The 509889-nt window shown below is 42.8% G+C and overlaps 1 protein-coding gene, 1 non-coding gene and 1 pseudogene across 6 annotated transcripts; all 3 read left to right on the forward strand.

The window, feature by feature from the left end:
• The first annotated feature begins 34122 nt into the window (after window positions 1-34122).
• LOC141414738 (forkhead box protein K2 pseudogene) lies at window positions 34123-37500 on the forward strand (annotated as a pseudogene).
• Window positions 37501-57765: 20265 nt separating this feature from the next.
• Window positions 57766-442945, forward strand: Sh3rf3 (SH3 domain containing ring finger 3). Of its 5 annotated transcripts, XM_074050563.1 has the most exons (15): window positions 103280-114091; window positions 116177-116217; window positions 116471-116579; window positions 118236-118305; window positions 144756-144921; window positions 146018-146095; window positions 306451-306726; window positions 327633-327728; window positions 347269-347628; window positions 367747-367847; window positions 377860-378030; window positions 382053-382306; window positions 409566-409885; window positions 430826-431160; window positions 440047-442945. In XM_074050563.1, exons 6-15 carry the CDS (start codon window positions 146027-146029, stop codon window positions 440213-440215), a joined length of 2151 nt encoding a protein of 716 aa, XP_073906664.1. In that variant the 5' UTR covers window positions 103280-114091; window positions 116177-116217; window positions 116471-116579; window positions 118236-118305; window positions 144756-144921; window positions 146018-146026; the 3' UTR covers window positions 440216-442945. The 5 variants fall into 5 exon arrangements, with proteins under 5 accessions (XP_073906660.1, XP_073906663.1, XP_073906662.1 ...); XM_074050559.1 differs by lacking the exons at window positions 103280-114091; window positions 116177-116217; window positions 116471-116579; window positions 118236-118305; window positions 144756-144921 and adding an exon at window positions 57766-58333; XM_074050562.1 differs by lacking the exons at window positions 103280-114091; window positions 116177-116217; window positions 116471-116579; ... (1 more) ...; window positions 144756-144921; window positions 440047-442945 and adding exons at window positions 57766-58333; window positions 429863-429891 and having other exon boundaries at window positions 430826-430991.
• On the forward strand, window positions 183712-183844 carry LOC141415259 (small nucleolar RNA SNORA65). Its single transcript, XR_012440253.1, has one exon. It is a non-coding gene; the product is annotated as a small nucleolar RNA SNORA65 (small nucleolar RNA).
• Window positions 442946-509889: the final 66944 nt, after the last annotated feature.

A 509889-nucleotide genomic window follows, 5' to 3' on the forward strand; every position in this document is an offset into this window, starting at 1 on the left:
TGGTATTTATACACAATGGAATTTTACTCAGCCATGAAGAAGGATGAAATCTTATCATTTGCAGGTAAATGGTGGAACTAAAGAAAATCATTCTGAGTGAGGTCAGCCAAGCTCAGAAGACCAAAAATTGTATGTTCTCCCTCATATGCAGATTTTAGATCTAGGGAAAATGCAGCAATGTGGTTGGACTTGGATCACATGATAAGGGGAGAGCATATTTGGGTGATATAGAAATAGGTAGAAAACCCAAAACATGAAAGTATTTGATGTCCCCACTCCAGAGGAACTAATACAGAAACCTTAAAGAGGTTATCATGAAAGGGGATCAGTAACCAGCGTGAAGATCAGTTACAGATGAATCAACATGGGTCATAACACGTGTACACGAGAGCAATGCTGGGAATATTTCTGTATAGCTATCCTCAACTCAACTAGCAAAAACACTTTGTCTTTCTTATTATGCTTGTCTCTTTTCTTCAACAAAACTAGTGATAAAGGCAGAACAGGACCTGCCTGAAACTGAGGGAGGAAGAGGGGAGAGGATGGGGGAGGGGGGCACGGGGGAGAAATGACCCAAACAATGTATGCACATGTGAATAAAAGAATATAAAAAAATTTTTTAAAAAAAAGTTACTCTAATGGAAAGTCAGAGAAAGTTCTATAGAAGTTCTTTAAACAGTGAAAAGTTCCTTCTTTGTAAAAGGAGGTTGTTAAACAAACAATTCAAGCTGACTGTCTTGTCTGAATACCTCCTTCTGGGTTGCTAGACATCCACATGGGTTGTTGATAGATACCTGTTCCCACAGAACTGAGGTTATTAGAATGGAGGCTGTAGTGATGGGCTGTGGGGAGTGGATTGATCCAGTACTGTTTGATGCTGTGTAATTAATGCTTTTATGGAAGATACAGATAAGATTCTTTAGAAAGTACAGAAAGCACAGATGTGGGAGGGATTGCCTATGAGCTGGATAATTCAATAAAAATTTTACAAGATTTTGGCAGACAGGAGCCTTGGGGCTTAAATAATAAAATGGAATACAAAAAGGATTCATTTAATACCTAATATTTGGATTCTGATAATGAACTTGAGATATATAGATTCAGGAAGCTCTGGCTTATCATTAAGTGACATGGTCGGCTTGTGGTTTGACAGAGATTTCCATACACACTGCATTTAAGTCACCTTCTTCTTGATTCAGCATTTGCTTGTTTGCTGTAAGCCTTTGATGACTTTCCAGGGTTTGGGAAGTTAATGCAGGTTTTCTGGTGGGTTTCTATGGAGGAGGGTTCCCTGGGCTGCTGGCTACAGTTTCTGATGACATCACTGCTGTACCTTCAGCATTTCTCCTAGCACAGATGAGTCAGGCTCCTTTATCCCAATTGGGCCATTTCTGCTGTATTACATGCAGTCCCAAGTGCTGGGGACTTACTGAATGTGAACAGACTGGTGAAAGGTCAGAAACTGGTGTTACTTGACCTGGAACAGAGGAGACCCAGTGAAGAGGACTGGGTGCTTAAACAATCATGGTAGTCTGACAACAGATAACTCAGAGGGAAAAACAAGGACCAGTGTGGAAGTTCCAGAAACATTGATTTACGCTCAATCAGAAGGCCTTGTGCAGAAAGAGAAGAGCCTGTGCAGCAGACCTCTGTGCCCTGATGATGTAGTTGCAACAGTCTGGCATCTGCCTCAAATGTTGCCCAGGGACTTCTCCAGGCAGAGGCAGCACAGTGAAGTGATGTAAGGTTGGCTCCATCCTAAAACGCCATCATCTCTGTCCAGTCTCATCTTCAGTTTCTGTCACCAGCTCTTGCTGGATCTTCTTTGTAAAGAAGAACCTGTATGGTTTCAGTCCTTCTCTCCACCCACACCTCAGCAACTCCCTTACGGACTAGAGCAGAGCCTCAGCTGGCCCCACTGCCACCTGTGTGCCCTCATGGCCCTCCGCAGCTGTATTCTCTCAACTCACATCTGACCCTGTCTCTTTCCTGGTTCCTGATGCCCATGGAATCAGTTCTGATTCCACTTAACTGCCCCCAGCTGCCTTTCCAGATGCAGGTCACTTGGTCTCTCCCTCCTGTATGGTCACTCAGTCCTGTGGGAAGAGGTAATCATGGCACATTTGGGAGTGGAAGAGGAGGGGATGTGGGAGGCTGTACCCAAGACTGCCTGAGCTGCACACAAGGAGGTGATACCAGAGCCCAAACTGACATCCAGAGGAGGGTCAGCAGGTGTCAAGGCCCATGGGGTTGAGATTTCCTCAGCAGATCAGACTTCTCTGAGGCCAAGAGATGACCACAGTGACATCATATATGACAATAATATTGTTTCCTTTCAACATTTTCTCCAAAGTGCCTGAAATGTAGAATACAAAACCTTCTGGCTTGCCCTGGAACATAGCCTTTGAACTTCTCCACAGGAGAACACAACATGTAGCAGAGATGTGAAATAAAAAGGAACACAGAAAGACAAAAATTAACTAAAATCTGATGTTGCAAAGAAAGAACATAAAGGTCTGGAGACGTGAACCTAGGGGCTGACACAGGAAGGGGCACCGCAAGGAGGATGCAGGCTCTTGTAACTTCATTCGGTCCCTGTTGTGTTTTCCTGGGGGGAAGGCCACAGCAGCTTGGGTTAGGAAGAGTTGGTCAATTTTGTCATGCTGTATATAATTGCTGTTATGTGTATTTAGCTGCGAAGAATTAAAGCAATTATTCCATCTCAAAACTCCATGGCAGCAGGACCTCCAAAGATCAGCCACTGTATGACCTTTCAGTGGCTCACTCCGTCTCACTCTCATGTGAATGACTTTCACGGGGAGGTATGGGTGCACAGTGTTCATTCAATTGACACACAGCCAAATAAATCCCTCCACTGTTCTGTAAGTATGGATGTGACCAGTGGGCTGCTAGGAAGGTCATATAATCTATATCTCTATGCAAAATACTAGGAATATCTAGCAGCCACCACCAGCTCACCATGAAATCAAACTAAATGCTTCTCCTTCCCAAAGCTACTCCTTTCCTAGCCTCTGTATCCTTCAGTTACTTAGACCACATCCTAGAGCCATCTTTGATTCCATATCAAATATGTCAGCAAATTCTGTTGGTTCCAGCTGCAAAATCCTCCCAGAAGCTCCCCTTTTCCAGTGTGCTTCCCTTTTCCACTGCCACCACCATGTTCCCCTTCCAGCTTCCCTCCATCTACATGGCTCCTGGCTGCCCTGCAAAGAGGCTGGCTTGCTATGATCTTGGGGACTTTGCATGTGCTCTTCCTTCTCCTGGGAATGCTGTATGCCAGACATCTGTCTGTTCACACTCTGCTCCTCCAGGCCTGGCCCCAACATTACCTCCTCAGTCAGGCATCCCTGACCATGCTACTGTTTTTGTTTTTATCTGGCAAGTTGATAGGATGAACAAATTTGATAGGTCAATATGCTTATAAACACTAAATGCCTTAAAATTTATTGTGATTTTGTGGTGCCTCCTGCAAAATGGAAAAACCAATTGATTTTTACCATGATTGACACTCTTGCATTGGTTATGAGGGCCCTATTCACAATTTCATTTCTGCCCAGATGGCCATCCTTCCTTAGCAAGTATCTGGAGAGAAGAAAAAGAGAAGGCAGTTTTTTAAAATCCATTGCACATGTCACATATGTTTTATTGAACAGCTTTTTCATTTAAAATTCAGACAGTATGCTCAAAATAGTACTAACAAATTTTCTATCTTGAATAATGCTTCTCAGACCTACACCAAGAGAAAATAATTAAAGAAAACTCCATGAAATAAAATCATGAAAAAGAGGGGAGGGATTATAAATCAAGGGTCTGGATTATAGCCATTATAAGGCTGCCTTTGAGAACAAGGACTCCAGATGTTAGATTTGGACATTTGAATTCCTCCAAAATGGTTGTGTTCTTCTTATGAGTGAAACATCAAAAGGCCCTCCTGCCTTGGAAAGCAGAAACAACCAGTGGATGGATGGCCTCCTCCATCATTCACAAATCCCAGTGAGCACAATGAGGAGCCTCTCCTGACAGATTGTGAACAGCCTTTGACTGATGCTCTGTAACATCAGCGTAAGTGGTGTGGCCAGGCCAGGCACTTGAGACAGTGCATTTTTTTCCTGAGCATGGTTCATAGCTTCATCTTTCTGCCTCAGCAGGGATTAAACCTGAAAGAGCCTTTGGAGATACTGATATCAAATGAATATAAATATTATTTACCTAGTAACATAGCAACATAGTTCATATATTCTTGGTTTTTTTGTTTGTTTCTTTTTTTTGGTTTCTTCAGAGTCATCCTTCTATCCTGAATCATCAGTTCTTTCATTTATTCATTCAACAATTATTTGTTGAATTCTTACTTGTGCTGGGCAGTGTTATAAACTCTAAGAACCAAGTAGACAAGTACCCCACCCACATAAAACTTACAGTCTAGAGACACCAAACTGAAAAACAAGTGAATCAGCAGTATAATTTCAAAATTAAATACGAGTTCTTATGATGGGATACAGATGCTTCTCATCTCAAAGGAGGACCACTAGGAAAGGCCAGTCAGGAAAGGTGATGCTTATGAGAAAAGAAGCCAGCCTGCAATGTGCTGAGGAGGTTGGGCTGGGGAGAGAGGAAGGGCCTGAAGAAAGAGTGAATGAGCAGAAGGTGGACCAAGTTCCAGGGGCTGAGTGAGTGAGGGTTAAAGAGTTACAGGGGCAAATTATGTAGAGCTTGGAAGGCCATGCTCAGGGTAAACTTGTATGTTATTTAAGAGGAATGGGCAGTTACTGAAATGTTTTAAGTAGAGGAATGAGGTGTTCTGAATTACCTTACAAAACAGGCTTTCTGGGTGCTTTAAGAGAATGAATTACTGGCGGGAGAAGTAGGTAGACCATGAGGGGCTGTCACACTCGTGCCACAGACAAGTAGACCAGAGTGGTGGCTAGGGAGACAGGATCATGAATTTGAAACATACTTTGAGGCAGAAAAACACGCATTTCCATGAAGGTCACAAACTATAACAGAAAGGGAAAACTGAGGATGTCTCCAGGGTTTTTGGCTTAAGCCAGAAAGGCTAGGAAAGAAATGAATTTGGAGCATTCATATATGCAGTGAGAAATTGTTTGCATGTGTTAAGTTCAGATGCCTGGTAGACATCTGAGTAGAGATCTCAGGTTGGCATGAGTTTGGGGATTAAAAATGAAGATTTGGTGTTTATTAATGTGTAGATGGTTCTTGAAGCCACAAGAGTAGATAGACAATGGAGGAAGAGAGTTAAATAAAGAGGGGCCAGGAGCAAGCTCAAGAACACTCCAACATTTAAGTGATGATGAAGAGGAGGGGGAAGAGGCATCAGAAGATGAAAAAGAGGAAGTGTTACCACAGACAAGACAGAATATGCATCTAAGAGAAATGTGCTTAAATGTGTCTGATGTTGCTAAAACATCCTACAGGAAAAGTATACTCAAAGTGCAATGGAAATACTTAGGGTGAGCTGTCTCTAGGTTGTATGGGATCCTAAGGAAAGCATTTGAGGTGGGGCCTCTATTTATTATAAACAGTGTGATTTAAAAATACTTACAAATTCTTGGGATATAGTGATTTATTAATAAAGACTTAAAATAATTATAAAAAGAGACCAATATAAAAATTATTGGTCAATCAATGCATTTGACATTCTCCATCCTGTGTCCAATGTGAATGTATCAGCCCAAATTAGTACATTAATACCATTCTGGAGGCCTAAATCACACATGGTCCCATGAAAGAAATGCTGTACTGGCTATAGGGTTCACTCCCTACCCTGGCTCTCCTGAAGAGGCCTTAGCCATGGAAATCTGGACAATCAGAGAATCTGATCAATATGCCTAGTGTAGAGCAAAACACTCCAAAGGTTTCTTGTCTCCAGCTTCTCCTTACAAGGAGTTGGACTACTCACCTAGTCCTCAACTTTTCTGGCTGTTACCTAAGGGTTTGGCCTCCATGACATCTGCATAGAAGGCTGAGAGGACTGACATTTACTAAGAACCTGGGAGTGACAGAGAGCAAAGCAAAGATGCAGTCTGCATGATGTGCATACATTCCCCACGCTACTTCCTTGCTCAGTACAAAGCAAGTGAATGGTAACCTCCAGCTTCCAGCTCCTCCTTGAGGAAGGAAGAAATTGGACCATACATCTATCATCCCAACTTCTCTGGGACTGCCTCTGATATGATTTGACATACAATAGTCTCCTGGGTGACACTAAGAACAAGGGTGACACTTTAGACAAGCACAAAGGATCAAGGCATGCAGAATCTCTAGATGAGCTATAAAGATACTCACCTTTGAGAAAGGTGGCTGTTTTTCCTAATGCATGGAAACCAACTCAGGAAGTCAAGGAAAATGTACTCTAAATAAAAGAATAAGGGCCAGATATAGTGGCTGTGCCTGTAATCCCAGTTACTTGGGAGGTAAAGATGGGAGGATCACAGTCTGAGGCCAGTCTGGACAAAAAGTTAGCAAGATCCTATCTCAACAAATAAGCTGCATATGGTGGGTGGTATGTTCCTGTAATCCCAGCTATGCAGGAGGTGGAGATAGGAGAATTGTAGTTCAAGGCCAGCTCAGGGAAAAAAGCATGAGAACTTATTTGAAAAATAACTAAGCAAAAGGACTGGAGGAGTGGCTTAAGTGATACAGTACTTGCCTCGCAAGTGTGAGGCCCAAAGTTCAAACCCCAGTACTGCCAAATAAACAATATAAATCTCCTATTCAAATGAAATGGAGAATGTGATTTACCCCACAAATTCAAAATATCAGTCGCAAAGATGTTCATAGAGGTCAGGAGAGCAATGCATGAACAAAGTGAGAATTTCAACAGAGATAGAAAATATAAAAAAAGTATCAGAACCATAGAGCTTAAGAGCACAATAACTGAAAAATTTGATCAAGGGGTTCAACAGCAGATTAGATCAACTGAAAAAAAGGACCATTGAACTTAAAGACAGGTCATTGGAAATTATCAATCAGGAGCAAAAAGAGAAAAGGACAAATAAGAGTGAAGATGGTTTAAAGATTAGTGAGACACCAACAAGTGGAGCAATGTGTGGATACACTCAGAAGGGGAAGACATAGAAAGAGAACAGAAAGCTTATTCAAAAAAATAATGACTGAGAACTTCCCCAAACCTGGGGAAGGAAATAGACATCTAGATTCAGGAAGCCCAAATAACACTAAATAAGATGAATCTAGAGACCCACTCGAGGACACTTTATAATCAAATTGTCAGAAGTTAAGATAGAATTTTGAAAGCAACAAGAGAAAAGTGACTTGTTACCTATATAAGGGAACCCTTGTAAGATGATCAGCGGAATTTTCATAAGAAATCTGGTAGGATAAGTGGGAGATATATTCAAAATGAGGGGAAAAAATCCTGTAACAGAATACTGTACCTGGAAAACCTAAGCTTCAAAAAATCAGGAGGCATAAAGATTTTTCTCAGATAAAAGTCAAGGATTACTTTATAAGAAATGTTAAAGGGAATTCTTCAAGCTGAAATAAAAGGAATTAAACAGCATCATAGAGCATAAGAAAGAATGAAACTCATTAGTAAAGGTAAAAATATACACACAAGCAGAATATGGTGCTACTTACTATAATGGTGGGGAGTAAATCAGTTTTAATTCAACTATAAATGTTAAATGAGAAAAGTATCAAAACAACTATAAATTGTGTGAATGGATAAATAATGTAAACAGATGTAAATTATGACACCAATAGCATATAATTTTGGGGAAGAAGATTAAAAGTATAGAGTCTGTGTATGCAAGTGAAGTTATTATCAGTCTAAAATAGACTGCTATAACTATAAAAATGTTTTATATAAGTCCTGTAAGAACCACAAAATATATCTGTGGAAGTCATAGAAAAAAAGCAAAGTGTAGAGGTCAAAGAAGACAAAACAAACGAAACCCCAATTAAACAAAAAAAAGACAGCAGAGAGAAAGAAAGGGATAGTGAGCTACAAGACAAACAGAAAACAGATAACAAAATGGTAGTAGTATATCCTTCCCTATCAGTAGGTATTCAAATGTAAGTGGACTAAATTACACAATAGAAGTATATCAGGTGGCTGAATGGATTGAAAACTTAAGATTTAACTATATGTTGTCTGTAAAAAACTCACTTTAGAGTCAAGAATACAGGGTTAAGTAATGAAAACAGATATTATTTGAAAATGGTAACCAAAAGAATGCAGGAGTGGCTATGCTTACATCAGACAAAATTGACTTTAAGTAAAACAAACCCCAAAACTATCTCTAGAGACTAATAAGGCCATTATACAATGAAAAAAAGGTTAATTCAATGTGAAGAAATAACAATTGTAAATAATTGTAAAAAATGTGTACTTATGAACATTTAGGTATGTAAAGCAAATATTGGCCTATCTGAATGGAGAAATTGATAGCAATATAATAATAGTAAGAGACTTCAATACTTTATTTGCAACAATAGATAGGACACCCAGATAACATCAATGAAGAAACAGTAGACTTGAACAATACTATAGATTGAATGAGCACACACAAAACTTTACACCTGATGGCATAAGAAAAACATTTTTTTCAGGTTCACACAGAATATTCTCCAGGATAGATTACATCTTAGGATAAAAAATAAGTTTTAACAAGCTTAAGAAGATCAAAGTTGTACAACTATCATTTCTAACCACAATGGAATGAATCTAGAAATCAATAACAGAAATAAAAGAGCAAATTTACAAATATGTTGAAGCTAAATGATATACTTTTGAATAATCATTGGATCAAAGAGGAAATAAGAAAGAATTAAAACATCTCAAAAAATTGCAAATGAAAACATACATATATATACATACATATGTGTATAATGCAATAAACATATTACTAAGAGGGAAGTTTATAGTCACAAGTGCCTACATTAAAAGAGAACAAAGATCTCAAATAATCTAATATTACACCTTAAGGAAATGGAGAAAGAACAAATTAATCCCAAAGTTAGTAGGTGGAAGGAAATAATAAAAATAAGAGCAGAAAAAAATCAAATAGAGAGTATAAAAACATTAAGAACCTGGGCATGGTGGCCTATAGGCCCAAGTATTCAAGAGGCGAGGCAGGAGGATCACTTGAGTCTAGGAACTTGAGGACAGCCTGGGCAATACAGCAAGACCCTACCTCTTAAAAACAACAAGACTAAGAAATATGGAAAAATGAAGAAAACTAAGAGTTGATTTTTTAAAAGATAAATAAAATTAACAAACCCTTAGATGGAGTAGAAAAAATGAGATACTTTAAATAAATAAAATCAGAAATGAGTTCAAAGATATTACAATGGATGCTTCAGAAATAAAAAGATCATAAGGCATACTTGGAAACAATTATATGACAACAAGTTGAATAACATACAAGAAATGGATAAATTCCTAGAAATATACATCCTATTCAGACCAAATCAAGAAAAATTAGAAAGCCTGAACATATTAAAATAAATAAGGGGATTAAAGCAGTAATAAAAGCCCCTCCCAAAAGAGAAAAGTACAGCACCAGATGACTTTGTGGATGAATTCTACCAAACACCCAATCCTCCTCCAACTTGTCCAAAAAATAGAAGAAAAGGGAACAGTTCCAAACTCATTTTATGAAGCCAATATCATCCTTACACCAAAGCCAAAGACACCACAAGAAAACCACAGATCATTACTTGTGATGAATATGCAAAAACTGCAATAAAACACTAGAAAATTGAATAAAAAAGTTTATACACCATGTCCAAATAGGACTTAGTCCCTGGGTTGAAAATTTGGGTCAATAAATGCAAGTAAATCATTGTGGTACACCACATTAACAGAATGAAAGCTACCACATGATCTCAATAGATACAGAAAAAGACATTTAATGAAGTTCAACATACATCCATGATAAAAATCTCTCTGAACAAATTTGATACAAATTTTACCTCAATTCAATAAGGAAAATCCCATTGCTAGTGCTATAATTAACAGGGAAAAACTGAAGGCTGTTCTTCTAAGATCTGTTATAATGCAAGGATACTCTGTCTTACTACATCTAATCAACACAGTATTAGAAATCCAAGGTAGAGGATTTAGACAAGCAAAACAGATAAAGGGTATCCAAATAGGAAAAGAAGAAGTACATTTGTCTCTGTTTGCAGGTGACATGCTCCTATTTGTAGAAAGCCCTAAAGATTTGTAAAAAATATTCCATAAAGAACTGTTGGAAGTAAATTATAAATTCGCAGGATACAATATCAATATAAAAAACCAGTACCCTACCAGTGGAACAGAATAGAGGATCCAGATATGAAGCCACACAACTATGAGCAACTTATCTTTGACAAAGGAGCTAAAAATATACGATGGAGAAATAGCAGCCTCTTCAACAAAAACTGCTGGGAAAACTGGTTAGCAGTCTGCAAAAAACTGAAACTAGATCCATGTATATCACCCTATACCAAGATTAACTCAAAATGGATCAAGGATCTTAATATCAGACCCCAAACTCTTAAGTTGATACAAGAAAGAGTAGGAAATACTCTGGAGTTAGTAGGTATAGGTAAGAACTTTCTCAATGAAACCCCAGCAGCACAGCAACTAAGAGATAGCATAGATAAATGGGACCTCATAAAACTAAAAAGCTTCTGTTCATCAAAAGAAATGGTCTCTAAACTGAAGAGAACACCCACAGAGTGGGAGAAAATATTTGCCAATTATACATCAGACAAAGGACTGATAACCAGAATATACAGGGAACTTAAAGAACTAAATTCTCCCAAAACTAATGAACCAATAAAGAAATGGGCACGTGAACTAAACAGAACTTTCTCAAAAGAAGAAATTCAAATGGCCAGAAAACACATGAAAAAATGCTCACCATCTCTAGCAATAAAGGAAATGCAAATTAAAACCATACTAAGATTCCACCTCACCCCTGTTAGAATAGCCATCATCAGCAACACCACCAACAACAGGTGTTGGCGAGGATGCGGGGAAAAAGGAACCCTCTTACACTGTTGGTGGGAATGTAGACTAGTACAACCACTCTGGAAAAAAATTTGGAGGCTACTTAAAAAGCTGGACATCGATCTACCATTTGATCCAGCAATACCACTCTTGGGGATATACCCAAAAGACTGTTACTCCAGAGGCACCTGCACATCCATGTTTATTGCAGCACTATTCACAATAGCCAAGTTATGGAAACAGCCAAGATGCCCCAGCACTGACGAATGGATTAAGAAAATGTGGTATCTATACACAATGGAATTTTATGCAGCCATGAAGAAGAACGAAATGTTATCATTCGCTGGTAAATGGATGGAATTGGAGAACATCATTCTGAGTGAGGTTAGCCTGGCCCAAAAGACCAAAAATCGTATGTTCTCCCTCATATGTGGACATTAGATCAAGGGCAAACACAACAAGGGGATTGGACTATGAGCACATGATAAAAGCTTTAGCACACAAGGGAGGGGTGAGGATAGGTAAGACACCTAAAAAACTAGCTAGCATTTGTTGCCCTTAATGCAGAGAAACTAAAGCAGATACCTTAAAGCAACTGAGGCCAATAGGAAAAGGGGACCAGGAACTAGAGAAAAGGTTAGATCAAAAAGAATTAACCTAGAAGGTAACACCCACGCACAGGAAATCAATGTGAGTCAATGCCCTGTATAGCTATCCTTATCTCAACCAGCAAAACCCCTTGTTCCTTCCTATTATTGCTTATACTCTACAACAAAATTAGAGATAAGGGCAAAATAGTTTCTGCTGGGTATTGAGGGGGGGAGCGGGAGGGGGTGGAGTGGGTGGTAAGGGAGGGGGTGGGGGCAGGGGGGAGAAATGAACCAAGCCTTGTACGCACATATGAATAATAAAAGAAAAATGAAAAAAAAAAAAAAACCAGTACCTTTTCTTTAACTCAACAATGAAATTCTGAAAAGGAGAATGAAAAACAATCTCATTATAATACCTAAAGATAATAAAATACTTACAAATAAAGTTAACCAAGAAGCTGAAAAATATGATGCTGAAAAACCATAAAACATTGGTGAGTGAAATTTTAAAAGAAACAAGTAAATGGAAAAATATACAATCTTCATAGGTTGGAAGACAATGTTTTCAAAATATTCATACTACCCTAAGCAATTTTACAAATCAGTATAATCCCTATCAAAATTGCAATGATATTTTTCATGGAAGTAGAAAACATACCCTGAAATTTCACATGAACTGCAAGAGACTCAGAATAACTAAGGAAATCTTGAGAAAGAACAAAATTGGAAGCATTACACTTCCTGATTTCTAATTATACTTCAAAGGTATAAAAATGGAAATGGCAAGGATCTGGCATAAAAACAGACAGATAGACCAATGTAACACAATAGAGCATCCAGAAACAGACCCATAAATACATGTATGAACTACTTTTTGACAAGGGCACCAAGAACACATAATGGGGAAAGGATAATCTTTTCAATAAATGGTGTTAGGAAAACTGGATATCCACATCCAAAAGAATGAATTTGGGTCTTTATCTTATACCATACACAAAAGTCAACTCAAAATGGATGAAAGCCTTAAAAATAAGCCACAAAGCTCCCGGAATAAAACACAGGGAACAGTATCCTTGATAGGGGTCCTGGCAATGATTTTTTGGATAACACCAAAAACATAGGCAAAAATAAACACACGGGACTGCGATAAGCCAAAATTTTGTGCAGTGTAGAAAAAAAATCAATAAAATGAAAAGGCAACCTATATAATGAGAAAATATATGCAAATCACATACCTGACAAGAGATTCATATCTAAAACATGTAAGGAACTTATGCAACTCAGTAGCAGCAAACAAACTCCCAAATACCCTGACTTTAAAAAAATGGACAAAGGCCTTGAACAGATATTTTCCTAAAGAAAACATACATACCCATGGCCAATAGATACATGAAAAAAGTGCTCAATGTCACACTCAACAGGGAAATGTGAATCAAAAGTAGAATAAGATATCTCATGTCTGTTAGGTTGTCTATTATAAAAAAGACAAGAGATAACAAGTGCTGGTGAGAATGTGGAGTGAAGGGGACCCTTAGACATTGTCTATGGGAATATAAATTTGGTGCTGTCATTAAAGAAAAATTAACAAAAAATTGCAATCCCACTTCTTGATACATACCCAAAAGAATTGAAAGCAGGAGCACAAAGAGATATCTATATGCCCATGTTTGTAGCAGCACTATTCACAATAGTACATTGTAGCATATGTCAGAATCTACTTCCTTTTAAAGCCTGAATTAGATGCCATTGTATATATATATATATATACACCAATTTTGTTTATAAATTTATGCACTAAGGGTGCTTGAACTTCATCCATGTTTGGCTGTTATGACTAGTGCTGCTATGAACACGGGTGCACAAATATCTTTTTTTTAATTTTTATTTTTTTATTCATATGTGCATACAAAGCTTGGGTCATTTCTCCCCCCTGCCCCCACCCCCTCTATTACCACCCACCCCATCCCCTCCCGCTCCCTCTCATCCTCTCGATACATGGCAGAAACTATTTTGCCCTTATATCTAATTTTGTTGAAGAGAGAGTATAAGCAATAATACAAAGGAACAAGGGTTTTTGCTGGTTGAGATAAGGATAGCTATACAGGGGGTTGACTCACATTAATTTCCTGGGCGTGTGTGTTACCTTCTAGGTTAATTCTTTTTGATTTAACCTTTTCTCTAGTTCCTGGTCCCCTTCTCCTATTGGCCACAGTTGCTTTTAAGGTATCTGCTTTAGTTTCTCTGTGTTGAGGGCAACAAAAGCTATCTAGTTTTTTGGGTGTCTTAGCTATCCTCACACCTCCCTTGTGTGCTCTCGCTTTTATCATGTGGTCAAAGTCCAATCCCCTTGTGTTTGCCCTTGATCTAATGTCTGCATATGAGGGAGAACATACGATTTTTGGTCTTTTGGGCTGGGCTAACCTCACTCAGAATGATGTTCTCCAATTCCATCCATTTACCAGCGAATGATAACATTTTATTCTTCTTCATGGCTGCATAAAATTCCATTGTGTATAGATACTGTTAGGTCAACGTGGATGGGAAGGCCAAATTGGAGCCAAATAATAATGTAAACAGGCTTAAAGCAAGCTTTATTGAGAGCATGCTCAATAAAGTCAACCTCGGGCGAGGTTCACTGTCCCAAAGAGCAGGGCCAGAGAAGTCACGCCCTAGAAATGGCAGCCCAGTTTTTATAGCTTGGGTGAAGTCAAGAGCTTAAGGTATTATGGGGCGTCAGGATAGGTTGAGGTTTGGTGGGGAGGAGCTCAGGGTAATATGGATCTGTAGGATAGGTCAGGTTGCCCACCAGTGGGAGTTGCCATGGTAATTAGAGGGGAAGAGGAAGGAGGAGGGTGAAATGGGAAGTCTCCAATTGCCATGTGAGGGAATTGCCATGGTAACCATGAAGCCTCTAATCGCCATGCGCTGGAATTGCTGTGCGCCCCGGAGTTGCCATGGTAATCATGAAAGGAAGGAGGGGGTGGAGTGGAAAATTGAGCGGAGAGTCCCTGATCGCCATGGGTGGCTGCCCACTGGCCAAACATCCCAGATTCTTTGGTATAGGGGTGCAGAATCAGTTCTGGCTACTTCCTGCTGAAAGGGGGTGAAGTTAGGGGCTAGGGATGTCTTGGGCCATTTGACCAGTGCCGCCGGACCCCATGAGGAGGAGCTGGTAGTCATGAACCTGGAGCATCATCTGGTTGAAGGTTACCTGAGTTAATTGGCATAGGTGGTTCTGGAAAAATCGAAAGAGAAAGGGTGCCAAAAGCAGAAAGAGCCAAATAATTATTAGGGGTCCAATCAGTGGGGTGAGAATGTCAAACAGGGGTGAATTCCAACAGCCAGGGGGGTCAGTCAAGGCAATATTGTAGCGGCATATCTCGTCGCTGAGCTCGTGAAGAGACTGGACACAAGTTTCCACCAGACCTGACTCATTAATGTAGTAACAGCACTCTTCCCGAAGAAAGAAGCAAGTTCCCCCTTTATCTGCTGTGAGAAGGTCCAAAGCGCGGTGGTTCTGTAGGATTACCTGAGCTAGGGAGGTTATCTGTCTTTGAAGAGAGGCAAGGGATGTTGCTGAGTCCTCAAAGCCTGTCGGAACCTGTTGAGAGGGCCTTTGGGTCTGGATCATTGAGTGAGCCAGGGCACCGGAGCTGAAACCGGTAGCCACCACTGAGGCTGCCAAAGATATGCCCACAAGGACAGGCAGGAAGACAGCCCTCCTGGTCCTAAGTGGAGGTGAGGGCTGGGTCCCTGATGTAAGGCCTATGAGTTGGAAGAATTCTCCTTTTCCATACATAGTAAGCTGGGGAACCATAGAGACAGGTAAGCAAACCTGGGAAGTTAGGGCCTGTTGGGTAAGATTTTTTGAAAGTGTGCTGTTACACCAAAAGAAGCCTCCTGGAGGGGCCTAGAGGGAATCTGATATGGTAGAGTTAGTGGTGTTACATAGTTGGCCAGGATCAGAGTAGCAGAAGGGCAATTGTAGGGATAGATGATCTCTATATAAGAGGGTTCCCACGATGGGGGCAGGTGGAGGTGTGGAGGCTGTGGAGGCTGACCTGTTTGATGGGAATGGCCCAGGTAAAGGAACAGCTATGAGTGGGGGCCTGGACAATGCGGCACAAAGGAAACATTTAGTTACATTGGCCAGGCATGACCTATTTAACAAGTGGGCACCTTCCTGTGCCAGGGACAGCCAGGAGATAGGGTCTCTCCGGGTTTTGTTTTGAAGGCTGTTTTCTGCTTCCCTAGTGGCTTTCGCCTGGTCCTTTAGTACACTGAGAATCTGGGGGACTACTCATTCATATAGCCTACAGATTTTGAAGGTTGTTGAGGGATGTGTGTCATACCCAGGTTGATATCCCTTGGCCGTCACCCCAGTTGCCCATCTATTATTCCAGGGGTCAGGAATGTAAAGGTGTACCTGGGAGCCATCATAGGAAGCTTCCAACGAGTTACCTGAGTGAGATCCAGTGTTGAACTTAATGTAATGAATTTTGCAGGACCAATATGGACATCCTCCATATTCTTCAACCCATTTGGCCCCCTCCTGACAGTATGGTTTGGTTTGATCGAATGTAAAACAGAAATAACCAAGATTTATACTTCCTGTTCCATATGTGTTGGTAAAGGAGTGCTGAAACTGGAGGGTGAGCGGTCTGCTACACCCCCTGGAGGGGCAATCCCCAGCGTCGGTGAGGCAGGTGACCACCCTATTGTCTTTTGTATATGTTTCTTGGATCCTGAATCTCCAAAGATAAGAGGAAGATGTTTCAGATAGGGTTGGGGGAAGGGTTAGGATCAGCATTAAGAGTGTCCCCCACCTGGGAGATCTGGAGGGAGGTGGGCCCCATTGGTGTAACTTGCCAAATTTTGGTAGGTGTGTTGGGTGGAAGCTTAAGGCGGGTGAGGTGGTACCAGGTAGGGTGTCCCAGAAGTTTCGCCGCTGAGGGATTGGTGAGGATGACAGTGTATGGTCCCATCCATCTGGGTTGGAGGGACTTTGGATGTAGCTGCTTGAGAAGAACACTGTTGCCTGGAGACAGGGGCCATAGTCTGGTGGAACAGTATCTGATTGGGGTAGGTAGCGATCTGCGTGGGCTCGGAGCAAGGAGTGGAGGAGAGTGAGGTAAGGTAAGTATCCTATTAAGGGAGGTGTGCTTGATGGGAAAGTGTGGGAAAGGAGAAAGGGGCGGCCATACAACAGCTCAAAGGGGCTTAGGCCAGTTGGCTGCTTAGGGGCCGCTCGGAGGCAAGTGAGGGCAGGGGCAGCAGTTCAACCCAGGAGAGCCAGAGCTCCAGGGACAACTTGGTGAGCTGTTGTTTGATCAGGCCGTTGGCCCACTCAACCTTACCTGAGGATTGGGGGTGGTATGGGGTGTGGAGTCTCCATGTGATGGCCAGGTGTTTACAGACTAGTTGAGTGACCTTGGAGATGAAGGCGGGGCTGTTGTCTGACTGGAGACTTTGTGGAAGGCCAAAACGGGGAATGATGTGATGGATGAGAGTGTCTGCTATGACTGTAGCCCCTTCTGTGGCTGTAGGAATGGCTTTGATCCACCCTGTAAAAGTATCAATAAAAGTAAGAAGGTATCGGAGTTTTTTGTGTTTATGCATATGAGTGAAATCGATCTGCCAATCTTCACTGGGCTGGCTACCATGGAGTTGGTGGAGGGATTGGCAGAGATGGAGTCCGCCGTGGGGGTTTGCTTGAGAGCAAACAAAGCAGACCTCCTGGACCCGACAGATGGTGGATTGGAGGCCCCTGGGATGAAACAAGGGTTCCAGGAGGGAGAGAAGGGCCTTGGGGCCTGTGTGTAGTGAGTTGTGGATAGCAGTGATGACCTCTGTTGTCTGGCCCAAGGGGAGGATCAGACAGTTGTCTTTGAAGATCCACCCATTGGAGGACATAATTCCCCCTTCTTTGAGGAGAGTAGTTTGTTCTTTTGGCTCATACTTTGGAGTAAAGCTAGAAGAGAGGGAAAAGATAGGTGGGGGAATTGACTGTTCAGCTGTCTTTCGGGCCGTTAGATCCGCAAAGGCATTTCCTTGTGCCACTGGGTCGTTGGAGGTCTGGTGTCCTCTGCAATGGATGATGGCAACCCCCTTTGGGAGCTGTAGAGCTTGTAATAGTTTGGCAATGAGGGGTCCATTGACCACTGGGGTGCCCTGTGTGGTCAAGAAGCCCCTCTCCTTCCAGATGGCTGCATGAGAGTGTGCTATAAGGAAAGCATATTTAGAGTCAGTATAAATATTAGCAGTTTTATCTTTGGCAATGGTGAGCACCTGGGTTAAAGCCGTGAGTTCAGCCTTTTGAGGTGTTGTTCCCAGGGGGAGGCAAGTTGCTGTCAGTACCTGAGGAGGGTCAATGGTGACTATGGTATAGGCAGCTTGGCGGCCTCCCTGGTCATCTAGGATGGAGCTCCCATCCACAAACATAGTGAGGTCAGGAGAAGGTAAGGGAGAGTCGGTAAGATCCTGCCTGGGGGTCATGAGACTCTCCACTGTTTCAGGACAGGAATGGGTTGGGTTAGAGGCTATTGGTAGGGGGGTGGGAAGCAGTGTAGCAGGGTTGAGTGGGGAGCAAGTAGTGAGAGTTATATCAGGATTGTCGATGAATAGGAGGTGAAATGTCTGTAGGTGGGAAGCTCCAATGAGAGAGAGAGAGGAATGGGTGAGGAGGTCAGCGAGTCTGTGTGGGAAAATACAGTTATTGGTTGTAGTTGGGATAGCTTAAGAGCCTCCCTGGTGAGGGTGGCTGCTGCTGCAAGAGCTCAGAGTCACGCCTGCCAGCCCCTGACAGTGGGGTCCAGCTGCCTGGAGAGGTAAGCGACTAGTCGGTGAATAGGGCCTGATATTTGGGTAAGGACCCCTTTGGCTATTCCAGAAGTTTCATCTGTAAATAAATGATATGGTTTGGAAGGGTTTAGGAGGGCCAAGGAGACTGAAGGAGGGTGTCCCTGAGAGAAGAAAAATGGCGATGGACCATGGACGGAGAGATGAGTGGACCAGTGGGAGTCTCCTTGGCAGCCTGGTACAGTGGGTGGGCCAATGAGGCAAAATTAGGAATCCAGTGTCTGAAAAACCCAATGAAGCCCAAGAAGGATAAAATTTCTTGGGCATCATTAGGAAGAGGGAGGTCCTTTAAGGTTTGGACCCTGTCCATGGTAAGTGCCTTTGAGGTGGGGGTGAGAAAGAAGCCCAGGAAAGTAACAGCTTGTAAGCAGAGTTGGGCCTTGGCTGGGGAGACCCGGTATCCCTTAGAGGCTAGAAAGTTAAGGAGGTTGGCTGTTCCCTTTTCAGAGTCCTGCTGGGAAGGGGAGCACAGAAGGAGGTCATCGACATATTGTAGAAGTGTACTGGGTTTTGTATTACACATGACTAGGTCTTGAGCCAGAGCTTGACCAAAGAAGTGGGGGCTATCATGAAAGCCTTGGGGAAGAACTGTCCAAGTTAGCTGTTGGGTAAGGTGAGTGTCCGGGTCTTCCCAGGTAAAGGCAAAGAGGAAGTAGGAGTCTGGATGGAGGGGGATAGTGAAAAAGGCATCCTTGAGCTCAAGGACAGAAAAGCAAGTAGTATCAGGGGGGACATTGGAGAGGATTGTATATGGATTTGGGACCAACAGTTGAATGGGGATAACAGCCTCATTTATGATGCATAGGTCTTGGACTAATCTGTAGGACCCAGAAGGCTTTTTTATTGGAAGGATAGGCGCGTTACATGGGGAATTTATAGGTATAAGGAGACCTTGATTTTAAGAGTTTGGTAATTATTGTTTTTATGCCTTTTTGATGAGTTTCTGAAATAGGGAATTGGGGTCTACAGGGATATTGGTTAGGGGCCTTAAGAGAAATGTGGATGGGCGGGTGGTGTGTAGCCACAACTGGGACTGAGATGTCCCAGACAATGGGGTTGACTGGAAGAGGAAAGGTGGGTGGAGCAGGTTTAGGAGGCGAAGGGGCTAGGTGGCTGGCTGAGGCCAGAAGGAGTGAGTGGGAAGTTAGAGGTTCTGGTAGGTGGGGAGGGATGGTTAATGGAGGCCCCAAGCTTTGTTAGAATATCTCGACCTAAAAGTGGGGCAAGACAGGATGGGATGATAAGAAAAGAGTGTACAAATAGTATACCTCCAGCAAAGCAAGGGAGGGGTAGAGTTTTGTATGGGCAGAAGGGAGAGCCATCAATTTCCATGACACAGACCGATGAAGGAACTGTTAAACCCGAGTGGGCAGGCAGTATAGAATAAGTAATCTCTGTGTCCAAGAGGAAGGAGATGGACTTACCCACTACCTGGAGCATAACCCAGGGCTCGGTGAGGGTAATTGGGGTCCCCGAATCAAGGCATTGTCAATCTTTTGCCATCCGAGAAAGTCGGGGATCTGGATGTCTGGTGGGGCTGACCCTCCACGAGGAGCCGCAGTGGGTAAGCCCTGTCCAGGACAATCCGATCCCCAGTGACCCACCTGTTTGCATTTTGGGCAGGGTTTAGTTGGAGGTCTTGGGTTGGGGCACTGGCGAGCCCAGTGGCCTTCCTTGCCACATTTGAAGCAGGCCCCCGGAGGGGCTGATGGGAGGTTTGGGGTTCTTCCTTCGACATGGGGCTGTGGTCTAGCCGGCCGCAGAGCTGCAACCAAGGCTTGGGTTTGGAGGGCCACCTTCTGTTGGAGGTATTTTTGGCGGGTTGACTCAGTTACACCAATGGGGCCTACCTCCCTCTGGATCTCCCGGGTTTCAGCACCAAGTGTTAGGTCAACACAGATGGGAAGGCCAAATTGGAGCAAAATAATAATGCAACAGGCTTAAAGCAAGATTTATTGGGAGCGCGCTCTCGCGCAAGGTTCACCGTCCCAAAGAGCAGGGCCGGAGAAGTCACGCCCTAGAAATGGCAGCCCAGTTTTTATAGCTTGGGTGAAGTCAAGAGCTTAAGGTATTATGGGGTGTCGGGATAGGTCAAGATTTGGTGGGGAGGAGCTCAGGGTAATATGGATCTGTAGGATAGGTCAGGACCCATTGCCCACCAGTGGGAGTTGCCATAGTAATTAGAGGGGAAGAGGAAGGAGGAGGGTGAAATGGGAAGTCTCCAATTGCCAGGCGTGGAACTTGCCATGGTAACCATGAAGCCTCTAATTGCCAGGCGCCATAATCATTGTGCCCCGGAGTTGCCATGGAAACCATGAAAGGAAGGAGGGGGTGGTGTGAAAAATTGAGCGGAGAGTCCCTGATTGCCATGGGGTGGCTGCCCACTGGCCAAACAGATACCACATTTTCTTGATCCATTTGTCAGTAGTGGGGCATCGTGGCTGTTTCCATAACTTGGCTATTGTGAATAGTGCTGCAATAAACATGGGTGTGCAGGTGCCTCTGGAGTAACCTGTGTCACAGTCTTTTGGGTATATCCCCAAGAGTAGTATTGCTGGATCAAATGGTAGATCGATGTCCAGCTTTTTAAGTAGCCTCCAAATTTTTTTCCAGAGTGGTTGTACTAGTTTACATTCCCGCCAACAGTGTAACAGGGTTCCTTTTTCCCCACATCCTCACCAACACCTGTTGGTGGTGGTGTTGCTAATAATGGCTATTTTAACAGGGGTGAGGTAGAATCTTAGTGTGGTTTTAATTTGCATTTCCTTTATTGCTAGAGATGGTGAGCATTTTTTCATGTGGTTTTTGGCCATTTGAATTTCTTCTTTTGAGAAAGTTCTGTTTAGTTCACTTGCCCATTTCTTTATTGGTTCATTAGTTTTGGGAGAATTTAGTTCTTTAAGTTCCCTATATATTCTGGTTATCAGTCCTTTGTCTGATGTACAACTGGCAAATATTTTCTCCCACTCTGTGGGTGGTCTCTTCAGTTTAGAGACCATTTTTTTTGTTGAGCAGAAGCTTTTTAGTTTTATGAAGTTCCATTTATCTATGCTATTTCTTAGTTGCTGTGCTGCTGGGATTCCATTGAGAAAGTTCTTACCTATACCTACTAACTCCAGAGTATTTCCTACTCTTTCCTGTATCAACTTTAGAGTTTGTGGTTTGATATTAAGATACTTGATCCATTTTGAGTTAATCTTGGTATAGGGTGATATACATGGATCTAGTTTCAGTTTTTTGCAGACTGCTAACCAGTTTTCCCAGCAGTTTTTGTTGAAGAGTCTGTCTTTTCACCATAGTATTTTTTTTAGCACCTTTGTCAAAGACAAGTTGGTTATAGTTGTGTGGCTTCATATCTGGGTCCTCTATTCTGTTCCACTGGTCTTCATGTCTGTTTTTGTGCTAGTACCATGCTGTTTTTATTGTTATTGCTTTGTAATATAGTTTGAAGTCAGGTATTGTGATACCTCCTGCATTGTTCTTTTGACTGAGTATTGCCTTGGCTATTCGTGGCCTCTTGTGTTTCCATATAAATTTAATAGTAGATTCTTCAATGTCTTTAATGAATGTCATTGGAATTTTGATGGGAATTGCTTTAAACATGTAGATTACTTTTGGGAGTATAGACATTTTTACTATGTTGATTCTACCAATCCATGAGCATGGGAGATCTCTCCACTTTCTATAGTCTTCCTCAATCTCTTTCTTCAGAAGTGTATAGTTTTCCTTGTAGAGGTCTTTCACATCTTTTGTTAGGTTTACACCTAGGTATTTGATTTTTTTTGAGGCTATTGTAAATGGAATTGTTTTCATATATTCTTTTTCAGTTTATCATTATTAGTGTATAGAAATGCTTAATGATTTTTCTATGTTGATTTTATATCCTGCTAATTTGCTGTATCTATTGATGGTGTCTAGGGGCTTCTGAGTAGAGTTTTTGCGTCTTTAAGGTATAGGATCATGTCATCTGCAAATAGGGATATTTTGACAGTTTCTTTACCTGTTTGTATTCCTTTTATTCCTTCTTCTTGCCTAATTGCTCTGGCTAGGAATCCAGTACTATGTTAAATAGGAGTGGAGATAGTGGGCATCCTTGTCTCATTCCTGATTTTAGAGGGAATGGTTTCAGTTTTTCTCTGTTAAGTATAATGCTCGCTGTAGGTTTGTCATATATAGCTGTTATAGTGCTGAGGTACTTTCCTTCTATTCCTAGTTTTCTTAGAGCTTTTATCATGAAATGGTGTTGGGTCTTATCCAGGCTTTTTCTGCATCTATTGAGATGATCAAGTGGTTTTTGTCTTTGCTTTTGTTAATGTGGTTTATTACATTTATTGATTTTCGTATGTTGAACCACCCCTGCATTCCTGGGATGAAGCCTGCTTGGTCGTGGTGAATAATCTTTTTGATGTGTTGCTGAATTCGGTTTGCCATTGTTTTGTTGAGGACTTTTGCATCAATGTTCATTAAGAAGATTGGCCTATAGTTCTCCTTTTTGGAGGTGTTTTTGCCTGGTTTAGGGATAAGTGTAATACTGGTTCATAAAATGAATTAGGCAGTTTTCCTTCCTTTTCTATTTCATGGAACAGTTTATGGAGGGTTGATATCAGTTCTTCTTTAAAGGTCTGATAAAATTCAGCAGAGAATCCATCAGGTCCTGGACTTTTCTTTTTGGGGAGACTCTTGATTGCTGCTTCAATTTCATTTTGTGTTATAGATCTATTCAAGTGATTAATATCCTCTTGGTTCAGTTTTGGATGATCATATGTATCTAGAAATCTGTCCATTTCTTTAAGATTTTCAAATTTATTTGCATATAGGTTCTCAAAATAGTCTCTGATGATTTCCTGGACTTCCATGGTGTTTGTTGTTATCTCCCCTTTTGCATTCCTGATTCTACTAATTTTGGTTTTTTCTCTCCTCATTTTAGTCAGGTTGCCAGGGGTCTGTCGATGTTGTTTATTTTTTCAAAGAACCAACTTTTTGTTTCATTAATTCTTTGTATGGTTTTTTTGGTTTCTATTTCGTTGATTTCAGATCTTATTTTTATTATTTTTCTCTTTCTATTTGTTTTGGGATTTGCTTGTTCTTGTTTTTCTAGGAGTATGAGATGTATCATTAGGTCATTGATTTGGGATCTTTCAGTCTTTTTAATATATGCACTCATGGCTATAAACTTTCCTCTCAGGACTGCCTTTGCTGTGTCCCATAGATTCTGGTAGGTTGTGTTTTCATTTTCATTGACTTCCAGGAACTTTTTAATTTCCTCTTTTATTTCATCAATGACCATTGTTCAAAAGTAATGAGTTATTTAGTTTCCAGCTGTTTGCATGTTTTTTGTCTTTACTTTTGTTGTTGAGTTCTAGTTTTATTGCATTGTGATCAGATAGTATGCATGGTATAATTTCTGTTATCTTATATTTGCTGAGGCTTGCTTTCTGCCCTAGAATATGATCTATTTTGGAGTAGGTTCCATGGGCTGCTAAGAAGAATGTATATTGTGTAGAAGTTGGATGAAATGTTCAGTAGACATCAAGTAGGTCCATTTGATCTATTGTATATTTTAGAACTTGGATTTCTTTATTGATTTTTTTATTTGGATGACCTATCTATTGATGATAATGGGGTGTTAAAGTTTCCCACAACCACAGTGTCAGAGTTAATATATGCTTTTAGGTCTTTCAGGATATGTTTGATGAAATTGGGTGCATTGACATTGGATGCATATAGGTTGATAATTATTATTTCCTTTTTGTCTATTTCCCCTTTCATTAGTATGAAATGTCCTTCTTTTTCTCATTTGATCAATGTAGATTTGAAGTCTACTTTGTGAGAGATAAGTATTGCTACTCCTGCCTGTTTTTGGGGGCCATTGTCTTGGTAAATCTTCTTCCAGCCTTTCATCCTAAGCCTATGCTTATTTCTGTCAGTGAGTTGGGTCTCCTGTAAGCAACAAATTGTTGGACCTTCCTTTTAAATCCATTTTGTCAAACAGTGACTTTTGATGGGTGAACTAAGTCCGTTAACATTAAATGTTAGTACTGATAGGTATGTAGTGATTCCTGTCATTTAGTTGTCTTAGTTGCTTGAAGGTTTGACTGTGTGTACCTAAGTTGAGGTTACTCTCTACTGTCTTGCTTTTTCTTATCCTGTGGTTTGGTGCTGCCTGCCTTTTCATGGTTAAGTTGGGTGTCACTTTCTGTGTGCAGGATCCCTTGCAGAATCTTTTGTAGTGGTGGCTTTGTGGTCACATATTGTTTTAGTTTCTGCTTCTCATGGAAGACTTTTATTGCTCCATCTATTTTGAATGATAGCTTTTCTGAGTAGAGTATCCTGGGGTTGAAGTTATTTTCATTCAGTGCCCGGAAGATCTCACCCCACGCTCTTCTTGCTTTTAATGTTTCTGTTGAGAAGTCTCCTGTGATTTTGATGGGTTTACCTTTGTATGTTACTTGTTTTTTCTCTCTTACAGCCTTCAATATTCTTTCCTTAGGTTCTGAACTTGTTGTTTTAATGATGTTATGTCGTGGAATGGTTCTATTTTGATCTGGTCTGTTTGGTGTCCTGGAGGCCTCTTGCATTTGTATGGGAATATCTTTCTCTAGATTTGGGAAATTTTCCATTATTATTTTGTTGAATATATTACGCATTCCCTTCGCTTGCACCTCTTCTCCTTCTTCGATGCCCATGATTCTCAAGTTTGGTCTTTTGATGGAGTCAGTGAGTTCTTGCATTTTTTTTCACAGGTCTTGAGTTGTTTAATTAATAGTTCTTCGGTTTTTCCTTTAATTACCATTTCATCTTCAAGTTCTGAGATTCTGTCTTCTGTTTGTTCTATTCTGCTGGATTGGCTTTCCGTTTTGTTTTCCAGTTCTGTTTCATTCTTTTTTCTGAGGTTTTCCATATCCTGGCAGTTTTCTTCTTTTTTGTTGTCTATTTTTGTCCTGAGTTCATTTATCCATTTATTCATTGTGTTCTCTGTTTCACTTTGGTGTTTATACAGTGCTTCTATGGTTTCCTTTATTTCTTCTTTTGCTTTTTCAAATTCTGTATTTTTATTGTCTTGGAATTTCTTGAGTGTCTCCTGTACATTTTGGTTGACCCTATCCAGTATCATCTCTATAAAATTCTCATTGAGTACTTGTAGTATGTCTTCTTTTAAATTATTCTTGTGGGCTTCATTGGGTCCTTTGGCATAGTTTATCTTCATTTTGTTGGAGTCTGGATCTGAGTTTCTGTTCTCTTCATTCCCCTCTGGTTCCTGTACTAATTTTTTGCTTTGGGGAAACTGGTTTCCCTGTTTTTTCTGTCTTCCCGTCATTGTTGTTGGTGTTGTTACTGTCCCTGTACTGTGTGCAATTAAGTATTTTCTAGCTTGTAATAATAACAGTGGTAATATTTAGAATGGAAGAGTGAGCTGAGATGGAAAGCAAGAAGTTAAAGAAAAGGGGAAAACAAATATACAGACAAGAGGGAGAAAGCAGAACAAGGTATCAGACAAGAGAGTTTCAAAGGTATAAACAGGGAGTGTTAGTGTACTAATTGACAGTAAGCTGAACAGACATTAGAGAGACAGAGAGAGGATTGAAAATCAAAGATGAAAAAAATAAAAAATAAGTAAATGAAAGAAATATCTATATATAAAATTGAATTAAAATAAAATGGAAAATAGAAAATTAAAAAAAAAAAACCAAAAAATTTCCAAGTTTATATGCCATGCAGTTTCAGTCTTAATAATTTGGGTGTCCGTCTCAATCTCCAGTCCTGGAATTGGTGCCTCAGATGTTGTTCTGTAGTTGTCTCATCAAAGGGGATGCATAAAGTAGAACAAAACTACACACACACACACACACACACACACACACGCACACACACACACACACACACAAAAGCCCCACCAAGTGTCCCAAGTTCAAATGCAATACAGTTTCAGTAAGTTTTCCGGCTTGCAGGTGTAATTCGGTTGTTCTCTCATCAAAGGTAGGGAGAAAAAGAAAAAAAAGCATCTGGGGACAGTTCTGAGAGTAGTATCTGCAACTGTGGCTTGCCTGCCTGCTGCTCTCAGCCTGTAGCTGGAGGCATTATTTATGCAGATCTCTGGGGTGAGCTAGCACTCACCGCGTCCCACAGGCTTTGTCTGCTCAGTGTTCTCCTGTGCAGGAGCCTCTGCTACAGGCTTTCCCCTTTCCAAGCACTGGGAAAGGTTACACTGCCACCGCGTTGTCAGGCCTGCGTGTTTATTTACAGTTCTTGTGGGAGGTGGGTCTTCCCCCCTCTCCTCTGAAGTTTTCCTCCCACTGCCACTTTCAGAAGCTTTTCTGCTCCTGCTTACTGGGCAGTGCTACTGCTCCTGCCAGCCACCATGTTTATTTACAGCTCACATGGGAAGTGGGTCTTCCCTCCTCTCAAAAGCTTCCCCACTCCTGGTTGCTGGGCGCACGCCCTGCTCCCGCCAGAGGCTCTCCGGCCCGCCCGGCTTCTTTATTTACAGTCCTGGGAAGGATTCTCTTCCCCCAATCTTCAGCGCTCAGGGTGCCCCACCCTCTTTCCAGCGTGTCTTAACTATTCATATTGCTTATTACTCAGTTTCTCTTTTTTTCCCGGGTGGAGGTCAGTCTGTCCAGGGGCCTATGCTGCTCTGGCCCAGGCTTGTCTGTGGGGGTACCGCTGTACCGCGAAGCTCACCTGGTCTGTGTCTTCCCAAGCCGTATGGGCGCCGGCCACTGGCGGCCCCGGGGGCCCTCCTCGTTTCTCCATTTAACATGAAGTGGAGATTCTCTGCACCGGCTGGAGATGTGGAGGGGTCAAAGTTATGCCTTTTCTCAGTGATTATGCCTGCAAAGTGTGTCTCCAAGATTTCACTATAGGAGGGTCGCTTTCTGCTTCCTACCTCTAGCCGCCATCTTGGAATCTCTCTACTCCATCTATTTTGAATGATAGTTTTGCTGGATAGAGTATCCTGGGGTTGAAGTTATTTTCATTCACTGCCCGGAAGATCTCACCCCACTCTCTTCTTGCTTTTAATGCTTCTGTTGAGAAGTCTGCTGTGATTTTGATGGGTTTGTCTTTGTATGTTATTTGTTTTTTCTCTCTTACAGCCTTCAATATTCTTTCCTTAGTTTCTGAACTTGTTGTTTTAATGATGATATGTCATGGGGTAGTTCTATTTTGATCTGGTCTGTTTGGTGTTCTGGAGGCCTCTTGCATCTGTATGGGAATATCTTTCTCTAGATTTGGGAAATTTTCCGTTATTATTTTGTTGAATATATTACACATTCCCTTTGCTTGCACATCTTCTCCTTCTTCGATGCCCATGATTCTCAAGTTTGGTCTTTTGATGGAATCAGTGAGTTCTTGCATTTTCTTTTCACAGGTCTTGAGTTATTTAGTTAATATTTCTTTGGTTTTTCCTTTAATTACCATTTCATCTTTGAGTTCTGAGATTCTGTTTTCTGTTTGTTCTATTCTGCTGGATTGGCCTTCCGTTTTGTTTTGCAATTCTGTTTCGTTCTTTTTTCTGAGGTTTTCCATATCCTGGCACTTTTCTTCTTTAATGTTGTCTATTTTTGTCCTGAGTTCATTTATCTCTTTATTAATTGTGTTCTCTGTTTCACTTTGGTGTTTATACAGTGCTTCTATGGTTTCCTTTATTTCTTCTTTTGCTTTTCAAATTCTGTATTTTTATTGTCTTGGAATTTCTTGAGTGTCTCCTGTACATTTTGGTTGACCATATCCAGTATCATGTCTATAAAATTCTCATTGAGTACCTGTAGTATGTCTTCTTTTAAATTATTCTTGTGGGCTTCATTGGGTTCCTTGACATAGTTTATCTTCATTTTGTTGGAGTCTGGATCTGAGTATCTGTTTTCTTCTTTTCCCTCTGGTTCCTATACTCATTTTTTGCTGTGGGGAAGCTTGTTTCCCTGTTTTTTCTGTCTTCCTGTCATTGCCTTTGGTGTTGTTATTGTCCTTGTACTATGTGCAATTAAGTATTTTCTGACTTGTTGCAATAGCACTAGTTATATTAGACTAGAAGAGGATGGAAAGCAAAGAAGTTAAAGGAAAAGGGAAAAACAAATAATCAAGTAGAAAAACAAAACAAAACAAAGAAACAAAAAAGTTTCAAAGATATAAACAGGGAGAGACAGTGTACTAATCAACCATAAGCTGAAAAGGCATTGGAGAGACAGAGAGAAGATTGAAGATAAGAAATAAAAAGAATAAGGATAAGTATAAAAATAAAAAAATAAGTAAATGAAAGAAAAAAATATATAAAAACATAAAATTAAATTAAAAAATAAAAAATAAATAATAAAAACAAAACAAAACAAAACCCTCCAAGTTCAAATGCAATGAAGTTTCAGACTTAATAATTTTGGTGTTTATCCCTCAGCCTCCAATCCTGGAGATGGTTCCTCAGATGTTGTTCTGTAGTTGTCTCATCAAAGGGGAAACATAAAATAGAACAAAACCACACAAAACAAAACAAAACAAAAAAAAAGAAAACCCCACAAAGTGTCCCAAGTTCAAATCCAATACAGTTTCAGTATTTTTTCAGCATGCAGGTGTAGTTCGGTTGTTTTTTCATCAAAGGTAGGGAGAGAGGAAAAAAAGAGTCTGCAGTCAGGTCTGTGAATGGCTATCTGCGGCTGTGGCTTGCCTTCCCACTGCTGTCAGCCTACTGTTGCTGGTGGAATTATTTATGCAGATCTCTGAGGTGAGCTTAGCACTCACCTGGCCCCGCAGGCTTTGTTTACTCAGTTCTCCTCTGCGTGATGCCACTGCTACAAGCTTTCCCCTTTCCAAGCACACTGGGGGAGGTGACACTGCGCCTGCTTTCTCAGGCCTGCATGTTTGTTTATAGCTCCCATGGGAAGTGGGTCTTCCTCCCTCTCCTGTGGAGTTTTCCTCCTTCTGCCACTTTTACAAGCTTTCCCACTCCTGCTTGCTGGGCGCTTGCCACCGTTCCTGCCCTCTCCAGCCAGGCCCAGCTTGTTTATTTACTGTTCCAGGAGGATTCCCTTCCCCCCATCTTCAGCGCTCAGGGCGCCCCACCCTCTTTGCTACATGTCTTTATTGTTCTTATTGCTTATTACTCAGTTTCTCTTTTTTCCCTGGGTGGGGGTCCGTCTGTCCAGGGGGCTATGCTGATCTGGCCTGGGGTTGTCTGTGGAAGTACCGCATACCACTTAGCTCACCTTGTGGTCTGTGTCTTCCCAAGCCGTCTGGGCGCCGGCGTCTGGCGGCCCAGGGGCCCTCCTGATTTCTCCATTCAACATGAAATGAAGATGCTCTGTGCAGGCTGGAGGTGTGGAGGAGTCCAAGTTTTGCCTCTTCTTGGTGGCCTTGCCTGCAAGGTGTGTCTCCAGCGTCTCTCCAAGATTTCACTTTAGGAGGCATGCTTTCTGCTTCCTCCCTCTAGCCGCCATCTTGGAATCCAGAAAAGAACTTAAAATCTTCTCAGCAAAACATCCACAGCCTTCCTCTCTCCTCTTTCCTCTTCTGAGCCATCTCATTCAGCTTTTCCACAAATATCTTTTTAAGACTCTGCTTTCAGTTCTTCTGGTAGACACCCAGAGGTGGGATCGCTGGACCATATGGTAATTTTATATTTGATTATTGGAAGACCCTCCATCCTGTTGTCCACATTAGTTGCCATTGTCCCACCATAAATACTTTCCATGCTAATTTCTTTCTACCCTCTCAGTCCTTGCCTCTCTCATTTTCCTCAGCAGTTTTGCCAAAACATTTTCAACTTCCTCAAATTTCTACATTCCCTGCACCGTGCTTCCCTAACCCCAAATTTAACCCCTGTGTAGTAGACAGCCTAGCTTCATAGTGAACAGTCTGCCCATGCCAGAGCTTCATTTTCTTGACCATGACCTGAATGCTGTGTGCCTCCCTTTCCCTGCAGGTGTTCTAGACCTTTCCATTGCAAAACTCATCTCTATGGAGCTTTAATAGTTTGGTTCTTGGCACAGCTCTGGTCCCCAAGTCAGCTCACCTATGGCTTCTTCTGTTGCCACTCAAGACCCTCTTTTGGAGGAAAACCTACAATTCAAGGATCTTAAGTAGAAAATGGAATTGCTAGGTGCCAGTATGTCTTCATTTCTCCAAAGTACTACCTTCAGGTTATCCACTGAACCTTTCTGGGCTACTGATACTAGAAAACATATAGGAAAATCTTGACGTGCTGAGGGGCTGGTGAAAATGTGGAGACTAAGAACTAGGGAGATTTATTTTCAAATGAAAAAGACACCTACAGAGCCAATGGCACTGACTTTGTACAGATGGCAGCTACAACTCTTCAGGAAAGCCAGAGCCTTCTGCTTTAGGACAGGGATGGTACTGACACAGATTTTCTAGTCATTATGGTTTGGATCTTAAATGTCCCCTAAAGGCCCCTGTACAAAATGCTTGGTCCCCAGCTGTGGTACTATCAGGAGGTGGTAGAACTTTTAGGAGGTAGAGCCCAGGAAAGGAAGTTAGGTCAGTGGGTGTGTAGCCAGACACACAGACACACACAGACACAGACACACACACAGACACACACACACACACACACACACACACACACACACACACACCTGTCTGCTACCTGGCTGCTATGCAGTGAGCGACTTTGCTCTACCACATGTTCCTGGGCCCAGTGTTCTATCTTAATGGTTTAACTTGACAATGAGTCAAGTGACCATGTACTGAAATGTTGAAACCATGAGCCAAAGTAACTCTTCTTTGAGTTTTCTGATTATCTGAGGTGTTTTGTCACAGCAGCAGAAAAGCTAACACACTAGTCTTTTAGAGTCCTAGAAATTTCTACATGAACTGGCCTGAGACCAAGCTGATTTGTTGCAGCAGTGATGTCCCCACAGGATTCTTAAAAAAAGAGTGTAGTCTTTCATCTCCACCCCCTCAGTGGGAGAAAAGGGGTTCGGCTTCGTCATTTGGTGCCAATGAGGGTCAAGGAGAAGGAGCTGAGGCTTGAGAGACTGTCTAGAACAACACAGGAAGGCACTCCTAATTCTGAGGATAGGGAGGGGTAAGTGCCTGACCTGCTTGACCTCAATAACCCAGACTAACTGTCTTCATGTTTTGTTTTCTCTCTCAAGGAGTCTGATTCTCCAATGGTGGAGGATACAGGAATTCTGGCAAAAGGACAATGAAACCTTCAGGTGGAAGAGAAGACAGATGGGAGAATTTGCCCTTGCAGACCTTAGGAGCTACAGTCGAGCCCTCAGAGCCTGTGTGGCAGGATGCCTATGCCTGAACTTGTGTACCTTGGGCATAAAAGAATCAGCTTGTTAAATGTCGAACATCCACCTTCTGCTTATTAGGTAAGGCATCCAAAGAAGTAAGAGAGTTCACAAAGCTGAGGCAAGGAAATGCCCTGAATTTTAACAAGAGGAAAGAGGGGACTTGGGGAGAATTTCTAGATATTTCCCATGAAACAGAAGCTCTGTCTCTGTTCTCAGAGTGGTGGTAACAGCTTCCAGGGTCAAGATGGTCCTTGGGGAGCATGTGAGATGCAGCAAATACAGGTAAGTGTGGGAGAACTGGAGAGAGGGCCAGGCTGACTCCAGCCATCTGGGTTCAGAGGCTAAGGAGCTGAGCCTGTTCTGGTTTCAGAGGCTACAATGCTCTCCTTAGGCTTGTAAAGCATGTCAGTAAATCATCTTTTTAAATCCTAGTAAAATACCTAACATAAAATTTGCCATCCCAACCATTTTTACATATGCATCTCAGGAGTATTAAATACATTTACACTGTTGTACAACCATCAGCAACACCCATCTCCAGAGTATTTTCACCCTCCCACACTGAAATTATGTCCCCATTAAGATCTAACTCCCCATTTCCCCTACCCTAACCCCTGGTAACCACCATTCTACTTCCTGTCTCTGAATTTGACTATTCTAGGGACCACATAAGTAGTATCATACAGTGGTTATATTTTTTTTTGTGACTGCCTTGTTGTTTCACTTGCATAATGTGCCTTCATGTTTCATCCATGTTGTAGCATGCGTGTCAGAATTTCCTTCCTTTTCAAAGCTGAATAAATATTCCATCACATGGATATACTGCCTTTTGTCCATTCATTTATTCATCCATCAATAGACACTTGGGTCATTTTAACCTTTTTGTGCTGCTGTGAACATTGATGTGCAGATATCTGTTCATGTCTGCAGGGTATCATTTTAGAGGCTCTTGTTCATTCCTGCCACTTAGAGTCTCTGGAACTCTTGGAGGCAGGGACCTCCTATTTCCTAATCACCATGTGCCAAATCCTGTTTGAAGTCCTTTTATATATGTGATCTCACTTGATTCTCCAAACACCCCTATGAGATAGGAAGTCTTATTCCACTTTACAGACAAGGCTCAGGTTGGAAACTTGCCAGAGGTCCAGCAGAGGAATGTGGCAGATCTCTGGTGCCAGCCTAGTTGGGCTGAGCTAAGGCCAGTCCTGGATTTCTCAGACTTCCATGCCAATCAAGTGAGCTTCCTACAACCTTATGGAAGTGCAGATTCTGCCTCAGCAGGCACCAGGCTTGAGTTGATGTATTTCCCAAGGCTCCTGAATGATTCTAATGTTGCCCACTGCTGGTCAGGTAAGCATTGTGAGCTGCAAGTTCCTGTGGCTGCTGCCCTCAGGGCTGTCTTCTTCTGACATTCAGACTGCACACTTGCAAACTTGCTGGGATGTAGTGACATCTTTGCTAAGGGTCCTGGGAAAGGAGTCATTTGTGTGATTGGGAATGGTGCATCCCAGCCTATGTGGCCTCACATCTTTACCTGTAACCAACAAGGCCACTGGGGGAGACTTGTCCTTGTCACCTACAAATTGGCTCTTCATAAGTGGCAATGCTGGGCTCCTCCTGCCCAGAGTATGGTGATTTCCATCCAATAAAGCATGAATTAGTATTTGCTTGGCTGAAAGGTTTTATGAAATCTTTTTGAAAGCACCTGCAGTTTTAAGGACACAAGTTGGGGCATTGAACTCCCCCAAAACAAGGCAGAGAACTGAAAAACATGAATAGTCTTGGGGCCAAACAGAGACCTCTTTTCTCTTGTTTGAAGCAGCTTGTAAGGTTCTGTTCAGAGCCATGGGAGCTGGACCTGTCCACCTAGGACACTCAGGCGTTGTCCTCAGGAGCTGGCCCTCCAGGGTCTGACTGCTTATGGATGTAGCCTCCCTCTGCAAATCTTTCCCATATTTTTCTTCGATTTGTTTTACAGAGTTTTAGTACAAAGAAGGGTTTTTAAGGATTGCCTGGCTTATCTACTCCCTCTCACAGATGAAGAAACTGAGGCATAAAGAGGTGAGATTGCTTATCCAAGAACAAAGAAAGTTATTAGCAAAACAACAGACCTGGACTTGTGTTTCCTAACTCTGAGCCTTGTGCTCCTTCCTCTGCATAATAAGGTGCTTTTGAGGGTTACATACACTGTTATTATCAGTAGTACAGCATAATGGTTAGGGCCATGCCACTTGCAGCAAGGCAATTATGGATACAAGTCCTACTGCTAACACTGTTATCTAAGGCAAGGTACTGAGCCTATCTGGGCCTTAGCTTCTTTATCTTTAAAATGGGGATAATAACACTTAATATGAGGGAAAGTGTGTAGGAGCTCTGAGCTCTTGACAGGATATGGTCAGGGAGTGGGAAGGAACTAGCAGACATGCTGGTGAGGATACTGGAGGAGTGGAGTAGCAGAAAGAGGGTGGCTGCTATGAGGAAGGTGTGGAGTCATTTTACGACTCAGCTTCTTTAAGAATCAGAGCACGAGGGGCCAAGCATGGGCTTGGTGCCAGGCAGACTAGAGTATGAATTTGCTTCCTGCGCTGTGAGGTGACGGATGCCACTTAAATCCAGTTTTTCTGGGGTGAGGTAAAAGAGACTTACAAAAGATTGATCTTGTTTGGAGAGTTGTTGAGGATCATGCACTAATGCACGAGATTACACAGCACAGTTGGTATTCAATAAACATTAGCCATCATCATCATTATTATTGTATGATTATTTACAATTATATTATCACCTATGCACAATTGATATTTGAAGCAATTACAATGGCTCCTGACAAACAACTCACCCCAAATGGAATTTACACATGCATTGCTAAAAATTATCCATCCTATAGGACTGTGGACAAGGGTTGGCAGAATTCCATCTGCTACAATCTGTTTCTAAACCACTATCTCTCTCTCTCTCTTCATCCTAGTGTGGCATTTCCAGGAAACACCAGGCAAAGTATCCTCCTGGAGAACAGTTACTGCCTCTGAGAGCAAACTGACAGTTGGCCCTTAGGAAAAGACAGCCTGGGGATTGCATTACTTTAGAAATCCCTCTGGGACTGCCCTTTCCTAGGAGTGCCTGGCCTCTCCCAACCACGGGGAGTGCTTTCTGCTCATTCCAGCAGTGCCTGCATCCCTGAGAGCCTGTTGGGGAAAGGCACTGTTCCCCTGGAGTCTAAGCCAGGGCCTCACAACTCAAACTCTGTCATCTAGGTTTACCCAGAGCACACTACCGTTGCTTCGCTCTAGTCAGCACTCTTTATCACCACCCAGCAGCAGCAGCCACCCTCAATAAATAATTAAGCCCATTACCTACACTGTTGTGACCCCAGTGACCATGTCCAGCCACCTGTCCTATTGACAATCCATGTCATCTACCAGATGCCAGTGGTGTAAGTCACCAGTGTGACTGGACTGGCCCCAGAAAACACATATACAGTTGCTGGACAAGCTGTGGTCAGTTCTAAAGTAGAACCAAAAGAGAATGGAGACCTCAGAGAAGTCATAGTGAAAGTAGAACTGTTTTTGTGATTAGTTATGCTACACTAGGCACTGCTAGCTGGATCATCAAGTCCTCACAGGGCACCCCTGTCCAGATAGTCACCCTAGTACAACAGGCATCGCTAGGTCAACACCAGCTTCCAGTAAGAACTATGATGCAAAATGGGACTCACGAGGTACCAATCCCTACTGTGATGCACAGCCAGATGAAAGATGTAACAGCAAGTCCTCTACATGTGTTGGTCACCCATGCCTTGACATCTCTGTCCAAAAAGCATCAGAGCAGTGACCAGGCTGAGGGGCTGAGCTCAAGAGGATCAAAACAGCAGGTGGTGAGAGCATCATCACTGCCCTTAGTGTGGCACACCACCAGCAGCCATGAGGAAAAATGGGATCAAAACTAGTGCTAAGAGAGCTTTTCTTATTTAAAACATCAACTCTGTGCTGCCAAAAGGAGATGCTGCCTCTCACCCATTCTGAAAAAGGATCTTCTCAGTGGGTGAAGGGCCGTGCAGTTGTACTTCACTTCTGAGCACTGAAAACACAAACCCAGGGCTTAAAACTCCTTAATATAAAGACAGAAGTCATACTTAAACAAAGTCACAGCAGTAATCCTGGTTCCTGAAGTGGTGTCTCCTGCAGAGCACTGCTGGGCTGCTACTTATGGGCTCAGCTTTAAACTATGGCCAAGATCTCATCATCCTTCCTGGGTTCTGAGCCTTATGTGAGGACTGTGCTGTCAGCACCAGTGCAGGTGGATCTTGCTGGACTGGGCTACCTTCCAGGGGAAAGAGCTGGAGCCACCTACCACTCTCACAGGAGATAAGATGGTATTTTGTTGTTCACATGTGGAATTAGAATATTTTGAGGTGTACTTTTTTTTACAAAATATTGGGGTCTTCGATATTACATATCACTCCATTTCTACTCTGGAAATTTTGGAATCACAGGACCTTTCATATGGATTCATCTGGAGAAAAGAACCAATGTCATTCTGTTTGATTCAGTATGTTTTCAGACCATGGAATGGTTTGTTCCTGTCTGTCCTATGACATCCAGGTGGTGCTCTTTTAGGATGCTTGCACATTTCTAGAACAGTTGCCTGATGAATTATCATCCCCTCCTCAGTGTGTATGGCAGACCATATGGCACACCTGTGAGGCCAGGGAGCAGCAGAGCAGAAACAAAGGCCGCAACACATCTGAGCTGCATGAATGTGCTCTCTTTCTTGGTTTTTGTTGTCTCTTTTTATTGACTTTGTCCCTGGCATAATTTCCCACTCTTAAGTAAAAAAGAAGTGCATTGATTCTAAAGTTATGTCAGGTGGGCAAGGATCAAGAATGAGAGAATTTAACAGACTGTGGGTGTTTAGAATCCAAGTTCAGAACCAGTTGAGTTGTCATACAGGTAGCCCAGTGGAGATCAAATACCTCATTTTATATGCTATATTGGTAGCATGGCTAGCTGACTCCCTTCATTCCTTGCTGCCTCCTAGTGGTGCAAGGGAGAGGGGCAGAAACCTGGTCAGAGAAAGAATCTGGCCAAGTCTGTATCCCAGACACTCACTTCTCTGTGGGGAGTAATGTGAGAGAGGTTCAGAAACCAAGAGCGTGGAGGGGAAACTCCTCCCCAGGGAAACCAAAGGAATAGGAATAAACATTCCCACTCCTAAAACAGATCAAGGACCAACTTAAAAATCCTTTCTTTTAAGGACATAATATTGCAATCAGGAAACAAACTACTGCAAAGAATTAAATGGAAGTAATAGATAGGAGTATGGGTGCAGACTAAATGATTAAAAAGATGAACTAGAACTGCATCGTGGAAAAGAGAATCATCATACTCTAACTTAAAGTCCAAACATGGGCAGCCTAAGCTACCAAAACAATGTATGAGAGTAGTTAAGTAAATCATCTAAGAATAAATGTTTTAGTATGAGAAGCCAGATACACCCTGCTTTCAGCAGAATAAAAAATAAAAGTACTTTTTGTGGTTAAAAAAATATAAAGGGTATATCTATGCCAAATTGCAATAGAATGTTATGATAAAAGGGAGATAGAGTTGAGTTCAAAATAAGAGATGGAAAGTAATAGCTGAATTAGTGACATCCCCTGAAGTGAATGAAGAAGGTCTGCCTATGTAGATGGACTTTGGGTAAGGGGTGGGGAAGGGACATGGGTTATGTCAGGATGTGCAGGAACAGTGAAGGTGGATAGATAAAGCGACTGAGAGAGAGTAAGTTTAGGAAGAAACCAAGGAAAGCAGTGTTCTTATTTCTGGAGAGTTGGGTGGGGTCAGGGTGGGGACGGAAACAAGCAATTCTAGTTAGGAGATACAACACTAAGAAAAATGTTCCAGCTAAAAGCAGCTGGGTCGTTCAAGAAGAACATCTCTGTATTACACCCCCAAGAATGCATCCCCTGTGTTCAGTATGCTTGGTTTTCACAGTTTATCCCACCCGGAAACAAACTTGAAACATACAAGAGCAGTGTTTTCTAATTTATTTAGGCTAGCAAATGACCTATGGGTGCTTCTAAAGAAGGATCCATTCTGAACACTGATTTACTAAATCATTTTCAAATTAAGTTAATAATTTCAATACACTCAAATAGCCCAATAAAATTCTTACAGATCATATGTTAAACACTTGTCTTAACATTGTGCCTAAGCAGGGTATGTGTTTCTGAGCCTTTTACACATTTGATTGTTTATGGTTTGAGATTTTTCTGATATGTAGAAATGGCTGAATTCAGAGGAAACATGAAGACAGGCAGAGAGCAATCAAATTACGTCTGTGACCAAATGAACCTGCAGAGAAATGAAGACAGGAAACTCTCAAGTGTGATCAGTGTGGATGAACGTTACACACCAGGCACAGCAAGTATATGAGCTCATCCCAGCACATTCATCAGGAATTCCATACTCAACGCTACATTGTTCCCTATGCCTTCTGCCTGTAGGTTTTCAACAACCAGTTATAGGACAGATGTCTAAGAGAAGCTGTTTGTACCTTCTCCACACCATGCCTCCCTGAAAACACAAGGGAGAAAAGAGCAGCCTAAGAGCACTGGCATCAACTGAGGGGAGTCCCAGGAAGGGATAACAGAGAAGAGGAACTGAGCAGAGAAGGAGAGATGAGAGTTTTTGCTCCATCCTGAAAGAGTCCAATCAGTAGTACTGTTACCTAATGATGGGGACAAGTTCTGAGAACTGTATCATTAGGCAAGTTCATTGTTGAGCAACCATCCTAGGGTGCACTTACACAAGCCTGGAGGGTCTGGATCAATCACTCCATGTGGCCTCCTCCTGCAGTCAAGAGATGCAGTGAACACAAGATGTATGAGGCTAAGGGGCATAATAGGGCATCCTGTTTTATACCACACCTTTTCTTTTATAAGTAGAAGTATATTCTAAAATATTGACTAAAAGAATAGTATGGTAAATCCCTGAACCAGTCACAAGGTCACTTGATATTATCAAGTATGATATACTGTAAGTAATTGTGTGTGCTACACTTTCATATAATTGGCAGTGCAGTAGGTTTGCTTCTACCAGCATCACTACCAACACAAGAATAATGTGTGTGCTGCAGTGTTACCATGGCTCTAACAAAGTCACTAGGGAACAGGAATTTTTTAGCTCCATTGTAATCTTATGGGATCACTGGGGTATATGTAAAATGTCATATGGCCCAAGACTGTACTTATCCTGGTGCATGGGGTGGGTCTGGGATGAGGGTGTTCTAGGGTTGATGTCCAAAAATGGAATTGTGGAGTTGTAGCAAACACACACACACACACACACACAGAATGATTGTAGAGTTTTCAGAATATTAGAGTCTATGTAAAACCTCCATCAAGGAAAAAGCAAAAATAAAAATCAAATCAAATCAAATTACAACAGCAAGAACAAGTTCTCTATAAAGGAATGAGACTTTAGGCATCATGATTATGTTTCAACACTAGGAGGCAATGAAACACGCTTTGGAACTTCTGTAGGAAAATCATCATTTATTCCTTATAGGATCCCATTGGCACAACATTCTTCAGTAGCCACATTCTGATCCTGACTCTGTCAAATCCTGCTTTTCTCTGCTATATTATTTTCTTTATTACTTCATTTCATTTTGTTTTCTGGGCTTTATTTCTGTTTCTTTGACAAAATCTGTTTTGTTCAGCAAATTGCCTCATGGATCAAACACTTTGTTAAACAAGAACAGAGTGAATCTGAGCAGCTAAGTGGGCCCGGGGCTGTGGCTGCTGCAATCACTCCTCAGCCATCAGCGATGGAGGAAGGAAACAGTGTCCTGCTCCAGGAAAACAAGGAAAAGTCCATGGAATCAGGGGAAGTAAGTCAGTGGTAGAGCACTTGCCTAGCATGAACAAGGTCCTGGGTTCAAACTCCAGCACTATAAAAAAAATTCCTGGAATGTTGACAGTGGGACCAGTCTGTAGATCAAGCCAGAGTAAACTGTGGCAGAAGATGGGAGGTCTCACCCAGGGAGGTCTCCAGGCAGAAAGAAAGGACTCAAGCAAAAACTCATGGCTCAAAGAAAAGGTAAAATAAAGGAAAGGCTTCTAACATGCTCAGCACTGGACATCTAAGAGTCCATCAGTGTATGAATGCATAATGAAAATGTGATACAATACACAAAAATGAGATATTTTCATTTGTGATGCCATGGATAACACTGGAGGGCCATATGTTTAGTGAAATAGTCCAGGCACAGAAAGACAGGTGTTGCAAGATTTCACTCATCTACAGAATCTTAAAAAGTTGATGGCATAGAAGGTGAAGGTAGAATAGTGGTTATTAGAGGTTAGGAAGAGTAGGGTGGGGAAGAGATGGGAAAGGGTTGTCACTACAAAGTTACAGTCAGACAGGAGGAATGAGCTCTAGTGTTCTACTGAACAGAAGGATAACAACAAATAATATTCTGCATTATATTCAGAAGAGCTGGAAGACAGGATTTTGAATGTTCTTATCACAAAAAAATGAGAATTGGTTAAAGTGATATTTATGCTAATTGCCATAATTTGCTAATTACATGATATAAACAGAATAATAATAAACACTGTATCTCATAAACTTGCACAATTATTATGAGTTAATAAAAAAATACAAAAAAGAACAAAAAAATGAATGAAGAAATGTTGCAGTGGAGAAGAGGAGTGAAAGGGGAACTAAATCCAGGTTGTTTTTCAGATGTGTGTGTAGGGTCAGTCAAGAAGCAAGGTGTGCCACAAGACTTACTGAGAAGTGAGAAGAAGCACAAAACAGACTGGATAGATAGGGCCTGGGTGTGAGGGAGGGAATGTTGGCTGCTACTCTCCATGAGCTCTGCTCTGGTTATTCATTCATTACCTTTGTCAAAGAAAGTGAAAGACAAAATAGAGTTTCATTGGTTCAGGACACTTCAAGTGGGTGGGGGGCCTTGTTCATCAGGTGTTAGAGCATCAGTTGGATCTTAAAACTGACTGCAGATGTGCCCTACCTTCCCCTATGCTGGATCTGAGCTGACCTTTGGCCTGGGCCAATCCACAGAGCCCTGAGACATTGTTTATTAACCTCTGTGATCTTCTGTGCCACTGATCCCTTCCCCAAACTACCCAGAGACCGAGACCACATCCACTCTGCTTCACGGTTTAACTTCTGCCAGCACTAGTCATGATTCCCAGCTAAAGGGGTTGTAACTGCCAACGCCTTGCAGTTTAAGGATAAAAATAACAGTTGCCCTTTTGTAAAACCTCTTAGCATGCTTTCAAGATTACTTGAATTTTCTGGAATTGAAATTCCAATTAGCCCCAAATAAATGCAATTTTTCTTTGTTCTCTACTGAGTTGATTTTATTTTCAGCTGACACCTTGTACCTATATTATTTCAATAAAAATTTAGCTGGGCATGGTGGTTCATGCCTGTAATCCCAACTACTTATGAGATGGAGGCAGAAGGATTGCGAGGACAGCCTGGCAAGCAAAGGCAGTAGGAGACTTTGTCTTAAACAAAACAAAAAACAAAAACCCCAGAGGGCATGGGGCATAACTGAAACAGTGGAACATTTTCCTAGCATGATCAAGTATCCTGGGTTCAATCTGCAGCACCATAAAAAAACTGAGAAGAATCCTATACTATATACCAGCAGTATTTATATACTTACTGTGTGTGACACATTAAAAAATAAAAATAAAGATACAGAAGCAGAAATAGTGAGAATAAGAGGAGGAAGGAGAGAGTTGTGGATATGGTGTCAAGGTGGTAAGAAAGGCTGGAGCAGCAGGAGAGACTGGCCTCAGATTTCTGGGAGAAGGCAGGAGCAGGCTGGTGGCACTGTGCCGTGGAATTGTTCCAAATTAGGGACGCGATTTCTTGTCTAGATTGTTTTAGACTCTAGGGAGCCACTTTCATACCTAAAAGGTGATTAAATAAACCCAAACAACCTGGTTGCCTGTCCAGCCTCCAGCAGAAAGCCTGGCAACCCTCAGGCAGACCTGGCTTAGATCTTCACACTCAGTTTCTAAAGACGGCAGTGAAAACCCAAGTATGTGTAAAGTAGTCAAAAATTGTTAGGAATGGCACAATGTATTTTTTTTTTTCATTTTTCTTTTATTATTCATATGTGCATACAAGGCTTGGTTCATTTCTCCCCCCTGCCCCCACCCCCTCCCTTACCACCCACTCTGCCCCCTCCCTCTCCCCCCTCCTCAATACCCAGCAGAAACTATTTTGCCCTTATTTCTAATTTTGTTGTAGAGAGAGTATAAGCAATAATAGGAAGGAACAAGGGGTTTTGCTGGTTGAGATAAGGATAGCTATACAGGGCATTGACTCACATTGATTTCCTGTGCGTGGGTGTTACCTTCTAGGTTAATTCTTTTTGATCTCACCTTTTCTCCAGTACCTGTTCCCCTTTTCCTATTGGCCTCAGTTGCTTTAAGGTATCTGCTTTAGTTTCTCTGCGTTAAGGGCAACAAATGCTAGCTAGTTTTTTAGGTGTCTTACCTATCCTCACCCCTCCCTTGTGTGCTCTCGCTTTTATCATGTGCTCAAAGTCCAATCCCCTTGTTGTGTTTGCCCTTGATCTAATGTCCACATATGAGGGAGAACATACGATTTTTGGTCTTTTGGGCCAGGCTAACCTCACTCAGAATGATGTTCTCCAATTCCATCCATTTACCAGCGAATGATAACATTTCGTTCTTCTTCATGGCTGCATAAAATTCCAGGCACAATGTATTTTTGTAAAAGAATTCCTCTTCAAGAAAAGGCAAGAAACAAAGGGAAAAAATCAAAGTGAAATAAAAGCATTTCAGAGTATACATTGAATGGACACATCTTTAACCTCAAAATACTTACATTAATTTAATGAGGAGAGAACAGCACTTAAACTTTTTTTCTCCCTTGACACAATTCTTTGGTGGTCAGGAATAATAATCTTATTTCCTCAAAAGACCGTCACCTCTCCACATGCATTTGGCAGAGCCACATGGGAGAGCAAGGTTGAGGAGCAGAGCCCTTAGCCTGTCAGCTGATTGAAGCAAGGTGTTCCTCCTCTCTTATTGTTTAAGAACATTCCATTTCAGAAGATGTGGTAAGAAGCAGAGAATAATGCCAGCTACTAAGTACTCACTGAGGGTTTATTCCTGTAAATTATTTAATGCACTCCTTTGCTCTAAGAAAAAGAGTCTGGGAAGGCAGTTAATGGGGGAGGGAGAACAGATGGAAAAGCAGCAAAGAATCTCATAAAACACTCAAGTTCTTCTTAATGGCAAAGAGCACACGGGTGGGGGGGCAGGGAGCAATTTGAAAAAGAACATTGCAGTGTAACTAAAGAAAGGAGGAAGGTAACATTTATAGAGCACTGTGTGCTGCACTGTGCTAGGCTTAGGCCCACAGCCCCCTGCTGTCTGCTCCTGTGGCTGAGGGACAGGCAGCCTTAGAGAAGGGAGTAGACTTGGTGGAGGGGCAGTCTGCAAGTTGGCTCCATTCTAAGTCCAGCACTGCCTCTCATGTGATACATGAAGGTAAAAGCAAACACATCTACCTTGCTGTTTGCTAGATTCTAGCACTTTACACTCATCGACTCATCGTGGCTTCGCAGCAACTGCGTGACAAGGAACCGTGAGTATCTTCTTCACACACAAGGACCTGGAAACCATTAACTGTGAATGCCAGCAAGGTGCTAACCATACTTCAAGGAATGCACTTTGCCTTTGTACAAGATCACCATCATGGGTCATAGTGCATCTGACCTAATCTAACATAAGCACCTGCCTGGAAATTCGTAACTACCTATTTGGGGAGCATGTTCTCTTATTTGTCAACACAGCATCCAAAATTAGCTACTTCTTCAGAAAAAATAATCCTTATCCTTTGGGTTTTATTTTCCCCCACTGATCCTGCTTATAGTTGATGTTCTGTGGTCTTTCTACATTTTCTGGTAGCTACTAGAGACTATTATATTTTGAAAGGGCCCCACAGTTCATCAAGAGAAGAGAATAATGAAAGAATGGCAGCAGTTGTAGACAGCATGGACAGGAAGGAAGCAAAGTAGAGAAAACTAGATGTTCTTACTTGTTCACTCTCGGGAGCTCCTGAATAGGACCAGAAATGGTGGCACCGTCTCCAGTCTTGTAGCTTCTGGCATCACTGGAAATGATTATCTTCTGGTTGGGCAGACCCATTCCATTTTTCTTGTTGCCGTCATTTGAATATTATTTTTCATAGTTTCCTCCTCTGCATAGATTGTGCTTGTAAAGTCATGGTCCTAATGGTCCAGCTTTAGGAAGTCTGGATCAAAGAAATAGCCGCAGTGACTAAAAAAAAAAAAAAAAAAAATTCAACATAAATTTGTGTGTGTTTTATTGTATAGACAGAATATTTAACCCAAAGTAACCCAAAGTAACCATTTTCACAATCTGTCTGCCTCTTCTGATCAACTTAAACTTAGGTGAACATGAAGTTTATCACTTAAACCTGCAGAAAGCACTTTTAGTTACTGTGCCAAGACAGTCCTGTTGGTTAGGATTCAATAAAGGCGGAACCACTTTGAGTGGTATGGAGTAATTGTAGGAGCAGCTGAGTTCACACCAAGCTGTTGCTGTGATGCTGGCCTGAGTGAGGTAGGTGGGGTGGCAGCTAGGATGGGCAGCTGAAGTTCACGGGAGGGGGACCAAGGACAAATGGGAACCTCATCTGTCTCGATCTCTGACTCCCACCACAGAGCTGATCCATATGGAAAGCTGTGGCCTTCTTTCCTCCCAGAGCTTCACACACATGGGCCAGGACCTGATGAGGCCAGGTGGCAATCTCAACTTTGAAGGTGATGGATGAGCAGGAACCTGGCCCCTACTGACCCTCAGCATGTCAGAACGCAAGGTTTCTGCTTCAACTCTGCCTTATAATGCTTGCCCGCATTTCTCTTGTACCAACCCTAGACTGGGGACATACAGGAAAGGGAATTCTGAGATACCTGGCAAAGGTACCAGGATGAAATACAGAAATAAAGAGTGTTTCAGGCACCCTCCTGACCCCCACAGCTCTTTTGGTCCCTTCTCTCCTTTTGTCCTCAGGCCTCCACTGTGAGTCTGTTCCCTTCTGCCTCTGTCTCTTCCCTTTACTATCTCTTCCTCTCTTCTCTGCATTAGGAAGCCTAAAGACTGGCCCAGGGAATCCACCTGGGAGGGCACTGAAGGGACAGAAGTGGAGCTCTCCTAGTAGTCAGGGAGAGAAGAAAACTGGGAAAGTCCAGACATTGGCAATTCTAGTCTCTTTGTATTGGGTTGCACATGAGTAATTCAGGCTGTTGTAAGGCATAAATGCTGCCTCATTCTTACCATATGCTATCACTTTTTCAAATATGACTTTATTATTGATTCATTTATAAAATATGTACACATCACTACCTGCTCTATATTTCCTGCCTCTGGTACTAGAGTGCAGGAGTTCTATTTTATTGGTAGTTGCATCCTTAGCAAAGTTCCTGATTATGAATGAATGAGTTAATGAGTGAGTGAATTAAAAGAATGGAAGTCTCTTGAAAAACAAAGTTACTTTCTGAGGATGTTTGTTGTTTTATCACTGAAAAGTGGGGAGAACTGCTTGAAACTTACTTCAGGGTATAGTATTTAAGCCTAAGGCCCTCACGACGCAGGGCACAGGGAAATCTAAGCGAGATGGGGACAGAGTAGGAGCTCTAGTTCTGAATCTCACTGTGGATGTGAATTTAATTCAGGACCTTAATGGCATTTTAAAATGGCTCTTGTATTTAATTATAGATAACCTAGGTAAGTATAGGCAAACGATTACTTAAAGGCATGCAGACACAGGAAATCCAAGAACACTAATAGGTTTTTAATGACCAGCTATTTATTATATTGCAAGCTAAATGAAATTGCTTTATTCAAATGCAACTCATTGCTGATTAATAAAAATATGCTTTCTATTTACATGATGTGATACTTATTATCCTGGTGTACTTTACAGGCAAAATAAGACTTCATAAATGTGGGTGCAAATTATATTTAACTTGTACCAATAGATTAAGACTCAATTGCACTAATCCTGATGCAATTAGGTGAAGTTAAGAGGACGTTGAATCAATTTTCTTTTCACGAGACAGCATCTTGGAATGATTCTTACATTTTTTCCTTATGTTCTTGTTATTAAAAAAAAAACCCTTTGATCTTAAGTTCTGGTACTCCAAATACGGGAAATTGAGCACACACATCCTAAAGCCCTCCTTTCCGTGGGCTCTGTGCCAAGTGTTGTTTAGAATAGACCTTGAAAAGAGAAACCAACCATTCTTGATGGGCCTTACAGTACCTCCCCTCTCAGCTCCTGGAGGTTTGAGAAGGTGCCTTTCCCCACCTCATCTCTAAATCCAGGTCTTTCTTTAGACAGACTACTGGAAGGTACAGTAGGGATGCTGGAATCTAATATGCATGGGCATTTTTATGCAGTAGAAGTGAGTGAATTGTAAATGAAATCCTAGTTGCCCAATGATGCCTGGGTATCCACCCTTCTGGGTTAAATGAGAAGTATGACTTCCTGTTTACCACCATGGCATATAGTGATAGCACCATAAGTGTGTGAGACTGCTCCACTGGCCATGGAGTAAGAATGTTGGAAACTACAATGAGGTCTGATGGTTCCTGAGCCATCAACACTGGCAGATCGTATTTAATGTCATTGGAATTTAGCAGATTTCCAACATAACCATGTTCTTAATATCTCAGTCAATTACTCATTGTATTTAGGGAGGCTCAGATTAGGTGGGAGCTCCCTTTCAAGCCAAAAGGCAGATCAGTATCATCATCCATCAAAAAAACACCTGGAGGGCTATCAGAATATCTCAAGTGGTAGAGGGCCTGCCCTGAATTCAAATCCCAGTACCACCAAAACCAAAACACTGGAATGGAGGAAGACATCCTTCCAATTCCCATCTTGGCAACGTCTAAAATTTAGACATGGTATTGCTAGAAGCATAGAGTCTTAGTGATGAAGGTGCCTCGAGGATTATCGACCCAAATTCTTGGCCAATGCAAGAGTTCAGTATGCAATCTGATTGTGTCAGAGTGAGCTGGCCACTTACTAAATGTTATTGCTTTCATGGTGTGGAATCTTTCTCTGGAGGCAGCTGTCCATGCCCTGCTGCATCCAGGTGAGATCAGGTGGCTAGTTCACAACAGCAGATAAGAGTGAAAGTGATGTGTGTCATGTAGGCCTGTGCATGTACATAGTTCTCTAGCTAGAAGTAGAGGCCACCAGGGCTGTGCAATGTGGCTTGCACATCATCACCTGCAGGGTAGTCACCTACTAACCAGGATGCAATGTTAACCAGGAGTCAGAAATCAACCTGCATTGTATTAAAGCACAGAAAGCTTGTGGTTGGTTTACTATAGCAACTAGCAACATAAATGATGATCAGTTACTGCTCGAATACTTTACATTAAAGAACCCACTGCTTTACAAAGTAGCTCTTCATCTGAGTCAATGGGTCACCATCCCTTATCGTGAATTGAATTCCCCTACCTTTTAAACACTGACTTTAGCTCTGCAACACAATGATTCAAATCCCACTGTTTACAGAAGACTTCTATTTCCAAAGATTTGTATTTATTGAAAGCTGAATTACAGTGCAGCTTTGTTGAGGATGGTGTACACACACACTGCACCACTGAGCAGTTTTATTTGTTTTTTGAGGTGGGGTCTCATTGTGTAGCCCAGCTGGCCTTGAACTCAAGATCTTGATTGACCTCTTAAGTGCTGAAATGGCAGTGCCACCATGGCAGGTATCTCTGAGTGTTTGAATACAGGATGTGAAAGCTTACGATTGATCATTGCCTGTGACAGTGAAATGCATAGAATCAAATCTGAGTTCTGTCCCCTGCTGTATTCATATTGGGTTCCTCTTATCTCCTTCAGCATTTCAGGATGAGACCATCACTAGAACAAGGTTGCAAATTTACTGTATTTGGTAAGTGATATTTTCCCCCAAAGGGGCTATAGCAATATTTTTCATCCCATGTACTCTTTTAAAACCTTGATAAACAGAATGAATATAGAGGCAGAGATGCTGCATGACCTTTGAGGCAAGACTGTAAAAGATGATGAAGATTCCACTTGGCTCTTCTCTGGAGAAACTCGCCCCTGTCACCAGGTCATCTAGAGAGGCCACTTGTAGGCATTCCAGTTGACAGCCCCAGCAAAGATCAACCAGTGTCCACTGCCAGACATGTGCCTTTGAATGGAGTGGAGGACAGACAACTATGTTCATTGAGCCCTGCTCAAGGGAAAGATACATGAACAAAATAAACGTGCCATTGCTTTAAACTACTAAGTTTTGGGGTAATTTTTTACATGGCAATAGTTAACTGCAATATTTCATTCTGACATCCTATGTCAAAGCATTATGAATACTATTCCTGTTCTGAGTGTGTAGGAGTAGGTAGGGCAACAGAGTTCATACCAGGCCCAGCAGATGATTTTCTAGCAATAAACAGATATATAGAAAGTCATGATTTCAAATATTTGGAGAGCCATGTGGTTAAGGGATCAGATTCATTCCTAGTTGCTTAGAAATGGGAAAACAGGAAAATTTTCCAGAAGATGGATACAAGGCCCAGCATGTGAAGGGGCTTACTGGGTTGTGACATTCCATAGCGAAGCATGCTGTCATTTGAAGGCTCAGCAGCTATCAGTCACTGGCAATCTCCAAGCAGAGATATGTGGCTGCCTTGCTGCTGCAGGGGTTGTGTGAAGATTGAATGAGGGACAATCTAAGTTTGACTGTGGATTCTCTCACAGATCACCTTTGCTACCTTTAAGAAGCTTTTCTTGGGAAGTACTGTCCCACTCAGGCTCTGAGTTGACTTTTGATGGCAGCTCTGGGGACATGCCGAGATGGCTTTTTCAGCCCTAGAGTTGCTGGCTAGGCTGTCCATAGAGGCACATGCAAATGTTGGAAATACATTTCATTCTAGGAAGGTCTATGTATTTAACCACAGCTCAGAATGAAAGTGCTCTTGGTAGATTCAAAATTCTAATCTTCCCTCAGAGGGAGGCAAATTGCATCTTCTCCATGAAAAGATTCTATTATGCCTTCTCATGAGATTGATTATTGTGCTTTAGTGCTGTATATTTCATAAAGTATTTCACATTTTTCTAGAAAACACATCAGTATTATTTATAATTGACAGTCTTCCCTTGGATGATTTAGTATGTGCCATTGCCAAGGCATGGATTCAGATATTAAATATTATTCAGTGTCAATTATGCTGTGATTATTCTGGAAGCTTCTTTATATTCAATTTTCATTCATTCTGCTTATGACTGCAATTTAAATAAGGGATTTTCTTTATTGTGCTACATGTATTATTAATGCAGTGCTTTAGCTTAATAATTGTACCATGCACTCAAGTTTAAGTATTTTCCAAGCTCTTGAGCCAAACTAAAATAAAGGGTGCTATGTCTCCAAATTGCAGGAGAAAATTTATTATAATTCTTTTGACGACTTTGAAAGAAAACATACAAATGCAGGATTATTTTTAATACTGAAAAGAATTTGAAGTATTTTTGTCACAGTGCTATGGAAACTGCAGTTGGTAATGAGGGAGTACCTCATCGGAATAAAATGTGCATTGCTTTAGAGTTGAATAAATTACAATTGTTTATTAAGATCTTCATGGCTTAAAGAAATATAATGTAATAAATAACCCATCCCATCAGATGACCAAATTCATGTTCAAAACCTTCTTAATGTTCCAAGTATTCAATCAAGGCCCCACCTGACCAGATTAAGACAGGTCCAGATAAGCATCCTGAGCGCTTCCTCAAAACTGTCCCAGAATTACCCACTCAGTCTGAAGTGGCTGGTCCCAAAGCCATGCAGAGGGAGAATTGGAGGGTGTGCCCACCTACACTGGGTCCTTGTTGTATCCTTGCAGGGTGGCAAGCACCTTGCTTGTTGCTTTTCTGTATTGTTTTGGTGTTTTTGTGGGACTGCAGTTTGAACTCAGGTCAGGGCTTCACATTTGCAAAGCAAGTACTCTACTGCAAAGCCATGCCTCCAGTTCATTGCTCATCTGTAGAAGATGGGAGAGAATCCCCAGTGCATGCTTAACTAGCCTGGCCATCCTAGCAGATGACAAGGGATTTTTCTACAGATCAGTCCCTCTCCTCAGGCCATCTTTAACCCAGGGGCTTTCCCAGGTGGTATCTTTTGAAGATATTCTTGCATATTCAGCTGTTTTCCTGAGGTGGCTGGGTAGAGAATGCCTTCCATCCTCAGCCACATGCTCTGCTAGCCACAGGGAAATAGATCAACCTGCACTTCTTTTTGGATGAGTGATGAGTGACCACTTTGTGTTCTGAATGACCTTTCCTTCCAGCGCACATCAGTTAAAAAGCATGTTGGTGAAGGGTCATGGAGGCTGTAGAAATGGACTCATGCCTCTTAGTTTTGCCATTGTCCAGGGGAGGTTAGGTAGGGAGGGTCTTACAAACTCAGCCACATGGGAGGAGTGGTTTCTTTGAAGTCACAAAGAATGATCCTATGGGCTTTCTCCCTTGAAGCAGATACCTGCCTCTTTTATGTGCCAACAGCCACCTATAATTCTTGCTGGCACAGAGAAGCCCTGCTCCATATAGACTTGTAGCTTGGCCTATGCAGTAAAAAGGTTGACACCTCACATGGGGCTGTGTTTGCAGGTTAAGAAGTAGTTAAGTCAGGTGTAGTGGCTTAAGCCTATAATCCTAGCTCCTCAGGGGGTGGAGATCTGGCAGCTTGTGCTATGCTGCGAAGCATAAACAAGAGGATCACAGTCTAGGCCAGCCTGGGCAAAAAGTGAGGCCTTAGCTCAAAAATAACCAACTCAAAAAAGTGCTGGTGGAGTAGCTTAAGTGGTAAACTTGCCTGCCTAGCAAGTTTATGGTTCCCCATGACAGCAAAAAAAGAAAGAAAAGAAAAAAGTACCTAAAGCTGTCCCAAGCAAGGATCTAGACATCTCAATGAGAAGTAATGAAGCCAAGCTCCCATTGCTCAATGAAATGTCCTTCACTTGTACCATGATAAATACCACTGTAATTACCATGAGCAACTGCTTGAAAAAGTGCATTGCAAGCTTGAGAACTTTCCTGTGTCACCCTCTTTGTCATGACAATGTTTGTAGAGCATTAAATCACATCTGTAAGGCATCTTGCAACCTGCAGATAGAGTGTTCTGAGCAAGAGTGACAGATGAATCTTTTAAAGTGTAAAGACTCCTTTCTGCAGTTTCCCAAGCAAAAACCAAGCTTCCTCTTCTCCCTTAAGGAGCCATCCATCACCTCCAGGAAAAAGACTCCCAGATTCACACCAACCCTAGTCTCCCTCTGGAGCTCTGTTTGAATCACATGCCTAATTGCTAGATGTCTGCACTCCCTGGCCTGCCAGCACCTCAGGCTCTTGTCTAAAATAAAACTTATTATCTGGCTCCTTAAATTGGCTCCACTGGGCTCCCTTTTGGGTCAAGGGTCTCCATGATTTCTCATGCTCTCTTCCTTCTTTTATCTAATCAGTGACGGAGGAGGGATAAACTATGTATTCAGCAATTGTCTACTGAGTACCTGCTGTGTGTACAGAATTGTCCTTGCTAGTAGGGAGAACCCAAACTTGAATCAAATACCTAAGGATCTCAGAACTATGCTTCATGGGAACGAGGGATAAGCCACGATGAACAGAACAGGAACAGTTTGGGAGCTGGAAGAGAATGCACTTTCAGTGAAGACGGTTACAATAATTGAGGGTCTACTTTTGGTCATGTATTTTACACTCTGCTGTGTTTCCCAGAAACACATCCTAAGAGAAGGATTTGAGGGCAAGCAGTTAATTTGGGAGAGGTTCTGAGGAACATCAGCAGGGATATGGACAGTAACACAGAGGGGAAGGGAGCTAATCAAGAGCTCCACTGTGGATGAGAGCTTGTTTGGAGGTTCTAGCAGGGGAGCGCAGCTACTCGTATACCCTTGACCGAAGAACGGTCCTCCTCTATTGGGGATGGTCATCCTCTTCGACCGAACGTGCAGCTTCGGGAGGGACGCACATGGAGCGGTGAGGGAGGAAGGGGACACCTGCCTAGCCAGCCAGATCAGCCGAATCAACCCTGGCGATCAATGGGGTGACAGATGTCGCAGCCAGATCGCCCTCACATCCTCCACTGTGAATGAGTGAGGCTTTACCCTGCTGGCACTGGAGGACCAAACTTCTATAGCTGGCCTGACCTCACAAATAGACTGCAAACTCCCTGAAGGTGGGGTTTGAACTTTCTCACTGTTGAGTCTCTCCAGGGTTGAGGACAGTGGTGCCTTGCCACTGAAATGGTACCCACTCTTCCTCCCCATTTCCCCCTTCCTCATCTATTCATCTTTGTAGGGCAGGAAAGGATGCTACTGAAATCCCAGAATTCAAAAGGAAGAGAACCCTCAACATCTGCATCTATTACCACATCTTACTGGCTGTGTACCTGTCCCTGTGCTAATCTTCTAAGGCTGAACTATTCTGACTGTCTTGCTTAGGCCACACAGTATTTCTATTGGGGACAAAGGTGCAGGTATATGATTGGCAGTCTGTAAAGGCCATATGAACCAAGGATGAGGAGGGTCCCCAAAGGTAGGGATGCTGGGCCAGCTAGTGCCATGTGTCCACAATAAAAGTAAAGGGTGGAAGAAATCAAAAGTGATCTCTCAGGAGATCTCTTCCAGACTGGACTTGTGCTTGAGTTCCCTCAGTGATGTGGAGCTTCTCTTCACAAGGCTGCCAGAACCCACAGTCAACAACTGTCTGTTAAAAATCCCTTCTCTATGCTTAGCTAAAGCTGTCTCTGGTAATTTTAATTCATTTTTATCAGAGTTCTCCAAAAAGTCAGATCTAAGATAGATGGATCGATAGATAGATGATAGACAGACAGATAGATAGGTAAGAGGGGATTAGTTCCTGCAATTAAGGAGGCTGAGAAGTCCCGCTTCAGGCCATCTGCAAACTGGAGATTCAGGGATGCTTGTTTTCTGGCCCAGTTCAGCTCCAAAAGCCTCAGAACTCAGAAGCTGATGGTGTGTCTTGCAATTCGAAGCTGAAGACCTGTGAACCCTGGGGGCTGCTGATGTAAGTCCCAGAATCCAAACACCAAAAAACCTGGAGTTTTGATGTCTAAGGGAAGGAGGGGGAGAGGGTCCCAGCTCCAGAAAAGAGAGAGGTAGAGGAAATCTTTTTCTCTCCTTTTTTTGGTTTTATCTGGGACACCAGCTGATTGGATGTGCACACAATGAGGGGCACATCTCCACTCAGTCCACTGACTCACTGGTCAATCTCCTCTAGAAATATCCTCACAGTCACACCTGGAACTAATGCCTTACCACTTCTCAATTTAGTCAGATTGACACCTAAATTAACCATCATTCTCACCAGTAACAAGACAAAACAAATATTTATCTTCCAATGTTATCAGTTTCAGAGACTTCAAAGGCTTCACAACTCTATGAAGGTGAAATGAGATCATTTTTCCATCTGCAGAAGATATATCTGACTCAGGGAAATGACATCATTTGACTGCATCAGCCCCACTGGAAGTTCTGTGCCCCTGAGATAAGCTCCACTCACTACACCACACTGCTTTCCTTGTCTCCCTGCTCTGCTTTTACCCATTGCCTGCCAGAGTGTAAAGTACACCCAGGAAGAGCTTGTTGAGTGAATGAATAGTGCTCCAAGTGGCTCACTTGGATGTCTTTCCAGCATAAAGGCCAGGGGACCATCGTTGCTGTTCAGCATGGTAACAATTGTCTCACATTGAGTGCATTCATTGGTCTCTAACTGATAATAAATACTGCAATAATAAATAAAGTTCCCAGTTTCAAACAAAAATAACTGACTGAATGATTTAACCAAACAAACTAATTAAATGAAATAGGGAAACCCATAGGGTCAATAAGACCAGCTGCAATGGAGGCCACAGTCCAGGTTCACCACTGCAGTCGTGCTGGAGCTAACCTGAAGTCCATGCTTTGCCCTGTCTTCAGATGTCAGGGCTGCTTTGCCTCCAGGTGGTCCCAGGCTGTGATGCCTCTGCTGCTGCCTGCCTGGTGGCTGGAGCTCCATGGGCTACCTCTACCCTCTTCTCCTGCTTCTCAGATCATGGCTGATGGTACATAGCATTTGACTGACAGCCTCAATCACATCTTCACACATCCACTGCAAAATAAATACCTGATTATTACCAAGTGCATAATCTTCCAAACTGAAGAAGGAGTTCAAGTTTTGGGCAGCCAAAACCCTAACAGATAGCCAAACTATCTTGTTTTCTCTGATCTTTCTCTTCTCTGGATAGATTCTCTCTGTTCCTACATCCTAATTTCATGGATGAGGCCTCCAGATCCCTTATCATTCTGTCATTAATTTTTGGTATCCAGGCTTGGAATAATCTGACAAGCCCAACATACAATGGGAATATTCCTTTCCATATCTTGACCCCTTAGCTTCCATTAAGGCATCTGAGGATTTCATGAGGTTTCTAGGCAGCTATGCTACATTGATGACTCATGTTGGCTCATACTGTGCTTGTGGTTGACTGAATTCCCCAGATCTCTTCATATGAATGGCTGTTAAGCCAGGTCTTCCAATATTTTATGTAATTCACTTATTGAACATGTGCGAATTTGACAGAGTAACATAAAACTGTATTTGTAATACTTCAACTATTCAGTTCAGACCCTTAAGTTCCCTTACACAGTATACTTGGCTGCTTTATCCAGAAATTGCAAACTGGTGATCTTTAGGCCAATTTGATCACATATTTATTTTGCTTAGCTAATGTGGCAACTTTTTTGGGGGGGAGTGAATTGCTTGCCAACTGTTGAATATCAGAAGATCTCAAAAAGTGGGCCTTCTTCTCTTGAAAGATAGGAAGAGATGGCAACACTTAGCCATCATTTCCTCGGGACAGAGAGTGACTGGTTGGAAATGAGTATGATACTCCCTTGAGAAGATGCAGACAGCTCCCCACAGGCCCCACCATGTCCTATTGCCTTAGTCTAGTTCTTTCATTAATTCGTATCTCTTGCCCAAGCCTCTATGTACGTTTGGCTTTGCAGTCTGTGTGTAGTGTGGGAGTTGGCTACGGAAAGGGCTGAAGGGGAAAAGAGGAAGTATAGGAAGTCCAGGCAAAGTGGGGCTCAGCAGCTCTGCATTTGCTCTTGTCAAGGCTTTGGCTGTGCATAATAATGAGGAACACCGAGGTCAGATGTGGTTGTGGGCTCCTAGCATGGTCACCTGTTCTGTCTGCCCAGCATCCCACTTCTTCTGGAAACTCTCACTTCTTTTTCTGTGTGACTCCTGAGGGTGATCTTGCTTCTGTGGCCAATGTGCATGGATCCAGAGAGTGACAACTGGTCTTAGCTAGGCTATAGGATTCTAGAACTTCCAGTCTGCGACGGCATCAGGTGAGCCTCGTCAGTGGCTAATGCAATGCTCATGGAGCTTTGACCACGTTTTCATGTGGGTTGGAAGCAGAGGCACCTGATGGTGGTGCGGGAAGGAGGGAGTCATCATATAAAGTGGGGACTCTGCACTAATCTGGTCCAGCTCTTACTCTGTGGTCCTGTGAGATGCCTCTTATTCTGTTCCCTTTAAGATCTTTCTAAAGTTGGTTTCTGTTGCTTGCAACCCAAAGTACCAGGGTATGTCATCACAGACAGCGTCTACTCTCTGCAACCCCCCCATTCCATCTAGGGGGGGTCCTCGCTTATGCTCTTCCTGGTCCTGGGTTTCATCACACACTGTTGGGCCAAGCATCTAAGTGCCTTTGACACATTCCCTTTGTGTGCTCCTGAGCATAGGTCCAAGGGCAAAAGGTGTGCTTCCGTGCACTGGGGGGGGGGGTGTCGATGACATTCCCTTCCTCCAGTCCTGTGCAAAGCCAGAAAGCTCTGGGATGCCTTCTATCTCACACCTTTGCCAGCACTGATGGCATATGATACATAAAGAAATCCACACTACTGAGAGACATCTAGTTGGGAAAGCCATCTGCTGCCACCAGGAACACAATTTCTAGGGACTGGCAACCCTATAGGAGCTCAGGATACCTGGAATCGAGGTACTAAGACTTGTATTCAAATCACCACTAAGTGATGAGACAAAGACATTCTTTCAGCCAGTCAACAAATATTTATTGTGCACCTACTATGTGCCAGGTACTGCCCCAGGCACTGAAGATACTACAGCGTAAAAGACACATACATTACACAGTTTCTACTCTAATGGGAAGTAGTCGTCATGCATTAGGTTCCAGAGATACAAAAATTAAAATCCAGCCGTAATGGTTCATAACAGTGAGTCTCACATTCCTTATTTGTAAAATGAAGTTAAAATAATTACCTCGCAGGTTATTTAGGGGATTAAGTGAAATAATGCACAGGAATGTTCTTGGCACATATTAGCATTAGCAAATATTACTTTCTCTTTAAAACTCAGAAAAGTAACATTTAGTTTCACAAACGACAGCACAGCCCGACTGGTAGGTGGGCTGTCAACGCCACTATTGATATTAGCCTTGGTTAGAACTGGTTAGCTGTGTAACATCCTTATAGTCCTTGGTTTGTGACAGGTTGGATTTGGGATCGGGAGCACTAGGAACACGAAGCGGCCACAAGGGGGCAGTGCACGGTAGGGAATCTTCGCCGCGGACCCCAGCCCACCGCCAAACTTGCCTGCTGCTCTAGTCCTCCCGTACGTACTTCCGTTGCTCTGACGCTCCCAGAAGCCGGGGTGTCGGGAAGCAGAGCGCGAATTCCCCCTCCTCTGCGCCTCGCGAGGAAAAACTGGAGCGCGCGGCACAACACCGCGCCGCAGCGGGCGCTAGTGCCCCTCTCGCTGCGCCGCCCAGAGCCGGGAGGGCGGCAAGAGGGTGCTGGTGCGCGCGGCTGCGGCTTCAGCTTCAGACCCGCGACTCGGGAGAAGACAGGCTGCCGCCCAGAGGAGTCGGCGCGGCTTTGGGGTGTCCCCAGCGCCTTCCTCTCCCGCCTTCCGGGGTATCTTCACACCCACACCCGCAGCTGTCACTTCTGCGCACTGTCTGGAGAGGGGACCGAACCAGGAGCGCTGTCTGGTGTCTTCGGGGAGGATGCCTGAGCGTATGCGGTGTTCACAAACTGCTGCCAGAGCTGGCGAAGAAAGCAGTCGGGATAACGCCGCCCAAACTTTCCTTCGCAGCAGCGTCGGAAGGAAACGTCCGTGACGAAGGAAACGTCCCTGACGTTCGCGTTGAACCCCCAGAAGAGTAGACGCCCCAAGGGGACAAGGCCTAGTTTGCGCCGCCGGAGTTTCCTGGAGCCCTGGAGGTGCCCTCAGGGGCAGGGCCAGTCGCCAGCGTGTGCTCGGGCGAAGGGAAGGCCCGCAGGCACAGCGTCTCGCTCCCCGAGTCCCGCAGCGACTGTGACCTCCCGCGCGCTCCCCGCTCACGTGCTCGCGGCCCAGGAAGAGGAACAGTCCAGCTGAACCCGCTAGAGGCTGTGAATCGCAGGCAGGCTAGGGGCGCATGGAGGTGTCGCGGAGGCGGCGCAGCTTGCCAGCAGCGCGGGGCCGTGTGCACCCAGCGCCCCGGCCTCCCCGGGGACCCGGCCGGCCACTTTCCTCACTTCCTGCCGCTGGGCTCCCGGCCGCAAGCAGCCGCTTGGAGCTCAGACCCCGCTGAGCGTCGTGCGCGGCCGCAGCTCCGGCCCTCGGCGCGGGGCAGACGCGCAGCGGGACAGGTGTACCTTGAGGGGCTGCGCTCGCAGGGATTGGGCAGGCTCCGCGGGCCTGAGTTGACTCGCTGCTCACAGAACCCCGGTCCCCGCTACGCAGGCCGGTCGCCTCGCCACTTTGCATCGCAGCGGCGGGAGTCTCGGGCTGTCAGCCCCGTGAAGGAAGACGCGGCGGGGAAGCTCCTAATGCTAGCTACTTGTGGTAATTCCTGCTCTGGCCCTGGGACCTAGGTAACTGCGCGTGGCCGGCCTCGGCGCCTCCCCCATGCTGCTCGGAGCGTCCTGGCTGTGCGCGTCCAAGGCGGCCGCCGCTGCTGCGCAGAGCGAGGGCGACGAGGACAGGCAGGGTGAGCGGCGGCGGCGGCGGGTGGCAGCCTTGGGGACTAGCGAGGATATGGACGAGTCGTCGCTGCTGGACCTGCTGGAGTGCTCCGTGTGCCTGGAGCGCCTGGATACCACGGCCAAGGTGCTGCCATGCCAGCACACCTTCTGCCGCCGCTGTCTGGAGAGCATCGTGTGCTCGCGCCACGAGCTGCGCTGCCCCGAGTGCCGCATCCTGGTGGGCTGCGGCGTGGACGACCTGCCCGCCAACATATTGCTGGTGCGCCTGCTGGACGGCATCCGCCAGAGACCCCGCACCGGCGCCAGCCCTGGCGGTAGTCCGCCAGCGCGCCCCGGTCCCAGTACGTCCCCAGCGCTAGCGGGCGGCGGGGGCGGCGCAGCGGGCAGCGCCCTCGGCTCCCCGGTCTTCCTCCCCGTGGCGGCGGGCAGTGCCACCTCCAGCCTGTGCGAGCTGGAGACCAACCGTAGCGTGCCAGTGGCAAAGGTAAGAATTTGCCCCGCAGAATGACTCCACTATGTGTGGGAATGTGAATGCGTGTGGGCACATGGGCACGTGAGTCTGGGGCCAGTGGTGACGAGTAGAGGAGGCTAGAGGTGGCCCTGGATTGGTCCACTCATTTGTTTTGCTTTTCTTTCTCTACTTTGCCTTCCTCCAGGTACTTGGGGCATGGTGCTCTTAAATTCCCACTGACCAAGTCTTGGACAGATTCTTGACAATTCCTGCACCTCCTCCCCCACCCCTTTCTCCCGCGCCATTCCCTGCCCCAAACTTCTTGTGGGCACTTCCTGTAGGTTCATCCTCTTTCCTGGAGTCCTTCTCTGAGCACCTGAGTTTAGCGTTTGTGTCCAGTCCCAGGACACCTCCATACCTGTTCTTATGTGAGTCAACACCCCATCCTCCGGCTGGGTGGACATGCCTTCTGTCAACTGCTCACTACCACCCCCATTTTGGCCGGGCCTGTTTCTTTGCCTCTTAACTTCGCACCGCCTTTCCAACTCCCCAGAAACAGACTTCTTTCCCTGGACCTCCAGAGTCTTCTTATATGCCTTCTGACCACCTGGAGGCAAGTTACTGCTTAATGCTTTCCTGGTTTTGATCGCTGACAGGAAGCAGTGGCCTCCTGCCTGCATGTCTGGGAGGAAAAGGGCAAAGGGAAGAGTGGGACTGGGTGTGGAAGAATATAGGCTACAAACTGTGCTTAGCAAGAGGGAAGGAGGCCCCAGGAGAGCTTTGGACTAGCTCTAATCTTGGATTTGGCAGTAACTGTCACAAAGCCTTGGTCCTCTTCTGGGCTCTTGGGCAGGGTTGCATTTCCAGGTGGTCATTGTTTTTAAATTTTATTTTTTGTGCAACTACATTGTGCAGTCCTCACTCCTGTTTTAGTTGAAAGAAAGCTTTTCTTTTCCTGGAAGGTTTCAGTGACTTGGTTTCAAAAGTTTCTTTGATGTCATTGCACATGGGAACTATATAATTGGGGGTCAGAGTAGATCATAAGATGCTGGCTTGAGTGAGACACAAGGTTGCCCCTATTTTGTAATATCTCTAAATGGAAAAAAGACATTTAAAGGTTAAAAATGACATCGTTGATTTATTGGAATTATTTGTTTTAGGAAACACAACTGTATTCATCTACTTTTGACCATTTAAGGAGCTAGTGGTGCATAAGTCTTCCAATATGTATACTTCTGAGGTGCTGGGAAAATTCTGACTCAATACTGCAACATTGGCAGGGTCAGAAACTTAAGCCCCTGGATGTTCAGCTTGAATTAAGTGCTTTGCTGAACTGAGTTTTTCCATGGATCAGGAAGAATGGACAGTTAAGGACAGTCAAGGAATTTTCCTCCTTGGGATCACTGCTGAAGGATCATTGTTTCTCTGGTTTTAATTGTGATTGAATAGGGCTACATGCTCCAGTTACAGACTTGTGAGCTTTTTCTTACTGTCCTTCCTGTTTTTAATCTATGTTATTATAATGAAAGCTTTTTATTTGCAGAATAAGCAGGTTACCTTCTCCTGCATCAATAACTATATGATTTTTGGAACTATACTTCTGGTAAGATGCCAGGACGTTTTGGTGACCGTATGTTTACAGATGTCCTCCCAGTTTATCTTGGAGAATTGTGTTTAGCAGGAAGGTTAGGAGGTAACCTCTGGAATGTGGCAGGTACACCCTTGGGGCTGCTTTTGGGAACTCCGTGGCACTTACAGTATTCTTTAAAAGTTGTCAAAGGGCAGAAGCTTGCAACTTTTAATAATGATGAATAATAATAGGGAATTTGGGTGATTAGATTTTAAGATCTTGGATGAACTTTCTCTGTGGACACACAGACTGTTCATGACTTTTGTGCTTCTTGGAATTTCAGAACACATTTGCTTCCTTTTGGTTGTGTTAACGAAGTGCAGGCCTTTCTGCACAGTCTATCTCAAAGGGACTAAATTTGGGTCTGGGCAAGAGTCTGACTTAAATCCAAATATATTTGATCATTTTCAGAGGAAAAAGTAGTAAAGGTGTACCATGTAGCTTTTCAATAGCAGGGAGTCTTCTTGGCCAATCAGAACCTTGTGTGCTATACTCCTTAGCACCCTCGGCAACAGCCTTCTGTCCTGGTACATCTTCTAGGGGGACAGGATAGGTTGGGAAGGGGAAAAGGATTGAAATAGCATTTTCCATTAAGCTACCCTTGTTAGGGATAGACTTCAGCTAAAACTTACATCTTGGTACTTCACTATTGGAATTACGTTGATGTCTCTTAGCAAAGCTGAATAGCTGAATGCTGAATGTTATGCATGTAGCTTAACAGATGGACACTCATGTCATCATTTAGCAAATATCAAATATGACCCAATAGTAAGTTACTACTAATATGATAGTCCCCTATTTTCCAATTAGAAGTTCTCAGATCTTCTTTTGGATTAACTGGAAAGAGTAAACATTTTAGGTATGTAGATAGGCAGATATCTTCTTAGTTGTTTATTAATTCATTACAGTTAGACACAGGGACATATTAGACCATCATGTCTAAAATGTAAGTTCTGTTTTAATGATGGAACTGTTACTTCTGAGAACTATGCAGAGACATTTTAGAGATGTCCACAGCCATGTCCTCTTCAAAGGGCAAAATGAGGCAAAACAACTTTTATCATGTTCTGGATGGAAGTTGTGCTTTATTTTGAAATAAAATCCCCTAAAGAGAAAAAAAATTAAAAAAATAAAATGTAAGTTCTGTTTGATTTTACTTGCAGTTCATGTAGTATTTTTTCCAAACTCTTTATTTGCAGCTTTTCATCAGGGTCTTGCTTATCACTAGCATTCTTGGAGTCCCCTACTCTGGTTGCAGAGCCTCTCAGCTTTGCTTTCATCTCATTGGAGGTGAGATCTTTTTTGGAATCAATTAAAGATGCTGCCTCTGGAAATTTCAAGTACCTATTGCCTAGTGTTGAGATTGTTAGTCTCTTTTGTTTGTGGATAGATGCTATGTATGAATGGCTTAATGGGATCTTTAGAAGTTCTGTTCTAATGATACTGTCCAACTATTGAAATTGCTAATATGTGCTAAATTTCTTGTCTAGTGTGTTTGTTTATTGTTTTGACAAGTTTTTAAGAGAACTTCTTCAACAACCCAAAATAACATTGGTTGGGTTGTTTTAGGATGCTATGCTTTATGAAAGGGGCTGGCGATGTAGCTCAGTGGTACCTCTGGTATTGTTTACCATACCAGAGGTCCCGGGTTTCATCCCCAGCACTGTGGGAAAAAAAAAACTGCCAAAAGGGTTCTGTGGCTCCAAACTGAGTGTTTCAAAGATTGTTTTTAATATGAGAGGCTTAATAAGGGCTCAAGTGTAAGAAAATTCTATTTTTTTCTAAATAGTTTTATTTTGAATACTCTCTGCCTTATATTTGGGCATGTGCTGGACATATTAAGTGCATGTACTGTATCAGACACCAATCTGGGGCTGTCATTATGGAACTGACATAGGAGGGTGTGGAAGGAAGCCATTCTTTTGACTCTTGGAAGCACTGCTGGTGTCAGCCCAGTTTAAGGGAAGAATTTAAGAGGAAGGATATTTTCACAAATTAAAGGAGTATAGAAAGAAGCTTGGCAATGCTTTTGGTGATATAAAAGTAGGTTTTAAAACCTAATTAGGTGGTTCACACCTGTAATCCTAGCTACTCAGGAGGCAGAGATTAGGAGGATCCAAGTTCAAAGGTAGCCTGGGAATAATTCTTAAGACCCTATCTTGAAAAAACCCATCACAAAAAAGGGCCTGTGGTATGGCTTAAGGTGAGCTCTCCCTGAGTTCAAACCCTAGCACCACAAACAAAAACAAAGAAACAAAAAACCTAATTAGGTTGTCTTTTGTGTCTGTGTGTGTTTGTGTGTGTGTTTTCCCCCAATGCCTGTGATTGAACCCAGGGCCTCAGATATGGTAGGCAGGTACTGTACTGCTGAGCTACACCCCATCCCAGGGTTGTGATGTTTAAATTAGACCTATATGAATCTCTTCTGTGGATGGGTGCTGTGGCTTGTGCCTGTAATCTTTGCTACTCAGGAGGCAGAGATTAGGGAGGGTGAAGGTTTGAGGCCAGCCTTGGCAAAAAGTTAGCAAGACCCCATCTAATACACCCAACCAATAGCTGGGTGTATCTGTAATCCCAACCTCTTGGGAGTCATAAGCAGGAAGATCATAGTCCAGTCTGGCCCAGCCATAAATTTGAGACCCTATTTGAAAAATAATAAGCTAATAGAGCTGGGGGGCTTGGCTCAAGTGGTAGAGCACCCCCCTAGCAAGTGAAAGACCCTGAGTTCAAATTCAAGTACTGCCTAAAACAGTCTCTTCTGTATCTGTAAGACAGTGTGACTGGGATATAGTAGTAAAAAAGGTAAAATAAGCCGAGACTCATAATAATATGTTACTATTTTATTGTAGAAACACACATTTTATCATTTTTTTGATGCTGTGCTGAGGCCTTCTCTTTGAGTCCTAAATTGTCTTTCTAGCTTAAGCCACAGACACAGTTTACTATTTTCTATTGGTTTTTTAAAAGTGGAATGAGAACTCAGAGACTGTCACAGAATTCTTAGTGGTTTTTCCTTCTAGGTTTTAATTCCTCCCCTACCATGTTTTCTGTCCTTGTTCACACTCAATGTGGCCATTTTAAAGCACTATGCCTTTGCTGAGTCTTTTCTAAGTAGCCATCTTGGTCTTCCAAAGGGCAACATATTTTTTACATTCAACTTCCTTGGTCATATAATATTTAATTAAAGTGTATTTTTAACATTATGAGTACAACTTACATAAACATAGTTGGGAAGAAGGAGGACAGATTCCTGATAAGAACATGCCTACTTGGGTGCTGTGAGGGGAGTCCCGCCCTGTAGGCTGCAGCCTTCCCTTGAGGTGGGTGTTAGGCCACCTTATAGAAGCCTTGGCACATTGGGTTGGTTAGTCCCACAGACCAGCTAGCTGGAGGCCAGGGCAGACGAGTCTGTGGTGTCTGGCCATCAGCAGTTGAGAAGCTTGTGCTTATTGTTTCTTATTTAACAGTTGCTGAGTGGCTGCTATGGGCTGGGTGGGCATCTGTGGCCACAGTAATCCTGTCAGGTGGCTGGTGTAGTGACTGTTTTGAGGCCCAGAGAGGCTGACAGGCAGGTCAGGGAGGTAGGAAATAAGTGAGGGCATCTCCTCCAGTGCTGTTCTTATTTTCCTCTGTTCTGCTCTGCACCTGGTGGGAGGGGCATGCACAGATCCTGAAAAGAGACAGTCCACTGGGTATCAGACAGCTGGTGCTGTGACAGCTCTTATTCCTTATAGTCCTTTCTGAAGTCTCTGATTGTGGAAACAGCACCTTGGAGACTTAATCTTTGTTTCAGCTGGTAGCCAGTTAGTGAAGAATCTAAATTACCATCTTTTTTTTTAATTTTTATTTTATTCATATGTGCATACAATGTTTGGGTCATTTCTCCCCCCTTCTCTCACCCCCTCCCTTCCCTCCCACCCCCTCCCTCTTCCCCCTTACCCCCTCACTACCAGGCAGAAACTATTTTGCCCTTATCTCTAATTTTGTTGAAGAGAGAGTATAAGCAATAATAGGAAGGAACAAGGGTTTTTGCTAGTTGAGATAAGGATGGCTATACAGGGAGTTGACTCGCATTGATTTCCTGTGCATGTGTGTTACCTTCTAAGTTAATTCTTCTTGAACTAACCTTTTCTCTAGTTCCTGGTCCCCTTCTCCTATTGGCCTCAGTTGCTTTAATGTATCTGCTTTAGTTTCCCTGTGTTGAGGGAAACAAATGCTATCTAGTTTTTTAGGTGTCTTACCTATCCTCACCCCTCCCTTGTGTGCTCTCGCTTTATCAGGTGATCAAAGTCCAATCCCCTTGTTGTGTTTGCCCTTGATCTGATGTCCACATATGAGGGAGAACATATGATTTTTGGTCTTTTGGGCCAGGCTAACCTCACTCAGAATGATGTTCTCCAATTCCATCCATTTACCAGTGAATGATAACATTTTGTTCTTCTTCACGACTGCATAAAATTCCATTGTATATAAATACCACATTTTCTTAATCCATTCATCAGTAGTGGGGCATCTTGGTTGTTTCCATAACTTGGCTATTGTGAATAGTGCTGCAATAAACATGGGTGTGCAGGTGCCTCTGGAGTAACCTGTGTCACATTCTTTTGGGTATATCCCAAGAGTGGTATTGCTGGATCATATGGTAGATCAATGTTTAGCTTTTTAAGAAGCCTCCAGATTTTTTTCCAGAGTGGTTGTACTGGTTTACATTTCCACCAGCAGTGTAACAGGGTTCCTTTTCACCCGCATCCTCACCAACACCTGTTGGTGGTGTTGCTAATGATGGCTATTCTAACAGGTGTGAGGTGGAATCTTAGTGTGGTTTTAATTTGCATTTCCTTAATGGCTAGAGATGGTGAGCATTTTTTCATGTGTTTTTTGGCCATTTGAATTTGTTCTTTTGAGAAAGTTCTGTTTAGTTCACTTGTCCATTTCTTTATTGGCTCATTAATTTTGGGAGAATTTAGTTTTTTAAGTTCCCTATATATTCTGGTTATCAGTCCTTTGTTTGATGTGTATCTGGCAAATATTTTCTCCCACTCTGTTGGGTGGTCTCTTCAGTTTAGAGACCATTTCTTTTGTTGAGCAGAAGCTTTCTAAATTACCATCTATTGAGCACCTACTGTATATACCATGCATTGGAGTGTCTGGTTTAGGCTAAGGGTTGAATCAAGTGATTTAAGCCTGTTTCACATGGCTTTTTTTTTCTGTTTTTAGACAAAAGGATGTCACTAGGTAGTCCAGGTTTACCTAGACTCATGATCTTCCTACTTCAGCCTCCTGAATGCTGGAATTATAGTGTGCACCAGTTCATCTGTTCTGTATTACAACTCAACTTGCTGAGTGCCTAACTGGCTTCATGGTTAGAGGAATCTTTTTACTCTGTGACAGATTCAGCTAATTGGTGGCCAAGGTCCCAAATATAAGTTGCACTAACCTCTATATTTGGTTCACCTCAACCCAAAGTGACTTGTAAACCCAGGAGCTTCGTAGAGTAACATGGTGGCAGGAAATAGTCTCTTATGTTAAGGCTTGGGTACAAGTGATAGGCAGCCCTGTGCAATGATGTGAGCAGCACATGAGGAATCCAAGGGGCCAGGATGACCAACACATCACTCCATCTGTTCTCAGGATCCATGATTGTTCATCTATCTGCTCTGTCATTGGGTTGGTTGATTTCAGCTCTAGTCCTACACACTCTATGTCTGAAGTCTCTGAGTGTGGAAGAGGGGCAGTGGCTTCAGTGTCACCTCCCCATGACAACATCTATAAGCAAAGAGAGGGGGATTCCTTCTTATTCTCCAAAGCATGAGCAAAGTGTGACCTGGCCACCTTGACCCACTTTCTGTTGTACCTCAGGAGCTGGTGCTGCATCCTGACTGGAGTCTGGACCTGGTGCAATTGGCCTGGAGCATTAGCACTCAGGATGGGCTTCTTCAGGGATTGAGGCTTGGGACCTCTTCTGGGGCTGTGGAGACTGTGAAGAAGAGGGTGCCAAGGGTGGCACAGGGAGGTAGGAGACCCAGTGCAAATGCCTTTAGTACTGGCTGTCTCACTTCCTCACTATGTGCTCCTGGGCAAGTGGGCTCACTTTCCTGAGCATTCTTATCTGTGAATTAGGACTTTATCTATTTTGGTAGATAACTGAGGTCGTGTGTGTGCAGTGCCTGTTATCCTTTCAGTGAACACTACTGATATGAAATATCTCCAATTTCTTTTCACTAATGAGGCACCCCTCACAGGGCCCCTACTGGTTGGTTTCATTTCATATAGTATTCTAACTAAATTTAGGGCTATATGCGTGTAGTGTGTGTGTGTGTGTGTGTGTGTGTGTGTGTATAACTTTCTGTGAGTGTTTGTGTATGTGCATAGAGTCTGATAGCACACTTTGTCTTTAGATTCAAAGTTGGCCTATACTATGGAGACTGGATTATGGAGCATTAATGCGTGTCTAAGCTGAATGGTTGTTGGAGTCTGTTTAACCTTTTAAATCATTCCTGGTTTTATCTTTGTTATCAGAGGCAATGTGCCTGATCTTTATAAGCATCATTAAAATGAAAAAAAGAGGTCTAAACTATAATCTGCTTTAAGAAAGCAGGGGAGAATAATTCTGCTCATTTGCTGATTCAGCTGATTGATGGGCTCTCCTGAAAATGAGTTCACCTCCTTAATCTGTAGGACACAGAGCTTGTCTGCAACTGCTTGGAATCAGCTGCTTGGTGTGATGGAGCAGAGCAGAATTCTATCCAATTGTTTCTTCATTCTGGCTTTTAAGAGCCACCTGCCTGGTGGAGCATGATAAAATTGGTTCTCAATTATTCAGTTGTTTCTAGTGTGTATTTCAGTTCAATCCGTATTTAATCTCTATCTTTTATCTTTTTTGAGCTACAGTTTTGAAATAAAACAGCAAGCACTTGGTTAGGGAAAAATGCTCTTTATAGCACCACCTGAAGAAGCGAAGTTCAGTTTTTTAAAATCAGATTTGCCTTGTTTGGGAGATCTTCAGATTTGATGAATGAGAAATGCATGCTTCATGTATATCCTATCGGAATTTTAATTAACCTTAAAGAATAGGGTGTCAAACTGAAGGTGCTGGCAGTGCTGAGGGATTTACAGGTCCTGTAACGTGGACCCCTCCCTTTGCCCATTGAGTGTCATTTGAATGAGAACATGTATAGAGTATTAGCACGATTCAGATTATACCACAGGTTGTGATCTCCTTTATGCTGCACTTTGGCCCTTGATAGTTTGTGGATGTTGAGAGATGGAGCTGTCTTTTGGGAGACCTGAAAGAGCCTCTGTGACTAGATGTTTTTCTCTTTTGTTCTACACACGTGTTTAAACTATTCACTGATACAATGTTTATCTGCAAACATAAAGATACTAGGATGTTTGCATTTCTGCTTAATGGAATGTGTGGGTAATGCTCACATGAATTCATTAAGTTCAGATGAATTAGGATTCGCCACAGGAACTCAGGTTGATAGAAGTGGCAAGAGAGAATTTAAAACATGCTCTCCACAAGGGCAGATGCAAATGCACTGGAGAAGAGAGCACAGAGATCAGGAGGGGGAATCCTCAGCAGTGTGCAGAGGGAGAAAGTACCTGAAAAATAAGGAGTTCCCAGTATAGCCTTTGGACCCAGCTCAAGAAAGGGATGCTGATGCATTTCTTTCTCCAGCTTCAATGAGGACCTGCTATGTACCAGGCATTCTACTAGTATGGGGTGGTGGTAGTGAGGGTACCTGGGATGAAAATTGTACTGATCTTTATTTATAATGAAGTGTAATTTTTTCCATTTAGTTAAGTGACTAGATACATGGCAGAGAAAAACATATGTCAATATCTTTTAATTCTAGCTTTATTGGCATGTTTTCCCCCCCAGTGATGGAGATTGAGCCTAGGGCCTTGCACATTCTAGGCAAGAATGCTAACCCTGAGTTGCACCCTCAGTGCCCCCGCCCCCAGGTATTTCAGATGAGGAAAGTGGCATTGGTGGGATTTGGGGCTTAGGGAGTTTGTGTCTGGTTCCCACCTCTTATTTCTTCTACTGTCATCTTAATTTAACCATACTTCTGCTTTCTAGGTCTTTGATACTTCATGGTGGGGAATGGAAATGGTGAGGAAGGTTTCTTCCACAACTGGATGCTTTCAAAGAAAACTTGCTATTGATTTCTTGGCTTCTATAGCTTGGTCACACAGGCAGCACCTTTCAGAGAAGGTGCTGTCTCTAGCTGGTTCTTCTGTGGTGGCCCACAAAATGCCATGTGGTCAGGAAGCAGAAGGACTTTGCTGTAGCAGCCAGAACAGTGGAGGTCAGGTGTGTTCAGCTAATTGTTTGTGGATTCTTTTGAGTTTTGGAAGTCGTCTTTCAGCACTAACAGCACCATAGGTAAAAATTATTTGGATTTATCATTTAGGAACTAAACCACATTAATGGACGACCCTATTTTACTTGTTTCACTAGGATGAGCCTGACATACTGGACAAAAGAAAGACAGGTGAGAGTTTAGGCATAGTTCTATAAATGGCTGAAGGTTGATTAATCTCATTAGACATGGTTAGTTATAATCAGCAGTTGCTTTTGCTTTCAGAGATGAATTGATGAATCCTCTGCAGCTTTGACTGTCAATGCTGATTTAAAAGGTTCAAGAGTTCCAGATGATTACTAAGCATTAAGAAGCGTTCTGCAAGGGCCTTGAGTGGTCACTTTGAGGGACATATCTTCTCTAGATCTTGTATACATGAATGCTTTTTGCCAGATGAATGCAATGAACGGACACAAGTATTTATTTCTTATGTAGAAATTTATAAAAAATGTAGGTGCTTCAATTTTGTATGTGAAAAAATGCAGGCTTGAGAGTTTAATTGTCAAAGGATGCCTGATCTCTGTTGTTGACTGGAGTTCAGGCTGCTTTAAAACTTTGTTGCAAAGTGGCACAGTACTCTTTAGGAATTGCTGTATTGCATTAAACTGGTTCTTTTAGAGAGGGATTAGGGCACAGCTCCTGAGCAGCCACTGCTGCTGATTTATCCCAGCTCCCCTTTCCTTATAATTCCCACCTGCTCATCCTTCAGTGGGTGGGCATGCCTTGCCTGAAGACCACTGCCATGAAGAACATTCAGAGTGAGTGATGGTCCTGGGGCTGGGGCTGGGAGATGTCACCAGGGCCTCATCTGAGGTCTGCTGTTGAACTCTGGCCCAGAGTGAGTAAAGCTGATAATCCATTCAGCCTACAGATATTTATTAACAGCTCACCATGAAGTATTGAAGTTGCAAGCACTTTGTTAGTCCCTGGGATATGCATGAGTCAAAAATCTAGAAATGATCCTTGCCTTCCTGGAGCTGGCCATTGAGAGGACACTGAATAAACAAATAACCAATAGTGCATTACTGATGCTAGGTGACACTCAGCCTGTTATGGAGTTGCAGGTTAGTGACTCTGAATTCAATTATGCAGCTTTTTTGTGGTTGTCTAAGTGGATCCATGTATTTACTGTTTATGGATCAGTCATTGGATCCCTTAACTCTTTATAAGCATACTCTAAATTCTACCTAAGTTAAAAATTGCACCCTCTTTTTCCTTTCCAAGTCCAGCTAAAGGTGTCAGGAAAGCCAGATGCCTTTGAGGTGATGGCTGCCAAGCATCAGGAGTGTGCTGGGTGCATAGTTTGTGCTACATTAATAGCCCCTTAATGAAGACAAGCAATGAAATTAGCCCTTTCCTACTCAGTTCATGATGACTGTGTGGTAATTTTATCACAAGCAGTAATTTTTGGGATCAAGTTTGTATTTAAACACGTGTGAGTGGAGAGTGGATGCTGACCAATGATGAACACTCCTAAAAAAAAACAAAGACAACCTCTCTTATATTGGTGAGTAGCATTCTCTTGTGCTCTCTATGGATGATTTTGTGTCTTGGACCACAGCAGGATAAAAACTTCCTATGGTAAAATTTGTTCCCTTTGTTAATTTTTAAAAATAGGTTTTTTTTTTTTTGGTGGAATTGGGAACTTATTTGGTGTCCTGGTTTGACAGACTTATCTTTGACCTGTGCATAATAATAGAAGTTTTTCTGGATTTAGTGGTGTTGCCACCAACATCCCAAATAAGGTGATGGATGTTAGATTCTGGCAGGGATGCATCCCTGGGATTGATTCTCACAGTGGAAGGGCACCTACTATAGATCAGTGCCTATTAACCAGAGGACTGCAGTTCTTTAGCTTTCCAAAAGTCATCCTTGTGTTGAAGACCTGTACTCCAGTGCCTTGGTAGTTTAGTATTTGGAGTTGTGTGGATGGGATCCCAGAACAAGGAGCACCACCATCAGTGCTCAACATATGCAAATTTGCATTCCTAGGCAGGTGGAGGCTATTTGTCTCACATGTTACTGCTTTAAAGAAATGGAGCAGAGTAGGGAGTCATGAAATACTGAATTGTGTCCAGATAATTCAAGTGAAAAGGCTGGGGGAAAACAACAGGTTAGCAGGTGGCCTATTTAAGCACTGGACAGGTTTCCTCCCTGCTGGCTGCTGTCCCCTCCAGCACAATCATCACTGGATTTTTTTCCAAGGCTTTATGTTGATGCACAAGGTTTGTTGCTCATTGTTGGTGCTCATGGTTTATGTATGTGGTTGTTGCACATGGTTGATGCTTATGTATGGTATACATGGTTGGTGCCCTTGGTTGTTGCTCATGGTTGATGTATGTAGTTGATGCACATGATTTGTACTCATGGTTGATGCTCATGTTTGGTGTACATGGTTGGTGCTCATGATTGGTAAATATGGGTGATGCTCATGGTTAATTCACATGGTTGGTGCACATGATTATTACTTGTGGGTGGTGCTCAGGGTTGATGTGCACAGTTGAGGCTCATGGTTGGAGCACGTGATTGGTGTTCGTGGTTAATGTGCATGGTTGTGGCACAGGGTTGGACTTCCCTCTGTTGTGGAAATCAGCCACATTTAGTTACTAATCCTTGATTAATCTGCTCTTTGTAAACCATAGTTCTGCTTGTGGTGCCTTTACATACTGATGTTCCTCTTCTATTTGCCCCAAACTCCAGCAATTTCTTGCTTTTTTAATTTTGGGAGTTATAGAAAATAGAACATTTTTCTTTCTGCTTGGGATTAATAGCCAGTCTGTGAACTGTGATTGGTGTTAGTCAAGTATTTCCTTTGTGTCCCCAAAGTAATCAGTGCACCATCTTTGACCAAAGGCTGGCCGCCAGTGTACCAGTTTCCCACTTGATGGCTTCATTGCTGTAAATGGTCTTGTGGGCTGAGAAGCTTTCTCTAATCCCAGACTGCCAACCTGGGGTTGTGATGAACTGGACCTGAAATACCTAGGAACAGCTAGGCCCTTTTGGGTGGCTTCTTGGCAGTTAGGAGATTGGTGCCATGCCAGAACCCACACACCCTGTAACCAGATGCCAAGTGACTTGGTCCAGAGGAGATGATGTCAGGAACAACCCAACACACCAAAATCCAAGGATCCTTTCTTTTGTCTTTCTGTGTAGTGTCTGGTTCTATTTGTATTGCTGTGTATTTTCCTACAATTGCTGCTTTGTTGGCCCTTTAAAGTTGGCATTTCTGGCTTCCAAAAGGCAACAGTTAGTCATCCTGCCTTGGTTCCTCTTCCTCTGGCTTCTCAGTGATGAGACGTGCAGACATTCTGGCAACCCTCCCTCCCCACCACACTAAGGTTAGGGAAAGGCATGAGTCCTTTGTGACCCTTGTTTCTGGGGCAGGTGTGGGCTAAACTCTGTTGCTGCTAGGACCATCAGCTTCCTGGCTTGCAGGCTCTTTATAGGTGCAAACTGAGGCTCTGTGCTTCTGTGTCATGAAGTATGATGTGGATTTAGGATGCAGGCCCTGGGAAGGGCAGGTGATGGATCACAGTGAGTATTAAGCTTTAAGTTAGCATCTCCTTGGAGAAAGCAAGATACTCATTTCCTAGGCTTAGGGGGATAGTCTCTTGAAGATGTCAACAGCTGGTGGGACCAGGGATCACAGTGAGTACTGAGAAAAGACTTAAGTTTCAAGTCAGCATCTCCCTGGAGAAAGCAAGATACTCATTTCCTAGACTCAGGGGGATAGTCTCTTGAAGATGTCAATAGCAGGTGGGACCAGGATGGAGAAGGATGGTTCAGAGCAGGTATAGGGGCCAGGGGTATGTCCAGCTCAGCCAGGGGGACTTCATCTGTCATGCTTGTACTTGCCTGAAGCCCATGTGGCCATCTTCTGGACTCCTCAGGTGTGTTCAGCAGCTGACCACTACCCCTTACACCCTCCATAGTTGTCAGCAACCCCTTCTGTACTGCCTCTGGCTTTGGCCCCCACTTCCCCACCTCACCAAATCTTGTAGAAGTCCTGAGTCTCAGTGTCCCATGGGCTTCCCAGCAGCTACCTGGACAGCTGAGATGGTCTTGCGCCCATCATCTTCCTTGGCTGGACCTGTGCTGCTTCTGGTCCCTTCTGTGGGATTTGCAGTGCCTTTGGGGCCTGTCATTTCTTTGATGGCTCCCTATTTCTCCAACAACACCCTTTCCACTGAGGTTATTCTCAGGAACAGATGTTTATTTGAAGTATTGTTTTTTTTCTTAACAACCCACATGTGGGCCAGGGATTTAGCTCAGGTTAGATCATTTGCCTTGTGTGAACAAAGCCCTGGGTTTATCCCAGCCCTGCAAAGAAAGAAAAAAATTCATATGCATGTTTTGTTTTATCCAGAAATTGCTTCCTCTGATTTTAATATTATTCTGTAGGGTTATCTGCCCAGACTCACAATCAGGTAAGTGTTCCGTGACTTCTCCTAGGTAGGCCCACCCTGGCAGCCTTCATGTACCCCAGCTCACTGGAGAGCTGCAAATACCTGGCAGTCATTTGGGGCAACAGCAATGATTCTTTGTGGGGAAAACAGCTTCTTTTTTTTTTTCCTTTTTTAATTTTTCTTTTATTATTCATATGTGCATACAAGGCTTGGTTCATTTCTCCCCCCTGCCCCCACCCCCTCCCTTACCACCCACTCCGCCCCCTCCCGCTCCCCCCCCTCAATACCCAGCAGAAACTATTTTGCCCTTATCTCTAATTTTGTTGTAGAGAGAGTATAAGCAATAATAGGAAGGAACAAGGGGTTTTGCTGGTTGAGATAAGGATAGCTATACAGGGCATTGACTCACATTGATTTCCTGTGCGTGGGTGTTACCTTCTAGGTTAATTCTTTTTGATCTAACCTTTTCTCTAGTACCTGTTCCCCTTTTCCTATTGGCCTCAGTTGCTTTTAAGGTATCTGCTTTAGTTTCTCTGCGTTAAGGGCAACAAATGCTAGCTAGTTTTTTAGGTGTCTTACCTATCCTTACCCCTCCCTTGTGTGCTCGCACTTTTATCATGTGCTCATAGTCCAATCTCCTTGTTGTGTTTGCCCTTGATCTAATGTCCACATATGAGGGAGAACATACGATTTTTGGTCTTTTGGGCCAGGCTAACCTCACTCAGAATGATGTTCTCCAATTCCATCCATTTACCAGCGAATGATAACATTTCGTTCTTCTTCATGGCTGCATAAAATTCCATTGTGTATAGATACCACATTTTCTTAATCCATTCATCTGTGCTGGGGCATCTTGGCTGTTTCCCTAACTTGGCTATTGTGAATAGTGCTGCAATAAACATGGATGTGCAGGTGCCTCTGGAGTAACAGTCTTTTGGGTATATCCCCAAGAGTGGTATTGCTGGATCAAATGGTAGATCGATGTCCAGCTTTTTAAGTAGCCTCCAAATTTTTTTCCAGAGTGGTTGTACTAGTCTACATTCCCACCAACAGTGTAAGAGGGTTCCTTTTTCCCCGCATCCTCGCCAACACCTGTTGTTGGTGGTGTTGCTGATGATGGCTATTCTAACAGGGGTGAGGTGGAATCTTAGTGTGGTTTTAATTTGCATTTCCTTTATTGCTAGAGATGGTGAGCATTTTTTCATGTGTTTTCTGGCCATTTGAATTTCTTCTTTTGAGAAAGTTCTGTTTAGTTCACGTGCCCATTTCTTTATTGGTTCATTAGTTTTGGGAGAATTTAGTTTTTTAAGTTCCCTGTATATTCTGGTTATCAGTCCTTTGTCTGATGTATAATTGGCAAATATTTTCTCCCACTCTGTGGGTGTTCTCTTCAGTTTAGAGACCGTTTCTTTTGATGAACAGAAGCTTTTTAGTTTTATGAGGTCCCATTTATCTATGCTATCTCTTAGTTGCTGTGCTGCTGGGGTTTCATTGAGAAAGTTCTTACCTATACCTACTAACTCCAGAGTATTTCCTGCTCTTTCTTGTATCAACTTAAGAGTTTGGGGTCTGATATTAAGATCCTTGATCCATTTTGAGTTAATCTTGGTATAGGGTGATATACATGGATCTAGTTTCAGTTTTTTGCAGACTGCTAACCAGTTTTCCCAGCAGTTTTTGTTGAAGAGGCTGCTATTTCTCCATCGTATATTTTTAGCTCCTTTGTCAAAGATAAGTTGCTCATAGTTGTGTGGCTTCATATCTGGATCCTCTATTCTGTTCCACTGGTCTTCATGTCTGTTTTTGTGCCAGTACCATGCTGTTTTTATTGTTATTGCTTTGTAATATAGTTTGAAGTCAGGTATTGTGATACCTCCAGCATTGTTCTTTTGACTGAGTATTGCCTTGGCTATTCGTGGCCTCTTGTGTTTCCATATAAATTTAACAGTAGATTTTTCAATCTCTTTGATGAATGTCATTGGAATTTTGATGGGAATTGCATTAAACATGTAGATTACTTTTGGGAGTATCGACATTTTTACTATGTTGATTCTACCAATCCATGAGCATGGGAGATCTCTCCACTTTCTATAGTCTTCCTCAATCTCTTTCTTCAGAAGTGTATAGTTTTCCTTATAGAGGTCTTTCACATCTTTTGTTAGGTTTACACCTAGGTATTTGATTTTTTTTGAGGCTATTGTGAATGGAATTGTTTTCATACATTCTTTTTCCGTTTGCTCATCGTTAGTGTATAGAAATGCTAATGATTTTTCTATGTTGATTTTATATCCTGCTACCTTGCTATAGCTATTGATGATGTCTAGAAGCTTCTGAGTAGAGTTTTTTGGGTCTTTAAGGTATAGGATCATGTCGTCTGCAAATAGGGATATTTTGACAGTTTCTTTACCTATTTGTATTCCTTTTATTCCTTCTTCTTGCCTAATTGCTCTGGCTAGGAATTCCAGTACTATGTTGAATAGGAGTGGAGATAGTGGGCATCCTTGTCTGGTTCCTGATTTTAGAGGGAATGGTTTTAATTTTTCTCCGTTAAGTATAATGCTGGCTGTAGGTTTGTCATATATAGCTTTGATAATGTTGAGGAACTTTACTTCTATTCCTAGTTTTCTTAGAGCTTTTATCATGAAATGATGTTGGATCTTATCAAAGGCTTTTTCTGCATCTATTGAGATGATCAAGTGGTTTTTGTCTTTGCTTCTGTTAATGTGGTTTATTACGTTTATTGATTTTCGTATGTTGAACCACCCCTGCATCCCTGGGATGAAGCCTACTTGGTTGTGGTGAATAATCTTTTTGATGTGTTGCTGAATTCGATTTGCCATTATTTTGTTGAGGATTTTTGCATCAATGTTCATTAAGGAGATTGGCCTATAGTTCTCCTTTGTGGAGGTGTCTTTGCCTGGTTTTGGGATAAGTGTAATACTGTCTTCATAAAATGTGTTTGGCAGTTTTCCTTCCCTTTCTATTTCATGGAACAGTTTAAGGAGGGTTGGTATCAGTTCTTCTTTAAAGGTCTGATAGAATTCAGCAGAGAATCCATCAGGTCCTGGAATTTTCTTTTTGGGGAGACTCTTGATTGCTGCTTCAATTTCATTTTGTGTTATAGGTCTATTCAGGTGATTAATTTCCTCTTGGTTCAGTTTTGGATGATCATATGTATCTAGAAATCTGTCCATTTTTTATTGATTTTCAAATTTATTTGAATATAGGTTCTCAAAGTAGTCTCTGATGATTTCCTGGAATTCCATGGTGTTTGTTGTTATCTCCCCTTTTGCATTCCTAATTCTACTAATTTGGGTTTTTTCTCTCCTCATTTTAGTCAGGTTTGCCAGGGGTCTATCGATCTTGTTTATTTTTTCAAAGAACCAACTTTTTGTTTCATTAATTCTTTGTATGGTTTTTTTGGTTTCTATTTCGTTGATTTCAGCTCTTATTTTTATTATTTCTCTCCTTCTATTTGTTTTGGGATTTGCTTGTTCTTGTTTTTCTAGGAGTTTGAGATGTATCATTAGGTCATTGATTTGGGATCTTTCAATCTTTTTAATATATGCACTCATGGCTATAAACTTTCCTCTCAAGACTGCCTTAGCTGTGTCCCATAGGTTCCGGTAGGTTGTGTTTTCATTTTCATTGACTTCCAGGAACTTTTTAATTTCCTCTTTTATTGCATCGATGATCATTCTTCATTAAGTAATGAGTTATTTAGTTTCCAGCTGTTTGCATGTTTTTTGTCTTTACTTTTGTTGTTGAGTTCTACTTTTACTGCATTGTGGTCAGATAGTATGCATGGTATTATTTCTATTTTCTTATATTTGCTGAGGCTTGCTTTGTGCCCTAGGATATGATCTATTTTGGAGAAGGTTCCATGGGCTGCTGAGAAGAATGTATATTGTGTAGAGGTTGGATGAAATGTTCTGTAGACATGTACTAGGTCCACTTGATCTATTGCATATTTTAGATCTTGGATTTCTTTATTGAGTTTTTTATTTGGATGACCTATCTATTGATGATAATGGGGTGTTAAAGTCTCCCACAACCACTGTGTTGGCGTTTATATATGCTTTTAGGTCTTTCAGGGTATGTTTGATGAAATTGGGTGCATTGACATTGGGGGCATACAGATTGATGATTATTATTTCCTTTTGGTCTATTTCCCCTTTTATTAGTATGGAATGTCCTTCTTTATCTCGTTTGATCAATGTAGGTTTGAAGTCTACTTTGTCAGAGATAAGTATTGCTACTCCTGCTTGTTTTCGGGGGCCATTGGCTTGGTAAATCTTCTTCCAGCCTTTCATCCTAAGCATATGCTTATTTCTGTCGGTGAGATGAGTCTCCTGTAAGCAACAAATTGTTGGATCTTCTTTTTTAATCCATTTTGTCAAACGGTGTCTTTTGATGGGTGAATTAAGTCCATTAACATTAAGCGTTAGTACTGATAGGTATGTGGTGATTCCTGCCATTTAGTTGTCTTAGTTGTTTGAAGGTTTGATTGTGTGTACCTAAGTTGAGGTTACTCTCTACTGTCTTGCTTTTTCTTATCCTGTGGTTTGGTGCTGCCTGCTTTTTCATGGTTAAGTTGGGTGTCACTTTCTGTGTGCAGGATCCCTTGCAGAATCTTTTGTAATGGTGGCTTTGTGGTCACATATTGTTTTAGTTTCTGCTTCTCATGGAAGACTTTTATTGCTCCATCTATTTTGAATGATAGCTTTGCTGGGTAGAGTATCCTGGGGTTGAAGTTATTTTCATTCAGTGCCCGGAAGATCTCACCCCACGCTCTTCTTGCTTTTAATGTTTCTGTTGAGAAGTCTGCTGTGATTTTGATGGGTTTACCTTTGTATGTTACTTGTTTTTTCTCTCTTACAGCCTTCAATATTCTTTCTTTAGTTTCTGAACTTGTTGTTTTAATGTTGATATGTCGTGGGGTAGTTCTATTTTGATCTGGTCTGTTTGGTGTCCTGTAGGCCTCTTGCATTTGTATGGGAATATCTTTCTCTAGATTTGGGAAATTTTCCGTTATTATTTTGTTGAATATATTACGCATTCCCTTCGCTTGCACCTCTTCTTCTTCGATGCCCATGATTCTCAAGTTTGGTCTTTTGATGGAGTCAGTGAGTTCTTGCATTTTCTTTTCACAGGTCTTGAGTTGTTTAATTAATAGTTCTTCGGTTTTTCCTTTAATTACCATTTCATCTTCAAGTTCTGAGATTCTGTCTTCTGTTTGTTCTATTCTGCTGGATTGGCCTTCCGTTTTGTTTTGCAGTTCTGTTTCGTTCTTTTTTCTGAGGTTTTCCATATCCTGGCAGTTTTCTTCTTTATTGTTGTCTATTTTTGTCCGGAGTTCATTTATCCATTTATTCATTGTGTTCTCTGTTTCACTTTGGTGTTTATACAGTGCTTCTATGGTTTCCTTTATTTCTTCTTTTGCTTTTTCAAATTCTCTATTTTTATTGTCTTGGAATTTCTTGAGTGTCTCCTGTACATTTTGGTTGACCCTATCCAGTATCATCTCTATAAAATTCTCATTGAGTACTTGTAGTATGTCTTCTTTTAAATTATTCTTGTGGGCTTCATTGGGTCCTTTGGCATAGTTTATCTTCATTTTGTTGGAGTCTGGATCTGAGTTTCTGTTCTCTTCATTCCCCTCTGGTTCCTGTACTAATTTTTTGCTGTGGGGAAACTGGTTTCCCTGTTTTTTCTGTCTTCCCGTCATTGTCCTTGGTGTTGTTACTGTCCCTGTACTGTGTGTAATTAAGTATTTTCTAGCTTGTAATAATAACAATGGTAATATTGAGAATGGAAGAGTGAGCTGAGATGGAAAGCAAGAAGTTAAAGAAAAGGGAAAAACAAATATACAGACAAGAGGGAGAAAGCAGAACAAGGTATCAGACAAGAAAGTTTCAAAGGTATAAACAGGGAGTGTTAGTGTACTAATCGACAGTAAGCTGAACAGACAATAGAGAGACAGAGAGAGGATTGAAAATCCAAGATAAAAAAAATAAAAAATAAGTATATGAAAGTAATATCTATATATAAAAATGAATTAAAGTAAAATGGAAAATAGAAAATTAAAAAAAAAAAAACCCAAAAAACTTCCAAGTTTATATGCAATGCAATTTCAGTCTTAATAATTTGGATGTCCGTCTCAATCTCCAGTCCTGGAGTTGGTGCCTCAGATGTTGTTCTGTAGTTGTCTCATCAAAGGGGATGCATAAAGTAGAACAAAACTACACTCACACACACACACACACACACACACACACACACACACACACACACACAAGAAAAAAAAAAAAAAGCCCCACCAAGTGTCCCCAGTTCAAATGCAATACAGTTTCAGTAAGTTTTTCGGCTTGCAGGTGTAATTCGGTTGTTCTCTCATCAAAGGTAGGGAGAAAAAGAAAAAAAAGCGTCTGGAGGCAGTTCTGAGAGTGGTATCTGCAACTGTGGCTCGCCTGCCTGCTGCTCTCAGCCTATAGCTGGTGGCGTTATTTATGCAGATCTCTGGGGTGAGCTTAGCACTCACCTGGTCCCACAGGCTTTGTTTGCTCAGAGTTCTTCTGTGCGGGAGCCTCTGCGACACGCTTTCCCTTTTCCAAGCACTGGGAAAGGTGACACTGCCCCGCGTTGTCAGGCCTGGGTGTTTATTTACAGTTCACCTGGGAAGTGGGTCTTCCCTCTCACAAGCTTCCCTGCTCCTGGTTGCTGGGCGCACCCCGCTCCCACCAGAGCCTCTCCGTCCCACCGGGCTTGTTTATTTACAGTCCCGGGAAGGCTTCCCTTCCCCCAATCTTCAGCGCTCAGGGCGCCCCACCCTCTTTCCAGCGTGTCTTAACTGTTCTTATTGCTTAGTACTCAGTTTCTCTTTTTTTCCCGGGTGGAAGTCAGTCTGTCCAGGGGGCTATGCTGCTCTGGCTCAGGCTTGTCTGTGGGGGAACCGCGGTACCGCGAAGCTCACCTGGTCCGCGTCCTCCCAAGCCGTATGGCGCCGGCCACTGGCGGCCCGGGGGCCTCCTCGTTTCTCCGTTTAACGTGAGGTGGAGATTCTCTGCGCCGGCTGGAGATGTGGAGGAGTCAAAGTTATGCCTTTTCTCGGTGATTATGCCTGCAAAGTGTGTCTCCAGCGTCTCTCCAAGATTTCACTATAGGAGAGTCGCTTTCTGCTTCCTACCTCTAGCCGCCATCTTGGAAATTTTGGAAAACAGCTTCTAAGGGGTTCTACAACCTCTGCCTGGCTTCACTTTCTGGAGCCAATTGATGAGGTCATTGGAGTACAGAGTGAGGGGAACATGAGTAAGTCTGCTGAGAATTCTTTATTTTATTTTATTCTTTATGGACACATAGTAATTGTACCTATTTATGCAATATATTGGGATATTTGTAGAGAGTGTATACATGTATCAAGTCAGGGTAATTAGCATATCCATAACCTTAAATATTCACCATTTTTTCTTTGTGATGAGAACATTCAAAACTTGTAGTTATTTTGAAATAAACAAATGTATTATTATTAACTATAGTTATTCTACTGTGTAGTAGAACACTAGAAATTATTCCTCCTATGTAACTGTAGCTTTGCACCCATCAGCATCCTCTCTCTATCCCCCATGCCTTACCCTTTCCCAGCCTCTGGTAGTTGCTATTTTACGCTCAACTTCTATGAGATAAGTTTTTTTAGATTCTACATATGAGTGAGATCATGCATTATTTGTCTTTCTATGCTGGGCTTATTTTGTTTAATGTCCTTTGGGTTTGTCCATGTTGCTTCACATGACAGAACTTATCCTCTTTAATGACTGAATTAGTATTCCATTATACGTACATACCATATTTTATTTTTTTATTTTTTTATTTTTTTTCTTTTATTATTCATATGTGCATACAAGGCTTGGTTCATTTCTCCCCCCTGCCCCCACCCCCTCCCTTACCACCCACTCCACCCCCTCCCGCTCCCCCCCCTCAATACCCAGCAGAAACTATTTTGCCCTTATCTCTAATTTTGTTGTAGAGAGAGTATAAGCAATAATAGGAAGGAACAAGGGGTTTTGCTGGTTGAGATAAGGATAGCTATACAGGGCATTGACTCACATTGATTTCCTGTGCGTGGGTGTTACCTTCTAGGTTAATTCTTTTTGATCTAACCTTTTCTCTAGTACCTGTTCCCCTTTTCCTATTGGCCTCAGTTGCTTTTAAGGTATCTGCTTTAGTTTCTCTGCATTAAGGGCAACAAATGCTAGCTAGTTTTTTAGGTGTCTTACCTATCCTCACCCCTCCCTTGTGTGTTCTCGCGTTTATCATGTGCTCATAGTCCAATCCACTGTTGTGTTTGCCCTTGATCTAATGTCCACATATGAGGGAGAACATACGATTTTTGGTCTTTTGGGCCAGGCTAACCTCACTCAGAATGATGTTCTCCAGTTCCATCCATTTACCAGCGAATGATAACATTTCGTTCTTCTTCATGGCTGCATAGAATTCCATTGTGTATAGATACCACATTTTCTTAATCCATTCGTCTGTGCTGGGGCATCTTGGCTGTTTCCATAACTTGGCTATTGTGAATAGTGCTGCAATAAACATGGATGTGCAGGTGCCTCTGGAGTAACAGTCTTTTGGGTATATCCCCAAGAGTGGTATTACTGGATCAAATGCATACCATATTTTCTTTACCCATTCATGTATTGATGGACACCTAGGTTGATTTCCTATCTTGACCATTGTGAATAGTGTTGAAATAAACATGGCAATGCAAATACTTTTTCCTTAGACTGATTTCATTTCCTTTGTATATATACCCAGGAATGGGATTACTGGATCATACACTTGGTAGTCTATATTAAGCTTTTTGAGGAACCTCCATACTGTTTCCCATAGTAACTGTACTGATTTACATATCTACCAACAATGTGTAAGGTTCCCTATTTCTCTATATCCTTACCAGCACTTCTATTGATTTTTTTGATAGTAACCATTCTAACTGGGGGAGGTGACCACCATAAATTGTGGTTTTGATGATTAGTGATGTTGAGCAAACTTTTTTCCTGATAGTTGGGTTTTACTTCCAGTGAATCAGAGTGTTGTAGAGTGAAGGAAGTACTGTCAGATTGTCGGTAGATATGAGGGAAGGTTGCTATCATAGAGGGACACAGTCACTCTTTAAACTTAAGTGGAAAAAACTCTGTCAGCTGAAATAATGTTCAAGGATGTCACGTTTTCAGGGTGACAATTACCATGTTGACAGAGGCAGTGCAGAGGTGTTCTAGTTGAGTGTCAGAGACTTGGAGCTGACATCCCTGCTGCTGGAGTAGGATGTAGCAGAAGGGTAGGTGTTGGTGTTCCTGGTGGGGGCCTGGAACACAGGAACCCAAGGGTGGGGGCATGCCACATGGTTTAGGCAGTACCTAGGGAATATGTTTTTTGTTAGTGTACTGTTCGTGTTTATTTTAATGGATCCTACTATTTATGTCAAATTTAAAAAATTGTAGCAGTTGCATAGTTTCATGTGGAAAAAATTAAATTAAAAGTGAGTCAACTTAAGGATACTCATTGAGTAAATATAAAGATGAGGTATGGATGACTATAATTTGGATAAAAACTGCCTGAAGTTATAATGAAATACTGAAGAAATACTGTACTCCCTGTTTGTCTCAGTGGTTATTCACAATAGCCAAGATATGGAATCCACCCACCTCTCCCTGTGACCACCTCCCTTAGCATGAGGCAGCTGTGAGCCCAACAATGTCAGGCTGGGGCCCCAAGGAAAGCTCTGCCAGGGCCTGCATTGGAGGACACTGCAGGGTCTGCATCTGAGTATCTTTTTACTTTATTGTTTTTTCAGCACTGGGGATTGAACCCAGAGCTTCATGCTTGCTAGGGAGGTACACTACCACTTCAGCCACTCCCTAGCCCTTTTGTTTTTATTTTGTTTTTGAGACAGGGTCTCACCACTATCTTTGCCCAGGCTATCATGGAACTCACTGTCTTCCTGCCTCTACCTTTCAATAGCTGGGGTTACAAGTGTGTGCCACCATGCCTGGCCATTGGTGTCTTTTTTGTGCACCTTCCTTCTCTAAATTACAGATACATTTTTTTCCTACTATCCTTTCCTTTCCTCTCCTCCCCATTTCCTGACCATTTTTCCCTTTTCTCATCAGCTCTTCCCTTTTCTCCCTTCTCTCTCCTTTTTTGCTCCTCTCTGCCACTCCCTGCCATCCCTTTCCTTGACACCCTGTCAGGTCCCTTGTAGGAACTTTTTCTAGCAGGGAGTGCTTTGGTTTCCCTGTCTTCCTGGAACCTTCTGGAGCCTCCTCTCCCAACTCAGTGGCCTCCCAGGCTGCTCCTAGCAAAGGCTCTTGCCCCCAAGAAACCTGTCCCAACAGGTTCTTTCCCTCTCTGTCTCACTAGATTCCTTTCTTCCTTGTTGGGGACCCCTCAGTGAGTCACACAATGCACTTCCTCTTTGTCTCTAAGAGAAGTGTTGGCTGGCACCTTCCTAGAGTTGCCTGAGAAAGCAGCAGAATATCTCTTTCTTGCAATCACAACTGTTACTTGCCGTTGAGAGCCTTGCTTGAAGGAAATCAGAGAGGGGAGTTGGAATGCTTTGTCTATCTGAAACACATTGGGAAATATCCATGCTTTGATGGATGGTATCAGGTCTGTGTACTGAAGGGCAGCTTTTCTGTTACTAGGACTGAATGAAGGGTAACCCTTAAATAGTAACTCCAGCATGCTGTTTGTACACCGAAAGCACTAGATGTGTGTGTATTCTTTCCATCTGCTCCTTGGACAACAGATCTGATAAGAAGCCAACACTTGAGTGAATTATTTTGCAGCACTAAATGGAATGCCAAACATAGTACTGTAAGTGGTCCAAAAAAGATGCCTCATCAAGTATTCAAGAGGGGCATATCAAGGTCTCATCACTCATTATTGATTCCCATTTCTCTCCAAAATGATTTGTCCATAATCCATTGAATGAACTTTGTATTGTATTTTCTTGTTTCTAGGTCTTAGAGTACTTGGTTTAGTAATTTAAATTTCTTTCGTAAATATTTAGAAGCTAATGAGCAGTTGTATAGGTAAAATGTCTAGCATTGGAGCCTGGCCATTTTATCTTTCACTCCACCATGAACACATATCAATAAGCATTGAATATACATTTACATATACACTTACATAAACATTTACATGAATGCTTACAATTTTACGAATTATATGTTTATAATTATTATTTGGTTTGTCATTTCATCCCTTTGAATGAAAGTTTTAGAAACTGCTGATTTCTCTAATCTTTGGGTCTGCTTAAGATAACTCAGCCCCTCAAAATGGACTGTATGTGGTCTGCATGGATTGTGTGTGACTGTGGGATACAAGCTAAGGAAAAGACCCTCTGACTGAGTCTTCTGTTGTATCCTTGTTAGTGCCTTCTGTGTGTGTGTGTCTTCTGGCCTCGTGGGAGTGGTGTGGTGTCCCTGAGGGTAGAATCCTAGCTCTTCTACTCTCTGCTGTGGGATTTGGGTAAATGCTGACTTTCTAGAGCATCTGCTTCCTCCTTTGTGACATGCCTGACCTTGCAACTTGTATAGAGTGTGTAGTGGGATCCACAGATACCTGTGCATAGCAGCAGCGTGAAGTCACAGCTCCATTAGTTGTTGTTAGCGTTGCTATCGAAGAGCTCACTGCAAGCCATGATAATAAGCATTTCTTAAAGACAAGAAAACATTTATTTGTTCTTTTTGGACAAATTGGCAAGATGCTAAAGCTCATACTGTGTACAGATTTCTGCACGAGCAGCTGCTGCTTCTGAAGAATGAAAGAAGGGTTGAGTAATTGACTCTGGGGAATATTATTGCTGACTGGTGCCATTTTGATGAGTAATAGACCCCATTAGATCACAGTAAAATACTCGATTATGTATAATTAAAGATGGCATTAGTCAGGCAGAAGCCCCAGCATTTAAAAATGTGAAAGGGATAATTTCTAATGTTGAAAAGTACATTCACGACTGAAGAAGCAAACTTAACCTGGTATGTTTGGGTCTTAAAGTTATAAGACTTGGCCATAGGTTATTTGTTTGGCAGTACAGTTGCTGTTGCTTTTCATTTTAACCACAACCATGGCAGTTTAGGAAAAAAAACATTTTCAGTGACTTTACAGCTCATTGAACTCTTCCAATTGGTGGTATTACCAAAAAAAGAAGTTCTATATTTTACTCTGTAGAGTAGGCAGAGCCCAGGTGAGCACTGGCGTTTTTGTTTTCTTGTTTGCACTTTCAGTTTCAACTTCACATTCCTCCCTCCCATCTCTCATTTATCCACTGGTTCCTTCCTTATTCAGAAGCTTGAATAGAGCACCTTCTGTGGGCCAGACACTGTGCTGGGCTCTGGGGAAGAGCTCAAACCTTTCCTGCCATAGGACACTCACGTTGACCCAGGTGGGACTCTGCTGTTTGGGCCTGATTTTATTCAGACTTCTCTACTAGACACTTAAAACATTCTCTGCCTCTGCTGGGACCAGATTTCCAGTAGCTCTGTTGGCTCAGAGCTGAGAAATCTTTGGTTCGGTTTGAATTTCAGTCTGTTTAATTAAGAGTCAAGTGTCAGGCACACAACTTCAGTTATTAATAATGCTGCTATTAATATTCATATCAACAGTCATTTGCACTTCTAAACCTCTTTTCATCTTAAAGGTTACCACACATCTCATGAACCACAGATGAATGGCTTCAAATGCAGGCGTGGAGCTCTCTCCTGCAGTGAGGACTGAGGGGTGTTTGCTTGTTCAACTAGCAAGTATATTAGGGCAGCCCATGCCAGGGTCATGCAAGTCCAGTGTGTGTGTGTGTGTGTGTGTGTGTGTGTGTGTGTGTGTGTGTGTGTGTGTGTGTGTAGGGCTGAGGGTCATCCGACAAGTGTCCATTCAACCCCATTGTGAGCTAGGCATGGCTCTCTGTGGTGGCAGTAATGTTGTGGTAAGCAAGATAAAATCTGACCCCTAGAGCTTAGCCTTTGGTTGGAACCATGGGGCTCTGTCAAGACACAGACTAAAATGGCAATCACAAAATTAGATGCGATGGAAATGTTTTGTAATACATATATTTTTGTACTCTAATTGGACTTATTTAGATTTAAAAATAATGGAGTTTTTTTGCAATCATACTTTTTTTTACCCTATTGGAAGGTCAGCCATTAACATATTACAGCTGTGTTGACTTGGACTGTATGTGGAAGTCTCCTGGGAGCTTCCCCAAACACTGGGCCTGTCCCAGCCAGGGTCGTGAGTGCAGCTTGGCCTCAGGTGTCCAGAGGTGCCAGATGGTGCTGACATGGGATCAAGAAACATTGGTCTGAACTGCAGGAGACCTGGAAAGTTGGTGGTGTAGGGGAGCTTTTCTGGAAGCCTCTTTCCTATTTGCAAAGAAGTGTAAAGACTAGTGAGAACAAACAGCTGAATCTCACCAGCTGTGTATCTAGAAGATGAGCTGGACTTATCTAGGTAAAGAGAGAAAAAGAGAGTATTCCAATGGAGGGAATAGCAGGCACAGAGGCCTAAAGTCCCAAGGAGCTTAGAACCATTGAGAAACCAAAGGAGGTGGTGAGGGCCAATGAGGGACCATCAGGTTGGAGAGAACAGCAAGGATGGGTGGTGCAAGACCATGTGTCTTAGTTTGTGTTACTGTAACAAAATATCTGAGCCTAGGGATTTTATAAAGAAAAGAAGCTCATTTAACTCACAGTTCTGGAGGCTGGGAAGTTCAGGATGGGATGGCTATATCCAGCAAAGGCTTCGTGCTGTGCTATAACATGTCAGATGGCATCACATGCCAGGAGCACATGTGATAGTGGGGAGCAGACTGGTGTGAAAGAGGTAGAACATGTGGGGTGACCTTACTTTATAATAACCTGCTTTCATGGTTACTGATCCAGTCCCAGAAGACAAGCATTTGTTCCTTTTAGGGTAGTGCCCTATGACCCAGTTTCCTATCACCAGGTTCCAACTGTTAGAGGTCCCATTACCTCCTAACACTGTTATAGTGGTCACCAGGCCTAGTACATGACCTGTGAAGAACAAACCTCATCTAAATTCTAGCACCATGCCAGGCATTCTAGTCTGTAACCTGAAGGCTGTTGAAGCCATTTTATTTATGATCCTAGCACGATTCTGCTCATAACTTCACTTAAAAAATAATTCCTTGAAAAAATAACTTCTTCCAAAACCAAGAATTGTACTCATCAGTTCACTTAGTCCTTTTATCAGTCAGTGAACTAGGTAGGTATTATGATCATCCCTATTTTGCAGATGGGGAAAGAGAGGCACGGAGAAGTTGTACAGTTGGTCACACAGCCATGGGCAGCAGAACTGGACCTGCACCAGGCCGACTCTGGTTTTGGTGCTGGCTTTATATTCCTGTGGGACTGGTGCCTTGATCCTCATTTCTCAGAGCAGGAAGCCAAGGTGCAAGTTGGGGTTAGCATTCAGTTCTGACCTCCTCAGAGATCATGTATTACCTTCTTACAGGCTGCCCAGTCTGGTGAAGAAACTGAAATTCTCCCTTTTGCCATATTGTAATGCAAAAAAAAGTAGGTGCATGCAAATGAGTGGGAGAGTTTCATGGTAGAACATGGGCATACATGTAAAGAAATTGTGCTGCTGGGGGAAGGGATGGGAGAAGGACAATTGTACCTTTCTATGGCTGAGATACTGCTCACAGGCACAGTTTATAGTTAGTATGGCATCATTGCACAGAATCTAGCAGGTCACTGGTGTTTTCCAGGGACAGGGTGGTCCTTGAGTTCCTGCTTATATTTGATGAGTTCTTGATTTACTCAGGGTAATGATCATTACGGAAAATATGCGTCGTGGCCTAGGACCCAGAAGTGTTTGAAGCTTTCTTGTCTAGAAGGAGACCTTGCCATCTGGGTCTCCTTCCTTCTGGATTGAGTGTTAAAATCAGCCCAGATGTTTGTGGAGCTCAACATTTGTGGCCATGGAGACAGCCTGAATGCAGAATTTTTTCCTCTCTGGAAATTTGTGCCTACATATTTTGAAAACATTTATAAAAAAAACTAATGGCTTAACAGTTGTTCAAATAAACCATCTTTTGATGGCTTGAATTCTTAATTTTATACTCTAAAGAAGCACTGTCCAATAACTAAAATTCAAGCCATATAAGTAATTTAAAAATTTCTAGTATCTGCATTGCAAAAGGTAAAAAGAAACAGGTGAAATTAATTTTAATGATTTATTAAAATTACTATATCCAAAATCCCATCATGTATGCATGTAATCACTACATAAAGCTATTAGTGAAGTACTTTTCTCATCCTTTCTTCCTTGCTAAGTATAAAGTCTGGTGTGGGTTTCACACTTGCACATGTCTTTGTTTGGTCTCCCTTCATTTCCGGTGCTCAGTAGTGTCACTGTGCCATTGGAACAGCCAGGCTCTGATGGATCAGACCATTTTAGATGCCATAATAAAATTCTGATGCCTACATAATTTTGATGACTAATAGATTTGTACCTGCATAATGTACTTTTACAAATACATTAGGTTTATAGGCAGTGACATGAAGTTTTTCTGATTTCTGAATTGTTGCCATGATAGAATCTGCAAATGACTGCTGGAATTTTTGGTTTGAACTTAATGTAATAAGGGCCTGGAGGGTTTATAAAACACATGCTGAGAAATTGGTCTGAAACCCAGAATGAGCATATTTTTCATACCCAGCTGATTATTTAAATTTCCCTACAGGAAGTTATTACTTTTGACAAGTCTCATCAGCTATCTATTCTCAGTGGTCTGGGTGGACAGAGAGTCTAATTTTGTTTTTCTCCTAGCCTCATTTTGGAAGGAATGAAAGTCAGTTTCCAAATTCACATCCTTCCTAGGAAAAGCACCCAGTGTCTTAGAAATAAGGGGTTACAAAACTGTCACCTGTCTAATTGTCTGTTTTCTGAGGTGACAGGTGGTATCTATCATAATGGAAGGTGGATATTTTGCTTTGTCTTTATGGTATGGGGAGTGTGGGTGGGGTAGCCTGTACTTTCCCTGCTGCATTTGCCAAGTCCTTTGCATAGTGCTTTCGTTAGTTGACATGCACAGTGAATTGAGTAACTAATTCTGGGCTAGTATCTCAAGTTAAGAATGGGTGTATAATAGCCTTGTTCCAGGTGCCTGATATTCCTACGCTGGCATTATAGCCATCAGAAAGAAAGCTAATTTACTGGAGGCAATGGAGTGTTTGAAAGTTCGCTTTGTGGAAATTGGATTTTTGCCTTCTATTATTTACATTGTGTATTATCAGATTTGTATTTAAGGCTGTGGGGATTATCATGCTCTTCCAGTAGCATTATTTAATAAAGAGTTAGCATTTCATCATTGTAAATTCAGATCATCATTGTAAATTCAATTACCAGAGCCCAGCTGGAGTGTGTGTGTATGTGGGGAGGGGCTTTCTGGAGTGTCACTTCCTGTCCCCCAAGTCCTGGTGGTAGGGTGCCCAGACTCTTCCTTACGCTACCTCACAGTGAATATTACCTGTCTTTCAAACTTGAGTGTTTCTCTGCACCTTCTTCTCTTAAACAGAGGTGTTGGGCACCCTAGTTAAAGCTTCATCTCAGAGATGAAGCTCTTCTGGGAAAGGCAGTGAGGCCCAAGCCATTGATGATGGGATGTAGCTGGGCTTGAGCTCTTGGGATCACTTTTTTTGTTTGTTTTTTCATTTCCCAGACGCTGGGATTAGAACCTGGCGCCTTGTGCACACTAGGCAAGTACTCTACCACTGAGTTAAACCCTAGCCACGTCCTTTTTTTTACTGTGTTTTCAAGACTTGAACTCAGGGCCTCGCGCTTGCTAGGCAGGTGTTCTTACCACTTGGGCCACTGCACCAACTCTTTTTTGTATTGAGTATTTTTGAGATAGGGTCTCAAGAACTCTTTGCCATCTCTGCCTTCCAAGAAGCTAAAATTATAGGTATGAGCCACTGGCGCCCAGCTCCATCCCAATCCTTTTTTTTGAGACAGAGTCTGGCTATGTTGCCCAGGTGAGTCTCCAATTCCTGGACCTAATGGATCCTCCTGCCTCAGCCTCCCAAGTGTTGGGACTACAGCAGCACAGCAGGCCCCTGTGCTGGCAAGGAAGTACATTTTGATGGACAAAATGAACCCTACCCACAGACAAGTGACAGTCAGTAAAGACAAGACTGCTACTGTGAAGCAGTTGTTGGAAACCTGCTCCCTATAGAGTAGAATGAATCAGAGCTTTTGTGTGAACCTTTGTGTTAGCTCTAAACCTGCGGGGAGTAAGGCCTAAGAAGCACATTCATTTCTGATTAAAGAAATTAAATTCATTCATGGGAATTCTGGTGTTTAAGGAGTAACTCAGAACCTGTTACTGAGAAAAAGCTAAAACTCTTTGTTTTTCTTCTCTACTGTTTTAGTGATTTAAAAAAAAATTGTATTTTTTTGTTTAGGTTTGTAATTATGCTGGTGTTGCCCCAATTTGGATAGACTAGTAGTACTGAAAAGGACATAATGAAAATATGAAAGGGCAGAAACTTACTGTGATTTCCAGCAGAAATATTAAGGTCATTAATAGATGAAGCACTGGACTCATAATTATGAGACTCACCTATTCCTGAGGCTGCACAAACAGGTGGCTCTGTGCATAGGGAAGCTACTACTGTGATGGGCAGGCACATCATAGCAGACAATAAAGTTACCACAGTTACTTTATTTATCCCACATTGGGAATGGACCTTGACTCAGACTTCAGGGGTGTCTTTTTCTGTTGTGCATTTTGTCTTAGCTGGGTTGTCATGCATATTGGCTCCATTCTGCTTCAAATCGGGTCTGCACATGCTGGGTTACCTGCAGAACTGCTTCCTTAGTGCCCATCCTACTGATGTCTTGTTGGGACTTGCTACCTCATCTTCAGGACCTGGTAAAAAAAGTGCAGGTTCAGAATTATGAAAAATTTGACAATGCAACCATCTAGCATTACCATACACATGCAGTATCATAAGCTTAGTCAGTGACTGGTGGGCATAGGCCTGGAGTCCTGAACCTCTGTGCTGATGTATCAAAGTAAGGACTCTGTCCGTATGTTGTGATTGCCACATTTGGAACTCTTAGGTTTAAATCTGTTTTCCCTATGTTTTGTCTTGTCTTGTTTAGGGTTCATAATGTTCTGTGTCCTACTTGCCTGGTGGATTTAGTTGAACCTTGGAGCCACATTGTACCTTTTGTACTTACTCAGGTGACTGGGTAGGACAGAAGTTGGGAAATTGAAGGGCCAGGGGAAGGATCCCCTTTTGCTCCAGCATAGAAAAGTGTGGGGGCTGAAGTAGAGTAAGTGGCTTTGTGGTATTTGCAGGGCAGGTGGTTCAGAGCCTCTTCTGGCACCACCATCCCTGTTCACCAGTATTGAGGAACAGAGGTAGTGCTGAGCAGACTCCTGGGATGGGGATACATACCCTTCTTGAGGGGCAGGGCCTCGAAGATCCCCTCAGCTGGTTTGCATTCTTCATTAGTGGGGAAACCAGAGCTCTCTGAGCTAAAATTGGCCCTGTGTCTTGACCAGAACTGCAGTGGAAGGCATAGTTTCCAGAGCCATGCCCCTGTCCTTGTCCACGCTTCCAGAAGAATCAGTTGTACTGGCTGGAGTTTGGACAGGATCAATATGGTGCCAGGGAGGGCTGAGATTTCCCTTAGCAGTCTTAGCTTGTGTGTGTTTTTGTCTAATTTGAGCAGTCAGCACCCATGTGCTCTGTCCTGGAGATGGTTTGTTATTTTGCATTTTAGCTGTTACCTTTAGTGATTGCAGCCTGCAGTGATGCCAGCTTGCACATTTAGGCATCTGAACCCCCCTCTTCCCACCATGGCCCTGGAGTGCTGTAAGTAAATTCTTTGAGAGAAGGGTTAGCTCCAGCTTCCAAGGGTGGCCTTTGAAGAGGGTTGGCTTTCCAATTGACGCCTTATATGCTGAAGCCTTTTGAAATTTCTTGGCACATACAGGTTGATAGTTAGCTTTAATGGGAGTTATTTTTCTGTTGAATTCATAAACTAGAATGGGATATTTTCTTGAGTGCTCTGAGGGATTGGCCTTCTTCTGCATGGGGGTCAAAATGCGGGGCCAGTGAACCACGTCAAGGTGTTTGCCAAGTGTGAGTTGCTGTGCTAATGTTAGGTGGAGTTCTAGTCCACATGCATCCCACATTTAGTTTATGGTACTTGTGGTATAGTTTTACTATTTGAAGTGATCATCAAATTTTGGAATTGTGTCTTTGCTTTGATGATATTTTTGATCATTTATGATTTCATTTGTGCAGCATCTAGGCTGTGACTCAATGCTGAATTAGGACATTCTTCCCATAGGAACTTTACTGGTTCTTCCAGGGTGCTCTAGAATAAAGTGAGCATCACTAGAATGTATCATGGTATGTTTGTTTGTATGCATAAATGGTATAAAATGGAGCGGCAATGGAGAAGTAGATGCCCACTATACAAAATGCCAGAATTTTAATTGTAACTGTTTTGTTGAATGTCTTTCTAAAATTGTTCTAGGTACTATAAAAATATTCTAGATTGGGTTAAGGTTTGTTGGGTGACTGCTATGGTTTGGATATAGCTTGAGCGTGTCCCCAAGATTTCCTGTGATGAACTATAATCCCTGTTATGAGAAAGTAAGTGTGTGGAAACTTAATCTGATGTGGTGTTTGGAGGTGGGGCCTGTGGGAGGTGATTAGGATTAGGTAAGGTCATCAGGTAGAGTTCCCATGATTGAATCCCGGTGGCTTTATAAGAAGAGGGAAAGAGACCAGAAGACACACGTCCATGTATGTGTGAACACACTTGTACACACACACACACACACACACACACACACAGATGCACACACTTTCTGTCTCTTTTCATGTGATTCCCTGTTCTACTTCTCGACTCTTCCAGCCACAGGGCCATCACCAGATGCTTCCCTCCACTTTGGACCAGAAACATGAGTCAAAATAAACCTTTTTTCTTTGTAACTACCCAGCTTTACTTATTTTCTTATAACAACCAAAAAAATGGACTATTGCAGTGACTCAGGGTCGTTCTGCAGGCCTTTTAAGGAGCCTGCTATGATTTGGCAATGTCCAGGGACCCTCTGTGTGACTGTTTTGCTCTGGCAGGAAATAGCCCGTATTACTAGAGGCCTAGCTCCCCTCTTCACCTTGGCTGTCACTTTTCAAAATGTAACAACTAGCTGTCTTCCCAATTTCTTCCTTCTCTGATTTGCAGTTCACCTGAGCTCATTACCTCAGTAAACCTGGCCCAGGGTGTGAGATGAAATTGTGGAGGGATGGATAGGGGCACTGAAGTTGGCTCATGTGCTCTTCCCACAGGAGGTCAAGTTCTTACCTATAGCTTTGTATTTCCAGGTGGCCCTCATCTTCACCTGCTGTGCTGTCTCAGGTGATGATCTTTCTGGGAAGGAGGTCTCCTCTGGGTGTTTGTTCCTGACCTTTGAGTGCTTTAGGGGAGAGGAAAACACTAAGGGATAGATTTTAAGTTGAAAAAAGAATGATGTGAAGGGCTATTGTCACAGGGTAGAAATGCAGGCCACACTCACCTGACTAGGAACATAAAGCTAGTTCTTCAAAGAATGGAGGCTGAGGAGACAGTATGCAGTTTCGACTCAGTGACTAATGGAGACACTTAATATTTTCTTTCTAATTCAAATACTATCTCTTATTTAAAGACTACCATGTAAAGGTTAATAAAAGTTTTATTTTCCCTGAAATCTTGCACAGGTTAATATGACCTCAGCTTGTTTCCACTTTGAAGGATCTGCATATTTTGACCCTGGGAAGAACTCCTGGGGACTTGGTAAGCGCTGATGGCTTTGTGCTTGTGGCACCACAGAATGTTCTCAAAGAATGAGATCTCTTCAACTTGATTTCCCAGAGTGTTGTAATGTTATCAGATAACATTATTGGCTGAGGATATTTACCTGGGGACTTGGGACCCCTATACTGGGCTGGCTTTCTTTGTAACAATCTTTTCTAGTAATTAAACCTTTGCTAAGTACTCACTTTGTGCAGCTCCTCTCCAAGTACTTTACGCATAAAATCTTGGTTCATCCTTAAAACAAATTGACTGGCTGTGCCTCAGCTTCTTTTGGCAGAGCCAGGCCTGAGCCACATCAGCTTATCCTTGAGCTCCTACCTTCCTGGAAGGGAGCTGTCCAGGCACAGGACTCATCCATCTCTCCTCTTGAAACCACTTCTGTGCCTCAGTTTCTCATCCTGCTGAGGAGGTGTGCTTTTCATGCCTAGCCTCAGTGTTGAGGGTACATGCATGCAGAAGGGCCGTGGGAACTGTGAGGGCTGGAGGCCAGGGCATGGGTTAAATGTACTTCTCCTTTATTACTGTAGACTTTAATTGGTGAAGAATCAAACTTGTTTTGTATTAGGTTTTCTTGCTTAACAGAGGAAGCCTACAGGAAGTCACATACTGAATATCATTGAGAAACCCAGTTGTATTTTATGACATTATCAATTGATTTTTGGATGTGTGCCAGAACCCACCTGGGCCAGGTGACACTTAGAAATCACATCTCTGCCTTCTAAGAGCTGAGGGTCTTTCAGGATGAATGGCCTGCCAAGGAGGGTGATCAGTGTAGTGACAGAAAAGCATAGGGTTGCTGCCCAGAAACAGGCCAGAGAGGGCTTCCTCGGGAGAAGCCTGTACTTTGCTGGGTGCTGCTTTTTGTGTCCCTAAAGTAGGGGCAGTGCTAAACTTAGAAATGAAAACAAAGTTGCTGGTGGATGCAGCCCCGTACCCTCAGAGAAGAGGTGATGTGGTGGGACTCTGTGGTGAGGATGATGGCTGAGGGTTCCTCTTATAAGACCTTGAGTGGAATGCCTCTGTGGGCTGGACTCTGGGTCTGTGCTTCTCAGGTTTTACTGAGTTTGATCTTTGCTGTAATTACATGATGAGCTTATTTGTGAGTCCTGTTTCCCAGTGGGAGCTAGGTTCAAACACAAGTCTCTGGCTGTGGGGGCTGTTTGCTCCCACTGTGGAAAGTAGGTCTGGAGGCTGCCAGTGTGCACTGTGGCCTGGGCTAGGTGAGAGGCTGGGAGATTTTTGTTTGGCAGTCATGTCCATCCTCAGCAGGCAAGGCAGGGTGGAGGCATCAGGACTGCACATGGTCACCTGCAGCACTGCTAGCAGGTGAGAGGTGAAGAAATTCACAGCCCAGAGGTGGGCTTAAGGAATATGGGAGAGGTTGGAGAGGCAGGGGCTAGGAGGACTGAACCTGGGCTCTGACTTGGGTGTGAACTTATAGAGGGATGGAGAGACCTGGTTGTTTGTGATCACAAAGAAATTGACTGTTCACTTAGAGGAGAAGTGACAGGATTACTGGTGTGTCTGTTGGCTTCTGGGCACAAAATCATGGACTGTTCCAGTGAGAAGGTTCTTTTGGCCAAGGAGCAGCTAAATCTCAGGGGCATTTGAGAGGTGACTTTTCAAGTCAGGCATGAGTTTGCAGTGTGGGCTTAGTTCCATTTAGGACACTGACAAGAAGACAAGGTGGAACCAATAAGGCTTGTGAATCTGCTATGTATCTGCTGGGTGAGGTGCAGCCTCCAGAGCCTGGGTTTCCTTTCTGTCCAGTGGTAGCATAATTCTTCCTTGGAGGAGAAGGCTGGGTACCCAGCATTGTTTGTCAGTCACCAGGTGATAGAGTGCTAGGTATTTGTATCACCCATATCAGAAGGTGCTCAGTATATAGAAGATGCCTGTAAGAGCTGTGCCCCCTCCAGCCTGCTGCTTGGGCATGTCCTTAAAGGACAGAAGGACTGATGGTGGGTTCTGACTCAGGAATCCTGCTGGCTGACAAAGATAGGAGCTGATTGCTGAGGTTGGACACCTGCTTATTCTCTTCTACAAATGTTTTGGCTTTAGAGTCAATTATGGAGAGACCCAGGGTTGGTTCCAGGAGCTTGCCTTTTGTGTGGATACTGAGGCATGCCTCCTTAGAAAGTCTTACTAAAAGGCAAACATAAACATCTCAGTGGGGCTGTTAAAAATCCTGCAATGTGTGTATAAATGAAATGGTGCAAGAAGTTGCTCTGGCTCACAAAGCTAGGGCCTCTCTCATTTCTGCCTCTTATGGCTCCCCCAGCCCTTTAACAGGGAGAAGAATGACTCGGTCCTTTTGCAGTGGATACCAAGGGTCCAAGACTACAGATAATGACCAGAAAAAGCTGCCTCTTCATTAACATGCAAAAGAGTTCCTGGGCTGCTACTTTTAGAGTGGTTGAAACTGTCACCCCACACCTCTGGCTGCTTTGATTTGGAGTCCCACTCTCCAGAATATTTATAGTGATCAGCAGGGCTTGATGTACCGGTCCTACCAAATAGCAGGCTGGAGGGCAGACTCACCAGGGAACCCTGTTTACCTTGAGCTGTAGAATCACAGGCACCAGCCAGGAGGCTGAATGGCTCACCTGGAAGCAGGAGAAGGAACTTGTGCACAGCTGCTTCTCAACAGTGTTATTTTTAGAGTGTGGTGTGTTGACTATAGGGCACTATTCTTGGTTTTTTGTTCAGTGAAACATGATTACAGTGTTGGAAGAAAGGAAATTGTAGGTGAACATTTAAGGGCCATCAAAGGGAAGGCTGGGGCTCAGTAGCTTTACCAAGAACTAAAGTTTTAAGCTTAGAATTCCAGACCCCATGATGAGTAACCAATAGCACAGTGCTGGGTACTCTCAGCAGCTCAGTGTAAGAATGAAACATCTTAGTAATCACTCTGCTTTCCCCAGACAATGTGGTTTTTATGATCTCTCTGGTCTATTTGTGGTTGGACCAAATATGAATAAAAAATGCACTTAGCATCTGATAATGGAAATAAGGCTGATTTTAGTGTCACGATCTGGATATATTTTTACTTCTTAATGTTCTTCCCTACCCCCATATCCTCTCTGGGTTCAATAAATTGAGATTCTACATGGTCTTTGTGTTTATGTATTTACCTCTAAGGTAAAACCCTCGTTTCCGGGACAGGAGTCTGCTATTCTCTCCATTATGTTAAATCTTCAAGGCGATTTTCTTGGTCTGGCACTACTCTCATGCCCTTCTTTTTATTTTATATTTTTTCTGTTGACTCTCTGGCCAAACTAGGCTGTTTCCTGATTTATGGCTAATGTTCACTCTTCTACTCATTCAAGTTCTCTTCCAAGAAGGACTCTGCCAGGCAGAGGTGGCTGCCAAAGGTTCAAGTGCTGGACCTCTGAGAGATCCAGCTCTAGTTTGCTGGTGTTGCCACTTTCTAAGGTATAAATATACTCATCTGGTTGATTTTTGGCTACAAAGTTGATGTCTGGCAGCTGGCAAAACATCTGAAAGTTAAGGGTATGCCTGGCTAGCTGGAAACAGCTCACTGCAGCACCCACTGTGTTGGGACACAGTTCACCTTTCCCACTGGATTCTTACCAGATTTGGAACCCTTTAAGGTTTTAAAGGAGTTTACTGATGATGATGGGATGATAATAGTCAGCTCCCATAACTGAAGAGTTAGGATAGGTTATAACAGTTTTTCTTTTTTAAAATAAAACAATTCTGCCTAGCAACCATGAAGCCCTAAGTTCAAACCCTGTACCACCAAAAAATAAAGAAAAAGAAAAACATTTGTCACTCATGTTGACAGTTGGTATAGGGCCACACAAACTTTTCTCACACCTCCTCCTTCCTGCCCCACATCAAAAATGCTGGCAGATGCCATTGCCTGACAGGGGCAGTTGGGAACTTGAGAACAGTGTGCTCGCTCAGAGTTCCAATCACCTGTGCTAGAAGAAAGCAATTTGGTGGCAGGAGCATGAGAGAAAGCCTTTAGATGGGTTGGCCAACTACGGCAGTAGTAGCTGGGACACAGCTACACCCACACATATGCACACCATCTACACGGAGTTTGTAATAGTGACAGACAGGACTCTGAGGCCCACAAAGTCAAGAAGGTGTATTTTTTGGTCCTTGACAGAAGAAATGCTGCCAATTGACCTTATGGCAGCCACTGTGCACAGTGACTGGCAGTGAGGTGGGGCTTTCACTTGGAGCCCACCAGCAGGCCTCCCATGGCCCAGTGACCCTGAAAGCCAGAGTGTCTCCTGCCTGGGCTCTCCCCTCAAAGAGTCTGTTCTTTTAGGAGGACAATAAGCAAGATTATTTAGAATATTTTAGTGTATCTGTGACTCAAACTAGACATTAAATGCTTTCACATGGAACTGAGTGTTTGAGAAATGGACAGTCTCTTGTGCTTTGTTTTAGTATCTATCTTTAGCTTTGCCTCTCTTTCTTATTTTTTCCCCCACTTTTGGGTTATCCATTTCCCCTCCTTCCAGTGTTGTTCTTATTTTGTAGGTGAATACTCTTGTGAGGTGCACTGGCAAGCTTGGGCACCTTTGAGAGCAAGGATAAAGGCAAAGCTTGGGATAGGTCAGATACTAGAAGTGGTGCAGATTCTGACCATGACAGGGAAGGGGCCCCCCAACTTGTCCATGTACATATATGCTTAGACACTGTCACTGGCCAAGCCATAGCAGAGTTATAGCAGAACTGAAAGAAAAGCTCTGTCAAGAAAGTTTTACTCAAGGAAAATACTTTGAGAGAATTACAGTGAGGGAGTGAAGGGAAGTCTTGAGCAGAAGCAATAGAAGAAATAGAAAATTAAAAAAAGACCTTAAGTTCTTCAAAGCTATATGGAATGAGAAGGTAAAATCTCTTTCTTTACTTACTGATAAGTGCTATGGGTCTGGTATCTAGCTTCAGTTTTTAACTATACATGTTGAGCATCCCTTATCTGAAATGCTTGAGACCAGAGGTGTTCAGGTTTTGGATTTTTGGATTTTGCAATATTTGCATACACATAAATGAGGTATCTTGGGGTGGAACTGAAGTCTAAATATGAGATTTATGTTTTATATACATGACACATAGCCTGAAGATAATTTTATACAATATTTTTAGTGCACCTGAGTTTTACTGTAACCCATAGTATAAAGTCAGGTATGAAATTTTCCACTTGTGACATCATATCATGTCTGCCCTCAGTTTTAGACTTTTGAGCATTTCAGATTTTGAGTTTTCACTTAGGGATGTTCAACCTTTATCCACTAAAGGTATATGTATAAAACTACACTTATACCTACCTAGAAAACTATGTCCTTTCATATATGATTAATTTTATTTTTGTTTTACTATTCATTTATTCACATGTGTATACATTGTTTGGGTCATTTCTCTGCCTGCCCCCTTCCCCACTCTTTCCCCCCTTCCCTCCTCAGTTCCAGGCAGGTCCTGTTCTGCCTTTATCACTAGTTTGTTGAAGAAAAGAGACAAGCATAATAAGGAAGACAAAGTGTTTTTGCTAGTTGAGTTGAGGATAGCTATACAGAAATATTCCTAGCATTGCTTTCATGTACATGTGTTATGACCCATGTTGATTCATCTCTAACTGATCTTTACCCTGGTTACTGATCCCCTTCTCATGATAACTGCTGTAGCTTTAAGGTTTCTCTGTTATCTCCTCTGGACTGGGGACATCAAATGCTTTCATGTTTTGGGTTTTCTATCTATTTCTATATCACACATATGTGCTCTCCGCTTATCAGGTGATCCCAGTCCAACCACATTGCTGCATTTGCCCTAGAGCTAAAGTCCGCATATGAGGGAGAGCATACGATTTTTGGTCTTCTGAGCCTGGCTGACCTTGCTCAGAATGATGTTCTCTAGTTCCATCCATTTACCTGCAAATGATAAGATTTCATTCTTCTTCATGGTTGAGTAAAATTCCATTGTGTATAAGTACCACATTTTCTTGACCCATTCATCAATAGTGGGGCATCTTGGTTGTTTTCATAACTTGGCTATTGTGAATAGTGCTGCAATAAACATGCCTTTGGAGTAACCTGTGTTGCATTCCTTTGGGTATATCCCCAGGAGTGGGATTGCTGGACCATATGGCAGGTCTATGTTTAGATTTTTAAGAAGTCTCCAAATTTTTTTCCAGAGTGGTTGTACCAGCTTGCATTCCCACCAGCAGTAGATTAGGGTTCCTTTTTCCCCGCATCCTCGCCAACACATGTTGCTGGTGGTGGCTGTTTTTTTTTTTTTTTTTTTTTTTTTTTACGGCACTGGGGTTTGAACTCAGGGCCTCACACTTGCTAGGCAGGCGCTCTACTACTCGAGCCACTCCACCAGCCTGTTGGTGGTGTTTTTGATGATAGCTATTCTAACGGGTGAGATGGAATCTTCATGTGGTTTTGATTTGCATTTCCTTTATGGCTAGAGATGGTGAGCATTTCTTCATGATGTTTGTGGTTTGTGCTTATCTACCCTTTTGCATTTCTGATTTTACAATTTGGGTTTTTTCTCTCCTCATTTTAGTCAGGCTTGCTAGGGGTCTGTCAATCTTACTATTTTTTTCAAAGAACCAGCTTTTTGTTTCATTAATTCTTTGTATGGTTTTTTTTTTGTTTCTATTTCATTGATTTCAGCCCTTATTTTAATTGTTTCTATTTGTTTTGGGATTTGCTTGTTCTTATTTTTCTAGGAGTTTGAACTATAGTATTAGGTCATTGGTTTGAGCTCTTTCTGTCCTTTTAATATATGCACTCATGGCTATAAACTTTCCTCTTAGGACTGCCTTTGCTGTGTCCCATATGTTCTGGTAGGTTGTGTTTTCATTTTCATTAACTTTCAGGAACCTTTTAATTTCCTCTTTCATTTCATCGATGACCCATTCGTCATTGAGCAGTGTGCTGTTCAGCTTCCAATTGTTTGCATGTTTTTTACTGCTGTTTTTGTTGTTGATTTCTAGTTTTAGTGCATTGTGGTCAGATAGAATGCACGGGATTATTTCTGTTTTCTTATATTTACTGAGGCTTGGTTTGTGCCCTAAGATATGATCAATTTTGGAGAAGGTTCCATGGGCTGCTGAGAAGAATGTGCATTGTGCAAAAGTTGGATGAAATATTCTGTAGACATCAACTAGGTCCATTTGATCTATGGTGTGATTTAGTTCTAGAATTTCTTTATTGATTTTTTTTTGTTTGGATGACCTATCTATTGGTGATTGCAGAGTATTAAAGTCTCCCACTACCGTTGTTTTGGAGTATATATATGTTTTTAGGTCCTTCAGAGTATGTTTGATGAAACTGGGTGCATTGACATTGGGTGCATATAGATTGATGATTATTATTTCCTTTTGGTCTATTTCCCCTTTTATTAGTATGGAGTGTCTTTCTTTATCTTGTTTGATCAATGTAGGTTTGAAGTCTACTTTGTCAAAGATAAGTATTGCTACCCCTGCCTGTTTTTGGGGACCATTGGCTTGGTAAATCTTCTTCCAGCCTTTCACTCTCAGACAGTGCTTATTTCTGTTGATGAGGTGGGTCTCCTGTAGGCAGCAGATTGTTGGATCTTCCTTTTTAATACAGTTTGCCACTCAGTAACTTTTGATGGGGGAATTTAGTCCATTAACATTTAGCATTAGTATTGATAAATATGTGGTGATCCCTGTCATGTAGTTGTCTTTGTTGATTAAGAGTTTGATTATGTATAGCTGAATCAATGTTACTCTTTACTTTCTTGCCTTTTCTTCTCCTGTGGTTTGGTATTACCTGCCCTTTCATGGTTTTTTTTGCTTTCATTATCTGTGTGCAGAATTCCTTGGAGAATTTTTGTGTGGCTTTGTGGTCACATATTGTTTTAATTTCTGCTTATCATGGAAGACTTTTATTGTTCCATCTATTTTGAATGATAGTTTTGCTGGGTAGAGTATCCTAGGATTGAAGTTATTTTCATTCAGTGCTTGGAAGATCTTACCCCATGCTCTTCTTGCTTTTAATGTTTCTGTTGAGAAGTCTGCTGTGATTTTGATGGGTTTACCTTTGTAATTAGTTTTTTCTCTCTCACAGCCTTCAATATTCTTTCTCTAGTCTCTGTACTTGTTGTTTTAATGACAGTATGTTGTGGGGTAGTTCTGTTTTGGTCAGGTCTGTTCCGTGTTCTGGAGGCTTCCTGTACCTGAATGGGCATAATTTTCTCTAGATTTGGGAAATTTTCTGTTATTATTTTGTTGAGTATATTATGCATTCCTTTTGCTTGCACCTCTTCTCCTTCTTCAATGCTAACGATTCTCATGTTTGGTTTTTTGATGGAGTCGGTGAGATCTTGTATTTTCTTTTCACAGGTCTTGAGTTGTTTAACTAATAGTTCTTCAGTTTTTCCTTTAATTACCATTTCATCTTCAAGTTCTGAGATTCTGTCTTCTGTTTGTTATATTCTGCTGGAATGGCCTTCCATTTTTTTTCATATTTCTGTTTCATTCTTTTTTCTGAGGTTTTCCGTATCGTGGGTTACTTCTTTAATATTGTCAATTTTTGCCCTTAATTCATTTGTCTCTCTGTTTATGGTGATCTTTGTTTGAGTTTGGTGTTTGTTTAGGGTTCCTATGATTTCATTTATTTGTTTCTGTGTTTTCTCATATTCCTTAGTTTTGTTGTGTTGGAATTTCTTGAGTGCCTCCTGTATATTTTGGTTGACCATGTCTAGTAGCATCTCTATGAAATTCTCATTAATTACTTGTAGAATTTCTTCTTTTAGGGTATTCTTGTGATCTTCTTTGGGTTTCTTGGTATAGTTTATCTTTGTTTTGTTGGAGTCCGGATCTGGATATCCATTTTCTTCATTTCACTCTAAATCCCATACTACTTTATTTTGGGTGGAGAATGGTTTCCATCCCTTTTTCTTCTTCCCATATTTCCACTAGGTACCTTTTCTGTCCCTGGACTATGTGTAATTTAGTATTAGCTGGGTTACAATATTAATACTAACAAAATCGTGAGAGAAGGATAAAAAAGAGAAAAAGAAGGAGAGATAAAAGGAAGAGAGAAGAGAGGAAAAAAAGAAAAAAAAAAAAAAACGGGAGAGATGGTGGGTGATCAAACAGCAAACCAGGCTGCCAAACCCTTAAAGAAGGGAGAAAAAGAAAAATAAAATCACCAGTTCTGGAACAGTAGGATTGGAGGCTTAGTTGTTTTTACTTCTTTAGTGTCCAGTCCAGTCTGTGTGTCTCTTAGGCACGCTTGGAGCCTTCTAGTGGTGGCCCGAGCAGGAGCCTGGTGGAGCGGTTATCTGGAAAGCCTGTAGAGCTGGGGTCAGCTCCACCCGAGGGGCAGGGTTCCTGGTGGGCTGGTGGATGCGGCTGTCTTTCGCCCAGGCTGGTGGGGCGGGGCTCCAGTCCTTCCACAAGGAGCTGGAGCCCAGCAGGGCCTGATGGGCAGGGGAGTCTGAGGGGCGGGGATCCAGTCGTCCCATGTGTAGCTGGGGCTCAACAGGGCCTGAAGGGCGGTGGGCTGGGGGCGGGTGTCCTGGCGAGCTGTGGGACCAGCTCTGAGCTGGGGTCTAGCGCAGCTGGGTGTGGGAATCCTGGTGGTCTTGGATCTGGCGGCAGATCGGAGGGGCGGGTATCTCGGAGTAGTGTGGGTGTGGTTTGGGGCTGGAGGCAGGCACTGCTGAGGGGCGCATATCCAGGTGGTGTGTGGATCCGCCCTGCCGTGGGTCTGGCGCGGGGCTGTGGCCTGGCTCAGCCAAAGGGGTGGAAAGCCCGGCAGAATGGAGCAGCAGCTCTGCAGGCCTACGGAGTGGGGCGGGGATTTGGCAGGCCAGCTGTTCTTTTATTAGATGGTGGCATGGAGAAGGCTTCCATGATCTAAGGGTTTAGAGTGCCGTGTTTTTGGCTCTCCCTGGTGCTTTACCTCAGCCAGGTGTGTCTCCAGCTTCTTGGCAGGGTCTCTAGTTCAGGAGCTCAGGAGGTCTTTGGCTCTGTCTCCATCACCATCTTGAAAGGTCTATCCATATATGATTTTTAAAGAGTTATTTTTAGTTGTAAGTTATGCTTAAGGCTTACTACATTAAAAGTATAGAACTCTTTATGTATGTGTAGCCTGATGCATCCTTAAATCTACCTTCTTGTCAAATTCCTGTCCCCCTTGCTCTAGACTCCAGCATGTGAACAATGCATCAGCTTCCCATGGGCATCCCATGGAGGCCAGCAGGAACCCAGAAGTTGAATTAATAACAGAATGGGCTCAGGAGTAGTTCTTATGTATTCCTTATGGTATTGCTCCAGATATATAGGATTTTATTCTTCCATTTTTTTCTAGAGCCAGTGTAGCCTTTATTAAAAGAAAAAAAAAGTGGAGGGGGAGAAAAGTGGCAGCTTTAGACCAACACATTTACCTATTTTTCAGCTACTTAGGAGACCTCACAGGGGAGGAGACTTGGTTGAGACTTTACAACAAGATGGCTTCTCAGCATTTATAGCCAGACCATGACTTGAATCATTAGCTCTCTCTGATATTTGGGCCACATTTAAGGATATTGGGGAGACTTGATGGTGGGGTGACTTGAAGGTGTATAGCCTGGTAAAAAAGTTATCAGTGGCAGTGACTCCCAGCCTAGGAGAGCTGACTGCCTAACTTTTTTCTCTCCTATTTTACTGTGAACATCCTCTAAGGGCCGTCACTGTGCATTGGTTTTGTTCACTGTCCAACTCCTCTTCTTGACTATAAGCTTTGTTATTATTGCACCTCTTGCATCTAGCACAGAAGCATTTCTTAGAGCACTGAAGATATAATGAAAGGGGTCCCTCTGCAGTGTGGTTTGGGAGGGAAGCCTGTTCTGTGTGCAGTCTCCGTGGGACTTCCACTCACTAAAATGATGTCATCTCACAAACCCATAACAGGCTTTGGTTATGCTTTGAGTACCTCCTTGTTAGACTTACAATGACTGCTCGCTGGGGTCAATGCAGTGATGAAGACTCTAATTTACAAACGTTACATCCCTGGGTTGGGTTACCAATTCAGAGCTTTTCTCAGGGGGGATCAGAACTACATGTTTTCACCATCTGCTGGAGGGTCTATTTGGAAACAACATTTTTGTTCTTGTTTTAATTCTGGCTCTTTGGTGGGTGAACTCAGCAGTGTTGCCTTTGACTAGAGTTTGCCTTTGAGGAGTGGGATGAATAGGAGAATACAATGATTTCTCATGGCAAGCCTTTGCCATGTTGACTAGATTCCTGGGCTCAGGACAGAAGGGAGAGGCGATCTCTGTCCAGGGGGAACTGCTTATGATGAATCCTTACATTTCCTTTTTGTCTCCTTCTGATGTCTAGTGGCTGCCCACGGTTGATTTTGGACTATGCTGGTGTGTTAGTCAGCTTTCCATTGCTGTAATAAATCCTGAAACAGATCAGCTTCTTCTTTCCTCTTTGGCTTACACCAATAAACTCAACTATGGAAGTTCTAGTCCAAAGTTGGTTGGCCTTATTGCTTTTGGGCTTGTGGTGAGGCAGCATATCATGACAGGAGTGAGTGGTGAAAAGCTGGGAAGCAAAGAGATAGAGGAAGGGGCTGGTGTCCCAAGGGCATACCCACCCCAGGGACCTAACTTCCTACCACTAGGCCCACTTCTTAAAGATCCCACTATCTCCCAATGGAACTAAGTGGGGACCAAGCCTTTAACATATGAATTGGCCTTTATGGGATATTCATTAAACCATAGTAACTGAGAGCTAATGATCCTAGGAGGTGGCAGGTTAGGAGAGCTCCTTTGACAGTGTAGCACAGGATATCCAGATGGCTCACAGCATATCTGGACTGTAATGCTGCCTAGAATGACTCCTTGATCCAGCTGTTAGGTTGATAGTGATCTTACAAATCCATGACTGTCTTGGTCATTAAAATTCTTTGAGCTCCAGCATAAGACCAGATTTTTTAGAGGTGGATTTTTTGTTAAAAAACCCAAAATATTTTAGATTAAGGAAGACACTACATGTTTGAAAACATAAGCAGACCTCCCAGTTGTGTATGTGCAGAGTCAGTTATGTATCTGTGTTCCTAGGGAGGAAGGTGGGTAGAAGGAGGCAGGATGAAGAAGTTGCTCTGTGATCACCTGGGTGATGGCACAAGAACAACTAGTCATTTTTAACTGTCTCCCTAGTTATTTTGTTAGAATAACAAGGCAAAATCACTTCTAGATTAGGTGACATTTATAATGTATTAATAAAGCTGTTAAAGTGGTTAAAGTATGTTTTGACCACCTAGAAGGGCTTTGGAATGATTTTAACATTAAATAGCTGTATGTAAAAGCTGACTCTAGATCCCATGTGCTGATGTGTTTAGTTTTTATCCTGTAGCAGAATGTCCATGGCTGAGTTACACAGCCATGGACATGTGGCTGCTCAAACTGAAAACCTTTTGGTCAAGAGCAACTCCCCTTCTGTTGAATTTGTTGTGATGCCCATAGCTGTTATAGTTTTGATAACTATGACATTTTGGTGAAAATACTTTACCAGAAACTGTAGTTCCCACATCTTTGCAAGTTTTTGTTTTGTTTTTTGTTTGTTTTAATATATAAGTTGTTCTAGAATGTTATGGTTTTACATGTACCTGCTATATCACTGGCTCTCTTTCCTTATCTGTTATTTTCCTGATCTAGATGTGAGGTCATATTTGTTAGACAATATTAAACAAATATTGGCCGGCACCGACACTGCTAGGCCCTGGGTTAAAACTGGCATTCAGTTGCACAAGGCAGAATTTCTAAGTGGGGGCAGATGGTATGTTCTTCCCCAAGGACAGACACTTGGGGTCACCTTCCTCAGTTCAAAGAGGATGGATGAATTCTCTCCTCAAATAGCAGCCCATGCCTGAAGGGAGCCTACACTTGGCCAGTGCTCTGTTGTACAGCCAACTAGCCTGCCTGTGCTTTCCTGGAGCACTGGGCCTGGAGGGCTGGTGCACCCATGAGCAAAGCACCTTGAAGCCAGGAGTCAGGCCCTTGGAGAGGGTATCCATGTCCTGGGTTGGTTTGTGGAACTGCTAGTTTTGTAGCTTACTTGCTGTCTGACTTATCTTTACTTAGTAATCTATGGAGTTTAACAGCTTTACTAGATTTTTTTTGGGTATACATGTATTTGTCTGGCTGAATATCCTCATTTCCTTGCCACATCTGTGTCTTGTCTACAGTCTGTTAAAAACTCAAAGTTTTTGTCATCTTCCTACAAACTGATAGCGATTTGCTGTTAGTTACCATGTGTGCTTAGAGAAAGCTAGATGTATATTGACTTGAAATACTCCTCTTACCAAAAATGATTTCCTCCATACCATGAATTGCCTCTTTATTTCTTCTGAGGACGCTGGCTGCTTGGGTACACAGCACTGTGAGTTAGGACTCATTTCATGGCGTGATAGTAAAGTACACAAGAACACAGAGTATGTGGGGCCATTTCCTTCTCGTGCTCCAGTCTGTGCAGAGCTGCACTGGAGACGTTTCCTGCCGGGGAGTGGAATCCGGCTCTCTTGCTTATTTAGTCTGGGTCTTGAGATGGGAGGGTTGGTCCCCTTAATGCCTTCCAGAGTATAGCCTGCTAGCATGACATGGCCTCACAGTGCCATAGGCTGAGGCTCTGCTGTCCACAGGGGGAGAACAGAGAGCCATGCTTGTTCCACCTGGCATTTCTTTCAGGGAATGAAGACACCCTATTCACTTTATATACATTCACTTTTGAAAGTGTATGCCAGTTAGTACATGAATGTGCACAGAGCTGGGCCCTCACTCCTTCACTGGGCTGTGGTGAAATTTCCAACATAATTTTCGTGGGGGTAGCCCCTGTTTCCTAGAAGGCAGTGTGGAGCACCATGGGCTTCATCAGGGCCCTTTGGTAGCTTGCTTTGGAGTGGGAGGGAAAGCCTGATATGTTCATCATTTCCCATTTGAGAAAGTGGCCTGAGGCAGAATGGTTAGAATGTTCTCTGACAGAACCATCTGGAATGCACTGGTGAGTGATCTGTCAGTTCCAAGATGCAGGGTTCCTAGGCAGTCAAGTCTCTGGAACACAGTCTCTAAGGCATCAAGTTACCAGACATATTTGTGGGGAGGAGCCCATTATACAACAGCCACTCCTTGACCCAGTGCTGGACACATATGTTCCTGAGAAGCACCTCTCAACAACTTTCAGATCTAAAATGAGCAGAGCAGTGGGACATATCTTCTTTATCCTCCACTTTGCTCACTCTCCTGGCTGCCTGGCTATGGCTGGTTTCCTTTCCTGTTACAGTGCTTGTAACATAAAAGTATTAAAAATATTGAGTTATCAAGCTTTCATCCTCTTGGAGTTATGAGTGAAAAATGACCTTTGTGTGATTTCCATTCCTCCCTTCTTCCTTCCCTTTTCAACTATGTTATTTCACATAAGTTGATAATCAGCTACCCCCCTTGCTGGAGCCCATGGCAGGGTGGCAGCTGTTTGGAATCTGATAAAGCCATCCTGTCTACTGGGCTCTTCATTTTCCTCTCTTTTCCTTGAGGTGGTGAGGCACAGCCTTCCATGCTGGGCTTTGGCTGTGAGGCTGGATTGTACCCTGACTAAAACCAAACCCTGTGTGGGTTAAGGAAATGGTCTCCTGGCTTCCAGTCCCAGCACTAGACCTCAGCTAGTGTGTTTTGTAGATGGTTATGGCCTTTGTTGAGTCTTGTATTTCTTTTCCAAAATGAATATGCAGGTTCAAGGTGATTGCTTCTCTATGGGTATCATTGTTGTGTGCCAGGTAACTGTGTGACCACAGCATGTGTTGTATGTGATATTGTGCTTGTCTTTACATAGATGTTAGCAGGACTTCACCAACATGCCAAATAGGTCATTGCTTGATGGTGGGATTTAAGGGAAAATTTTACTGTCCTTTTCAAAAATGTTTAGAAACTAAGTTCACAATGAGCATATACACATATATTTTTATTCAGATTTTAAAAATTTCCAGTTTTCCAGGGCTTTAGAATCATTTTTTTTCTTTCTTCATGGAAATTGAATACAGGCTTAGTCACGGTTCTTAGAATTCTTTTGCAGTTCTTAGAACTGAGAAGTCTTGAAGACCGTAATGTCAAGGGGAGATGACAGCCTGGGCTCTCTCATTGAATCCATGTTCAACCAAACCACACTGACATGGTGTTGGAGATGTGACAGGCTCAGATACAGGTGTGTTGTTCTGGGTTGGGATAATGTGGATGAATACCTCAGTTCTTCATTTCCCCTACAGTTAAGGCCACATCCATAGACAGTATTAAAGATCAGGGCTGGCAAATTCTCCTCTTGGCTGTGGCAGCAGATTGGGCTCACAACAGAGACCACATACCGAGAAGCCTGAGGTGGTTACTTTCTGGTCCTTTGTTGACCACCTTAAGACTCCCTCCTGGAGACCTGTGACAGGACCGTAAATTTCAGAGTGGGAACCCTGCTCTTCAGAAATCCTGAGACAGCTCTTGTGGTCTCAGGTTGGCTCTGACCACAGGTGTGCAATGGGCTGGAAAGCTCCTGTCATCCTTGGAAGCAAATACTCAGACTCAGCTCTTTCCTTGTGCTGCTCCATCTGGAATGTTCTCATGAAGAATGTGGAATCTGGTGTGAGCCAATTCTTATGCCCTATAAAGCAGATGTCTGGTACATGCCATGAGCCCTGGGTACTGAGGCCAGCAACAGCAGCAGCAAGTTCTGAGCTTGATTTAGACCAAGTATCAGAGGATAGCGAGGCAGTGCAGTCTAGTTGGTAGCTCCTGTGTTATCTCCATAATCTTCTCTGCTGTGCAGTGGTCCCAGGTGCCCTGAGCATAGGAAGGCCATACTGTCAAGCAGAATATTCTAACCAGAGGCTCCTGGACATCATGGGGCCTATGAAGGTAGTCCTGGATGCCCTTCTCCTCCCCAGCCATTTCACTATTTCAGAGTAAGGTGGACATTGTACAGTTATCTGTGACTGGGAAACAGGCAAAGAGAAAAACTATGTTGCTTTTGAAAGGAAAAATGAGGGAAAATAATTGAGGCACTTAAGGAAAGGAAAAAGAGAGACACTCTGAGAAAGAATCCTATAACCTTCACAAGTAGCAGGCCTTTTTGGGAAGAAAGACCTGAGAGGGATCCTCAGCCATCAGAAGTAGCACTCTGAGAGGGGCAAGAGTGCATTTTTCTTACAGGATGGGTTTTTTAAGCATCGCATGGTGGGAAAGGGGGATGTTGGGAAGTGTGGGCATCAGGTAGCATGGATGGAAGGGAGGCTAGAGATAGGTGTTGGACATAGGCTGGGAAGGGCATTGGGGATGGGGAATTTTGTGTGTTGTTTTTTTCTCGCTCTTTTATCTGTGGTAGCCATATTTATATTGTTTCAGTGCTCCTTGGCATGCCAACATTCCAATAGGTTTGTTTTGACAAAAAGTGAAAGAACCAACCTTTGAGGGGGACATTACTGGTGTACCAGTCAGGGCGCGAGATATTCTTTACTTCACTTTTTCCTTCACAGTGTTGCATATCGGCTGCTTGTGAATACCTCCAATGTATAGGTGGAGTGTGTATGGCGGGGGACAGAGTAGGGCTGATACTCAGCAATCAGGCACTGGGCCACTTTCACTGGCCCAGTCAGATTGATGAAAGGTCCCTGAATCACAGCCTGCCGTCTTTCTACCACATCTCATGGCATCTGCAGTTCTGTCCATGTGGCAGTGGTACTCTTGTGTAGATGGCAGAAACCTTGCTATGTCTGATGAGGACTGAGAGGATGAATGGTTAGTAGATGTATAATCTTTCCCAGATGGGTTTCATGAATCAAGGTGGGGCATAATAGCATTTTTGAGGGAAAAGTTGAGATTTCATCCTATTGTGAACAATTATTGTCTGGAGACTCACTGTCACACCCAGTGAAGGCAGGGCTTGGTACACATGCCTCAGGAGTGGGAGGGGCTTGGTAGTTTTTCTCTGCCTCTCTCTCTCAGCATATTTTGGGTTGTTCTTTGGTCATGTCCAACATTGTTGTCATCTAATGGGGACATTCCTTACAGTTGTCTTAAATACAGAATATTTAGAGAGTGGTTTCTACCTCTTTCCAAAATAATAAATTGCCCAATTGTCTTTAGGCTTCGCAAATGGCCTTTGAGTAGAGCTACAAAAACCCATATTTAAAGTATAGTCAGCTGTCCATATCCAGGGGGTCCTCATCCATGCATTCAACCTACTGCACAAAGGAAATGTTTTTAAAGACTGATTCAGTACCTAACATGTACAAACTTTTTTTTTCTTGTCATCATTCTGTAAAAATAGAGAACAATCATTTATATAATGTTTATGCATGCCGTATTAAGCATTTAAGCAGTCTAGACATGATTTAAAGTATATGGGAGGATATACATAGGTTCTATGCAAATACTGTGGTATTTTATATACAGAACCTGAGCATCTGAAAATTTTGTTATCTTTGGTGGTGGTGGTGGTCCTAGAATCGGTCCACGGTGGATACTGAGAGCCAGCTCTATCTTGGTTTGTTAGTAAGAGATGCACTCAGTTCTGCCTCATAGGCATGGTTGGAATTAATTCTAATGAAGTCTGGGACTGGTTTACAGTATTTCTTATTCACTGGAAATCAGAGTCAAGTCAATAGTGAGGTCAATTGCAGCCGTGAACCACGACACTTCTCTGCTTCCCGTGTCACTTGCATTTTATCCTTTTCCCTCTAGCTGTCTAATCTTTGTATAACTTTATTTTGATTTCATCCTGTGTTATGGAAACATAGAGGGTTAGTTTACTGAAACACAAACACTGGGGGAGTTCCATGCCTTGAAAGGGAATGCGGATTGCTCCATAGTTGCCTGTTTAACCAGGAAGCATCATGAATTGGCAGGTGGTTTGTACATCTGACCGTTCAATTACTTAAAAGTCATTTATTGAGAGCAAACAAAGGTGAGTGTACAGCTCCCCTTAACAGGCCTAGGGCTGTGATTATTCAGTTGCATGAGCAGCAATCTGAAGTTGAAGCTGTTGCTTTGACATAAAAGTGAGATCTGAGCAGATCCTTGATTTTTATGCATAGTTCTCCATAATCAGTGAATGGGTGTATTTTAGGTTGCCTTGGCTAAGGCACTTTTTTTAGGTAGAATGAACAGAAAGCAGAGGTGAGTAGAGGCCTCATAGAAAGATAAACTGAAGTATGGGGTAATACATTTTTCTTTTACCAGATATAAGCTGTTGTGCCAGTACAGGTTGAGTCCCTTACTCAAAAATATGAAATCAGAAATGCTGAAAAATTTAAAACTTTTGAGAGCTGACGTGATACCACAAGTGGAAAATTCTATACCTATTTTGACAGGTGGCAGTCAAAGCACAGTTACACTAATAATATTATATAAAATAGCCTCCAGGCTTTGTGCATAAGGGGCAGATGAAACATGAATGATTTTGTGTTTAGACTTGTGTCCTGTCTCCAAATCAGTTATTTCATTATATATGGGCAAAATATTCCAAAATTCAGAAACATCTGAAACACTTCTGGTCCCAAACATTTGAAAAAGAATACTAAACCTGTAGCTGTAGTATTTTTAAATATGCCTTTTAGTTCTGCATCTTAATTGTTTATTGGATAAGCACTGACTTTTCCACTTAAGAGTTTTGTGAACATTTTATCAGAATACTTCTGGATCACATACATTGGAGAAAATTAGAGGCAAGCAGGAAAGATCTATGTGGTCCAAATGATATTCTGTATTTATATCCATGTATTTATATCCTATTTGTTTTTGCTTTTGGTTTTGTTGTGAAAACTCATCAGTCCACTGGCATTTCTTGGGTGCCTGCTTTTTTGCATGGCACAGTGCTAAATATTGAGAACTCAAAGGGTAATAGCCAGTATACAAGTAATGGGAGAGCACAGATTTGTACAAAGCTTTGTGATACCTAATTCAAGTATTGCATGAATTAATTAGGTATGCAGTAATTTGGGACAGGATTTTTAAGATTTGGGGCTTTTGATTCACTAGAGGGTTGATGAATGAACTTGGAAACCCTATAATCCGTGGAAACCATATGGGAAGCTGACGTTTAACTTTTCTGGGGAATGTGGCCATCAGCTGCTCCTGGAGGGTGCACAATCCCCACAAGGTTAGAGAGTGATCCAGAAGAAGAACAAGGTGTGTGAGGTGGGAAATACAGGAAAAATGGTAGTTGTCTAGTAGTGACTTGTAGTCATGAAGACGCTGCTGGTATAGTAAAAGTATCTAGAAACTCTGAAAAATGTATACAAGTGTATGCTAGAGGAAAATGATAAGAACTCCCTTCAACTTGATCCTCTATAGATTTCACATGTATGTAAAACTATCAAAGCCTGTTAGACAAGGCAGTTTGTTTGATTTGGTCCGGCTGACTGCCTGATGACTTATAGGTCAAGAGCAAGTAAGTCTGTTTAATCTTTCCTCCTCCCTTGAGGTGGGATTTCACTATGAATTGGAAGTTTTGAGCATCAGGAGTTTCATTTGCTTGGTCTTGATAGCTCCCAAAGCAACTAACATAATCAGGAAACTGGAAGACCTAAAGATCTACATCTTTTCTTCTAAGTGCTAAGTACATTTCTATGTTAAGGTATAACCAAACAGTCATATACTAACCCCCACACCAAACAGCAACAACATTTTTCCCTCCTGTATCTAACCAAATCTGTGCTGCTGCACTTAGAAGTCTAGTTTTCTTTGGGTGAGAAAAACATGAGGCACTGCTCTATCAGGCAAAATACCTTCATATGCATTTCATACATTGTAAAATCATCTTCTGTAATTTCTTAGGGATGTAGTTATCACATGTTTACCTTCTTGTTACTTTAATATTTAGAGCTCTTTTATGAATGTTCTTTATTCTAATATGTAGGGCTCCAATGAACAATACAACCTGTATTATACAGAACATTTTCTGTATAATTTTCTGAGAGAGGAATATTAATTTATTCTTTGTTCTGTTTTATGAGCCTTAAATGGTCTTCTATAGCAGGTTTTCTAGAGCTGTTATATTTGGGTAGTTCATATTTTCTAAGTATATTAGTCAGGAATTATTCCTGACATTGCTATGTATTATTCATGTCATCTTTTTGACCCTACATCTTTGGATTAAAATCTGCTATTTTTCAGACTCAAAAGAGTGCACAGTAGGAGAACAAAGCAGACTGTTGGTTGACTTGTGTGATCTGTTCCTTTTCCTTTCTCCTGCTGGATTCACTTTGTTAAATTTCTTATTCCGTTCCCCTAAATCTAATTAACATTTTTAATTGACGTGTTGTGTAGTTCTGGAAACCCCTTATTAGATTTCATAGGTGTCCCTGGGAGCACAAAATGTTTAATGAGCAAAATAATTGTGTTACAGTGAAATGAATATATACATATTCACTGAATTAATAAATGAATTAAACGAAGACTTCATGGAAACCTCCTAAGAAGCCGCTATGGACAAGAAGATAGTCTTGGTGTAAGATACTAACATTGCATGTGTGTTTGGAAGTTATGAAATTAAGAAATGTGGTTTTTTCCTTTTAGACCATAATAATACTATACATGTGCATGTGCACGCAGACTTGTATAGTTTTTTAACCAGAGTGAGAGTCTGTAAGTACAGTGAAATTTGAGTTCTTTAATTGAACTTCAGAAGGGTCTGGAAAATTCCATGGCAGCTGAAAGGAAGTGAGTAGGAATGTACAGTGCCTCTGGCCAGGGAAATACAAAACTTGCAGCTGTGTGGAAATTGAGACAATGAGAATTATTAGGCTCTACTTCCTATCCAACAGGCAGCCTTTTTTATCCTGATTCTGGAGGTGATAGCTGCAGAGTAAGAGGCTGATGTTAAAAAAATAAAAAAAGCTTTCTGGGGCTGCTCACAGACTGTTCCTGCAGTTGAGGAAGCAGCAGAATCTTGGGGACTTGCCCAGGGCTGTGGGGAACCTCAGGAGCTCTTAATCACGAGCCCAGGTCCTCCTGCATTAATCACAGGGTCTTACTCCTTCAAGTGTTCCTTGTAGGAGAAAAACAGAAAACTCCCTCTCCTCCTCCCTGCAAAAAATCAGTAGGACTATTACATAAGCCAGAGGCTGTATCATTCTGACTCAAAGATATTTTTTAAAGATTATTTTGGTTGCAAGAAGCAGATTCACTCAGATTTGTCAAGTAGTAGGGGCTGACTCTAAGATTTCCCCTGCCTGGGGACCCAGGCACAGCTGACAACTGGATGTCAGGAGGGCAAGAACCACAGGAGAGCCTCCCAGCCCTGACTGGCCTCATCTGTCCTGACGCTGCCCTCTTCCCTCTGTTCCCATGGGCGCACTGCCTCTTCTCCTTGTCCACCATCCAACCTTGCCTGACTCGGTGAGGATTCGCGGTTCATCCTCTTACAGGCTGGCAGCCTATTTTCATTTCCAGGGGGATCGACTGATTGGCCCAGGGACTCATTTCCCAGTGGACTGCTAGGCTATTGGCCAGCCAGTGGACTGGCTTTTCTGGGATCAGGTGACCTTTTCCTTCTCTACCCACCCCCACACCCCTTGCGCTGGCAGCACAGTCATACGGGCCTCAGGGCACAGGCCAGGTGCCCGGGTATGAGAGGACTGAGGTATGCGGCTGTGCAGTGGGACATGTTGGCAGAGTCCTCTGTGCACTGTAATTCCACTTCAAGAAAGCTCCAGTCCTGTTTACTTTTCAGGATTTTTTTCTTCTTGGCAAAGACCCCTGTGACTGGGCAGGGTAGTGGGGAGACAGTAGTGGAGGGACAGCCCCTGCCAGCCCATCTGTTTTCCATGTTGGACTTCAGCTTCACATTTTTTCAAAAGAACTTGTTATTGTGGAATATTTTAGATTTATGAAAAAGTTGAAAACACCATGCAGAATTCCCAAATACCCATCACCCAGTCTCCTCTAATGTTAACACCTCACAGTTACCATGGTACATTTGTGAACACTATGAAATTAACATTAGTACCTCGTGATGAACTAAAATACAGACTTTATTTGGGTTTCACCAGTTTTTCCACTCATGTTGTTTTTCTGTTCCAGGATCCAGTCCAGAGTGCCACATTGCACTTAGCTGTGTAAGATGTAGTATGAAGAAAGGATTCCATTGATAAACACTCACAGACATACATACCACCACTACCATCTCAGAAAAAGCCCTGAAAGCCCTTTTGTCCTTTAATCCATCCCATGCAACTACTTTCACCAGATTCCCACTTGTTAGAAGTTGCTTTTTCACCTTTCTCTCTGGCTTAAGGACCTACAGTAGATGCCTATGGCTGAACACATCAGATCCAGACTCCTTACCCAGCCATGAGAGGCTCCTACCCTCTGGGTCCAAATTCCCCCACCTCCTCCTTTTTCTAGTAGGCTGATGGATGATGGGATTCCCCCTCCTCCCTTGTGTTTGCTGCTGGTTTCTTTGCATCTCTGACCATACTTCCTCCATGCCAAGTTCTAAAGACCATTTCTCTGTGACCTACATCCCTTTTTCAGGTGCTGGCAGGAATTAAGTTTACATTGTTAACCTATCTCTGTTTTTTTTTTTTTTTAGATCTTTCTGCTACTATATTGTCACAGTTGTAAGGAATTTGAGTGAGTACTGCCTGAAACCACAAGCTAGTTCAAATATGCTTACTTACTGCCCAGGGAAAGAGGAGCCTGATTTTAGACTTAAAAAAAAAATTCTCAGACTGGGGGTGTAGCTCAAGTGATAAAGTGCACCTCCCTGTGTCTCCTTCCTACACTAAAAACAAGGAAAAAAAAAAACCCAACTGGGTAAGCATGCAATTGTTGAAAAATGAAGAGATCCCAGCAAAGTGTCTACATAGTCTTCTCTCTCACATAGTTGGATATTTTTCTCCTTGGCTTGGTTGTTCCTGGGTCATGGAAGACATGTGGAAGTTGCATGAGAAATACTCCTTGAATGAGCTGATGAGTAAGGGACGAATGAAAGGGTAAGTGATAGCTCCACTTGCATTATACTACTTTGAGGCTTGTCTGGTGATCACATCCTTGACATCATTTACTGTATCTATCTAAATGTAAAGAGATTCTCAATTCAAGTGATTTCTTGTTTTCTCTTTGTGAAGACTAAAAAGAGTGTCAGGCCAACTTGGATATTTGAATTTCTAGAAATGGGAGTGTATACTCAAATGTCTGCTTCTAATATTTAGCTGATCTCACAGTGCATATTAAAATAACATAAAATCATATTAATTAAAGTTGTTTTTTAGTTCATAAATTTAATTAAAAGATTTCCCATGAAGCTTTGACATTGATGTCTCTGTCATTCCACAACCCCTTTTTGAGTTACAGCATATCATTCCACATTTGATTTTGTTGGGTGAGACACACTTTTTAGTCATTTTTATCCCGAGCCACAGTGACTAATTCAAACCTAATATAAGAACAGTTAACCATTCAAAAAAGTGATTTTTAAAGGGTCATCTGTAACATCAACCAGCACTTGGAGTTGTTGGGTTACTCTTTTGCAGTTAATTGAATCCTGAGACCACTGTGGGTTGAGGTTTCATGCTTGTGTGTTTTCTGCACATATTACTTTGGTATTCTTAAATGGTAGACTGTTTTGCAATAGGAGAGCCTGCTAGGTAACTGAGAGAAGTGACCCCTTTCTTGCTGCTGGTGATTTTGAAAACAAAGCTCTACCCTATATCTAGGTGCACATTGTAGTTCAACTCCCACACTTTAATCTCAGGAAACCAAACCTGGATTTTTTTTTCCTCCCCAGTACCAGGGCTTCAACTCATGGCCTTGTGCTTGGTATGTAGGCACTGTACTATTTGAGCCATGCCTCTGACCCTTTTTACTTTGGTAATTTTTGAGATAAGGTCTAACATTTATACCATGGCCAGCCTGGATTGCCATCCTCCTGTTTATGCCTCCTGCCTAGCTGGGAAGATAGGTGTGTGCCACCATGCATAGCTTTTTATTGGTTGAGATGGGGGGTTTCACTAACTTTTGTCAGGGCTGGCCTTGAACTAGATCTTTGCCTCCCAATAGCTAGTATTCCAGGTATCACCTCGAAGGTTAAACCTGGCCTTTTGGAGGTCATTTTTTTTTTTTTTTTGTGCATAAGCCAGGACCAGATCATCCTTTTCTTATCCTCATGTCCACTCACTCTTTGATTCTGAAAATGTATAGTTCAGCCTTGAAAATAACACCAAACTGATGCCATCTCTCTCAAGACTTTCCTATGCAGAGTATTTGATCCTTATAGCATTGTGGTCAGGGCAGGAATTATTTATACCCTTCACAGATAAGGTGAGACTCAGAGAGGATATATTACCGGACCACTGTGATATCCCATGGACTTCTTCCTCTGGGGCATTGTCATTAGGAGTGTGGGTTCTATAGTCCTATAGACCTGAGTCCCTGAATGTACCACCTTTGAGTGGCTTTTTCAGGCTTTTGATGCCTCACTTTTTGTCTGTTAGAATGGAGACAAACAGTCCCTAGTGGCCTTAAATAATGTGATGTGTGTTGAACCCTAAGCACTGTCCCATGGGTGTGTTTGTGTGTTTGTGATGTGTGTGATTCGGAGTCATGTGGTAGTGTCATGTGTTTCCATGAGACCCTTCTTGCTCTTTCAGGACACTGCTGGATCTGCCTCGGTCGGCACCTACCTGTGATTCTTGGAGTAAAATCCCTGTCTCCTTCCAGGTGCTCTGAATTTCCACTCTCTTGGGAGTTTTAGAAGATTCTCAGATTGGCAAAATCAATATTAAACTCTGTCCTCATATCCTCACTTCAAACAAGCAAATATTGACCCCTATTCATAAAAATAGACATTTGTCAGGTAAAGGCCTGGAGTTTCCTAGTAAACACAGGCAATTTTTCAGGTGATGCATGAGCATATAGCAGGTGTGACCTTTATATTGGGCAGTGGCAGGAGACCAGGGTGTGTGGGTCCTGCCCTGGCAGGCTTTTTTGTTTGGTTTTGCAGAGTTCAAGCCCAGAGAGACAGGTGAAAATTGGTAAAAGCTGATGTTTGTTAATGAGGCTAGTCCCCAGGAGACAGTGACCTCATTGAACAACAGACAATATAAGAAAATATATACATTTACCATTTTTTTTCTATCTGAAAATTGGAAAAGAATTGTAGGAACCTGGGAATATACCTATGTTGTAGCCCAATCTGATTGATGTACATGTCATGGATTTATTACATGAGGTTTTGGCCAAGCGCAGTCAAAATAAATAAATAAATAATACAAATAAAATCTCAAAAACAAAAATTTTAAATTACGTAGCTCAGTGGGTGTGGAGAAACTCTTGGTCAGTCTCACATTATCCTCAGTTGTAGTTAAATTGTGTGTTCTGCTGAGTATTTCCCTGCCCTTAATTTTGTGAAAATACAACATGCCCCCCCAAAGCAAATGGTGCCTCAAAGGTAAGGTAAACATTATGGTAATGCTCCCGTGCCAAAAAAAGGCATGTAAATGTGCTTAATGTAAGGGGAAAGTGAAAATTTGAGGTTTATTGAAGGTGTCGTGTCTTTAGTGGAAGTTGAGCAGCATTATGGGAAGAATGGCTCAGGAACGCACAGTGCACTATATTCTGAGCACTCATGGTTTTTCCTTAACAGTGGTCTACGTGGCGCTGTGTACCTGTGGATACCAAGGGACTTCTGTGTGGTAAAACCATACAGTATCTACCTGTGTACTTGGTTTCCCTTTGCTGGGGTTGAGTCATGCCCTGGAGATGGCACAACGTGATCAGAGTGGGATAGTCCCACTGTGAACCCTTTGGAGTACAACTGGGATATTTTTCCAGGTTGCTCAAATTTCTTTCATGTCAGGATTCGAAAGGTGGTTATTTTTCCATGTATTGACCGGGTGGGAGAACAATTTGACACGGACTTGTTATCAGTCAGGCAGATGGTTCTTTTCCAATCCATATGAGCAAAATCCCACATAAAAGAAGTTAGATGCATGTGTGATTTTTTTTTTTTTATAAAATGACCCAAGATTGGACTTGGAGCATAAGAGAACAGGGAAGATAGTTGTGTTTGTTTTTTTAGGAGCAACCTAAATAAAAGGTTGTTTAAATCCTCAATCTGAAGAGGCAAATTAACATAATCAACTGGGGGCATCACATTTACTTGAGTGACAGAACATGCTGAGAAGTGTAGGTATCCCCAGGCAATGGCATGCTGGGGCAGAGACCCCAGGATTCCTGGGATGGGTAGAGAAGCTGGCTGAGACCCCGGTGTCATAGCTGAGAGCATTTCTTCCAGTTTACCTTAGTTTATAGTGCACACAGTGCTTGGCAGAAGAAGATATCTTTTGGAGAGGAAATAAGGACTTGAAAAAATTTTAATTTTTCTTTTTTATTAGCATATATTTATTGTACAAAAGGGCTTCATTGTGATATTTTCATAGTGAATATACTGTACTTTGATCAGATTCACTCCCTGTATAATAGGATTTTATATTATGATTTTAGAGGACTAAATTAGTAATTAATCTGTACCATTATAGGAGTGGGACCACAGAGTCTTTTAATTTAAGGGTTTTCTTGTGCATTTTCATGGAGCAAAAACTCCCTTAGGTGGGCTCAGTGGACTCAGCTCTCTGCCTTGCTGTTAGTCCTCCTCTTCAGGCTCCTGCTCAGGGCTGGCTCTGTACCTGCTTGACCAGCAGCAGCCTGGCCTTGGCCATTTTCATACCATTCTCTGGGCAGTTTTATTTCCACAGTCACTGGGATGTCTGTTTTATACTTAACCCAGGGTCATCACTAACTAGTTTTTTACCAGGCCCTGCCTCTATGTCCTTGAGATGCCCTTTTCAACAATTGTCCTGTGGTTTCTACAGGGTTCTTAGATGTCTTAAGATAGTGAAGAACAGTGAGTGGATTCAGGACAGCAGAGAGACTGGGAAGCAGCCTGGCTCCTGGGCCTAGAAGGGCTTTGCCAGTCTTCCCTCTCCTCCACCATTGTGCTGGGAGACCTGGGAAGCAAGGAACATGGTTTTCTGTGCTGTGGCTTCCAAAGTTCCATCAGGGCTGCTGCTCACCTTGGAGACACTGTGTGCCTGCTAGTCATACAGCACCTGGATGTAGTGTACAAACTTGCCCTGCAGGACTGGGTGGTCCCTGAGTTTTGTTTGTTATCCAGAAGAAGTCATGTCCTTTCCTCTGTAGTGGGAGGGCACAGTGGCTCTTGCCCTGGGCCACCTCCTGAGTGCTGAAACACAAAGTGCCTGGCTTTTTTGGTGTCTTCTCAGAATCACATCCCACAGTACTTGCCATCAGTTGCCCATTGAAACTCTCTGTGAGTCACCACTACAAAAGCAAGGTATGACAGTTGGGTTATTGACAGTCATGAGCAGGATAAAAATGTTCCCCATTTGTAGGCTGCTACTCTAAGTGTAGTCAATAGAAGAGTATGTTGCAGAGCAGCTGGCATTTTGTCTATCACTTTTTCCTTCCTTTAATAAAGGAAACAAAATATCTTTAAAGTGCTCTTTTTGGCCTGAAATTGGGACCTTCCTCTGAGGGGAGGGGCAGCTATGTCTGCACCAGCACATCCCAAACAGAAGGGAGAATTTCAGTACTGACTCTAAGTGAAGCTTGCTCAATCTACCTGAAGCCTTCCAGAGGAGAGGCTGTTGCCTTGTGGGGCTGCAGAGAGGTGTGTCCATGGCCTAGCTGGCAGTGCCTTGCTGGCAGTGCCTTCTCTTGAACCTATGACCTTGCTGACAGTCTTAGGTTTCTCCTGGGATGGAAAATGCTGTTTGTCATAGATATCCTGGCTATAGAGCAGTCTCAGGTGTCTTGAGAAAGAGATGGTGTGAGTTCTGGCCAAGCATGTTCTGGAGTTACCTGGTTCTAGGACTCTAATGTCTGACTCCTTCTGATACCTCCCTGTTCAACAAGTAGACAGGATGGGAATTTATGTGCTCAGCTAATTGTGGTACACCTCTTGGAGAACAATGATCCATTCCATTGGATGATAATCTCTCCCCAGAGAGTAGTAAAAAACCCTTGTTCTATTTGTATCACTATTTCCCATTTTTAAAATTTACCCTCTCCATCAATTTAATAAAAGCCCAGAAAAAATAGTTTTTACATTTGTATTACAATTTGCTACTGTCTGTAGTTTCAAACAGCTTTGAGTATCTTTGATGGATTCACCAAAAGTGATTCCCACTTGTCAGCACTGGTCTAAGTTCTCAAGCCACTGGTGATAGGAGATGACAGTCTTAGCTCATCCAACAGTGGACAGATGGAGATTACATCCTGCTTGTACTTAGCTGCATAGTAGGCCCACATGGATGGGATGCAGTGTGTGTGGAATGATCCCTGGAGGTTTCTTTGGCAGATTGGTTTATGATGGAGGAAGTCAGCAGAAGTGAAAGGGAGAGGGAACTTCCAAATGCTCTCAGACCCTGTCTTTGCTTTAAATGCTTCCTGTGCTTTGGATAATATTGTATATATGTGAGCTTTAACATATATGTGTGCTGACAATCTTCTTTCCCTCAGGCAATCAAATTGGCATCTTATTTTTATAGGTTGCCGCTGATGGCTTGTAATCTTCCAAAATGTTGGTTCTGTTTCCTGTAGAATCATGGAACACCTGAGTGAACAGATTGTTGATAGAGTCAGGTGGATTGCCAAGCTCCTCTTGTGCCTCATTTATGTTGAGGTAAATTGGTGCACATTTTTCATTTTATTTATGGAGCCTGTGTACATTTAAATTCACCTTAAAATTATTAACAAAATATTCACTAGGTGTTTGGTGGTTCTCATTCTTTTCAAGTCAAAGAATCTGTATTATGGAATGGGGTCACCAATAGATGACACAAAGACCTAGGCTCAAATTAATCATTTTTAAGGTAGTGTTTAATGCAGAAAATATTTGATTAAACACTTACGGTATACAAAGCATTATGTTCTACCTAATGAGAAAATATAAAGGATATTCTTATATTTTTCCCACTAGAAGCAAACATTTTTGTAGGGAGATAACTCCAATTAATTTTTAATAATTGCTTTTAATACTGGAGTGAGAAAGTGGCCACAGCAATAAGTGAGTGAATGGGAATACATCCAGAGGGAGAGAGTGCAGATGAGGGTGGAGGGGCCTGTGTGTCCAACACAGAGCAGAAGGAAGCAAGGACAGTGGCAGTGCCACTCAGGATGAGATGCTGAGTGTGTGCTTACAGAAGTGAGTGGAAAAGGTTCTTTCCTGAAACTAAGAGAAAAGGAGGCCACATGGGATGGAGAAGGTGAGGTGGTGTGTGTAGGGCCAGCTGAGTTCCTGAGGATGCTAGAGGGGCACTGAAGTGCCATTGCATAACTACTGCATACTCTGTTACATAACTGTTATAAATCCCATTTAGAATAAAGCAGGGGCTGGACGCTGTGATTCATGTCTGTAATCCTACTACTGGGGAGGCAGCAGAGATCAGGAGGATCATGATTGGAGGCCAGCCAGAGCAAAATGTTTGGGAGACCCCATCTCAACCAATAGGTGGGCATGGTGGTGCCTGTCATCCCAACTTTGTGGGAAGCGTAAATAGGAGGATTTTAGTACACGCTAGCCTAGGCATAAAGAGAGACCCTACTGGGAAAATGACTAAAGTAAAAAGGGCTAGGGTGTGGCTCATGAGGTAGACTGCCTGCCTAGCAAGTATGAGATCCTGAGTTCAACCCCCAGTGACACACACACACATCTCTTTTATCAGCAGGGAAGTTGAACAGTTCTTCATGTATTTACTGGCCATTTATACCTCTTTCTTTGAGATTCCCTGTTTAATTCATGTGCCCATTTCTTCATTGGGGTGTTGATTCTTCAGGGGTTCAGTTTTTTGAGCTCCCTGCAGATTCTGGATATTAGTCCCTTATCAGATGAACAGCTGAAAAGATTTTCTCCCATTCTGGGGGCAAAAAAAAAGTCTGGTGACTTTTTTTTTATTTTTATTTTATTCATATGTGCATACAATGTTTGGGTCATTTTGCCCCCCTACTCCCACACCTCCCTCTCCCCCCCTACCCCCTCACTACCAGGCAGAAACCATTTTGCTCTTATCTCTAGTTTTGTTGAAGAGAGTATAAGCAATAATAGGAAGGAACAAGGGTTTTTGCTAGTTGAGATAAGGATAGCTATACAGGGAGTTGACTCACATTAATTTCCTGTGCGTGTGTGTTACCTTCTAGGTTAATTCTTCTTGATCTAACCTTTTCTCTAGTTCCTGGTCCCCTTCTCCTATTGGCCTCAGTTGCTTTAAATTATCTGCTTTCATTTCTCTGCGTTGAGGGCAACAAATGCTATCTAGTTTTTTAGGTGTCTTACCTATCCTTATACCTCCCTTGTGTGTGTGCTCTTGCTTTATCATGTGATCAAAGTCCAATCCTCTTGTTGTATTTACCCTTGATCTAATGTCCGCATATGAGGGAGAACATACAATGTTTGGTCTTTTGGGCCAGGCTAACCTCACTCAGAATGATGTTCTCCAATTCCATCCATTTACCAGTGAATGATAACATTTCGTTCTTCTTCATGGCTACATAAAATTCCATTGTGTATAAATGCCACATTTTCTTAATCCATTCATCAGTAGTGGGGCATCTTGGTTGTTTTCATAACTTGGCTATTGTGAATAGTGCTGCAGTAAACATGGGTGTGCAGGTGCCTCTGGAGTAACCTGTGTCACATTCTTTTGGGTATATCTCAAGAGTGGTATTACTGGATCATATGATAGATCAATGTTTAGCTGTTTAAGAAGCCTCCAGATTTTTTCCCAGAATGGTTGTACTAGTTTACATTCCCACCAGCAGTGTAAGAGAGTTCCTTTTTCCCCGTACCCTCGCCAACACCTGTTGTTAGTGGTGTTACTAATGATGGTTATTCTAACAGGGGTGAGGTGGAATCTTAGTGTGGTTTTAATTTGCATTTCCTTTATTGCTAGAGATGGTGAGCATTTTTTCATGTGTTTTTTGACCATTTGAATTTGTTCTTTTGAGAAAGTTCTGTTTAGTTCACTTGTCCATTTCTTTATTGGCTCATTAATTTTGGGAGAATTCAGTTTTTTAAGTTCCCTATATATTCTGGTTATCAGTCCTTTGTTTGATGTGTAGCTGGCAAATATTTTCTCCCACTCTGTTGGGTGGTCTCTTCAGTTTAGAGACCATTTCTTTTGTTGAGCAGAAGCTTTTTAGTTTTATGAAGTCCCATTTATCTATGCTATCTCTTAGTTGCTGTGCTGCTGGGGTTCCATTGAGAAAGTTCCTGCCTATACCTATTAATTCAAAAGTATTTCCTATTCTTTCCTGTACCAGCTTTAGAGTTTGGGGTCTGATATTAAGATCCTTGATCCATTTTGAGTTAATATTGGTATAGGGTGATATACATGGATCTAGTTTCAGTTTTTTGCAGACTGCTAACCAGTTTTTCCAGCAGTATTTGTTGAAGAGGCTGTCTTTTCTCCATCCTATATTTTTAGCACCTTTGTCAAAGATAAATTGGTTATAATTGTGTGGCTTCATATTTGGGTCCTCTATTCTGTTCCACTGGTGTTCATGTCTGTTTTTGTGCCAGTACCATGCTGTTTTTATTGCTATTGCTTTGTAATATAGTTTGCCTTGGCTATTCGGGGCCTCTTGTGTTTCCATATAAATTTAACAGTAGATTTTTCAGTCTCTTTAATGAATGTCATTGGAATTTTGATGGGAATTGCATTAAACATGTAGATGACTTTTGGGAGTATAGACATTTTTACTATGATGATTCTACCAATCCATGAGATTGGGAGATCTCTCCACTTTCTATAGTCTTCCTCAGTCTCTTTCTTCAGAAGTTTATAGTTTTTCTTGTAGAGGTCATTCACATCCTTTGTTAGGTTTACACCTAGGTATTTGATTTTTTTTGAGGCTATTGTAAATGGAATTGTTTTCATATATTCTTTCTCAGTTTGTTCATTATTGGTGTATAGAAATGGGCTAATGATTTTTCTATGTTTATTTTATATCCTGCTACCTTGCTATAGCTATTTATGGTGTCTAGGAGCTTTTGAGTAGTGTTTTTTGGGTCTTTAAGGTATAGGATCATATTGTCTGCAAATAGGGATATTTTGACAGTTTCTTTACCTATTTGTATTCCTTTTATTCCTTCTTCTTGCCTACTTGCTCTGGCTAGGAATTCCAGTTCTCTGTTGAGTAGGAGTGGAGATAGTGGGCATCCTTGTCTAGTTCCTGATTTTAGAGGGAAAGGCTTCAGTTTTTCTCCATTAAGTATAATGCTGGCTGTAGGTTTGTCATATATAGCTTTGATAATGTTGAGGTACTTTCCTTCTATTCCTAGTTTTCTTAGAGCTTTTATCATGAAATGGTGTTGGATCTTATCAAAGAAAGGCCTTTTCTGCATCTATTGAGATGATCAAGTGGTTTTTGTCTTTGCTTCTGTTAATGTGGTTTATTACGTTTATTGATTTTCGTATGTTGAACCACCCCTGCATCCCTGGGATGAAGCTACTTGGTCATGGTGAATGATCTTTTTGATGTGTTGTTGAATTCAGTTTGCCATTATTTTGTTGAGGATTTTTGCATCAATGTTCATTAAGGAGGTTGGCCTATAGTTCTCCTATTTGGAGGTGTACTTGCGTGATTTTGTGATAAGTGTAATACTAGCTTCATAAAATGTGTTAGGCAGTTTTCCTTCCCTTTCTATTTCGTGGAACAGTTTAAGGAGGGTTGGTATCAGTTCTTCTTTAAAGGTTTGATAGAATTCAGCAGAGAATCCATCAGGTCCTGGACTTTTCTTTTGGGGAGATTTGTGATTGCTGCTTCAATTTCATTCTGTGTTATAGATCTATTCAGGTGATTAATATCCTCTTGGTTCATTTTTGGATGATCATATGTATCTGGAAATCTGTCCATTTCTTTAAGATTTTTGAACTTATTTGCATATAGGTTCTCGAAGTAGTCGCTGATGATTTCCTGGACTTCCATGGTGTTTGTTGTTATCTCCCCTTTTGCATTCCTGATTCTACTAATTTGGATTTTTTTCTCTCCTCATTTTAGTCGGGTTTGCCAGAGGTCTGTTGATCTTGTTTATTTTTTCAAAGAACCAACTTTTTGTTTCAATAATTCTTTGTATGGCTTTTTTTGGTTTCTATTTCGTTGATTTCAGCTCTTATTTTTATTATTTCTCTCTTTATATTTGTTTTTGGATTTGCTTGTTCTTGTTTTTCTAGGAGTTTGAGATGTATCATTAGGTCATTGATTTGGGATCTTTCAGTCTTTTTAATATATACACTCATGGCTATAAACTTTCCTCTCAGGACTGCCTTTGCTGTGTCCCATAGGTTCCAGTAGATTGTGTTTTCATTTTTATTGTCTTCCAGGAACTTTTTAATTTCCTCTTTTATTTCTTCAATGACCATTGTTCATTAAGTAATGAGTCATTCAGTTTCCAGCTGCTTGCATGTTTTTTGTCTTTACTTTTGTTGTTGAGTTCTACTTTTACTGCATTGTGATTAGATAGAATGCATGGTATAATTTCTGTTTTCTTATATTTGCTGAGGCTTGCTTTGTGCCCTAGGATATGGTCTGTTTTTGAGAGGGTTCCATGGGCTGCTGAGAAGAATGTATATTTTGTAGAAGTTGGATGAAATGTTCTGTAGACATCAGGTAGGTCCATTTGATCTATTATATATTTTATTTTATTTTATTATTATTATTTTTTGAAAAGTAAGCTTTTTATTTTTTATTTTTTTTTCCATTTTTCTTTTATTATTCATATGTGCATACAAGGCTTGGTTCATTTCTCCCCCCTGCCCCCACCCCCTCCCTTACCACCCACTCCGCCCCCTCCCCTTCCTTGTGTGCTCTCGCTTTTATCATGTGCTCATAGTCCAATCCCCTTGTTGTGTTTGCCCTTGATCTAATGTCCACAAATGAGGGAGAACATACGATTTTTGGTCTTTTGGGCCAGGCTAACCTCACTCAGAATGATGTTCTCCAATTCCATCCATTTACCAGTGAATGATAACATTTTGTTTTTCTTCATGGCTGCATAAAATTCCATTGTGTATAGATACCACATTTTCTTAATCCATTCGTCAGTGGTGGGGCATCTTGGCTGTTTCCATAACTTGGCTATTGTGAATAGTGCCGCAATAAACATGGATGTGCAGGTGCCTCTGGAGTAACAGTCTTTTGGTTATATCCCCAAGAGTGGTATTGCTGGATCAAATGGTAGATCGATGTCCAGCTTTTTAAGTAGCCTCCAAATTTTTTTCCAGAGTGGTTGTACTAGTCTACATTCCCACCAACAGTGTAAGAGGGTTCCTTTTTCCCCTGCATCCTCGCCAACACCTGTTGTTGGTGGTGTTGCTGATGATGGCTATTCTAACAGGGGTGAGGTGGAATCTTAGCATGGTTTTAATTTGCATTTCCTTTATTGCTAGAGATGGTGAGCATTTTTTCATGTGTTTTTTGGCCATTTGAATTTCTTCTTTTGAGAAAGTTCTGTTTAGTTCACGTGCCCATTTCTTTATTGGTTCATTAGTTTTGGGAGAATTTCGTTTTTTAAGTTCCCTATATATTCTGGTTATCAGTCCTTTGTCTGATGTATAGTTGGCAGATATTTTCTCCCACTCTGTGGGTGTTCTCTTCAGTTTAGAGACCGTTTCTTTTGATGAACAGAAGCTTTTTAGTTTTATGAGGTCCCTTTTATCTATGCTATCTCTTAGTTGCTGTGCTGCTGGGGTTTCATTGAGAAAGTTCTTACCTATACCTACTAACTCCAGAGTATTTCCTACTCTTTCCTGTATCAATTTAAGAGTTTGGCGTCTGATATTAAGATCCTTGATCCATTTTTAGTTAATCTTGGTATAGGGTGATATACATGGATCTAGTTTCAGTTTTTTGCAGACTGCTAACTAGTTTTCCCAGCAGTTTTTGTTGAAGAGGCTGCTATTTCTCCATCGTATATTTTTAGCTCCTGTATCAAAGATAAGTTGGTTATAGTTGTGTGGCTTCATATCTGGGTCCTCTATTCTCTTCCACTGGTCTTCATGTCTGTTTTTGTGCCAGTACCTTGCTGTTTTTATTGTTATTGCTTTATAATATAGTTTGAAGTCAGGTATTGTGATACCTCCAGCATTGTTCTTTTGACTGAGTATTGCCTTGGCTATTCGTGGCCTCTTGTGTTTCCATATAAATTTAACAGTAGATTTTTCAATCTCTTTAATGAATGTCATTGGAATTTTGATGGGAATTGCATTAAACATGTAGATTACTTTTGGGAGTATCGACATTTTTAGTATGTTGATTCTACCAATCCATGAGCATGGGAGATCTCTCCACTTTCTATAGTCTTCCTCAATCTCTTTCTTCAGAAGTGTATAGTTTTCCTTGTAGAGGTCTTTCACATCTTTTGTTAGGTTTACACCTAGGTATTTGAATTTTTTTGAGGCTATTGTAAATGGAATTGTTTTCATACATTCTTTTTCCGTTTGCTCATTGTTAGTGGATAGAAATGCTAATGATTTTTCTATGTTGATTTTATATCCTGCTAATTTGCTGTATCTATTGATGATGTCTAGAAGCTTCTGAGTAGAATTTTTTGGGTCTTTAAGTTATAGGATCATGTCGTCTGCAAATAGGGATATTTTGACAGTTTCTTTACCTATTTGTATTCCTTTTATTCCTTCTTCTTGCCTAATTGCTCTGGCTAGGAATTCCAGTACTATGTTGAATAGGAGTGGAGATAGTGGGCATCCTTGTCTCATTCCTGATTTTAGAGGGAAAGGTTTCAGTTTTTCTCCGTTAAGTATAATGCTGGCTGTAGGTTTGTCATATATAGTTTTTATAAAGTTGAGGAACTTTCCTTCTATTCCTAGTTTTCTTAGAGCTTTTATCATGAAATGATGTTGGATCTTATCAAAGGCTTTTTCTGCATCTATTGAGATGATCAAGTGGTTTTTGTCTTTGCTTCTGTTAACGTGGTTTATTACATTTATTGATTTTCGTATGTTGAACCACCCCTGCATCCCTGGGATGAAGCCTACTTGGTCGTGGTGAATAATCTTTTTGATGTGTTGCTGAATTCGGTTTGCCATTATTTTGTTGAGGAGTTTTGCATCAATGTTCATTAAGGAGATTGGCCTATAGTTCTCCTTTTTGGAGGTGTCTTTGCATGGTTTTGGGATAAGTGTAATACTGTCTTCATAAAATGTGTTAGGCAGTTTTCCTTCCCTTTCTATTTCATGGAACAGTTTAAGGAGGGTTGGTATCAGTTCTTCTTTAAAGGTTTGATAGAATTCAGCAGAGAATCCATCAGGTCCTGGACTTTTCATTTTGGGGAGACTCTTGATTGCTGCTTCAATTTCATTTTGTGTTATAGGTCTATTCAGGTGATTAATTTCCTCTTGGTTCAGTTTTGGATGATCATATGTATCTAGAAATCCGTCCATTTCTTTTAGATTTTCAAATTTATTTGAATATAGGTTCTCAAAGTAGTGTCTGATGATTTCCTGGACTTCCATGGTATTTGTTGTTATCTCCCCTTTTGCATTCCTAATTCTACTAATTTGGGTTTTTTCTCTCCTCATTTTAGTCAGGTTTGCCAGGGGTCTATCGATCTTGTTTATTTTTTCAAAGAACTAACTTTGTTTCATTAATTCTTTGTATGGCTTTTTTTGGTTTCTATTTCATTGATTTCAGCTCTTATTTTTATTATTTCTCTCTTTATATTTGTTTTGGGATTTGCTTGTTCTTGTTTTTCTAGGGGTTTGAGATGTATCATTAGGTCATTGATTTGGGATCTTTAAGTCTCTTAATATATACACTCATGGCTATAAACTTTCCTCTCAGGACTGCCTTTGCTGTGTCCCATAGGTTCCAGTAGATTGTGTTTTCATTTTTATTGTCTTCCAGGAACTTTTTAATTTCCTCTTTTATTTCTTCAATGACCATTGTTCATTAAGTAATGAGTCATTCAGTTTCCAGCTGCTTGCATGTTTTTTGTCTTTACTTTTGTTGTTGAGTTCTACTTTTACTGCATTGTGATTAGATAGAATGCATGGTATAATTTCTGTTTTCTTATATTTGCTGAGGCTTGCTTTGTGCCCTAGGATATGGTCTGTTTTTGAGAGGGTTCCATGGGCTGCTGAGAAGAATGTATATTTTGTAGAAGTTGGATGAAATGTTCTGTAGACATCAACTAGGTCCATTTGATCTATTATATATTTTAGATCTAGGATTTCTTTATTGATTTTTTGTTTGGATGACCTATCTATTGATGATAATGAGGTGTTAAAGTCTCCCCTGACCACTGAGTTGGAGTTAATATATGCTTTTAGGTCCTTCAGGGTATGTTTGATGAAATTGGGTGAGTTGACATTGGGTAGATATAGGTTGATAATTGTTATTTCCTTTTCATCTATTTCCCCTTTAATTAGTATGGAATGTCTTTCTTTATCTCGTTTGATCACTGTAGGTTTGAAGTCTATTTTGTTAGAGACAAGTATTTCTACTCCTGCCTGTTTTCGGGAGCCATTGGCTTGAAAAATCTTCTTCCAGCATTTCATCCTAAGCCTATGTTTATTTCTGTGGGTAGGATGGTTCTCTTGTAAGCAACAAATTGTTGGATCTTCCTTTTTAATGCAATTCATCAAACGGTGCCTTTTGATGGGTGAATTAAGTCCATTAATATTAAATGTTAGTACTGATAGGTATGTGTTGATTCCTGTCATTTAGTTGCCTTAGTTGTTTGAAGGTTTGATTGTGTGTACCTAAATTGAGGTTACTCTATACTTTCTTACTTTTTCTTTTCCTGTAGTTTGGTGCTGCCTATCCTTTCATGGTTATGTTGGGTTTCACTTTCTGTGTACATAATCCCTTGAAGAATCTTTTGTAGTGGTGGCTTTGTGGTCAGATATTGTTTTAGTTTCTGCTTATCATGGAAGACTTTTATTGCTCCATCTATTTTGAATGACAGTTTTGCTTGGTAGAGTATCCTGAGGTTGAAGCTATTTTCATTCATTGCCCGGATGATCTCACCCCACCCTCTTCTTGCTTTTAATGTTTCTGTTGAGAAGTCTGCTGTGATTTTGATGTGTTTACCTTTGTGTGTTATTTGTTTTTTCTGTCTTACAGCCTTCAATATTCTTTCCCTAGTTTCTGAACTTGGTTTAATGATAATATACTGTGGGGTAGATCTATTTTGGTCTGGTCTGCTTGGTGTTCTGGAGGCCTCTTTCATCTGTATAGGAATAGATTTCTCTAGATTTGGGAAATTTTCTGTTATTATTTTGTTGAATATATTACACATTTCCTTTGCTTGCACCTCTTCTCCTTCTTCAATGCCCATGATTCTCAGGTTTGGTCTTTTGATGGAGTCAGTGAGTTCTTGCATTTTCTTTTCACAGGTCTTGAGTTGTTTAACTAATAGTTCTTCTGTTTTTCCTTTAATTACCATTTCATCTTTGAGTTCTTAGATTCTGTCTTCTGTTTGTTCTATTCTGCTGGATTGACCTTCCATTTTGTTTTGCAATTCTGTTTTGTTCTTTTTTCTTAGGTTTTCCATATCCTGAGTTGTTTCCTCTTTAATGTTGTCTATTTTCGTCTTGAGTTCATCTCTTTATTAATCGTGTTCTTTGTTTCACTTTGATGTTTATACACTGCTTCTGTGGTTTCTTTTATTTCTTCTTGTGCTTTTTCAAATTCTCTATGTTTGTTGTCTTGGAATTTCTTGAGTGTCTCCTCTACATTTTGGTTGACAATATCCAGTATCATTTCTATAAAATTCTCATTGATTACCTGTAGTATTTCTTCTTTTAGATTATTCTTGTGGGCTTCATTGGTTTCTTTGGCATAGTTTATCTTCATTTTGTTGGAGTCTGGATCTGAGTATCTATTTTCTTCATTTCCCTCTGGTTCCTGTACTAATTTTTTGCTGTGGGGAAACTAGTTTGCCTGTTTTTTCTGTCTTCCCGTCATTGCCCTTGGTGTTGTTATTGTCCCTGTACTGTGTGCAATTAAGTATTTTCTAGCTTAATTCAAATGGCCAGAAAACACATGAAAAAATGCTCACCATCTCTAGCAATAAAGGAAATGCAAATCAAAACCACACTAAGATTCTACCTCACCCCTGTTAGAATAGCCATCATTAGTAACACCACTAACAACAGGTTTTGGCAAGGATGTGGGGAAAATGGATCCCTGTTACACTGCTGGGGGGAATGTAAACTAGTACAACACTCTGGAAAAAAAATGTGGAGGCTACTTAAAAAGCTAAACATTGATCTACCATATGATCCAGCAATACCACTCTTGGGGATATATCCAAAAGACTGTGACACAGGTTACTCCAGAGGCACCTGCACACCCATGTTTACTGCAGCACTATTCACAATAGCCAAGTTTTGGATAGAGCCAAGATGCCCCACTACTGACGAATGGATCAAGAAAATGTGGTATCTATACACAATGGAATTTTACTCAGCCATGAAGAAGAACGAAATGTTATCATTTGCTGGTAAACAGATGGAATTGGAGAACATCATTTTGAGTGAGGTTAGCCTGGCCCAAAAGACCAAACATCATATGTTCTCCCTCATATGCAGACATTAGATCAAGGACAAACACAACAAGGGGATTGAACTTTGATCACAAGATAAAAGCCAGAGCCCACAAGAGAGATATAAGGATGGGAAGACACCTAAAAAACTAGATAGCATTTGTTGCCCTCAATGCAGAGAAACGAAAGCAGATACCTTAAAAGCAACTGAGGCCAATAGGAGAAGGGGACCAAGAACTAGAGAAAAGGTTAGATCAAGAAGAATTAACCTAGAAGGTAACACACACGCAGAGGAAATTAATATGAGTCAACTCCCGTATAGCTATCCGTATCTCAACTAGCAAAAACCCTTGTTCCTTCCTATTATTGCTTATACTCTCTCTTCAACAAAATTAGAGATAAGGGCAAAATAGTTTCTGCTGGGTATCGGGGGGTGGGGGGGAGAGGGAAGGGGTTGGGTGGGTGGTAAGGGAGGGGGTGGGGGCAGGGGGAAGAAAGGACCCAAGTGTTGTATGCACATGTGAATAATAAAAAATAAATAAAAAAAATGTATTTTCTAGCTTGTGATAATAACAATGGTGATATTTAGAATGGAAGGGTGAGAGGAGAGGGAAAGCAAAGAAGTTAAAGGAAGAGGGAAAACAAATAAACAAAAAGCCCAAAACAAACAAACAAAAGTTTCAAAGATATAAACGGGGAGAGATAATATACTAATCAACAGTAAGCTGAATAGGCATTAGAGAGACAGCGCGAGGATAAAAAAAATCCCCAAGTTCAAATGCAATGTTTCAGTCTTAGTAATTTTGGTGTTAGTCCCTCAGCCTCCAGTCCTGGAGATGGTGTCTCAGAAGTAGTTCTGTCTCATGTAAAGGGGAAAAAACCAAACCAAACCAAACCAAACCAAACAAAAAACACCACAAAGTGTCCCAAGTTCAAATGCAATACAGTTTCAGTAAGTTTTTCAGCATGCAGTTGGAATTTGGTTGTTGTCTCATCAAAGGTAGGGAGGAAAAAAATAAAGAGTCTGGAGACAGTTCTGTGAATGGCTATCTGAGGCTGCAGCTCACCTGCCTGCTGTTGCTGGAGGCTTCATTTATGCAGGTCTCAGGAGTGAACTTAACACTCATCTGGCCCCGCAGGCTTTGTTTACTCAGAGTTCTCCTGTGCAGGACGCCACTGCTACAAGCTTTCCCCTTTCTTAGCACACTGGGGGAGGTGACACTGCACCCACTTTCTTAGGCCTGCATGTTTATTTACAGTTGACGTGGGAAGTGATCCTTACCCCCTCTCCTTTGGAGTTTTCCTCCCACTGCCACTTTTACAAACTTTCCCGCTTCTGGTTGCTGGGTGTGTGCTGCTGCTCCTGCCTTCTCAGGCTGGCTTGTTTATTTACAGTTCCGGGAGGATTCCCCTCCCCCACTTTGGCACTCAGGGCACCCCACCCTCTTTGCTATGTGTCTTTTTTGTTGTTATTGCTTATTCAGTTTTCTTCTCTTTTTACCCTGGGTGGGGTCGGTCTGTCCAGATCTGGCCCAGGGTTTTCTGTGGGAGTACTGCATGCCACTTAGCTCACCTTGTGGTCTGCGTCTTCCCAAGCCGTCTGGGTGCTGCTGTCTGGTGGCGGCGTGGGAGCCCTGCTGGCTCTCCATTTAACGTGAAATGGAGATGCTATGCACAAGCTAGGGGTGCAGAGGAGTCAAAGTTTTGTCTCTTCTCGGTGGTTTTTCCTGTAAGGTGTATCTCCAGCCTCTCTCCAGGATTTTACTTTAGGAGGCACGCTTTCTGCTTCCTCCCTCTAGCCACCATCTTGGAATCTCCTCAAGTCTGGTGACTTTAGTTTGATGCTGTCCTATTTGTTCATTCTTTCTCTTAGATGCTGAGCCTTTTGAGTTCTGTTTAGGAAGTTGTTCCCTATACCTGTCTGATCTAGTATTTCCTACTGTTTCCTGGAGTTGTTTCAAAGTTTCAGGCCTTTCAAAGTTTAAAGTCTTTGATCCACTTTGAGTTGATTTTGGTACAGGGTGAAAGACACGAATCTAGTTTCAGTCTTCTATATGTGGATATCCAATTTTCCCAGAAGCATTTGTTGCAGAGGCTGTCTTTTCTTCATCGTGTGTTTTGGGCTCCTTTATCAAAGATCGAAGATCAGTTGGCTGTAGATGCATGGGTTTTATGTCTGGGTCTTCTATTCTGATCCATTGGTCTTCCTGTCTGTTTTTGTGCCAATAGCATGCTGTTTTTATTGTTATGGCTCTATAGTATAGTTGAAGTCAGGTGTTATGATGCCTCTAGTATTGGAGTTTTTATTCAGAATTGCTTTGGCTATTCGAGGACTTTGGTGTTTTCACATGTATTTCAGGCTTGATTTCTGTACAGAATGTCATTGGAATTTTGATAGCAATTGCATTGAACATGTAGATTGCTTTTGGTAGTACGGCCATTTTCACATTGTTGATTCTACCCATTCATGAGCATGGAAGCTCTTTCTATCTTCTGATGTCTTCTTTGATTTTCTCTTCAGTGGTTTAAAGTTCTCATTAAAAAAGTCTTTGGTTTCTTTCCTCAAACTTATTCCAAGGTACTTTATTGTTTTTTGAGGCTATTGTAAGTAGGCTTATTTCCCTGATTTCTTTCTCAATCTGTTCATTGTTGGTATATAGGAAGGCTACTGATTTCCAAATGTTAATCTTGTATCCTGCTACTTTGCTTAAAGAGTTTATGATTTCTACAGGTTTTTTTGGTAGGGTTTTTAGGTTCATGACATCTGCAAACAGGAATAGTTTGACTTCTTCCTTCCTTTTTTGAATCCCTTTCATTTCTTGCTCTTGTCTTAATTCTCTGGCTAGGAATCCCAAAACTATATTGAATAGGAGTGGAGAAAGCAGACAGCCTTGTCTTGTTCCTAACTTTAATGGAAATGGTTTCAGTTGTTCTCCATTTAGTACTAAGGATGTGGCTCTAGGTTTGTCTTATATGGCCTTTATTATGTTGAGGGACATTCCTTCTATTCCTAGTTTCTTCAGAGCTTTTATCATGAAAGGGTGTTGGATTTTGTCAAAGATTTTTTGCAGACACAGTTGAAAAGACATTGTACTTGTTTACCCATGTCTTTGCCTTGTAAATGAGGGAACTGAATGACAGGAGTCAAAATTGGTTCATTTTAGGTGTAGGGTCCTTTAAGTCTCCTGTATAGGTGTCAACAGGCATTGACCTGTCTGTTAAACAGGCTCCCTAGCCTCTTTGACTCTTTCCATTCTAAAATGGAAGCCTGACACTGCCACTCAGTCTTTCCAATTGTTTGTGGGGAAATCATGGCTTCCTGGAAAGTGATTGAGATGCTTGTATGCAAAAGGCAGAAAAATTTTAAAAATCTCTTCCTTTTAGGAGGCATTTTCAAATGCAGAGGATTTATAGCATTAGCATGTGTTACTCATCAGAAATGTTAGTTTCCAAATTAGTAAAAGGAAATACACTTTCATTACTAGGAATTTAATTTTTTTTGTTAGCCTGATGTATATTTGGCTTTGGATTAGAATAAATCATTTGTGTAGAAATTTTTGTACTGTGCCAATGTGGTCTTTAATTTGGATTTTCATCTTGAAACAGTATGGAATAGTGTGTGAAATGAAAAAGAAGTGAAAATAAGTGTACAAAAGGAAATGCAAATATGCATTCCAACTACAGAGCAAGACATTATATGTGAGCTATATTTCTCAAGGACTTACATTTTGAAATCTGGAAACTTATTTCTGTCTCTGGGGCCTCCAGTGCTGCCCATGTGGAGGTCACAGCAGCGATGGGCAAGTTCAGACCTTGACAAACATGAAAGGACATTGGGATGACTTTACCATACAGTTATTGAGCACTGGCTTATGTGCCCTGATTTTATGAATTTTCAATTTATAACATTCTTCTGGTGAGATTCCAAAATTCTACAAAGATAGCTGTAGTTAAATTAAGGGCAATCTATAAAGAGGAGGGCACTGGATGAAAGTTCCTGTGACTTGGAAACCTGGAGCTTGGAAACGTTGTAATGTAGATCAGTTGACACATGTCAGTGTGAAAAAGAAATTATTTAGTATGAATAAATAAAGATAATGGGTTAATTGCAAAGAAAAATTTCTTAGCTCTTATAACAATTGTATTTGGAATCCCAATGGAGATTACAAAGATGTCATATTTTAAGAGACCTAGAATCAGAGGAAGTAATTTGTACTTCCTTGAAGATCAGTCCAGGTAGCAAAAAAAAAATAACCTTTCTGATTACCTATCCAATATTAATTATTTTATTGAGTCAGAAATCATATACCATGTAATTCACTCATTCACAATATACAATTCAATGTGTTTTCAGCAGGCGTGTGCAACTATCTATCATCAGCCAATATTAGAACATTTTCATCACCCACAAAGAAAATCTGTATTCTTTCCTATTATTTCATCCCTGAACAACCTCTGTGGATTTCTCTATTCTGAACTTTCACGTGAATGAAATCATATTGCTTCTCTGCCAGGCTTCGTTTACTCACTGTAATTTTTCCAAGTTCATTCTCAGTGTCATTCATTCTTTTTTAAGACTTAAATATTCCAATGTATGGATACAGTATGTTTTGTTTATAAACTCATCAGAAAATGGACAGTTGGATTGTTTCTACCCCTATATTTACTTGATTTATTTGTATATTTATTGTGCTATATTAAATTGTATATAAGGAATTTTATCATGACATTTCCATACATGCATATAATGTACTTTGATCATACTCACTCCCTCTATTACTCTTTCTTATTCCCCTCCATCCCCCTTTTCCCTTCCCCTTCTACCTCCCTAGTAGCCCTCCTTTCACTTTCATGACATTGGTTGTTTGGTCTTTTTTATTTCCACTTAGCTTCCATAAAACATGGGATATTTGTTCTGTGGGACTGGCTTATTTTACTTAACATTATGGTCTCCAGTTCCATCCATTTTCTAGCAAATGACACAATTTCATTCTTCTCAGTGACTGAATAAAACTCCATTAGGTACATATACCTCATCTTTATCCATTGATTCATTAATGGGTGCCTAGCTGCTTCTATATTTTGGCTATTTGTGAATAGTACCTTGATAAACATGGATATACAGGTATCTCTGTGGTAAGCTGATTTTGATTCAGAAGTAGTGTGGCTGGATCATATGGAAGTTCTATTTTATTTTTTTGAGGAACTCTCACAAGGATTTATACTGGTTATTGGACTAATTTATATTTCCACCAGTAGTGAATAAGAGTTATTCTTCCCTCCCTCTGCCAGCATTTGTTGTTGTTTGTTTTCTTGAAGATTGCTATTCTGACTGGGATGAGGTAGAATCTCAATATAGTTTTGATACTCATTTTCCTAATTGCTGAGGATGTTGAACACTTTTTCATGTATGTACTTCTTCACTTGAAAAGTAATCTGTTAGTTAATGTGCCCATTTAGTGATAGGATTATTTGTCTTTTGGTGTTTAATTTTTTGAGTTCTTGATATATTCTGGATACTAATCACTGACAGGTGAGTAACTGACTTAGATTTTCTACAGTTCTGTAAAGTTGTCTCTTCACTGTACAGAAGCTTTTTCATTTGATAGATACAATACAATCTGTCAATTCCTCTATATTTATTTGAAATGAATGTGTAGAAAGAGAACTATATACCACATCTTTGAGACCCAAATCATTGTTTCTTACAATGAAACAGCAACATAGAGACAATCACCTTTGTGTAATGCTTAGTACCTTAGCAAAATGCTCGCTACATACCACCTAACTCTAGAGCAGGTGTTCTGGTTCACTCTGCTTATAGAGTTCCACAGGTTACCAGCTTGTCCCAGGTCTCCTGCCAGTGGACAGTGTTGCCCGCTGAGTCCCACTGCTCTGCTCCTTCTGGTCCTCCCAAGTGAGTAAGTGATTGCCAAAACAAGTCGTTCACAGTTTTTGAACTGTTTCTTCTGCCTGTGCATTTGCGCAGCATGCTAAATCTGCAGGTCAGGAGATTGTAATAAAAACTCCCTGCTTCTCTTAGTGGTATCTATAATCCCAACACTATGGCAGATGAGGCAGGAGGTTCTAGAATTTGAGGCCAGTATGGACCCTGTCTCAAAATAACAACAACAACAAAAATTCTCCCCAGACACTCAATGGTTGGTGATGGCTATTGAACTGTCCTCTCACCTTTCCACACTCTTCCCCTGCACTCATAGGAATCCCAAAATGGGTGTTGGGGAACTCAGCATCCCTTAGCCTCAGAATTCTGTCTTGCATTTCTCACCTATAGGAGAACATTTTGCAACTTGTGTGTTCATCTGGCCATGCCCTTATTTCCTCATTCCAAGTCTCCTTCACTGCTTCTGGGTAGTGCACACAGGTGTGCCCTCACTGCTTGCTTGCCATGGTCCTGGACTGTGCCTGCTGTTGGCAGTGAGTTGCTGCTGCTTTTCATGGGAGAGCTCACTGATGGGTCTGGTCTGTTGTGTCTAAGCAGATACGAAGGACACCCAGTTCCATGCATTGGAGCTTCCACTGGTGGAATGGATGGGCTGCAAGGAGGCACACACAGAGGCTCATGCTGTATCTCCCACATATATGGGAAGAGATACGGGCTTGTGATTACTAGTCTACGTTTCATTGATCAGGTGATGGCTTTGATCAGGTAATGGACTGCCCTTCAGATAGGAGATCCTTCCCAATCCCTGAAGCATGAACACTGCCCAGAATGTGGCACTGAGAATTCACATGCTCCACAGAAAACTTCTAGTTATTATAAGCTTTTCTGTTTGATTTTTAATGGAAAACAAAAAGAGGAATCCTTCAAGGGAGGGAGATAGCAGATGAATGGAGTGGATTAAGAACCAAGCAGAGCAAACAAGGCTGACTCTAGGATCCTTGCCTATAGATCTTGAAAAATACAGATTTTAGAAACAGAAGGAAAAGAAAATTAGAAGGGGAAGATGATTTAAAAAAGAAATCATCATATTTTATTCCCTGATGGAAAAGGAAAACATTTTACAAGTATATTTGCAGGTGGCAAATGGTTGAAAGATAATGAAGATGAAAAGGGGGGCAAGTTTGGCTCTGTGAATTGAGGGGAGCTCATTGGAGCTGGGGCCAGGTGAATGACAGATGTCATCTTCTGACCACACACTTGTCTGTAGGAACCTGGAGGTTCCTGGGTTTGACATCTTGGAGTCATGTGCCCGGGAGGGCTAGGAGGAAAGGATAGATGCCAACCAGGAAAAGGGAAAACCAGGAGATGCTCAGAGTCCTGACCCTGTGGACACCAGTGTCTGCTCCTTATTCCTTAATATTGGGTCATCAGGCCTCCCCATTTCTTCTTGGCCTGGCTGCTGAAAGAGTTGATGGCTTTATTTTGGAAACTCATGTTCTTTGGAGACCTGCTTAGTTAAGTTCCCATTTACATCTAACTCTGACAAACTTGATGGGTTTCCCTCCATGGAGCTACTTTCAGATTGTTTTCTGGAAAGATACCTCTTTCCCTGCAGGTAGCCTCTGACCATTTGCCAGATAGCTCTGCATTTGTATCTTATTTTTCTGAGCACTTGGCTATTTTGGATGTTTTTTTTTGATATTCATTTGACCTGGACTTCTGATAAAGCATTTTAAAATAGCTTTTGGACTTCTTGTGGGCAATTTGTGTCCTAAAATTACCTTCTCACTTTTAAGTAGCTGCTGTTTGTTATCGCCTGATTCTGGCATGGAGTGATACTCAGTATTTGGAGGATTTCTGTAATTTCCCTTCCCCTTTCTGGTGTTACATGCCTGTATTACTGGGCACTGCCAAAAAGGAAATGGGCAATGTGTCCATCTTGTGGGCCTCTGGAAACTGATCCCAAGAACTCCACAGATATATTTCATTTACAGATTTGTGGATCTACCTGTTTTTCCATCCAGGGAGGCCACAGAGGGGTCCTCATGGTGTTGTTCAAAGCATCCTTTGTGGAACTGGTAGAGGCCAGGTGGGCATGCAAGGTGTGTAAACTCTCACATAGGGTCACACAACTCTGTGGAGTACCTGCACATCCTCCAGGCCATGTCAAGTTGGTTTTGGGATGCAGCTGGTTACTGAGACCATAGTAGGTTACCTGCAAGATGAGTGATAATAGAGACCACTCCACTGTGCCTGTCCAGGAACTCACTGGGGTTCCTGGACTGCTGACTGCCGGTAACCCTAACTCCATTGTGTGTCCCCCTTACCCAGTGGCCTGGCCTTTGACCGTGGTCTGCCTGCCTGCCTGGATCAGGTCCTGCTTCTTGTTCTTACAGTCATTCAGGGCCTTGTTGAGTATCTTTGCCCTGTGTTGTGATGCCTGTGGCTCTGTTGCCCTGGGCAGCCCTGTAGAAGTAGAGGGACATGGGCAATTCCACTTCAGTTTGTTTGAAGCCAGTTTAGTGCCAGCTGCTTTAGCATGTGTACTGAGAGGGCCCTGGGCTTATCTGTCTGTGGGTGGCTGGGTGTGGAATTAGTCTTGAAGCTCCAGGGCGACTCTGGGTGTGATCACAGACTGGATCTTGGTGGGCTGGCTTAGGTTTGGGTGCAGTGAGGGGTGGATATTCTGAGCAGGAGTGTGCTTCTGCTAGAAGGAGGGAACTGCTCCACCCTACTTAATTGATGGTCTTTCGGGCTCACTTGAGGTCAAACTAGATAAGGCCTCAGACAAGACTTGACAGTGGTGCCTCAACTTGGGCACAACTCACAGGGGATTCCTTTGCAGAGGCAGAGCTGGGCACAGATGAATGTCCTCTGGGGACACTGAGCACAGGTCTGTGGGTGCTTCCTGTGCTGGGCACTGGGTGTATGATTTGTACTAGTTCACCTGGCCCTCACTGTAGGTCTCTGTGAGTGGGTACCATGTTCTTCCCTTTTTGGAAATGAGTACGCTAGGTATAGAGAGATGGAGGAACTAAACTGGCCTGGGGCCACACAGCTAGTAATTTTTTTTCTTTTTCAGTGCTGGGGGTGGAACTCTGGGCTTTGTACTTGCTAGTCAAGTGCTCTACCACTGAGCCCACCCCAAGCCCCACACAGCTAGTAATGGGGAATGGAGTTTCAGCCTGTGCAGCAGTGAAGACCAGTGGAAACTGTGCATTCAAAGCATCAGCAGAAGGGGCCTACAGAGGAGGGAGGGATTGGTCCTTTCACTGTACCCGACCTACTGTTGTGGGACAAAGATGGGGTCCAGAGGAGAGGGCCAGCCCAACATGGATTTCAGTCTTGCCTTTGCCATGGGCAGACTCCTTGTCCTTTGCTTGTGAATTCATTTCTCTTGGGTCACAAGTCTTCTTTAGTAAAGAGTCCTCCTGCAAAGGCAGATGATGCCCTGTTTTCTGAAGGCAGTTCAGACATCCTGCAGAGGTATCTGCTCTTTGCAGGTTGCTGGGATGATGCCTTAGCAAGAGGCCAGATGCAGAGGCTGCAGTTCTTCAGGGACCCAATCGCCCAGGGTTTAGTGCTTTGCATTTGCTGTCTTGAAAGTCTTAATAATTTTATCTTTGTTTTTTTCTTTTCCATCTGTTGTCTTTATTGCTTTTTATTCTTTTTAATCATTACTATATTAACAGCCCATTGCTATTGCTTATTGAACAGAAGATGGCATCACCCCTTTAATTTCTTTTTGTTGGTGGTTTTATATGACACTTTTTTTTCCTTTTATATATATATGTTCATTCCAGAAAAAAATTTTTAAGGCACCAAGCAAAATAAAAATGCTAAGCCAAATGCAGCAGAGAAGAACATTTTTGTTTTATTAAGTATAATTGAATAAAATACTAGCATTAGAAGCTTTTTATAAAAAATTATTCTGCTCAAAGTCTTCTATGGAAGAATAGAAGAAAGTTAATATAGGTGAGTGATATATCTGATGTGACTAGAATGAGAATCTGTTTCTTTTATTTTAAGTTCATTTTTTTCAGAAAACTAACAATAGAAATTGAGTATAAAATACATATTTTATGTATTAAATTATTATATAAGCAAAGTAATCTTTGAACAAATTTTATGAATAAATTTTATAGTAAGAGGTTAAACAATGATTTAGTAGTATAAACAGAGGTATGCCTGAGTTTCAAAATGGTTTCAGGCACTATTAACTGGAAATTAATTTCACTTAGCATGGATAAGACAATTGTCACAAGATCCAAGTGTGACTAAATTAATTTTGTCTTTGAATTTGTGTTTCATGGGGTGCGCTGGGACAGGTGTATGTGCTTTGCCTGGTAACCAAGGGTAGCCCGGGTTGGCCCTGAGTCAGGAAACCTGGCATGAAATAGCAAATTAAAATGCCCCATCAGGTTGGCAGAGAGACAATGGAAGAAAGGAAAAAACCCTTTTACTGCTTTTTTCCCACAGACTTGTATTTTTCACAGGTCCCATAGGTTAGGTGGCTGGCCCTAGGTGGCAGCCTAGGTTATTGTGGATCTGGGTGAGATCTGGTAGGTACCAGGGGTGGGATTTTTGTGGAGCTGGAACTGTAATGAGTTAGGGAGAGGGTTCTAGTATGGCTGCTAAGTTCAGTCCTCCTGTCTGCAGATGCAGATCCTGGAGCTTTATTTATGGACATTGGGCCCTGTGGAGTTAGCTCCACTAGTGTGTTCAGTAGTGTGAGCCCTGAGGCTGACATTTGCAGTTTCTGGGTCCTCTGAACAGTGCCTTTAAGAGGTCCTGCCTAATGCCAGGGAAAAGCACAGCAGGGACCTTGTGGGGATGTAAATGACACAGACTATATATGTCCTAAATGGAAGTGAATGAACCTGGGATCCAAAAACCCCATGAGATTACAACTCCACATGGCTGCAAGCTTTATCACTGTAAAGCTTTATGATCCTATTCATGAGGCAATCACTCAAAGGCCCCACCTCCCATTATGCCATTACCTTGGGGAACAGGGCTTCAGCGTTGAAATTTGGGAGGGCACAGACTAGCCTTATATATGTGTCCGCCAGGGGACCTTTAGCAGTGCCTGGAGACAGTTTTGGTGATCATGGCTGAAGGGTGGGGTGTTCCTGGCATCTAATGGAAAGAGACCAAAAATGCTGCTAAGCACCCTACAGCACAGCCCCTCACAGAGACACAGCAACAGTGCTGGAGGTGACTATGGGCTGGCTGCCCTGGTGAGTGCAGGGAATGTTACATTTTGTCCCATGATACTTATGATGACCTTCATGATTAACTGTTGCCAGTTTACGGGAGAAGAGAGCCTGTGTGCATAGCCCTGCTGGGGCCCCTGGACTCCAGTGCTGCTCTTCCAGGTGCCTGGAGCTGTTGACACCTTCCAGTAGGGAGTTTATCACAGGGTTTTCCTAACACAGTGGGAGGCCCTCTCCCCAACCAGCACCCCCATTCAGTTCACCTAGTCTTTCCTGCCCTTTTTCCACCTTAGGAATCAACCCCATAACCAGATGCTTTAGGGCAGGCTGAGCACAAAATGAAAGCAAAGGGTCCTCTCTTCACAGAATAGGATAAAAGTCTTTCTCCATGTGATCTACTGACCAGCTGACCTGCTATGGAATTTTCTGCTTGCTGTTAAATGTCACTCTCCCTTGGATGCAGGACATTACTGACCTTTGCAACAACTTGGGCCTACTTGCAGCTTGGTGTGAAGAACAGTGTGCCTGACCCCAGCCCTCCCACACTGGTGCCCAGGCTGCTGTTGAGGACAGGTGTTTGCTGTAGCTGCAGGAGACTGGGGATGATGGCTGAGGAGCTAGCAGATTAGGTTGGTATGTGGGACCGTATGTGAACCAAGATAGCCCTGAGCAGCTGCCTTCATTTCTCTCCACAGGCCCATCTCCACTTGCCCCTTTTTTTGTATCAGCTTACCTGTCTCCTCTCTAGTCATCCTCTGCATGTCTGCAAGGTGCATGTCCTCCAATGAGGCTTAAATTTGTCCCTTTGCAACATGAAAACTCGCTGGTCTAGCATCTAAATCTTCTGCAGGCAGCTCCCTGCCCACCCTACTGTTGCTGCCTTGAGCCTCTCTAAGTTTTGTTCTCTGTCCCATGGGGTCCGTGAGGGGCTTTGGGCCTCTGCCTCCTGCCTGTGCATGGGGCATTTCCCACCTTTCTCTGTCTCTCACTGAGTCCTGGTATTTCTCCCATGCCCAGGTGGGCTGGGTCCCTCCTCTTCCCTGAGGATACATGTAGTATCTGGGACTCCCAACTCCAGTGTTCTCTCCCCAGTTTTAAAGTTTTTCTCCTTCATTTTTAATGCCTCCAAGGGCACATTGGAGCATCTATGTGGGGTCATTCACAGCATGGCCTCCACAAACCACATATATGATCTGAGTGAGATGTCTGCTCACTTATTTCCCAGCTTTTTGCCTACCAAGCATTGCAGTGGCTGCCTCCTGCATGGAAAGTCATAGTCATTGATGGTAATAAGCCTTGAAACACCAGCACAAATGCTGCCCAGCACATCTTTAAATGGGAACCTAATGCACTCCCAATGAATTCTTGCCCTGTATTGTTAAGCCAGCCAGTGCCCAAAAGTTCTTCTGACACATTGAAATCACCACTAGGGTACATAGTATCAAAGAAAAATTTGGTCAAGAAACAAACATTCTCATGAAAATCACTTGATATTATCTCCAGAGGAGATAGGGACACAAGTAATAGATGCAGGCTACAATTGGACTGGCCTAAGGGCCTGTTTAGGTCTTATTACTATAGAAAGGAGCTTGGACTTCTAGCATGCAGTGGTCCAGCATGATGCCACTTCCTTCCTTACCTCAGCAGATTGGTAAAGGGACACATTTATAGCTTGTAGATGAAACAGAACAAAGGAAAACATCCTTCTCCCTCCCTTGTTTCCAGAGCCCATCTATGGACCACAAAGTGAGGACCAGGTCCCGGCCCAGCTTACCCCAGCAGACTCAAGCTTTCCAGGTAGAGGTAAGGAGGGTTCTGAACCCCTTTAAAAGATGGGGTGGGTGATATAATTCCTTTCATTTGTGTCTCAGTGACTCCAGGGGTTTCTTTGTTCTCTGTGAGGTTTTGTGATATCAAGCCATCACTGACTGACTGTAATTTTATTTTTAGTTGTGTTTTTTTCTATTTCTGGGGCCATGTCTGTTCTTGTTCCTCACGTGTCCAGGTAGCTGGGGAATGGCAGCATGGTCCTTTACTCCCTCTGCCTACTCTCAATCACTGGTGATTATTCTTAGAAAAATGATCATTTCTACTTCAGAGTGTAGCAGATGCAGCTTGGGTTTGGCCCCGTGATCCTGCGTCCTAGGAGAACAAAGAGCATACCATCTTGGTGAGCACTTTCTATCTCTGAGCTTAAGTTTCCTTATCTGGAAAAGCAACAGGATAGTACCTGTTTTGGGCTATAGACAGCCCTTTCCAACCCCTTTGGCGTTCTTGGGCTCCTGCATACATTCTGTTGAAGGGGAAGAGAGCTCTCATTCTTGGGGAAGGGCTAAACCTTGTCTTAAGGGAGGAGACTCCCTTAAAAGTTCCATCCAGCCTGAACCTGTGTCAGCCCTGCCTGTGTCCCCAGAGCGTCATCCACACTTCTGATTGCTCGCTCTTGCTCTCAGCAGCCACTGCTGATCTGGTGAGGATGCTGTGTCTGCAGTAGAGGATGTGCAAGGGCAGCATGTCTCTTCATAGAGCAGAAGGATGGCATCTGGAAGGAGCTGACCACACAGCTATAATTAAGAGGCAATGAATGGCTTCCTTGGTAGATGCCACAGACAGTGGTACAAGTGGAGAACTTTCTGGTTATTAACACTGCCCTGTGGTGACAGCAAAGGCCCTGAGAGGGGTGTTCTGCATCTCAGCCAGTGAGTGAGCCACAATCAGACAGTTACTATATCTAATGTTCCTTAAGTTGCCTCTGCGTTCAAAACTCTCCCAGCTCTAGTTGTCCCTGTATTTGTGGCCCTTCAGGATTATCTCCATGCTGTCCATTTTGCTTATAGGACACCATTTCTTTCAGCTCTTTGGCATAATTAACATAATATTCTGTGTCCTCTGTGTATCCCATACTTTTCACTCCTGCACCTTTTGTCTGCCTCAAAAGACTACTCTTTTCACTGTCACATCCTCCATGAAGCTGTCCCCAGCCCTTTTCTCCTATGCACATCTGGACTCCTGGAGCATTTTCTTTTTCATGTTGTACCTAGCTCCCTCTCCACTATGTCTTTTCCCTTTTGTCACCTGTAAGCCTCATGAGGGGTCATGGACCCTCAGCCTCCCTGAAGAGTGCCCACAAGGTGCTGCAGTATGCAAGCATTTATGTGCATGAGGGAGCTCTAAGTGTAAAACAGAATGTTCTGCATTTGTCTTTTGCAAAGAGCTTGAATTTTTCCTTCCTATCATCTGTTGTCATGAGCAGTCTCAAAGGAGGAGAAAAGAAAACAGCATCCAACAAACACCTGTATCTTCTCAGATTCTGCCATTACTTTTGCCACATTTGTTATTTCCTTCTTTCAGTTTCTCTCTGTTTGTCTGTCTTGGGTAAACCAGGAAGCTAATTTTACAGATGTAATGTTGCTTCATCCCTGGATAATTCAGCATAGGTCTTTGAAGAATAAAGATGCTCTGTTACAGTACTGTAAGAGCACAAGAATATCCTAATCAGATCTATCAAATCAGTATCAAATACCACTCCTCTTCGAGTTTCCCTGATTTTCCCTTAAAAACCTTTTGTGGTCTTGTTTAAAACTAGGTTCACTCCTTGTTGTTAGTTGTTATGCCCTTCATCTCTTTTTATTCTAGACCAGGGTTTCTTAACAGTGGAACAGTTATTCAGAGGTGTGCGTAAGATGGAGGTACACAGGTAAGACGGTCATAGCCTTAGGGTGGTTTAACTTAGATTTTTCCACTTTTGGATGGTGCCAAAGTGATGAATGTTCACTAGAAACTGTACTTAAGTATTTGAATTTTCATCTTTTCCTGGGATAGTGATACATAGTACTGTCCTCTGTTGAGATGCTGGGCAGTGGCAGTGAACTACCTCTCCAAAGCCCAGTGGTCACACAGGAAACAACCCACACTGTGCTGCAGTGTGCTGTGTTGCAGGTGGCTGTGAGCAAGGTTTCAAACAACCTTTTGAACCTTTGTAGGTTCAGTGTATTCAATGCATTTTCCACTTATAGTATGGGTGTATCAGGATTTGACCCTATCTATGGCCAATTTGAGAAGCCTCTGTGTTTAGCTGCACCCCATCACTGGCATCCACACTCTAGGTGCCAATATCTTTGGCTCCCCCTTACCCCTAGGGTTTGACAACCATGGTGGCTCCATAAATTGTCAAGTGCCCCTTCAGGCAAGACCTTTTCTGAGAACCAAAGTTCTTAGGTCACTCTCATAACTTTATTTCTCAAGGTACTGATTCTTTGACAAAACTGAGACAGTTATTTTGTAAAATGTATCATTTTCTGGATTTTTTTTTTTGTCATTTCTTGGTACTGCCATTAGCGTACTTCTCAGTTTTTTGTATTTTCTGTAAAGTAGAAGTAGGGGCTAAAGGCTAATTATTAAGTTAAGCAGTTTGGAAGCCTGCCTATAGCAATGTAGGTGGCTATTGATGCTTGTACAGAAAATAAATTTTGGGCATGAAGAAAGGAAGATTTCTCAGACAGGAGAGGGATACCTCATGTGTGGTGCTTAAGCAGTCAACTGGTTGTCACCTTGTCAGAATCTGTGAAGCTGGGCAGGTGCTCAGGCAGTTTTTCAGCAGGATGCCCTTCTTGCTGGGCAGAAAGGCAGGTGTGTCCTTCCCAAATGTTTACTTGAGGCAACTGGGAGTGTCTGAGGCAGCGAAGGGCTATGTGTGTGCACATGTGTGCTTCATCCCTTGATAACTCAGCATATGTCTTACCAGACAAGGCAGTTAAGCTAGGCTTGACTCTTAGGAGCCTCAGTTGAAATTTTTTCCTCTGTACTTCCTGCTTTTCCATAAAAACCAACTCCATGGTTGTGAATTATTTGTTGACTTAAAAGAAAAATAATGTAAGTATGTGTTTGTCTCAGTTCTGTGCCATACTGAGATTTATAACAATTGCTTTTTCAAAATTGTTTCAAGGTGGAGCAGTAGTTGGAGACTCAGTTGGTGAGCTGTGGCTTGTACTTATACTCTGAGATGGCCTTTCAGGCCTCCATGGTGGCTCTTTGGGTGTTTTATGCACTGTAAGTGCATGGGGAGCCCAAGCCTTCTCGGAAATTCTGCTTGATGTGGAATGTTGTTCTGGGCACTTGGCAGGGTATTTTTAACTATGGTCAAGAACTACAGGACTTGTGGTAATAGGGATGAAGTGTTGTTTAACTCTGCATTTACTGCCCCAGCACCAATTATCAAAGTTAGCATGCTTTCTGCCCAACTGTGTGTCACATTCTTGCATCTAGGTTAGTGACTCTTTGTCTTGTGGCTGACAATATCAACTTTGGCACACCTGTATTGGGTTGAGCTCTGCATCTGCAGGAGGTGAGAGTGGCAGACAAACCCTTGGGCATTCAAGGCAGAACCTGTTCTGGCTCATTTGCAGGAAAGGCCAGTGGCGCTGTGTGGGCAGGGAAGGGGTGGCTGCAGATATAGTTTTAAGAGGTTTCAGAGGCTGAAAAAACTGGAGAGAGGATGCAATGGCATTAGAAGCTTGCCATGTTTATAATTATACTGTCGTCTTGTATAAACAGTAAGGTCTGTTTACAGTGGTTTATTTTTATAAGACACAGTGATTATTTCTGGATAATTTTGGTGTGTGATAATCATTAGAGTAAGCTGTGTCTGATTAAATAAAGAATTTGTCTCTAATTTATGCCAATTTAAAGATGTCTTCTAGGTTCTCTTTGTCTCGGGGAAGGAAGCAGGTTGCCATGGAGATGGCATAAGGAAAAGGGACAGGCAAGGAAGCTTAGCAGTTTTGATTTTGGAAATATTTGTGATGTAGGTAATTATGTATGTAATAATGTTATGCAGCAGAGCCATCTGCCTTTGGAAAGATCCGTGTCATGGAATTTTACTGTAAAACAGTGTTTCTATTAGGAACGTAATTTAGGTTATTTTGCTATTTGTGTGTTATTAAAATGTTGAAATTGTGGATGACAAAGATGCAGTGGAGCCCTAAAATTGTTTCCAGGAGTGCAACTACTGTATGATGTCATGTGCCACCTAGAGAATTTGGAAAGTTATTTCCATTTGGAAGCAAAACATTTATATAGGAAGATTTCCCTGAGACTAAATTAAATATTCAATGTTGTAAACAGCTAAAATCACCTCTACTCTGGCTAATAATTTTTGATCAGTCAGCACAATTTTTTCCTTCTCTCCTTTTTTATTAAGCTATTGCATATCGTTTGGGACCAATTTAACAAACTGCAACCTGGCTGTTTCTATCTCCTCTCACTTTTCCTGGGCCTTGATTTTGTTTTTCTAATTTGGAATTCTTTCTTCTGCTCATATGCAACTGAGACTCCTCCCGTCCTTCATTTTAGAATTCTGATGTGATTTAAAAGAAGAAAGAAACTTTGGCATGGGTTTGCTAAATTCAACAATTCACCACATATTTATTGGATGTCTATACTAGGCACTGTGTAGACAAACAGGTTCCTGTCTTCATGGAGCTCAGAGTCTAGTTCAAGCTCTGTTAAGACATTGTGTGTCTGTGGTACATAAGTTACTCCTCAAGCAAAGCTGAAAATTTACTTTCTCTCTCTCTCTCTCTCTCTCTCTCTCTCTCACTCTCTCAATACTGGAGATGGAACCCAGGCCTCATGCATGCTAGGTAAGCACTCTACCGCTGAGCCACACCCCCACACCCCCACACCCCCAGTCCTTAGTTCATCGCTTACTGTGGTAGATGCAAGATGGTTGCAAATTTGTGGATACTTCTGCTATTTAGAGTCCTCTACCCTTGAACCTGGGCTCTGTGGTTGCTTTGAGCAATAGAGCACAGCAGAAGTGACTGTCACCTCTGAGTGTGGGTCTTCAAAGACTGGCAGCTCACATTCCTGTCTCTTGTGTGTGCTGGCTTCTGGAACCCAGCCATCATGTGAGAGGGTGCACAGACAGCCCTGTGGAAAGGCCAACGTGGAGAAGATTCCAGGATCCTAAGTCCTTGTCTGAGCTAAATTCCATGTGAGTGATTTCTTGAAAGTGGCACCTCCAGCCCTAGTCCAAACTACCCAGCTGTTCTCACATGGAGAAAAGGTAAGCATCCTGCCAAACTCTGTTCAAGTTGCAGATTTCTAGGGTTGGGGATATAGTTCAGTGCTAAGCACTTACCTAACATGCATAGGCCCTGAGTTTGGTTCCTCACACTGGGGGAAAAATGTTTTTAAGCAGTTGGGTAACTGTTGTTTAAATAGCCAGTTTGTTTTGCAGCAGTGGATAAAGTAGCACATTCTGGTTTTGTTGTTGTTTTGTTTTTTCTCTACCTCTATCCTGTTAGGGAATATGTTAGTGTTGATTATCCTTATCAGAGGAAGTGAGGTCAGGGGATACCTGCCCAGGGAAGTCATGTGTTGAGCAGATGTCTCAAAGATCATGTGCCTCTCTGGAAAAACAGCAAACTCAGGGTCCTTTTTCTTACTGACCCTAAGAAGGCCAGTGTGAGTAAATGCAGAATGGGATCTAGGCCACAGACAGTGGTGCCTTTGGCAGTGGGGAGGTGGGGTCAATGGAGGCACAAGGTTGGCAGGACATGTCCAGAGTGACAGTGCTGGGCTGGCTCCTGCCGTCCACACTAGCTTTCTACAGCACTGGAGCTTTCAGTTATCCCTTCAAATGTTGTCCATTTTTTCCTCGATGCTCCAAGTGGAGGAGGTTTTTCTGTGGACACAGCAGCCTTCTCAGTGTGCTTGTCTGGGAATCTGTATTTCCTCAACAGTTTGTATGATGCCCAGCCTGACTTCCATGGGGAGCGCTTCCAAACCCTGTGTGCTGTGGTCCATTGTTATCTTGGTTGCATAGTCGGGGCCTGTGGATTAATGTCCTATAGCTTCATAGCCTGTTTCCTGGGCTACATGAAAACCAAGGCTATCAGTTCAGAAGTTCCCTCATGTCAGGTCCTGTGCCACAGTGATTTTGGTGACCGTGTCCCATGGCCAAGTCTTCTCAGGGTTTATAGGTATACTGTATTGGTCTGTTGACTTTCCAGAAGAAAACTTGACTGACAGCATTTCCTAATTCTAGGATATAAATACTACCCAATGTGGTTCCAAGCTACTGACTGAGGTCACTGGCTGGACTGTATGTAGTGTGATCTAGCCCTGCCCAACCTGTGGGATAATGAGGGAAATGAGGATGGTGTGGTATGTGCTGTGTAGTGTCCATGTTATTAGTTCCTGAGGAGAGTTACCATCTTACATGGGGAGTTGTCTACTTGTTGTCTCTTGGCATGGTTAACATTGCCTCTTTTATGAGCTGGTGGGGAGAGCACATGGTTTGTCCAATATCTGTGCATCCCTAGTTGAATGGCAAGTTGGACATTCCATGTTTCAAGATTTATTATTGTTATTTCTGTTGTGCTAAAATATCCAGAATACAAAATTTTCCATTTTTAACCAGTTTAAAGGTATAATTCAGTGGTATTAAATATATTCACATTACTGTGTAACTTCCAGAATTTTCCATTCTCCCAAACAACTTTCTCCATTAGAGAACAACTAACCATTCTTCTTCCCCAACCCCTAGAAGCCACCATCCTTCTTTCTGTCTATGATTTGACTTCTTTGCATACCTAATACAAGGGGAAAAATATGCTACTTGTCCTTCTTTATGACTGGCTTATTTCATTCAGCATGATGTCGTCAAGGTTCATCCACATTGGAGCCTCCATCAGACTTTCTTTGCTCTAAAAGACTGAATAAGATTCCATTGCATGGATATACCATGTCTTCTTTATCCATTCATCCATTGATGGGCTTTTGGGTTGTTTTTATCTTTCAGCTGTTGTTAACAATGCTGGTGTACACATAGGTACATTGTACACAGATCTTTTTGAGTCCTACCTTCACTTCAGCTAGAAGTGATACTTTAAGATTTTCCATGTAAGTGAGCTATGAAATCCCAAATAGGGAGCTTTCTGAGCAACTCATTTTGTCTCTGGATGTTGAACCAGGGAGGCCCTGTGCTGCTTTGAATGTTGTGCAGCTAATGAGTGACATGGTGGGGACTGGAGCCTGTGTCCTTGGGGACCACATAGTGAGAATCTTTCAGCAGGAGACACACAGAAAGCTGGGTTTTTCTCTCATGGTTCTGTTTTCATTCAGGTGGGGAGAGACTCTAAACCAGCTGACTACTCTACTGGCAAGAAGTACATGTTTTGTTTTTTTTTAATTTTCTTTTTGTTATACTGTTGTACTGGGGGTGCATTGTGACATTTACAAAAGTTCTTATATCATAGGTGAATTCTTCTCCTTCATCATTCACCTTTATCCCCCCACCCCCCTTCCTGGAATAGTTTCAATAGGTCTCATTTTTATATTTACACACATAAGGAGTACATGTTTTCAAAACACGATTCACTATAAATGCTCCTCCCATGTTGGCCTGGACATTGATCCTCCTACTTATGCCTCTCTGAATAGCTGAGATCACAGACATATACCACCATGCCTGGCCTGTTGCTTAAGATAGGGTCTCATTAACTTTTTGTTGAACCAAGCTAAGATCGTCCCTATCTCTACTTCCTGAGTAACTGAGATTGTAGGCATGAGTTACCATGCTCTACTGAAACATGACTTTTTAAACTTAAAATGTATTTATAAAGTCTTAGCCAAGAACCTTTTCTTTTTTAATTGAAGAGAAAAATAACCACTGAACTTCATACTTGGTAGAATGACTGCTGTCCTTTCATCTCAGGGTGCAGCTAGATTGAAGGGCAGCTGGGGCACACTGTTCACCCAGGGTGAGTGCTGCCAGCTCTTGAGTCCATGTAAAGATCGCATCTCCTTTGGCAAATACTCTCTGGGGCCTCTAGGGGATACCTGCTTGTGTAACTAAGTGCAATTAGAAGAAAGGTGAGCCCCTCTGTGGCTTGCAGTTGGTGGGGGCTGCTCTTTGGCAGGGAGAAGAGATGAGGTGGCAGCTGTGGTAAGTGGCAGGAGGCTAAGTCGGGAGGGGTGCCCAACCATTGGCAGTAGGCCATGGTTACATGCTTGGGTTTTGTTTAGTATCTATTAATGATGCTGGAAGAAACAGCAAACAGCCATGTAATGAAATTCACAGATGATACTAAATAGGGAGGTGTTATAAACTGCGTGGTGGCAGAGCCCCCGGAGAGGTTACAAAAGGAAGAGAAACAGCATGGGCTTGTCTAGAAGAAATGCAGGAGGGTACAACCTGTGTGGTGGGGAGAATTCACCCTATGTCATTATTTATTTTGTGTGCTATCAGAAGAGCTTTGGGGCTATTACAGGCAAAGGAGAGATGAATGCCGAGCTCAGGACTGTGGGGCATGCTGGGCACACACTCAAATGGTTCCCTTCATGTTCCCTGCCTTTCTGCTAACTATTCGTAGAACCCCAAGCATGAACTTCAAGGAATTCAAGGAACAATTTACTGAGTGTCTGCTTTGGTGCAGCTGGGTCAGCTTCACAGTATTCCAGGAAGACATTGGAGTTTGGAGGGAACACTAGACCAGGAGGTCTAGCATTCCCCAGTCCCTCCTGGTCTAGTGTACCCTCCAAACTCCAGTGTCTCCCTGGAATATCATGCCCCTGTTGTGGTTTTGTTTGGCTTCTACCTGATTCCTTAGCTATTGGTGCCTGACCTGGAACTTTCTTCCTCTTCTTTATTCTCACCTGCCCCAACAAGACATAAATGGACATTTTACTCTAAGGGAGAGTAGTATTTGCTTACTGGAAGAGGGGCCGTTTTTAATTAAATTCTAGTATGCAAAGTTGCCTTTAGGCTAGTGGGCTGTTTGGGTTGCCATTAGGTGATTGTAAATTCCAAATTTCATTTGGAATATTGACAAGGAAATACGATATAGCTGACCCTTGGAATCAGCAGGTACATGGTTCTAAGGAGATGCCATCGAGGAAAACCGATCTGAGGAAACTTCCTGGAAAGGGGTATTCTCACCAGAACACCCTTGGCTGAGAGGTATTCTGGTGTGGGCAGGAAGGTGAGAATGGTGTTTTAAGAAGGCTGAGGACACACCTGGGGGAGGTTAAGTCATCTGATGTCATGGTCTGCAGATGTTTCAGTTTGGAGTTCTTGTCTGCAACTGATGAAAATACACCTGACAGTGGTGTAAGCCACTGGGAAACTCATAATCTCACTGGCAAGTACTCTGGGAGCAGCTGGTCTATGGCTGACTGCCTCAAAAGCATCATTGGGACCCCCACTCTTTCCTGTCTGCCCTCCTGCAGATATGGCAACATTGTGAGATTGCGGCTCATTCAGCCTTTACATAATGTCCAGTGACTATGCCCGATAATGCTTGATGATAGGGAAGATGATCCAGGGTTCCTTAATTCTCCCTTTCCACTAGGGAAGGAAATCTTCCCTAAAGTGGCCAACACAAGTCCTTGTGGTCACAGGACCTGCCAGGGAGTCTGGAGAAGTGGGTATCTGACATCTGCAGTTACAGACACAGTGGACACTTGGGGTGTCAGGGCTCCACGGACAGGTTGTGGTCAGGTCAATGACCAGGTTACCTAGCCAGAACTGTAGCCTCTCTTTGATTGGGAAATCCTGGGGTAGTTTTAAATAGTCATAAGACATGATCACTGTGGTTACAGTGTGGTAGATGAGCTTGTAGAGACTGGATGAGAGAGCATCTGTCTGATTCTGAGGCTGCTGCAGTACCCCAGGAGGGTGTTGGTGACAGATGGAGGAAGTGAAACAGAACAGGTAGGTGGTCACATTGGCAGAGAGGAAGAGGATGGTATTTTGTGTGAATTGTCTTGGATGTGCTGGTTGTACCTGAGTCCTGTCTAACAGGCTATTAGGCACAAATAACTGAGAGGTAGACTGGAAATTGAGATATCCACACATGGCTTGTAGTTAACCACAGAGAACATAAGATCACAAAGGATGGATGAGAGGAGCCAAGGCAAAGAGAGGCCATTGGAAAGCCAAGAGTGGGGAAGTAAGGAGCCAGGGACATGTGTGCCAAGGAGTAGAGACTTCAGGGAAGGAGTGAGGTGTAGGACAGTAAGGTGCTGTGAGGAGGACTAGAGAGATGAGAACTAAAGAATTCCCTTGACGTGGAATGGCAGGATAAAATTGATAGGTAGACAAGTAGGAATCCTTTTTGAAGAAGGAAATCTGACTTGCTTTGGAGGAATGTGCAGCTTGATGCTCTTTCTGACATCTGCAGGTTGCTCCCTAAAGACTGGATAATTGGAAGATGGTCTTGGGCTATAGCTCCATGTGACCTTTATCCAGTTTCATCTTTCTGGACTTGCTTTATCACTCCTGAATCAGGGGCAAGGCATGTGCACCTCAGAGGCTGCTGGGAGGAAATATGAACATCCATGCTTTGGTGTCTGCTTTCAGTTGGAGCTGTGGGCACTGGTACCAAAGCCTGAGAGCCTGCTCCAACCACAGGGACCTGAGAGAGTTGAGGGGAGAACAGGCAGCTCACTCCACCTCACCCATCTTGCTGGTAGCAGAGTGAAGTCTCAAATAATGGGGAAAGACAGCTTTTATACTTACCAAGCTAGGGATTCTGTCCTTGAAGAAAGGGTGCATGAAAGTTTTAGCAGGGGTCATTAACCTCCATACCATCACAACTTACTGTGCGAAACATCCACGTTTTCTCTCTCTTCTCTCAGCACTTCTCACTTTAGTAATAAGGAATTGTGTGCTTTATTCTCCTGGCCCATGCCAATGCCTGGGGGTAGAGGGAGCTGGGAGAATGAGGGAGAAGACAGCTTTGGGTCATGGACAGAAAAAGAATGAATCTTCATCGTACATTTGTTTTTGTGATGAGAATTAGGACAGTCATTTAATACAAGTGAAGGCAGATTGCTATGAAGAAATGTTTTGGCAAAGGTCAATGAATGCAGGTGATCCTCATAATACGCAATTTAGCCAACCTCTTCTCAAACCACTGAGATCTTCCGAACAAGAGCAGAGGGTAGACAGGCACGGGGTAAAGCCCTGTGTGTACTAGCTGTGTACCTGAGCACTGAGTGGGCTCCTCCTTGGACAGTCTCCTGACTGCTGAAGCCCTTTGCCTCCCAGAAAGGAGAGGCCTACTATGGGAAATACCTCTTGGGTCCCCACTTGTGATGTATTTTATTGGGATGCTACTGCTTAAATCTGACAACCAGATCTTGGCAGTAGCCTGATTGCTGCTTCAGTCTTGCAAGTTGACATTGTACACAATTATTTCTAGGGGTAGAGTGCTGGGCTAGAATTTGCTCCCCATGCAATTTGCACTAGTTTGTCACATTTTTTTCTTCTGATGTAGAAGCATATGTCAAGAACCCCAAACACTGGACCAACAGAATGGTGTTCACTTTGTATGGGGGTGGATGTGTAACTGAGCTTCAATTGCTTCTGGGCCATGTGGACATCAGAACTAGCAGCTGGATACCTCCTTCCCAGGGTGTGCTCATTTATGAATCTTGAATTTCACTATGGCTAAGACCATTGTAATTGTTGGGGAACTGAGGCAGCAAGGGATGAGAGAGGGTACCAACCAATTAATCCAAGGAGCCAAGCATGCCAGCTGTTAGAAGGAAGCTCCAGATGCTGGTGAGCTCAGGTCCACAGCCAGCATCAATGGGGTCCGGGAGACAGTGAGATGAAATTCACTGGGCCCATGCCCATCGCTACCTGCTTCTATATCCTGACCAACTCCCCCCAGACCAGCGCTAATACTGAAACAGGAAACTGGGTTCTAGAGAACAGCATTCCCTCTGCAGCACCACCAACTCAAGCCCAATGTGTCCAGGCCTTGAATTACCTCATTGACTTTAACCCCACAACTATCTGTGTTAATGTGGTGAGGTCCACTTTACAGAGGAGGAACCTGAGTCATAGTGTGTGTGTGGGGGAGGGTTGTTGAACCCTTGAGGGTGGCACAAGACTCATCAAAGTTTCCTGTGACTCACAACTGCGTTAACCTGATACAGAGAGTAGAAAATGGAGCCCTGAAGCCTGAAGGTGGAGCCCAGTGTTCCTATACCTGAGATGTTTAGTGGTCGACTGTAGGCTGCTGGATGTGCCCAAGCTGCCACAAAGCTGCACCATCCCACACCCTCCTGCTGTTGGGACCTCTTTCCTGTACTAATCAGGTGGCCTGACGGTGACCATTGTCACTGTCACATTGTCACATACTTATCTGATTGTCTCTTAGAACATCATTTAAACTAGCACAAAATATGTTTTTTTAAATTATGACAAAATTTACATAAAAGTTAAGTATATTTACATAGTTGTACAGTAGATCTGCAAGTCCTTTTCATTTTCAAAACTGAAACTCCATCCCCATTGAACAATGACTCTCCTACTCCTCTTCCCAGTGTTTGTCAGCCACCATCTACTTTCTGTTGGTATGGGTTTGACTACTCATGACCCTGTATATGTGTAATTATACAGTATTTGTTCTCTTTTATCTGGCTTAATTCACTTAGTGTACATCTGTGGTTTTCATCCATTTGCAGCATATGGCAGGATTTCCTTTTTAAGGGTGAATAATCTTCCGTTGACTGTATATACCACATTCTGTTTATTCATTCAATGGTTACAGTTTGCTTTTGCAAAAATATTTCTGTAGACAGTACCGTGCAAGCAATAATTCTTTAAGTACAATGTATCTTTCACTGAAGCTTTCTAGTATGAGTTATTACTATGTATAGCAGAATATCGTTGGAGAACCTTCATGGCCCCATTTTCAGATAGTTAGGACTGTGCTTGTGTGGCAGTTCAGATGAGAAATGTGGCATTTCTTTCCCAGTCCTTTAGTGTCACAATTCTAGACATGTCCAGAAGACTGCAAGAGGGGCAGTTCTCTTCCCCCTCATTTTCCTCCTCCTTCTCTTCCTCCCCCTCCATTTGTGTTTTTGAGACAGAGTTTTCCTGTGTTGTCCAAGCTAGCCTGGAACTCAAGTTCCTCTTGCCATCTTGTCCCGAGTGCTGGGATTACAGGCACCTGCCACCACACTGTCTAGACCACTTTTTGATGAGGGCATATACATTATTGGATCCTGTGCCCCAGGGTCTTCTATGCAGGGAGCCCATGGTGAGGAGTTCAGGGGTGCTATGTCATAACCTCATGGGAATTCTGATATCTGTACCTTCAGCAAATGAGCCACAAGTGCCCCTTGACTTGGACTGCCCTCTGGTGGAGCTAGATCACCAAAGTATACCCTCATATGCATCCCAGGGCCACTCTGGGGGCCTCTTGCTGTGCCCTAACCCACTACAGAGGCTCTAAAAGGTTATTATATCTGAAGCAAACAGCTTGGACAGAGAGCTCAGCTGGCTCAGCTATAAAGAATAAAATGTAATTATCTTGTGTTGGTAACCAGATGCTAAGAAGCAGTCTTTTTTGCAGTCCTGTGCCCCAGCTCCATTACTTGTCTTCCTTTTCCTGCCTGTCTTAAGTGAGGGAGAGATGTGGCTTTTCCCTGTTTTCCTTTGCACAGTCTTGGCTCCAAGCCAGTGTACCCTTATCTTGGCCTGGCCCTTGTCACCCCATCAAAACATGGCTCCTGATTACCCATAGGAAGCTGTTCTCTGCCTATTACATGAATGACTACTAAGGGCAGAGGGTAAGTGAGGGTGTGGCATGCTGGGCATGACACCCCCAGTGTTGGCCAGTGGACTTGCTTCCTATGTTCTGTTGAGCTTCTCACTGGCTGGCTCAGATGGGCTGAGCTGTCTCTCAGAGGAGACTGAGTTGAGACCTGCCTTCTTTGGCTTGTTCATCTATGGCATATCAAATTTCTAGTTTTAAAGCTTATGAGGAAGGGAAGAGCAAAGGAAACATGGATATTCAGTTTTGATGAAAAGAGGGACCAGGAGGGAAGGACAGGCCCCAGACTTGTTTTCCCCAAATCTAGCATGCAGGGAACACAGAGAAGGCTAGATAACTCTAGAGAGAACCTTGGTGTTACTCCAGAGGAGTTGAGGGGGTTGCTGGGGTGCTGTGTGTGAACTTCCCCCTCAGGCAGGCCCTGGCCCCCTGTACTCAGGAACATCTCTGTGGAGACCTGGCTTGCAGTGAACTGACTACATTAGAGCCCTTCCAGGTCCCTCACCAGGAGCACATGGAGGTCTTTTTCTTCAGAGCTCTGCCCCACTCTATCGCTCTCCTCTCTCAGGTGCCTGGGCTTCCTCAACTTGCTTTGATTGAACAAGATGCCTCAGAGAATGAGGCATCAACAGTGGTCAGAGAGAGGTTTTTGGAAACTGAATTGAGATAGGAAACAGTTTTCTTCTCTTTTTCTGATCTTAAAAAGAAAGAAAGAAAGAAAGAAATCCTGCTTGCCCTCCTCAGCTTTTTTGAGGCATGTTACAAAATCTAGTTTGAATCAGGGGTCTCATTCCGTGGCATGGCACAAAAAGAATGTTATTTGAAACTTCCTTGGCTCTCTTGCCCTCATTATTTTGTGGCTTGATGGAAAGTGTGGCTTTCTCCTACTTCACCAGAAGCTGCCCTTGTTTTGATTTGAAACATGGGCCTCTAAGATGTAGGATGAACTGTTCTAGAATCAGTCTAGGAGTGAAAATTTTATACTTAACAAAAATGAGCTTCAATTTCTCCTTCCTTTCTGCTATATGAACCTGCATGTTGTAGCTTATTAGGTAGAAATACAAGAGCAGATGAAAGGGTAAGAGTATATGTGCTGATGTTTTCTGATCACAAACCTAACAATGGACCTTTTCATCTCTTGGTCAAAACAGCCTCACAGTTGAAAAGCAACACAAAACTGTGCAATGTGGGCATAGGGACAGGTCCTGCTGGCTAGCGGGTGAGGTTGTGTTTGCTCACCCTTTCATCCGGTTATGCTTTGACACCTCATTTTCTAAGCAAAAGTGAAAATAGCTCCTTACTAAGTCTCTGATGATAGTTGATGTTTATTTAATATTATTCTGCCTTGCTAAAAATAAATGGAGATGATCTATTAGAAAAAGAAAGAGCACATAAAAACTTCTGTGATCAGTGCAATTAAAAAATATGGGTGGAACCAGGAACTAGAGAAAAGGTTATTTCGAGAAGAATTAATTTAGAAGGTAACACACATGCACAGGAAAGCAATGCAAGTCAACTCCCTGTATAGCTATCCTTATCTCAACTAGGAAAAACCCTTGGTCCCTGCTATTATTGCTTATACTCTCTCTTCAACAAAATTGAGATAAGGGCAAAATAGTTTCTGCCTGGTAGCGAGAGAGTAGGTGGGGAGAGGGAGGGGGCGGGGTGGGTAAAGGAGGGGGCAGGGGAAAGGGGGAGAAATGACACAAACATTGTATGCACATATAAATAAAAGAAAAAAAGTATGGGTGGAGAAGGAGATTAGATCAAAGGGAAACATAAGGCTGGACAGGCCAAATAGAAGTCAAGAAGATCTGGGTTAGGACAGATTCATTTCCTAATGACTAAGTTTAGAGTCAAAGAAAAGGGAGATGGAAGTGTCACAAGGACTCAGATGTCCATGATCTCCAGAGACAGAAAGCCATGTGTGAACACTTGGGGTAAGAAGACCATTTCTGTCCCTATGAGAGCCCATGAAGTGGGCAGCATGGATTGAGGTCCCCAGTGACGTCTAAGGAGAGGGAGCAGTAGTGAGGAGGACCAAGGTTAGTGCCAGGGCCTCTGCACCTGTGCAGTAGTACTGGGATACATGCAGATAATGTTTTGTCTGCCTTTATACTTGACACAATTAGGGTTCAGAGAGCTGAATCAATCTGCACACAAGTCACACCTTGTAACATAGAGTGAAGATTTGATTCCAAAACCAGTGCCCTAAATTCTCCCAAAAGTAATGAACCAATAAAGAAATGGGCACGTGAACTAAACAGAACTTTCTCAAAAGAAGAAATTCAAATGGCCAGAAAACACATGAAAAAATGCTCACCATCTCTAGCAATAAAGGAAATGCAAATTAAAACCACACTAAGATTCCACCTCACCCCTGTTAGAATAGCCATCATCAGCAACACCACCAACAACAGGTGTTGGCGAGGATGCAGGGGAAAAAGGAACCCTCTTACACTGTTGGTGGGAATGTAGACTAGTACAACCACTCTGGAAAAAAATTTGGAGGCTACTTAAAAAGCTGGACATCGATCTACCATTTGATCCAGCAATACCACTCTTGGGGATATAACCAAAAGACTGTTACTCCAGAGGCACCTGCACACCCATGTTTATTGCGGCACTATTCACAATAGCCAAGTTATGGAAACAGCCAAGATGCCCCGCCACTGACGAATGGATTAAGAAAATGTGGTATCTATACACAATGGAATTTTATGCAGCCATGAAGAAGAACGAAATGTTATCATTTGCTGATAAATGGATGGAATTGGAGAACATCATTCTGAGTGAGGTTAGCCTGGCTCAAAAAACCAAAAATCGTATGTTCTCCCTCATATGTGGACATTAGATCAAGGGCAAACACAACAAGGGGATTGGACTATGAGCACATGATAAAAGCGAGAGCACACAAGGGGGGGGTGAGGATAGGTAAGACACCTAAAAAACTAGCTAGCATTTGTTGCCCTTAATGCAGAGAAACTAAAGCAGATACCTTAAAGCAACTGAGGTCAATAGGAAAAGGGGACCAGGAAGTAGAGAAAAGGTTAGATCAAAAAGAATTAACCTAGAAGGTAACACCCACGCACAGGAAATCAATGTGAGTCAATGCCCTGTATAGCTATCCTTATCTCAACCAGCAAAAACCCTTGTTCCTTCCTATTATTGCTTATACTCTCTCTACAACAAAATTAGAGATAAGGGCAAAATAGTTTCTGCTGGGTATTGAGGGGGGGGAGAGGGAGGGGGCGGAGTGGATGGTAAGGGAGGGGGTGGGGGCAGGGGGGAGAAATGAACCAAGCCTTGTATGCACATATGAATAATAAAAGAAAAATGAAAAAAACAAACAAACAAACAAACAAAAAACAAACAAAACCAGTGCCCTTAACACTGAGGCTGTATCCTTAGAGTTTGAAGCTTGTTCTTATACCTGTAAGCCAGAACCTGCCTATGCATATATGTGCACATGTGCATTTGTGTCTATTCAGGCAGCAGGAGGAAAGTGTCCCTGGAGCCTGTGTGATTTGTGGGGGCCCAGGCTGACATCGGGCAGTTCAGTATGCCCATCCTCCTGAGAAGAGGACCATGTATTGGCCTTCAGGTCAACATAGACCAGAAGCAGGGCAGAGATCTGCCCTCTTTGCAAGTGTCCAGGCTTGTGCACTTTATCTTCTTGGGATTGTGCCCTTTATAAGAACGGACACTTCTTTCTTGGTTAGAGCAGTATTTGGGGCTCAAGTTCTCACTTAACAGCTGATGTTGATTTAGATGGTTCCCAGCTTGCCCTCAAGTGGTGTTGCACTTAATTGGTTTTATGGGGTCCTGATATCACTAACTCCACACCTGTCCTCTAGTGTCCCCTCTAATGGGGACAGAAGGTCTGCTACCTGTAGAATCATGCACATGTACTTGGGAGCTTCCATGAGGACATCTAGTGGAGTCAGATTATGAGAAGCCTATGGGAATTTGACATAAGCACAGCCATGTCTGCAGGCTGGGTTGACGCCCCCAGCCGCAGAAGGGGCAAGGGCAAAATCCCGAGATGTTCACATCCAGAGAGTAGTGATCGCAGTTTCCTCCCGTTTCCCGATAACTGCAGTGTCATGCCCGCCCTCCCCTCCCCCCACCACTGCGAGAATTACTGCTCTACTTCCTTGTTTGCCACTATATGTAATAAACTTACTGGAGGTGGACGAGACTGGTGTGTGTCTCCATCAGAACGCCCAGCCCACCTTACCCCAGCTTTCTGCATGTTTGTCTTTTGTCTTTTCTTAGTTTCCCATAGCTCCTAGTTAGGTTTCTAGGACAAGCTTGCACAGGCAGTGAGAATTATCAGACTTATTTTCACTCATTTTTTTTTGGCTAGTGTTATTTCCAAAATATTTTGTGTAAATACATAAGGTTTTTACTTTCTCATTTTGCCAAGTAAAATATGAAAATTTGTCACCATCATGACATAAAATAATGAACATTTTAATGAACATGAAAGAAGAAAGAACATTCAGTTCAATCCAGCATGGTAGTAGAAGTGCTAGCTGGAGAAATTAGGCAAGAAGAAGAAATAAAGTCTTCAAAATTTAAAAGGAAGAAGTGAAATTATCTTTAGTTTCAAATGACATGATCTTATGCATATAAAATTCTAATGAATCCTCAAAAAGCTTTAGAGCTGATGAGTGAATTAATCAAAGTTGCAGTATATAAATTCATTGAAACTTCAGTTATATTTCTATACACTTGCAGTGAACAATCTGAAAGGGAAAATTTTAAAAATTCCATTTACAGTAACATAAAAAACAATAAAAATATTTAGGAATGTCCTTAACCAAAGAAGTGAAAGATACGTACACAGAAAACTATGAAAAGTTTTGATACAAATAAGGGAATATAACCCGAGATGACAATGCTACTCAAAGTGACTACAGGTTCAGTGAAAATTACCAAAATTCCAATTTTATTAAAGAAATAGAAAAATATACAAAAACCCAGCAGTATATTCATATGGAATTTCAAGGGATCCCAGTCATGAAAATAAGGAGTGAAGTCCAGAGACTCCCACTCCCTGATTTCAAAATGCATTACAAAGCCATAGTAATCAAAGCAGTGTGGTATCAGTATAATGGTAGACATATGAACCAATGGAACAAAATAAACAGCCAAGAAATAAATCCTTACATTAATGATCAATTTATTTTGAACAAGGATTCCATGATCTTCCAATGAGCAAAGTACACCTTTCCATGGAAAGGGCACTACAAAAACTGCATATTCATATGTGGAAAAATGAAGTTAGAGCCTTCCCTAACATTATTAAATCAAAATGGATTAAAGACCTAAACATAATAGCTAAAATTATAAAACTTTTAGAAGAAAACACCTGAAAAATCTTTATGGCTTTGAATTAGGCAATGATTTTTTTTTTTAGTATGACACCAAAAGTAAAAGAAAAAAACAGGATTCTTGGATTTCCCCAAAATTAAAAACTTGTGCATCAGAGGACACTATCAAGAGAATGAAAAGGCAACTCACACAACAGAAAAAAAATTAAATCATTATTTGATAAAAGAATTAATATCCAAAGCATATAAATATCCTATAACTCAATAAAAAAAAACAACCCAATTCAAAAATGGGCAAAGGATTTGAGTAGACATTTCTCCAAAGAAAATATACAACTAGCCAATTGAGAAACTGAAACTGAAGTGAAAGGGATGTTTTCAAAATATGGAGAGTAAGACTTAGTAAGGATATGGAGAAGTTGGAATTCTAGTGCATCGTGGTGGGAATGGTGCAGCTGCTGTGGAAAGCCATTTGGTTGTTCCTCAAACTTTAATCATAGAATTACTGTATGACCCAGTGATTCCACTCCTAGGCATGTTCATATGCCAGAATTGAAAACAAAAAGAGATACTTATGCATCTATGTGCATACCAGCATTATTTATAGTAGCTGAAAGGTTGAAGCAACCCAAGTGTCCATTGGTAGGTGAAAGGATAAACAAAATGTGGTACATATGTGCACAGATATATTATTCAGCCTTAAAAAGAAAGGACAGGCAGGCATGGTGGCATGCACCTGTAATCCCAGCTACTTGGGATGTGGAGATAGGAGGATCACAGTTCAAAGTCAGGCAAAAGAGGTTAGTAAGACCTTATCTCAAAAAAAACAAAAACAAAAACAAGCTGGGCATGGTGGTTCATACCTATAATCCCACCTATTTGGAGAGTGAAGGTAGAAGGATCACTGTCTGAGGGCAGCCTAGGCAAAAGCACATGAAAGACTCTATCTGAAAAATAACTTATATAAAAAGGGCTAGAGGCATGGCTTAAGTGGTCAAGCACTTGCCCTGCAAGCACGAGGTCCTGAGTTCAACTCGAGTACCACCAAAAAAAAGAGGAAAATCTGGCACTTGCTACAACATGAATGACCCTTGGAGATGTGCTGGGTCAAATAAGCCTGTCAACAAAGGCCAATACTATCTTATCCCACTTACATGAGGTTCTTAGAGTAATCATATTCATAGATACAGAAAGAGACATTACTGGAGGTGAGGGGAGAATGAGAATGAGGAGTTACTGCTTAATGGATGCAGAATTGTTCTTCAGAAAGATGAAAACTTCTGAAAGTAGCAGTGGCTATACAGCATTGTGAATGTGTTATTGATCTGTACATTTAAAATGGTGTAAATGGTATATATCGTGTGTATTTTGCCACAATAAAAAAATTTAAAGTAGGAGGGACATAATTTGAATAGGAAAACTGTTCCTAAGAATAGCTATAAGTAACTTTATACAAATAAAGAATGTGCCAATTTGACTACAGAAAAATTAACAAGATAAAATAGTTTGATGTTAGTTTGTATAATTGCTTTCTTGATGATTTTCGTTTAGGGAGTCTTTATTGGGCAGTGTAGTATTATTTGGTGCTTGATAGAACAATCCAGTTTTCCTCAGTATGGTCCACAAGTGAGGTGTACTGTTGCAAGCAGCAGCTGTCATTTGCATCTTGTCTTAGCGGTTGGCCCCTTGAATGTGGACCACCCTTGCTTGAGCCTGGGCCATCCACGATGTGATGTGCACAGATACTGGGAGGGGATATGGGGAAAGCATAGCTCAGCCTCCTAGCATAGATTGGTGGTCTTCTCTCCTTAGGTGATGTTGAGTTGGTGAAGTGCACACAAAACTCACACAGCAGGACCATGGATCTGTTTCCAACCCCACAGAAATATGCTGCCCTGTCAGCAGGGCAAGTTTGTGAAGCCACAGCTTTCATGTGGGGTGGGTCAGGATGGTAGAGAGCTACCTGTGACTGCAGCATGCATGTGTCCTTGTCCAGGGCCCTAGAAGGGAGGGATGCTCTAGGGCCAGTACCAACCTTCAGATGCCTGGGCTGCAGCTGGCAGGACCTCCCTGCACCTTGTCTGGGCCTCCTTCCTGTGCTGCTCTCTAGGACTGCATTGGCACATTTCTTTTGAAGCTATTAACCCAGTATGTCTGTGGAATTGGGTGATTGCCTAAGGACTTTTTAGTCTGTTAAAACACAAACAAAAAGCTGGACTTGGTAGTGAATACCTGTAACCCCTGATCTTTGGGAGGCAGAGGCAAGAGGATCACAAATTTGAGGCCAGCCTAGGTTGATGTTAGCAAGACTTTATCTCAAAAACGAAAGGGCTTCTTGGTACAAGGTCTGGGGTTCAATCCCAGTGCAAAAAAAAAAAAAAAAGAAAAAACACATAGCAAGTAAATAGCATTTCCAAAATCTCAGTCAATAACTGTTTCCCTGTGACCATGCACTACTTCCCAAAGGTGTGTTGGTTTCTGTGTGTCTCATGCTGGGGCTCAGTCAGGTATGAGAGGGGTGAACTGGCACCTGCCTGGGACTAGTGCTCACTGTAACAGGGATGTGAAGGGATCTGATCCCCTTACTGTGAAGGAGGGTGCTGTGAACACAGTCCAATCCTGCAGCCATTGTCAGTGGGGTCTTGATTCTCAACAGAGGCTGGCACCCTTGTTCTGCTGCTTTTCTCCCAGACAGGTTGCAAGTGAGTGGGTGGACAGAGAGGTGGGAGGATGTGGTGGTTACCTGTTACTAAAATCAGATGTGGCTGTTGGTGCTAAGGGTCATGAATGCTTTGTCCTTCTTTCTGCCATCCCACGCATAGTCACACACCCTAGAATGGCTGACTGGCTGTCATCATGATTCCAGAGCCTGTGGGGCCTGATTCACCTTCCACTGAGGCCCTTGCAGGTTTGCTTCTTAGGACCCCTGAAAAATATCCTGAGCAGGGAGCAGGGAGAGAGGCCTCAGAACCCTGCAGAAGCTGCTCTGAGGCTAGCTGGGACTGAGCTGCTGAAGCTCTGTTATTCTCAAATTGCTTAAGGTAACCCCTTGGGAGAGAGCAAGGCCCATCCAGGTCACCAGCTGGATATTAGCTATTGGAGTCTTTGCTCTCAAGTACCTGGAGAGGAAATAAATCTGAAGGAAGGGGATTGAGGGATGTGGGCATATGCTTTAGCTGTGGGCTCAGTTTGTGGGCCTGTGAAGTGTCAAGGACCCACATATAGATCACTTTAGCTCCTCAGTGCCCCACTGTGGCCTCTCTGGGTCTCTTGGTGGCTCTCCTCACCCTTCTGCCCATTCATTCTGACAGTGCCCTGCTGTAGAGGGCATGTTGTATAGGCAGAGTCCTCAAGGATGGGCTCTGAGCTACCCCATGGTCTCTGTTATTGGCATGCAAAAGTTCTCAGTGCATATTTGTATAGGAGATAAAATTAGATCTGTTATCATGGCTCATAGATAGGCTGTCAGAGCTGGAACAAGCCTTGGGGGTTACTCTGGACCACCACCCATCCTCTCCTTTCTGCCTCTTGCTTGGTAATAAGCCTTGTCAAGTGTGTGTGCTGATGTGTGTGTGTAGTGAGCGTTTACACTTGGCTTGTGTAGCTAATCAATGGTAGCATAATTAGATCTTTACTTAGTATTGTGAAATAAGACTTATTTGATATTATTATTAGTTCAAAAGGAATGTCTGCATTTTCTTCTGATGTAAAAAGTAATGATTGGAATTTTGTGTACACCAGCAATGACAGGGTTGGTCTATGACTTTTCTATCCAGTACTGCAGCTATGAGTACATGTTGCTGTTGAGCATATGAATGTGGCTGATGTGACTTACAAACTGGATTTTCAGATTTCATTTAATTTGAGCCAACTAAAATCGATATTTAAATAGCTCTGTGTAGCTAGTGGCTACTCTAATTGGGTAATTGTAGGATAATTTTGCCTTTTTCCCTTTTTTGTTTGATTTTAAAGACATTGTGTGGGGTTGGAGGAAAGACTGGAAGAAGGCAGTTGCTGAGGTAGCACGTTTTGCACCTGGTCTAGAGATTTTTTTTCTCTCACTTTCTAGCAACCAGCTGAGCTGGGCGACATCATAATATAGTGATCTAACTTCTCTGGCCTCAGTTTCCTCATATGTAAAACAAGACTGTATGTTTTCTTCTGGAATTCTATCTTGTCCCATTCTTTACAACTATAGGGGTATAGGAGCTCTCTTTTAATAATTATTTTTTGTTCAGTGGGGGGGGATGGACGTGCACATGTTAGGCAAGTCCCTACCACTGAGATACACTCCCAGCCCCTATTTTAGTGATTTAAAAATAATACTGATGAAATGTTTGGGGGCTAGGCTGGGTATTTCTCAAATCTTTGTGCTTTCAGCTGGCTGAAGAGACCTACAAACGATTTCAAAATTGCAGGCTTTTGGGCTCCACTCATTCCTATCTCAGGGACCAGAAATGATTCTTACACAAATGACTCCATTTAAAGATAGAGGCCAGAATGGCTTCTAACTGTGAAGCATGGTGCTCCCGAAGGCATGGTTTCTCCTGAAAGATGGGCCAAGGAATTGTTCTTCAAGTCTCTCTGTGAGACTAGCCAGCTGTGATGGCTTACATTACCTTTATGTCTGATTCAGAAAGTCAAAGATGACCCTTTCTTTCCTGTAACTATTGCAAACCAGGGATAGGAGTAGGTCTGTGTGTTTGTCCTGAACTTGACTTTATTTCTGTGTACCAGTTTCAGGTTTGCTTTCGAAGAATCCCTGTTCTCATGTCCTCTTTTGAGAGCTAGCTACAACGAATCACCAAAATACAGTTTTAATATTAGTGTAGTATTGTGTCATGAAAAAACAGACCTAAACCTGAACAGTTTTTTTTCATAACTAATCTCATCACCTTTGATTCAGGCTGAGTCACTTTTTAGCCCTAGGAGGAGATTTAAGAGGTGCCTGCCCTAAATAGCAGCTGTGATCTGGGTCCTAGCTTCAGAAACCCAACCCAAGCTCTGCTTGTCACCATCTGCAATTTACTATCATAGTTCATATAAGAGCAGTTGTGTAAACAGATCATTAAGTTCATTTAAAATATGACCATGCCAACTATCTCAAAATTTGGGTCACATTTGCTTATGAAAGTCAGCTGTTCTGCCTGTGGTGGCCCTGGCCTTCAGAGCATCCCAGTTTCTAGGGTCAGGTGTTCAGACAAGTATGGCCCATTTGCAAGCTGTGTGATTATGTGGACCTTACTGATTTACATAAAAAATAAACTGTATGTCCTGAGCCCCTTTCGTGGGGCTCATAGCTCAGATAATGTCATCTGGATTTGGCTTTGTTATAGCTCTGGGCCCTACACAGTCTCCTTGTGGTGACCTGGTGGCTCCATAGCCATCTTCATGGGAGGAAGATGCCTGTAGGGTCTTTATCCTGTTTCTGGGAGCCTTTCTGAGGTCTTTTCTGGAGCATGTGTAGAATTTAGGAGATTTTCCCCTATGAACCAATTACTGTGGCAGCAGTTACCTTAGGTTTAGGTCAAGTGTCTACTCCTGAAGACACAGAGAAGAGTAGGGCACTAAAGAGAAATTTGGGAGCTTTTGCTAGAAGAGGAACAAATACTAGGCTGATGCATGACATATACCCAGTCCACAAAGTCACTGTATTAAGGGATTTTAGAGGAATCATAAGTCAGGTGAAAACTGGATATGATCAAGTTCTGATGGAGACCTTGGGGCACTAAGTAGCATTTCATCTTGGAGCCCCTGGGTCTGCCCAGGGCCCTGGGCCTCATCCCTCTGAGATTCCCAGGGAAATCCCCAACTCTCAGGACCATCTGTGTATGAAGATTCACCGGGGCTAGCCTAGCTGTGCCCACTACCAATGTGAGCCTCCCTCTCTGACTGTCATTGGAGTGAGCTTTCTTGCTCCTGGTTATTACTAAACCTAACTGGGTTAACTGGGGGCAACTGGAGATTCAGAAAAAACACAGGATAGACAGACAGAAGGTGGGGTCAGGTGTGTTGGGCGCTGAGGTGGAGATACACAACCTCATTCCTTCTTTTCTCTATCTTTATTCTTTAAGGCCTACTCCTTTCAGTTCTTTAAAACCTTGCTTCTAAAGTCTTCTTTAAAACCTTGCTTCAAACCTCTTTCCTTAGACTTGCTCGGTCCCATGTTTTTTCTTTTTTCTTAGCTTATCTTTAGTAATCGCTCTTAAAGTCTTTGCCCCCAGGCTTGCCCTGTCCCATCTCTCTTTAGCTTCCTTAAATCCTTGTGCTCAGACTTGCAAACAGCTGTACCTAACAAACTATGTATGCATAACTCTTAAAGTCTCAGTCCTTAGACTTGCACTGTAAAGTTCTTTCTTTGGCTTTTCTTTAGTTTAGCTTTTCTAAGGCCTATGTTAAAGTTCTTTCTTTAGCTTAGTTTTTCTAAGGCCTTCGATAAAGTTCTTGGTGCAGACTTTCTATCAACCCCTTTTTAGCCATTCCCCTCTAGCAATCTTTTTCCTTTCAGCAATCTTTTCCCTTCCAAACACTTCCCACACCAAAAAGCCAAAAGTAAAAGCCAAAGGCAAAAAGCCCCTCTTCCTCCTTCAGGGGTCTATTATAAACAGCCATAAATGGGATGGAGCAGCCGAGCGGCGTGACATTGTAACAGGAGAAACCTGTGTTCCTGCTTCTCTGAATGTAAACAACTTATGAGACACAGCTTTTCTGCCTTTCCCTGTTTGTGGCTGGGACTGTGCCTGTAGTGGCCTATAGGTAAAAGCAATTAAGCTGCATCTTGCCTTGCTTATGTCCAGTTCTTATAGGCTTTTCATAATCCACTCTCCACATGTCATGTGGTCCTCTCTACAGATGCCAGAATTCTGCATTGCTGTCCCTTGCGGTCCAGCACAAATTGCCCCTCTTCTGGGCTGAGTTCCTTTCTGGAGTTCCCATTCACCCTTGGCCCTTAGGTAGCTCTTTCTTTGATTCCTATACATTTGCAGTCCTTTTACCAGCAGGCTTTTGTGGCAATATGATTTCTAACTCATCCCTCAATGGACATGCATTTGTGTTTCCCTTGCTTGGGGAACATAAATTTATGTTTCCTGTTAGTGGGAGAGAAAGTGGGGGCAGGGAGCATTTTTGTTGTTGTTGGAAAGTAGTATCCAGACACTGTACCCAAACATGGAAGTATCTAGTGTGTATCTGGATACATGTCTATCTAGTGTGATACTTTGGCCCTTTCCTGATACATACAGTCTCTAATGGCTAAATTTTAATGCGGCAGATTATGTATTTGCAACATTTGACAAACATTGTACCACTTGCTATAATACTGTCAGAAGTTCAATCAGCAACCTTCATAGTCCTTAGGAATGTGCTTGGTGGCAGGTAACAGATCACTGCTCTAGTTTATCCCCCAAGGGCTTTTATTGTCTCATTAATGAGCAGGTGCAATAAAATGTGCTTTAGACTCATTTTTTTCTTAGTCTGAAGATGTTTGGGGATGTGTGCTCTGTCTCCACCTGTCACCCTGGGCGGGAAGAGCCAATCGTTTCCTCTTTACTCCAGTCCACATGGAACACTTCATGACTGATACCAGATATGTGGGAGTTTTCCCACAATAAGTAAAATTCCAGTTTCCTGTGGATGCCAGCTGAGCATTCTGTAATTCAGTTCATTACTGCCACTACCTGGAGTGCAGACCAAATAAAGTAGTTTCAGATTACTTACAACTTTTCTCCAGTGTGGCTACAAATCAGGGGTTCCCATCATCCTTTCCTCATATTTGATCATTTGCTAGAATGGCTCATAGGATGCAAAGAAGGGCTTATTGACCAGTTAATGTAATGAAGAATAAAAGATATAGTGGGTAGCCAGATGGAAAAGTATACAGGGTGAGATCTGGAAGAGTCCTCCAGCACAGGAGCTTCTGTCCCTGTGCAGTTGGGGTACACCACCCTTCTGGCACACAGATGTGTTCACCAGTCTTGGAGCCCTCCAAACCCATCTTTTAGGGATTTTTATGTTGACTTCGTCACATTGGTACAGTTGCCCTCAATCTTTTGCCCATCTCCCTTTAAAAAGATAGGACTGGAGCTACAAATTCCAGGCTTCTAATCAAAGCTGGTCCACCTCTAGGAACCCACCAGAACAAAAAATACTCTTATTATCCAGGAGACTCCAAGAGATTGGGAATTCTGATGTCAGGAACTGGGGTCAACGACCAAATATTAGAACAGAAGATGGATCTAGTGCCTGTATAGCCCTGTGCCAGGAACCAGAGACCAAGGCCAAGAACACAGTCCTCCCTGCCCCCCTTTTTTTTGGGGGGGGCTGTGCTAGAGTTGGACTTCAGGGTCTCATGCTTGCTAGATTGGTGCTCTACCACTTGAACTATGCCCTTACCCCCTTTTTTACTATAGTTATTTTTCAGATAGGGTCTCCCTTTTTGTTCAGGTTGATAAGGGACTGGAATCCTCTTAACCTCTGCCTCCCACATAGCTGAGATTATAGGCATGGGCCACTGTGCCCGCCTAGACACTCCCCACCCCTTTTTTTGGAGGTACTGTTTGAATTCAGGTCTTTGCTCTTCCTAGACAGATGCTCTATTGCTTGAGCAATGCCTCCAACCCATCTTTCCCCCTTTTAATAAACTTTTTTTTATTATTCATATGTGCATACAATGCTTGGGTCATTTCTCCCCCCTGCCCCCACCCCCTCCCTTACTACCCACCCCGCCCCCTCCCTCTCCCCCCAACCCCCTCGATAACCGGCAGAAACTATTTTGCCCTTATCTCTAATTTTGTTGAAGAGAGAATATAAGCAATAATAGGAAGGAACAAGGGTTTTTGCTAGTTGAGATAAGGATAGCTATACAGGGAGTTGACTCACATTTATTTCCTGTGCATGTGTGTTATCTTCTAGGTTAATTCTTCTTGATCTAACCTTTTCTCTAGTTCCTGGTCCCCTTCTCCTATTGGCCTCAGTTGCTTTTAAGGTATCTGCTTTAGTTTCTCTGCGTTGGGGGCAACAAATGCTAACTAATTCTTTAGGTGTCTTACCCATCCTCACCCCCCCCTTGTGTGCTCTTGCTTTTATCATGTGCTCAAAGTCCAGTCCCCTTGTTGTGTTTGCCCTTGATCTAATGTCCACATATGAGGGAGAACATACGATTTTTGGTCTTTTGGGCCAGGCTGACCTCACTCAGAATGATGTTCTCCAATTCCATCCATTTACCAGCGAATGATAACATTTTGTTTTTCTTCATAGCTGCATAAAATTCCATTGTGTATAGATACCACATTTTCTTGATCCACTCCTCAGTAGTGGGGCATCATGGCTGTTTCCATAACTTGGCTATTGTGAATAGTGCTGCAATAAACATGGGTGTGCAGGTGCCTCTGGAGTAACCTGTGTCACATTCTTTTGGGTATATCCCAAGAGTGGTATTGCTGGATCATATGGTAGATCAATATTTAGCTTTTTAAGTAGCCTCCAAATTTTTTTCCAGAGTGGTTGTACTAGTTTACATTCCCACCAGCAGTGTAAGAGGGTTCCTTTTCCCCCACATCCTTGCCAACACCTGTTGTTAGTGGTGTTGCTAATGATGGCTATTCTAACAGGGGTGAGGTAGAATCTTAATGTGGTTTTAATTTGCGTTTCCTTTATTGCTAGAGATGGTGAGCATTTTTTCATGTGTTTTTTGGCCATTTGAATTTGTTCTTTTGAAAAAGTTCTGTTTAGTTCACTTGCCCATTTCTTTATTGGTTCATTAGTTTTGGGAGAATTTAATTTTTTAAGTTCCCTATATATTCTGGTTATTAGTCCTTTGTCTGATGTATAGCTGGCAAATATTTTCTCCCACTCTGTGGGTGTTCCTTTCAGTTTAGAGACTACTTCTTTTGTTGAGCAGAAGCTTTTTAGTTTTATGAAATCCCATTTATCTATGCTCTCTCTTAGTTGCTGTGCTGCTGGGGTTCCACTGAGAAAGTTCTTACCTATACCTACTAATTCCAGAGTATTTCCTACTCTTTCCTGTATCAACTTTAGAGTTTAGGGTCTAATATTAAGATCCTTGATCCATTTTCAGTTAATATTGGTATAGGGTGATATACATGGATCTAGTTTCAGTTTTTTGCAGACTGCTAACCAGTTTTCCCAGCAGTTTTTGTTGAAGAGGCTGCTTTTTCTCCATGATATATTTTTAGCGCCTTTGTCAAAGACAAGTTGGTTATAGTTGTGTGGCTTCATATTTGGGTCCTCTATTCCGTTCCACTGGTCTTCATGTCTGTTTTTGTGCCAGTACCATGCTGTTTTTATTGTTATTGCTTTGTAATATAGTTTGAAGTCAGGTATTGTGATACCCCCAGCATTGTTCTTTTGACTGAGTATTTCCTTGGCTATTCATGGCCTCTTGTGTTTCCATATAAATTTCACAGTAGATTTTTCAATCTCTTTAATGAATGTCATTGGAATTTTGATGGGAATTGCATTAAACATGTAGATTACTTTTGGGAGTATAGACATTTTTACTATGTTGAGTCTACCAATCCATGAGCATGGGAGGTCTCTCTACTTTCTATAGTCTTCCTCAGTCTCTTTCTTCAGAAGTTTATAGTTTTCCTTATAGAGGTCATTCACATCCTTTGTTAGGTTTACACCTAGGTATTTGATTTTTTTTGAGGCTATTGTAAATGGAATTGTTTTCATACATTATTTTTCAGTTTGTTCATTATTAGTGTATAGAAATGCTAATGTTTTTTCTATGTTGATTTTATATCCTGCTACCTTGCTATAGCTATTGATGGTGTCTAGGAGCTTCTGAGTAGAGGTTTTTGGGTCTTTAAGGTATAGGATCATGTCATCTGAAAACAGGGATAATTTGACAGTTTCTTTACCTATTTGTATTCTTTTTATTTCTTCTTCTTGCCTATTTGCTCTGGCTAGGAATTCCAGTACTGTGTTGAATAGGAGTGGAGATAGTGGGCATCCTTGTCTGGTTCCTGAATTTGGAGGAAATGGTTTCAGTTTTTCTCCATTAAGTATAATGCTGGCTGTACTTTTGTCATATATAGCTTTTATAATGTTGAGGAACTTTCCTTCTATTCCTAGTTTTCTTAGAGCTTTTATCATGAAATGGTGTTGGATTTTATCAAAGGCCTTTTCTGCATCTATTGAGATGATCAAGTGGTTTTTGTCTTTGCTTCTGTTAATGTGGTTTAGTATGTTTATTGATTTTCGTATGTTGAACCACCCCTGCATTCCTGGGATGAAGCCTACTTGGTCATGGTGAATAATCTTTTTGATATGTTGCTGAATTTGGTTTGCCATTATTTTGTTGAGGATTTTTGCATCAGCATTCATTAAGGAGATTGGCCTATAGTTCTCCTATTTGGAGGTGTACTTGCCTGATTTTGGGATTAGTGTAATACTGTCTTCATAAAATGTGTTTGGCAGTTTTCCTTCCCTTTCTATTTTCGTGGAACAGTTTAAGGAGGGTTGGTATCAGTTCTTCTTTAAAGGTCTGATAGAATTCAGCAGAGAATCCCTCAGGTCCTGGACTTTTCTTTTTGGGGAGACTCTTGATTGCTGCTTCAATTTCATTTTGTGTTATAGATCTATTCAGGTGATTAATATGCTCTTAGTTTAGTTTTGGATGTATCTAGAAATCTGTCCATTTCTTTAAGATTTTCAAATTTATTTGAATATAGGTTCTTGAAGTAGTCTCCGATAATTTCCTGGACTTCCATGGTGTCTGTTGTTATACTAATTTGGGTTTTTTTCTCTCCTCATTTTAGTCAGCTTTGCCAGGGGTCTGTCGATCTTGTTTATTTTTTCCAAGAACCAACTTTTTGTTTCATTAATTCTTTGTATGGTTTTGTTGGTTTCTATTTTGTTGATTTCAGCTCTTATTTTTATTATTTTTCTCCTATTTGTTTTGGGATTTGCTTGTTCTTGTTTTTCTAGGAGTTTGAGGTGTATCATTAGGTCATTGATTAGGGATCTTTCAGTCTTTTTAATATATGCACTCATGGCTATATACTTTCCTCTCAGGACTGCCTTTGCTGTGTCCCATAGGTTCTGGTAGGTTGTGTTTTCATTTTCATTGACTTCCAGGAACTTTTTTATTTCCTCAATAATCCATTGTTCATTAAGTAATGAGTTATTTAGTTTCCAGCTGTTTGCATGTTTTTTGTCTTTACTTTTGTTGTTGAGTTCTACTTTTATTGCATTGTGATCAGATAGTATGCAAGGTATAATTTCTATTTTCTTATATTTGCTGAGGCTTGCTTTGTGCCCTAGGATATGATCTATTTTGGAGAAGGTTCCATGGGCTGCTGAGAAGAATGTATGTTGTGTAGAAGTGGATGAAATGTTCTGTAGACATCAAGTAGGTCCATTTGATCTATTGTATATTTTAGATCTTGGATTTCTTTATTGATTTTTTGTTTGGATGACCTATCTATCGATGATAATGGCATGTTAAAGTCTCCCACAACCACTGTGTTGGAGTTAATATATGCTTTTAGGTATTTCAGGGTATGTTTGATGAAATTGGGTGCGTTGACTTTGGGTACATATAGGTTGATAATTATTATTTCCTTTTGGTCTATTTTCCGTTTTATTAGTATGGAATGTCCTTGTTTATCTCGTTTGATCAATGTAGGTTTGAAGTCTGCTTTGTCAGAGATAAGTTAATAAACCTTTTATTTTAGAAAATTTTGGAATACACTATAGAGAATTCATATATGTCCTACACCTTCTTTTCCCTATTAACACCTTGCATTAGGGTGGTGTATTTCATAAATTAACAAATGTCCATACTCTATTTGGATATTTTTAATTTTTCCTTAATGTCCTGATCTTTGTATAAAAAATCCAAAGATCCCATCTAGGATACCCCATTACATCATACATAGTCCTTATGTCTCTGTCTTCATCTTGACTGTGACAATTTGTCAGACTGCCCTGGGGTGACTATGAGAAGCAGCTAGTGGCCCAGAGTGTGAAAGCCAGAAGGAGGTATGGGTTGTGGACTCTGTGTTGGTTGGTTAGCATTTGAAAGCTTCTTTGTGAGCAAGTTGTTTATTATCTATAGGAATTGGCAGCCCCTCCAACAAGGACCCAGAAGTTAAAGGATCAGAATATGGAAAATAAGACGTGGTTAATATGTCTAGGTACATCATATAACTGCATTCATACAATATCGATCTTTTGTGTTGGGCTGATTTCACTTAACACAATGTCTGGAGGGTTTATCCACACTGTAGCATGTATCAGAACCCTGCCCTTCCTTTTTAAATCTAATAGTCTATTGTATGTATATGTTATATTTTGTTACCCACTTAATATATTTATTTTTAGAGAAGACCAAAAAATTCTGCTTCACTTTTAAATCTCCCCCTGCCAATAGGACCCTATTTGGGGGCTTCTCCTGTCTCTGCTAAGGGACAGTCCAGGCAGGAGAGCAGGAAAGGTCATTTGTGTTATGCATTGAGTTGAATCTCCAGACAAAAGGGCACTTCATTATGTGCAATTAACCCTCACCCTCATGGCTCCTGCATGTCAGCATTCAAATAGGGCAGCAGAGTTGAATTGTGAGATGCAATTACTGTCCTTGTCTAGAAAGAGGTCTTGGAAGGCCTGGGATCCCTGACCCCACCCTCCCTCCAAGAACCTGGGCAGGGCAGGGCCTCTTTTGTAGCAGTGGATGATTCACAGAGGGCCATTTCCTGCTCTAATTACTGCTCTGTCTTCTGCAGTGAGAGGAATCAGTGGGCGGATGTGGGAGAGGCAAGCTAATGTGATGACATTTTGACAAGTGTGTTACAATAAAAAATAACTCCCTCAGGAGAAGGTTAATGCAGTTGTCACTGGCAGCCTTAGATTTGTGCCTGGTGGGGGCAGGGTCCTTTTGTTTTGTTGTGCAGACCAAGTCTCACAGATATTCTAACATACAGTGCTTGGATTTTTTTCCCCAGAAACATCTATGAAGAATGAATGTCATTATCTGCTCATAGGGTTTTTTTTTTTTTTTCCACTGAGAGTTTCTGTTGTCTTTTTTTATTTCATGATAGGTTCCTTGCTTCCACCCACTGATTATGTGGGCTGCTTTCCTCTACTCTCAACTGACATGTGGCTAAAGACTACATACTAATTTTAACATTAGTTTAAATAAAATATAATTAGTATTTTTAGCTGCCTTCAAAGAATAATTAGTAATTTTAGTCTGGAAGACTAAAGGCACATTCTAAAGGCAACTACAGAGTGTTCGGCATTTATTTGTTGTGTTGGATCTTCTATTCCTTATTCCCCTCTTACTCATTTTGAGTAATGTAGCTTTTACTCTTAATTGGGTCAGGTGTATGCCATTTTCAAAACATCTTTACTGAGATGTTTATATGTTATAAATTTTTTATAATTAACCCCCTTCAGGTAGTCAACCTAATGGTTCTCAGTATATTCTCAATTGTATGTAATTACAGTAGATTTTAGATCATGCATTCCTTTTCACTGCCGAATCATATTTCATTGTGTGAACAGCCCACTTTTTACTTATCCCTCCATCAGATGTTTGGCACCTTATTTTCACTTTTTGACTGCAAATATTCATGTTTAAGTTTCTGTGTGGATGTATGTCTACATTTCTCTTTGGTGTACATGTAGGAGTGCAATTGCTGGGTCATGTGATAACTGGTCATTTGGCAGACTGCTAAACTACGTCCAAAGTGGCTGCATCATTTTACAATACATGAGAATTCTAGTTTTTACAAATCCTTGCTAATACACATTATTATCTGTCATACTAATTATAACCATCCTGGCATTAACATTTATTATTATTATTATTATTGTTTAGAGTTTGAAAATAATACAGAATAGTTGCTGGAAGTATAGATGTGGTTCAAGTTAGTACTTTTATCATTTAACCACTTGTGCTTCCTGGCTGAGTTACTTAATATCTCTGAGTCCTAGGTTGCCTGACCGGTCCCATAGGGTGCTTGTAAGAATTGACTGAAATACGAGACAGCACAGGCCTCACGCATCATAATGGCCAGTAAATATGAGCCTTTGTAATTGTGCATAAAGCATGACCATCTTTTGCCCCTCCTTTTACCTGTCTCCCTCTTTTTATTGAAATGGAGCGATTAACAGTATGTTTTAAAGAAGGGGCGTCATCCTGCCAGAGCAAAGATGAGTTCACTGGAAGCATCAGGAGAGGGAACCCGAGCTACTGTAAGAGCTGTCCCGGAATTTTCCTGGTGATACCTAAAGGGTCACTTAACTACAGCTGGAGCCTTCACCTTTCTTCCTGGAAACTCAGTTAATAATGCAGATTGCTACTGAGGTGAAATTTACACACAGTGAAATCCATACCTTTTGATATACAATTCTGTGAGTTTTGACAAGCAGTTGAATTTGAATGACACAACCACAATCAAGACACAGCGCCTCACAGTCTGCCAGTTTGGAGGGTCCACCATGCTTTATCATCATGGCTTTCTCCTCTGACTGGTAACAATCTGTTGCTGTAGTTTTGTGTAACACAGAACCATGAGTGAGTGGGATGACACAGCACACAGCTTTTGTATCTGCTTCTCTCACTTCACATAGTGCATTTGCAGTTTATACAAGGAGAGTCAGCATGTAAAATAGAGGAACTCCAAGTAGTTCTGGGAGAAGCAGGTTGGCCAGCCAAGAAGTCTCACTATGAGGTGTTCCTTCTTCCAACCCCCACCCTATGATTTCTAAGGGTTGCCAAAGAGGGCAATGTGAGAGTCCCTTATGTTTTCCAACTCTGTATAGAGTGACCAAGTACCATATAAATCAGGATACATTTAAGAATGAAATGGCCTTGTTACCATTTATCCTAGGAAGACAAAACAGGTGGAGGCAGCACACAGAGCTATCTGGTCACATGGAAATGAGGAAGCAGATGTTGCTAGGATGACTGGTAAGAAGGCCCATAGCTGAATGTGATGAGATGATGTGTGGCCATGAACCTTAGTGCTGTTTGTTTTGCTTTTGCTGTTCTTTGGTATCAGGAGAGGGAGAAATGGAGGGTGCACATATTGACCGCTGTAAGGTTTGAAGATCAAGTGTAGTCCATGCATCCCTGTGGGAGTGTGAGCCCTGGTGACATAAATTTATAAGACTCTTGACCCTTACCTCCTTCTCCATTTTTGCTACATCTTTATTTCATGGTTGCCCTGCAGCTAGTGGTCCTCCTCCCCTCTTTGCCTGACTAATGAAGCCAGTAAGGTTCATAAAACCTCCTCACCCAGAAAAACCAAATTATATGGAAGATGATTTCTCTGTCCATAGCCCACTTTAGGAGACTGTGGGGTCACCTTCATTTTGATCTAATGTAATAGCTTTAATCCTCTCCAAAATAACCTGATTCCTTCTGGGGTGTTAGGAAAAACGCCACTCTCAAAGAAAGCTCATGAGAAAACTCACGTCCATAGAGCAAAGTTTAATGGCAGGCCCAAACTGCCAGGCTGGCCGGGGAAAAGATGGCGTAGCTGCGAGCCTGGGCGAGCAGGGGCTTTTATAGAAGGGGGAGGGTAAGGAAGTTAGTACAGGTGCAGTAGTCTCTGGTGGGGGTGGGGCTGTCTTACAGCGGGAGGGGGAATTTGTTTAAGGGCGGGGCTGCCATTTTGCCTGATTCACAAAATGGCGACATTATTGTTCTGTCATGGGGGACAGACATTTTTATAGCTACTCATCATTTTGCCATAAAGAAAGAAAACTCTGGAAATGAAAACTAGCTCCTTATTATTGTGTTACATTGGGCCCTTTATTACCAAAACAACCAACTTCCCCCTGGGTCCAGGGGACAGGATGATCTACAGGCAAGGGTTGGGGCAGGGGACAAGGGGAGAAGGGAACAGTTCAGGCAGTTCCTGCTTCCCAAAGAGCAGGCAAACCTCCCAGAAGAGGCCTTGAGAACCAAATGAGGTCTCATAGAATTGGTGTAAATTCCCTATGACTTCTTCTTTTTTCCTTCCCAGAGTAAAACCATGGGCACATGACTGAGTTGGGTTTATCAGGAAGTGGGAAAAAGTCTTCCTGGATCAGTGCATTTTAGGAAACAAATAATATATTTTGTTAAGGTGTTTCTTTGCTGCACTTGATAGAAGATGACAAGGAATGGGTGTTCTGTTTTGCTTAGAAATGGAGAGTCCAACTGGGAGATTTCAGGAAGCCTTAAGGTCTTTCCTTTCCTTAGAAAGAGTGTTTTAAGGACTGCTGCCCTGTCTCTGATTTCATTCTTAACTCCTCTCATCCATGAGATTGTTTCTTGCCTATAGACAGGTACTGCAGCTGAAAGGTAACATGGGTCATACCCATACAAGTTTTGTGGCCCACTGTGAAACCTTGTGGTGACCCATGCTTCCAGCTTAAGTGACATGGCCAGAATATAACTGGGGACTTGGAGAAGCTATCTCCAGATAAATTCCAACTGCCCAAGAGTTAAATATGAAAAACCCATAGAAAGATACCTAGGGCAAGTTAATGAGACAAACCTAGAAGGAGGGCAAGAGGATGTAAATGAAGTCTGTGTTGTCATCTTGGCTGCATTCAGTATAAAAAAAATTTAAAATAGACAAAAACATCAAGCAAAAAGATAAAACACACATGAAGCAAAGATGTTAACAATATAGTTCAAATGTTTTTAATATATGAAAAGTTGTTAAAAGTGGTTGTTTAAAACTACTAAAACTGGATCTTATACAACAGCAAAGAACATACAGAAATAATTCATAGTAGAGGAACTGACAGTAATTACTGTTGGAAGATGTTTGATCTTAATGACCTGAAAACATGAAAAACTGTTTGAGCTTAGTAATCAAAGAGGTACACATTTAAAAAATGGCATTTCTCAGATGTGAAGTAAATGAAGAACTTGGGAAGGATGGGCAGGAGGTCAGATGGATGAAGGATTGGAAGCTGTTAAAAGCCTGCTTCTTTGGCATGTTGATTAAATTGGGGATCCATCATGAGAAAATTGTTCTCAAAATAAACACAAAAACTGAACACCATGCAAAGTTTTTATTTTAGAAACATAAAATAGCACAAAAATGGAGAATAACTTGAATATTTTTAATGGTTTGTGATTGCTAAATTAATTATTGGATATGTAATTAGTTGAACATTGTACATCCAATTTGAAATGATTTTCCCCCACTTATTACTAGGGATTGAATCCAGGGCCTCAAGCATGCTAACAAGCATTTTACCACTTGATCCATGTCCACTGCCTCTTTGTTTTTATATTTTGTTGTTGTTTTTGAGATACAGTCTTAATAACTTTACCAGGCTGGTCTTGACCTCTTCATCCTCCTGCCTTCACCTCCTGACTAGCTGGTATTACAGAGGTGTACCACCATGCATGATGTTCAAGTGATTTTTTAGGATGATTAATTCAATAGAAAAGTTTGGCTCTTAAAAAGAAGCAGGATACCAAATGATATGTACATTGATATTATCATATTTTAAGTAATCTTAGCCACCTGTTACTGCACCTAGCCAGTTCTCTGTTGGCTGATGCAATCCAGTGGTAAGCTGATGGTAAACCCCAGTTTTTAGGAAAACAGGGTTATTGTTCATGTGGATGATTCTGTTTCAAAAGCATAGGAATAGCCTAGAAGAAGAAAAAAAAAAAATCTTAACAAACCGATGTGCAGAGAAGGTACTTGGAGACAGCTAAAAAAAATGCCTACAGGTAGACTTATTAGTGCTTTAAAAAATTTCTCTTTCAATATTCTGCCACTTTCTTTATTGTTATGCATTTTTTATAATAATGAAAATAAAACATAATCTTGAAGCTGGGCCCTGGGAGCTCATGCCTGTAATCCTAGCTACTTGGGAGTCAGAGATGGGAAGATTGCAGTTCAAGGCTACCTCTGGGCAAACAGTTCCTGAGACCCCCATCTCAAACAATGGTTGGGTGCTTGCTTGTCATCCCAGCTATGAGAGGAAGCAAAAATAGGATGATTAGAGTCCAGGTTAGCCCCTGGCATAAAGGGAAACCCTTTCTCCAGAATAACCAGAGCAAAAAGCGCTAGAAGTGTGGCTCAAGCTGTAGAGTGCCTGAAGCCCTGAGATCGAACCCCAGTAACTGCAAACCCTGTACCACACTAAACAAAACCCTTAATCTTAAAGCTCTTGAATGCCATCTACATAATACCGTGTCAAAACCTACTTAATCTCAGGCAAAGTGTTGGTCTAATTCCTGAATTAATTAGAATTATTATTGGTACCTCTGCCCACTGTCTGGGAATTAGTTTTGGGTGATGGTCATGAAAAGTACTTTGTACAGTTGTCACTTTTCCCTCTCAAGGCAGCCCTCACCCGTATACTAATGTTTGGAGGAAATGTGAGTGAAGACGTGGTCGTATGGAGGGTGTCTACCTCCATGCCCTGAGTGTCTCAAGAGAGCTTGTGTTCATTCCTGTGGTGGTTGTTTGTAGGTGGGAGAGAAGAGAGGAGGTATAGGAGCTCTCTGATAGCTGGTGGGTATGCTGTGGATAAGCCCCCCACAGGCCTGCGAGTCTGAGGCTGTGGAGCTCAGCGATGGCAGTAAGGAACACACCTGCACTCCATACAGGGCAACCCTGTCATCCAGGAGACGGTAGAATGCTTTGCTTCATGGAAAGCACATCAGCAAACTATTGTGACATTTTAATTTTGAATAATTAGAAAATATGTAACAGCTACTTTGAATTCCTCTACTTCAAAGCTGTTAAGCCCTGAGTATGGGGAATGCCCTTGTCCTTGTAGTTTATCTTCAACTCAAGTGGTCATTTGTTTCCACCATGGCTGTCAGGTACCAAAGGAAGCTCCTGATCAAAGGCTTCAGTCCTGGGAGGGGAGCTTGACAGCTCAGGGCTTCAGTAACTCCTACCCAGTCCGAGGAGAGGAATGGAATGTGGCTCTGTGCACATGGTGGACCACAGAGGAAATGGGTGAAGAGCCAGAGGAGAGAAGGGATCTCTTCACTTGACTTTTCTGATTCCAATTCTTTTTTACTGTGGAGAGTAAATAAAATAGTGCAGATAGAACAGTGATAAATGTTGTCAAGATAAATGGGTTTCCTGAATTTAAACAGGGGCCAAATGTCAACATGGCTGTGCACACAAGAAGATGTGGAAAACATACTTCCCCTAAGCATCCCAGAACTCCAAACTCTGTGAGCAAAATGAGGTTGACTCCTAAACCCCTTTCTTTCTGTGTCACATGGGGCCTAGCATGGTGCTGGGAAGAACTCAGATTGGTAATGTAACTGAGGAGAAGAACAAATGATGCCACATTCCAGTTCCTGAGTGCATTTGCAATCTGAGGGCCTTTGGAAGGGAAGCTTTCTTGCATTTGTGGTGGCCCAAGGGGGTTATTTTTGCTCTACATTTTCAATGGGTTGTTTCCAAAGTGGTCATTTCTTTCTCCTCACTCAAAAATGAGAATACACTTTGCAAATTAAACTCTAAGCCTTTTCTTCTTCCATCAAGTAAACATTTTTCAGCTCAAATGATCTGTGCTTGTTCTGAAGAGGTTCTGAATGTAGACCTTTATTTGGCTTTGAAATCTGATGGGGGAAGTGGAGTTAATGTGCAAACAGCATTGTTTGCCAGTGTGAGATTGGTGAGGGGCCCAGGTTTGATCTTTCAGAAACAGAGAAGAAATAGAGGCAAAGGAAGGGTGATATATTTTAAGAGTGTGCTTAGTTGGGAAACAGACTTGAGGGGAAGGGAATGCTCTGCCAAACACTGTAGATTAAACAGAATCATTGAGGAGAGGATCTCCAGCCTCTCTATGCATCCCACATCTTCAGGAGAGGGATTTGCATGACCAACTGCCTTTTCTTACTGAGCTATACTTATGACTGAAGCCACATATTATAGCATCTTCCAGAATTGTATAAAACTTCCTTTGAGGCTTAACATGGTGTGTGCTGAAGGCGAGTAGTGACTCAGTCTCTGGGAGCAGTGCTGCACTGATGTGCATGTATCCGAAATGCTTTCCAGGTGCAGTGGGGTGTGCAGAGCAGCTGCCAGGCTGTTCTGGAAGGACCCACTAATTAATAAGAATGGAAGTAGTACTTGGACAGCTGTCAGGCCCTGGCCCAGACTCTTTTCTTAGTTGGTTTATGTAAGTTCAAGGTACTGTATTGTGTGGTAGACTGAGCCACACTGGGGTTCTAGTCTTCAGCCAGTCATTTCTTCTTGGGGGAACCATGAGCTACCCATTTAACACTCTGGGCCTCAGTTTCCCCATATACAAAATCATGACTGAAGTAGAGGTCCCTTGCAGTTCTAGCAGTAGGAGGGTCCCCTGATAGGGACCAGCAGTGCTTTTACTTATGGGCAATTAGTTTTAGGCTGCAGTGGTTTCAAGGTTTCATTTCTAATCTTTCCAACTGATCATTTCACGCAAACTCCAGAGGCCATTGGGTGGGAATGCCTTCATCTTTCCTCCCCTCCCTCCCTCCCTGTGACCTCTGGAAGTTTTCGTATTTTCTCTTGAGCTTATTCCTATTTTCTAAATAGTCCTTCTCTCTAAATGCTGGAAGGCTTCCTCTTCTCTTGTAAGGCCACATCCACCTCCTGTAATATTGAGACATTCCCTCCTTTGGAATTTGATTCCATCTCTTTCTCTCTCTCCTATGCTATGTCTTCTTTCTTCTTTACCTTCTTATATCCACATCCAAACAAACCCACACCTCCCTTCTGGCCAAAAAGAATTTCATAAAGCATGAAAAGAGTCACTTAAATATTTAAGATAAATGAGAGAGAGGAACCAAAATGGTGACTAGGGTGCAGAAGCAGATAGCATGAGCTCTGAGAATCAAAACTTCAGCACCCTGAACTCTAGCCCATAGAAAGCTTCTCTATGCCACTTTACACTGAGAAAACAGGAGGGTTGCTGCTGCCACCAGACGCAGGCTCCAAACTTGCTTGGGAGACATTCAGCAGACCAACCAGGTGAGCACCAAGCATCACACAGTATTCCCCAGCCACCCGTGGGATAAACCAGCATGGTCCCCTGGGCAGGCTGATCCCCCCCACCACCACCTGAAAAAAAAATCTGAACAATTAACAATGAACTGAAACTAGCACACAGAAGAGGGGATGGACGTTGAAAGAACACCGGAGATGGGGAGAGGGACAAGGACCTGATCTCTGCGAAAACTTCAGTAAACAAAGGCTAGAAAGACAGGCAGGCTGACAGAGGGTGGGTGATAAGCCACTGCCTGAAATAGGGCAGGTAGTGGTCCACAAAGCTCATCTCCTGATCCAGTGAGCAACATCCAAAGTCAACTGGCTCTGCAAAATTTAAAAACAAACAGCAAGCCATCACAACATGCTGATAGCAAGGGGCCAGCTGACAGATCACTGACCTTGCCCTAGAGAAAGGGGGTGAGGCAAAGAAACAAGCCCCCAGTAAACAAGCCCAGCAATAACCCAACTCCAAAGCAGGACAGCTGGTGGACTTCAGAGCTGATTCCGGAACCTGAGGACAACACTCAAACTTAAACCACCATACCCCACTGAGGGAGGAGCTGACCAAGCAGCTGCCACTGAAAGAAGAGAAAAGAAAAAGAAAAAAAACCAAAAATCGAATTCTGGACTCAACAAAACAAAGATAAATGACACCAGGGAACCCAATGATGTCCACAAGAACTTCCTCAAAGAAGAAATCTTGCAAGTAATCACTGAGAATTTCATGGAGATGATACTAGACATGGTTAACCAAAATGTACAAGATGCATTCAAGAAATTTTGAGACACCAAAAATAAAGAACACGAGAAGATGCAGAAACAAATAAATGACCTTGTTGGAGCCCTAAATAAACACCAAAGTGAAACAGAGAGCACTATAAATATAGAGAGAAGTGAATTAAAGATGAAAATAGACAATATTAAAGAGGTAGTGATCCATGATATGGAAAACCTCAGAAGAAAGAATAAAACAGAAATACAAAATGGCAGGCCACTTCAGCAGACTAGCACAAGCAGAAGACAGAATCTCAGAACTTGAAGATGAAATGGAAATTAAAGAAAAAACTGAAGAACTATTAGTCACACAACTCAAGACCTGCTAAAGGAATATGCAAGAACTCACCGACTCCATCAAAAGACCAAACCTGAGAATCATGGGCATTGAAGAAGGAGAAGAGGTGTAAGCAAAAGGAATTCGTAATATATTCAACAAAATAGTAACAGAAAATTTCCCAAATCCAGAGAAAGCTGTGCCTATTCAGGTACAGGAAGCCTCCAGGACACCAAACAGAATTGATGAAAATAGAACTACCCTACAATATATTATCTTTAAAATGACAAGCACATAGACTGAAGAAAGAATATTGAAGGCTGTAAGAGAGAAAACCCAAATAACATACAAAGGTAAACCCATCAAAATCACAGCCAATTTCTCAACAGAAACCTTAAAAGGAAGAAGGGCATGGAGGGAGGTATTCCGGGCACTGAATGAAAACAACTTCAACCCTAGGATACTCTACCCAGCAAAACTATCATTCAAAATAGATGGAGCAATAAAAGTCTTCCACAATAAGCAGAAACTAAAACAATATATGACCACCAAGCCACCACTACAAAAGATTCTTCAAGGAATTCTGCACACAGGAGATGAAAGCAAACAAAACCTTGAGAGGACAAGCAGTACCAAACCACAGGAGAAGAAAAGACAAGGAATCAGAGAGTAACATTGATTCAGCTGCACACAATCAAACCCTTGAACAACAAAAACAACTATATGCCAGGAATCACCACATACCTATCAATATTAACACTGAATGTTAATGGACTTAACTCCCCAATCAAAAGACACTGTTTGGCAAACTGAATTAAAAAGGAAGATCAAACAATCTCTTGTTTACAGGAGACCCATCTTGTTGACAGAAACAAGCACTGGCTTAGGTTGAAAGGCTGGAAGAAGATTTACCAAGCCAATGGCCCTGAAAACAGGCAGGAGTAGCAATACTTATCCTGCACAAAGTAGACTTCAAACTTATATTGATCAAACGAGATAAAGAAGGACACTACATACTAATAAAAGGAAAATGTACCAAAAGGGGATAACAATTATCAACCTATATGCACCCTACATTGTGTGCCCAATTGCATCAAACATACTCTGAAGGACCTAAAAGCATATGTAGTCTCCAACACAGTGATAGTGGGAGACTTCAATATGCCCCTATCACCAATAGATAGGTCATTCAAACAAAAAATCAATAAAGAAATTCTAGAACTAAATCATACCATAGATCAAATGGACCTAGCTGATGTCTACAGAGTATTTCATCCAACTTCCACACAGTATACATTCTTCTCAGCAGCCCATGAAACTTTCTGCAAAATTGATCATATCTTAGGGCACAAAGCAAGCCTCAGCAAATATAAGAAAATAGAAATAATCCTGTGCATTCTATCTGATCACAATGCATTAAAACTAGAACTCAACAACAAAAACAACAGTAGAAAACATGCAAACAGTTGGAAGCTGAACAACACATTGCTCAGTGATCAATGGGTCATTAATGAAATAAAAGAAGAAAATAAAAGGTTCCTGAAACTTAATGAAAATGAAAACACGAACTGCCATAACCTATGGGACACAGGAAACGCAGTCCTGTGAGGAAAGTTTATAGCCATGAGTGCATATATTTAAAGGACAGAAAGATCTCAAGTCAATGACCTAATGCTACATCTCAAACTCCTAGAAAAAGAAGAACAAGCAAACCCAAAACAAGTAGAAGGAGAGAAATAATAAAAATAAGGGCCAAATTAATGAAATAGGAGCAAAAACCATACAAAGAATCAATGAAATAAAAAGTTGGTTCTTTGAAAAAAATAAACAAGATTGACAGACCCTGGCAAACCTGACTAAAATGAGGAGAGAAAAAACTCAAATCAGTAAAATCAGAAATGCAAAAGGGGAGATAACAACAAACACCACAGAAATCCAGGGAATCATCAGAGACTACTTTGAGAACCTATATTACTATAAATTTGAAAATCTTGAAGAAATGGACAAATTTCTAGATACTTATAACCATCCAAAATTGAACCAAGAGGATATTAATCACCTGAATAGATTTATAACACAAAATGAAATTGAAGCAACAATAAAGAGTCTCCCAAAAAAGAAAAGTCTAGGACCTAATGGGTTCTCTGCTGAATTCCCTCAGACCTTTAAAGAAGAACTAATACCAACTCTCCTTAAATTTTTCCATGAAATAGAAAGGGAAGGAACATTGCCCAACTCATTTTATGAAGCCAGTATTACACTCATCCTAAAACCAGACAAAGACACCTCCAAAAAGGAGAACTATAGGCCAATTTCCTTAATGAACATCAAAGCAAAAATACTCAATAAAATAATGGCAAACCAAATCCAACAACACATCAGAAAGATAATTCACCATGACCAAGTCGGCTTCATCCCAAGAATGCAGGGGTGATTCAACATATGCAAATCTATAATTGTAATATAGCACATTAATAGAAGCAAAGACAAAAACCACTTGATTATCTCAATAGATACAGAATAAGCCTTCAACAGGATACAACACTACTTCATGATAAAAGCTCTAAGAAAACTAGGAATAGAAGTAATGTACCTCAACATTGTAAAGGCTATATATGACATACCTATAGCCAACATCATACTTAACAGAGAAAAACTTAATGGAGAAAATACTTAATGGAGAAAAACAATTTCCCCTAAAATCAGGAATGAGACAAGGGTGTCCACTATCCCCACTCCTAGTCCACATAGTCCTGGAATTCCTAGCCAGAGCAATTAGACAAGAAGAAAGAAAATGAATACAAATAGGTAAAGAAACTGTCAAAATATCCCTGTTTGCAGAAGACTTGATCCTATATCTTAACCAAAAAACTATACCCCAAAACTCCTAGACACCATAAACAGCTACAGCAAGTGGCAGGATACAAAATCAACTTAGAAAAATCATTAGCTTTTCTATACACCAACAACGAACAAATTGAGAAAGAATATATGGAAACAATTCCATTTACAATAGCCTCAAAATAAATCAAATAACTAGGAGTAAACTTAACATGAATGTGAATGACCTCTACAAGAGAACCGCAACCCCCTGATAAAAGAGATCAAGGAAAGCTATAGAAGGTGGAAAAATCTCCCATGCTCATGGATTGATAGAATCAACATAGTAAAAATGGTTATACTATCAAAAGCAATCTACATGTTTAATGCAATTCCTAGCAAAATCCCAATGACATTCATCACAGAATTTGAAAAATCTACCCTAATGTTCATTTGGAAACACAAACGATTGTGAATAGCCAAGGCAGTACTCAGCAAAAAGAGTAATGTTGAAGGTATCACAATACCTGACTTCAAACTATACTACAGAGCAATAGCAATACAAACAGCATGGTACTGGCACAAAAACAGACATGAAGACCAGTGGAACAGAGTAGAGGACACTGATATGAATCCACACAGTTATGCTCACCTTATTTTTGACAAAGGCGCCAAAAACATATGAAGGCGAAAAGACAGCCTCTTCAACAAATGTTGATGGGAAAAGTGATTATCTGCCTGCAAAAAACTGAAACTAGATCTATGTTTATCACCCTGTACTAGTATCAACTCAAAATGGATCAAGGACCTTAATATCAGACCTGAAACTCTGAAGTTAGTACAGGAAAGAGCAGGAAATACTCTGGAAGCAATAGGTACAGGCAAGGACTTTCTCAACAGAACCCCAGCTGCTCAGCAACTTTTTCAGTTTTACATAAAACTGAAAAAAGCTTCTGCACAACAAAAGAAATGGTCTCTAAACTGAAGAGACCATCCACAGAGTGGGAGAAACATTTGCCAGCTATACATCAGACAAAGGACTGATAACCAGTATATATAGGGAGCTCAAAAAACTAAACTCTTCCCAAATCAATGAACCAATAAAGAAATGGGCAACTCAAGTTATAGAAACAGCCAATATGCCCCACTACTGACGAATGGATTAAGAAAATGTGGTATCTATACACAATGGAATTTTATGCAGCCATGAAGAAGAACGAAATGCTATCATTCTCTGGCAAATGGATGGAATTGGAGAACATCATTCTGAGTGAGGTTAGCCCTGGCCCAAAAGACCAAACATCATATGTTCTCCCTCATATGCGGATATTAGATCAAGGGCAAATACAAGGGGATTGGACTTTGATCACATGATAAAGCAAGAGCACACAAGGGAGGTATGAGGATAGGTAAGACACCTAAAAAACTAGCTAGCATTTTTTGCCCTCAATGCAGAGAAACTAAAGCAGATACTTCAAAGCAACTGAGGCCAATAGGAGAAGGGGACCAGGAACTAGAGAAAAGGTTAGTTCAAGAAGAATTAACTTAGAAGGTAACACACATGCACAGGAAATCAATGTGAGTCAAATCCCTGTATAGCTATCCTTATCTCTACTAGCAAAAACCCATGGTCCTTCCTATTATTGCTTATACTCTCTCTTCAACAAAATTAGAGATAAGGGCAAAATAGTTTCTGCTGGGTAGCAAGGGGGTGGGAGGGAGAGGGAGGGGGTGGGGGCAGGGGGGAGAAATGACCCAAACATTGTATGCACATATGAATAAAACAAAAATTAAAAAAAAAGAAATGGGCAACTGAACTAAACAGAACTTTTTCAAAAGAAGAAATTCAAACCGCCAAAACAGCACATGAAAAATGCTCACCATCTTTGGCCATAAAGGAAATGCAAATTAAAACCACAGGAAGATTCTACCTCACCCCTGTTAGACTAGCTATCATCAAAAACACTACCACCAACGGGTGTTGGTGAGGATGTGGGGAAAAAGGAACCCTCATACACTGCTGGTGGGAATGCGAGATAGTGCAACCACTCTGGAAAACAATATGGAGACTTCTTGAAAGACTAAACATAGATCTGCCATATGATCCAGCAATCCCACTCCTGGGGATATACCCAAAGAAATGTGACTCAGGTTACTCCAGAGGCACCTGCACACCCATGTTTATTGCAGCACTATTCACAATAGCTAAGTTATGGAAACAGCCAAGATGCCCCACTACTGACAAATGAGTTAAGAAAATGTGGTATTTATACACAATGAAATTTTACTCAGCCATGAAGAAGAATGAAATCTTATCATTTGCAAGTAAATGGATGGAACTGGAGAACATCATCCTGAGTGAGGTTAGCCAGGATTAGATAACCAAAAATCATACGTTCTCCCTCAGACTTTAGGTCTAGGGCAAAGGCAGTAATGTTTTTGGACTTGGGTCACACACTAAGGAGAGGGCACATATGGGAGGAATGGGGATAGTTAGGAAACCCAAAATTTGAAAGTGTCTGATATCTCTACTGCAGAAGAGCTAATACAGTAACCTTAAAACGACATAGGTCAATATGTGAAGGTGACTGGAAAGTAGTGAAGAGGTCAGGTAGAGATTAATCAGTTTGGGTTGTAATACACTTGTGCATAGAAGCAATGCTATCTCTTTGTATAGCTATCCTTATCTCAACTAGCAAAAATGCTGTGTCTTTCTTATTATTGTTTATGGCTTCTCTTCAACAAAATTTGAGAAAAGGGCAGAACAGGTTCTGCCTGGAAGCAAGGGGGTTGGGGGGACAGATAGGGGGTGGCAGGGGGAAAAATTTACCCAAACAGTGTATGCACATGAATAAATGAATAAAGGAAAAAATTTTAAAAAAATAAACGACCTTAGTAATAAACTCTAAGATTGGGAGTCCTCACTGACAAACTAATCAAAGTTAACATTCAATGATGGAAAGAAGAGAATGAGGCAGCTAGCATTCCTGCAAGCTGAAAAGCAGACCTTGTGAAAGTCTTTTGTCTGTCTTTAACATTAGGGATTTCAGCCTAAGAATATTTATAAAAATGATTTGTTTGCAAAGAAGTTAGTCCGGATGACAAAGACATTTTGAAGGATAGGAAAACTATTGGGGGATTTACAAAAGGACACAAAATTCTTCCTGTGGTATGATCTTTACCCTATTTTCAATACCTTAAGTGTATGTATTGGAGAAAAATAGACTGGAGGACACACTAGGAATGACTTCTTTTCATCTTTTTGGTTTCTCACAATGAGCTGCTATAACATTCTGTTGGCAGAGAACCAGATTTTAAACCATCCTTTCTCCCTCTCTTTGCCGCTGTGACAGACATGCTTAGCCCTCAGGTTTGGCCTTTTCACTTCGTTCTATGTGTCCAGCTGGTGGAGGTCCTATGGACCCCTCATTGCACATCTAGGACTCAGTGGCCAGCCTCTCACTCTGGCTTTTGCCATCACTCTGCCAGTCCCCTGAGGTACATTCTTGTTTGACTTCAGTATTCTCTGGTTTTCTTTTTCTTCTCGGTTTATAATTTGCTTATTCCAGAATCTTTTCACTTTGTGGACCTGAATCTCCCGGTCCACAGGTGCTGTCCTCAACAGCCTGATTTCCTGGCTTGATACCCTGAGCAATCAGACTCAGACTAGAACATTCCATTTCTCAGTGTTTCCTCTGGTGGCATGGGCTTTCACCTGAGAATGTGGCATAGACGGCCTGCCACAGGGGTTGCTTCCTTTCTCCCTTTACTTCCTTTATCTCTGTTTATAACTTGCTTAGGCAGTCAGTTTCCCTTGTACCCATGCTTCTGTCTGTCTCACATGTCCCCTTCTCCTGGAGTTCTCAGCCTTGGTTTCATACTGGAGTCACCCAGGGAGCTCTGACAGCCTTGAGGTATGGGTCCCATTCTAGTGGATCTGATGTCACTGGTCTTGGTGAAAGTTGGGCACAGGGAGTCCTGCAGCTCCTGGTGTGTCTGCTGGTAGCAAATGATGAGGACTGGCCTTCCCTATCAGTTGTCATGTTGTGTTGTAGATGATCACTTGTGTGGTGCATGTCTAGAGCCAGACCCTTTAAGGTCAAGAATGTGACCAGGCCTTCCTGCTGTACAGACCATAGTATTTGCTGTATAGTCCAGAATATTGGGGCACTGAGTGACCACTGGAGAGCCAGGAGTGAATGAGAACAAGGATGGTGGGAAGCCTGGTGTTTCTGCACTGATTACCATGCCTTCTAGCTATAACATTTGGTCAACCCTGAGAGATCTCCTGCCCCCCCCCAGGGGTTGTACCTACCTTATGAGAAGTACAAGTATATGACTGTACCTGTATAAACAGGCCTCAGTGGCTTGCTTAGACAAACAGTTGGGAGACACCTTTCATTTAGAGATATTGGGGTCAGTGGAGGTTAGATCTTCTTCACTATTGATGCCTACAGACAGGGAAGTGGTCAGCAATGAGGGCATTGTGACCCTCTCTCTGGGACCCCTACGGACCCTCTACCTCACAGTGTAAGCCTCCTCTGTGGGCTGAGTTGGACTTTAATGACTCACAGTTCTGTGATTCTCAATGCTTGTGACTATTGAAGAAATCAAGTTCAGAGTACTATGGTTTGTGAAGAGGAAGAAATTACCTGTCCATGCTGCTATAAGAGTGGTGGGTTATTTAATCACCCAGAGAGCAGTAGGATATCACAGATTGTAGATGCCCTGTGATGGCTTGACAAATTCTTCCTAGGGATGTCTGTGTATAGCATTCACTGTCCAGTGACTGACAGGATAACACTCATCAGTTTATGAGCCTAAGAATGCATCACACAGCATGCATCCTGCCTCCCCAGATCTGCCGAGTTTTCATACCTTAGAGCTCCTGCTCTCCCCTTATCTGCTACTTGTAGGATGCCTGCTGAATGCCTGTCACTTGCCTTGCACTGAGTATGTGGTGGAGAATGAGAAAGATAATGCCCATATTTTCAGTTAGAGAAGGTGACTACATGCTCTTGTTTTCCCAGGACAGTCCTAATCTGCACCTGTTGTCCAGACAGTTATTACAGGACCACTTTTCATTTAATGCTGTACTGATTTTTGAACTATGATTTGTATCATCACATTACCCAGAGATGGTATTTAAAGTCATGAGGCTGGAGAGGACACTAGAGAGACCTGAGGACACAGACACAGAGCCTGGGACACTCTGACATACAGGCACAAGAAGGGACCAGGGAAGCAGCCATTGAAGTAAGAGAAAGGCCAAGAGGAATTGGAGTCATGGATGCCAAAAGAGGAATGTGCCTTGACAGGAAGAGTGGTTGACAAGGCTAAGTTGAGATAAGGACACACAGTGGTCACCACTGCTTATGCCACAGAGACTAAGTCAAGAAAGGAGTGTGGAATGAGCTTATTACACTCCCCTTCTCCCTGCTTTTCAGCCAAAACAGTACTTATTCTCATCTCCACAGAAATTTACCTCAGTTTCCCACAGTGCTGGTTAGGGTTCACTGCCCTTTTTTTTTCCCACAGCATATTGTTTATAACTTTTCATATGACAGTTTATTGTTTATTATACTATAGTGAAATGTGTCTATTTGTTTCTCCCCTAGACTCAGACCATTTAAGGGCAGGGGCTATTTCCTTTCCACCTTTTTCATGCTTTGAACCCTAGGCTATCACAATCCCATGAACCAGACGAATGAGAGATGTTGAATGGGTGAGTGGATGAATTAGTGAATGAATGACTAAATGAGTAACAAGTGAATGAATGAATAAACAAGCAAATGAATGAACAGTTGAGTGAATGAATGAATGACTAGCTGAATGAATGAGTGTTGAATGAACAAATGAATATATGATAATGAGTAGATGGATGAATATGTGAGTGAACAAGTGAATGGATGAGTGAGTAGCTGATTGAATGAGTGAATGGATGAGTGAGTAGCTGATTGAATGAGTGAATGGATGAGTGGATGAATAAGTCAATGGATAAGTGAATGGACATATGAATACATGACTGAGTGAACAAATAAGTGAGGAATGAATGAACAAACAAGTGAATGGACAAGAGTGAGTAAAAGAGCACATGGTTGAGCAGGACAGTGAGTGAGGCTCAGGTAGAGTTGGTTCAGTTCTGCATACATCAGAGCAGCCCTGGGCAGTATCTCTGTTTCCTGCTGCCTAACTTGCATTCATAAGCAAAAGCTCCTGCTGCCTCCAGTAATAATTCAGTGAATAATTATAGGGAGGGCATTTTCTTTTCTGTCATCTTAGACTGCCAGGAATTCTGATGGCAACAGTGGCTTTCTTGATCTGAAGGTTTTAGTGAAACTCTGCAGCTATTTTTCTTACCCTGTTGGAAGAATATACTGTTTATGGTCTGCAAGACAATGGGTTCTAATCAGAGCTAGAGATAAAATGTAGGGGAGCATAAAACATTTAAGAAGCATGTGTGAATCACAACAAAGCATTATGCAAAACCTCTCTAGGAAAATGTGCACATTCTGTATTTAGCAGCTCAGCAAAGCAAGGCATGTGGCTGATTTGTGGTACTATATAAACCTCTGGTAGTATTAACAAAATAAATACTCTATTAAGTCTTTAGGCAAAACTATCAGTCAGTACTAGTGAAATGCAGTTCTGTCTTCCTGATGCATTAGAAACACCTAAAACAAATGCCAAACATGAAAATTCAGTTTATAGGGTAGCACTAGGCTGTATAGGTGTGGAGCTAGGCTTTGATGATGAGAGCTGCTTTTCCTAATAGTTATTATAGGAATAAGCTGGGAGAAAGAGGAAAGCCTAAGTGCGCCAGTTAGCAAGAAAGCATCTTATCAGAATTCCTGTTAGACAACACAGACAGGAAATTGGAATGGTATTATCACGGCCTCCAGAGACAGGATCCTTGAAGTCACTTGGGGCCTAGGGCACGTTCCAGTTGAGGGGGGCCCAGGCCAAGTTCCAATGGCCTTGAGGGAAGGCCCCAGAACAGCCCTTATTGAAGCCAGGGGACATTTCTTACACCTTTCTTACTATCACAAGGCGTACTTTTCTGTGTAATGAGGACATGGTTAGAAGCAGGACAAGGCTGATGAGACTTGAGCAGTTCCAGCCCTTGAGCAAGTGCTGGTGTTTTTGTGGGGATGGGCTTGGTCATCTCTGTCCTTTGAGATGGCAGCCCCTTGAAGTGTTTAGTCCTGGTGTTCCTGGCTGCACCTAGCTCACAGTAGAGGTAGGGGTTCTGGGGGTTCTATCTCACTGGAAAGTCCACTGACCTGGGCACAGCTGGGTTCCTAAGGTGTGGCTTCCAGCTCGCAGTCTCTCTTGGGCCAGATCATTGGTTCTCCGAGGTTTTCAGACACAAAGATGGAAGCAGAGATGCCTGCTGCCTTGTCAAGGTGAGACCCAGGGCTGTGGTCATTCTTTCTGCCCAGAATTCCAGGCTGGCATTCATCTCTGCTGGACTTTCCTCTTGGTGTTAGGATGTAAGTTTTGTTGGCTTGTGGTAGTTTTAGTCTGGATGCTTAGACCTTCAAAGTCTGGCCAAGTGATGTCTGTACACATTAGTTCTTCCTATGTGACTTGATAATTTTCCTTTTCAAATGTTTCCTAGTAATCAAAGTAAATTGCTTCTTACTTTTCTTGACTAACTCCCCCAGACTGACTTGTTAGTTTAGGGGCTTGAGCTTTGAGAGACAAATGCAAGATTCTGTAAAGAAGCCTCGTGATTTTTAAATGTGTGCTTCTTATGTCTTAACTGACACCAGATTCATTAAGATTTACTTCCAAAGTTTGATGCAGTAAGTATACTAATCAAATAAGGAAACTTACTGTAAGTCTTTTTTTTTATTATTTTTATATAACCCCTGAACTGTCAGACTTCCTGGTTAAAGTTGCTTCAGGGACTATCAGATATTTTTATGGAGTTTGCAAATCCCCTATGTTTGAGGCCTCTAGAACTTGAGCTCTAGACTCCTTAAAACAACCTTGGGCATTATTTCGTGGACTCAGGAAATCCTTCTGGAAACAAAAAATAGGATGCTTTAATGAAAGTTGCTAAGTGGCTTCATTCACAAACACAATGTGGTGAAGTGGAAAGGAGCATGGATGCTTAAAATCAGAACACCTATGTGCAAATTTCAGTTTCACACCTAGGACTGTGATGTCATCCAGCAAGTTACTCAACTTCTTTTAGCTTTTGTTTACCCTTTTATAAGGTAGAACCATGCTGCTTTAAAGTAGGCTGTTGTAGTCCACTATGTAAGAAAATACCATAAACTGAGTGGTTTATAAGCCATAGAAATTTATTTCTGTCAGTCTTAGAGGCTGGGAAGTCCAAGATCAAGGCACCAGCACATTTGGTATCTTCTGGTTCACAGACAATGGCTTCTTGCTGTGTCCTCACATGGTGGAAGGGGCCAGGCAACTGGCTAGGTTCTCTTTTATAAGGGTACTAATCCAATTCGTGGGACCTCTGACCTCCTAATCTTGTCATCTCCCTAAAAGCCTCAATCCTAACACCATCTGCTATGGTTTGATGTGGTTTTGAATTTAATGTTTACATTTGAGATTACCTCCTGCAGTTCAATTTTCTGAGCACCCACCGTGAGTGCTGTGCCTTTTCATAGGCTTTGGTTTTACCTTCATGAGCTGGCCAGCTGTCCCAGTGCTGCCAGCACTGAGGGTTCTCTGGGACATGGTCTTCCAGTGCAACCTGCAACCTAGACTGTTAACCCTCTTTCAAAGCTTTGGAAGACAAAATTCATTTGTTCTGATGTTTACTCACATGTTTACATTTGATGAAATTACTCTTTTGATTGATTTGTTTCCTGTGGGAAGCAGCAGGAATGTTCACCAGGCAAGAGGCCCCAGGGCTGGCTGTGTCTGGATGGCTTCAGGAGGTCAGCACTACTGGTGATAACCTTTCGCATGGTCCAGTTCCAGTGTTTCCCAGCCATATGACTTGTTTTCTAACCCAGGCCTCAGCATCATTGCCTCTGTCCACAGTTTTCCTGTTGGAGGCAGCCGTGATTCTCCTATGATTAGACATCTGAACTGAAGACAACTGAAGTGTTTTTCTAAAAATTTCAGTGTCCAGCTGCAGAGTGGCTTTAAGTTCAGGCCCATGAGCCGCTGTTACAATTTCCTACTTGCATAATCTAAGGAAAGTTACTTACTTCCTTGTGCCTCAGTTTCCCTGTGTTACTTTCTGTTACTGTAACAAATACCTAGGATAATCAGCTTATAAAGAGGAAGGGTTTATTTTGGCCCACAGTTTTAGAGATTTCAGTCACCTGTCAGTTGGTGCTGTGGCTTGGGCCTGTGGTGAGGCAGCACATTATGGTGGGATCACGTAGTAGAGAAAAACTATTCCTCATGTCCAGGAGCAGATGAGGGAAAGACGAAGAGACCAGACAAGGTCTCACCATTCTCTTTGAGGGGATGACCTCCCATTAGTCCTGCTCTCTTAAAGGTTCCTCCATCTCCTGATAGCACCAAGCTGGGGATCAAGCCTTTAAGGCATGGACACTTACACCCAAACTATTGCATTCCTCATCTATAAAATGGATTGGAATATTGTGTATTGGGATACTGGGAGAGTTAAATGAACTAATGCTGTAAGTACACAGAATGCTGCCTGACACACTGCAGCATTCTGCAGGTTCAAGGGAGGCAGATGGCGGGCACACAGGCTTGGAGGCACTGCTCCTTGGGTATCAGAATTTCCATAGGTATGCTCAGTGAGGCAACACCACCACAAGCCCCTCTGTCTGGCCTCCAAATCTAGAAAAATGCTCTAGGATGTTGAATGTGGAGGAGGGGGGTTCTGTGGCTCTGGTGAGCCCACTCCCTCTAAAGAGTAGGGGAGTCCCTATGAGGCAGAAGGGTGATGTGGGTGGGTGTCCAAGGCAGGGGATTTCAGATTGTGGTACACATGCATGTATAGGTGTGCAGCTTTTGCTTCGTGTATCGTGGCAGTTCTCTTTCCTAACCAAATGTAGGTGACCTGTTGTGGCCACAGAATGGCCTATCCAGTTTGAGGGTTTCTTACATGGGGTCTTTCACACCAGGGCTCCAGCAGACTATGTGGCTTCTGGAGTGACTCTATATGATACTCTTCCTGAAACAGAGAGCACTGGATACTTCCTTTGTCAGCCTTGTGATTAACAGTGACCATTTGAGTTGCTCTCATTTTAATGATCAATGTAGAGGTCTGTGTGGTGATAGACACTTTTAGAGTTGGACAGAGTTTATATTAGTCAAAACACTGGGCATCTTTATTCACAAAAGATATAAAATTCACAAAACCATTCCATCTAAAAAACCTTGACAGTTGCTTTTACTAGAGATTCTGTAAGCTCTGTCACTATGAAAATGCTTTTAGCATTGAGCATGAGATAGGCCTAGAAACTTGAATCATGTAAGAACCATTGGAACAACTTTCAGAGTTGTTTAAGAAGCTATCTAGGCCAGGCACTGGTGGCTCACATGTATAATCCTAGCTACTCAAGAGGCAGAGATTAGGAGTATCACAGTTTGAAGCCATCCTGGGCAAATAGTTTGTGAGACCCTATCTCTAAAATCTCATCACAAACAAAAGGGCTGGTGGCGTGGCTCAAGGTGTAGGCACTGAGTTCAAATCCCAGTACCACAAAAAAAAAAAAAATCCTATCTACCAGGACACAGGTAGAGGACAGCGAGGTGATAGCTCAGGGCAGCTTTTGGTAAGTCCCATGTGCTCTCAGCCTGAGTTGCAGTTGACTCTCACCTTTCTGGTTTGATGAAGACAACAGTGAGCCATCCTACCTGTTGCCATGCTTTTAATATGCAGTTTTCAGAAAACAAAACAGCTGAAGTGGTCTCCCTTGTTGCCCCATCAGTCCTCCTGCTTCCATAGCAACCAGAATGGGCAGAAGATACCTTCCCTTTCTGTCTCCAGCCACCAGAACATGCTCCTCTGAGAAGAATTTCCTTCATGTGTGCTTGGGCTCCACATAACACCCTCTTAGTATCCTTTCTTTCCACACCCCAAATGTAAACTTAGGCAGTTGGTCCTCCATATCTGTGGGTCCCAAATGTAACAGAGGAATGGGAAAGGTTGATCAGTGAGTACCACATTGCAGTTGTTTGGGAGTATGGAGTTCTGGTTCCTGTTGCCTTGTGGGTGACTACAGAGAACAGTAATGTACTGTACAGTTCAAAAAGACAACAGAAAATTTTCACTGAAAAGAAGTGATAAACTAGGAGATAAGTAGGTTTAACCTTAGGAGATAAGTAGGTTTAACCTGATTTAAACATTGCACAATGCAAAATACAATAAAACATTATGTGGTGCTCTATTAATATGTGCAATTTTTATGTTTTTATCAGTTAAAATTAAAAAAAAATTTCTAAATAAATTATATCAGTACCAAACATACAATTTTTTTCTTATCATTATTTCTTAAAGAATACAGCATAATTTCTATTTACATAACATTTACATCATTCATATTGTATTATAAGTCATCTAAAGATGATTTACTTATTTATTTTTATTCTTTTTTTGTGGTACTGGGGTTTGAACTCAGGGTCTATACCTTGTTGGAATTTAAGACCACCTGGTGCAGAAAACAGATACAGGAGAGACAGAGAAAATCTTGACAAGGCAATTTCTTTTGATCAGAAGGATGCAAGCACATATTCACTCTAGCTGAGCAGACACATGAGCATAAAATGGTTGACAGTGGCTTCTCCTTATATCCCTGACACAATTGTACCTGCCCCCACCTGGGATTTGTCCAGGTCAAAGGTTCACAGTCTTTCCCAAGTGGCTAAAAGGCTTAGCAGATGGGTTAGGGCTCATAATTTGCAGACAGTATGAGAATCTGGAAGAAGAAACAGGAATCCTTTAAACAATGCAAGTCACTTAAGATGGTGACTTGAGGAATTTAAAGTAATCTAAGAGGGTGACATATACTTTGATAGAAAGATCATTTTTCTTGCAATTTTCCCCCTCTTTTAATTTAAATTCTTTTCTTCAAACCCATGTCAGAGCCATTGACTCTCATGTTTCTGTGTTTCTTATAGGAACAAATTATTTGGGTAGGGTGGGGATGATTGCTTGGTGAGGGCTATCTCAAATAACCACTGTATTAGTCCTTGGACAAAAGGAGTTATGTAACATCCTACTAAAATTAAAACTCCAGCCACTGCAATCAAGGAGGTTAAGATTGAGATCATCCAACCCTTCCATCTCCCAAACCATTTCTCCATTAAGTTAGTGAAGGGATCATTTTCAGCTAGCTTGTTGGATAAGGCAGTTAATCCCTACAGGGCCTTAGTAATAGTTCCATTAGGGGTGTATTATTTGGTATATATGTGCAACATGAAACTCCAATCATTATGCAAACTCCTCCCTTTTTGGCCAACATCATGTCTAATTCTATCCTGTTCTCCCAAGCCATCTGACTAGTTGGTCCCAATTGCTCTGCTAGTACTTTGATAGCATCCCTGGTATAGTTAACAAACCTTTGTTGGTTATAATAAATATAATTAATCTAATTAGCATTTTTCTTTATGGTGGACCACCAAAAGAGTACTGATTCAAATCCTGTTGCGATTTGATTTTTGGCTTTAAATTTGTTTGGCACCCTCTAGGAACCCCAGTGGCATCAATGTAAACATGGGGATCCAAGGAGCCTCTGTAGCTGACTGCAGTGCCTATATCTCCCTTTTCCTAGATGTTGAGGCATGGGCTGGGGATCTAAATGCTGGGGTGAAAGGGATTGCCAACTGCACCAAAGCACAGGTGCCTGCCTAATTACTTTGGAGAGTCTCAAGTAAAGGTCCTCTGCAATACCACCAGACATTGGCTCTGTCCACTGAGAGTGTGGAACTGGATTGTGAGACTATTAAAGGACCAATTTTCACTGTATCCCGTCAGGTCTTCCACATTTTCATTTGTCCTCCCCTGCCTGGTAAGATGTGAGGTATAAGTGACATCTGGGGCAGGTGGTTTAACAGTCCTTGGGGGCTGACCCCCAGGATCTCTGACCTCTGAGAACAATAGTGATAATGTCTGGCAGGATTCATTTCCCCAAGCCATGGTATCCTGAAACAGAGCCAACATGCAATACATTCCATCTGGATCTGAGGACCATCCTAATGGAAACAGGACCACCTGAGACCATGGCCTCCCAGTAGTAACAACCGCTCTTATTTAATGTGCAGATAGAATATTTTATTCACTCCCTCCATATTCCATGGGGATATTTGTATCCCCATACCTGATTTCAATAGCCACAGTTTGTCTTAGTTCCTTGACTTCTACTATGGTTACCTGAGTTCAACTGTTTAAATGTGGAGGTAATGTTGGAGTAGAGGTAGAATTGGGTGTCCCCTGTGAGGGTTTGGGAGCTAGATGGAGCTCAAAGGCACCTAAAGGGTCTGTTCCTAAGACATCCACCCCCAACCCATATTTAGAAAATATGGATGGTTCTTTTGTCATACTCCAAGTGTTTTCTATGACCAGTCTAAGTGGGTTACACTGTTTATCTTTGCAAGAAGGAGAATGTTGTCCAAGACAGCTGTAATTTCGACTATAGTCTGTTAAAAGACTGTCAGTTGTTCTAAATGGTGGAAACTGGAGTCTTATCAGTGCCTCTGGGTCTGGTCCAGCCCTTAGGATGTCATAAAAAGGAGAAGTGTATCCTTGGAGTTGGAGTTGGGATGTAAGTTCTCCACAAGGAAGGATGTGGTATGCATTGAATTCAGCAGTTAAGGGAAAAGTACTGTGAGTTACATTAATAATAAGCACACCATTTCCCAAATGAAAGAGAAAGAATAATTTTAATATAGTCTTTTTAAGATTAATCTGGTGTCACCTGGATGTGAGAGCATGGTCCATTGTTCCTTCTGGTCAAGTGGGGGTGCTTCTTTACCTATGTGTGATGAGTCCACCCCTTCTCTATGGCCGAGATGGCTGTTTCCATGGTCAACAGGACCAGGAAGGGTCCTTCCCAAGCTGGCTCAAGCTTATTTTCTTTCCAGGTCTTGATCAGCACATAATCGCCAGGCTGGTGCAGGTGAACAGGAAAGTCAGGTGGAGCAGCCTATATTAACAACCCCTTCTTCCTGAGAGAAAGCAAGGTAGAGGACAATCCAAGTATATAATTTTGAGGAAATAGTCTTTGGTTGCAAAGGTAGGTGCATCAGTAAAAGAGCTAAGGTAAGGAAGCCCAAAAAGCATTTCATAGGGGGAGAGGCCAATGTCCTTCCAAGGGCCCTAATTCTGAGTAGGGCTATAGGAAGGCATTTAATCCAAGGTAATCTGGTATCTAAGATTAATTTAGTGAGCTGATTTTTAAGAGACTGATTCATTCTTTTAACCCTCCCAGAGGAAGAGTTAAATTAGATTTGTAGCAGTGGATCCCAGGAGAAGGATGGCCTCGACCCAGTGAGTGAGATGGTCTACAATAATCAGGAGGTGTTTAAGATGACCTGTTTTGGGCATCTCAGTGTAATGTATCTGAATGCTTTGGAAGGTCACAATCCACAGTTTCTACCTCCAGCTGGTTTCTCTCTCAGGGCTTTCTTCTTCATTTTTTGGCAAGTGAGACACCCTTCTCATAATTGTTTGGCTAGTATATAGGTCCCTATACACTCATAGGCTTGCAAAACTGTGTTACACATGGCCTGGGGTCCCCAGTAGCTCCCCTGATGGAGATGGGTAAGGCGTTCTGTCATTAGGGGCTTTGAGATCTCTTCCCTCCCATTGGGGAGAATTCATTTTCCCTGTTTGGTCCTGATTGCCCCAAGTTGTTTTTTAGTTGTTCTTCCTGGGGAGGGATAAAGATAGGGGTAATGGGAGAAGCAGGAAGGTGCAGGATAAGACAGAAGACAGGGACCTCAGGAGTGAGAGCAGCCTGTTTTGCTGTCTCATCTGTGAAAGAATTTCCCCAAACCTCAGAATTTACCCCATTTTGGTGTCCTGGCACACAGACTATGGATATTTCTTCAGGTAGTTTTAGGCTCTCTAGTATTTGTTGAATTAATTCCCCATGCACCAAGTCTTGGCTTTTGCTGCTGATTAAACCCTGTTCCATCCAGATTTTTCTGAAGGTGTGGGCCACACCCAATGCATATTTTGAATCAGTGTATTTTGTCCCATCTTTGTCCTTTAAGTGTTTTAAGGCCTGATTTAGAGTAAACAATTCACAAGTCTGTGCTAACCAACTATTAGGGAGTCAGCCAGATTCTATTATAGTCATGATAGAATAGAATTCCATCTATGGTCATAGTCATAGAATTCCATCTATGATAGAATATCCATTATCTCTCTTTCCCTCAGTTACCTAAGAGGATCTATCCTCAAAGAAATGGAACCAGTCTGGAAAGGAGTTTTCCTGAGATCTGGCCTTACTTTTGTTTGGCATTTTGTAATATCTAAACATTTATGTTTGTAGGCTCCTTCTTCCTTCTTCCCTGCCAAGAAACTGGCTGGATTTAGGGCCTCATTAGTAGTTAAATTCAGGTCATCCTTGTCTAGCAAGATAGCCTCATACTTTAGGATCCTGGAATCTGTCAGCCATCTATCCACCTTTTTGGTTTAAGATTGTTCTATCTTGATGGAGAGTGCTAATAGCTAGATGTCCCCCCAAGGTGATTTTTCTACTTTCTTTGGTTAGAAGGCTATTGCCTGAATACACTCAGGCCAACCTTGGGTGACACAATCTAGGAATTTAGATAGGAAGGCCACAGATTGATGTTGACCCCCATGTGTTTGGGTTAGCACCCCAAGGGCAACTCCCTTGTTTACATTTACAAAGAAGTGAAAAGGCTGTTCAAGAGAGGGCAAGGCTAGCATGGGGCTGTGATAGGGCTTGCTGTAGCTCATCTACTTGTTTTATGTCCTCAGGGGTCCAAAGAAGGGGGTCTGGTCCCTCTTGTGTCAATTTGAGATATAAAGATTTAGTTTTAAGGGTATATGAGTTTATCCACAACGAGCAGTATCCCACTAAGCCAAGGAACTTTCTTAATTCTTGTTTTGTTCCTGGGAGTGGGAGACTGGTGATTCCGTCTATTCTTTCTGGACCAGTCCTTCATTGGTCTTTGCTGGTCAAATGTCCCAGATATTTTGCTTCAGTCTCAGCAAACTGTAACTTATTCTTTGAAATATGAAGTCCTTGGCTTCCCTGGAAATTTATAAAGTTAATGGTTGGGTTAATCACCTCCCCTGTCTTATCCCCTGACAGAAGTAAATCGTCCACATATTGGAGGAAGCCCATATGGGAGTCTAACTTGAACTTTTCTTTTTTTTTTTTTTTCCTTCAAGTGGAAACAAGACTATGGGACTCTGTCTCTAATAGAGGTCATATTCCATCTCCTCTTGAGTGACAGGGCTCTTGTAATTTACATGTTTAATTAATAGTTGGCAGACCCAGTCCTCATCAGATTCAAATTTTGGTAAAAAAAAAAAAAAACCCAAAGGCTTTAAGGTTGGTTCTTGGGTCCAGATAAAACAGCAGTATTTTATCGTTCTATATTTCTTTTTCCCTTTAGTATGGGGGCTATCATCCCAATATCTTAACCTCTTTCCTAGGGGGATCTCAGAGGGTATTTTATCCTGGACCTTTATTTGTTGGTCTTCCTCTTTACTGCCTTTATTTCCCATTTTCCTTTTTGGTTGGCTGTGCTCTATCAGGAGCTCAACCATCCTTGTGCCTTGGAGGTTTCTGGACTCTGATTCTCTTTTGCCTTGTTCATCGCCACATTCCTCGTGGGAGCTAGAGGCACCTCTTGGTAGCCAGCAGGTCAGCATAAGCACCTGACCTGGATTAGATTCAAGAATCTAATTCCACCTTAAACAGTATGAGGTTGCCTTAGAACTGTGGATTAGGACTCCACTTTCCCTTTATGTCACCTGACACATCTCTTTCACACATCACACAGCCTCCAATATCCCGACCATCAAGACATTACTTGGTCACCCCCATGATGTTTCTTGTCTTGATTTGTGCACAAAACTTACATGATCCCTGTCTTCAAAGCTCTTTTACCTGTGTTGTCAAGAAATTCTGGAGTCCGAGTTTGTTCACAGATCCAGAAAGTTGTCACCATTGGCCGAACTTTCGGGCCACTGCAACCCACTGCAGGACCTCCTGGGGAAGGGCTGGCGGGGTGGCCCCTTCCCAGATGGAATGTAAAATCCCAGACTGAGCCCCCAAATTGTTGGAATTAAAGACCTTTCGGTGCCGAAAACAGACATATGAGAGACAGAGAAAATCTTGACAAGGCCATTTCTTTTGATCAGAAGGATGCAAGCCATATTCACTCCAGCTAAGTGGACACATGAGCACAAAATGGTTGACAGTGGCTCTTCATTATATCCCTGATGCAGCTGTACTTGCCCCTTACCTGGGATTTGTCCAGGTCATAGGTTCACAATTTTTCTCAATTGGCTAAAAGGCTTAGGGAATCGGTTAGAGCATGTAATTTGGTGGGCAATTTTCACAGGCAGTGGGGATTGTACAAAAATCTGGAAGAAGAAACAGGAATCCTTTAAACAATGCAAGTCACCTAAGATGGCAACCTTAGAAATTTAAAGTAATCTAAGAGGGTGACATATACTTTGATAGAAAAGATCATTTTTCTTACAACCTTGAACCACTCCACTAGTTCTTTTTTGTTATAGGTTTTTTCGAGATAGGGTCTCATAAACTATTCGCCCAGGCTGGCTTCAAGCCATGATCCTCCTGATTTCTTGTCTCCTGAGTAGCTAGGATTACAGGCATGAGCCACTGGCTCCTGGCATTTTTTATTATTTTCTTTGTTGGCACTGGGATCTGAACTTGTGGTGTTATGCTTGCTAGGCAGGTGCTGTACCACTTGAACCATACCCCAGCCTTTTTTGCTTTAGTTGTTTATTGGATAGGGTCTGACATTTTTTTCCTGGAGTCAGCTTCAGATTACAATCCTCCTACCTATGCCTCTGGGTAGTTGAGAATGGCATGCACAAACACTCCTGGGTTTTTTGTTGAGATGGAGGGGTCTCACTAACTTTTTGCTGGGGTGGTCTTGAACTGTTATCCTGTAAATCTCCACCTCCATAGTAGCTGGGATTAAGGAAAGAGTTCACTACACCTAGGGTTAGAGATGATTTAAAGCATATGATAGGATATGTGTGGCAAACACTACATTATTGTACCATTTTATATAAGGGACTTGAGCATCTAAGGATTTTGTTACCACAGGGGTCCAGGAACCTTTCTTCCCAGGATACCAAGGGAAGTCTGTGTTTGTTGAATGTTTGTCTTTCTCATTAGACTGTGAACTTTTTTTTTTAACAGATTCTTTTTTTTTTCTTATTTATTCATATGTGCATACAAGGCTTGGGTCATTTCTCCCCACTGCCCCCACCCCCTCCCTTACCACCCACTCCGCCCCCTCCCTCTCCCCCCCACCCCCTCAATACCCAGCAGAAACTATTTTGCCCTTATTTCTAATTTTGTTGTAGAGAGAGTATAAGCAATAATAGGAAGGAACAAGGGTTTTTGCTGGTTGAGATAAGGATAGCTATACAGGGCATTGACTCACATTGATTTCCTGTGTGTGTGTGTTACCTTCTAGGTTAATTCTTTTTGATCTAACCTTTTCTCTAGTTCCTGTTCCCCTTTTCCTATTGGCCTCAGTTGCTTTTAAGTTATCTGCTTTAGTTTCTCTGCATTAAGGGGAACAAATGCTAGTTAATTTTTTAGGTGTCTTACCTATCCTCACCCCTCCCTTGTGTGCTCTCGCTTTTATCATGTGCCTCATAGTCCAATCCCATTGTTGTGTTTGCCCTTGATCTAATGTCCACATACGAGGGAGAACATACGATTTTTGGTGTTTTGGGCCAGGCTAACCTCACTCAGAATGATGTTCTCCAATTCCATCCATTTACCAGCGAATGATAACATTTCGTTCTTCTTCATGGCTGCATAAAATTCCATTGTGTATAGATACCACATTTTCTTAATCCATTCGTCAGTGCTGGGGCATCTTGGCTGTTTCCATAACTTGGCTATTGTGAATAGTGCCGCAATAAACATCGGTGTGCAGGTGCCTCTGGAGTAACCTGTGTCACATAGACTGTGAACTTGAGGAAACACCAGTCCATTTTGCTGCTGCTCTGGGCCAGCACCTTGCAGAGGCCTGCTCACTGAGTAGAGCATGAAAGACAGATGAGGAAGATGCCTCAAGTTACAGGAGACTGCAAATTACATGTTGCCTGTTGTTTTAGCTGGTTGTGGCCAGAGTAACTCCTAGGAATGAAGGAGGCTGACACTGTGACACTAGTCCTGGGGAGAGCTTAGTATTCTCCACATGTCAATTTGAAGTGATTTTATTCTTATTGGGGGTATAGACACCATTGCCACTTGGAAGGAATGGAAATGTCTCAGCTATGATTCATCTGGCATATGCTCCCTTCTGGAAACAGGAGATTCAAGGTCAATCACAGATACTCATTAAGTCTGGACTCAGACCTTCCTAGTGGAGGGCAGGTGTGCTGGGCCTGCCAGCCTCAGGTAGATTGGCTAGGGAGCTTCTCCCATGGTTTCCACTGTTACTTTGTTTTCTAGTCTTTGTTGCCTATATTTTGTTTTCTAAATCTTTTCTCCTCTTTGGATGAAAGTCAACTTTTACTCAGTGAAAGGAAAAACACCATGTTATTGATGAAGGAATCACTTGGCAAACAGCATAGGAGGGTTTTGACTCTTGATGTCTTAGGTGCCAGGTGATGTTGGTGGCATTCCTTGTGTTCCAGTGCCCTGAAGACTAGCCGTCAGCCCCTATGCCATGCTTCTAGGTGCTTTGGCACGAAGGAGCTGCATGAAGCCAGCAGCCTCTTCTGCAGGTGTCACGATGCTGCCTCCTTCTCAGACACCTCAACTTGGATAAGAGCAATGAGTGCTAATGCTGCCCAGGCTCACCTTGTATGCTTCTGAAAGTCAGTCTGGGAGCTCCATCTGTGTCAGAGACTATGACTTCTCAGTCTGGGCAGCCTGAAAACTATCAGAATCCCTCTTGTCCCTGCTGCAGTGCCATTTACTCGGCACTCTCAAAAAGTACCTGTCAGGGCACGACCTTTCCTGTGGACATGAAGATCTGTTGGTCTTTGATAGGCAGCCTCATATCACTCAGTTCATTGTATGACAAGGGGATAATGAGTCACCTGCTCTGCTGTTAAACTCTGAGGGCTTAAGGAGAAGGGAGGGGTGGAAGAAGACTGAGAAAGAAGGAAGAAAAATAGGGAGGAGGGAGAAAGGGAAAGGAGAAAGAAAGGAAAGGAAGAAGTTGGCAGATAACCATGTGACTTGTGAACCAGAAAACCATGACTGCTTCCCTGGTCTGGCAGGGGAGGGCTAGGAGTGTCAGGTTGGCATGGTTTTCTCCCCATGACTGCTTGGGCCATAGTGTACTTAGCTGCCACTAGCCCATAGAGAAGGCTTTCTCTCCTCATTGTGTCTGTGTGTACTTTAGGAAAACCACTGGGAGTTTATTGGTTTCCTGAATTACACAGCTCCAACTTTCATGCCTTGGTGTCTAAAAAATGCAAGGGACCTAAAATGCAGAAACAAAGATTATGAGTGTGTCTTTCCTGTTAAGGAGACAAAGCTCCAGTTTAAATGGAGATTGTATTGGGGACCTTTCTTCCTAGATGATCCTCTGTAAACATAGACAGAGAGCGCTGCCTACCCAGCTCCATGACTGTCCTTGGCTCAGTGTCAACTGGACTAGCCCGGAGTTTGTGCTGCTACTCTAATGATCCTCCTCCTCCTCTGGCAGTACTACACATGTGCACACACACATACAAGTTTCCACATGACTGTGCACATGTATCTTGTCCCCAGCTTCTCAGAAATCTGCTACCTACAGGAAGCAGTTTCCTTATTAAGACCAATTTTCTGATCTGAGGCAGAACAAAGAATCTGGCCCAACCACTATGAAGTAACCAAAGCTTACTGACTGATAAGACTACCTATCAACTTATACTTATGTAAGAATAAGTTCACTTTCATCATGCTCAGCAGCAAGAGCCCTTGGAGTCAGGGTCAAGCTGGAGCTCTCATAGGGAACCTGAAGATTTGTTGAGGGGATGCTAATGCACCTGCCAATGTGATAGCTGGCTGGGGTTTTGTACCCATTTTGAAGAATGAGTAATTGCAAGTGGGAGGACCACTAAACCTCACAGCATTAGGGCTTCCATGAAGCTCTCTGGGCCCATGGTTTCCAACCTGTCTGTTTCCTTCTTTGGGCCCACAGGATAGTACATTCCTTCCAGGTCCCTGCCAACTATGTGTACTGGTATAGGCACTGGGTCCCTGAATGATATGGGGATGCTGTTACCAAGTGCCCTTACCAGGAAGCCATCCAGCCAACCAGCAACTCCTTAGACATACCTGTTTCACATACCTTGAGCCACAGCAGCCTCTGATCCTAATGTCTGTCCCTGCACCTTTGGTAACCCGACTATGGCAGCCAGTGGCTGTGTATTGACAGCCAGGATGAACTGCTGTGAAATAGTAGCCTGGTCTGCTCTGGGCTCCTCTGGCCAGGTATCTCCAGGTCAGAGCAGGACATGTCCAGGTGCAGCAGCTTGGGCTAAGCTCCTGGTGAAGCTGTCTACTAGGGAGCTCTTCAGCTATGCTACATTTAACCAGAACATTCTGTGCCCAGGGATTTTGTCTTTCAGCAGGAGGTGCAAAGAGACCTGTCTCACTGCATTGCCCTTGTTCTGTTCATTGGACACCCACTATGCCCTCTACATGGGTGAGCCATGGAGGACCATCTGCCTCCAAGAGGAGAGATGGCCTTGGACTACTAGGAACATCTTTTTGGCTCCATTAAAGGGTTTCTGATGCACATCTAATGCCAGATCATAAATAATGACTATAACACACTCTGTGCTCTTAGGGTTAAGTTACAAAAGCCACATGGGACATCAGTGGAGCTCTGGCTTCCAAGGGTCTGATGAAGAGTGCCACTGGGCAGCCTGGGCAGTTCCTGAGACAAAGCTGCCATCAGCTCATGAACAGCTGGTCTAAGTGTGCAGTAGAGGTCTGGCTGTCACAGAGCCTCACTTACCTGAGATGGGGGCCCTAAAGACCTGTAAGTGAGGAGAGGCTGGGATTCCTGGGGCTTTCCTATCCTGATTTCTTCTAGGCAGTGTGACATAGTAATGGTAGGTTGCCATACGACTGCTGATGGATTGACGTACATGACATGTAGCAACCTGGCCTGGAGTCCACACCCTTGTATTTCCCTCCCGATCCTTCTTACTGCCTCCATCCCCTTGATGAAATTCAGGGCTCTCTGGAGCCCTTCAAGTTTTAACCTGATAAGGAGGGTATCCATGGATGGTTTTCTTTCCACACTGACTGGGTTACTGTGTTTCAGGGGCATGCTATTCATAGAGAAGTTGGTGACAGGGAGGAGAGCCTGATGTAAATAAAATATAGTGATTTCTATACTTTTTCTTAAGGCTGCAGAAGAAGTGGGTTTTTTTTCTTGTTGTTGATTTCATTCCTTTCACTTTGTTGCTGGGTGGGAGCTTCAAGTAGGTGCATGTTGAAGGATCTATGTCAAGGTGGCCCCCTCGACACCACCAGAAAGTCTCCATGTTCATCCAGGAGATTGCAGGATTTGCTTGGCCTCTGGGCTGAGAGACAGAGGGATGGCTCTGAGAACTGTCAGAGTCACATTAGTAGCCTGCCATGCAGAGTGGAGGCTCCTGCAAATAGCACCGTATTCTCATACACTGGGAGCTTCCCCTGTGTGTTCCCTTTTTTCCTGCAGCCAGACATGGTTTTCAAGTGTAATCATGACGTTTTTTGGAAGAGTGGTGTTTGTAATATTTATTTCCATCCTGAGAATGCCTTTTGGAGAACAGGGAGATTCTCTAGGTCCTTTTATTCTATAAATTCTCAGTTCATTTAAAGAACAAATACATCTTTCAGACTGTCAGGGACTACTCAGGGCTGGTGACCCTATAATTTAGCCTTGCTCACACTTGTGAAAAGCCATGCAAATGGCCACCTGCACACAAAGGCTCTGCTTAGCCTCTCTTGACCCCAAACACTGTGTGCCTGGCCTGGGCTGGGAGCCAGGTGGGTGAGTGAGAGGGAACCTGTGACCCTGGATCAGGGACCACATGGGCTTTTCCAGGAACCATAGGATCATCCCATATACAATGGCAGAAGAGCAGGCAGAGTCCTCTAGGAGAGTAGGTACAGCCACACCAAGGTGAAAAGTGTCTGCCTTTGAATTTGCCTCAGTCTTCTCCATGCTTTGCCTGTGTTTTCATCTGTGGGGTGGGGGCAGGGTGTGCAGGGGGACCAACTTGTCAGCAAGAGGGTTACTAATATGATATATGAAGTGCCTGACACAGGGTCTGACCCAGGGAACTGCTCTATGGATCCATGAGAACAGAGGGAAGCACATGAAATTAAGACTAGACCCACAATGGTGTAACCTGAGACTGTCTATTGACAGTCCAAGAAAAGAATGAACTTAAATTTCACATGGCCCTATGTTGTATCTAAACAAGATTTGTAAGTGCAGTCTTCTACAGAGAGCAATAGAAGGTAATGAACTAACCAGATGGGCAAGATGACCTCTGAACCCCTTCCTGTCCAGGCAGACATCTGTTCTGTGCATTGATTGACCTGTGAAGCTGGTGTGTGTGAGGGCTGTTCTCAATCTGAAACCCGTACTGCTCCTTCCTTAGGAGAGGCTGCATCTGCAGAGGGAGCTCAGTGGTGTGAGAATGTGGCCCCAGACGGGCTTACTATGGCAGCCTTTTATGCCCAAGAGGCCCTGCCAGAGCTTGACACCCAGGGCCACAGGCCATTGCTCCACTTTTCAGGCCCTGTTATATAGGTGTAGTTAGTTAAGCCCAGGTAATTGTCCTCTTGTAATCGTACTGATGTAAGAGTCCCCCTTGACTGTTGACTATTCCTGTCATGTAGAACAGAGCAATGATAAGGAGGTGATTACACCCTCTCCAGGGCTTGAGGAAGTCTTGGCCCTCGTGTCATACCAAGCTGCAAGAAGCAGAGGCACAGATTAGTCTGAAGGTGGAGTTTGTTTTCACTGGAATGACAGTGGGGTAGCAAAATGTACCATCTATGGAATTGGACAGGCAGAGTATGGAGACAGCATGTGCATGAGGGAGATCCACACATGTTGACCAAGGGTGGTCATAGCTTTGGAAATGTCAGATGCATGTGAAATATGGTCAGTTGACTGAGACACATGCATGTGCCTCATAGTTCCAGTAGATAAATGGAAAGTACATACATGCAAAGGAAAGAAGTGGTGTGGGGATTATTTTGGACTCTCATTTTGCACCATGGTGTGATGGCTAGACCGCTGGACAAAGGTCATATAAAAATTAGGGCTCTTTCAGTTGAGTGGGTGGACAGTGGCAGGAAGCCCCCACTTACCATGCTTTTGCTTATCACATACTCCAGAACCCTCAGAGCATCCATCCTCTCACAATCTTGTTTAGAGATGGCAGCCACCCAGCCTAGCCATGTGAATGTATGTTCATCCTTCCAGGTAAAGGTGAGGTCCATTCAACCTGGAATTGAGAAAGTCATGCTGGCTTGTTTGGCATCATCCTCCTTGACTACAGTCCAGGAGACTTCAGCTGACACAGAGCCAGCTGCTTCAGAAGCCAACAGAGGTCAGCATGAGGAAGAGGGCAACTCCACCATAAGCTTAGGATAATGGATCACAACACACATTTAGACAGGGTAAAGCCCTCTGCCCAGAATCCAGAGACATTTTGGCAGGAGTTAGGCTGGCCTGTGCCTCTGCCTCAGAGATGCCTGGACAGATATCTTCTGCAATGGCCCATCTGGCATCAAGACACATAGTCTGGGTATAGAAAGAGTGGCTGGAACCTTCTCCTTGACTGTAATAGCCAGACAGCTAACTTGGAGCCTTCTGAGCACTGTCAGGTGCTTCAGTAAGCTCAGAGGTGGTGGAGCTAGGGATGGGCTGGTGGCCCAGGCCCATCTACACACCCTCATATGGGAGCAACTGCCCAGCTTCTTGCTTGGTGTCGGACTTGGGCCTGCTGAGCATCCCAAGAGAGCATAAAGGACAGATGAATCACTAAAAATATGTTCCCCTAGTGCAGCTTTCCGAGTGTGTCATAAATATTGTCCTATCTCATTGTTAGACATTCCATGCAAATAGAGGCAGGTAGTTGATCCCTGTTTGAAGAAGATAAGAAAGATGCCCAGAAAGGCCTGAGACCCCTGATGCAGTGTGTGTGGGGGAGGGGGGAGGGGGGAGTGTTGCAGGGGACTCTGAATGAGGAGGCTTGTGAGTATTATAGGATAACAGATAATGGGGTTGGGGGTGTGACTCAGCAACATAGTACTTGCCTGGCATGCAGCAAGACCCTGTGTTCAATCCCCAGCACTACAGATGCACACAAATCCCACATGTAAAGAAATGAGGGTAAGAACTAAGAAAAAAGGAAAGCAACACAGAATTTCAACTTGTGATAATTCCATCTCTCTTGCATGCTGTCAGTGTTTAGTGAAATAATTTGTAGTGATCACCCACTTTGTTGAGAAATTCTGGTCTAGCTAATTCACTTGCCATACAAGTCATGGCCTTGTAAGGTCTTTACTTTTTACCCCAATACTGTTTACATTTTCAAATGTTTGTGTCTTCTTGCTTCTCTAGATGTCAGGTCCAACAAGGCAGAGCTCCTTGTCTTCTGCATGTTGAAATCTCCCTAAACACTACTATAATGCCTAGCAAAGATGAAAAATCCCCCTTTATAAACAATTCTGTAGTTCTGTGTGTTTATTAATTCACTTATCTTGTTGGCATGTTGGGAATCAGTGTACAGACTTTCCTCATTTGGGAGCTGGGAGCAGGGCATGTACTCCAAACCCTTTACTTACAGAGTGGAAATTGAAGCCTGCCCTTTCTCAGTTATGTGGCCTCATTACTCTCCTTCACCCAAGACACATTCTGATGCATTAAATGTGACATATATTCCCAAATACTACCAAAAAATTGAAAAATTCTTCAGTGGACATGCCAAATTCTGTTTCATTAGATCAGGAGGAAGGGTGACGAGGCTACACATAACTAGGTCCCCTGGCAGAACATAGTGTGGCCAGAGCAGTCAGAGTCCAGCAGCTGATCCTCCCCTCCTTTAATTCTGATAGTCAAGCAAGACTGAGCAAGTCCATGGTTATATCTTGGTTTTAGTTGTGGACAGCTGGCTGGGGGTGGGAAGACCTGTAACTGTTATTACTAGAGTGCTGGATCTTTCCCATTAAGTTCATGGTTGTTCTTTTCTAACAAAGTTTTATCTAAAAAAGAGCATCAATAAGATTCTGCATTTAGGTTTCTGAGGCTTGAAAGCTTGGAGAGAAACTGCTGGCTAACTGGTTTTATAAATAGGAGAGATTAGTGATTTAGGTGCTCCCAACTCAAAGGCACTAGAAAGAGGTGAAATCAAGGAGTGCTTGAAGCCTGTTCTAATGGGGGTCTTAGGGGCCACTACCTTCAGACTCTGCTTCTGTGGTCTCCCATGGAGCCTATGAGGACACAGGGCCCTAGAGGGCAGGGCCCAGACCTCATTCTCCAGCCAGACCCCACTGTGCAATCTGGGAAGCCAACCAGACTTTCCCCTGTGATTATTCATTCTCTTCCCTCAAAGGTGTCTAAAGAGTAAGTGTAAAGTACCCATTTCTCTGCCAAGAAGGAAACTCAGAAAGTCAATCTCCCTATTCATCCATACTCTAACCCATGACAGGGGACATTTTTTGTCAGGAAAAATTGGCTTAAAATAGAGGAAAGTCAGGATTCTTGTAGATGGGAGCCCTATTACCCCAGCTTGTGGGGTATGCAACACTGCACTCCCCATGAATGTGCCATCCCACAGGATGGCCAGGTGCTGATGGATTCAATGTGCCCTAGATTTCAGGGGGCCTTCCTCCTTTTCTTAGCAGGCATGGGGGGATATAAAGTACAGGAAAGGTGGCAGGCCCAGCTCCCTGGGGCCTTTCTCACTGTCTCATCCAAGACAGATGGACATCATTAACATTGTTCAGATCAGAAGAACCAGGGCCCAGGGGCATGTACTGAGAGATATCTGTTTTCTCTTGAACTGCAAAAGTCAGCTTCATTTTTATTTCTCTTAACCACTAGTGTGTACTGTGGTTTGCTTATATGTGTGAGTGTTTCAGGGGAGACAGAGTGAGGAAATACAGCTAATATGTGTGCCCTCCTTGAGGGCAGAGTGGAGGAGTTGCCATGGCACATAGATCCCCAGCACTCCTGTCTGAACTCTTTTTCTTTCTGCAGCATGGGAACCACTGGAGCTCAGATGTCTCTGGACTTGTAAAGTCTCCATGCTCAGATCTGTCACATCTTTGTCACTCCCCACCACCAGCATCACTCATGCAGTCAGTGCTGGCTATTAGATGAGGCCCTGTCCTGGTGGCCTGTGCTGAATGAGCATGCCCTGTCATGGGAGGAGGGAGCTTCCTGAAGCAGACATGTGTAACCCTCTACAGAACCTTCTTCCTGGGGGACCCTAGTCTACACAGCTGCCTCTTTTTTATTACTAGTTTTTATTTTATCATTAATAGTATAAGGGAATTGCCTTATAGAAACTTCATAGATGCGTACAGAGTACTTTGAACAAGTTCACCCCCTCCATTATATTTCCTTAGCAGATCCTCTTTCCTTCTCCTCCTTTTCAAACAGTATTTGATGGGGTTCATTGTGCTGTCTTCATACATTTACATGTAATATGCTTTAAACCTCTTTACCTCCCAGTACCCTCTCTTATCCCCTTCCTCCTCCCACTAATTCCATCCTCCCCATGGTCCTCTTTTTATATTCATGTCCATTTTCATTAGTATTATTGTCATTTTAGACCTAGATTTCACATATGAACAAAACAGGTGATATTTGGCTTTTTGAGCTTGGCTTATTTTACTCAAATGATGATATCCAGTTCCATCCATTTTCTAGCAAATGACATAATTTCATTCTTCTTTATGGCTGAATAATACTTCATTGTGTATATACACCACACTTTCTTTATCCGTTGATTGGTTGTTGGGCATGTAGGCTGATTCCACAGCTTGCCTATTGTACACTGTGCTGTGATGAATGTGAAGGAACAGGTATCTCCCTTGTACATTGATTTACATTCCTTCAGATATGTATGCCCAAGAGTGATATAGCTAGGTTATAAGGTAGGTCTGTTTTTTAGCTTTTTGTTGAGACTTCATTCTGGTTTCCATAAAGATTGTACTCATTTACATTCCCACAAACAGAATAGGAGGGTATCTTTTTTCCCCTGCAACTTCACCTCACTAGCATTTATTGTTGCTTGTTTTCTTGATGATAGCCATTATGACTAGGATGAATCTCAATGTAGTTTATAGATTTGCATTTCCTTTATGGCTAAGGACATTGAACATTTCTTCATGTATGTATTAGCCATTCGTACTTCTTCTGAGAACTGTCTGTTCAATTCATTTGCCATCCTATTAATTGTATCATTTGTTCTTTTGCTGTTTAACTTTTTTGGCTACAGAGCATCCTCTTCAGACCCAGGGTGTTCCTGCTGTGATTCTAGCCCTTCAGTCTCTTCCCTCTGATGGGGGTGGACTTAATGGTACCCTCTTCCCAGTGTAGCATTGTGTGTGGACACTGAGGAGTTGCTGCAGAGGGCCCAGGTCCAATTGTTGGGTTGGAAACAACACTGGGGCCATACACAGGTTCCTGAGAGTTCTGTCTCTCTGGGTCGCAGGGAAGCCCTTTGATTTGGTAGGGCCTGAGTTTGTCCACATGTGGCCAGTATTTCCTGGCACTAGGAGAAATGACAGCTTGTGTGCTCTGAGGCTGAGATGAGGAAGCCTTGGGCCTCTCAGTGTCTTATAAGTAGAGGTACTCAGTAAACAGAGGGGACTGAATTAGTCTCAGCACCAATGTCGCCCTTTGTTATATGATCTCAAGGCTTGAAACTCAAGGTGTTTGGTCTGCCAGTTGGAAGTCAGGAGTCTGGGAGGTGATGAATTTTACAACAGCAGCTATAAAAGCCCCTTCCCCAAGCTCTGTGCTAGCCTATGACTTTGCATGAATAACTCAGCCAATGCCCATCTCAGCACCAAAGGATGAGTGCTCTCATTTTTGCCCCTGCTTTATAGATGAGGAAATTGGGGGGCAGGGCATTGGGAGGCTGGAGCATTGCTGAGGGCTTTAGGCTGACTGCAGAGCTGGCTGTCACTGCTGAGGCTGCTTCCCTTGAAACAGAATGTGTCTCTGGGTTGAATTTATAGCCTCAGGTTGTCTGATAATAGCTGGGGCTCTGATGAGTATTTGTAAGGGTGGTCCCTTCCCACTACCAAGGGTAGCCTAGAGCCAGTGCCCAGAAGTGTTCAGAAGTTTCCATCCTTTGGCTAATGAGCAATGACCCAGCCCCATGCTTGCTTCATCAGCAGCCAAACAGGAGAGAGGTGAACATGTACTCACTTGCACATGAGTATGAGAGCCAGTGAAGGGAAGATTCATCCCACATTATCTAATCACCTTCCAGATACTCAGAGCTAAAAACCAGTGCTGCCGACAGCTTCCCTCTGAGGATAGGCTGATTTATGTCCCTGAGCTGTAGTAGATGTTATCTGTGAGCTAGTTTATTTACAAATCTGTATAAGCAGTAGCTTTTAATTTGTAAACCTTCAACATCTTTATAAGACTTAAAAAGGAAATACTAGTATCTGCAGACAGATGTGGGTAAAAGCATTGACCAGTATTTAAATACATTATCAATTAAAGCACCCCAGATCCCTCTAGTCACATAATAACAGCCAGGGAGTTGATAGGTCTGGATGAGAGTCGCTTCCTATTCGCTGTGTTCCCCATATGTGCTGAGACTAAATAATAGTTTTTAGGAATGTCCCTCCCTCCACAAGGGAAACTCAAACACTGGAACCAGACAGAGCTTCCTGTTAGGAGCATAAGGTGGTCATGGACAGGCAGGAGGGCAGTGTCTGAACACAAGCACAACAAGCTTAAAGGAACCTAAACAGACCAAAGATAACAGCCATATTTGGGGACATGCTGAGCACAGGAAGGAGTAGGGGCAAAACAAATGACTGTTGAGAATATGTCACTTCTGGGCTCCTTGTTAAGGGGACCAAACCATGTTTCAAGACTCACATGAAAAGCTTTTTTTGTGTGCCTCCAACTACCTGGCAAGATAACTTTCTAGTGAGGGCTCCTGAGAACTGGGGCTGCTGCAGGTGTGTGGTGCCCAGGGAAGGCCTGGGTCAAGGGAGGCTGCTACCTCTAATTCTGGAAAGTAGCAGTCCTACTGAGACACCACTCTTCCCTTATCACTTGCTTCCATATCTTCCTGCCTGTGGAGAACATCAGACAGAACATGAACCCTGGTTCTTTCCCTGGGGATCCCTGAGTCAGGTCCTGGAGAGCTACCCCACAGGGAAGAACACTTAGGTAGGGATGCAGGACAGGGTTTGAGAAGAGCAGGGAGATGCTGCTCATGGCTCCTGGGACTTGGGGAGGATGGGATGGGGATGATGGACTGTCCCAGCTATCAGTCCTACATGCAGTTGAGCAGTTGAACTTGGTGTTCCCATGTATTAATCTGTTTTCTATTATTACTGCAAAATACCTTAGGCCAGGTACTTTATAAAAGAAAGAGGTTTAATTATTTTAGTTTTGGAGGCTAAAAGTCTACGAGGACCCCCTAGATACACCACATCATTGTGATGGCAGCACAGTGGGAGCGCATGGGAGAGGAAGAGAGCACATGACGAGATAGGAAGCCAGGAAGTGATCATAGGTCAAGCTCACTCTTCTTTTTTTTTTATTCATATGTGCATATAATGTTTGGGTCATTTCTCCCCGCTTCCCCCTGTCCCCTCCCTTGGGCCCCCCCCCCGCCCCGGCTTCCTCCCTTGCCCCCCCTTACCCCTTGCTACCCGGCAGAAACTATTTTGTCCTTATCTCTAATTTTGTTGAAGAGTGCGTATAAGCAATAATAGGAAGGACCAAGGATTTTTACTAGTTGAGGTAAAGATAGCTATACAGGGAGTTGACTTGCAATGATTTCCTATGCATGTGTGAACTAACCTTTTCTCTAGTTTCTGGTACCCTTCTCCTATTGGCCTCAGTTGCTTTAAAGTATCTGCTTTAGTTTCTCTGCATTGAGGGCAACAAATGCTATCTAGTTTTTTAGGTGTTTTACCTATCCTCATACCTCCCTTGTGTGCTCTCGTTTTATCATGTGATCAAAGTCCAGTCCTCTTGTTGTGTTTACCCTTGATCTAATGTCTGCATATGAGGGAGAACATACGATGTTTGGTCTTTTGGGCCAGGCTAACCTCACTCAGAATGATGTTCTCCAATTCCATCCATTTACCTGCGAATGATAACATTTCGTTCTTCTTCATGGCTGCATAAAATTCCATTGTGTATAAATACCACATTTTCTTAATCCATTCATTGGTGGTGGGGCATCTTGGCTGTTTCCATATCTTGGCTATTGTGAATAGTTCAAGCTCACTCTTTTATAGCAACTCACTCTCCTGGGAACTAACTAATGTCTCCCAAGAACTGCCTTAACTCCTTCCAAGGGCAGCTGCCCCAATGCCCTAATCATCTCCTACCAGGCCCCATCTCTTAGAGATCCCACCACCTCAGCACTGCCACACTAAGGACCAAGCTCTAAGGTCATGAGCCTTTGCACTTAAACCATATCTCCTATTAATGGCCAGCAGACCCTGTGCCCATCCCTCATTGGTTTGGTGGTCTCGCCTGCCTGCCCTCTAATCCCAAATGGAGTCCACAGCAAAGTATGGGGAGGTAGGAGGGACTCAGAGCTCAACTCACCTCCATTGGTGTTCACTTTTGTTGATGTTGATGATGTTAAAGAGGTAGAGGAACAGAACAAACTGGACAGATTTATCTTCCCAAGTGATTTTCATATGGAATTGACAACCCAGAGCCCTGATTGCTAAAGTTATGATTTTTCTTTCTTTCTTTTCTCTACTTTTTGTTTTGGGACAAATGTCCCAAAGAGCTTTTCCTGCCATAAAACCCACAGTGATCCTGAGACTTATGAAGAATTCCACCTCTGGATCTCAGATCTTTCCTTTGACCTACAAGCTGTTCAAACCTCACATACACATAGCATAGGGGTTGTATTGGGGATTTTGAGAGGAGCTGGCTATGGAAGCCTGTGAGGCAGCTCCACGGAGGACGGAGGGTACAGGAGATGCTTTCTCTTTAACTGTTATCCTGGGAGAGCTATTGGCAGCAGAATCAGATTCCTGCGTTCTTGTTCATGATTCTTTGACAGTGATAGAAGATGACTTGTCACCAAATCAAGAATAATGGCAGCTGGAAGATTGGATAACCTTGCTGCTCCTGTGAGGGTGAGGGAAGGCCTCTAAAAAAATACTGTTTCCAGAAAACACTGACGTCTCTTCATAACTCTGCTGATTGCATCATTTTTGGGTTTTCTTGTCTAGCGACTAAGCAATCCTATTTCTTCCTCTTCATATTTTAAAAAAACAGTTCTCCCTTCCTTGTGACTTCAAGATCCAGATAGTGCTTAATATATCGTTACCAAAATGCTTGCACATTTTCAGATCTGGGATGAAGATTTGAGAAAACTCACATGTTTAGGCATTTATTAATTGCATCAGTCTGAAAAAAAAAATTGCATCCATCTGGTCCCAGTGTCCCGTCACAGAGAAGCAGAATGTCACTAGTATTAATAAGCTGGCTGTGCAGAAGATTAGTGAAGCCCTGGGAAAGAGAAGGATGAAACGCTTAATAGATAACGAATTGGAGCTGTGAAACCTCCAAGTCTGTCTGGAACTGAATGAAGCTCGTTTTCCAGTGAGTCACTAGTCCCTGCTTGGAGACCATGAGCCTTGACCTCCTTCCTGGACTCTACTACCCCTTCCTGCAGACTCATCCTTGCCCAAGGGTCTCCCAGGGATGTTTACATTTAATATATGGGGATGAGGAGTGAAATTAGGTTGGAAAATCTGAAGAGGTACCTCCTTGAGGTATGGGAGAAAGCCCTCTCAGAGTGCTGGGCACTGCTTTCAGGCATGGGAAGGATTGCCCTTCAGAAAGCAGCAAGTTGGCTAAGCATGGTGGTACATGCCTGTAACACCAGCTACATGGGAGGCAAAGGTAGGAGGATTGCAGTCCCAAGGTAGCCTGGGCAAAAACATGAGACCCTATCTGAAAAACAAACTAAAGCAAAAAGGGCTGGGGGCATGGCTCAAGTCGTAGGCCCTGAGTTCAAACTCTAGTCCTGCCCACCCTCCACCCCCAAAGAAAAAAACAGAAAAGGAAAGAAAGTAACAAGCTGTGTGGTGAGGGCAGAGCAGCTGGTACAGTGGGTCCTGCTGTAGCACAGGCTTAGGGTCCCTCAGGCTGCCACAGAGAAGGGGCAGTTTCCTCTCGACTGTATAGCAACAATTAGGTTCAGGGCTATATTAGTTAAGTGGGCAGAAGATTGAATGAGAATCCAACCTCTCTTCCATGATGGGCAGTTGAAGCCTGGGGCAGTGTGTCTGTGTTAGGTCAACACTGAACACATCACAGGAGGTCATGGAGGTAAGAGTGTGACAACACAGAGATAAAGCAGGCTGTAGCCAAGTCTTCAACCATCTTCCCACTGGTGCCTGAAAATCTTTGGGAACCGTTCCTGGATTGTTCTTGTTCACACCCAGATACACCTTCCCCCAAGTGGGGATGTTGTATCAGGTGTACCTTCCATTAAAAACTGAACACAGACAAACAGAAGGTACCTATATGGAGCATTGCTGGGATCATGTGGTGAGGGAGCTCTGTGCTGGCATCATTCATCTGAGTCAGCCTCCAGGAAGTAAAAATGAAGATGAACACTGGGCTCTCCATGGCTAATTTTGTCCTGTATCTGAATTGTAATTTCGTTTTTATTTTTACTCAATTTTTTTGGTCATCACTTAGTGACTATGTACTGTGCCTGAATATGTACTGTGCTGAGTATCAGTTAATATAAATCAAACTGAATCCTCACTCCATTCCTTCAGTGTTAGTCATTAACAAAATTCTTGAGATAATCAAGTTAAAGAAGGAAAGTCTTATTTTGGCTTCGTGTTTCAGTCTGTGGTTACTGGCCCCGTTGCTTTAGCCCTGTGGCAGCACAATGTACCGTGAAGGGATGTGTAGTGGAGGAGGCTGCTGACTTTATAGCAGACAGGAAGCAAAGAGATAGATGATGCTGGGACTCCAATGGCCCCTTCGAGAGTAATACCTTTCCCCAGTGACCCATCTCCAAAAGGTTCCACCGTCCTCCCAAAAGCACCACAGGCTGGAGACCAAGCCTTCAATATATGGGCCTTGGAGAACATTTAAGATCCAAACCATACCACCTTCCCACCTGAAATTTCTCCAAGCCAGTGACTGTGGAGGAGGAGCCAGGAAAGAGCAAGTGGAGGCTTTTGCCTTCCTGGAGTGTTTGCTAATGAACACAACAAGGTCTGTTGGCTTGAAATGGAAAAGCAACAGGAAGCCAAGAATGGATTGCTCCAGAAATTCTTCCCTCAGCACCTGGGGCAAAATTCCTTGCTTGTTGTGATGTCTTTGAATTTCAGATACTTTCCTCAAATAGTTAACCCCTCCCCTGAGGAACCTGGTTGGATGTGCAAAGAAAATGTAAAGAGCTCAAAAGCATAGAGCATGCAGCATCTGGCTCAGGAGTTAAAATGATTCAGACCATGTTTAAATTCACTTAAGGTTTTTCTGTCAGTTAACACTAAAACAGAAAAGAGGAGTCCTTCAGACACCCTCCAGCTCAACCATGACGTGATAGTCAAAATCAGGACTGTACACCAGGACTCCCTGGAGGGCAGTGTAATTCAGCAGTAGAATGGGGCTCATATGGCTCCTAGAATCACCTGGACGCACAGTCATCCAGAAGTGCTGAGGTGCTGCTTTGTGACTTCAATACCAAGACTCTCCCCACTGCCAACTCAAGGCTGGTCTGCATAGTGAGTCAGGTGTGACCTCATTGGGGTTTGTGGTATCAATAGTGAAACCTGAGGGTTAGCCGAATTCCTTAAAGTGTTGTGCAAATCTGAATGAGTGTGTTTGCCCTACAACTTGATTATTGAAATGGCTAGAATTATCCAAAGGAGGAACTAAATTCTAATTGCTATCCATATATACTTTTATCCATGGATTCTCTTGTTTGTGTGTTCTTTCAGTGTAATTACTGATAATTTTCAGATGGTGGGACCCTCAGGTATGTGGAGTGTGGGTGAATCCCATCTTGAGGTTGGGAGTGCTATCCTGACCATCTCCTGTGACATGGTTGGAGTCCTTGTAACCAACCTTGCAGGTGCCCCCTCCTGTTTCTGACTAGACTGGAGTTACTCTCCCTGGACTGAGTACTAATACTTACCCTTTGTTCCAAACCCCCAGAGTTCTCTGCAGTGGATATCTGAGAGTTTTTCCTATTAATCAGCTGCTTGTTCTTCTAGGCCAAATCTCTAGCAACTGCTGAACCAAGCAGCACTCTGTGGAGCTGGTAGCTGCACCTCCTGCAAGGAAGGGGGAGAAGAGAAGTAAGAATTTCTGAGGAGGGGTGGAAGTGCAGTTCATGGGTGGGATTGTGCTGGTCCACTACAAAGGACCAGCTGAAGGCCAGCTCAGGTTCTGGGGGGATGGCCTCTGCCTATAGGAGCCAAATGCCACTTCACCCTTTGTGTGTGCTGCATGCCATAGATGTTGGGGTGGGGAGGTCCTTCCTCCTTCTCTCTCTCTCCCTCCCTCCCTTCCTTCTTTCATTCTGCTGGGGATCAAACCCAGAGCCTCACACGCTAGGCAAGTGCTCTACCACTGTGTATACTCCCAGCCTTTGTTTGTTTTTCTATTAATGATAATGTCTATTTGGGGGCTTTTGTTTGTTCCCTTGGAAATTCTGCTACGAATAAGTAACACTTTCCCACATTCTTGGCTGTCAGTCTTGAGTTGTTATGGAGATGATTCAGGCCAAGTGATGTGTGGTCTGTGCCAGGCACATGACTGTACTGACACCTTAGAGTATGCTCTGAGGTTGCGGTGCATTGCAGCACTCTCTGGGGCTGATGGTGTGTGAGGATCATGAGCAGAATGAATGCATCTCACTGCACATGGTCAGCCCATAGTGCAGTGGTGGATTGTATGTTTGTGGGTTTTGGGACTTGCTTTCTTTCGTCAGAAAATGCTCTTTAGTGTCCCCTGAGCCATGGTTTCCCTTCAGAGTGCAGTTCAAGTATCATACCCAGGCTGCTCCTTAGCAGCCCTATTAAGCTAGTGGAAGTGGTAAAGAATGGTTATGTTTAATACAATTGATTCTTAGTTTTACTTATGGGTTAGAGACCAATATTCAAATAAAAGTTGTTTGCTGAGAATTTAGAACTGAAAAAAATATTAGCTATTGATGACCATCTGGATGATTTTGGATGAATCTTTAAATCTCCAAACAAGAACCGCAGGCAATGCCTACTAATGAGCAAGCTTCAAGCATGCTTGAAGATTACTCATATTTGTCTTTATTCCATGCCAGCTGTTAGGCTGAGGAAGGCCAGGCCCATATGGTCCTACAGATGTAGGAGTAGAACACAGGATCCTGGAAGCAGTCTTTCCTGGACCAGTCTGGGAGGAGTGTGACCCTTTGGCATCCCAGGTGCCATGGACAGATGAAATCATTGGACTTGAACCATGGATGAGGAGGAACCGGGTCACAAAGTGGCATATAGATCCATGTCTACTGACAAAAGGTATATGAGAAAAAAAAAAGGCATATGAGTCTGGATACAGGAGAGTGAGGAAAAAGGTAGTGCTAAGAGCCAGCAGGGTATACCAGTAGGGGAAGAGTTCAGTGAAAACTTGTGTTGAGCATGTGTTTAGTGAATGTGTGCAAGTTGCCAGGTATTGCACATGGGCTGAGGCCTTTTTGGTGGGACAGATGCAGGACCCCACTCTGCTGGAGCTTAATGAGCCTCATAATGATTACACATATTAAGCATGTACAACTGCTGTATGGGACACATAAGATCTGTTACTTTGCAAGGTATCACATTTAGAGTCATAGATATTGTGACAGGGTGTATATGTGGTTTCTGCAATCCAGATACACTGCTTAAGACCAGCTTCAGCATAAATGCTAGTTGCTTATAAACGGGTTATCTAGTGTTAAATGAAAAAAAAGTTGCCTAGTAGTTACAAATTTGGGCACTGGAATAGCAGGGCTGGGTTTGAGACTCATGGCTATGTTAAAATTTCCATGGAAATCGAAACAGTGATAGTGCTGGCATATATGATACTCAGCATACTAGAAGGTAACTAATTTCCTTCTATATTATTATTGTCATTATCAATGCTATTATTATTGCCTTTGTTTTCATGTCAAGGAAAATTGATGTGGTAATAAAGTGCTAAAGACAACTTGTAGCTCTAGAAATCTTCTAGGATATAGATTTATTACAAAGTTTGAAATCTGTCGTCTCTGGGAGCAAACATTGTATAGATTTGAAATTTCAAGTCTATTGTTCTCAACATTGTGACATTTACTATTTTATATATCAAAAGTTACTTGTAGCTGAGTGCTGGTGGCTCATGCCTATAATCGTAGCTACTTAGGAGGCTGAGATCAGGAGGACTGAGGTTCCAGACCAACACAGGCAAAGAAGAGTTTGTGAGACCTCATCTCACTGGTGGGGGAGTTGGAGGGGCAAGCTGGGCATGGTGGCACATGCCTTCATCCCAGCTACTGTGGGAAGCATAAAATAGGATCAGCCTGTGCAAAAAGTGAGACTCTATCTCTAAAATAACTAGAGCTAAAAGGACTGCAGACATGGCTCAAGCTGTAGAGTGCCTGCCAAGCAAGCTTGAAGCCCTGAGTTCAAATCCCAGTACCACCCAAAAAAAGAAAAGCAGTTTGTATTCTTCGTAGGGTAGAAAAAATGCTGAGCATGCAGCTCCTCCCAAGGGTGCTAGAAGAAGAGAAGTTAATGCCTTAAAGTAAATAAACACCAAAAAGCTAGTTGTAGCAGTTTCTCTTATAGGCGTATGCCCAAAAAGAATTGAAAACAGGTTCTAGGGTTGTGTGTAGACCAGTGGTGGACCACTTGCCTACCATGTGCAAGGCCCTGAATTCCACCCCCAGTACAGCAAAAAAGCAAACAAACAGAAATACAGGTGGTCAAAGAAATACTTGTATTTCTTTGTGAATGTTGATAGCAGTAGTGTACACAACAGCCAAAAGGTGGACCAACCCAAGTGTTCATTAATGGGTGCATGGATAAACAAAAGGTAGCATATATGTATAAAATGGTCTTTTATTCAGCCATAATAAGAAACAAAGTACAGGTACATGCTGCAACTTGTAAGATTCCTGAAAACAGTATCCTGGGAAAAAAGCTAGTCACAAAAGGTCTCATATTTTGTGGTTCCATTTTTATAAAATATCAAAAATAAATAAATCCATGGAAACAAAAAGCAGATTGGTAGTTGCCAGGAGCTGAGAGGAGAGAATGGAGAAGAATTGCTTGACAGATATGGAGTTTTATTTTGGAATGATGAAAATGTTTTGGAACTAGATTGAGGTAGTGGTTACACAACATTGTGAATGTACTAAGTTCCCCTGAATTGTTCACTTTGGTTATTTTTAGTTGTGTAGGTTTATATTTCAATTTTAAAAGGCTAGTTCTAAATACCATATACATTGCAACATTTGCAGATTGCCATAATATTTCCTATAAATGATTTAGATCTGTGTAAATTATGCAAATTCCCCCTTTTGAATCTCATTCAGAACAACCTTTATCATTAAGATGAATGTGTTCCATGCTTATCTGCCTTATTACACCAACACCAGAAGCTTGGGTTTAGTTTTTCATGAAGCTTCACATATGCCATGAAATCTGATTTTCATATTTGTGCAATATGGTGAGGTTTGCAAAGGTGGCCAAAGCACACAGATTTCACCCTACCCTCTTTTATGATCCAGAGTAAGAGAGACTTGGGCATTCCAGGTGAAATCAGATGGCTGGACTTCCCTTTATATATTTGTAATGATGTTGACAAGCTGCTAAGAAAAGTGCCTTGCCCTCAGTGAGTGACAGCTCGAGTTTTGCTGGTGTGGTCTGAAGACAGTCTGTGACCCTCCATCCAGCTGAACAGACACAGGAAGGCCATTGTGGGCTGTGACAACAGATTTTCTTATTGACTTGGGGCATTACTTATTTATTCTGGAGTTCTGGGTTCTTCCAAATGACCAAAGTGACTAGAAATCTGAACTTTTTATAACTGCTCAAATTATGACCTGCCCCTCCCTGCATCCATCTTTTTCTCCTGCATGTAAGATAGTTGCTACTTCTAAGTTCACCATCAGCCAGTGTTATCTGGACACTTAGTTAGGACCATTCACTTTTAGCTGGCTCTCTTCCTTTTCAATGTAGCCACATACCTGCTTCCTCTGGGTAGCGATAGTTTATGGGGCAAGGTGTGAAGCTAGAGGGATCTGAAGGGTTTAGGGGGAGTTGGTAATAGGATCTAGCCTTTTTCCTTTCAAGGTCAGTTCATTTCTAAGTCTACTGGAGAGGAAAAAGTCATTATGACCCAGCATTATTTAACTGTGGCTATGGAATAAATTTGTACCCCACATCACTTGCAGCTGGGTATAGGAAGACAAAACATATCCCACTTGATACTAGTGGTGGGACCCAGTGTTTTAAACCACAACTCAGCTGTCAGAGGGTCATGCTGCCTGGGTTTCATGATTTGGATCCAGAGATAGCTAAGGATGTCCTTTGGTCACACCTGAAAAAGTTAGAGCTAGGAGACGCTTCCTTCTCTGAGGTTGGAGTCCTGATCCTATAGGAGCAGAATAGGAAACCAGAGAAAACACTTGTATTTTCTGACACACCATATGTGCAAGCATGAATCTTCCTGGAGATGGGAAGACTAGTAACTTAGAAGGAAAAACCACTTGCCATAGAAAATGGTCATTATGAGGTAGATACGGGATTAGGTCTGTGAGATATGAGTGGCACTCATGGCAAAGAGATGTTACTTATTAAACACAGCAGTGGTCATTGGAAAGGGGCTGTGGTGATGGCCTGAGAGTAACTCTCAGTCAGGCCTGTGTGAAGTCTGTGAATGGCTTCTAGTACCCGGTAGGGGGAAGGGGGTGACCAAGGCCTTTGACCAGTTGTTGTCACATAAAGGTCTCCTTCACTTAGCACTTTATTTTCTCCTGTGTACAGTGGGGCAGCAACTGAAGTGACTTTGTATTCCCTGTGAACATTATGAAACTGAATGGTGTGATTGTTGTCTTTATGTGAAGAGTACTTTGGACTAAGTTGCTGGATAGACCTGAGCAGGCAAATATTTTAAATCACATACAGCTTTTGAAAAAAATTAAAAACAAATAAAGCCTCAATTATTCTAGCATTGGTGACATCTCTGCTTTCTCTGAGGGTTTTGCATCTAGAGAAATCAATTTTGATTTATTTACATAACTCCTACCTAACCTGTAGGCTGAGAATCATGGTTCAGATGTTGGTAAGGGATTACATCCTGGACTGCTGATATTAACAGAATAACTGATGACATACAGTAAGGTCTTGCTAACTCATAACCCCTGAAGCCTGAGGAAAATGACAGCCCCAGGCAGACCATCCAAGATCATAAACTCCCACTCATGACATGGGAGGAGTTCATAATGTCTCTGGAAGTTAATGACACATAACCCAGTGTTCTAGGGCTGTCCTTCCCCATGTCTGCAGACCCTAATAAAAGCTTGGGGTCTTGGAACCTCATCACAAAACTCCTTCTTGAGCCTGTCCACCCTCCCATCTCGAGGGTACACTTTTATATTACTTTTGTTTTGCATTAAGAAATCTGCCCCTGCTTAAGTTTTCTCTGTGTCTGTCCTTGAATTCTTTCTATGATGAGACCAAGAACTTTCTGGACCCTGGATTCAGTGACTCAAATCTGGTAGAACTAGCTTTTTCCTGAAAATATTTCAGGTGCCTTATGGAAATAATACAGCTAAGCAAGATGGGATAAGTTCACATGAGAAAAAATGAGGTGAGGTAAAGAGGGTAGAGATGTTCAGGTGTCCTATGTTGAGGAGAGGCTGGTTCAAGGACACTCTTCTCCCAGAAAGGAGAGGTTTAAAGTGCAGTGGACTTTCACTGAGCATCCATTAAATGCTGAGAAACATGCTAAGTGCTGGAATGGACCTGAAATCAGATCCACACTGGCTTTCCCCCAGCTCCACACTGGCTGTCCCTGAACTCCACACTGACTGTCCCTCAGCTCCACACTGACCGTACTTCATCTCCACACTAACTGTGCTTCAATTCCATACTGTCCATCTGTGAGGGCCACACTGCCATCCTTGAGCTCCTTCTCTCATCTCTGTGCTGACTGTCCCTCAGCTACTTATAATGGTAAGACTGAAGTTGGGGGCTGGAGGACTGGTAGACCAGGCCTTTATTGCCTCTTCATTAGGAAGGTAAAAATAATTTCCAGAATTTCTGCTACCACGGTATATGCTTGTTCACCATTTTGGACTCTCCACACTTGGCCTCTGCCTAGTTTATGTAGGAATCTAACTATGACTCTGGGATCAGGATTACTGAGGTTTGATTGAATTTTGAACTGATTCTTTTCCTAGTGTCATTTCATTTAAAGCTATTTATGTGGCCCAGGAAATGGTCATAGAAATTGTGTTCATGTTTTCAGTTACTATAGCTTTGTAACTACATATGACATAGTATCTTCTGGGAAAAGTCCTACTTTTATTGGGGCTCTTAGCAGCTGTCTGTGGCGTTGAAAGCCCACAGAACACCAAGTAACAGGTGTCAACTCCATTGGAATTGTTTCCTGGGGACTTACCACGTATACTGTTTTCACTTATTGCCTTACAGTGCTTAGGTGGGGTTCTGTCTCTCCTAGTCCTTTCATGAGGAACCCCAGATGTACTGTGTAGTAACAGGATCATTGACCCCAAATGTGTAGATAGATGCAAAAGTTTGAGGAAATAATTATTTGGAAAATTTCTTCTTCTGACAGTCTGATATCTTGAAAGTAGAGAAACAGCAGCCAAATAGTTTACTGTTTGCCCAGGAAGATGAATTATAAGGGCATTTCTTTTCTAACACCATTTCAGTAATTTACTCAGACTATGTTCTCTGTGCTCCCTTATGAGAGTTTCTCAAAGCCTCAGTTGTAGTGGTTTCTTTAAGCCTGAGTCAGACGCTTTATTGGCAGGGCTGCTGCTTCAGCCATCCTGGTGTACATGTGAGAGCCAGGTTGATTTTCAGGCAGGGGTGGGCTCAAGGAGCACTGGTGTGATTTGTAGTGGGAATGATACTTCTGAAAGAATTAAGGGGAGGTCTTCTAAGTTTTCATCCAGCGCTCTCTGCTTAACTAGAATAAACATGTGCCCAGTGGAGAAAGGCTTGTAGTTCACATGAGGCATATATATCTGACCATGGGAGAGGCCCATCATGGGATTACTAGAATGTTGGGCATCTTGTCAGCCACCCAGTATCCCAGTGCACCAATACCAGTGCATGGCAATCTACCCCAAGAGTTGGTAGCAAATATAATCTTCATTCATTGTGCACTCTGAAATTGTAAGGTTAGGTGGGTACAGGTTTGGCATGGCTTCACATTGTGGTTGAGCCCAAGTTAGCTGAATTTGACCTTCTTTGGACCAGTAACCACCTAAGCCACATGCCATGGTGAAAAGCAAGACCTCAAGAAGACAAACCTACTTGTGCCCACTTGAAAACAAGTCATGTGATCAAGCCCAAAGATACTGTGGAGAAGTGCACTCCACAGAAATGTGTGTTGGGGTTATTTGCTGAGTAATAACCTACTGCAGGAAATTAGTAAATCCTGCTAAAATTGGTTCTCTTTAAAATCTGAATGTAGGGTTACTTTTCATTTTGTGCTCACAAGATTTTTTTCTTCATACCCTGTTTTATTTAAGCCACCTAACAATCTTAAGAAGTTAAAATACCATCCCCACTACATGAAAGAATAAATTGAGACTTGAAGAAATTAAGCAGTCACCTGCTGGTTGGATGCTGTAAATTTTTCCTTTGGGAAAATTTGTATTTGGGCAATATTTTCATTCTTTTAAAAAAAATTAAAGGAAAATGTTACCATCTTGTTCTTTCAAGTAGAAAAATACATATTTTCTAGGAAGAAAAGGTTGTAAGTGTCTGAGAAGGGCCCTGTTGCCTTATAACCTTGTAGAGTGTTGACATTCCAGACTTATAAATTTATATTTCGTATTTTCCCAGTATAAGTGTTATTTCAGTGCTTATTAATGGAATCAGAAATCTACCCCAGGCATTGCACAAATACATGCTTTCTAAAGCTAGAAAATGCTCAGAGATTCTAGGCTTTGGCTTCCTCATTCCAGTTGGTGGCCTGTGCTTGGCTTTGGGGTGGTTTTTCTTCTTAAGGATGAAGTTCAAAAGACAGCAAGGGAATCTTAGGGACTGCATGGACACAAATTTTATGGTAAGTGCATTTATCACCAGGAAAACCATCCAAATGGTATTCAGTGGAAGACTAAAAACTATGATTTGGAGCTCATGGGTACATTTTGGAAAGAAGTGCATGTGTCCTGTGATGATTAGCTTGTGAGATGGTTGGCTCACTTCTGAGGGATGTGACTTCTCTCTAGGACTTCATACCATCTTTATTGCTTCATTAAAGCTGACACCAACAAAGGACATCAGTGGCCAGTGAAAGGCCAGTAGAGATGAAGAACATATGAAGACAGTTATGCTAGATTGGCCACGGTAATAGAGCATGCTAGAAGTGGACACCACAGCTGCAGGGCTCATTCTGTGGTCCATTCTGTCCATGTGGTCTTTCTTTACCTCTCCTTGGTGCTGCTCAAGGAGACTGACTTGACTGGGAGATTACCTTCCACCTACATCTTTCAGGGAGTTGCCTGTAGTGAGGCTTCAAGGACATAGGGAAATCTCTTCTCCACCCTCACCTTCTCCCAGAGAGGCCCTCACCACCTTTTCCTTGGAATTGCCCAGTTCAATAGCTCTCATCAGTTTGCATTGCCTTTGAAGCCTGGTATCCTTGGGAGCAATGATGCCAAACCATTGCAGACACTGACCTTGTCAGCAACTTAAAAGGGAGATGGAGGATATTATATGAAAGTGCAGGATGATGGCAGGGTCTACTCTGTAGTAGAGATTAGTGTATGAGCTCTGGAGCCACTGGGTAGCTGGGGAGTGAAGGGGATAGGAGAAAAGAAGTGTGGGGGAGAGATAGGGGTGAGAGGAGGGAGGATGATGACAGGGTACCAAATGCAGATACTCCCAAGGTTGTAAGGCTGTGCTAGTTCAGGGTAAGAGTAATGGGAATTTGGGTCTTCAGAAAACTAGACAGGCTCTCCCTTCTTTTTCTTTTTTATCCCAGAATGCAATCTAGTTGCTTTTCTGCCTGATTTTCAGTGGTTCCTTTTTCTACTGTAGTGCTCTGTCAGAATCATAAAAAGCCCACATTTATAATTAAGTTTAGTGGTCTACACTAAGGAAAGACATAGGAAATACAAAATAGCTGGTCACTGAAAAGTCATCAGTAGAATCCTAAAGTGTTATCATTGGACAGAACCCAGAGCCATCGCGGCTTAACTCCTTCATTTTACATGCAAAGAAACAGAGGGCCAGAGAGGAAACCCCAACCAGTTAGGGTGGTGGGCTCTGAAAAGGTTTGGATGCCAGTGTTCCTTTTGCTTCTCCTTGTCCCTGACTGGACAGGGTCATGAGGGACCCAGCCTGGTAGACACTCAGCAAGGGTGAGGTCAGCAATGGGAATTCTTTTCCAGGGGCTTGTTGACTAGATTGGGGCTGAATGAGGCAATGAGCCCATCCAGTACCAGTAATGGAATACAAGGATCCAGGCTAATCCTCCTAAGGAGTAACTAAACTGAAAATATTGACCCCAATAGGCCAGCTATCAGAAGATCATTTTGAGACAGTTTGGGTGATATAAAAGGCCTTTCTGCTAGCCAGCGCCAAACAGTGAATGCTTGCCTGATGTACCTGAGAAACTGAAATGGGGCTGAGAGTCATTGACTTAAGTGTGCTGTGGATTTTTTAGGCAAGAATACCATTTCTCTTTTACTGAGCATGTAGTGTGTGGTTAGCAGTTTTTACATGCATTGCAATGACTGCAGACTATTCAGGATAAACCTTGGAACTACTTCCAAGGTATCCTCATTACAAGCTGTGAGCCATGGGGAACTTAGGTTATTCAAGTAGAAATAGTAATGCCAAGTCCAGCCTCCATGCCTCATACTCCTGACAATTGTGCCTCAAAGTCCTCAGAGCCCCCTCCTATGCCAAGGCAGGTGATACAGAGGAGGCACAGATGTTTACTGTACAGCCCAAAAGAAAGGAATGGTACACATGTCATCCATGCACAAGAAATAGAGTCTCACCTCTATGACTTAGTGAGCCATGGTCTCCCTGGGTCTCCAATGGCTCAACCTCTGTCATGGCTGATGAACTGTTGGAGGAGCACTTGGTGGCTAGAGCATGGCTGAAGGCCAGGTTGACTTTGTTGGAGAGGAGCACTCTGTGACACTTCCTGCCTTGTCCCTTCTCCATCATGAAGCTAGGAGAGAGTGGACTACTCTGTGGATGTGATGGTCTTAGAATATGATTTATTTCCAATCTCCTATCTCCAGCACATCAATGATAGGCAAGTTGAATGTGGCTCTTGCTTGTTTTGTCTCAAGCATACATTTCCCAGCTGTTTTGGCAGCAGCTGAGCATGTGAAAGAAAAAGGGTAGAGAGCTTCACTGCTGGGAATTAGAGATGAGGACCTTTGAAATCAGCTCTAGGGCTATTCATTGGAACAGTGATATACTTAATTTGAATGTAATGTGTTTGAATGAGCAGCTGCCAAATTTTCCATAGTTCTTAGACTTAGGGTAGAAGAAATCAAGAGTCCCTCTGGTTTCCACAAACCTGAACAGATAGTCTATACCAATGGCCACACCAGCCATCCTGGGAAGGGGGCTTGACTGACCATGGAGTTGGGTTGTTGGGGAGCACACAGACTAGCTGGGTGGGGCTATGTGGTTAGAGCTGACTTTTCCTGTTTAGAGGCAGCCAGGACCTAGAATGGTCCTGTGGCTGGAGCCCAGTAGCTTCGTGTAGCCTCCATGCCAGATCTTTGGGATAATACAGAACTCAGGTTCAAGTTCTCTGTCTTTTGGTCTGTTGCAGGCAGGTTGCTGAATAGATCTGAGCCAGGGCTGTGTGGTTGAGCCCCTTTCTGATTGCATTATGGTCCAAAGAAGGAAAATTGTCTGTCTTGCTTGTTTTCTTTCTTTCTTTTTATTTTATTTTATTTTTTGTTATCCTCCCTAAAATTTTGATTAATGATAGACATCAGCTATTTTTATTTTATCTTATTGCTATGTGTGTTTATTGGGGTTAAGTCTACATCTTTCCTTTGCTTACTAATGCTGACAGAAATTCACTTTGTGAATTATAGAGGTTGGATTGCATTGGTCTAACATGTTCACAATTGGTACAAGTTGTCTCCCTTTCCTTAACCAAAAGAAGCCACCTGAGGGAAATAAGTGAGCTCAGGCTTAGCTGAAAGGCTGATACATAGGGGTGGGGAAAGTGGGGAGTTCCAGGAACTTTCTGTCCTGTTCTCTAGCCCACCTGACCATGAGCACATCAGGAAGGCCCCAGAGTCCCTACAAAGGGAGATCAGGGTAGCTGTAATACCTGTAGGGCTTAGGGACACCCTGCTGAACAGAATGGTACAAGGAGATGTTAGGCTCATTACAGCACCCCTTTGTTATGGCATATGTTTGTGCTGCTCATTTGCTTGGATCAATTCCCTCAAAGTGGGTCTTATTGATCATTTCCCTTTCTTTTTCAGCGTTGTGTATTTGCTTTATGGTTTAGCAGCCAGAAAGGCAACAGGAGAAGAGTGCAGAAAAGCTGATCAGAAAGGTCACAGCTGTTTCAGAACTGGCTCTCCAGTATTAGTTCTGTGGCAAGGTGGGTGGGTTGGAGGCAGTGTGCCCTCCCTAAGCTGGAGTAATGGGGTCTTCACCTGATGAGAAGAGCCTGGATAGAAAGTCTGGTAGTCTGTATGTACTCAGGCCCTGGTAAGACAGAGACCCATGCTAGCTTCCGGATCCCTTCTCCCTCATATGAAGAAAGGGGCCTTGGTGCTTTAAATAGTTGGGCAAGGATTATGTGGAATGTGTCTAAAGACAGGCTAAGTCAAGGCTTGTCCCTGGATAGGGTTCATGGGCAGCAGCAGAGATGCTGAATGATCAGATCTGAAAGATAACTGACACTGCCTAGGGAATAGCCCTGAAATGGCTGTTGTAGTTGATAGAAGGCGCCTGGGGATTGGGCCAAGCTCTGCTTCCTGCCTTCCTGTTCCCAACATGGCAGTTTCCTACCTCAGTTGTTGGGTTGCAGCCTTCCTTCTACCCAGGAGGCCCCTGTTTGTTACCCCCTTTGTGAGCTCCTTACTTGCCCAAGAGGCCTATCATAGCCTCTGCCCAGGCCTCACCTGATTGGGTTGAAATGGAGTGTTTCTGTCTCTTCTGTCCAGCACTGGGAGGGGAGTCTTGCTGCCTGGTAGAAGTACACTCAGAAATGCTACTGAAGTCAAGAACCCCCAGTGCTGATCACAAGGTCTCCAGGAGACAATAGAGGAAGTAAAGGCAAGGTAGCAATGGGGCAAACGTTTTTTCTTAACAGCTGGGGCTGAGGAAGGAAAGGCATAAGGAAAGCATATTGTGTGGTACCTTCCAGTGATCCTGGAAGGAGAGGATATCAGTCTCTTTTTGTGGATGAAGAATTTAAGAGTTAAGAATTTTAAATAACTGGTCTGAGTTACAGAGTTGTTTAGTGGCAGAGGTGGGATTAGAACTTCGATCTGCCTGGCTCCAAAACTTGTGTCCATTTTCTTCATCACCAGATGTAGATCCCTTACAGAATTAGGAAGTCTGACCATTGGGGTCAGCCAGCTTGGTGCGTCCAGGCATCCTGGGGAGAGGGTTCTTTGAGGTGTATCAGCAGTTGAAGCCCGCATAAAATAAATGATACTCAGTTTCTACCTCAGAGAAGAGTCTGCTCTGGCCTCTCCCTCTTCTAGGACTCTGCTCGTAGCCCATGGGAATTTATAGGGGGAAACTCTGGGGAAGGTTGGGGAACCTATGGTTTTCTCATGAGTGGGTGCCTGATGAATTATTATTTTTTTGGTGGTCACATCCTTTGGATGTCAATGGTCATCTTTCTATTGAGACATGATTGTCATTGAAGGGAGTTTTTATTTGGTGCCTGATAACAAACACAAGTGTAGTCATAAGAGATGAAATAAGTGAAATTTGGTGGCCTGGTTTTGGCCTTAAGACTGTGTTCTTGAAGGTCTCGGAGTGTGGGCTGGGGCAGCAGAATTCCTCCCTCCCGTGACTCTCATGGTCTTGCCTCCCTGTCCTCCATCTTGGGCAGCTAATTGGGACATCTGTTGCAGAGAAGGTTTTGCTCCAGGACCTGAGAAGCAATAGCAGGGAGGTGGTGTTGGCTAGAAGTGAGAGTTGGCATGGCCTCTCTCACTGTGTGCAAAACCATTGTTAATTTTATGTTCCAAACTATACTTTTGGAGCTTTACTGATATTTTGGGACTCTTACCTTGGCCAGATAGGTCAGATCCTCTTCAGTGTTTTCATCTGAGAGAAAGCTCCATCACTATGGTGTGTGTGTGTGTGTGTGTGTGTGTGTGTGTGTGTGTGTGTGTGTGTGTGTGTGTGTGTGTGTTAGGGTAATAGGGATCTGTGCTTCTACATAGGATGCTGCTCTTGAATTGTACTAAATTAAAAAACCCACACTGGCTCATCTGCTTTCCTGATGACAGGGTTTGGGAAAATAATCAAACATTCTGCCTTGTGCTACCAATATGAAGTCAACATGGGAAGCAGCTGCCCATGTGCTTTGTGGCAGGGGCGCTTTTGTGGCTAGGCTGCCCCTCCTATCATTGCAGTGGACCCTGCTCTATATTCAACCTGAAAAGAACCCTGGGGACAAAGGGATGTTGAGAGTGGAGCTTCCTCTGGAAAGATGCTTTAAAGAGAAAATTAAAGATACCCAGCCCTGGCCTGCTTTAGGAGAGTCTGTTCCTCTGTCCTGTGCTTTGGAACCATTCCATGTGAAGCAAAGACTGACTTCCCCACCTACACCTCCCTGCCGGGCCAACTAGGAACCTGCAGAAATATCAGGTGCTAATAGCTGTGTTAAGCATGCCTTTCCAAAGCAGTTCCACAAAATGCTTTGTCTTAATTAGACTTAAGCACACATCACTGATTCTCCTGTGGCTTCTGCTCTACATGGTGCCCTTTTATTAGCATACTTGGAAGTGGCACATTAATAGTGCATGCACAGCCCTGGAGTGGTAGGACGATGGAGTGCCTGGTGGTAGGAGGCCTGGTGGCTGGGGCGGCATACCTTGTTCCAGTCTGAGTCAGTCAGTCTCTGCAGATGCCCATGCTCTGAGTGGAGCTTTATGGATCCTGTACCTGAGTCCTCTCAGAGGCTTCTGCAGGGCACATGTTATCTTGGGGCTCCTGAAAGCCTATTTTTGCATCTGCTTGCAGCTTGAGGAAGTGACACCTGTGAAACTGTGATATGTGGGTCTGTGGTCAGAGTGTGTCCTGCTTCTTGGTCCTAGCATCTATGTGTGGAAAGGAACCTCTGTGTGAGATATGAGGGTCTCTGCCTGCCCACGTCCCCTGAGTATCTTCTGCCATTGTATTCTTATTTCTCTCACTCTTCCTGCTCACTTTTCCACTCTGGGTTCTAAGGTTCCATGACCTGCAAGACAGTTTGCTTAGAATAAGCCATGTTATGTAAATGAGGGGCTGGTAGGAAAAAAAAAAACAAAAAACAACCTGATCTCATGCTGTGATACTTCTGACATTGAGAAGTGGATATGTAGCCAAGCCTCGTGTGCAAGTGAAGAAGTGGTATAGTGGTTAGCCCCATGGAGGACTGGGGCTCTGTCCCTGGTGGATTCTCAAAGTCACTTACTTTGAGGATTTCATTTTATTTTTAGTTCTCAGAGTTTCGGGGAGACAGGAGGTCTCTTGGAGGCATGTGAAACAGAGGTGTCCTTATGATAAGGTAAAGTGTGGTTCAGGGGTATGTCCCACCTTAGAAGAAGTGGGGATGCTACACTGCCCTTCAGGGTCAACCCAAACCCCTCATTGCAGTTTTCTTTGTAAGTTTTATTTAGTTTTGACTGACACATAATCATAATACACTGTGAAGGTAAGTGAGAGCCTGGACACTGAGAGACAGGGTCATGCTGGGCACAGGATCATTCAACTCCACTGCTCTTAACCTTGCCATAACCTGCATGATGCTCATACATCCCTATCACTAAAGTGTGAAACAAGAGAGTCAGGGATTTGCTCGGCTTAGCCTCTGAAGGGCCACAGAACTGAAGGCTAACTCACAACTTGTGGCTCTAGTGGGCATGCGAGGGGCTTCCACACTCCATAAATCTAAAATCGTCAGAGATCTGTAAATGAAATGACCTTTTTCCTCTGTTTGGCACAAAGCCATTTGACAGTAATACCTCCCTTGAGGCATCACAAGCCTGCTTTGACTTTGGCAGAGAGAGGTACTTGGCAGGAATTGGTACACAGAGGTGAGAACATCCTGATGTATGTATTGCAGCCTTTCTGAGGCTCTAAGCATCCTTTAAGGTCCCAAGAGTTTCAGCCAGTTATATAGGTCTTCAATGGAAAGGACAATGGAGCTCTTCCTGACCTGCTCAGGTCTATGGTTATGCCAGCTTCCCTCAGAAGGGAACTGGGATGTGCCCTGCCTCTGTCTCTAAGTCTTGGCCCTCACCTGAGCCAACATTCAGCAGCCTCTTGACTGTCACCACATTTACTCTCCAGCTATGGTGACCTCATCTTTGATATACACGTGATTGCAGTGGAATGGGCCTCATGGGTGTTGACAAGAGATAAAAAAGAGATGGTGATCACTTGGCCCAGAATTTTGCATCCAAAATTTACATTTTAAAAGTTTTCTAACAGGCTGATTTCTTTTGGAGTTTTGTGAAGAGCCACTGAGTTTCTCCTGTGTGTGTGTGTGTGTGTGTATGATGGTCTACAAAACTGTCTGCTAGTCATAGGACCCCAGTACTTGGTACCCTAGTAGAGAAGCAACATCAGTGCCTACAGAGTATGTGATTGCATCCCAAACCACAGCATGAATGGACCCCAAACCACAGTGTAAATGGTCCCTGTACCACAATATGAATGGATTCCAAATCGCTAATGCACCCCAAAGCACAATGTGAATGAACCCCAAATCACAGCATGAATGGACTCCAAACCACAGTGTGAATGATTGCACATTTACCTGTGGGCCTACCAAGATTTTTTCCCCTTTGACAGGTTTATAGATACCAAGTCTGCCTGATTTCTGAGAGCATCAGGCTGGGACACCAGACTCAGGTGACTTCTATTCACCTCTGCCCCAGTACCATTTGTGCCAGGAGGCTGAGCCTAGTACATTACTTTCTAGGCAGGTACTTGGGTTGTCTGATATGAGCCATGTGCAAGAGGAGGAATCATGGGGGCAGGGTGCTGCCTTTCTCCATTAGGGCAGTGGATTCTTCTCTGTGGCCTTTTCAGCCCTGTGTGGTCTCCAGGCCTGGATGCTTGAAGTTTCCTCCCATCGCTGGTCCTATAAAGCTGCATTCCTCATGTGCAGGTTCCTCAGCCCATCCACACTGGTGTCACATTTCCTTTAGCATAGTCCTCAGTTACCCAGCTGCTGCATCATGTGTCCTCTCCAAGAATGACCAAGCCAGAAGAATGCTTCACATTCTTTCATCTGTGACCTTAGTCTGATTGCCACTCACAGGAGGTGGGGTTGGTGGGTGGGGGTGTTGTGTCCCATTGTGATGTCACCAGCTTTGATAAAGTCACATCAGCCTCTGAGATACCTTGTTTGCCTAAGAGGTAACATTACCAAGAAATGCTTTGAACTTTTGTTTCCAGGAACTCAGAAAGCTAGACAAACTGTATTTGCAAGGATTCAGAACAGGGGAAACAATGCAGATCCCTGGGACTCATAAGAAGAGCGAGTTAAAAATTGGGAAGACTGTCATTAACTGAAATTGCTTTTGCATAACTTCAATTAGAGTTATTGAAGCCTGGAGTCCAGGGAGGTTGCCCACAGTTCTTGATGCATTAGAGAACATGAACATGCAAAGCTATTGTCAGCTAAAGACCAGTTCACAAAGGAAGCATTTAAATGTGAATAAGCCAGCTCTTAAAATCTAGTGAGGTCAGAAAATATGCCAGCCTATTGAGATGCTGTTAAAGACACCCCCCCACACACCTGCTGCTGCATTATTAAGCACCCCAGGTGACCTCCCTAAACAGAATTTTTGTGATGTAGGTCTGAAGTCACCTCTACTCCCTTTTAATTCAGAGTTGGTCTGTTTCTGATGACACACTGGGACTTTTGCAAGGCAAACATTGTCACTGAAGGAGACTGACTTCATTTCACTCTTTGCTACCATTATTTTTTTCTTTTTTAAATGATAGTGTTCTGGCAGGAGACTGGGAGATCACTGTCCCCCATTCTTGCCTTTGGGACAGTAGTCAAGGTGTTTGATAGAGGACACATGAGATATGACAGAAGGCTATGAAGTTTTTGCAAAATTTAAATCACTTTCTTATTTAGGGGCTTCTGGAAATCTTCATTACCATATGGTAGCAAAACAGATGGGGGCTCCAGAAAGAAAGTGGTCCTCATGTTTGCAAAGCATAAGAGATTACATTTTGACTCCAAAGCACAACTATGAATAAGACATTTATTTGTGGGCTTATCAATGACATAAAAAGTTGTTCTTGATGGCAAATGGAAATGGCATTGTGCTGCTTGATAATATTCATTTGTCAACTGTTCTTGGAATAGGTATTAAATTATAACCAAAGAGCTGGCATTATAAAGCCAAGCTGGGATTTTCCAAGCTGTCAAATGAAAAGAAAATTATTAACTATCTCTTCCCCCATACTTCCCCTAGCCCATGACAAGATCCTCTTTCTCTGCTGGCACACAAGTTGAAGCACTAGCTCCATGTGCATGTAGTGTTGTGATGAGTATCACACTAACCCCAGCTGGCTGGATGATTCTTACTATTTTCTCCTAGTGGGAACAGGATTTCACATCCTTGGCATCTGCACAGAGGAGCCTTAAAAACAACCATTTTAGAAATTTACTTGAATCAGAGTTTCACTTGAACAGAGTAGTCTGTAGAGAATCTGTTGTTTGTGCATGAATTTGCGTGTTTGATAATGCATATTTCAGCTCTTCCTTACCTGCTCAGGTCTATGGTTATGCCAGCTTCCCTCAGAAGGGAACTGGGATGTGCCCTGCCTCTGTCTCTAAGTCCTGACCCTCACCTGAGCCAACATTCAGCAGCCTCTTGACTGTCACCACATTTACTCTCCAGATATGGTGATCTCATCTTCGATATACACGTGATTGCAGTAGAATGGGCCTCATGGGTGTTGACAAGAGATAAAAAAGAGATGGTGATCACTTGGCCCAGAATTTTGCATCCAAAATTTACATTTTAAAAGTTTTCTAACAGGCTGGTTTCTTTTGGAGTTTTGTGAAGAGCCACTGAGTTTCTCCTGTGTATATGTATGATGGTCTATAAACCTGTCTGCTAGTCATTGAGTATGGTGGAAATCTGTAGAATATTCGATATGTGTGGTCACCACCATTTCCTTGTACTCGGCTGTCTTTGGTTTTGAGTGGTGGGGAGTTTGAATTTCATCCCCTTCCATATTCTCACTATGGGTCACGTAGTGGCTTCCCTTCACAACGTAGAATACATCATGCTGAAGGGGGGGATGTGTGGTTCTGAAAAGATACCTTTGTTTTTGAGCCAGAAACTGGGAGGCAGTGAAATCTGACAAACTGGGAAATTGGGAAGTCAGCTGATTTTTTTTTTAGACCATGGTTTCCTTATTATGCATATTGTCAGGTTGAACTGGATAGATGGCATAGTTCCTGGATCCTAACCCTTTGTGGCTCTTGGACATACATCAGTGCTTCTGATTTTTACATGGCACATAGATCCTGTGGGATCTTTAAAAATGCAGATTCTTACTCTGTAGGTCTAGGGATGCCTGGGACTCAGAATTAAGCAAAGAATCTCTCTGGTGCCGCCAGTGCTGCTGGTCCATTGACCACACTTTGAGTATGATAGATGGAGATAGTCAAGGTTGCTTGGTCCTGAGTGAACCAAATCATCTCTTCACCCTGATGGCTCAGGTCCAGGTGGCTTCTTCAGGTATTCAGACTCATCACATCATTCCTTGCCTTTGGCAATGAAGTTGGAAAAGAAGGACACTGTGAGAACTTCTATTTCCAGTAATCTAGTTCATTGTACCTAGGCACGTAACACATACTTTCACATTTAATGAGTGAGACAAGTGATTCAGGCATTGATGTACCACAAAATACTAACCCCCCCGCCCAGACATACCAGATTCTGTTGCCTAGAATCCTTCATTACTCATCCAACTTCATATCCTTATTCTATATAACTCAACTCTATTTTCCACACTGTGTGCTACATATCCATGCCTGCATATGACATTACCATTGACCAAAATGCCCTTTGATCCACCCAAGGCCTATCATTTTCTAGATAAACTCAAATCTTAATTCTTTCTTGAAGCCTAGCCTTTGGATTCCTCCAACCCCAAACCTTCCCAGGTTGTACTGTCTTTGGGAATAAGGAAGCAGATCTTGGATCTGCCACCCTAGCTTGCTGGTCAGGAGGCACTGAGATCAGGACTGGGTTTAAGAATCCTTCAGGGAGATACAAAATGGTGACTAAGGTAGGGAATCAGAAATCCTAAGCTCCGTGACCCCATAGACCTCTTTGACACGTTGGAGGTACACTTGGGTAATTCTGGTTACTCCTAGCTAAAATAATAACCCCCATCACATTAGATACAGATAAAATTCAAAGACTGACCCTTAAGTCAGCCTTTAATTGCACCTTATAGATGCAAAAATCTCATGCAGCAGAGCCAGCAAGGTGTGTCCAGCTTCCAGTCCTGGGAAAGAAGCCCCCTAGCCATTTTTCTTTTTTTTTTTTCCTCCCAACAAGCTGAAGACAGAGCATCAATCAGAATCAAACTCTACAACATCCTGGACCCCTAGCCTGTGGAAAGCCTCTCTATGCTGTCACTGAAAAAAGCGGCCCATTTCTTCCCACAGGCCAGCTCCAACGTTGCTTGCATGAAACTACAGAAGAACAGATGAGCATCATGCACCACCCCCGCCCCAGGAAAATAATCCAACACAGCCCCTGGGCAGACTGAACCACCATCCAGTAAAACTGAAGAACATAAACAGCAAATTGTAAAATCTAACACTGACAGTGGAGGTGGGGGTGGAACTTGAAACCTGCCTTGGAGAATGGGGGTGGAGCAAGGAGCCAAACCCTCAGCATCAAACTCTCAGTGAACTAATGCGGGAGCAGGGTAACAAGCCAACCTCTCCGAGGAGCTTCCCACACGCAGCAGAGATCAGGAGAGGCATAAAGGCTGAGAGCAGGAGTGGGGTGACAAGCCAACCTCCCAAAGGAGCTGCTAGCACCCAGCAGAGATCGGGAAAAACACAAAGGCTGAGAGCTGGGTGGGAAACAGGCAACATCCCAAAGGAGTGGAGGTGGTGGATCCCATAGCTGATCTCTGGGACAGAGGGCAGCATTCAAAACTGAATTGCCCCCACCTTGCTGGGGGAGGAGCTGACCAAACAGAGCTGCAGCTGAATGGCAACACAGCTATGGCCTGGTAAAAATAGCTCTGACCACCCTACCCGAACTGGCAGTCTTAACCTCACCATTCCAACTAATCTTGTGGACAGAAAGAACCAATACTACTCACAAGCCAATCACCTGATGAGACCACATCAGAACTTCTGATTGTATGCCAGTACCAGGATCGGACACCTAAGGAAAAGCTCCAGAACTTTTACCAGAAGACTGAATTTCTCTATGGTTTCTGAACCTGGTGGTTTTTTATTGTGTTTCTTTTTTTTTAATTTAATTTTTATTATTCCTGTATTAATAACTTCACCATTACTGTTCTCTTATCCCTATTCTTACCGTACCCTGTGCTACAATCCATTGTTCTCCCTCCCAACTAATCTTTCTGCCCCTTCTCATCTACTCTTTTCCCTGTCTTCACCTCCCCCTTCTATCCTTCCCCAACCTGTCATCACATTACTTCTCTCTCCTACACACTCACCACCTGCTGACTAGCCTGTGGTACCAACTGTATACAACCCCAGCCCCCTGAAATCTCTGACACAAGCACCCTCCACTACCACAACAGAAATATACCCAAACACACACAAGGGCCATAAACCCAGCAGCCTCCATACCTCTTCCTCCACCTACCCACCCTTTTTCCCAGACCCCCTTTTAGTACTACTTTTACCAGTTCCCCCAAATCCATAACTAACCTAATAAACATCACCCACCCCCAACTCCCTCTGTTTATAGATGTTATCATCAAACATGATAAACAAGGTGGGTTTTCTATATTATATATAAGCAACTGATCTGGCATTGAACTTGCAAATTTGTTATTGCTATATTACACCTCCAGGCCAGGGATAGAAAGAGAACATCAACCTTGCTAACAACAAAGTCAGTCACAACACAAAAATTAAACCAGGGAAAGAAATCAGGCAATCAAAACCACCAACTAGCCTATCAAAAACATAGTTGCAGAGCACCAAGTGGAGCAATGGGAAGAAGAAGAAAGGATGGAAACCACCCTCCTCAAAAAAACAATTTCAATACAGGATTCAGTGGGAAATGAAGAAAATGGATATTCAGTTTCTGATCTCAACAATGATAAATGTCACTAAGGAGCCCAGTGACACCTACATAAAAACCCTCAAGTAGAAATTTTGGAAGCTATCACCAAGAAACTCATGGAGAAAATACTAGACATGGTTAATCAGAATGTACAAGATGCACTCAAGAAATTTCAAGACATTAAAAATAAAGAACATGAGAAGACACAGAAACAAATAAAGGAACTCAGAGAGGGCTTCAACAAATACCAAAGTGAAACAAAGGACACTGTGAAAAGAGAGAGATATGAATTAAAGTTGATAACACAAAACATAAAAGAGGAGTTGAACAAAGATGTGGAAAACTTCAGAAAAAAGAATCAAACAGAAATCTTGGAAATAAAAAGGCCCTTTAGTCAAACAGAAAACACAGTGGAAGGCCACTCCAGCAGACTCGAACAAGTTGAAGACAGAATCTTAGAGCTTGAAGATAAAATAGAAATTAAAGAAAAAAACAGAAGAAATCTTAGTCAAACAACTCAAAAGCTGTGAAAGGAATATGCAAGAACTCAGTGACTCCATCAAAAGACCAAACCTGAGAATCATGGGCATTGAAGAAGGAGGATAGGTGCAAGTCAAAGGGATATGTAATATATTCAATAAAATAACAACAGAAAATTTCCTAAATCTCAAGAAAGTTTTGCCCATTCAGGTACAGGAAGCCTCCAGGACATCAAACAGACTTAAACAAAATAAAACCTCCCCATGGCATATCATTCAAGCAACAAGCACAGAGAACAGAGAAAGAATACTGAAGACTGTAAGAGAGAAAAAATAAATAACGTATAAAGGTAAACCCACCAAAATAACAGCAGATTTCTCAACGGAAACCTTAAAAGCAAGAAGGGCATGGAGTCAGGTATTTCAGGCAATGAATGAAAGTAACTTCAGCCCTAGGATACTCTATCCAGCAAAACTATCATTCAAAATTAATGGAGCAATAAAAATCTTCCACAATAAACAGAAACTAAAACAATACATGACCACCAAGCCACAACTACAGAAGATTCTACAAGGAATTCTGGACACAGAAGATGAAAACAAACAAAACCACAAGAATACAGGAAGTATTAAACCACAGGAGAAGACAAGTAATCAGAGAGTAGCATTGATTCAACTGCACACAGTCAATCCTTAAACAACAAAAAGAACTAAATAGCAGGAATTATCACATACCTATCAGTATTAACACTGAATGTCAAAGGACTCAACTCTCCCATCAAAAGACACTGTTTGGCAAACTGGATTAAAAAGGAGGAGCCAACAATATCTTGTTTACAAGAGATCCATCTTATTGACAGAAATAAAGACTAGCTTAGGGTGCAAGAGTGGAGAAGATTTACCAAGCCAATGGTCCCCCAAAATAGGAAGGAGTAGCAATACTTAGACAAAGTAGACTTCAAACTTACATTGGTCAAATGAGATAAAGAAGGACACTTCATACTAATAAAAGGGGAAGTACCTTAAAAGTAAATAACAATTATCAACCTATATGCATCCAATCTCAGTGTACCCAATTTCATCAAACATACACTAAAGGACTTAAAAGCACATATAGACTCCAACACAGTGGTAATGGGAGACTTTCCTACTCCTCTATCACTAATAGATAGATCATCCAAACAAAAAATACAAAGAAACCCTAGAACTGACATCATAAATAAAATGGATCTAACTGATGTCTACAGAGTATCCTCTATCACTAATAGATAGATCATCCAAACAAAAAATACAAAGAAACCCTAGAACTGACATCATAAATAAAATGGATCTAACTGATGTCTACAGAGTATTTCATCCAACAATATCACAATATGCATTCTTTTCAGCAGCCTATGGAACTTTCTCCAAAATAGATCATATCTTGGGGCACAAAGCAAGCCTCAGCAAATATAAGAAAGTAGAAATAACCCCCCAAGCATTCTATCTGATCACAGTGCATTAAAACTAGAACTCAACAACAAAAACAATAGCAGAAAATACACAAACAATTGGAAGCTGAACAACACATTGCTCAATGATCAGTGGGTCATTGATGAAATAAAAGAGGAAATTAAAAGGTTTCTGGAAGTTAATGAAAATGAAAACAGGACCTACCAAAACCTATGGGACACAGCAAAGGCAGTCCTAAGAGGAAAGTGTATAGCCATGAGTGCATATATTAAAAGGACAGAAAGATTTCAAATAAATGACTTAATGCTACATCTCAAACTCCTAGAATAACAAAAACAAGCAATACCCAAAACAAGCAGAAGGAGAGAAATAATAAAAATAAGGACCAAAATTAATGAAGTAGAGACCAAAATCAACAGAGATGGTTCTTTGAAAAAAAAGATTGAAAAGCCCCTGACAAATCTGACTAAAATGAGGAGAGAAAAAACCCAAAACAGTAAAGTCAGAAACGAAAAAGGAGAAATAACAATGAACACTAAGGAAATCCAGGAAATCATCAGAGACTACTTTGAGAACCTATATTCCAACAAATTTGAAAATCTTGAAGAAATGGACAGATTTCTAGATACTTATCACCATCTAAAACTGAACCAAGAGGATATTAATCACCTAAACAGATCTATAACATATAATGAAATTGAAGCAGCAATAAAGAGTCTCCCCCCAAAACAGTCTAGGACCTGATGAATTCTCAGCTGAATTCTACCAGACCTTCAAAGAAGAATACCAACACTCCTTAAACTTTTCCCGAAGTAGAAAGGGAAGGAACACTGCCTAACTCATTCTATGAAGCCAGTGTTACACTCATCCCAAAACAGTTAAGGATACATCCAAAAAGATAAGTACAGGCCAATCTCCTTAATGAATATCGATGCAAAAATCCTCAATAAAATAATGGCAAACTAAATCCAGTAACATACCAGAAAGATCATTCACCATGACCAAGTTGGCTTCATCCCAGAGTTGCAGAAGTGGTTCAACATGGGAAAATGTATAAATGTAATACAGCACACTAATAGAAATAAAGACAAAAACCACTTGATCATCTCAATAAATGCAGAAAAAGCCTTTGATAAGATTCAGCACCTTTTCATGATAAAAGGCTAAGAAAACTAGGAATAGAAGGAATGTACATCAACATTATAAAGGCTATCTATAACAAACCTATAGCCAACATCATGCTTAATGGGGAACAACAACCTCTTCAACAAATATTGCTGGGAAAAGTGGTTAGCTGCCTGCAGAAAACTGAAACTAGATCCATGTCTATCATCCTGTACCAGTAGCAACTCAAAGTGGATTAAGGACCTTAATATCAGACAGAAAACCTTACAGTTAATACATGAAAGAATAGGTGTAGGTAAGGACTTCCTCAGTAGAACTCCAGCACCCCAGCAACTAAAAGAAAGGATAGAACTACATGAAATTAAAAAGCTTCTGCAAAACAAAAGAAATTGTCTCTAAACTGAAGAGACCACCCACAGGGTGGGAGAAGATATTTGCTAGCTATACATCAGACAAAGGACCAATAATCAGAATATACAGGGAGCTCAAAAAACTAAACTCCTCTAAAATTATTGAAACAATAAAGAAATGGACAACTGACCTGAACAGTACATTTTCAAAGGAAGAAGTCCAAATGGCCAAAAAAAAAAAAAAAAAACACCACATGAAAAAATGCTCACCATACCTGGCCATAAAGGAACTGCAAATGAAAACCACACTAAGATTCTACCTCACTCCTATTAGAATAGCTAGCATCAAGAACATCACCAACAACAAATGTTGGTGAGGGTGTGTGGAACAAGGAACCCTTATACACTGCTGGTTGGAATGTAAGCTAGTACAATCACTTTGGAAAACAATATGGAGGTGTCTTTAAAAAAACTAAACATAGATCTGCCATATTATCCAGCAATCCCACTCCTAGGGATATACCTGAAGGAATGTGACTCAAGTTAGTACAAAGGCACCTGCACATCCATGTTTATTGAAGCACTATTCACAATAACAAAGGTATGGAAACAGCCAAGATGTCCCACTACCAATGAATGGATTAAGAAAATATAGTATTTATACACAATGGAATTTTATTCAGCCACAAAGAAGAATGAAATTCTGTCATTTGCAAGTAAATGAATTGAACTGGAGAACATCATTTTAAGTGAAGTTAGCCAGGCTCAGAAGGCCAAAAATCACGTTCTTCCTCATATGAAGATTATAGACCTAAAACAAATGCAGTAACACTATTAGATGTGGGTCACACTCTCACGGCCTGTGTGAGCTCGTCCTAGAAACCTAACTGGGAGCAACAGGAGGTTGAGAAAGGACAAAAGACAGAAAACAAAAATCCCAGAAAACTGGGATCAGGTGGGCTGGGCACTCTGATGGAGACACACATAGCCTCCACTACCTCCAGCAAGTTTATTATATATAGTGGCAAACCAGGAAGTACAGCAACAGTTCTCAGGGGACGTGACATTGTAGTTATCGAGAACAGGGGGAGCCTGCAATTGCTACTTTCTGGACATAAACATCTTAGGAACAAGCAACTATGCTGCGTTTTGCCCTCGCCCCCTTCTGCAGCTGGGGGCTGTGCCCATCCCAGCCTGCAGATTATTTGACATGCCTGTGCTCATGTCAGGTTCTCATAGGCTTCTCATACTCCACTCCCCACATCACACTCTTAGGGGAGAACATGCATGGGAGGAATAGGGAAAGGGAAGGAAACCTAAAACTTGAATGTGGTTGATGTGCTCACTGTAGAGGAGTAAATACAGTAATCTTAAACTGGCAGAGGCCACTATAGGAAGGGGACCAGGAAGTAGTGAAGAGGTCTAGCAGAGATGAACCAATGTGGGTTGTAATACACAAATACATGGACGTATCGCTAGGAATCGCTCTGTATAGCTATCTTTATCTCAAAGTAGCAAAAACACTGTGTCTTTCTTATTATCTCCTAAGTTTTGTCTTCAACGAAATCAGAGAAGAGGGTGAAACAGGTTCTGGCCAGAAGTGGGGGTTGGGGGGTCGGGAGGGGGAAGGTGTCCCAAACAATGTATACACATGTAAGTAAATGTAAAAATGATAAAATAAAAGAAAGTAAAAAAAAAAAAAAAAGAATCCTTCACAACACAGTGCTCTTGATGACCTCCAACAACTGCATAAACTATCATTTCTGTCCTTGGTTTAGGGTTTAAATATCTGCTTTCTTCATGTAGGTATTTCCTGCCTATTTTGCCAGATGGCAAAACTCATTGAGAATGACTGCATTTTTGTTGCAGTGTGCCTGTAGTGCCCAATGATGCTGGGTGGATAGCAGATTCACAGTAAAACTCTGTGCTGACTGCTCAGGTCACTGTTCTTAATTGCTTGCTTAGCTCCTAAGGCAACAGTTCCCTTCCCTGGGACAGTGTCCAGCACTGGCCACTGAATGGCTAGAGGGAACCTAATGTAGGCACTGATTTCCTGCAGGTGGAAGGGAAGGAACTAGCCAGCATAATTCCTATGAAACTACTGTGAAGAAAACATGGAGAAATGCCAGGAAAGCAACAACAGATGGCTGTCAGGGGAGAAATTTCAGAGTTTTTACGTACTCCTTGAGGGGGAGGGAGAGCATTTGCTTTTCAGCATTCTAAATGCAGCTGCCTCTGTTGCTTTTGGTGGCTTAGGCCCATCTGCCCAGCAAGTGAGTGGGAATATTGAGTTTCTGTTTCTGTGATTGCTGGAGCACCCACTACCTCTCAGGAGTCAGATGGAGGGACTGTGGGCACCAGTCTTGGGACCAGGTGGCACTTAGTCAGCATGCTTCAGAAGAGAGCTCGGGAGGTAGTACAAAGCCCTTTCTGCTTCTGGCGACACTCTTGTAGTTCCTGTTATCTCCAGAGCCTACATAGCCCCTTGTACTAGGGATGCTGGAGGCATTATCAATGACTCCATCACTTTCCAATGGGACATAACTCCTCTGGCCCCCCTAGTTTCTCTTTGCTCCAAAGCCTAGTTTTTCCACCAGTTTTAAAGTGGAAAACAGCCTGGTTTGAGCTAATCATTATTGAGCACTGATGGTGGGCCCAGCTTTATGCCATTTCCGTGGATTAGCACTAGATGTTAGGTCTCAGAATCACTACACAAAAGTACCGCTATGGCCCTACATCACAGAGAAGAAACTGAGACTCTGAGCTGAGAGCATCTCTCCAGTGTCCACAGCCAGTAAGTGGTAAGAATGTCTTGGGTGAGAGGCACATGCCTTGACCTTACAAGTGTCTGCTTTCAGCCATCCACCCACTGTCCTGACAGGATGAAGGGGCCTTCAGTGGTTCTGTGAAATCATTTGATTGTCATCTCTAGTATATAAGATGAGGAAACTGCAGCTCAGAGAGTTTCAATGATTGCCCAAGGTCACACAGCTGGTAGCACACGCAAGACCATAACCTGAATGATTCTGTTGTCCTCAGAAGTTAAGGCACCTAAATCCACCATGAAATGCAGAGCTGGGGCAAAGGAATACACAAGACCAGGGAGGACCCTGAGGCACACAAGGGGAATAGTGATGAGTTTGTCATTATTGTGAAGAGGGACTTCCAACTGAAAAGCCAGTGAGCACTGAAGCTTGTGTCCATGTGGGAGGCCATGTGGGACCTGTTCCTGGCCACACTGATGGCTAACAGCTAATTCAAAGCTGCCCAGGTGTATTTGTAACTCACTGGCAGAATACTGGGAGAGGAACCTGCTGCCTGGCTGGTTTTGGGGAGGTGGACATTTGGAACATAGGCAAGTACATCCAGAAGAGGTTTAACTGACTTTCAGTGACTGCATAATCTGGTGCATAAGTGAGTGGAGGGTTGGGTGGGTTTTGTGGGTGTGTGCATTATTTCCCCCCTGCCCATGGATAGTCCCCTCCTGCAAGGGAAGGTCACCCTGCCCTGCCAGAAAGCAGTGCCATTTAGGAAAGTGAAGCATGCACCTCTTGTCCCTCTATTGTGTGGCTTAGGAAGCCTGTGCCCTGATTGTGGGGCATGTGAGCCATGAAGCCAGTGACTGGGTGGTCCTCAGGACTAGGCTATGGGGCAGCTGCTCCATACATAGCCATCTTTGTGCATCTTGGAGCTGGATGGTCTCGCAGGATGAAGTTGGAACTGCTTAAAGGTGGAGAGTCGTGGGGCAGAAGCCCTCCCAAATAATGCTGTCTTCTTGAGCACATGGAGGATGCTACACCCCTCCCATTGTGTGTATGTTGGAAGCAGATACTATGAGGAGCCCCATGCTGGACCTGAGTGCCCATGAAGGGTTAGTAGGAGGCTCTGAAGGTACAGGTATAAAGCTTCCTCCCCCAAGAACCCTCCACTGCCCTGCTGTGTCTGTTCACCAACCAGGATGCAGGTCCCCGACACCCCCAACCCATTGACCTTTCTGTAGCTCCTGGCCCATGTCAGCATCATCCCATGGCCTCCTCCCTCCAGGCACTTCTGAGCAGAATGTTCTTTGTCAGGGACTCATTAGCATATGAGTTACCCCATTTAACTCTCCCAGTGGCTTCCAACTGACTTAGAAGAAAATGGACCAGGCCCTGTGCTATGTTTGGTGGTTCCTTTGCCACTTCTCATTACAGTCTAGCCTCAGTGGCTGAAATGCTCAGGCACTGCAATAAGAATGCCCCCCACCCCCTGCCCCAGGGCCTTTGCTTACACTGTACCTTCTGCCTACTAGTTATTCCTAGGCTTTTGTCAGCTCTTCTGTATTTTCCAGGTCTTAGAGACCTCCCTTGTCCTCCACCCCACTGGTCTGTGATTATTTTTCCATATCATCTTACTCCATCTTTTAGCTTTCTTTTCTTTTTTTTTTTTTTTTTTTACTGACTTGCTTCTTATCCTTACCCCCACTGCAAGGTCAGTGCCATATCTATCTGCCTATTTCTGGAGCCTAGCCAGATGCCTGGACCAGGACTAGAGAGGTGAGGCCCTCAGGGGAAGCAGGAGCTGGGACAAAGGACTGAGGAGGGAGTTCTGGGGTGGGGTGCAGACAGCAGAGAATAGCTCCAGGAAGGCTGAGGATTTGGGGGGCAGAGGTTTGTCAGGAGCCTCTTGTGAGGTGGGAGAGGGGTGACGACTCATGTTGCTAAGGTCCTGCCCTCGTCTGTGGGCACAAGGGTTCATGGGAGGACACAGTGTCCTGAAGGCACCACGTTGAGCACCATCAGGACTGCTGCCAGTGCAGTAGTGACTCATGATGTATCACTTCATGACAGCATTACTTTGCACTGCCCAGCTTATTTTTCATTTTGAATGTATAAGATTTAGGCTGCAATGTGGATTAATGAGGCCTGGCAGCCCACCCTAGGAAGCAGCTATTATTATTCCTCATTCATTTGTGTAACATGTGCTGAGTACCTGCTGTATGCCAGGCAGGGTGGAGCACCCTGTGGATAGTTGGATGTTGCAGACCAATGCTTTGGATTCAGGTGGAGAGATGACTAGGAAGGAAACACTGTTATTTTGGATATGAAGTATTCACCCAAAAGGCTTATATATTGAAGGCTTAGTGCCTAGCTGGTGACACTATTAAGAGTGATTGAGCTGAGTGTGGTGGCTCATGCTTGTAATCTGAGCTCTTTGGGAGGCAGAGATAGGAGGATTGAGGTTCTAGGCCAACCAGCACAAACAAAAAAATTAATGATCACCAGGCACCAGTGGCTCATGCCTGAAATCCTACCTACTCAGGAGGCAGAGAACAGGAGAATCGAGGTTCAACGGCATCCTGGGCAAATAATTCCACAAGACCTTATCTCAAAAAAACTCTTTGCAAAAAAACGGCTGGCAGAGTGGCTCAAGGTGTAAGCCCTGAATTCAAGTCCCAGTACTGCCAAAAAAAAAAATTAATGATCATTGACCGGGGAAAAAGATAGGGTGATGAGGGGATGAATATGATTGAAGTACATTATATGCATTATGAAAATAGCACAATGAAACCCACTAAAAACTGTTAAGAAAAAAGGGGGGTAGACAGGTTACGAAAGATTAATAGAGGGTGAATCTGATCAAAGTACATTGTGTGTGTATATGGAAACATCACAGCAAAATCCCTTTGTACAATTAATTTACACTAATGAAGTTTTAAAAGTAAGCAAGATCCTATCTCAAAAACAAGCCAGAGATGGTAGTACATACTTGTAATCCCTGTTACTTGGGAGGTTGAGGATAGGAGGATCATAGTCTGTGGACAGCCTGGGCAAAAAAGTGTGAGACACTATTTGAAAAACAAATTAAAAGCAAAGAAAAAAAACAAGGACTGAGGGTGTGGCTTAGAAGACCCCGAGTTCAATCTCCAGTGCCATCCAAAAAACAAGGTGATTGGAATCATGAGGGCACTAACCTCATTGAATGGGCTGTTAGGAGGTGGACCCTAGTTGGAAGAAGTAAGTCACTAGAAGCATGTCCCTAGACCCCTACTCCCTCCTTCTCTGTCTCTTATCCTCCATGAGGTGAGCTGCTTTGCTGTACCTCAGCTATGATGCTCTGCCTCAACACAGGCCCAGAAGCAGCAGAGCCATATGACCATGAACTAAAACCAGAAGCCAAACAAACCTTTAGTCCTTTTAAGGTATTTATATCAACTATTTTGTCATAGTGACGAAAGTGTCTAACACAGACATGGACTAAGTTTCTACACAGAGTGAGGAGGAGAATGGGCAGAGGAAGCAAAGTAGACAGTGGTCAGAAGACCTGTGTCTCAGAGCTGATTGCAGGAAGAGTTTGCCACTGATGCATCATTTTCTATTGATGTCACTGTTATAATCATAAGTACACATGCTGTAACACAAAAGTTTGATTTCTGCTGGCCTTCTTGGATGAGACTCTACTAAAGCAGTTGAAAGAAGGCCCACCAAGGAAGGTGAGGGAAGGAGAACAGATTCTGCTACCCAGCAGAGCAGAGACGCAATGGCCATCTGTGAGACCCAGTGGCCATCCTGGAGCCTGCCGGATATAGCTCCTTTGAGGGTCAGAGGCTGCATCTTGCATGGGTCAACCCACCAGGCCAATGTCCTAACCAGGTCAGGGCCTTCTCCCAGGTCAGGCCCCCTGTCTAGCTCAGGACCCCCTCCCAGGTCAAGGTCCCCAATCCAGGTCAAGTCCCCTTCCTAGATCAAGTCTCCCAATCCAGGTCAGGACCCCCCCTCACAAGTCAGGGCCCCCATCCAGGTTAGGACCCCCTCCCAGGTTTGGGTTCCCACCCAAGAAGGATCCCCTCCCAGGTGAGGCTCCCACCCAAGTCAGCGTCCCCTATGCAGGTCAGGACTCCTCACCTGGGTCAGGGTCTGTTCCCAGGTCAGCACCCCCACCAGGGTCCTCTCCCACATCTATCACCCTCCCAGGTCTGGGCCTCCTCCCAGTTAGGGCTCCCTTCTAGGCAGCCCATGCTACACTGGCATAGGAAGTGTAGGGGTGCTGTGTAGGAACGTGTCTGTCAGGGCCATTCTGTAGGGACAGAATGGACTGCTCCACTGGGGAGATGTGGAAACACCCAGGGTGTCAAGCAGCAGCCTAGAGAGCAGAAGGCATGAGCCTGAAAAAGCAACTGAGTGTAACAAACATCCCCAGACAGATGGAAAAAGGAAAGAAGAGAGGCAGAGAAGGGGAAGGAGTGCAATCTTTGAGTGCCTTTAGGAAGAGGAACCATTAGCTGCATCCTGACGGTGTGATCACACCTGGCGGAGGGGTGAGAGGGCACCCTTCAGACACCTGGTCAGGTTTCAGTTAGAACAGCAGAATCAGACAGGGGTCATGGCCTGAGGGTGACAGCAGAAGTATCCTTAGGCACAGGGATTGGACATGTGTGAGCAGAGGCTGGGCAGGGGGATCCTTTAGGTCTCTTTTCTTCAGAGTGGCTCCACCCTGGCCTTAACCTTGACCTAAGTTGGCTACTCTACAGTTAGGAGGACTAAGGAAAAGGGACATAGGACCTCTTGTTCTCCCTGGCTCTTTGATAGGCCAGGCCATCACACAGCCAGCACCCACAGATCTGTGTCCCAGTCTCCTCTTGGTCTTTTTCCCTGCATCAGTGGTGTACCCTCAGCATACCCCAAACCATATCTGGTAGTCTTCCCCCTGCCTTGGTCCCAGCTGATGCCATCTCTTCCCTGGCTGGTGGGGCTGCCCCCGACCTCCTCTTCCTTTGACTGCAACATATCTTTTCACAGCAGCAGAGCACTCCTGCTGAAACAGGAGGCAGATCACACCTGTCCTCAACTCAGAGGCCCTGATGCCTCCCAGCACAGCAAGAACCTGTAAAATGGCTTTTGCAGATATTTTAGTCAATTGCCATTGCTGAGACAAAATGCCTGAGAAGATCAATTGAAAGAAGGGAAGATTTATTTTGGTTTGCAGTTCCAGAGGTTTCACTCCATGGTCTGCTGGATCCATTACTTTTAGACTCATGGCAAGGCAAAAACATTATGGTGGAAGAGCATGGTGAGGAAAGTTGCTCATCTTATGGTGCCTGGGAAGCAAGGACATGAAGGGTCTGGGGACAAAATACACCCTCAAAGTCCTGCCCAATGTTACCTACTTCCTTGAACTGCCCCACTGCCTAATACCCCGTTCAGCTATGAACTCATCAATCAGTTAATACACTGATGAGTTTAGCACCCTCATGATCCAATCACCTTTCAATAGTGCCATCAGCTGGGGACCTTTGGGCAGGGGAACACTTCATATTCAAGCCATCCATGGGGCTGGCACCCCCATGGATGCCACTAATGAGGCACCCCTCATTAGTGCCTCTCTGTTGCTTCTCTCCCCCAGAATGCCCACCCCATTTACCTGCTTCTACCACACTGTCTCCTTGCCTTTCTAATAACTCACCAGGCAAGCTCCCACTTCAAGACATTTGCACATGCCTCCCAAACAGCTCCCCTCTCTCCTGCCATTCTTGCCTTCAAGTCACCTTCCGGGGTGGCGGGGGGGTGGGGGTGGGGGGTGGCTTCCCTAACCTCTCTATTTAAAACTGCATTCATGCCTCCTCCAAATCTGTCTTACACCCTTTCTTTAGAGGACTTCTCACCATTTAGCCTTTTAGGTGTTTTATTTGTGTACTTTGTGTCTATTTCTGACTAACATTTGGAGCCCAAGAGGGCAGGGATATTTCCCCATTTTGGCCACCACTGTATTTGAGAATGGTGTTTGGCACATAAAAACCCCCAACATATACTTGAGTGCTGCCCTTCAGGCCACCCTTGGGCAAGTTTGGTGAGGGGAAGGTCCAAGAGTCACCTGAGTGAAATGTCCTTTCATTTCCTAGGTTTCCCTCATGTAAGCTCACAGAAAAGCACCTCTTTCTCCTGTACTTGATGAATTTAAATTCTGGTTCTGTCTGTGATACTCTAAATAATCGGGGATTTTAAAGGGAGGGAGGAGAGAATCTTCAAGTTAGGCCTTTCCTTTTACTGTGTGCTCTGTTGTCAGCACCAGATGGAGGATGTGGCCGTGATGCAGGCTAATTTACTTATTGATTAGAATGCTTACAAAACCCAGCATGTACAGCCAGGCTGAACAGTCAATCAAAAAGCCCAAGATGAAGATTCAGAACTGCTGAATGACAAGTAGGATATAAAGAGCGAGTTCTAAGCAAAGGATAAAATGATGAAGCAGGAAAGGATTTGTTCTATTAATTAATTTTGTCATTTCTTCTAAGATTTAGAATCTGGAGGTGCTGTGTCCCACAATGCCTAGTTGGTAAGCCTGTACGGGCTGCTTCCTATACCAGGAATGAGAGAGGTAGACATTTGGGCCATAACTCCTGGTTTGCTGATGATGCACACAAAGAAAACGGGAGAACAGTGACTCTGGAGGTATACTCTAGAGACAGGATCCTGAGTTTTGTACCATATAAGCCCCAGAGTAAGGAGAAAGTATGAATTCATGCTCTAGGAATGTCAAGCTAAGGGTACAACTGGTGAGCACTTTTGAGTTCTTCCTAGTGGCAGGAAGTCACTTTTCCTGTGTCCTCATCCTCCTTCAGGCGAGAGTGGACTTAAGTGGAGGTGGGGTACCTTTTTCAGGTGTGTATGTGGTAACCTGTGCACCCACGATTCTTACCGTCCAGAGCTCCTGCTAGACCAGAAAAACTTAAGAAAGGGGCAGAGCCTCATGTTTGCCTTGGGGGCAGCTGGCTGGAATGGTTGAGAGCAGGCATTAGCGCATGGCTGGCCTTGCCTACCCATCTGTCAGCTTTGTGATGCTGGCAGCTCTCTCATTCTGTGGGAGTCTCCACTTTCTTATCTGAAATACAGAGGGTATCTCTCTTTAGAGAACTCAGTAAGTTTATGTGTGAAATGCTCTGCACAGGGACCTCTCAGTTCTTTTGACGCATGGCTGTTTTAGTATTGTAGGAATGCCAGCTGGCTTGCTGTCAGCCTTACAGGTGTCCAAAGACAACAGATAGTCATAGGAACTGCCTGGGTCCATGTGCATAGACTGTGCCAGTGCTCAGGCTGGGGCATTTGCATCTCTATGCAGGAGTGTGTCTGAGGGTGCTCCAGGACCACTCCTGAGTGGCCATACTTGCTCTCTGTGTGTGCTTTGTCTGTGTGGCTATGGTGTGTATCCGTGGGTATGAGTGAGCATGTGTGTACCTGTGGCTATATGGTTCAGTGGTATGTGCATTTATGTGGTATGTATGAGGGGAGTTGTGTGTGTTGTGTTATGTGTAATATAGGAGTCTGTATGGTGTGTGGTATATAGTATGTATCTATGTGCATACATGTGGTATTATGTATGTGTATGCAATGTTGTGGTGTGGGGAGGTTTTGTGTCTGTGTGCATACACACGTATGTGTGTGTGTGGAAGTGAGAGAGAGAGAGAGAGAGAGGGAAAGGGTGCTCTCTTGTGCCTTCTCTCACAGGTTTGCATTCCTTTCTCCTAGAAGCTGAGGGGCCCCTTCCTGCTCTTTGATCACATTGTACAAGGACACTCACATAAGGCCAGGGCAGTGCTGCAGAACAGCAGCATAGGGCATGCCAAGTGCCCAGAGCAGGTAAACCAGTGGCCTCCAGCAGCAAATGGTTTATGCCCCCACCTTACTGAGTTGCAGTTTCCCTGCCTCAGGCCAGTCCTCTACAAAGAAATTCCATGTAGTGCTCAGACTATTTTTTTTGGCAGTCCTGTGGTTTGAACTCAGGGCCTTTGCTTGCTAGGCAGGAGTTTTTACCATTTGAGCCATGCTCCCAGCCTGATCTGACTTTTTAACTCCACTGCAACTTAGGAGAGACTTGCCAGGCTTTGATGGGGCAGCTCAAAGCCTTGAGTACAAGGCCTGTCTTTCTGTCTGTGTGTGCTTCCTGGTGCATACAGGGCATCCATTAGTAGGGCAGGCCTGGCTCCAGTACCACCAAGACAGAGTGAGTATTCAGTGTGATTAAGAGGGAGGACTGCCTGCTTTTAGTACAAGACTTTCTTATCAGCTCAGACTGTCTTTATTTAAGGTGATCTTTGTATAGATTTATACATGTGGAACATTAAGAATTATGAAAATAAAAATATACCCAAGCCTAAGATCTCAGAGTCAGTAAGCAACATTGTCCTGAAACATTTTCTGTTGCCATCTGTGCCTCAAGGAAATAAACCCATTGGGTGTCACAAGGGTGGCAGGGCAGCCATAGTGCAAGGGACAGCAAGGGCCAGGAAGGTCATAGAGCCAGCCCACAAGTTCGGGAACTGCCCCACATTTTTTTTTTCTTGAGGATATTTTTGTTGGTGGTATTGGGGTTTGAATTCAGGGCTTCAAACTTGCTAGGCAGGTGCTCTGCTGCTTGAGCCACGCCTCCAGCCCTTTTTGCTCTGGTTAATTTGAGGTAGGGTCTTGCTTTTTTGCCCAGATCAGCCTGGACCATGATCTTCCTATTTTAAACTTCCCAATGCAGCTGGGATGACAGGCAGACCATCATAACCAGCTTTTTTCCTTTGAAATGGAGTTTCCTGGCTAACCTGGAACTATGATTTTTCTCCTTCATAGCTTGGGATGGCAGGTGTGTGCCACCATGCCTAGCTGTTGTTTGAGATGGTATATCATGAACTTTTTGCCCAGACTAGCCTTGAACTTTGATTCTCCAAGTATCAGATTCCCAAATACAAATGTGAGTCACCAGCATGCAGCTTGAGGGGTTTTATATATGAATCATACATAAAAGTCTACACCTCAATTAGTTTGGGGATAAGTATACACTGTGAAATCACCACTATCATCAAGGTCATAAACACGTCCATCACCTCACAAAGTGTTCTCCCTCCCCTTTTATTTTTTAAATTTTTTTTATTTTTTAAGAAACAACACCTACTCTTAAGATCTTCCTTCCTATCAGTTTTAAGTATATACTAAGTATTATTAGCTATAGTCCCACTGTATAATCTATCTGCAGAACCTGTTCTTCTTGTAAAACTCAGCTATGTACCTGTTTACTTATACCTCCCCATTTCTTCCTCACCCCCAGATTTTGGAAAATCACCATTCTGCTTCCTATTTCTATGAATGTCAACATGTAAGTGAGATCCTGCAATATTTGTCTGGCTTTTCTCACTTAGCAGTGTTTTCCAGGTTCAGCTATGTTGTCACAGATGGTAGGATCACCTTTTTTAAGGCCGAATCACCTCACATTGTCTGCTATGGATACTCAGGCCCTATCTCTGGTCCTCCTGCCTGAGTCTCCTCTCCTCTGACCCCAGGGCTAAGTAGCATGACTCAGGCTATAGAAGACCAATTAACTCAACTTCTCACTCCACCCCCCCCATTAGCACTGACTTTTGCCTTGTAAGTTCAGATTCCTTAGAGCAGTTCAGGTTTGAATTTAAATGAAGTAACATTGCACTTCTTAGTTTCACTAGCCACCTTTCAATGCTGAATAACTTGTGACTGCAGCCTGGGAGGCCAGGCGATTTTGCAGGTAGAGGTTGTCTCAGGTGTTCCCAGAGGATTCATCTCCACCCACCAGCTGTGATATGGCCAGGAAAGGGTGGATGGACTTGAGAGCCACTTAGGAGGAAATGAGGAGCTCAAAATATCACCACAAGAAGACATGGGTGACACCACCTAAGCAAAGAGTCAGAACTAAGATAGCTAGGCTGGTTTCCACTGTGGCTTTAAGATTAGCATCTGCTTTCAAATAGGAATGTCAAGTGTGTTTATTGTCTGTTGAGATATCTTATCATGAGAATCCTTACAGGCCTTTGACTTGTTGTGAGGCTCCATTTAATGTTTCTGGCTCTGGGCAGTGAAATCACCTCCTAAGATGCTGATAATATGAATCTCTTAGGAAGGAGCCCACTACTAAGAGTATCATGAACTTTGGGGTTCAATCCTAGGGTTCTGGTGTTTTTATATATTTGTTCTTCAGCTGCTTGTAACCTGCTGACTGCTTCATCCTTGGAAGTTCAGTAGTTGATACAAAGTGAGACTTTTTTTAAAGTATATTTTTCCTTTAAAGTGACATATAGTACTTGTACACATTTATGGGGTACAGTGTGACAATTCCTTACATGAATATAATGTGTATTGATCGTATCAGGGTAATTGGCATATCTACCCCCTTAGACTCTCTCTCTCTCTCATACACACACACACACACACACACACACACACACACACACACACACACACACATGCATATAAAATTTCTTTTTGTTGGGAGTTTTAAATCCTCTTTTTGAAACACTAATTAACTGTTGTTGACCATAATTACCCTACTGTGCTCTAGAGTATCTGAACGAATTCCTTGTATCCAGCTGCATCCCATACCCATTACCCACAAGATGGGAGCAATTTGCCTAAAGCTCCTCCCTCCAAAAATTGCCTGAAAGAATTAGGGGTGTGCTATGCTGACCACCTATGGGCAGGAGCATGGCCTTCCCTGCACCTGCCTTTTCCAGTCAGGCTTTTTGCAGCATTTGATGCACAATAGGAAGCAAAACTGCTTTCCTTCTTTAGGGAACCACAGAAATAGATTTCACATTGAAACCTATAGAACCCAAGGTTTCCTGCCTGAAATGCTCAAGGTAAACACTGAGGGAACAGTCACTGAGGAAGAAGGAAGCATACCAGCCTTCTGAGGTATAGGTTAGAAGTGGAGTACCAGGCCGAGGTACACTAGCTTCCCAAGAGCAAGTGAATCAGGGCTCTGTGGATGTGGGTGGAGGAATCCATGGGAACAGAGGAGCAGTCCCAAGGCCTCTTGGCAAGGCCCTGGGAATAGGTGGGTTCAGGGCTGTGATAGATAGGAGAGGAGGTGGCCAGGAACTGGGGTCCAGGACAGGACCAGGTGAGAGAGAGGTGTGGGGAGTAAGGGCAGGGGACTGAGAGGACAGGCAGGCAGAAGAGAGCAAGACCTCTCTTCCCTATACCTTTGATCAGCATCATGGATACTGCTTCTTGACTTTGTGCTATGGCTGATAATGTTTGTTCTCCAAGAAGTCACATGCAGTGCCTCTTACTGCTATAATGTAAGCATTTGTAAAGATTCAGTGCTGATAACAGTTGATTCAAATGCCCCTGTAGAATGGCAGTGCTTTAAGAGAAGTCCATCTGGACTAGAATGGCAGGCATATTTCTTGTTGTTTAGTGACTCCCTTTGGGAGTATGGAAGAAGAAACTTAAAAATCACAGGGCTGGTTGATTATATTCGCCCAGTTGGCAACAGTAGGTGTGTGTGTTAGGTAAATCACAGGTGAGCTGAAACTTGGCTCATTGTATGCACAGCACACACCCCATGGGTATAGCTTTGTAACTTGGCTATGGAGGAGTTCTGTGCTCAGTTATTTGCTACTTGGTATGTGTTACTTAAGTAATATAATCAAGGGCATGTAATTATTGTAGTACAGTTTCACTTGTAAATGTGAGAGTTTAATGTGTATTTCTTGATTCTTTTTGTAATCAACGAAGTTACTTCTTTCTTAAAGTGTCTTGAAATAGAAAAATATCTATGCTTGTTGTGCTGCTGTGGTTTCCACTGCTGGGAGGTGTATTCAGAAATTGAATATCTACAAGTATCTCTTTACAAATTGAACTTTTATATAGCCAATTGATCTAGTTCTTAAATCTGTGTTATAGCGTACAATCCCAATGACGTTCTCCTAGTATTGTTGCAGGAGCTCTTGGTCAGAACTTGGAAAAAGGTTATCACTTTATGAGCACACTTGAGACTGACTATTTCTGAGTCCTGTTCTTAGCTGGGGACAGATGTGCTCTTATTTCAGCTTACTTATTCATTAATTTCCTAAAATCATTGGTCCCTGCTGGCTAAGCTGAAGGATGGCTAGGTACTTGATCTGTGATCCAATCTGTGGAAATACCTTCCTAATTGTAGTAGTAGTTGCTTTTTTTTCTTGTCTGACTTCACTGTGCAGAGGACACTAACTTCAAGTGATAGATGGGTCACAAAACGGCACAATCAATGAAATTTACTGAAGTGGTGGCTTACCCATTCATTCTCTTGTTGTTGCTTAATCACAGCTTTGAAGCTGTTTTCTCATTTCTTCTACCTACAGCTCTGTGACCTGGCAATAGACAGGATAGAGTCACATGGGCTATGAAGCTGGTATTTCTGTGAGTTGCAACTGAGGGACAGTGAGCCCTGGCACTGTGAGTACTGGTGATAGGCTAGACCCAGAGACCTAGGTATGTGTGTTCTTGTGGTTCCTTTCAGCATTGCAGTTCAAAAATATGTCACCAGTCCAGAGCTGGGTATCAGGTTATATCAGAACTCAAAATCTCACAGAGTTTAGTAAAGTCTTACACAATCTTACACTGTTTAGAAAGCAAAGCAGAAGAAGCCTGAGGGACAGAAGTGAGCCAGAGAATGAGTCCTGAATCTGGCTATCTGAGTGATGCACAGGGTCCCCACTCAGTACCAGCTTGTTCTTTTTCCTAATAATCCTAACAGGTTTAGCTCTTGTATTGTTTTTTATTGTGGTAAAACAAACACCGTAAAATTCACCACTTGCACCATTTTATAGTGTACAATTCAGTTGCATTGAGCGCACTTACAGTGTTGTGCAACCATCAATATTACCTGGTTGCAGAACATTTTCACCTCCCTGAAAGGAAACTCTATACCCCTTCAGCAGCTGTTCTACCTCCTCTCTTCTCCAGCCCTGGCAACCACAGTCTGCTGGCTCTCTCCATGGATTTGCCAGTTGTGGATATTTCATATAATTGAATCATACAATATGTGGCATTTTGTGTCTAGCTTCTTTCACTTAATGTGTTAAGGGTTCACCCCATGTTATCAGGATTGCATTCCTTTTTATAGTCAAAGCATATCCTGTTAGCCAGGTGCCAATGGTTCATGCCTGTAATCCTAGCTACTTAGGAGACTAAGATTAGGAGGATTGCAGTTTAGGGCTAGTCCTGGTAAAAATTTGAGACCCTATCTCCAAAATAACCTGAGCAAAAAGGGCTGGAGGCATGGCTCAAGAGGTAGAGGGTCTGCCTAGCAAGTGTACAGCCCTGAGTTCAAACCCCAGTACTGCAAAAAAAAAAAAAAAAAGGAATTCTCTTGTTGTATTGATACCACATTTGTTTATCCATGTGTCTGTTGACAGACATTTGGGTTGTTTCTACTTCTACCTTTGAGCTCAGTGGCTGAGCTGTACTGAACATTTATGTTCAAGGGGGTTTTTAGTTCTTTGGGCATGAACCTAGAAGTGGAATTGCTGGGCAGAGGAACATAGAAGTGGATTAAGGAACCTGTTTGTACCAGCATCCTTGATCTTATCATGAGGTCAGGATCCATCCTCCACTGAACAGTGCCCAGGCCCTACTCCGAACCTGCTGAACACACAGCTAGGGACAGGAGTCTGGCATCTGTATTTCTTGCTGCATTTCAGCCCATATGGTTCCATGCAGCAACAGCAGAATTAACAGAGTGAGGGACTTGGTGTTTGGGATGACTTTGGGGAGGAAGAATGAGTGGGCTATTGGACAGATGTTATAGACCTTGTCTTAAGGTGAGATGATTAGAGGTTTTGGAGCAGGGAAAGGAGCTGAACAGAAGGAGTATCAGGACCATGTGACACTAGACAGTGATGGTGGGAAGAGGTGATATGGAGGAAGAGACAGGTGGTGAAATCTGGGCTAGTGGCAGAGAGCAATAGACCTGAGCAGTTTCCTAAATGTGAGTTGTGTGACTGAGCACCACTGTGCTGTGTGACATGAACCAGAGGTGGGTGCTCCTGTGATGGGATCCATGTGCTTAGAAATAAAACTGGATGGCATGTATTTAGTGCAGCCTGCTTAAGAATTTAGGGGCTTGGAATACATTTTAGAAGGATTTTTTTTCTTGAAATGGTTAAACTGATATGATAAATCCTCAATTATTCCAAAGGCTCAGGATTCTAGAGAATGGATATTTTGAAGGGGTAAGTCCCATGACTCTTATAGAAGTGATAGTAACTGGGCTGTGGTATAGCCAGAGGACCTGGGGTGCAGAGTAAGACCAGGATCCCACTGGGAAGGTAGGTCAGGCCAAAGCTTCACCTCTCCTCAGGAAACAATTTCTCCCTCATATGAATAAAACCATTAACAAACACATTTAATACTTCTGCCACTTCATAAATAACATCCCTATCTTAATTTGCATGTATCTGTCATTTCTGTGGTCTATAAAGGTTGTGTACAAATTCACAAATTAGTCCTTCTTTACATGCATAAGACAAATGGGCACTCCTTAATGAAAGCATTGATGATTCTGTTCTAAAGGGATATCTTCACCAGCCAGTTTCTTATTCTGAAAATTATTTCGCCTTTGGGTTTTGTTTAAAGTAGGGTATGACTGGTGTCAGTGAGTAGGAAATCAGACCAGTAGAGACTCTAAGGGTCCCCATCACAGCCTTATCTATGTTGGTAGGAAGTGGAGCGGAGCTGAGAGATCACTGGTGACCACAGAAACTCAGAGTCTCTTCTGCATGACTCTTATTCTTCATTAACAGTCTTAGTTTAGGAACCCCACCCCCATCCTGCACGGATTCCAGAGCCATACCCATAAGGTAGCCATGAGCCACACTGGCTCCTCTATTGAAGAACACACATGCAGCCCATTTCCATCAGCCTGGAGAGTACCATCGGACAGCACTGCTCCAGAGTAATGAAGGGGAAAATAGCAGATTTTGCCAATAACAAAGGTTCTGTTTCATGATTTATTTTGTGGAGTTCTCCTTGTCAGCTGTGAACCCTCACAGTGTGGAGAGCTACCAAGCCCTCCAGAGTAAGGCGAAAGTGTCCTGTGGGAAATGTCTAGCAACCTTTTGAAGGGCTCCAGTCTAACCCCAACATAGAGCTAGTCACAGTCTACCAAACCTGGCAAATGGCCTTGTTCCTTGAGTCTGACGTTTTATTAGTGATGAAACACAAAACCCAATAAACCCCTGTCTCAGTCTCCAGGGAAGTTTCAGGAATAACAGCAGTTTGTATCTGTAGAGTGCATTGCATATACTATGAGGTGGCAGGAATTGTCCCAGTATGAAAACTCTGAGCAAAAGCAGAATAACGATCAGCTTGTTAGCAGGGGCAATGATGTGCCTGACATGGAGACATTAAGAACAATCTGCAACATAGGAGAATGGTGTCTAGGTGAGGGTCCACCTGGGTTTATGGCACTGCCCATTGAGGAGCCCATCTTTGTTGAGGTTTCCTCATCCATAGCTCTTAGGCCCTTTCCTTCCCTGGTGTCTGGCTGTCATGACAGCCAGGAGTTAGGCAGGTGAGTATGGCTGTTGCTTTGGTGTGCAAGGGGCCAAGTGTAGCCTTCCCAACCTGGAGGGCCCTTCTAATTTTTACCTGTCAGGACTTGTCCAATGTACCAAAGCCACCAGCTCCCAGAAGGTTCTGTGACCAGAGTAGGTCCCTGATCATTGTCATATGAGAGAATGTTGAGCCTTTTGAGATGTGTTTGAAGTTATTTGTTCTAATCATGCAAGATTTCCTGCAAATGTGTCAGAGTTTTTCATTTAAATTGCAAAGATTTCTAGTATTTAGGGATTGGATATAATTAGAAAAGTATGTTTCCGGCATGTGAATCTAAAACAAGAAGAAATACGAACTTTCAAGAAGAGAGAGAGAGAGGCTGTGGTAGAGCTGAAGGGGTGCCCAGAGCTGGTTTTGTTGAACTTGAGTACTGGGAGACGGTTGCACAATGTCCTGGTCTATGGTCTTCATCCTTCACAGCAGTTCTACACAGCCCCAGGTTTGGTGTCAATAGTCCAGGTCATCCAAGGACAAGGTAGATATGGGGAAAGATAATTAAGGGAGGAGAGGGCCCTAATGTGGATGGTGTCCTCTCCCCTTCCATGCTGGCCTTGTGTCCATTGCAAATGAAGGTTGGGTGTGATGTCATTATGATCCTGGCTAGACTGAGCCCTTCAACAGTACTGCTGTTGTGACATGAAGAGAACTTATTGTCTTAGAGGTTCTCTCTGCTTTTTTTAAAAAATGTTTTTTTATTAATTAATTAATTAACTATACTGAGGATCAAGCCCAGGGCCTTACACTTGCTAGGCAAGCACTCTACAACTGAGCTACAACCCAGTCCTGGATTTTATATTTTAGATCAATTTTTGGTTCACAAGACTGAGAGGGTACAGAGTTTCCCATACACTCTTTGCCTCTCTTACATGCTCAGCCTCTCCCCCATTATCCATATCTCCCCCATAGTGGTTGATAAATTTGTTAGGACTCTTATGTTATTATCATCCACAGTTCACAGTTTACATCACAGGTCACTTGTCATGCAGAACATTCTGCGGGGTTTGGACAACACATAATGGATGGCATGTGCCCACCACTGTAGAGTCACGCAGAGCAGCTTCACTGCCTAACACGCCTCTGTGCCTTCTCTGCCCATTCATCCCTCTTCCAACCCACACAACCCTGATCATTCTACTGTCTCCAGTGTTTTTCTTTAACAGAATATCTTGTAGGTGGACTTACACAGTATGTAGCCTTTCAGATTGACTTATTTCACTTAGCAATATATGTTTAAGATTCTGTGTCTTTTTGTGGCTTAATAGAGCATTTCTGTTTGCCATGGAATAATACTTTGTGGTCTAAATGGTGGGTGGTTGTTCACCTCCTGGACATTTTGTTTGCTTCCACATTTTTTCAATTGGTGACTAAGGTTCCTGTGCAGGCTTTTTGGGGGACATAAGTATTCATCCTCCATTTTTGTGTTATTGGGGCTTGAGGGGCCACAGCTTACCTCTTACCTGAACACACACTCATGGTGTTGTGTTTCTTGTTCATGAGCTGTTGGGGTCAGGTCTCACCTAAGGTCAGCTGCCTCAGCACACTGATGGTGAAACTTATCCTTAAAGGAGGAGTCTAAACAGGTGTGCAGGTACCACTCACTGTCCTGGGGCAGAGAAAGCTGGATCAGAGATCTACCTCTCTTTTCTTTCCACTATTAGGACTCAGCAAGTAAACTGCTCCATGAGGTATGACTTCTATACGTGACCACAGCTTATGGAAAGAACTTGGTTTGGGCTCTGATCTACTACTGGGCTTTACCGTCTGTGTCACTTCTCACCTTGAGGTCCAGGGCTATCAGAATCTGCTTTAGTTTCTACAAATTGCTATTTCTGGAAAAAGAATTTACTCAATTCAAATACTTAAATACTGGTTGACTTCATTTTTATACCATGGTATTACAATGAGGTAAGTACAGAGTAAGAGAGATTACCTCCTTTTTAGAAAGAAAAATCTTGCCAAATAGAACTCTGCTTATGAGCACCTTCATGGTGTCCTATTGCTAACTGGGGGACCCCTCATGGGACTTGAACTAGCCCATCTGTCTCAGATTCTGTTTCTCTGAAAGGTGCATACCCAGAGTCTCAGTTGAGAGGAAAGAGGTATGTGGCCAATAGTGGCTCATTGGGCCTTACAATAACTGCAGACGTTGTATAGTTCTGCTGCCTTTCCTGACTGAGGTGGGGGCAAGGCAGGGAAGGTCTGCATTTGCTTAGAAGGCCAGATATTGAAAAGTGTGTTAGGGGTCGGGGGGAAGGTAATAGGCATCTTTTCTCTCCTTCTGTTTTCCTGAGCCATGAGCTGGCTGACTATCACTATGCAATAAAACTCCCTTTAAAGCAGAAAAAAAGCATTCTAGTGATATTGAGAGAGTTGAGATCCTTTCCTAATTTCGGATTAAGCAAAACAAGCGTTTGGCATATGCCAAGATTTGAAAGTTGTGCAAGCAGCAGAATCACTTTGAAATTTGAAGCACAACCCCAGATGTTTGGAGACTTTCCACTCGGCTGTTCCTCCTAGCATGACTGACTGCAAATCCCCCAGATTTGCAAACTCCAGCCCTGGTGACTGCTCTTGGCCAGCTTGAAGTACAGGCTTGGAGATGAGAGGAGCACCAATTGATTGAGAGAGAATTTGGTAAAGGAGTGAGTCAGGATGGCTCTCAAAATCCTCACTTACCAGAGTGAATGAATCACTATAACACAACTATTCTGGAATCTGTGGAATTAAGGATATCAGAGAACCCTGGTTTGCTCATGTGGACTGTGTTGGTCCAAAGTCAGGGTGAATGTAAAGGTTCTGATAGAGTAATACCTGTGCTGGCACTCGAGACCTTTAACTCTGCTGGTGAGATGGGGTCCATGTGAAGCCAGAATTGTCCATTGGTTCATGCTCTGCCCTGAAGGTCAGGCAGGGGGAACTGGCCCCTTCAGTGTTACCCTAGAATCTAAAGACAAACTCTAAAAGATAAGCTTCAATTATCCTGATCTGAGGCCACCCCTCCACTCAGAGAAAGATTCAGTTTGATGAAGGAGAAATAAACTTCTGGAACCAAACCCAACTAGAATTGATTAGCTCCCATAGGTAAAGCCAAGTGGCTTAAGCATGTGAAGCCTTATTCCTAGACTTTGCTAAGAATGTCCTTATGTAAAGTGTCTGCTCTGACAGCCCCAACACTCCTACAGTAGGGAGTAAAGATGGGAAACAGTGGACCTTTATTTCCAGGGCTGTGCTTGGCCTGGTGTTAGTGGCCTGTGGGGAACAGAGGTTTTTGCCCAGAAAGGAACTTCCCTACCCAGCAAATATGGCATGGTCCTCTCTCCAGTACTGTATTCTTGGTTGCCACCCAATAGATATTAAATAGGCTGATTTCATAGCTTGGCTATTGTGAATGGTAATGTAATAAACATGATTGTGCAGGTATCTCTATTGTATGTTGACTTACATTCCTTCAGGTATGTGCCCAGGAGTGGTATAGCAGAATCAGTGAAAGGATTTTGTAGGACCAAGTGTTAAGCTTGCTGTATCATTTGGAATTGAGAAAGATTTGCTCCCTGCAGCATCCTGATGTAAACTCTGCATTTATTTCTCTCTTTCTGAACCAGTGAAGGGCAGTTGGCTGGAAAGAGACAAATGTCCTCAACTATGTCTGTCTGCTCAGATGAGTTGGGACACCTCTCTCCCTATGCTGGTTGGGTCCAGAGCTTGGATTTCTGTTTACTTTGCTTTCTAACTCTTGCAGCTTCCCTGGGAGGTAGTTAGGTAAAGAGAAACTCAAATTAGTATGGATCTGTATTGCAACTGAAATGAAGCTGGTATGACAGAAATCAACCCCAAAGAGGTTTGTTCCAGAATCGAAAGTTCCACTCTCCCCCTCCTTCTCTTACCATCCCTATTGTTTTTGAATATTCACTTTATCTCACTCTTCCCCTCTCCTGTGCCGGCCTGAAAAATGCATGGCAGAACCCAGAGGTATATGTGGGGGTAGGATTCCTCCCAGTTTGTCCTGGCAGTTTGTGGTCACATTCTCCTTTCCTCAGTCCAGCTTGGAGCCTTTTTCACTAGGTAAAAGCTCCATTGTTCCCTTAGAAGAGAGAGAGAACCAATAATAATGTTGGCTTAGCTTCCCTGCATTTAGGATTAGAAATCCCCCTATTGTTACCTGTAGTTTGAGGCCCTCCATGCAGGAGCAAAGTGATTGAGCAGAGGGCAGGAGGGTCAGAGAGGGTAAAGAGAGGGCATCATGCACTCTGGGGTCCCAGCATGAATAGCTTCTATTTGAGGCCTTTAAGGAGCTTCCTCCATAGGCTGAGAAGTGGCCCCCATAACCCCTTGTGTAGGCCTGGAAATGACCCCCCAATACCTTTCGCCGTAGGGAACATACTTTTGTGCTAACTTGGATTTCAGCTGGCCAGCTGTGGAAGGAGAGGAAACAGCCCTGCTGCCATCCTGGGTTTCACAGGTAGCTTGGAAAGCTAAATACAACTTCTCCATTCAACAGTTTCATAAGTTATTGTAGGATTGCCAAATTTACAATTGAGGTGTTTTTGCACAATATGAATGGCTATGACTGAAAATTAACTGAACTGTACTGTAGGTTCCACAGTCATGGATTCAGCCAACCAATATGGGTCAAAATAATTTTTAAAAATTATGTCTGTACTAAACATGTACAGCTGTTTTTCTTGTCATCATTCCCTAAATACTGACATACCATAATAACTATTTATGTAGTATTTCCATTGTATTCTATATTATAAGACTTAAACTATACAGAAGGATGTACATAGGTTAGAAGTGGACCCATTTCCCTGCATATACCCAAGAGGTGACTGTACAGTTTCTGGAGGTCTGAGGACCAGCCATGTTATCATCTTTGTGTCTAGTCTTATAGCTCCATCTCTGCTTCCCTACTTATGTCTGAGGGTGGAGCTGTTTCTTCCTCATCCCTCCTCTACTTGGCAAACTTTATTCATCTTTTAGAACCTGAAACACTACCTGCTTAGTGAAGCCGTCATTGACTCTGATTGCTGCTTAGCTGCTTCTCCTTTTATATCTTTGCTAGAGTTCTGTCTCCATAAGGAAATTGCCTTTATCTTGCCTCTTTTGTGTGGGATTTTGGTGAAGACCCTAAAACATATAACCAGACACTGATCTAAAGTCTTTGGAATTGAGTGGCTTCTCTCAAATTAGTTCTCATGAGCATTATCAGTCTTGACCTTGGGAGGGCAGCTATCTCCAATTCCATTTTGGAAGACTGGTTCCTGGGCAGAGAAGGGTGATAAGAACCAAGAGGAGAGATGTCCTTCCTGTTCTCTAGTGGCCCATGGCCACTTCAACTGGGCAAGAAGGTATGGGCTCTCTCTCCTTCCCATGCCCATAATATGGTAGATCTAATGTCATAGAACACAAAGCTGTCTTTCCTGCTGGTAAAGCCACCCCAGGTCCATATCCTTATCAGTCAGTCATACATTCTCTGCATTTTCTAACCAAGAGCCAGTTAACTGCCTTTCATGCTAAAAGGGAGGTTATTCTACCTGTTGGTTCCACATTTGTTACCCAGGAGCAGTTTAGTCCTCTCCCCACCTAATCAGCATATCTAAAGCCTCTACTTACTAGGTCACCAAAATCAATGATAGATTATAGCTCTGAAATACTCAAAGTGCAATATTATTGTTCTTATAAAATTTTTGGTGTTCCTCTTGTGCAAAGATGTCAACCCAGGACAAATGCAGCAGGTGACTACTCAGAGTCAGGCAGATGAGCTGACTGTGGAGGAAACAGAAACTCCCTAGGCACAGTGCTTTGCTTGGTGTATGTGGCCATAGAGAGTTCCGGTGAAATGACCCGAATTCAAATCCCTGCTCCTTATCATCTGTGTTTACCTTTCTAAACCACAAACTTTCCTTCTGTACCTTGACAGAAATCTTGGCCATCTTGTAGGGTTTTTAATGCAGATTAGAATGTATGTAAAACATCTGAGATTATTCAGGAAGAACTTCCAAATGGCTGCTACTACTGATAAGTTATAGCAATGTAAGTGATGATTATTATTGATGGGGCTTAATGACAAGCAGTAGCATTCATGGAAGAAAGACATGAACACACAAGCCACCAAGGCACATGAATGTATCCCTCAACCATGTCTTTGTTGTTCTTTGCATTCTTTGAGGTATGCAGTAAGTAATAGAATTCAAACCTTATATCTCAGATTCACTTTTAATTAGACTGTTCTCATCAAAATGTCATTCTTTTATTATCTTGCCACTTGATTTAGTAAAGTGGTAGAGCAAATATGGAATGCAAATTGCTTCTTCCTCACATCAGAAGATTGACATTCATTGCCAAAGCAGCATTGGATTTGGAGCATTTGAAGTGGAAATTAGTAGAGTCATGACATATGGTGATTGAATTTTGATTATCTGTTTATGGTATTTTAAAAATTAGGCTATGCTTTGGTTCCATTTAACAAAGGAATATAAATGTTGTGGTTGGTGTTTTTATTAAATTAACAAACACTCTTCATTGACTAGATGAATTACAGGAGATGAGACCAATCAATGGAGGATTAAAATTTTCAAAGCCAATTTAGGAGTCTTGTCTAGAAAAGAGTAGATCTGGTAAATATGAATACATATTTACATATGAATACATATGTGGCCACGTATCAGCCCTGGTGCTCTGCCAAGTATCTCAAGGAGAGATGTACTTCCATTTTGTTTCCTAGAGGAGGTGTGGAAGCACAACACTGATCACATGTCGATATCAAAAATTGGTCCACAAAAATCCCAACCACTGACCAAATGCCAACAGATTCTCATTGCTCAAACCTGGTGTGATCTGGACTTCAGAATTATGTGAAGGGGAGATCTGAGAATAATCAGTCCTGATAATCAGCCTAATAATTCAGCAAATGCCATATTTTAAGGAGTGGATAATTCTTTTTTAAAAAAAAATTCATGCAGACAAATGAAAGGCACAATAGGAAAGAAGAAGGGTAAGGGAGAGAAGGAGGAGAGAGAGTGAGGAAAAGAGAAAAGAAGGGAGGAGAGGGAGAGGAAGAGAATGGGATGGAGTCACAGATGCTTGGCATACCTTTAACATGCAGGGATCCATAAATCAGCACCACTTCCTCTCCCGTCTTCCTGGACCTTTGTGTACATTGCATTTCTTGTAGAATTCATAAATCTAGAGCCAGGCTGAGTGGAGGCAAAGCTAGATATGCCCAAAGTTCCCAAGGGCAGCATTGGCTGTGAAATGGGAAGACAGGAGCCCAGAATGTGAGTGTGTAAGTACTCCTTGCCTTAGAGTTGAGCATTACTCAGCCAATAAAGTTGTCAGTCTAGAGGAAGCTTGGATTTCTAAATAAGTCTATAAATAATTTCACAAATGGGGCCTGTATGGTATAATAGTGTGCACAGAGTTTGAGTGCTACCACAAGAATAAATTTGCTGAATGAATGAATTCGCAGTAGCCTCCAGTCGAGTGTGAAAGGCTGGCCCAGGGCAGATATAACCTTTTAAAAAGGGTTCATTTACTGAGCACAAAGGCCAACCATATCACATAAGTGATTCCTAATTCATCAAGAGGTAGACTATCAGCTCATTCTTCTCTTTCCAGCAGATGAAAAATCAAACGAAGACCTTCCCCAGTTCAGAAATCAGACTTCTGTTGTCTGTCATCCTGCCCACGTTAGGCCACAGGCAGGCCGTGTCATTGCCATCAATTAAAAGTTCATGCACAATTCTTACAGTGTTAAGGTGAGGCTTTTCCCTGGCTAGATTGAAATGTAATGAGAGTAGATAGGCATAAATTGGAGGTGTGTGGCTGTGGAGCTGTGCTGCAGAGGGATTTTACCGGATCATACCAGTGTTTTACTCCCCAAGGTGATTTCATTGAAATGTTCTGACAGAAACAGGAGGGCACTTGCAGACACTGTGCTGCTTCTGTTGGGACAGTCAAGCTTGGGCTCTCGGCTTCAGAGAGCGGCTTCAGCTTCCATGGAATAAGTGAGGATGGAAAGGGGCAGTGTGGGCTTCTGAAGTGGGAAGTGAGGAAGGGACTTCGTCTCATCGGGTCTTCAGATGGAGTTATCAGGTGGGTAGCAAGGGCTGTCACAGTGGCAGGTATCTATAAAGCAGATGACAGAGAGTGGTGAACTCAAAAGCAACCTTGGTGACTCTGGCTGTGGGTTCCATGTTTTTTCCACAATGGGAATTTGTATGAATGAAGAAAACAAAGACACACACATGTATGTTCTATCACAAAGAATTTCCAGTGTAATTTACCAAAACAGATAACCCAAGTGCATCCTTTACTAGTAATTTGTAGTGTGCACTTCTCCAGGAAGAATATTATAGGTGGTAGTGGGAGAGGCATAAAATCCAAGCTCCCAGGGTTGACTGGGTATGACTGAACATGCTTCTGCATCAGGGTGGTGCTCTTGGATACCAGTGAGGGTTGTGGGAAGGGAACTGACCATGTGCCCTCCACAGCTCCCAAGCCTGTTCCTGGAGTTGATGAGAACAATGATGCACTCCTACAAGTGTTGATAAAGTTCAGGACAGAGACTAGGCATGAAAACTTTGTTTCACTGCTAATATGTTTTATGGACATTAATTACCGTTGATATTTTAGGTCCCCAGCTATCTCAGAGTGGTAATCTTTTAGTTTTGTAAGCTTGTATTTCATCTTTTAAAACTGATTTTTAATATTGTCACAAAGTTGTATAACTACCACTACTGTCTAATTCCAGAACATTTTCATTACCCCAAAAAGGAACTCCCTACCCAATAGCAATTCCTCCTTTATCTCCTTTCCCCAACCCCTGGCAACCAGTAATCTACTCTCTATCTTTAAGATGTATCTGTGTTTCATTTTTTTATGGCCTGTATCAGTCTGATTTCTGTTACTATAATAACAAAATACCTGAAGCTGGGTAACTTATAAAGAAAATTTAGCTCATAGTTTTGGAAGCTGAAAGCTCAACTATTATGACCCTGGCTCTGGCATCATAGCAAGAGTACATTCCAAAGGAGTAGATCACATGGGAAGACGGAGCCAGAGGAAGACTGGGGTCCTATGAGAACTATGTCAGTATTCTAGGGTGATGCCCCCAGGGACCTAACTGTTTCTCTCAGACACACCCTTAAAGGTTCCATGACTCTTAATACTGGTCCACTGGGAACCAAGCTCCAAGCACATGAACCCATGGGGGACATACTCAAGCCATATTCAAACCATAACATAGCCAAGTAACAATCTATTGACACATTTTATTTATCCATTCATCAGCTGATGGACATTTGGGATGCTCTCGTTGACTGTCATGGGGAATGCTGCTTTGCACATACATGCACAAGTATCGGGTATATATACATCTTTTTAAAATTCTTTTGTTCTAGGATAAAATTGCTGAGCCATATGGCAACTCTCTTTACTCTTTTTAAGAACACTTCATTGTTCAAAATGGATACACTGTTTCCTTTCCCACTAGCAAAGTGTGAAGGTTCTAGTTTCTTTGTGTCTTCACCAACACTTGTTACTATCTGTCTTATGTTTATAGTCACACTCATAGTGAGTGTAAAGTGGCTTTGACTAAGCTTTCAGATATTAAAATGATCATGAAGATTAGTTACCTACTCAGTTAAAGGAAAACTAGGCTGAGTATCTGTCAACTAATATTTATAACTTGCTAGTCAGCCCTTTGTAGATGGTATTTGATGAAGACACAGTTGATCCTTTATTTTGGAATTCCTTGTTCATCACCTGCGTGTACCTTCTTGGAGAAAAGTAGGTGGAATTAGAATGGTTATGTACACATTGAGTGATGTGAGAGAGGGTGAATCTATAGCTGAAGATGGAAACTGAATATAAATCTGCTTTATCCTCCAGGGAGCAGCATTTCTGTCCCCAGACTGCACAGTGCATTTGCTCTACCCTCTCCTCTTCCCATTTCTAACTGTAATGACTAATACAGAAAAATGCAATCACTCAGTGTTGGCAAGGAAGCTGTCTGTTATGGGACAAGCCTTTGGCTGCCTAAGAGGATTTTTTTGGATGTGTATGTGGGTTTTGTGTCTTGTTTTTCCTAGAGGCCAGAAGGAAGGATGCCATGGCTCTTACCAGGCCCTAGGGGTCAGGGTGGGGTTCCTTGGCCATATTTTCTTTGCTGTGCTGGGAAACAAACCATTGGTCTTTAATTTTCTCTAAAGATCAATGTCTCACTCCACCCCTCCAGCTGGCATTCCTGGAGTCAGGGTGGGGCTGTTTACGAAGCAAGCCAAGAAGTCCTAGAGCCTGGGGAGTGAAGTGGCTTTCAGGGACTGTACACTACATTGGCTTTCCTGGTTTCTCTGTATTCTGCTTCCAGGAATTCGGTCCATGTATGCCCCCCAACATAGTTGCAGCAAGTCTACACAGGTCCCAGACAGTTGCCTCCCAAGACAACCCACTCTGTTCTCAACTCTGATTGCTAGTAGATCCTTTTCTACATGGATTCTAAGTCTGCTATCCTGTAACATCCACCCAGTGGTCAGAGTTCTATCCTGAGGGCCAGTCTACATGACTGTCCCAATCTTTTATATGGTGGCTCATTAATGAAAGTCCATAAAGCAGCCTTATTCCTCACCCCCTCTCAACACCTAGTTTCCAAGCCAGGTGTCCCTACCTGTCTCTCTAAATAACTTGTGGGCTCTGCCAGGATAGAGCTATGTAGAGACTGCAGGTTCTCACTGTTTGCCCCTCATTACCACTGGACAGAGGAATGTGGATCTGAATGTGAACTACATCTGATTCTCTCAAGTCACTTTGAGAAAAATTTTGTACGAGATTAAAAGTATGCATGATGTTTATATCAGAAATAGTCTTTACGCATTATTTAAAAATTTTTCATCATGAAACATAGTATGTACATACAGTTTAGAGACTCACAATACAACCAGTTCCACCAGCCTAGGAAATATGGAGACAAGAGACCCTCTGATGTGTCCTGACTGTCCACCACCCCTGAGGAACTGCCTGCTTTTCTTCATTGTGCTGAAACCATTTCAGGACATGTACATGTGTCTCTAAATGGTTTGTTTGTCTTTTCCTGGTAGTGTAGACTTCACATCAGAATGTGTTCTTTTGTAATTTGTTCCTTCCACTCAGCAAAGAATCAACCATGTTGATGCACACAGACGTTGTTTGTTCATTTTTCTCTACTGTGGATTATTCTGTGATTTGAGTATATCGCATATCCTCTCCTTTACAATTGGTGGGCATTTTTGTTGCCTCTGTTTTTTGATGTGCACATAGAAGTTCATGCTTACCCTGGAGATTACCAGGAGCTAGATAGCTAGCAACAGCACAACACTTGGCATTTCTAACAACATTGGGGACATGACGCTTACTGTTAGGCTTTATTTTTTACCATTCTGTTGGGTGTGAAATGGCATCTTGTAATGGTTTAATTTGCAGTGCTGGGATTGCCAGCACTGTTCAATAACTTTTCATGTGTTTAGGGACCATTCATGTATATCTCTTATGTGATGCCTAGTTGAGTTATAGCTGGCTCTCTTTATCCTTGGACTTTACAGCAAGAGACTCTATTAACCTTTCATCAAAAATATCCAGGAAAAATTGCACTGGTACAGAATATGCACAAACTTTTCTCCTTGCCATTATTTCCTAAATAATGTAATACAATAACAGTTTACATAGCATTTACAGTATCTTAGATGTTACAAGTAATCAAGATAGGGTTTACAGTATACAGAAGAATGTGTGTAGGTTATATACAAATACTATACATTTGCTGTATTTGCATATACTACAAATGTATGTACGTAGAGACTTTAGCATCTGTGGATTTTGGTATCTGTAGTGGGCAGAACCAGTCCCACATGGACACTGAAGGATGACTCTACTTAATGTTTTTCTGAAATAGTCTATCTTTTCTTGAAGATGAGTAGATAATTCTTATTCAGTGTTTACCCTATTGCCACTATTCTAAGTGGTAATATTACCTAGTTCATTCCTTCCCAATTAAAGTAGATTTCATTACGGTGATGCCTGTCTTACAAGTGAGGAAGCTGAGGTACACTTGGAGTGATTTGCTCAGCCTCTGGCTATAGGCAGAGCAGGCATCAGCACCCAAGCTCTCTGTCTACACAGCTCTGTTCCACTTTAGCTGCAGAATTATTTATCTATTCTACATGCTAATACTTTGTTTCAGAAATACATTGTAAGAACCTTCTCTGTGGATTGTCTTTCTTTTCTTTTCAATGCCTTTTGATGATATAGTTTTTAAATTTTAATGGCTTTCAAAGAAAGATTTCTTTTATGTTAAGTGTCATTTAAAAAATCTTTTCCAGTTGGGTGTGGTGGCTCATGCCTGTAATCTCAGCTATACGGGAGGTGGTGATAGAAGAATCATAGTCCAGGCCAGCCAAGGTAAAAAAAAAAGTTAGTAAACCCTATCTGAAAAAAAAACAAAAAGATCTGGAGGCATGGCTTAAGTGGTAGAGTCGTTACCTGGCGTGGTATTCAAATCTCAGTCACACAGAGACACACACAATCTTTTCCTACCTTGGAGTGACGTATTAATTGTTTTTTTCTTTTCACACTTAAGACTTTAATTGGTGTGAGGTAGGGAACCATTTCTTCTTTTTTTTCAGTCTGGCCTGTGCTGTGAGTCTGAAGTGGCTACACTCAGAAATCAAATCATTTGTCTTTCTGTTTCTGGACTCTGAACAGTTCTGTTGAACTATCTGTATATTCTTCGTCCAACTATACTTTTGTAATTACTACAACTTATTTAAAGCCTCGATATCTAGTAGGGTAAGGACCCTTCCCTCTTTATATCCATTTTGATCAATTTTTCAAGTACTTCAAAATCCTGTTGAGACTGACATTGGAAATGCACTTCAACTGTACACTAAGTTGAGGGAAAATTACAGCTTTTCTGAATCTTCCTACTTGAGAACATAATATGTCTTTCAATTTATTTACATCATCTTTAATGTCTTTCAGTAAAATTGCAGTATTCTCCACAAACGAAATACATTTTTTGTTAAAAATATTCCTAGTACTATGTACAATAGCAGCAAAAATATAAAGTATCTTTGAAAAATTATATATTCTAACTGCCTGTTGGTGTGTGTAGAAAAGCAGGTTACTTTCATACACTGATGCTGAGGCCTCCTGTTCTCACTTTTGGGTTTTGCCCAGACCTTCCTCTTGTGTCATCTCAGCATATTCTTTCTTTTTCTCCTTATTGTGCATATTTTCAAATGTACAATCTCATGGAGGGTCTAGTAATGCCCTCCCCATGTGTCAAGCATTGTCCAACATCAAAGGTTATCAATATCATGCCAATAATATTCCAGGTGTCTCTCCACCATTTTTACTTTTTGGAATGTTAGCAGCTCATCCTAGATACTCTGCTATTTCACCCTTAAATACTTCTGTATGTATCTCTGACAAATGAGGTCTTAAAAATACCACAATCCAAAGCATTGTTGTATACGCGAAAATTAACAGTAATTCCCTAATGTCAGTCCATGTACAGATTTCCCTGAAAGGGTGTCAAGTATCTCTGTGGATGCTCTGTTCTGTTGTATTAACTTAAGGTCCCTCCATGGCACAGGATCATGTCTCCACTGCTTCTTCCTGACTACCCTCTTCCCCTTCTGCTCTTCATGGAGTTCATTTGTTGAAGAGTCTTATCATTTTTGTTACAGAATTTCTGAACCCTAACCTTGCCAAGCTGCGTCTGGTGGTGTTTATAACGCTTCTCCATCTTCATGTTTCCTATAAACTGGTGGTGATATCTGGAGGCTTGAGTTTATTTATTCATGATGTTTAATTTTCTAAGAACACTTAATAGGTGGAGCTGTTCAGCAATACATTTCAGAGACTGGATTTGTACCATTTATTTAGTATTTCAGTTGTTTCAATTAGGAAACAACTTTGGAGGTCAAGATCACAGAACTGTTAGAAAGGGAATACAAATACAGTTTTTGGTGGTGGAGACATTCTCTGTTTTATATGTCTGTTTGTCACCAGTCCTGGAATCAGCTTGATCCTTCCTCCTTGCCCGCACATTTGTGCATACATGAGCCAGAGGTTCATACCCACTTTTGTGGCAGGGTGATAGACTACCTTAGTTGGACTCTGTCCAGAGGAGGAACAAAACTGGACTCCCAGTTTTGTTTTGCATAGCATGAGCTGAAGCCTCCCCGGGAAGATGAGGTGGTTAGTGTGATGAGTTGGTGCTACATCCTTCTTCCCACTGAGGGATTGGCTGTGTGTTCACAGAGGCAGCCTTCTTAACCCAGAGACCTGGAACCTTCTTCACATCTCTTTTATCTCACACTTGCTCTCCTCAAAAATGTTCCCCTCTCCACTAGTTCACTTTTTCCTATGGGCGCTGTTATACATTTCTTTGGTGTTCTGTATGCTCTGTTCTGGTTTCATTTTCCAGGATACATATGACCGCATCCCACCAAGCTTGGTGGATTGTTTCTAAATCTCTCTGTCTGAGAACTATCCTAGAAATGTGGGGAGTGAAACAACTCATGGGAAGAAAGGGTTTTTTCATGAAGAATGAGTTCTCATGAGGAATAATTCTGACTCTGGAGAATCAAGCGGGTCCACAGGTAGTTGTGATGCACTAAGACTCTTTCAATGTGATGTAAATCATTGGCTTCAAATTGTTCCAGAGGCCATGACTAGAGAGGTGCCTTTCCCTGTGTCAGCTGGAGAACAGCAGAAGACTATTTTCCCATCCTCCTTTCCTCCTTCTTTGGGCTTGCCTTTCTTCTGGCCAGTTTTGACAGACTGCCCACAGGGCAGGAAGCATTGACTGAGAGGTTGACACATCTCCAAGGGCTATATGAGGGCAGTGCTCAACTTGACTTAGAACCAAAAAACCAGGAAGCAAAAGGAAGGTAATATAAATTGCAGGTGTGTGATGCCAGGACAGTGTATGCCTTTTCTTACTGTAGGCCCACCTTCCACTTTCAACCCACTTTTAGCAGATTTTGAAATGTTTGAAGCTAAATAAGACAAGAAAAATGATACCAACTTGAATGGTGTCCAGAATTCTCCTGTGGGTTCTTTGGCCACCCTTCAAGGTGATAGTATGTATGACATTGAGAGGCAGGTGCTATAAGAAGACAACATACTTGGCCTTACTGTTTAATTGAAATCTAGATGGAGCAAATGGGTAAAACATTTAAAAGACTAGCTACATGGTAATCATACACACGCACGCACACGCACGCGCACACGCACGCACGCACACACGCGCATGCACGCACACTCGCACACGCACACACGCGCGCGCGCACACGCGCACGCACGCACGCGCACACATTATGTGCATGTATCTGTCTTCCCCTAAGCTGGGGCAGTCATAGGGGACTTTGAGAGAATATGCTGGAAAGAATGTCCCCTCCCAGTTTCAGTCTAGCTGGAACCTATGTGGTATGTGTCCCCCAACTCTGGACTTCAGAGCGAAGGTTGCCTTTTCCTTAAATTTGCTTTGTATTTCAGAGTTTATTGAAAAATAGAAAAATTCTTCTTGTGCCTGTTTTTTAGCCTCTTCTTTCCTTACTTCCTCCTTCCTTCATCCTCCTCTACCTTGGCATATCTCAAAATTATCCAAGACTTTTACTATGCTGATTTTTAAAATCATGTATGTTCTCATGTTAAGAATCTAAATAAAATTTCCATCTCCCCTCCATTCAAACTTTGTAAGAACAAGGGCCCTTATATTAATTACATCTTTAGTATGTCACATAAATAGTACCTGGCACAGAAATTATAGGTCCAATTTGGATGGATGGATGATGAATTGGTGCATGAATGGTGGAGGAAGGGGTGATGGATGGACAGCGTGACACATGGCAGATGGAAAAAGGGATGTATGACAGGATAGAGCCATGACAGGTGGATGGAGGGAGAGAAGATGGTTGGGTGGATAGGTGATTAGATGGATAGAAAGATGATGGATTTATGCAGTTATGGTAGATGGATAGACGAGTGAATAAGCAGAAGGACTGTTGGATAGATACTTCAAATATATACACAGATACACAAATAGACACCATCATTCTCCATACATGCCAGGTATGTGTGTTATCACCCTGGCTCCCATCAGTAAGCAAGCTTCCTATTTAGGGACTGTGAATTCTTATAGCAAGGTCTAGTGAGTCACTCAGTACTTTCTTTGGTACCTTGTATATAATTGAAGTCCTTAGTAAATATGTGTTGGGTAAAGGTTGTGTTCAATGTTAATTTTTGGTATTTAAGTCCCATTTGACAAGGCAGACATTTGGAGTCTTTGTAATATATGTCATTAAATTTGGACTAAACTTTCTAAAGTTTCCTGTGCTTGTCCTTCAGTACACACAAATGCTGTCTGCAAGATAGCTAGAAGATAAACTCCAAGGCAGTTTCTCATTTTTCCTCATGTGCCATGACCACATCTCCAGTTCCTGGAGCATCAGGACACTGGGTGTTTTATTTCATGAAACTTAAGTCTGCTGGGATGTGTGCAGATGCTGGTTTACCCCACAGAACTCTGTGCTAGGGATAGACTCAGGAACTGGCCGTCAAATGAGTGATTTTTCCTTTGTCATCAGTTAACAGCCCTCTGCCTGCTTTCCTTTCTTTATTTCCCCTGCATCCTGATTCTTTTCAATCAGCCTTGACTGTGTGTACTGGGACCTCTTCAGATTTGTAAATTCTCCCTTCCTGGAGCACTTGCCCCAGAATGCAGGCTGTTGTCCTCCCCTCCTTCAAGCTCCTTTCTAGTCCTTCTTAATTTAAAACTATCACCCATATTCCACCAGATAAAATTTCCCCACAGTACAAGGGTCTTTAATATACTATGTGTTTTTAATGGTGTATGTGTATGTGCATACGTATGTGTTTGTGTATGCCTTGCTCTTCCTTCTGAATATACTGCCTCCTTGGCAGAGATAGGTAGACCAGGTGTACCAGCTCTGAGAACTACACCCTGGACCACTTTCCCTTCCTTCTCTACAACCTGTAGTTCACCTTTTTTTTAATTGTGTAGTATTGAGGCTTGAACTCAGAGCCCCTTACTTGCTTGGCAAGTGCTCTGCCACCTGAGCCATGTTTCCATGCTCCCAGTCCTTTTGGCTTTTAGTGTTTTTCAGATAGAGTCTGGACCATGATCCTCCTATATACATCTCCCAAACAGCTTGCATTATAGGCTGTGGCACCATGGTGTACTCTGTAGGTCATCAATGACAATCAACAGCTTTCAGCCCCACTGTGCAGTGTAGGGTCTTCCTAGATGGTCGTGGGCCCTGTATGAAGCAGAAGTGAGCAGGATGTTCCTTTGCTGTCTCTGACCCCTGACTGTTCCCAGGATGTGTATGGGACAAAGTCTTCTTCTGTGCTCACTGCATCCTTCAGGCTGAGCTCCCCAGTGCTCAGCCTACCTGAATTAGGACTGTCTTGTTTCTGCCATTCTTAGCTCACCCTATTGTGTTATCTCCCAGAGGTTGGGCTACACGTGGGCAGAACTTGCTCTAATTTGACAAGAAGAGATTGGGGCATTGTTATGATTCCTACAGAGCTTCTTCAGAGTTTCCAGAAACTGGGTTCTTCCTGCCTCAGGTTAGTGTGCACTAGTTCAAGTGCTACATGGGTAGTGAGGAGAGCCTCCTTGGGAAGCTCCTCTTGGGTTTGTATGATATGTGATATCCTGAAAAATGTATTGAAGTGTATCTTGTCACTCAGAATAAATGATTAGAACCAAAAGATTCCTTTGAGTTTTCTGATAGGCAGAAATAAACTGTGATTGTGAAACCTTAGTAGTATCTGATGTCAGCCAGAGAAGGTAAGAACAACCTGCAGGACTTTTATTCTCATTGGTGGCCTAACTGGGTGGAGGGCAATGTGCTAAACTCCTGAGTTCTTGGCCAAGTGCTCTGCAGCTAGGCACTACACCAGGACTGAGACCTCATTTCCAGCCTGGGCTCAGGTCCAAGCTCTGACATTGCCTGGGGTTCAGCCTTATAGGCTGCTTGTGCCTATCCTGCAGGACAGGAATTGGGGGAGGAGGATTTGTCTGCGTTTGTCAGTTTAGGCATTCCCCTGCCAGTGGTTGAGAATCCAAATGTAGAGCGATTCATTTTACCTTTAACAAGGCCCCAGCATATCTTTGTTGGACATGTCCATTTTGCATTGTATTAATGAAATGCACAAGAAACTGAGAGTTATCAATTTGATGCATGGGATTGAGCATCAGATTTTTAGAAAATCAATCCTTTGGGTTTCTTGCTTTTAAAAACACAAAATAAACTGGGTATGGTGGTGCATGCTTGTTATCCTAGCTGAGGGAAGCTGAGGCAGGAGGATCACTTTGAGACCTTATATCAAGAAAAAATTAAAATCACAAAATCAACTTATCCTAATATTCCATTAGCATAGACTTGAGATTACAGTTTGCAGGCCACAAAAGTGAGGCAACACACACAGTATTGAGAGGTGGGCAGATCCCAGCCCTTGAGCCAAACCTGCTCATCACCTGCTTATGGATCTGGGTGTGGTAGTGCACATCTATAATCCTAGCATTCATAAGCCCGAGACAGGAGAATCTTGAGTCTGAGGCCAACCAAGTCTACTGGACAAGACCCTGTCTTTAAAAAAAGAAGCCTTATTGGAACATAGTCATACTTGTTCACTTCCATACTTCCATGTGGTCTGTGGATTTGTGGATGCTGCAGTGATGGAGTTGAGCAGTTACAACTAACACCCATGGCCTGGAAAGCCTAAAGTATCTTACAGAACAAGTTTGTTGGTCCCTGGCATAGAAGATAAGGATACAAACTATGGTACCAGATTGACAGGGTTGGACTCCAGCCATGCCACTGACAGGATGTGGACTTTGATCAAGTTACTTGATTTCTATGTGATTTGGTTTCCTAAGGTACAAAATTGACATCATAATATCCCCATTACACTAAAAATTATTAACAATAATTGCTATTGTATCATAATATATCACCAGTAATAGTACTTACTCCTAAGTTTACTGTGAAGAATTAATAATGGGAAAGTGCTTAGAATAATTTCTGGTAAGTGGCACATGTATTAAACTTCTAAAGATGGGAGTGAGTTTTTAGGATTGTAGGAAAGTCCAACAACTTAGTCAAATCTCAGGCACTTCCTAATTCTGACTCCCCTTATTATTGGGAACCTGCCACAAAAAAATGCTGCTTTGCAAATGCTTTCCTGTTTGCCAAGACCCACCAGTGGCTATTCTCTGGAAATAAGGGCAGTCAGGACTCACTAAGGTCAGGGTGCCTCTGCCCAGGGAGCAGGAAGAGCTTCTGCCTACCTCCAAGGGTGACAAGGGTAGTGAGGTGCCCTGGTGTCTCCTGTGCTAGACGTCTAGGAATAGAGGGCAGTACACGTTGGGGGTGGCAACAGGCAACAGGAGGGTGTGCCTCTCAATGAGGTAGTCAGACAGACAAGAGGAAAAACAGGTATTGGGGGAATAAACTATTAGCTAATTAGAGCAGTAGGCCCTGGGTGCCAGAGGCTGCAGAGTGAATTGATTCCTCTTTCTGCTTCTCCTTGCTTATGTCTCCTGCATCCCTAGGTAGCTCTGGTGCAGACATAGCATTGGGTAGTGGAGTAATCACATGTAGAAAACTCATCATTTTTACAGAGAAGACTCTGGGTCCCCTTTCTCCTCTCCTATCTGTAGGCTGGGTGTGCTAGAAAGGTCCTGCTTTGATTATGTGTCTGCTTTTGCAACCACAGGTCCTAACTGAGGCTTTTGAGAACATGTATTCTTTCATAGCACTGCTGGCTTACAGATCCTTGTCCACTGTTAAAGTAATGATTCTTTTGCTTCCAAACTAAAATTTGGACGTTCCCGGTGCAGACTCATGGATCTTTCACAGCAAACTTCATTGGTATTCCATCTCTCCCTCCTGTGTACAGTGCTAGAAGTTCAGCACCTCATAGGAGGAGCTGTGTTGGCCACATAGCCTGTCACCACCACCCCATGGGGAACAGGGTTTTATTTTTTTTACATATCTTCCAGAGAAAGGAATTTCTCCAATGTCTGTCTTTATCTTGTATTTCAGTTTCCACATGGAACTCCCTAGTCACATTCAACTGATTCTAAGTCCACACTGGGATGTTCAACTCCTACGTGGCCTCCAAACGCATGGCTTCCTCCCCAAGAGTCCTTGTTGCTCCTGCAGTACCCCAAGGCAATCTCGGTGCTCAGAATTACCTCCTCAGTGACTAACTATAAGGTTTTTAGACTATCTTCACACAGTGATCTCCAGTTTCATCTATTTTCCTGCAAATGACATTGTTCATTCTTCTTTATAACTGAATAAAACTCCATTGTTTATGCGTTCTGCATTTTCTTTATGCATTTATCTATTGGTGTGCTCTTATGCTGATTCTATAACTTGGCTATTGTGAATAGCGTCACAATAAACATGGCTCTGCAGGTATATTTATTATGTGCTGACTAAATTCAGCATATCAGGAGTGGTATAGCTAGATCAGATGATAGTCCTATTTTTAGTATTTTAAAGAACCTCCATACTGATTTCCATACTGGATTAATTTACATTTTCACCAACAGTGTGTAAGAGCTCCCCCATCTTTGCCAACATTTGTTGTTTTTTGTTGTCTTGATGATAGCTATTCTAATTAGGGTGAGATGGAATCTCAGTGTAGTTTTGATTTGCATTTTCCCTGATGGCTAAAGATGTTGAATGTTCTCTCTTGTATTTATTGACCCTTTGTATTTCTTCATTTGAAAAGTGTCAGTTTGGTTCATTTGCAGAGTTGATGTTTATTTTATTTTTTTGGAGGGGGGTGATAGAAACATGGTTGTTTATTAAATTATTCTCTATATTTTTCTGTATTTCTAAAAACTTTGCAGATATAAAATATGTGGTTGATAAAACAGAGTTGTTATATAAGAACTTCATAATTTACATCTGTATTCTAAAGGTGCATGTTTAAGTATACAAAATGATAGAATAAGTAATACCACCAAGAAAACAAAAAGACTAAGTCCATGTTTAATTTTCTCTTTTGGTGTTTAATTTTTGAGTTTTTAAAATATATTCTGGATATTAATCCCCTGCCAAATGAATAGCTGGCAAAGATTTTCTACCAGGTGAGAACTTTTGAGTGTTGTGTTCACTGCCAAATCCCCAAGTCCAGAACAGAGCCCCACAAATAATAGGTGGTTGAATCAATGCACAAGTGTACTAAAACCACTTCCTGTGAATAAAGAGTCAATAAAAACCTGAAAAAAGTTTAAAATACTAAATGAGTGTGAAAGGTATAATTACTAATGAATCAATTTACAACAAAAAAGAAACTCATCAGGAGGTTAGGAAAGGATTTTTTGAGATCAGGTTGAAGCAACTGGCAGGGTCTGCGACCTGTCGAGAAAAAGTATTGGCAGGCGGGGGATGGGTGGGGGGACACGACAGTATTCTTATCCCTAATTGATCAATATTCAGACAAGATTGTAAGCTCTTTAATATTTTAGAAAGTTCAAATATCCTTAATATTTTGAAAATACCATTTTAGGAAGGTCAAAAATATCCCACAAGTTGGCCCACAGAAGGAAGACTTTCCCCTACATAGGGGAACTAGTTACATGCTAGAAAGGAGTCTTGTTTTCTGAACTAGGTAAAGGAACAACTGAAGACCCCATGTTCACTTTAAACTGGGCTTACAAAATCGAATTAAAGCTTGAAAGTTTTGAGAGGGAATTTCGCATAGACAAAGCAGAAAGTAAGCAGATCCACTCACTAGCATACAAAGTACATTTGAAGCAAAACTATTACCAGTAAGTTTCTCCTTTACAAAGTGGCACAAAGAGATGCACTGCTGCCCATGGCTTCTGCAGGCTGAGGGCTCATTGTGGGCCCTGCCCAGCCTGAAAGCTGCTGCTGAATGAGCCAGTCACCCAACAAGGGCAGCAATGCCAGCCCTGGGCACCATTTCCACTGACTCAGGAGAGCATTTGTTTGTTTCTCTGTATTGAAACTATCTGAATTAATAACTTATTTATGAAGTTCATCTTAAGCCTATAAAAGTTACTGTGGCATCCAATTTTGTGGTCATTTCCATTACAGAGTTGTCAAGGCATTTTGCAAATTAACATGTGGAGTTCAGAATTTCTGGAAATCAAGGGACCCTCTCCTGCTCTAGCTGTGGCAACTGGCACCTCGTATGGGCAGTAATCCTGTCTCAGTCCTACTGTCCCTGGCAAAAGGGTGCTGAGTGCCATTGAGCCAGACCATCACCTGCTATGGTTAGCAATTACTTGCAGAATTACTGCAAAGCAAATAAATTCAGTGTCTGCATGAAGTAAACTCAAACCATTTGGTATACTTTTAGGTAATGCTTATTTTTAACATAGTAGTTATCCCTTAGAGCCAGATTCTTAGGGAAACTTAATTTTTTTTACATAGGTGTTTGTAAATACCTTTGTTTTCCATAACCCTTTGTTGTTGTTTTGCTTATTAGTTTGTTTTGAGAGTCTTGCTGTGTGGCTCATACTAGCTTCGAACTCATGATCCTCTTGCCTTAGCCAGTAGTAGGATTCTAAGCATGTGCTACTACTCCTGGTATCTCTTATATTTTATATTAATTTTTTTGTAGCATCAGAACAGTGATATGAGAGAATTACATTTAAAGATGAAGTGGTGGTTAGTGTGAGTTGCAATATGGATCTAGAAGGAATCTTCTGCCCCTTGTCCCTGAAAAAGGACAGAAGCTGACAAGCCTTTGCTTTCCTCCTGCCCCTTGGCCTTCTGAGGGATTGGGAGATCCCAGTCCGTGGTAAGGCTCCTTAGGCTTGCAGCCATCCACAAAGGAGGCTCTGGTGAACATCTGCCCACAGGGACTAATTGAGGAGGTGGGGGAAGGGACCAGCTGAGCATCATCCATATTCAGATGCTGGGCATTGCTTGGGGTAGGGCCACAGGGGTTGCAGGTAGTGAGCCCCCAATCTCCTGTGAGAGATCGAAGGAGCCCAGCGATACCAGGCAGAGAGCTCCTTCTCAGGAATGGTAGCATATGTCTGTACTCCCAGCAGTGGAGTCTGAGGCAAGAGAATCATGAGTTCAAAGCCAGACTGAGCCACATAGCAGGACTGTCTCAAAACAAACAAGGTTTCCATAACTCCTGGGACTCATTCAGCTGCTCCTCCAGGTTCATTGTCAGAAAATGTCCAAAAATTATGCAATTACTAGTTCACTGTGTGGGTGCCATCTTCACAGAATATGAGGAACTGAACAATGCTTCCCAAACTAGATAAATGCACCCATGAATGTAGACCCTCCTGGCCTAATGGAGAAGGGATCCAACGTTGCTTTTCCTGACAAAATTAAATAGTTATCCTAGCTCCATAGGACTCCTTTTGCTCTCTGGTGGTGGAACCAGGGTAGTGGGTAAGATTTGAAATCTTACAAGCCCTATGATGTCAAGAACTTGCTTGCCTGAGTATTTCTTACTCCTAAAATATAATTGCCACTTCACAGGATACCTGGAGTGTCTGGACTGAAGAAGTAGCCACATACATAATGGTTGTGCTATTTTCAGGAGACAGCATAGGTAATGGGCAGTGCACAAGCCTCTCTCAGGTTAGGCTGCCTGGTTTCAGTGCTGCCTTTGTGGACCTTGGAAAGTTCTTCAACTTCAACTTCACTGCACCTCTGTTCCTTGTCTGTAAATTTCTGGTAATACAAGTCCTCACAGGGTTTCTGTAAAGATTACGTGAGTCACGGGATTTCAAGCAGGAAGCAGAACTTGGCACACACAGGTCCTGGGGAAAAAGAAGGCCAGTATGAGAATGTCCATTGGGAAGCCAGATGGTAAGGACTGCTTGAGGCCTAACAGTACACAAAAGACCTGTGAGGGCAAGAGAGGGGATTATACCCAAAAGGACACATTAGTCTCTTACTGGTTTTGCTCTTATTCTATACATTTATGGAGTCATTGTGTGCAGGTGCGTTGTCATCTCTTCATCCATTTTACATTTACCTCTTGCAAGGCTAGGGGTCTGCAGCTTTCCACACCTAGGAACATTTGCCCTCTCTGGTTGAGTATTCAGGTTCCTGGATCTGTTTGCCTCAACAAATAGTCTACTACCATTTTTATAGCACCTTACTCATTAAGAGACAAAAACTCATTATATATCATCAATTTTATTCTCTTAACATTAGTAGGAAATATGAAAGGACAGATTTGATTATCTCCACTGTATGGAAAAACTAAATTTATGAGAACTAAGGTACTTTATCAAAAGGTGCGTGGCCATGCTGGCCCAGATTTCTGCCTCTCTGCCTTGGCACCAGAATAGTGGCTCTTACAGTATCACACGCTGCGATCACACAGGGCCTCAGCCTTACCCTCTAACTGTTCATGCTTTGCCAACTGTTCTGTAAAGGACTGAATAACAGGCTTTGTTTTTGGCTTTGTGTCCCCTCATAGATAATATGAACAAGTGGGTGTGAGCAACCCACTTTGTGTCCCAGCAAAGCTTGATTTACAAAGATAGGAGGTAGGGTGGATTTGTCCCCAGGGCATGGTTTGCCAACTCTTAAGCTATATTAACACTAGATATCTTTACCTCCCCATTCACAGTGGATTCAATAGGATATGTTTTGGGTGAATTGTGGTTTTGAGAGTGATTGTGTATGTGTATGTGTATGTGTGCACTTGAAACAAATTCTTACTAATGACCCGAATGCAGGACCGTCAGGCCCAGGGTTAACACTTCTCTAGGCAAATCTAGTTATGTAATTATCTCATGTTTTCATGTTTGTCCAAACAGAATTTTGATTTCCTTTATGAACTATATATTGCAGAGTTTGATTCACACTTTTGGTAGGTTCATGAAAGGAAGCAGAGAAATGGGGCAGTCCTCACTGTGGGAGTGACTTTGCTCTGGCTCTAGACCTCTTGGAACCCTGGAAATCTGGGCCACATCAAAGCCTGCTGTTCCTATGACTTTCCTACCCATAGCCACCCATGTGCACAGCCAGACTTTTCTTCTCACTGGAGGGTGGATGGCAGATTTTCACCTTCTCCTTGGGGACACTCTGAATGTACACATTTAAATTTTAGTGAAGGTACAAGTTGCCATTCCACACCATTAGAAGCTCCAGTGGTCATCCAGGCCACCTCTTGCTTCAGGTCTGGCTTGCTTACAACTCCCATGGGCCATCTTGCCTTCTGCCAGGAGGAAGAAGGAGGGCAGGCAGGGTTGGTTAGGCCCATGTACTGGCATACTGTGTATTACAGGGAGACAGATGCAGAGAAGCTTGGTAAGGAAGATTGAAAGTCATGCTTACATTCAGTGCTAAGTCTGTGGCTCATCATGCCTCCTTCAGCCCCTCCACAGTGTAGCTGTCAGGATTGACCATCACAAGAACTCTCAAAACACTTCAGCCAGGGCAGCTTTATATCTTTGCAAATCAGAACTATAATGTGTAAGAATCAAAAAGCCAGGATCAGTCAGAAAGAAACAAGAGGAAATAAGAAATATTAATAAAACCCAGGACTGTCCTGGTTGCAGTGTGATAGAGTAACAGCTTCTTCATCAAGACTAAATCTATAAACTAGAAGATGGGGCACAGTCTAGTTAAATACATTATTTAAAATAGGATAATGCCAAAAATCATGTCTCTTGTAAATTGGAGTGTTCATGTTAAAAGTACTATTCTAACTTGAAAGTGAAGTAGGCTACTTCTAGATAGTAGGCTTAGGGAAAAAGAGGCCAATTGCTAGTGGCTGGAGACTGATGCAGTGGCAGAGCAGTGTTATAGAAAGACATTATGGACCACAGACACAGTAATAAACAAGAACACTTAAAACTGTCTGGGGCCAACATAGCTGACTGAGACAACTGCTAATTATCCTTTGCTTCATTGTAATGACATCTCTGTATCATTATCCTTGCAAAATTGCCTGCTCCCATCATATATATGATATGATGAAAAATCCATTAACCCCATATAAGAATAAAAAGGGTAATGAATCCTAGTCTGGAAAAATCCCTATCTATTCCTCCAATTCTCTGCCAGCCCCCTTAACTCAGGAATAGTCTCCCCTCCGTTAAAGTTTGCCTATAAGATGCTATCCAAAATCCTGGTGGGTGGGTACAACTCTCTTGAGTGTATACTTTTACCTCATAATAAAATAAAACTTGCCCCAATTTCTCAATTCCTTACTTTGTCTCATCTTTCAATTTTTTTTCCCTGACAGTGACAACAACCTGGAAACATTGGATGGAGGCCTCAATCTGTTCTATCTCTAAGTCCCCCTTGCCCCCAAGCCTTTACCACCTGAAACAAAAGTACATAGATGATAATGCTCAACAGGGATAAATATTTTGGTTTGAAAAATGCTGGTGAGCTAAAGAAATCACAGATCAACCTGAGACCCTGAATCTGTCAGGACTCAGGATAAACTTCAAGTGAGAAGACCCCAGAATATGGTGGGTCAAATAAGTTTTAAATTGCCTCTCTCTCATGTCAGGTCCAGGGCTCCATTCTCCAGGGTTACCTAAGGACCCAATTCTGTCTCTTTTGCTCTAATTTTCATGTTAAAACACAAGCCCTCCCCCCCCAAAAGCCCCCATCATATCTACCATCTAGCCCTGGTGAAGGTAGAATTTCCTTAAAACTTGGTCCAGATTTGCATGAAACACTTTGGCTTACATTCCATTGGCAGAAGTTTTGACACATCTCTAGGGCTGCCTGCAGCTGGAAAATGAAGACTTTGGCTGGGTGAACTTGACTTCTGTTGAGGGTTAAAATATTCTCACAGGCAAGAAGACAGAAAAAGTGGGCACTGGGATAACATTAGCTGTCCCTTCCACATTCACGGACCCTGCAACACTTGGTTTATTTGGGACTGGTAACTCCCCCTCTGTGGCCTGCTTACCATTGCTTAGAACACTCTGCAAGTTTGTTCTCTGCCACATATCAGCTCTGTTATACACTGTGCTGGTGAGTCTGAAGACAGCAGTAAGTGGTCTCCATGTCCACCTCCTAACTCCCCACCTTCGCTCGTGCCCATTATTTCAGCTGCATGCTGAATGGATGGAGTTTCCCCCATTCATTCAAGTCCAGTCACTATTAGCAATGGGATCTTTGTCTCCATGGGTCTAAAACCTTACATCACAAGGAAAATAATGGCCAGGGGGAATTTCTCTTAGCAAGCCTGAATCCCAAGGGATTGGTTTGTTAGCTCACATATTTGTCAATCTAAATAATAATCATAGAGATTCTCCAAAGAATAATGAATGACATTTATTTGAAAACAGCAGACCATTGCATGGTATGGAATATGTATGCCATAGAAAATTGTATGGGTGCAAGCAAGGAAGTAGAGGCAAGGCAAAATTTTCAAAGGCAAAATGAGGATTGCACAAAATATTTTTAAACAAAAATTCTTATCTACAGGGATCAATAACAAGGGTGCACCTGTCCAAGGTTGAACACACAGTTGCTGGGAAGATTCCTTTGCAAAAGTGTGTGTGTTTGTGTGAAGGTTGCAATGATCTTGCACAAGGTTGCAGTTTGGATAGAGACTTTTGTGAATAGTTCTTGTCGTCAAGTACTCACCGCCTTCAGAGCCTCTTGGCTTTATTTTGGTTAAAGCTTGACAGAAGAAGTGACTCCGTTTTGATTCTGACAATGGTCATGTATTAATTCAGTCAGTTGATATCTTGAGCCTGCAAACCATGTCATGGCAGGGGTGAGGCAGAAACAGGTTAAGAGTCTGCCCTGAGAGGGCAGATAGATAACTACAACTGTGAGTAGGAAGCACTGTGAGTGGAAGACACTCAGTGAGGAAGACCAGATGGAGTCCTTAGGGTCTAAAAGAGGAGGGTTCCAGGCACACCCCTCCACTGTGCTCAGGTTACCTTGGCACCTGTTCTGGCTCAGGGATGTGCCTGAGAGCCCTTATGGCAATGGGATATAATGGAAGCCTATTTGTTAAAGCCCGCTGATGCATTTAATCGCATCAAAGCTAGAGAGTACTGCATTGTCTCTGTGGGGGTAGGACATTAAGCCCAGAGGAAGATTTGTGTGCCTCATCTGAGTAATGAGCCATGAAATCGACATTAAAATTTTAATTGTTATTAATGCCTTGCAGGAATGGCTGGTGTTAATTGTCCCCTGGGATTCCCTAATGTATTTCTCCCTTTTCCTTTTATTTATGTATGTATGTATGTATGTATTTATTTATTTATTTTTGGTGATACTGGTGATTGAACTCAGGGCCTCAGGCTTCCTAGGCAGGTGCTCTACAACCAGCCCTCTTTTCCTTTTTTTTTTTTAAAGATATGTTTGCATTTTATTGGGATAGTCAACATATTTATTATAAAATATTACAATCCTAGTCACTATAACAGTTATCACTGAATATGTCTTGCAATAGAAATATTGTTTCTTTCATTTTTTTTTCATTTTTCTTTTATTATTCATATGTGCATACAAGGCTTGATTCATTTCTCCCCCCTGCCCCCACCCCCTCCCTTACCACCCACTCCGCCCCCTCCCTCTACCACCCCAATACCCAGCAGAAACTATTTTGCCCTTATTTCTAATTTTGTTGTAGAGAGAGTATAAGCAATAATAGGAAGGAACAAGGGTTTTGCTGGTTGAGATAAGGATAGCTATACAGGGCATTGACTCACATTGATTTCCTGTGCACGGGTGTTACCTTCTAGGTTAATTCTTTTTGATCTAACCTTTTCTCTAGTACCTGTTCCCCTTTTCCTATTGGCCTCAGTTGCTTTAAGGTATCTGCTTTAGTTTCTCTGCGTTAAGGGCAACAAATGCTAGCTAGTTTTTTAGGTGTCTTACCTATCCTCACCCCTCCCTTGTGTGCTCTCGCTTTTATCATGTGCTCATACTCCAATTCCCTTGTTGTGTTTGCCCTTGATCTAATGTCTACATATGAGGGAGAACATACGATTTTTGGTCTTTTGGGCCAGGCTAACCTCACTCAGAATGATGTTCTCCAATTCCATCCATTTACCAGCGAATGATAACATTTCGTTCTTCTTCATGGCTGCATAAAATTCCATTGTGTATAGATACCACATTTTCTTAATCCATTCGTCAGTGCTGGGGCATCTTGGCTGTTTCCATAACTTGGCTACTGTGAATAGTGCCGCAATAAACATGGATGTGCAGTTGCCTCTGGAGTAACAGTCTTTTGGGTATATCCCCAAGAGTGGTATTGCTGGATCAAATGGTAGATCGATGTCCAGCTTTTTAAGTAGCCTCCAAATTTTTTTCCAGAGTGGTTGTACTAGTCTACATTCCCACCAACAGTGTAAGAGGGTTCCTTTTTCCCCGCGTCTTCGCCAACACCTGTTGGTGGTGGTGTTGCTAATGATGGCTATTCTAACAGGGGTGAGGTGGAATCTAGGCATGGTTTTTTTTGTTTACATTTTTCTTTTATTATTCATATGTGCATACAAGGCTTGGTTCATTTCTCCCCCCTGCCCCCACCCCCTCCCTTACCACCCACTCCGCCCCCTCCCTCTACCGCCCCAATACCCAGCAGAAACTATTTTGCCCTTATCTCTAATTTTGTTGTAGAGAGAGTATAAGCAATAATAGGAAGGAACAAGGGTTTTTGCTGGTTGAGATCAGGATAGCTATACAGGGCATTGACTCACATTGATTTCCTGTGCATGGGTGTTACCTTCTAGGTTAATTCTTTTTGATCTAACCTTTTCTCTAGTACCTGTTCCCCTTTTCCTATTGGCCTCAGTTGCTTTAAGGTATCTGCTTTAGTTTCTCTGCGTTAAGGGCAACAAATGCTAGCTAGTTTTTTAGGTGTCTTACCTATCCTCACCCCTCCCTTGTGTGCTCTCGCTTTTATCATGTGCTCATAGTCCAATCCCCTTGTTGTGTTTGCCCTTGATCTAATGTCCACATATGAGGGAGAACATATGATTTTTGGTTTTTTGAGCCAGGCTAACCTCACTCAGAATGATGTTCTCCAATTCCATCCATTTACCAGCGAATGATAACATTTCATTCTTCTTCATGGCTGCATAAAATTCCATTGTGTATACATACCACATTTTCTTAATCCATTCGTCAGTGCTGGGGCATCTTGGCTGTTTCCATAACTTAGCTATTGTGAATAGTGCCGCAATAAACATGGATGTGCAGGTGCCTCTGGAGTAACAGTCTTTTGGGTATATCCCCAAGAGTGGTATTGCTGGATCAAATGGTAGATCGATGTCCAGCTTTTTAAGTAGCCTCCAAATTTTTTTCCAGAGTGGTTGTACTAGTCTACATTCCCACCAACAGTGTAAGAGGGTTCCTTTTTCCCCGCATCCTCGCCAACACCTGTTGGTGGTGTTGCTGATGATGGCTATTCTAACAGGGGTGAGGTGGAATCTTAGCGTGGTTTTAATTTGCATTTCCTTTATTGCTAGAGATGGTGAGCATTTTTCCTTTCATTTTTATTAGCATATATTTGTTATACAAAGGAATTTCATTGTGATGTTTTCATATATACATATTATATACCCATCTTCTCTAGGGGTCCTCCCTCCCCTTCTTGGAACAAATCGAAGTGGTTTCATTGTTTCATTTTCATACAACTTTATACAATACTTTGGCCATATTCAACTCCCCTCCTTTCACTTTCTTCCTCTCTCTGGTACCCCAAACAGTATCTGTTTTACATTCATGCCATTCATTTTTATGAGCTAGATTCCACATGTGAGAGAGAACATGTGATATTTGACTTTCTCAGTCTGGTTTATTTCACTTAACATGATCTCTAGTTCCATCCATTATCTTGCAAATGACATAATTCTGTTCTTCTTTATGGGCGAATAATACTCCATTGTTTATATACACCATATTTTCTTTTATCTGTCCATCTATTGATGGGCACCTAGGTTGATTCCGTATTTTGGCTATTGTGAGTAGTGATGTTATAAATGTGGGCATGCCAGAATCTGAACTGTATGTTGACTTACATTCCTTTGGATATATGACCAGGAGTGGTATAGAAGGATCATACGATAGTTCTATCTTTAGTTTTTTAAGGAGCATCCATACTGATTTCTATAGTGGCTACACTAATTTACATTCCCACCAACAATGGGTAAGGGTCACTTTTTCCCTGTATCATCTCTAGCACTTGTTTGTTTTCTTGATTATAAATAGCCATTTTGTCTGTGATAGGATGAAATCTTAATGATATTTTGATTTGCATTACCTTTAGGCTAAGGATGTTAAACATTTCTTCATGTATTTCTTAGCTATTTGTATTCTTCTTTTGAAAACTGTTCAGCCCATTTATTAATTGGACTATTTATTCTTTTGATGTTTAATTTTTGAAGCTCTTTATATATTATGGATAGTGATCATTTATCTGTTGAATAACTGGCAAAGGTTTTCTCCTATTCAGTAGGTTTTCTTTTGATTCTGGAAATCATTTCCTTTGCTGTGCAGAAATTTTTTTAATTTGTTGTAATCCCATTTTTCAATTTTTATTCTTATTTTCTGAGCAATTGAGGTTCCTACTCATTTGGAAGTGTAAGAGACCTGCAATAGCCAAAGCAATCTTGGAGCAAAAAGAGCAATGCTGGAGGTATCACAATATCTGACTTCAAATTATACTACAGAGACGTAGTAACAAAAATGGCATGGTAAGTTGGGCACTGGTAGCTCACGTCTATAATCCTAGCTACTCTGGAGGCAGAGATCAGGAGGATTGTGGTTCAAAACTAGCCCAGGCAAATAGTTCGCGAGACCCTCTCTAGAAAAAAACCATCACAAAAAAAGGCTGTGGAGTGGCTCAAGTTGTAGGCCCTGAGTTCAAGCCCCTGTACCTACCACAAAACAAACAAACAAAAAAAAATCCAGCATGGTACTGGCACAGAAATAGAGTGTAGATCAGTGGAATAGAATAGAAGTTATGGAAACAGGCCCACACAGCTACAGCCATCCGGTTTTTGACAAAGGCACCACATTGGAGAAAAGATAGTCTCTTCAACAGATGCTGTTGGAAAAACTGGATATTCACATGTTAAAGACTGAAACTTGACAAGTTTCAAGCTTTGAAACTGTTAGAAGAAAGTCTAGGGAAAACCCTTGAGGATATTGGCATAGTTTATGCTTTTCTGAATAAAACCCCAGTTGCCCATAAATAATGTCTTGAATCCTATAATTGCAGTTTAGTGGCATTGTTTGAACTCAGTTCCTCCTAAAGGGAGCAACCCACTCAGTCCCCTCAGAGTGGGACATGGGGGTGTGGAGAGATGAGCCTTAGATTTGTCCTTTGCTACTGTGAGATTTTCAGTAGTCTCCTTCCCCTCAATAACATTCAGCTGCCCCTAGGGCCTTCTGTGAACTAATTAGTTAACCTTACAAAGGACTGTGAAGATGAAAGACTGTGGAGGTGCTATGTGTTGCTATTTCTGAACATTTTTTCTGGCTCTTTGCCCCTTGCATCATTTCTGACTCTTTTGTTTTTGCCTTCAGAAATGGATCTGGCATGCTGGGCGTGGTGGCTCACATCTGTAATCCTAGCTACCTGGGAAATGGAGATAGGGAGGGCTGAGGTTTGAGGCCAGCCCAGGCAAAATATTGGGGAGACCCCATCTCAACCAATAAAAAGTTGGGCATGGTAATGCATGCCTGTCATCCCAACTACGTAGAAAGCATAAATAGGATTATAATCCAGGATGGTCCAGACAAAAACATGAGATCCTATCCCAAAAATAACTAAAGAAAAAGGGTTGGAGGCATGGCTCAAGTGGTAGAGTACATCCACGCATTTTCTGAATCTTAAAAAGGTTTATTGCCCCTCTCGGTTTTGTTCTGTTAGGTGCTCAGGAGATCCTTCACCCTCCAACTCCTTCCCCTTTCCTACTCCCTTCTTCTGACCCACAAGCTGGGGCACACAGAGCATAACTTCAGGACTACACCAGAGCCATAAGTTCCCTTGTTTTCGAGGACAGTGCTGCCATCTTGGGGTCAGCAAGTGACCTACTGAGATCTTGGCCACCCAAGTATCTGTATCTGGGTGTATAGTCTTTTGGCTGTGCCTGCCTGTCAGTCTCCTGCCCGGTCACACACCAGGATCTCCTCCACAAGGGGTAGGGTTGTGCCTTTTTCTTGGATCTCTGCAGGGTGCACTGGGCACCGGGATTGCCAAGTCCCATCTTCGTTTTTAACTTTCCCCATTCCCTGTCCCCACCCAGGATTACCTGAGTTCCTTTGAAGTAACAGCATATGGAGGGTACCTGCTGTGTGCTGGGCACTCTCTGGGTTCTCATCACAGAATAACCCTGTGCATGGGTCCCTATTGAATGGGATCTATGCAGTGGACAAGAATCCCACCCTGGGATTCTTCAAAAGCCTGCAGGTTTTCTGGAACATTCTCTGTAGGAGTAGGGATGCTGCCCACTATGGCTGGAAAGGTGTGCTTGTGCCCGCTCTGGAGCCTCAGCTGCCATGCAGAAGACTTTGGATCCTTCCTGAGCAGTGGGGAGCTGCTGGAAACTTGTAGGCAGCAGCATGGTAACCTAAGCTCTGTGCTTGGGCAGCAAGCATATAGAGTAGGCTGTGTTGGTTTGGAGCAGAGGGGAGGCAGGCAGTGGGAGTGGAAGGGACACAATGTTGCTGAGAGCTTAGAAGTGGGATTTGAGGAGGAATGCTGAAGCCAGGGCACAGACAACCCCTTGCTTATCAGCTGGGTGAGACATTGCCTGGTTAGGATGAAGTATACAAGAAGAGGACAAACCATGTCCTGGGTGAGTTTGTGGATATCAGCAGAGCTGTCTGTTGAGCAAGCAGCTGGATTGACACAAAGTCCACTGGTCAGAAGGAAAGTGGTAATACAAATTGATTTGAGAGTCAGGGACACAGCAGCTGGTAGAGTGGGGTTGTAACAGTGGTGGGCCATAGATAGCTGTGGTCATAGCACCTGAGGCTCAGAAGTGTTTGCCTTCTAGGACCTTGAAGTGTGGAATTTGAGTGTCCTTGTCCTGGGTGGTAGGCCCTAGAGCCTGGCTGCCTGGTGGAAAATGCCTGAGTTTCCTTAGCCTTGCTCTCACTTTGCTAGCTACCCTGAGTGAGCCAGAGCCACAGTTGTCCATTGAGGGTGTGGGTGGTCCTTCTAGGGACCCCTTTGTCAACTCATCTAGAGAAAGCTGGTGGTGGGAAGGTCAGGCAGCAAGCCCAGCATCCCTTCCACTTGGGCAGTTACTGAGGTATATGTGCTCGACAGCATGAGCGTGTAGAGGAGGCAAAGCCATGATGCAAAGGCCTTTTTTGCTCACATTATGATCAATAGCAGCAAAAACTACCAAACAGCCATCAAGGCTGTGGCTCGTAGAATATTGTTCTGAGGGGGATCCCTTAGAGCCTGGCAGTGGGAGGAAATGGAGCCAGTCTACATCAGAGTGAAGTTTTCTTTTGAGCACCTAGTTGAGGCCAGCTTTTGATCAAGATCTTTTCCTACTATTTCTTTAAAACCTCTTCCCTGGATGGAAATCTAACTGTCACCATATGTTCAATAATGGAAATTCTCCCATCATGAGAATAAATGTTATATTTAACTTTTAAAGCAGTGGTAAGCTGAGTTAAAATTAAACAAGAAAGCCACTCAGTCTTTTGTAAATTGAACCTAATATACTGGGCCAAGGACTCTTTGCCTATTGACATCCTGGGCTGGGTAATTCTGGTGGTTGGGCACTCTCTGGAGAGCTTTAGGGTGTTCAGCAGCATTTTGGTCTCTTCTCAGTAGATGCAACAGCACCCCACCTTCTATTTGTGACAACCAAAAGTGTCCTCAGGCAAGATTGTCCCTGACTAAGAATCCCCAGGCCAGGGGTTGGCTGGCTCTTGTGTTGCAGCAGGTTTCTTCTGGTGGCCCACAGCCAGTGGCCTCTTCCAGTCCTTTCTGAGCACAGTGTGTGTGTTGCAAATTACTCCTTTGCCTCTGCTCTTTAAAACTGGGGCCTGTTACAGTCTATTGTACTTATACTACAAAGCTATCCAGAATGAGTATTATTGGACACAAACTGATTTTTTTTTCCTTTTTGAGTTCTGTAATGAAAAATTCTCTGGTGCTGCTCTTTAATTGGCTAGTGGTGGCTGTTTGTCAGTCTGTCAGCAGGTCTCTCTTAACTGCTGTCTTTGGACATTGCTGAGGCATAAATGTAGAATGGTTGAGTTGCAAGGTGTTATTAAGCCCTCTACAAAGAGTTTTTGATGTACTGCTGCCTCAGGCTTTTGTGCTGCTATTGATTGATTCAAATACTACAGAAACTCTTGGCACAGGCAGCCCTGATGAGAAAACACGGCTTCTGGTAGGAAAATTGTTGAGTATTGACACAGGGACAATAGTAAGGCTTTCCTCTGACACAAAATGAAACTTTGGCAAAGCTTGCTCAGTTGAGCAGGTGTGGGCTATACAAAAAGAAAATGAAGTGCAACCCATGCATCTGAATGGTGTTTATGAAACAGGGCCAGTTAGGGAAGCCCAGGAAGTAGACTGTAACACCAGATTAACCTCAGGATTGTGTGAAACTTCTTGGTGCTGAAAGGTCAAGATGGTTGCCAAGAATTCTGTTTGGGTTTCAGAGCTGGTTACTATTTGAGACCAAAGATAGATGGATTGGCTTTCCTTTGACAAGAACATCTGATGTTATGAGGACAGGATTTTAGCCTTTGAAATTGTACTTCCTTGTGGACCACACTGTTGTATACAGTGAAGATCTATGTGTCATTGGGTGAGGGGTCTGTGAGTAGTAGGGAGCAAGAGCTTAAGAGTGGCCTCCAAGTTCCTTGGCCAGGTTATCTCTCACCTGGATCTGGTGAATGTATGGCACTGGTTGAGCCCATGGAGTAAGGCATGGCATGATGGGTGTGATATGGACCAGTCTGCCCAGCTTGAAAGCCCCCTGAACATGTCCTGAGTTGCTGTGAGGTGTTAGTAGACAAAGAAGTTTTGTTGGGTAATATTTATTGTAAGTCTGGCAGCTGATTAGATAAAAGTTCATGAGAAATAAACAGCACCCAGTGGAAAAGGATTCAGCACAGAGTGGTGGGTAAGAACATTCTGGAACCCAGAACACCGGGGCTGTTAGTCCACCTAACACTTCTCAGATGGGCTTTGGGCATGTTGCCTTCTCTTTCATGCCTCTAAAATTATCACTTCCTTCAGAGCTTTCAGTGCAGAGTGAGCTGGTCTGTGTGGAGGGTCTGCAGCCTTGCTAGGCCTTCAGTGGTACTTCTGTGAAGGCTGTGATGGAGACCCTCTTGTCTTGCTGGGGTTAGGAAGTTTGCATCTTCCTATGATAAGCTGTCTGTTCCTTTAGAATGTTTTCTAGTTGCAGGATATTCTCTGCATACCCCCAAGATACAAGTTCCTCAGAACCCCAGGCTGCCTGGGCAGGTCTCTCTGGGCATTGGAAAAGGTCATTCCAAGTAATCATGTGTTGTTTTTTTCTTTCAGAATCTATCCCAGCTTCCCTATGGCAAGGCCCTCTACAGCTATGAGGGGAAAGAACCTGGTGACCTCAAGTTCAATAAGGGGGACATCATCATCTTGCGGCGCAAGGTGGATGACAACTGGTACCATGGAGAGCTTCAGGGCATACATGGCTTCCTCCCAGCCAGCTATATCCAGTGTGTCCGGCCCTTGCCGCAGGCCCCACCCCAGGGCAAAGCACTTTATGATTTTGAGATGAAGGACAGAGACCAAGACAAGGACTGTCTGACCTTCACCAAGGTAAGGTGAGATTCATTGTCAGCCATTGTGCCTACCCACAGCTTTTCAAGCCAGGAGCCTGCAGCCTGGGGAACACTTTCCCACCAGGTTTGAAACCTGGCTTTACCCTGATGGCCTGGGCAAATGACCCAGCCTATGTCCTTGGGCAAAGTAGAGGGTGCATCTACTTTGTGGGGTTTTTGTTGAATGATAAGAGGCTGACACATGACTCCAGTGCTGGTATTAGAGCTCGAGATCACATGAGCCTCATTTAGCATCTATAGCAGCCCTTTTACCCCTAGTCATAGTTTTAGGCATTGACTCTGGGGCAAACGAATGAGTCTTGCCAGGACTCACAAGCCTCACCAAGGAAACTGCTGCACAAACCCTATATGGCTTGGTTGGCCCCAGGTTGCAAGGCAGACCTCCTTCAGGGCAGCAGAGATGCCAGGCCAGACAGAGAGACTGATTTGACACGCTAGGCCAGAAGACTTAACAACTAACCAAATAGTATTCCAGAACAACTAGTGACATGCAGAAGACCTGGTTTCTGGCTATCCTGGTTGATTAGTTGTCTGTACCAAATGCCTGACCAGCAGGCTCATGCTTTATCTTTGCAGATTCCAAGGTTCCAGGGGAAGCAGTGGGAAGCGTGGTTGGTCTGCTGTGCTTCCCTTATCTGCCTGTTTCCCTCCCAATGCCCCCCCCACCCCCCCAAAAAAACCAGTTGTAAATAACAGAGCTGGAATTCTTGTTCAGTCTCTGGCTTTAAGGCCCATGTTCTTCCCAGTTCTTCCAGACCTTTATTGTTTGCCCTCCCTCCCTCCTGCCCCACACCCTCTTCTGCATCTGCTGGCAGAGCTTGACAGTGGATCTGCAGCAATCTGGAAGGCTGCAAGAGTGCCCTGAGCACCATTTTTGAGCAAAATTGGCATGTCCTGTGCCTGGCTGTAATTTATGTCTTGTTCTATTGTTCAACCTGACAGTGAATAATCTATTTTTCATTCAGGCATCCAACTCTTTCTTCCTTCCTTTCATCAAGGTGTTCAGATGCTAATTTCCATTGTCATCTGACTGGTGCAGCTTCCCAGGAAGCCAGCATGGGTGGAGGCAGTTGGGATGGCAGCCAGGTGAATCTCATTGATGCCCTAGTCACTGCCAAAAGTCTTGCAAGAAGCAACCATGGATCCAAGATGCTACCTGTGTTCCCCTCTCCCCACATCTCCTCACTCAGTCTGAGGCCCAGGGTAGTGACTTCCCAGGGTGCCTTGCTTTCTTCTCTGACAAGTAGACTTTGGAGACTCTGCCCTCAGAGGAGACCTTCCTGGGGTCCACAGATACTCTGTGCTGCCACTTGTGACATCTTAGGATCTAGTTGGGAACTTGCTAAGGAGATAGGTTCCATGCTCAGCTAATTGTAGTGACAGAAACAACCAAGACCAAGGCCCTCCTCTAGGGGCCTCACTAGAGAAATTACTGGGAAGCACACAGAGCCCTGGAAGCTTGCAGAGAGGTCCAGCGTCTATCTGCAGAAGCACAGCCTGTCTTGCCTGCCACTACCATGACCTTCTTTCTGTTGGCCTCGCCCTGGGGCACTGAACTTCACATGAAGACCAGGGCCTTCTGTAGGAGAGGAAAAATGGGCACATGCTATTTATTCCACAAAAATGTATAGGGCTAGGACTTGGGATGCCAGCTCAAGTAGTAGAGTGCCTGCCTAGCAAGTACCTTGCCCTGAGTACAAACCCCCATACTGCCAAAAAAAAAAAAATGTACTGGCTCTACCTCATGCTGGGCTCTGTGCTATGTTTATGGCCAGGCAGGCTTTCTGCGCCCCTCGAGCCTGTAGTCTGGGGAGGGGGAACACTGGCACTATGTAAACCTGAGAAGTAAGTGTGTAACGTACAGCTTCAGAGGGTGGTGAGCTCCACTGGATCACCCAAGAGAAAGATTAGGCACAGAAGGAGAGCTCCAAAAGAGTCAGTGATGGAACTAATATTAGATATTTCAAAAGATGTGTTAAATTAGTCCTCAGGGGACAAATTAGAGCCCTGTTTGGCTTGGAGTCATTCTGGGGTATGTGGCCTTGTGGGCCTCAGTGTCTCTGAGGTATATGTGGGTATACAGAGCTCTCTGGAAGGTGACCTGGAATTGAGACCCAGGTATAGAGGCACCAGCTGTGATAGGGTACAGACTCTTCTGTTATAAAAGGTGGTGGCTGTTCTCACAGGGACCCAGCAGGAAGTATCCTATTCCTGGATCTTTGTTCAAGAACTTTCTTTGTTTTTTTTAATCCTGTAGGTTCTTGTGGCCTCTTGTGGAGAACAAGAGTCCCCTGGGTGTGATTCCTAAAGAAATTTGTACAATGATAACTGCCATCTTACATGTCTCCTTTCTGTCATCCGTACTTGGTCCTCTGACCTCCATAGCATGAAGGTGGAAGAGCAGACAGCCACCCCACCTCTATCCTGCTTTTCCTACATCTCTCACTTCTAAAGGTCTCCAAATTCAGGTTCCGGAGAACACAGGTAGCATCTTGGATCCATGGCTGCTTCTTGCAAGACTTTTGGCAGAGCCTAGAGCATCACTGAGATTCATAAGGCTGCCATCCCACCTGCCTCTACCTACTTCACACCCTAGGTGACCAGTGACATTTGCGCCTCAGCATCCCTGGGTTGTACCAGTAAGTGCATCTCCAGGGACCATGTTTACCATTTAGATGTGTTCTGTTCTGGAATCTGCAGGGACAGAAAGGTTTACACAAACCAAGGACAGTGCCATTGTGGTGGCATTTAAAGAGTCATGAAGCAGGTGGATCAAAGCTAGATTTTTACCTTCAAAGTTGGCTTTTGAATATTCCTCTTAAAGCAGCATTAATTAAAGTCATTCTAAAACCTGTCTTTTGTTTCATTTAAGAGAAAGCATGTTTTATTACTCCTCAATATTCCTTCTCCAAAAAGCTGGGCATGTGCAAATACAAAGACTAAAGGCAAGAAGGGCATCATGCTTCAGCCCTGCCACTAGGTCTGAGGAGCTCCCACAGTTTCCACACCTAGGCCTCTGAGTCCACAGGCAAACTGGGCTTAGCAGGATACCTTGAACGGATGGGGGCCTGATTATGGCTGTGTTTTAGAAAGACACTTAACCTTGCTAGTCCAGAGCAACTCCTCTTCAGATCAGGAAACCAGTGCCTACACTTTGGGATTGACAACTGCATGATCTAAGTAAAGCTCTGAGCTTAGGGCTGGGCATATGAGAGCGGAGGATGAATTCCATTCATTTTTTTGGTGGCTTACTCCTTATTTTCTTTATTTTTATTCAACTATGGAACCCAGCAAATGTTTCTTGGTCCCTAATATGCAACTCTCACTTCAAGAGGCTTAGATATCATTGTGCCAAGGAGCTGTATTTGCTATAAAGGTCCTGGGCTGCCCTTGTGAATTCACTGTGCAACACCTGGGAATCCTCAAAGTCTGCAATGTTTTCTCAGAGTGCTTAGCCGATCACAGAATCACTGTCTCACTCAACTGCATGGGGCTTTGAGGCTTGCCATGCTGACTGGAGTCCTCAATGTGGTGCCATGTAGGAGAGCTGCCAGATGTGGTGAATGCTGCTGTGTTCTGATCCTCATCTCAAGCTCACGTTTCCCACTCCCAATTCACCAGGGACCAAGCTTTGCTTTCAGTTGGCAGAACACCTTTTATAAACACTACCGTGAGTTGTCCTGAACTACTCAAACTTGTATTCTGTTGGTGTCGCTATAAGATCCTTCCACATGACCTGCTTAAGGTCATGTGTTGGATTTTTAATCACTTCTCAAAAATTTAGTGCTCTTTTTTGTGAATCAACTCACCATGAATCCTAGACAATGCTCTTCCCACTCAGGGACAGACTTGGGTGAAAATCAAATGCAGGCAGGTTGGGCTCTAGAGCCAAACAGGGATTCAAATCACTTTTCTTTGTCATATCGTGACTCTGGAACATTTACTTAGACTTTAAGACTCTTTTTTTTTTTTTGCTATAAAATGGAGTTAATTTTGGGATTGTATGAGCAGAGGCATTTGTAGAACAGAACTGACAATATGTATTCCCATGAATGTTTGATGTCTGTCATTCTCTTTCTTCCAGTTCAGGAAAAGTCATACAGGTACGTTTCACTTAGGTTAGCCCAGAATGCTTATGGGAGTGTAACATATTCCCATGAGCCACATACACATGGAAAGCTGAAGATTTCCAGGGTTACTCTGCTGTCCTCTGACTTTCTGGTAGCCCAAAATGGAGAGGTCTTCCTAGGGCATGAAATAGTCAGCTCCTTATATTGAGGTCACTGCCACACCACCAGCACAGCCACTTGCCTGGGCTACCCACCTGGGCCACCATTTTTGCTTCCTCCTGAGCAGGACTCTGAATGCTTTTGGAACTAGGAATACTCAAGAGCTTCTGCTTTATGCTCTTTCTGTTGCCTTGGCTGAAAGCATTATGAGTCTAAGAAGAGCCAAAGCTTCCTAATCACTCTCTCCTCCCTACTGAGCAGCACCCTGCTTGGCTACTTACCTAGAAATATTACCAGAGACACTAAAGGGGCCCAGCTTTCATACCTGAATTTCTTGCCTGGTAGATTCTTCCCATTAGGCTTGGGAGCTGCCCTGTGGCCTGTTCTATATGCTGATAGTGCCTTTACCAATAAAGGGCTTGACTGGGGAGAAGGACACAGGAGTGAACAAGGCAGCCTCAGCCACTGCTTCAGAATGTCCTCTTCTTGCCTAGCCCTATCTTTTGACATCAACATGGGATTCTGGACAGACAGTGGTTTTTGTTTGCAGGCAAAGCATGGGCTACATCTGAAGCTTTGTCAAGAGATACGACAAATGCAGAACATGAGCTGTTTTTCCTAATCCCCAACACACCATGCACTCTGGCCCTGCCCTGAAACTAGTCCTTGCAAGCACCCAGCCTGTTCTCCTTGGGTGGATTGGGCAACTTCAAAGCTGTGGCACCCAGTGCCTCTGCTCAGAACCCATCAATGGCTTCTCATCTCCCTTCTAGTCAATAACAAAGTCCTCACTTCCTCCAAAGTCTCACTTGGCCCAGCACCATGCTCTTACAGGCCTCTTTTCACTGCCCAGGGCTCACCCCACACCCTGTCATGCTGGCCTCCTGGCTGATTCTCTCTCCAGCAGGCCACTGCCTCCCTCCCCTACTTCCCCATGCCTCTCCTCCTAACAGCCTGGTTACTGGCCTATTTGCAGCACAGGCCTCTTCCTCATTAGGCACTGCTGAAGGGATGCTATACCCCTTGTGATGGAGCCCCCATGCTCAGGACTCCATCTTGGTACCACACCTTTTTCCTCCTGAGATGAGGTATCTCCCTGGGGGTAGGTCATAAGTGCTTACTGCCCATCCCCAGCACAGGACAATGAAGGACACCTGCAGGGACATTGGAGACATATCTAATAGTGAAGCTGAATGTGCTCTGTCTGACCTGGGATGGGGGGAAGTTGGCTTTGCTATTGGGACTTTTCATTTCTTTTCTTCTTGTCTCCTTGGTCCATTCATTCCCTCTATAGATGTGTCAACACTGGGCTGTGTTCCAAGAGCCATCTCAGTGCCATGGTAGTGAGGTAAGCACCATGGAGTCCCATAGACAAGTGCCCATGACCCATTGGTGGACAAATGAGTGTGTGAGTAGTGGTTGGAACTCCAAGCATTAGAGGGGAAGATGTAACCTTGGACTTCTAACCTTTCCCCTCTTCCCAGGGCCCATCATGTGGTTTGAGACCCCCTGAGAGGTCTGGCTCTGCATCACTTTAAGTAGTTCAGGCCACTGGAAGCCTCTGGAATCAGGATGGGTGAACTAAGCTGTCTGACAAGTCAGAGCTGTGAGGCCCCAGAAGGACCAGGATAGAAGCTAAAGGGCCAGCCAGCTCTGTGGAGGTCAGTGGCAGCTAATGACTCTGTACAAATGGCAGCTGCTATCAGAGGCATACTTCTATGTCATTTAATGCAACAAAAGGGTTCTGAGCTTTTCCATTTTTAATTTCCCCTTCTTTCTGTGAAACAGTGGTTTGAGTACTCTATCTCTAGTGGGCTACCCATGGAAGGACTGGGATGCAGTCAGGCTGCTGGTGGGGGTGGGGTAAAATAGTAGCTTGTGCTCAAGGCAGCCCCATGAGGCTAAAGAGAGTCCAATATCTCTGATGTCTGGTTTTTTCCTGCTTCTTGGAAGCCTCTTGACTGTAGGAGAGAAAGGAGACAGGGAGCTCTTATGGCCTCCTGGCGATGAAGGAGCTGCTGAAGAGACTCTTCAGAGTTTCAGCAATCATAGCATTTCAAGCTGAGCCCTCAGAAGTTTGATATGAACCATGACATTTATCATGCTGTACCTGTGACGTGGTGTCTAAGGGCAGTGTGTTCTGCCGGCCTGGAAGGTTGAGCATATGCACTCTGACCCTTAGCTGCTGTTGCACAGCCTATCTGTGTTTTTAGCTTTCCTTTTCCCCAGCTGGGAATGAATATACAGATGTTAGAGGAGGCAGGTAAATGAATTAAAATGTAATTTAAAAGCCCCTTATCTGTGGTGGAGCCAACATGTCACCTGAGTCCTTCTCAGATATCTTACCTATCCACTAAGCTTTGGAGAGAAAGATCATATAGTTTTTCTTTTTTAATAACAATTTTATGTTCATGACCCAAACTCAGAATCATTTAGGACTACCCAGAGACTACCTGAATGGCAAAGAGATCCATGGCCATATGGCAATGGCATTTGGTGTATTCTCAAAACTCAGAAATATCAGGGAATAGGGAAAACAGCATATGGAAGTCTATTGGCCCACAGTGAGTAATGAGTACTTGACATGAAACCTGTAAATGAAGTTGAGTTTTGCATCTGAAAGGGAAATGATGCTGTAGAAACAAATTTCATTCATAAAATTCTTGAATGCTGCTATGTTATCCCCAAAACATGCCTGCCTTATCTGACTACCCTGATGTCTGTGGTGTCTAGTTTGTTTTAATTTTCACATCTACATCTAGGACTGGTAAACTAGGATGCATTGGCCAATCCTGCCTGCCACCCATTTTTTTAAAAATAGTTTTACTGGCACATAGCTATATGCCATTTATGTATTGAGGTGTCGTCGGGCTTCAACAGCAGAGTTGAGTATTTGGCCTGTGAATCCTGAAATGTTTACTACCTGGCTCATTCTTGAAAATGTTTACCATTCTGAGCTATTTGGCACAGTTCTATAGAGGCTAAGTGCATTGGTGTTATTCCTGCATGTTCCCCAGCATGGCTCTGTTCATGGCCATTGGAAGTTACCATATTGGGGGTGTGCACCTATCAGGAGAGGGTGAGGGAACATCTCAGGAGCACCCTCATCCATAAGACAATACCTGACAACTTGCAGTCAAACCTTACCATCTTCATAATATGAAGCCCATTTAGTGTTTTGAGGAGGTGGTATTTCTCTATATACCAGAGAGCCTGCAGAAAGAATAGTATTTCCTTCTTCCTTGTTCTTCTGAAAGCACGGGCTCCAGGTTTTTGAAGCATGGCAACAAATCAGAGACCTGACGTGACCCACCCATGAAAATTAGACACTGTTTTTTCTGGTCCTGGATGGGGGGAGCACTAAAGGAATCATTATTAATTCCAGAGCACACCAGATTTCATACCAATAGCCCTAACATGCTAGAGTGAGTACCAGCACTGAAGCATTCCTCTTTGCAGGTTGTCCCCATTGTATGAGTTTCCATTGGAGCCAGAGCTATGGAAACTTTTCTAACATTCATATGAAGATTAAGTTACTTGTTTTTATGTATAGAGAATGGCTGGCTCCTTGTACTCACTGTTTTCTCAACTCGGTCCAAACAAGAAATGGGTGTAAAATGAATTGGAGCATTTTGGATCCTGCCATTACCTTGAGGGTCCAGCACTTGCCACAGATGCTGCCAGGCCATTACCTAGTCAGATGGAGCCATGCAGGTTTCACCTGTTCAGTCACTGACCTCACAGTAACACATGTTACTATGTGGCACAAGTTGATTTTGGATCCCACTTGGTGCATTGGGGTGAGGTTTTACTATATGTACAGTATACTGCATGTCAATCATCTCTCTACAAGAGGCCTTCCCACACCTCTTTGAAAAGAAATCATTTTTCCTCCTAAACCTTAAGGCCTCTGTCTGGACTTAGCACTTAAAGGATGCTTGTGTGTATTGAGGCACAAGTTTGCCCTTTTAACACTAGGAGTTGATGACAAATTCCTCGGTCGACAAAGTAGTGTCTATCTTTTGAGTCAAGTCTGATTCTCAGTAACTTGTAGCCCTTGGTGCAAATCTTACCCTCCCATATGACCCAGGATAAGTCCAGCTCTTCAGCGTGATAATGATGCCAGAGCTCAAAGACAGAATCATGGCCCCTTACAGATCATTTCCAAAGCTCAGGGCTCCCACCTCCTTCCCTGATTTTGTGTGACTTGGTTCCAGATGTTGATGTAATTGCCAGCTTCCTTAGTATGAGTTGCCCCTTTGGGGACATATTAGGACTCAAGGGATTCTGTGACTTATCCACACTGAGTGGACTATTACCTTTTTTTTATTTTTTTATTTTTTATTTTTACTTTATTATTCATATATGCATACAAGGCTTGGGTCATTTGACTATTACCTTTTTTCAGGGGTAAAATCAACAAACCTTTTCATCTTAGTATAGTATAATATACCAAAAGTCCACTAATCATAATTATGTAGCTTGATGATTATGACAAAAAGAATTAGCATGAACCTGGTAATTCCATCCATCACCATCCCTCTCCCTCTGTCTTCCCACATCTGCTAACCTCATGGATTAGTTGTGTTTGTTGAACTTCGAATAAATGAAATCAAACATGATATATTTTTGTGCACAACTCTGTTTCCAGTATTAATTTGTGAGCTATGTATCTATGTTGTTGGGTACTGTAGTGTGTTCATTGCTCATAGTGTTACTTGCTGTTTTTAAAAATAGATTTGACTTTTCACAGCAGTTTTAGGTTCACAGCAAAATGGATCAGAAGGTACAGAGATTTCCATGTACCCTCTGCCCCTACATGCACAGCATCCTTCATTATCAACATTAATCATCAGAGGGGTACATTTCTGACCATTAATAAGCCTGTCTTGACATTATCACCCAGTGGTCATTTGTTTATATAAGAGTTCATTCTTGGTGTTACATATTTTGAGTTTGGACAAATGTATAATGACACATATCCACCATTATATTATGCAGAGTATTTTCATTGCCCTAAAAATCCTATACTCCACCTGTTTAACCCTCCCTTCCTGCCAACCCTTTTCAACTACTAATCTTTTATTTTTCCACAACAATTTTAACATTTATTGAAGGACATTGTGATGGTTAATCTTGATTGTCAACTTGATTGGTTTGAGAGCTGCCTAGGAGATAAGTAAAGTGCATCTCTGGGTGTTCTGTTAGGACATTTCTAGAGATAATTGTCTAAGGGGGGAAGACCAGCCTAAACAGTAGTGACACCATCCCATAGGCTCAGGGCCCAGATGGGAAAAAGGAGAAAATCTACCACTAGCATAGACATCTAGGCATCTTTCTCTCTCTCTCTCTCTCTCTCTCTCTCTCTCTCTCTCTCTCTCTCTCTCTCTCTCTCTTTCTCTCTCTCTCCCTCTCTCCCTCTTTTTCTCTCTCTCCCTCCCTCCCTTTCTCCCTCTCTCCTTTCTTTCCTTATATCCCGCCTTCACTCCACCATGGTATGAGCTGTGCTGCCACACCACACCTTCCCCACTCTGATATCATGAGCCAAAATAAACCTCTCTTTCTTTTAAGTTGTACTCTTAAGTATTTATCACAGCAACATACAGCTAACTAACACAGACATCTTGGTTGCTTTTAAGTTTTGGCAATTATGAACCAAGCTGCTTTAAATATCAATGTGCAGGGTTTTATGTGAACATAAATTTTTATCTCCTTTGGGGTAGATACCAAGGAGTGCAATTTGTGGATTATATGTAAGAGTATGTTTAGTTTTGCAGCATACCACCAAACTATCTTGCAAAGTGGCTGTTGTCAGTGTTCTAGATTTTCACCATTCAGAATTGATCAAGTCTAGATTTTCACCATATAGATCAGCATGCAGTATTATTCCATCATTGTTTTAATTTGCTTTTCTCTGATGATGTACTATATGGAGCATATTTTCATATTTTTATTTACCATCCGTAAATTTTGATGAAGTGTCTATTAAAGTCTTTGACATATTTTAAGTCAGATTGTTTTCTTATTGTTGATTTTAAGAGTACTTTGTATATTTTGAGTGATAGTTCTTTATTGTAGTGTCTTTTGGTAAAAATTTTCTCACAATCTGTGGCCTGTTCTCTTACTCTCTTGATAGCATCTATTGCAGAGCACAAGGTATTAATTTTAATGAGGTCTAGCTTAGCAGGTCTTTCTTTCATGGATTGTGCCTTTGGTCTTGTATACTAAAAGTCATTGCCAACTCCAAGGCCATCTCAATTTTCTCTTACATTGTCTTCTATGAGTTTTATAGTTTTGCATTTTACATTAGTTTTGTGATCCATTTTTCTTTAGGTTTTGTGAAAGATTTAAGTCTGTGTATAAATTTCCTTTTTTTTTTTGCATCATGATGTCCAGCATTTGTTAAGAGCACCTTTTCTCAGTCTGATATCAAAGATTGACTATATTAATGTAGGTTTTTCAGGGTACTCTGTTTCATTTCCTTGATCTGTCTCTTCTTTCACCACGACCACAATGTCTTTACTGTAGCTTTATTATCAGTTTGTAGTTCTCCCTCAATACCGCGTTGCCTATTCTGAGACTTTTTGCCTCTCCTTATGAACTTTAGCATCATTTTTTTTTCATAAAGTAACCTGCTGATATTTTGATGGGGATTACATTGAAAGTACAGATCAAGTTGTGGAAAATCTGACATTTTGATAATCCATAAATTTGAATTTACTTAGTTCTTTGAATTTGTTCTTCAGAGTTTTGTAGTTTTCTTTGTATAGATCTTACACATATTTTGTTAGACCTGTACCCAAGTATTTCATTTTGGGGGATGTTAATGTAAGCATAGTATTGTGTTTTTTATTTTAAATTCCACTTGGCATTACTGGTGTATAGGAAAGCAATTATCACTTATTATTTCCCCAGATGGGGATTTTTGGTTGAATCTGTCAGCTTTTCTACATAGACAATTATGTCATCTGCTAACAAAACAGTTTTATTTCCTCCTTCCCAATCTGTACACCTTTATTTCCTTTTCTTATTGCATTAGCTAGGATTTTCAGTATGATGTTGAAAAGCAATGGTGAGAGAGGACGTGTTGTCCCTGATCTAAACATTTCTCACCATTAAGATGATGTTAGCTGCCAAGCATGTGTAGGGGATATTGGATTAAATCTTCACTATTACAAAAAAGTAAAAAAGATGATGCTAGCTATAGATTCTTAAGTATATTGTCAAGTTGAGGAAGTTCCCTTCTATTTCTAGTTTGCCTAAGTTTTTATCATGAACTGGTGTTGCATTTTGTCAAATATTTTTCCTGCGTTTATTGACATGAGAATGTGGTTTCTTCTTTTTTTTGATCCATGGATTTGATGAATTGCATTAATTGATTTTTGAATATTCAGTCAGTTTTGCATACTTGGGATAAAACCCACTTGGTCATGGCATATATTCTTTTTATAACTTGCTGGACTTGATTTATTAATATTATTGAGGATATTTACATCTATGTTCATTAGATATATTGGTCTGTAGTTTTCTTTCTTGTAGTTTTTTTTTTGTCTGGTTTTGATGTTAGAGTAATAGTGGCCTCATAGAATGAATTAAGAAGTATTCACTCTACTTCTATCTTCTAGAAGAGATTACAGAGAATCGGTGTAACTCCTTCCTTTAAATGTATATTGAATTCACCAGTGAACACATTTGGGCCTGGTGCTCTCTGTTAAAGGTTTATTAATTATTAATTCTACTTCTTTAATCAATAGAGATCTATTTCTTGTTTTCTGAGTTTTGACAGGGTGTATCTTTCAAGAAATTATTCTATTTTATCTGGGTTACCAAATTTGTGGACACAGAGTTGTTCAATAGTCATTGATTATACTGCTAATGTCCAGGGAACATGTAGTGACATCCCCCTTTTGTTTCTGATATCAGTAATTTGTGTCCTGTCTCCTTTTTTCTTAGCCTGACTAGAAGCTTATGGATTTTATTGATCTTCTCAAAGAATTTACTTTTGGTTTTATTGATATTTTCCATTGATTACTGCCCTAATTTTTAATATTTCCTTTCTTCTGCTTACTTAATTTGTTCTCTACCACCCACCACCCATGGTCTTAAAGAAGAAGCTGAAATCATTGATTTTAGAACTTTCTTCTTTTCTGATACATGCTTTAAATTTTCCTCTTAGCATTGATTTCACTGCACCCCATAAATTTTCTATGTTTTGTTTTCATTTTCATTTAATTAAAAACATTTAAAATTTTCTTGAGATTTCGTTTTTAATCTAAGTGTTACTTAGAAGTATGTTGTTAAGTCTAAGTATTTGGGGATTCTCCAACTATCTTTGAATTCCATTGTGGTCTGAGAGTAGATATTGTATGGTTTCTATTCTTTTAAATTTGTCAAGATATATTTTATGGCCCTGAATGTCACTGTCTTGTGAGCTTGAAAAGAAGGTATAATGAGCTTTGTTGTATGACATATTTTATAGATGTCAATTATAGCCAGTTGATTGATGGTACTCTTGAGTTTAACAATGTCCTTACTGATTTTCTGCCTTTTTGATCACTTCATTTCTGAAACAAGAGCGTTAACATATCCAGTTATAACAATAGATTCATCTATTTGTTGGAATTAATAGACTGGGAATTGAGAGCAATTGTGATTAAGATGCTATGGCTGTCATGGATAAAGTAGACAGCATGCGGAAACAGATGAGCAATGTAAGCAGAGAGATGGATATGAGGACCTAGTAGACTACCCTGAGCTAAAACTCACAAAGGGTAGGTCCCCAGAGATTGCCCCTCTCAGGTTCATGCCTGCTGAGCCTCCAGTGGCTTCTCACCCCATCCTGGTTTCCCTGCCCCATGGAAGTTGTGATTTCCTGTAGGCACCTGGTGGTCTAAGTGTTGGGGGCAGAAATTGGCCTGTGACTTCAGATCACTTACAGATCTATGAAGCATTATTGTTACTTAAATGTTTTCAGCTTCTCTACATGTTATTAAGATGTGACTTTACATGTTATTAAGTAGTGACTTTCAGCTTTGTAGGTGCTAGATTGGAAAGCTGAAGTCACCAACTGACTTTTTCCTTTTATTGAACGCTGTATATGTTAACACATCATGTACAAACAGATCATAATGATTATTAGTGTGGAAAGTGTATTTAACTAAAAGTCCTGGTCAAACCCATGTGCTCTTTAATTTCATCTTTCTTCATATCAAGGGACATTTATGTTATTTATTTTTAACCTAACTGCAGGAATTTATAATTGCCTGTCAAATGGAATGTTTTTGCTTGTGTTCACTGTCCCGACCTTTTTTTTTTTAACATTTTTATTAGTATATGATAGTTGTACAGGGGGTTTCATTGTGATATTTCCATATATACATATATTATGCCCTGGTTTGGTTCATCCCCTCTATTATTCTCCCTCCTACCCCATTCTCCTTAAAATAACTTCAACAGATTTCAATGTCCCATATTGTACATGAATAGAAAGTAATCAAATTCATTCACCCTCCTTTACCCTCCCTTTCCTACTAGTACCCTACTCTTAACATGACCTGTTTTATATTCCTGTCTTTTGTTGTTCAGTGGTGATTTTTTTTTTGCCTCGATGTTTTACCTGTAAATATACTGTGCTTAAATCAGTCTAACCTCCTCTACTACTACTCTTTCTCCCTTTTCCCTACCCTGTATTATTAGTTTTCAGTGTGTTTTGTTGTATTTTGTTTCTATACAGATGTGATGTATTTCATCATTACTCACTTTATATCATTGTTTTCTTCCTTTCCTCCTCCCTTAGTCTCCTCTATTAGTCCTACTTTTAGAAACATGCTCTGAATATATTTCTATGTATATATGATAATATCTGTGTTTGTATTGGATCTGTCTTCCACATATGAGTGAAAACATGCAACTATTGTCTTTCTGAACCTGGCTATCTTCTCTTAAGATGATGTTCTCCAGAGCCATCCATTTTGCAAATGATAAAATTTCATTCTTCTTTGTGGCTGAATAAAATTCCATTGTATATAAATACCACATTTTTAAATCCATTCATCAATTGTAAGGCATCTGGGCTGTTTCCATAGCTTGGCTATTCTGAATAATACTGCAAGAAACATGGGTGTGCAATGTCTTTATTGTAACCTGACTTACATTCCTTTGGGATTATGCTTTGGGAATTCCTTTGGGAACAATACTTTTGGGAATATGCCAATTACTGGATCATAATGTAGTTCTATTCTTAGTCTTTTGAGGAGTCTTCATACTGTTTTCCACAGTGGTTGTATTAATTTACATTCTCACCAACAATGTATGAGGATTTCTTTTTCCCCCAAATCCTGCTATCATTTGTTGTTTGTGTTCTTGATGGTAACTATTCTAATAGGAGTGAAGTGGAATCTTAATATAGTTTTGATTAGTATTTCCTTTATGGCCAGGGATGTTGAACATTTCTTCATGTGTTTTCCAGCCATTTTTACTTCCTTTGAAAAAGCTCTGTTCAGTTCATTTGCCCATTTCTTCATTTGGTCATTGATTCTTTGGGAGTTTAGTTTTTTGAGTTCTGGTTATTTTAATCCCTTGTCAGATGTATAGTTAGCAAAGATTTTCTCTCATTCTGTTGGGTGCCTCTTCCTTCTGGTGACCATTTCCTTTACTGTGCAGAAGCTTTTTAGTTTCATGTAGTCCCATTTGTCAATCTTTTCTCGTAGTTGCTGAACCATTTGAGTTCTGTTTAGGAAGTTATTACCTATACCTATATGCTCCAGGGTTTTACATACTCTTTCCTGCACTACTTTAAAAGTTTTAGGCCTTATATTAAGGTTTTTGATCCACTGACCAGATCGACCCTTGGCTGTACTTCTCCCGTGTAATCATCCCTTCCACTATTAGATTTTGTACATATCTGTTTTTTTCTTTGTAAAAGCAAAATATCCTTTTGATATTTGATTTTGAACTTTCTTAAATATTTCAAAGTTAAATGAAATTGTAGAATCTCATCCAGAAACAGGAGAAAAATTTTTTGTTTTCTTCCTATATTTGTTTTCTGGTTTGTGAAGCAATTCTATCATGAAACTGATTGATACTTATTATAGAATGTTTGGAAAATAAAAATGAACACACAAAAATTTTAAATAAAAGCACTCTACCCCTTCCCTCTCCCAGAAGTTTTAGCATAAATATTTCATAGTTTCTAGGTGAAATTTTTAAATATTTAAACTAGGGTTATATTTGTAAAATTAAGAACGATAAGTTCACTTAATAGATGCTGTGCAAATGAGTTTGTATATTATGTTTTAATTTAAAAATAACTATTGTCTATGGCCATACCATCCTGAACACACCTGATCTTGTCTAAAAATAACTATCAAGTTCACTAAATAAATTATGGTGCATTAATGTTATGGCATGTTACTACGAAGCTGTTAAAAGAGAGGGAGATCTTCATGCTCAGTCATTGAACAAGCATCAGGAAAAAAAGAAAGGTACAGAACAGTGCAGTGAGTGTTCTACCATTTGTATCTCATGTATGTGAGTGTACGTATGTGGTGCATGCTAGTATATGTACGTACATGTGGAAAATACCCATGTGCTTCTGGAAGGCTATATGAGAAACATATTATTGGTGGGGTACTGAACTGAAAAACTATAAAGCAGTTCTAAGATTTGTGTTTTATATTTAATATGGATATTTTCCTTTTAATTTAATTATTTCTCTCCTATATCATTTTGGATGGTTGAGTGTATTTCACTGAGTGGACAGTGCCATAATTGATTTAAGCAATCTCTTTTTGCTGAGCATTTGACTCTGGTTTTTCTCTAGTTTAACAAATATTTGAAATGAGCATTCTCAGAGCTAAGTTTCAGTTCACACTGGATTTTCTTAGACTAAAGTTTCTAGACATGGCCTGTTCAGGTTAGAGGATATTATGGGCTTCCAAAGTTGATAGAATTCACCAAACCATCTTCCCTAAATTTACATCTCCACTCAAAATGAGAAGGTGCCTATTTCCTGCCCACTGGCCATACTGTGAGCCATGTTTGTATTCATCCATGGTAATTTGACAGGAAAAAAAATCTGCTATTTAATATTATATTTCTTTGGATTTCTCACAGGTATAACATTTTAAAATGTGTTTAGTGGTGATTTGCTTTTCTTTTGTGAGTACCCTGATTTTTGCCCCTAGCCTATTTTTCCTTTTAATAGTATTTAAAGAAAATAAATTTTGTTGCCACTGTCATTTTAAGTCTTATTTTTATATTAAGGATATGAAGCCTTTATATGCTGTCATATTCTGCAAGAATTTTTTTATTGTTTTATTATTCATATGTGCATACAATGCTTGAGTCATTTCTCCCCCCTGCCCCCACCCCCTTTTGCCCTTATCTCTAATTTTGTTGAAGAGAGAGTATAAGCAATAATAGGAAGGAACAAGGGTTTTTGCTAGTTGAGATAAGGATAGCTGTACAGGGAGTTGACTCACATTAATTTCCTGTGCGTGTGTGTTACCTTCTAGGTTAATTCTTTTTGATCTAACCTTTTCTCTAGTTCCTGGTCCCCTTCTCCTATTGGCCTCAGTTGCTTTTAAGGTATCTGCTTTAGTTTCTCTGCGTTAAGGGCAACAAATGCTAGCTAATTTTTAAGGTGTCTTACCTATCCTCACCCCTCCCTTGTGTGCTCTCGCTTTTATCATGTGCTCAGAGTCCAATCCCCTTGTTGTGTTTGTCCTTGATCTAATGTCCACATATGAGGGAGAACATACGATTTTTGGTCTTTTGGGCCAGGCTAACCTCACTCAGAATGTTCTCCAGTTCCATCCATTTACCAGCGAATGATAACATTTCGTTCTTCTTCATGGCTGCATAAAATTCCAATGTGTATAGATACCACATTTTCTTGATCCATTCATCAGTAGTGGGGCATCTTGGCTGTTTCCATAACTTGGCTATTGTGAATAGTGCTCTGCAAGAATTTTTGTAGTTTAACTTTTTTGTTAGTTTTCTTCACCCATATCTTTATTATCATACTTTGAGATACCTTTTCCAGATCAGGTTAAGGATCTATTCATATTTTTTCTTGGATAGTCGAGATTTTTCCTAACATATCTTTAATTATTATGGAATTTATTTTGGCATATATGTAGAACTAATTTTTTATGGTTAGCTGATTTTAATTACATTTTCTGATTAATAGTGGTATATGGGAAAGCCAATGATTTATGAATTTATTTTTAAATTGACAGTCTTTCTCAAATTCTTACTCTAATATTTAGATGCTACTCTTTTTTAGGAAGAAAATTGTATACTCCTCTTTACAATATTTATTCTTCTTTCTTTTACTTGATTCTAATTTTAAGAACATTAGATAATAGTATGGCTATCTTGATACTTTTTACCAAAATTAATCTGGTATTTTCTTCTTTTTAATTTTTTAACAGTATGTTTAATACTTACAATCTAAAAAGAAATGACTTGTACTTAAGTTTTTATTTACATTTTTACTAGCATATATTAGTTGTCCAGGGGTGTTTTATTGTGACATTTCCATGTGTGCTTACAATGTATCTAGATTAGATTTTCCCCCTTCATTTTCTCCCTCATCTCCCCTCCCCCTGTTAAAACAATTTCAGCAGGTTTCATTGTCCTATTTTCATACAAATATACTGAGTATATTGACCATACTCACTCTCCTTTATCCTCTCCATTAACCCTTCCATGAGTTTTACATTCCGGTCCTTCATTTTTTAAGTGTGTATTAAGTGTTCAAATGGATTTTGTCACAGTATTTCACACATGCATGCATTATACTTTAATCAGATTAACCTCTTCTATTACATACTCTTTCTATGTTGCCCTGATTCCCTATCACTCAGCAGCTTTCAGTGCATTTCATTATGCCACCCTCATGCATAGATGCAAGTATTTCATCATTATTCACTCTCTATCATTCTGTTTTCCTCTTCTACCTCCCACTAGTCCCCTCAAACAAGCCCACTATTTCAGTCACATTATATATACACACACACATACACATTTACCTTTTAGGTCTAGCTTCCACATCTGAGGGAAACATATAAGGGCCAGCCCAGGCTGGCCTCCTATTCATGGTCCTCCTGCCTCCACTTCCTGAGTGCTGGGATTACAAGTATACGCCACCACACCTGACTTATTTTTTAATTTTTAATTTTACAAAGTTAAATTTCTTCTTGTTGTGATATTTTGTTGTTGCAAATCTCTGGTGTGAGGGAAACGTTGAATTACCTTTCCTACTGTATGGTCAGAAAAGTCTTAGATACCATCTTTGACTGATCTGAGCTGGGCTCTTCCCTGGGTTTGGACTCCTCCTGCTTAGAACTTGTGGGTGAATAAGGCACAGAGTTCATGAGCACCCTCATATCAGACTTCTACTTTGGCCCTAGTGGTTAGTAGAAAAGGCCATGCACTATCACTGCTGATCATCTTCTGGAAGAAAGCATTGCAGAATGCCATCTTGGAGCCTCAGGAATTAGTGCCTAACCCATATGAATTGGTTTGATTGCCTTAGAGTGCCTGTTGTATTTTTACAGCCAATAATATTAATTGGAAGAAGAGATATAATCATGTGTCACTTAATAACAGGGATATATCTGAAAAGTGGGTAAATGTTTTGTTAGGTGATTTCATTGTGTGAATATCATAGAGTGTACTCATCCAAAGCTTGATGACATAGCCTCCTATATGCCTATGGTATAAGGTACATATATGTGGCATAGCATTGTGCTCCTAGTGTCATGGTGACAAGGATTAAATCAAACACTAGAGAAAAGTGTTGCCATCAAAACATGTAGTAAACACAAGATACGAAGCTGTTGTCTATGTAACATGGCATACTGTTTGCAGTAAACTTTTGTCTTAAGTAGAAAGAGCATACTGTATAATAATGATAAAAAGCATAGTAGTGAATATGTAAAACAATGACATAGTCACTGTTATCAAGTATGATTTACATAGCTGTGACTGGTGTGTAATAGATGTATTTACCCCAGCTTTACTACAAACATGTGAAGAATGCATTGCATTGAAGTTAAGATGGGTACAAAGTCACAAGGTGACAGGAGTTTTTCAGCTCTATGGTAATTTTATTGGACCACCACAATATGTCCTGTTTTCCATCTTTATGCAGGGCATGATCAGATTCTAAAGATGTATATCATCTTGTTTGGTATTTCTGAAAGTTGGGGAGCTGAGAGTAAAGACAGGGACAATGAAGGATCACTATGGTGACCCCCACCCTCCATCCTGCCCTCACACCAGAAGAAGGTTTGAAAGACCTAAAATGGCATTCTCAGTGCAGAGCCCCATCTAACTTCATCTGCAGGGGTTCCCAGCTTCCCTCTGATCATTCTTTCACCTTTAATAAATACCCCAAACTATGCAGCCCCTTAGCTTCCAGTGTAGTAGCCTCTTGGACAATCTCATGATGTCTACCAACCAGACTGAAACATAGCTCCTTCTGACCTTGAGGGAGGCCACAGATCCCATCTTACTGCTTCTTGTGACACTGTGTTGGCTTCTAGGGAAGGCAGGTGACATCTTCAGATCCACGGGGATCACTCCATCAGCCTTCCCTTGACCACCAGCCTCTTTCACATTAGAGTCCCAGATGGGCTAGCTGGTCTCCTAGCAGAAGTTTGAGGAAGAGGGCCGCAGAGGTTTTGATGGGGGAAAGTTGGGCCCAGAGGCCTGGGGTTAGAGGTTCTACAATGCATGATGTTTGCTTGAAGGAAGGATGGTTCCAGGAGGGAGATGTGGGAAAGCCAGAGATCCCTAAGTAGGTACAAATCCTCCCAGGGAATTCCTGAGTGGTCTCTGTCCTCCTGGCACTTGCTGCAGCTGTGTCATCTCATGCTCCCAAAGGTCTCTGGTTACTTCTCTTGCCAGTTCCCATCTCTTCTCAGCCTTTCTCTCACCCCACACTCTGTCCTTTATCCCTGGAGCTCCTGGCACTTGTGACAGCCTCCTGAGTATTTCCTTCCTCACCAGTGGCCTGTGTCCCAGTCTCAGCTTCCCTGAAAGTTCCTCTTCCCTCCTCCTCCCACCTCTTTCCTTTCTCTTTCCATCTGGTTCCATTTCGTGCACTTCTAGTTGGTATTATCTGATATGCGAAGAATTTAAGAGGGGTATTAAAAGCTTTATGTACTCATGACTAAATAAATGTAGTTGGATTGGATTATTTTTTGTTTGTTCTTTGATGGAGTCTGAAACTTAAAACGTTTTATATGTAGCTGAATTTATTCTCATTCAAAAGATTTTTATTTCATTAAATAAATAATAGTAGTGTATGTTTTAAACATTAACTATATTGTAAATTGTCAAGCTTTTCCATGAGGATCTATTAGAGATGGGGGAGGCAGGGAGGAAGTCAGGGAGGGAGAGAGAGAAGAATGAAAGAGGAGGGAAGGAGGGAGTAAGGGAGAGAGGGAGGAAAGAAGGAAAGGGAGGGAGGGAGGAAGAGAGAAAGAGAAAGTCAGTCTTGGATGGGATGGAAGGCTATTTTGATGTTAGTCTAAATGGACAATATACCCTTCTTAGAATGTTTCCTTTCCTTCAGCAATACTAACCAGTCTCTTGTTTGATTTTTGGTGTGCTTGTATGCACGGTGGACTCCGGACACCAGGATGAAGTTTTGACTGTGATCCGAAGGGTGGATGATAACTGGGCAGAAGGCATGCTGGGAGACAAGATTGGAATTTTCCCCCTACTGTATGTGGAGGTAAGCTCATATATTCACTTGCCTCTTGTGTTGTGATTGTTTGCTGCACCAGACCAGGGACCTGACCTTGGAGCCCCTTTCTAAGGTAGAATGAGGGTCTCCACAAAAGCCTAAGATCACATAGTTGCTGGCTGTGACTTCCATTCAGGTCATCCTGATGTGTAAGAATTGCCTTGGCCAGGTTTTTTTGTTGTTGTTGCTTTGTTTTGTTTTGGGAAGTTTGGGTTTGAACTCAGGGCTTCATGAGAGGCACTCTACTGCTTGAGCCATACCTCCAGCCCACTCATCTTGGCCAGTTTTGAGTGGTGCCTCCTAGGCCCTGCTATGATCTCCTCACCATGGGCACTCGGGGCAGGGCATGTGCAGCCTTCCCCACTATCTCTTAGACACCTGTGCCCACCATTTGTTTCTCTGACACTCTCTCAAGTCCTGCTACTCTTGTCTCTCAACCCAAAGGAGAAGAGTCCCTGGCTGAGGCTCCAACCAAGAGTCCATTAGCAAAGGTAACTTGAGGCTAATTTTAGGCCTGTCTGTCTTTCCACTGTCTCTCCTGTAACCAGGAAGCCTTCAGTTTCTAGTGGTACCTTAGGAGAGCTGCTGAATGGGATCATCTGAAACCTCTGTCTGCCACAGACTGTTTGTGTGGGTGTGTTGGCCTACATCATTTGTCAGTGCAAATCCATGCATGGTCTGCATCCTACAGCCACGGGGGTCATCCCAGAAGAATAACTTCAGCTAACACTGACTGAGTGCAAAACCTTCTCAGTACTTCTAATCTTCCCTACCACTAGGGCATCTGAAAAAATTGACTGTTCCCACTTCACAGATGAGCAAACAGAGGCACAGTAGGCTCTGGAGGGTGCCAGGCCCCACAGATTATACTTGGCAGAGCCAGGTTGGAACACAGGCAGTATGGCTCTAGACTTAGCCCTTCATTCTCCTGCCTTATGTGATCTGCCACCAAAGACCTGGACTCTGCTCAGACTAGAGAATAGAGATTCCCACACCCGACTGCCCACCCACCTGGCACACAAGGGCTTCAGAACTGGCATAGGACCTGGGAGGGGACATAGCTAGTGAGATGTGGGTGCTGGTAGATGTTTGTTAAAAACATCTGCAATTTCCTTATGTCCACAGGGTGAAGTCCTTGTGCTTTGGCATGGCATTCAAGGCCCTTTGCAATATGGTCCTGATCTATTTTTCCACCCTCATTTCTCAGCTCTTCCTCCCCTCCCCACCCCCCACAAATATTCTGTACCACATTTACTTTAAATAAGCTGCCCAGGGTATTCTGAGACCCTCCTAAACCAACCTACACACACACACACACACACACACACACAGATAGAGTCACTAGTCTATTTGTAAGATCCACAATTCCACAATTTCCCTGAACACCTAGTTCATTTTCTAGGAATTTTTGCTTTTACTGCAGTTTTTGGTGGTGGTATGGTTGCTCTCTGTCCTGCTATTTAAGATCAAAGAATTTAATGCATGAATACTGCATACAATGTAGTCTAGAAGTCAAAAATCCAAGCCCCCAGACATTTCTAGCCAGTGCAATTTTTTCCTTGAAAGAATATTACAAGAATACTCAAAGACACATATGAGAATGTTAATAGAAACTTTATTACCATTACCTCCTATTGTAAAAACTCAAATGTCCCATCAGTAGTGAAATGGCTAAATTCATAGTGTATCCATACAGTGGGACTCCAAATGCAGGGAAAATGAACAAAAACCTGCTACATTGGGAAGCAAGGATGAACTTCCAAATCCTTGAAAGAGTTCATGCTATACATGGAAGAGCACACACTTTGTGGAAGCCCAAAAGCAGACAGAACTCCTGTCAGAGCAACGGTCACTTTGAGGGTTCTGACAGTGAGAGAGATTCTGAAATGCTGAAAGACCCCTTGTCTTGGTCTTGACTCTGGTTGCACAGATGTTGTAGATATAAAATGGTATACACTGAAGGTTCATACATTTTTTCTTTTAACTGCAACTCCAAAAATAAGAAAAAAGTCTTGACCTGGAATGTAGCTCAGTGGAATAGTGCTTGCCTGGCATATGCAAGGCCCTGGGTTCAATCCCTAGCACCAAAAAAGAAAAGAAAAAGACAACAAAAAATATCTTCTAAAGAGCCCCAAATCAGGTATAAGTAGTGGCCCTGCTGTGTTGAGCCCCATCAGCTCTCCCTTCTGTGAAAGGCCTGTCAAGCAGACTGTGAGCCTGGTCTCAGGCCTGAAACCAAGTCCATTAGATCTTCTGTAGGCCTTTTCTGGTTCTGCAAACAATTCAAAAATTAGACTGGTGAGCCTGCCACCTCTGTGCCTTCCTGTGGTCTGGTTACTAGAAAGTTCCTTTAAAGTACTCCTCCCTTGAGGCTTTAAGGAAGGTGCTTCCATCCTGCCCTTTATTCCCACCCCTCCAAGAGCCTCTGCTTCTGGGCACAACCTCCTTCCACCATCTTTTTTTCTAAGGATAGGACACTGGGATGGCCCTGGAGGCTCAGTGACCAGTTCTTCCAGAAATGAAGGCAACGCATGGCCTGAAATGGCCTGGGCAGGGGCTTTGTGATTTCCTTCTGCCCCTCTCTGGGAAGGGCTGTGCTACATAGTGCCCAACACACATCATGGTGTCCATTACCCTGAAGCCTTGGTTCTGAAATACACTGCATGGAAGACAAGAAGTCCCCAAATGGGTATTTCCTGAGACTTTCATTGTCTGTGTATTGAGTTCTTTCTGAAAGTGCTGACATACAGAACAAAAGCCTTCTATGACTCTGGTGAATCTGAAAAATCACAATTTAGTTCAGAGTGTCTTCCTTCTTGGAGACCCAGGAGGCATTTGAACTTGATCTGTGAAAATTAGACAGACATGCTGGGAGGGAGGCTGTGACTTCTCTTTGGGTCTGATTGGGGTCCTGCCAACATACCAAGGGGCTTGTACTTGACCTGAAGGTTGTGATGTTAGACCCACAGTGGGTCTCAAATGAACAGGAATGTGCACCATGAGTACACATCGTGCTTTGCATCCATGTTATTACCTAGGCTAGCTGGGCACACTCCATGAGTTGCAAATGTAACTGCAGCCAGCCTTTGCTATGCTACTACCAACAGCTCTCTAAGAAAGCAGACTGTGTCTCCAGAAATATCTGCAGTTCCTGGTGCACTTTAGAAATAATCCTCTTGCTTCCCTCTCCACACACTAGCTGCCAATATATCCACAGCAGTGACTGAGCCATTGGCCTCAAGACTGCCTCTTTCTGGGCTGTGCTTACCCAAGCCTCTTCCTCATGCCCTTCCCACGTCCTCTGCCTGCTGCCCTGACCACAGCCCCATGTCTAGGCGCTGCCTCCTTATTCTTATCTCCTGTCGGGTTTGTAAACAGTCACCCTCCAGCAGCCATCCCCATGCTGAGACTAAGGGCACCTAACCAATCATCAGACAGGAACCCCAGTCCAGTGGATAGGACCAGAATTAAGCCCAAACCCTCAACAAGGTTGGGCTTCAGAGGTAGGCCCAGCTGGACCAGGCTCACCCACTTCTCCTGTATATCAGATGTGTAGTCTATGACTGGTCTTGTCACCTTCCTGAGATGCAGAGACCCTTGTCCTTGAGGGACTGGAGGCCCAGAGCAGTTGGGTATGTCTCATGAAAGCTGTATTCTAGGTGATAGGAGAGATGGGGGAGGAAAGTAGGGGACATTCTCAACTGAAGGTTAATGTGGGGGACGGGCAGAGAATTCTGGCATTGACCCAGACCCAGGATCTTTGGTGTCTGTATACCATGTATGGCTCCATTTGGGTGTTGAACTAACTCTGTTTTAGCAGAAAACTGTTGGTGCTATTTATAGATCCCAGAAAAAAATAATGGTGGCAGAATGACAAATATTTGGCTTATTGAGCCAAATAAATGTAATTCCCCCCAAAAGTAGAAGTTACTAATGACAACTATGTGTACTAGACTCAGGGCCATCCTGCTTGTGTGGCATGGTGTTTCTCATATTTTCATTTTCTATAAAGAGGGAATATTATTTTCATTCTCTGCCTCTAAACATGGTGTTAATGCTTTGCCAATATCCTAAAGGCACTACTAGAAGTACCATTTGGAGAAAGAGAACTCTGTAGGTGTTATTCATTGTGAGCAGAGTTCCCTACTGTTGTCAAGCTGTTGCCAGTTCCTCCAGTGGCTGGATTTGCTATCTCCCAGTGCTTGTTTCTTCTTCTTTTGTCTTGCTAGTTTTCAGCAAGGAAGTTTTTCAGCAGTGTGCTGTCCCATCATCAACAACAATCCCTTGCCCTTCAGTACAATTGATGATGGCATAAACGAATGAACAAATGTAAAGAAATAAGACAAACCCCATGGAGGGGTGAAACATCACTCTCATTTGTTTGGCTTTGCTGTGGTCTGAGTCTGTGCATTTTCTGACTGGGATCTGATCCTCAAGGTATGATGCACACACACACTGATTGTTTAGGGGTTTTTTACCTCCAACAAAAAATAGGTACCAGCTCACCCTGATTTCTTTCTTCTTTAACTATTTTTTAACTATTTGTGAAATTAACATTTTGTAATATAATGTCTTACATCCCATAATTGTTGGATGGGTTGTTATTTTTGGTTCCATTTTTTTTTTTGTATTTTTTCTCTATTTATTCAAGTAAGTTCTTTTGAGGCCAGACCTGTAATACACTATTCTTTTTCCTTTTCCATGCATAATTCTGGCATGGTGCTTGGCATGTGTAGACAGGCATAACATATGCGCAATACTATTTGATATTTTACAGAGCTAATCCAAGTCTGAGTGATAACCCACCAATCATTTCTGAACTGGTCTTATCTGGGACACTTTTAGCAGGTTCTTGAAGCCCATGGTAGAACTTAATACATCATTGTGAAACCTTTGTCTTCACCCACTCATCTTCCCAGGAGCTTCTGTAGGAACATTGACTAGCTCTGACTGCAGCCACACATGGGGCACAGACCCATCCTAAACATTAGAGAGGCCAAAGGAAAAATGAAGTTTTATGTCAGAGTTCACAAGGTTTGATTTTACTCCATGTACCTTAGCCAGGGAGTCCCAGCCCAGTGGTGCTCCTACCTTGCACATGGGCAGACATCACATGCTGTAAGTTCCTCCCAAGAAATTTGAGACTGGACAGCCAGATGCTAATTCAGGACCCTCAGAATCCCAGGTAGGGCAGATGTTGGTCCTCGGCACATGACAGGTGTACTCAGCCTTGGCCAGTGAGAAGTTTGCTCAAGTGAAGGCCAGCATTCCTGGTTTCTGTTTGCTGATTGTTTTGGTCATTAGAAGAGTGACCCAAATGAAGGACTGGACCCATCCATTTTGGCTGGAAGTGGCAGTTATAAGATGCAGTGGTTCAGGATGAACATCTTGTCCATGTAGTCTGTTGACCAGTGTGTAGTTCCATGCTTGCTGAGTGCAGGGCCTTGTTTTGGATCTGGAAGAAAGTGATAAAAGGCTTATGCTAGTTGCATCTTCAAGAGACTAGAAGGGACTGAGAGCATTGCATTAGCCTGGGGGTGCTGAGTATGCATGAAGCCTATGGGAAATAACACCGTGCTTACATATGTCTGATTTTATGTACCTCAGCCTCTAGAGGTTATTTTCTTACCACAACATGTTACTAATAGGAAAATAATAATCCAGTAAACCAAGTTAAGTGAATGATGGGACTTTTTTCACCTGACTGGAGCTTCCTCAACTCATCCACACATCTTTCTACCTGGGACACATGTCCTCAGACCTTCCCCTCCATGGGTAGTCCTGAGCCACCTGCTCCTGCCTGCATCACCATCTTCTATGGCTATATATGTGGCACCTCCACTCCACTTCCCTCTGGTGGTCCACATTCATGTCTGGTTTTTTCATTTTGACCTTTCCTGTCTGGAGAGTCCAGCCTGGTGACTCACAAACTTCAGTAAGCCTAATGGTACCTGCCCAGCTTTAGTCTCAGCCCTGAGAACCCAGGACAGTGGAGGCTGCTGGTCCACACAGCAAACCTGGGCAGTGATTGTCCAAATCAACTAATATTTTTTCCTCCTGGGTCTGACTGGTTTCACTCAGGGTCATGTCCTATGGGTCTATCCATGCTGTAACAAATCTACATTTGAAGAATTTGGGGCTGCATGCCTGCAGTCCAGATACTCAGAGGCTGAGGTGGAAGTATCCCTGAACCCAGGAGTTCAAGACCAACCTGGGCAACATAGTGAGACTCTGTCTCTGAAAAAATAAAATATTAGTCAAATTTTTAAAAATAAAGATGTAGTGGGTGGAGATATTTTTTTTCAGCAACAGGAGTGGGTCTTAGCTGTCAAAGGTGGGAAAGACCCACAGTCTAAGGCCAATATTGTTCCAAGGGATATGCAGGTGGAAAGAGTTGGCTTTAGATGTATATATGATGACAACAGAGCACTTCTTGGTTGAGGTCAGGGCTGTGTGTTTAGTCCGTGTTTGATTTTGTAGTTGGAACCAAACATATCCATCTGTAGTCTCTGGGAGGTCCTGAGGGATCTCAATAGATCTTTGTTCCAGAGCAGACTGGGCCTTTGTTGAGAGATCTGACCTGCAGCTCAGAGTTGGTGCCTTCCCAGAACACTTGGCAAGGAATTATCACCAAGATTAACATTATGGGCCAGTTAGAGAAATGCCTTACCTATCTTTATGTTCTCCCTTGTTGTTTTTTGTTAGTGCTTCCAATTTAGAAAGGATTGTACAAATTGCTGATGGCCTGAGCACTTTTAAGATTCAGCAGAAATGCTGAATCATGTGTGTGCATTTTGGGAGACTTGCTATAGCTCCTCAGTTCAACTGGTTATTGCAAAATGAGAAAAGGCAGCCAATTCTGTTTTCATCTTGTTTCTGCTCAGCCCACTCAGAGGAACTCAAAATCACTCTGTTGCTTTCTTTTCTTTATAATCCTTCAACATGAGAGCAATTAAGGGCTCTAGTTTGAAGCTATTGAGAACTGTCTTTCCTTGGCAAAGGTCAGTTTGGTTGAACACATTTTTCAGATGTCTTGTTTTCAGTGGTTTTTCCTTCTCACCTCTTGCTTGTAGACTCCCCTCAGTGCACTGCAGCACTCTCTCCAGCTATCTGGGAAACCATTTAGATCAGAGTCTAGAAGCTTCCTACTTGCCACAAACGCATTCTGAGCTGGTCCCTCATCTGACTGTGCTTGGGGTCTCAAGAACATATGGCATCTTGATTTCAACCACGAAAGTCAGAACTATACTTGCTGCCAATGCTGAGCCACTGCCATCAGCTGGGAAGTTGATTGGCTCCAGCTGTCTAGGTTTCTGTTCGTGGCTTAGACCCTAACTAAAAGAGCAAGTTTCCACTGCAAACAGTTCCTTTCAGCCCACCAGGGAGTCACCATTCATCCATTCATTAACTTCTTGAGTACCTGCTAGGGGCTGGGACCTGGAGATACAGATGTGAATAAATAAAACAGAGGAGAACCATCTTGAAATCCACAATCTGGTGGGAGGAGAAAGGATAAGAAATAAATTCTGGAGAATTCCAAGATGGCGGCTAGAGGTAGGAAGCAGAAAGCGACCCTCCTATAGTGAAATCTTGGAGAGACGCTGCAGACACACTTTGCAGGCATAATCACCGAGAAAAGGCATAACTTTGACTCCTCCACACCTCCAGCCGGCGCAGAGAATCTCCACTTCACGTTAAACGGAGAACCGAGGAGGCCCCCGGGGCCACCAGTGGCCGGCGCCCATACGGCTTGGGAAGACGCGGACCAGCTTACTGTCGATTAGTACACTAACACTCCCTGTTTATACCTTTGAAACTCTCTTGTCTGATACCTTGTTCTGCTTTCTCCCTCTTGTCTGTATATTTGTTTTCCCCTTTTCTTTAACTTCTTGCTTTCCATCTCAGCTCACTCTTCCATTCTCAATATTACCATTGTTATTATTACAAGCTAGAAAATACTTAATTACACACAGTACAGGGACAGTAACAACACCAAGGACAATGACAGGAAGACAGAAAAAACAAGGAAACCAGTTTCCCCACAGCAAAAAATTAGTACAGGAACCAGAGGGGAATGAAGAGAACAGAAACTCAGAGCCAGACTCCAACAAAATGAAGATAAACTATGCCAAAGGACCCAATGAAGCCCACAAGAATAATTTAAAAGAAGACATACTACAAGTACTCAATGAAAATTTTATAGAGATGATACTGGATAGGGTCAACCAAAATGTACAGGAGACACTCAAGAAATTCCAAGACAATAAAAATAGAGAATTTGAAAAAGCAAAAGAAGAAATAAAGGAAACCATAGAAGCACTGTATAAACACCAAAGTGAAAGAGAGAACACAATGAATAAATGGATAAATGAACTCAGGACAAAAATAGACAACAATAAAGAAGAAAACAGCCAGGATATGGAAAACCTCAGAAAAAAGAACGAAACAGAACTGCAAAACAAAACGGAAGGCCAATCCAGCAGAATAGAACAAACAGAAGACAGAATCTCAGAACTTGAAGATGAAATGGTAATTAAAGGAAAAACTGAAGAACTACTAATTAAACAACTCAAGACCTGTGAAAAGAAAATGCAAGAACTCACCGACTCCATCAAAAGACCAAACTTGAGAATCATGGGCATCGAAGAAGGAGAAGAGGTGCAAGCCAAGGGAATGCGTAATATATTCAACAAAATAATAACGGAAAATTTCCCAAATCTAGAGAAAGATATTCCCATACAAATGCAAGAGGCCTCCAGGACACCAAACAGACCAGATCAAAATAGAACTACTCCACGACATATCATCATTAAAACAACAAGTTCAGAAACTAAGGAAAGAATATTGAAGGCTGCAAGAGAGAAAAAACAAGTAACATACAAAGGTAAACCCATCAAAATCACAGCAGACTTCTCAACAGAAACATTAAAAGCAAGAAGAGCGTGGGGTGAGATCTTCCGGGCACTGAATGAAAATAACTTCAACCCCAGGATACTCTACCCAGCAAAGCTATCATTCAAAATAGATGGAGCAATAAAAGTCTTCCATGAGAAGCAGAAACTAAAACAATATGTGACCACAAAGCCACCATTACAAAAGATTCTGCAAGGGATCCTGCACACAGAAAGTGACACCCAACTTAACCATGAAAAGGCAGGCAGCACCAAACCACAGGATAAGAAAAAGCAAGACAGTAGAGAGTAACATCAAGTTAGGTACACACAATCAACCTTCAAACAACTAAGATAACTAAATGGCAGGAATCACCACATACCTATCAATACTAACACTTAATGTTAATGGACTTAATTCACCCATCAAAAGACACCGTTTGACAAAATGGATTAAAAAAGAAGATCCAACAATTTGTTGCTTACAGGAGACTCATCTCACCGACAGAAATAAGCATATGCTTAGGATGAAAGGCTGGAAGAAGATTTACCAAGCCAATGGCCCCCGAAAACAAGCAGGAGTAGCAATACTTATCTCTGACAAAGTAGACTTCAAACCTACATTGATCAAACGAGATAAAGAAGGACATTCCATACTAATAAAAGGGGAAATAGACCAAAAGGAAATAATAATCATCAATCTGTACGCACCCAATGTCAACGCACCCAATTTCCTCAAACATACCCTGAAAGACCTAAAAGCATATATAAACGCCAACACAGTGGTTGTGGGAGACTTTAACACTCCATTATCATCAATAGATAGGTCATCCAAACAAAAACTCAATAAAGAAATCCAAGATCTAAAATATGCAATAGATCAAGTGGACCTAGTAGATGTCTACAGAACATTTCATCCAACCTCTACACAATATACATTCTTCTCAGCAGCCCATGGAACCTTCTCCAAAATAGATCATATCCTAGGGCACAAAGCAAGCCTCAGCAAATATAAGAAAATAGAAATAATACCATGCATACTATCTGACCACAATGCAGTAAAAGTAGAACTCAACAACAAAAGTAAAGACAAAAAACATGCAAACAGCTGGAAACTAAATAACTCATTACTTAATGAAGAATGGATCATCGATGCAATAAAAGAGGAAATTAAAAAGTTCCTAGAAGTCAATGAAAATGAAAACACAACCTACCAGAACCTATGGGACACAGCTAAGGCAGTCTTGAGAGGAAAGTTTATAGCCATGAGTGCATATATTAAAAAGATTGAAAGATCCCAAATCAATGACCTAATGATACATCTCAAACTCCTAGAAAAACAAGAACAAGCAAATCCCAAAACAAATAGAAGGAGAGAAATAATAAAAATAAGAGCTGAAATCAACGAAATAGAAACCAAAAAAACCATACAAAGAATTAATGAAACAAAAAGTTGGTTCTTTGAAAAAATAAACAAGATCGATAGACCCCTGGCAAACCTGACTAAAATGAGGAGAGAAAAAACCCAAATTAGTAGAATCAGGAATGCAAAAGGGGAGATAACAACAAACACCATGGAAGTCCAGGAAATCATCAGAGACTACTTTGAGAACCTATATTCAAATAAATTTGAAAATCTAAAAGAAATGGACAGATTTCTAGATACATATGATCATCCAAAACTGAACCAAGAGGAAATTAATCACCTGAATAGACCTATAACACAAAATGAAATTGAAGCAGCAATCAAGAGTCTCCCCAAAAAGAAAAGTCCAGGACCTGATGGATTCTCTGCTGAATTCTATCAGACCTTTAAAGAAGAACTGATACCAACCCTCCTTAAACTGTTCCATGAAATAGAAAGGGAAGGAAAACTGCCAAACACATTTTATGAAGCCAGTATTACACTTATCCCAAAACCAGGCAAAGACACCTCCAAAAAGGAGAACTATAGGCCAATCTCCTTAATGAACATTGATGCAAAAATCCTCAACAAAATAATGGCAAATCGAATTCAGCAACACATCAAAAAGATTATTCACCATGACCAAGTAGGCTTCATCCCAGGGATGCAGGGGTGGTTCAACATACGAAAATCAATAAACGTAATAAACCACATTAACAGAAGCAAAGACAAAAACCACTTGATCATCTCAATAGATGCAGAAAAAGCCTTTGATAAGATCCAACATCATTTCATGATAAAAGCTCTAAGAAAACTAGGAATAGAAGGAAAGTTCCTCAACATTATAAAAGCTATATATGACAAACCTACAGCCAGCATTATACTTAATGGAGAAAAATTAAAACCATTCCCTCTAAAATCAGGAACCAGACAAGGATGCCCACTATCTCCACTCCTATTCAACATAGTACTGGAATTCCTAGCCAGAGCAATTAGGCAAGAAGAAGGAATAAAAGGAATACAAATAGGTAAAGAAACTGTCAAAATATCCCTATTTGCAGACGACATGATCCTATACCTTAAAGACCCAAAAAACTCTACTCAGAAGCTTCTAGACATCATCAATAGCTATAGCAAGGTAGCAGGATATAAAATCAACATAGAAAAATCATTAGCATTTCTATCCACTAACAATGAGCAAACGGAAAAAGAATGTATGAAAACAATTCCATTTACAATAGCCTCAAAAAAAATCAAATACCTAGGTGTAAACCTAACAAAAGATGTGAAAGACCTCTACAAGGAAAACTATACACTTCTGAAGAAAGAGATTGAGGAAGACTATAGAAAGTGGAGAGATCTCCCATGCTCATGGATTGGTAGAATCAACATAGTAAAAATGTCTATACTCCCAAAAGTAATCTACATGTTTAATGCAATTCCCATCAAAATTCCAATGACATTCATCAAAGAGATTGAAAAATCTACTGTTAAATTTATATGGAAACACAAGAGGCCACGAATAGCCCAGGCAATACTCAGTCAAAAGAACAATGCAGGAGGTATCACAATACCTGACTTCAAACTATATTACAAAGAAATAATAATAAAAACAGCATGGTACTGGCACAAAAACAGACATGAAGACCAGTGGAACAGAATAGAGGATCCAGATATGAAGCCACACAACTATAAGCAACTTATCTTTGACAAAGGAGCTAAAAATATACGATGGAGAAATAGCAGCCTCTTCAACAAAAACTGCTGGGAAAACTGGTTAGCAGTCTGCAAAAAACTGAAACTAGATCCATGTATATCACCCTATACCAAGATTAACTCAAAATGGATCAAGGATCTTAATATCAGACCCCAAACTCTTAAGTTGATACAAGAAAGAGTAGGAAATACTCTGGAGTTAGTAGGTATAGGTAAGAACTTTCTCAATGAAACCCCAGCAGTACAGCAACTAAGAGATAGCATAGATAAATGGGACCTCATAAAACTAAAAAGCTTCTGTTCATCAAAAGAAATGGTCTCTAAACTGAAGAGAACACCCACAGAGTGGGAGAAAATATTTGCCAACTATACATCAGACAAAGGACTGATAACCAGAATATACAGGGAACTTAAAAAACTAAATTCTCCCAAAACTAATGAACCAATAAAGAAATGGGCATGTGAACTAAACAGAACTTTCTCAAAAGAAGAAATTCAAATGGCCAGAAAACACATGAAAAAATGCTCACCATCTCTAGCAATAAAGGAAATGCAAATTAAAACCACACTAAGATTCCACCTCACCCCTGTTAGAATAGCCATCATCAGCAACACCACCAACAACAGGTGTTGGCGAGGATGCGGGGAAAAAGGAACCCTCTTACACTGTTGTTGGGAATGTAGACTAGTACAACCACTCTGGAAAAAAATTTGGAGGCTACTTAAAAAGCTGGACATCGATCTACCATTTGATCCAGCAATACCACTCTTGGGGATATACCCAAAAGACTGTTACTCCAGAGGCACCTGCACATCCATGTTTATTGCGGCACTATTCACAATAGCCAAGTTATGGAAACAGCCAAGATGCCCCAGCACTGACGAATGGATTAAGAAAATGTGGTATCTATACACAATGGAATTTTATGCAGCCATGAAGAAGAACGAAATGTTATCATTCGCTGGTAAATGGATGGAATTGGAGAACATCATTCTGAGTGAGGTTAGCCTGGCTCAAAAGACCAAAAATCGTATGTTCTCCCTCATATGTGGACATTAGATCAAGGGCAAACACAACAAGGGGATTGGACTATGAGCACATGATAAAAGCTTTAGCACACAAGGGAGGGGTGAGGATAGGTAAGACACCTAAAAAACTAGCTAGCATTTGTTGCCCTTAATGCAGAGAAACTAAAGCAGATACCTTAAAGCAACTGAGGCCAATAGGAAAAGGGGACCAGGAACTAGAGAAAAGGTTAGATTAAAAAGAATTAACCTAGAAGGTAACACCCACGCACAGGAAATCAATGTGAGTCAATGCCCTGTATAGCTATCCTTATCTCAACCAGCAAAACCCCTTGCTCCTTCCTATTATTGCTTATACTCTCTCTACAACAAAATTAGAGATAAGGGCAAAATAGTTTCTGCTGGGTATTGAGGGGGGGAGCGGGAGGGGGTGGAGTGGGTGGTAAGGGAGGGGGTGGAGTGGGTGGTAAGGGAGGGGGTGGGGGCAGGGGGGAGAAATAAACCAAGCCTTGTATGCACATATGAATAATAAAAGAAAAATGAAAAAAAAAAAAAAAAGAAATAAATTCTGGATGGTGTTATATTCTCCATGGAAAAGAATAAAACTGGGGATAGGCTGTGGCAGTGCTGGGGAGGAAGGAACTGCAGGATATTTTTTTTCAGTATTGGGCTTGAACTCAGGGCCTTCACCTTGAGCCATTCCACCAGCCACTTCATCCTTTGTGAAGGGTTTTTTGAGACAGGGTCTTGTGAACTATTTGCCCGGGCTGGCTTCAAACCACAATTCTCCTGATCTCTGCCTCCTGAGTAGCTAGGATTACATGTGTGAGCCACCAGCAGAACCACTGTATCAGTGAGATTTCTCTTAGCTTGGAAGCTGCCTTTGGAAGGGAGGAAGTGAGAGAGACTAACCAGGAGATCAAATGTATATGTCTGTAACCATTTTTATGTTTATTTTTATGGATATGTGGTTGAAACTGCATTTTTTTGTTTTTGTTTTGTTTTGACAGTACTGAGTTTTGAACTCAGGGCCTTGTACTTGTTAGGCAGATGCTCTACCACTTGCATTTCTTTTTGCTAAATTTACAACAGTGTTCATATGTTCATTTGCTTGGGGTTTTGTTTGTTCGTTTTGTGGTATTGGTTACTAAACTCAGGGCCTTGTGCTTGCTAGGCCAGTGCGCTACCACTTTGAGCTATGCTCTCAGCCCTTTTGTTTTAATTTTTAATACACACTTTATTAGTGCATATTAATTATACAAAGGGATTACACCATGGTGTTTTACTCGTGTGTATATCATACATTGATCAGATTAAGCCCCTTTATTGCTCTGTTCCCCATCCTTCATTTTTCTCTCATCCTCATTTTCAACAGCTTTCAGTGAATTGCCTTGTATCACCTTCATACATAGACACAATGTATTTCTGCATTGTCCCCCCTCATTTTCTTTCCCTCTCCCTCTTATCCCCCGCCAGACAGTCTATTCATATAGATACACACACACACACACACGCACGCACACACACGCACGCACACACACAGGTGACGGGTCCACATCCCTGGCCCATTGCAGTGGCTGGGGAAGAAGCTGCCAGGCCTGGGTCAATAACCCTTCCCCTCCCCTTCCTGAGAGATTGCCTAGGCTCTTTGCCAACCCCCTTGCCTGAACCAAAGCTGGGTGATATGGATCCATCATCTGTTGAGATTCTCTCTTGAGTTTCTGCTTTAAAATGTTTCAGGGAAACAGTGCAGGGGGGCCAGGTAACAGAGGTGCAAGTAAGGCAGAAAACTGCTAGAGCTGGGTGATGGGTACCTTCTCCCTTTGTGTCTGTTATATCAGCTAAAATTCTGTAGCCAGTGGGTGCCAGGTCTTCACCCTTCAATCAGGTAACTGGTGGGGAGGGAACAAGAGCACAGGGCTAGCACCATTTATTAATTCTGCCCTTGTGTGGCAAACACAGCTCTAAACTGCCACAAAGAATCTTATTTACAAACAAGTGTCACTTGGGCTGGCCCTGGGTGAGGGCCTGTGCTACCCTCTCTGGGCTTCCACTCTCTCCTGGTTGATTTTTGTTGTGGTTTAATTCCTTCTCACCTCCTGGCATCTGGGAGTCTCATGGTAGGCAACCTGACAGTTCTGGTGGCTCTGTGAACTCAACCGAGGTCTCTGTTCCAACTCAGCTGATGGCTCTAACCAAGAGCTCAAAACCCATCCAGCTGAGGAAAAGGACAGAATTGCTAGATCTGGCCTGAAATGTCATACTTTTAAATAAAATATTCCTGCATTCTCACCAACCTGAAAAAACCAAAGTCTTTTATGGTGTATCACATTCGGTACAAAATAAAAGAAAGTGTGACTGACACCACTTCAGAAGTCTCACCATAGACTGGTAGATACCCAGCCTAATTGGCTCTTTTGTTTTCCTTTTAATGACTTTTTCTGTTTTATAAAAATAAGATCTGGCTATTGTTTAATATAGAGAAATTCTGAAAGGTGTAAAAAAAGAAAATTAAAAAATCCCTTATAATCTTACCAGTATGAATATACATGTAGGTAAAGAATGAAATGAAATGTCATTAGCATATTATTCTATTTCTTCTATCCTTTTCTATGTACACATCTGCATATATTTGGAACAAATGTGGAACTGTGCTGTATCAGTATCAGTTAGTGCTCTATCTTGCTTTTCTCACTTAGTAGTGAGTTTCCCAATGACATTATTTTGTAGTTTCGGAGTGTCTCACCTCCTACAGCCTTTTCTCAGCATAGTTATTGGGGATCTTGTCATGACCCTCTACTACAGTGAACCCTGATATGTCCCCATCTCACTCAGAGAAAGCTAAGACTTCTCAGAGGCCCCAAAACCTTGGCCCCATCCAACCTCATCACCCTGACCCTACTTATGCCATGTGTCTATCTGTTCTTACTTATGCCATGTGTCTATCTGTTCCTACTTATGCCATGTGTCTATCTGTTCCAACTTATGCCATGTGTCTATCTGTTCCTACTTACCTGGTATCCTTCCTCAGACACTCCAGTCCCACTGCTATCCAGAGGGCCTTTGTACATCTCATTCCCTCTTCCCCATTCCTCTTCCCCAGATGCTGGTGAGACTGGTTCCCCACCAGACTCCATTTAACTTGAAACCCTCCCCACTTTGGCATTGCCTTCCTCATTTTTCACAGTCTACATGATGAAATGTCTGCTTGCTTCTTATCTGACTATCTGGTTTTGTCTGTTTGTTTTTTTTCCCACTGATGTATCTGCAGTGCCCATGCAGTAGCCACCCAATACATGTGCTCCATAATCAGACCCCTTCCCCTTCTGAAGCAGTCCAGCCTTCATTGACAGGTGGCATGTTATCATTAAGACCCCTGTGTAGAAAGAATTATGTACATATGTGGAGAACCTCTAAATTAGTCCATTCTGACTGTCTGAACAAGGACATAACAGGAGGAGGGAAGAAGCCCTGAGAAACAATTTGGCTACAACAGGAGACCTCTTGTCACAGAAGCAACATGACACATGTGTCAACAGGACACAGCCAAACAGCTTCTCAATCAAAAGGAGTCCTTCCTAGCAGATCAAGAGTCAATTTCTGGGATGTCAGGGACACCAGTGCTGTCAGGGAATGTTGAGAGCTTATTGCTCGGAGGCAGGAACTGTTATTTTTCTGCTGGCAGTAGAAACCACCTGTCTTTAGTGGAAGTTTATTTACTATCACTTCTGGAACCTGCCATAGTCCTGGATGTTATGGCAAGATGGAAGAGGCATGTTACCCCCTACAGCTGTCATCATAAAGTGGTGAGGTGATACATGGCACTGCCAAGTGATACTGTTGGTTGCTTTGACCACCGATGACAATAGAGAAACTGGAAGTGCGTGCCATTGTCCAAACTTGCCCTACATATCCTGAATTGTGTACCCCTACCTGCTAGGGTCTGGATTTCCTGATTTTGAAAATAGAATTCCTAATACCAATTTAACAGAGCCAAGGAGTTGTTGAGACCCTATAGTCCTGCTCCTCTGAGGAGGAAGGGAATTATGTCAGCCTAGCTCCTGCTATATTGCTGACATTTTTTCTCCATAGTGATGGTCAAGGGGAGACACATGGAGGTGGTATTAGACATGTCTGATGCTGGTGAATGAAAGGCCTGGTGCTTGTTGCTTCACCGTCTTCCTCCAGGCCCTGCTGGACAGGGGGTGGAACTCTAGGGTCCAGGATTCCAGACTTAAGGTGTTCAGGGCACCCCATAAAGGCTGTGGAAGGAATAGGCACTGATTTGTTCTTTGAGTAGCACTTATGAGGAAGGAACCAAATAAAGCCCAAAAAAAAGAAAAAAAAACTCAGAGCAAAACAGCTGAGCCTGCTTGGAGGAAACATTTCAAAGGAACTAATCTTTGGAGTGAGTTTTCACACCCTCCTTCTAAACCCATCTAAATGTCCAGCCAGGCTGCAGGTGGGTCTCTGGACCTGCCTGGAGACATTAAAGCCTGCAATGAGGCTATTTCCTTTCCTCCATGTGGAGATTCAGCAGGGCTTTGTGGAGGTTTCAACTCACCAAAGTCCTTCCAACGCCAACCTCTACCAGTGCCTACCAGGAGACATGCTTTTCTTCATGCTATAGCAGGATGGAGGGATTTCCTGGATCAGGCCTGATGCCAGACTCTGCTCCTAGTGGGAGTGGGACCCATACAGCAGGCACATGATACCCACCCAGCCTCAAGCACATTCAAGGGCTTAGCAGAGAGGAAGGAGTCATGTACATGATGAGCCACATCTGCATCTGCTCATCTGCATTGAGGATGGGGCATGGCTCCTGCCCAGGTGACCTGCAGGTCCACAGCTAGGTCCACAGGGCCTCTGCTTACTGCTCCATCTTTCCCCTTATATATTTCCTTGGCCCATCACCACTTCCTCTTCCATTCTGAAATCCTAGGCATCCTTCCAGGTCCTTCTTGGCCCATGAAGGCTTCCAGCTGCCCCCAGTGGACCCACCTGCATTTCTGCAAAGCCATGTGAATGAAACACCCCATGTTCTTGATCAGGTACCTCTCCAGCACCCCTACAGAAATGCTTAAAGTTGCGGTGTCCAGGGACCTCATGGGCTCCAAACCTCAAATAGTTGCCCTGACAGATAGCATGTCAGCCCCACTAGCACCTAGAATACACCCACCATTTCTGTTTAGTAAGGGGAAAGTCCAGAGAGGCTAGTGTTGCTCCTTCATGTTTCACTCTGAGCTCCTCAAGCTTGGCCCACTTAAAGGGCCAGCTGGTATTTACTCAGCCTGTTCTGCTACTTCTGAAAAAATGAGAGGCATTTACCTAGCATGTTGGCATTTGTTTAACCCGTCTGGTGACAATAATCCCAAACTGATTCTAGCATCACATTTACTTCCTGGCTGCTCGTACATAAAATAAATAGTTCTTACTCCTTTATTCCATTAAATCACTGCAAATCTGCCACCACCCCCACCCTCACCCCCACCCCCGCCAGGTATGGATATAGATTGAGCCAAATAAAGCCTAAGAAGAACATCTTGAATGAAAAGCATCCTTCAGGTGGAAAAATTGAGGAAACTCACTCAGAGATCTCAAGCTGATGCCCCCACAAAAGCATGGGCCTCTTCTTTAGCTGGTGCCCATCAGGGCTGCCTGACTCCTTGGATGCCAAGCTTACCCACTACGTGCCACTTAGGCAGTGGCACAGCCCAGAGTGAGAATCTTCATTCCCTATTATTTCAGGCTGCTCACAGGCTGGAACCTTCAACCCACCTTTCTGGAATTTTGTCAAAGGCAAAACTCTGTGGTGCAAAACACTTGCTGTTTGATAGAACAGGTGGGAGATGTAAGAAGGAGTTGTGCCTAAGTCCTTGCTGAATGGTTGTTGATGCTTCACAAGACCCAGTTCAGGTCTGAGTCAGGACTATCAGTAGAAAGATCTTCTGTAGATCATGCTTACTGGAGCAGGCTCCTGGCTGCCTGTGGTTACCACCCTTAGAAGTGCACCTGGTCACAGGCCTCAAGTTCTCCACTAGCCAGAAGGGCAGGCAGGAACCTGTTGTGGTGAGACCAAGGCTGGACTGGTCTGGCTGAGACTGGCCTGCCTTCCCTCTCTAGCCCTGGTCCCTTGCGCTCTGCAGTGCATTGCACCCTCGAAATGGCAAGCCACTAAAAAAGGTAGGAGCCAAGGAGGTGACCAGTCCTGGAAAACTTTCCCTCTGTCTTGTGAGCCCCTATCACCTGTCATGGCTGCCTGGGTCTTTGAGCAGCTCCTGAAACCTTTTCAGTAAAACCCACAGATGACACCCCTGCCCATCTTGTTTCTCCTTTACTACACTTAGTGGAAGCCAAAGTGAGAAAGATCTGATTGGGGTGAACGCATTGCCAGTTTATTAATGGGAACATGGCTAGGAGAGGCAGAGAGTGGGTGTGGTGTGGCTTGTGAGTTATTTAATGAAGCCCCATTCTTCCCCTTCTCACCTAGCTCAACGACTCCGCCAAGCAGCTCATTGAGATGGACAAGCTGTGCCCAGCTGCCACTGCTGCATCTAGCTGTGATGCCCCCTTGTCCTCTGATCCCAGCACGGTTGCCAGTGCGGCTCCAGGCCTCACTCTAAGCTGCTCAGGGGCAGTCAGTGCCTTTCAGCGGCGTGTGGACAGCAAGAAGAATGCCAAGAAGCGCCATTCCTTCACTGCACTCAGTGTGACACACAAATCCTCACAGGCCGCCAGCCACAGGCATTCCATGGAAATTAGTGCTCCAGTGCTGATCAGCTCCAGTGACCCCCGTGCTGCAGCCAGGATTGGGGAGCTTGTTCATCTGTCCTGCACTGCACCCACCCAGGTAATGTCCTGCAGCCCAGGGCCAGTGCCTGTTTGTTCTCTGGGAATCCATCCTCACCTCTGCCCAGCAGCCAAGTTCCTGAACTAGCATAAAGAAGGCCACCCTGGAACTGCCTTGGAGGTACCTGGAGTTACCTCCTTGCTATCCAGTGTAGGGCTCTCCAAGAGCCTTGTGAATATGTGTGTGGTACCCTCAGAGTGTGAGGTATTTACCACTCACTTGGGAGAAACTTTCTCCCATCTCATTGACATTCATTGTCTGCCCTGGGAAAAGTCTGGCTAAGCACTAGGACATTTTGAGCTTCTCTCTAAGGTTTGATGATGTTCTTTTCAGCAGATAAAAGGGCTAGAGCTCAGAAACAGCTATATGGTTTAGTATTTTAAAGGAAATACTAAAGAATGCCTTTAAAGAAGGAGGAAGGGGCTCTCTGATAACTAGCAGCCACACTTCTGAGCCATCATCCTTCCAAACTTAAGACTTCAGAGCATGTGACATGCCTCACTAGGGGTGGCCAACTCTCCTCCCAATCCAACCTCCTCCAGGACAGAGCACCTGTCCACTTGCAGTGGAGTGTGGGGATGCCCATCCTGCCTGCCCCATCTTCTCACTCCAAAGTCCACCTGCCAGCCTCCCTTCCATTCCTCTCCAGGGTCACCTCTGCCTGTCCTGAACATGCCTCAGAGCAAGAGCACTGGCATATCAGCCAAACTGGGGAAAAGCCCAATAAACAGCTGGCTGGGGAAGAACCATTTTTTTTCAAACTTGAAATGAACTTGGATAAATTTGCAAAGATGATCATCTTTAAAAGATAAAATAGCCGAGCTTCTGGAGAACTGCTGTTTGGTCTAGATGGGCTGCATCAGCTTAAAAATACTCCTATATACATACATGCACACACATCCACATGTGCACAATAGACATATACACTCATGCTGGTTCTCATCCCAGGCTGAGGCCATGGTCTGGAACAGGGACCTTAGAGTCTGGAGTGACTTCTGGGTGTGATCTGAAGGTCCTCTGCTCCCACACTGGCCACTACTGGGAAGCTCCCAAAGCCTGGCCTTAGACCAGGTGTTTGGCACCTTTTCTATAAGAGGGAAGGTGCAACCTAACCCAACCTCTAACCTGGGCTAAACTCTTCAAGCTGTGGCTGAATGCTGACTATAAGTTCCAAGCCCTCCAGGACACTCTTGCTTGTCCTATGTTCTGACATCCTGGAGGTGCAGATCAAAAAGCCCAGCAGATACAGGTGTGGTTGTTGTGGTGATGCCAAGACTCTGTGGAGCCTGCTCTGCTGTCACAAATGGCCATAAAATGTGATGGCTGCAGTCCAGAATTCAGGTCCCTCCTTAGTAATCTGAGCAACTCTTGGTGACATGGACAGGTGAAAACTGTTGTGCAACAAAGTCAGTTCAGATGGCAGTTGCAGCAGAGCTGGTGACAGTCCCTGAGAAGGAGAGCTAGGAGCAGGGTCCTGGCCCGGTGTACCACTTGGGTAGGTCTTTTATCTCCTTCAGTTTGGAGGAGCCGGCCACACTCACTGCAGTTGGGAGCCTCCATCAATCAGAGGGACGGAGAACTGGATGATCCTGGAGCCACCAGGCAGCACTTGCCTTTCTAGTCCTAGTTTGTAGGTTTTGTGTCCAAGAGTTACCCTCCCCAGTGTTCCCCTCCCCAGTGTTCCCTGGGGGTTCTGAAAAATGAACCTGGCCAGACTGTGGACATTAGTAGAGCTTTGCCATGTCCATGGAGGGCAGGAGCATCTTCTGGCAGTTTCCCTCATGCCCCCAAGATGTGGGCTTGGTACATGTGGATGCTGGATCTGATTTTTCTCTTCTTCCCCTCATCCTGCCCTGCATCTGGTCCCTGCTCCCATGGCTTGTCTATTAATGCAGTAAGGGAGGCTTTCATGGGTCTCTGCAGCCCAGTGTCTACTCTAGATAGGCTAGGAGGCAAGGAGACAGATTTTTTTTTCAGTTTGTGCATCATCTTATTCCACGAGGATTTGAATTAGCTTATTGTTAGTGGGACAGGGATCTTGGGATCCATTTTCCAGCAGTTCAATTTGAGGTGAAAGTTATGACCAGGCTGTAGACATTTGTTTGTGTTACTACAAAGAGCATGAGATCAAACAAAGCAGTCACAGCCTATCTCCCTGTCCTGATTTAGTTGAGTTATTAAGAAGAGAAGGGGCACTTACTGAGGGTAAGCTGCATGCTGCCCTCGTGAGCCCCAGGGGGCTGCTACAGTTTGGCTGTGTTCAGGGAACAGCCTTCCATATCTACCTGCTATCCCTTGCTGTCTTTCTGTTCCTGTTGCTTTGCTAGCCACCTGTGTCTAGTCAGGAAGTCCTCCTGGCAAGAGAACTGGGAGGCAACCAAAGCTAACCAGTCCCACTGTGGCCATAGTGCTAAGTGGATTCTCCTCCCTACCCTACAGGACATGTCCTGGGAGAGGAAGCTGTATCCTAGAATTCTGTGGTTAGTGGATGAGACTTGGACTCACATCATTAGCCTAAGGAAATATAGCATCATTGCATGCATGTGCTTATACATATATGAGGCCTCCAGTGTACCAGCACCAGCATCCTGAGGATTAGCCTGGGTGGGCAGAAAAGGAGGGCCTCAATGCCCTCAGTTATAAGGCTGGTCCAGTAAGAGTCACTACAGCAGCCAGGTTTTTCCCCCACAAACTTTTCAAACCCCAGTGTGTCCAATACAGCTGAGATACAAAACATCTTGACTGATGAGTCTTGGCCCATGGGGATCAAGGGCTCATACAGACATGTGATATGGGCAAAGCTCAGGTTTATTATCTGGAATCCACAGTGACTCACAGGTGTATGTAGGCCTCCTCCCCTGCCTATGCGGGTTCTCATGAGCTGTGAAGATCAAAGGTGTTGTAGGGTCGTGATTCCATGTGTCTCACGATGGTTTCTTTTGGAGAGGAGGTGTGGCTACTGTTACTGATGGATATTGAGCCTCCATTGAGTGATGCACTGGGTTCACTAGGAAGGTCCACATAGGCTGCCTGTCCTGGAAACACAGCCAGCTGGAGAGGAGAAGGGGCCACTCACTGGGCATTATACTGAGTCTCTACTCACAGTAAGACTGGCTTCAGCAGATGCCCATTGGTAAAATGGGCTCTACAGGGGCCTTGTAGGACATGGAAGCTCTATGTGAAGACAGATTTGAATTACAAAAGGCTGACAAAATATGGGCCACTCATGGTGCTATTTAATTGACTTGATTCTAAAATCCTGTGGTAGAAGATTATATAAATACAAACCAAATCCACACATGCATAGAACATCAGTGGTGGCTGATGCCCAGCCTGAGTGGGTGGGCAAAGATAAGGACGAGGATCATCAGCTGGTTGGGTTAAAAGGCTTGTCAGTATCCCTGACCTGTTTTGCTCTATTGTGTTCATTTAAAATAGAAAGGAAGTATAAGGGCTGTGGTTTCTACAGAAAGGGCTAAAACCCAGTAGAGATTTCCCTGCTTCTCAGCCAGAATACTGTGAGCCCTTGAAGCATGAAGACTCTGAGTGCACAGCTGTAAAGCCACTTCCAAGTGGCCAGCCAGGGTTTGCTCTCTGTCAAGCCACTTCCAAGTGGCAAGCCATCCACTTGCATCTTTTGAACCCCCATCTTACTTCCTTTATCTTGCTTCTTACCACTTCTCACTTTGCTCTGCTGTGAGCCATGTAAGGAACCAGTAGGTTTAATTCCTTATATTTCAGAGACGTAGAAGCTGAGGCACACAAGAGTGAGTGCTTCTGTGCCACCCAGAGCCCTGCTTCCCAGACAGCTGTAGCTATCAGGAGTGGTATGGATGAGTCCAGGGTGTGGACCTCTCAGGGTCCTCTCCTATAAAAGGCTCAGGGGGATGCAAGGAATCCCTGAAGAGAGCAGTGCTCCTTAAAGGTGCCCCCCCCCCCGTCACTCTCTCCTTTGGGTGGAGATGTGGCTCAGTGTTGTGCAGGGCAGGACTCTGGGGTAGATGCAGGCTCCTCTCTAGCTGTGTCTTCTAGGAGAGCTGCTGAGCTTCTCTGAGCCAATCAACTTAGAGGTAAAGGAGACCTCTGGAGATAGATGGTGAGACTCAACACTTGTCTCTGCCCCTGTAACACTGAAAAATAGTTCCTGGCCTCATCTTCTGGAGCCTGGGTTTCCTCATCTGTTAATGAAGCAGCAACTGTACCTCTCCCATGATGACTGTAATGAGGTACAAGGCCTCTCCTCCTTGGGGAGTGTATACCCAATGCACTTGCCACTTAGGGAGTCAGAGGCTGAGCCAGCAGTCCAGGACTCTGGGCCTCACCATCAGACATCTGTCTACTCTGGGATTCTCTCTCTGGTTAGGTGCTGTGCTGGGCCCTGGAGGTTCTGGAAGGTGGTGGTGGTTAAAGGCTGGGTGGGGCTGAGACCATCTGCTGTACTCTCCCACTAGGAAGCCAGGCTTGCTCAGTACCCCAGAGAGTCATCCCATCCTGTCAGCCATATGCAGGGTTCTGTCCCCAGAGATGGCTGGGGTAGACTGTGGTCCAGCACCTCTGCCTCACCAGAGTCATCTGAGGACCCCACTGGACCACACTTCAGCAGGATCATTATTACCTAAGTATTGAGCAAATCAAACACAGGTCCCTCCAGCACAGAGCCCAACCCTAGCACTCCTGAGCCAACAGGCTGGGGATTTCAGAAACCCTCTCAGCCATTGTGACTACAGCAACCAGGTCAGGGAGCATGGTGCAGCTCAGACACCACACAGATTTTCTTCCACAACCCAGCTTTGCCACCAACTATCCCTGAGCTGATGCCCTACCAACCCTGAGCACCACATAGGGTGACAACTGCCCTACTGTGCCCAGGGCTGAGGATTCCCTGTAGTGCCAGACAGAGCAGGATGGCTGGTCTCCTTCAAATTTTTCTCTTCCCATGTGCTGGGCTTCAGAGGGAGGCATTTGTTGGTTTTCAACAAAAACTTAATGTGGACCTTCTCTGTACGGGGCATATGCTGGTACCAGCAATGCAAAATCAAGGGCCCTGTCTCTGCTCCTGCGAGGCCTCTGTCTGCAGTGTGGCTTTGGGCCGACTGTGCACCACTGTACCAGTTCTTCTGTGACTGGCATGCACTGTGTCGTCCAGAGATTTTAAAAGTGTGCTGACCACCAACTCACCCAAGATCCATGAAGCCATGCTCAGGGTTGGAGGGAGGGTAAACATGTTGTCCCCATCAAGCTGTGCTGTGGTGATACAGGTGGCAGCCTAAGTGTCTTCACAGTTGGCAAGACTGAGTGCTCGCTCTGGATTCCAGAGCAAGGTTAGGTCTGCTCCTTGGCCTCATTTTGACATCCAGGATATCAAAAGGCCATGGCTTACTGGAGCTTGGAACACTTGCCTCAATTCTTAATGCCTAGACTCAGAACAGCATGTCCCTCTTCTGCCCACATTCTGCTGGTCCCAATAAGTTTCATTGCAGAGCTCATTGAAGAGGCTGCATCCTCCGTAGCACTCATAGCAGAGAGGGAAGGGAAGGGAATGTTTGCTAGCCCCCCAGCCCTAGCTCTTTACTGCTCCCAGGGATTCTGCTCTGAAGCCAAGACACTGTGTTAGGCCCACAGTTGACAAAATGTAACCTGGGGGCTATTTATGTATAGTTCTTTTACTAAGAATCATTTTTATATCATAAGGGCTTTAGAAAGAAGGGAAGTAGAGGAAGGAGCCACAGGGACTAAATGGTATTAAATATTTACTTTTTTTAAAAACTTCTTTTATAACTCAGTGGTAGAGCTTTTCCCTAGCATGAATAAGGCATTGGGTTTGATCCTTAGTACTAATGACACACAAAAAAATTTTACTTTCTCTTAGACCCTTTATAGAAAAGAACTTTAGGTTGAGGCTTTGTTGATGCTGGTACTTGAAAAGGAAGAAAGAAAAAAGGAGAAATTTTTTTATTGCTATGATAAATATTAAGGGCAGGAAATTGGTAGTTATGTGAAGTTAGCTAAAAGCTGAGGTCAGGGAGGAGGAAACTCTAACTAAGACAAAGAAGACAGCTTTGACTTTCAGACCTGGAATGGGTAGGTCATAATTTCATGTCCTACAGGGTCTAGTGCCAGGAGTGAGAAATGCTAGGGGATTTTGGAATTTGTGCTCCCTCTCTCTGCAGGAGCATCCTTGGAACCATAGTCTGGCTCTCAGGAAGAGTCTTGGACACAAAATAACCAGATAAGAAAATTCTAGAGACTCAATATTGGGCATCTCTGTGACTTGTTCTAGCTGCAGGGTCTGGCAGGTGACAAGGCACTAGAAGGAAGGTGGGCCAGGTACTGCCTCCTCCATCGAGGTAGTAGTAGCTGCCTGGGTCTGACTTCAGTCTCCTCCTGGGGGATCCATGGGACATGAGGAGCTGCAGAGATACAGTCTGGGCTGTAGCTGAATACTGTTTACCCTCCTGTGCCATCATCTCTCAGCACTGCTGCCCAAGGCCCTGTCATGCTCTTCTTTTGCCACTAACATGCTCCCATATCTTCAAGATGGATGTCCTTAGCTCTCTGCAACAGACCTGCTGCAAGATCACAATGTCTGACAGTTGTCTCAGGTTCCATCCCTTCTGAGGCCTCAATAGAATTAGACACTAATTGCAACATTAGTTGTCTGAACCCTCTTTTTGTCCTACAGCCCTCTTCCCCCTTTTCTAGTCTGATCACTTTTTCCCTCCTCTCTCATTTGTTCCTTTCTCTACCCCTCCTATAAATAAATACCTGTGTTTCCCCAGCCTTCTCTTCATGTCTGGTGCACCTTTGCTCGGGAATTCTCTATGCCAAGATTTCTAGCCAACAACTAAACCCCTGTTGTCTAAGCTCCCATGAATACCTTTTATAAGGACAGATTTTTTTTCTCCCTACACGTGGGGCTCACGTGGAGAGGTGCCTCAAACTTCAACACATGCCAGAGAGAGTAATTACTTCCTCTTTCCTCAAACCGCTGCCCCTTCTTTATTCTGTCTGTACCTCTAGGAATAATATTACCATCCTCCAGTTTCCTAGACCAAGATCCCCAGTTCTAAAACTCAGACTCCCTGCCTCTGAGTTCCCTCCTGAATCATCCTGCAGGAAGTCCTGTCTTTTGGCCACTGCCTGTGGAGATGCCCATGGCCTTGGGAGCCCTTCAGACTCAGCTCCTGGTTGACTTTCTAGCCCTTCCCAGCCACATTCCTGTGCTCTGTCTACACAGGTCCACTACCTCTTCATCCTCCACACTGCTCATCCTCCTTAGGCTCATCTCTCACCAAGACCTCAGCTTACTTCTTTCCATAGGACCTTGTTCCTTTTCACTGTCCCTTGTCTTACCCATTTTGCCCACAACAAAACACATATATACTCATATGCAAAATCCTTTTTTACTGTTAGTGGCCATCTGAAATGGTCACTTCAGAGAGAAGCTTCCTCTCTGTAACTTTCCATGGTTCCATGCCACCTTTCCACCAACCAGATTAATCTTCCACTGTATCCATACCTACCAAACTTTCCCTCTTAATACCAGTTTTTCTGGGTGGCAGGCAATGCCTGCTAGTGTTACAGCTTATTTAGTTCTGTAGCAGGTAGCTCCTGATTCTAGGCAGTGCTTGCTGGCATAACAGCTCCACAGCTGGCGCCACCAATTCTTTCTTATCTTGGGTCTTTTGTCTGGTGAACTTGAAGAATGAATTTCATGGGCAATGAAGGATGAGCCTGTAAGTATGGAGTTTACTAAAGCAAGCAATAAGAAAAGAAACAGAGCTCTGGCCAGGTGAAAGGGGTCCTGATAGAGGGTTGCTGGCGAAGTAGCAAGGTCTAGAGGTTTTAATCTATCTACTTGTGTGTTACACAATCTTTATGATAATTAGGTGTGCAGAAGGCAACACTTCCATTAGCTGTACCTGTAGTATTCTGATTGGTTGTGCCCATTTAGCTGTTGGAGTTTGAAATTTATCCAATCCAGACCACAGTCCTAGTAGTCCTCATCTAGGTCCATCTCACTTTCCCTTTTCTTCTCTTTCAAGGTCACAGGGAGGTCATGTCAACTTCTGCATATTGTTGGCAGCTCAGGTCACAATGGAATTTTCTAGCGCCCCTTTGTCCTAGCTGTATTTCCTATTACCAGCTACCTGCCTGTTCACGATGTCTACCATCGTACTTGACTTGTGTATACAGCTGTCCCTTCTCATGGATTTCCACATCCTTGAGGGCAAGAACTGGGTGCCATTCACTGGTGTCTTATACCTGTTCTGCAGGTGGGGCTCACACACATTTAGCTTTCTTCCTGGATAGCCATGTGATCTGGGTTAGCAGCATTGTCTGCTGAATGGTCTTGCATATAAAACAGCCTTGGTGCCTGAAATGCCTTAGGGCATTCCCTGCTAGGATAGCTCCCAGCAGCCCTAGCTCCCCACTGGTTGTGGGTGTATGTTGATGACTGTGGAGGGGATGCAGTTGTGAGGCATCCACTCAAGGGCTCTCAGGGTGCAGGCTCAGGCGGAGCCTTTGATGGTCATCCTGCTCACATTTGCACCCTGAGGAATTTTTTCTTTCTGCTCTCCAGAGAGGTAAGAGGGGCATCTCTATCTCAGCTCCTGTGAATAATGGAGTAGCACTTGCAAGTCAACTTGCGGCTGGGGGAGGAGGATTATTAGTAGAAAGGAGAGGGAAAGAGGCTATTCAGGCTGCTCCACTATTAAAAACTTAAATATTTGCTTATCAAAGTCACTGCATCAAATTGAGAAATGATTACTGCCATGCATTGTTTAGTGATGAGAACATGTTCTGAGAAATGTATCACACTAGGTAATTTTGTCACTGTGCAAACATCTTGGAGAGTGCTTACACAGACGTAGATGAGATAAGGCAATCACTTGGTGTGGCTACCCAATACAATCAAGAAACATGGTAAACATGAGATGTATGAAGATGCTGCTGGCATAACAGTACACTGTTTATAGAACATTAGTTTTTATAAGTAAAAGGAGTACATTCTACAATTACTTAGGTGAAAGTTAATACATAAACCAGTAAGGTAGTAGTCATTTATGATTAACAAGTATTATGTACTGTACCTAATTTTATGTGCTCTACTTTTATGTAACTGGCAGCACAGGTGTGTCTACACCACCATCACACACCATATTTATGTGAGGAATTCATTGCACAATGATGTCATGGCAGCTGCAACATCAATAGATGATAGGAATTTTTCAGCTCCATGATAATCTTACAAAACCACCATTATATATGCAACCTGCCATTGAACAAAATATCATTATGCAACACATAAGGATTTACATCTTAGAGGATATTTCCCTATAAACTGAATGAGAAATCTAGTGAATGATTTACATACTTGCCAAACTTCCTGAGGAAGCTCAGTGACATCAGTGTGCTGTGGCACACTCCTGCATTGGTCTGATGACCCCAGCCAACACACAGCCTCTCACTCTCCAGGGCACACAGAAACAGGCTTCTTTCCCACCATATTTCTGGGCGTCATGGGCAGTTGAGGTTCTGGCTCACAGTATCCTTAACCTGGACACTGCCAAAGACCTACACACCAAGTGGCCCACTCTTTGTTTTGGTAAATAAAAATTTTATCCGAACATGGCCACGCCCATCCATTCATATTTGGCCACCACAGAGGTGTTTAGTAGCTGAGACAGAGATCATATGACCTGAAAAGCCTGAAGAATTTATTACAGAGCCCTTTATGGAAAATAGTTGGCTCCTGGTGCAGCAGCTATGGCAGAGGTGAAAATATGTCTCCATGGCTTCCTTTTGGAGGGACACATGTCACTCTGCTCATGTTTCATTGAGCCAAGCCAGTCTTCCAGCCCTGCCCTACTTGAAGGAAGTAGGGATGCTGAGTCTGTCAGGGTCTGGAGGACAGCTGAATGCTGGTGACCAGTACCCAGGACATCACTTTCCTGAGTCCCACATCTGTGAGTCTTTATATTGAACCCAGAAGTTGGAGAACTTTTAACTTTGATCTTCTGCCATCTACAGAAGATGGTATGTATGAAGAGCTTCTAAAAACTGAGGCCAGCAATAGGAAAAGGGGAATAGGTACTAGAGAAAAGGTTAGATCAAAAAGAATTAACCTAGAAGGTAACACAAACGCACAGGAAATCAATGTGAGTCAATGCCCTGTATAGCTATCCTTATCTCAACCAGCAAAAACCCTTGTTCCTTCCTATTATTGCTTATACTCTCTCTACAACAAAATTAGAAATAAGGGCAAAATAGTTTCTGCTGGGTATTGAGGGGGGGGAGAGGGAGGGGGCAGAGTGGGTGGTAAGGGAGGGGGTGGGGGCAGGGGGGAGAAATGTTCCAAGCCTTGTATGCACATATGAATAATAAAAGAAAAATGAAAAAAAAAAGAGGGACTATGGACATATCAACCAAAAAATAAAAATAAAAAAATAAAAAATAAATAAAAACTGAGGCCAGTGCTGACTGGATGATTGCAGGTGCTGTCTATGTGTTGTGTGCTGACTCTGCAGGACTGAGAGCCTCATGTTGCAGAGGGCACACAGCAGGCCCTGGGGCACCGTCTAATACAGGCTGACTCCCATCAGCCAGGAGCAAGTTTCTTCAACCATCTCACCCACCTTTCAACTGTAGAAAGCCCAGTGGCTTACAGACACATCAACTCCAATAAATCCGTGGAAGGGTAAGTTTTGTAATTCAGTGGGGAGAAAACATCAAAAGAATATTTCTTGATTATCTCCCTATCTGACAAGTAAATTAGAAGAGCTCTGCTTGGAAGCGCCTGAGCATCTTTAAAATGCATCATCACCTGCTATTTGTCTGCAGGTGTAGCTCCCCTTGTTATCTGGGCCTTGCCTCTGCCACAGGATGGATGGGTGGATGCTCCAACCAGGAGGAAGTTCTGGGCAAGAGTTGAAGATGCTGACAAGCTTGGCTGCCCCAGGCCTGGTGTTTCAAGTCTGCTTTCCATTGTTGGCTTTTTTATGGGCTTTGCAGTCTCCTGACTCCACACTCACTTGTGGAGCAAGACCTACCGGCATGGCTGAACACTGGGGCTTATTTTTAGTATTTTTAAAAAGTTATGAGTTGAATTATGTGCCCTTTAAGGAAGCAAAAAAAGTACCAAGTGAGCCTGGGATGAATACAAACAATCTCATGGTGAGAATCTGGCCTAAGAGGAACTTTTTTCTGCAAATCAAGAAGTAGCTGACCTACTAGCCATGGCCGAAAGTGAGAACAAAGAATGCTGTGGCTACCTGTCCTGTTGTCCTCACTCAGTTTTTGTTGATTGCCAACCTATTTATCCTCAGGGCAGGCACTGGCATTTATTTATTTAGCTGCTATAAACTAGGAACCATAACTGCAGGATTTTGCCTTTGCCTTGGGGCAGTCCACTGGCAGATGAGGAGGGACATGTTAGGGAAAAATCCCTGATGTTCCCCTGGCATGGGATGAGCACTCTGGAGCTTTGGGTGGGTATATCTGGTCTAGGAATGCCAGGTGAGTTGTGAGCTGTTAACTGCCTCAGTCCTTTGGCAGCTCCCATGTGAAAGCTATATCCTGTGAATACGAGGTGATCATCACGGATCCCAGCCTCTACATACGCACAGAATGGAAAGGTGGAAAGACCATGAATCCGCACAAAGAAATCAGGAAGAAGCCAGATAATAAAGGACAATACAGGGTTGGCTTCCTCAGAATCATCTGTGTGTTAGGCGTGGATGCAAAGATACACACTGTCCTTGGATGGAAGCATGATGAGGAAGTTAAGATCTTTCCCCACCTTGCCCTGGATCTCCTGACTGCCTCCCACTTCCCAGAGTACACTCTCCCTCTCAACTTCCACACTGAGCGCTGGGCTGCCTGCCTTCTCACTCCCAAGCATAATCTGGAGATAGTGCAGTATGGATGGGAGGACCAGAACTTGGCCGCCTTCCCCGACCCCACATGCCCTCCCTGAGCTCTCACAACAGGCTGGTGTTAGCCATGGTGTGTACTGCATCTTTCTGTCATTGCTGGTCCACAGAACTAGTCTGTGAGCTTATCTAAGCAGAGGGTGCTTCTCTAACATGGAATCTGCCCATGGGGGCTCTGGGGCAGGTGGGTAGATAGACACACTGAATAGAGTTGAACAACTCTCCTGCAGCTCTCTGTTTGAAGGCAGTGGAGGCGAGTCATTGGATGATAATGAAAATGGTGCATTTCACACAAAGCCAGATGAAAATGCTTTTGGTTTTATGTACTTGCACAGGGAAAAGTGTCCACAGTACCAATACCTGCCTCCTGTCAAACAGTACCCAGCAAACTGGCTGTCGTACAAGCAAAAAAAAGCTCAAAGAGGAGGGTATGAATGGAGACCATGTTTTCTTCTCAGTGAAAAAAAGGTCCCACTACAGCATCAATTGTCTCAATGTTAAAACTTGCAAAACCCTAGGTAGGTAAGAAATATCTCTTAACTTCTTTTACAGAGCTCTTCTTTCCCCCTTGGTGTTTTGAGAGATTTTCATTCCCCAAAATGAGGTAGTTTTGTGGGTGCTGTGCTCCCATATGCCGCTCATCCCTTTAGTTCATTCTCCTTAATAATGTCTCAGGGATGCTCTAAGCTGTTGGCCTTAGCTGTGGCTTGTTGGTCCAAATTATCTTCCCAGTAAGATAGGGGCAGAAACTGGTAGTTCACCCTCTTGTCCTAGAGCAGGTGTTGGCAAACCTTTGTTGGTAGAACTGAAAGTAAATGTTTCAGATTTTATGGACCACATGGACTCTGTCACACCTATTATCTCTGTTCTTGTCAGAGCAAGCAGAGACAATGTAGAGGGGTAGATATGGCTGCCTGCCAACAAAATTTTATTTACAAAGGCAAATGCAAGAGCAGGGATGGTCATTCCTGATCCAGGCCATTGACTCAGCAACTTAGCTGTTTCAGCATCCACTTGTCTGTAAGCAAATCCTGATCCTGGGGGAGGAGATGGCCAGTGGACAGCATTGGAAACATTGGTACCCAGTTTAGGGGATGAGTAAACAGCAGAAGTTATGTGGGCAGAAGGCTCAGCCATCTTCTTCTCCAGGCAGCCCTCTTGTTCAGTCAGGCTCCTAGGCCTTTCCTCTACCTACTAGAACACTGGTACACCCTAGTTTGTCATTCTTTGCAGAACCAAACAGAAGAGTCAGGCTATAAATGTTTAGAGTTTTCTTTGGGGAGACAGTTTATAAGGGTCTGGTTTACACAGTGCGTAATGGAATGGTTATGAGTGATGAATAAAACATGCTCATTTCACTGCCCCTGGGGTGATGACAGTGTTTTCTGAATTCATATTAAAAATTAAAATGAGGAGTTGTTTCTTCTCAGGGTCTTCATCTGTGCATGGTGTCAAAGAAAGCCAGTCGGAGCCCCTGTGCCTGCCAGCCACATACACTCCTTTTTCCCTCTTATTAATACCAATAGGAAGATAATGCAGCTTGGTTCCCTGTGCCTGCCTAGGAGCCCATTAAACTGCAGTAAGGAGCCTGTAATGTTGGTAATGACCAATTAGAATTAGGGGATCTCAGCCTTGCAACCAGAAGCTGATGCTTCCATCTGGGGGAGACTAGAATTTAACAAAGCAGGTCAATGATAGCTCAGTTCCTACTGACTGGCAGCTCCAGGGGTATGCACCCATCTGCCATACAACCTCTTTCCCAGGTAGAGCAGGCAGCTGTGTGATCCTGGGGTTCGCCTGGCTTTAGGGATTGTACAGGCAGGCTGAGCTCTGGGTCCTGACCCACAGGTTGATTCCTGCTGCTGGAGAGGCCCCTGAAGCGTGAAGTGGGTTCTTTGCACATTTTTTTTATTGATGGCACTGTAGAAAATTCCATCTGATGAGGAAATCCCGATGAGTCATGACCCTGCCAGCTGACCCTGTGTGTTCCAGGCTCACGTCAAATGCCATGGGCACTTCCCTCATTCCAGGAATTGCTAGATCTTTGTTCTGTGGGGAAGGGACTCCAAGGGCCAAGCCACCAGCATTCCACATAGTTGGCCAGCTCTCCGCAATGTGTGTGTTCACCTACATGGTTGGAATCCTGGTTTGTGTTCTTTATGGGATCATTTTTTAAAAATGTAGTGATGCAAACCTACTTTGTTACAAAGACATTTACTGTGCAGGAGCCCATGGCACAGCTCCATGATAAACAGGCCTGAACTTGACTTTGAAGTTGGAGCAGTGATTTCTACTAGGTGATCTTGGAGCCAGGACAGATGACTCTCCTGTGTTCGCAGTTGTTCTTATTGTAAAACAACCGGAGTCCCTTCTCTTATTTTTATCACTGCTTGACTCCTTCACTTCTGCCAAGTTCCCAGTGATCTCTTAAGAACTAGAGTCATGTAAAATTAAGCCATTAAAAATCTAAGTGCAATCAGAGAGGCCACTTGCTGTTAGGAGGAAATCAGGCCATGATGGGGGCTTAGGAACACCTGTGGAGCACGGTCTGAGGTTGAGAGAATACAATGCTCTGGAGGATGAGGGGATCCAATGCTCTGATGTCACCACATTCAGACTAGACTTACCTCTTGTATTCTATTCTACTTCAGAGAGTAGAAAGTATGTGGATAGCAAGGCACTGCAAGAGGCTCTTCAAAATGCTGGTGACCTGGAAGCTTATTTAGCACTTTGTCCTTAATCAGTCCATTAAGGAAAGGCACCTTTGTACCTAAAATTCCTGCCAGGAATCAACAAAAGAACAGCCTCTGCAAGCCCTGCGATCTCAGTAGTCATGTTCTGTGTGGAGGGGCCTGGGTTCCCAGTAGGTCACAGCCCCCACCCCCTTTCTCTGACAGTGTATGCTGCCACAGAGCTACCTGGGATGGCCACACAGACACAGCTTCTTGCCTATGCTTCAGAGTCACCCCCAGCCTCTCCTGCCAGCATCCAGCATCACCCACAAAGATGGCAAGGATAGAATCAGGAAGGCAGGGACTGGCTGTAAACCATAGAATACATTCAAAATAGACCTCAAAGAATTTAACCCTGTAATTCTTTTTCTACTGTTTTGAAAATGTTTCCAACAACCATTGTCACTTGATATTAGAATGATGAAAGATTTAAGCATATACATTAAAAATAATAAAATTATCTAAAATCTTAACTCCCTGAAGGACCAGTATTGTCATTTGATTCATAAATCTCCAGGTTCTGCCATGAAATGCATGCATTCTTTACAAAAATGAGGCAGTCTTCCATACCCACCCTACTCACCTACCATGCCATCAGCACAGATATTCTGAGATGTCATCAGCCCCCCCCCAGTCTTCTACTGTGGGACATCTAAGTTACCCCATTAGTTCAAGTTTTTCACACTGTGTATAGTGCTGCATTGAAATCTTCCTCTGCACTTCCATTCTGAGACTTGCCCCATTATTTTAAGATTCATTCCCAATAGGAAGCTGCTGGGTCCACAGGATCTCTCCCTCTCTCTCGCTCTCTCTCTCTCTCTCTCTCTCTCTCTCTCTCCCCTGCAACCCTCTCCCTCTCTCCTTTTCTCCTCCCTCTGTCTAACTCCCTAGCAGAGAAGAGCACAGATGACTAGGATTTGGAGCTGGCTGTGAATGGGAACTGCTCTACTCACATGTTCCTTTCCCTAATCTGCAAACTGGGGCACTCTGGCTTCTCCCTGCAACATAGATATGTACCGAGGGCCACAACCCTGAAGGACTTGGATTGGCAGTCTTCTTTGTTACTGACTTAAAGTGGAACAGCTCAGAAGCCAGTTGATTGGGGTTGACTGACCCAGTCATGCAGCAGACGCTCCCTTCGAGGAATGCACTAGTGTGCCCTCTGTGTATATTGAGAGACAGGATGCAAGGGTATGAGCCACTATGGTCATCAAATAGAGGTCACCACCACCCCAGGAAGCCTCTTTTCACATCATCTGAAATCTGGCAGAGACTTCTTGGTCCTTTCCATAGCATGTAGTACAACTAGCAATGACTTCCCCTCTAAAATACCCTATCCCCTGAACTCTACAACCTCAGTGCTTCTGTTTCCTTCTGCTCTCCAGCAGCCCCATCTTGTCCCCCTGCCAGGTCCCCTGACGCATTGTGTCCCACAGGCTGGGCCTCAGGGAACCTATTGCCTCACTCCACATCCTCTCCCAGGAGCATGGCTCTAGCTGCAAAAAAGCCCCCAGAGGAGATGCAACCCTGCAGATATGTGACTTCAGGACTGTGACTCTGAGAACTCTAAGACAGAAAATCTGTGTTGCTATTGTATTGTGTCATGTCATGTCATGCTCATGTGTTGTCACTGTGGTCTTTACTGCTCTTCTCTCTGTCAGCTCCTGAACACTCAGAGTCCTTCCTCTCTCCTTCTCCATCAGAGTCCCTGATCAGCCAGGCTTCCTGACAGGGCCCCCCTGGAATAGTACACCCAAGTCAATGGTTACCTTTTCTCTGCTCTCCTTCCAGAGTTTTTCTGGGCCATTGAAGTAGGGACCAGAGCCTTCACAGGAGCTACCCCTCCCCCCCAAGCATGGCCTTGATGCCCCCAGGGTTGCTGCTCCTGCCCATTTAGCTCACTTTATGCAGCCTCCTGCCTCTGCCAGGGCTGGGCTCCTCCCTGATCCTCCAAGCTCACCACCTGTCCTCCTCACTGTCCCTAAAAAAACTCACTGTTCTTCTTGGAAGCCCTTTCTGGCCTTGCTCATCCCAGGTGAGGCCCCTGTGTATGTGTCCTGCACACCATGTATTTGCTTGTGTGTATGGGGATGTGTCTGATGTTTGTCCCCAAATAGTGCCACTTGTTCACTGTGGGTGCCCACATCCAGTGCCAAGGGTCAGGTAGTCAACCCATGCCTGTGTTGGGAACACTCTGGGACCATTTGGGTGACTGAGTGGACAACCTGTGGCCCTGTCTCCACCCATCTTCAGTGACCATGAGGATCTGGGAACAATGCCAGCACACAGGGGGTGGAATATCTGCCAAGGGAGATAGGTGGCAAAGGCTGTAGGTGGCAGCATTCTTCTCTCTCCTTTCTCTCTGCCCTATGCCTCCCTCCAACTCTCTTGAAGCTCCTGGAGGGTGAGAAGGACCAGCTCACCCTCAATTTTCCCCTCAATTTCTTGAGGGGAAATTGTTGTGGTATAGATGGGGAGTACCTCCTGGTTTCTTGCTCTCCTTAACAGTAGGACAGGTGTGACAAGCAAACGGAAGACCTCAGAATCTACCAACAGGAAGGCACGTCTCCCATTTTTGGCCCCACTCCCCATGTTGCACCCAGCCTTTCTCTGCCTCAGGGATGAGATCTGAAAGGCAGCTGCCTCTGAAACCTAGCGATCTCTCTTCATTAGCTTAAAAAAGCAAGGAGTCCTCTCCTGAGTGCTGGAGTAAGAAGTCCCTGAAGACTTGTAGTTACCTTGGAGACATGAGAAAGCTGAATCTCTCAGTTCCATGGTTTCACTGCCAGCACCTCCTTTGTTTAAACAGGAAGGAGAAATAGTTTCTGAGTTGGTGGAGACTGCCCATGTGTGGTAGCCCGGGTCACCATTCACAATCCCTGGTCAGGAGAGGCGTGGCCACTCAGGGCAAGATCAGCAGGTGATCTGCAGTCGAACTCATCAGCTGAAGAAGGTCAGGACTAGTGAGCAAGTCCATGAGAAAGTCCTCCTAACTCCTCAGCTACAAAGGGAGGTAAAGCCAGCCATTGAGCAATGAACAGAAACTTAAACGAAGGACAGGAATATAAAACAGGTCATGTTAGGGTGAGGGTTATAGCACAAGGGGGGAGGATAAATGAAAGGGTAAAGGAAGGTGGTGAATATGGTTGAGCTACTTTCTATACATGTATGACTATGGAACATTGAAACCTGTCAAAGTCATTTTAAGGAGGGGAGTAGGGGTAAGAGGGAGAATAATGAAGGGGATGAACCAAACTGGGGCATAATATATCTATATACAGAAATGGCATAATGAAGTTCCTTGTATAGCTATCATATACTAATGTTTTTAAGAAAATAAAAAGCAAAGAAAGGCACTAGCATGTGTCGAGATAATTAAATTCTGGGGGTCTGTGTTAATATCATCTAAGTTTTAATTACACTATCAGTAAAATGGGGCTAATGAGAGATGTCCTTTTGACTTAACAGTTCTTGTAAGGAATATGTAAATAATAGGTGGGAATTATTGTGGACTTTTATTAAGAAACTCTCTGTATTATTTAAGTTTTCAATGTTGTGCTATAATCCTGACAACTTCTAGAAATTACAGCCATCCTTCAGTATCTGCAGGAGATTGGTTCCAGAACCCCAGTGACACCACCCTATGTGTATGCTCAATTCACTTTACAAAATGGCAAAGCATTTGCATGTAACCTGTGCACATCCTCCTATATAATTCAAATCATCTTAGATTACTTTACCTAAAACAATGCAAATGCTACAAGAATATTTATTATACTGTATTATTTAGAGAACAACATGAAAAAAGTCTGTAAATAATCAGTATAGACACAATGAAAAAATTTTTTTTGATCTGTGGCTGTTTGAATCTATACACATGGCACCCATGAATATAGAAGACCAACTGTATAATGTCTTACTTCATATTTGTAGGTGTGCTTTGATGCAATCACAAAAAGTAAATGTGTATATGATAAAAATTTTTTTTAAAGGTTCAAGGTATCAGCCTGCCCCTTTCAGGCACCTTCCAGGTGACTCGATTCTCCCATTGTTGTGATCTGTGCCCACCTGAGGACACACATCTGGTGACACATTCATCTTCCCCATTCAGAGCCATGTATACCCCAGACCTCCACTTGTCTTCTGCCAAGGTGCCCAACACCAGTGTCTGTCAGAGCCCAGGAGGGAGAAGATGCTAGGTCCATTGTGGGAGATGGACCCTGCTCTCCCCATCTTAGACCCTCCAGTATCCTCTCTATATTGATTTTCTGGGGCTGCCACACAGGACTATAAATTAGGTGGCTCAAAGTAACAGACTGTTTCTCTCTCAGAGCTCTGAAGGCTGGAAGTCCAAGATCAAGTTGTCTGCAGGGTTGCTTCTTCTCAGAGGCTGAGGGGAAAATCCACTCTGTCCCTTCTCCTGACTTCTGGTGGCTGCTGGCAATCCTTGGAGTTCCTTGGATTATAGATACACCACTCCAGTCTCTGCCTCCATCATCACCTAGCCTTTCTTCCCCTGTGTGTGTCTCTGTTCTCCTTTTCTGTCCCATATAAGGACACTCTTCATTGGATTTCAGGCCCAATCTAACCAAAGATAATCTCTACTCAAGGTCCTTACCTAATATGTCTACAAGATCCTTATACCAAATAAGGTCACATTTACAGGTGCCAAGGGCTAGGACTTGGACTTATCTTTTGAGGGGGACACTATGCCTCCTAATAGCCCTGAACAGGAGGATAGAGCAGGAGAGACAAACTGGATGGTAAGGGGACTTGGATACAACATTGGCCTTCATGAATCTTAAGGATTCTCCATGGAGGAATGTCCTTGGCAAGACCATCACGCCAACCAGATTTTTCCTTCCCCTCTTCACCCCAGAAGTTTGGCACGTGCCTGACACTTAGAAGGAGTCACCGCATCAAAGCACACCATTCCTCAAGTCACATCCTGCATAAAGAACACTTGAAGCCTTGAATACAGCAGGGGATTGAGTGCTGTGCTCTGTAAACCCTGGTAATCTTCCATCCTGCCATTGTCACTGACTGTGATCTCTTATGAGGTTAATCTTCAGTTCCTGGGAACATATTTTTAAGTAAGCTCATGTTTTATACTAGCAAGATTTTGTCTGAATTTTATTATCAGATACAAGAATAATTAATTTGAATTCTAAAAATAAAAGCCAAGCTTCCCAACATGGCTTTCACCCATACCAATGGTTTATGATACTCAGAAGGAACTCTTGAAAGCTGCCTTGAGGATGAGTGTTTTAGGCCACCAGGCTCTCTCCAGTGGGTTAAAATAACATTATTAACACCCCAGGCAAGTAAAGCCTGAGATTCTGGGAGGTCAGAGGGGCTGAGAGAGAACACATGTTGCCTGACTCTGTTTCTCCTTCCCTCATTTGGAATCTCCCCTAGCCTCACTCCTGTCTCCTCTTGTTTGTTTCCAGGACCCCTCCTCGGCTGGACCCATCCCCATAGCCACTCCTCGAGCTGCTGCAGTTGCTGGAGAACAGAGCACATCTTCCAAAGTCCAGCTGCCCCTCAATGTGTGAGCTTCCCCTCATGTTTGTCAGGGCCCCATCCCTTCCATGCCCTATGCATGCTAGCACCTACATATGTGCTTTCTGTTGACTTTTTCAGGTGGTTACTAACTGGCCAGGGTATTTATGCATCTGATGATACTTCCCAATGGAAAGCATGACAAGTACAAGTTTAGCAGTTCTTTTAATATTGTTGTTCCTAGGACCATTATGATAAGTGGGGGAAATAAAAATATTTGACAATGCAGAAACCAGTCCATCAGAAAAGGAGCCAGCTCTAGCATGGAGCAAGCCTTAGAGACCCTGAGGTCTGGGGTGGCCCAGAGAGGGAAGGAGGTGGCTAGAGCAGTGGGCAGTCTTGGAAGACTGGAGCAGCAGCTCTTTGCCAACTGCTCAGAGGTAGTGAGTGTTCATCCACCATAAGCACTACCCCAGAGCAGACAGCTGTGTGCTGGTCCCAAATATAACCACGTGAATCACTGATAGGAAGTGAATGCTTATTTAGGAAATCTGCTTTGCTAAATTATAGCTTTTATGATATGTGCAGTTTAAAAATTCCCCATTTCAGTTGTGTTCCGAAGAATGAGACAGTCTTCTGCTCTTTGATTTGGCAATGAGTTTAGTCTCATGAGGGGATGTTTTAAGGTGGAGGCAATGAATGTGGCAAACATAAGAACAAGGACAGAAAGTTTCTTTTGTTGGGGTTGGTCAGAGGGGTTGTAGAATAGAGTATATTTTGGGAGGCGTGGGGAGCCTTTGGATATGGCAACATGTTGTGTTCAAAAGGTTTCCTACAAGTAACTTAACTATTCTGGGATACTCTAACCTCACTTGTTAGGCCAAGTTGAAAAGTTGGCCTTTGTCTTGAACAGAAAAGCTCAGAACATCCTCCCTTTACTTTCCAACCCTACCATGATTAGCCAACCAGATTAATGAAAGAAATTTGAAATTTATACAGTTTTCAACTAGCTTCTCAAAGGGTACATAGATTAGTAACTACATTCCAAATGTCTTTAGGTTAAAATTCAAGTTTTCAACAACACTGGTGGGTTCAGTCTCTGAGGTCAACTACCCATGGGTGGGAAATACTTGGAAAATAACCCAGAAAGTCCCCAAAAGCAAAACTTTAATTTGTCAGACACCCAGTACTATGCTGAATTCACATGCACAAAGTGACATTGTGTTTTACATTGTAAGTCAACTAGAGATGATGTAAAATATGCAGGAGGATGTACATAGGTTACATGCAAATATTGTACCATTCTAAATAAAGGACCTTAGTATTTATGGGTTCTGGTAACTTGGAGGTCTTGGAACCATTATCCCTCTCTTAGCAAGGGACAGCTGTTCTGTCTTCTGACCATGCTCCCAGATGATCGGCTGTGGCTTCATTCTAAGCCAGGGGCCATGGGTGCATGGGGAGGGCAGGATGACGGGCTGGCTCCTTAGAAGAACTAGATGAAGGATGCCATTTCCAAGGAAGGAGACCTGTGCCCGCACGGAGAGGAATGGCATGGATCAGGATGACAAGACCATGTTCGTTTTGGGGTTCCCAAAACTAGCTGAATGCTTATACACAGGCTCTCAACAATTGCCTACTTGTCCCTGAGAGCCAAACGTGTCTTCTTCTTGAGTGTGGATGGCTCCAGCTCTTACTTGTAAGGGCAGCCACCAGAGAAATCTTCTCTGTATCTAAGAACAAAGAGTTGTGAATATTCTGTGGAGGCCTCAACTGTGGACACACCTGCATGTTCTGGAGGACTTTGGCTCAGAGCATTGAGAGACCTCTTCTTCCCCAGAGACTTATGTGTCAGGTGATATCCTCAGGGTAACATTGTTACAATCTAAGCAGCAGATGAGTTGTGGGTGTGGCCTTGTGAGTGGCTATGGCAGGCTCAGTGTGTATTCCTACTGAGTAGCAGGCATGTGCTTAGAAATTACACACATGTAGCAATATGAGTGGTCCACTTTGAAAAAATGATAGTTGAGATCACATTTTTATGTTACTAGGGAACAAATGATCAGATTGACCACATCAGTTTATTAAGGAGGGTACCAGTCTGACCCGTCACTCATCCTAGTAGTCCCATAGATGCAATGGCAGTTACCTGAAACAGTAGTACAATTGTTTTTTACCTAACTACTCTTCCCAAAACAGTATCCATGAGATAGGTTTAAAAGTCTGAACTGGGACAGGAGATGAGCTGTCTTTACAAAAAAACTGCAGCAACTGTGCAAGGGTAGTAACCTTGGGACTGTAGGTGAGGGCCAACCTAAGGCTAGCATGGAGGTCAGTGATGAAATACCTCCTGTGGACTCTCATCCATCATCCTCGTGTGCCTTGAAACCTGAGTATGGGTGATGACAAAGCCTGATCTCCTATATCAGGCAGGGTGGTGGCAGGTTGTTGCCCTCCACTCCTTTATCTAACACATTAAAGGTTTTCATGGCACTGACTGTCCAAAGGGCTCAGTGCCCTGACATACAGAAAGGGTCTCAGCTCATGCACTTAGTGCATGGAGTACTGCTCCTCTAAAGAGACAAAGACCTGCCCTATTCTCTCGCTAATTACTCCTGGTATGTTGGGAAATCTCTCTGCCTCTGGCTTGGGTGCCTTCTGTATGACCAACCCACTGTGATTGCAGGGGTCATGTGAGTGTCCGATGCTGGAGACTATTCTCAGGTCAGAGTCAAGTTGTCTCAAGGTCTGAATGTAGTAACATGATGTGGCAGGGTTGGATTCTTGCCTTCACTCTTCCATGAAGAGAGTCTGTGGCCAGGTGTGAAAGACCAAAGAGGGAGAAAGAGAGTGGAGGGAGATCCACATGACTGAGCAACATGGCTGGGGACAAAGAGGAAACTGGCAGAAAGCCACTGAGACATCCCACACAGCATCCTAGCAGTGTAAGAAGTCTGTGAGCAATGCTAGCCACTAAGGTATGGAGGGGGAGGAACAGCCAAGTCTCAGACCAATAAATCAGAGTTGACATGTGACTCACCTAAGGCTAGAGGACGGGAAACATCTGCTTTCAGCACTGGCTGGTATGCCTGTGTACTGAGGACAGCACTCAGCTCTCAGAGCCTTGGGCCTGAGACCAAATGCCAACTTGCAGTGGGAAAAGGGAACTTCCACAGTCACAGGGGTGTAGATCATCACCTGTTGGGAAAGGCACACACCTCTTACTGCAGATGGTCCCCCAGATTCCACCTGGAGAATTCAAACCAGATGGAGGTGGGGAAAAGAAAAAGGGGTTGACCTGCATACCAGAGGAAAGAAGTCCAAGGAAATAGCAGCCAGCAGTACTGAGTGGAGACCAGGTCCTTGAATCCACTGGTCCACATTAGTCAAATGAGATGTGCTCTGTGTAGTTGCAGGGAGCACCTTTCAGGCTAGTCCTCCTCATGACCCCCCTGCCATCTGTCCTGATGGCCAAAAGCTACCAAAGCATCCTAAGGACAATGTGGGCTCCACAATCTGGGATGCTAGGAAACGACTGATGACCAAGCCGTATCCAACTCAGGAAGGGGCACTTTCACCACAAACTCATCAAACAAGCCAGCTGTGCACTGGGTGGAATGGCTAGTGTGAGTTCAGTACAACAGGGCCCAGTGAAATGAGTCTGTGCTAAGGCTGGTGGTCCAGGTTTGCTGCAGCGAGGTCATAGACACTGTCCCCTAGAAGTGTCTCAGAGGCACCCCAGGCTGAAGGTCAGCAGGAGAGGATGTCACCGGCCCTCAGGGTCCTGGGATGGTGCATTAAGCAAAAGAATGCACCTGAGAAACCGAGCAAGTGGTGCCCCAAGCAGGAAGGGAAGGGGTAGAGAAGCCAGATTGAGAGCAGAGAATTACTCAGAGAGAAACCTCTAAATGGAGCTCAGAGCCTGGAAGACAGAAGCTACAGACATCTGGAGCTGCCCCATGGCTGATACAGAAAGGAAGGGGATGTTCTCGAGCCCCAGAGGCCCAGGATGTGACAACAAGGTGTCCCAGCTTTGTCTGAATCAGATTTCCTGAAGGCTGAGAACAAAAGTTTGGGGAGTGTGCTCAGGACACCTCCATCAGGAATGGAGGCCCTGAGCAGTGGCTGACTTTGAAGGCTCTGCAGCTGATAACCCTTCAGTTTCCCCAACTGGAGTGAATGAGTGCTGGCCTCAGACTGCCCTTTGGTGGAGCACAGGCTTGGGTGAGCCTGGACCCTGAGACAAATGACAATGAGAAACTGTACCCTTAAGAGAGGCCTGGGCTAGGTGTCGCTGAACTCAATCTAAAGCTTCCCCTCAGAACACAATGGAAATACCTGAGGCTGTTGAAACAGATTACTGGATCTTACACTAGAAGCTCTGGGAGGCCCCAAAATATGTATGTATAGTACATTCCAGGTAACGCTAATGCTGCTGGTTCACGACCACCTCTAGAAGTCTCTGTGCTCTAGCCCCACAGGCAAGTATAACAGGTGCTTAGTTTGAGAGGGACACCAATTTCCAAGCTGACCTCACAGCCATGCAGCTCCAGATCTTTGCCATGGGCTCCACTCTGGGAGGACTGAGTGACTTTTGCTAGCTAGGCCAAGTCAGACTACAAAGTCCACCTTTGGAGAAAGAATGAATGGTAGTTATGCTCATGAGGCCAGCCACTTCTTGTCACTTCACAGCACCTGAACCTGCTTCAGTCTTTCCAGGACTTACCTGGCCTTCATGTGTAGACCCTGACCCAGCAAGCACTCTTGCTGTCACCCTGAGTAGTGGGTGTTCCTGGGAAGGCTCTGTGCATGGCTCTGTCCACCACCTACTGGCCCTGCGACCATCTGGTAACCATCCTTTGAATGGAACAGTCAATGAGAGGGCACACACCTCAAACTGCTGTGGGTGGCCCTGCCAAGGGAAAGAAGCAGGGCTTCTTGCAAGAGGAATAGGGGGAGAACCTTTGACTTATTTTAGAAGAATTGTGAGCAACCACTATCTAGAAGAAAAAGATATGAAATGAGCAAAGGTACCAAAATACTCTGAATCACTGTATTAGAGAGAAAGGGAAATCTATAGACAATTACCAGCAAGGGAAGATCTTGCTACAGATCAAAGTAATATGGGTGAATGAAGCATGTACAGGCATTTCCAACTAGCTGGATGTGGATACACACACTGCATGATGCTACACTGAGTCACCACAGTGCCAGCCTGATTAGTCTCTGCATTGTCCCAAGGTACTATGCTCAGGGGCACATCCAGCCCCTGACTGTGGGCCCAGCTGCACACTCACAGGGATGGGGGTGTCTTTTCCTCAGTCACTTGCCCACTACAAGCACCTTTTCTAATTGGCACAAAAGCCTCATACAAGCCACAGGGTGGTGATGAAGTCTATCTAAGCCAAATCATCCTGTAATTTCCTTAAAGATTTTTAAGACCATCTCTGTGAGCATCTGCAGAGTTGATCTCATTATGGTGGGCAGTCCAATTGATCTACATGTGTTAACAAGGCCCCCTTAAGCACTCTGTGGAGGCCTGGGTTGAGCTCCTAGTGCTTTCTGAAGCAAGTGGGAGCCAGAAGGGTGAGGACCATGCCACCCATAGATGCACTCAGCTGTCCCCTGTCTATACCAGGCCTTGGATGCCTGTGCCCTTTGAGGAACAGCTTGACATTCTGAGGACATCAAAGGACACACACACACACACACACACCCCTGATGTCCTGAGGAACATAAGTGGGAAGTTCTGTGGCTGTCACTCAGAACCTAGAAACAACTGGTGCACAAGGTAGGCTCACATTCTCCCAAAAATGCACACATAGAAGCCAAATGTGAAATACTGAGACCAGAGGGAGGATTGCTCATCAGTCAGAGAAAATTTTAAATTAAAGATGGAAAGGCCAAAAGCCCACATCCCTGGGCTTCTGGTCATGCATCTGAACATCCAGGAATATGGTGGATTTTTCAGTCTTTTTCAGCCTATTTTCTTAGTTGTGAAAACTAAGGGTTTATACAGAGCTTAAGTGAGCCTGTGTGTCTGGCACATAGGAGATGTTGCATCCCTGCCATTCTCCTCTTGTTTTGCTTTACCTGCAGCCCTATGTTGGGGACATGGCTCTGCATTGATGCTTAATGAATGAGGCCCAAGAGGAAGAATGCTGGTGAACATGCTTTAAGAAAGTATGCACCTAGAAAGGACATATTGACCCCATTGGGCATTAACACCTGTGGGCTGGCTGTCTGTATCACTGAGCATCTAATAAATCAAATACCCCAGACTTCCCACTACTAAGAAGCTGCATGTCCTGTGTGAAGAGACTTAATGTAGCAGAAAATGTGAGTCTTATCTTTTTGCAAAACTAAATGATGCATCTCTCAACAGCTTCTGTACAGTAGGAAGAGAAGTGGACACAGAACTGGCTCTGTAGTATCCTGCCTACACACAGTGCAAGGTAGACAAATCAGGCAGGGGATGACCAGCACGTTCATCTTTCAGTTTTCCATTTTCCTGCCTTTATTATTTCATTAGGAACCATGCCTGCATTTATTTAAAATAAAAATGGAATTCTGAGTCTTTTTCTGACTTAAAAGCCTTAAGAAGACTAGAAACCCTGATGGAAAGAATCTTAGCTTTTAGTTGGACAGGCAAGGATGGAAACTCCCCTTTTATGCTTCATTGTAAACACAAAGCCCTTGTCCCATTAAATGACATAAGGATCTTAAAACACTGTGTAAAAGATAATCAACTCAGTCCCAAAAGGTAATTAACCTTCAGTTATTTAATGCTACTCTAGGAACACAAGCTTGACTGTCAAACACATGGAATGGTTGGCAGGTTATTTATAACAGCTGCTCACACTTCTTTTTAAATGTGGCATGTGAGTTCCCAGCTGAGGAAAGTAGATGCTAATTGATACCACTCATTGCACAGAGGGGCAGGTGGGTGCATTTCCCAGCCTCTGAGGCTGCTGGGCTCATTCTCTCTCTGGGCAGCTCCTCGCTTGACAAGTGACTAAAGACAGTTTCCTCCTGTTCCAGGAAGCTGCACTGTGATTCAGAGCAGGTCCTCTTTTTCATAGCTCTGCACTTCCACATGTACACACACAAAGCAACCTTAATCTTAGACTCAAAACCTATTTTACTTTTCCTTCAGTAAGTATTGAGAATCTGCCATGTGCCTGGTACTGAAGAGTGAGCATTGAACCATCAGTTAAAACCCCACCCTCAAGGAGCACACAGTGTGGTGGAGTGAGAACTGCAGATAGTACAATAGTAGCGCAAAGGTCTTGAGGCAGGAGTCTGTAGTATACTCTGGTAACTTTTTGGAGTATTGCCACCCTGAGCAAAATTTTCTGGTTCTGTCCTTTAGGCCCCTTTAAGCTGAGGCCTTTGCCTCTCAGCAGGAGGTAGACATGACCACAAGTCAGCAGTGGCCACCCCATGCTGTATCTCTGCTAGGAGTGTTCTTTGTCCCAAGAGAACACAGCTGCTCAGACTCTCTCAACCCCACGGGAATGTGGCAAAAAGGCTGGGCAATGAGAGGGAAAGGAGAGAATTTTAACTTTGCAGACCTTCTTTCAGGTGACTGTCCTGCCTTGGAGCCCCTGCGTGATAGGAGTCATTGGGAAAAGCACCCTTAATATGGCAGTGCTCCAAGCAAAACCTGCCAGGAATTCTGGTAGCAATGCCACTGTACAGGTGGATTGGGTGAGCTGTGATGCGTGCTCACTGTAAGGCTTATCCTGTTATGTGTTCTGTGACCTGAAGCCACATGTGCATGACACTGCACACAGACACCCAGAGTAATTCCCCAGGACAGGGAGTATGGCCACAGCAGCCTGTGCTTCACATAGGTGTGTCCTACAGCTAGCAGTGGCCAGTGAAACAGGGATTTGGCCTGACTACAACACCTATGGACCCTGGTCTCGGGCAGAGCACAGCTGTAGGATTCCAGGTCTGCTCCGCACCCTCCAGGAATGAGAGAAACAGAAGTGGGTCCCTTAGTCTTGTTTGTCAGGACAAGTGTCCTGGTCCCTGCTCCCTGTAGGTGACTGAAGAGTCTCCTGGGATGCTTCTTGAACACAGGCAGCTTGTATCCCCATCTCCACCAATGACACATAGTTACCTGATGAGATTTGGGTGTCACTAAGATCCACACTACCCCCAGGTACCAACCCCACATGGCATTCTGTTCTGTCCAGAGTCAGAGACTGTTCTGACATTGGAAAGGAGTGAGGCAGACTTAAGCAGGATTTATGCTTTAATTATATTTCCTTAAGGGTAGACTTAGAACATCATGAGTCATTTTTATCAGTTCTCACAATCCCAGTTGGTCTGTTCTTCCTCCTTCCTTTGTCTCAGTACAGCTCTGTGGAAGGTACTTTCTCCCTTCCCTCACATGGGGTAACCCCCCTCACAGTACACACATAGCATATGTGGGCTCATGTGTGCAAATGCAGTCATTCTGTGACTTTTCTGTTGGTGGTAGCTCTTCTGTCACCACAAAAAAAAAGGACTACACCTTTGTTCTCTTACCTGTCACCCAGGCATGGCACAAAGAATGTGAATCTATAGGCCCAATGAGGAGGAGGTACCATAGTGTTTATCTTCCCAAACAGGAGGGAAGAGATATGTAAACCACTCTTTCTTCCTAGTATTTGTCCCCATGGGAAGGAGGGTGCCTACAACCAAAGGTCCACTAAGTAAAGCAGAGGTCCTGCATGTGTAGGATTAAGATACTGGGAAGGGGTGGCAGATCTGATTTTATTTTAAGACCAAAAAATCTTTAGTCTTGATGGTACTCATATCTTGTGTTCTCAACTACTCCTCAGGGCCTCCTTTCTTCTTACTTGATTCTAGTGAGCTGTGCCCTATTTCTGTTTCCTCCTACTATGAAGGCCCCTCACAGAGTCAAGAGGACACTGTGGGGAGTCAGTGGGCCCCTCAGCCCAGAGATCAGATGTCTTTCCATAGCCTTAGTAGCCTGTGGCCTCTAGACAGGGTCAACATGCCCACCAAGCAGCCCACTCTGTTGTGAGATCCATGAGATGACTTTTCTTTAAAATTTATCTTTCATCTCCTGTTGAACTGAGGCCCCTAGCCATTTTTATGACTGAATCTTGTGAGCAAATACAGTTATCACCCCATCATTCAAAACCAGGCACTCCAAAACCCTGAAAGGAGCAGAGAACCTGTGCCAGATTATTCAGTCCTCTCAAATGTTTCCAGGCTGGAGTCAAGGTGTGTTCCATATGTCACAAGAGGGGTCATACCTGACTTAGAAGCACAACATGTAAAACCCAGGCCAGGGTTTTCACCACTAAATCTGTTTGGCCTTATCTGCAAATAAGACTTAAAAGAAAAGTTAAAGTCAAAAATTAGTTATGGTACAAATATTCCTAAGAGTACTTGTGCATCCCTAACTAGGCCACCCTTTCTTTGAAAGGGGCTTTGCAGCTCTCTTCCAGCTCAAGCTGGCCAGGTAAGCTAGGCAGGTAAATCAGGACAGCTTAGACTGAATGAGGAAAGCCCAGTCTAGACTAGCTTAGCACACACTCTGATTTCCCTAAGGTTTTCTCTTGCTCAGAGCATAAAACTGTAGTCAGCATTAAGAATAGTTTAAAAAAAAAAGGTGAGGGCCAAAGACCAGTCCCCAGGATCCAATTCTGAGGCCTCCTCTGGGATCCTGGAGTCCCTTTGCCTCACTAGGCTTCTCTCCTTCTGTCACACAGAATGAAAAGCTACATTCCCCTACCCCACCCCTGCGCATGTCCTGGCCTGCTTTCCCAGTTAGCCAGGATGGTGCTGTGGCCCCCTCAGACCAACAGGCGACAGGTAAACACCTCCCTTCCTCCCACCTGCCTCTTGGACTTGTTGAGGATTGAGTCAGGTGATGGGTGTGGGAGCTGTTTGTAAACTGTAGAGCCCTACAAACATCACCTATCCTGTTTAGGTTAGGTTTATCCAAAGATGAGCTCTGTGTGTTCTCCATCTACCCTGCCATCCACCATGTCCTGAAAAAGTACCCATTGACCCTTGTCCTTGTCCTCTGCCTGCAGATACCTGGCACTCTATGCCTACAAACCCCAGAAGAACGATGAGCTGGAGCTGCGCAAGGGTGAGATGTACCGGGTGCTGGAGAAGTGCCAGGATGGCTGGTTCAAGGGGGCATCGCTGAGAACTGGGGTCTCTGGTGTGTTCCCTGGAAATTACGTGACACCTGTATCCAGGTGAGGGTCCAGTGGCCTGGGCAAGGAGGGAGCAAGGTCCTCTGATGCTGTGGGAACCAAGGAGGCCATGCTGTGGACTTCCCCCAAAAAACATTCAGTCCAGAGACAGCAGGAATGCTCAAGCTCCCTTTGTGATACTATGTGTGTGTGCATATACAGAGTAGGTTCATGTGTGTAGTATGTGTTTGTATGTGTGTGTGCATAGTTTAAGTACAGTGCTTATGTATATGTAGTGTGTGTATGAGCACAGCATTGTACATGTGTGTATAGTATAAATGTGCATTTATACAGTGAACATAGCATATGCGTATAGTACGTATTGTATATATAGCACATGTGCACTTCTGCAGCATGAGCACAGCATGTGTACATGTGTGTATTTTTACAGTGAGCACAGCATGTGTGCATGTATATATAATGTGTGTATAGCATGTATATACTTTGTAATGTGAGCAGTGTGTGTGCATGTGTATGTAGTGTGTGTATAGCACATGCACTTGTACAGTGTGAGCACAGCATGTGTGCATATATATATAGTGCATGTATAATGCATAAATTTGTGCAGTATATGTGTGTAACTTGTCTATAGCACACATGTATTTGTACAGTGTGAACATGTGTGTTTATAGTGTGTGCACAGCACATGCACATTTATACAGTGTGAGCACAGCCTGTGTGTATAGTGCATAGAGTGTATGTATAGTTCGTGTGCATTTGTACAGTGTGAGCTCAGTGTGTGTGTACAGCACATATACATTATACTGTGTGAGCACAGCATGTAGAGAGATACCATGCATGTGTGTGTGCATGTGTGTAGAACATACACATACACACCTATACAAAGGGTAATGTAAATTTTTTCCTTCTTTGTGCTTTCCGTTGTTTTATAAGTCTTTGTTAAGTAACTTTTATGAAATAGAAAAAGTGATTTTTAAATATTCACGGAAGAGATAATCTGGATTTGTTTGAGAATTTTCCCTTGAGTCCAATGCTTGGCTGTATTTTAGTCAGCGTCATTCACAGCAGCCCCTTGGGGCAGAGGCATGTGTCCACACTACAGGACATGCAAATATCCAAAGACATGGCCCTTGGGCTTCTACTGTCTTTGGAGGAATACTGTATGAAAAGTATTCAATAACATCTGTACCTGGAACCAGTTGCCAAACTGATGCTTACCTATGTAAATGGCTTCAGAAAGGGCATGAGAGGACATGCTGTTGAGTCCATGGCCTCAGGTACCAAGGCATTCTTCAGATAGGGCTTCATGCAGCATAAGAGGCTTCATGCAGTAGAGGCCTGGGGAGGAGTTTATCATGAGGCCCAGGAGGTTTGTAGGGTCAAGGAAGGTGTGGGGTGAGAAATGTTTCACTCAGGAAACTGTCAGCACTGAAAAACATGAGAAATACATGTATTTCATGAAATACATGAACTGCATAGGGACTTCACAAAGCCCTCAGCCCTAACCCCGGCCTCCTGAGTGGAGGGAGGAATGGCTGCTGAGAGCGTGAACTCCCCACAGGCCACCTGGGTCTTCTTTACTTGTGTAAGGCAACTTGCTCAGCACCTACAGGCAGGGTTCACTCTGCAAATGGGATACCTCTGGTTTGGATTTCATGCCATTTTTCTCAGGCTGTTTTTTTTATCGTGCACCTGGGCTTGTTTTTGGAGTCTTTGCTGTGCTTGGAGGAGGCACCATTGGTCTGACACAACCAACAGTGCTAAGGCAGGGGTGTCTTCCCCTCCCTGCCCAGGCCAAGGTGGGCTGTCTGTGAGGATCCCTGGAGCACCTTGGCTTAACTCTCTACCCACATCCCTCACCCAATGCTGACAAAGCCCCTTGACTAGACTCCTCAGCTGGAAAAGGAGTGAACACTGGCTGCCTTTCCACCTCATCCTACAGGAACTCATCCTTCAGGAACTATGGAGAGCCTTTTCCCATGCCACATGGTCAGAATGGACAGCTCTGCTTTCTGTGTATCCCAAGCAATCCATCAGCCAGTGCCGCTCATTATGGTTCTATAGGTGTGTGGAGCCTACCAACTCTGGGTATAGCAGCCATCTCCAGCTTTGCATCCTAGGCTCCTTACATACCATTTGTATATAGTAGGTGCTCAATAAATATAAGTAAAGTAAATCAATAAAATCTGATAGTTCTGATCAAATTTATGCCCAATGTCTTCCAATGCTGCCATGGATTTAGCTATGGTAAGATCCTCTGGTTGATAAAACTGGAATTTTTTGAGTGACCTGGGCACCTTATTCCACCTTGGCTTGTGAACATCATCAGTTGCTTGATTCCTTCAAGCCTTTGATCAGCCAGGTATGTTTCTGAAGATGCTCAGAGCTGGGAGACCATTAAGAAGTCCCTCCAGGACTAACTCTGGTAACTGCAGTATCTGGAGGTCACTGTCTGGTACCCTCTCTGGTTCCTCAGAGAAGGAACCACAGTAGCCATATCTCAGAGGCCCAACTTCCCAATAGAGTACATAACTCACAAAAAGCTTTTTTTATTGGTGGTACTGGGGTTTGAACTTAGGATCTTATGCTTCCTAGGCAGGTGCTCTTCCAGTCCTCTCACCATGAAGCAGAAAAGCTGGCCTTGGCCTTTATTCCTAGAGGTAAAGGGCCATTCACTTCCATGGCTCTGTCTCTAGGACATACACTTTTCCTGACACCCAAAGTCACCCAGAAGAAACATGACACCCTCCTAGAATAGGTGTCAGAGGCATAGGTGGAAGCCCAGCCCCGTGTGTGCAGGCCTAGAGCCACCCGTCTACGTCAATTCCAGTCATCATCATGAAGTGCCTTGTAGTGCAAGTGTCCTGAGAGACTAGTGCTTAGAGTTGATTCATCGTTGTGCTACCACATCTGATATCTGGGATTTATTTTAAAGGGATGCCAGGTACATGTTTTCTCTCATACATGGAAGATAGATTCAAAAGATAAACATATACACACAAAAACCAAACATGATCATATACAAACTTATATGTATAACATGTTTGTAATAGTAGAACTACACTATGAGACTTGGGAATGGAGGAAACAGAAAAGATAATGATAGAGCATCAACAATATTGTAATACATAACATCTGTGAAGGCAGAAATATAATAATATGTATTGAAAGCTGTTGAAAAATGGGGGATGGGAGGGAAGGGGTAAGGGAGAGTAATGGAAGGGGTTGAAAAGACCAAAGTAAAGTATACTCACAGTGAGGATATATTGAGAAACCCCTTTAAACATTAACTTAGAAATTAATAATGAAAGATAGAACTGTAAAATAGGTATAGTGTAGGAGGGTACTTGTGGGAGGAAGGAGGGTGAATGAAAGAGATTAAGGTGAGGGAATATGGTTAATGGATTTCATATACTTATATGAAATAGAACAATGAAAATTCTTGCAATTGCTTTAAGAGAGGCAGGGAGGGGGTGAGGGAAACAGTGGGGCGATCTAACCAATGTACAATGAATATATCCTAACAAAAAAGGGGGGCTGCTGGAAGAGTGGTCAAATGGTAGAGCACTTACCTGACAAGCATGAGGCCTTGAGTTCAAACCCCAGTACTGCCAATAAAGGGGGATCCCAGGGTACATGTCTATTGCAAATGAGAGTGGGCATTAGGAAGGAAAATGCATACTGGTTGGAAGGCACCTCTTTCTGCTGCCCTGAAGATTTGTCATGGCTTTGCAAATAGAACACCCTAATTTGAAAGTCTCATCTATTAGGTTTGTAAAGACTAAATATAAGGTAGCAAAGATGATTTGCAAACTCATGGTTTGAGCTGGTCTATTGTCGGGGCAGAAGGTGAATTTCAGGATAACTCTGAGGCTGAAGAAGGACAGTACTGCACTGTGGGGGTCCTTCAACTAAAGCACTATATTAACATTATTTTAGGACTTTCCTGGACCACTTGACCTTCATCTCTTAGGGCCTATATGTTAAAGTAGGTCTTTGCCAGTGGCAAATGGCCTGATTTTATCTGAGCCCTATCACTGACTTGATTTTGCTTATTCCCTTAGGGTTCCTGGAGCAGGGTCTGGGTCACCCCGGAACAATGTGCTTGGAGGGTCTTCGCTGGCCAAAGGGATGACTACCACCATGCACCCCAGCAGTGGAAGTCTGAGCAGTTCAGCTACTGCTACCAGACCAACCCTTCCACATACCACTCCACAGGCCCATGCCCAGCACCCAACAGCCTCCCCACCAACAGGCAACTGCCTTCGGCACACAGCTCAGACAGCAGCCAGCCAGGCTCGGGGCAGCATCCCAACAGGTATGGATGAAGACTACCAGAGCCTCACTCTACTAGGAATTAACAAGGGGGACTTTTGGGACACAAATTATGAGACACATTTTAGCTCTGCTGTCTAGCAAGCCATGGTGGGGAGAATTGGATTTATTTGTCATAATTTCCAAGAAGTGCATGTGCCTTATCATGTTACTTTATCCTGACAGCTAAAATGATGTCGCCAATGTATTTGCACATTTCACTGTGGCAAGAGAACTGCATGGACCCATAAGATTAGTGCTAGTGCCTCTGGATGCCTGCCCCAGAGAAATGGCTATGGTCTGGCCACAGAGGCCTTCACTTGGCCAAATCAAGGTTTTCCCACTAGGCAGCACCTCACAGGGCAGAGCTTGTAATGTGCTGAAGCACTTTGAGCATGGAGGGAATGATGGTCATTGACTTCTTCCCCTTTAGAGACTTTATCAATCCATAGGCTGACAGAACTTAAGGAAAAACCAGTTTTGCTCTCATGATAGTATGAGATGAAAAGAAATCATGGGGTGATTTGAAAGGCACCTGAAGATCTTTCTTGGAACCTTAGCATCAAGTTATAACAAGTACTGAAGATTGACTGGCAGGTTGCTCCTGGGAACTCATACAACAGGACCTTCCAAAACCACAGAGTCAGCGACACTGCCACTGTGCAGTGAAAGCAATCCAGGGAGGGAGGGTGTAACCCAGAATTTCTCTAACCACCCTATCCTCTTAGAAATCATCTTTTTCTCCAAATCCAGTTTAAAGAGCAAAAAGAGTATGTGATCTTTGGGGCAATAAAATGAAGTAATTTCTTTTTGACTAGCCAGACAGATGATGGCCAATTAGAAGTGCTTCAAGAAGCAATATTCTTAGTGTGAAAATTCAAGACAATACTAAGCATAACAGAGCTTCCTCCTGCATCACAGCTGTTGGGACAAAATGGTTGGGGAATATCATGGTCTCATCCACTGTGGGACTTGAAACTGAGGAAGGCAACCTGCCTTGGATGAATTCAGGCAGGAAGGATTGGTGAGTCCTTTCAGGAAAGCCTGAATTTGACATGGACCACTTTGAAAGCTTTGTAGTCTAGTCGATGGCAGTCAACTTGCCTGCCAACTACATATGATGCTGGCCCTTTCCTTAGGCTCTCACCAACTGACCAGCTGTCAAAGATACAATGCCAGACTGGAAGCAGGAGGTCTGAGGGTGCTGGTAGAGGCAGAGTCTGTGTGGGGTACCTGGGGAAGGAGGCTGGGAAGCAGAAAAGGCTGTTCCCAGAATGAGCAGCAACATAACATAGGCAGGGGAACAACAAAGGGCACGTTTGAGGCAAGAGGAGAAAAATAGTCTAAGGAACAAAAGTGATAGAAGAGATGTGTCTCTAACTAGATGCCAATACTGTGGTCCTTCCTTCTCCACACTTGGCTCTTAGTGGTTATAAGTACCATAGTCAGCAAGTAGGGCCTCAGCTTCCCCTTCTGTAAAATGGGAGTGTATATGCATGGTGCTCACCTCCCAGGATGGTAGGTGAGGACTGTCTAGTGGCAATACACTGCCACTATTTTGTCAGAGAACAGATTCCTATTCTTGAAAAAGAAATGGAATTTCCTACCAAGGTTCTAAGGGGGGCCCTCTGAGGGATTTGAAGCCAGGGTAACAACACTAAACCACAACCAACATGGCCCATCATAGCACCCCCTTGCTCTTCTGGGGCAGCTTGTACCAAGTCAAGAGCCAGCTAGAGAGGGTGAGAAATAGCGGGGGACTTGCCCAGCAAGGGGTGCAGCATGGGCACAGGGAGGCAGAGTAGTTATAACTTGGAGAGAGGCTGTGTGGATGTGCTCAGGGAGACTGAGAAACCAAGTCCAGTGACCAGGCTCTGGGACTGGTTAACTGGGAAAGTGATAACAACAGGCCCAGCCTAGAAGATATCAAAGGGGAGCTATTTTATGGCAGATGATTAACCAGGTTTGGAAATGGGACTGTGAAAGATGTGGTGAGTGTTGGGTGCCCCACATTAGGAATCCTGCTAATCTCCACACATACACACAAGATAAAGGAAACCCTGTGTATCTAGCCTGTCCTGTAGGTAAGGAAGAGGCATATGGTCCAACTCTGGGGATAGATGCTTTTTCACATGCTTCCATTCAGAAGAGAAAACACAGGGTGCTGTGTGGATGTCTTTTAGGGGTAAAAGAAGTGACGAAAACATTCAGCTTTTCAGAGGTACAGGGTGGAGGTCTAGCATTATCAGTGGGTGCAGGTTAGGCTTCTGGTGAATTTCAGAGTGGTATTCATGACCAGAAGAGGTGGAATTGGCACCAGAGAAACCTCACAGGTGATCTGGACACTGCCCTGGATGCTCAACAAAGCAAGAGATCCTATAAGTGCCCATTAGTCTTTTATAAATATCTTTTTTTTTTTTGGTGGTACCTGGGGTTTGAACTCAGGGCTTCACTCTTGCTAGGTAGGCACTGCTTGAGCCACTCTACCAGCCCTTTTTTTGTATTGGGTATTTTTGAGATAGGGTCAGACAGTCTATTTATCCCAGCTGGCTTTGAACCAGCTGCTCCTATCTCTGCCTCCTAACATTACAGGAATGAGTCACTGGCATTTGGCTCATAAATATCTTTTTGGCTCAAATTATCCAAGAATACAGTCTGTGTTTTTTGCAACCCTTTCCTGTGGAACCATGCAGACATGGTTTTCTCTATACCACAAGTGGTCTGCAAGTGGATTATCTGGTCCTGGACTACTTTTCCCAACCCTTTACCTTCTTCTGGTCAGCCACACTTAGGCTATGGTTTAAATTGATCTGCTGGTGTCCCTGGATATACTCCAGTTACAGATGTAGCTGTTGTGAGGGACAAGTGACCTGGTGATCAGCTGAGTTTCCATACTTGTCAGAAGCATGCCAAGATGCTGACCTCCTTGGCTCCCAAGACACCAGGCAAAATCAGGAGTAGAAAATGGCCTAGGCCAGGTTCCTTTTGGTTATAAGCATCTCATCAGTCAGCCCAGCCTGCCATATAGGTGTGTTTCACTCAACACCAAGATATGGAAAGCTGAGCAATCCTGCTCCTTCTGGTGAGTGAAGATGTTAGAACAGTGGCCTTGAGTCATCTATGCAAAAGAGCCAACATAATGACTTTTCCATGCCAAGCCTTGCTAGAAACCCACCCAATTCAGAAAGAAAGTGGAGCTCTGCCAGTCATTTCTCTTCCATGCAATAATAAGCAGAACCAAAAGAAATTGGCATGGCTCAGGGTGGCACAACATTGTGTCATTTGTCACCATAGTAACCACTATAGTTGACAATCATTTTCTTCCAATAGTTTAATTTTACATGCATGGACAGTGAGGCAAAAGATGGTTAACCAGCTTCCATAGCACTCCCAACCCAATGCTTATTCCCACGCTCTTGCTGTCTCAGCCAGGTTAAAGAATGGCTCCTATAAGGCATATCAGTAAATTAAATGCCACTCAGTTCCCACAGCATTTTTCACTTCATTCTTCATTTAGAGGGAGAAACACTGATGGCAGTACAAGTAATAGATTGTTTGCTACAGCAATTGCCCATTTCAGCAGACCCCAGCCCTGAGTTGGGAGGCATTTCAACAATATTCTCATCTTGAGCCAAAGGCAGGCAGTTTGACAAAGGCTTAATTGCATTGGCCATAGCATCCAATATGAATTGTTCTACTTGATTAATGCAATTCCCTTTTCCAAGGACACAGCATCCTCTGCAAATTGCCTGTGTTCCGTCTAGTCTCATGTCATTGCTTAGCAGGGACAAGAGCTCCATACAACCACTTATTCATTATCAAAAAAAAAAGACATCCAAGAAAGAGCTAGATATAGGCATGGCACTTTGCAAGGGTCTGGAAATACAGAGAAAACCAGACATACCCATTTCTGCCCTAGTTAGAGAAAAGAACAAGAAACAAATTCCTGCAATAAAGTTTGAAAAGACTCCTGTATAGGTGGAGGCATAGGTGGGATATTCATGCACTTCAGAAAGCATGAGGAGAGATAATTCATTCAAATGAGGGAGGGAAGTAGGGTAGGGGATGGGGAAGGTGTGTGAAAACTTTTCAAAAGAAGGTAATAATGTCTGGATTTCTAAAGAACAAATTGAACTATCTGGGCTGACAAATCAGGAAAGGCATTCTAGGCAGAAGAATCAACAAGGGCAAAGGCATACTAATACTAGTACAAAATAAGACCACAGTTCCTATTCTGGGTAACTTCACTTAGTTTGACGGTACTGGAAGAGATGTGGTGGGGGGCAGGGGCGTGGATGACACTTTGTCTACAGAGACAAACTTTACTTTAAATCTGAGGGATGGGTAAAACTCAGCATGCAGTGCTTGGTGGCAGGGTGAGGGGAATGTCCAGGCAGAGTGAAGACATGCAAAGAACCCTGCAGCCAGCAGAAGCCTAGTCCATTTGAAAAGTGACAGAAGGTCATTTTGGAAGAACCAAAAAAGGCTACAGTGAGGTAAGAAGGCAAGCAGGGGCAAGTTATGACTGTCCTTTCAGACCATGTCAAAGAATTTAAGGTTTCATCCTAGGGGAAGTAGGGAACATTAAAATGTTTTAAATTATTATAATAGATAGATACAATCAGAATTTTGTATTTGAAAGATGAAGCAGACTCTCCCTATGGCCAAGCTGAAGTCATGAGTACAGGATTAACCCTCCTACCTGAAACAACTAGAAAAACAAACAAATATATAAAACTGCAGTTTTTGAGAAACTAAACATTAGACAACCAAGAAGAGTGATTTCTGAGGAAAGTGCAAAATGGGACACAGGGGGTGTGGCCAGGTGGAACCTAGCAGGGTACAGCAGAGATGGCTGCAGTTTGCAGGGCATAGAACCAGAGAGAGGAAGGAGCTGATCAGAAAGCTCTCTATGGATGACAAGCATTCTCTTCCATTAGTTTAATTTTACATGCAGGGAATGCACAGGATGGTTAACCAGCTGAGAACTAATCAGCATATGCATGTGAGCAAAATACCCAAAGCCAGGAAAAGAAAGAATTAGTGCTAACAGCACCCAGAATACACACAGACTGGAAATAACTACTGTTCCCACCAGCTATACTGGAAGAAATTCCAAATCCCTAGGACATTGAATAGTCAACACAGAAGGATTTGACCTTGGTTCGTTGACTGAGTACAGCTCTAAGTCCACGTAAACAAATCTTAAAAGCAAGACTCAAAAGGCTCAAACTGATTCCAATTAATTTAACTGTGTTCCAGAACAAAGCTCAAGAATATTTATAGAAATACAAAATTATCTATCTCTTAACAACATGAAAAACACAATGTTATGTAAGAAAAAAAATGGCTAGGCATGCAAAGGAGCAGAAAGAGATGAACCACAAAGAAAATATCAACCAGTCAATCAAAACTCATCCCAAACTGAAATAAACATTAAAATTCACAATTTTTTTATAGTACCTGGATGTGAATTAAGGGCTTTGTGCTTGCTAGGCAGGCTCTCTACCACTTAAGCCATACTATCAACCCTTTTTATCTGGTTATTTTGGAGATAGGGTCTTGCTTTTTGTTCAGTCTGGCCTACCATGACCCTCTTATTTTATGCTTCCTGCATAGCTAGGATGACAGGCATGTACCACCATGCCCAGCTTTTTTCTGTTGAAATGGAGGTCTTTGAATTTATTTTGTCCTGGGTTGGCCTAGAAACTTGATCCTCCTAACATCAGCCTCTCAAGAAGCTAGAATTACAGGCATGAGTCACCTGCACCTGGCTAGAATTCTCAATTTTAAAGACACTAAAGCAGTATTATAACTGCATTCCATATATTCATAAAGTTAGGAAGAAGTCTGAAATAGGATTCAATAGAAAGGAAAATGAAGAGCACTGGAAAAAATAACTAAAGAAGCTTATTTTTCTTATTGTTTAAGTATCTTTAAGATATGATGAACCTTTTAAACAAAAGTCAAAACTATGCAGTGTAGATATAAAAGTAAAATGTGTAATAAAAGCACAAAGGGTGGGTGGGGAGAGAAGGTAGTGTGCATAACATTGTGAGGTTCTTATGCTGCATGTGAAGAGCTACAGAATTGGAATTGCTGGTAAGTTAAAGATGTAAGCACCTGCTCAATACGGAAACAGAGTTACAGCAAAGAACCTAACAGGGGATATGGGATCCAAGATGATGACTAGGTACGGAAGCAGATGGCCTGAGCTCCATGACTCCAAAACATCCCTGAGACATTGGAGCTACATTTGGTGAAAATAAAGCACCAACCAGAAATAACCTTGGACACCCTGAACCCCTAGACCATGGAAAGCCTCCCTACAACACGATACACTGAGAAAACTTGAGAGCTGCCACTGCTGGCTCCAAACCTGCCTGGGAGACATTTGACAGACCAAACAGGTGAGTACCATGCATCATGCAGAATTCCCCCAGCCAGTCCCAGGGATAAACCAGCAAAGACCCTGGGCAGACTGACCCCGCCCCAAAAAAACCTGAGTAACAAAACAGCGAACCATAATCTAGCACAACAGCAGAGGGGAGCGGGAGTGCTGAAAGTGCACCAGAGAAAGGGGGAGGGTCAAGAGCTAATCTCAGTGTGATCTGTCAGAAAACAAACACTGGAAAGGCAGGAAGGCCCAGAGCGGGCAGATGATAAGCCACTCCCCAAAGCAGGGCAGGTAATGGATCACAGAGCTCATCTTCTGAGCCAGTGAGCAGCCCCCAAAGTCAAACTTCCCCACAAAATTGAAAAACAAACAGCAAACCGTCATTACACAGAGCGGGGGGGCTGCCGGAATACTGACCATGCCCCAGAGAAAGGGGGCGGGGCAAAGAAATAAGCCCCCAGACTGCAAATCCCAGTAAACAAGCACAGCAAAAAGCCAGCTCCAAAGCAGGGCAACTAGAGCTCATCTCCTGAGCCTGAGGGCAGCACTCAAACTTGAACTGCCACACCTCGCTGGGGGAGGAGCTGACCAAGCAGCTGCAGCTGAAGGGTAACACAGCTATCAGCTGAGAAAATCAATGTCTCTGACCAGCCTGCATGATTTGGCAAAGCTACCTCACCTCACAATTTCAATTTAACTGGTAGACAGAAGAACAAAGTACTACTCACAAGCCAATCACCTGGTGAGACCACATCAGAGCTTCTGCTTATATGCCAATACCAGCACTGGATGCTGGAGGAGTAACTCCAGAACTTAAACTAACACTGAAATGCTGTTGTTCCTGAACCTGGTGTTTTTCTTTTTTTTTTTTTTTAATTTGTAAAATTTTGTTTGTTTGTTTTAGGGGTTTTTTTGTTGTTTATTTGTTTGCTTGTTCATTTTTTCCTGTTGATTTGGGGTTTTTTGTTTATTTGTTTTGTTATTGTGGGTTTTCTATTTTTATTTCTATTACTATTTTTTTCTTTCTATACTATTAACTTTTTTGCATGAAGGTATCTACTTTTATTTCTCAGTGTCACACAGTATTTAAGAATTTAATCACATTTTCTTGCTATCATAGAACTTTTTATGAACTAGGTTCTATAATAGTAAAGAAAAATGACTAGACTTTCAGATCCCTAAAATTCAGTTCCTCTAAATTTCAGCACTTTCAGTTTTTGCAAATACCTCATTAAAAATAGTCATGTCATTTAGAATTGCCAGATGCTCTTAATCTGTATATAACTGCAATTTTTATTATTACCGTAGTTTATCACTTGAAAAGATCCCTTTTAAAGATAAGTTAAAATGGAAGTCTTAAATACAAATATATACAGGATTTAAATCACAACAGAAATTATTTGCTAGGTACTTACTGCAAAATTATATTCACAAGCCAACAATATAATTACCTTTTAACTATACCAGGTATGTATCCATCAGTACCTTGTAGACATTCATATATGTTTCAGGTAATTTAAAATGTATACATGTTTGTACATATACAGGGTGTGTAGGGACTTGCATGTGTTTGTGTTTAATTTTATTCAGAAACATAAAAGCAAACATAACTGGTCCTCTAAGTGGCCAAGTTTTGTAGCTGTGCTTATAAAACATGAGATTTATTATCTTTAAAATGACATTTTGGGATCATTTGAATTTTGCCCATGATTTTTACTTTTAGTTCATATTGAGAAGCAATAGTTGATTGAATGACTTTATAGGACACTATCAACTTTACCATCATCATGTTCTCATCCCTTCTCTCACCCCTTCACTCTCCCTCCTCCTCCTGTGCTAAAATCCATTGCTGTCCTCCCCAACAACTTGTTCTGCCCCTTCTCATCCACACTGTCCACCACCCCTTACCTTTGCCTCGCATTCTTCCCCAACCTGTCACCAGACTACCCTCCCTCCTACACACTTGTGACCTGCTGACCAACCTACTAAACCAATGTTATACACCACAAACCCCGGCAATCCCTAACACAAGCACCATCTACCACAACAACAGAAACACACCCAAACATACACAAGGACTACGAAAACCAGCAGCCCCCACACTGCTTCCCCCACTTACCCACCCCACTTTGGATAGGGGAGTGCCACCCTATCCAATTCCCCAAATTTCTATAGCTAGCCTTACAAATATTAACTCCCCAACTCCCACTGCTTATAGATATTACCACCAAGGGCTCTCCTATATAACATATAAACTACTAGATGGGTATCAAACCTGTGAACTTGTTATCACTAAATTACACACATAACAGGGACAGAAATAGCAAATGAACCTAGTTAAAAACCCAAGACAGCCACAAAACACAAATTAAATAAAGAGAAAGAAAAAAGGAGACTAAAACCAACTAACCTATCAAGAACATAGTTGCACAGTGCCAAGTAGAGTGAGGGGAAGAAGAAAAAGGAATGGAAACCACTCTCCCCCCAAAAATAATTTAATACAGGATTCAGAGGGAAATGAAGAAAACAGATACCCAATTCCAGACTCCAACAAAACAAATATAAATGACACCAAGGAACCTGGCAATGCCCATAAAAACACCCACAAAGAAGAAATCCTGCAAGTAATCACTGAGAATTTCATGGAGATAATACTAGACATGGTTAACCGAAATGTACAAGATGTACTCAAGAAATTTCAAGACACCAAAATGAAAAAAAATAAAAGAACTAATACAGATGTGTAACTCAAAAAAAAAAAAAAAGAAATTTCAAGACACCAAAAATAAAGAATACAAGAAGACACAGAAACAAATGAATGAACTCATAGGAGCCCTAAGTAAACACCAATGAGAAACAGAGAACACTATAGAGAGATAAATGAATTACAGTTGAAAATATTAAAGAGGAAGTGATCCATGATATGGAAAACCTCAGAAAAAAGAATGAAACAGAGACCTAAAAGCATATATAAATGCCAACACAGTGGTTGTGGGAGACTTTAACACCCCATTATCATCAATAGATAGGTCATCCAAACAAAAATATCAATAAAGAAATCCAAGATCTAAAATATGCAGTAGATCAAATGGACCTAGTTGATGTCTACAGAACATTTCATCCAACCTCTACACAATATACATTCTTCTCAGCAGCCCATGGAACCTTCTCCAAAATAGATCATATCCTAGGGCACAAAGCAAGTCTCAGCAAATATAAGAAAATAGAAATTATACTGTGCATACTATCTGATCACAATGCAGTAAAAGTAGAACTAAACAACAAAAGTAAAGACAAAAAACATGCAAACAGCTGGAAACTAAATAACTCATTACTTAATGAAGAATGGATCATCGATGAAATAAAAGAGGAAATTAAAAAGTTCCTGGAAGTCAATGAAAATGAAAACACAACCTACTGGAACCTATGGGACACAGCTAAGGCAGTCCTGAGAGGAAAGTTTATACCCATGAGTGCATATATTAAAAAGACTGAAAGATCCCTAATCAATGACCTAATGATACAACTCAAACTCCTAGAAAAACAAGAACAAGCAAATCCCAAAACAAATAGAAGGAGAGAAATAATAAAAATAAGAGCTGAAATCAACGAAATAGAAACCAAAAACACCATACAAAGAATTAATGAAACAAAAAGTTGGTTCTTTGAAAAAATAAACAAGATCAACAGACCTCTGGCAAACCTGACTAAAATGAGGAGAGAAAAAACCCAAATTAGTAGAATCAGGAATGCAAAAAGGGAGATAACAACAAACACCATGGAATTCCAGGAAATCATCAGAGACTACTTTGAGAACCTATATTCAAATAAATTTGAAAATCTTAAAGAAATGGACAGATTTCTAGATACATATGATCATCCAAAACTGAACCAAGAGGAAATTAATCACCTGAATAGACCTATAACACAAAATGAAATTGAAGCAGCAATCAAGAGTCTCCCCAAAAAGAAAAGTCCAGGACCTGATGGATTCTCTGCTGAATTCTATCAGACCTTTAAAGAAGAACTGATACAAACCTTCCTTAAACTGTTCCATGAAATAGAAAGGGAAGGAAAACTGCCAAACACATTTTATGAAGCCAGTATTATACTTATCCCCAAATCAGTCAAGTACACCTCCAAAAAGGAGAACTATAGGCCAATCTCCTTAATGAACATTGACGCAAAAATCCTCAACAAAATAATGGCAAACCAAATTCAACAACACGTCAAAAAGATTATTCACCATGACCAAGTAGGCTTCATCCCAGGGATGCAGGGGTGGTTCAACATAAGAAAATCAATAAATGTAATAAGCCTCATTAACAGAAGCAAAGACAAAACCCACTTGATCATCTCAATAGGTGCAGAAAAAGCCTTTGATAAGATCCAACATCATTTCATGATAAAAGCTCTAAGAAAACTAGGAATAGAAGGAAAGTTCCTCAACATTATAAAAGCTGTATATGACAAACCTACAGCCAGCATTATACTTAACGGAGAAAAACTGAAACCATTCCCTCTAAAATCAGGAACCAGACAAGGATGCCCACTATCTCCACTCCTATTCAACATAGTACTGGAATTCCTAGCCAGAGCAATTAGGCAAGAAGAAGGAATAAAAGGAATACAAATAGGTAAAGAAACTGTCAAAATATCCCTATTTGCAGACGACATGATCCTATACCTTAAAGACCCAAAAAACTCTACTCAGAAGCTTCTAGACATCATCAATAGCTATAGCAAGGTAGCAGGATATAAAATCAACATAGAAAAATATTAGCATTTCTATACACTAACAATGAGCAAACGGAAAAAGAATGTATGAAAACAATTCCATTTACAATAGCCTCAAAAAAAATCACATACCTAGGTGTAAACCTAACAAAGGATGTGAAAGACCTCTACAAGGAAAACTATACACTTCTGAAGAAAGAGATTGAGAAAGACTAGAGAAAGTGGAGAGATCTCCCATCCTCATGGATTGGTAGAATCAACATAGTAAAAATGTCTATACTCCCCAAAGTAATCTACATGTTTAATGCAATTCCATCAAAATTCCAATGACATTCATTAAAGAGATTGAAAAATCTACTGTGAAATTTATATGGTAACACAAGAGGCCACGAATAGCCAAGGCAATACTCAGTCAAAAGAACAATGCAGGAGGTATCACGATACCTGACTTCAAACTACATTACAAAGCAATAACAATAAAAACAGCATGGTACTGGCACAAAAACAGACATGAAGACCAGTGGAACAGAATAGAGGACCCAGATATGAAGCCACACAACTATAACCAACTTGCCTTGACAAAGGAGCTAAAAATATACAATGGAGAAATAGCAGCCTCTTCAACAAAAACTGCTGGGAAAACTGGTTAGCAGTCTGCAAAAAACTGAAACTAGATCCATGTATATCACCCTATACCAATATTAACTCAAAATGGATCAAGTATCTTAATATCAGACCACAAACTCTAAAGTTGATACAGGAAAGAGTAGGAAATACTCTGGAATTAGTAGGTATAGGTAAGAACTTTCTCAGCGAAACCCCAGCAGCACAGCAACTAAGAGATAGCATAGATAAATGGGACTTCATAAAACTAAAAAGCTTCTGTTCATCAAAAGAAATGGTCTCTAAACTGAAGAGAACACCCACAGAGTGGGAGAAAATATTTGCCAACTATACATCAGACAAAGGACTGATAACTAGAATATATAGGGAACTTAAAAAACTAAATTCTCCCAAAACTAATGAACCAATAAAGAAATGGGCAAGTGAACTAAACAGAACTTTCTCAAAAGAAGAAATTCAAATGGCCAAAAAACACATGAAAAAATGCTCACCATCTCTAGCAATAAAGGAAATGCAAATTAAAACCACGCTTAGATTCCACTCACCCCTGTTAGAATAGCCATCATTAGCAACACCACCACCAACAGGTGTTGGCGAGGATGCGGGGAAAAAGGAACCCTCTTACACTGTTGGTGGGAATGTAAACTAGTACAACCACTCTGGAAAAAAATTTGGAGGCTACTTAAAAAGCTGGACATCGATCTACCATTTGATCCAGCAATACCACTCTTGGGGATATACCCAAAAGACTGTGACACAGGTGACTCCAGAGGCACCTGCACACCCATGTTTATTGCAGCACTATTCACAATAGCCAAGTTATGGAAACAGCCATGATGCCCCACCACTGACAAGTGGATTAAGAAAATGTGGTATCTATACACAATGGAATTTTATGCAGCCATGAAGAAGAATGAAATGTTATCATTCACTGGTAAATGGATGGAATTGGAGAACATCATTCTGAGTGAGGTTAGCCTGGCCCATAAGACCAAAAATCGTATGTTCTCCCTCATATGTGGACATTATATGAAGGGCAAACACAACAAGGGGATTGGACTTTGAGCACATGATAAAAGCGAGAGCACACAAGGGAGAGGTGAGGATAGGTAAGACACCTAAAAAATTAGCTAGAATTTTTTGCCCCCAATGCAGAGAAACTAAAGCAGATACCTTAAAAGCAACTGAGGCCAAAAGGAGAAGGGGAACAGGAACTAGAGAAAAGATTATATCAAAAAGAATTAACCTAGAAGGTAACACACACGCACAGGAAATTAATGTGAGTCAACTCCCTGTATGGCTATCCTTATCTCAACCAGCAAAAACCCTTGTTCCTTCCTATTATTGCTTATACTCTCTCTACAACAAAATTAGAGATAAGGGCAAAATAGTTTCTGCTGGGTATTGAGGGGGTGGGGGGTAGAGGGAGGGGGCGGAGTGGGTGGTAAGGGAGGGGGTGGGTGCACGGGGGAGATATGACCCAAGCCTTGTATGCACATATGAATAAAAAAAGAAAAAAAAATTTTGGGCTGGGGGCCTAGCTCAAGTGGTAGAATACTTGCCTAGCAAGCATAAGAGGCTGAATCAAACCCCAGTACTGCCAAAACAAACAAATAAACAAACAAAAATGCTAAAAAAAAAAATGAAACAGGAATAAAAACCACAGTGGAAGTCCACTCCAGCAGACTAGAACAAGCAGAAGACAAAATCTCAGAACTTGAAGATAAAATGGAAATTAAAGGAAAAACTGAGAACTATTACTCAAACAACTCAAGATGTGGGAAAAGAATATGCAAAAACTCACCAATTTTATCAAAAGACCAAACCTAAGAACCATGGGCATTGAAGAAGAAGAGATGCAAGCATAGGAATTCCTAATATATTCTACAAAATAATAACAGAAAAGTTCCCAAATCTAGAGAATGTTATGCTCATTCAAGTACGGGAAGCCTCCAGGATGCCAAACACACTTGACCAAAATAGAATTTTCCCACAACATATTATCATTAAAACAACAAGCACAGAGAGTAGGGAAAGAATATTGAAGGCTGTAAGAGAGAAAAAACGACATATAAAGGTAAACACATCAAAATCACAGCAGATTTCTCAACAGAAACTTTAAAAGCAAGAAGGGCGTGGAGTGAAGTATTCTGGGCACTGAATGAAAATAACTTCAACCCTAGGATACTCTACCCAGCAAAACTATCATTCAAAATAGAAGGAGCAATAAAAGTCTTCCACAATAAGCAGACTGTAAAATGATATATGACCACCAAACCACCATTACAAAAGATTCTCCAGGGAATTCTGTACAAAGAAAATAAAAGCAAACAAAACCACAAGAGGACAGGCAATATAAAATCACAGAAGAAAAGACAAAGAATCGGAGACTAATATTGATTCAGCTGCATACAATCAAACCCATAAACAACAAAAACAACTAAATGACAGGAATCACCACATACCTATCAATATTAACACTGAATGTCAATGGACTCAACCTCCCCATCAAAAGACACCGTTTCGCAAACTGGATTAAAAAGGAAGATCTGACAATCGGTTGTTTACAGGAGACACATCTCATTGACAGAAACAAGCACGGGCTTAGGTTGAAAGGCTGGAAGAAGATTTGCCAAGCCAGTGGCCCCCGAAAACAGGCAGGAGTAGCAATACTTATCTCAAAATAGACTTCAAACTTACATTGATCAAACAAGATAAAGGATACTTCATACTAATAAAACGTAAAATACACCAAAAGGAAATACAATCATCAACCTATATGCACCCAATCTCAGTGCACCTAATTTCATCAAACATACTTTAAAGGACTTAAAAGCACACATAGACTCCAATACAGTGGTAGTGGGAGACTTTAATACCCCCCTATCACCAATAGATAGGTCAACCAAACAAAAAATCAATAAAGAAATTCTAGGACAAAATCACACCATAGATCAAATGGACGTAGCTGATGTCTACAAAATATTTCATTCAACATCCACACAATATACATTCTTCTCAGCAGCCCATGGAACTTTCTCTAAAATAGATCATATCTTAGGGCACAAAGCAAGTCTCAGCAAATATAAGAAAATAGAAATAATCCCCTGCATTCTGTCTGATCACAATGCATTAAAACTAGAATTCAACAACAAAAACAACAGCAGAAAATACACAGACAATTGAAACCTGAACAACACATTGCTCAATGCTAAGTGAGTCATTGATTAAATAAAAGAGGAAATTAAAAGATTCCTGGAAGTTAATGAAAATGAAAACATGACCTGTTTTTTTTAATTTTCTCTATTTCATCAATAAAATAAAAGACTAGGACTAGAAGGAATGTACCTCAACATTGTTATATATGACAAACCTACAGCCAACATCATACTTAATGGAGAAAAACTGAAAACATTTCTCCAAAAATCAGGAATGAGACAAGGGTGCCCACTCTCCCCACTCCTATTCAACATAGTCCTGGAATTCCTAGCCAGAGAAATAAGGCAAGAAGAAGAAATAAAAGGAATACAAACAGGTAAAGAAACTGTCAAAATATTCCTATTTGCAGATGACATGATCCATACCTCAAAGACCCAAAAACCTCTATCCAAAAACTCCTAAACAGACACCATAAACAGCTTCAGCAAGGTGGCAGGATACAAAATCAAGTTACAAAAATCACTAACTTTTCTATACAGCAACAATGAACAAATTGAGAAAGAATATATGAGAACAATCCCATTTACAATAACCTCAAAAAAATCAAATACCTAGGAGTGAACTTAACAAAGGATGTGAATGACCTCTACAAGGAGAACTACAAAACTCTGAAGAAAGAAATTGAGGAAGATTATAGAAGGTGGAGAGATCTCCCATGCTCATGGATTGGTAAAATCAACATAGTAAAAATGGCTATACTACCAAAAGCAAGTTACATGTTTAATGCAATTCCCATCAAAATCCCAATGACATTCATCACTAAGTTGGACCTACTGGATACTCCTTCCTGGTGTATGAATTATAAGAAGAGAACAAAATGGTCTGGCAATCATTTCAGTTCATTCGCTGTACTCTGGAGCTAGAAAACTAGTTTCTATTGTTTAAGCCTTCCCTTTGATTCTGTAAGTTCCGGCCTATGTAGCCTTCCAACCACTGCTCATTTTGTTCAACAATTCATGGTTTTAATCATTACAGAGATTGAAAAATCTACCCTAAAGTTCATTTGGAAACACAAGAGACCTCAAATAGCCAAGGCAATACTCAGCAAAAAGAATAATGCTGGAGGCATCACAATATACAACTTCAAACTATATTACAAAGCAATAGCAATAAAAACAGCATGGTACTGGCACAAAAACAGACATGAAGACCAGTGGAACAGAATAGAGGACCCGGATATGAATCCACACAACTATGCCCACCTTATCTTTGACATGGGGCCAAAAACATACAATGGAAAATAGCCTCTTCAACAAATGTTGCTGGGAAAAGTGGTTATCTGCTTGCAGATAACCTGCAGATAACCCTATACTAGTATCAACTCAAAATGGATCAAGATATAGGCAAGGACTTCCTTAATAGAACCCCAGCAGCTCAGCAACTAGGAGAATGAATGGACAAATGGGATATATGAAATTAAAAAGCTTCTGCACAACAAAAGAAATAGTCTCTAAACTGAAGAGACCACCCACAGAATAGGAAAAAATATTTGCTAGCTATACATCAGACAAAGGACTGATAACCAGAATATACAGGGAGCTCAAAAAACTAAACTCCCCCAAAATCAATGAACCAGTAAAGAAATGGGCAACTGAACTAAACAGAACTTTTTCAAAAGAAGAAACTCAAATGGCCAAAAAAAAAACACATAAAAAATGCTCACCATCTGTAGCCATAAAGGAAATGCAAATCAAAACCACACTAAGATTCCACCTCACACCTCTTAGAATAGCTATCATCAAAAACATAACCAACAACAAATTTTGGCAAGGATGTGGAGGAAAAGGAACCCTCATACACTGCTGGTGGGAATGCAAACTGGTGCAATCACTCTGGAAAACAATATGGAGGCTTCTTAAAAACTAAACAAATCAGCCATATGATCCAGCCATCCCACCCCTAGGGATATACCCAAAGGAATGTGACTCCAGTTATTCCAGAGGCACCTATACACCCATGTTCATTGCAGCACTATTCACAATTGCCAAGTTATGGAAACAACCAAGATGCCCCACTACTGATGAATGGATTAAGAAAATGTGGTATTTATATACAATGGAATTTTACTCAGCCACGAGGAAGAATGAAATCTTGTCAGTCGCAAGTAAACAGATGGAACTGGAGAACATCATCTTAAGCGAAATTAGCCAGGCTCAGAAGACCAAAAATCATATGTTCTCCCTCATATGCAGACTTTAGACCTAAAACAATTGTAATAATATATTGAACATGGGTCACACACTAAGGGGAGAACACATTACAGGAGGAATAGGGAAATGTAAGAAACCCAAAACTTGAAAGTGTTTGATGTCCCCACTGCAGAGGAGCTATTATAGTAACCTTAAATTGACAGAGGTCACTATGGGAAGGTGACCGGGAAGTAGTGTAGAGGTCAGGTAGAGATGAATCAATTCGGATTGTAATACATGTGTGCATGGAAACAATGCTAGGAATCTCTGTCTAGCTATCCTGGAAGCAATGCTAGGAATCTCTGTATAGCTATCCTTATCTCAAACTAGCAAAAATGCTATGTCCTTCTTATTACTGCTTATGTCTTCTCTTCAACAAATTTGGAGAAGAGGGGAGAACAGGTTCGGCCTGGAAGCAAGGGAGTGGGGGGAGAGGGAGGAAGTGGGGGGCAGGGGGAAAATGGCCCAAACCACGTATGCACATATGAATAAATGAATAAAAATAAATAAATAAATTTTAAAGAAGCTAACAGGGGAGATAAAATCAAACCATTAAACATTTAATTAATCCAAAAGAAGGGAAATGGAAGAAAGAATAAATAGTTCAAAGAGAAAACCTATAGTAGGATGATAGGTTTATACTGAATGTAAATGGTCTAAACAAGCCCAAATAGAATTGGGGTTAGATTGAAAGATATTAGAAACAAACAAACAACAAACCCCAACTATGTGTTATGAACAAAAAACATACTTGGGGCTGGCAGAGTTGCTCAAGTTATAGGGTGCCTGCCTAGCAAGTGTGGGGTCCTGTGTTCAAACCCCAGGACCACCAAAAAAACTTTTTTAAAAGAAACACACTTTAAAACTTCAAATTTAAAGACACAAACAGGTTAGGAGTGAAGATAAGATAAGCACAGCTCCATCTTTTGCTGCTGTTGCATTCTGCAAAGTTACCACTGAGTGGATACTGATGTACTACTTCTGGGTGTACATATACTTGTGCACACAAGTATCTCATGTAGATTACAATCTCACCCTAGCTGACTCTATTTACTTTTAAAAAGAAAAAATAGGCTTATTTTCTGGGACAGCCCTCATCAAACTGTCCCACTGGCCCCAGAACCAGGGCTTCCTACATTAACTCCATGGCACTACCCTTCACTGTCCTACTTCCTGTTGTCTGTTTGGAGCTGAAACAAAAAGGCAGTCAGTCACCTTGTTCAACCTCAGCTGGGAAGATACATGTCAGGGAACTCAAATTTTTTGCCCCTCTGCACATACCTGAAAATGACCATTGGAAGTATCACCAGCATTAATGTGGGAGTTGTAAATCAATTATAGCTAGTAGGGAAATTTGCAAATATAACTCTGCCTATAATGAGAAGTCAAATGTACCATGCTAATATAAATCAAAGGAAAGATTATAGATTAATATCAGACAACAGAATTCATAACCAAAAATATTACTAGGGATAAAATGGGCAATTTCATAGTGGTAAAGGGTTTGTTCATTAAGATGACATAACAGTTCTAACTGTTGATGTCCCAATTAACAGTTTCAAAATGCATAAGCAATAATAGATCAAAACCCCAGGAGGAAATAAGCAAATCCAAAATTGTACTTTGTCAACTGTTGGTAAAGGCATAAAAATTTACCACAATAAACCATATTCTGTGGCATAATTTTTAAATCTCAAAATGTGCAAAAGGCCTCAAGTGACACTAACTACATTCCCTGACCACAATGAGTTGAAATAGAAATTACTATCACAAATAATTACAAATATTTTAAATCTTCAAGTATTTGAAAACTAAACATATTTCATGATAAGCCGTGGATCAAAGAAGAAATCAAAAAGGAGATTGATTAGAAAACTTTTTGACCTGAATGAAATGAAAACATAGCATGTCAAAAGTCTTTAGATGCTACAAGTGCAGTCCTTGAAGGGAAACTTATAGCACTGAGCATCTATAGTATAAAACAAAGAAAGGTCAAATTAGTGGCCTTGGTTTTACCTGAAGAAATAGAGTACAAATAGCAAAGGGACACAAAGATAGTAGGAAAATATCAGTACAGGAATCAATAAAACAGAAAAACAGCAGGAAAAAAATCAATTAAACCAAAGGATGATAATTTGAAAAGATCAGTAATAAAATTGATAAACCTCTAGCCAGAGCGACAAAGCAAAGGATAAAATATACAAGTTATTTGTAACAAGAATAATAGAAGTGGCATCACATCAGATTGTCCAGGATCATAAGGGATTATTTTAAAATCTTCATGTTACTAAATTCAATAAATTAGATGAAATTGACATATTCAAATATTTCTTAAGGATGCAAATTATCAGACTTAATAAGAAATAAATACCCTGAATAGGTATACATCTGTTGACTAACTCAATAGATGTAATAGATGTATACTTAATTGAGTTAGTCAAAATATTAAACACCAAGAGAAAAAATAATCCAATCAGTAAATTGGCAAGTGAATTGAACAGATAGTTCTTAAAACAAGAAATACAAATGACTAATAAGTACATCAAAAAGTGTTCAAATTCCTTTCCCATAAAAAAATGAAAATCAAAACTACATTGAGATTCCATCTCACCCCAGTCAGATGAACTGCCATCAAGAAAAATAAATAACAAATGCTGGCAAGGATGAGGGGAAAAAGGAACCCTTATGCACTATTGATGGGATGTAAATTAGGTTATCCACTATGGAAATCAGTATGGAGGTTTCTCAAAAAACTAAAAATGGAACTGCCACATGATACAGCTATACCACTCCTGGGTATTGAAGTTACTATACAGTAGACTACACACTCATATTTATTGTGGCACAATTCACAATAGCCAACTCATGGAATCAGCTTATCTGTCCATCAACAGATGAATGGATAAAAAAATGTGGCAAATATGTGCACTGGAATATTATTCAGCCCTAAAGAAGAATGAAATTATGTCCTTTACAGGAACATGGAACTGGAGATCATAATGTTTAGCAACATTAAGTGACAAAGAAAAACAAATACCACGTGTTCTCATATCCAGAACCTAGACATAGATATATATATATATACACATAAATATTCATAGGTATACATATATACTGTGTTTATATCACATAAATGTAAGTGTGAGGTGAGCAGGAGGGAGAAAGAGAAAGAATGATGAAGGGTGAATAATATTGAAGTACATTGTATGTGTGTGAGGATGGCATAATGAAACCTACCAAAAACTGTTAAAAATGAGCTGGGGGAAGAAAGAGTGACTGAGGGAATTAATCTGTACAATATATGTATTATGAAAGCTCCAAGGGGAAACAGCTTTGTACAATTAATATACACTAATAAAAAATTTTAAAAAGAAGAACAAAATTATATCATTTGCAGGAAATGGATAGAACTGGGGATAATCGGATTAAGCAAAATAAACCAGCCTCAGAAAGATAAATATCATGTTTTCTCTTACACATATATCCACTTGAAAGCAGAAAAGGGTCAGTTGGGGGAAAGGGGCTAGCAGGAAGAGGGAGGGATCAAGAGAGGTTGATGGGGTGAATATGATCAAAATATGTAATTTGCAGTTGTGAAAATCCATAACAAAACCCACCATTCTGTAAAATTAATGATAGTAACACTGAAGAAATAATAACTGAGCCCTGGAAAAAAAAAGAATTGAGTTAGTAGTTAATAAGCTTCCAGAAAGGAGATTCCAGGCCCATGCAACTTTGTTGGTAAATGATATAAAATAACTAAGGAAGGAATTACAACAGTTCTGTGGAAACTTCCTTTGGGCTCTTTTGTGGTGGGGGGAGCAAAAAGCCAAGTACTGGGATTACAGGTATGTACCACCATGCTCAGCCTTCCTATCTTCTTGTTTTTTGGTGGGAATGGGGTTTGAACTCAGGTCCTTGTGTTTGCAAAGTAGGTGCTCTACTCCCTATCTTTTTCTATAAAGCTAGCATTACTCTAACATCAAAACCAAACAATTACAAGAAAATAAAATCACAGACTAACATCCCTCATAAATACAGACATAAGTGTCCTAAACAAGATTTTAGCAAATCGAGTACAGCAATAAATAAAAAGGATAATACATCAAATAGGGTTTATTCCTGGGTTGTATGATTGGATTAGCATTTGATAAATTGTGTAATTCATCTTATTAACAAACTAAAAAAATAAAAATAATATAATACAGAAAATAATTCAATAGTACAGAAAAATATTTGACAAAACTCAGCATCCATTCCTGATTTTAGGAACTCTTGGAAAATGAGAACTAGAAGTGAACTTCTTCAATCTGATGAAGGGCATCTTGGTGTGGGCATCCTGGTGTGAAAGCACACCAGGGCCACCACAGTTAATGTGAAAGACCGAATGTCTTTCCTCTGAAATCAGAAAGGGGACAAATATATCTACTTACACTTCTGCTCAGTATTGTACAGGAAGTTCTGGCCAAAACAGGGTGGGGAAAAGTTTGCAGGTTGGAAAGAAAGGCGTGAAACTATTTCTAGTTGTAGATGACAGGATCTTATATATAGAAAACCCTGAGGAGAACACACTCACTCACTCACTCACTCACACATTAGAGCTAAAAATGAGTTCAGCAAGAATACAAGACATAAAAATCAATATTCAAAAAAAAGTATTTCTATAGATGGTCAGATGACCATATGCCTAGGTTCTATATCTATAGATTAAGCCAATCAGGAATCAAAAATAATTTAAAAAACACATCTGTAGCTAATGTGTATAGATGTTTTTCTTGTTATTGAGTAAACAACGCAGCATAAGAACTGGTTGCACTGCATTTGCATTGTATTAGGTACTATAGGTCATCTAGAAATGATCAGAAATATACAGGAGGATGTGCAGAGACTTTATATAAACACTATGTGATTTTATATAAGGAACTTGAGCATCTGAAAATTTTGGTATCCATGGGGTTTTGGAACCAGTCTCCCATGGATACCATCAATGAATATGCAAATTGGAAATTGACATTTTAAAAACCTATGCCAAATTTAATAACATCAAAAAATAGCAATTATTTAGAGACAAATCTGACAAGAGAGAAGACCTGTACACTGAAAACTACAAAACATTGCTAAGAGAAATGAAAGGAGTCCTAAATAAGTAGGGAAATATACATTATTCATGAAAAGACGTAACATTATTAAGGTGCTTATTCTCCAAAAATTGACTTATAGATTTAATGGAGTACCAATTGGGATCCAACCCAACTTTTTTTTTGAAAATGACATTCAAAATTAATATAAGCATGCAAAGGAACTAGATTAGTCAGAAACACTCTTGACAAGGAACAACAATGTTGGAGGGCTGACTGATTTCAAGATTTGTTATGAAGTCAGTGTAATATCATTGCACAGATAGACAATTAGGTCAATGGATACTTTTTCTCAAGACAGAACTATTGTTCATTAAACCTAGTTATGTGGAATAATAATTGATTTTGTCTGTCCAGATAATATCTGATGGCTAGCATTCACGTTCCAATCCACTGAGAAGTGAATGGAGGACTGTATAGAAGAATGCGTTCGTATGGAAACCCCTACTCTGTTCTAAACACAGTGAGGTCTGTGTTTAAAAGGTCAATTTTATGGATCTAATCAAAGTGGAGCTCACAGTAGCAATTGTTGAAGCACTGGCCTACCAGCTCCAGATGGAGAGCAGGCTGCTGACTTCCTTCTTCTGCAGGACAATATGGACTTCTGTGTGTAGCAGGAGGGCACAGCCTGATACATCAGGTCTAGCAGCTGCAGCCTCTTCCAGGGGCAGTTAACACTGAACCACTGCCTGAAGTGTGGGAGAGAACAGAACGTGGTACCAGCCTGAGAACCAAACCCTCACCACCCTTACAGGACCGAGTTCCAAGCAGCCCGTCACATGGTTCTGAGGGAGTGCCCTGAGGCCAAGAAGAAGAGCTACAGGATTAACAGCCAGATTCTGGGAAAGATGGGGAACAACAGCAACAAGATCCTCAAGCTCAAAGTAAGCTGGAACACTAAGATCTCAAAGTACAGGAGGAAAACTAACACTTAAAAGTTAGCAAGTATACTCAAGAAATGAGAAAGAGATAAGAGGATTCTGGAAAGTCTTTGCAATCAGTATGTTTAAGATCTTCTAAGAGGAAAGGAAAGTGTGGGGGATGACTCACGCCTGTAATCCTTGCTACCTGGGAGGCTGAGATTGAGAGAATCACTGTTTGAGGCCAGCCCAAGCAAAGAGTTCTCAAGACCTCCATCTCAACCAATAGCTAGGCTCTGAGGCATGCACCTGTCATTCCAGCTACGTGCGAGGCTGGATTGGGAGAACTGCAGTCTTGGCTCACCTGTATCAAAAAACAGCAAGAGCAAAAATGGCTGGATGTGTGGCCCAAGCAGTAGAGCTTCTGACTAGCAAGGCTGAAGCCCTGAATTCAAACCCAGTACCATCAAAAAATAAGGGGAGGGGGGAGAATAAACAGGTGGAAAAAGAGGCCATTTGAAATTTGGGAAAAGAAAAATACATAATGAGCATAAACTCTAGCATGAACTCATTTGAAGATAAAATTAATGACATTGAAAATCTGTACAAAGGAATGTATCCAGAGCACAGAGCAGAAATGAAAAAATAAGCATGGAAATTGAGGAGCCCCAACCTATTAACCTATTCTTTATTTTCAGAAACAGAAAATAGAACAGGTGGGAGAAAGAGAAGGTTCAAAGGAATAACCACTGAGAACTCTCTAGAACTGAATGAGTTCCAGGTACCAGGGACAGAAGGGAGCTAAGTTAGAACTAATGGGATCTAGAGGCCTTGGCGTTCCTGAAGCATGCACACCACCCACTTAAAGACCGTGCAAGGGGAAAACACTGTGGAATATCCTTTTCTCAGTCAGCCTCTAGCTGTTGACTTGACTTGCCAAAGAACATATAGGCTGTTGAGGCATCGCTAAGATCACTAGTGGTTTAGTCTAGGTGGGCACAGGCTGGGAACCCAAGGTATATGAAATCAAAGGTAAGTCCCACTGAAGATCAATAGATTCCAGAATTCTACCATTCAGTGGAGTGAGCCATGCCTTTCCTGTGGAGTGTTTTTTCTTCTCCAGTGATTCAAATCTGTGAAATCTGTAGTAATGTTTAGCTGGAGTTTCCTTTTCTCAAACAATTATTCATTTATTCAAAAACTGTATTGTGCATCTTCCCAGGGGCATGGGGTGCATTATATCAGTGAATTAAATACCCTATCTCCCCACCCTCCTGGAGCTTGCATTGTAGTGAGGGAGAGACAATGTACAATCAATTGACATAGAATAAACACATTAATTACCCAGACTATTAAGAGGAGCTGTGCCTCAGATGAAAAAGAAAGACTAGAGCTAGAGGTGGAGATTGTAGAGGGGCAGATGACACTGTGCAGCTGGGTTGTCTGGGACTTCTCTTTAGAACATGGTATATGAGTTGAATGAACCCTCCCAACCTCCCACCCCACCCTACAACTCCTGGGGGAAATGTGACTTAGAGGACAGGGACAGTGGCACTGATCTCTGAGGTAAGAGGGTATGTTATGCATTAATTGCTGCTTGGAGGCCAGAGTGGCTGAAGGGAGGATAATAGGAGATGAGGTTAGAGAGATGATGTGGTGGTGGGCTTGGAACTTTCTGAAACATTTTATTTGGTTATGCATTGGGTTTAGCAAGGTAATGTGGTGGTTAAACAGAAACTAGCTAGAGGCAGAGGGTAACTGTGCAGAGTCCCCACGCAGGAGAGCTTTGAGCAGCCCTGGAGACTATTTCTGAGGCCAGAGTGCAATGGCTCATGCCTAGCTGGCATCATTTCCACTCGAGGGCTAATGGATTGGGGTGAAGGGTTGTTCAGACAGCAGAGCAGTGGTACATAAATTACCTAAGGAGCTGCTGTCCTGATCAGAGGTCATGGAGTGATTGAATGACCCCAGTTGCTTCATCAGTGGGCATAATTGCCTGACCTTGTCCTTCTTTTAAATATGGGGTTACATTGTCAGAGGGCTAAAACACTAGGTCTCCAACCTATCTGATGCCTCAATTTTTTTTAAGCCATAACTCAACTGTTTCCTATTTCACCTGATAGAAACAGGTCTGCATGTAGCCCTGAGCATCCACTATCACATGATTACATCTCACAGTTCATCCCTCTAGGCTGCGAGGTGAGGGCCCGGCTCACACATGGAGAGTTCTCCCACCTACCCACACTGTTAGGATTTGCAGGTGCATTCAAGGCATATTTGGGGACTGAGGATTGTTTGTACTGTATGTATTTTTCTTCTTTTCTTCAGAAGCCAGGAATGCCACAAATTCTGGAGGTACACAATAATTACATTGTGATGTACAATTTTCTTTGTCATAAAAGTGCAAATATCAGTGGATCAGAGTTGCTGACTATGAGCTGGGGGACACTTGGTGTAAGGAGATAGCTCCCTGCTTAGGCCAGCCCAGGCCACAGGTCACTGTCCCCAGGTGACTACCATTCTCTCATTTGTTTATCTTTATTTAGTAAGGAGACAATTCTTCGAAAGTAGTTACTAACACAAATAGGAGCAGGATTAACGTCAATATGGAACTTTATCTTTGCAAGAAGTGGGAGGATTTTACAAAAGTTATATCTGTTGAGCCCTCAGACCTTTGGGGGGAGAGGGTTGCTGGCAAGAATGACTGGATTCACAGTTGTGAGACTCCCTTTTCATAAATCCAGAAAATCTGATGCTTCACTGTACATGTGAGGCCACAACTGCAGGCACATCATGGCAAAGGTGTGGACAGCTCTACCTCAAGGCTGCACCATGAAAAACACCTCCTACCTCAAACCCTATTCCTCACACATTCTGTCTCAACACAGTTCCACACCCAGTGTGGAAACCAAAATCTAGGCTTCTGAATGCACTGGTTTGTCACAACCGAGAAAGTCTTACAGTAAGCCAACCTTACATGGACTTATTACATGCAGTTTGACCAAACATGGTCAAATAATGATAATACTAAATTTTAAAAATAAAAGGAAACTTTAAAAGCAAAAATTTTTAATTCCTCCACACACCTCAATTGATTCAGAGAAGCTCTCAGTAAACCTTGCATTATTGTTAGTTGTATGATCTGCTGACTATTTCCCTGCCCTTAATTTTGTGGAAATCTGCCTTCCAAAAAAGCAAATGGTACCCCAAAAAGCAGGTAAATGTTAATGTGCTTAATAGAATTGATCAAGTGAAAATTTGAGACTTACTGAAAGGTTGCATGACTTGACAAGAAGTCAGATGGCATTGTGGAAAAAAATGAATCAAGCATCCCCAACACAGTAACTGTACCCTGAGCATGCTCATTTTTTCCTCAGTAGTGGTCTCCTTGGAGCCACATACCTGCAGATGCCAAGGGTCTACTGTACTATGAATGTACCTTGTCTCCCAGGGGTTCATATGCTGGAGGGTTGGTCCTCAGTGTGGTGATGTTGAGGTGGTGGGGCCTTTAAAAGGTGGGGCCAAGTGGGAGGCCATTGGGTCACAGGGATCCACAATGCCCTTGAAGGGATTGAGGTAATTCTCAAGGAATCCTGAGCAAGTTCTTGAGAGGAAATTTGATCCCTCCCCTCACTCTGGTCTCCCAGCTCACCATAGGATCTCTCCCACCACATACTTCCACCACCAACACCACCACCACTGTGATGCCTTTTGATGTGAAGTTCTCAAGCTGACCCAGGCTCCATACGCATGAACCTCCACATCTGTGAGTTAAATAAGTCCACAGGTATTTTGCTACACCAATGGAAAACAGCTTGTTACAGAACTCTTTGCAGGCAGCTGAGAATAGGACTTTGCTCATAGTAACTTTGGGTAAACTCTGTTAGCTCTGCTCCAGGGAAGTGCTGCCTTGAGCAGTGGCAGGGCCCCTGACATTCATGCTTTGGAAAAATAGGAATGTATTTACAGGTTTCTCAGCTTCTGTTTCTCCACACATGATGGTAGCCAGGTCCAAGAGGATTCAGAGCACTCTCAGCCTGAGAGTTGCACAGTTGCACAGCAGGGTGCACACTGACCTTTCAATCCACTATCTCTCCAGCTGCCCAACCCTCGACCCAGGCCCAGGACCGACCAACTGCCACCGTGTCGCCCCTGCGCACTCAAAACTCTCCATCCCGCCTGTCTGCCACCAGCCTCAGGCCCCGCTCCATGGTGTCCCCGCAGCACGGCCAGCAGCCCCCAGTTCAGATGTGCCCCCGGCCAGCTGTTCCCCTCACATCAGCAGCGTCAGCCATCACACCTCCCAATGTCAGTGCTGCCAACCTCAATGGGGAGTCTATAGGGGCGCCTGTCAGTGGCCTGGCCACACCTAGCCCCATGAACACAGGGTGCAAGCCAGATGAGAAGAAAAATGAAAAGGTAAGTGGCCCATCCCATTCTGGGCCTGCCCTGGGCCTTGGGCTGGCTTTGGCACAGATGCCAATGGTGTTTTGGACAATTGAGGCTTCAGCGTGGTAACCAAGGTCCTGTCCTTAGATGCAGGACTGTGATAGAGATGGAGACCAAGCTGCTTTTTTGTTAAGGTGGATCACGTGGGACTCAGGGTTCTGCCAGGGCCAACACAAGCTGACTACAGTTCTATACAGATCAGAAAATGACATCCCCCTCCTCAACATGCTGTAGTTCCTTCTGTTGGAAAGTCAAGATAATATACCCATTTTGTTAGAACTAGATTCTTATTGACATGTGCCTGGGTAACATAATGATAAATTTGCAAATCTGCAATGTGAACAACACCCCCTCCCTTGTATGTGTCATTCTTGTGCAGTCTAAAACCTGTTCAAACATATGGATCAGGACTGTTTCCTAAGGAAAAATCAGAAAAACAGGAGCATGCCAACCTGTTAGTTAGTGTGGATGGCATTTTCAGTTATTCTTTTAGCTGTGAAGGAACCTAGGCTGACTTCATAAAAGAAAATCTGAGTCACTAAGCTGGCCCCAGTGGCCATCTGGCTAGATACCAGACTAACCAGGATTAGAATCTGTATTTCTAGTGTCATCCAGCAGAAATATAATGTAAACCACAAATCTAATTAAAATTTTCCAGTAGTCACATTTTAAAGAGCAAAGTTAATTTAAAGAATAAAATTAAACAGTGAGATTCTTTTCAATAACATATTCTATTAAATGAAATATCCAAAATATTTTTGTTTCAACATGAAATCTATATAAAAACTCCTGGTAAGGTATTTAAGGTTTTGTTCACATTAAGTCTTCAAAAGCCCCATGAAACTAAGTGAGCAGTTTTGCTTAGGGATACATCTAGCTCTGGGCAGAAAGCCACTCTGATTTTCCTACATTCTATGGCTCTCCTGAAACCTTTCCATATAAAACACTTGGATCCAGGTGTTGACTGAACACCTGAACAACAGATGTGTTGGAGTGAGGTCAGCCCTATCTCTCAGGAATGTCATCAGTGCTGACTCTCAAGCCCTCTGCCCAGTATCCCTGGAGGCTCCATATTCCTGTCCACTCCTGATCCTCAGCAGGAGCCTGGTGTGCCACAGTGATGGGCCAAGCCATGCTCCTGAGGGCCTCCAGGCCCCGGCATGTTTTCTCCTCCAGTCCTTGCCACTGGGGAAGAAGAGGCCTCAGTCAGGTGGCCTTCTGCTCATGAAGCTCATGCCTGCTAGTGACTTAACAGGGTTCCCAGTGTAAAGTGAAGTGGCTGGTCAGTGTTTTGTGCCAATTCCTGTTTGAAAATCAGGTTGGGCTTCATCTATTCCCTTCTATGTGTGTCCCATGTTGGGAAATGCAGCCAAGTAGTACCAGGAAGCAGAGGAGGGGCACTATCCTTCCCTGTTGGGTGGACAGCTTTCCCTTAGGTGTGATCTTCTGGCCTTCCAAACTACTTAGAGAAAGCCAGGGGACAGTTGTGGAAAGGGAGAGGCCATAATGTTCTGCAAGCATTTCTAGTGCTAGCCCTCCCTCTCTAGTTTATGTAGCAGGCAGGAGTGGATTCCATCTTACTACTGCTGGGACCCTTTCTGTGCATCATCAGAGGCATAAGTAATCTACTCTCAAAGTGAGGAGTTAATGAAAGCCCTCTGGGGTTGCTGCCAAAATACCCGGTGACACCTGGCAGGTATTCTACTTCCATTCAAGGTTTACTGCACTGCTAACAACCCTTCTACATCACCAAGGAGCAGTGGAAGCCAGGGACACCCAATGGGTACCTCTCCATGAGGCCTTTGGTGCCCAGTCTGCAAACATTGGAATATTCTTCTCCTCTGGCCATTCAAAGCCACCACTGGCAGCAGAAATGCCCAGGCCAGTACCAGTCTCTACTGGACTCAGCAAGCTTGAGGCTGGGCACAGACCCTAGGCAGCAAAGGCAGTAGGCCACAGAGGTGCCTAGGTATGAGTGGCCTGGTCTGGCCTATGTGAGGTTAAGTGGGTACACACCCACAGCCTCAGCAAACTCCAGGGCAGAAGCACATCAGCCTTCCATATGTTGGGTATGCTTTTCCATTCTCACCTCTCAAATAAACAAATAAGAATGGCACTGATCTACAAGACCATGTGTTAATGCTTTTTCCCTTCTATATTCCCAGGTGAGTTTTCCTAATTAACAGCAAGGCACAAAACATCCAAAGTTGATATTTGTAACAAAAAATGGTTAAATCCCATTTGTGTCTTGGGAGCAAATGAGCCTGTATAATCAGCACCAACAGTTGCAGGTGCAGGCCAGGAGCCAAGAGAGGGGCCTGGGACAGGAACCAGCACAACTTGTTGCCAATCCCCAATCAGCCCATGAGCACAGCCAGACAGACTTTATTTTGGGCACACAGAGACTGGCTTCACACCTATACCTCTTTCTGGGTAACCTATAATATATGTGAATGTATCTAATTACAGGAAAGAATGTTTTTTAAGTATCTGGCAGTGTTCTCCAGGCTGTTGCTCTGGCTAAATTTTCTTCAGGAAAAACAGTGAACTTCAAGCTCTTCTATCCATTAGGACTAAACCTCACGTCACTGCCAGCAAGGTTTCATAGTACTGAGCCTCCTGGAATTTGGTCCAGACACTTCCAAGCAAGTACAAGAGGAATTTGTGATTGAGGGGCCTGTGGTCTCTTGAGGTAGGAATGGGAGTCAGTTCCCCAAAGAGCATTGACAGATTTGTACTTTGGCATCCCTGGATATGGAGAGGAAAAGGCTCCAGGCCCAGCTCTATGTTGGATAGTACCTGTGACTGTAGTGGGAGGTTGAGGGAGACTGGTCCTGGGAGTCTGGTGCTCTGATGCCATACTGGTGGGGATTGGGCCTTTTGGTGTTGCTACAGGGGGCTGTGACAATGCAACAGGCCTGTTGGCCTAGCATGGTATGGAGGCTTCTGGGACAATGCTGACAAGGGTGGCAATTCTCTCCTTTCAGCTGGGCATCTGCCATCCTGTGAAGGAACCTCTCCAGACTGTTCCCCCAGACTCTCACCTATCTAGTCATATCTGCTCCTTTCATGGGCTACCCTGTGGCCAGGCTGCCACCTATAGCTATAGGAACCTTCCTGTACAGCTACCTGCTTCCCCAAGTGGAGCACAAGTCACAAGGCCTTTCCAGTGCAGTGGAGATCCAGCCTGGGTACCTGTGCCAGGGCAGAGGTTGGGCCAGGAATGAGACTAGAATGGGGGACAGCACTGACCCAGTGATTTTCTCAGAACCCTGGACAGTACTGGGAACTCTTCCTGCATCCAGGTTCATCTGGGTCGAGTAAGAGTGTGTCCTTGTTGGGGACATGTCTGCCTAGGATAGACCTGGGTGGAAGAATAGACCTCTGAAGCCACCAGTCTAGAGCAGATCCCTAGTGCAGGCAGGACTCTGCAGGGCTGCATGAGTCCCTTTATAGACCTTTGGGTTAGAGAGGTTGAAGGCACCCCAGGGCATGAGGCTGACCCCATGGTATGGAGACCAGAGGTGGAGGTCATGGTCTTTGGGAGTTGCAGCTGGTGGACATCATTGGTGGTCTCACCATCAAACAACGTTCAGGAAGGGTCTGGATACAACGTTTAGATTAACCTTTTCTGTATCCACAAATTACAGAGTACAAACCCAATGTGATAGGACATTTAAGAAGAGGGTCTGGGGATGTAAGTTATCCTTTTACACTTAAAATTTTAATTTTTGTGCCTATCACATACCAGCAGTTGTATCCATAGGTGATAGTTTTCTGGTTTCGAGACCTCAAAGACATGAGTACCATATGACATTGGTTCTTCCCTGGAGCTCCAGGGGGAAGTCATCTGGCTGTGGGCCCTGATACCTGGTCATCTGCATATTGCTGGGAGTGCACATGTGCCAGGCAGATCCTGGGTGCTGGGTTCCCAGTGATAGGAGGTACAATCTGACCTGGAGGAATGCATGGTCCAGTCCAGGTATCTGATAAACAAAATGACAGTAGAGTGTGCTAGGCCTGGCATGTGATTAAAGGGTCAACAAGAAGGTACCCTGTCAGCACAGGAAGCTCCCCAGGGCACAGGTGGGACCTTCCAGTGGAGGTACAGCCAGAGCACAGACAGAGATTGTGCCTGAAGTGAGGAGTTTTAGGGGTTGTGGGGACAGGCACCTCTGAAGGACTTATTGCCAGCCCTGCTCAGCACTTTGTTCTGCCTGGCACTGGGCAGGAGGGTGGAATACAAGGCCTGGTATACATCAGACAAGGGACTGATAACCAGAATATATAGGGAACTCAAAACACTAAACTCTCCCAAAATTAATGTACCAATAAAGAAATGGGCAACTGAACTAAACAGAGCTTTTTCAAAAGAAGAAATTCAAATAGCCAAAAAACACATGAAAAAATGCTCACCATCTGTAGCCATAAAGGAAATGCAAATGAAAACCACACTAAGATTCCACCTCACCCCTGTTAGATTAACCATCATTAGAAACACCACCACCAACAGGTATTGGTGAGGATGTGGGGAAAAAGGAACCCTCATACACTGCTAGCTTCTTAAAAAACTAAACATAGATCTGCCATATGATCCAGCAATCTCACTCCTGGGGATATGCCCAAAGGAATGTGACAGAGGTTACTCCAGAGGCACCTGCACACCCATGTTTATTGCAGCACTATTCACAATAGCTAAGTTATGGAAACAGCCAAGATGCCCCACTACTGACGAATAGATTAAGAAAATGTGGTATTTATACACAATGGAATTCTACTCAGCCATGAAGAAGGATGAAATCTTATCATTCACAAGTAAGTGGATGGACTGGAGAACATCATCCTGAGTGAGGTTTGCCAGGCTCAGAAGACCAAAAATCGTATGTTCTCCCTCATATGCGGACATTAGATCTGGGGCAAATACAGCAATGTGATTGGACTTTGGTCACATGATAAGGCGAGAGCACACACTGGAGGTATGAAGATAGGTGAGAAACCCCCACACACACACCAAAAAAATGATAGTATTTGATGTCCTCAATGCAAAGGAACTAATGCAGAAACTTTAAAGCAACAGAGGTCAATATGAGAAGGGGATCAGGAATTAGAGAAAAGATCAGTTTGAGAAGAATCAACTTTGAATGTAACACATTTGTACATGGAAGCAATGCTAAGAATCTCCCTGTATAGCTAACCTTATCTCAACTAGCAAAAATGCTCTGTCTTTCTTATTATTGTTTATACTCTCTCTTCAACAAAATTAGAGCTAAGGGCAGAAGAGTTTGCTTGGAGGTAAGGGGGAACAGGGAGGGAACGGGGTCGGGGGGGAGGGGGGGACAGGCGGTAGCGGGGAGAAATGACCCAAACATTGTATGCACATATGAATAAATGAAAAAAAAAAAGAACTTGGTGGAAGGAAGCAGAGTGACCGTAACAGTGGTAGTGAGGCCTGACCAGCAGCAGGGACACTGGGAAACAGTCCACAGATTGCACACACATAGAAAACTGTTTATCATATACATTTTTTTTTTTTGGTGACACTAGGTTTGAACTCAGGGCCTCATGCTTGCTAGGCATGTGCTCTTACTGCTTGCTCCACTCTGCCAGCCCACACATAATTATTTGTGATACATGCATATAGTTTTGATAAAAGGCACATGTTTTATATGATTACAATTAATTTTTAACAAGACTCAGTAATGAATGTCTGGTCTTAAGAAATCTTAAAGATGAAGCTCTTTGAGCAACCATGTGGCTTTTACTACAGTGAAGAGCCACTGGTTAGAAATTTATTTTCTCTCAACTTGGGGCCCACCTTTGTTTTTTTTTCTCAGTGCAGCTTGGGAAGGGGCTGTCATGCGTTCTGGGACCCAGACTCTTGGCTGCTGCTGTCAGGTTCCTGTCTCCTCGCAGAGTGCCTGAGCCCATAGCCCAGCCGGGGTGGGGAAGTCCAGCTGCAACTGTTCACCACAAACACTAAGGTCAACGTGGGTCCAAGATCCTCCAGAACTGAAATTTATCTCTAGCCAAAACCTCAGGCTGATCTTTGAGGACACTTGCCATGGCCTGCTTGTGGGTAGGGCCCAGACGGGGAGACCCTCTGGTTGTCAGCTACAACACTGGCCACAAGAGCAATGACATGCTCCAAGGCTTATGGGGCATTTGGGGCCCCTGTTCTGAATCATTTTGGAATTTTGCAGTTGGTCAGCTGTGGCTATGGAAGCCCTGTCCACCCTGGGGCATGTATTCTGGGCAACTCTGTTGCTCAGACATTGGCACCCTGGCTGGGCAGAGGGCCCCCATGTGGCTGGGAGCTCTGGGAACTTCAGACCTTCTTCTCTCTCCCTGTAGCCAGGCTTCTTGCTGTGAGATGAGAATACTGGCATGTGCTGGCATTTTCCAGGCTGAAATGAACCCATCCTGAAAGCACGAATCCTAGCTGTCAACAGCTAACCTTGAACGCGAGCATGTGCCCACATGTCACTTCCCTGGCAACAGGGCAGTCACCTCTTCCTCATGGCAATGGACCTCCCATCTGATGGAACCCCAGTTGGGCAGGACAGTGGCCTGGCCTGGGCTGTGCAGAGGTCAGGGGTGGCTGGAGCCTTCTCCTGGTATCTGCTTTCTCCCAGGAAGGCAAGCAAAGCTAGGCCATCCCTGAAATTCTGCTGTAAAAACCCTGTGACATCTGCATTGGGATGAGACTCTATCAGTGCCCCTGTGGGTTTTAGCTTAGTTATGAGTGCAAATCTCTTTCAGTATACCTGTGTGGTTTAGAGGTTCAGAGAGGTGAAGTGACCTGCCCAAGTCCACACCACTAGTGAATCACTGTGTGTGAAAGCAGGCCCATAGCACTAAAAGTGCATGTTCCTGGCCATAGTCTCCTGGCCAGCTTCACTCCTCAGGGTCCAGGGGCTCATGCCACTGAGCATAAGGGGAGTGAATGGGGTTAGGAACAGAGCCCAAATTATTTCAATAATGAGTAGAACTTGACTTTAGAGAAAGAAAGCCAGGCAAATTAATTACTTTAGCAGATGGGTCTGGAGGGGTTCCTGCTGTGGATCAGGCACTTCTGTTTACCAACTGTGTGGCACTGAGCAAGACTCTTTGCCTTCACATGCCTTGGTTTCCTCATCTGTAGGTGGGGATAGCAGCACCTACCACCCTGAGCTGTTGGGAGGAGTGAATTAGTTAATTTCCCAAATGCATACCATAATATTTAGAACAAAAATATTAAAAAGTGTTGTTCAGAATTTGATAGTTGATTAAAGATCCCATAAAAATTATGAGACAGATACAGAATAAAACTTTCATTCCTGATGCTTTTATAAAAGACCAAAGGAAGATTTGATTTTGCAATTTTAGAAAAAATACATTTATCATCACCAAATATGATGGTTGGTGTCACCAATTGTGACATGGTATTTATTTCCTCCTCACCATCTATAGCCTGTCTGCAGTCCTGGTTCATTTTCCCTCTGGGCCCCAAGAAACATAGGCCAAAAAAGGATTTTTGAGATTTCAGGTTTTTACCCTACAATGAAAATTATTTAAGTCAGAGCATAGTTTCAGCCACAAAGCATTAAACCAAAATTCATCTTTTAAATAGTAATAAACTGTAAAATTCATATTTTAAATAGTAATAAACTGTAAAAATGGAAATGGCTTGTGAGTTATGTGAGATCTGTCACTCTCCTCAAGGGACAGAACTGACAACTCATTAGGGCCTTCCTGCAATCTGCACTCTAGTGCCAAGCAGTCTCCCTGGATGACATGGCTGGAGGTGTGGAGCACAGACCCCAGAGGGGCCTGATTCCCTCTCAAGTCTGCACCATTCTGCAAACTCTTCCTACTGCTTCCAACCTCCTCTGCAATTGGCATCTTCTCAGTTTTGTTCATAAAGACACAGGGCATTTCCTCCAGTTTTCCATGCCTAGAGAAAGAAACTCAGCTGTGGGAATCAGTTCAAAAGAAAGACATCCATGCTCCCCAGAAACCAAAGCAAAAGGCTTACCGATACCTCAGGCTGAGGCTCCAGAGGCAAGCAGTGCCAGCGTGATGGGCAGCTCTGAGCATCCTGAAAACCCATGGCCTCTTTCCATTGGTCACATAACTCAGGGCAATGCTGAAAAATCATGGGAAGACAGTACACTGTCAGTGTTCTGTTCATGTGGATTTGTTGTGCTTTGTTCCAGCACCAGGCAGTTAGGGAAGGTTCTGTCCCTTGAGTGGGCTGAGACAGCTTTGCCTTCATTTCCCAAGAGACTGAAGTCATTCTCCTGCAGACTTGACTTGTAGTCACCAGATGTGTTATATACGTAGCAATTCCTTCCAGGCACCATCTCAACAAACTACAAGACAAGTCTGCATGTGGTGCAGTGATGGAGCTCATAGGACTGAGGAGCGAGGAGCAAGGCTCAAGTAACAGAGCACTTGCCCAGTAAACATGAGGCCAAGAGTTCAATCCCCAGTAACCACCAACAAATTTAAAAAGAATGGAGCTCATTAATCCTTCAGAATAAGCACACACTAATTAGATCTCAAATAGGACTAATAGGTCAACTTAGGATCTCTCTGTAAGACTAGTAGTAATGGCTAGATTTCTAAAGTAATTGGTTTATATCAGTTAGGGTCTTTCAGAGAAAGAGAACCTATAGGAGATAGATGGATGCATGTATCAATCCATAGGTAAATAATTTAATTTATGGAACAGACTTGCATGGTGGTGGAGGCCAGCAATTCTGAAATCTGTGGGGCAGGCCAAACTGGAAACTCAAGCAGGACTTAATTGTAGTCTTGAGGCAGAAATACTTCTTCATCCCCAGGAAACCAAGGTCGCTCTTAGGACCTTCAATTGATTGGGTGAGGCCCACCCAAATTATCAACATACATAATCAAAGTAATCCCTTTTACTTGAAAGTCAGTTGAAGATGTTAATCACATCTCCAAATACCTTCACAGCAGGGAGAAGGAAGGACATGTAGGAGGAGAGGAAGGTGCAGCCATGCAACTTCCTCATTTCCTCAGGGCCTGCCTCAGGGAATCTCAGATACCATTGCCATTTGATGATGTGTTGCTACTATTTATGTCCTACTTTGTGGGTTGGTGGGTCAGATAACACCCAGTTTGTGATGGACAGTTTAGGTGACATTGTACTGGTGGCCCATAGTAAAGGCCTAGTAGCAAGCCAAAAGTCTGTTTCTGAAAAGGAGAGTGGTGTGCAGAGGAATGGTGAGGCATTGCTCCAGAGTCCTAAAGGCCAGAGCTGCAGTTCACCCACTGGGTCCTGCCTAAGACTCCAAGTGGCATACCTGTCTGCACTGACCCTCGAAAGCCTGCCATCTACTGGGTCCTGTGACCCAAGTAGCAGAGCTGCTGGCACAACAGCCTGGACCTGTGGAAGAGCCTTTGGTTCTGTGCTCCACTCAAAACCAGCAGGTTTTATGCACTTGGGATGGGATGTGGCTTAGTGGTAGGCACTTGCCTAGCATTCGAGAGGCCCTGGGTTCAATCCCCAGCTCTGCAAAAAAAAAAAAAACTAGCATGTTTGGGGGTCAATTGGCAAATGGGTTGGAGTAGCACACCCAACACCCACGTGAGGAGTGTATTACCTCCAAAATCCAAAGAGGCCCAGTAGGCTATGTTGTAGGAGTCCTCTTCTCCCTACTTCGCAATGGGACCCCTAGAGATTTCACTGAGATAGAATATCGCTTGTCTTTAGTCAGATTTAATTCCCATCCTCTGACATACATGCCTGCCAGTCTATAGAGTTGCTACTTCATGCCCACCAGGCCCAGTCAACATAGCATCAGTGTAACAGGTCAGCTGTTACAGATTCCTGAAAACTCAGCTGTGACACAGCGCTTAGGAGTAGAAGCCTCAAGAGCCAGGACAGGGAAGGTGCACTGCTGGCCTTGTGTGTGGTGTGTTAATTTCCTCAGGCAACAAAAGCACATCTGCTATAGCAGCTGTACTTGATGTCAACACCTGGTTAAGCTTATAATAACCTTCTACCCTACCAGGGGAATTGTGCACTGGAGGAATGGAAATAATCAGACTTTCCAGACTGCTGGTCACTGGCTCTGACCTGACACTCATCCCAGAAGACCCAAAACATCACTGTGGCCCAGCAGTCAGAGCTTGTGGAGGTTAGGTGACCAGTGGATGTTTAGCTCAGGTCCTCTTCCCAGTGGGTCCACTGTGTCCTCAGACTCATTCTGCTTCCCCCACTTCTGACATGCAGAATTGGCATGGACATGCTCAGAGCTGGCAGAATCTCTGTGTTGGTCTGTGGCAAAGACCAAGTATCACCCACCACAACTAGGAGAATAGTAAACCAAAAGCAATTCAGTTCTTCATTCCTGGAGGGAGTGCTGAGATTAGTGCCACCACTGAGGATGAGGGGTGTTGAGTCCCACCACTATCTGGCCTATGAATAAAACAAATGGATTTGGAATATGAACAATGCATGGTGTATCCGTATGGTGGAACACTACTCAGCAATAAAAGAAATGAGCTACTGTTACATACAATAATAAAGATGAAACACAAAATCATTGTAGAAACAGACAGAAGAAAAGAAGACATACTGGATGTCTCAACTGATGTAAAATTTTGGGAAAAGTAAACTAATTTACAAAGTCAGCCTTTATGTCCCCAACAGAAAATGGGCCCAAGAGTTTAGTCACAGGCCCGTGACTAATGCACAGTTCAAGATAGCTCATCCTGCCCTTCTGCCTGGAGCACCTCTTAAGCTTCCCCCATTTCTCCTTTGCTAGGACTATCCAGTCACCAGGATAACTATCCTGGAAGGCAGGAACTGTCTGGATGACTAGTCCCTGTAATCTGCTCTGAGAGGTATGCCACTGTCCCCCAGGGTTGTATTGGTGACTAATGGCAGAGGAAGCTAAGCCTGGACCATGTGGACCATGCACACCTGAATTCTGACATCTCAGATTCTTTCCAGTTCCTATCCTTCTCTAACCATTTCAATGCAATAATAACCACATGTAATTTCATGGTGGTGGTGCCAGGTGAAAGTAGTTCAGGGGCAAAAGACCAAATCTGGGCAATTATCCAGAGAGGCACTGCCTGGCCAGGACCAGAATGCCTACATGGGTGGTAGCAGTACAGGACCCTGACCTGTGATCCCCAAGCCCTTCAACACCTGCACCTCTGAGGTGGACCCATGCTGGGTGTGCATCCGTGTTTTCTGAAAGCATTCTGCCTTGAGAAGTACACAAAAACAGGAAGAAAATCCCCTCATCCCGCAGAGCCACTAAGTTGCTTGGCATACCTGTCATGTGGTGAGCTGGCAGTGAATACTAATGGAAATAACAGCTTCAATTTGCCAAAGCTGCATCAGAAATCCTGGTTCCATAAGTAGGGCCTGCTACTTCTCACATATGCACTGAATCAAACTACTGCTGCCTTTCTGGTTGGAGAAAGTGATTTCCATCCATCTATTTAGTTATAAAAAAAATTTCAGAAAATTGCAAGAGCTTGGCACCTGACTACATAGTAATGTGTGCAATCTTTCTTCCATCCATTTTAGAAATCTATCACAAGGATGCCAGATTTTACAGAAATTTTATTTTAATCTAGATTTAACTAGATTTTATTTAATCTAGTATTATATAGAGGTATACTTGTTCTATAGAAAACAAGCCAGAGACCTGTTGCAGACTCAAAACACAAAGCAAAGTCGTCCTAATGGCACAAAGCTGACAACCCAGACACATCATCAAGCAAGCAAGCAGGCTGGCTCAAGCTTCAGATCACTGTCCTTCCTGCCCTTTAGCTTATTCTTCTTTGAAGCAGCTTTAAATAAATTAAGGTTATTTATAAATTCTCCTGGGTCAGCAGGGCTTTTCTGTCCTAGTGATAAGATAATGATGGTAAGAGGACAGCGTCAGACCTTGCTCTAGCTTCTCAGATGCTGATTTCAGAAGAATTTTTAGAGCTGAAACCTCAGTTTTAATCTTTCCACATTTAACAGTATAAAACCTAAGGAATACTGTAACCAAACTCTGTGAGAGAGTTTCCCTAGGGAAGGGAAGGTGAAAGAAAAAGAAGGGGACACAGCTCTGCCTGGGAATATGAGCACTCCCAGGTCTGGCCTCGTCCCCAAGTCATGCTTGGACACCTCTGAGAACTCAGAGCTGACCCTGGGCCTTGCCTAAGTGGGAGCATACCATTGGCCATGGCAGCTATATCAATTATCAAATGCAAGTTGACATTATATTCAGAATTTGAAGCTTGCTGGGGTCCCATCAGCTCTTGGCCCAGGATACAGGACAAATCAGCTGATGTCTGAACCCTGACAATCCACTGTGGGGTCAGGTAAAAGTAGCAAATACAGATGATATAGCAGTTCCCTTATCCACAAGGTAAGTTCCAAGTTTTTCTGTGGCTTCCTAAAACCAAGTTTGTTTTCCTACACATACGTACCTATGATAAATAACTGAAACTGTGGAAGAGAAACTGTAGATAAGGGGTAACTACTGAAATGAGGGCCTGGGCTATGTAATAGGCAGAGTGATGGAGAGGAAGGAGAAATAAACTTTTCCTAAATGCTAATCAAGGTGTCAGAAGAGATGGTTTCCAAAAGGGGCCTAAAGCCTGAACAGGACTTATAGGAGGGATGGAGGAGAACTCGCTCCCAGGTTGAAGGAGAGGATGCACTGTGTCCTATTGTAGCCCCAGGCTGGTCCACCTGTCCCCAGAACTGGATTATAGTCAAAACAGCAATGGAAGTCACAGGCCCTGGCACTAGGGCCATCCTCACTTCAACCAGCCTAGGCTCAGGTGTCCCAGAGCTTCCCACTGGCCTTTCTAAAGTATCACAGATTCTTCTCTACTGTCATGTGAAATAGGCCAGTCCATGTGACTCTGGAGACCTGAGGTTTCAAGCTGTGCAGTACAGAGAGCATAGCTACACTGACACCCACTTGGCTGGACAGCACAGCCACCTTCCAAAGCTGCGCCAGCCTGCCCCATGCAGCCCCAGGATGGGCAGCACTCCTCCTATGTCACAGAAATTAAAACTGCTCCCTTCCTTGTAACCCACACATCTCCATGGATTCCGAATCATCCTGTCTGCTAAATGGACTCTTTCTCCGCCACCTCCAAAGGAAACCCACTCCAGGCAGAGGCCACCCTTCTGCCTTCCAAGAACTCTTCAGAACTTAGTGCCAGCAGTTTCTCAGGCCCTCAAGAAAAGCTGAGTGAGAAATGAGATACTGACAGTCAGCCTGGTGCAACAGGCCCACCAGCCAACTTCTATTTCTGTAAAATATACCACAAAACAGAGGAAGGGGAGGGACAGGATAGGACCTGGCACCTGTCATATTATCGAGACCTCTCAACCTTGGCATAATTGGAGACAGATTATTCTCATTGTGGGGGACTGACCTGTGCATTGTTGGGTGTTGAGAAGCACCCTGGATTTCTACCTTCTAGAAGCCAATATTACATTGCTGCACCCCAGGTGACAACTCAGAACATCTCCAGACATTGCCAAATGTCTCTGGGGGCACAATCAGACTGGTTGAGAACTACAGGTTAAAAAAAAGCAGTTGTGTCTATAAAACCACAATTGAGTGTTAGGACCTGGGAGCCCCATGGGCAATGTTGATGGTGATTATCTTGGGTAACTCATTATTCTTTCCAGTCTTCAGAATCCTACTTTCATTTTCAGAAGAACCCTAGGCCTACCAGAAAAATTCCTGTGGAAAATTTAGCTCATTACAACTTATTCATCTTGTTTAATTGAACTTTATGCCCACAGATGAATGAGTTGTAGAGATTTTCTACACCATATCGTACCTGTAGTCAGCAGTACTGCATTGTGCATGTGAGATTTGCTAGGAGGGCTGGGGGTATAACTCAGTGGTAGTGCACATTCTTAGTGTGATTGAAGCCTTGGGTTCCATCTTAGCACCATGCACAAAAAAATTGTTAAGAGGGCAAGTCTCATATTAAAAGTTCTTATACCCCCCCAAATTAAATTAAATTAAAGAAAAAATAGCTCATTGGCATAGCAAAGGCTAGAGAGAGCCCTGCAGGAGAGAAGTGTTTCTTTCCTTCTTTGCTGTCTCTCCTGAGTTATTCAAGTCATCCTCACACACTAGGCCGCTAACATCCTGCAGTAAGAGATTCTCAAGGGGCCCCTTGAGAGGTTCACTAGGGCCCCATGGACTTGGATGAAGACCAAATAAGATGGCATCTATGAAGGACTTTGACAGTTGTGGTACTGGGTAACCCAAAGGGGAGGTACTAGGTAACCTGAGGTAAGGTGCTAGTGAGATATTGGTAAAATACCATCAGACTCTTCAGTTCATGAATGACATCTAACATATACACTATAGGGAACCTCAGGTTAAGCCAGGCCTACCATGTCAAAGAGTCAGATGTGTACTAGTCTAATAAACTGAAGGGTGCTTAGACTCCACACAAGCCTCCAACAGGAAACTGTGAAGAGACTGGCTCTGAAACCCTTAGAGCTCCCACACCTTACCTCTGTTTGCATAACCCTCACATCAGCACTCTTAAGACCTGACCCAGAGGGAAAAATTGCTCATCACTCCTCCACAAAAGCATAGCCTTTGTGCCCAAAGGCCACGTCACTTTCTGCCTTACAGGAAATAAAAGGACAGGCCATACAAGCCAGTGACACCTCACTTTTCTCTGGCATCCCTGATACTTTTTTTGAGTTCCCCCAATTAAGGTAGTACAGCTTCTGTCTCAGCCTATTCCAGCCATGTAATGAAATACCACAGACTACACTGCTTATAAAGAGCAGAAACTGAGTTCCTACAATTGTGGAGGCTGGATACGCAAGATCAGGTACCATCAGATTCCATGTCTGGGAAGGACCTGCTCCTGGTTCATAGATGACTTTCTGGCCATGTCCTCACACTGTGGCAGGGCCAACTGACCTCCCTCAGGTCTCTTTATAAAGATGACTCACCCCTTCATGTGGCTCTGCCCTCATGACCTAATCACCTCCTGAAGGTCTCACTTCCAAAACCAACACACCGAGAGTTAGTATTAATCATATGAATTTTGAGGGAACACAGACAACTGCTGCTCCTCATCCTGCTAGTGTGAAGCAACATAGAGGAAAACTTCAGTGATGCTGGTGGGCTCACACACATCAGTCTCCTCACCTGTCTGCCCTGGTGGTAAAATATTACTAGAATGATCATAATGCTGAGAGCCCTGGGACAAAGACACCCCAAGTACCATTCACCACAGAGAAGAAAGGGCCACCCAGGCACTGTGTTTTGCAGAGAAGGGCTGCTTCATTGGAGGCAAGTGATTTAAATGCTTTTCATGGTCTAATGGCTTGTTAAGTTACACAGTTCCGTTACTGTATTTTTCATTCCTTGTCTGTTCCCTGGTTTCTGTGGGTTAAGCATTGAGTGGAGCAGAGCAAGAGGCTGTTTCTACTCAACCTGGGCCTCAGCTGAGAGCCTTGATGGCTGAGGATGGTTTGGGGCCGGGACTACCTGGAGACATGTTTGCATGTGTGTTTGGCAGTTGATGCTTTGTACTCATCTGCACTGTGTGACAGAGCACCAGCCTGTGACCTCCCTGTGGGTAAGCTAGGGCTTCCTCAAGGCATGGCAAGTGGGTTCCTAGAGAGAGCACATAGCTGCTCTGGACCCAACCTCAGGCACATGGCTGTGTTTCCACTGTGCTACAAGGCTATCACAAAGGCCTGACACACTTACCAAGGGGAGTGCTGAGTCTCTGTAAGGAGGTGAGAGTGTGGCAGATGGCATTATGGCCTTATTTAGAAAATACAGTTTGCTACTCTTCAGTCTGTGACACCACTGCTTTCTTGGCCATTTAATTCCCTATTAATCATAGCTCCCTCTGTTTCAGTGCTTCTTTATAAAGTGCAAAAATTAATTCTGTTTTGTCTGTCCTCTCTGGGGAGTCTTGCTTTCCAGTTCCCACCAGCATCTGAGGCCAGCCATTGCCAGCCATGCCCACACAGGGTATTACAGACCAGCCTGCCAAGCACAGTCTACTCCCATAAAGCCCCCCAAACCTCATCCCCTCTTTTTTCCCCAAATGAATTAAGAGTTTCTTAATGTCAGGGCATGGGTGTGAACTGTCTTCAGAATTTGCTGGCAGCAGGTGTAGTTCTGTGGCAGAGCACATGCCTAGCATGTGCAAGGCCCTTGGTTCTTTCCTCAGACCTCAAAAAATAAAATACAACAGACATCCTGTAATTCCTTTAATCAGACTTGCGCTAACAAGAAATGAGTGCTGGCTAAAGTGCCAGATGCATGAGTGGGGTGCTTCGATGTGCATGGCCTCCAGTCTGAGCTTCAGCAGTTCCTATACTGAGAGTGGACTACGTGCTGGGCACCTTGCCATGAGCTGTGCATGTGCCTCTCAGTAGCCTCCCAACAGTACTGAGAAAGCAATTTTCCAAATCCCCCCTTGAGGAAGCTCAGGTGAGGGAGGTGTTTTCCCTGTGACACAAGGTTCCCACAAGTGTAAGTTATAAAAGAACAAGCCTGGCTCCTGAAGCTCTCTGGCTTCCTGTCTCACCATGTGATCTTTCCTTCTTCCACTGCTTCTGCCATGGTGCCAGTCACCATGAGGCCATTTTCAGAGGCAGAACTGATGGGGCCACCTGCTCCTTTAGCCTCCAAAATTGTAAGGTAAATAAACTTCTTCTTTATACATACTCAGACTCACATACTTTGTCATGGCAACAGAAAATGCACTAATATAGTGCCTTCTTGGGATTGCATGTCTTATTTAAGTCTCATAGTTAAAATTTGGACTCAGGGGACTGATGGAGTAGCTCAAGTGGTAGGGCTCCTGCTTAACAAACTCAAAGCCCTGAGTTCAAATACCAGTAACTGCCAAAAAAAATAAATTTGGACTTGGCAAGTCCTGGGTTCAAATCCAGATTGTGCCACTTTTTAGTTGATTGCCTTATGTTTACTGTTTACCATCTCAGAGCCTCCATTTGTCCTATAGGGTTTCTTTAAGAATTAAATGAAAAAATTTATGGAGAAGACTTAGAACAACACTTGGTTAATAGTGAACTCTCAAGAAAAAGTTGCCTGCATAATTATCATACTTAGTAATCATATAGTCATTTTACATCTGAAGGAACCAAGACTAAAAGAAGATAAGTAACTTACTAGTTGAAATCAGTCAACTAATAAATTACATGGTAACCTAGCTCCCATCTGTGCTCCTGATGGACCACAGTGACACAGCTGTTTATCTTCCTGGAGTTCCTCAGGGAGACTTCACTTCAGAGGCTCTTTCACACTGTGGTGGGCTGGGCCAATCATCCAAGCCCACTATCAGGCCCAACTCCCAGATGCTGCTACCCAGGTGAAGGGAGAGCAGTGCTGGTTTTGCTCTTTGCTCTGGTTCTGAGTCCAGCAAACTATTCCGATTGAGATGCATGTAGCTCTATTTTGAAAGACAAACACCTGCTTGTTCTGTCCTTTCACTCCCTCTTCAAAGTGCCTGGCACAGAACCACAAGCAGAAGGGCACTGAGTGAAACTCCACCACTGATAAATGCAAGAAGAACAATATGAGGCTGTAGCATCTCTTCCATCCAAAATAGAAGCCCAAGAAAACACAGATTAACACTTGTCCACTGCCTCCCATTCCGCATTGTATTTATAAACCAGTCTTTTTTTATCTTCTTTCTTTTGCCAGGGAATACTTTTAAAGATGTACTTTAATGTTTAAAATACACAAGAGCTCAATACACAATTTTCTGTCTCTTTGAATTGGCTTGTTAACTTCTTTCTCTTTATTGGTTGTGGATCTTCTGTCCATCTCTGGACATGCACAGCATATTTATATTCCTGCAGACTCCACTCTTCTAATAAGTGTGTTTTCAAGCAAAAGCAGAGCTGTGCTCTCCATTAAAATTTTAGCAGAACATAACTTAATTATCCTTTCCCCATCCCCAACAGAAAGGTTTCCAAACATAAAATAATCAAAAAGCATCCAAGTATAACTTGCTGCCTTGAAACTAGACTCAACAAAGATAAGGACATCGTGTTTCCCTGAGTCCTTGTTTATTTCTTTTGAATGTCTCAAGGCTTCTTAAACCTCCAGCATTGTTTGTCATGCCAAGTTCATGTGCATCAGCCTCTGCCCAGTTTTCCTAACTTTGCAGCTTAGGGTCTTTCTCATAGGTGTTGGGGAATGAGATTGGGCTATTTGTTAGGCCTCTGCCACATGCCACTTATCGTTCCTGATAGCTCACAGATTAGGATGAGCTCTGTGAATTGCCTGACCCTCTTTATAAACTCATTTTCCATTCTTATCATTCTGTCTGCAAAGTCAGCCAAAACACTGAGATTATCCAATAGACTGCTAGAGGGTGACGGGATAGAGTTTGGCTATCCTTATGCCAATCAATGCCAGCTATGTTGGCATTTTTATGGCTGCCACTCAGCTCAGCTCCATGTTTCTATGTCCCTTTACCTGCCCTCTCCTTGCCATTTTCCCTCTAAGCTTCCTATGGCTGACTGTCCTCATCAGCTGCCCTGCCATCCCATGCTGAGTTCCTCAGAAGCACCTCCAGGCCACATCAATTCCCCCACACTCTTTCCCTCCTCCATCTCAATGCCTCCACATGTACTGCAATGCTTTGGTCAGCCTTTTAGGAGTCACAGGTGTCCCAACATTTGCTTCCGCATCTCACTGGGAAGGCCCCACACAATGGCTGCCACCTGCTTTTTGCTAGATCCTCTCCTTCCACACCTCTGACCCTTCCCCTGAACTGTGTCACCCATCAGTCCACCCTCTTCATTATCTCCACACCAGCCCATGCTGTAGCCTTCCCCGCCTCTGTCAGCTGCCCATTCTATGGGGTCAGCTCTTGCTTTATAAGCTAATCAAGAGCAAAAATTCTTCTGGTTCGTCATGCCTATTACCATCCTGTTCAAAGCAGCAGGTTGCAACTTTTCCCTCTTTAATGTTTCGCATGTTAAATTAAAAGAAACATGTTCAATGTAATAAGTCAAATAAGACAATGTGCACAACAAAACTAAAATACTGCCTCGCCTCCTGCCCATCCCAGGAACCAGAATCCGCAGTATGGATAATCTGTTTCTGTATTTCCCTGCAAGGCTGAAAGTGTTCCCAGGTCACCAGGGTCGGCATGTGACCTGATCTTTAACCTGTAAACACTCCCCAATCTCAGCTCATGAAAATGTCTTTGTGTGCACCTAGCAGAGTGAAAATGTGTGATTGTATTTGGTTCTTTATCCTCAAAACTAAGAAGTTTTCAGCCTCTCTTCCAGTATTAGAAAAAGCATATATGACTATCACCTAGTGTATTCAGTTTGGGATCCTGCAGATTGAGGGTCTCCTGAGTTATCAAGACTAAGCTTTGCAAAGTGAGTCTGTTTCTCCCTACTTTCAACTATATGTATCTGGCCCAGTGTTAGGTATGTGCTCAGATAAGGCAAACTTAAGGATTGCAAGTTCTAGGCCAGACTAGGCTACATAGCAAGATCTCCTCAAAAAAAAAAAAGGGAAGGTAGCAACTCCAGAAATGCACAGTGTCCCTGAAAATTTTAATGTTACTTTCTAATAATCAAATTCTTTTCCTTTTGTTCCTCATAATTTCAGAGAATTTCCCATAACTTCTGATTGAACTTTAGCTGCAGTGAATCTTCATTTAAGCTTTAATTTTTTTTCCTTTCACCAAGTTTTTATACTACCTAACAGTATAAAAACAGAACAGTAAAAGTCCCTTGGGAAGCTCCTGTCTTAATCATACTCAAAAGTACTATTTTACCATTTGTATGCCTTATAATTTTCTGGTGGTAAATGCAGTATGAAAAGACTTCAAAAGTCTTTTTCTTTTATTTTTCTCTCTCTCTTTCTCTCTCTCTCTCTCTCTCTCTCTCTCTCTCTTGTTTGTTTGTGGTGCTAGGGATGGAACCAGGGCCTCATGCATGCTAGGTAAGTGCTTTACCACTGAAACAAATCCCTTGCCCCCAAAATCTCTTTTTAATATTAGTGTTCCATATGGTGCCTGTTTTAAAGTGGAGTATAACTAAGTTTCAGAGTATGTGTATGTGTGCACATGGTGTTTTCTTGATGTAACTTGTAAGCTCTCACTTCTCTCATATGGCAATGTTCCTGTACATGTAGAGCGAGCAATACTTCCAGGTACAGATCTTGATAGCTAGAGTTTCTGGCCATATCTCCTGCCTGTGCCCCATTAGTCCATCAGCACCCAACCAGACTGTGGTTCCCCAGAAATACAGAAGTGTGAGCACACAGATGTACACACACACACATGTCATTTTGTGCAAAGGAATATTTACATAAAATGCTGCCTAGAGTTTCCAAATTAAACTATCCCAAAGGCATGTGCGCATCCTTGGGATGAGGGATCTTATGTTAGGATGCCAAGGCCATGTAGGCTGCAAGTCCCATCATTTTTTGAAAAAGTTGTTTGACATTAGCAGGACATGCCTCTCTGGGGATCTCCTCAAATGATCCAGCCCTCCCATGGCCCTGGCTTCATGCAAAGCCCTACCAGAAACAGTGTCTTTCATTGTATAGGAGAAAATGTGTTGACTGCAGGCTCTTTTGAAACAGACTGTGAAGTTGCCAGGCTGGTGGGCCCTGTGATAGAGAGTTTTGTATTGTGTATCATTCTTCACGGAGGGAAAGGCCCTGGTGGCCTGCCCCAGTGATTCAGGGTATACTCCTGAAGGTTTGGTATACTCCTGCCAGGTTTCAAGAAAGGAAGGGAAATAAGGCTTCAGTCTCAGCTTTGTTTTCTTCCTCTGACCAGCTTTGCAGAAATATCTTTAAAGTTCTAAATAGGATGGTATTCTTCTGAGAAGCATTAACCCACTTGGTTTCAACCTTTGTGTCTCTCCAGAAAGAGAAGAAGAGTGGGCTGCTGAAACTTCTAGCTGGGGCATCCACCAAGAAGAAGTCACGCTCCCCACCGTCCATCTCTCCAACCCACGACTCCCAGGTGGCCATGGATTCCTCCCTCCAGGGCGCCATGGGCCCCGAAGTGTCTCCGCTGTCCATCCTTGGCAGGGCAGGCTCCTGCCCCATAGAGAGTGAGATGCAGGGGGCTATGGGGCTGGAGCCACTGCACAGAAAGGCAGGCTCTTTGGATCTGAACTTCTCTTTGTCCCCTTCCCGCCAAGCACCTCTTTGCATGGCTGCCATCCGCCCCGAGCCCAAGCCGTTGCCTAGAGAGAGGTAAGGGGGAGTGTGGGCTTGCATCCCTGCAGCCTCAGGCAGCCCCTGAGGTGTGGAGTCCCCTTGGGGGAACAGGATAACAGAGTTTCCCTGAGGGTCAAGTTTGCCAGACATTCCTCTTTATATAGCTCCACTTGGCTCCTGAGCTTGGGTGGTACGCATCAAATACAATGAGTGAGGACCTGGAGCATATTTTGTGGTTCCAGTCCCCCTGGTTTCTAAGTTTGTAACTGTAAGGAACTCATCAGGAAATTTATCTGAACCAATGTGGTTCTGAGAACAAATAGTGAGGGCACTGTGCTTCTCAACCTGGGGAATCCTGGACTGGACTCTTGCAGGGAGTCCCCCATGGATCTATGTGCCTCACTCAGAGAGCAGTTATTTTTTGACCCTGAGGGTGCTATGACATCTTAATTATAAAACATTACCCCAAAGGTAGCTTCCAGGTTATAGTCTATTGGTTGAACTATTCAAATCTGCCAATATTCAACCATTTTTGACTCAAACCAACAATATCATATAGTTCAGCCTAGAGTTAGAGTTTTGGAAACTGAGCCATGAGATGGCAGCCTGTGGGGGCCCTGGGTGCCTGAGTTCACAGGTGGCCAGGGCCTTTGATTTTGCTGGATGAATCTGCCCATTCGAGTTTATGTCCTAAAAGCACTTTCAGAAGCCAAACATGGTGGCTCACAGCTGTAATCCCAGCACTTAGGAAGGTGAGCCAATAGAATCTTGAGTTTGAGGCCACCCTGGACTATATTACAAGAACCTGTCTCAAAAATAAAATAAAATAAGATCTCTCAGATAAAGGCTGAAAGGCATGGTGGAGAAATGGCAGAAAGATACTGTCCTTGCTCAGTTCCTGGACATTAAAATATTGTTTAAATAATAAAACATGAATAGTCTCCTGAGAAAGAAATCCTGGCATTTCTGCTCAAATCCTTTCAGCCAGTCAGCATGCCAGTCTGCAGCCTGAGCACCTGCTAACCTCTGAGAGCACTGCTCCCAGAGCCCTGCTCAGGCAAGGTTACTTACTTGGTGAGGTTCCATCTTGATTATCTAGATTGGAGGTTGTACACATTTTCTGTCAAGGACAGGATAGTGAATATTGCTGTGTTGTGGGCCATACGACATCCGTGGCAATGTATCAGCTCTGCCTGTGTAGTGGGAAGGCTGCCATAGATCAAATGTACACAAAAGGCCTGAGTTTTCAGAAAGCTCTATGTAGGGACACTGAAATTTAGGTGTCATATAACTATTTTTATGTTGTGAAATCTTTTTGGATTTCTTTTTTAACTGTCTCAACATGTACCAACCTTCTTAGGTCTTAGATCACACAAGCTACAATTCTAGATGGTGCATTTGAGTGCTACATAGGGTGGTATTGAGATCTGGGGACAGCATGAGGAGAACCAGTCTCTGGAGGGCCCTGGAGGAAGAGCATTAGCTGCAGTTACTGATTTCTGGTGACCAGTTAAAATTCAAGTCTGTCTTTACACCACAGTTAGAGTACAAGTGGCTCACATCTACTGAGTATTCTGTGCAGCATTCTGAGAACAGTTGTGCTAGGAATAGGTTCCAGCCATCAACCCCAGGACAGCGAGGCTTTGCACACAGCTTCTCATGAGTGGATTAAGTGCATTATCCCATTTAATCCTGTTTATGAACCCTTTGAGTTCAGCATCCCCATTTCTAGATGAAGAAACTGAGGTTTCATAAAAAGCTAAGAAACCTGCTCACTGTTACACAGCGGGTAATAGGTGAACAAGATATTTAACTGAGGGCTTTCTGACCACAGAGCCTAAGCTCACAAGGCTACAAAGGGACCACAGTCTCCAGCTTGAGAACAGAGTGGGACTTCCCACTCTGCCCACCAGCCCGGGGAGGTGTCAGCATTCATTTCCAAATCATTCAAAGCCCAGCAGCCCTCATTGTCCAATGCGTGGGTGTGTGCCCTGCCAGGCATGACATCATGTGCCTTCCTCACGAGTCCTCAGACCCTTAGGTGACTTGGATCACACTGACACCATACCATAAAATGCACCATATGAACAATATACACCACATACACTGTACAGACACCACATACATCATGCAAACACACATAACGAAGACACACAGCAAACACACTCTACACACCAGCATACAGCATACAGCATACTAACACATACACACATCCACATACCACACAAATGCACCATACTCAATCACAAACACAAATAGTGTGTTGTGTGCACCCCCACACATGCACACAACACACTATACTTTCACATATACATGTGTTCCCATTTTCTCTCTCTCCCCTCTCCCCAACTCCTTCACTTTCCCTCCCAAAAATGCCTCTTCCAGTTTGGGGCAGCTCCTCTGGTTCAGAACATCTCTCCCTTCATGGGGCCAACACCAGCTGCCAGCAATTTCTGAACATGGGTTGTGGTCCATTGTCCTGAGCAACAGAATTGGTATGCTGGCTCCAGAGAATTACAGGCTTCTAGATCTTTCACAGCTGCTCTTATGTCTTCCCTGGGATTCCTGCTCCCCAGACCACTAACTTTAAGTCATGATTTACAACCTCAGTAAGTGGTTATGAAAGACTCTCTTCTTTAAAAAAAAAAAATCAAGGGAGTCTCTGATTAGCAAATTCAGAGAACCACTGCGATTCTCAAAATATTGCATCTAATCAGGGAGTTATTGTGCACAGAGAGTCTTGGCACCCTCCTTGTCCCTAAGCACTCTGTGTGCTCATTAAAAAGAAACATTTGTAAAATGCAGGCTGATACCAAACTACTGACAAATCCCTTCAGCTTGGAAGTCACAGATCACCAGGTGTCTGAGGCGCTCAGCAGGTTGGGACTGAGGTGACCATGGAATTGGTGGCTCCTCAAGCCATGACAGTGCTGGTACAGAAGACACTTGGATTCTGGCCCTGCACACTGTAAGGAACACTCACTTTGCTACTTTCTGTGAAGAGGGACAGCAGGGATGTGGCCACAAGTGTCCTTCCTCATGGATTCCCTGCACCCTGGCTCTTGTGCCCACTTTCATGGAGGGCCTGAGGCATGCAAGGCCCATGTGTGGTTTCAAAGGTTGGAATATGGGCAGGAGAGCAGCACAAGGCAGTCAGAACGGATGTGTACATCTCACAAAGTTGAGGAAGTAAGGGCTGGGCTCAAGAAAACATGCTACCTGCATCTCTTGGGAAACTCCTATATGCAGACTCCGCAGGGTCTCAACCGTTTCTCTCTGGAGGATCTGGGTATGCTTTCCTCAGTGCTCTCAAAGAAAGGAAGCTTAGATTCAGGGTACCGCAGAGGGAGCCCTGAGGGAAGCCATTCAAGGGATCATACCTGGGCAACTCCCCCAGGTCAGTCTGGTCAGGCCTGCAGGCTCACAACTCAGTAGCCCTTTCCTATTAATTGGCTGCCAGTAGGACTGTCTCACAGATGCGCCAGGCCCACAGGCTAATGTGTAAAGCCACAGGGCCAGTTACCAGTCTCTTCCAAGGGGTCTTAACCTTCAGACCATCTGAGCATACTCCTTCCTTGTGGACAATGTGCATGGGGAACCAAAGTCCTGAAAGTTACTTGGAGATATCATAATAGAAGTGTAGGTATGGGATGTAAATGTCAAATAGCATTGGGATAAAACTGTCTACTGCCCCATCTTCCCAGTAGGGCTATACCAACCCTGGACAGGACTGGTGCAGGCCAGACCCCTCCACCATCCTGGTAAGATCTCCAGTACCTCAACAAGGTGCATAGCAGCTTTGAGAAAGCAGACACACCTGTCACCCACCAACTGTTTCATCTGGAAGAAGTTTCCTTCTTTGAGTCCCAGTTCCCACTTACATAAAATGGAGATAATACCTGCCTGGTTGGTATAATATTAGTAATATTATTAACACCTAAAAATTGTGAGTGTGCAATAAACACCCAATAGTTTTGTGTGATCTATATGAAAATATATATGTCATCACTCATGTAATAGTGATGATGATGCCCCAATACTGCCTCCTCCCTCACTTTTGACTGTCCCAGTCTTTTTCTCCATGGGTTCTATATACTGGTTAGTTCATTCTTAATTCTTGCTGGCCTGTGAGTTGTCTTTGTTAGGATTTCAACTTTTGCTTTGACTCATTATGTTGTCAGAATAATGGCCTCCAAAGATGTCTATAGCATAATCCCTTAATGCCATGATTTTGTTACCTTCTATGGAATTAAGAGAAATTAAGGTTTGTAGTCACATGACTCTAAGATAGGGAGATAGTCCTGGGTTCTCCAGGTGGGATCTGTGTCCTTATGAGTAGAAGGCAGAAGAGAAGCCTGCATTGTAATGAGAAGATTCAACCTGTTGTCTTTGAGGAAGAAGAAGAGGCCTCCAGAGAAAGGATGGGACAATTTCTAGAAACTGGAAGAGGCAAGAAGTAGTTTCTCCACTAGAGCCTCCAAAATGAACCAAACCTGCAGACACCTTGATTTTGGCCCAGTGAGACTTGTGTTTCTGTCTTCAGAACCATAAGATCAGACTGGTGTGGTACGATGCCACTAAGTTTGTGGGCATTGGTTACAGAAGTACTGGGCAATTAGTACAAATGGTAACTGCCTTATATGGTTCAACTTTTGACTTTACGATGGTGCTGTTTTTCACTTTCAGTGCAGTTTCCAGTCAATTGCATGAGATACTCAACACTTCACCGGCTTTGTGTTAGATGAGTTTACTCAACTGTAGGCTACCTACAGGTAGATTAGGCTGTCTGTGATGTTCTGTAGGTTAGATATATCAAATGCATTTTTTACTTACAATATTTTTAATTTATGATGGATTTATTGGGGAGTAACCCCATTGTAAGCTGAGGAGTGAGCATCTGTGCATGTGTTGATGCGTAGTGTCCAGTGTATAGATGTAGTCTTGTCATTTCTAATTTGCTCTGTAATCACCACATGCCACCAGTTCAGGGACCAGTTGTTCTCAACCCTGTTAAAGTAAATGCAGTAGAAAGGCCACCTTGTACCAAACTCCCCTCCACCAGCCTGCTGAGATCTCCAGTACCTCAGCAATGGTGCACAATGGCTTTGAACAGACACATTTGCCACCTGCCTACCATTTCATCCCAAACAAGTTTCCTGACTTCTTTGAGCCCCAGATCTCACATAAAATGGGGATAATAATACCTGATGAGGTACCAGATGAAGCCAGGACACTCTAAACTCCTACACAGAACTAATTTCAATAGCAGTAAGAGTTCATTCTGATTTTGACCACTTGGATTCCTTATGACCTATACATGAATATTTGCTGTAGATAGCATAACCTAATTTATACTCAGCAGGCAGAGTCTCTCATGGATTTATGAAGCCATGATCACATTGGAGTAGCTATCAGCCTCAACTGCTCACACAGCCCTTTGTGTCTATAACAGAGAGTATCAATTATGTTCGTGTAGCAGAGTGAATGGCTCAGAAGCTTGGAATGATCTTGTCAGAAACATTAAATGCTTGTCTTACATAAATTCGGTTCACATCCATCTGGGCTCATTAAATCATCGAATTGCTCAGAAGCATTAAATTACTTCTTTCCAACAAATTACATTTTTAAAGCTGCTTGTTTGTTTCACATCTGGCAATTGAGGCAAAAGCCAAAACTGGCACTCAGAAGTCTGAAAAATCATCTCACCCTTTACCTTTCTTTCTATGGAAAAGACAGAGAATGAGCAGGTATTCAGACATGGAGTGGAGAATGGCAGGAAGCCACAGGTAGGGGGGACACTACTCCTTGGACACATATAGCCTCAGTACCAGAGGGGTGTGAAAAGTGCAGTTTGTGTGCAGGCTCTCTAATTTCATAGACCACAGGCTGTGTCTCAGCAGCCATCTGTCTTTCCTCAAGGAGGGGACAGCAGGCAGACTTTGCAGAGACACTGGGCCAGGAGGAGACTGGCAAGGCACCCTGGTTCCTTTCCTCCCTCATTCCCTGACAGCCAGCTTCTGGTTTGCCTTTGGATTGATTATCAGAACATACCTAGCTCTTCTACACCCATAGCCATTCCAAGGCACTTGGCCTTGGCCAGTCCTCAGTGCTGGTTCTCTGGACCTGGCTATCCCTGATTCCTTGGGCATAGTAGTCCTGCACACCCACCAGATCAACCTCAGAAGCACCCTTCCTCCAGCTCTCACCTGCATGAAGCAAGGTGGGGCCATGGGCCATGATCTGTGAGCTCCCCATGACTGAGTCTAGGTCTTCTTTGTGCCTCTCCTCTAGCTCAGTTTGCCCTAAGGGCACAAGAGGGCTTCCCCATTCATCCCCTAGTCCAGGCTGAGAACCTCAGAGAATGAGCATGTAAAGTCATGTTTTTGCCCTCTGATCCCCCTTTCCTCCAGCCAGATGCCAACTGTCAGGAATCTTCACATCCTTAAAGGGGGTTTCTTCAGAAAGAGCCAGGAGGCCTGAGAGGGCCAGGGATGGTGCCAAATCTTTATAAATCAAGGATTCAGAGGCTCTTTGGGTGTGCAAGAGGAGCTGGGTCCAGAAGCAGGATTTTGAGGGTCTAGGATATGATGGGTGAGGCAGATCCCAGAGAGTGGGGATGCAGATGCAGGCCTTAGCTCTGGAGCATCAGGTAGCTGTTTTCTGTTGATGGGAGCAGGCTATGGATGAACTGCTCTACCTGAGAAACCCCCATGGACTCTTCAACTTTCAGTATCTGCCATGGCCCTCAGGAGAGGGTGGATGGGCAGACAGGTGGGGAACAAGATGACCTATGGCTTCTGTGGACTGGGTCATCCATGAATGAGAGAGTTGGTGGGAGAATATAAAATGGCACAATTGCACAAGGGGGATAGGACCAAGAAGTCCTTTGTCAACTTGGCCTTCTACTGTGAGAAATGGGAGGCTCTGGAGTATTCTGAGCAGAGGAGGCCAAGGATCTGCCAGTTCCTTTTTCTCATATATGTGGTGCTGAGAGGGGATATATGCTACTAAGCATGCAAAAGACAGCAAGCCCTTCTGGGATAACTACTAGGACTGGGAGGAGCCCACAGTGATACCCATGCAGAGTTCACTGGGCAATGTGCAGAGGGCATCCTGGGTTTACCCCCACTCAGGCAGCTCCAGTGTCATTGAAGATATCACAGGGGCACAAGTATTAAGGACCCTCCATGCCAGCCTGGATGACTGACATGGCCACCTCAACAAAATTGGTGTCTGGAATAGTTTTCAGCTTGCCACTTTCAGGAAGAGAGAATGGCTATATCCTGTCTGACACGAAACCTACATATAGCATTTAGGATCTGGACTTTGGACTGGGAGGCCCCGCTGCCCCCAAGGGGTGGTCTCCTCTCAGCTCTTGCTGCACAATTGTGCAGTGCCAGTCAGTTATCAGGACACATGCCCTCTGGATTTCCTTCAGAGGGCAGGCTAGGGGTGCAGACAAGTGTTCCTATTGAGCTGGCTGAAGTAGAGCCCAGGGGAGGCACTGGTTGGCCCTGCAGTATTTGAGAAGAAAGCTCCTCAGGGAGCACAGCTGCCCTGTAACCTTGTTCTGCTTCCTTGGACAGATTGCAGTCAGTAATATAATACACTTTTGCAGTAGGAAAGTGTCCAGCATGAACTGAACTCTGGTTCATACACAAGTAACTGGGCATTTTCAAGGGAGCAAGGAGGAGTAGGGGGAAGGGGACCCTGGAGAGTAGACAGTTAAAATTTGCAGAAAGTGGGGCAGGGATATTGGTCTATGTGAAACCCATTTGGGTTGATAATTGGTGTCAAATTGGGTCCTGCCCTCCATGGAGGCTGAGACAGACCCTGCCCTCAAGTGTTCCTGAAATAAACAGAAAATTCTCCTGGCAACTTTGAGGTTTCTCAGGCAAGGACACTGAGGGGGGCTAAGATTCAGCCTTCAGCTGTTAGAAACTGTGTTAGTGTTTATAGACCAAAAGTCTTTATAGATCAAAGTGAGGCCTGATAGGGAAGAGGCTTAGAGGACCTTGACTGCAGTTAAGTGAAGAAGAGAATATTGTCAAAGATAAGTGCTTTTTGGGCCTGACCTGTGCAAACCCAGAAGCTCTGGGGCCTTGGCAAGGTGCCAACCAGAGGTTCAAACCCTGGTGTCACATCCCAGGGGTACCTGCTCCAGCCCAGAGGGTCCTTAAAGCTGTACCTGGTCAGAGCTCCAGCCTGCAGCATGCCCTCCAGGTGCACAACAGGCAGAGGGCATGTCATACTGTTCTGAAAACAGGGACGTAAAGGAAGTCTTGAAAACTATAGGTGGTGTCCAAATCTTATAGAAATGAGATGTTGGAAAAATGAAGCTGAAGCTGCACATCTTATGATTTAGGAGCACATTTTAAAATAATTACCATTTGACCAAGACAAGCACCTTTCACAGCCCACATGGGGCTCACTTGAGAGAGGTAGTGGTACAGGAGAAAGCTTGACTTTTCAGATAAAGAAACTGACACTCAGAGCATGCTCCCAGGGCCACAAAGCCAAAAAGAGACAACCTGAGTTCCCAACCTGTATCCTGGGACTGAAGCAGCATCCCAAGGATGGGCAGGATGGAGGATATGAAGTAGACGGGCCCATGTGGGTGTCTGGGGGGCTAAAAAAGAAGCATTCCTGTGGTGTTTTAGATCTGTGACTAAAAGGGAAAAGAGAAATTTCTTCTAAAGTTTTTTAAATAGCAAATGAAAAAGAGTTTGGGGAAATTTTTAAATGAAGATTAATATAAATGTTGTAAAGTGGGGAAGGTAACCCCAAATCTCAAGAACTTAATGAAGGGGAGGAAGAAGAAAAGGAGTGAATAGGGTTCAGTCCAGCCAGCAGGCAGGCTGCAGAGAATGAGGAAGTTCAGCCTGTCCCAGGGTTCATGCACTGTGCTGTCTGTCCCCCCAGGTACCGTGTGGTGGTCTCCTACCCTCCGCAGAGTGAGGCGGAGATCGAGCTGAAGGAAGGTGACATTGTCTTTGTGCATAAGAAACGTGAGGACGGCTGGTACAAGGGGACCCTGCAGCGGAATGGCCGCACGGGACTCTTCCCAGGCAGCTTCGTGGAGAGCTTCTGAGGCCCTGGGACATTTGGACTGGGGTAGGGATTGGGGTGTGGCCACGCCTTCATCCAAAACCCCATTCACGAGCACAGCCAGGGGTGTACTTCAAGGCCATGTCTATGCCCTCTGAGTGAACCATAGGCGAGAAGATGCACACGCAGGCACATGCAGCTGTGCCATCCAGCAGCCAAGCGGTACTTGCCACCTACACAAGGTTGGGAACTATGGAGTATGCAGACTGGGGTGGTTGGTGGGGCCAAGAGCAGTGAGGAGTGTCTTTCCTGGCTGCCCTGGGTGTCACCCCTCTATATACCTCAGTCACCTAATGTCTGGCCCCTCAGAAAGGGTGTTTATGATCCAGGGGGCTCACCCAAGTCTCAGAAGGCCTGCTACAGGGATCCTGTTAGGTACCAGAATAAAATCCCCGTGGCTTTGTTTCCTGCCAGGATTATAAGCAACACCTTTGTGTCACTACCACTGTCACTCTGCATTGCTTCCTTCTTATGACATCTTTTTAATGTACAGGTGTTAGACTTTATATATTTCTAATAGGTCAGACATTGCCTATTTTTCATACATCTGGTGCTGCCTTTTTGTAAAATTAGCAATGACTTGGGCGAACTTGAAAAAAAAAAGATGACATCAAAGTGCAGGGGTTTCCATTTATCATATATGAATTTTGGAGCACGCTGAGGAGCTCCTGTCCTCAGCATCAGACTTTCGGCCAGTGCTCTGTGGGGTGAGAACAAGCAGTCCACTGAGGTAGGTTGGAGGGAGTTGAAAACAGCCAATTTCTTTAAACCTTCACCAAACCCCAGGCTCTGTCTAGACAGGGATGATTATTATTCAAGAACTAGAAACATATTGAGGAGGGCTACTCCAATTGTCCTTTTATGTGGCAGTAAAAAGAACACAGGTCAACTGCATCCTAGCAAGGCAGAAACTTCCTTTTATTGCTTCATAGAGAGTGAGTGCAATTAGTGTTCTCAGAACATGATTTCTTGCTGTCAAAATGTGCAGTTTTTACTACAGCACAGATCGCCACCTTGCAAAGGGTTTTTTTTTTTTTCTATTTTAAAAATAAATGTTTCCATATCAGGCCTGCCTAATCTGTTAGAGAGCAGAGGCACAATGAGAATAGGGCTCTGATTTTTCACTGCAGACTTGCAGCTGGGAAGGGATAGAGAAGGAAGGGGTGGCCTTGATCCTGGGACTGTCCTTCAGTCAGGTTGACAGATATATTTTCATTAGTGCAACTTTCTCTTCCCAAGCAAACTGACCTGAAAAAACCTGTCATGAAACAACTTTGTCTCGGAGATTCACTGCTTAGGAATACATTTTTATCATTTCAGAAATTGCAATCTGTAACCTTCTACACTCGAGTTAAGTTAAGCTGAATAATTAGCCTTTGGGATAATTATTCAGACACCAGAGGGTGTCCCTGGTTTTCAGGGATGCCACACATTTCAGAAACACATTCTCTTGCTTGGAATGAAACCTTAGAATTGGGGTCTGCTTATTTTCAGAGTTCCTATTTGGGGATGTGACTTGGCTATTTGTACCTTCCAGGTGGCTACCACATGAGGCAATCACATCAGGAACATCCCTTTTCCTCCCTCCAGATGATAACACACTTAATGGATGTGAGAAATTTGTTCTGAATCAAAGAAAATCTGGCTTAAACAGAGGGAACCCTGTATGGTAGGTTAGTGACAACCAGAAGATATCTAGTCACCATCATTGCCAAATTACTTGCTCACCCATGCAACAAAAATCATGTACACATCTAAATTTGTGCTGTCACCAAGCAGTTGCACATAGTGACACCTTGGGTAAAACACATGTTTTCCAGGGGAACCAGACCTAACTTCAGTTTTCAGATAATAAAAACAGTCTTTTTCTCTTAAAGGAGGTAGCTTTCAAGTAACAGAATAGACTAATATGGGCCTACTTTCCTCTCCCATCCACTGCTCACATGGTGCTCACAGTGATAGCAAACTGGTGACACCCCACCTGGCTGAAAACTCCCAACTTTGTTGTCTTTAGAAGACATCGACTGTCCCCTGAACTGACAGAGTCTGGAATGGGAATTGGAACTGTTCTGGGAAGGAGAACAATGATACAGGCCTGGCCAGCACAAGGGTGTGCTCTCAGGCAGGGTTCCTGGAGTAAAGACTGTGCAAGGGAAGTTTGTGATCAGCTCCCAGGAATCATCTGAGTGTTTTTAACACATTCAGGCCCTTCAGCCTTCACAACCACATAATCCACAGATGAGAACAAGAACAAAGGTCCCTTTCCTTCAGGAAACCTTGTCTCCAAGGACACATGTGTTGTGGCTACTGAGATGAAACACCACACCTTGTCTGGAGCCTTCATAGTCCATCCTGGCCCACAGTGGACACTTCCTAGCTTCACAGTGGCATTTGGCAGGAAGATGATTTTTTTTTTTTTTAGTAAGATCAGCAGATATCAAGGAGACGGGACTGCCCAGCCACAGAGAGCCAAGGGGATAAAGGGGGCAGATGGGTTGGCAGGCAGCAGGGGGTGAATGCCAAGATGGACACCCCATAACCAGCCAACTGACTGGGAAACCCTTTTAAGTTTGCACAAGTACACCCACACACAAACACACACAATATTTCTGTTATACACCAATGTCAGCGTGTGATTTTGGAAGAATTGACAGTGGTGACAAATTATGATGCCTATGTTTTTGAGTCTTTAAATAAAAATGAATGTGGAGAAGCAGTGTGTTTAGATGGTGGGGTCACTGGGATTGGGCAGAAGCTGCGACCTGAGCAGAAAGGCCTAGCCCTGGCCTTAAACAGAACTTGAAAGGCACTGCCTGTGTGACCACAGGCAGCCCCAAAACTCACACCTGCCACCTTCTTCTCCCACTTGTGCTACACCAGCAAGGAAACCAGGGAGTTGTGGTCAGCAGTACATCAATTGTGAACCACGCCCAGCACACACTAGATATCTGCCTGCTCAGCAGTAAGACGCAGACACAGAAATCAGCTTGGGTCTCTGGTTCCCCTTAGTTGCCTATTTTCCTGGAAATATAGGGAGACTTTCTAAAAATGACTCAGCCTCCTTTCTTATACATATTGAAGTCCCTGTCAACCAAAAATACCTGGTATGGACTCTGAGATGAGCATTACTGCTGACCTTGCTCTTGTCTCTCTGGTCTTCAGTTGCTGCAGCCATTGGGGGCTGTTCTCTGCAGCACAGGATGGAGGTACAGGAGGGGCCTCCAGAAAGGTATGTCTGTCCCATGTTAGACAGACTGACAACTGGCAAGGGCTGGCCACCAGCATGTTGTGGCCACCACGTTTCCTGAAAGAAGCTTTTATTGCCCCATTAGCTTATATGTACACCCATGTACATTATTTGAGCTGAAAGGATTTTTAGCAAACAGTCATTTTTCCTTTCTGTAAAACTTAAGTGAACTTGTGTGGAGAGGTGGTGCAGCGAGGAGGCATGAGGTCTGTGTGGAGGGTACCATCGTCCTATCTGCTAGCTGAGTAATGAGGTAAGGCGATTACAACTAGCCCAGGTCATGGCTCAGTGGACTGCTGTGAGCCCATTTACCTGACTCCGGGTAGACCTCAAAATGCTGGGTCCTTACCTCTGGAACTCAGTAGAACCACTCCCATGTACTGCATGACAATGTGTCAGAGAAGAATGGACTGCACAGATGTCAGCAGTCCTGTAGATTGTAGTTGAATTGAAAAATTCCTGTCGGCAGTGGCATCACGGTCTTTGTGAAGTCTCAGCACAATGCTCCCCGCGTGTGTAATGCCAGTGCCAGGCATATGAAAATGTAGCGAAGAGGCCCAGAGGAAACGTAGTCAGTTTTTGTCACAATCCAACTGGAAAGGGTGCCTGGCAGCCACGAAAGCCGTTCACCAGACAAAGATATGAAAACCTCACAGGGCCTGCTGCCATTTTCACTCAAATTGCATACCCCACTCCCAAGGTTCTGACTCCATGCTCACTGAGCAAACAGGACCTCGTAGCCTTTGTTAATTTAACAGCTTCAGAGAGAAAAATGTTAGGTCAGCTCAACCATTCAGTAGCAGAGACATCTCATCATCCATCATTAAGTGGGGCCTGTAGTCCAGGCTTATTCCCTATGGATTTTGAAAGGAGACAGCAGCCCTGCCTCTCATCCCCTGACATGGTTGTGTGTGAATTTGGGAAACATTGGGATTTTTTTCCCAGGAGAGGCTCCATAGCCCAGCCCTTCATTTGCACCTATCCCTTATCATGAAGAGCTACACTAGGTGCTACAGTTGAGCAATAAACAGTGAGAGCCACCAACTTCAGCAGAGCTATGAAGACAATGCACAGTTGGCTATGGTATGAGGTGGTTAACCTCAGAGATGCCTAAAGAGTCTTGGGAAGATTCCTGGAAGAGGGAGCCAATCCCACTGAGCCCTGTGCCTCAAGGGCTGCAGGCAGGCTAGGCCTTGGGGGCTTTTCAAATAGAGGGAAGGGGAACTTACAGATGGTACCTAACTTAATGACAGCTTATGGCTTTGCAACTTTATGGTGATATGAAAGCAGTGCATAAAACCATGACTTCAAAAACTTAATTTGTATCTTTTCCAGAGCTAGCAATACAGTCCCATTCTCTATCTTGATGCTGGGCAGCAGCACTGAGTTGCAGCTGACAGTTCCATGATCACAAAAGTAAACAACCAGTTCTCTGCAGTATGCTATGCTGCTGAGCTGGGTTGTGCAGTAGGGTCTGTGCATGATTTATGATATTTTCAACTTACGATTGGTTTACTGGAATGTAATTCCATCATAAATCGAGGAGCACCCATTCAGAATATTTTATTTAATTGTTTATTTATTGCAGTACTGGAGATTGAACCCAAGACCCCCCACATGGTAGGCAATTGCTCTACCACTTGAGCCACGCCCCACTCTTTTGCTTATATTTTGTCTTCAAGATAGGGTCTCACTAACTTTGCTGGGTTAGCCTCAATTTCATGGTCTACCTCTGCCTCCTGAGTAGTTGGGATCATAGGCATGTACCACTATGCCTGTCTTCAAAATCTTTTATTTGCATAATGTACATAATGTTTTTATATACGTTATCTTATTTAATCCTTACCACAGGTCCTTGAAGTGTGTTTCTTATATAATCCTTATTTTAGAGATGAAGAAATTACAATCTTGAGAAGTTCTGTTTTCAGCTCTGAATTGAGTGGCAGAGCCGGAACTTCTAATTTCCACTCTGGCTTTTTCTTGGACACAGCAGAAATACTTAAGTGTTGGTTATAGCAGCTAACACTCTGCTGTCAGCATTAATCCTCTTAATGTGATGGGTACTACCATTGTATTGTTTTGGAGAAATCGAGGCAGCACAGTGTTTGCCACATGCAAGGTAGAGCTCTGACTCAGTCTCAGTGTTTGGCTATTATCCATAGAGAATCAAGGTAGGATAGGAATGTCAAGAGAAACTTGTGCACAGTTCCATAGTGACTGGTGGGGAAGCAGCCCACTCTGAGCCACACCCAAAGGAGAACAGCCTGGGCCAGATGAAGGTGAGAGAAAAGAGAGGAAGGTCGGAAGGCCTCTCCCCTTCCTGAGGCCATCATGTCAAGGTGAGAAATAGCATCTCTCTGGAAGCCGGCAGTGCTCAAGGCGGGAAGGAGAGGCCCTGAGTGCCCTTTCCCAGCCAGCATTGGTCCTCAGCTTAGCATCAGAGACCCAGATGTCTTTCCTGGGAATCTTGCAGATTTTAAGTCTGTTGGAGTTCCCCTTCTCATTTCTAGTTCATGTTACCCTTCAGGTGGGGTTCTCATAACTTCCAAAGAAGAACACATTCTGCTGACCATCAGGGACACATCTGAGTCCTGGAAGGGCAGGCCCTGATGCAGGTATTTGCCATACCCAAGGTTGGAAGCTGGCCATGCCACTCAGACCCCTGCCCTATCTGTGCTGTTCTTTGGAGCCAGCATTGGGCAATTGATCTTTTGTCCATGTCCACCGGCACCTGTATTGGCCATGCTATGGCCTCCATTGAGTCTTCCTCAGATGAAGGCCTGCACTCTGATGGGTTATACCATGACCACCAGATTCACAAGGAAGTGGTGTTAGGGTGATGTTTTTTTCTGGGATCCTTCATTTCAAAATGCCAAGATGGGAAACTTCTTGGCTTAAGTAACTAAAAAGCCATGACCAGCCAACTACATATGTGGAAATTATTGGAGGGAAGGCCTGGTGTTCCATTGATGGGACACTCCAGTATGCTGGTGGGAACTGGGGCTGAACATCTTATATTGCATAGAGTCGCCCTTAACAGACGAGAAGGTCCTCCCAAAATGCCGAGAGTGATTCCACTAGGAAACACTGGTTTAGGTCCATTTGGCTCCAAGCAGAGCTGGATTAAGGCACTCATAAGACATTCTGAATACCACGTGCTTTTGCTGTCTTTCCTCAAGTTTCTTTTCTCAGCGGGCTCTGCCTGCATTATAGCCACCTGGTCACTGTCAGAGTTAGAACAACATCCTAACATCTTAGCCGTCAGTGCAGCCATACACAGAGTTGATCTTTCTCACTGGTCTCAGCCAGAATCCTTGCATTGACTGTCACAGGCTAGTTTGGGCCCATGCTGCCCTCCTTGTGTCAGTTGCTATGGACAGAGGACAGGCAGCTAAGTCTAAGGTATCAGTTTACCCATTCCACAGGACTGAAAGTATTAGCAAAAAAAGGGAGGACATTTCAACTGAGCGTGCAAAAACAGCCAGCACCCATTCTACAGGACGGGCTGCCCTTCAATACTGCCCCAGAAATGCCTCAGCAGTGTGCCAGCAGATGGCTATCAGGGAGTTGCGAATATCATAGATAGGAAAATGAGACGTGAGAACTGGATCTAATAAGTCTCAGAGCAAATATCAACAGGGTTGGACGTACTTATAAACGTGGAGCGCGAAGCCTCGGTGTGGAGGACACGTTCATTAATGTTCTGAAAGGTGAAGGCAGAGTAGAGTCTGGATATAGCCAGAAAGAGATGTTGAATACGCCCACCCACAGCTGCCCCGCGGGTGCAGCCTCCTCCATTCGTCCCTTGTTCTCAGTGAGCAGTGTCGGGTGCTCAGAGACAGGGAAGCAGGGTGGAGCCCTGCTGCAGCCAGGGCGGCTGGGGAGGAGTGCTGCGAAGTGAAGGCTTTGGAGCCCAGAGGAGTGTGGCTCTCAAGGACAACCTCCGAACCACTTGCTGCCTGGAGACTCCAGGCAGGAGCTCCTCAGGGCTCAGCAATGAGCATGTTCCTGCCAGGAGTAATGCAGAGAAGTAGCCTGTCTGTCAAGGTCACCTCAGGCCTGGACTCGCTCCCTCCCCCCTTTGCCTGGTTCATTCAGCAGTTCTTTCCTCTCTGGGCCTGGTACCAGCATCACTAAGATGGGTCCAGGCAGACAACCCCATGGGCTTACATTTCTCCCGAAATCCTATCTGTGAGCAAACCTACAGCACCCATCCTTATCTCCTTGTGCTGCCACAACAAAGTCCCACAATGCCATACTGTTCCCTCTCAGTCCTGGAGAGGGGAGGTCTGAGATCAAGAGGCTGACTGCAGTGGCTCCTTCTGAGGCCTGGGTCTTCCTATGAGCTCTGCAGAGACCAAGATGACAACAAATGTGTACTAAGTATGCATTATTCACTTAACCCTGTGCCTGACCCATGCTTAATACTACAGGCACTGTCTCACTTTTAGTATTGGCAAGCACTGTGATCATGCCCACTTCACAGATGGGAAAACTGAGGTAAAGAGCAGCTAACCAACTTATTTCAGAAGATAGCCAATTGAGGGTGCACCTGGCATTCCAGCCCTAGCAGGTTGGTGCTAAAGGTCGCATTTCTAACCCCAAATCCAGTTCTCAGCATGCCTGAGTGACCTGTTGATACTTTGTCCCCACCTGACTTCCTGTGCACAGTGACAGTGCTCCTTGAATCTGCTTCAAACTGTAGCCACAGTGGGTTCTCTATGGCCTCTGATGGCAGGGCTCTGGGTGGCCTAGTAGGCCACATGGATGGCCACGTAGTCTGGTTGAAAACAAAACAAAGTTTACCCCTTTGTAGGTGTGCCTGTGGTCAGGCATTTGGTGGCCTTGATGGGTGGTATCCTTGCAGCCATCTAGACCAAAGCAGTAATGAGCAAAGGCCAGCCACTGTCACCACTGCAGTGACAGTGATGTGACACACAGTGGGCCCACAGGAGATGGGAGGAACAGGTGTCTGGGGCAGAGTCCAACCCACATTTGCCTACAGTTGGCTCCAAGACCCTGGATGAGGCCAGGTCCAGAACTGCCTCCTCTGCTGTTAAATTCTCTTCTTTTTCTTTTCTTTTTAAAATATTTTCTGCACTTTCATAAAAATCAAGAATTTTGAAACTCCATTTTCAAGTCCACATTCATAAGAACTCAAGTGAACATTTGGTTGTCATGATTGACACCTTGCTTTTTTTTTAAGGATGAAAAATAATGAAATTTAATTAAATGCAAGTAAATTTTGGCATGACAACATGCCATGTATTGAGAAATCTGATCACCTCAACTCTCTATAGCTGAAAAAATGCTACTTATGGTAAACCCACTAAAAATGGGCAGATTTTTTCTCATTGAGAAGTCACAACACTCTATTATGGTGGATTCTTTTTTAACGCTATACCATAATCACATCCTCCCTGCATCCTGATGCCCACCCCCATCCCCAGTGAGGAATCTCAAAGGAGGAGGTGACCTGAGAGTAGTGAGGCCAGGGTGGCATCAGGGCAGCCCCTCCCCAGCATCCTGGGGAGGACACACCCTGCAGGCCCAGGTTAGGGCTCCTGGAGTCCAGGTGGGTGAACTCAGCACTGTGGAAAATTCCCTTTCTTCACCACCTCTGTCTGCATCCCCTATGCTCTCCCCAGTGTTGTGCAGGCAGGGAGGTGCCTGCCAGCACAGCCTGGGACTCGCCAGAAAATCAGAGGCTGGAACTCAGGCCCTTACCTGTTTCCACACTGGAGGTATTGTGAACACTACGTCATCAGACACAAGACAGGTGTTCCTCCCAGAGCTCCTGAGGACCCTGCTGGCTCCGGAAGGTGTCACTGATGGATGGGACAAGGTCTAAGTCCTCAGAGACCTATTCCAGGCAGCATTGTCACTGACCTCGAGCTAAATTCAGGAACCACTGCCCATGGCCATGTTGGCCCCACTGCTGCCAAACATGTCCCTAACCAGGGTTCACCACCATCTGACCCTGACCACTCACTCTCATGAGAAAAGTCAAGGCCCTTCTGCTTCTTCTGCAGGCAAAAGTTGAGGTGGGTGCCAGCCATCATCCTGGCCAAACACGAGCCCCACCCAGCACAGTGGTAAGGTTTCTTTGTTGCTCTCTGGGGACTGGTGGGGCAACTTCCGTCTAACATCTAAATAGGCTTTATGTGCCCTCATTCATTTTCTCTGCCTCAGCGGGCTAGTGAGGCACCTGGCATTTTGGAAAATCTCTTGCCTAGTTCTGGCCTATGATCTACCCTGACCCTCTTCTTCCTCCTGGGGTGCACCCTACCCCTGGCCCTCTGGCCCTCTCCCTGTGTGTGGCCTTGTTGTTCTTATGTCTGAAATGCTCCTAGGGTTGAAGGACTCACAGGCTTCTTCATCTTGGCCTCTCTCTTGAGACAAACTACAGCACCAACCAGCTGACTGGGTGAGTTGCATGTGCCCTGGGTCCTTCTGCCATCCCCAGTTCCTTAGTCCTTTCTGCCCTGCCATGTCTTTACTTTTCTGAGTAATGTTAGAGGTACCTAGGCCACATCCAGTACATCCTTTATCTCTTTATTAAGCCCTGGCCTCATCTTCTGCTGTTTCCTTTCCCTCTATGCTAAGTCCTTCTTGAAACTCCTTGGCTGGAGTTGATACAGAGATGGGTTTGACCTAGTGGTTGAGTGAGAAAGAGTGAAAGCCAGGCAGGCAGGCAGGCTCCCTGCAGTACCCTTGGGATACTCTCCTGGACTCAGGCTCCTGAGAGGCTTCTATCCCTCAGAGGACCTCCATTCAGAGGGCACAGAGACCCACACCTCCTAACCATACTCCCTCTTCTTCCCCTCCTCCTGAGCCAGCATCCTTCAGGTCCACCTTAACATGGGAGTCTCCTGATGGCCCCTGGCCTTGGTGGCACACATGTGTCCTGGGACTTCTTATTCATCTCAATGAGGAAAGCCCACAGGAGCCCACACAGCACTTTCATCTGCGTGATGCTGGGTGTGCAGGGCCCTGAAGGAGTCAGTAGGTGGAGCCCCTTTCTCTGGCAGTTCTGGGACATCCCTTCAGTGCCGCCTCATCCTCCTTCATTGGCTTGCCTTCTAGCCTCCTTCCTGCTCCTGGTTGCTGGGGTTGTGTCCCTCTGCAAAAAGCCCCTGCACAGCAAGCAAGACATAATAATCTCAGCATCCAGGCCTGATTAGTCACACCTAACTAATGTACACAGAGCATATGCACCCACACACATGCATATACTCAAACACACACACACACACACACACACACAATCTGTAGCACACACATACAAACACAAATCCTTCTCCCTCCTCCTAGCATATCTGTATGGATAAGGCATAATGGGAGGAGGCAATGAAGGAGGAAGGAAAAGAAGGGCACCCTGGAGGCTGTAGCCTCTGCCCCTTCCTCCCCCTGGGCTAGCCTGTGGCTACAAAGAACATGGCCAGGAGCACAGGGTCGTGGGCACCACAGCTGACTAAGACCTCATCACAGCCACATCCTGTGGCCACAACCCCCTCAGACTAGTGACCTCAATATCCACAGGGTGCCAAGGCCCCAGAGCAACCACAGCTACCCTTGGAGGAACACAGGATGCCTTGATGCTAGCAAATTAGCAAATTCTGGAAAAGCAAGAGACCTTTCTGGAAGCCAGGCAGCTTCCTGGGCCCATGGGCCTTCTCCTCCTAGTGAGTCCATAGCTCCATGTCAGTTTTCCTCTCCATCTGGAACTTGGGAGAGAAAAGGCCTTAAAATGGACACAAAGGCAGCAAGCCCAGTTTCTGTCTCCTCCATCAAATGTTCTCACAGCAGTGAGATTTGTTTGAAACTTAAACCCCATCCAGATTCCCAGTTTATGTAACTCCCTGGGAATTCCCATGTGTTGGGTTGGCTGTCCCTAGAACCTTATGATTCATAACTTGAGTATGGCATTTCTGCTTTGGAGTCAGAAAGTCTCACTACAACATACAGACCAATGGCTGCCAGGAATGTATCCTGGGGGGTGTGGGTCCCCAGCAGTGCTACTCCTTTGTCCCCACCACCATTAATTCTGGTAAATTATGACTGGTAAACATCTCAGACCTCCTCAGAGGCAAACACCAAGGCATTGTAATGGCTGAGTACAGGGCATTTTGTATGTAAAAAGACTAGTCTATGATCAGGCCCTGCAGGCAGCTGCTGGGAAGGTACAGGTCACAGGGCCATCCTTTGTCTTAAGGCGACAAGGTGGGCGTTCCCCCCACACACACCCTTCCTTACCTCCAAGCCAAACTCCTTCCCTCTCCCAGTTGAACTACAAGCTGCAATAACCCACAGTGGCCTGTGTGTGGCCAACAGCCCAGACTAGAGTATTCTTTGCTTTTCATTTCTACTATGGGACCACTGGACTTTAGAGTTTTTCTTGCCATTTTATTATATTTGCAAAGTTGACAGTTTGACTCCTTTGGGCATCTGAGCATGCATTCCCATGCACATTATCCCCTACCCCAGGCCCCGCCTTCCTTTGTCTCCACTTGTAAGTAAACTTTCCAAAGCAGGACTCCCCTGCTGTTCTTATCTAAAGAACCTTAGGTCTCTAACTTACTACTAGCTCCTAATTGATGGGAGAGCACATTCTTTGTAACCTGATGCCCTGCACTGCCTTTTACATATCCTGTGAATCCTTTGTTCAGTGCTCAGACACAGTACGCGTCTGAGCCCACTGGCATGAAATAAAATCTGAGTTCTCCACTCCTCCAAGTGTCGCTTGGTTTCTCGTCTGACTATATTGCCGCAAACAAGCCCACTGGACATGAGGATTGCCTCATTTGCAGGTCAGGATCTGGATCCAGATCCAGATCTGAACTTGTCAGGCTCAATGTGAACGTATTGGCATGAGGTGAGAAGTGTTCTCTAAGCTTCAGAAAACAGCATTAATTGAAAGTCTGTGACACCTAGTGTCCAGGAACAGGGAGCACGACAAAACTGTCATGACTTCAGACCACAGTCTCAGTAGATTTCTTTTTTTTAAGACAGGTTCTCTCTGTATAGCCCAGGCTGACCTTGATCCTCCTGCCTTCACTTCCTAAGTGCTAGGATAACAGGTGTGTACCACCTGGCCCACCTCAGTAGATCTTAATGTAAGCTGGAGAGGGACTACAGGCTATGACTGAGAGAAGAGAACCAACTTAGGATGCTGAGAGGGGACAGAGCCAGCATGTCCTCCCTGGAGGGTTAGCTCAGTGCCAAGGTGGGAAGAGGGAAAACTTGAGATCATTTTGTCATGGCCAGGCACTGTTCACAGCTACTGTGAACACATTCACAGCATATACACCACCCGTTCCCTCTTTCTATCCATCCTGGGCCCCTGATCTGGGGCTACTTTCCCACTGAGGAACTCAGAAGAGACCATTGGTCCCCTCATCAGATCTCCAGCATCCCAAACTGGCCATGGCTGTAGAAGCACTGCCACCCAGAGCACAGGTTCTTTGTCCTAATGGCCCATTTAATGATTAGCATTCAGCACTAACACATCTGGCTGAATGGACTAATTAGGATTTGGGGATCTTCCCTAGCTGAGGGTTGTGGGAGCAGCCCTCTAAGCCCTAGAGACCCCAATCACCCAAAGCAGCGCTGCCAAACTCACTGGGTTCCCCACTTCCCTCCTGCATATGATTGGAGCCTGGCAATGTCACGGTCTGCTTTCATGGCTCCTGTAAATGGGTATGCTGGGTTAGAAGTTTTGAGTTATATAGCATGAATCTATGTCTAAGGCTTAGAGATAAGCTGTTTGCTTGCTAAACAGCAGTCGGGTGGAGCAGTGGCCCCTGTCTTTGTCAGCTTTTCACATGGCGTTAGCTATGTTGATTAAACACTATGCTAAGTGCACTACCCGATTACCTCATTTAAGTTTACAAGCATTCTGCACATAAGGATTGTCATGACCATTTTACAGATGGGAAAGCAGAGATTCAGGGAGGTTAGGTAACTCCCCCTCAGGTTGCAAAGCCAATTATCAGCCCAACTTAGGCCCCACACACTCCAGAGCCTACATTATTAGGTCCGCAAGCAGTCTAAGGTGCATCTTAGGTGCATCAACAGTCTGGTAACTCTAACAGAGGACCCCCTGCCTTAAGAACCATCACGTTGTTGTTTCTGATGGACATTAGTCAGTGAAACTGTAGAAAAAATAAATAGATACTGATTCAAACTTTCCAACTGAATTTTTCTTGAATTTTCAAAACTGCATTTTCACAGAAAGCGTTTCGGGTTCCAGTGCATACCTATTACTGCACAATTCATCCAAACTTGCATTTCCAGGATCACTGACTCATACATTGTTCTCCCACTGGGAAAAGAGTGGCCCAGGCATAAAGAGCCATTCATACACAGATGACCTTGAGGTTGGCCCTCTCAACAAAAGATCACGCCAGTCTCCAGCATCCCTTGGGGCATGAAAATGTCATATTTATATCCATTTTTATAAAGATGTGCATATTAAAAATAAATTCAACTACATATATGGTAATATTGCCCAGCACCAGATTCATGTTCAAATGAAGCATAATACCCTAATAAGGCCAATAGATTGCTCTACAGCCAATTTCCTGTGAGCCTATGCAGTGTGTGGTTCCGCAAGTTGTTACCATTGGGGGAAACTTGGTTACGTGTACAAAGGATCTCTCTATATTTATTTCTTCAAATGCATGTGAATCCACAATTATCTCAAAATGAAAAGTTCTTAAGGGAACTGAGTTTAGAGCAAAAAGATGAGAAAAGCGAGTGGAGGATAAGAGCTCTCATGTTAGAGATGCCACAGAGGAGGCAAGTGATGTTCACTTTTTCATGCAGGAAAGGGACCTTCAGTTAAGACAGAAAGGGACAAGAGGAGTGGCCATATCGAGGGCTGTGCTGAGTGTGGTGGTGCACAAGTAACATTCATCGGTTGACACTCTCTGCAGAAGGAGGCTGAGAACCTGGTGTGGAAATCCATGGTTTCCTCAACTATTCCAGAAGCTTGGTGCAGCTGGGTACAGGCTGCCTTGCAAGACATGGAGCAACCTCTCTTAGCAACTAGAGCCAGGACTACTGCACGCTGAAACAGACCACAGTGGGGCTGGCAACTGGTGTCTGCTTACTGCCCAATAAACTAACTCTTCCAAAGAAGTCTGTTAGTACTGTTCAACTTTGTTTTATTTATTTATTTCTATCTTTTTTACTTGAAACCTGATATTTTGGATAATCAAGAGGAATTCCTGGCTGGAAGCATCACCTGGAAACATCCTTCCCAACAGAAAGGTCCCTTGAGCAGACCCAGGCAACAACTATGTCTTTAGGGTCCCCTGCTGCTTTTGAAACTCTAATTACAGATTTACAGTCAGCTCATTATATCTGTCTTTTATTAGAAGCTGTTACAGCACATGTTAATTGAAGCCAAGTCTTTGAGGATTACTTTTCTAAGGGACAGAGGAAGGAGACAATCACAGCTACCACTCTGCCTGTTGATCCTCGAGATCCTAGACTGACCACAGTTCTGGTGACAGCTATCAACTTGGCAACTGCTTAGGTGGGACAGTCGTCACTCATCAATGGCAGCATTTTGCTTTGCAACATTTAAAGTTTTGAAAGAAATGCTCTTCAGACTTTGAAGAAAGAAATTGCTGAAAGAACCTATAACAACTGAGACCAGTGAACAGTTAGGAAGTGCATTTTGTGGGGCATCTTTGCTTCCTCAGTGGTCTGTGATGTGGTTCTCAACCCAGTTGTAAGTTTACAACTTTGAGAAAAAAAATACATGCATCCAAGGTTTCTGTCCAGTGGGCCAAGGACCAGGCCCAGCATCAGTGTTTTCTGCAAGCTCCAGTTGACTGTAGGATGCTCCTAAGCTTAGGAACTCTCTGTCTTCGTATCAGGGAACAGCAGTTTGGTGGGTGGTCAGTGGGACATGACTGGGGACAGCTCCCACGTAGCTGTAAGACTTGCTTAGATGAGAATGTTGGAGATAAGGTGTGCTTGCAAATAAATATGCATGTAGACAGAATTGAGGAAATTTAAATTCCATTTATTAATTGTAGATAGCCCACTTTATTTTATTTTTTATTTTTTTGGTGAGACTGGGTTTGAACTCAGGCTTTGGTGCTTGCAAAGCAGGTGCTCTACTGCTTGAGCCACACCTCCAGTCCGATAGCCCACTTTACAGTAAGTGCTAGAAGGTGCAAAAATGTGTCCACATCAGGAAGCATCTCCCATTGTAACTTATCTACTCCGTTAGAACCTTTGCTTATTTAATATCTGCACACCTACAGGCTGCCTGGGGACATCTCAGGAGCTCTGCAGACAGGTGAATTTCAGAGCTCTTCAAGGGTGGCTTTAGGGTTGGGTAAAATGTACTGGAAGACTGGAGATGCTCATACTCTTTGGCTCTTTGAAGAATCTAACCAAGGAAATAGAGGAGAACAAAAAAGGATATTTGCATAAGTGTTAACCATGACATTGAAGAAGGGGAAAGTAACCTAAATGCCCAGCCATTGGAAATTGCTTAACTCTTCTGTGATTTGTGGAAATGAGGTTTGGACCATAATCCACCCCCCACCCTCCCCACCACCCCCAAAATACAATCCTGAACACCAGAGACCTGAATGTTGAAACCTTGGTGGAACAAAATCCCTGAAGTATAAAATTCCACAAAAATAAAAATCTCTAAAATTCTAGAAAAAATAAAAATGCTTTAAAAGACATTTATTTACATTTTTAAAAGAGGATTTGAGAAATATACAAAAACTTCATAAGCTACTTTACACAATGAAACAAGCAATAATCATGTAAATAATCTCAAAATACTGTGACTGACAGCAAAGCTGTCTGACAAGATTGATTAAAAATCTCAGTAGGTAACAAAGAGCCAAGGTCTGAAGACATTTTATCTTTCACAAATGCAAATATGCAAAGGGACATCTTTTCATTTATTGAAGAAGTTTTGTTTTTATACAATGTTTACACACAAGTCAACATTATGATAATGCACTGTAGTGCAGTCAAATTTGAAAAAAATATATAAAACAAATAAAATTCTCTATGAGTCTTTGCACAATTTGTTCCTCCAGTATTAAAAATGATGAAAAGATGGCATGCATTACATAGTGAATTGTTAAAAAAAAAAAAGTTGGGAATTTAAAAGAGTTTAAAAAGAAAAATTTAAAAAGAAAATTTTACATATAAAAAACTGTGTTATAGGGATAGGTCGTGCAATTGCACAGAAGTGGTCCATAAGAACTGGCCAACTTTCATGTCATTAACTTTGAGGTCTTATGTTAGGAAGAATGCTCTTTTATCCTTGAAGGGCCCAGCTCTCTGCATATCTATTTTCTGTGTGGGACTGCTGTTTTGAAAATTCTGTAATCTTCCCCACCCAGTACACTCTGACTCACACACTGATTTCTGGAAACACCATCACAGACACACCCAGAATAGTGCTTTTGCAGGTGTCTAGGTTTTAATTCCACCTACGTGGAATGAAAGTTGAAATGTCCACCTTTGTGGACATTCTGAAAGTTGAAATTCCCAAAACCACAATTCCCATTGAAAAAAAAGGCAACACAGAGGGATAGAAAACAATATTCTGTGGAAGAGAGTATTTCCTTTTTGGTTGTACGTAGGATAGCTACATCCTGTTTTCATTCCACGTAGGTATCTCAGGTATTTAGCTGACTTGTACTACTAATTTCAAAAGTAAAAGGCCTCTTTTCCTCATGGGATGGTAATATGTGGCCAACTAGACCTGCCTGCTCAGAAACCCTCTGTCCTTGTCTCTGTCATTCACATAAAAAGTTCATGGTCAACAAGAAAGTTCAGTGGCAGGTAGCCACCCACTCTCTTCCAGGGACCTCATTGCAGAGGGTTAGCTGGAGAGAGGATTCTCACGTGAGAAGCCTGGCAGTGACCACAAGCAACAGGCAGTGCTGTTCACTTGATACAGGCAGCTATGGTGTAGGAACATTATTCCTCTTCCCAGGAACAGCTGTCCACCCCCTGTCACTCTACCCTGGGTGGACCTTCACTCTGCAGCTTAGAGCTTGCCTGAGAGGCCTCAGCAAATGCCACACAGGCAAGGGTTAAAAAGTGCTTATACTGCATGAGCGTCCTCTCATGCTGCTGCTACCTTGTGAGTAAGCCTGCTGGGGTCATGCATCCCAGCTGACAAGTACCTGCTGTTGGACCAAGTCTACCCAGTTTTGAAGCCCTGCAACTGTGACTTAGGGGCCAGCAGCAGAACATGCCACCGAGACCAGCCCAAACTTCAGACTCCTGAGCAGACAAATGGTGGATATTTTCAGCCACTGAATTCTGGGGTGACTTGTTATGAAGTGTTATATGACTAAGTCAGATATCTTGGCTTCACCCCATTTCAATGTGGTTGTAAGGCTGAACTTCACTGAGTCAGAGTTGGAACAATCTAGTGCCAAACAGGGTGGGCATGTGTGAAAGTGACTCTTAGTGTCCTTCAGGGATACCAGCTATGCTGCCTAGTCCTGGAACTCTTTGGCTTTTAGCCTCTCTGCCTCTAGGTCATTTAGAAATTTCTTCAATGCTAGTCATTCTTTGTCCTTTGAGGTTGGATTTATTTTCAGAAATGACTGAAAATCAACAGGGGCTAAGTCACAAATCTCAATAATAAAAACAAGGTAGGGACCTCTATCTTGTGTTCTGAGTTAGCAAATTCTATGAGAAAGTCCTAGGCATGCTGGGCATGGGGTCATGCCTGTAATCCCAGCTACTCAGGAGGTGGAAGTAGGAGAACTGTGAATTTGAGGCTAGCCTAGGAAATGTTAGCCAGACCTATCTGAAAAACAAACTTTAGTTTGTTTTGTAGACTGGGGCATGGTTCAAATGGTAGACCTGCCAAATAAAACTAAAACAAAAAAAGAGAGAAAGGAAGGAAGGAAGGAAAGAGGGGATGGAAGGGAAGGAAAGAAGGGAGGGAGGGAAGAAGGGAGGGAGGGAGGGAGGGAGGAAGACAGGAAGGAGGGATGTATGGATCCTGGGCATATTTTGATCCATGGCTGCACCTCTGAAGTATTTGTGTTGCTTTATTTGAATCTAAAATCACAGCTCCTGGAACACTAGGCTCCTAACCTCACACGAAATGTGAAGACATAGAAGCCCACCGAGTCCCAAGTGGGGGCAAGCAGTTGAGAACAGGAAGGTGAACCACACAGGTGAGACTAGGCAGATGTGCATGGAGGGCATCTGAAGACTCTGCAGTGTGAGGTCTGTACACAGCCCACCTGTGCAAGTGGCAGCTGTGCTGCAAGCAGCAGCATGGGCAGGGCTGCTTTCCACAGCTATTCATGGATGTGGGGAAGTGGGATCCACTGCAATTAGAACAGAAAAGCAGGCTCTGAGCCACAAATAGAAAAGTCTGAGATGAGGAAATCTAAGGCTGCAGGTGTAGTCCATGCCTCCAAGCCCTGAGGTGTCAATCACAAGTGGCTGCATGGATGATCACTGGCCCTGTGGGTCTGCACCCAGGCAACTTGGGAACCAGAGACTGGGAGGGGTGGGTAAGGGCTGAGGACAGCACAATGAAATTAGCTATGGGAGTCAAGCCAGGTACAAGAGCTCTGTTCCTCAGTGGCTCATGTGTCATGGGAATTCCCCAGATCTCTACTTCAGAGGTCACGCTATAGGATTAAGGAATCATAGTTGAAAGGTTAGAGTAAGAGGTCTATTTATATCTACCAAATAAGATAAATTAAAGGGACGGTGTGTATGTCCATAGCATATACCAGGGGAGGCTACTTGTACATGGCCTGGTCTGTGTCCCTGTGGGACTGGAGACAGTAAGTGCCACATCACCTGAGTGAGCCTGGCCTTCCTTTCCAAACTCTAGGCATCATGGTGAGGTGGGAATGCCATAGTATGGCATTTGGATCTTCCTGCCTGGACAGTTCTAATGCCGTTCAGTGACTGAATGGACTGCCCAGGGTCTTTCTTTGCTAGTTGGCCCTCTCCACCTCAGTGCTGGCCTCAGTCACTGGTTACATTTGCAGCCTCCCAAACTGGATCTGGTGAACCCTGAGAAATGCCCTCTTGAGATGGCAAGGTAAAGTAACTGGACCTTATCCTCTCCTGACAAGACAGGCACATGATAGGGAAAATAATGAGCTGAGGTCCTGAGTTGGAGGCAGCTGTGAAGATTCAAAGACATCCCCCAGGTAGGACTCTACAGGAGAATGATGTGACTGGCCTCCACTTAGTGTGCTTTGATCATCCCACAGGCTCTTGTGGCTGAAAGCACAATGTATCTCCACCTTCACATTTCCCCTGATCCTGCCTACAGCACCTCATGGACATAGAAGTTAGGTAGGGAATTAGGAAAACTGATGCCTGAAAATGAGGACTAAGATGTTGATTTTTAAAAATAGCATCCTGGTCCACTGATGTTAATGGAACGACTTGTGACATACAGCAGGGTCTTGCTGACCCACATCCCACACAAGCTCTAGAAAAATGACAGTCCTCATCTGACTATCCAAGGCCAAAAAACTTTCCCAACATTTGGGAGGAGTTAATGACACATAACCTGATTTCTAGGAATGACCATCTCCCATTCCCATACAACCCAATAAAAGCTTGAGGTCTTGGGACTCTCAGAAGCTTTATATGCCTCCTCTGCCATGCTTGAGAGTATACTTTCACTTTACTTTGCACTAATAAACTTGTTCCTGCTCAAGTCCTCTCTATGTCTGTCCTTGAATTCTTTCTCTGAAGAGACCAAGAATCTGCTGGCTCTGTCCTGGTGACTTGTATCCAGTAACATCTCTTGGCAAACTAAGCCAGGAGGGTCCAAGAGATCCCCACCCAGAAGCAAGTAACTTTCCTCCTTTGATTCCAGTAGGACATTCTCCAGTTTTGCCAGGGCTTCACACTTGAATGACACCTTCAGTCCATTTTGCTTTGCTTATTTTGGAGATGGGGTCTTGTGAACTATTTGTGTAGGCTGGCCTTGAACTTTGATCCTCCTGATCTCAGCCTCCCAAGTAGCTCAGATTATAGGTGTGAGCCACTGGAACCCAGCTGTTGCTTGTCTCTTTTTCCTGAGATCAAATTAAACAACCACATGCTATGGACACTTAAATGTCTTTAGGAAGCTTGCTGCTTGAAAACTCCAATGACAGGATAAGCAAGAAAGAGGGTATTAGGCCTTCCTGCTCACCATGAGTCAATCTCAGTACAATGATGTCGGGACAGTGAAAATCATCCACACAATCCCTGTGGCCTGTACTCTTTAGGTTTTTGCCAATTTGGTCTTACTTGTTTCCTGCTTCTTTAATTCTTTCTTTTGGATTTCAATCCACCTTGTCTTGCATCAGCTAGTTTGTCTCATACCTATTTTACCACCCTGTTTCCATGGTGGTGAGAGAGGGGATTGTGTAATTTTTTGTCATGCAGTAGCAGGCATTTCCCTGAAGGGCAAAATTTGATTTGTGCTGAGTATTTAAATGTTTTGTTCCAACCATCTTACGATGAGAGGATCAAATGGTCTTATCTCCTATATCACCTGACCTCTTGCTATCAGATACAGAAATGTGGCACCACCCCAATTTGCTTGATTTAGAATGACAGTAAACCTCAGGAAGTTAGGTCTACTTAGGAATGATAAACAGAGCTCTCAAGGGTCAAGCTCCTTCCCTAGTAACACTAGCATGTTTTTAGTTGGCAGAAATGAGCCTCCAAAGAGGAGAACGGAATCTTAGAACAAGACAGGATACAGAATCTAAGGGACTTCATCCTTGATACTCTAAGATTGTCATTGGTTGGTCATGAGCCTTGGATAAACTTAAGAAGGTTCTGAGCCCCAGGGCAGCTGATGCCAGTCCAGAAAAAGAACATCCTGGGATGTAGGGGTTGACAGGGTGTCTGCTCAGGAGGGTAATTCCCTCCTTAGTAACAAAGAGGCTAGGCTGTCTTCAGGATGCTCTCCCTTAGTATTCCAGATTCCTTTAGGAAGAGTAAGTCACCCTAACCTAGGTGTACTCTCTCCCTTTTGTCTCTTACAGACCATGGGGGCTTCCAAGTCAATCCTGATGGACTTCCCTCTGGAATGTACTCTCAAACACTGAAAGCAGATACCTGCATGTAGACACCCTCAGGAAAAAAGCTCTAATTCATATCTTTAATGTAGCTTGTCTACTCCATATCTTTAATGTAGTTTGGCCCTAGTACAAATTGGAGGTTGGAGAAATGTGGCCTGAAAATGGGTTTTTAAATTACAATAATATCCTGCAACTAGCTAATTTCTGCAAAAAGCAGAGCAGTGGTTTGAAGTGCCATATGTCCAGGTCTTTATGGCCTTGAGGGCCAAAACTGACTTATGCTGTCAATGCTCCCTAGGAAAATACAATTTATCTTTACAGCCCTTATAGGTCCTGAGCCTCACTCAAAACTCCCTCACCATGGGTTCAGTGCTACCACATATGCAGTCACCTGAAGTGGTTCCTTTCTAAACTATGGGACAACCATCCCTCTGTATGTCCATTTATCCCCACCATCCCTGAACCAGTTGAACCCCTTCAACTCCAATCTCCCCTATTCATATGCCCACTCCCAGAGGTGGCTATGGTATCCATTACAAAATATACCACTACTGGCTCCACTTCCCCAGGAGGGCTTATCAAACTGGTGACCCATTTTATTGGACAGTCAGTCCCAGACACCAGAAGAAAGCTACAGAAACTGCTGCCAGGCTCCCAAAGCCCTCAGACTCAATTACTAATTGTAGCCTTCTCTATCTTTCTTCCTTTATTGTTGTGATGGGTGGGGATACATTGTAGCATTTACATAGGTTCTTTTTTTTTATCCATATGTGCATACAATGCTTGGGTCATTTCTCCCCCTGCCCCCACACCCTCCCTTAACACCCACCCCACCCCCTTCCTTTCCCCTCCACCCCCTCCATAACCGGCAGAAACTATTTTGCCTTTATCTCTAATTTTGTTGAAGAGAGAGTATAAGCAATAATAAGGAACAACGGTTTTTGCTAGTTAAGGACAGCTATACAGGGAGTTGACTCACATTGATTTCCTGTGCATGTGTGTTATCTTCTAGGTTAATTCTTCTTGATCTAACCTTTTCTCTAGTTCCCGGTCCCCTTTTCCTATTGGCCTCAGTTGCTTTTAAGGTATCTGCTTTAGTTTCTCTGCATTAAGGGCAACAAATGCTAACTAATTTTTTAGGTGTCTTACCTATCCTCCTATCTCCCTTGTGTGCTCTTGCTTTTATCACATGCTCAAAGTCCAATCCCCTTGTTGTGTTTGCTCTTGATCTAATGTCCACATATGAGGGAGAACATACGAGTTTTGGTCTTTTGGACCAGGCTGACCTCACTCAGAATGATGTTCTCCAATTCCATCCATTTACCAGCAAATGATATTTCATTCTTCTTCATGGCTGCATAAAATTCCATTGTGTATAGATACCACATTTTCTTAATCCATTCATCAGTAGTGGGGCATCTTGGCTGTTTCCATAACTTGGCTATTGTGAATAGTGCTGCAATAAACATGGGTGTGCAGGTGCCTCTGGAGAAACCTGTGTCACAGTCTTTTGGGTATATCCCCAGAGGGGTATTGCTAGATCAAATGGTATATCAATGTCTAGCTTTTTAAGTAGCCTCCACATTTTTTTCCAGAGTGGTTTTACTAGTTTACATTCCCACCAACAGTGTAAGAGGGTTCCTTTTTCCCCCCGAATCCTCGCCAACACCTGTTGTTGGTGGTGTTGCTAATGATGGCTATTCTAACAGGGGTGAGGTGGAATCTTAGTGTGGTTTTAATTTGCATTTCCTTAATGGCTAGAGATGGTGAGCATTTTTTCATGTGTTTTTGGCCATTTGAATTTCTTCTTTTGAGAAAGTTCTGTTTAGTTCACTTGCCCATTTCTTTGTTGGTTCATTGGTTTTGGGAGAATTTAGTGTTTTAAGTTCCCTATATATTCTGGTTATCAGTCCTTTGTCTGATGAGTAGCTGGCAAATATTTTCTCCCACTCTGTGGGTGTTCTCTTCAGTTTAGAGACCATTTCTTTTGATGAGCAGAAACTTTTTAGTTTTATGAAGTCCCATTTATCTATGCTATCTCTTAGTTGCTGTGCTTGCACCTCTTCTCCTTCTTTGATGCCCATGATTCTCAGTTTGGTCTTTTGATGGACTCGATGAGTTCTTGCATTTTCTTTTCACAGGTCTTGAGTTGTTTAATAGTTCTTTGGTTTTTTCTTTAATTACCATTTCATCTTTGAGTTCTGAGATTCTGTCTTCTGTTTGTTCTATTCTGCTGGATTGGCCTTCTGTTTTGTTTTGCAATTCTGTTTCATTTTTTTCTGAGGTTTTCCATATCCTGGGTCGTTTCCTCTTTAATGTTGTCTGTTTTTATCCTGAGTTCATTTATCTCTTTATTAATTGTGTTCTTCATTTCACTTTGGTGCTTAAATAGTGCTTTTATGGTTTCCTTTATTTCTTCTTTTGCTTCTTCAAATTCTCTATTTTTGTTGTCTTGGAATTTCTTGAGTGTCTCCTGTACACTTTGGTTGGCCATATCCAGTATCATCTCTATAAAATTCTCATTGAGTACCTGTAGTATTTCTTCTTTTAGATTATTCTTGTGGGCTTCATTGGGTTCTTTGGCATAGTTTATCTTCATTTTGTTGGAGTCTGGATCTGAGTATCTGTTTTCTTCATTTCCCTCTGGTTTCTGTACTAAGATTTTGCTGTGGGGAAGCTGGTTTCCCTGTTTTTTCTGTCTTCCCGTCATTGCCCTTGGTGTTATTATTGTCCCTGTACTGTGTGCAATTAAGTATTTTCTGGCTTGTAATGATAGCACTAGTGATATTTAGAATGGAAGGGTAGAGGGGATGGAAAGCAAAGAAGTTATAGGAAAAGGGAAAAACAAATAAGTAGAAAAAAAACAAAACAAAGAAACAAATAAAAAAGTTTCAAAGATATAAACAGGGAGAGACAGTGTACTACTCAACTGTAAGCTGAAAAGGCATTAGAGATAGAGAGGAGGATTGAAAATAAAAAATAAAAATAAAAATAAAAATAAAACAAATAAATGAAAAAATATATATATATAAAATTTTTTTAAATAAAAAAATAAATCTCCAAGTTCAAACGCTCTTTTGGTGTTCGTCCCTCAGCCTCCAATCCTGGAGATGGTGCCTCAGATGTTGTTCTGTAGTTGTCTCATCGAAGGGGAAAAATAAAATAAAACAAAACAAACAAAACAAAAAAAAACCCCACAAAGTGTCCCAAGTTCAAATGCAATACAGTTTCAGTAAGGTTTTCAGCATGCAGGCGTAGCTCAGTTGTTGTCTCATCAAAGGTAGGGAGAGAGAAAAGAAAAAAAAAGAGTCTGGAGACAGTTCTGTGAATGGCTATCTGCAGCTGTGGCTTGCCTGCCCGCTGCTGTCAACCTGCTGTTGCTGGAGGCTTTATTTATGCAGATCTCAGGGGTGAGCTTAGCACTCATCTGGCCCCACAGGCTTTGTTTTCTCAGAGTTCTCCTGTGCACGAGCTTCTGCTACAAGCTTTCCCCTTTCCAAGCACACTGGGGGAGGTGACACTCCACCAGCTTTCTCAGGCCGGTGTGTTTATTTACAGCTTACGTGGGAAGTGGGTCTTCCCCCTCTCCTGTGGAGTTTTCCTCCCACTGCCACTTTTACAAGCTTTCCCACTCCTGGTTGCTGGGTGTGTGCCACTGCTCCTGCCTTCTCTGGCTCAGCTTGTTTATTTACAGTTCTATGAAGGATTCCCCTTCCCACCTTTGGCGTTCAGGGTGCCCCACCCTCTTTGCTACGTGTCTTTATTGTTGTTATTGCTTATTACTCAGTTTCTCTTTTTTTCCTTGGGTGGGGGTCGGTCTGTCCAGGGGGCTATGCTGATCTGGCCCAGGGTTGTATGTGGGAGTGCCCCGTGCCACTTAACTCACCTTGTGGTCTGCGTCTTCCCAATCCGTCTGGGTCCCGGCATCCTGCAGCGGCCCGGGGGCCCTCCTGGTTTCTCCATTTAATTCACATTAAATGGAGATGCTCTGCGCAGGCTGGAGGTGTGGCAGGGTCAAAGTTTTGCCTCTTCTCAGTGGTTTTGTCTGTAAGGTGTATATCCAGCATCTCTCCAAGATTTTACTTTAGGAGGCATGCTTTCTGCTTCCTCCCTCAAGCCGCCATCTTGGAATCTCTTACATAGGTTCTTACAATGTTATCAAATATATCATACAAGAGTTTGCCTCCTCAACCATTCTCCTTCCCTCCCCTGATTTTTGGAGTAGTTTCAACAGGTATCATTTTTGCATTACTTATATGTGTACATATTTTATTGCACAATATTCATCCTCCTATCCCCTTTCCCCAACATCTCCCCCATCCTCCCTCTCACTGGTGCCAGCCCTCCCCCCTGGGCAGGACTTGTTCTGCCTTCCTGTTCTTAGATTTTGTAGGAAAAAAAAGAGAAAAGATAAAACAAAAAACATGATATTTTAGTTTGAGATACAAGTAGCTACACAGGGATTTTCCTTGTGATATTTCTTGTTCACATGTATTATAACCCCACTTGGTTCATCTCCTCTAATTTTCTTCATTCTGCTTTAGTCCCTTTCTTATGGTAGTTTCAGTCAGTTTAAGATTTCTATATTCATTCTTGTATAGTAGGTATATCAACCCTATTCAAGTTCTTAGCTTCCCTATCCCTCTCTTGTGTGATCTCCCCATTGCACCAGTGCTTCATAATACTACAACATTGTGTTGGTATATATTCCACAAATGAGAGAGAACATGCAGCTTTTGGCCTTTGACCCTGCCTAACTTCACTTATGATGATGTTCTCCAGTTCCATCCATTTACCTATGAATGACAAAATTTCATTCTTTGTGGCTGAGTAAAATTGTGTTGAATATAAATACATTTTCTTAATCTGTTCACCAGTACCCTTCTCTATTTTTATCAACTGAGATCAAGCAGAGGAGGAAAGAGGTAGGGCATGAGATGAGAGATGACCAGAGGCTGGATAAAAAGCAAGCCAATTTTGACTGCCTTCCAAGGAAACATGTTGCCTCTAAGTCACTCAGGAATACTCCTGCAAAGACCCCAAGTAAAATGGTTTGCTTTAACTACAGTCTGGATATTGGAGCAAAGAGGATAGCAGCCACCAAAGATGCTGTGTCCTGTTGGAAATGGGATTTTCCTCAGCTCTGAAGGCATCCTAGAAGGGCAACTGTTGACCATGACCAACTGAAGCTGACAAGGGTTCTCTGTGGTCCCCTTCAGGACCATTTACATCAGAAGAGAGAAGCTGAGGGTGACTCTAATGTGTCTGGCAAGACTACCCAATCCTTATTGATATGGGAGACACTGTCTTTTCAGTTTATTCTCGCATTCTGTAATCTGAACCCTTAGATTACAAAACCTGCACTATTATGGGAGTTGAGTGAAGAGCTCAAGAGTGGGGCTTTACTCCTCCTCTTCCCTGTATTTATAATTTCCCATTAATTTTAGATCATGCCCAAATGTCCTGTCCCCCCTACCCACTGGGATGAGACTTCTTATAGACCTTAATTACCTTTACCCCTCCAGTAAGGGATACTTAGTCAACTTGCTTGAGGATACTGCTGAGCCTGAGTCCCATAATCATAGATGAGGCGTTCAGGAAATATAGGAGTTGGTATCCAATTATGTATGGGACACTACAGTTCTAAGAAAGGCCACTCAGGTGGACCCCATCAAAATATCCCTAAAAGTGGGAGTGGAGCTCCTTTTCCCTATAAAAATTATCCTATAAAACCAGAGACAAAGATGGAATTTTGTTACTGATTGATACATTTCTTAAATACAATCCAATCAAGCCTTGCCAATTCCTACTCAATAGTTCCATCCTTCTGGTGGAGAAACCTAATGGAGATTACTGCTTGGTGCAGGATCTAAGAGCAGTTAATGAAGCAGCTGTTTCTCCAGTCCCTATACCAGTCCCACTCAAATACCTCCTGATATCCATGTAAATGTTTTTCCTAATCATCTATCACTCCTGTGTGATGCACACACTGGGTGTTGCTCAGCTTTCCCTTTTCTTTCTCCCAGCTAGGTCAGATGTTTCATTAAAATTCTCAAAATGACCACATCATATAGGTAGGTAATTGTGTCCCAGCCAAATGAGTGCCTGGAGGTGAGTTCTGGCAGTGAGTTGTTGCATAAGTTACCCAGAACTAGGACAAGTCACCATCTGAGTTTCTGAAATGCCCACAGGAAGCTGGAAGCTGGGCATGGGAACTTTGTGATGTCTTTCTACACATGTGATTTCCCTCCTTTCATTGCTAAGGAAGGTTTCAAACCTGCCATCCTCTGAGACCTCAAATGAAAGGCATAGGCTCCCTTTTCTTGTGCTTCAGCCCATGACCACTTCCTACTGGTCTGTGGCCTTGGGCAAAGCACCATGCTCTTTGGGCCACTTTTACCTCCTCTTGAAGTGAAGACCATCATGCCAACTTGCTGGTGTAAGGGCTGGAGAAAGTGTGCAGGATGTGTTTGCTATGAGACCTAGTGCAGAGTTACTGGACAGATGGAGCTGTGGTTATTGTTCCTTCTTGGCTTGTGGTTCCCCAAATGCATTCTCTCACCTACCCTTGCTGGGGACCCTCACCTCCCACCCTTGCTCCTCCACTCTTCAGGCTGGTCAGTTCTTATTCAACCCTCCCTGGTCACTTCTAGGAAGCCCTACGTGGTGGCCTTCAGGCTCCCAGAGCCACTGGGTCTGCCCCACCCAATGAACATTGGCTCCCACAGAAGACCGGAGCCTTTCATGGATAGTTGTTTCTCCAGGACTTAGTATCCTGTCTAATCAGCAGAGTATTTGTCATAAGGTGGATACTTGATTTTACTTATCTTTTGAATGGTTTAATGTGATTTTGTTAAAGAACTTTTACCATAACTGTCCATAGAGGATCCTCTACACATATGCATGCACCTCTCACCCCCATACCACTCTCACTCACTCACTTCTATAAATGCTCCCATGCACCTGCAACAATGCCTCACACAAGCTCACATACTCCAGACTTATGTAACAGAACTTGGCCAGCCAACACTTCCTGATCAGCAGATGTATGCCCAGTGCAGCACTGGTTCTAGAATGGGCTTAGGACCCTAGGTCTCCACCTTATCCTGACTTAGTAGCTATGTGGCCAGGAATTCTAGCACGTGAGCATGGTGTGTCTGAGGAATAAGGACATTTGCTTCCTTCCTTCTCTTGGTGAGGAGAATGTTTGCTAAGATAAAGGGACAAGACGTGTTGGAGGCACTTCCCCATATTCAAGATATGCCAACAAGACCTTAAGCTAGAGAGAATGGGGGTGTGGGTGTCCAGATAAGAGGAGACTGAAGAAGCCTGACCAGGGCAGGGTGGGGTCAGTGAGAAGGATGGTAGTGGGACCAGTGGGAAAAAATGGGTAAGGTCTGGATCTAGGTCATAGTATTATACCAATGCTAATTTTCTGGTTTAGGAAGCTGAGCTAGGGTCTTGTAAGATGATGACATTAGGGGAAGCAAGGAGAAAGCATATGAGAATTCTGTATCATTTTTGCAGCTTTTTTAAGTCTAAAATTATCTCAAAATGAAAGTTTTTGACAAATAAATAGATGTGGCTAACAGGCTGCCAATATCAGCAGGTTTGCTTTGCAATTGATTCTCTCTGAAGGTTCTGAGCCACCCAGACAGAAGCTATCTTTCAACTGTATTAGGAGAGAACCGAGTGGTGATAACTGGTTAAGTGCCCAGGGGAAGGCAGTGAAAGGAGAGGGAATGTAGGGGGTGATGGCAATCTGGGACCAAGCTGGAGGCCCTGTGAACTGGCTAGGAGGACCAGTAGGCAGTCCATGGGCTGGGGTAACTGAGCAGAGTCCAGAGGGGCTGAGCATTGCTCTGCACGTACCTCAGACACATGAGGGGCACATGTTCCCATATCCTGAGTAGCTGAAGGATGCTGCACAACACATGGTAAGGGCAGCTAAAGATCTAGGCCAACTGGGCCCAGAAACAGAACAACAAAGACTGAAACCTGATGAGCAGGCCTATTGCACACACTAAAGCTTAGCTCCCTCTGGAGAAGCCATGGGGGTTCCAACAGAGAAGTGGCTGGAGCACAGCCCAAGAAGGCCTCCAGTCTCTGAATAGGGAATCCTGGGAGATCCAAGCTGAGGCATAGCATCTATGGTCATGTATGGCTGGGCCCCACAGGGCTTCTGTATAGACAAACGCCATGTCACCAATTACAAGTTAGTTAAGTGGTGTGCAAAACAGATGTCCTGTGCTCTTTGCATGTTGCCAGGTCCATTTTGGGTGCCTAGCCACTTTCCTCCCTAGCCCTATACTACAGCAAGGTCCAGCAGAGAAGGAAGTCTTTTCTGACAGTCACCAAAATAAACATGAATGCTGAGTTTTTCTGAAGCAATGTCCAAATAGCTTGTGCAAAATTACCCAGAGCCATCTCTATGCTTGAAACCTGATCGTGTCAGAGATAAGACTACTCTATGGTTAGTGACGGACTCAGACAGAAGGAAAAGGAGGGCTTTGTGATTTGGAAAAGTAATTCTGGCAATTCTGAGGAAGTGGGGAAACAAAAGGAAAATCACTGGGCAGTGACAGTGAGGAAAACAGGGAGACCATGTCAGGGTGAGGTGCAGCTCAGAAACATCCTACAGATGCAGAATAATGGCCCTTAAGGTATCTGAACCTCTAGAGCCTGTGACCATGTCTTGTCACAAGACAAAGTGGGATTAAGTGTGCCAACCAGCTAACCTTGAGATGGGGACACCATCCTGAGTTATCTGAGACCCCAAGTGAAAAAAGGCATTCTTGAAGATTGACATGGGAAGTAGGTCAGTGTAGGAGTGAGGGGATATGAGAAGGGCACAGATGATGTCACCAATGTTGACGGTGAGAAAGGGGCTAAGTGATGATGATGGTGGACAGTGTCCCTGGGATCTTCCAGAAGAAACCAGCCTGCCCACAGCTTAATCCTAGCCCACATATGCTCAGTTGGTTGGTGGTAATTGTTATAGCATCCATAGACACACAGTGGCCATGACTCTGAGTTCACTCTGTCCCATTGCTGTGGCCAGCTGAGCCCCTGCAGGATAGACATGCTACTTCCTGGATTGATGGAAAGCCCTGGATTGAATCTGGAGATTGGATTTGCCTGCAGGGCCCTCAGGGGAGCCCTTCTGGTGCTGAGTTTGTTTGAACATGGACAGGACGAAAGACCAGCAAACAACAGCAGGAGTATGGGAGCAGGAGAAGGGTTCCGCATGTGGAGTGGCTGACAGTATCCGTAGGAACTAGATCCTTGGGCAAGAGGGACAGATCCTGAATGTTATAACAGGTCACCTCACCTATCATGCACACCTCTAGGGCTCAGACTAAAGAGGATGGTGGGTCATGGGGAGCCTTTTCATACCCACAGCCCCCAAGCTCTATCCCCAACCCGTTAATTGGCTGAGCCTTCCTGCCCTCTGAGGCATGGGAACTTCTTTCAATTACTACACATCCTCCCCAGTTTGTTGTTTATTTCTGTGTCCCTTGAGCCCTTAGCCTTTTGGCAATCAGAACAACTGTTTTCCTTTAAAAAAAAATAAAAGGAAAGAGAGGAAAGTAAACAGTATTTGCCCTCACTTTAAGACTGATGTTTCTGCTTTGGGTCTTAGGTGTTTGATGAACAGCCAGTTCCCAGAAAAGAAACAGGAATGGCCCTCACCCTCACTCAGCATCAGAGAGATACAAATTCACACGACTCAGAGACACCAATACTCACTGGTTAGATGGCCAGAAGCAGCATGTGACATGATGTTGGGGATGTGGGGGACACACAGGCCTGTGCACAAAGGCATGGCATGTGGCCCAGGCACACTCTGAACCTTGGTTGTTGTACAAATCAAGTGTCCACTGTTGAGGACATGTGAGCAGGCTGTAGCCTGCAAAGGAACAAAGAAGTGGACAAGATTTTCAAGTCTCTATGCAGATTGTTAAATGAGGAAAGCAAGGTGCAGAACAATAAAATAGGGTGCTATCCTTTGTAAGACAGTATTATAAAAGAAATATATACATATATAATTTATATTTGCTTGGTTTTACATAAGAAATAGTGGAATGATAAACAAGGTACTAATAAAAGTGGTTAAGGAACAGGAGGAGACAGGCTGAGAGCACAGGCGAATGTGAGATCTCTACTTTTTATGTCGTGTTTACATTTAAACCATATAAACATCTTACACACATAAATACCTAATAGTTATTTTACAAATCAGATGATCTGTTTTGGAAGTTAAAGTAGACCATGGCCTGACTTGGCTGGGTACCCATGGAGAAGTCCTGAGCAGAGAGTGAGAGAAAAGTAAAACACCCTGCAGATAGGACAGACAGAAATTCCAAAGTGGCTCCTCCCATCTTTCCCTGGTTCCTTGCAGCAGGCCAGCCCTGGAGGCCCCTCCCAGTCAGGGGGAGGGTAGAAATGGAGAGAGAGGGGAGACTCTCTGGGATTTTGGCACAGGTGCCTCTGTCTTTGGTCTCAGTGCTCATCCCTTGATATCAGTGATGTTGGAGCTTCTCTTTTTTGAAGTTCAAAGGCAAAATCAGAAACTTGGCTTCTGGTGTGAAAGCACCTCATTTTCTAGTCAGACCGTGTTTGATGCCAGCCTGTGCATGGCATCAGAATGTCCTCTGTGCAATTTTCAGAGATGCTGACACCAGAGGTCTCACTCCTGGCCACCTCTTTTCTCTGATGACAGCTGCTTGTCACAAGGTACTTATGAAGGGAGGGACAGGGCAGACTCTGCAGCACTTCTAAGTTATTAACATCATAGCAAACGCAATACTTCATCTAGGACTCAGCCCTTGAAGTGCCTCTTAAATATCCATTGTGGCCCCAATAAATGTAAATCAGTCTGGGCATGACTTTTCAGCTGTTCATCAGGAGCATAATTGATTTGTATCTTTTCAATTAACTCATCAAAGGACCTAGATTTTCACTGAAGGCTTCTATGGGGTCAAGTCAAATCATTGTTAATCTGAAGGGAGGTCTCCAGTGGTATACCACAGGAATCTATCATGTAAACTATTTGTATAATTTAGACAAAGGCATAAATACCACAGCTATCAATTATCCAAAATTCAGTGGGACAGGTAAATATAACAATGACAGAATTGACCTTTGAGATCATCGTCACCTCAAGGGAAGGGATTAATGCATCAACATCAATGAGCTATGACTTAACGTGAATAATTGCAAAACCTTATACAGAAAAGTAGAAAATAGCGTTATCACATTTGAACAAAGATCATTTTACAGAGTGATGGTAACATGGTTGTGACAAAGGTAAGTGCAAAATTGCTTATATAGGTGAACATAGATGGTCCTGCTGTGTCCTGCACTTGGCCAGCTGCCCCAGAGGGAGTCAAGACAAAGGTATGTGGGAGCCATGGAAAGGGTGCAGCCATGGAGCCCTTGTCAAGGGTGACCCAGCACAGTCATTGGGGCTCAGGGGCTGGAAACTGCCTCTGACTGCCAGAAGGGCACTGCCAAGATGAAGGAGCAGAATCATTCTTTGAAAGAGAGGATGGTTTCTTTTCTGCTCCAGACTCGGGGATTATCTAATAGTAAAAACATCCAAGTTGCATCAACCAAGCAAATTGCAAATGAATGGTTTTATATTTCCAAAGCCCTAGGACTGTTTGTTCAAATGAAATCTTATCTGGAATCCAAATAATATCTTCTTGAAACAGAGATGGGGGCCTAGGAATGTGTTCGGCTCTCAGCAACCAGCCTAATGACCCTAAGAAGGGTCAGTAGTGGGGCCAGAGTAAAGCTGTTTGAACAAAGCTGAAACATGAGCTTAAAAAAGATAAAACTGATTCCAAAGAATTTAACAATACCCAAAACAAAGCCAAAACTGCATAAGGGAATACAACAAACCTCAGCACTCCATTTACAACAACATAATTTTCACTAAGTTTGGAATCCAATACAGAATTAGTTATCATACAAAGAAGTAGGAAGAAATGACTCACAATAATAAGAAAAATCAGTCAATAGAAATAAACCAGGAAAGATAGTTTATAAATACAATATTAAGATTGTTATGATAAAGTTTATAAATTTAAAATTATACAGAAAAACATGAACATGATGGAAAGAGAAATGGCAGATTTTTAAATACACAAATTGAACTTATAGAGATAAAAAATCTGATGAAAATACACTGCATAATGTTAACAACCTATTAGAGCCTATTAGATGATTCATGAAAACATCAGTGTACCTGAAGACAGAGCAATAGAAGCTATCCAAAATTAAACACACAGAAAAAAAAGATTTATAACATTAGGAGAGGATCAGTGAGTTAGGAGTGTTATCAACTGGCCTAACACACATATAACTAGAGTTAAAAATAGGGGGTAAGCTAGGCACAGTGACTTATGCCTGTAATCTTGAGACACTGAGACTGGAAGGCCAGCCCAGAAAAGCAGCACTCCAGATTCCACTTCCAGATAACCAGAGCAAAATGTACTGGAAATATGGTTCAAGCAACAGAGCTAAATCCTTGAGTTTGAAACCCAGTCCAACTTAATAAATAAAATTAAAAAATATATAAATAAATAAGGGGAGATCAGAAAGGAAATTTGACGAAATATTGACCAAAAATTTCCAAGTTTGATTAAAAATATAAATGCACAGACACCAGAAGCTCAGTGAATCCCAAATAGAAAGAATATGAAACACACAAACTCAAGTCATATCTGGTTTGTAGCTCAGTGGTAGAGCACTTGCCTTAGCATGGTTTGATCTCCAGCACTGAAGAGAAGAGGCACATCATAACCAAACTGTGGAAAACCCATGATAAAGAAAATTCTAAAAGCACACAGTAAAAAGACAGAGGGGCATAAAATTAAAGATGAGAGAAGATATTGATCAAAAACAACTTAAGCCAGACAGGCATGGTACCTACTGGTAATGTCAGTACTAGAGAGGCTGAGGGAGAATGATCATTAATTCCAGGACAGCCTGAACTACATACACAGGGAGACCCTGCCTCAGAAAAACAAGCAAGCAAGCAAGCAAACAAAAGATCATCTCAAGCCATAAGACAAAGATATCTTTTGAGAGGATTCCAAGATAGCGGCTAGAGGGAGGAAGTAGAAAGCGAGCCTCCTATAGTGAAATCTTGGAGAGACGCTGGAGACACACTTTGCAAGCATAATCACTGAGAAGAGGCATAACTTTGACCCCCTCCACACCTCCAACTGGTGCAGAAAATCTCCACTTCACGATAAACGGAGAAACGAGGAGGGCCCCTGGGCCGCCAGTCGCTGGAGCCCAGATGGCTTGGGAAGACGCAGACCAGGTGAGCTTCACGGTACCGCGGTACTCCCACAGACAAGCCTGGGCCAGAGCAGCATAGCCCCCTGGACAGACCAACCTCCACCCGGGGAAAAAAAAGAAACTGAGTAATAAGCAATAAGCAATAAAGACACAGGGGAAAGAGGGTGGGGCGCCCTGAGCGCTGAAGATTGGGGGAAGGGAATCCTTCCAGGGATAGTAAATAAACAAGCCGGCCTGGCCGGAGAGCCTCTGGCGGGAGGGGGGGGGCGGGGCGTGCCCAGCAACCAGGAGCAGGAAAGCTGGTGAGAGTGGCAGAGGGAGGAAAACTCCACAGGAGAGGAGGGAAGACCAACTTCCCACGTGAACTGTAAACAAACATGGTGGCTGGCAGGAGCAGCAGCACCGCCCAGTATTTAGGAGCAGGAAAGCTTGTGAAAGTGGCAGTGCAAAAAACTGAAACCAGATCCATGTATATATCACCCTATACCAATATTAACTCAAAATGGATCAAGGATCTTAATATCAGACCCCAAACGCTGGTACAGGAAAGAGTAGGAAATACTCTGGAATTAGTAGGTATAGGCAAGAAATTCTCAACGAAACCCAGGTAGCACAGCAACTAAGAGATAGCATAGATAAATGGGACTTCATAAAGCTAAAAAGCTTCTGCTCAACAAAAGAAATGGTCTCTAAACTGAAGAGAACACCCACAGAGTGGGAGAAAATATTTGCCACCTACACATCAGACAAAGGACATAACCACATATATACGGAACTTAAAACACTAAATTCTCCCAAAACTAATGAACCAATAAAGAAATGGGCAAGTGAACTAAACAGAACTTTCTCAAAAGAAGAAATTCAAATGGCCAAAAAACACATGAAAAAATGCTCACCATCTCTAGCAATAAAGGAAATGCAAATTAAAACCACACTAAGATTCCACCTCACCCCTGTTAGAATAGCCATCATCAGCAACACCACCAACAACAGGTGTTGGTGAGGATGCGGGGAAAAAGGAACCCTTTTACACTGTTGGTGGGAATGTAAACTAGTACAACTACTCTGGAAAAAAATTTGGAGGCTAATTAAAAAGCTAGACATTGATCTACCTTTTGATCCAGCAATACCACTCTTGGGGATATAGCCAAAAGACTGTGACACTGGTTACTCCAGAGGCACCTGCACACCCACGTTTATTGTGGCACTATTCACAATAGCCAAGTTACGGAAACAGCCAAGATGCCCCACCACTGACGAATGGATCAAGAAAATGTGGTATCTATACACAATGGAATTTTATGCAGCCATGAAGAAGAATGAAATGTTATCATTTGCTCGTAAATGGATGGAATTGGAGAACATCATTCTGAGTGAGGTTAGCCTAGCCCAAAACACCAAACATCATATTTTCTCCCTTACATGCAGACATTAGATCAAGGGCAAACACAACAATGGGATTGGACTATGAGCGCATGATAAAAGCGAGAGCACACAAGGGAGGGGTGAGGATAGGTAAGACACCTAAAAAATTAGCTAGCATTTGTTGCCCTTAACACAGAGAAACTAAAGCAGATACCTTAAAAGCAACTGAGGCCAATAGGAAAAGGGGAACAGGAACTAGAGAAAAGGTTAGATCAAAAAGAATTAACCTTGAAGGTAACACACATGCACAGGAAATCAATGTGAGTCAACTCCCTATATAGCTATCCTTATCTCAACCAGCAAAAACCCTTGTTCCTTCCTATTACTGCTTATACTCTCCCTACAACAAAATTAGAAATAGGGGCAAAATAGTTTCTGCTGGGTATTGAGGGGGTGGGGGGGAGAGGGAAGGGGCAGAGTGGATGGTAAGGGAGGGGGTGGGGGCAGGGGGGAGAAATGACCCAAGCCTTGTATGCACATATGAAAAAATAAAAATTAAAAGAGAAAGACTGATAGGTTCTCTTGATGAATTGACCCTTTTTCATTAATGGCCCCATTTATTCCTGCTCAAGTTTCTTGTTCTGAAATCTACTTTGACTTTCATTACTAAAGCCACTTTACCTTTCTTTTTCTTTGCTGTCTCATGTATTTCCCCAATTCTTTTAATCCATTGTGCTCCTTTTTCACCCTTCTTGACTCTTTGAATTAATTTAGTATGTTTTATATTTCCATTCTTCAGTTTAAGGTTTATAATATTATCTGATCATAATAATTTAATTATCACATGATAAGTAAAGATACATATTGTATCAATTCATGTATTTTGTAAGCATTTTGTTTTAGCATACTTCCAACTTTCACTTCACCAATCTAAGCTTTTGTGCAATAGTAATTATTATTTTACCTCTGTGTATGTTACAAACTCAACAATATATTTTGGTTTTGCTTGAAATAGTTGACTGTCCTTTAAAGTGTTTTTTTTTTCATTTTTATTAGCATATAATACTTGTATATGATAATAAAAGGGGGATACATTGTGATATTTATGTATATGCTATAATATATCTTAGTTAGATTCCCTCCCCCATCATTCTCCCTTCCCCCCCTTTTAGAACAATTTCAGCAAGTTTCATTAATCTATTTTCATATAGAATGTATTAAATTATAATATATATTTATATATTTTTTATATTTTATATCGCTCATGTTTCTCATGTACTTACCCTTTCCAGTGCTCCTTATTTTATAGACTCCAATTTCCTTTGAATGTCTATCCTCTGCCTGCATAACTTCTTTTCACATGTCTCATAATCCAGATAGGCCAGCAATTAATTCTTTGGGATTTTGTCCAATGTCCTTATTTTGTCTTTGGTTCTGAAAGGTGTTTTCACTGGCATGAAATTCTAGGTTGACATCTCTTTTTAATTTAGTTCTTTAAAAGATATCTTTTTTTTCCTTTTATTATTCATATGTGCATACAAGGCTTGGGTCATTTCTCCCCCCTGCCCCCACCCCCTCCCTTACCATCCACTCTGCCCCTTCCCTCTCCCTCCCACCCCCTCAATACCCAGCAGAAACCATTTTGCCCCTATTTCTAATTTTGTTGTAGGGAGAGTATAAGCAGTAATAGGAAGGAACAAGGGTTTTTGCTGGTTGAGATATGGATAGCTGTACAGGGAGTTGACTCACATTGATTTCCTGTGCATGTGTGTTACCTTCAAGGTTAATTCTTTTTGATCTAACCTTTTCTCTAGTTCCTGTTCCCCTTTTCCTATTGGCCTCAGTTGCTTTTAAGGTATCTGCTTTAGTTTCTCTGTGTTAAGGGCAACAAATGCTAGCTAATTTTTTAGGTGTCTTACCTATCCTCACCCCTCCCTTGTGTGCTCTCGCTTTTATCATGCGCTCATAGTCCAATCCCATTGTTGTGTTTGCCCTTGATCTAATGTCTGCATGTAAGGGAGAAAATATGATGTTTGGTGTTTTGGGCTAGGCTAACCTCACTCAGAATGATGTTCTCCAATTCCATCCATTTACGAGCAAATGATAACATTTCATTCTTCTTCATGGCTGCATAAAATTCCATTGTGTATAGATACCACATTTTCTTGATCCATTCGTCAGTGGTGGGGCATCTTGGCTGTTTCCATAACTTGGCTATTGTGAATAGTGCCACAATAAACATGGGTGTGCAAGTGCCTCTGGAGTAACCAGTGTCACAGTCTTTTGGCTATATCCCCAAGAGTGGTATTGCTGGATCAAAAGGTAGATCAATGTCTAGCTTTTTAATTAGCCTCCAAATTTTTTTCCAGAGTAGTTGTACTAGTTTACATTCCCACCAACAGTGTAAAAGGGTTCCTTTTTCCCCGCATCCTCACCAACACCTGTTGTTGGTGGTGTTGCTGATGATGGCTATTCTAACAGGGGTGAGGTGGAATCTTAGTGTGGTTTTAATTTGCATTTCCTTTATTGCTAGAGATGGTGAGCATTTTTTCATGTGTTTTTTGGCCATTTGAATTTCTTCTTTTGAGAAAGTTCTGTTTAGTTCACTTGCCCATTTCTTTATTGGTTCATTAGTTTTGGGAGAATTTAGTGTTTTAAGTTCCCTATATATTCTTGTTATAAGTCCTTTGATGTATAGTTGGCAAATATTTTCTCCCACTCTGTGGGTGTTCTCTTCAGTTTAGAGACCATTTCTTTTGATAAGCTTTTTAGCTTTATGAAGTCCCATTTATTTACGCTATCTCTTAGTTGCTGTGCTGCTGGGGTTTCGTTGAGAACGTTCTTACCTATACCTATTAACTCCAGAGTATTTCCTACTCTTTCCTGTATCAACTTTAGAGTTTGTGGTCTGATATTAAGATACTTGATCCATTTTGAGTTAATATTGGTATAGGGTGATATACATGGATCTAGTTTCAGTTTTTTGCGGACTGCTAACCAGTTTTCCCAGCAGTTTTTGTTGAAGAGGCTGCTATTTCTCTATTGTATATTTTTAGCTCCTTTGTCAAAGACAAGTTGGTTATAGTTGTGTGGCTTCATATCTGGGTCCTCTATTCTGTTCCACTGGTCTTCATGTCTGTTTTTGTGCCAGTACCATGCTGTTTTTATTGTTATTGCTTTGTAATATAGTTTGAAGTCAGGTATCGTGATACCTCCTGCATTGTTCTTTTGACTGAGTATTGCCTTGGCTATTCTTGGCCTCTTGTGTTTCCATATAAATTTCACAGTAGATTTTTCAATCTCTTTAATGAATGTCATTGGAATTTTGATGGGAATTTCATTAAACATGTAGATTACTTTGGGGAGTATCGACATTTTTACTATGTTGATTCTACCAATCCATGAGCATGGGAGATCTCTCCACTTTCTGGAGTCTTCCTCAATCTCTTTCTTCAGAAGTGTATAGTTTTCCTTGTAGAGGTCTTTCACATCTTTTGTTAGGTTTACACCTAGGTATTTGATTTTGTTTGAGGCTATTGTAAATGGAATTGTTTTCATACATTCTTTTTCTGTTTGCTCATTGTTAGTGTATAGAAATGCTAATGATTTTTCTATGTTGATTTTATATCCTGCTACCTTGCTGTAGCTATTGATGATGTCTAGGAGCTTCTGAGTAGAGTTTTTTGGGTCTTTAAGGTATAGGATCATGTTGTCTGTAAATAGGGATATTTTGACAGTTTCTTTACCTATTTGTATTCCTTTTATTCCTTCTTCTTGCCTAATTGCTCTGGCTAGGAATTCCAGTACTATGTTGAATAGGAGTGGAGATAGTGGGCATCCTTGTCTGGTTCCTGATTTTCGAGGAAATGGTTTCAGTTTTTCTCCATTAAGTATAATGCTGGCTGTAGGTTTGTCATATATAGCTTTGATAATGCTGAGGAACTTTCCTTCTATTCCTAGTTTTCTTAGAGCTTTTATCATGAAATGGTGTTGGATCTTATCAAAGGCTTTTTCTGCATCTATTGAGATGATCAAGTGGTTTTTGTCTTTGCTTCTGTTAATGTGGTTTATTACATTTATTGATTTTCGTATGTTGAACCACCCCTGCATCCCTGGGATGAAGCCTGCTTGGTCATGGTGAATAATCTTTTTGATGTGTTGTTGAATTCGGTTTGCCATTATTTTGTTGAGGATTTTTGCATCAATGTTCATTAAGGAGATTGGCCTATAGTTCTCCTTTTTGGAGGTGTCTTTGCCAAGTTTGGGGATAAGTGTAATACTGGCTTCATAAAATGTGTTAGGCAGTTTTCCTTCCCTTTCTATTTTGTGGAACAGTTTAAGGAGGGTTGGTATCAGTTCTTCTTTAAAGGTCTGATAGAATTCAGCAGAGAATCCATCAGGTCCTGGACTTTTCTTTTTGGGGAGACTCTTGATTGCTGCTTCAATTTCATTTTGTGTTGTAGATCTATTCAGGTGATTAATTTCCTCTTGGTTCAGTTTTGGATGATCCTATGTATCTAGAAATCTGTTAATTTCTTTAAGATTTTCAAGTTTATTTGAATATAGGTTCTCAAAGTAGTCTCTGATGATTTCCTGGACTTACATGGTGTTTGTTGTTATCTTCCCTTTTGCATTCCTGATTCTACTGATTTGGGTTTTTTTTCTCCTCATTTTAGTCAGGTTTGCCAGGGGTCTGTCGATCTTGTTTATTTTTTCAAAGAACCAACTTTTTGTTTCATTAATTCTTTGTATGGTTTTTTTTTGGGTTCTAATTCATGGATTTCAGCTCTTATTTTTATTATTTCTCTCCTTCTATTTGTTTTGGGATTTGCTTGTTCTTGTTTTTCTAGGAGTTTGAGATGTATCATTAGGTCATTGATTTGGGATCTTTCAGTCTTTTTAATATATGCACTCATGGGTATAAACTTTCCTCTCAGGACTGCCTTTGCTGTGTCCCATAGGTTCCGGTAGGTTGTGTTTTCATTTTCATTGACTTCCAGGAACTTTTAAATATCCTTTTTTATTTCATCAATGACCAATTGTTCATTAAGTATTGAGTTATTCAGTTTCCAGTTGTTTGCATGTTTTTTGTCTTTACTTTTGTTGTTGATTTCTATTTTTAATGCATTGTGATCAGATAGAATGCACGGCATAATTTCTATTTTCTTATATTTGCTGAGACTTGCTTTGTGCCCTAGGATATGATCTATTTTGGAGAAGGTTCCATGGGCTGCTGAGAAGAATGTATATTTTGTAGAAGTTGGATTAAATATTCTGTAGACATCAAGTAGGTCCATTTGATCTATTTTATATTTTATATGTAGGATTTCTTTATGAATTTTTTGTTTGGATGCCCTATCTATTGATGATAATGGAGTGTTTAAAGTCTCCCACGACCACTGTGTTGGCGTTAATATATGCTTTTAGGTCTTTCAGGGTATGTTTGATGAAATTGGGTGCATTGACATTGGGTGCATATAAGTTTATAATTGTTATTTCCTTATGGTCTATTTCCCCTTTTATTAGTATGGAATGTCCTTCTTTATCTCGTTTGATCAATGTAGGTTTGAAGTCTACTTTGTCAGAGATAAGTATTGCTACTCCTGCCTGTTTTCAGGGGCCATTGGCTTGGTAAATCTTCTTCCAGCCTTTCATCCTAAGCCTATGCTTATTTCTGTTGGTGAGATGGGTCTCCTGTAAGCAACAAATTGTTGGATCTTCCTTTTTAATGCAGTTCATCAAATGGTGCCTTTTGATGGGGGAATTAAGTCCATTAACATTAAGTGTTAGTACTGATAGGTATGTGGTTATTCCTGTCATTTAGTTTTCTTAGTTGTTTGAAGGTTTGATTGTGTGTACCTAAGTTGAGGTTACTCCCTACTTTCTTGCTTTTTCTTTTCCTGCGTATTGGTGCTGCCTGCCCTTTCATGGTTATGTTGGGTTTCACTTTCTGTGTGCAGAATCCCTTGAAGAATCTTTTGTAGTGTTGGCTTTGTGGTCACATATTGTTTTAGTTTCTGCTGATCATGGAAGACTTTTATTGCTCCATTTATTTTGAATGACAATTTTGCTGAGTAAAGTATCCTAGTGGTGAAGTTATTTTCATTCAGTGCCCAGATCTCACCCCAACCTCTTCTTGCTTTTAATGTTTCTGTTGAGAAGTCTGCTGTGATTTTGATGGGTTTATCTTTGTATGTTATTTGTTTTTTTCATCTTACAGCCTTCAGTATTCTTTCTTGGGTCTCTGTATTTGTTGTTTTAATGATAATATGCCGTAGGGTAGATCTATTTTGGTCTGTTTGGTGTTCTGGATGCCTCTTGCATCTGTATGGGAATAGATTTCTGTAGATTTGGGAAATTTTCTGTTATTATTTTGTTGAATATATTATGCATTCCCTTTGCTTGCACCTCTTCTCCTTCTTCAATGCCCATAATTCTCAGGTTTGGTCTTTTGATGGAGTCAGTGAGTTCTTGCATTTTCTTTTCATAGGTCTTGAGTTGTTTAACTAATAGTTCTTCAGTTTTTCCTTTAATTACCATTTCATCTTTGAGTTCTGAGATTCTGTCTTCTGTTTGTTCTATTCTGCTGGATTGGCCTTCCATTTTGTTTTGCAATTCTGCTTTGTTCGTTTTTCTGATTTTTCCATATCCTGAGTCACTTCCTCTTTAATGTTGTCTATTTTTGTCCTGCATTTATTTATCTCTTTATTAGTCATATTCTTTGTTTCACTTTGGTGTTTATACAGTGCTTCTATGGTTTATTTCTTCTTGTGCTTTTTCAAATTCTCTATTTTTGTTGTCTTGGAATTTCTTGAGTGTCTCCTGTACATTTTGGGTTACCATATCCAGTATCATCTCTATAAAATTCTCATTGATTACCTGTAGTAGTTCTTCTTTTAGATTATTCCTTTGGGCTTCATTGGGTTCTTTAGCATAGTTTTTCTTCATTTTGTTGGAGTCTGGATCTGAGTATCTGTTTTCTTCATTTACCTCTGGTTCCTGTAGTAATTTTTTGCCATTGGGAAATTGGTTTCCTTGTTTTTTCTGTCTTCCCATCATTGCCCTTGGCGTTGTGATTGTCCCTGTAACTGTGTGCAATTAAGTATTTTCTAACTTGTTATAATAACAATGGTGATATTTAGAATTGAAGGGTGAGAGGAGAGGGAAAGCAAAGTAGTTAAAGAAAGAGGGAAAAACAAATAAACAAACAAAAAACCAAACCAAACAAACAAACAAAAGTCTCAAAGGTATAAACAGGGAGAGATAGTGTACTAATCAACAGTAAGCTGAACAGGCATTAGAGAGACAGAGAGAGGTTTGAAAAAAAAATCTGGAAGTTCAAATGCAATAAAGCTTCAGTCTTAATAATTTTAGTGTTAGTCCCTCAGCCTCCAGTCCTGGAGATGGTGTCTCAGAAGTAGTTCTGTCATTGTCTCATCAAAGGGGAAAAAAACCAAACCAAACAAAACACCACAATGTGTCCCAAGTTCAAATGCAATACAGTTTCAGTAAGTTTTTCAGCATGCAGGTGTAGTTTGGTGGTTGTCTGATCAAAGGAAGAGAGAAAAAAAAAGATTCTGGAAACAGTTCTGTGAATGGCTATCTGTGGCTGTGGCTCACCTGCCCACTGCTGTCAACCTGCTGCTGCTGGAGGCTTTATTGATTGCAGATCTCAGGAGTGAGCTTAACACTCACCTAGCCCCACAGCTTTGTTTACTTAGAGTTCTCCTGGGCACGACTGCCACTGCTACAAGCTTTCCCCTTTCCAAGCACACTGGGGGAGGTGACACTGCACCAGCTTTCTCAGGCCTGTGTGTTTATTTACAGTTCACGTAGGAAGTGGGCCTTCCCCCCCTCCTGTGTAGTTTTCCTCCCACCGCTGCTTTTACAAGCTTTCCCACTCCTGGTTGCTGGGCGTGTGCCACCGCTCCTGTTCCCCAGCCTGGTTTATTTACAGTTCTGTGAGGGATTGCTCCTCCCACCTTCGGTGCTCAGGGCACCCTGCCCTCTTTGCTACATGTCTTTTTTGTTGTTATTGCTTATTATTCAGTTTTTTTCTTTTTTCCCTGGTGGGGGAGTCGGTCTGTCCAGGGGTCTATGCTGATCTGGCCCAGGGTTGTCCGTGGGAGTACCACATGCCGCTTAGCTCACCTTGTGGTCTGCGTCTTCCCAAGTGGTCTGGGTGCTGGCGTTGGCAGCGTGGGAGCCCTCCTGGTTTCTCCGTTCAGCGTGAAATGGGAATGCTACTCACGGGCTGGGGGTGTGGAGGAGTCAAAGTTTTGCCTTTTCTTGGTGGTTTTTCCTGTAATGTGTATCTCCAGTGTCTCTCCAAGATTTTACTTTAGGAAGCATGCTTTCTGCTTCCTCCCTCTAGTTGCCATCTTGGAATCTCCCCTATCAGTCTTAAATGTGTATGCTCCTAATTTCTGAGTTTCAAAGAACATTAAGCAAAATCTGATAGAACTGAAAGAGACCTATAGATTCTATACATATTAAAAGGACAAATCCACTACCATAATTGAAAATTTCAACAATGCTCTCTCAAAGCAAAATATACATTTTTTCATGTATTAACTGAATATCCACTAAGACAGCTGGGTGTGGTGGTTCACACCTATAATCCTAGGTACTCAGGAGGTGAAGATGGAAGCACTGCAGTTCAAGAAAAAGAGTTGGGGGGGCAGGGAGGGAGAAATGATCCAAACATTGTATGCAAATATGAATTTAAAAAAAAAGAAAAAAGAAAAAGAGGGAGAACCCATCTCAAAAGCAAGCTGGGCAAGGGGGTATAATCCTGTAATCCCAGCTATTTGGCAGGGAGAAGTAGGAGGGTCATGGTTCAAGGTCAGCCCAGGCAAAGTTAGTTAGAAATTATCTGAAAAACAAAATAAAAACAAAAGGACTAGGGTGGGGGGCTAGCTCAAGTGGTAGAGCATAAGACCTGAGTTCAACACTTAGTTCCATACCACACCCACACCCAGACACACACCCACCCACACACACACACACACACAAAGAGCATTCACTATGAAAGACCACATTTTTTTTGGCATAAAATAAATGTCAATGCTTTAAGGGAGTTGACATTATACAAAGTGTGCTTTCTGATCACACTGCAATTAAACCATCAATCAATAATGGAAACATATATGAAAAATTCCCAAATTCATCTGAAAATTACATAACACACTTGTAAAAAGTCCATGGAACAAAAAAATCTTAAGTTTCAAAAATATTTTGAACTTAATGAACACAAAAACACACTTAATGATCACAAAAATTTGTGATATTTGACTGAAAAAATGGTTAGAAGGAAATTTAATAGCATCAAACATATAAAAGAGGAAACTTCTCAAATTAACCATTTGTTTCCATTTTAATAAACTAGAAAAATATCTAATAATGCTCAAAGTGAGAGAAAAAAGAAATCATAAAGATATGGTGAAATATAATATAGAAAAACAACAGAGAAAATCAATACAATCAAAAAGTATTTCTTTGAAAAGCATGGAGACTGATGAGGGAAAAGAGACAACACACAAATTATCCATGTTAGAAATGAACGTGAAGCCATAGTTATGTTACAAGTCAACTGAGGCACGACCACCCAAGAAAGATTTTAAAGGAGAGTCTTTATTAGCCAGCTGGCGACTGCTCAACACAGGTTGTTGAGTCTCAGAGAGCAGCCCTGTTCCAACTTTTAGCAGGGTTTATAAGGCAAAAATCCCTGGCAATCTTTGTGAAGAAAGCAAGCCTGAGTACAGAAGCGAGACAATGGCTATTTGCTAAGGTACAGAAATGAGAAAGACAATGGTTATTATCTATGAGTATAAATGAACACAATCAACACAATACACACAATCATTTGACCGTATCCTAGTTTGGTTCCTTCTGTTCTTTTAACTTTATGAGAATCAGCCTTCCTCCTAAACATCCCTCAGCAAGAAAATTATAAACAAAACCTGATTAATAGCTCCCCTCTACACCTGATTAATGGCTTTCCTCTAGCTAAGTTGTTAACCATTTCAGTTAAGCTGTGAAAACAGCCAAGATGCCCCACTACTAATGATTAAGAAAATGTGGCATTGGTATACAATGGAATTTTATTCAGTCACAAAGATGAATGCAGTTTTGTTGCTTGCAGGTAAATGAATGGAACTGGAGACCATCATCTTAAGTGAAGTTAGCCAGGCTCAGAAAAAGCCAAGGCCTTTTCTCTTGTATATGGGAGATAGACAAAATACAAATACAGCAATATTATGAAAAACAATTCACACTAAGGGGAAGTCACTAATGAGAGAGGGAGGGTAAAAGAAGGAAATTAAGAATTTGAATATAGTTGAGGTACTTTCTATGCAAGAATGAATATAGAATTGTTAAATATGTTAAAATTGCCATAAAAAGGGGAATAAGGTAGAAAGGAGAAAAATAGAGGGGACAAACCAACTTGGGTTATAAAATATATACAGATAGAAATGTCATAATGAAACTCCCTGCATACCTATCTTAAACAAAAATCTTTTCTCAAAAACAGAGAACAGGAAGGTAAAACAGGTCCTATCTGGGGGTTGGCACCAGTGGGAAGGGAGAGGAGATAAGGAAAGGGTGTAGGAGGGTGAATATGGTGGAAAAGTTATGTACTCATGGATGAAAATGGAAAAATGAAAACTGTTGAAACTATTCCAGGAATGGGGGAGGAGGAATAAAGGAGAATGATGGAGGGGGTGAATTCAACTATAAGAACTTTTGAAAATGTTACAATGTAGCCCCAGTACAACAATAATATGATAATAAAAAAAAGAAATGAAAGTAAGGACATCACCATGGGCCCTATGGTTAATGAAGAAGCCTGAATGAAAATTGATGTCAGTGACTTGGCACTGATAGCTTACACCTGTAATACTAGCTATTTTGTAGGCTGAGATCGGGAGGATCAAGGTTCAAGGTCAACCCAGGCAAGTAGTTCTCAAGAACCCATCTCCAAAACAACCAGAGCAAAATGGATGGGAGGTGCAGCTCAAGTGGTAGAGCACCTGCTTTGTAAGCTCAAAGCCCTGCGTTCAAACCCCAGTTCCACCACCCAAAAAGTTGATGCCAAAAAATTTGATAACTTAGATGAAATTTACAAATTTCTTGAAAGATACAAACTGCCAAAGCTCACTTGAGAAGAAATAAATAAACTGAATAGTCTTGGGTCTATTTAAGAATTTCAATTTAGCTTAAAAATTTCACAGAAAAACATATGGCCCAGGTGCCTCTCCTAGAGAATTCCAAAAACATCTGAGAAAAGCAATAATATTAATTATGGGATACCTCCCAACTTATTCAATAAGTCTAGCAAAACACTAACAACAAAACTCCTCAGCAACAGGAGCATAGGGATCCAGAGGCAGAGGCAAACAAAATTCAAAGGGCACAGTTCCTAGAAGAGCTTATACTACATCAGTTCTGAAGCTAAATTAGTAAACAAGGAAAAAGACTGAATAATATGCAACTGCCCTTCCTTTTGTCAGATTATGTGTTTATTGCTTAAATAATATGGACATACTATACCACCTAATATATTGCCTTTCAACTTTCAATTCATCCTTCATAACCGGCTCTTAGAAAACACAGTCAGATACTTTAAATTTTTTCATTTGCTAGCACAATGTTAAGTTTTGTAAAGGACTATAGGGAAAGGCATTTTTTTCCCTCCAAGTTCCAGCAAGCTCTCTTGCAGCTTCCTGGCTCCTTCTCAGGTGGATTTGAAGAGATCTTTGGGTCTTTGGTGAGATACTTCCCTGTGAATAGCTTGACCAGAACTGCAGGGGGTGGACTTTTAGCTCCACAGAGACTTCTTTTCCACTCCATGAACCTGGCAGTGTGTCCTCAACTCCTTAGGTAGAGGTGAAGGAAATAGTGGAGTAGCTTAGGCACATAGGACAATAGCAGTAAGACACTGAAGCACTGTGATGCAGGAAAACTTCATGTGGGAGTTCCAAGAAGTCTTATCTACATTATAGGTCTTTGCTCCACTGGACTGGCTCTTCTGAATGCCCTTCCCTCCTTCCTCCCCAGCCTGCTCAAAGCCCAGAAGCACATCCTTAGACTCCTAGGGAGGGGACCTCAAGCCCGGCTCCCTCTTAAGGCCTTGCAGCCTTCGCCCTGGACACAATTTCACATGGCAGCCCAGGTGACCAGGAGAGGACTGAGAGTAGACAAGTTGCAGTTCACATGCATGCATATGGAGGTTGGTGGGCTGGGGAGAGTGGTAGCACAAGACTTTTAGCCTGTGTAGGCAAGTCCCCTTAGGGTTAACAGAGAAGAGGCAGGCTTCAGGTTTTGGTTTTCTTTCTAGAAGATATAATGTCAGAAGTGGGCCTCTGGTCCAATCCTCCTGAAACTCCCTAGGTCCCTAGAACACAGTGCTGAGCCCTTCTACCTTGTGTCTCATGCATTCCTGAGATGTCCTACCTCCTTTTCCTATCTGGTTATTTCTCTCCTCCACCCCTATCCAATTCTATTTTTTCAGTAAGGCTTTGCTGAATAAAAAACATCTTACTAAGGTAAGGAAAGACTTTGAAAGAAAGATTATTGTGAGGGGGTGGGGCTTTTCTAATAGGGAGAATGTGCTGGCTATAAGGCCTGCTGGCATCTCAAGGGCTTTAGCTATGGAGTGAGCAAGGCCAGTAGAGCCACTGTGGAGAAGCAAAGATAAAAGGACAAGAAGAGGCCAGTTTCTCCAATGGCCACCCATTTTCAGAAGGGCCCTAGGAGGGCTGTGTGCTGGCTCAGCTGAGGGAGTCAATGCTCAGGGCCCTGGGGACAGGAGAGAATCTTAAATGAAGTTTGGTTAGCAAGCATTTTATTCCACTTGGTCTGTGGGGGACAAAAGCATTTCAACTAATCACTTACAAGGCAAAGAAATGGGCTGCAGAGGTCTATATGCTTGTCCTGGTGGACAAGGAGCACTGTGACTTGTTTCTAAATCACACAGGGTAGGCAATCCTAACAGTCATGTCCTAGAGCCCAAAGAGTCAGTGGATTTCTTGACCTTTGTGGTTTTGAAGGAACACAGGGCTCAGGTAAAGCTGAGCATTGTCACCTTTTTCTGTGATGTCCTCTTGGGTTTCAGCCCATGAAAAGAGGATCAGTTAGCTGATGGCTGCCACCGCATATCCTGACTTTTCTCAGCTTTACTGCAGTACTGACTACTGCTCTTCACATCCAAACTCTTTTAGGGAGAATCTGCCTGGTTAGGTGGTCAAGAGCTCACATCTATCCTGGTATCTTTTGAGATGCTGGGCTGAGACTGCATAGGCCACATTCCAGCTTTGCCACTAAGGAGAGCCAGAGGGCACTGTCCAGCCAATGGAGAGTCTTCTTCCTGGGGCTTGCTGTTCATGGTAGCTGGTGCCTATGCCTTCTGCTCCCCTGCTCTAGGTAGATGCTGCTCCCATAGGTCCTATCCCCTCATGTTGCAGACTTTGCTCTTGCTCTCTAGCATCAGTATAACCAGCTCCTTAAAAGCTTGTGTCTTACTGGCTGGTCCTTTTATTCTCCTCCTTCCCATTCACTCCCCAAGCACTAATCCCATAGGACACCTGCCAAGACAGTGTTTTGGGTCAGGTGACTCTCCGTTGTTGATCCAACTTTGAAAAGAAGATCCTGTGGACCAAAATTGGCAATTTCTGGTCAAGGTGATAGCAGAGGCAAGTGGGACAGATGTTCAGAGCCCACCACCACCTTGGCACAAAACTGAGAAGGGAGTACAACCTAGAGAGCTGGGGAGCCAGGTGGCTGAGAGAGACAGGGTCCTCTATCAGCCACACCAGGGTACACAGAAGGCATGGGGAATAGATATCAGAGGCAATTTGGGACTGTTGAGCTTTTTTATGTGGAGCACTTGTGTACCACATAGGTAATTTCTTGATGATGTTAGAAATATGGATCTGGAGCTTGAGAGAGGTGATGACTAGAGGTTCAGACATGTTGGCATATGGCTGAAATGGACAGTGTAGTGAAACTGAGATGGGAATCCTGGTGATTCCATCACTCCCCAGGTTCAGCCCAGGAGTTGTAGAAGGAGTAATCAAGATAGGTAAGGAAAGGTCTTAATCTGCCTGAACTTGTCTCATCAATAATTGAAAAAAAATCCAACTTTTGGAGTATTTTGAGGATCAGTAAAATAACATAACACACTCAGATAATGCTTTTGGCTCACTCATCCCTGTCATCCTGGAAAACCAAGTAGAAAGTGACACTCCAGGAGCATATGAATGATTGGGGAGCAAATGAACGATTGATATTGCCCTAATATGGATGTGGGAAGTTAGCATGGAGCAAATGGGTGGCTGGACATTTATCAATTTATCTTAATACACCAGAGAAAAACTTCAGGATGAATAATTTATCTGCAAGTTGAGATTCCTTTTATTATTAATGTCATTACATATGAATTATCACAGCAGGCACTTATAACACCAGGCACTATTTAAGGTCCTATGTGGCACATAGGTATAAAGGAATCATGCTGGCAGATTTCTACAAAAGACCAACAGATTTTCCTTAAAACAGTCATCTCTCAGAATATTCCATTATCATTTATAACACTCTCTGGTATTAAGTCTCTCTGGCACTTTCTGGATGGTTTCAAATGATTCACTAAATCCTTAACTGTAAAGTTGGCACTACCGCTTACATTTGTTCAGAAATTTGCACAATAGAATGGCTATCTTAATAGCCTGAGTAAGGCATAGGGCTACCTCTGACTCAATGTGATTGCTTAGCAGCATCTGCTGGTGGGAATTAGAAACACCTCGATTTGGAAAGGAACTTATTTTGGTTATGGCACACTATATATAATTTCATTAGGAAAATTCTAGCATAACAGATCTTACTACTCTTTGTTGCTGAATGGGAAGAAAAAAAGAGGAAAGTGGCTTTACCCTTTGACTGCTTAAGACATAAACATCTGAAAAATCAATATACCAACTATACCCACACATAAGCTGCTGCTAACACTGAGCAGTTGGAAGGCTGCCTCCCTGCTGCTGGGGACCCTAGATGGGTTGTGTGCGGGAGAATGGGAACCACACAAGCAATAGCAAAAAACTAACAAATCCCTTTTGTTTGTGTGCTCTTCTAGCTTTAAAACAAATACTAGAGACTTTTTTGTGAGAAAACAGTTAAGTTTTATTTGTATCTGCTAGTAAAAAAGAGTGGAACTTCTATCTTCTAAGGACTAGAATCCCATAGGCAATTTCATGAGAAATACTGATGGACTTAGTGGAATGTACATTATTCCAGCGATATCCCCCTCAACGTCAGATTCATATGTCAATATTTTAACAGAATAATCTTTTAAAGTTTTTATAAGAATTAGAGATATGCCACTGTATGAAGAAAGTCTATGGAATCATGTCAACATAATTTTTAACTAGGGACAAGGGAAGAAGCCTGGAGGGGGTTCTCTGAGGGCCGCAACATGCCTACATAAAGGCTACTCATACCCTTGAGTCTATAGACTGGTCACATGAAGTCCTGAGCCAAGTCCCTGACATGCAACAGCCACAGTCAGGTGGCATCTGGGTCCTGCCATGTGCCCACTCCCTATGTACTGGGCTCACTGGGGAGCCTCTACCAGTATAGGAAAACAGCCTTTACTATGATCAAATTAGATAATCTGAAAGATCCTGGGAGGTTCTTTCACAATTTCCTCACTTCCTGGTTTTCCTGAAATCCCACCATACAAATATGTCAGGCTTGAAGACACCTCATTGAAAGTTACTCTTTGCCCCATGTACAGTAACATCTAACTCTGAAACTAATAACTCTTAACTTGGGATGAAGCAGAATACTTGGGGCAATAGAGACCCTGAAAGATGTAACGAGTTCTGCTTCTGTATGCCTTCCCCTCAAGCTCACCAGCAACTGCCTGGATGAAGCCCCGCTGAGCTCTTCCAGCCTGGTACATTGCCCCTGCTCAGCGAGCTGGCGGCCACTGACAACTGCCTGTGGGAGCACAGCCCTAACATCGCTCACCTGGACCTCTCTAACAACCAGCTGAGTGAGATTCCTGCTGAGCTGACAGACTGCCCCAAGCTCAAGGAGATTAATTTCCAAGGAAACAAGCTTTGAGACAAGCGCCTGGAAAAGATGGTCAACAACTGTCAGATCAGGTCCATCCTGGAGTACCTGTGCATCAGGGACCGAGGATGCTGCTGAGACAAGTACAAAACAGAAAGCTCTAAAAAGAAGACAGCTGGAAAAAGAGGAGGGAACAGAAGCAAAGGTGGGAGAGCGGTGAGGGAGAGGAGGAGATGACAGATGTGGCCAAGCTGCTGCTCATTGCGCCTCTGACAAATGGACTATGCCCCGATGGTGGAGCAGATTCATATGATGGACCTAAACAAAAACCTAAAGGCGATGTATCCATCCAAGGTAGACCTGGCTTCTCCTCCCCATGTGACTATGGTTCACTGATAAGCCCGGCTACGCATCAGTGCCAAAAGTCTGCGTCACACATGCCATTAATAGTTTTACAGGGCTCATGGATGATGATAAGTTATCCAGCACCTTTAACTTGGTATTTTTAAGATGTCTGGGCTCTCTGTTCTGCCTTTCTAGGTTGCTGTTAGGTGATACTGTGTTGTTATTACTGTTATTACCCTGATCTCACTGGTTTTCATAAAATTAAAAACACAGCTGTCTTAAAGAGAGCATCTGGTAAAACCAAATTGATAATTATTAAATAGATCAGGACTCCAAAACAAAGGGGAGCACTCATCCTAAGACAAATTCAAGCCACCCCTGGAAACATATTTACCAGAAGACCAGGGGGAGCCCCTCCACTCCTGTGAGGAGGTTTTAAACGAGGTCTCCTCTTCCTGCCCCGACCTAGCAGACACCACCATTCCTAACACTGACCTGGAGCTCTTCACTGATGGAAGCTGGAGCCTACAAGACGAAGGATACTGGACTGGGTATGCAGTGACCACCATCACACAAATTATGAAACATGGACAGCTGCCAAACCATTGGTTAGCTCAACAGGCAGAATTATACGCCCTTACCCAGGCCCTCACCATAGCAGACAGGAGGAGAGCCAATATCTACACTGACTTGAGTTATGCCTTTGCTACCTTACATACCTTTACAATGAGAGAGGCCTACTGATGTCTGGAGGTAAGAAGATCAAAAACAGCCAGCAAATCTTACAACTGTCAGAGGCAGTCTAAAAGCCCCAAGCCATTGCAGTCATCCACTGTCTGGCCCATAGCAACCGACCAGACAAGATCATCCAGGGAAATGGACTAGCAGACAGGACAAGAAAGGAAGTGGCCCTTTTAAAAGGTGTCCAAAAAGATGCTACTTTAGCCAAAGTAGCCCACAAGAAAGAGAACAGGCCCATAAAACAGGGGCTAAAAAAAACTCAGAAGGCTGGTTCATCACCCCAGAAGGAAGGATCCTAATACTGGAAAAGGCCTGGTAAGGCTGGCACATGACATCACCCATTTGGGCAAAACTTCCCTACAAGGACTGTTACAAAAATGTCTGGTCATTCCCCGACTGGTAACTCTAATTCAGTTGGCCAGCAAGCCTTGCTTGCACTGCACCCAATGCAACCCAGGACCTGGGCCCAAACCCCCACTACTGGTCCAGAAAAAAGGATTCTACTCATTCCAACACCTGGAAATGGACTTCACTGAGATCCAACCAAGCAAAACTTATCAGTACCTTCTGGTGGTTGTCTGCACTTTTACAGGCTGGGTGAAAGCATACCCCACCTGCATGGAAAAGCCTGCAGAGTTATCAAGAGCACTAGTCAAGGAAATCATTCCCTGGTTCGGGGTACCTAGCAGCATCGGGCCAGACAATGGGCCTGCTTTTGTCAGTCAGGTGATCAAAGGGATATCTCATCACCTCCAGAGATTGACACCTTGTCAATTTGCCTGAAACACTCCTTTACTGACAGTTCAGAAGCCAGACACCAATGATTACCACTCAGTGCAGGATCTCCAGATAGTCAATCAAGGAGCAGTAGCTCTGCACCCTGTGGTTCCTAACCCATACACCTTGCTGGCCCTGATACCAGCAGAAACAATCTACTTCTCATGCTTGGACTCAAAAGGTGCATTCTTCTGTTGCCAGTTGGCACCTGTGAGCCAACCCATCTTTGCTTTCCAATGGGAGGACCTCCAGTCGGGGGGACAACAACAGTTAACTTGGACCTGCCTCCCACAGGGTTTCAAGAACTCCCCAACCATCTTTGAAACTGCTCTGATATCAGATTTACAAGCATATCCAGTAGAAAAAGCTGACTACACTCTTTCCTCCTCCTTGCAGTGTCTAACCACCAAGACTGTCTCTTATAAAAAGCTGGATACAAAGTATCTTAAAAAAAGGATCAAATCTGTCAAGACCAAGTCATATATTTGGGGTTTCACATCTCCCAAGGCCAGCGAAAACTTGACAGAAAAAAAGAAAAAACAAACTGTCAATCCCAACTCCAACTTCAAAGGACAAATCCATGAACTCTTGAAAATGGTTGGATTCTGCCAAATTTGGATACCTAATTTCTCATTACTAGCAAAGCCTTTATATAAAGCCACACAGGGGGATGAAAGGGAGTCCCTAATCTGGAAATCTAAACAACAACAGGCTTTTTGTGCCATCAAGGAGACATTAGTTAGTGCCCCTGCTCTGGGACTCCCAGATGTAAAAAGCCTTTCTTCCTCTATGTGCATGAGAGAAACGACATGACAAATGGAGTTCTGACCCAATTCCTAGGCTCATGACATTTGCTGATGACTTATCTCTCCAAATAGTTAGATTCAGTGGCAAAGGGATGGCCTCCCTGCTTGCATCCCTGCTTGCAAGCTCTCGCAGCCACAGCCTTCCTAGTATCAGGGGAAAAAAGTTAACACTGGGAGAGAAAATAACTGTTAGGGTCCCACATTCTATAGTGACTCTAATGAAATACAGAGACAGTATTGGCTGACAAATGCCAGAATGGTCAGATACCAGAGTATGCTCTGTAAAAATCCGTAAGTAAAGCTAAAAGTTGTATGGTCTTTAAACCTAGCGACCCTCCTCCTGTCAGCTGCCGGGCCTCCAGGCCATGACTATGTTAAGGTGATTAATGAGGTCTTCTTAAGTCGCCCTGATCTCGGTGACCAGGCGCCTCCCCAGCCTAGCCAACAATATTTGTAAACAACGGAAAACATGTGCCAAAAATAACCCCAAGCAGGGGCTCCTCCCCAAACCAAGACTCCAGCATCCACTCAAACTGACCCTGAGATGGGGACCTTCAGCCTTGCCCTAGTCACAAACTGGAAGCTGACTAGTCTACACAAGGCAGAAGCTTGAGAAGTCAACTGGACAGTTAATGGACTGTTGTTTCTCATGGGCAGTGTTCTATGGTGATGTTTGAGTTCTGCCATCCCTTGCCTCTCTCTCTTTTGGTATTATAACCTTGTTTTGGTCAGTAACAATAACTGCCCCAGCAGGACAGAGCCTAAATCAAGAGGGTCATTCTGACAATCTTTCTCTTCCACTAAGAGGATGTTGTATTGTTTTGGTTGGGAACCAACCAAAGGAACTCTATCCTGAGTTCCCTTTTAAAATGGTAATGCCTCATGCCAACTTTCCCAAAGTAACCTGGGTGATACGTATTTGCCAGAAGAGGAGGGGGAACCCCTCCACTCCTGCGAGGAGATTATAGACAAAGTCTTTTATAGGATAAAAACTGGGCCCCATGACAGGCCCACTTACTGTGCTTCTCTTAGTATTGCTCCTAGGGCCTTGTGTGATAAACCTCCTTACCAGGCTCATTTGCAACCAGATAGATGCTGTTAAATTACAGTTAGTGAGACAGTACCAAAGACTGCCCCTAGATGGCTTCCCTGAAACAGTCAAAAGGGATTATGATGCAGAAGAGGGAATGATAAGGAAACCCGGAAAAAGATCAAATCCAGGGAAATGATCAAAGATGAGTAAAGCCCTTCCCCACTGCCGGGGCCCCTGCATCCAGTTATCTCATTAGAAACTGTGGATGGCTTGTCCACAGGTATGCTGACATGCTATATTGTAACCTTGAACAGCTAACTGCCACATCTGCTTCTGCACTCCCTGCTTGCTTGCTGCCACTTTTCTCAGTATAAAAACCTCAAGCACCCTGAGCTCGGGGCTGGCGCCATTTTGGAGATATCCATGTGCTGGCCCGCCAGCATAATAAACTTCCTTTCCTCCAACCACCTGGGTTTGAGTCTTATTCTCACTGGTCAGTTACATTTTCTGTAATGTTTTCTGCAACATGACCAAAAGTATCTGATTTTCCCTTCACCTGACTGAAACTGGGTCAGTTAGGAGAGCTGGTAGTGGGCCTGGCCTTCCAGAAGTACTTGAGCATGAGGACGAATCTGCTCTGCTTTGTGCTTCCCTCAACAAGCACATTCCACATTAAGCTTGCCTCTGTTAGGAAACAAGATCATGTTTCTGGCCTGCAGCTGCCACTCTTTTGTTTCAATTTCTTCAGAACACAGATGAGAAAGTTGGGGGCTATTAGGTGTCTAGAAAATTCTAACTCTTAGGGCATTAGTTAGAAATAGTTAGATACAACACAGAGAATGGACCATGCACACCAAAGTGACTCAGGTCTTGTGAAAACTGGTGAGGCTCAGACCTGGGGCATTTTGCTCTTTTTAGACAGGGTTTCCCTGTGTAGCCCAGGCTGACCTCAAACTTGCAATCCTCCTGCCTCAGCCTCCCAAGTGCTGGTATTACAGGTCTGTACAGGCATGCTGATTCAGCATACGGACATTTCTTCCATAATCCTTCCCTTCCAAACATTTATTGAAGTATGACATATGACAGAAGAAAGCACGTAAGTGGATAGTTTGATGAATTTTCACACAATAGTCACCAAGGACAAGAAAATTTCCAGCACCAAAATCCATGACTGCCTTCTAGTTCATCATACCCTAGAGTAATCATTACTTGGACTTTTGGTTCCACAGGGCTGATGGGGACAGGATGTGTGGCTTAGTGTCCTGTGATAAATCTAGGCAGTGGAGGTTGTTTTGAGTTGTGCAATTGGCTTTCCACTTCTGGTCTTGGATTGGACTAGGGAATGTAAGGTTTGAGGCTCATGCTGCTTTTACCTTGTGGGTTAATCCTATCTGTGCTAGCACTGTCCACAGGTGAATAACTGTTTCTACAGAGGCAGGAATTTAAGTAAAAGCTAACATTTATTTATTGTTAACTTGGGTCTGAGCAAAGGCAATAAGATCATTTGCATGAACCCAGGAGGGTGGGGCTTGACCTTGAACTACAGTTAGCCTAAGTGCTTAGTGGTAGGAGACTAAATACAAGCCAGCCAACGCCAGTAAAGCCAATGAGGCTGAAGACAGCAGCTGCAATAGAGCCAAGGATACAATTTAGGGAAAAGAGGCCCTTTGCACATAAAGTACAAAGTTTTAGAAGAGATCCAAGATGGCGACTGGGACACAGCTGCAGATCGCGTGAGCTCCGTGATCCAGGGACTTTGCTGAGAGGCTGGAGACACACTTGGCTGAGGTAAAGCACAAGGGAGAGCTGAGGTAAAGCACCAGGGAGAGCTGAAACATCAACATTCTGAACTTCTAGCTCGTGGAAGGCTTCTCCACACCACAATATACTAAAAGAACAGCCAACGCTGCACGCCAAGCCCCGCCCCATTGGCACACGGAGCCACTACCCGGCAGGCCGTGGGATCTCCGATCCTCTGGCTCTGCTCCTCAGCCCTGCCAGAGCAACACTCCCCCAAACTCCCACCCCTCAGACCCGCACGATCACCACCGGGCCACGCCCTCAGGCCTACACAGGCTTCCACCCTTCAAGCCTGCCCAGATCTGCACAATTTCCACTCTGCCAGGCCACATAACTCAGGCCTGCCAAGCTCCCCCCGGGCCGCGCCCTCACGCCTGCACAGGCCTGCACAATATCCACCCTGTCAGGCCACACCGCTCAGGCCTGCACGATCTCTGCTCTGCCAGGCCACACCCCCTAAGGCCTACCAAGCTGGCAATCCACACACTCCACACACAAACGATCTCTGCCAAGCCTGGCCCCTCATGCCTGCACAATCTCTACTGGGACCATGCCCCTAAAGCCTGCCAAGCCACCAATCCACAGACATGCACGATCTCCACTCTTGCTAGCCCACGCCCTTCAGACTCGCCAGGCCCAGGCTCCAAAGGCCAGCTAGTTCGCCTCAACGAAAAGCCTCACCCATAGGCATGTGGGACCCCACCCACCTGACGAAAATAGAACTACTCCATGACATATTATCATTGAAACAACAAATACAGAAACTAGAGAAAGAATACTGAAGGCTGTAAGAGAGAAAAAACAACATACAAAGGTAAACCCATCAAAATCACAGCAGATTTCTCAGCGGAAACATTAAAAGCAAAAAGAGCATGGAGTGAGGTCTTCCAAACACTGAATTAAAATAACTTCAACCCTAGGGTACTGTACCCAGCAAAACTATCATTCAAAATAGATGGAGCAATAAAAGTCTTCCATGATAAGCAGAAACTACAATATATGACCACCAAGCCACCACTACAAAAGATTCTTCAAGGAATTCTGCACACAGAAAGTGAAAGCAAGCAAAACTATGAAAGGGCAGGCAGGACCAAACCACAGGAGAAGAAAGGGCAAGAAAGTAGAGAGCAACATTGACTTAGCTGCACACAATGAAACCCTTAAACAATAAGGACAACTAAATGACAGGAATCACCACATACCTATCAATAGTAACACTGAATGTTAATGGACTTAACTCACCCATCAAAACACACCGTTCAGCAAACTGGATTAGAAAGGAAGAGCCAACAATTACTGCTTACAGGAGACCCATCTCATCGACAGAAACAAGCACTGACTTAAGGTGAAAGGCTGGAAGAAGATTTATGAAGCCAGTGGTCTCCAATAACAGGCTAGAGTAGAAATACTTATCTCGGAAAAGTAGACTTTAAACCTACATTGATCAAAAGAGATAAAGAAGGACATTCCATACTGATAAAAGGGGAAATACACTAAAAGGAAACAAAAATTATCAACCGATATGCACCCAACATCTATGCACTCAATTTCATAAAACATACTCTGAAGGACGTAAAAATATATATGAACTCCAACACAGTGGTAGTGGGAGATTTTAATAACCCCCCTATTACCAATACATAGGTCATCCAAACTAAAAATCAATAAAGAAATCCTAGATCTAAATCACACCATATATCTAATGGACATAGCCAATGTCTACAGAATATGTTATCCAACTTCTGCACAATACACATTCTTCTCAGCAGCCCATGGAACCTTCTCCAAAACTCATCATATCTTAGGGTTCAAAGCAAGCCTCAGGAAAAAAAAAAAAGAAAGAAATAATACCATGCATTCTATCTGATCAAAATGCATTAAAAATAGGAATCAACAACAAAAACAGCAGTAAAAAACATCCCAACAATTGGAAGCTGAACAACACACTGTTCAATGACAATGGGTCATTGATGAAATAAAAGAGGAAATTAAAAGGTTCCTGGAAGTTAATGAAAATGAAAACACAACCTACCAGAAGCTATGGGACACAGCAAAGGCAGTCCTAAGAGGAAAGTTTATAGCCATGAATGCATATATTAAAAAGACTGAAAGATCCCAAATCAATGACCTAATGATACACCTCAAACTCCTAGAAAAATACGAACAAGCAAATCCCAAAAAAAGCAGAAGGAAAGAAATAATTAATATAAGGGCTAAAATCAATGAAATAGAAACAAACAAACAAACAAAAAACATACAAAGAATCAACGAAACAAAAAGCTGGTTCTTTGAAAAAATAAGATTGACAGACCCCCAGCAAACCTGACTAAAATAGGAGAGAAAAAACCCAAATCAGTAAAATCAGAACTGCAAAAGAGAAGATAACAACAAACACCATGGAAATCCAGGAAATTATCAGAGACTACTTTGAGAGTCTATACTCTAATAAATTTGAAAATCTTGAAGAAATGGACAGATTTCTAGAAACTTACAACCACCCCAAACTGAACCTAGAGGATATTAATCACCTGAATAGATTTATAACACAAAAAGAAATTGAAGCAGCTATCAAGAGCCTCCCAAAAAAGAAAAGTCCAGGACCTGATGGATTCACAGCTGAATTCCATCAGACCTTTAAAGAAGAACTAATGCCAACTCTCCTTAAACTGTTCCATGAAATAGAAAGTGAAGGAACACTGCCTAACTCATTTTATGAAGCCAATATTACTCTCATCCCAAAACCAGACAAAGACACCTCCAAAAAGGAGAACTACAGGCCAATTTCCTTAATGAATATCAATGCAAAAATCCTAGAAAAAAATCAATAAAATAATGGCAAACTGAATCCAACACACATCAGAAAGATCATCCACCATGAACAAGTTGGTTTCATCCCAGGGATGCAGGGGTGGTTCAACATACACAAATCTATAAAAGTAATACAGCACATCAATAGAAGCAAAGACAAAAACCACTTGATCATCTCAACAGATGCTGAAAAAGCCTTTGACAAGATCCAACACCACTTCATGATAAAAGCTCTAAGAAAACTAGGAATAGAAGGAATGTACCTCAACATTGTAAAGCCTATATATGACAAACCTACAGCCAACATCATACTTAATGTTGAAAAACTGAAACCATTTCCCCTAAAATCAGGAACGAGACAAGGGTGCCCACTATCCCCACTCCTATTCAACTTAGTACTGGAATTTCTAGCCAGAGCAATTAGGCAAGAAGAAGAAATAAAAGGAATACAAATAGGTAAAGAAACTGTCAAAATATCCTTATTTGCAGACAATATGATCCTATACCTTAAAGACCCAAAACACTCTACCCAAAAACTCCTAGACACCATAAACAGCTACAGTAACGTGGCAGGATACAAAATCAACTTACAAAAATCATTAGCTTTTCGATATACCAACAACAAACAAACTGAGAAGGAATATATGGAAACAATTTCATTTATAATAGCCTCAAAAAAATCAAGTACCTAGGAGTAAATTTAACAAAGGATGAAAATGACCTCTACAAGGAGAATTACAAACTCCTGAAGAAAGAGATCAAGAAAGACTACAGAAGATGGAAAGATCTCCTGTGCTCATGGATTGGTAGAATCAACATAGTAAAAATGGCTATACTACCAAAACCAATCTACATGTTTAATGCAATTCCCATCAAAATCCCAATGACTTTCATCACAGAGATTGAAAAATCTACCCTAAAGTTCATTTGGAAACACAAGACACTGTGAATAGCCAAGGCAATACTTAGCAAAAACAGCAATGCTAAAGGTTATCACAATACCCACTTCAAACTATATTAAAAAGCAGTAACAATAAAAACAGCATGGTACTGGCACAAAAACAGACATGAAGACCAGTCGAACAGAATAGGGGACTCAGATATGAACCCACACAACTATACCCACCTCATTTTTGACAAAGGTGCCAAAAATATACAATGGAGAAAAGACAGCCTCTTCAACAAATGTTGCTGGGAAAAATGGTTAACCATCTGCAAGAAACTGAAACTAGATCCATGTCTATCATCCTGTACTAGTATGAACTCAAAATGGATCAAGGACCTATATATCAGACCTGAAACTCTGAAGTTACTACAGGAAGGAGCAGGAAACGCTCTGCAACAAGTAGATATAGGCAAAGACTTCCTTAAACCCCAGCAGCCCAGCAACTAAGAAAAAAGGTGAATAAATGGGACTTCATAAAATTAAAACGCTTGTGCACAACAAAATAAATGGTCTCTAAACTGAAGAGACCACCCATAGAGTGGGAGAAAATAAATGCCAGATATACATCAGACAAGGGACAGATAACCAGAATATACAGGAAACTTAAGAAACTAAACTCCCCTAAAATCAATGAATCAATTAAGAAATGGGCCAACTGAACTAAACAGAACTTTTTCAAAAGAAATTCAAATGGCCAAAAAACACATTAAAAAATGCTCACCATCTCTGGCCATAAAGGAAATGCAAATCAAAAGCACACTAAGATTCCACCTCACCCCTGTTAGAATAGCCATCGTCAAAAACACCACCACTAACATGTGTTGGCACGGATGTGGGGAAAAAGCAACCCTTGTACACTGCTGGTGGGAATGCAAGCTGGTACAATCACTCTTGAAAAAAATTTGGAGACTTCTTAAAAATCTAAACATATGATCCAGCAATCCCACTCCTGGGGATATACCCAAAGGAATGCGACACAGGTTACTCCAGAGGCACCTGCACACCCATGTTTATTGCAGTGCTATTCACAATAGCCAAACAACCAAGATGCCCCACTACTGATGAATGGATCAAGAAAATGTGGTACTTGTACACAATGTAATTTTACTCAGCCATGAAAAAGAATGAAATCTTATCATTTGCAAGTAAATGGATGGAACTGGAGAACATCATCCTGAGCGAGATCAGTCAGGCTCAGAAGACCAAAAATTGTATGTACTCCCTCATATGCAGACTTTAGATCTAGGGCAAATGCAGCAATGTGGTTGGACTTGGATCACATGACAAGGGGAAAGCACACACGGGAGATATAGGAATAGGTAGAAAACCCAAAACATGAAAGCGTTTGATGTCCCCACTCCAGAGGAACTAATACAGAAACCTTAAGGCAACAGAGGCTATCATGAGAAGGGGATCAGGAATCAGTGTAAAGATCAGTTAGAGTTGAATCAACATGGGTCGTAACACATAAGTACACAAAAGCAATGTTAGGAATCTCTCGGTATAGCTATCCTTAACTAGCAAAAATGCTTTGTCTTCCTTATTATGCTTAGGTCTTTTCTTCAACAAAATTAGTGATAAAGGCAGAACAGGGCCTGCCTGGAACTGAGGGGAGAGGGGGATAGAAGTTGGAGGTTGGGGGCAGGGTGGAGAAATGACCCAAATGATGTATGCACATGTGAATAAATACATAAATTTTAAAAAGTATTAGATGCTTTTAAACTTTATGCATCTGAGTCCCTGTAGACCACCATTCTTCAGTTAGTAAGTAGGTAGTTGTACCCCTAAGCTGCTAAGCTTTTATTGACTTTTAATACTTTGTCTACAGATTCATATGTATTCATAACAAACACAACCATATCCCCTGCAAATACTGACTTTTATTTTTTCCTTTGCAATCCATCTTCTTTTTTTCATTCCCACATTGGCTATAACTTCCAGTAAAATGGTGAATGGACGGGGATGTTTGCAGCTGATTTCTTGTACCTGTAGTTTTGCTTAGAAAAAAAAAATCTGTCCTAAAATTCATATGGAAACATAAAAGTCCCCAAATAGCAAAAGTAATCCTGAGCAAAAAGAACAATGCTGGAGGCATCACAATATAGGCCTTCAAATTACACAATATGCACCTAATACTGGACTACCCAAATATATGGAGCAAACACTATTAAAACTAAAAGGATAGAGAGAGACTGAATTAATAAAACGAGAGCTGGGGGACTTCAGCATCTCACTTTTATCAACTGACGATCATCCAGACAAAAAAATAAAAAAGAAACACTGGAAGCCAGGTGTCTGTGGCAGGTAATATAACTACGCAGAAGTCTGAGATTGGGAAGATTGTCGTTCATGCCAATCTTGGGCAAGAAAGTTCATATCACCCTATCTCAAGAGAAAAATGTTGGGCACAGTGGCAAGTACCTGTCATTCCTGCAAAAGCAGGAAGGTTAAAATAGGACTGCAGTCCAGGATGGCCTGGGTAAAAAGAAAGACCCTATCTCCAAAATAATTAAGAGTAAAAAGGGCTGCAGGTTTTGCTCAAGCAGAAGAGCTCACCTGCCTAGAAAGTGTGAATCCCTGAATTCAAAGCCCAGTACCACCACAAAAAAACGGGAGGGGGTGGTATTACTATCCAGCAATACCACTACTAGGCACATATTCCGAAAGAATATACTCCAGGGAATGATAGAGCCACTTGCACACCCATGTTTATTGCAACAATATTTATAATAGCCAAGCTTTGGAAACAGCCCAGATGCCCCATGTCTGATGAATGGATTAAGAAAATGTGGTATATATACACAATGGAATTTTATTCAGCCATAAAGGAAAATGAAATTATGTTGTCTGCAGATAAATGGATGGAACCAGAGAACTTCATATTAAGTATACCAAGCTCAAAATATCAAAGGTCACATGTTTGCTCTCATATGTGGAAGCTAGACCTGTAAGTTAAATGTATATTTAGAAATACATATGATTATATATAGTGACAAAAAGAATAAAATTGTATAGTGAGTCAGTCTGAGGGGGGTATGGGAGGTGGGAGAAAGAAAATGTTACAGAATGAAAAATATTGAAACAACCCATCTATATATGATATAATGCACTGTACAGTAAGCTGTTGAACATTAGGGGAGTATTGTGATAGAGAATATGTAATTAACAGAGGGAAGGGGATTAATTTGATAAAAGCACAATATATACAAATCTGAAGTACAAAGTTGAACCCCCTCTTGGACTATCAATATATATTTTATTTTAAAAAGTGAAGGGCAGGAGGGAAAAATAAATCTTTTCCAGGAGTGGATACCAGTGAGAGGGGTATGGGCACAAAGAAAGGGGGAATGAGGGTGTATATGATAGAGATATTGTGTACACATATATGAAAACAGAAAAATAAAACCTGTTGAAATTGTTCTAAAAAGGGGGAAGGAGGGAAGAGGAAGAATGATGGAGGGGGGTAAATCCAACTAAGATATATTTTAAGTGCATATGTAAATATCACAATGTATCCCCTTGTACAACTAACTAATAATATGCTAATAAAATAAAAAAGAAAAAAATAAAACAGTAAAGAGAAATTAATAAAATGTTTAACTTAAAAAAAAAAAAAGGAACGAAACACTGGTGTTAAACTACATTATAGACCAAATGGACCTAACAGGCAATTATCAGAACACTTCATTTAACAGCTGCAGAATACTCAGTCTTCTCATCAGTACATGGAACACTGTCCAGGATATTCTCAACAAACTTTTAAAAAATGAAAGAATATCATTGTGCTAGTCAGCTTTCCATTACTGTAGCAAATACCTGTGGTAGTCAACTTCTAAAAGATAATGGCTCATTTTGGCTCACAGTTTTGGAGGTTCTAGTCCATGATTAGTGGAACTACTGCTTTTAGGTAGTGGGAGAGGCAGCACATCATGGCAAGAGAACATGGCAGAGTGAAATTGATCACCTCATGGTTGGAATGCATGAGAAAAAAGGGGTCCAGGGTTCCACAATCTCCTTAAAGAGCACAGTGGCTTTACTGCTGAATTATACCCAACTTTTAAAGAAGAATTAACATCAATTCTTCTTAAAAACTCCAGTAAAAACAAACAGCAACAACAAAAACAACTATTAGAAATGACAAACGGTGAAGCTGTAGGATACAAGATCAATATATAAGAACATCATTTTGAAGTTAGCCAGGTTCAGAAAGCCAAAAGCCTCATGTTTTCTCTCATATGTGGAATACAGACCTAATACAAATACAGCAATATTATGAAAAACAGGGCATGCTAAAGGGAGGTCACAAATGAGAAAGGGAAGGTAAAAGAAGGAAGTTAAGAAGGTGAATATAGTTAATGTACTCTATATACAAGAATGAATATAGAATTGTTAAACTTGTTGAAATCACCATAAGAAGGGCACTAAGGTAGAAAGAAGAAAAATAGAGGAGATGAACCAATTCGGGTTATAATACATATGTAGATGGAAATATCATAGGGAAACTCCCTGTGTAGCTATTTTAAACAAATAGAAAAAGAAAACTTGTTCTCGAGTTTTCTTTTACAAAACTCGAGAACAAGAGGGCTGAACAGGTCCTATTCTAGGGACGTTGATATTAGTGGGAAGGGGGAGGAGGTGGGGAAAGGGTGTGGAAGGGTACAAATACTGTGTACACATGTATGTAAACAGAAAAATGACACCTGTTGAAACAGGTGTTGAAACACCTGTTGAATGGGAGAGGGAATGATGGAGGGGGTGAATTCAAGTATGCTTTATTTGACATACTCTAAGAACATTTATAAATGGCACAATGTACCCCCACCTAGTAGAATAAAATAAAGAAAAAAAGATCAACATATAAAAGTAAGTAGTATTTTATACTCCAATAATGAATTGTACAATAGTTACAACCCCCCACAGTAATAAATTTAACCACAGAAAAGAAAGAATTCTACAATAAAAATTATAGAACACTGATGAAAGAAATCGGAGAGGATACACCCACAGTTCTCCTCAACCTATTCAGAGGTGGGAGACCTTATCCAGGGAAAGATTGACAACTTGACTTTACCTATATGCTCCCTGGAGAGGGCTTCAGATACCTGCTTGTTTTTGTAGATACTTTCACAGGATGGATAAAGGCTTTTCCTACCTGAATGGAAAAGGCATCAGAGGTGACTACCACTATCACTGAACACATAATACACTGTTTTGGACTCCCCGTGTCCCCACAAAAAGATAATGGCCCTACCTTCCTCTCACAGGTAATCCAATGGTTTGACAGGCTCTTCAAATTAAGTTCTACCTAAGTGCTTTCTTAGCATTCCCAGTCCTCAGGAAAGGTAGAAAGAAATGTATCCCAAAAAGTCAGAAAACCAAATTAACACAAGAGACTCAATAATTCTGGCCTGCCCTACTCCCAACAGCACTTTTTCAAGCCCAGATTTTCCCAATGGCAAAAACATACCTAGTCCTTTTGAAGTATTATATAGTAGATCGTTCCTCCAGACAGATCTCTTGCTGGACCTTGAGGCCTATTATTTAACCCAGTGTGACATATCTATAGGAATAACCACCAAAGCTATCCATGAGTACCAACATGCTAACAGCTCAAAACCATACCCAGTAGAAAAGTCAGTAAACCACTCCCTCAGACTTGGAAATTAGATGTATTTTAAAATTCTCCTCCAAGATAGAGTCCTTAAAGCCTATTTGGACAGGTTCTCAATAAGCACTACTAATTCCTACAGCAGTCAAACTTTCAGCTATTTCTTCCTGTGTTCATAGCTCTAGAATCAAGAGAGTATTCTTACCCAAAGACTCACTGACTTCCGGTTACCACCGTGAGCCCATGGGAGAGCTTTGTCTGACCCATTTCAGGTAAAACCAATTTTTTTTTATTGTTTTATTATTCATATGTGCATACAATGCTTGGGTCATTTCTCCCCCTGCCCCCATCCCCTCCCTTACCACCCACTCCGTGCCCTCTCTCTCACCCCCACCCCCTCAATACCTGGCAGAAAAAAATGATCTTGTCTCACACTATCATCTCATTTATTCCATTATTCTCCAAAGGTTTGATCTTGTCTCACACTATCATCTCATTTATTCCATTATTCTCCAAGGGTTTGCCCATTTGCCTCCTGCAGATCTGAGTCTCAAATTTGTAACCTAATCCTAGATCTTTTTCTACAGGTGACTTTTCTTTTCCAGACCCTAAATTCTTCTTTTCCACCAGCCAGTAGTTCCTTCCATTTTTCCATAACCACACACTTACTCCCTGGAAAACTATCTTTGTCTTACTGCTTCAACATAAATAAGCTCCCATCTTGGGATTCCTCCTACTAAGAGAATTTCTGACATTATTTGGCTCCTCCTGTTACTTCCACAAGCAAGTTTCCTGGAACTAATGATAAAATACCACTTTTAATGATAACATCTTTCTCTCTGGTAGGGACAATACTAATATCTGCACCCTGTGCCTGGCCAACATCCATTGACAAATGCTCTCATGTGAGCAGAACAAACTTATCAATCCCACTGTTGGTTATGCCTTTGAAGGAGGGAACTCCACAGGACATCACTTCTTAATTGCTGCACATCCATCAATGGGAGTCCATCCTTAATATATCAGGGACATATTTTGGATTTGCTTACACATTATATATGCAGATTCCAGATAGGGGAATAGGAGGAGGACCAAGGCAGAAAATCCTTTTCTGGACTCCCAAACCAGTTTTTTTTTTTTTTTTTTGCAGAAAAACTGGTGATTTGTTTTACAGATACAGGAGGAAAAGAACCCTATCTAGGATTCTTAATCCTAAGAAAGCCTCTGTAATAAAACTTGAGTTTTATCTCTCTTGGGTGGGAGCCCCAGGGGAATATAAAACCTTTTTTCTACAAAATAGAGATAAAAAAAAAAAACATACAATCAACAAAACAAAAAGTTGGTTTTTTGAAAAAATAAGTAAGATTGATAAACCCTTAGCAAATATGACTAAAATAAGGGAAAGGATCCAAATTAATAAAATTAGAAATGAAAAAGAGGCGATCACAATGAACACCAAGAAAATCCAAGGAATCATTAGGGATTACTTTGAAAACCTATATTCAAATAAACTGGAACATTTAGAAGAAATGGATAAATTTCTAGGCACATGACCAAAATTGAACCAGGAGGATATAAATCACCTAAATAGATCTAGAACAAGCAATGAAACTGAAGAAATAAAATATCTCACAATAAAGAAATGTCCAGGATCTGACCAATCCACTGCTGAATTCTAACACACCTTTAAAGAATAGCAATACTCCTCAATCTTTTCCATAAAATAGGAGAAGAAACACTGACAAAATCATTCTATGAAGCCAGTATTACACTCATTCCAAAACTGGACAAGGACACAATAACAACAAAAACAAACAAAAAAAAGGATTATAGGCCAATCTCTTTAATGAAAGATGCAAAAATTATCAATAAAATACTGGCAAACCGAATTCAACAACTTATCACAAAGATCATACACCATGATGAAGGCCGTTTCATACCAGAGATGGTACAACATATGCAAATCATTAAATGTAATACAGCATATTAACAGAAGCAAAGACAAAGACCACATGATCATCTCAATAGATGCAGAAAAAACCAACAAAATTCAACATTCTTTCATGATAAAAGCTCTGATGAAACTAGGAACAGAAGGAATGTACATAATAAAGGCTATATACAACAAACCTATAGCCAATATCATACTTAATGGGGAAAAACTGAAACTATTTCCTCTAAAGTCAGGAATGAGACAAGGATGTCTACTCTTTCCACTCTTATTCAACATATTCCTTGAACTCCTAGCCAAAGCAATAAGACAGGAAGAAGAAATAAAAGGAATACAAAAAGAAAAAGAAGAAGTCAAACTCTACCTATTTGTAAATGACATGACCTTATACCTAAAAGAACTGGAAAATTCCACCAAAAAACTACTAGACATGATAAGCACCTTCAGCAAAGTAGTAGCATACAAAATCAATTTACAAAGTCAGTATAGTCTTTCTATATATCAATAATGAACAGAATTGTGGAAGAATATAGGAAAACAATTCTATTTACAATAGCCTCCCAAAAAAGGCCTGAAAATAAACTTAACAAAGGAAGTGAAAGAACTCTACAATGAACACTAGACACCATTGTAGAAAGAGATCAAAGACTACAGAAGATGGAGAGATCTCCCATGCTAAGTTCATAAGGAAACACAAAAGAGTGCAAATAGTCAAAGCAATACTGAGCAAAAAGAGCAATGCTAGAGGTTATCAGAATTCTTGACTTTAAACTA

Source organism: Castor canadensis, chromosome 12 (assembly GCF_047511655.1).
Source record: "Castor canadensis chromosome 12, mCasCan1.hap1v2, whole genome shotgun sequence".
NCBI classification, from domain to species: Eukaryota; Metazoa; Chordata; class Mammalia; order Rodentia; family Castoridae; genus Castor; species Castor canadensis.

What these genes read in the sequence shown, in the direction of transcription:
- Sh3rf3 (XM_074050559.1), top strand. Translation starts at nt 57,773, where the DNA reads ATGCTGCTCGGAGCGTCCTGGCTGTGCGCGTCCAAGGCGGCCGCCGCT. An exon ending in TCGGGGCAGCATCCCAACAG is followed by an intron (nt 382,307 to 409,565) that starts GTATGGATGAAG and finishes CTATCTCTCCAG; the next exon opens with CTGCCCAACCCTCGACCCAG. An exon ending in AAGCCGTTGCCTAGAGAGAG is followed by an intron (nt 431,161 to 440,046) that starts GTAAGGGGGAGT and finishes CTGTCCCCCCAG; the next exon opens with GTACCGTGTGGTGGTCTCCT.